We start from the raw sequence: 576,716 nt of genomic DNA on the forward strand, positions 1-576,716 counted from the left end.
CTGATCTTCTCCAATCCTCTGGCCACTGCTGAGTTTTCCAAATTTGCTGGCATATTGAGTGTAGCACCTTAACAGCATCATCTTTTAAAATTTTAAATAGTTCAGCTGGAATACCATCACTTCCACTGGCCTTGTTATTAGCAGTGCTTTCTAAGGCCCATTTGACTTCACTCTCCGGGATGTCTGGCTCAATGTCAGCAACCACACTACCGCATCATAGTATAAATTTAAGTCAGGTAATGCCAGTCCACCTCTATCTTTTTTATCAATTAGGTGTTTGTGTTTGATTCTTGGTTTTTTATACTGCCAAATGAAATTTTATAAATCTTTTTGCCATGATCTAAGACTTCCCATTCCTCCAATTATCGGAATCATTTGAAATAAATACATCATTTTAGGCAACACATTCATTTTAACCACCAATATTCTTCCACTAAGTGATAATCTTAATCTACCCCTGATTTCTATTTTTTTCCATTTTATTTCCAGGTTTTTATATAATTATCTATAAATAGATTACTATTGTTATTAGTCAGCCAAATTCCTAAACACTTGGTCTTGTTAACTATTGTTAACCCTGATATCTTTTGCAGTTATTCCTTATAACTCAAAGGAAAGAAAGGGGGGCGGGGGTTGGAAAAAACTTCTAAAAGAAATAAGAGAACATGAAGAAGAATTGGCAAAAAAATTCCAAAAATGAAGTATCAAAAAATAATACCAAAACACTGCAGACACAACTCTCTATGATTTTGAACTATGACGTATAACAAAAAATTAAGAATATCAGGCAAAACTCTTTTGAATTTGCCAATAAGCCAGGTAGACTTTTAGCGTGGCAGTTGAAGAAGAGACAAAAGGAAAAAATAATAGAAAAAATAACAGAAGACCAGAAAACAATAGAAGATGCGAAATAAATTAAAGCAAAATTCAAAAATTATTATAGTAAATTATATGAAGCAATAAAAGGGAATCATGAGGAAACTGAGGAATATTTAATACAGAATAAACTTCTAAAAATAGGAGAAGAGAAAATGAAACAACTAAATCAGCCAATCACAACATTTGAAGTACACCATGCAATCATGAAAGCAAAAGCAGGGAAAGCACCTATTGACGGCAACATAGTATAAAAAATTAGAGGAAATTCTAATAACACCAATGAAATCATTAATGAATAGAATCCTAAAGCAGGGAGTAATACCAAGGTCATGGGAAGAAGCCTTCGTTGTATTGATACCCAAACAAGGACAAGGTCCGGCGTTAATTAAAAATTATAGACCCATATCACTGCTAAATAGTGACTATAAAATCTTGGCCGACATACTAGCCAATCTATTTAAAAATATATTAAATGAAATCATACACAAAGACCAAGTTGGTTTCCTACCAGGCAGATACACACAAAATAATACGAGGAATGTAATAGACTTAATAGAATAGCCAAGAGCATAAGGTCAAACAGATTCCTCACTGGCCTTGCAGACAACTTCATTGTCCAGAAAGTGGGAGAAGCAACAAGAGGAACAGCCATTTTAGATCTGGTCCTAACCAATGTTGATGACCTGGTTAGTGGGGTAGAAGCGGAAGGATCATTAGGCGCGAGTGATCATGCTCTTCTGAAGTTTACTATACAGCGGAAAGGAGCAGCCAAGCATACTAGGACTCAATTTCTTGACTTTAAGAAAGCCGGCTTCATAAAACTTAGGGAAGTGCTGGGTGAGATCCCATGGACAGTAATACTAAAAGGAAAGGGAGTTCATGATGGCTGGGAGTTTGTTAAGAGGGAGATAGTAAAAGCACAACTTCAGGCAATAGCAATGAGACGGAAACATGGAAGGTGCCTAAAGAAGCCAGGGTGGCTATCTAAAGAACTTTTAACTGAGTTAAGATTAAAAAAGGATGTGTACAAAAAATGGAAAAGGGGGGAAACCACCAAAGAGGAATTCAAACAAATAGCCAGCACATGTAGACACAAAGTCAGAAAAGCTAAAGCACAGAATGAACTCAGGCTTGCTAGAGAGGTTAAAAGCAACAAAAAAGGCTTTTATGGGTATGTCCGTAGCAAAAGGAAGAACAAAGAAACAGTGGGGTCACTCAGAGGAGAAGATGGTGAAATGCAAACAGGGAACACAGAAAGGGCTGAACTCCTCAATGCCTTCTTTGCCTCAGTCTTCTCCGATAAAGAAAACAATGCCCGACCTGAAGAATTTGGAGCAAATGATTCAGCAGAGGAAACACAGCCCAGAATAACTAAGGAGATAGTACAAGAATACTTGGCTAGTTTAGATGTATTCAAGTCTCCAGGGCCAGATGAACTGCATCCAAGAGTATTAAAAGAACTGGCAGATGTGATCTCAGAACCACTGGCATTCATCTTTGAGAATTCCTGGAGAACAGGCAAAGTCCCGGCAGACTGGAGGAGGGCAAATGTTGTCCCTATTTTCAAAAAGGGGAAAAGAAAGGACCCAAATAATTATCGCCCAGTCAGTCTGACATCAATACCGGGGAAGATTCTGGAGCAGATCTTTAAGCAAACAGTCTGTGAGCACCTAGAAAGGAATGCTGTGATCACCAATAGTCAGCATGGATTTCTGAAAAATAAGTCATGTCAGACTAACCTGTTCTCGTTTTTTGACAGAATTACAAGCCTGGTAGATGAAGGGAACACAGTGGATGTAGCCTACCTTGATTTCAGCAAGGCATTTGACAAGGTGCCCCATGATATTCTTGTAAAGAAGCTGGTAAAATGCGGTCTTGACTATGCTACCACTCAGTGGATTTGTAACTGGCTGACTGACCGAACCCAAAGGGTGCTCACCAATGGTTCCTCTTCATCCTGGAGAAGAGTGACTAGTGGGGTGCCACAGGGTTCTGTCTTGGGCCCGGTCTTATTCAACATCTTTATCAACGACTTGGATGATGGACTCAAGGGCATCCTGATCAAATTTGCAGATGACACCAAACTGGGAGGGGTGGCTAACACCCCAGAGGACAGGATCACACTTCAAAACGACCTTGACAGATTAGAGAACTGGGCCAAAACAAACAAGATGAACTTTAACAGGGAGAAATGTAAAGTATTGCACTTGGGCAAAAAAAATGAGAGGCACAGATACAAGATGGGGGACACCTGGCTTGAGAGCAGTACATGTGAAAAGGATCTAGGAGTCTTGGTTGACCACAAACTTGACATGAGCCAACAGTGTGACGCGGCAGCTAAAAAAGCCAATGCAATTCTGGGCTACATCAATAGGAGTATAGCATCTAGATCAAGGGAAGTAATAGTGCTACTGTATTCTGCTCTGGTCAGACCTCACCTGGAGTACTGTGTCCAGTTCTGGGCACCACAGTTCAAGAAGGACACTGACAAACTGGAACGTGTCCAGAGGAGGGCAACCAAAATGGTCAAAGGTCTGGAAACGATGCCTTATGAGGAACGGCTAAGGGAGCTGGGCATGTTTAGCCTGGAGAAGAGGAGGTTAAGGGGTGATATGATAGCCATGTTCAAATATATAAAAGGATGTCATATAGAGGAGGGAGAAAGGTTGTTTTCTGCTGCTCCAGAGAAGCGGACACGGAGCAATGGATCCAAGCTACAAGAAAGAAGATTCCACCTAAACATTAGGAAGAACTTCCTGACAGTAAGAGCTGTTCGACAGTGAAATTTGCTGCCAAGGAGTGTGGTGGAGTCTCCTTCTTTGGAGGTCTTTAAGCAGAGGCTTGACAACCATATGTCAGGAGTGCTCTGATGGTGTTTCCTGCTTGGCAGGGGGTTGGACTCGATGGCCCTTGTGGTCTCTTCCAACTCTATGATTCTATGATTCTATTATTCTAATACTTGGAAGAAATATCATATAAAAAAGCTGCCCTGATACTGATAGATAAGGAAAAGGAGTTTGACCAGGTGTCTTGGGACTTCATGAAAAGGGTCATAAGAGAAATGAAACTGGGAGAAGATTATATTAAAGTGATTGAAGCAATATACAGGAAACAAAAAGCTAAAATCATCCTTAACAATGAGATAACAGAAGAATTTAGCATAGAAAAGGGAACAAGGCAAGGCTGCCCCTTATCACCATTATTATTTATTATGGTATTGGAATTATTAATGAATGCCTTAAGAAACGATAAGAAAATAAAAGGTTCTCAATAGGGAGAAAAGAACATAAGATCAAAGCATTTGCTGATGACCTGATTTTGACTATTGAGAATCCTGAAGAAAGTGTACCACAAATAACTGGAAGAATACTGGAATTTGGCAAAGTAGCTGGATTCAAGTTAAATAAAAATAAGACTAATATGTCAGTAAAAAACATGACTGAGCAGGTTGGATGGTGTCTTGTACACCTCCTTCCAGCAACTCCTGAAGCCAAGCTGGTATTGCTCTGCTTTTCTTTCGACCACACCAGTGAGGCTGAGAGGGGGGTCATTGTCTGGGCAGCCCAGGATCTCCATATACACTACCATGCTTGAAGCGGTCACTTCAGTGCTGCTAATGCAGCAAAAACAGCATGGGAGGCAGCAGTTATGAATTACCAGTCTTTGCAGCCACAGCTTTGACTTTGCTTCTGAAGGCACACTCCATTATCTGTCAAGACAGATGGATGCCAACAACAGGAAGATTTTGGGCATCACATGACAAGGCAGAGGTCTCAACCAAAGACAAGCCCACATTCCCAGAATGTTTGCATGCCTATCTCAGTGATATCTATGCTGGCTTGGTTGGGTTCACAGAATGGAAGATGGCAGGATCCCCAAGGTTGTGCTCTACAGGGAGCTGGCTTCAGGCATGAGGCCCATTGGCAGATCAGCACTGCATTAGAAAGATGTCTGCAAATGAGACATGAAGGCTGGCAACAATAACCCTGTCATGTGGGAATCCTTTGCAGATTATGACAATGCTTGGAAACAGACAGGTTGTATATCGACAGCACTGACCAGAGGAGGAATTACCACTGCAAGGAGTTCAGAAAGAAGAAATGTCATGCGGCATCTGCAGCAGCAAAATTGGATGCCTTCATTTGTCTCTCCTATATCAGTCTCTATAGCCACAGCAGGAGCCATAACTCTCCCACGGTTTGACTTTACCCCCAAAGGCACACTCTTCCATTGACAGATGGGTGCCAACTTCTTCCCCAACACTTGAGGGCTGGACCAGTCTTTAGTTACACTGTTCTTGTTCAAGTAGGAAGACTATGCTTCCAGGCAAATGCTCCTACAGAAGGGGCCAGCTGGGTCTTTTTGTGCCCACACAGATGGCAGCGCACATGGTGACAGGAACCAAATCCAACCCTCAGACTCTCCCTCCACCTCCACCTTGGTCAGCTTTGTCAATTGGCCAGCTGCCTCTTTGGTTACCCTGGAAGCTCAGGAGGCGGAGTAGGAACTGCCCCTCCCTTACAGAAGCACCTGGCAAAAGTGACATGGGACCTTCTTCTCCATCACTACCAGAATTCCCAGCCTCAGAGTCCTCCTCCTCCTCCGCCTCTGACAGGTCATGCCATTCACACCCCATGGTGGGTGACAACTTAACGATCCTTTATTCCCAAGTCAGGATGGCAATTACAACAGAGTGTTCACGTTCAAATCAGCTAATTAAGATGGCAAATGAGTAATTATGTTAATTTGTGTATGCAGATAATATCAACACTACCTCAGTCTTCTAAAACAAACTGGGCTCATAAGACATCATCTGAGCTCTCCCTTTTGCTGATAGCTCATGTGAAGAAGACAGTGATAAATGAATCAGGGGCATAGAGAGGAATGGGAGAGCTGAGATTTATATGGGAGAAGGCTTACAAGTATAAGGATGCCAGTAGGGTCTTTTTAATCGATTTCTTTCAAGATAGCCATGGGGTGTCCTTCATCAGTGCAGTTACACTTTTACAGTGCCCACCTCCCAATTCTGGCTATTTATGCTTTGTGTTTTTGTATTTGCTGCTGCAGCTTTGGTGTATGGGCTTGTGGCAGTTATCATCCTTCCGGGATGTCATCAAGGAGCCAGTGATCAGCTGAGACTGCTGTTTATGAGTGCTGAAGCGGAGCTTTGTATAAATGAGGTGCCATCATCACTACAAGGTAACACCATAAATAAGGATGTTAAGAACCTTGACATTTTTCAAAACAAACACGAAATGAGCACTGTGCATCCAGGAATCCTCTTGTTGAAGGTGTAATGAAGGGGACTCCTTTAAGTCTTTCCTCCCTCCCTCTGAGGAGACAAGGCAGGTTGATTGCTGCTCCCTCCTCCAATCTATTTCTTTTCCTATATAAAAGAGAAAGTGGTGAACTTGTATGTCTAAAGCATCAACAACTACATGCTAAGCTATTTGAAATGAAATAAAAACATAGCAACCGATACAACACCAGAAAGCTGCTAACAGCCCCTTCACTGTGTGGTAATTTTGCTCTCTACAGCTGACAAATCTAAGGATGATTTCTGTGTAGCAGAAATAAAATCTGACACTTAAGGGTTGTTGGGTTTTTTTTGCCATAGTTTCCACTGGAACAACTGCCATGTTGGGATGTGTGTAAACCCCACTTCATATAAGCACAGAGGACATTTAATGTTGAAGGATGAGTCTTCAGGCACACAGCAAACATATTTACTAAACAAAACGTAATCAAGCATTACAGAAAACAAGATTAATGAGGTTAATAGCAGAAAAATGTTATAAAATACTAGCATTACAAACCTAAATTGTTGACTATTGATGCAGAGCTGAGGAACCCTAATTAAAACACAATTACCTGGATCAGAAAGGCTGAAACTGGGCAGCAAACAAAAGGTGATATAAAATGAGAGGGGTGTGAGATGCTTAAAGGAAGGAATATTTATACATTTATTTTGGATGTTATGTACTGAAGTTCTCACCCGGGGCCAGCAGGGGGAATACTGTAGATAGTTTTCACTCAGGTCCGCATATGCAAATAAGGAATTGGAAGTGACATTCCATGATTGGATATGTACAGAAAGTTGTTACTGTTGTTTTGTAGTTGAGCTCTATATAAGCAGGCTGGCTGAACCCTTCAGCCCAGTTCTGTTCTGGCCTGTGAATAAACAAGAGCTGTTTGAAGAATCGCTGTGTCGTTTGATGTGTTCACCCACAACTTAACAAAGGATATTCTCCCCCTAACCTTTCTCAGTGATTGACAGTAGATGGCATTCCACAAAATACCCAACTTCATGATTTGATCATTCATATGCTAAAAGTACATACTGTACATTGTAACTTCTGCAATAATTTTGATTAAGCATACTTTACTATCATCAAAGCAAAATAAATTTATCAACAGCTTCAAATAGAAACAACTGCTATTTTTTTTTTAAAAAGTGTATCTCGGTTGGTTAAAGGTAAAGGGACCCCTGACCATTAGGTCCAGTCGTGGCTGACTCTGGGGTTGCGGCGCTCATCTCACTTTATTGGCCAAGGGAGCCGGCGTACAGCTTCTGGGTCATGTGGCCATCATGACTAAGCCGCTTCTGGCGAACCAGAGCAGCGCACAGAAACGCCGTTTACCTTCCCGCCAGAGTGGTACCTATTTATCTACTTGCACTTGACGTGCTTTCAAGCTGCTAGGTTGGCAGGAGCAGGGACTGAGCAAGGGGAGCTCACCCCGTTGCGGGGATTCGAACCGCTGACCTTCTGATCGGCAAGTCCTAGGCTCTGTGGTTTAACCCACAGCGCCACCCACGTCCCTCATCTGGGTTGGTTACATAGACCTAAATTTGTTAGACAGATCTAAATTATGCAAAAAGTGTATTTGGCTCACATTCAAGCATGCTAAGAGTATCAGTGTTAAAAACAGCATTCACTGGGAATGCAACCTGTTTATGTAATCCTAGAAGGCAAGTTGATTAAGTGAGGCCAGTTCAAGGCTTTTTTGTTACACCACCAGACATAAGCATATTGTTACAAGATGAGAAAGAGCGATATACTAGTCAGGTATGCAGATCTGGCTCTTCTCCGAAGGATGGTACTAAAACAGAGAGATGCCTTTTGTTCACAACTTTAACAAGTTTAATTGTTCCAGTTACAGATAGGTAGCCGTGTTGGTCTGCCATAGTCAAAACAAAAAAATTCCTTCCAGTAGCACCTTAAAGACCAACTAAGTTAGTTCTTGGTATGAGCTTTCGTGTGCATGCACACTTCTTCAGATACACTGAAGTGTATCTATCTGAAGAAGTGTGCATGCACACGAAAGCTTATACCAATAACTAACTTAGTTGGTCTTTAAGGTGCTACTGGAAGGAATTTTTTAAGTTTAATTGTGTTCCATTGTGGTAAGGAAGATCAGCTGTAGGCCCTGTTCTAATGTCTCTGGAACCATCCAAAGTGGATGCAGAAATGAGTGCAGAAGTGCACTCATTTGCCACAACTGCCCCTTAAATAGTCACTTCCATTTTACTTAAGTCATGAAACAGGGACTTCTTAACTGAAGGAGCAATTGTAGTCACATATGCTGCACTAAGCAGGAAGCAACATAAGGCCTGAAAGGACATAGCTGTCAAGTGTCCCTTATTTGAAGGGACAGTCCCTTATTCCAGCGCCATGTCCCGCTGCTGTCCCTTATTGATGGATGTCCCTTAAATGTCCCTTAAATGATGTCCCTTAAATTTCAAAGGAAGCAGCTCCTCTCCCTCCCTTCTTGCCGGCCAGGGAGGAGGGAGGCTCCAACTGTGTTGCTTGGCTGTGTTGCTCACCCAATAAGAAGTCTAAGAACGACTGGGGGGTGGAGCTTGCATGCCTTGTGCTGATCAAATCAGCTGTGTTCCCTGGGGACTCGCCTTTGCTAAGCGCTTCCCAGCGGAGAGGTGACGGTGGTTTTCCTTGAAGCTTCGTTTGGCTGCTGGCTGGGCTTTCTGCCTTTGGCTCAGAGGGGCTCATAAGTTGAACATACCTGTGCTGAGTGCTTGGATCGGAACCAGATGGATACGTCATCGAAAGCCCACTCACCCTTGCCGGTGAAAAGATCTGTCTGGAGCGGGGGCACATGGTGGGGGAAAAGGAAAGGAGATCTCGTGGGAGGGGGGGAGGCTGTGTGTGTGTGGCTAGTTAATGCAAGCTGAGGGGGTTTTTGAATGCTGGGCGCCATTTTGTTGCACGTGCTGCTGCAAACTTTGCAGTGCAAAGCCAGGCTGGGGAGCCATCTTAAGTTGAGGCTGCATAGGCCTTGTGGTGCATGTGATTCAGATTCTATTCAGTTGAACCTCTGGTTACAAAGTTGGTTGGACAGTGTTCTCGAAGCTACCAGCATGAGTTTGACCAGACTGCAGGACGACAGGAAGACGGGAGTGCCTGGGACAGGTGAGGCTGCAGGTCCCTTATTTTGGCTGCTGGTCCCTTATTTTCAAGGCTGCTGGTCCCTTATTTTCAAATCTGTAAGTTGACAGCTATGTGAAAGGAGGAAGTTTCAAATAAAGGGCCCAAGAGCAGGGTTGCCATATTTCAAAAAGTAGTAACACCCTGAAAGTTATTGAGCTTTGAGAATGCAATGAACTGGCAAGGGCATGTTAACTATAATGATTTAATTTATTGAAATTGGGAATGCTTAAATGCGTTCCCCAGTAACTCTCGTGCGATTGGCTAACCCTGGTCACATGGGAGGTATCTTATTGTATTCTCCATTGCATTGTTTTGTGTGTGAGTGACTTGACTGTAATGGCTACATGTCTGTGAACACTGAAGAAGAGACCGTGTTAGATAACACACACACTCTCTCTCTAAATGCAACAGAGGAGAGGAGTGCTAGTGTTTCTGTGTGAATGTATATGACAGAAAAGAGTGCAGAAGTTTATGTTCTCCCAAAGAAGCAGGAAGGAGAAATCTGCTGGAAGGAGAAAGTGGAAACCTCTCAAGAAGGATATGTGTGGCCTGGCTGGGTCAGACAGAAGGTGGAGTTCAAGGACTGGAAAGAGAGACAGAGACATTTGTTTGAATGTTTAAGGAAGAAGCTGCAATCTTCCCTTAAGGAAAAACTAAGCCCATGCTTGAATTAACATGTGAATGTAAATACTTTGCATATACTGTATCATTCTTTAGCTATATGTTCTGCATGTAAAAGGTTTTGAATATTTTAACATTTTAATTTCAAGAAAAGAGTCCGTATTGCACATGATTTGGCTTCCTAGCTGCAGTTTAGCTACTCTGCCAACTGGGCATTCTCAAGATACTCCAGCCAAAGTGAGTGAGCAAAGCATAGCAGCTGCAGAATATAAGAGCCAATGTGGAAGCAGCTTGGGTTCCCCGACCCTAATTCCCCTCCATGTTTTCAGCTTACAGAACAGGCCTTTCCTTAGTGCAGAATTTGGCTTGTATTATGGCAGCTTTTAATGAAGAGCAGAAAGTGCCCCACATGTTTCTGCTCTCTTTAAATTTCACTTAAAGAGGGTGAGTTGGGAGGAAGTGAAGACAGTAGTGCAGCCCACTTTTCACCAGGAGGCAGTAAACATTGCCTGTGGGAACTATTTTTAAGATCTGTGTGGGTGAGCTGAGAGGCTGCGATGCAAAGATGGGCAACAGCAGAGAATTAAATTTGCTTTTGGTAAAAACCAGACTGCCGGAACAGATGCGAGGAGACAAACGATTCTGTCAGCATCTTGTTTTCTGGGGAGCACCTTGAGAGAGGGTTTCTTTTTTGTTTATGCTGTAGCAGTAAATATTGGCTTGTTGCACTTCCTTCCTGGCTGCTTTTTATGTTTATCTTTGGGATGTTTTTCTAAACTGTAATTCTTGGAATTAGAAGCAACTGTTCTCGAAAGATGGAAGCACCTTAACAAAATGTGGTCTCCTCTCCGAGGCGGTGCAAGAACAAAAGAGCCTAGTGCATCAGGCCAGTGGCCCATTTGGTCCAGCATGCTGTTCTCACAGTGGCCAACTAGATGCCTCTGGGAAACACACAAGCAGGATAGCCCACCTCCTGAGGTTCCCAGCCACTGCTATTCACATTCTGCTTTTGACAGTGGAAGTAGAGCATAGCCATCATGGCTAGTAGCTGTTGGGAACCCTCTTCTCAATGGATTTGCCTATTCCTCTGTTAAAAGCCGTTGGGGTTGGTGGCTGGCATTGCCTCATGTGGGAGTGAGTTCCATAGTTCAACTATGAGCAGTGTGAATAAATTATTTTTGCAAAAATCTGTCTTGAATCTTCCAACATTCGGCTTCACTGGATGGCCATGAGCTCTAGTGTTATGAGACAGGGAGAATGCTGCCTTCTTACATTTTTGCTTCCAGTGTCCCCTTGGGCCCAGTCACTCAGCCAAAATAGCTGCATGGGTCAAATGGGCAGGCATGATGGGCTTAATTGCACCCACTGGCTGGAGAGTCCCTGCTGGTGGGGGCCACTGGTGTGTATGGTATTTTGCTGGCCAGTATAAGCAGAAATGGCCAGTTTCTTCCCCATAGTGGTTGCCAAAATTAAAGTTCAACCATGGTGGGAGACAATAACAAGAAACCAAACCTTAAGTGTCATTGGTCCAGTTCTGGAGATTCAGCTGGTGCCTTCTGTACCAATTTTCAAATGCCTGCTGAATTTTTTTTTATTCCACCAGGGCTGTCCATTTGACCCATGCAGCTGTTTGGGCTGCATTGGGATGCATATGCAGGCAGTTGAGAATCCATCTTCCGCAATGGTTTGTTGATGCATATCTTTAACTTTTTTTGGCTTTTAACTAATTTTAATTTTTAATGCCTTTTGTCTTTTTATTGTTGCAAACCACTGTGATATGTTTTGTGATTTAAGGTAAAGGTACCCCTGCCCGCACGGGCCAGTCTTGACAGACTCTAGGGTTGTGCGCCCATCTCACTCTATAGGCCGGGGGCCAGCGCTGTCCGCAGACACTTCCGGGTCACGTGGCCAGCGTAACAAGCTGCATCTGGCGAGCCAGCGCAGCACACGGAACGCCGTTTACCTTCCCGCTGGTAAGCGGTCCCTATTTATCTACTTGCACGCGAGGGTGCTTTCGAACTGCTAGGTTGGCAGGCGCTGGGACCGAGCAATGGGAGCGCACCCCGCCACGGGGATTCGAACCGCCGACCTTTCGATCGGCAAGTCCTAGGCGCTGAGGCTTTAACCCACAGCGCCACCCGCGTCCCTATGTTTTGTGATTTAGTGGTATATAAATACTTTTATAGACAAACAAACAAATAGAGAAGGGCTGGGAAGTAAACTGACCAGGTAAAAGGTAAAGGTAAAGGACCCCTGACACTTAAGTCCAGTCGCAAACGACTCTGGGGTTGCGGTGCTCATCTCGCTTTACTGGCCGAGGGAGCCGACGTTTGTCTGCAGACAGTTTTTCTGGGTCATGTGGCCAGCATGACTAAGCTGTTTCTGACAAACCAGAGCAGCGCACGGGAACACCATTTACCTTCCTGCCGGAGCGGTACCTATTTATCTACTTGCACTTTGACGTGCTTTTGAACTGCTAGGTTGGCAGGAGCTGGGACCGTGCAACGGGAGCTCACCCCGTCATGGGGATTCGAACCGCTGACCTTCCGATTGGCAAGCCCTAGGCTCTGTGGTTTAGACCATAGCGCCACCCACGTCCCTATAACTGACCAGGTACATGTCTCCAACTCTCCATCCAATCTTTTGCATGTTTACTCAGGAGTAAAAAAATACCTTCTTCAGAGAAACATACTTCTAAGTAAATGTGCACTGTGAGACTGCAGTTCCTTTTGAGTAGACAAAAGTAAATGTAAGACCAACTTGAGTTCAATAGGACTTCTAGGTATGTGGATATAAAATTGTACTCTCAGTTTCTTCTCCTTCCCCCCTTTCTTAAACAAGTACTCTCAAATTTTCTTTGTGGCAGTGAAATCTGAGAACTCCCTCAGGCCGGGGCTATGTAGGCAGACATGGCACCCACTTAAAAATGCAAAGGGGCAAAATCCTGACCTGCCTTCAGTGACATCAGTGACGGCTTGTCATCCTCTTCAACTGGAACATTCCAAATTTACCCAAAGCATCTCCCATCTGCTCCTCTTTGGAGTCTTTCATTTTCTCTTGAACTCTTTGCTAACAGGTCATTGTTTCTTATGCATATTTTTAGCAAGAGCAGTTTTCTACATCGTGTGTGTGTGAAATTACACAGAGAGAATGAATCTCAGTGTTTAAGGCACATGTCTGAGTGCTGTGAAATAAATAATTACTGAACAAGTACAGCTAAAATGCAGTCTACTGGGTGACAAAGATGCGCCTGGTACAGCTAGATAACAGGCAATGTGATATAAACGTGTCAGTTCAGGTTTTTCTCTGCTGAATCCCTGGAGTAATGACTCTCTGTGTGTCAGTGAGGGTGAGAGGCATCACATTCCTCATCCGGTACAAGAACAACCTAACAGGATCTGAGTCAACCAGGGACGGAAGAGGACTGGTGGCTGCTGGGCTCCCAACTCTCTCATCCCTGACTGTTGGCCTTGCTGGCTGTGGCTAATGGGAGTCCAAGAATATCTGGAAGGCCATAGATGTTCCCTTTCACTGGACTAAACTAAGGACCAAAGTGCACATTTACATCCTGTGCAGCATATGTGTATATTTGAATGATAGTTGGTTTACCAGATGCTTTGCACTACAACGAGGACCTGCCTGACCGTGAGGTGGACTGAAGCAGCTGCCTCAGGCAGCAGAATCCTACAGGGTGGTACCCCATGGGAGTCCTTCCCACCCCTGGTGCTGCTGGAGGAGAAGCGGGATGGGTGGCTTTTGGCAAGATCTCATGAGATTTTGTGAAAAGATGCTGCTGCTGTGCAACTCCAGTAAGTGAGGCCGGGAGGGGGGCAGTTGGGCACGGGGTGGGGGACAGGAGGGATGGCACCTTCCTGTTTCACCTCAGGTAGCAAAACAAGACAGGCCTGCTCCATCTACAGTTCCCACTAGTGCCAGAGAGCATGACCATTTTGAATTGCTTTAGAGTTGCAGTCATCTGGAAAATGTGACCGAACCAAGGATTGCCCACAAGATGGTATCAGACTGCAACATGTATCAGCCTCAACCATTGGTTTGAAGAACCAGGAGACTGTCACCCACTCCTTTATGAGAACCAGACCTTTCAGTAGCCCACATGTGTCCTTGTGGGCCTCAGAAGCAAAATGCCTGTTAGGCTGTGAGGGAAAGCACATATCTATATCTAAATGACGAAGCACATATCTATATCTAAATGACGAAGCACATATCTATATCTAAATGACTAGATGATTGTTGGGGTCCCTTCCAAGTCTACAGTTCTGTGGTCTCCTCCTCGCTTAGTTGCAAGCAGTGTCTTGATAGAATCTGGAGATAATAAAGATGCATTCTTGAAATAGAGCTTTATCACATGGTGAATAAAACCTTCCCATTTTGCTTGCAGAAGGAACAACTTGGATCATAAATCCCTTTTAATTGTCAAGAAATATATAAAACCTAAGACACTCCGTGCATTAACCCAGCCTTGCCCAACTTGCTGCCCTCCTGATGTTTTGGACTGCAAAACAAGAATCATAGACTTCTGGAGTTGGAAGGGACCCCGAGGGTCGTCTAGTCCAGTGTTTCCCAACCTTTTTTGGGCAAAGGCACACTTGTTTCATGGAAAAAATCTCGAGGCACACCACCATGCCAGATGGGGAAAGGTCACATTTTACTTATTCACTTTTTGAATAATAAGAATTATACGTCATGGGGGGGGGGCAGGATTTTAGAGATGTTTAGGTGGGGCATGGCCCAAAAAAAGGTTGGGAACCACTGTTCTAGAGCAAGTAAAGCTACCCCAGAGGGGGAAGGGTGGATTGAAAAAGTGGAATGAGGACAAGAGCCTATTCTTGCCAGGCTGCTGCTACACCCACTGGTCTTCCAATTGATCCAAATTGGGTCGCAGTGCCAAGTGCAACCGTGCAAACTATATGGCCAAAGATTTAAGAAGCTGGTCCCCCAAGTGCAATGTGTTTGGGTTCAATGTGGAAAAAGTTGACAGCGGCGGGTCTGCACTTGGAGGGCAGGAGCTCTCCAAGGTTTCCAAGGCAGGGATCGACGCCGGGAACTGATGTGCCTGGGATCCTTTTCGTGCAAAAACACACCTACACTCTGCCCGCTGAGTCACGACGCGGAAGCCTCTGTGGTTGTTTGATGCTTGTTCAGCATTTGGCGGTCATTCTGGGGGGTTGGGGGGTGTCTGGAAGAGGGGCAGCCCCCCGCCAAGCCCCTCAAGGCCCCGTCTCGGCTGCCCCTCGCCTCCTTCCCACGGCTCCCGGGGCTCCTTCCAGAGAACAGGAAGGCCCGCGACCTGGGGCGTGTGTATCCCCCCCCCAGTCTCGGGCGCCTTCCTCACCCGTTCAGCGGGGGTCCCAGGGGTCGGTTTCCCCCTCCGGGACGAGGTGCAGGACTCCCGCCAGGTCCGCCCGGCACTCCCAGGAGCAGGCGGCCGACAGGCGGCCGGCGGGCACAAAGGGGCCTCCAGCGGCGGGAGCTTTTGCAAGGCCAGCTACCGCCGCCAGGCTGCTGCCGCTCGCCATGGCAAGCAGGAAGCCCCCCGGGCTCTGGGCGCCGAGAGGATGCTACGCGTCGGGACCATACGCGGGCAGCGGAGAAGAAGAAGGGCGGCGGGAGAGGGGCGGTTCTCGAGGGGGGAACTCAGCTTCCCAAGATCGCGGGGCTCACCGGACGGTTCTTCCCCGCAGGAACTTCCGCCCTTCCGCAGCTTCAACCGTAGACGTATTAGCATATGATAGGATGAAAGCTGGCCATAGAGAAAAGGCGAAGTTTGGCTGTCCGCAGCCTGGATTCCCGGGTTTCTTTCGACGTTACAGCCCCGTGACGTCAGCGCCACGCAGGCAGCCAGACGGCGAGAGCCCCGCGCTGGGCGGCCTCTCCTCGCCGCCGCTGCCCCGCCTCTCGCCGCCCGACTCGCCCGCCTCCCTCCCATGGCACACCAGGCAACGTCTCGCGGCACACTAGTGTGCCGCGGAACACCGGTTGGGAAACACTGGTCCCAACCCTTCAATGCAGGAATCTCAGCTCAAGCAGCCATGACAGATGGCCCTCCAACCTCTGCTTAAAAACCTCCAAGAGAGGAGAATCCACAACCTCCCAAGGGAGACTGTTCCACTGTCTGGAGGACACAGAATTTGGAAATTCTACTATAAGCCTATGAAAATGGCAATAAGGAGAAGGGCCGCAACTTTGTGGTCCTTACATAATCAATCATAGTATATGTTATTGTAATTACTGTGTATTTCAATGCAATAATTTTGGATGTTTATATTTTAATATTGTGATGGAATTGTTGTTGTTGTTTAGTCGTTTAGTCGTGTCCGACTCTTCGTGACCCCATGGACCTGAGCACGCCAGGCACCTCTGTCCTCCACTACCTCCCGCAGTTTGGTCAAACTCATGCTGGTAACCTCGAAAACACTATCCAACCATCTCGTCCTCTGTCGCCCCCTTCTCCTTGTGCCCTCCATCTTTCCCAGCATCAGTGTCTTCTCCAGGGAGTCTTCTCTTCTCATGAGGTGGCCAAAGTACTGGAGCCTCAGCTTCACGATCTGTCCTTTCAGTGAGCACTCAGGGCTGATTTCCTTAAGAATGGATGCGTTTGATCTTCTTGCAGTCCATGGGACTCTCAGGAGTCTTCTCCAGCACCATAATTCAAAAGCATCAATTCTTCGGCGATCAGCCTTCTTTATGGTCCAGCTCTCACTTCCATACATCACTACTGGGAAAACCATGGCTTTAACTATACGGACCTTTGTTGGCAAGGTGATATCTTTGCTTTTTAAGATGCTGTCTAGGTTAGCCATCGCCTTTCTCCCAAGAAGCAGGAGTCTTTTAATTTCGTGGCTGCTGTCACCATCTGCAGTGATCCTGGAGCCCAAGAAAGTAAAATCTATCACTGCCTCCATTTCTTCCCCTTCTATTTGCCAGGAGGTGATGGGACCAGTGGCCATGATCTTCGTTTTTTTGATGTTGAGCTTCAGACCAGGTTTTGCGCTCTCCTCTTTCACCCTCATTAAAAGCTTCTTTAATTCCCCCTCACTTTCTGCCATCAAGGTTGTGTCATCTGCATATCTGAGGTTGTTGATATTTCTTCCGGCAATCTTAATTCCGGCTAGGGATTCATCCAGCCCTGCCTTTCGCATGATGAATTCTGCATATAAGTTAAATAAGCAGGGAGACAACATACAGCCTTGTCGTACTCCTTTTCCAATTTTGAACCAATCAGTTGTTCCATATCCAGTTCTAACTGTAGCTTCTTGTCCCACATAGAGATTTCTCAGGAGACAGATGAGATGAGCAGGCACTCCCATTTCTTTAAGAACTTGCCATAGTTTGCTGTGGTTGACACAGTCAAAGCTTTTGCATAGTCAATGAAGCAGAAGTAGATGTCCTTCTGGAACTCTCTAGCTTTCTCTATAATCCAGCGCATGTTTGCAATTTGGTCTCTGGTTCCTCTGCCTCTTCTACATCCAGCTTGCACTTCTGGGAGTTCTCGATCCACATACTGCTTGAGCCTACCTTGTGGAATTTTAAGCATAACCTTGCTAGCGTGTGAAATGAGTGCAATTGTGCGGTAGTTGGAACATTCTTTGGCACTGCCCTTCTTTGGGATTGGGATGTAGACTGATCTTCTCCAATCTTCTGGCCACTGCTGAGTTTTCCAAATTTGCTGGCATATTGAGTGTAGCACCTTAACAGCATCATCTTTTAAAATTTTAAATAGTTCAGCTGGAATACCATCACTTCCACTGGCCTTGTTATTTGCAGTGCTTGTTATTTGCAGTGATGGAATTACTTTAGTGTATATTTTAATTATGTATTTTTTATATTTTAATGCTGGTGTGATAGGTTTGTAATGCCTATTTTGGCATTATTTGGCATATAAATAAACAAATACAATAATAATGATACATAGCTGTATTTGCTCACAGCTTCATTTGCTCCTCTTGCCTCTTACCCCTTTAATAACATAAGAAGAGACTTCTGGATCAGTCCACCATCTAGTCCACCATCCTCTTCTTACAGTGACCAGCTGGATTCCCATGTGGGAAGCCCACAAGTAGTACTTGAGAGCAACAGCCCTCTCCTTTCCTGCAGGATGGCACTACTCTGGATACAACCATATGCACTTTGGACTTCAGGAAGTAATCAGTTTTAAAGCTATGGTTTTATTTAATGCTGATTTATTTCTTTTATTGCATTTCCAAAGGTCACGCTAAGTTGAAATGAATGCAATTTAAACTCCAGATTGCTTTATGGTGTTTCCATAAATAGAAGCTCCAGACTTCATTGAGTTTCTATTGATCTCATCGTTCCCATGAAGAATGTAATAAGCATTTGCTTTTTTTAAAAAACCCTCCCCTCCCCTCAAAAATACAGTTCCTATTAAACTCCCCAACCCCCTAATTAGCAGTTTTTCTGGAGTGTGACCAGTGTGGTGTAGTGGTTAAGAGCGGTAGACTCGTAATCTGGGGAACCGGGTTCGCTTCCCTGCTCCTCCCCATGCAGCTGCTGGGTGACCTTGGGCCAGTCACACTTCTTTGAAGTCTCTCAGCCCCACTCACCTCACAGAGTGTTTGTTGTGGGGGAGGAAGGGAAAGGAGAATGTTAGCCGCTTTGAGATTCCTTAAGGGGAGTGAAAGGCAGGATATCAAGTCCAAACTCCTCCCCCCCTCCTCTTGAAAGCAAACAGCTTATTTTTGACACTTTCTGTAATTGCAGCTGTATTTTTCACCTAGAGGGTGACCTTTTCATGAAGACAATACTGGAAAAGAGAGAATGAGATTTAAAGGTATGTGACTTTTCATATAATAACACTTGAATAATGTTAACAATTTCTTTGTCTTATCCTCATACAGGATTCAGAATTGTGGCAGCAACAATTTGAGTTGTTTCTGAACCACCAGAACATCAGGTTTTGAATGAAACTGAAAAACGAGTACATTTGGAGTGCCTCTTGCATCCCTCGTGCTCCATTAAACACCACATTCATGTCTTCCTCATTAGGTCACCTTTGTTAATGATCCATCCAAGAGAGACAGAACCCTACTTTGTAACCACAGCATCCAGAGAACTCTCGGTGCCCCTCAATTTCAAAATTTGCTGAACAGCTTTTTAAACTGTTGCGATGGCTTCTTCCCCCATCAAAATCCTGACAATTCTGTGAAGATGCTCAGAATTTGCTGCTTTGGAAGACACTTGAGTGCCACTTTGCCAGAAGAGATGGATCTATTCTGGTGGAATAGCACTTAATGCTGGCATATCAGCAGGGCACCTGTGACCTGCTGTGATGACAGGACTGTTCTGCCTCAGATCTTGACCACTTATCCAAAGACCCACCACCAAATCATACAACAGCATGATAGATAAAATGGGATAGAACCTGAAATGTAACTAAAACTAATAGCACAATCTATTACCTTATCCAGCGTCTTTTAATAGTTACATGTCTCTCTGAGAACCTGCATGCTTGCGAACTGTGTACATGTCCCTTAAACATGATTTGTGAGAGGGCAAATCTTTTATGTGGGTCGGCTTTGCACCTTCCTGGGCATGTGTCTATGTGGAGTTAAGGATCCAGGAATTGACACCCATAACTAGCTGAATTGAATGCTGAAGCACCAGGTTTATTGAAGTGGGAAGGGGAAATCCAATTACACACTGTACTACTATCTGGTACAATATTGAAAGACACATACCCACTTGTGTCTCTCAGTCAATACCCTACTGCACTTACTAGAGAAGAGAGAAAGGCTACATTCACACCATTCTTTTAAAGCAGCATGATGCGCCTCCGAACAGTCACAGCTTTCAGGGAGCTGTAGTTCATTAAGGGAGGTTAGAGTTGTTAGGAAATCCTCTATTCCCCTCACAGAGCTACAATTAAGTGTGTGTTGATGCTAGTAGCCCTAGGGACCTGGGCCAAGGATTCTTCATCTTCAAGGGCACCACTGGGGATCCACCCAAGAACATAATATCTTGGCACAGAGATACCACTGGAATCCTAGTACTTCTGGAATATGAAGGATTTCGATGTTGCATTTGCGGGTCCAGGCGTTGTGCTCCCCAGTCCCCAACCTGCAGGCAACTAAAGGAAGGACCACAGAGACTGGTTTGGATTGAAACAGGCCACAACTTTATTGAATACAGATGAAAGAGGTTTGGCTTGGCCATGGGGCAAGCAAAAAACTTCCAGCCCACCCACTGGAAACGATGTGTAGGTCAAACTAAGCAGGGGGTTCCTAAGAATTGCATCAAATAGGGTGACTCCTGCAGGGACTGCCATCTGGGGGAGCACCCTGAGCCCTGGCCCTGCCTGGGCATGTGGATATGACCATTTCCCCCGGATCCCTTTAACGGGATACCCCAGCATTTGGAGGGGCAGGCGCAGACCACAACCTCCCCTTCATCCAAGACAATGGATGGCCCCAATGCCCAACCCAGTTATGACAATTGCTATGGGGCAGGCAAAACCACCGGGTCAGAGCCAATTGACCCAGTGGAAAAATTCCTACCTGGCCCCATAAAATGGTGACCACTGTAGCTACAGTGAAGTCCTTAACCATCAGCTTGAACCAAGGGAGGATAGGTGGGGAACCTAACGAGGAAAAAGCAGGTAGGCTCCCTGTTGTGGGCTGTCTAAATGGCCAGGGAGCAGACCCAAGGGAAGCCTTCCTGCTCCATTGGGTCTCTCCCCCCCCCCGGCCCAGCCTGTGTCCTAGCCTGCATCCCCATTTGCCAATCTGAGATGCAGGCAAGGATCCAACTTCTGATAGGCGGTGTGGGCTTATGCTCCCACCCCTTATCTGGAAGGGATGCTGATGCTGTGATTCCCTCTTCGGGGCCTTGGAGGAGCCTTTGCCATCCTGCAACGCTGCTGCACTGAAAGGGTGAGCGGACTTCCTGCAACATGTGCCTTTTCATTATACATTTTTATCACAGCTCCACCCCTCCCCCTCCCCTAAATTCCAACATAACCAAGAGCCAAGGCTGTCTGAGTGGGGTGCAAATTATCCTCATACATGTGCAACATCTTTATAGTCCTCCCCCTGATTCAGGAGAACTGCTGAGATGCTAGCTGTTGCCTGCAGTCTGGTCTTGAAAGTACTGGTGATGCTTTGAGAGCAGATACAGGCTTGTATGAGTTGAATGTGAGCATTTCTAAGATCAGCTGAACTCCCAGTGGTTCTGTTATTGGGCACAAACTTGCGTGGCAAGGTCCCGACCCCCCCGACCCCCCGAGGTTGAATAAAGACACTTGACAACAGTATTTTAGATGAGGTATTTTAGGAAAAGGCCACGACTTTATTGGTTACAGATTGTGAACGGTATTGGCTTAGGCATTGGACCTGACTATATCTGACTCTGCATGGAGTCTGGGAAGGGCTAGCCACCAGTAGGGCCACCTGTGGCCTAGAAACAGGAATAACCTGGCATCCTTAACTTTGCATCAGCAGGACTCCCCCTGTGGGTTGAGGGTTGGTTGTGCGAGGACGCGGCGCAACCGTGTGCAGGGACACAGAGAGGAATTGTTGCCTGACTGAGAATCGCTAAACAAGGAGGCAGAGGAGCACGGAAGCTCATCACTCCTAGATGCAGTATCTGGAATGCAATCAGGAATATCATGGGGGGGATTTCAAAACAAATTTTTGAAAGCTGAGAAAAATTGAGACAAGGCCTTAGGGTTGCATGAAGCACCAGGCCTATTTGAACTGTCTCGAACCCGAGACCCGCTAGAACTAGGGTGTTTTGAGGGAGGGGCAGAGGATGGGCCCTGTTGTTTCCTCTTGAAAGCTATGTTAACTGTGCTTAACAATACCACTTGCACACTAAACCTCCCTGACAACCACCCACCACCTGACTAAGCTAGCCCTGTATTGTTAAAGCTGGCAGCAGTAAAATTTTAAGGCCTCAAGCATGCGCTAAGGATTTAGACAAAGAACTTGTATCAATAGTATTGGCTACTGGCTCATACTGTTCCTGCATCCCCATGGCCATCCTGGCAGTCCACTCCAAAAGGTCATAAAAGCTGCTCCATCCTTGTGGTCCTTGAGGTTGAGAAATATCTGCACGAGGAACTATGTGCCTTAAGGATTTGGTGTGTATTATTTTCAGCCCTTTTGGAACTCACAAGCTTCGTGTTGCAGTTGTTCTGAGTCAAGACCACAGCAAGGCAATAAAATTCCTTACCAGAGAGCTTCCAGGTCTGGTGTCCTTGTGAAGATGATGATGTATATGATGCATGTGCAAAGAATCCAGCAGAGAGAACATGTGTGGGTGAAGCTTGCTACTTTTCTAAGAGTAGAATCTTCCCTATAAGGGAAGGAATAAGGACAAGGCCTTCTCTGCATTAGTTTTGGTGGAGTTAGATTACTCTCTCTCTCTCTCTCTCTCTCTCTCTCTCTCTCTCTCTCTCTGTGTGTGTGTGTGTGTGTGTGTGAACACATGCTGATCCTTGGTTTCCCAGCATTGGGTGTGGGGTTTTTTGGGTGTTTTTTTTTTGGGGGGGGGGAGTTTGTCCAAGGGCTTAGTTGCATTATAGGTGGGTTTTGTGCTGCCTCCTGAGGGATAGACTGGATCTTTGTTTTGAAAGGTCAGTCTTTTGTTAGCCAACTCTGTCAGTTTCTGTTGCATTGGAACACAAGTTGCCCAGCTTCAAACTCTAGTGGTAAGGATAAAATTCAAGGGAGGGTGATTTACAAGTTTGCCTCACCGCTATGGCCAAGTTTCCAGTCCAATATCTTGAACCCAATATCTTGAAGCTAAAAATGGTCTGAAAATAAAAGTAAAATGCTCATTAAACAATAATAATGTAATTGATATGTCACTTAATGTCAAAATAGGCATTCAAGTGGTTTACAAGTATAAGCACCAATCATTCAATCATTGAAATATAAGCTTCTAAAACACACAGTTTAAACGCACTATTAAGCCATGCCACTAAAATATAAACATATAAACATCCATAATTAAAATATGCAATAAAACACTCCCATTAAATCAAAAATAGGAGACTGTGTGAGAGATTGTGGGAATGCCTTTGTAAACAGGTGGTCTTCAAAAGCCAATGGGATGCCAATGCAGATGGGGCCTTTCATATTCTAGCAGGGACTGCTTTCCATAGCACTGGTGAAAATATTCAGCTTCAAAGGCTGTTTTCTCTAAGTAATGGTTAACCAAAACAAAAGCAGGTGGAGATATTCCTTTGTGGCAGGATCAGAGCTGGGATCCGCACCTGGCATCAGTTCTCCCCGTTAACTGCTACCCTGTGCTGCTATCCCAAGGGGAAAAACCCTGTGAAAAAGGAGACTGAGGTATTTGGGAACAGAGGGTTCCTGGTAGACCTCTCATCTTTCTTAGAAGTAAGCACTGCCAGCATCTTTTACTCTAGGTGGGGAGCTAAACTTAGATTAGTTAAGCATGTTTGAGGGATTTTAATAGAATAGCTGATTGGAATAATTCTTCTGCAGCACTTTTGCTTTTAGTATCCCTTTTTGCCCCACATAAAGTAACTCTTTATTTTGTCTTAAGATAATCAAAGAACATCAATAAAACCAGTTATTCATGTAAATACTAATTAATACAAAGTTATTCTCAAAGTTCACTCATGGAACTAAAGACCACAGAGTAATATATTCTGACCAGTTAGTCAATCTTCTATTCATTAACCTGCCCTTCATTGATTACCACAATCACACGTTCATTTAGAAGATTAACATACATCAATAATTCAAATGCAATCAAAATAAAACTTATTGGTACACTCATCAGACATTAATTCATAAAAATTCAATATACAGTGGTACCTCGGGTTACAGACGCTTCAGAAATCACGTGCCAGTGGTGTGGCGGCAGCAGGAAGCCCCGTTAGCTAACGTGGTACCTCAGGTTAAGAACAGTTTCAGGTTAAGAACAGACCTCCGGAATGAGTTTAAGTTCTTAACCCGAGGTGCCACTGTGCATAGGGAATCCAATGCATTCAGAAGAAGTGGAAGGAATTAATCCTTCAACGGAGCCAAGAAGACAAAGGCTCTTTCAAACTGATTAGTCATTTGAAGTGCTTCTTAGAGACTTCCTCGAGAAGAAAAAGAAGTCACATACATCAGGTCCTACACTTTACCTCTCAACCATCTATCACTTTCCAAGCAACTCGGTCATTGACCCCTTTTGAAAATATAATATACACTGCTGACCCATTGGGCAAATAGCATAATCTCTTTAACTTACAGTTCATTCTTGCAAACCTTTACAGTAGACACTGGTGGGAGGCAGATCTGAACAATACTATCAATGAGGCTTCCTGGAATAAAGTTTGGGGGAGGTTCCCTTTTGGATTCTCATCAGTTAGAGCCAGAGAGTATATGCCGAAAATACTTTATAGATGGTGTATGCACCCTGTGCTACTTAATAAAGTGAATCATTAGAATTGTAGAGTTGGAAGGGACCCAAGGGTCATCTAGTCCAACCCACTGCAGTGCAGGAATCTCAACTAAAGCATCCATGACAGGTGGCCATCCAGCCTCTGCTTAAACCCCCCCCAATGAAGACTCTCTCAACAACTTACTGGAGAAACTGTATAAATGCAGCTTCATTCTTTCATATATGGTGGACCTGCCCTAGGGTAGGTTTTTTTTTGGGGGGGGGGGATGTCTTTAGTGAAATAAGCACTATAACCAAACAACCAATGAATCTCAATCCCAAAATTGCTTTGGTGTCTATATTTGAGGGGGAAACTAAGGATTTATTCTTGAAAAAACTCATTCTACAATTAATAAGAGCTGCCCACTTTACTACTGCCAGGAAATGGAGAACTTTAAATGCAGACCTGCATGACATGTGGCTAAAACAAATGTGGGACGGCATTAATGGACAAATTGACTGGAAAACTAAGAGAATAAATAATAACTAAATAAAGAGACAATTTCCAGAAAATATGGTTTGACTTTATTCCATATGCGTACACAAAGGAACATGGCTACTGGTTGCCAGCAACACAAGGCAGACTGTGAACAGATACCTTTGTTTAGCTCCTTTTTAAAAAGAGTGATCTCATAACTGCAATTTCTTAACATCTCATGTGTGAATCTGTTCTGTATAATATCTGTAAAAGACGCATAAGGAATTTAAAATGAAGTTCATTAGAGTCCCCAGATCACTGAAAATGGGTTAGATACCTTATGCCTTTAAAGCTCTGATTGAAGTTTGCCGCGCCAGTCCATACAGCAGAGATCAAATTATTTGTTAAAGGTGATTGCAAGAAGGACTCTTAAATAATAAGAAAATGAATGCAGGGAGACCCAGAGTGTTTTAGTCAATAGTTCAAGTTCAGTGATAATAATCAGTTAATAATTGAATTCAAAGGCTGACCTGGACCTTCCCAACCAACTTTAATCAAAGCCCTGTACCAGAGGCTGTGTTCATCTAATTGATTGCAATTGAGTTAACATTCTCAATTACACGGCTTGCTCTTCTGTCCTGCTCCAAGGACAGATACTAAAAGTGCCCTTAGTGGTTGTCCTTCACTGCTTTCCGGACTGCTCACCGTAGTCTTATAAGGAAAGAAGCAGAAGGGGAAAAGCTCCATGGTAGAGCATCTGCCTTGCATACCGAAGGTCTTAGGTTCAATCCCTGGTCTCTCAAGGTAGAGCTGGGAGCATTCCTTGTCTGAAACCTTGGAGAGGTTGTTGCTCCCAATCAGACTGAGCTGGATGTGCCAAAGCGCTGACTCAGTATAAGGGCTCATGCACACTTATCTTCTGCTCTGCACTTTTAAGGCACAGGGCTGCACTTGATTTGCTCCAATTTAGTCATAAAGTGGGTTTTCATGGGGAAAGTGTCAAGTCTAAAAAAGAAAAAAGTGTTTGGACATGGCAATTTAAAGCTCTGACATGTGCCTAGAAACGCCACACAAAAAGAAGCATGGGTGAGCCCCAAGGCAGCTTCCTTTGTTGCTGAGCTTCCTCCTGAGTGGTATGTGTGGAAACTGGGTCCCCTTTTCTTCTAAACCCTGAAGGGTTGGTTGGAATCCGTCCACTGAGATGGGATCTGCTCCAGTTGTCAAATGATGCACCATCCCTTGTGATGCCTCATGCTTTGGGCACTGACTGTGACCTTGTAAGGGAGGATTGGAAGGTTCATCCGTGGTGGTGTGACAGGAGAGATGGCCTCCTCCCCTTCCAAGCCCTGAAAGACATTAATCCACAATTGTGTGGTTCAGTGAGATTGAACTATAGGGAAGGATTTTGCTGCCACACACCCTGCTCTTTTCCAAGCATTTCTGATCTTGATGCTGCTGGTTCCTGAATTCTAATCGTATCCTTTCGTTTGCTTACTAATATGTAAAACAAGCACGAGACTCCACAGCCTGTGGGCTCTCCAGCAAATCACAACTGATGGAGCGGCTTTTATTGCCTTGCAACAAATGAGGTGGATATTTTGAGACCTGATTTCCGTGCTGAAGACACAATAAAAAGCAATGATGCTCTGGAGCCCAACAGCTGGTTATGACTCCCTACAACCCCCCATTCATGATCTTCATACCATTGTTTTCCTCACGGCAAGGCAATAAAAGGTTTCTGATCAATCTACTTTATATGCTGAAGAGGAAATGTTTTACCAATCAGGCTGTTTTCAGACATAAGGGAAGCAATCTGTTCTATTTTAGAGTCTGGCAGTGCTTAATTCCTCCTAGCTTTGGCGGCTGGAATCCTGTGCTTTTTTTCTGGAGAGGTAAATGAACACATGCCAATCTCAACAGAAGATCTCAAGGTGTTTGCTCTCTTTTTGATTTCCCCTGGCCAACCCACCTGCCAACTCTCTCTTAGGCCAATGCAGATTCCAGTTCTCTGAACAGACACCAAATCACACATTATATTGTTTTGCTATCTAAAGTGTCTCCTCAGAGTTGCAGGAATCATATCTAGTGTGTGTTTAATGAGGATGCTTTCAATTAATAGTGCAGGTGCAGTCCCCTCGTTAGCTTCCATTTACTACCAATTAAAAAGTTAATAGATCTAGTATTTCTTTTCAGCACTCCCAGTAAATGGGCAACTTGTTTCTATTTCAGTACGAAGCATTAAATCCGCCATGAATCCAGGCATGCATTTGGGTCTTGTTGCTATTTTGGCTTGTCATAGCCACCGTAAAATCCAGAACTAGTCCTGTGGGGCACAGCCTCTGGTCTCTTGCAGTAGAATACTGTTCAAGTGGGGTTAGTCTGCATGATGGCTCAATCCCTTCTAATTCCTGGAGTCCTGAATCCATCAAGCATTAAAATCTAATGGAGGATTTCATTGCTGACCTCTTCAGGCAAGGGTAAGATAAGGTGCCTTAAGTACATAGTGTAACAAAGGAGGTTGCTCTGTGCCAGAGGATAAATAGGGGTGGGCTCCCTTCTCCCCTGGCTGGAGCTATGTGTGAGAGATGGGTTAGAAGCAGGCAGAAGCCAGAGAGTATGAGCCATGTCTAATTTCTTCTTGATTCCAAGGCTGTTGCAATGGGAGAAGCAAGATGTCCTGGGGCGTTTATGCTGTGAACCCCTCCACTGTAGGCTCAAGTTGTATAGATGTGTAAATAAACCATGTATCATAAAGACACCACAGTCTCTGCAGTCCCTCTTTTCAAGAAAACTGAACCCTCAGTAAGCACCTTGAACCCATGGAATCTTGCACTGCTGGGAAATTGGGATGTTTTTTATTTTTAATAATCTGTTGGGTGTGTGGAGCCTGGAGGCAGTGGTGGGTGGGACTGAAACAAATGGTTGGCAGAGTTAAAGCCAAACGTGGACAGGGCCACCCTTCTCCCCTACTCTCTGCTTCTCTCTCTCTCCCCCCCCTTCTCTCTCTGCCACCCCATTTCCTCCTGATTTCCCCTCCTTGCAACCCACATGAAGCTTACCTACTCCTAGTCTAGTCTATACATGCAGGAAAATCAGGCAGTAGAAAGCAGAAGTGATAGAATGGACCACACCTGGATTTTTGAGTGAGTGTCATGGGCACCCACACTCCCCCCCGACACCTGTCTCGGGGCTGTTCTGCCCATCCCCAATCCACCATGATGCCTCCCAGAGTCCCTCTTTAATCTGTGATGCTTTTCTTTAATATCTAGTTAGAGAATCCTACTCTAGTTTTTCCTTACCTGTGAATCCTGGAAGTTCCCAAAAAGCTCAGCACCAAGGCAGAGATGTGTGTAATCACAACCCAGCTAAGCTTGAAGTATTGAGCTAATTAAAGAGAAATGTTTTCGGCTTCCCCCAAAAGGTGTTTTGATAAGAACAGCAGATTACTTAATCCTGTGAGCAGAAGTGTGAATAAATTGCTTGCTTTGCAGGAAGAGGGTTATTATTTTAAATGGTAGATAAATGTGAGCTATGCTATTATGACTCTGGATCATTTTCCCTCTTGGGTGGTCAAGCAGAGGGAAAAGGAGAAAGAACATGATGGTTCTGTATCATGACTATGGATGATGGATGACATATGCCTATTGGATCACTTAAAGCTGTGGAACCCACAGTTTTACAAGGGTCCAGGCATTTCATTGGGTGTTGCAATACATGTGCCCTGAGACTCCTAGACTTTTGTCATATGGCTCTGTAGAAAGAGTTTCTTCAGAAGAGGACCATGAAGAATACTGCAAAGGAACAAGTGGCATTGGGGAGTGGGAGGGCAGGAGGAAGACAGTGAAGCCCAGCCTATCTTCCAGCATTGGTGACCCCCCTCCACTTCCTACAAAGGCCAAAACTCAGAGATGGAGGATGAACCATCTCAAGAGCCCCAGAGAGAGCCTGCTCACCAAGTTGCACCACAGTGCAGTGGCTAAATGCCGCTGTCCTCAGAAAGAAAGGACTGCTTATGAGGAGGGCTTCTCTTCATGAATAACCCAAAACCTTCAGTTGTGGGGCTCAGGAGGATCCTGGATGAAAGCCCTCGGTCTCAGCTGGAGAGCTGTTGGAGCCACTTGTGACCTGACCTATCCTTTATTGTGCTGCTCTGAACCCTGTTTGTTGACCAACCCAGTATCTTTTTTCTATAGCTCAAGGGTGGGGAACTTGTGACCCTCCAGATGTTGCTGAACTACAACTCCCATCAGACCTAGCAAACATGGCCAATTGCTAGGGATGATGGGAGTTGTAGTTCTGCAACAGTTGGAGGGCCAAAGGTTCCCTACCCTTGCACTAGCCTCTGACCTTAGATTCTGACCAGACCTCTTTGGATTTTCTTGCAAATAGAACATGGACCAATGCCATTGGTTCTCCTGGAACCAGGACACCTATTGACAACAAGGAGGTACATTCATTATAGTCTATGAGATTTCTGCTAAAAACTTTTCAGTGTCAGTAAGCCTCTCCAGATGCACATTTCAGTTACATTTGCTTTAAACATTTCATCAATTTTATCTTTATTTTTAATGATGGTTCTATGTATGTCTGTTTTAAATTGGTTTGTCTATTTTAGTCATGTATTACATGTAATTGGACTTGTACCCTAATTAAATACTTTACATTTTTAGCAAGTGGCTTATAGGCTTATAAATTTCCTAAATAAATTATTTCCTTTGTCACAGTGCAGAAAAGACCCCCTTTTCTTCTGTGAGCAACTTCCCAAATCTACCACTGCTAGTGTCCATTTATACCAAGCTGCCTAACTTGCAAAACACTTTGCAATCTCTTTTTTCACTCAGCCAGTTCCAGTTATGCCCACAACAGCAGAAGCCTAGGGAGGTGGCCACTTAAGTATCACACGAACAGTTCTCCAAACTTTTATTCTCGATGCAGGTAATGTACAAAAGTGCATATCAAAGAGTCAAACAGCAGGCCCTGGATTTCGTGTTCCCTGGAAGGCCAAACTAGCAAAATACTTATAGCATCAGGCAACCTGCTAACCCAGTCATGTGCTCATGTTTAACAAGGCCCAATAAACAAAAGCTGCTTTGCTGAATAATCAATTCATAACAGCATTGTCCTCCTCTGACTCTGAGGACCCCAACCCAGAAGCCCCAATGGAAACCCACACACTCCCATTGCCATAGGCGGTGTTATGTATTCAGTGGTCTGAGTTTGCCTGAGCTTGAGTCTGGACTAAGGAATCTTATCCCCTGTGTTCTGATTTGATACATGATATCCAATCGCAAAACATTTCAGGATTTGGGCCACTGCCATTGGCCCTTTGAGTTATGATTTGCGGCTTGGGAATTTAGATAGCCAATCACGTTGAGAGTGGGAGTGGCCCAGGCCTTCAGAAATGTATATAAGCAGTTGCTATGCCCCTGTTGTCCACCTGCACCTTAGATAGCATCTGTTGAAGCAAGTTTAGGCCCTGATTATCTGGAGACTTCTCTCACCAGAGGTGGTGTTATTTACCCAGATCGAGCTGCTCTGCAAGGGAAACTTTAAACAGTCATGGCTTCCTGAAAGAAGCCTGGACATGTAGTCCATTAAGGGTGTGGAGAGTTCTTAGGAGGCCCCTTTTCTCCTCTCACAAAGCTACAATTTCCAGAGTGGTTAACAGTCACGAGAAACTCTGGGAATGTGTAGTGTGAATGTGGCCCATGTCTGCTCTCAATTTTTGTTGGGGAAAGTTGCTTGCATGGAGCTGATAATGCAACTCCTTGCCATATTGCATAGGAGCCAACTCCTAGGGGCCCAGGTCCCTTCGGCCCCCCCAATGAGTTCGGTCCATGGTCAAAGGTGCAACGTGGAGGCAGTCCGTAGTAGCTGAAGCTGGGTGCAGGGCAGGGAGTCGGGTGAAGTCAGGAACAGGCTTGCAAGCAGGCAGCCAGGGCAGGTCAGGAGCTCAGGCAGGAAAGCAGGATAGGGTTCAGGCAGGAAGTAGCAACCAACAATGTTGCTCCTGCAACATGGGACTGGGGCTGTTTGGTGTTTATCTGCCCTGAGGCATAGGGCGGCCCCGATCCTCTGGTGACTCACCTCTCCTGGCTTGAAGGCAAGCACTCCTCCTGTGGGAACTTAGTTCCCTCTGCCTCTCTGCCCTGAGCCTCTGCAGCTCAGGAGAGGCTGGAGGGTTATCGGACCCAGAGGCAACCTCAGCTTCCTCTGACGGGGCTGAGAGTGGAGCACCTGCAGGCAATGGGTCCTCCATCACCTCAGGAGCCAGAGCAGACTCAGCTGATGCCTGCACCTGAGGATCCACCACAGGTGAGGACCCTTCAGGCTCAAGCTCCAGCCCCGGCTCAGCTGGTTCTGGAGGCAGGGAATCCTGTCTCCAGTGTGGGAGAGCCAGTGTGGTGTAGTGGTTAAGAGTGGTGGACTCATAATCTGGTGAACCGGGTTTGATTCCCCGCTCCTCCACATGCAGCTGCTGGGTGACCTTGGGCCAGTCACACTTCTTTGAAGTCTCTCAGCCCCACTCACCTCACAGTGTGTTTGTTGTGGGGGAGGAAGGGAAATTAGAATGTTAGCCGCTTTGAGACTCTTTAAAGGGAGTGAAAGGCGGGATATCAAATCCAAACTCTTCTTCTTCCTGTGCAGGCTGGGATTCCTCAGGTTCAGCATCCAGGTCCGAATCCCAGGCCATCACATATCAGTAGCATGAGAGGGCAGTGACATTGGCTGGATTTGAAAGGAGGGAGGAAGAAAGCAAAGGATATACACACAGGGAGAAGATGGCTGTCCTCTGGCCCCGGTATTAGCGGGCTGAAGAGGTAGTGACTGGATCAGGAATGGATGGAGGTGAAAACTCCCACTCTACTCCCACAACTCCTGATGTGGAAAAATTGCTATTCTCATTGTGATAGGAAAACTGATCTTGGCTGAACCAGGAGAACTTAGTGCAGGGACGGGCACCTTCCTGGAATGCATCAGTGGCTAATTCTGAATTCAGTGTGGTGTAAGTGAATTTGGGGTGTTTGATGCTCACCATGCCTCATTTTGCACTTATCAACACTGAATTTTATCTGCCACTTCATTGCCCACTCATGCTGTGTAATGAGATATTTCTGTAATGCCCCACAATCTGGCTTAGTTCTGAATACATGGAGGAACTGTGGAAAGCTTTCTAAAGTAAAACAGCCATGGCTTCTTTTATGCAGCTTCTGCTGTGACAATCACAGTGCCTAGAGACAGGCAGACAGGTCATGTATCTGCAGCAGTGACCAGAGGAGGACTGACTCCTCCATTGTCTCCCAAGACAGAAGGTTGTCAGCAATAAAGCTATGATGAACCTTTTCCAGCTTTTTTGCTGACAGGAAAGATGCTCCTTTTCTTCTAATAAGAGTTGCTGAAGTGGGTAGCAGAAATTTCAAATCCATAAACATGGAAAAATAAAAGCATCAAGGAGCTGGAACTAGGAACATAAGAAGAGCCATGCTGGATCAGACCAGTGGTCCATTTAGTCCAGCATCCTGTTGTCACAATGGTTGACCAGATGTCCTATTGGGAAGGTTGAAAGCAGGACCTGAACGCAACAGCATTCTCACCGCTTAAGATTCCCAACAGCCACTGAGAGACTTGGCCTCCATGAATTTGTTTAATTCTCTTTGAAAGCCATCCAGGTTGGTGGCCATCTAGCGATAACGAATTCCATAGTTTAATTATAAACTGTATGAAGAAGGACTTTTCTACATCTGTCCTTAAATCACCCAATGTCCATCTTCCGATACTCAGCTAGGGATGGATGGATCTGCCAATTTTGATTTCTCTCAATTTCTCATCCCCCCCCCCATCTTAATCTTACCTCCGGGTTTGCCACATTTCCACAGTTCACATATATTTTCTTTCTAAAAAGCAGCTCACTAAAAAAAATGTGCCAGCATTTTATTTTTTTATTTAATTTGCTAGTTGCCCTAATACTGACAGCAGCTATACATCTTGCAACAAATTGAAAATGTACAAAATAAGTGCTTTTCTCCTAATGTTTGTATACAATTTTGCCCAGTCTACAAATTTTTGCAAACATTTCCCCCTAATTTAATGCATTTTTGCATGCTACTTTCATTTTTACGCACAATTTCTCCAGTCTTCAGCGCTTAGTTCTTGTATGGAGGGACGTATCTGTCAATTCTAATTTTTTGTCAGTTTCTAATTGTTCCACTTGTCCACATTTCTGCAATCAGTTTGTGTGTTTTTCTTTCAAAAAGAAAAACTACACATAACATTAGAATGTAAGAGCCGCCTGCTGGATCATCTCAATGGGGGCCCATCTAGTCCAGCATCTCTTTCTCATAGTGGCCAAACAGATGATCCAAGCAGGACCTGAGCACAAGAGCCCTCTTCTCCCCTCCTGTAGCTACTGGCAACTGGGATTCAGAAGCATCACTGCCTCCAAGTGTAGAGGCAGAACATGACAAGTGGCCATCAATAGCGCTTTCTTCCATTCATCAGCATTTTAGTGTATGGCTCTCTCTCTCTCTCTCTCTCTCTCTCTCTCTCTCTCTCTGTGTGTGTGTGTGTGTGTAAAACATTGTGTTGTATCCAGTGTTAGTCATACTCAGAGTAAACCCAATGAAACTGATGGATGTGGTTGACTTGGGTCCAATAAGTTCAGTGGGTTTATTCTGAACAGGACTTAGTTGTACAGAACCTAATCTATGCAATTTTGGGTGACACACACTTTTTTTTAAAAAAGCATTGTCTTCCAACACAATACATTTTTGTACATTATTTTTACCCATACATGAAAGTTTATGCACACTTATCCTAATATATGCATTTTGGGAAGAGGGCATTGGAAATTTATTTATTTTATACAATTTATATACTGCTTGATTGTGAAACAAACAAACTCCACTTGGTTTGCAAAAAGAACAAAACAATGAAATAATCAGTAAAAACAACCACTTAAAAATGATTAAAATATTTTTGATAATGTAAATCAACACTAAGCTAAAAACCTGATTAAAATAGTGGGCAGGATTGCCTAAACTAAAACCTTTTTAGCTGGTGCCTAAGAGAGTGCCTAAGAGAGTGCAGGCTCAAGCAGTATATGGACCGTGAACTCCCAGAAGTGCAAGCTGGATTTAGAAGAGGCAGAGGAACCAGAGACCAAATTGCAAACATGCGCTGGATTACGGAGAATGCTAGAGAGTTCCAGAAAGACATCTACTTTTGCTTCATTGACTATGCAAAAGCCTTTGACTGTGTCGACCACAGCAAACTATGGCAAGTTCTTAAAGAAATGGGAGTGCCTGCTCATCTCATCTGTCTCCTGAGAAATCTCTATGTGGGACAAGAAGCTACAGTTAGAACTGGATATAGAACAACTGATTGGTTCAAAATTGGGAAAGGAGTATGGCAAGGCTGTATATTGTCTCCCTGCTTATTTAACTTATATGCAGAATTCATCATGCGAAAGGCTGGGCTGGATGAATCCCTAGCTGGAATTAAGATTGCCGGAAGAAATATCAACAACCTCAGATATGCAGATGACACAATCTTGATGGCAGAAAGTGAGGGGGAATTAAAGAAGCTTTTAATGAGGGTGAAAGAGGAGAGCGCGAAATATGGTCTGAAGCTCAACATCAAAAAAACGAAGATCATGGCCACTGGGCCCATCACCTCCTGGCAAATAGAAGGGGAAGAAATGGAGGCAGTGAGAGATTTTACTTTCTTGGGCTCCATGATCACTGCAGATGGTGACAGCAGTCACGAAATTAAAAGACGCCTGCTTCTTGGGAGAAAGGCGATGGCAAACCTGGACAGCATCTTAAAAAGCAGAGACATCACCTTGCCAACAAAGGTCCGTATAGTTAAAGCCATGGTTTTCCCTGTAGTGATGTATGGAAGTGAGAGCTGGACCATAAAGAAGGCTGATCACTGAAGAATTGATGCTTTTGAATTATGGTGCTGGAGGAGACTCTTGAGAGTCCCATGGACTGCAAGAAGATCAAACGTATCCATTCTTAAGGAAATCAGCCCTGAGTGCTCACTGGAAAGACAGATCGTGAAGCTGAGGCTCCAATACTTTGGCCACCTCATGAGAAGAGAAGACTCCCTGGAAAAGACCCTGATGTTGGGAAAGATGGAGGACACAAGGAGAAGGGCACGACAGAGGACGAGATGGTTGGACAGTGTTCTCAAAGCTACAAACATGAGTCTGACCAAACTGTGGGAGACAGTGGAAGACAGAAGTGCCTGGCGTGCTCTGGTCCATGGGGTCACGAAGAGTCGGACACGACTAAACGACTAAACAACAACAACAACAACAAGAGTGAAGGTACCTGGCTGATGTCAATAGGCAGTTGTTGTTGTTGTTGTTGTTGTTGTTGCTATTGTTGTTGTTAATATTCCAAAGTTACAAATTGTGGGTGCTGCTGCACTAAGACTGTTTCCTTACTAATGTGGAATGAATATTATGTGGTGCGTTTGGCAGTGCCAGTTCTGTAGACTGAAGTGGTTGAGAGGGTATATATGTGGGTAGGTCAATCTTACAGGTAAACTGGTCCCAAATTGTTAATGGCTTAACATCTTGGACTTGGCCAAGGTAGCAAATTGGCACCAGGTGCAGGTCTCCAAGCACACAAGTTATATGTAAATAGGGTCTCACTCCTGTCAGCAATCATGCTGCAGAATTCTGCACTAATTGCAGCTTCCATATCAAGCACAAGGGAAGCCCCACATAAAACACATTTCAGCAGTTCAGTATTGAAAAATTCCATTTGCAGAATCCAGAGAAGTGTGAATTTCAATGGGTAGTTGTGTTCCAGGTTGTATATTGTTGAAGAAGTGTGAATTAGACAGGAGTATGTTAAAATGCAAGCTGAACTTCTTCACCAATCCTTAGACTCAACATGATATCAGAGCGGCAGAAGGAGGAAATTATCTGGTTTAGGGCACTGGACAGTTTAATCCCCTGATAAATCTTGTGGTTGTCTCCAGATTCTCTCTTCCTGTGGAAGAGGAAGAGGGGGAAATTGAAGCATCACTTATAACAGATGAGGTCAATCAGTTTTCTTTCTATTGCTTAGCAGTTCCACAGAAAAGGGGGTCAGCATAAGATGCATGGGGCTGTTTGGCCATCCTCAGCATGAGCTTCTGTGGCTTTGATATATTTCCCTTGTCTGTGGGACTTTTCTAGGAAGCATCTGCAACACTTGTTGTGGAGTAAACAACAGCAGAGAATCTCAGGGCATCTTAAAGATGAACAAATTCTGACTAACCATGAGGACGAACTTAATGGTGGTTACAGCTGTTCAGCATATGAAGGGTGAGCCCTTTTTGGTAAAGCTGCAAGGAAAAAAAAATGTTAGCTTTGCACCTGAAAAATGAAAACAACACCATCACTCAAGAAAAAGGACAGACATTTGAGATTCCTAGAAATAATTGATTTTCTTTTCTAATGAAAACAGTGCTTATTGCTGCTGTGAAACCTCTGAGTGAATAATTACAATATTGTTTGCAATGGATTGTTGTTGTTTCTAGCTGTGTTTCTTGTGTGGGTGAAAATTGCTGTCTTGGGGTCCCTTCCAGCCCTACAATTCCATGATGTGCGAATGAGACAGAACAGGTGGCAGTGGAACTGGGGAGATCCAGGTCCAAGCTGTATAAACTTTACTATAAACTAAACCAATTTATATTTTATAACCCAAGAAGGTAGTGTCCCATATGCCCAAACAGACCATGCTAGACTGCCTGGAATGTGTCCTTGAACTCTGATCATACCTCTGGCTTTATTGGATGGTGACAGGGAGGTGTGTGTATGAGAGTGGAAACTACTCTATTGTACAAAGGTAAAATCTAAGTTCATAGCTCTATACACCATGACACTGCCCCACCCCCCAGACATTTGTCTGGAAGGGAATGAGTCCCTGGGATGAAAAAGTCCCCCCCCCCCTGTTTTACTGGCTCAATCTATGAACAGAGAAACTCTTCACCCACCTTCTCCAACCTGGTGCCTTGCTAATGTCATTGGACTACAACTCCCTCCATCCCTAATTACTGCTCTGACTGAGGCTGATGGAAGTTGCAGTCCAGCAACATCTAGGCTCTACAGCAATGTTGGGAGAAATGCTGGCGAATTTTCACATGGACTTTTAAAAGGAAGGGAGAGCACCATGATGTGGAAATGTGGAGAACTGAATCTAAGATTACAAAAATAAGAAACAGAGGAAAACTACCATTGACAGACTCACCCATTCCAACCAAGGGGCAACCTTACATTTTCCAATGCTGGTTTTATGTGCCTGGTTCTCTGTGGCACATTGGGGCACATTCTGATGAATGACAAGGAGATACAGATCTGGGGTGATGTTTCTTATCAATGAATGGATTGTGGGAGCAGCAGCTTCCCTAAAAGAGAACATGCTATATGCCCATTTACTTCCAGCCGCAGGCTTTGGAGCTGGCATGTGGTGTTGACCTCATGGGATCATAAAAGATAGGACATGATTGCATTCAGATGGTGTGCTCCTTTTATTTATTTATTTTTTTTGCAGAAAATGTTTGTGACACAAACCACTGATGGCTAGTATGTACCAAAGCAGAGGAGGCTGGAAAATGCAATTGGCAAGAGCTGTGTGGAAGGCGCACTTATTATTCCCAGCACATCAGCCTCTGGAAGGCAGAGCTGGAGGAGCACTATGCTGGAATTGTCTCCCCTAGGACAGGTTCAATGGTATCCAGGAATCAGTCTCAGCCTGGACATGGGGTTGATTCAAGAAAGAGGGAGAAAAGGTTTGGGAAAGATTTGCAGAGAGCAGGAAGTGATGGCAGTTACGAGGCTACCAGCTGCTGCTGATAAAATGAATGACTAAATGTTTGGGGAGAGGCTGTAGCTCAGTAGATGATAACATGCTTTGCCTAAAAATTTAAGAAGAGCACCGCTGGAGCGATAGCAATGGATTGAGAATTAAATCTTTAAATCAAAATTAAAGCCTCCTGTCCCATGAGTGTGGAAAAAATATGAGAGTAAACAGATTGCGAAGTCCCTTTTAGCAGAGTAAAAACACTTATGCGCTTTTTCAGCTTACTGGAAGGTAGGAAATTATTATTACTATTATTATTTTCAGTTTTATACATTTCAATAATTTTACAATCATTATAGCATTTCAAAACTCGACTTCCTTTCCCTTCTTTCTGCAGTTCCTTAAATTTATTTTAAATATTTTCTGGATATCCAAATTAACTTAATTTTCTTATTTATTTATTCATTTACTACCTTGATTCCATATTTTTCCATATGTTTTGCCATTTCTGCATATTCCATAAGTTTTTGTATCCATTCTTCTTTTGCTGGGACTTCTTCTTTTCATTTTTGGGCAAGTAACATTCTTGCTGCTGTAATCGCATACATGAATAAATTTCTATACAGTTTGGGTAGTTCTGTCCCTATAATTCTCCAAAGGAAGGCTTCTGGTTTTTTTTTACAAATGTTATTTTAAACATATTTTCCAATTCACTATATATCATTTCCCAGTAAGCTTTAACCTTACAAGACCACCACATATGATAAAAAGAACCTTCTTTCTCTTTACATTTCCAACACTTATTTGAACTGGATTTATATTTTTTTGCCAAATTACTCGGTGTTAGGTACCATCGATATATCATTTTCATATAATTTTCTCTTAGACCATAACATGCTGTAAATTTTATATCTACATTCTAGTCATTCCCATGCTTCCATATCTATATTATGACCAATATCTATTGCCCAGTGTATCACTGAGGATTTTACTTGCTCATTTTTGTCTCCCATTCCAATAATATCTTATACATTTTAGACAGCACTTTTAAATTACATTCCAACAAATCTCTCTCCAGTTGTGATATCTGTTTCCCAAACCCTCATATCCTATCTTTCTTAAATACTTCGTTCAAATGATGATATTATATCTATGTTGTTAACTTTCCTGATAATTCCTTAAATTCTTTAAATTGATGCTCTCCTCTCTCTTGTTTTTAATAAATTTCTATAAGTTGTCCACCCTTCTATCATATTCTTTTTCTTTACCACTATAGTCAACAGTGAAAAAACCAAAGTGCTGATTTTGCCTCTAACAGATTTTGGTATTTATCCCATACTTTATACAAATTTTTCCTGATTGTATGATTTGGGAATCCTTTATGTACTTTCATCTTTTCATAGCATAAATAAGCATGCCAACCAAAAATATTATCATGACCTTCTAAGTCTAGAATATGCGAATTCTCCAATCCTTTGTGTCAGGAATGTCATCCATTCCTTCAACCAACAAAGACAAGATGCTTCATAGTATAATCTCATATCTGGCAGGGAGAAACCTCTTCTCTCTTTTGCATCTATCAATATTTTATATTTCATTCTCAGTTTTTTCCTCTTGCCAAATATATTTAGAAATATCTTTTTGCCATGCGTTGAAACAATCTGTTTTGCCAATCACCGGAATTGATAGAAACAAAAATTACATTCTAGGTAATACATTCATTTTTATAGTTGACACTCTGCCTAATAGTGAAAGATTCATTCTGTTCCAAATTTGCAAATTTCTTTTAATATGTTCCCAGGTTTTAAAATAATTATCTTTATACAGATTTATATTATTTGCTTTTACCCATACACCTAAATACTTAACCTTCCTTTCAATCTTTATTCCGGACACATCTTGTAATTTTTTTTACTCTCATCATTTATATTTTTAACTAAGAGTTTGGTTTTATCTTTATTAATCTTAAGATCTGTTACCTCACTAAAATTTTTTTATCTTTTGGAATACTTTGGGGATTGACTCTATTAGTTCTTCTACAGATATCACTGTGTCGTCTGCAAATGTTTTTAAATTATATTGTCTCTGGAAACTAGGAATTAGGCAATTCGCCTTTTAATTCCTATTTATTTGTGGTTTGCTGACCTTTCCCATATCTGTCCATTGCTAAGAATAAACCACACATTTTAGTTTAGTTCTTGAACTCTCTGGTTGTGTCTTTGGTGACCTGTACCTGACCTGCACCATTGCAAGCCTTGAATAAAGCTTTCTTTCCTACACATGCTCACACACATGAGGCTCTGTCATTGTATTTGGCTTGGGAGCCAGGACACTCCTTGACTCTGCTAAACTGATAAAAGCAACTCTGATGTCCTCCAAATACTGCTGCACTTCAATGCCCATCATCCTTGATCATTGGCCGTGATGGCCAGGGGGCTGATGGGAGCTGGAATCTAACAATGTCTGGGAAGCAACAGGTTGGCTACCCCTACCTTGTGGGATTCAGGGCAGGGGGTGAAGATTCATAAAGAGATCAAAGCAGGCTTGTTCCCCTGAGAACCTTTGTCAGAACAGTAGAGTGCGTGGTGCTAGTTTAGTGACATTCAGCAGCTTCTGCGGATACATACTGGTGCTACTGTTGGAGGGAACCAGGGAGTGAATGGCTGCAGCCACACACTCCTCTTTACATTTCTGGCTGGCCCAGTTTATAAGTTTGAAGTTATAATGATGGGCAGGATGGGTGGGTGGGGGCCCCCCCCAGGAGACTACCAAGGAAGTTGCAAGAGGCTCACATGCTTTCAGAACGAAATGGGGCCATGTTTCACGGAAGAGCATAGCTGGGCTCTTAGGAAATTCTAAAGCTCTATTGGTCCACTTAAGGTTTCAGGAATAGGCTGTTTTAATTGCCCCTGACTTTATGAATCATTTTGTCTCAGCTGCAGATGTCTTTGCAGACCTAGAATAGCTTTGGCAATCCAGAGTCACTTTGTGGCCTCTGAGTGTCTGTAGAAATGAACCTCCCCTTACCCAAGAGCTCTCTGCAGCTCCCTGATTCATTATCAAGATTATAATACCTGTGCACTGATGAAAACATTGGCTTTTCCTTTCTTTTCCTTTGTTGCTCTTTCATTGGCAGAATCCCAGCGGCAGAGGTAAGCCTCATATAGCAGGGAAGTCAAACCATTGCAGTTTTAAAGATGATATTTATTTCTTGGAAAGTAGCCTAGATTTAGGTAATGGCTCCCTGATCACAATTGCGGTGTGACATAAATTGGCTTCCTGATCGCCATATTTAATACCAGTGGATCACAGAATCATAGAATTGTAGAGTTGGAAGGGAAACCAAGGGCCATCTAGCCCAACCCCCTGCCTGCAACAGAGGAATCACAACTGAAGAATCCCTGACATCCTACCATCCAACCTCTCTTTAAAAACCGCCAGTGAAGGCAAGCCCAACATCATCCTAGGCAGTCCATTCCACTGTCTAACAGCTCTTCCCCTCGTGAAAGTTCTTCCTAAAGTTTAGTTGGAATCTCCTTTCATGTGATTTGAATCCATTGGTTTTTGTCCTACCCTCTGGGGCAGCAGAAAACAAACTTGATCCATCTTCCATGTCACAGTTATTAAGATATTTGAAGATTTCTATTATATCACCTCTTAGCCTTCTCTTCTCCAGGCTAAACATACCCAGCTCCCTCAACCGTTTACCCAGGCATTTGCTATGTGAAGAATACTGTGTATGGGAACCTTGAGTACCTTGCAAGAAAGTGTGTTATAAATTGTAATTGCTTTTAGAATGTTTCAAACAGTTTTAGAACGTTTTTGCTCTGTTTTTAGATTGTATATCTGTTTGCCACCTTGGGCTGTTCCTAGGAGGAAAGGCAGGATATAAATTTGATAAACAATTGATAATAATATTTATGTTTTGTATATGTGTTGGAAAAGGCTGCTATAATTATCAAGGAGTGGAGCTGCTCCCTTATGAAGAAAGGTTACAACATTATTATTTGTTACATTTGTTAGTCACTTTGTTGTTTTGTTTTTTTTAAAGGCTCAAAGAAACAAAAAACAGTCTGAAACACTGGGGGCTTTTTGGCTTAGGGAAAAAGGCCAGTAGACATGTCAAGCCAGTGGGGTGGCAAAGGAATCCTTTGGTCAGACCCAGACCCAGTGTAGCCGAGAGCTGAGGAGGAGTTATGCACCTGGAGTTGGCCCCAAAAACTTTTCTAGGGGTTGGATGGTGTCACCTGACTTATCACTGCAGGTTTGCTTTCCAGGATTGGATACAGTCAGCTTATAGTGGATCAAAATGATTTGTGCTGGAGGGGAACCGCCCCCCCCAAGCAATCAGATCTCCTGAATCTTTAAAATGGCATCCGCTTCACAGCAAAGGCATTTTTCATGCCCGATGGAGCTGTTCTGCACTAGCAACATGGAACAATCCCATCCTCTCAGTGGCAGAGGAATAAGAGAGGTCTTTGAAACCCCCCACACTCCTGTAGTGGTTTGCCTAATATAACAGATGTAAAGCCTGCTTTTTGCATGGAGCATTGGGTTTTCAAATCCACTCAGTGGCGCAAGGCTTTCTCAAGCGAGAAACATGGGGGGGGGGCCTGCCAAGATTGGAGCCCTCCCTCGTTACTTCCGCAGCTGTGACAATCTAGGCCTGAGAAACTGCTTCTGGCTGTAAGGGCAGGAGAAAGCCAAGCAGCTCAGATCCTGCTCCCTTGCCTGAGCCACATTCTTTGTGCATGGGCAGTGGGTACAAGGTGGAACGCCAGCAGGGTGCGGCTGAATGGGAAGCATGTGCTGTGGGCTGGAGGGGGTGACATCGAGAGGCTGGGTGACTCATTGCCGAAGCTGCAGAGCCCTTGAATTGCAAAGACAAATAGGTTCCTGGAGAAGTTTCAGATCGAAGAGTGCCCCAGCTGTCAATGTGGGCACTGACTGATGGTGAATTCCTGCTTTAATTAATAGAAGGGGGAAGCAGGAAGAGCTAACCCACAACCCTCTCCTTCCTTTCCTTGCCATGCAGCATATTCAGAGACTCCTCCATTCCCGAGGCTCGGAATTCACATGGATAACTGCAAGATGTGTTTGGTTTGGCCAGGGATGGGGCATCTCAGCCCCCGGGGCCAAATGTGGACAACACGGCTGCTCAGCCTGGCCCCCAGGTTTCTTCCCAGACTACCAACTTCCTCGGCTGCATCCCTTTGGCTGAAAAAGTTCCACCACAATAAACTGGCCATCTGGAAGTTAATCCAGCCCAAGGTATGTCTTTAAGGAGTTGAAAACCTATTGCTGGATTGTTGCTGAGGGTTTTTTTTTTTTTTTAGTGAGCTGCAATGACTCGAGGCAGCAAAGCTTCTGCATACCAGTTGCTGGGAACCACAGGAGGAGAGAATTCTCTGGTGCTCAGGTCCAGCTTGCAGGCTTCCCATTAGTGCATCCATTTGGGAGAACAAGATGCTGGATTAGATGGGCTACTGGCCTCATTTAGCTGCAGGGCTCTTCTGATGTTTCTGCCTGCCCTGAGTGGAAGACTTCTCCCTTGTGGCTTCTCCCTTGCTTCTTTTTTCCAGGCAGGCCCTTTAAGCTCAAGGAGGCCTTGAACTAGCACCTTTGCAGTCCCAGAATAGGTCCTTGGGACCAAAGAAAACATCACACACAAATACCAGCAGTCAGGAATGTGGCCCTAGGAGTTGGTGCATTACCCTGCAATTTTGCTTACCCTGTGATTTTTTTAAAAATAATTTAATTAGAGCAATTGTTTCCTACTCTTCAGACAAAGAGGCTCCCAAGTTGGTTCACATACAGCCAGTTAAAACAAGACAGTCCCTCCTTACTGGCTTACAATCTAAAGAAAATGCAGCACACAAAGGAAAGGGGACAGGGAGGGAAGAGGACAAAACGAACCTTTGTTCACCTGAAATTTACAGAAGCAGCTAAGAGGGGCAGGCGGGGCTTGTCAGCCCAGGAAGGTTCCATCTAGAAGAAGGAAAACTCATCTAGCCCATCTAGAAGAAGGAGAAAATAGAAATAAAACATTATTAGAACACAAAACTCCATGGTGGATTTCACCATTGGAAGCCTTTGTGGTGAAAAGGAAAAATATGGTGAGTGATTGGGCTACGTATAACGATTTATTAATGGAAGTTGACAACAAATTAAAACTTAAATCATTTGAAGAGTTAAGAGGAAAATTAACAGATTGGTTGCAGTATCATCAATTGCAGGGTGTATTTAAGGAAGATAATAAGAAGAATGGTTTTGGCAATATTAAATCAAAATTAAGAGGCAGAGTTGCTAGAATACATTGTCTAAAATGTATAAGCTATTATTAGAATGGCATACAAAAGATGAAGAAGTAAAGACAAATGGGCTCAATATCTGGGCCACAATATTGATTTTAATATGTGGGAAAAACTATGGACAAAAACAATTAAATTTACTGCTTCTATGGCACTATGGCAGTGAGAGATTTCTTCTATAGCAGTGAGAGATTTTACTTTCTTGGGCTCCATGATCACTGCAGATGGTGACAGCAGCCACAAAATTAAAAGACGCCTGCTTCTTGGGAGAAAAGCAATGACCAACCTAGACAGCATCTTAAAAAGCAGAGACTTTTTAAGGAACTTAAAACTTAAACTTCTATATAATGAATTAAAAAAAAATATTCAGATACACTTTTCTTAAAAAACTGGAAGCCTTCCTATTAGGAATAATTGGCGATGAAATCAAAAAAGAGGACCAGACACTATTCCAATATGCGACAGTGGCTGTTAGAATACTTATAGCACAAAATTGGAAAAGCCCAAACATCCCGACTGTTAAAGATTGGCAAACAAAATTATTTGAATATGTGGAACTAGCAAAAATGATGCAAAAAACCAGACACCAAAAAGATACAAAGTTTATTAGCGATTGGAACAAATTAATAACATACATTGAAGGGAATTATAGAAATTTAAAAACCACAGCAGGTTTGATACAAATCTTACGATGTGTAAATTATTAACAATGAAACTGCAGGGGGGAAAAAGAAGAAGTTTTATTAAGAAGTCTGAAATCGGGTGGGAAGGAGGTCAATGGGTACATAGAGGAAAGACTTAAAGAAGGCGATGAAGTATTGTAATGGAAATTTATGTTACTTTTTTGTTGTTTATAGATGTTTTTGATACTATTGATTTGTTTACTTTTGGTTGTTCAAATGAAAATTAATAAAAAGAATTTTTTTTTAAAAAAGCAGAGACATCACCTTGCCAACAAAGGTCCATATAGTTAAAGCTATGATTTTCCCAATAGTGATGTATGGAGGTGAGAGCTGGACCATAAAGAAAGCTGATCGCCAAAGAATTGATGCTTTTGAATTCTGGTGCTGGAGGAGACTCTTGAGAGTCCCATGGACTGCAAGAAGATCAAACCTATCCATTCTTAAGGAAATCAGCCCTGAGTGTTCATTGGAAGGACAGATCCTGAAGCTGAGGCTCCAATACTTTGGCCACCTCATGAGAAGAGAAGACTCCCTGGAAAAGACCCTGATGTTGGGAAAGATGGAGGGCACAAGGAGAAGGGGACAGCAGAGGACGAGATGGTGGGACAGTGTTCTGGAAGCTACCAGCATGAGTTTGACCAAACTGCGGGAGGCAGTGGAAGACAGGAGTGCCTGGCGTGCTCTGGTCCATGGGGTCACAAAGAGTCAGACACGACTAAACGACTAAACAACAACAACAAATGGCACTTAAAGAAAACCTAATGAAGATTATGTATAGATGGCATTTGACGCCGACCAAACTTGTGAAAATGTATAGAACCCAAGATAAGATATACCTCTACTGCCCTGTGGGGAAGCCTTTGGGGAGTAAACCCTGAGAAAAAGTTCACACCTACTTCCTTTGGGGACATCTTCAGAAGAAGAAAAGGCTGAGGAGCAAACACTACACAGATTAGGAGTGGAATCCCTAAGGAAGTTGGGTGGTGTCTTGTATGCCTCCTTCCAGCAGCTCCTGCAGCCAAACGGGTACCAAACATATTGCTCTGCTTTCCTTTGGATCACACCATTTTTAACTTACCAAAAATGTGGTCTTTTTCTATACTTGGGGTAAACTTTGGAAGGAACTAACAGGGGCATACTTTAAAGGTCTAGCAGCCAATATTCCCACCCTTTCCTTTGCTGCATATTTTGTGATTTTGAATCTCCACTGGGATTCTCTCACCAAAGAGTACTTTCCCCGATCCTGGATTTTGGTATCCAGGATTTCTCCTTTCATATACCTATTTTTTCCTTGCATAGCACCCACATCATCTGCCCATGTAGTAAGCATCTTACAAGTGTTTATGCCCCTGCTTGGGCAAACTGCCTCTATACAGAAGTCTTCACAATGGAGGTTACGATGAAACCTGACCTTCCCTTTAATTTATTTATGAGACATCTCAGGCATCCAGGAAATCTTGCTAATAAACCTTTAATTGTTGCTACAGTTAATTAATATTTTGGGGTGGGGGTGGTGTCTCTGGATTCATATTGGCATCTACCATGCCTTTCTGTTTGATGACAGCAGAGTCCCACCTGCTCAATTAAAGAGGGTCTATTTGTTTGAATATTTGTCCCATATGTTCCAAAGTAATTTTGTTCCAATTTTCAAGGATGGCAGGTGACACTTCACTGTAGTGGAGGAAAAACATATGCCCTACCTTATGGTCCCTTACCAGCACCCCTCCCTCATATTTCCTGGTGGGATTTCTTACCTGTACCTTTGCCTTTTACCTATATATGCACACACATATTTCCCCCCCCTTCCCAGCCCCATTTTAATAAGCAAGTTGTGGACAATGCTTCAACAACTAACATGAAAAGCCTCTTTGGAGACAAAAGAAGAGGCATGAGTTGGCGGCATGCAAACCTGACCTGTCTGGATGCCTTACATCAAAGCAGATGGGCATCCCTCAATGTCCACTCACGGGATGTCCAGGGTAATGCAATCTGACAGTTTCTTGTAGCTCATCATCAAATGCATGAAGACAGAACAGAATATCAAGCTTCCAGCAGGAGAGGGAATGTGTTCAGATCTGGGGGCACTGGGGTGGGGTGCATGTAAGAAAAGGACATGAGATGATGATGGTAGTTGCAGGAGGATCATGAAGGGCTGATTCAAATAATAGTCCAATTCAAAGTAGATCCATTGAAAATCACGGACATGGCTTACTTAGGTCCATTAATTTTAGTTGGTCCGCTCTGATAATAACTTAGCTAGAACACATAATTTTTTGGGGAGTTACTTTGGACTGCAATGTTTGTTGAGTTATGGTGCTCTGACAAGCAAAATCAAAAGGAAGCAATTTAGTTTTTGAGAAGTAATATTCATTTATAGATGGATGGATGGATGGATGGATGGATGGATGGATGGATGAATAGATAGCAGAATTTAAATGCAACTGCTCTAAATTTAACTGAACTCAATGGGACTGATTCCTCAGTAGTTGTGCATAGGATGGCAGCTTTGGGTTGCTTCTGTACTGCTTAACATTTTTGTCAAAATCTCTAAGTGGTTTACAAAATACTGACAGTTCTCAACTTGCGCTGGAGTTTCATTTTGGGGATAGCACCTAAGGACAAAATCATGTATTGTCAAAACATTGGTTTCTAAGGTGGGTGGTATTTGCAAGGGTTTTATCCCCTGGACACCCATCCTCTTTATGTACCCTTTAATTTTTTAATTCCCCCCCCAAGCACATAAAGCTGAATGCACACATTAAATGCACATAAGTTGCAAGTTATCTGTATCACAAAGCATCACAAATCAAAACTGAAATATATGACTGAAAATACTGCCTCCTACTTGCAAGTCTGAATTCTCCATTCTGCATCTCAGTTTTGCTTACTTTACCAAGGACAGTGTTGAATCTGAAAGGCTGTCTTAGTTCGTTAAGGGTTCTGGGAACTGTAGCTCAGTGACAACTCCCAGGTTAATTAGGGGACAGCCATGTGCTTGAAATGTATGGCATATATGAAGCCTATGACTTGAGAGGCTGTCAGTTTAAAGAGGTCTCCTCTGAGTATAACTTAATAGCATAAGAATAGGCTGCTGGATCATGCCAATGGCCCATCTAGTCCACGGTTCTCCCAGTGGCCACCCAGATCCTCTTCTCTGTGGTTTCTGACCATGGAGGCAGAACATAGCCATCATGGCTAGCAGCCACTGATAACCTTATCCTCTATGAATTTGTCTAATCTTCTCTTAAAGCTATCAAGGCTGGTTGCCATCACTGTCTCCAGTGGGAGGGAGTTCCATAGTTTATCTATGTACTGCGTGAAGAAGTACTTTCTTTTTTCCGTCCTGAATCTTCCAGCATTCAACTTCGTTGAGAGTCCACAAGTTCTAGTGTACAGAGAGAGAGAATTATTTTCCTCTATCCACTTTCTCCACACATGCATAATATTATTAACTGCGGTCATGTCATCTCTCAGCAGCCTTTTTCTACGATGAAACATTGTTTCAGTCCCTTGATCATTTGGTTGCCCTTTTCCCGAACTGTTTCCAACTCTACAATATCCTTTCTGAGGTGAGGTGAGGTGAGGTGACCAGAACGGTCGTTTCCTGCATACCTTGCATAATTTTATACAGTGGTACCTCAGTTTACAAACACCTCAGCTTACAAACACTTCAGCTTACACCCTCTGCTAACCCAGAAGTAGTACTTCGGGTTAAGAACTTTGCCCCAATGTGAGAACAGAAATTGCGTGCTGGCAGCATGGCGGCAGCGGGAGGCAGCTAAGCCTTGCTCTGTGTGAGAAAAATGGCACCTTGTAATATTGTGACAGGGAGGTCAGAGAACAGGAGGAACTGGAGGCTGTGTGTGTGCAGGTGTGTGTAGGCACAAAATCACAGCCTAGGAAGTCACAATGTCTTGGACTCGCCCTCTTAGATTAAAATGAGGACCACACATAGACCCAAACTTTGTACTTAATTTACTCTGGGGATATAATCTGACTTGAAAATGTTTGTCCTTTTCCACGTTACATACATTGCCACCCACAATATCACAGGTCTGCAGAAGTCATTCTATAGAATGGCATTCTTAGGATCGCTTTCAAAAGCTGTGCTCAGATTCATCTAGTCATTCGGGGTTGTTGTTTTTTAAGCTACATGGCTTTTAAGCTATCAAGGCACCCTTAAGCTCCTTTTTCATATTTATAGCTTTTCTTTCCTCCTGTGAGTTCAAGGTGGCACACATGGCTTTCTTCCTTTCCATTTTATCCTGACAACAACCCTGTGAGGTAGGTTAGGCTGAGAGGTAGGGAATGGCTCAAAGTCACCCAGTGAGCTTCATGGCTGAGCAGGGATTTGAACCCAGGTCTCCCAGGTCAGAGCCCAACACTCTACTCACCACACCCCTTCTTCCCCTCAAAGCTTCTTGCTCAAACCAATCCTGTGTTGTTCCTGATCCAAGATTTTATATTATTTATTTAAAATATTTTTGCCCTGTGTTTCAGCTGACAAAAAGGCTGCAGGAATGGCTTATGAACATCAACCAAAAGACAGACCCTGTGCTCAGGTTCCAACCTGAAAGGAATAATAGAATCATAGAATTGTAGCACTGGAAGGTACCCCAAGGGTCATCTAGTCCAACCTCCTGCAATGCAGGAATCTCAACTAAAGCATCCAAGGAATGAGAGTTGGCAGGGGAGGGAGGTAACACTAGTTCTTTGGTTACACTAGTTCTTTAGTTACAGAGTTCTTGTAATGACCCTCTGGAATAGAAAGAGCGAAGGAGGGGAGGAGCCAAGAACTGCTGGCCTATCTCAGCTGAGTTGATGGAAAGGCCCTACTATCTTGCCTCTCCCTGCTTTAGCTAGTGTATGAAATCATCAGCTTTAGCTACATTCAAGCTGACAGACACTCCTGCGGCCAGAGCTATCCCCTCCAATCAAGCTCCAGGGCGCATCGATTAACTTGCACAGGTATCTCCTAGTCCTGCGGCTCAGCTGGAATCATGGAAATAGGAGAAGGGGATATAGCAGTGATGCATTACATATTCCGGTCATGGTATCTGAGGATTTATTTGGCTCCAAGTATATTTAAAGATCAGTAGAAAGCCTTGGGCGTTTGTCAATCAAATGAACTTAGGAAATTGCCACTGCCTTCCTGCTCTTGGTTTCATGGAAAAGGCCAGGTAGGGGAGCTTTGCAGCTGACCCTCTAAAACAGCTGCATTGATTCATGAAATATGTGGGAGGTAAGACAGAACGGAGTAAGCTTAACATTTCACAGAGGTGCCCACCAAGGCACAGCAGTTGTTTTACTTTCCAACATTACATTTGAATGTTGCTCTTCATTCCACCAAGGAGCTCTGGGAAGCATGCATATCTCCCTTACCTGTGGCTCAATGATAGACCATCTGCTTTGCCTGACAACTCCAGGTTTGGCTGAGAAAGATCTTTCTCTGAAACCCTGGAGAGCTGCTGCCAGTCAGTGTGGAGAACACTGAGCAAGATGGGCCAAAGCTCTGACTAGGAATAAGGCAGCCTGCTATGCTCCTAGGTTATGCTGAAAGTGTGGCGGTCCTTTTTTGTTGAGGCTTGGGGCCTGCACAGGGAGAGGGAGGCTGAACTGGGTTGATGCAAGCAGAAAGGCAGATCTAGGTAAATAGGTCAGATTACAACACAGCAGGTCCATCCAAGTAGAACAGGTCAAAGTCAGGCAGTCAGAGCTCGGTCCAGGTATAACAGGTCAAGTTAAATCAGTTTGCTGCTGACTTAGTCACAGCAGATCCCAGCAAGCAGCGATCAGGACCGTGGATAGCTCCAACTGTACTCTTGCTAACTGAGCAGTAGAACATATAGTTCTGCACCAGATTGGGGGAAAGACTAACTGGGAAAGAAACTGGTCACCCTAACAGTCCAAGTCCACTGCATACACACTGTTCCTGGTGCAAAACTCAGAGGAGACTGATGAACCATGGGCAGAATAAATATGCTCATTTACTTCAATGTCCCTCCCCCAAATTTCAGAGATTAGAGTGAATTTACTTATTTATTTATGGTCTACCTGGGTTCCACCATAACCAGCAACCTCTCCATCAATGCTGTGCTGGACAAGCATATTGTCACGGCAGCTATGGCAATAGCTCACCTCACCAAAAGGGTATGGGACAATGTGATGCTAATACCAAGATGAAGCTCTACCTGGCTTGCGTGTTGAACATGTTGCTTTATGGAAGTGAGTTGTGGACAACTTGCAACTGCCAGGAGCAATGCCTCAATGCCATCCACATGCATTGCATCAGGAAGATTTTGGGCATCGCATGGCAGAACAGAGTCTCAAACAAGATGTGCCCTCCCAAGCCCACATTTGCAGCATGTTCTCATAATGCCACTTGCTTGCAGGCTGAAGGATGGAGAGATGTCTGTGTAGAAATCTAAGACTTTTGTGTGGCTGAAATGCTGCCTACTGTACAAAGGTAAGAGTCGCATCTGCTGCTCCACCCACTTTTGCCTCTGGCCCTGCCCACTTCTGGCAAGTGGCCCCCAGAAAGCTGACCATGGGAAAATGTGGCCATGGGACTGGCAAATGTTCCCTACACCTGAGGTACAGAAGCGCACTATCAGACAATCAGCTGATGACATAGTTACATGCTGTAGGGAGGTGGGTGTAATAAAACGCCAAATTATGCAATTAATATAGCTACAGAAGTTGAGTGTCTCTGCATTCCTGTGACACCAGGAGTGGTCAGTGATGAGATGTGCTGGAGGGTTTGAAGCTGAGACACAGACCTGCCATTCCAATGCATGTCTCTTTAAAACAACAGCCTCCCCAGCCTGTGACAAGGCTCTGCATAATAATAATAATAATAATAATAATAATAATAATAATAATAATTTTTTATTTATACCCCGCCCTCCCCAGCCAAGGCCGGGCTCAGAGCGGCTTACAAGCAATAATAAAAACAAGATGAATGATTACAACTTAAAAACAAAAATAAAATACAACATTAAAATAATGGAACATTAAAATATTAAAATGTAGCCTCATCGCAGGAGGAGAAGGAAAGGAAAAAAGAAAGAGAGGGAGGGAGGGAGGGAGGGAATCAAATTGGCTCCAAGCCAAAGGCCAGGCGGAACAACTCTGTCTTACAGGCCTTGCGGAAAGAAATCAGATCCTGCAGGGCCCTGGTCTCATGAGGCAGAGCGTTCCACCAGGCCGGAGCCAGAGTTGAAAAGGCCCTGGCTCTGGTTGAAGCCAATCTAACTTCCTTAGGGCCTGGGACCACTAGGGTGTTGTTATTTATGGACCTTGAGGCTCTCCGTGGGGCATACCAGGAGAGGCGGTCCCGTAGGTACAAGGGTCCTAGGCCGTGAAGGGCTTTAAAGGTCAAAAGCAGCACCTTAAATCTGACCCTGTACTTCACCGGGAGCCAGTGCAGCTTAAAAAGCACTGGGTGAATATGCTCCCATGGCGAGACCATGTGAGGAGCCTCGCTGCAGCATTCAAGGGCAGCCCCGTGTAGAGCGAATTACAGTAGTCAAGCCTGGAGGTGACCGTCGCATGGATCACTGTGGCCAGGTCGGGGCGGGAAAGGTAAGGGACCAACTGCTTGATGCGGCGAAGGTGGAAAAATGTTGCCTTGGCTGTTGCTGTAACTTGCGCCTCCATAGAAAGGGAGGCGTCAAGGATTACACCCAAACTCTTGGAAGGCAATGGCACTAATTGGGCCCCCGCAAGAGAAGGGAGTTTGTCCCTCTTCCCCATGCCATCCCGACCTAGCCATAGGACCTCTGTCTTCGAAGGATTTAGTTTCAATCGGCTCCCACGAAACCATCCAGCCAGAGCTTCCAAGCATTTGGTCAGTGTGTTCGGGGCCGAGTCGGTGTGGCCATCCATCAGCAGATAGAGTGTCATCAGCATATTGGTGGCAGCCCAGCCCAAAGCTCCGGATAATCTGGGCAAGGGGGCGCATAAAGATGTTAAAAAGCATCAAGGAGAGAATTGCGCCCTGCGGCACTCCACACACCAAGGAGTGGCGCGACGACATTTCCCTCCCTAGTGCCACCCTCTGTTCCCGACCAGAGATAAAAGAGCACAACCAGTTACGGGCTATGCCCTGTATCCCCACGTCTGCGAGGCGGTGGTCCAGAAGATCATGATTGACCATGTCAAAGGCTGCTGACAAATCTAAAAGGATCAGCAGTCCTGACCCGCCTCGATCCAGTTGTCTACGGAGATCATCTGTTAGGGCAACCAGAGCCGTCTCGGTCCCAAAACCAGGACGGAAACCGGACTGAAATGGATCTAATGCCAATGTTTCCTCCAGAAACCTACCAAGCTGTTCAGCAACCGCTCTCTCAATTACCTTACCCAGGTATCTAATGAAGTTTTTTTTAAGAGTGGACACACCACTGCTTTCTTCAGTTCCCTTGGGAATGTCCCCGTGTCAAGGGACAAATTGATAATTTCAACCAGGGGGGTCCGCGCAACATCTGGACACTCCCTAATCAGCCAAGACGGGCACAGATCAAGGAGGCAGGTGGTGGGCCTACCAACTTGGAGGAATCTATCCACATCAGTAGGGAGTATCCGATCGAAATGGTCCAACACTGGACCTGAAGTCAGTCGAGGGGCCTCCAGTTCAGTCACTGTATCTAAATTGGCAGGGAGGTCATGGTGGAGCAACAGGACTTTCTCCCCAAAAAGCTCGCGAATGCCTCACAGCTGTGGGTTGAATTTGTGCTTAAATTTGGTTGTCCTCCGAAGGACGTTATTGACCTAATTATTCTAAAAAGTTGTGCTGGGTGAGAGCTAGCGGATGCAATGGAAGCTGTAAAGTAAGATTTCTTAGCAGCTTTCATAGCCATCTCATAGGCTTTCATAAGCGTCCTATAAGATGTTTTTGAGGCTCCGTCACGAGTCCGTCGCCATATTCGCTCTAGCCATCTGAGATCCCACTTCATTTTCCGGAGCTCCTCAGTAAACCAAGGGGCCTGGTTTCGACGGGGTGGCAGAGGGCGCTTAGGCGCGATCTCATCAATGGCTGCCAAGAGCCGGTTATTCCAGTCCTCGACAAGGTCATCTAATGAGTCGCCAGGAGGAGCAGGGTTCCGCATGTGTATGACTTTAATTTCATGGAGGCAGGGTTCGCAGTATGAGACTGTATGGTCTTGCCAATAGCTAGCTTGTGCAGAGAACTGAGCCCAAAAGTAATCACACCAGGCTATGGGAAACAGGGGGAGGAGCAGGGTCTCTCCAGATGTATCTGCTTATATGGCTGTGAAGGGCAGATTCCATTTGAATTCTGGATTTTTGCAATGGCCTTTCCAGAAAAACAGTGCCCACCAGATGTTTTGCAATACAACCTCTCTTCTGCCCCAGATGGTGGGAGGCAGATTGAGAAAGGCTGTCATGGATCTTCAATGACACTGGGCTCCATGAGTCTTCTTTAGGGAATGGAGAGGGTGCTGTGCTGCATCTACAGAGCAAAAAAATACTTTTTGGTACCAGCTAAAAACTTTTCTGTTTCCAGACATGTAAAGTTGGTTTGTTTTTTAATCTGTAGTTTAACTTTGAATATATATTTTTAACTGTTGGTTTTATTCATTTTGCTTCCCTCCCCCCGACATTTGAAATGTATGTTTACATTTTTGTGAACTGCTTATAGGCTTTATTTACAGCTAAGTGTTATATAAATTTTGCTAAATGAAATAAATAAATGCTATGCACCAGATATGTAATGAATGTGAAGTGCTTGGAACACTCAACAGTATTATATACAAATGCAAATACTTCTAAATAGTATTTATAATCCCTCAGAGATGCTCAGCTGGCATAGCTGGGAAGCAATTCTCTTTTGCCTGAAACCCCAGAGTCAATGCCAATTAGACAATAATAGGCTAGTACAGAGGGGGCAGTCTCTGGCCTCCCATTGGCCATGGTGGCTGGGCTGATGGGACTTGGAGTCCCTGGACACCATGGCTAATATAAGACCATTCATGCTAAGTTATGCTGGCGAAGCTTTTTCCATTGCTTCATCTCCAAGCTGGAAAACATTTCACTTGTTACCACCATGCCTTTGAACAATCTATGGTGTGAGCAATGGAGTACTGTGTATACTTCTGGTTGCTGCATCTAAATAGGGCAAGATAAGTGATCAAGGGAATGGAGAATCTCCCCTATGAGGAAAGGTTGCAGCAAGTAAAAACGTAGGCAAGAGATGGCATGAGAGAAATTTGTAAAAATATGCATGGCACGGTGAAAGTGGATGGAGAATTTTTCTCCCTCTGTCATAACACTGCAACTTGTGGATGTCCAATAACACTGAAGGTTGGAAGGTTCAGGATATATGAAGGAAAGCTCTTCTTTACTCAGTGCAAAGTTATACTGTGGAACTTATTCCCACAAGAGACCGTGATGGTCACCAACTTGGATGGTTTTAAAAAAGGATTGGACAAATTGATGGTGGAGAAGGCTATCAGTGGCTGCTACCCACAACGGCTATGCACTGCCTCAACATTCAAGGTGGTAGTGATTCTGAATACCATTTGCTGGAATACCAAGTGATGGGAGAGTGCACTTGTGTTTGAGTCCTACTTGTGGCTTTCCCACAGACATCTGGATGGCCACTATTTTGCAATGCTCCCACAGAGATGAACTGCACATTGGCACTCTCCCCCTTGGCTCTCTTCTCCTTGGCCAGCTTTCCTGCATTCCTGCAGAGACATCTGGACCTCCTTGAGCTCTTTTCAGACATGATGTTTGGAAAGCATGACCCTGCAAATACCAGCCAGAGGAGAGGGGTTCTTGGTGCTAAACTTTGCATTGTTCCAGGAACCAACCACCCCATCTGTGTCAAGCTTGGCTCAGCCTCCTTGCCTTCCACGCTCCTCAGCTGGCATGGTGCCGCCTGCACATATGGGCACACACAGGAGTCTGTGCCAAGCCTGTGCAGCAGAGATGACATTGTTCTGCTAAACAAGGGGTGGGACGCCATTCATGAATGTCAGTGCAAGCTCCTCAGCCAAGGCACTACACTCTACAAGCTAGACTGTGTTATCAGGGAATTGCCATTTTGGACTGGCTGGTTTCTTCTTCTGGCTAGACACCTTGGTTTTAACTAGCTTTATCAGAGCTCACTGTGCAGGCATTAGCTGGTGTCAATATTTATCTCTATGCCCTGAAATGCCTCAGCAGCTGATGGCTGCACATTAGGCTGCTGTTAAAGGCAGCAAGGTGTGCCCGGCTGGGATTTGTTTCCACCCCACCTTCCTGTTTGGCACTTACCAAATGTGTGGTATTTTTCTATGATGGCAGCAGAGGGGAAAGAAGGGTATATTTTAAAGGTGTATCAGCCTATATTTACTTACTATATTTTGCTACATAAATCTCTTTTGGTGTTCGCTCACCAAATGGTACTTGCCCCAAACTTGGATCTTGGCACCTAGGGAATCCTACTTTTAAAAAATCTATATTTCCTTGTGACCAAGTGGGAGAGGCCTCTACAAAAGGCTCTGCTTCACTTTCTTCCTGGCTTTTCAAATTATCAATTAAAACAAAAGTGCAGCCCTGAGTTTACACATGACAAAACTGCAAAGCAGCCAATCAGTCACGTGGGCAGTTTGCACAAGCCATTTTGTTTCATTTCTTTTATTCATAAAATGTATAAACTACCGTTCAACCTGCACCAATACCAGGGTAGGTACAATACTCTTTTTTAATCCAGTAAGAGAAAACAAAAACACTCCAGTTCTTAAAACACCTGCAAATGGTTTTCACTCTTGGTGAGTTTCCAGGTCTCATTGAATCATTACTTGTGCCAGAGGCAGCTTGTGTGACATTTCCCCCAAAGCCTGCAGACTCTGAATGTATCTGAGATCAATTATGCCCATCAAAGCTAATGACAGGTCTTACCTCTAGGCACAAAAATGACCTGTTGCCTGATCCTATGCATGTTTGCTCAGATGTCCGACTCACTGTGTATATGTAGACAAGTATATGCAAGGTTGAAATTTTGCTTGTTTATATTTGCAATGGCCCATATAGAGAACTGGATTTTGCCTTTGGGCCTAGTCAGTCTGTATGCACATTAGAGACATGAATGGTTTTTTTTTACGCTACAGCCATGCCTAGATTGTTTCAGGTCCCTAGCTCTAGCTAAACACATCTCCCTCCCCCCAGTATAATATGTTGGGAAAAGCTTTATTTATGAAATGCCTGCAGGTCAGGCTTCTCTTAAGGAGCCCAGGAAAGCAATGAAAATGAGAGTCTTGCAACTCTTACTCCAGCATATGGAGTCAGCGATGGGTGAGTCTGCAAATTTATCATTTCCTCCCCTTAAGATTCCACATCAGTTTGTGATTTTTTTAAAACAAGTGCTTGTGAAAGTTCACTGACATTTTAAAGTGAAATTATGCAATTTTGCCTAAAATACCCATTTTTACAAATAAAATTTCCCTTCTATAAGGGCAAATTATGCCACAGAATGCCAAGTTTTGCATGCCAAGAACTCTGATAAGACAATTGAAGTCCAAGATTTGTCACCAGTATTGTTCTCTCAATTTTCTGCTAATAAATATTATCAATTTCTTTTCCTTTAGATAAACACAACTCAAGTTCTCTCCAGGTCTGATAGTTTTCTACATGGTCAGTAATCATCTCATATGAAGAGATAATAGCTCCAGTGTTCTTCCAGTCTTTTGAATCTGTTTCTTGTAGAGTTGATGCACCATTTTCTTTTCCTGAACAACGTGTAGCAATAAAACAAAACAAAACAACCACACATATTTTGAGGCTGAATATATCGACACTTCTTCACCATTTGTTGATCTGCCTTTGTAGTGCAGGAGATGCCAAACAATGCAAAGGAGATTCCCATGGCAGAGACCACCAAGCTGGGAAAGGTCATTGGAACAAAAACGAAATGTCTTTAATTATGACCCTAGTGGCCCCTTCCAACTCTACAGTTCTATGATTTCCAGAAAGTGCAGATAGTGGCACTTGTCACTTCTCAACAGGAATGCTATTCCACAGAACAGAGGCAGCCACACTGAAAGCCCTGCTCTGAGTTACTGTGGGTGGACCTTTCATGAGCAAAGCATATCCTCTGCCACTGAGCTACAGAAACGTAAAGAGATCACCAAGGATAGCACACAATATCAATCTCACACCAGTTACATTGAAGCTCCACCACTGCCAGGAAGTATTAGCTTTTCACAAGAAAGACGGGGATAATTTATTAGACCATAAAGGCAGCAAACAAGCTCTTCTCAACTGTAAATTATTTACCAATAAAGATATTAAGTTATTACAGGCCTTTAAATAATTTAATCAAGTGTCAGTAAATAATTTAAAAAAACTGAGAGTGGAGCAGAAATGGTTACTGAGGCTGCCACAAGGAAGGAGCAGTTTGAGAAACCGCAGAGACTGGGGCCCATTCCTAAGGACATAAGAAGAGCCTGGTTTCTGGGTCAGGCCAAGGCCCATCTAGTCCAGCATTCAGTTCTCACAATGGCCAGCCAGATGCCCTCTTGGGAAGCCGGCAAGCAGGAGCTGAGCACACCAGCAACTCTTCTCACTTGCAGCCCCCAACAACTTGGAATGGGGTACTGTTAAAAGAACAGGCAAGCAGAGGTGCCAACTTGGGCCCCAGGCTGTGGGTGCCCAATGGTGCATGTGACATGACATGGTGACATCACATTGCGACATGACATGACATCACGTTGCGTGCACATGCTGCTTGATATCCACACACCACCACTGCTTTCCAGTGCCACTGCAGCGACTGGGCTGGGGCTTCCACCTCTGCCGTGGGGCCTCTGTTGTAGGAGAGTTGGAGGTAAGGCAGTGGGTGGTAGCAGTGGAGGCCGGGCACCCACAGTGAAAAATTTGTGGATGTCAAAGCACCCAGGGCCCCCTGGAGTTGCTGCCTGTGCGGGTGGGGGACCCCTGGTTCTTCTGATCATGCACAGTTGTTTGTCTGTTGGCTGCAGCTCGGTGGTAGAGCATCTGTTTTGCACACAGAAGGCCCATGGTTCAACCCCTCTCATCTCTGGGTAGGGGCTGGAGTGGGAAAATCCTTGCCTGAAAACTTGGGGAGCAGCTGCCAGTCAGTGTAAACAGTACAGAGCTAGATGATGGTGCAGTGGTCTGACTTGGTAGAAGTCAGCTGGGCTTGTACAGTGTGTGTGATTTTAACCAGTGCCTGACAGACAGAAGTGCCTAGAAATGCTGTGATGATGGGGAAGCTGCACATTGTGATATTCTGCCAGCCTTGAAAACTTAGGAATGAAAAGCATAGCTAGAAAGGGAAGAGTAACCTTTTATCTTCTTGTCCACAGTGTTGGCAGATTTAAAAAGTGGGCCCTGCAGCTGTGCTTTTAATGGCCATGTGACATACAGCTTCAGCTGCCGACCTCTATCCACCCAGCTGTTCTTAAAGGGAAAGGAACAGCGTGGGGTGTGACTTCTGGTCAGTTGGCAACCGCACCTACAGAGGGCAGGCGCGCCCCTAGGAGACGCTGTCCTCTGCACATCAACAGGTGGCCCCTTTCTCTCCTGTCACTTCACCTGTTGCACCTTTATGCGGTACAATAGCGGGACCACAACGGTACAATGACTGCCTTCCTTAAGGAGGGGGGTTCTCTGGGGCCCTGAAGGCCGCTTTCTCGCTCTGTCTTTGGAGAGAGGCGGCACCGTTCGCAGGCTTCTTGGGGCAGGCGCTTTGGTGGCCCAGGCTCCTTTAAGAGCAGCAGCAGCAGCAGCACTAAGACGTCGGGGTCTTTCGTTTTCCTCTCCCCTCCCTCCCTGTCACCCACAGAGGCGTGCAGCGGCAGCGGATCCGATTAGCGGGGAGGCCAGGCGGCGGCGGCGGCGGGATGGCGGACGGTAGGCGGTGCTGGCGGCTGGCGGAGTTGCGGTGGCTGCTCCTGCTACGCCGGCTCCTTCTCTTGGGAAGCGGCGCTGGGGTGTAACAGTAGCCTTGACCAACAGCCTAGCCTTGCAGCGGCCGGCGGAGGCGCTGCTCCTGCCGCCGCGAAGCCGCACCGCGCCTCTGGAGATGCCCCTGCAGCGGAGGAGCCCTCGACGCCGCCAGGGTTGATTGAGCGAGCGAGCGCGCGCCGGGATCGGCGGCGGCGGCCACGGCCACTAACTGGAAGGAGGCTGGCAGCCTGAGCCCGGGCGTCGCCGCACAGCAATGGCATGCAGACCCGCGCGAAGGGGAGCGGGGATCCAGACGAGGAGGAATAGCAGCAGCAGCAGCGGCAGCAGCTCCGGGCGGCGCTCGCTCGCGGCCGGACACCGCGCCGGCCAGGTAGGCTGCCCCTAGCGAAACGCGCGCCTCTCACAGTCTGCGCCTCCGAAAGGCTTGCCCCTTGCTATCCCTGCTGCTTTTAGTCTGCCTCTCCGGACGCGGGGAAGGGGGAGCGAGAGGGCAAATTTCTCTCGGGACAGCCCAGCCAGGACGTGGCTTATGTTTTATATCTCGTGGGCTCTTTTCACCCCAGAGGCAGTCACGCTTTGGGGGAGGCAGGGACCCGCTGCGAAGAGATTTATTTATTTTTTGCCACGATCCCGCGCACGCTTTTTACTTGGCGAGGAAGCGTGCGCGGGATTTGCGCGCTGGATGAAAGGCGGCGATTCCCCTCCCTTCCCGTGCTAGGAATGCGTTAGGATAGAGGAGCCGACGGGACATCAGACTATAAAACCCGCGTAGGATAGCGCTGCGAACCAGGTTGGGTTTTCGGTGGTAATGTGCCTTTGTAAGGCTCTCCTCGCCTTGTGAAGTTATGCTTCATTGCCTCCGGAGGGTATCGCTCAGAGGCTGTCGTCCTTCCAGCCCCCTTTACAAACGAGTCTGTAGCTCTGCACATTATCCTGGGTAGCATTCTTCCCTCCGGGAAAATTGGACAAGGTCACGTCACCTGTGGGTGCTGGGGTGGGCCGTGGGGTGCGCGGCGCGAGGGGCGGCCACAGGAGCTGTTCCTTGCAGCGCATCGCCTGCTGACCCTGTGGGGTACGATCCACCCGGAGAAGCCCACCTGCGCTAGACCCGTCGCAGTGAACGGGGGCTGATGCGCAAGAGTGCGGGGGCGTGCGGAGGAGAGCGCTGGGGCTTCCGCAGGAGGGTTAAGCGCCCACCGTCTCTGCAGACCTGTGGCTCTTCTCTTGTTGTTGACATCCAAAGGAATCCCACCGCCCAGACCTACCAAAGAGTTACCGCGTCAGTTGATTCCTCGGAAAGTAAATCCTTTCCTCTCCAAGAAGCCTTGCCTATGTTTCCCAGGCATCCAGGCACCCCATGAAAAGAGAGGGAGCAGGGAGAGTGCTTGACAACCTCCTGGTGCCGCACCGTAGGACTAATGTAACCTAACTCACAGGGTTGTTGCTAGGATTAAATGGGGAGCGAGGAGGACAGCATATACAGGAGTGGGGCAGTAGACCCGGGAGTTAGCTGGATTGTCAATGAAATCTTGTGTCTTTGCCTCGGCCGCCTGGCGGAGCTAAGATCGCTTTGTGGTTTTGAGTATTTGCAACTTTTTAAACGCTTAAGGCCCTACCTTTCTCCAGCAAGCGTGTACCTGAGTGCTGCCTGTGTTCGTGTGTATGTGTTCAAGGCAAAAGCACTGCAGGCCAAAACTGCTATTTAATTAAAGGCTTTTTCTTTTAAACCCACTTTTCGACCTCCCCCCGGGACCTGCAAACGAGCCTTGAGCGCAACAACAGTAAAAACATCTTTGACGCCGAAGCAATAACATAGAAAAATTCATCCCAGCAGCCCTCGGCGAGCCTCTGACCCTTGGCCAGCCTCGAGGGGCGTTTTCACAGAGACGGATGGCCTTTCGCCGATGTTGGCGGTGCTGAGACAGAGTGCAATGTTTGGAAAGGCTTCCGTGGGGCAGGTGCCTAGGTGCTCAGCAGCATGCACACAAAAAAGGTCACAAAGGTCTGGAAACGATGCCTTATGAGGAACGGCTAAGGGAGCTGGGCATGTTTAGCCTGGAGAAGAGGAGGTTAAGGGGTGATATGATAGCCATGTTCAAATATATAAAAGGATGTCATATAGAGGAGGGAGAAAGGCTGTTTTCTGCTGCTCCAGAGAAGCGGACACGGAGCAATGGATCCAAACTACAAGAAAGAAGATTCCACCTAAACATTAGGAAGAACTTCCTGACAGTAAGAGCTGTTCGACAGTGGAATTTGCTGCCAAGGAGTGTGGTGGAGTCTCCTTCTTTGGAGGTCTTTAAGCAGAGGCTTGACAACCATAGGTCAGGAGTGCTCTGATGGTGTTTCCTGCTTGGCAGGGGGTTGGACTCGATGGCCCTTGTGGTCTATTCCAACTCTATGATTCTATGAAAAGAAGCTGCTTTATGGAATCAGGCTGATCGGTTTGTTAATCCAGGACAGGCAACAGCTCTGCAAGGTTTTAGGCAGAGGGGGGCGGGGTTTCCCCCCAGCTGCCCAATATCCTCCCCCGGGCAATGCTGCCCGCGAGTGGCAGGGGGAGAGTTGCATCGAGGACTTTATGCATCCACAGAAGTTGCTCTGCTACAGAGCAACAATCTCTTCCGACCCCTGTTCTCTTCCCTCCCCCACAAAACCTGCCTTTTCTCTTGGAAGCGCCTTCCTTGTGCTGTGAGCACCTAAGAACAACAGCCTGGGAATCAGTCAGGGCACATTCTGCCGTGCTGCCATGCACCTATGGAGCGTAGCAGCATTCCTGGTGCTTCCTCGGAGGTGCCAAATGCGGAGCTTAACCCAGAGGGCCGTGCGCAGTTTGGCACCAGTGAAGAACACCAAGAGCGCCTAGAAGTAGATTAGGACTAGCTGTTCTCCCCGGTTGACTCGCAGGTATGGAGCAGCAGCAGCAGCAGCAGCAGCAGCAGGGGACCACGGAACAGCAACATCTCTGATTTTCCAATAGAACGTTGACCCTGTGTTGATCTCGGTTACTAAGCGATGCAAGCGACTGATTTTCTTTAATTGGGTTGGGAGTTAGAAGTGGTGTCGGAATGTGCGAGCCTCTGCTGGCACGTTACTACTTGAATCGGTACTGGAACGGATTCAATTTCTGTGTGGCTGGTGCTTTTTCCCTTCTCTCGGAGGGGAGCTGAACGTTTAGAATAGCTGAACGTTTAGAATCCAGTTTAGTTGTTGCTGAGTGACCACAGGCGTAGAGTGATTTTTCTAACTGCTGGGAGGGACGCCACAATGGAACTCTTCCTCCCAGGCAGAAATGGAGAGAGCTTTTTGTCATTTGCCATCCTTTATCTCCCTCTCTCTCTGTATGTGTATGTCTCTTCAAGGGATAAGTGCCAGCTGCAGAATTGTTTTCAGTGAAGGGCATATGTTGAGGGGTGGAATAAGCATGTTTTCTCAAATTGTACTGAAACAGGGTGGGTGCTTCAGGCAGGCAGTAGCTGACACACTGGTGATGTGGAAGAAATAATTATAACAGGGATGTGTAAAGGGTGTGAGTATACATGTGCTTGGCTTCTGATGGCTGCGCACACTCCATGCATTTAAAGCAACCCCCCCCCAATCCTGAGAATTGTAGTTTAGCTCTCACAGCGCTGCAACTCCCAGCACCTTTAACAAACTGCACTTCCCAGGATTCTTTGTAAGGTGAAGAAATGTGCTTTAAATGTTTGGTGTGTACACAGAACAAGACACACAATTTCTCATCTTTCAGTGGCAAAGCTTACTATCTGGGAGAGAGCATAAGAATCTGCCTTAGCATGCAGCTCTCAGACAACCCATTTGTTGAACATTCATCCCAATACATTCGCGGGGAGATTAGTATAGGGAAAATTATTCTGTTCTGTGTGACAGCAATGGAGGCTGGTCTATTAGGACAAAGGGGGGCTGCCCTCAGCCAGTCCCCACCTGCTCGCCTTCTTTCTTAGAACTACAGTAGTCCAGTGGGTGTCTCCATTTGTTCTAGTGCCACCTACTGATGCTTCTGTTTTATAAACTGGGTTGGAGGGATTATTCAGATAATGTTGACAAAGGGCTCTGAATGCTGGAGGAAGAGCACTGGGAATATCCCTTATATCAGGGATAGGAAACCTGTGGTCCTCTAGATGTTGGTCTCCAACCTGCCTTAGCCTTGGCTAGTGAAAGGGCGATGGGAGTTGTAGTGCAACAACTGGAGGACTGCGGGGTCCCCAAACCCTGCTATAATAATAATAATAATAATAATAATTTATGAGTTTCCCCAGCCACTCTGGGCGGCTATATATAATCATTGCCCATCAGGAACTTCATCAACAAGCAGAAAGGATCCACTGCTTTTGCAACCCCTCTTCTTTCTTCCAAGAAGAGTTTCTTCCAGCTCTCTTGTTTGGACACAGCTCTGGGACATGGTAAATGAAAGTATACCGTCTCTGAATGTGAAAGCTCTGTTTAGTTATCATGGCTAATTGATATGCCTATCTAAAGAAATCAGCCTAAGCTTCTACCCATCACTATACTTTGTTTCAGTGAGTTCCACAAGTTAAGGACATGCACTGAGAATGAATGTTTCCTCACTCACTGTTCTCAACCTACTGCCAATCAGCTTGATGTCCTGCTTTCCCCAATTGATGTGTCTCTATTAGGACTACGGAAGAAATCTGATTCAGCCTGCATTTGAAGCTGAATCTTACGAAATGATCACTTAACCAATACATAGCCATCCTTTGAAATCCACAGTTATCTAAATTCTGGAAACAGTTCTCTGTCTAATCGTTTACAAAAATGAATAGATTAGGGAAAGTGTGCATAAAATGCTGATATTGGTGAATTCATTATACTGGGGGAGATGGCTGGCAACAATGTCTATATTAGTCAAACTGCATACAAAAATGGGTTTTATTAGGAGAAATTCACACTCCAATTCATTAGTTTTTTAAAATGCAGATTGCTGCAGAAATGTGTGGAACTGAATTTAAGATTGGAAAAATGAGAAACTGAGAGAACTAAAACCAACAGATTATTCTGTCCCGAGACAGAACTGTGAGAAGCTGGAGCTGTAATATCCCTCTCTCATGTAACCCTGGGGCTGAAGGTGTGTGTTGTTGTCCAAAATGCCTGGAGGGCACCAGCTTAAGGAAGCCTGGCTTGTTCTAAAACAAGGAAAAAGGAAAGGAAGAAAATGAGGATGGAGAGAGGGAGGGGGCATGGTCCCTTGCAAATGACGAGGCAAAGGGAATGTTGCTCTAATGAACCTCAACACCTGAGATGTGTGTTTTCATGGCCCACACTATTCCTGTGAATGTAATTAGTTTTTAATACTGAGTTTTAAATTGCTGCAGCCCACCTAGGGACCTGCTGGTGGAGGATGTTGGGTTACAGAAGGCTGACCTAGGCTTTGTATACACTCCTGCAGTGACTGCATTCCCACCACTGGTTTGCACACACACCATTAGCCACAACCCATATTTATCCTGCAGCTTCTTGAGAAATAACTGTGTTTTGATGTGGTTTCCTCCCAAACCATGTTCGATCATAAAGCTGGAATCATAAAGCTGGAAGGAAAAACAAGGGTCATCTAGTCCAAGCCCTCCAATGAAGGAATCTTTTGCCCAATGTGGGGCACAACCCATGACCCTGAGACCAAGCATCTCATGCTCTCTACAGACTAAGCTATTTCCAAAGGCATCTATGCCCCCTCTCAGTCTACAGAGGGTGACTTGGAAACACAGTGTGTGTGTTGGGTGGAGAGGGGGAGGGAGGGAGGAAGAGCAATGACCACACTGCATTTTAAGATGGCAAGGTGTTCACAGCTTCAGTCCTTCACATGGGGTTTCTCTAGCAATGGGAAAGTGTGGGTCTTTAGGTGAATGCAGGCAGCAATCAAAGTTTGGTATGTAGGAGAGGCAGGAGAGGTCCTGGGTTCTTGAAGCACGATCTGGGGAATAAAGAGCCCTGACCGCCTATCTGGTCGTGGTTACAACAGCAGATTGTAACCTCATATTCTCCTGTTGAATGCCTCACTGGTGATCTGCAGCCGGTAAGATGATACAGATATATCGTTTATAGGTATCTTTATATCTTCTTATAAAAAAAGCCCATCCTTGTGAGCAATGGGAATCTGCTCACATTTGTCCCCCGGAGCTGGTGCACACAACATAGGAAATGAAATCGCTCACCAATTAACTTCCAGCAGAATTTTGCATGTGTGTCTGTCTTGGGGATGAGGCAAGTATCAGAGGAAGGCAGCTAAATGCTTTCTATGAATCTGGAGCCTGTAGCCATCTTTTGGGACGTGTTTCTGCATTGGTGTTAAAAGGGGCAGCTGGAATAGGCTTAGCAGAGACTTGTAAATAAATGAATAAACAAAACACATGTTCACAGCACAGGTGACAACAGCAAGCCCTTTTCTGGAGAAATACTTGACTTTGTTTACACTGGAGCAGGAGCCCTTTCCTTGTTTTGCTTACCAGTGGAAGGTAATTGAGGGAATGTTCTCTTGTTACTCACAAGAATGGAGTCTGACTTGAAAGGTGAATTTAAAGGACAGCACTGGTGAAACACATGTAGTTGCAAATGGGAAGAAAGTAGTCACTGAAATTGCTTTCCTACAGGGCCAGAGCCTGATAATGATTCATCATTAAGGCAATCGAGTCAAAATGGAGTGGCCAAGATTTAATCAGCTGGAAAAAAATAGAGAGAGAGAAAAGCCTATTCAGAGCAGATTGAGACTGTGCATGCGTGAGCTTGGACTGATGCAGTGAAGGGGCAAAATTGGGAGTGTAAGGTGTTCAGTTAACCTCCCTGATATAATGGCAGCTGCTACTGTCTGTTTTCCTAAGATGGCAAGTGGCTTATTTGGCTGTTAATGAGGGGCTCACAAATCCCTGCCCCAGCATTTTGGCCACTGGCATGCCTGGAAGGCTGTGGCTTATACACTGCAGAGTTCGGATGGCACATGCACACAAGTGCCCAGCAGTGCTTTTTGTGGTGGTGTCATTCTGATGGAATGAGCTGCACCACCACGGTTGCTTTGGCTCAATGTGGCATGGCTTGGAAAGGTGCATTCCATTTGGGAGCCTGTGCTATGACTCCTGTTTATGCAAGAATGGCTGAGAAATTCCTTTTGTTGCATGCCTGAGAGAAGAGCCATAGCTTGAGAGGCGTTGCCTTGCATGCAGAAGGTCCCTGTTTTGGCCCACAGCATTTCTAAGGATAACTGGGAGCAGGGCTTGGAACGACCCATGCATGACAGGACAGCTGACTTCCCCAAGGGTCTTCCTACTGGACTGAATTACCTGTTGGAGCTCTTTGGTATGCAGAGTAAGCAGCGTCTGGCTTGTGAATTTTGATTACATTAGAGAATAAACTTGTTGAAATCACAGAAAAACAGATAAGGCTACACTTGTAGAGTAAGAAAATAATACAGGAGTTTATTGCAGAAAATATATATCTTAGATATAAAAGGTTTTTGGTTCTAAGCTAACTAACTAATCTAGAGAAGACATACACAGACATGCCTGCTTCTATGTTCTCAGAGGATAGATTTAAGATGATCTCTCATTTTGAAGCACAGGAGAGAAATGTGAGGAGGAGGAAGTTGTAGACAGGATGCAACCCAAGACATATCTGTCTAAACATCAAAGAGATAGGGAGGCAAGCTAAGGGGTCAAAGATACAGGGATAGTCTGGGAATCTGGAGGTTGCTTACTCTTTCCTGCATTAAACCCTCATCTGCAAGCTGAGTTGTACAAAAACTTCAAATACAATCTAGAAAAAGGGATAAAGAAGACAACAGAAGAAGGGAAAGAAATTGGAGCACCAGGGGCAAGAATTCAAGGTGGAATAATTTTTCCATTCAAGGAAATGCAAGAAATGTGGGCCCTGTCATTTCCACGACAGCCAAGAAATTGGAGCCTGATTCTAAGCATGCTTACTTGGGAGTAAGTCCCAAGTGGGTGTGCAGAGGATTGCAGTTGGCACCGAGCAGGAGTGCAGCCTTAACACAAAAATCACACTCCTTTTCTTTGTGTGGGATATGTGAGCTGTTGACCAAATCAGTTACACTGCGTGCCTTTTTCATTGCCCCTTATCAGCCACTCAATCAGCTTCATCTGGGATCGATGACTGCCTAAGAAGCCTATAGAGTGTACCTCGGGTTAAGAACTTAATTCGTTCTGGAGGTCTGTTCTTAACCTGAAGCACCACTTTAGCTAATGGGGCCTCCTGCTGCTGCCACGCCACTGCCACACGATTTCTGTTCTCATCCTGGGGCAAAGTTCTTAACCCAAGGTAATATTTCTGGGTTAGCGGAGTCTGTAACCTGAAGCCTCTGTAACCTGAAGTGTCTGTAACCTGAAGCATCTGTAACCTGAGGTACCACTGTAATTACCTGGGTCTAACTGCTTTGATCTTTCTGAAATACTGGCAGTGAATGGGCTTCTTCTTCCCTGCCTTGCTTGCAAAGTCTAATTGGGGATTTGCATTGAGATTCTGGAGTTCGGGGGGGGGGGTAATGCAGAGACCCATTTGCTGAGATGCAGCAGGCAGGTGTTGTGTGTCACATGTTCCACACTGTTGCCAGCCTACCACTAGCTGAATGCACAATGCATCCTATGCCACCTATGAAATTGGTACCTTGGGTACCAAGTGGTACCTTGGGTTAACAGCTTAATTTGTTCTGGCGGTCCATTCTTAACCTGAAACTGTTCTTAACCTGAAGCACCACTTTAGCTAATGGGGCCTCCCACCGCTGCTGCGCCGCTGCTGCACGATTTCTGTTCTCATCCTGAAGCAAAGTTCTTAACCTGAAGCACTATTTCTGGGTTAGCAGAGTCTGTAACCTGAAGCATCTGTAACCCGAGGTACCACCGTAAATGTTAACCATAATTGAAGCTGACATGCCTGGCAGCTGATCACTTACTTAAACCTTGGTTTAGCACAACATGGAATAGTTAAAGCACCAGCAGGAGCAGGTGAGCCTTGATTGTGGTTTCAATATTTTGCTGCTCTTCACTTTGGGCTCTGTAGATTTTGGGTGGTGGGGGTACTTAGCCATAGTCAGGGAAGAGGTTTGTGTTTGCACTCATGGACAGGGTGGCCCTGCTGGGTTCCCTCCAGCGGAGACTGTTAACTGGAGCCATACCCCTTGCTTCATGCTGCAGCACTAAGAATGGTTCCCTCTCTGGCTGTATCTTTCTTCGGCCTGACTTTGGAAGGAGGAAGGGCTGCCTTGCTTCGCTTTGCAGTGTCTTGGCAGGGTGCGCCTGCAATCTTTCTTTCTTGCACTTTAGCTTCCTCCCTCCCAAAGCAGGTGCAGGGCTAGCAAAGCACAGCCTGCCTGCAGGTAGAACATGGCTGAGCTGCAGCGGCCAAGGAGGCAGCATCACCCTGCTGTGCTCATGAAGGCAGGTTGTGCAACATTGGATGGCTTGGTATGGTTTTGCTTCTGGAAGGGATGTGGGGCCCAGATTCCACCCCACCCCCCAGCTGTGTGTGTGTGTCTGTGTCTGTGTGTCTGTGTGTGTGTGTGTGGCAACTTTCCCAAGGGGCTGGATCAAGAGGGCTGTTTTCTGTCTCCTCACCTGTTAAACAGTTCCTCCAGGAGAAATCTTCCCTCTGCCCTGGTCTCTCTCCCTTCTGCACCCTGACACCAGTGGTGGAGCTCCATGCTACTGCATGGGGGGGTAGAGAGCAGGCGGGGGCGGACTGGCGTGTGTCCCAGGGGGTGGTGCGCCGCCCGCAGGGGCGTGGCGTGCATCCTGGGGGCATGGCGCACCGCCTGTGGGGGCGTGAGGCCCAGCGCACACGGGGGGGGGGGGGCAGCCATGATGGCACCCCACCGGGATCATGCTGCTGGGGTGGTGTGCTCCCCCCACACTCCTCTTCCTCTGCCAGTGCCTGACAGAGCATGCTGTGGAGAACACTGCCTTCAGGAAGAGCACCATTGCAGATCTGCTGGAAGAAGGAACATAGGAAGCTGCCTCATTACTGAGTCAGACTCTCAGTTCATTAGTTCAGTATTGTCCACACTGACTGGCAGCTGCCTTCCAGGGTTTCAAACAGCGGTCTTCCCTAGCCCTACCTGTGGGTGCCAGGATTGAACCTGGGGATCTCCTACTTGCAAAGCTGGCGCTCTCCCACCGAGCTGTAGTCCATTTCCATTAAAGAAAGGAAAGCAGGATTCTAGTCCTCTTGATTTGAAAGAACAATTCGGTTTTAAATAGGAACATTGGAGGCTGCCTTATACTGAGACAGTAGCAATATTGCTATAGGACAGGCATAGGCAAACTCGGCCCTCCAGCTGTTTTGAGACTACAACTTCCATGATCCCTAGCTAACAGGACCAGTGGTCAGGGATGATGGGAGTTGTAGTCCCAAAACATTGCCTGTCTGCTTATAGGAGAAGAATCAGTTCAGTGGGTGGAGGATGAGACTGAGCTTTTATAAAGCTATACGAGAGTGGAGAGAGAGGTTTCCCTCCCTCTATAGCAATACTAAAACTCTGAGTTGCCCAATGGAATCAATCAGTAATAGATCAGGACAGACAAAAAGAAAGTAATTATACCTTGCATAGAGAATGCATCGGGGAAGGGAGCAGAGCACATGCTTTGCATGCAAAAGAGTCAATCCCTGGCACCTGCAGGCAGGACTGAAAAAGACTCTGGTGTGGCAGACTGGAGAGCTGAGGCTACAGTGTCAACAGATGGACCGATGCTTTAGTTTGTTCTGCAGTGCTTCCCCAATGTTACCACATATGGCTATCCTGCCAGCACTTTAGAGAGTCTGCTTGCATCGCAGATCCTCTTAATCCCCACTCACAGACTCCTGCAACTAGAGTTGTCCCAATACATTTTCCTGTAGGAGGTCCCACCCTCCTTGGAGATACAGAGAACCGAACCTGGGTCCTTCTATATGCCACCGAGGTATCACCCTTCTCCAAGGTTTGGCCAAAAGACCAAACCCCTAGTGTTGTTGCACCCTGATTTTCAGGGTAGCACATTTTGCCTCTGCAGCCTGCTGGTAGTCACAGGAACCCTGACAGCAGTGGCTGCCTGTGAGCTCTGCCTCATCCGTGTGCCCCTGGGCATGGAATGAGTAGGCATATAGCATCACACTATTTTTTGGACCCTAACCAGCATGTTCTGGGGTTTTGGAAATATACTTCTTGCTCTGATCACCTACCTAGCATGAGGCTGGCACTTGTGTGAAGGGCATTCTCTATATGCAGTGGATGAAACTGGCACTGCATGGTTGCTGGTGCATTTATGCGTTCACAAGAACCAGTGAAAGACCTGGATATTTGTCAAGGCTTTGTGTAGATTTGAGTGAGAGTGTTCATGTTTACTTTAGTTGACTGGTTGGGATCATCTGCCTTCTGACTTGGACTCAGATGGTGCATCTGGATTTGCTTAAATTAACGAAGAGTGGGTAAGGAATGTTCTAAGCGAAATAAAAATGGAAATGTCACACACCCTATTCCAGGTGCAGAAGTTTGCTGGAGAGGCAGTCAAATGTCAGTGATAGGAATGCATCCTCCACTGACCATTCTATTAGAGGGAGGGAGGCTGGGCTGTGTGGTGTGCCTAATCCTCTGGTCCTCCTTTGATCAGCACTTGCACAATGCCTGGACAAATAAATAATGGCAAAATTCATTGTGTAAGCAGAGCAAAGCCAATGCATGCACATCAGTTCCTGTTGGAGTGCCCAGCCACGCCCTGGTTGCAGGGGATTTCCCCAAATGTGCTGTCTGTGATGGGGGGAGATGGCAACTAGGTGAGAGAGCCAGTCTAGGCCAGCAACATCCAAGAACATGGGGAAGGTCAGTAGCGCAGTGGTAGAGGATGTACTTTGCATGCCAAAGACCCCAGGGTTGATTCCCATCTCGGAAAACCGCTGCCAGACAGTGTGAACAGTGCTAAGTTAGTATGGTTTGACTTGGAATAATAATAATAATAATAATAATAATAATAATAATAATAATAATAATTTATACCCCGCACATCTGGCTGGGTTTCCCCAGCCACTCTGGGCGGCTTCCAACAGAATATTAAAATACAATAACTTATTAAACATTAAAAGCTTCCCTAAACAGGGCTGCCTTCAGATGTCTTCTAAAAGTCTGGTAGTTGTTGTTCTCTTTGACATCTGGTGGGAGGGCGTTCCACAGGGCAGGCACCAATACCGAGAAGGCCCTCTGCCTGGCTCCCTGTAACTTGGCTTCTCGCAGTGAGGGAACCACCAGAAGGCCCTCGGTGCTGGACCTCAGTGTCCGGGCAGAATGATGGGGGTGGAGAAGCTCCTTCATGTATATTGGACAGAGGCTGTTTAGGGCTTTCAAGGTCAGCACCAACACTTTGAATTGTGCTCGGAAACGTACTGGGAGCCAGTGTAGGTCTTTCAGGACTACTGTTATATGGTCTTGGCGGCTGCTCACAGTCACCAATCTAGCTGCTGCATTCTGGATTAGTTGTAGTTTCTGGGTCACTTTCAAAGGTAGCCCCACATCGAGCACATTGCAGTTGTCCAAACGAGAGATAACTAGAGCATGCTCCACTCTGGCGAGACAGTCTGCAGGCAGGTAGGGTCTCAGCCTGCGTACCAGATGGAGCTGGTAAACAGCTGCCCTGGACACAGAATTGACCTGCGCCTCCATGGACAACTGTGAGTCCAAAATGACGCACGGGCTGCACACCTGGTCCTTCAGGGACACCGTTACCCCATTCCGGAGCAGGGAGTCCTCCACACCCGCCTGCTTCTTGTCCCTCCAAAACAGTACTTCTGTCTTGTCAGGATTCAACCTCAATCTGTTAGCTGCCATCCATCCTCCAACCACCTCCAGACACTCACACAGGACCTTCACCATCTTCACTGGTTCTGATTTGAAAGAGAGGTAGAGCTGGGTATCATCTGCATACTGATGAACACCCAGCCCAAACCCCCTGATGATCTCTCCCAAAGGGTGCATGTAGATGTTGAAAAGCATGGGGGACATAACCCTGAGGCACCCCACAGGTGAGAGCCCAGGGGTCTGAACATTCATCCCCTACCACCACTTTCTGAACACGGCCCAGGAGGAAGGAGTGGAACCACTGTATAACAGTGCCCCCAGCTCCCAGCCCCTCTAGAGGGTCCAGAAGGATGTTCTGGTTGAAGGTGTCAAAAGCCGCTGAGAGATCCAGCAGAACTATGAAACAGCTCTCACCTTTGTCCGTAGCCTGCTGGAGATCACTGACCAGTGCGGCCAAGGCAGTTTCAGTCCCATGATGAGGCCTGAATCCCGACTGGAAGGGATCCAAATGGTCTGCTTCTTCCAGGTGTGCCTGGAGTTGTTCAGCAACCACCCGCTCAATCACCTTGCCTAAGAATGGTAGATTTGAGACTGGACAATAGTTGGCCATATTGGCAGCATCTAAAGAGGTGATATGATAGCCAGCTCCAAACGCTTGAAGGGCTGTCCCATGGAAGTTGGAGCAAGCTTGTTTTCTGCTGCTCTAGGGGGTGGGACCTGATTCTGACTAAACATCAGGAAGTACTTTTTGACAGCGGAACAGACTAACTCATAAGTTGGTGGACTTCATTGGAGGTTTTCAAACAAAGGTTGGATGGCCATCTATCAGGGAGCTCCCTTAGGGTCCCTTGTAACTCTGCAATTCCTTCATTCTATGCAGTTTTTAAGGATTGAATGAAGAAGACATCAGCCTAGATCCCTGCTTGATGCCCCAAATGAGTGGTACAGTTGTTTATTCATTTTATTTTTTTGCCATTGATAGCATCTCTGACAATAGCATCAGAATATATTTAGCTGTCCCTACAGTCCTGAAGTTCAGTGGACTTCTTTTACGCAAGTTAGCTTTGATCTTTGAGGCAGGGTTTTTTTTCTCTTATGAGTTTGTTGCATAAGGGCTCCTGGATCATTTTTTAAAATAGCTTAAGGATATTAGCATCCCATACACATCTCTGAAGGAGATGGGTATGACTCACAGTGCCATAAATTCTGTTGTGGTCGTCAGCACGCATCCTGAGGAAATTATACAAAATTACAGATTTATTTTCAGGATTCTATTATTTTCATGGACAGATTTCAAAGCCAGCTGATGCATTCTGGATGGCTAGATGGCTTCTTGTTGACCGGCTGGACAGCTTCAAATTAGGTCCCTCAGATCTAATTATAGCCCCCACATCACTGGAAATGCAGAGTTTGGTACTCACTGTCTGTTGGTTTCTGTGGCTTTTATGAGCAATTCCAAAATAATTAGAGTTGATATGTAGACTCTGAAATTGTCGCATCCCAATCACTGCATCATTTCAGAGCTGTAGGTTGCAGATCATATAATGATACCACAATTTCTCCACTTAAGCTCCTTAGTAACCCTTAAGACTCTAACGTCATGTTATGCTTACCCTGTTTGTCCTGCCAGGGAATTTCATGCGGTGCCGTACTTACCCAGGCTTGATTTTCTTTGGAAGATCACTGGAGCCTTAAAAACATAAGGTCCTGCTGGATCAGGCCAATAGCTCCTATAGCTAAGCATCCTGTTCTCACAGTGACCAGCCAGATGCTGCAATGGGAACCCTGCAAACAGGACATGAGCACAACAGCTGTCTCCCCTGTTGTGGTTTCCATCAACTGGAATTCAGAAGCATTACTGCCTCTGCCTTTGGAGGCAGAGCGTAGCCATCATGGGAAGCAGCCACTGATAGCCTTGTCCTTCATGAATATTACAAATGCTTTTTGTAATATTTGAGTTTAGTAATTGGACTTTCTCCAGTAAGGAAACGCAGAGGAATGTGTGGGATTACTATTACTTGATGTGATGGTGTGTAAGCTTCATCACAAACAAATCAGAATGCTCTACAAACAGTGGACAGTTTATAACCTCCCTGCAACCTTTTTGCAAACAAATCAGAATGAATGTTCAGTAAACAGGCCACTTGGGTGTGGTAATGTCTGAATGTAAGATTATGGGTGCACATAGTTTGTCTAAGGCACCTGCAGTCTACCATTTGTTTCTGTAGTTGTTCTGGTCACATTAATTCTCTCCTGTCAAACTCCCAAGCTTATAACAATAATCTTACAAGTGTGTGGGCACTGCTTAATGAATCATAGAAAGATAAGAGTTGGAAGTAAACTTGTCTAAACCAACCCCCTACTTGATGCAGGAAATCCAGACAGTAAGAGCATCCCTGGAACACTGCTGTCAAACATAGCCTCTGCTTGAAGACTAGGGAGAGTCCATCACTCCTCTGGGCTGCTGGTTCCATCAGTTTCAGTCTAATTCATTGGTTCTTTGGGGAATGGCTGCAGCTCAGTGGTAGAGCACCTGCTTTGCATGCAGAATGTTCCAGGTTTGATCCCCAGCATCTCCAGGTACAGCTGGGAAAGAATCCCTGTCTAAAATCCAGGAGACAAACTGCTACTTTTTCCTAGTGTTCAGCTGAAGTATGCCCTTTATATTGTGAGTCTGCTTCACCTCATCCTGCCCTCTGAAGCAATGGAAAAGAAGTCTTTGCCAATTTGTATGCAGCAACCTTTCATGTACAGTGGTACCTCGGGTTACATATGCTTCAGGTTACAGACTCTGCTAACCCAGAAATAGTGCTTCAGGTTAAGAACTTTGCTTCAGCATGAGAACAGAAATCATGCTCCGGCGGCAGCAGGAGGCCCCATTAGCTAAAGTGGTGCTTCAGGTTAAGAACAGTTTCAGGTTAAGTACGGACCTCCGGAACGAATTTAGTACTTAACCCAAGGTACCACTGTATTTGAATAAAAGTGTGTGTGTGTGTGTGCGCGCATGTGTGTAAAGGGGGTGGAGACTGAGCAAGGCTTCCTGCGATTGACCTTTCAGTGACCTTAGGAAACAAGAAGTTGCCTCCCACTGAGTCAAGCCACTGGTTCATCTAACTTACTGTTGACTACATTGACTAGGAGCAGCTCACTAGGATTTCAGACTGGGGAACATTCCCAGCCCCAACTACCGGTAGCTCCCGTATGCAAAGCAAGCAACTGTATCCCATCTCCTGAGGACTACTAACATAGGCAGAATCACTTGGGCAATATAAGGAAGCATATGCAAATCTGCTTAATCATGCTGCATAATTTACAGGCTGCTTCCTGGGGAGCAGAATTTCAGTTGCCTGGGTGTGCATAGTTAAGTGCAGGATAGACACAATCCAATTTATTAACTTTTCCTTGTAATGAATGTAAGAAGAGTTCTGCTGATCAGGCTAAAGTAGATCCATCTAGACCAGAGATAAGGAGCTTGTGACTCTCTGATGGACTCAAATTCCCATCAGCCCCAGCCAGCATGGTCAGTTGTCGGGAATGATGGGAATTGTATTCCAGAAGTATCTGGAGGACTGCAGGTTCTCCACCCCTGATTTTGACGAACTTCCTGCTTCTCAACCAGATGCTTCCAGGAAGCTCACGAGCCAACAATGGCAGACAAACTTCCTGTTTAGTGTGAATGCTGCCCATTTTCAAGATATTGCTGGAACAGGGTAGGGAATCTTTGGCCTTCCTGCTGTTGTTGGGCTGCAGTTCTCATTACATGCCCAGCTTTGGGGGCTTCCCTGAAGCATCTGGTTGGACACTGAAAACAGAATTCTGGACTAAAAGGGCCTTTGATAAGGCAGGGATCTTTTGATAGGAGCTGCAGTCCAGGAGCAGCTGGAGGGCTGAAGTCTCATCCCTGCTGGAAAGAGTCCACTCTTTAAGCCTGTGGATACAGTGAACCAGATGATGACCCCAATACTTAGTTGTTTTTGGAGGGAAATATTTCTGCCTCTGTTTCTCTTCTTTATATGCCAGGTGCCACAACATATTGCATACCCATTTTTCTACAGATGCTTTATGCCTGAAAGTCTATCAAACAACTCAGTTTTATTTTTTCTTGTTGCCATTGTTGAAAACACCCAGAGGTTCCACACACAACACCTCCTTCCTTCCTTCCTTCCTTCCTTCCTTCCTTCCTTCCTTCCTTCCTCTCTCCCTCTCTCTCATTTCACCACTGAATCAGAGCAAATGGCATTTGGGTTTTCCATGGATTTATGCTTGCTCCAATTCAATGGTGAAATGACGATTTTCCTGGGGAAAGTGCCTGGACAAAGCAAAAGCACTTGGGCAGAGAGCTTTAGCGCACAGACCTGTGCCTGTAAAGTGTGCTGCAAAGGAAGTCTGGATGAGGCCCCACCCTCTATTTCACACACAGTGAGAGAGAGTGAGTGAGAGAAATAGTGAGAGAAACATCCATCAATTTCCTCTTTTAAAACACTTTTCTTTTCCCTGGTTCTTTTGCCTCAGTCTCTTTCACAAGTAGAAGCAAAATCTCTGCACATGCAACTGCATTTGCTCACATGCTACTTTCCTTCCCTCTCCCCTCCCTGCTTTTTAAATATATACTGTATGTTCCTTAGGACATGGCCTTTGCTACATTTTAAAGCACTGGATTAATTGATTTATTCAATTTCCATCTCCTCTTTTTCTCCAAGTGACATACATGCTTTTCTTCCTCTCCATTTTATCCTCACAACAACTCTGGGAGCTAATTTAGGCTGGGAAACTGTGACTGGCCTAGGGTCACCCAATGAGCTTCATGGCTGAGTGGGGATTTGAACTCTGGTCTCCTAGTTCCTAGTCCAGGACTCTAACCTCTGCACCACACTGGCTCTCTAGAACTGAATGAGGTTGAAAGCAGTTTGATTTAGGACCTCTTCTTCTAACACACCCTGCTGTGAAAAGTGCAGTCTTGTGGCGATGCCTTACTCAGCCTTACCTCAAAGCCCACTAAGGAAGGAGATTCTCCCCTCAACACTTCTAGGGATCTTGTCCGTGGCTTACAAATCAAAACCAAATTCCTCACCCTTATTCCACCTTTTTAGAAACCTCCAGAGTTGTGCCTACCTGCACCCAGCTTTGGTTTACAACACAATAAGCTTAATTTCCCTCTTGGCTGTTCAGCCAATGTCAGACATCCCCAGCTGGTCCATCACTCAGTTACAAAGATGCCACAGTCCCTGCTGAAGCAGCTTCTGACTTTGATTCAGAAAGGAGAAGCCAAATGCCTGTGTTACCCTTGATATCTTTGTCTGCAGATTAAGGACTTCTGCTACAGCATCCTGCAGTTTAATGAGATGCAAGGCAGAGCCAGGGATTGCGTTAAGGTGAGGACACAAACTTGCAAGGATGTTCCAGGTCAGCTTCCTCCAACCAGCTCTCCCCAGTAGCTGCTGGACTGCAGCTCTCATCATCCCTGACCAATGGCTTATGTGGTTGTGGTTGTTGGGAGCTGGAATGCAGCAGCACCTGAAATAGTCGTAGTCGTAGTAGTAGTAATAGTAATAATAATAATATAATAATAATAATTTATACCCTGCCCATCTGGCTGGGTTTCCCAGCCACTCTGGGTGGCTCCTAACAGAATATTAAAAACACAATAAAACATCAAACGTTAAAAACTTCCCTGAAAGGCACAGAGTTCAATTGTCCTCTAACTGGTACACCATACCAGGTTGAGAAAGGCTGTTCTAGGTCTTAATCTCACTTACTTGCATCAAGGTGGGAAATCTACCTCCCTTTCTTTTACCGCTTTCCTCTAGTGTAATGGCAGGGTTTCTTCATGCTAACCACAGCTCTGGAGCATAGAGAACAACTCCTCCTCAGTGTCTTCTGATGCACCTCCTCCGGAGTGACCCTGGGAGCCCGTCCTCAGGGACTGACTCACCTCCTTTCGCTCTGACTGGCTCCAATCATTGCTAAGGGCCAGAAGGCTTATTCTCGGTGGTTAAAAAGTTCCCCTTTTCATGCTGGGTGGTTCTAGGATGCTGGAGACAGGAACCCTGCTGGAGAAATTGTTATGGGTCTTTGACTCCCTGCCCCACGGCATCCCTGAACTACTACACTTGTGCTGTTCTCATCCATGAAGTTTTAAATGTTTTTAAAAAGAGATGACCCCAAATCCATTTTAGGCCTTGGATTTCCTAACAGTGGAGGCAGGCTTTAACTTGCTTTAATTAAAATGTTACTTTATTAAGACCGACAGTCTGCTGCATCTTGCATGTATTAACTCACATTATCCTAGGAATGGAGAAAAGCTGTCACTGGAGGAACAGTGGCTGCTGTATCTTTGCCATGATCAAGGAAAAGAATATACAACCAGGTTTCTTATTTTTTAAAAAATGTGCAAAATTGACAAAGTTCTGAAAATGTCACCAGTGCACACCAATTAAGGACACTGCCAACAACACTGCTCCCAACATGGAGGGCAGTGAACTTGAAACAATGTGGACACACACCTGGCATATCTATCTGCATCCGCACATAACACAAACCTATCTATCCTATAAAGTTAAAGCACTATCACGCCACATGGATTCCTGGGAGCTGTACAGTCATACCTCAGGTTGAAGTAGCTTCGGGTTGAGCATTTTTGGATTGCGCTCCATGGCGACCTGGAAGTAACGGAATGCGTTACTTCCGGGTTTTGCTGCTCGCGCATGTGCAGAAGTGGCAAATCGCGCCCTGCGCACGTGCAGATGTGGGTTGTGTTCTGTTCTGGATGTGAACGGGGCTCTGGAACAGATCCTGTTCACATCCAGAGGTACCACTGTAGTTTGTTAAGGGTGCTGAGAGTTGTTAGGGAACCCCTATTCCCAAAACCTGCAATTCCATCCTTCTTCAGGAACAGATATTGATTGCTAAACCACTCTGGGAACTGTAGCTCTTGGAAGGGAATAGGAACCTCTTGACAACTCCCAGCACCCGTCTACAGTTCCCTAGACTCTTTGCTGAAGGGCATGACTAAAGTAGCATAATAATAATGCTTTGAAAGTATATCGCTGATTCCGCAGTGCATACGTTCTATTAGTCCCAGTTGCATATAAGAACATAAGAAAAGTCTGGTTGCAGGGTCAGGCCAATAGGCATCAACTCAAGCATTCTGTTCTCACAACCAGGTGCCAGTGGGAAACCTGCAAGCAAAACCTGCACGCAAGAGCACTTTCCCCTCCTGTGGTTTCCAGCAACTGGTGTTGAGAAGCATTGCTGCCTCCATCCATGGATGCATTAGCCATTGTATCCAGCAGCCATTGATAGCCTTTTCCTCCATGGATTTGTCTAATCCCCTTTGGAAGCTATCTAGGTTGGGGCCATCACTGCCTCCTGTGGGTGAGTGAGCTCCATAGCTTAACCATGCGCTGCACAAAGAAGCCGTTTCTTTCATCTGTCCTGTATTGTCCAACATTCAGCTTCATCAGATGTCTACAGGTCCTAGTGTTATGAGAGAGGAAGAAAAACTTTTCTGTATCCACTTTCTCCATGCCAGGCATAATTTTGTAAACTTCTATCATGTCACCTGCATTTTCTCTAAACTAAAGGTCCCAAACTCTGTTACATTTCCTCACAGGGGAATCATTCCACTCCCTTGATAATTCTGGTTGCCCTTTTTCAAACCTTTTCAGCACAGCTGGTGATGACTCTGGCACAGCAAGTTTCCAGAGTTCTCTGCAGACTTCTCGGGTTCAAGTCCCCTTATGTCCCTCACAACCATACACAAAGGGGAGGAAAGAGGGTTCCACAAAGCACAGCAACACCTTGCTATATAAGCCCTGCAGAAAGCATCCTTCAATTAACCCAAGGGGGTGTCTCATCTTGGCTTTTTTGGGGGGGGATTTTACAAGCCAGTGGGGCCCTTGCTGTTTTGTTCCTGCTCAGATAATGATAGCCAGCAAAGCAAAGCTGTTCTGTACTGGGTTTTATTTTAGAAAAGAGAGAGATGGAGATGGAGATATGAAGGATTTATTATCCTATTGCATAGCTGTCTGGGATCATTAGCTTTTATCCCATCACATAAATAGGGATTGACATTGTCAGTGTGTCCTTTTCTTCCAGCTTGTAGATTTTTGGGGGGCGGGCAGGAGTGGGCTAAAAAGCTTAGTGCATAAATTAAAATGCTTCAGAATTGCCTCTCCGTGTCTCCTATTATTCCTCCCACCCACAAAAATAAATGTGGGAAGCCTAAGTAATTTTACAGGATTTGATAAAGGAGCTAGACAGATGGATATTTTATGTGACCCACTATCCTGTCTCTGAAAGCATTCATAGCCCTGTATGATCTCAGTTCTGGTGGCAGAGAGTTCCACAGAACAATTTTGCAGTCAAGAAGAAATGTCTCTTTTTCTATCATAAGTGTGTGGTTTTCTAACTACTGTGAGTAGCCTTGCATTGTTTGGAAGGATATTGTAGTGCTGATTCCACTCCTAGCCACCCCACCAGTTCATTCAGTATTGCTTTGTGGAACACGGTGGCTAGGGCTGTGAGGTGCACGATTCAAACCTCCTCTTAGATATGAACTCACTTAGGAAACATCCGGACTGTTGCTATTTTTGGGTGGGATTTAATCACATACTGGCAGATTCAAGTTGATTGGGGGTCTTGCACAATAACCCCACCTCCTCAATAGGTAAAACTTTTTGCAAGAAGGAAAGTGATGGGAAAATGCACTGGAGATTGTGGGATAACACTTGATGCAATGTCTTATAATGAAGGCAATTTTAAAAATGCAGTATACAACAATTAAAGACCAGCAACAAGGAGTAAATCATGACCAGTATCCAGTAAGGCCTAGGCTTCACCCACTGGTATATGGCATATATCCTTTGTATATGGCGGCCCTTACTGACTGTCCAGTTACTTCCATGGGTGCAATAACACTGGGCCACATTGCAGAACTGAATAAATAAATGCCACCTGTCCCATTCTACATGCAGATACAAGTCAGTTGCAGAGTAAGGGTACTTCCAGACCAGGGGTGGGGGGGTGGGGGGAGGATGCAAGCTGCTTGCTGGTAACTACTACTTCTTCTTCTTCTTCTTCTTCTTCTTCTTCTTCTTCTTCTTCTTCTTCTTCTTCTTCTTCTTCTTCTTATGAAAAGCTTATTGAATTTTCTCCAGAAAGGCAAATGCAGAAAAACAACAACCATGGGTTGGCTTTTGATTATGTGGATGCTGCAAAAAAACTTCCATGTATGAGCAGCAGTGACCGCACAATAAATTAAACACCTGCCTGGGAGCCACCTTAACTTTCTGTTTACAGCTATGCACTTAAAACTGGTTGCTTGAGTTTACTTGGGTCTGAATGTTCTTCCTTCCAACAAGAATCAGGTTCTTAAAAAAAAATAACCAGCCTCTAAAATATGGAAATGAAATGAGTGAATGAGGCACAAATGTTCCTTTCTGACACTTCCTTGCTGTTCATTAGTTGCTCTTCTGTTGTGGGAACTCTTAGTAATGAGCATCGTATAACCTTGCTGGGGATGAATATTAACTGTTCTGCAAGCCTGTTTGTTGCTTATGAATCAGTCCCATCAGATGTTTGTACCATAAGTTTGGAATAATGTGCTTCACACTTAAATTTTGCTTCCTGGGTCTGCTGCCTAACTTCCTCTTTCAGGCATTGGGAAGGAGCTTGCCAGACGAAGTGAAGCCTTCTCAAATAGAGTAGGTCGGTAAAAGTTGCTGTTCTCTGTGTGAGTCCGAAAGGAGACAGGCGAGATGTATGAAGATGCTGAGGCTGATCTGGAATTCTCTCCTGGATTCAATCCAATGAACACTTTAAATCATCATCATCCAAACCTAAACAGGCAGCAGCAGCAGCTGGTGCTATTGGGATGGACAGACTAGAAGGCATGGTGGCCACAGACAGGTACTGCCAGAGCCAGTGGCAGAAAGACCCAACAAATTGCCATGGGTCCTGTGGTTCTAACCAGAACAAGGGTTGGTGGGGCAGTGTTCCATTCACCCAAATGGACCAGTCTCCAGTGTGGTGACTTGACTTACAGGTTCCTCTCTCTCTCTCTCTCTCTCTCTCTCTCTCTCTCTCTCTCTCTCTGTGGGAAGTAAAGAGTGAGGTACTTGCACTAGATTTTTAAGCCCTTCAAAGTGCCACAACAGCTACCCTTCTGGAAATGGTTGTAAAAAGTGACAGCTTAAAAAGTCAAACTGGATGGACAAACATAGCCAGCCAGATTAGTTTTATTAATTTTTATTATTTATTAAATTTGTATACTGCCCATTAGCCGTAGATCTCAGGGCAGTTCACATCATAAATATACACGATAGAAACATAAAATACATAATAAAAACAAGAACAATCCACCCCCATCAAGATGCAGTATTCATTTTTGTTGGGAGGATAGGCCTTTGCATAACTAAAGAGATGGTCAAGTAAGTGTGATTTGCTGCTCTAGGAGCTAATAGTCAAAGATGTTTCTAGGAGGGTATCTATCTTTCTCCCCTTTCCCTGGTGAGAGGTGATGTCATCAAAGGCTTTTTGTGTATGTGTGAGAATAATAGATGGTCAGTTCTGGGGCTAAAGGAGACACAGAAGCCTATGAGAATTCAATGCTGTGGTCTTGGGAATTCCTCTAGAAATGCAATAAATAGGTGGATGATCCATTGGAACGCTAAGTCTGTAGAGCTTCCACTTACAGAAACATAGGAAGCTGCCTTGTACAGTGGTACCTCGGGTTACATACGCTTCAGGTTACAGACTCCGCTAACCCAGAAATAGTGCGTCAGGTTAAGAACTTTGCTTCAGGATAAGAACAGAAATCAGGCTCCGGCGGCGTGGCAGCAGCAGGAGGCCCCATTAGCTAAAGTGGTCTTCAGGTTAAGAACAGTTTCAGGTTAAGAATGGACCTCCGGAATGAATTAAGTACTTAACCCGAGGTACCACTGTATTTGAATTAGACTCTTCATTCCTCTATCTTAGTACTTCCTATACTGACCGGCAGTGGCTCTTCAGGGGTTCAAGAAGGGGACATCCCCAGCCTTACCAGGGATTGAACCTGGGACCTTCTCCATGGAAAGCAGATGCCATTGAGCTGTGGCCCTTTCCCAAAAGAAACCATCTATCACAAAAATGCTATGAGCCTTTAGTGAGCTCTTTCCAAAGGAAATGAGCACCTGGGCATGCACAGCATTCCTGGAATTCTCGGTGCTTGCAGTGAGCAAACAGTGTGCTCTTCTAGCAGGCTAGCACAAACAAGAGAGTCCAAACTTTTCATCACCAGCTTTCTTAAGAAATGTCTCTATTAAGCTCTGTTTCCAAGTGATGCCCACTGCAGTCTTGGATGGCTGCTACAGCAAGGTCCTGTACTTAGACAGGCTTTGTATTTGTGGTCAACCTCAGGTGGGAGACATCTGTAAGTCTGCGCCTCATATAGAGATCAAAGATATTGCTTTCTGAAATCTTTGTTCACACAAGCAAGCAGGTACACCCTGGTAAAAATAGTCTGGTTTCTTTTGAGTGTCAGTAATAGCTTTGTAATACACAGAGTGGCACCCTGTGTACTGGCTGGAAAAAAACCAGGAAAAAGAAGTTAGATAAAACCGCTATAAATTGTTGTGGTGATTTGGAGGTTTAATCTAAAATCAAGCTGGATTTGTGTTTGTTGGTGTCTGCTAAGCTCTCTTTACATCATGGGTGGTGGCTAATATTATGGATGTATGATTTGCATTGCTTTATTGGTACTGTTGCTGTGGGTTTGTCATGGCCTTTGGCTGGAACAATAAACTTGCATTAAATTAAACTTTTCAGCACACAACTCTAGAGGAACAGGATCAAGCAAGAGACACATCGAGTAAGAATCAAACAGATGGTGTGTTTGAATGCAGCAAGCACTGTGGGAGAAAAATAACTTCCAAAGTTTATTGTCTAAATTGATTGAGAACAGCCAGGTGTTATCACACAGTGGATAAGCAATCGATGGCAGCCTGGAGGCAGAAGATACTCCATGCAGCAGCAACACAAACTGCAGGGGCTCCACTCGTTGTTGGGGGAAGGATGTTGAGTGGTGTGTGTATCACTGGACTTACTTGCTGGTTTTGTGATGGTGCTGCAGAAACTGTATAAAGTGTTTGTAGTAAAGGGATGCTGTGTAATTCTGTAGATGATGAGACTCCGGTATGTAGTGGCTCTGCTGTAGGCTGTGGAATTTTGGCCAGATTGTAAATGGGAAATTAAGATGGCTGAAGAGCGTGCTGTGCTCCACCAACATCCTCCCACTGCCTATCCCCATGCCCATCAAAAGCTGTGGGTTTTAACTTTTTGCAGCTTACTTCTAATGCCTTTTATGCGTGCATGCCAATTGGGGTTGGACTATGTCCTAGGAGCCATGGGTTCAAATCCCCCCATTTGTTGGCATTGATGCATTCTCTTTTCCCCTGGGTCATCTTACTGCTGCATCACAGCAAAATTTGGGGCTGAGTTCCCTTTCCACCTTCTTATGGCTGTTAAAGCATCCTATCCCCAGGAGCTGAACATAGGGGTCCTTTTCTGGGGGTGGAGGTTAGTTATGCGGAGAGGGAAATCTATCCCTGAATCTCTGCCCCTGCAGATGGGCTCATACTGTTTGGTTTATAACTGCCTCTTCCCCTTCTAACTGTGTGTAATGTTTTGTAAACTTTTTTGATGGGGTTGTCTGGGAACCCAAAGGGAGAAATTGATAAATGAGGTTTGCAAGCCCAGTGTATTCACCAGTTTATCAGCAGGTTTATTTTCATGGCTTTCTGTATGTTTAGGCAAATGCACCCCTTTCTCCTGCCTTCTGGATATTTTTGATTACTGCATACACTTGGCACTCTGGAACAAACGCCAACCTTTTGCCCTGATGAATTGCCGTTCCTTACATTACTGGGCTGGAAAATGAAAACTGCTCACTTTGAAAGCCCAGGATCTTTTGTGAAGAATTGCACCAGCCCTGCAATTCAGATGAGGTTCCAGTTCTTTTCTGCAGAATGCTGTGTCCAGAGGTTGCTCTTTGGCAGCCAATATACTGATCAAATCAAGCACCTGCAAATTGCATCAGAAGTGCTTTGCTTGATCAGACCAAAAGGTCCATATTTTCAGCATTCTGTTACCTACAGTGGTTGGTCAGTTGCCTCTAAGAAACCCACAAGCAGGACATGAGGGCAGTTCCCCAGTCCCTGTGGCTTGTTCCTAGGTTCTGGTACCCCAATGCAGACTGCACTGAAACATGGAGGCTCTGCATACAGCCACTGTGACTAGTAATTACTGCTAGACTCTTCTATGAATTTGTCTAACCCCTCCTGTTTAAGTCAATTAAACTGGTGGTCAGCACTGTGTTCTGTGTCAACAAATTCCATTAATTTGGTGGCGGGGATGAGTTTGGGGCATTTCCAAAGGTCAACACAACACTGCTGCTGTGTCAGTACAAATTGGAGCATGGAGCTATCAATCACTTTATAGATGCTTCCATTGTGTGAGGGGGATGGTCACTTGAAAGAAGATGGATTTTAGGAAACCCTTCTTTCTTTCAGCCTGTGTTGGTCCACTCCTAATAGCTTCTGATGCAAGGACTACAGAGTGACGCAAAACCCCACACTGTTCCCGGTGGCATTGTGTGATGGCATTGAAAATATTCTGTGCCAACCATTTCTCCTGCCCCACCCCCCCTTTAACCTTTCTCTATCAATTTGTGAGAACAGAAATGTCTTGGAAATGAGAGAGAAAATTTTGGCAAAATTCCCACAGATTGCAGGGGCAGGGTTTTTGTTGTGTGAAAGGGGGTCACTTTAAGAAGGCAACCTTGCAAGTGTAGATTGCTGCCACCCGTAACTAAAATCATATATATATCTATATAACTTTACATTGTAACAGTTGTTGTTCACTGCAGAAACCACCATGTCATAAGTTCCATTATCTTGATATATTACATATGGTACAATTGTACCTATTGTACCTATTGTATATATTATTCTTATTTGTTAAAATATGTTGAATTACGATATTATATTCATTTATATTATTTAGAACATGTACAACTGTTGAAGCCCAGGAGGGGGAAACAAGGGATTATTCCGGAAATCCTTGTCAAGATTCTGTGGAACTGTAGTAGCTCCCATTTGGATTTTATGAACATACAAAAACATACGTGGAACAGAAACTAGCAGATATTTGGACTCTATGAATGAACTGATCTATTGGGACTTCTGTTTACATTGTTGCACTTTATGTGTTGATTATGTGCAAGAGAAGTATTTGATACTGTGATAAAAATACAGAAGAGAATTGTTTATGTGAATGCACAGCTGGTTACGTTTTGTGTGTTTGTTGGCCAGGAAAGCTTGACAGATAATCAAAAGTTTGCATTTGCTAGTACCCCACCTCTCTCTCTGGCACTGTGGCTCCAAAACAGAGGATGTCAAGGACACAGTCATGCTGAACTTCTGAATAGCTCCAAGCCCCTCTCCAAAGCACATTGCATAATGGGAATGATAAAGTCACTACATCCCCAGTTATGAGGCTGGAAGAGAGCCTGAAACTCTCATGTGTGCTGAGCAGGAGATCATGCCATGGAAAGCACGATGAGTGGAACTGTGGATCCCTGAGAGAACATGCTTATTCTGTACTTTGGGCAGGCATCTTGCAGTCACCCCAGGTGTACTTTAAAGTAGGGGGTCTCAAATTTACCTGCCCCAATGGACCACTTGAAAACTGCTGATAGCCTTGGTGGACCACTTGATGATTTTCCCTGCCTTTTGTAGCAACTGCAATGTTAATTGCATTGTTATGGCTCCTTTTATTTCTTATATTGTATTTTATTGTATTTTGGTTTGCATTCCATCAGATTCACTCTGCAATGTAATGGAATACAGTATAAAAGTTTAAAGAAGCAAAAAATAAAATTAAAAATCAATATGAATATTTAATGCAGGGGCCTGCCATGGACAAAAGAACATAAGATGTGCCTGCTGGATTAGACCAATGGCCCATATTCCACCATCCTGTGGTCACTATGAGACTGCCCACAGGCTCTCATGGGAAACACTCAAGCTGGACCCAACGACAAGAGCACTCTCTGCTCCTTAGATTTCTAGTAACTTGCATTCAGAAGTGTCACTGCCTCTGCAGAGCATAGTGCTAGTGGCTAGTAGCCATTGATAGCATTCTCCTGCACAAATTTATCTAAACCCCTATTTAAACCATTCAGGTTGGTTTAAATGCATGCATGTGTGGCCACAGCTGCACTTTGTGGGGACCTGGCCCCTTCATTTCAAATGTTGCGGAGCCAGGGCACTCATGGCCCCAGGGAGTTGGCACATATGCTGGTGGTCATTACAGCCTTCCGTGGGTTGGAGTTCTATAGTTTAACTATGCCCTGTCTGAAGAACTAGGGTTGCCATATTTAAAAAAGTAAAATTCCTGACACCCATAAAGTTGTTAAGCTTTTTTTTGGCGGGGGAAGGGAAACAAACCCCAAACAAACAGGACATGTCAGGAATTTTCCTGATGTATGGCAAGCCTATGAAGAACTCCTTTCTTTCATCTGTCCTGAATCTTCCAACATTCAGCTTCAATATATGTCCACCAGTGATAGGGTTACAAGAGGGAGAGGAAAACTTTTGAGGATGAAGATGAAGGACCACTGCTGGCCCACAGATCATAGTTTGCTCTAGAGCTAAACCAGCAGTACCTCCCAGCTAATTTTGTATGGGTGATGAGCTGCAGGGAAACTTTTCTCAATGAAAACCACCCCACTCCTACACACAACTTTTTCCGGAGCATAATATGTCAGTCACTGATGGGTCATGGTCTTGGATTTTGGGATAATGGTCTTGGATTTTGGGTGGAGACACGTGTGCTACAAAGCTAACTCTTCCTCAGCTTGCTCAGCTTCTCATACCTTACCCACCCCAGCCTACTGGCATCCATTCACCCCAGAGAAGCTGCATCAACATCCCTTTCTGCTGGCTCTGCAGTACCATGTCCTTGCAATCCAGTTTCCTCTCTCTGCCACCCTCACCCCCCCATTCTGGTGCAGTTGCTCAGGTCTGCTTCCATCTGCTGGTTTTCTTCTTGGCCATCGCTGGGGAGGTGAGATGTGTTATGAGTTGGCTTGGTTTTAGATTATTTCCAGTTGCTAGCAGTGTGGCCCTCAGAGAGAAATAAATCTCTTCTCCTCTGTTAAGCCCCATGTGGAAGCCAGTTTTTTTTTAGTTTTTTTTTTTTACAAAAAGTGGGTATTTTACAAAAAATAACAATAAAATTCCCTGGCTTCCAGCGACTCATGAAGGCAGAGGTAATTGACACCTTCAGTATGCCCAGAGATTAGTCTGTTCTTCTGATGGTGTTCCATGAACAGGAAATAGGTGCAGAATGTCACCAATGAGCAGGTTGACATGTTTCGTCATAAACAGCATATAATTTGAAGAGAAAGGAACAGGGAGGTTTTGTCTTCCTTAGGTCAGGCCATGTACATAGCAGTGTGACAGTGAATAAAACACAGAGAAGAGAAACTCCCTCAGAACTACACAACCAATCAGGGCACCTCAGAAAACATCATGCCAGTCTGCCTGGTTGCTAAGCAACACCTCCTCCCATCTCTTCTTGGCTAGTTGACTTTAATACGAACAGGATCAACCCTTAAATTACAAACTGTATGATCCCTGCTATTGCACACCCAGCACTTGATCCACCTTAGAAGTACCTTCTCTGTGTTTAATGCAACAGTGTGCTCTTGTTACTGTTGCTATTGTGACTGCAATAAGTCACAAGGCACTGTAATCCACTGGTTAGGTTCATGTACATTCAGGAACCTTAACATGTGGCTCCACTACCCTGACCCACATTCTGCCAATCCCTTATTGTCATGCTAATATTATGCAGTTTAGGCATTCTGAAAAACCCAGGCCTATTTCCAATGATTGTTCCTGCATCACAGCCAGAACTAATTCCACCACTTCTCGGGGCACAATCAGGAGAACTAAGAACCTGCACAAATTAAATCTGAGAAGAAGCGATTTGGGGGCTGCTCCCAGTGTTTAGAAAACGTTCCACTGACTTTTAGGAAAGCCACAGTTGCTTCTTACACCTGTTTGTGCAAAATTTAAATAACCCTGATGGCTTCCAGGGCTGCTTTTTTGGTTTTTTTTTATTAAAGCAAGGCACTGCTCCAAATGAATTTTTATAGCCAAGTAAACAACTCCTTGAGGGGAAAAAAGATTTAGAAAATAAAATACCACTTAAATAAAATTGACAGTAAAATGAACAGTAGGAAATGAGAGCTGGCCAAAGGGATGTAGAGTGGGGTGGACATGCCTGAGAAGTTCAGAGAGAGAGATGAAGTATAGGTGTGTTTAATGCTATTGCTAGAAGCCCCCAAAGCAACACTGGGAAACTGGAGTTTCAAAGGAAACAAATATATAATTGACACAGTGGAAAGCTGGTGGAATGGAGAGAACCAGTTGGATATAAGAAGCACAGGAACCGAGGGGACTTTGGCCCCTCCAATAAAATATTGGAGAGGGCTCCCCCCCCCCATGTTGATGGGCATTGCCATTCAAATGGTGTGTGGGTGTGCACTGCATCATGTGATCGATCATGCAGGGTGGGGATTACCTGGCCCCTTCCCACAGTATTTTATCCACATGAGGCAGGGATGGCCAACTCCTTGAATGGCTTTAAGAGAGGATTGGACAAATTAATGGAGGTTTAGGCTATAATAATAATAATAATAATAATAATTTATTATTTATACCCCGCCCATCTGGCTGGGCCTCCCCAGCCACTCTGGGCGGCTTCCATAAAAACCAAAAATACAATAAAATATCACATGTTAAAAACTTCCCTGAACAGGGCTGCCTTAAGATGTCTCTTGAATGTCAGGTAGTTATTTATCACTTTGACATCTGCTGGAAGGGCGTTCCACAGGGTGGGCGCCACTACCGAGAAGGCCCTCTGCCTGGTTCCCTGTAGCTTTGCTTCTCGCAATGAGGGAACCGCCAGAAGGCCCTCGGCGCTGGACCTCAGCGTCCGGGCAGAATGATGGGGGTGGAGACGCTCCTTCAGGTATACTGGACCGAGGCCGTTTAGGGCTTTAAAGGTCAGCACCAACACTTTGAATTGTGCTCGGAAACGTACTGGGAGCCAATGCAGGTCTTTCAAGACCGGTGTTATATGGTCTCGGCGGCCGCTCCCAGTCACCAGTCTAGCTGCCGCATTCTGGATTAGTTGTAGTTTCCGAGTCACCTTCATTTTTTTTTTTTAATGTTTTTTATTGTATTTTCTTCATCATACCCATCCACAAAAACGAGAACATGAACAAAAACCCTAACAAATAACATTTAACAATAAGAAAATGTTACACAAAAAAGAAAAAGAAAAGAAAAAGGAAAAAGAAAGATTAGAAATAAAGAAAAAGACAAAAAAGAGATAAAAAGCGCACATACAACAGTTTGTTAAAACCGACTTCCTTCCCTCTTGGTTTCAGATGCCTGCTTTTAAAAGTTTCATCTTAACAGCTGGTGTTAGTTTTTAGTTTATAACATCAGAAGAGTTAGATCAGACCTACTGTAGTTGGTAAGTTACTAAAATTACCTTCGATATATACCATAAATTTGTTCCAGTCCTCTATTAACTTTGTATTTTTTTGATTTCTTAGTCTTTGCGTCAATCTTGCCAATTCTATAAATTCGTATAGTTTCAGTTGCCAGTCTTTCAATGTTGGTAAAGTTGGGTTTTTCCAATTTTGGGCGATAAGTAATCTGGCCGCTGCTGTTGCGTATTGGAACAGGGTTTTATCTTTTTCTATTATTTCTTTTCCAACCATCCCTAGCAAAAAGGCCTCTGGTCTTTTGGGGAACGTGTAACGCAATATTTTTTTTAGTTCATCATATATCTGATTCCAGAATCTTTTAACTCCCTCGCATGACCACCACATATGTATAAAGTTCCCCTCATTTGTTTTGCACCTCCAGCAGGCCTTATTGCCGGTCTTGTACATCCTATTTAATTTTTCTGGTGTTAAATACCATCTATAAATCATCTTCTCCAGATTTTCTCTGATTGCCGCACTTGCTGTAAATTTTATTCCCTCATTCCATAGTTTCAGCCATTTCTCATGTTCTATGTTATAACCCAGATCTCTTGCCCATTTTACCGTGACTTCTTTAGTTTCTACCTCTTTTGTGTCGGCTTCCAATAAGATGTTATACATTTTAGATAATAATTTACATTTACTTTCGATTATTTCTATTTGAAATTTAGATTTTTTCCTATTCATTCCTATTTTCCTGTCTTCCGCCCATCTTGCATTGATTTGGTGATATTGAAACCAGCTCTTCAGTTTTTCTTTCATCTCCTCAAACGATCTCAATTTCCAGCCTTCATGGGAACTTGTCAATAGATCTTCATATGTCAAACCTCGCTCTTCTGTATTTGTTTTTTTAAATGAAAGGATATCCGTGGGGGACAACCACCAGGGTGTTTTGGGTTCTAGCAAATTTTTGTTTCTTTTCCAGACCTCATAGAGGGGACCTCTGATTATGTGACTCGAGAACCCCTTATGAACTTTCTCTTTATCTAACCACAGGTAGGCATGCCAGCCATACCTATTATCTGCACCCTCAAGATCTAATAAGTCCACATCTTCTAAAGTTATCCAATCTTTCACCCAACATAAGCAGGCAGCTTCATAGTATAATTTTAGGTTGGGTACCGCCAGCCCTCCTCTCTCCTTTCGATCTGTAAGCAGTTTGTATCTAATCCTTGGCCTTCTACCTTGCCATATGAATCTTGAGAGTACTTTCTGCCAGTCTTTAAATATTTTATTCCCTCTGATCACCGGGATGTTTTGGAAGAGGAACAGCATCTTAGGAAGAATATTCATTTTTATCGCCTCCATCCTACCTAGCCAAGAAAGGTTAACTCTACTCCATATATCCAGGTCTTTTTTAATTTTGTTCCAGGTCATTGTATAGTTATCTTCGATCAGATTTATATTTCTAGGTGAGAGCCAAATGCCTAAGTATTTTATTTTTTTGGACACTTTGATACCGTGTTGGCTCTCTAATTTTTCTTTCGCATCATTTTTCAAGTTCTTTACTAAGATTTTGGTTTTTAGTCTGTTCAGTTTAAATCCAGCGAGTCACCTTCAAAGGTAGCCCCACGTAGAGTGCATTGCAGTAGTCCAAGCGGGAGATAACCAGAGCATGCACCACTCTGGCGAGACAGTCCGCAGGCAGATAGGGTCTCAGCCTACGTACCAGATGGAGCTGGTAAACAGCTGCCCTGGACACGGATTTGACCTGTGCCTCCATGGACAGCTGTGAGTCCAAAATGACTCCCAGGCTGCGCACCTGGTCCTTCAGGGGCACAGTTACCCCATTCAGGACCAGGGAATCCTCCACACCTGCCCGCCTCCTGTCCCCCAAAAACAGTACTTCTGTCTTGTCAGGATTCAACCTCAATCTGTTAGCCGCCATCCATCCTCCAACCGCCTCCAGACACTCACACAGGACCTTCACCGCCTTCACTGGTTCTGATTTAAAAGAGAGGTAGAGCTGGGTATCATCCGCATACTGATGAACACCCAGCCCAAACCTCCTGATGATCTCTCCCAGCGGCTGCATGTAAATGTTGAAAAGCATGGGGGAGAGGACAGAACCCTGAGGCACCCCACAAGTGAGAGCCCAGGGGTCTGAACACTCATCCCCCACCACCACTTTCTGAACACGGCCCAGGAGGAAGGAGCGGAACCACTGTATAACAGTGCCCCCAGCTCCCAGCCCCTCAAGACGGTCCAGAAGGATGCTATGGTCGATGGTATCAAACGCCGCTGAGAGATCCCGCAGAACTAGGAAACAGCTCTCACCTTTGTCCCTAGCCCGCCGGAGATCATCAACCAGTGCGACCAAGGCAGTTTCAGTCCCATGATGAGGCCTGAATCCCGACTGGAAGGGATCCAAATGGTCCGCTTCTTCCAGGCGTGCCTGGAGTTGTTCGGCAACCGCTCGCTCAATCACCTTGCCCAGGAATGGAAGATTTGAGACTGGGCGATAGTTGGCCATCGTGGCCGCATCTAAAGATGGTTTTTTAAGAAGCGGTTTAATAACCGCCTCTTTCAGCGGGTCTGGGAAGGCTCCCTCACGGAGGGAAGCATTCACCACCCCACGAAGCCCATTGCCCAGTCCTTCCCGGCTAGCTTTTATAAGCCAGGATGGGCAAGGATCCAGGAGACAGGTGGTTGGTTTCACTCGTCCAAGCAGCCTGTCCACATCCTCGGAGGTAACAGATTGGAATTGATCCCACTCAACTTGACTAGACAGAACTCTAGCACTCTCCCGCCCCGGCCCTGCTCCCACGGTGGAGTCTACTTCTTCCCGAATCTGAGCGATTTTATCTGCAAAAAACTTCGCAAAGTCATTGCAGGAGAACATGTGGCCCGTACTGGGCCCCGATGTTGCAGGTGGTTCCGCTAAATTGTGAACCACCTGAAAAAGTCTCCTGCTGCTGTTTTCTGCAGATGCAATAGAGGCGGTGAAGAAATTCTTCTTCGCCGTCGCTATCGCCACTTGGTAGGCTCGACGTTGAGCTCTAACCTGTGTCCGGTCAGATTCGGAATGAGTTCTCCGCCACCGGCGCTCTAGCCGTCTCAACGATTGTTTCATTGCCCTCAGATCCGTGGAAAACCACGGGGCTGTCCGGGCTCCATGCAATCGGAGAGGGCGCTTCGGAGCCAAACAGTCAATAGCCCTGGTTAACTCCACATTCCAGCGGGCCACCAGGGAATCAGCTGAAAGGCCATCAACATGGGATAAAGCATCCCCTACCACTCTCTGGAAACCATTTGGATCCATTAAGTGGCGGGGGCGGACCATCCGAATTGGTCCCACCTCCCTGCAGAGGGGATGGGTCGCAGAGAAGTCCAGTTGCACCAGGAAGTGATCTGACCATGGCACTTCTTTCGTTTCGCTTTTACTTAGTGTCAGATCACCAACATCCATAGAGGTAAACACCAGGTCCAAGGCATGTCCACGGCTATGGGTTGGGCCAGACTTATTCAGGGACAGCCCCATGGAGGCCATGCTTTCCACGAAGTCCCGAGCGGCCCCTTGTAAGGTCGTGTCGGCATGGATGTTAAAATCCCCTAGGACGACCAAGCTAGGTGTCTCCAGGAGAACATCCGCCACGACCTGAAGCAGCTCGGGCAGGGAATCCTTGGTGCAGCGGGGAGGTCGGTACACCAAAAGGAATCCTGTACTGCCCCTATTGCCCAACTTCCAGAACATGCACTCAGAAAACTGGGTCTTCCCAACAGGACGCCTGGTGCAAACTAATGACTTCCTAAAAATCACTGCAACCCCCCCTCCCCGCCCACATGACCTGGGTTGCTGTGCGTAAGAGAAACCTGGTGGACAAGCAGCGGCAAGGACAGGCCCATCTGCTTCATCCAACCAGGTCTCTGTTATACATGCCAGGTCAAATCCTCCATCCATGATCAAGTCATGGATGGCAGTGGTCTTATGAATCATTGACCTGGCATTGCACAGCAGCACCTTCAGGTCATGTGGGTATCCCTTGCTGATTCTAGTATCCATCCGGTCAGGACCAGACCCGGAGGCAGGGATAGTCCTCAGACAACGACTAAACCTGCCTCCTCTGTAATGACAGGGTCTGGTCTTAGCGTAACTCCTCCTCCTACCCGTGATCACTGAGATCGGTTGTCCCAGTGCATCCTGCCCTGTGGAACATGCCCCAGCCATTTTATGGGCTGGGGCCCACTCCCCGGCAGCCCTGAACCCTCCCCCTAAAAACAAAATAACACCTTAAACAAACAAACAAAACCAATAAAACAATACAAACGAAAAATGTAAAAATTACAAAAACATCAAAATAAAAAAAATAATAATTCCCCAAGCCCAACCAACATCCATCCCACCCCCACCCCGCACATACAAAAAATCCAAAGAATTAAAAAACAAACAAAAAAACACATTTTAAAAACACTCTGTGCCTCTCCGGCAGTAACAACTGTCCTAGTGAGGCCTGTCAGGCCCCGCCCCAGGCCAGATGGTAAGTGGCAGGAAGGAGCAGGGCCCTCAGGCACTCACTCAGGGAGTCTTCCTGGGCAGCAGGCCGCAAGCCGCACGCAGTCCTTATGAGGCCCCAGGCCCCGCCCCAGGCCAGATGGTAAGTGGCAGGAAGGAGCAGGGCCCTCAAGCACTCACTCAGGGAGTCTTCCTGGGCAGCAGGCCGCACGCAGTCCTTATGAGGCCCCAGGCCAGATGGTAAGTGGCAGGAAGGAGCAGGGCCCTCAAGCACTCACTCAGGGAGTCTTCCTGGGCAGCAGGCCGCATGCAGTCCTTATGAGGCCCCACGCCCCGCCCCAGGCCAGATGGTAGTAAGTGGCAAGAGCAGGGCCCTCAAGCACTCACTCAGGGAGTCTTCCTGGGCAGCAGGCCGCAAGCCGCACGCAGTCCTTATGAGGCCCCAGGCCCCGCCCCAGGCCAGATGGTAAGTGGCAGGAAGGAGCAGGGCCCTCAAGCACTCACTCAGGGAGTCTTCCTGGGCAGCAGGCCGCAAGCCGCACGCAGTCCTTATGAGGCCCCAGGCCCCGCCCCAGGCCAGATGGTAAGTGGCAGGAAGGAGCAGGGCCCTCAAGCACTCACTCAGGGAGTCTTCCTGGGCAGCAGGCCGCAAGCCGCACGCAGTCCTTATGAGGCCCCAGGCCTCGCCCCAGGCCAGATGGTAAGTGGCAGGAAGGAGCAGGGCCCTCAAGCACTCACTCAGGGAGTCTTCCTGGGCAGCAAGCCGCACGCAGTCCTTATGAGGCTCCAGGCCCCGCCCCAGGCCAGATGGTAGTAAGTGGCAAGAGCAGGGCCCTCAAGCACTCACTCAGGGAGTCTTCCTGGGCAGCCTTTCTCTGGCTTTCTCTGCCTCCATAATTGGAGGCAGCAACACCCCCTGAATGTTGGAAACCACAGCAGGGGAGAGGGCTCTTGTGATCTGGTCTTGGTTGTGGGTTTCCCAAAAGAGGCACCTGGTTGTCCACTGTGAGAACAGGATGCTGGGCTAGATGGACCTTTGGCCTGATCCAGCAGGCTCCTCTCATAATAAAGTGTGTATTTGTTTGTGTGTGTGTATTTAAGAGATTTCTTAGCACCCATAAAATCCATTTCGTTGACCTGCTATTAATCTTCATACTGCAGGGATATAATTTGAAAGTACACAAAGAGCCCAAATATCAAGGAGTTCATCAATAAAAGATTAGTACAGACAGCAACTTCAGACCGTGAAGGAGATATTACTGAACGGGTCCACATCATGTACCTCAATGAGGCATTTCTAGAACCACATCTCCTGCAACATTTTTTTTTACTAGGGCGTCAATGTATTAGTTCCTCTAACACTATGCAACCTCTGCTTTCTTTAAATGAAAGCTTCTATGTGTATATAATTGTGGAGATACTCAATATTTAATTAATGGGCTTTATTCCTGCAGAGGGGATCTGATTTTGGTGGGAGGTGGGTGGGTGGAGCAGGGGCGGGGTGCGCCATGTTGAAACAAGCCTGAGACTGTTGCATGTTGAAGCAAGCACAACATTAAGTTGTCACCCAGGCAGCTAACCCTGAGGTATCATCCATTACAGAATGAAAATAAGAGTACAGTGTGAGGCGGATGCTCACTGGAATACAGAAAACATAACCGTCTTGGTGATCAATCAGGGCTGTCTGCTCTGGTGAAAGCTCTTTTATGAGCCCGGCAGAGCAACACAAAGGGAGCCTTTCAAAAGGGTCTCTCTTACAAGGTTTATTATTGACTGGCTGCCTCTTCCTTAAAGCCAGCTATCAATATCTGTGAGAATCAGCCATCGGCATTCATTGTTATGTATTTTTTAAAAAAAACAATGATGGGCCACAACTGGTGGGAAGGAATTATGGAAGGATTGTAGCTGTTGAGAAATTCTGGTTTGGGTTTATTTTCCCAGTGACCATTTATCACCTCTTCATTTTCCCATAACCAATTGTTTGCTGCCTTTGCTTCCGTTCTCTCTTCCCCCACTTCCTGAACCAACAGTTTCACAATAACTACGTTGGATAACAAAATTTAATCCCTGAAGAGATCAGTTTAATCTTTAAATCTGCTCTGCAGGGCAGTCCAGCGCAGACAAATTCATCCATGTTGCTAGGAGAAATTTGTTTCTGAAGTACCACAGCTGAATCTGAGTCAAGTTTCTACATATCCCATTCTGGGAATCATAAGGTGTGACTACTGCATGCAGACATAACTCCAAATTTATGCCCCATCTGTATACACCATACATTTAAACCAGTATCATGCCATTTGAAGCAGTCATGGTTTCCTCCAAGGAATGTTGGTAGCTCTGATTTGTTTAAGGTGCTGGGAAATGTTAGCAGACACCTATTTGCTTCATAAAGTGACAGTTCTCAGAGTTTGCTGGGAAGTCAGTCTCATTGTTCATCTGCTCTGGGAACTGTAGCTCTGGAAGGGGAGTAGGGGATCTCCTAATAACTCTCAGCATTTTTAGCAGAGCATAGTCCCCAGAGTTCTTTGGGGGAAGGCATGACTGTTTCAAGTGATATGATACTGCTTTAAATGTATAGTGCAGAAGGGCCCTTCAGTGCTACAGTGAGTGGATAATTGTAAGCTGCCAAAAACCAGACTACTTGTCCATCTACTCCAGTCTCACCCAAACTAGTGCCCTCTAGATGTTTTAGAGACAACAACTCCCCATGGCCAATAGTCAAGTCCAACAACATTTAAAGGGCAGCAAATAGGAAAGCTGGCCTCCTCTAGGAGACAACGACACTCCAATATTTCCTATCACCTGCTACTTGATTATTTTTTAAAAAACTGGTGATGACTGTGATCAAACCTGTCACTCAAAGCTTGCACTCCAGCATTGAGCAGTGGTCCTTCGCTTAGCTCAGGTGTGGAAACTTTTGGCCCTCCAGAAGTTGCTGAGCTACAACTCCAATCATAGGAGGGATGGCCCAATGGCCAGGGATGGTGGGCATTGTAGTTCATCAACATCTGGAGTGCCACAGGTTCCCCAGCCTTGTCTTGGAGAAAGGCTTTGTCAGCCTGGATAGGGCAAGTGGAATAATCTCAGACGTCTACAGGCTAAATGAAGTTTCACTTCAGAAGTGCATGAACTAGTTCAGAAGCTCTGAACAATCAAAAACAATCTTTTTTGCTAACTGGAATCATTTTCATTTATTGTTGTTGTGGTGGTGGTTGTTATTATTTAATAAGACTCCGACCTCCACTGCCTCTGATCCAAACCACCCTTTGATTTTGAACATTCCTTTACATTAAACAATGACAGCTTTGTGATGTAACATGCAGTTACCAATCTCTCAATTTGTGCCTGAGCTGCATAATGGCACAGACAGAGGCAGTTAGGTTAGCATGGCATTGAGAAGATGGCCAACTGCTTCTTGGCAAGGCATAGACTACTTGAGACTACTGTTGGGCAGTATATATATTTCATTCAGATACAGATGTTTTTGTTAGATCTCAGTCATTTTCAAAGCAAGTTTCTTGCTAATGTAAAAACCCTGCAGGATCAGGTCAAAGGCCCATGTAGTCTGGAATCATGTTTTCATAGGGGCCAACTAGATACCTATGGGAAGCTCACAAGCAGGACTCAACTGCATCAGCACTCTCCCCACTTTTGATGTACTTGAAGAATGTGGGTGGGTCTGAAATTACTGATTGATATAATTTATCCCCCACTCCTTAACCCAGGGAAGAACCACTGGTCTGTGGTCTCATGTCCATGGTGCCTTATAATCCAGTCTCTAGCCTTGTAGATATTTCCTGGAAAACTGGAACACCAAAGAAGGGGGAAATATGAAAGGTATTTCCCTGGCACTGCAAATATATTGAAGTATGTGCCAAATGAGGAGGGCATTTCACCACTGAGGGCCAATAGCTTTAAAAGTTCTTTCCCCCAGAACCATCCACCATACCTCATTAGGCAGGGACACATGGAAAAAAGGCCTCAGTATATGATTATTTATCCATTTATATACTGCTTGTGTCCCAAAATGGCTTCTAAGCAGTTTATAGCTATGAAACAATCCATAAATTAAAATCCACAAGAGCAAGAACAAGTCCACTGGGGAATTAAAACATTCTTAATTAAAATGCAGAATAAAGCAAACAATTAAAAAGCCTCACAATTAAAACAGCAGAAGAATAAATCTGGAAGTTCAGTTCCGGGGAATGCTTACCTAAACAGTTGTATCTTCAAGAGCTGGCTGAAAGCCAATACTGATGGAGCATCTCATATTTCAGCCAGGAGGGCATTTCTAGGCTATAAGGCTAATCTTAGCTAGAAAACACAAGAAGAAACAATCCTTCAAATGACAAGGTCTCAAACAACTAGTGGATTTAAAAGTCAAAACCAGAACTTTGGATTGTGAAGACAAGTGAAAACAAAATCAAAATATCAGCTCTGGTTCTCTGGTATCACACTTGATACCAAAATATGCTTCTAAGCAGTTTACAAAGTATAAAAACCAGTTACACAAACATGGAAATATAAAATTCCACATCAAAAATATGCAATAAAACAATCTCATTGAACAACACAGTAATCCGAATGGGATACTCAGGCTGAATGACCAAAGGAGCACCTGTGCAAACAGGGGAACCTTGGAAAGTCAATGCCATGCCAATATAGATGGGGCCTCTTGTATTTCAGCAGGAAGTGCATTTTATAACACTGGTGCTACCCATGAAAATGCCTGCATATGCATTATGAACTGAAGATTACCCGGCCATGGCTCCTTTGCACACATTATATCTGACAGCAAAGCAGGTTTACTACTAGTTTTCTGTAGCTGAGGAGACATCTCACAGGGGTCTAGGGTGCAACAAGCCCTTCTTACCTAGTCCAGGCACTGGCATTGTTTTAGCGGGATTTATAGAAGCTTGTTATTGGTGCATTTTGTGTGACACCCTCATTGGAAGAGTGATGCCAACAAAGGTTAATACAATATCCTTTTAGAAGGAAGAAGCAAAACATTACCAAAGCAATTGAATTAGATATGAAGGAGGTTGATGCATAAATTAAAAGCTCGGTTGTTAATGGCTGCCAGATGTCCCTGAGAACAGACAATTCTCATAATGACCTGGATTCTGATTTCAAATGTGTGGTGAGAAGGAAATCAAAACCTTGTGATTGCAAGAATTGTACCAGGCCACTGTTTTTCAATCTTACATATTGTTTTAGCCTGCAAGACAGGGTTTTTAGGTTCCTCTTACCTTTAGAGAGGTAAAAAGGTTAACATTGGTTAATACAGGTTTTTATGGTTGGACCCAGGTATTTGCATACGTATTTGCTTGGGTTACATTATTGGACTGGAAGGCCTCATTCAAACCTTTTCTGGCTATTAATTTTAATACAGACAAGATGCTTCCATTTTGTGTTGCTCTTCCAAATTCTTGACAGCTAGGACTGCATCACTGATATGGGATGTCTCCTATAAAAACTGGACTGATGAAAATAAATGTCAGTGTGGTCGTTATGGGCAAGATTGGAGCAGCCTCCTATCTGCAGCCACAGAGGATGAAGTGTGTGTGTGTGTGTGTGTTAAGTTGTAATGAGACAGAAACGAGAGATGAATGCAGTGCTTAATAGTAAGTCAGAGGTCTTGTCAAAAGCAAGTCTGTCAGTGAACTGCTTTGGTTGAGTTGCTCAGCCTTTTTAAAAGAGAGAATGGGTGCTATGGGAATGACCACCACCATAGATTGGTGATGGATGAAAGAAGGGGGATGCCAGGAGCCTCGGGGCTCCAGGCAGACACAAAGAAAAGGCAGAGCGAGCATCTTAGAGAGGGACTAAGGCATGCATTTCAGGTTAGCGTTCCTGTAGCTGAGGCAGAACACACCAGTTATTTAGATAGTGTCCTGGAGCAACATTTGAAGCCTGAGCTTGGCATTCATTCATTTAATGACTGAAGGTCACACCCCCTGAATGCTGCATCTGGCCAACTAAAGAGCTGGTGTTTTCCTCTGCAGTAACTGACTTATTCTAGGCCCTGGGGTTTCAAGCTGTGGAGATATCTCTCAGGGCTCTCCTGGTCATAAGGAGTTCTGTGGGGCAATGATCAGACTGGGGGCAGAGAGTTTAAGAGACGAGACTGATCTGAACTCACCAACTGCATGCTAGCTGCATTGGACAGCAAGAAGGGCACAAGGCTGACCCCCATCAGGTGAGAATGAATGGGGGGAAGGCAGGTGGGTGGCTTTGCTTCAGAGGAAGCATGCACAGAAGGGGGCTGCAATCCCTTTGCCCACACCTTGTAAGTAAGACCCAAAATGAATGTAGTTGGGCTTACTTTGGAGTAATGTGTACAGGATTTGACCTGCCTTCCTCTGCACAATTTCAAGCAGGAGTACTTGAACTCTGGGCTCCCCTGTTTCTGGGTAAAAATGGTGAAGGATCCAGCTGATTGAAAAGCAACACTAGGCTGCAACTCCTTAAGTATGCTTATCTGGAAATGAATCCCATGCAGAACCATTTCTTCTTGAGTAAAATAGGGCGAGGATTTGGTGTTCAGTGCTGTACTCTTAAAGGGCATTAAGACCCAGTTGTCCTGCTGGCTTTAAGGCCAACCAGTACAACCTGAAAACTGACAACCTCTCATACTGTGGGTAAAAACTCCCCCCCCCCTTTTCTGGAGAACACAATTTCCCTCCAAATGGCTCTGGCCATGGTGGCTGGTGCTCATAGGAGCGCTGGGGCAGAAGGCAAGGGAGGCCAACAGTAGGTGGATCCAGAGCCAATGACAGGTGGAGCCAATTTGCGTCAGCCTGCTCCATTCCTTAAGAACTGTGTGCGTGTTGTGTTAAAAGGCAAATCAGAAGATAACACCTTAGAAACATCAAGTACTTACAAGGTAAATACAGTTAAGTGAAATGCCCTTAAAAAGAAATTACATGGCTTGCTACAAATACGTCAGCAGAGAATCTGTGCACACAGTATCTGGAATTTAGAGAACGTTCTGTCATTCCCATGCCAGGGTTTAACCACAACTTTCCTATCTTTTCAGTCAAGGGGGTGGAACCATTTTCCGGTTTGCCTCAGACAGTAAAAAGTCTTGGGCTGGGCCTGGCAAGGCCTCTGAAATCTCCTTGGATTCTAGAGTGCATTGTAAGGGACAAAGGACAGAGAAGAGGGATGCCATAGAGCAGGCACCCCCAAACTCGGCCCTCCAGATGTTTTTGGACTACAACTCCCATCATGCCTAGCTAACAGGACCAGTGGTCAGGGATGATGGGAAATGTAGTCCCAAAACAGCTGGAGTGCCGAGTTTGGGGATGCCTGCCATAGAGGGTAAATGCAAAAATGTTCACAAATTTCATAAGGTTTGGGCAAATAGCTGTCATTTTACTAAGAATATTTAGCTTTGAACGTGGTGGAGTGTTGTTTGACCTATCTGCCTTGACTACACACCTTTTTATAATTGGGAGCTTTGGTTTGAAGCTCCCAGATAAATGTTTACAAGCTCCTGATTTTTTTAAAAAAATAATTGTTGAAAGACCCAATGATGGAGTATTTTTGGGATAAGAGATTGATTGGGGCATAGTACAGTTTTCTTTGTGAAATGTGTGATTGGAATGTTTTGTTCTGAGTAGTTCTTTAATGTGTTGGAGCAAGCTCACAGCAGGCAGGAGTATCTGAGCTGCATTTGTTGTTTTTGTTTTAAAAAGAGAATCCCTAGCATCAGCTGTAGCTTTCTGCCAATTTAGTTCCACAGTGAAAATGGGGGACTGAGATAATTGGTCTGTGTTTTCAAAATGCACTTTGAATGCCTCATTCATCTGTGGCAGTGTAGTGTGGCACTGCGTGGATTTGTAACCTGTGAGACACAGACAAGTGAGCGCAGCCAATGCAATCAGATTAAAGCTTTCTAGATATTACTTAAAATAGACCTGGCTGCTCTCAGCAGAGCTATGCAGGGAAGCACCCAGTGACATCTGGAGCTCAAATCAGTTCATTCCCATTCTGGTTGCAAATCAGTTTGGGATTTATTTTTGCTTTGTTTTGGTTGGAAGCAAGAAGAGCAGACCTGAGCCTTAAATCAGCAGCTGGGGTGCAACATTAGTGAGTTGAAAAGCTACTTAGGCAGAACCAGCTTGATAACCTCTGTCCAGTGTCCTGCCACACAAACGAAGAGTGTGGATGCAAAACTGTAGATGCTCTCAGGATGGGGTGGAGGAGATATTTGATAAAGGTATCATCTGAAGCTGAATCTATCCAGTGCAGAAACAAATTCAGAAATAATATGTGAATTCAAACACATTTATCCTTCAGAATTTGCATTTATCCAAATTGTGTAATAATAATAATAATAATAATAATAATAATAATAATAATGTGGGATGTAAAACTGCAGTCAAGTACAACATTCCTACAGTGGACATGTTAGGGGATGTTTTGTACCACTCCTGTTTCCTCCTGAGCTGGGACCGACTTGAAGAGGGTGTGATCTGTTGTACTAGCATGGAGGAGCGCACAGCCTCCATGTAAGGATCAGTGTGTGTTCTGCATTTTGTAAGTTGCTGTGTGTTTGGAGAAGTGACTGCTTGGAGACGTGACACTTGGGACTCACTTCTTTATGGAATAGTTCTAGTTGTTATGTAACCTAAGCCTGCCTTCAGTGTGAGAGCCAGTGTGGTGTAGTGGTTAAGAGCGGTAGTCTCGTAATCTGGGGAACCGGGTTCGCATCTCCGCTCCTCCACATCCAGCTGCTGGGTGACCTTGGGCCAGTCACACTTCTCTGAAGTCTCTCAGCCCCACTCACCTCACAGAGTGATTGTTGTGGGGGAGGAAGGGAAAGGAGAATGTTAGCCGCTTTGAGACTCCTTAAAGGGAGTGAAAGGCGGGATATCAAATCCAAACTCTTCTTCTTCTTCTTCTTCTTCTTCTTCTTCTTCTTCTTCTTCTTCTTCTTCTTCTTCTTCTTCAGGGATATGTCTGTGAACCTGAATGAATCTGTGAGTAAACGTTAATCAGATTCTCGTGTATATTGTTTTTAAGAGGGATTAGAAAGGATTCTACCAGGAAGGAAACTTTAATTGTAAGACTCAGATGAGTCAGCAACAAGCTGATCGCTGCGTAATTTAAAAAGGGGGATGTTTGTAACTCTGCTAGAATATGGAACTTGCTAGAGCAAGTTAGGAGGGATATCATTAAATAATATACCCTCTCCTGCCTCCATAATCATCCCCACAAATAATAATAATAATAATAATAATAATAATAATAATAATAATAATAATAATAATAATAATATACCACACCCATCTAGCTGCTCCCACTCTGGGCAGCTTACAGTACATATAAAACATCAAACATTAAAAACCTCTCAATACAGGGCTGTCTTCAGATGTCTTCTAAAAGCCAGACAAAACAATGCTGACAAAAAATGCATATATTGTGGGAACATGTGCATAAAAAAGAAACCATCCTGGGACCTCTGGGTATAAGGTGGTATATAAATTCAATAAATCACCATCATCATCATCTAGTCCAGCATCCTGTTCCCACAGTGGCCACCTAGATGCCGGTGGGAAACCCACAAATAAGACCAGAGCACAAGAGGCCTCTCTCCCCTCCTGTGGTTTCTAACAATTGTTATTCATAATCATTGCTGCCTGCACACAACCTCCTCTTCCTCTTCCATGAATTGCCTAATCCTCTTTTAAAGCCAACTCAGTTGGTGGCTATCATTGCCTCCTGTGGGAGAGATTGTCATTGTTTAACTACACAGTGTAGTTCTTTTATCTGTCTGTAATCTTTCAACATTGAACTTCATTCATAGAAACATAGAATTGGAAGGGACCCTGGGGACCATCTAGTCCAACCCTCTGCAAGGCAGGGATATGCAGCTGTCCCATACAGGGATCAAACCTGCAACCTTGGTGCTATCAGCACCACGTTCTAACCAACTGAGCTATTCATGCTGACTCACCAAATGGCCATGGGTTCCAGTCTTATGAGAGAGAGAGAAAAAAACACTTTTCTCTCTTCACTTTCGCCAGGTTGAGCTCAGAGCAAACCCTTGACTGAAATCCCTGCAAGTTAGTGTAGAGAATACTAGCTAGACCAATGGTTTGATTCAGTATAAGGCAGCTTTCTGTGTAACTGAGACAGATTAACTGTGAACAGGTTGGTGCATAAAAGAAAGCCAAGTGCCCTGTGAAGTGAGTCCTGCTTCTCTGACCATAGAAGGTGACGTTTTAGATTGAGGTGGGGTATAAGGTGCCAGGTATTGAGAGAGTTCCTGTTGGCTGGCATTAAGGTGGCATATTAAGCCAGCTTTCAGTTCAAGCCAGGAGTTCAGAGCATAGCTGTCAACTTACAGATTTGAAAATAAGGGACCAGCAGCCTTGAAAATAAGGGACCAGCAGCCAAAATAAGGGACCTGCAGCCTCACCTGTTCCAGGCACTCCAGTCTTCCTATCCTTCAGTCTGGTCAAACTCATGCTGGGTAGCTTCAAGAACACTGTCCAACCAACTTTGTAACCAGAGGTTCAACTGAATAGAATCTGAATCACATGCACCACAAGGCCTATGCAGCCTCAACTTAAGATGGCTTACCGGCCTGGCTTTGCACTGCAAAGTTTGCAGCAGCACGTGCAACAAAATGGCGTCCAGCATTCAAAAAACCCCTCAGCTTGCATTAACTAGCCACACACAAGGCATGCAAGCTCCACCCCCCAGTCGTTCTTAGACTTCTTATTGGGTGAGCAACACAGCCAAGCAACACAGTTGGAGCCTCCCTCCTCCCTGGCCGGCAGGCAGGGAGGGAGAGGAGCTGCTTCCTTTGAAATTTAAGGGACATCATTTAAGGGACATTTAAGGGACATCCATCAATAAGGGACAGCAGCGGGACATGGCGCTGGAATAAGGGACTGTCCCTTCAAATAAGGGACACTTGACAGCTATGCATCCAGCTGTTTCTTCTTCTGCTAGGAAATATTTCCCCAATCTTCAGACCGAAACATCTCAAGTTCGTTAGTTTTCCCTTTCACACAAAAAGTCTAAAAGGGGTTCTCCAATTATTATTGTGGATAGGTGTCAACAATAACCTTCCTCCAGTCCAGCATAACAACTTTACAAGGGAAATAAATGTTGCGATGGAAATATTGACGTCTGGGCCATTCTCCCCACCAAGCTCCATCTGCCCTCGGCCAACCCCCACCTGACTACCTCAGTCCAGGGGGTGGTAGCATTGGCTGTCAGCTTCCTCTTTAGTTTCAGGGTTGGTTTTGGTAGAACCCAGCAGGGAGAAGATGAAGCAGGAGGAGGGCAAAAACCAGAATTGTCTTGAGCTCCTCATCATTAGCTTTGTTCAGTTAAGCTATGGAACTCATTCCCACAGGAGGCAGTGGTGGCCACCAACCTGGATAGCTTTGAAAGAGGATTAGACAAATTCATGAAAGATGAGGCTATCAGTGGCTACTAACCATGATGACCATGCCCTGCCTCCATAGTTGGAGGCAGTAATATTTCTGAAGGCAATTGCTGGAAACCACAGCATGGGAGAGGGCTCACGTGTTTAGGCCTGCTTGCAGGCTTACCACGGGCACCCGGCTGGCCATTGTGAGAACAGATGCCGGACTAGTTGATCTCAATTTTAGTTAGGTTTTATACATTTATCTGCTGCATGTTCATTTTATATCATTCATAGTATCATGTAGCTTTATTTCTTTCTAAGCTGCCTTGAAAGCATTTTATGCTTCAAGCTGGAATTTAAATACATTAACAAAAATCAATTCTACCAGTTTATGTACATTCATTACTCATGACCCAGATGTTTCCCTAAAAGGAATCTTTTCTTTTGATGGGCACTGTGTCTTCCAGACACCCAGCACACAATGCATTGCTCCTTGGGAAATGGCATATTTCCTCACCCCAAAGTTAGTAGGAACACTGACAACTGGAACAGGAAGTGGAAAATGTCTGTGTCATCATGGAGGTCGGGGAACCCATGTCTCTTCGCTGGGGCCCCCAACACCAGGAAGCAAACTGTGATGGGGAATGTGATGGACAGCTCACTAGGGTTCGGTCCTGTGCAGAGTCTTAGTTACAAAATAATGAAAGTTCCTAAATTATTGGTATAGGAACTCAAGAGTGACTGGTGAGATCCATACAGCTAAGCTGAAGCAACCAGAATGTGGATCAACCAGCTTAGCCTCTCATGATGAGATGCTTGCTCCCCAACATGCAAGCTGTCTGAATTACTGGCTGCCTCTCGTCACATTCATCATATTCAAATGACCTGCAGAAAAATGCATGTTGGGGAGCAAGCATCTCATCGTCAGAGGCAGCTTTCAAAGCCAAGGCAACATGCAGACTCTGAATGTCATCCTAGAGTGAATAATTTGAATATTTTGAATAATCTTTTAATATTTAACTGACAGAGAACCAGAAACCCTTTTTATTTATTTCTCTTTTTTCTCTTTTCTCATTATTTTATTGTTTTATATTTCTTCTCTTTCTTTCTTTTTCTTGCTTTGCTTTTGTTGGTTTGGTTTTTGGATGTCCTCAATTCTGGATCATTGAGGGGATTGCATGCATAAGAAGGTGATAGCTGGTTGGTGAAGGACCCTGTGTGGGAGGCAGAGAAGGAAAGATCTCCCAGGGTAGGAGGCTGGGAGAAGAAAAGAAAACTCACAGTTGAGAAGAGGGTCCACCCTCTTATGTGTGAGACAATGATTAAGGTGTACCTTTGAGAGAGGACTTTGTATTTTCTTTGTCCTTCCTTCCTTCCTTTTTCTTAAGATTAGTTTGTTTTATTTCACTGTATGATGAAAAATGTTCACACAACACACACAAAAAAAACCACACACGCACAGCATTTATTTAACCTGTGTCTCTTGATGACCGCTGAAAACGCTTCCTGTTCTGTAATTCACTGCTGCATCTCCCTCTTCCTCTGTCCTCATGGTCAACTGTACACTGATCCCTTAATAGCACTTCACTAGGCACACTTTGGTAAATACCCATTTAATTGTTTCTCAGGCATGTTCTGCTGATGGTACAGACTGCAACAACAACAAAAATCAATACAATTGTGACATCCAAGCAAGGGGTTCTGTGATCCGAAGCAACCTGGCAAATTGGTTTCTTTACAGAGAGTTAGTATATAGATTGCTCTGAACATTGTCTTGCAAAGCATTTCCCACAGAGTGTGATTTCATAACTTCAGACAACCTGTCGTGAGTTAGTCTGGGTGGAAGTAGTTGCAGCTTCCCATTTACAGACTTTAATAAATGCTTAATTTCTGAGGCTAGTGGGGTGGGGTAAGAATCAAAGGATTTGGTTGATTGTAATTTAGCTTGTGGGAATGTGCCGAATCCATCCACCTCCGTTTAATATAAATCTTGCATCACATTTGCTGCTTCTTAAAAGCAAAATAAAACTAGGAATTGCTCATCCTTGTCCTTAAGTGAAAATAAGATCAGCTAAAACTAAAGGTGATTGGAAAAAGTAATGGTGGGGAAAAGCCAGCTTAAGGAAAAATTATGTTTTTTTATTTTAAAAGGGTTTCTTTTTTCTTTTTTCAAGAGGAGCACTGTGAAACTTACCAGGAGAGTGTAGAAGGTTTTAGACCCTTAAAATATGACCTGTGAGTTCCAAATTTTACCTTTTCCTTTGGCATTACCACGCATTTGGTAAATAAAAATGGTTTACTTACAAACTCTCCAAAGGTCACATTCACGTGAATCCATAAAGGATTCAGAAAAGTTGCACAGGCAGTAAATCTTGTCTTAGTTACAAAATTAGGAAAGTTCCTAAATTATTGGTATAGGAACTTAAGAGTGACTGGTGAGAGCCATACAGCTGGAACAATCAGAATGTGGAGCAACCAGCTTAGCTTCTTCACACACTGAGTTTCTCAGGTAGATTAAAGGGTGATCAAATGTTTGGATACACATTTCCTCCCAAGGTGGACCTAGCTAAGCCTGGCAGGACAGCTTACTCTATAGTATTAACTCCTTCAAGTGTTAGACAGACTCATTCATGTTGGTTATATGAGGCTGGTTGTCCCACAACTTTTGCAAATGCTGCTGACATCAGTGGGGGTGCAAAAGTCAAATAGATTGGCTTTTCCCAATAATACACAAAAAGTGGATATGGTTTGGGTTATCAAATGACCCATTTAAAAAAATCTGTTCTCCTTTGAAAAACATCCATGTGAACAACCATCACTATATCTTGTGGCAAGGAATTCCACAGTTTAACTATGTTTTCAATCCTTCCTTTTGTCTTTCTTGAATCTTATAAGAACATAAGAAGATCCCTACTGGATCAAACCAGTGGCCAATCTAGTCCAGATGCCACCACCTACCCTTCTCTGAGCTCCCCCCCCCCCCGGAAAGGGTGCCTCCCTTTCTGGCTGCAGAGGGTAGAGCTCAACTGCTTCTCTCTTGGAGGCAACACTGCTGCCACCTGCCAGCTTTTCCCATCGACTTTGTGGGTGCCTGGCCCCCACAATTATATTATTGTGGGTGCCCAAGTACCCATGCCCCCCTGGAATTGGCTCCTACGGGCTCTAGCATGATGAGAGAGGCATGAGAAACTTCTTTCTGGCTACCTTCATTACAGCAAGCTTAGTTTTCTTCTGCTTCACACACCATTTTGTGTAAATGAAAAAGCTTCAGACATGAAATTTTCCTCACAGAGGAGTTCTCCACCTTTTCCAGCTCTAGAACGTCCCTTTTGTGGTGTGGTGACCAATTGAAGGCCTGTCACCCAGTCATCTGTAGCAGACACTCATTGACTTAAGCAGTCAGGATGGCTGTGAGAATGAAGTTCAACTGACAGAGTTAGTAGGAGTAGTGGACTTGGGCCATATTAAAACCAGACATTTAAACAACTATGATACTACTTTAAACAGTCAAACATTCCCCCAAAGGATGCTGGGAGCTGTAGTTTGTTAAGGGTGCTGAGACTTGTTAGGAGACACATACCTCAGAAGAACTATGATTCCCAGAGTTCCCTGGGAAGAGAGATTGATGGTTACACCACTCTGAAAATTGCAGCTTGGAGGGAGGAATAGGGGTTTCCTAGCATCTCTCAGCACCTGTAACAAACTGCAGCTCCCAGAACTATCTAGGGGAATCCATGACTGTTAAATACAACAACAACAACAACAACAACAACAACAACAACAACAACAACAACAACAAATAATAATAATAATAATAATAATAATAATAATAATAATAATAATATATCATAGTGCTTTAAATAGTGTGGATGGGGTATTGGTTGCATTTAATCAGCCAATTTTAAAAACACACAATGAAATAGCCATTTGATTTGCAATTGTGGTGTTTTGTTGCAACATATGCTCTGCATGTAAATTTCCAAAGCTTAATTTCCATCAGAAATGAGTAGAAAACTTGGTGCCAAATTTCAGGCATCTGTTTACAGAATCTGCTCAGTAGTTTCTGTTGCCATCAAAATAGTAAGAATGCTCTGTCTTCTGCCAGCTAGAGAGAATTCAGTAAAACCCAGGGGAAAGCTTTAAGGATAGGAATGTAGGAAGCTGCTGGTCTGTCTAGCTCAGTATTGTCTACACTGGCTGGCAGCAGCTGCCAAGGGTTTCAGTAAGCAGTCTCTCCCAGCCATACTTAGAGATTCAAGAAATTAAGCATGGGACTTTTTGCATGGAAAACTAGTGCTGTGCCACTGAACTACGGCTCTTCCTCAACCAATGACTGTCTATTGCCAGATACTAAGAAAATGCTGCAGTCTCCATTTCCAATTCAGTATCTCTTCTTATTGGTGCAAGATGATGCAATGCACTTTTCAGCCATCTCATAAACTATTCCTAAATCTGCAAGGCTTTTTTTTATCCTCACCAATTTTTGAATGCATCATTGAAATTTGACCCACACTTATGAGGAAATAACTGCGTTAGCATTGCTATACAATCCGTTCTGTATCCGATGAACAAGCTAACTGTCATTGTTATCTTGGCATCTGATACAGAAATTATTTAGATAGGCTGCGAACAGAATTTAATGATGCAAAAATCAAATCTGACGTAGGAAGTATGGGGGGTGGGTGGGTGTAAGACTCTGGAAATGTTGAATTTTTCCAAGGAGCTTTGGAGGAGAGAGGTGCTCAAGATGGACTAGAATGAGAACCAACAGCTTTTGAACAAAAGTAACAAAAATAATTGACTTTTCTTTCATAGAATGGAAACATCTTAAGCTAATGGTATTTCATAGGGAAGGGATGCCATGCAAATTCATTAGGGGGAAATTGTCAAGGACGAATTCCTCTTCCCCCATGGCCTACTACTATTCTTTTTCAGGTTTCTTTTACCATGGTTACTGACCTTGCAATTGCCAAGGCCCTGAAAGTTTTCCTACATGAATACTTCACTCATGGTCGTACTGCATTATGGATTTTATAGTGTTTGCATGAACACTATACAAATACAAAGGACCACATATAACCCATGATGCAATGAAACTGCGTGAAATTTGCAAGTAAAGAAAAAGAACTGGGGTTTAAGGAAATATAGGAATACCTGTTTGCCAAATGGGTTGACTGCAGAAAAGCAGGTTTCCAAACAATTCTCAGACACACAACACTTACCTGCAAAGAACATTAAATTTAATCTTGGTTTCTGGTTTAAGTAGAAATGTACTGCCAATCCAATTTATGCAGCTCACTCTTTGGGGGGGGTTCTCCTTCTAGTCCATCTTGAGGAACTTTTGGGTAATGCCCCATAAGTAATTATCTAACACCTTGAATCAATCACCTGCCCAAACCCACAAAAAGAGCTCCCCCCCCCATGTTTGTGGCAAGTAGTTCTTCAGACTCAATCACCACAAACATGGGCTGCATTTTGTTTTCTTTCCCCCATAAAATATTTTTTACATGGCGCACTAAATTGGTCCAAGCTCTCAACAGATTCCACCACCTGCGAGATGCAGCACGCAGTGCCATCAGCACTGTTGGTTAACGGGTGCTTGACACTGGCAGATATGGCAATGTTAGCAAACTGCTCTGCTGGAAATCCTGGCTGTCAGAAATTGAAGTGGCAGGATTGCAATAAGGCTTCATCATGATCAGGCACCGTCTAACAGCCATCACATGGCTCACAGCTTGTAAATGTAAAGTGTAATCTTCTCCAACTGACTGCAGCAGACAGTGTTGGCTGGAAGTCAGTGGAGCAAACCATCCTTTTCAGTTGTATTTGGAAAAAGTGGGAAGCCATCTGGCCTTTTTCATCAGGTGGCTTTTGTGCTAGTCTAGGAAAACAAGGGGAATGCGTACTAGCCTTGGCATCCACAAGATGTTCCTGCACCTCTTATTGTAGCAAAACAACAGTTGTGAGGATGAGAGCAGTCCACAGCAACACAGTGGCAATGGCTGTCTGGCTGCTGTCTACCTGCCTATCCACATGTCATGGCCTTTCAGGCAAGGAATGATCGCAGTGAGGAATCAACTCTTTGTTGTCGAAAGTACACTTGCAGCTTAGGGAAAGGCATGTCCATCACATTTCTCAGCTACTCCTAGGTGAGCACCCAATGAAGCAGTTGCAGCAAAAAAGGGGACCCGCCCGCCAAGCTCAGTTTATGTCTCTCCTCCACCTGAGCTGCACACAGGCAGGCAAAGGCTCTTTCTGTCTGTAACCTGTTTCTGCTCCTCCTGCTTCACTTTTCTCCTGATCCTGGAAGACAGGGGAGCAGGAGAGGTGGAGCAGGTGTGGAAACCCTTGACTCTACACCAGCCTGACCTCTGTCCCTCCTTCCTCCTTCCTCCTGCACCTGTTCTTTTCTTTCCAATCCCACAGTTTGTCTTGCCTCTGACTCTCATCTCCTGGCTGTTTCAGTCTCCCCCAGATCACTAATTCCTTCTTTCAAGTTAGTCCACAACCCCACTTCTCCTGGTGTCCACTCATCAGTATCCAACTACCACTCCTCAGTGTCCAGCCAGTTGCTGACACCACAGCTCAGGGATAGAAGAGGAAAGAAAACTGCCTCCTCTGCACTCAAGGGATAGGAGAATCTGCCATTTCTGGTTTCTCCCAGCTTCCCATTTTTCCATTCTTAATCTTGCCTCTCCACATTTCCACATCAGTTTGCAAATCTCCTCTTTTAAAATGTTCTCACCCACCCATATTTCTCCTAATATACACATTTCTGCGGAGCAATTTTCTCTGATATAATGCATTGTTTGTCCATTATTTTCACTAATGCATGTATTTTTAGACACACTTTACACACTTTGTTTTTGTATTACAGGTCTTTAAAACATGTAATACATGGCGTTAAGGACTGCAAAGTTTTGGAGAAATGAAAGGTTCAAAGGATGGCTATGTTTTGGTTCATACACTGTTTCCAAACATGCAAATTAGGGGCTTAACCACACTTAACTTTCCTCTGCTCTTTCCATACATGACCTGTGCTTTAAAGCACTGTGTCCAAGCACCCTTCTTTTTCTCCTGTAAAAACCTGCTCTTTAAAGCTCAATCAGAGCAAACGCCAATCCATAGAAAACCCAAATTGATGTTTGCTCAAACTGAGTGTTAAGGAGCAGATTTTCATGGAGAAAGCTGCAGGCATGGGAAAAAATGCTCAGACACAGAGCTTTTAAGTGCACACCTGTGCCTGGAGGGGGGGGGCAAAAGGTAAGTATGGATAAGCCCTAGGTAGTTTTTGCCTTTAAATGTGAACTGAAACAAATTTCTCTCCCCAATCATCCATACTGCATTCATTGTCTAGGCAAGTTTTTGACATGCTTTGTGGAAGTGCTCTGCCAGCGTGTGGCTTTTAAGTGCAACATGTCACGATTGATGCAGTTGCTTCTGTTAAAATTGTCCACAGGTAGGAGTAGTTTGCTCCACAGTGAAAGTGCTGCAGTTGCTGGCAATGACAAGCCATTGTCATGACTCACTGCCTGCATCAAATTACTTCTGAGAAGACGAAAAACATTTTAGCAAGGAAGACAGAGGTCTTCCTGCCTTGAGAAACTTCTATTGGTCTGTCTTGCTGGCAAGCCAGGTGAGACCAACTCATGCCCACAGCCCTGGAGTCTAAGACAGAAGGAAGGAAGTATTAGTCTTCCATCTCTCCTTAGTCTTGGAGATGTTCCTGGAGGTTTCCACCTGCCTAATTTCCCAAGAGGTTCAGGAGGGGAAAGGTGCATTGCTCTGCATGCAGAACGTCCCAGGTTCAGTTTGGAAAGTTTGCTGGGAAATGCATGTCTCTGCATGAGAGAGAATGGTACTAGACTAGGTGGACACTTTTTCTGACCTGGTATAGTCTGCTTCTTATATTCCTGGAATTAGCAATTCAGCAGGAAGGTTCTGCTTTAGGATACCCCCTGGTAAAATATTAGACAAGGTAAGCTGATCTATTTTTGATGGGGTTGGTGATGCTGATTCTCATGTAATAGTGCAGACAGTTTTTTGCCTGGATGTGTTATTTTTGGGTGGGTGGGGAAATGGGTGTTTAATCTTCCATGCTTTGATTCCCCCCCCCCCGGATGTCCATGTTTTGGGGTGGAAATCAAGATGCAGAGCTCTCCAGGTTTGTAGCTGATGAATAATCTCTTTGATAAACCAAGAGAGGTGCTTGGCTATACTCCAACATTCTGCCAAGACTATTTGGGGCCTGCTTTGTGATTCCAGAACTCCATTCACTTCATACAGGAGTTCTGAGCATTGTAGATGGGAGCTGATGCTACAAATTAGCATCATCAATAAGTGCAGAGGCAGGGCTGTGGGTGCAGCCCTTCAAGGCTCATTAATGTTGCACAACTCAAAGGAGAAGGAAGGAACTAAGATGAGGCTGCACAGCTGCCTCTGCCCTTTCCCGTGTCACTCTTAACCCAGGATAATTTCACACCGGCTATGGTGACGAACAGATGACTAAGCAATGACTCCATCACATTCTGAGTGATATTTGTTGGAGGAAATATTCCATTTTGTGGTTTGGGATTTATTTTTATTTTATTGCAGTACTCTGCTTGTTTCCATAATTGAACAATCACCTTAAATCATTTGTGGGGATTTTTTAATTATTATTATTTTGGTCCCACATAGATACTCTGTGCTCTCAAGGTGGCACCCAGAGCAGTACAGAAACAGGATTTTTAAAAAATATTGCAATTCAGGGCAAGCAAATCTGTTAGTTTTGGTTTCTCTTTTTTCCAGTCAGGTCCATGATTTGGGCAAAGGGGGCTTTGTCCCACCAAGTTCATTCTGCAGTCAGCCACCATGCCCCCTCCCCTGCCTACTGCTTTGCAACAGGTCTAGGAGATGGTAGTGGCCGTTGGCTTCCTTGTCCTCTGCAGTACAAAGTTCCCTTTGTAAAACTCAGAGAGAAGGAGGATGCAAGAAAAAACTAGGGCCAGAGACACACCAAACATTTAAAGTGCCATGTTACCAATTTAAACAGTCCTGGCTTTCCCCCAAGAATTCTGGGATTGTAGTTTGTTAACAGTGCTGGTGGTTGTTAGGGGAGATATCTTATTTCCCTCTCAGAAATACAATTCCCAGAGTTCCCTGAGAAGAGGGATGGTTGTTAAGCCGCTCTGAAAATGGTAGCCTTGGGAGGGCTCCTCAATTAAAAGGATTGTAGGTGGATTATAGCAGGGGCATACTCTGCTACTATGGCGCTCTGAGCTTGGCCAAAATTTCACACTTCACCCAGCTCTCATGTCCTCCTGGGCTTTGGGAAGGGCAGGATCCTAGAGCCCTCCCACCTTCTTCCCATAGCTGGGCAAGCAATAACTAGACTTTGGGAAGGAGGATGGAGGACTCTAGGACCCCGTCTAAGCCCTTTTGCCTCTTTCCCATAGCCAGGCAAGTGCTTACCAGGTTCCTTTTCTGCTCAGTGCCCAGTGTAGGGGAGCTGGCCATGCTACGCTAAAACCGACTCTGATTGTAGAGTGACAGTAATTATTTCCATATTACCAAAAAATGGCAGGCTAAAATCTGAAAGGGCACAAAATGTTGGGGGGCAACAGGGGGAGAAGTTCATGGGGTGATGCAAATCTGTGCCCTCTTTTCGTCTTGGGGTGATGCGAAAATAGCCACACAAATGAGGGCCAGGCTGGCCTCCCCCTTGCTGATATGGTCTTCCTTGGGAAGTAGGGGTTGCAGCCTCCAGGGCCCCTGGTGGGTGGCAGAGTCTGTTGTGACCCCTTTCAGCTTCTGAAATGAGTTTTCTCTGAAGAGAGTCCCATCAGTCTGGATGGAGGTTACTTAAGTAAGCATGATTAGAGCTGCAGCATTGGGTTACATTTTCCAGTTTGTGGTTTACCTTTTTTTCATACAACAAGTGTTTTTTCCTTCAAGCAACCACAGGGGTCCAAGTATGGGAAGGAAGAGGTGCATATATTACGTGCATTGTAGGCGTAGAGGGAATTGCCTCCTAGTGCCAGGAAAATTGGAAACCAGTCTTTCACACTTGTCAGTTTAACAGGTTGCCAGTGCTCTGAGTTTCCTCTTTTTTAGAAATCTGTTTTTCCCCTCCTCAAGTGAGGTCAGCAGGGAAGAGCTGCTGAGCCCAGAACAGAATTAGCACCTTGTTTTGCGTGCTGATCTTAACTGCTCTGCTTCTGTATCCACTGCCTTTATTTGCTTCCAGGTAAGAATGGCGTCATTGAAATCCTCCATTTACCAAGTGTTGTTTGCAAGGAAATATTAACAGGCTGGAGGTGTGAATTAAACCAAAACAGTGAGACATTACAAATCCCACACTTGTGGGATAGGTGCCCAACACCTGTCATTCTGTGTTTGTTTGAGGAAAGATTATTTTGCACTTGTCTGTTTTCACATCTGTTGTATACTTAAAAAGATCCACCTTCAGAGCTTATCCTCTCTCAGTGGTTCTGAATTGTAGACGTGGAGGTAAAGACCTTTTCCTGAAGGGAACATTCCAGATGCGGCTTAGCCGGTTGGTGTAGTGCCTTGGATCTCTGCTTGGGATGCATAGGGCAAATTGCTCTTTAATAGCCTTACCTACCCTGCAGAGTTGAAAGCAATTTCCCCCTCATATAATTCATTTCTGTACATTATTTTCATTGATGCATGCACCTTAATGCACACTTTCCACCAATATTTGCATTTCTGTACACATCAGTTGGAGAGCTGCATTGCAAAATTCAGAGAAGTGCATATTTCAAAGAATAGCTGTGTTCTGGTTTGCATATTGGTTTGAGAAGTGGAAATTAGGTAGTTTCAGATTAAGCTCATAATTTGTATCTTACCCTTAACTGTAACCCCCAATCCCCAACAAATGGGAAGCCAGTACCCCTCCTCACACCACTGTTGTCTGCTGCTGTTCCTCTGTAAATCAGTGTTCTTCAAAGCTGTTTGACCACAGTTCTGTTGGGAATGATGTGAGTTGCAGTTCAGGAGCAGCCCTATGGCAACTCCATTGCTCCTTGGACTTCTCAAGATCACAACACTGCAGGCCTTTTGAAAAGAGCTTATCTCTTTCTGCAGATAGATGAGCTTGTCAGTTTCTCTCAGTTTCTTGGTTCCCCTGATAAGTTCAGTTCCTCATATTTCTGCATCAGTTAGTTTGTTGTTGTTGTTATTTAAGTCCTCATGAAAATTTGTCTGCGTTTTAGTATGAATTCCTCCTGTCATACACATTTGGGTATGCTGTTTCTCCTAATGTACTCAGTTTTGCAAGCAACTCCCCCTAAAACAATGCAACTCTGTATATAATTTTAACTAATATATGTTTCTTTATGAACACTTTTCCCTGAATATGAATATTTTTGTGCATGCTATGTGGTTGGAGAGCTGCACCACAAAATTCAAGGAAGTGCAAATTTTGAAGAATGGCTGTGTTTTGCATATTCACATATTCTTTTGGAATGTATGAACTGAAGAGGTTCCTACTAAAGTGCAACTGAAGCAGAATTTCTCTGTCCACCCATCACTATGTCTTTCCACTGTCCTTCCCTTGGGATGGGCTTTATTGTTGGTCTCCAATCAGAGTTGGGTTTGGTCCTATTTTGGTGATTGGGGGGGGGGGAGTGGAGTGATGTTTTTGTTTATTGCTGATCTTTAAATATTTTCACCATTAGTATTTTTGTTGTGTTTCTGTGTCTTCATTGTAAGACATAATGAAAGAGTTTGTTCTTAAGGGCACTGGTGGAACACTTTAATAAAAAAATCAATAAATGCCTCAGACATGACTCTTTGCAAACCCAAGCTGAATTCTTAGGCAGGCATCTTGATTAAAACGGAAGTTAGCCTCTCCTGCATGCTCTTAGAAGAAGGAGGGAACCTGTTACACACCCTTCTCTCTTTTCTGTGGAAACGAAGTAGGCATGGAAAGCGATGTGAATTTAGCTTCGTGTCTCAGTCCCTAACCCGGCTTGGTTTGCAGCTGTAAAAACTGGAGAATTTCTGCAGCCTGTGCTTTGCTTCCAGGGATGTCAAAACAAATGAACAAACGGAAAACAGGTTTGGATTACACAAAAAGGGGTAATACTGTTCCTTCCGGTGGGGGGCATAGCTCAGTAACAGAGCTTCTGCTTTGCATGCAGAAGGTCCCAGGCTCAATCCACAGTGGCATCTCCTGGTATGGCTGGGAGAATGCCCTGCCTGAAATCCTGGAGAGATGCTGCCAGTCAGTGCAAACAATACTGAGCTAGATGGTTGGACTCTGCATAAGGAGTTTCCTATGTTCCAAGTTGAATTCAGTTGATTCAGGGGTTGAATTTGGGACAATCTGCATGACAAACAGATGTTCTCAGCCCCTTAGATTATAGACTTAGGGCCATAGTTCAGTGATTAGATCACCTGCTTTGAATGCAGAAGGTCTTTGGTTCAATTTTCAGCATCTCCAGGTAGGCCTGCCAAAAACCCTGGAGAGCTGCCAGCCATCCTTGTAGAGGCCATACTGAGACAGGTGGACCAGTGGTCTGACTTTGTGTAAGTGGCTTCCTGCTTGGTTGTGTGATGTTTTCATGTATAAGTGTCAACTGAATTTATTTTAATGGTGGCAATATGTTTATGTTTAGGGAAAACTGTCAGCAAGGCTTTTTGCATCTTACTGCCACCCGAACTCTTCACGCTTTGTAATTATGCAAGTCCCCCCCCCCCCCTTTGTCCTTTCTTCTCAATAAAGCACATGGATATGAAGTGTTGAAGTCTTGGTTGTAGAGGTGAAGGATCTTGATTCTTGGCCAACCTTGGCCACCAATGCCCTGTGCCCTTGCTTAGGACAACTGCCTGTGCTGATAAAATGTGATCCATGGGTGGCAGTCAGTGCTAGTCCTACTCAGAGTAGACCCACTGAAGCTAAGGGACATGGATAACTTAGTTTCATTACTTTCAGTGCTAGTTCTATTCTGAGTAGAGCTTAGCTGAATGCAATACTGTTTTCCAGAGGGGGGCTGACTTTGAGAATTTGCTTGGCTTGAAGATCAGCAGGGATAGCTCAGCTGGTAGAGCTTGAGCCCCACATTGCCCAAACGATTGATGCATTGCAGGAGATGCATGAACACAGATGACCCTTGTGTTCTCTCCCAACTCTACAGTTCTATGATTCTATCTAGAGATGGTATACTGTGTCAAAGGCTTTAAAATGTTATTAGATAAATTCATGGTGGGACGTTTATCAATGGCTATTGGCCACAAGATCTATGCAGAGTTAAGGGCAGTTTTTTAAGGGTGCTGAGAGTTGTTAAGAGACCCCTGTTTTCCTCCCAGAGCTGCAGTTCCCATATTTCCCTGCGGAAAGGGATTGATTGCTAAACTATTCTGGAAATGGCAGCTCTGAGAGGTGACTATGCGGGGTGTGGGGTGTGTTTCCTAGCAATCTCCCAGAAGTCTTTGGGGGAAGTCATGGCTATATAATGTGGTATCATAGTGGTTTAAATCTTTGGTGTGAATCTTGCCTTAGTCAGCCACCAGCTCCATTTTACCTGTTGAAGGGAATTATGGGGCAATCAAATGCCTGGTGCTTTGCCACCACCGCAGGGAGTGGCAATAAAATAAAATAAGATGAAAATATCTAAGTGAACAGGAAATGGAATAAAGAAAATGTGTGTGTCAAAATACATTTACCTTCAGGCAAATGACTGGTGAAACAAATGTGACTTTTACAATTCAAACATGAAATGAACGAGGTCTTTAACAATGAAAATGAGTTGCATAATAAAATGAAGACAATTTCCTTGCATCTCTCTAATTTACCATGAAGCAGGGGCTTCGAGGAGCAAATACTGAGGTTGGGCCACCCTTTCTCTGCCTCTGGTCTCCACCTCTGTTCCTAACCTCATCCTCTTATCCCAGTGGGCTTTAAGGAGTCACCCTAAAAAGTGGCCTTCTAAATCATTCTGACTTCTTTCTTCAGCCGGAAGATGTTTAGGGCTGAATCCTATGGTTCATGGGAGGGCATTCTATGGGGTATTAGTTTCTTTGGGTCTGAGGGTGGAGAGGTTAAAATACAAAGTTTAAAATGGGAATAATTAAAATCTACATTAAACTGAGGATGTGGGTGGAACAATGAAGGTAAATTTCACCTTTGTTCATTAAGCTAGTTTTCTGCATGCATGCATGCACGCACACGCACACACACACACACAATTTGTATACCACTTGATTGTAAAAAAAAAAAAAAAAACTCAAAGTGGTTTACAGAAAGAACAAACCAATGAAGTGATCAGGAGAACATTTAAAAACAACTATTTTAAACATATTTTTAAAAATCAACAATAAACTTAGAATGAGGCTAAAACAGCTATCAGCTAACAGCTTCTTACATTTCTACATAGCAGGCATCAAAACGAGTACAGCAAACAAGCCTGCCTAATCTCAATAGGCAGCGAGTGCCAAAGTGTTACACAACTCGCGTGCTGTACATGTGTACTTTATTGTTTATTTAAGGCATTTGTGTACCGCTTCTACATTAGCATGTTTCTTAGGGACAATCACTTGAAAAAAACAGTTAACACAGATTTGAAACTGCCCAGCTTGACTGGCAGTGTACCATGTTTGTAATCTTCTTAATTAATGTTATAGAACCAATATGTGTTTAGAAAGAGAGAAAACCTCCCATGGAAAGACAGAACTTCACAATATTTTCTTAGCCCACGTCGCTGGTTTGTGCTCAGGATGCCAAAATGGATGAAGTTATCAAGCAGAGGAGTCCGAAAGAGCTGATGGGAGGGAGAACAAGTGCCTCACTGGGCTCTTACCAACAGGGTGAAAAGGGTGAGCAGCGTTTCCCCTTTTTCTTTTCCTGTGCCATTTTCTTTTAAAGTTCCCCTCTCCTTTGACTTTGAAGGAAAGCAAGCGACATCAGCTCCAGGCTGGGCATAGACACACAGACACACAGACACACAGACACACAAATCTACATTATGCATTCTTCTGGTATTCTAAAATTAGTTTAACAGTTTTCAGTTCTTTCAATTTCCCCACTTAACATTTAAACAATGTAGCAAGATGTGTGCTGTCAAGTTGTCATGCTTTTAAATATTTACTACTATTTCCATGCGAATAATTTTGAAGAAAAGCTTTTTTAAAAAACAACAACACACCCAGCATTTAAACCACATTTTTGTTTAGAATGTGGGTGAATGTGGGAAAGCAATCTAATATCCCAATCTAATATTTCACTTCAAATACTTGGGGCCAATGGAAGAAATATTCGAGACACAGCATGTAAAATTAATGTGGCATCATTTTTGTGTTTTTTTAAAATACAAAAACACAAACAACTTTGACTAAATGTAAGTCAAACATGACAATTCATATTATAGTCTACTTGAGGCATTTCACATTTTTTCAGGGTGGGGGGAAACAGTGTGTGCGTGTGTGTGTGTGTGCGCGCACGCACGCATAATTTTCTGGGGGGAAACCCTTCTGACTTTGCTGGTGGGATCCAAACATGTCAGATGCAACTAAGGTCCAGAAACAGTCAAGCAACTACTTCTCTTCACCCACCACTCAGTGTTCTTGTGTTGCTGTTTTTGAATTGTGGTGCTTGCAACAACCATGTAGGTGAGCCATCAATTTCTATTTAGTCACAGCCACACACATTCTTGGCTTATACAATAATCTTATTATTATACAATAGAAATAATTAGGGATGCATTGCAACAATCAATGCAGATCTCCATATGTTGCCTTTTAGCTAGTTCTACTATTTTCTGCGCCTTTCTGTGCACAACAATGGGGAAATTATTTGGAGTGCACCAATATCTTCCTTCGGAGTGACCCAAGTTTAGTTTTCTGTGAAGTTCCATTGTACATAACAGAACTTGCACACCATTTTCTTGAAACAAAGGTGTCTTGTGTTTCCAGTGTTCCTAAATGCTTAGCTTTGGAGTTCCAAAATGTCCCCTTAAAAAGTTTCTTTCCAAAGTTTCCCTGTTCTCCCAGCATAAGAAAATGACCACACATTTTGTGAGCTAAGAAAATGGTTTACTTACAAACGCTCCAAAGGTCAAATTTATGTGCTTCAGAAAAATTTTCACAGGCAGTAAAACTTAGTTACAAAGTGGTGAAAGTTCCTAAATTATTGGTATAGGAACTCAAAAGTGGTCTGTGATAGCCGTGAAGTGAAGTGATCTGTGAGAGCAACCAGCTCAAACCTCTTCACATGCTGAGCTTCACACGTAGACGGGGTGAAGGGGACAATAGGCCTGATGACCTATTTCCTCCCAAGGAAAAGGAAGTACATCGTTAATCCTGGCAGGACAGCTTACTCTATGGTATTAACTCTTCCATGCATTAATTAGACTTATGTGTGTTGCCTGTATGGGGCTGGTTATCCCACACAATGTAAGATAGCTAGATAATGTTGAAGGCCCACAAAAATTTGTTTTTACACAGAACAGACCCTGAAAACTGACTTGCCCCAAGTAACTTGCACTTTCAGGATGGCTGAGGAAAAGGGTGTATTGGAGCACAAGCAGAGTGCTCTTTGGCCATCCAGATATCCAGTATCTGCCTCTATTCCTTTTGCAATGAGGGGTGTAGGCTGTTCCTGGAGGGGAAAGAGAGTGCCTTCCAGCTCCCCTTGAGCCTTGTCTCTTATGGGATTCCCAATCAAAATTCTGCCAACAGGAAAATCTCAAAAGGCTTTCTATCCATCCAAATGTGAAGGTCATTTTAACAGTCACAAGAGTTGCATTTATTTATTTATTTAAGGCAGGTCATCTCCTTAGGCTGTGACTTTAGGAAAGGGCTACTTTATTAGAGTTAAAAAGAAGTAGAAGCATTTACCAAGGGTGATGTGTCTCTCTGAGTTTGGAACAGAGTAATTCCTTCCTTTGTGTTAGATGCTTGTAGCTCATTAAAATGGCAAAGAGGCGAACATGGGGTTAAGCAGCAAGTTCACTGTACTTATTCAACACTCTGATGTCTTGAAATGATCAGTCACCCTCTGTTTCCTTGCAGACTGGAGACAGGAATGCTTTGCCAGCCTTTCAGTCTGTATCTGTGATGCCAATTCAGTGAAAACTGTACCTGTTCCCAGTGATTTTTTTCTAGAAAAAGAGGTGGCAGTATGCACTATGAAGTTGTTACCTTAAGTGTCACACTTTTTAACAACAACAAAAAGAGGCGCCAGTTCTCAGACCCTTGAGTACCCCTTGCCTGTCCCTATATGCTGGGACTGGAGGCAGGGCAGCATTATATGTTTTTAATTAAAAAACAAAAACAAAAAAACCCCACCTTGCCCCATCTATCCTTCCCTGTGCTTTATTTGCTGAATTTAGCACTTTGGACTGTGCAGCCAAAATCTCACTTCCTTCCTACCTGGTACTTTTTGCACACATGCTTATCATTAAATATCATTAACCTCTTAAACACGAATTCTGCCATTTAGAGTGGCTGCAAAAAAATCCAGGATAATCTGTCCATGAATCATAAATTCCTTCTTGGAATTAGGGTTGGGGAAGCAATTTGATTCTCTTTACATTTAAATGCAAAACTACCTTGTCCACACATTATGAAACAATATGCGAACTCCAGCATAGCTATACATCAAAGTTCACTGTTGTCCCAATTTTGTAATGCAGTTCCATGGTCTGTCAGCTCATACCTTGGGAAGATCTTCCTAATGTTTTATCTAAATCATTTTTCTTGTTATTTGAACCCACTGATTCAGCTTTTAACCACCACCGGCCCAAGAAGACTTGTTCCATATTCTACATATGACAGTTGTTCAAATATTGGAACAGGATAAACATACATATAACATATAAACATATAAACATTTCCAGGATAAACATACTTAACTCATCTCACAAAAACAAGTATGTAGATGGATGGTTTGATCCTGTAAGGGAACTTCATATATTAAATGACAAGGCTAATCCATTAGCTGGGGATGGATTACTGTTGATTTTGAATTCTCTCAATTTATGATTTTTTGTGCCTTAAATTCAGTTCTCATTTGTTCCAAGATTTTTCTTTTTTCTTTTTAAGTCCTCATGAAAACTCATCAGCAAATTTCTCTTAACATGCACATTTTGTGTGTGTGAAATCTTGGCTGGTATACACATTTTTTGCAAGCAATTTCCCCTAACACAATGCAATATGTGTCATCGTCACCAACATTTTTACACATTCAATTTTGTGCAAACTATTTGGCTGAAGAGCTGTCTCATAAAATTCAGAAAGGATTGAATTTTGAAGGATAGCTGTGTTTCAGTTCACCGATTGTTTTAGAAAGTGCTAAATATCTCCCCCATCCTTGATTGGCTTATATTTGCTATCTTGCTAATCTAGACTAACCCAGCTACCTTTATTGAATTTCATATCTCCCAGCGCTGTTATCATTCTTAATAATTTAGATTTATGGCCGATCATCTCCTGCTCTTCTGCAGAGGCAGATTTAGGGCAGTGTGACTGGATCTGCCACACAGGGTGTTGTGCCTAGGAGGCACCACAGGGCATCATAACTATGATGCAGTGAATTGAGCAGAATGGAAGGTGGGGGCACCACATTTTGGCCTTTCATGGGGTTCTGTTGAAATTTGAAAGACCAAGTCTGCCTCTGCTTTCTGGGTACTCTGCTAGTCATATTTATTATAGCATAATACCTCTGGAGTGTTGCCTCCCCAAAGGGGCTCTTAGAAGACTTTCTCTCTCCTGCCTTCATTTGCAACCTCAACAGATCAACTCCCAGGCAACTCACTGAGCGGATAAGCATTTCCAGCCCTGACACAATGCCTTTTCTGATAATGGGTCTTCTTCAAATTGCATTCAAAATAAGCTGTTTATATGCAAAACCTTGAAGACAGATCAGAAGGAGAAAACCTGCAGTAAGGAAGCTGATTTGGATGGGATTTCTGGCCTCTATAGCTCTGCTCAAGGCTAAATGCACGTAGGGAGAGAATTAGGACTGGCATTTTTCAGATTCTTCTCTGTAAATGATTATTATGGGTAGATTTTTGGATTGCTATAGAAATGTGAAATAATTGCTGTGTGCATGGATGCTGGATGTTGTAGGAAGTTGTGGCTTCGTATTTATTAAGTGTTATTCAAAGTGTTGGTGCTGACCTTTAAAGCCCTAAATTGCCTCAGCCCAGTATACCTGAAGGAGCGTCTCCACCCCCATCGTTTTGCTCGGACACTGAGATCCAGCGCCGAGGGCCTTCTGGCGGTTTCCTCACTGCGAGAAGTGGGGTTACAGGGAACCAGGCAGAGGGCCTTCTCGGTAGTGGCACCCTCCCTGTGGAACACCCTCTCTTCAGATGCCAAGGAGATAAAGAACTATACAACTTTAGCTCTAAGCTACCCAGAGTGACTGGGGAAACCCAGTCAGATGGGTGGGGTACATATAAAATTGTTGTTGTTGTTGTTGTTGTTGTTGTTGTTGTTGTTGTTGTTGTTGTTACACTGTGCTTCAGAACAGCTGGTTTGAATTGCAGATAGGAAGCTGCCTTATACCAAGGCAGGCCATTGGTCTAAGTCATAGGTCATGCCCAGACCTAGCTGGAGATACCATTGGGAATTGAACCTGGGGCCTTCTGTATGCAAAAGAGATGCTCTGCTACTGAGCCACAGCCCCTTCCCATCATCTTGTCCCTCCTCACCTGGGCTCTACCCCTCTAGAAATGTGGGTGGTTCAATGGTAGAGCACTGGTGTTGCATGCAGAAGTTTCAATCCCCAGTTTGTCCAATTGAAACAAAGGTAGCCAGTACTGTGCATCCCAGAAGTTCTTGCACTATTACTCCCATCATCCCACACCACTGGCTGAACTGACTGGGGCTGATGGGAGTTGTGGTTCAGAGACCTCTGGAGGAAACCCTATTGGCTACCCTTAAGTTAGAGCATGGGTAGGCAAACTAAGGCCGGGGGCTGGATCCGGCCCATAGATGGTCCAGGAATCAGCCTGTTTTGACATGAGTAGAATGTGTGCTTTTATTTAAAATGCATCTCTGAGTTATTTGTGGGGCATAGGATTTTGTTCTCCCCGCCAAAAAAAATATATAGTCCGGCTCCCCACAAGGTCTGAGGGACAGTGGACCAGCCCCCTGCTGAAAAAGTTTGCTGACCCCTGAGTTAAAGGATCTCTAGCAGTAGTAGCTGGGAAGGACCTTGGAGAGCTACTTGTGGTTAGGATCAGCATTGCTGAGCTGGGTAGACCAGTGCTCTGACTTGGACCTTAGGGAACCCTTTGCATTTTTATTTTTTTATTTCCCCCCCCACCCCAATATATTATTATTTCAATAGATGATCACAGCAACAAGACTTTAATATGCACAAAGGTGGAAAGATTCATCATTCCCTACCATAGAGGAATGGCTGTTAAAATTATTGGACTTAGCGGAGATGGCAAAGTTGATTTGTTTAATAAGAGAAAAATCATGGTTGATATTTGCTAAAGATTGGAAACTCCTTATGGACTTTTTGCGTGAAAAATAAATGAACTTATGATATCTGGTTTGAAGACTTAATAAAATATTGGTTTCTAGAAAGTGTTTCTTGGAGTGGATGTTTTGAACAATTCTTTGTATATAGCTAACAGATGAAGAATCAGAAGTTCTCCCTCTCTTTTTCTTCTTCCCTCTCTTTTTCTTCTTCCCTCTCTTTCCTTCTTTTTCTTTTTTCATCCTTTTGCTTTGTGTTTTTATTCAGATTAGGTTTTTTTATCTTTGATAAAAAGATATTTGGTGTTTGATACTAACCTTTGTATTTTTCTTCACACTTTAATAAAATCTATTCAACAAACAAAAAATGGTACCTTTTCCATCGCTCCGTCCTGAATACTCCTGTGGGTATTCTGGTGACATTTGCCTGGTAACAGCTAGAGCAGATGGACCCATTTTGTACCATATATTAAGTCAATTATTTTATGTTGGGGGTGAAGAAACTTTTCAGTGTATTTCTTTCTGCCTCCCACTTCTTAAAAAAGAAAAAGAAAAAAAGATTTGCAAGGTTATTTCTTACCCTCCTCATTCTTAGCTACATTTAAGATTTTGGACAGGGATGGGGAGTCATAACCTGAGGGCCACATTCCTTTCTGGGCAACTCTTCAAGGGCCACATGCCAGTGGTGAGTGGGGCCAGAGGCAAGGAGTGGGCAGAGAAACAAATGTAAATGCTACCTTTGTGCAGTTGGCTAGTTGGCAGACCCACAAACCTCACTTCTCTTTTCTGTATCTAGACAAGCAAGTGGCATTATCAGAATCCAAGGACAGAAATACTTGGGGTGTAAAGCAGGGCCAGGGAGGGATGGGGCCAGGTAGAGAGGCTGAGAGTGTCCTTACTCAGATCTTCTGTTTATGCACAGGAAGGTCTGCCTGTCCACCCAAACTTTAAGATTTGCAAGGCAAGCACTTCTTGCAGTTCCTTCTGTGTGGTAGCATGTGGAATTTCCTTCCCCTGGAATCAGTTATCTTCACTGCAGACTTTTCACCATCAAATTAAGTTGCACTTATTCACTCAGCCTTTGTTTTGTTTTATCACACACCCCCCCAAAAAATAGCTGAAGATTGTGTACACACTTCTCCATGTCTCCATTTTATCCTCACAACAACCCAGTGAGGTAGGTCAGGCTGAGAGATAGTGACTGGCACAAAGATATCCCGTGGGTTTATGGCTGAGTGTGGATTTGAACCCTGGTCTCTCAGGTCCTAGCCCTGCAATCTAACCACTCCTTCATACTGTCTCACACACTCTTACACACTGGCCTTGGGTTCTGCTTGATGTAAGGCTGGAGTGGGATAGCCATTTTGGACTCATCTGCCATTGTTCTGTTGTGTTATTAGGAACTGACATCTTAAAATCTCAACTTGTTTTCATGTTTTTGTGATGGTATTGATATTAATCATATTTTCCTGTTTTCATAATGATATATGAACTGCCTAACTATCTTCACTGATGAAGGGTGGTTGATGAATTGAAGAAATAATGAAAGAAAACAGAAATCATCCCAGGAGAAATTCTAGGTCAATTGTCACTTTTTTACTTCTTCTTTTTAAAGTCTGTGCCCCATAACTTGACTGGGGTCTCAAACTGACCCCCACATGAGGCTTTGTAATAGAGGACGTAATCCCTTCCCTTCCAACAAGATTCCTCCCGTGTCACGTTGTGCTGGGTACTGAACCACCTCCTTCTGCTCTAGCAAAGCAGAACTGCATCACAATATCATTTTTCTTGCCTCCATTATATGCAAGAAAAAACATCCCTACGTACCCTCCCTCAAACCTTCCCATTGCAATCTGGAGTCTCTCTCTCCTGCCAACTAACCGGTGCGTACAGAACATATTGCAAGTCATTAGCGAACCATGAGCATGCCATGACCCTTGTTCTGTGATGCCAGCACCAAGATGTCACGTTTTTCTTGAGGAATGATTCTGGATGCTTTCCCAGACACTACAGATGCTTCTTTTCTCTGCAGCTCCAATGGAGAAAAGGGAGAAAGAGAGACGGACAATGATGGAGCTTCTGCTCTCAGTTTCTATAGCTGGAAGAGGCTAGTTCTTTCCCTCCCAAGAATGGGGTTTCAGCACCTGACGGGAGCTGCCTCACGCTCTGAAACAAAGTTGCTTATGGCACGCGCCTTTAGGAGGGGGTCCAATCCCTGGAGACCCCAGTTTTAAAAGGATCAATGGGAAAGACTTGAGACCTTGCAAGAACCACTGCTTCTTGAAAGTAGGGAATACTGGCTTAGGGAAACCCATATGGACTGATACAGTAGAAGACAGTTTTGTGTGATAATTGTATAGTTTTTCTACATAAGGCAGCAAAACAGTGCTTATCATTCCCAGGTAAAGGTGTTTAGCACCAGGGCAACAGAACCAAGCTGCATTTTATCCCTGGCATCATGGTGGCACTAGGTTCTCTAAGAGAGTTTTAAATGTGAAACTACACATTGAAGCGTGAAGTGAGAGGGTAAGGGCTTGGGGTGAGCTTTGAGAGAAAGGGTTTGGGCAAGCTGTGAGAGGATAACTGAGGGTATGGGGGACGAGGCATAAAAGGAAGGGATTTGGTCAGGTAGGTGGGGTTGGAAAACTGAGAAAGCAGGAGTGGCAGCCCCTAGCACTTAAATGATTATTAAATGTGCTTTGCAGTAAAGTCCCTCCTGCAAATATTAAGCACAGGGGAAGGAGGAGGATGTTGATAACTGGGATTACTGTAGGAATGGAAAACTAATTTGGTAAGGGGGGGGGGCACAGTGCAGGTTGCATGGCACACATGGTTCTGCACTCCCAACACCTTGCTGCCACTCCCAGCATCTCCCACCTCACTTTGCCTGATGGGAGGGCTGGCCCTGTTTCCTTCCAATGCAAGCATCTGTAGTGTCTGGGAGGGCTTCTGCTGCAGTCTTGATCATCATCATGCCTTCCAGCAACAGCTGCTATTTGCATTGAAAAACAACAACTAGCATCTCTGGACTTTTTGTGTGCATTTAGCATCTCATTTGGCCCTTGGTGTCCCTCCCCTGGTCTCATAAATCTGTTGCTAGGTCCAGGAACTCCTCACTGCCCCCACAGTCCACAGTGCTTTTTTTAACAGAAACATTTGTTTTCCTGGGTGATTTTCAACTAGCGGTGATAGGATGGTTTTTTTCAGTCTTTTTGCACACATTCTAGTTTTGGATTTTCTTTGCTTGGAGGTTCTGGGGGACAGCCTGGCTGAAGCAAACTGTCTGGATAACTGGCTTTGTAGCGTTCAGTCTCTGAATGAAAGGCTGGATTATCCAAAGCTTTTTATAGATCTCCATGGCTTCAGAATGCTGTATCCCATTTCACATGCTTCAGCAAGTGGAAGCAGGAAGCAACACGTGAAACTCAACTATTTGCTCTTTTTTTAAAATGGGGGGAGCGTGCATGTGATCTGCAGGACCATCTTCATTATCTCATTGTAAGGATTGTTAATTTTGCCAAGTACACTATAGCGCAACGTGAGCTTCATATTTCTTGAAGTTATAATGGGGGTGTCGGACGTCCTGCACACAAAAGCACCCGTCTTGCTGGATTTGGAAGGAGAAGATATGGAGCCCCACAGGTAGGTAAAGTGTTCTCTAGCTGCCACTGAACATCAACAACTGAAAAAAGGCAAGTTAGAGGCAATATAATAGTAGTTCATGCATTTATGCATGGAATGGAGATAGTGGACTGAGAAAAGTTTTTCTCCCTCTCTGACACAAAAGCTCACGGAGATCTAATGAGGTCACATTGTGGAAGATTCAGGGCAGGGGTGGGGCAGTACTTCTTCATGCAGCGCGTAATTACACTGTGGAATTTGCAAGAGACAGTGATGGCCACCAGCTTGGATGGCTTTGCTGGAAGCCACAGGAGCAGAGAGTACTGTTGTGCTCGGATCCTGCTTTGGGGCTTCCCATAATCTTCTGGGTGGCCACTGTGGCATCAGGATTCTGGACTGAATGGGCTACTAGCCTCATCCAGCAGGTTCTTGCCTGGGAGATGGAGAGGAGAAGCACCTGGCCTCTGTACTGCTTCTCCATTCTGACCTCCTTCTTCCTGAAGCTGATTTTCTTTATTGGGGTAACTTTACACAGGACTGCACATCATGTCTCATTAACTTTTCCCTCCAACGCACCCAACTCCAGAATACTTCAGAAAATATATTTTAATGAAATAGGTCTAATGTAGATTTCAGGACGATGTCATTCTCCATGTCTGTTGGGGGGGGTCAAATGTTACAAATGAGGACTTCTTGAAATTCTTACTATCAGCAGCGCACTTGACAAATGCTGGAAGGTGGAAAGATTTGGGAGGCTGACTTGCTATCTGAGTGGCACCAGCAAAACTGGACAGCTGCATTGATGGGAAAAGCGATGAAAAAGGGAAGAGACAAGAACACCTTAAAAAGGAAAAAATAATAATAAGTGTTTCAAGTGACACAGTATCTCTTTATCAAATATGTGCCATGAAATGAACATTTCTGGCAACCACTGGCCACACACAGCCTTCAGTAGATTAATTGTATAAGATGACACAGTGAACAACGAAAAAGGAAAATTCTGGTTGTAAGTAAAGAAGTGCAAAAGAGATTCAAACAATGTTCTTAGCTATATGCTACTTATATGTTTAGGATGCTATATATTGTTTTGTTTTTGATCACCAAAGCTAATATTTTTAAAAAATAAAAAATAAAAAAGAAGCCAACATGGGTTGAGTTTTATAAAACATCCAGCCAGAGCACTAGGTTGCAGAAGGGTGATTGACTGGAAACCTTCAAGTGCTTTTTCAGTGGATCACAATCTCCTTTCTGCCTACTCATGGAGTAGATGGTGAAATATATTATGATAACCCTCTTTGTGTCTGTTCCACAATTTACAATATAATTGGAGAGACTTTGCAAAACTAAGCCTGCTCTTTTCTTTTTCCTCTACCGCTTTATGAATTTGACACATCTTCATCCCCCTTTGTAGTCATTCTGCCTCTCTCTGTCTGTGTGCATAAGAGAGAGAGAGAGAGAACGAGGGAGGGAGAAATGAAAACCTTCCTATATTTTTAAAGTGACTGGGAACTCCAGAGTTCCAAGCACCAAAACAAAATATTAATTTAATAGCATGAAACTGTCAGGGGGGGGGCTGTAGTGGAAAATATAATTTGCTTCAAAGAACCTGGCTTGACAGGGTGATGTTAAAGTGGTGCTCTGCACCTTGACGAGGGTGTTTCATCCAGCAGTACAGCAAAGCTCGCCAGCATGACAGAAATGCCAAAATACTCAAACAGGCCATTAATCCAGATGGTGCTGATATGAAGATGTGAGTTTGCAAACACATCTCTTGGAAAGCTCACATGCTCGTCTGCATCTCTGGGTGTTCTAATTGCAGAATCAATCCAGTCTGATGCTCCAGCATTTTTCTTTCTTTATTTAAAGCATTAAAAAAAAAAAACCCTACCCTACAGCTAAAAAAGAGAGGAAAGGGTTCACAGAATTGCTTGCAAATGTCAGTGATATGTTAGTCCCTGTCCTCGGGCTTACACTCTTTAAGCAACCAACTTAAAAAGGCGTGACACAAAAGGGGGGGGGAGGCATCTCAGAGACTTGCAATGGAATGGAAAGATTTCAAAGAGGAGCCAAAAGCTGAGCCTATGGAGAGGACCTGTAACCCCATGACAGTTGAAGGAGAAGCCAGATGGAGCTAGAACATGGCATCAAGGGATTTTGAGGAGTTGCTGCATGATTTGTGTCTGGAAATGATGGATTCAAGAGGGGCCTCTTTTTGTCAATTATCGTATTTTTCGCTCTATAAGACGCACCAGACCACAAGACGCGCCTAGTTTTTGGTGGAGGAAAACAAGAAAAAAATATTCTGAATCTCAGAAGCCAGAACAGCAAGAGGGATGGCTGTGCAGTGAAATCAGCAATCCCTCTTGCTGTTCTGGCCTCTGGGATAGCTGCGCAGCCTGCATTCGCTCCATAAGACGCACACACATTTCCCCTTACTTTTTAGGAGGGAAAAAGTGAGTCTTATAGAGCAAAAATATGGTAGCTCTTTCAAGAGTTCTTGCAGGGAGTCTCTTTCACATTGATTAATCTGCCACCCCCCACCCCCTGTGCACTGAATTTCTGTGCACTGTAGAGGATTCTGGAACCTCTCAGCTCACAAAGGCACAAGCCTTGCCTCTTGAACCCTGCAAGGCAATGATGCGACCAGGAGAGCCAGATATTTTGGCTGATTTGGTAGCTCAGAATCTGCTGCGTCTTGCAGGGTGTTCTTGGGTGCCCTCTTGTGGGGAAGTGAAAGCCAGAAGTGCTGTAGTGGTTGGCGTGTCAGACTAGGAATTGGGAGAGGCCAGGGTTCAAATCCTTGGGCCAGTCCCTGTTTCTCAACCCAACCTACCTTACAGGGTTCTTGAAGTGAGGGAAAACCATGCGAACCAACTTGAGCTCCTTGGAGAAAAGAGCAGAGTATAAATAAATAACAGTAATAATTCCCTGCCTGCCAGAACCGGTGGTGATGGACCAGGAATGAGACCTTGGAGTCATAGTAGACAGCTCCATGAAGATGCAGACCCAGTGTGTGGCAGCTATGAAAAAGGCAGATTCCATACTGGGAATCGTTAGGAGGGAAACTGGGGGGGACGGGGACTGCCAATATCATAATGCCACCATACAAATCTATTCTGTGAGTACATTTTGAATACTATGTACACCTCTGGTCACCTCACCAGAACTTGAAGCTGAACATTGAAAGATTTAGGTCAGATAAAAGAAGTTATTCTTCATGTGCAGTATAGTTAAGACATGGAACTTCTTCCCACAGGAGGCAGCAATAGCCACCAACTTGGATGACTTTTAAGAGGGTTAAGACAGATTCATGGAGGAGAAGGCTATCAATTACTGCTGGATACAATGGCTAAGGCATCCATGGATGAAGGCAGCAATGCTTCTCAACACCATTTGCTGGAAACCACAGAAGGGGGGGGGGAGTGCTCTTGCGTGCAGGTTTTGCATGCAGGTTTCCCTCTGGCACCTGGTTGGCCACTGTGAGAATGGAATACTGGACTAAATGGGCCATTGCCATGATCTGGCAAGCTTTTCTTTTGTTCTTATGTAAATCCACAAGAACCTGCTGCTGCTCTGTGCAGGCCTGCCCCATTTCTTGATTGTCCCTGGGCAGTGGGGTGTTCTTGGGGGTGCAAGTGTTCTATTCTGGTATCATCCAATGAAGTGGAATGTTGGAAAATTCAGGGAGGACAAAGAGAGGGACTTTTTCATGTAGCACTCAGTTACACTATTTCCACCCACATTATATGGCAATGTCAACCAACTTGGGTGGCTTCATAAGAGAACTAGACGTATTATTGGAGGAGAAGGAGGTCAATGGCTACTAGCCACAATGGAAATGCTTGACCTCATCTGTCAGAGGCAGTATTCCTCTGAGCAGCAGTTTCTGGGAATCACAGTTGGGTTCAGTGCTTCCCATTTAGTCACAGCAGAAATAGGATACTCAACTAGATGAGCTTTTGGTCTGATCCACCTTCAAGTATTTTCTTAGGTTTATCCACCTAAGTTATCCATCTCCCCTCCTTAACAAAGAAAGCTTATAAAGGCTCCTTGTTTGGGGGGACATTTCCCAGGTACAAATTTAGTCTTTGATGAATTCTGAGTCCTGGTGTGACCCTTTTCTCTCTTAAACCTTGCCATGTTGGCCCCATCTTGCCAGCTGCTTGTGGTTCTGCCCCTGGAACCATGCTGCCCCACCAAGGATGGCAAGCAACATGGAGGAGGCTGCTGATGGAGACAGAGTTTTGGCATCCTGCTTTTGGCTTCCTTCCACTGCACTTCTGCCAGCCAACCTCTGTACACAGAAGCCACCTGCACTCCCATTAATTTGACTCTATGGTTGTCCCTCTTGATTAGAAATGTCAGGGAAATGGGAGTAGAACTTCTTGGCATCTGCCTATTTGTCCCATGAACAGAATGTAATTCAATCCAGTGAATATGACCTCTTTTCCTGCTGCTGCTGCTGCTGCTGCTACTTCTGTTTTCACCCCATAAACAATATATAATTGATTACTTCCCCGCCCCATTTACATAGTGTTTCCTTTGCATTGAGATGAATGGCATGGAATAATGCAATGATAGTGTGATGTACATAATTGATTATGTATGTTATGTAACTTTGCCACAGCAGATAGGGAGAAGAGTAAATGAGATTTTGGTGGAAGCTGAACTGAAGAGAAATGGAAACAGTGCTGAATATGATGGGCACAGTTTGGAATGAAAAACACTGCCTTCTCAGATCTCCACTCCCAATGCTTTTTATAATAGCTGCATTGGGTTAGTTTCTGCAGCACAGGGAGCCCTGGTTCAGTTTGATTGAAAGCCCACACAACTAATAAGGACTAATGCCCTGGAATGGAGCTGATTTCTGCTGCCAATGCAGCAGCAGTGAGCTATAAATCACCTGGCTGGTGCTGCACCATTGTGGATTCACTTCAGCTTGGTATTCAAGCTGTGCTGCAAGATCAACAGAAAAATATATGCTTTGGTGCCACTGGCTGAGCCTCAGAAATGTACCTTACAGAGAAATATCTGTATTTTAGTGGCAACCCAGTATCTTCATCCGCATCAACAGCTTGGGTTCCCCTTGGCAATTTTCCCAACCGTAAATCAGAGGCAATGCTCACTCTCTCCTCCTATTTTTATAGAGTGGAGCAGATCAAACTTGCCCAAGCTGCGTTACACCCAGATGAATCTGTGAAGGGTTGGAGTTGCTTGTGAAGAGAGACTTTGAGAATCCAAGCAAATCTGAGATGCCTGCCTTCCACAAAACAAAACAAAAGGAACAGAAAACATTATTCAACTAGAATTTTGGTAAAAATGTGTTTAGTATGAGAAATAAGCACTGCAGTGCTGATGAACTTTTGTGGGCATTTTCTTTTTTCTTAAAAAGGAAGTGATACAGAAATGTGGAGAACCGAATTTTAGTATGAAGAATTAGAACTCGAGAGAAACTGAAACTGATAGATTTTCCCATCCCTAAGAGACAGTGGGTGCTCAGTCCTCAGAAATATGATCAAACAGAGATGTGGAATTTCAGACCCTTTGATTGGCAGGCAAGCAGTATAAATCTTGAGACTCTGTCAATCTACCCTTGCCTTGTCAACAGAAAGGGACGGCCTGTCTGCTGAAGCTTCCATTCTTGTAATACTCAACAGGACCCTAGGTCAGTAAGCCTCTACAACTGGATGCAGCTGTCCAAGATCCTGTTCCATTCCAAAGCCTGGCAATAGCAACTGGAGGGTTCTGATCTATGTGGGAGGTTCATAGCAAGAGTTCAGGTTCTGGCAAAGCAGAGTCAAGTGATGCAGATCAAAGTCCAGGTTCTTGACCATTGGACCCACCATTGCTCTCTTTCACTCAATCTGCCAGAGCCTGTCTTCGCATGCAGGGGAAGTACCTAAATCACTGAGGATTTGAGGCTTACCAGTTACAGGCAATATAAAGCAAAGTCTAGGTTCTGAAAAAGGCAAGGCAATAGCACCCTGGACAGCTCCATATGAAGTTCATGCTTGATTACTCCCAAACTACGCACTTGCTCCTTCAGAGGGAATGTGACTCCATTCGGAAAAGGTAACTTGCCACCCATAACTTCTGTTCAATTTTGGCAGAACTGTGGCCACGTTGATATGATGTGAATGGCAGTGATCCATACATTGCTGAATTGGCCATACAAGGATTTCTTTGTAAATGTAGCATTGTAAGATTTCCTGCCTGTCCACACCTAAACCTCAGTTGTCATTTCTTTAGGTATTGAAGTTGCCTGGAGATAAGTTAACTTTACAATGAAGAAGGAGGGTGATGGCTCAGTGGAAGTGTACATTACCCCAGTGAATGACTGGCACCTGAAGTAGGAAAGAGGCTGGACTTAAAGACTTTTTAAGGCTCTTCTTACATTCCTATAGTCTAACAGGTTTGGAAGGAGCCATAGCTCAGTGTTAGTTGGAGCATCTTGCATGCCTTGCATGCAGAAAGTACCTTCCTCAATCCCCAGCATCTCCAGGTTTGGCTGGGAAAGACCCCTGTCTGAAACTCCAGAGAGCTGCTGCCAGTCAGTGCAGACAGTGCTGAGCTGGATGGACCAATGGTCTCACTCGGTATGAAGGCAGCATCTTATGTTCCAAATCTGGGTATGAATGGGGAAGTGGTTTGGTGGTGGTGGTGGTGGTGATGATTTTATTATTTATACCCCACCCACTCTGGGTGGCTTACAACATGTCTAAAAACATAATAAAAATATCAAGCATTAAAAACTTCCTAATACACAGCTGCCTTCAGGTGTCTTCTGAAAGTTACCATCTGGTGGGAGGGCATTCCACAAGGCGGGCGCCACTACCGAGAAGGACCTCTGCCTGATTCCCTGTAACTTCACTTCTCGCAGTGAGGGAACCAGCAGAAGACCCTCGGAGGATAACCTCAGGGTGCAGGCTAGGCAATGAGGGTGTAGATACTCCTTCAGGTACACTGAAAGATATACCACTGCTTGCAAAGAAGTGGTAGAACAACTGCTTTGCAAGCAGAAGTTCCCCAGGTTCAATACCTGGCATCTCCAGGTAGGGCTGGGAGTCATTCCCTTCCTGAAACTCTGGAGAGCCACTTCCAGTCAGTGTTAACAGGGGTCAGCAACCTTTTTCAGCAGGGGGCTGGTCCACTGTCCCTCAGACCTTGTGGGGGGCCGGACTATATTTTGAAGGGGAAAAATGAACGAATTCCTATGCCCCACAAATAACCCAGAGATGCATTTTAAATAAAAGGACACATTCTACTACTACTCCTACTACTCCTACTACTACTACTACTACTACTAAAATTTTATTTATATCCCGCCGTCCCCAGCTGAAGCCGGGCTCAGGGCGGCTAACAACAATAAAATAATACAACATTCTAAAATCATTTCATTATAAAATTAATTCAAATCAAATTAATGGCAACCATTGGGCTAGAGTTCTGTGGAGGTTGCCAAAGGAGGGAGTCAGGCTGTGCCCTGGCCAAAGGCCTGGTGGAACAGCTCTGTCTTGCAGGCCCTGCGGAAAGATGTCAAGTCCCGCAGGGCCCTAGTCTCTTGTGACAGAGCGTTCCATCAGATTGGAGCCACAGCCGAAAAAGCCCTGGCTCTGGTTGAGGCCAGCCTAACCTCTCTGCGGCCTGGGATCTCCAAGATGTTTTTGTTTGAAGACCGTAAGTTCCTCTGTGGGACATACCAGGAGAGGCGGTCCCGTAGGTATGAGGGTCCTAGGCCGTATAGGGCTTTAAAGGTTAAAACCAGCACTTTAAACCTGATCCTGTACTGAGCCAGTGCAGCACTGGTAAATGTGATCCTGTGGCAAGGACCCTGTAAGGAGTCTCGCCGTGGCATTCTGCACCCGATGGCGTTTCAGGGTCAGTCTCAAGGACAGCCCCACGTAGAGCGAGTTACAATAATCCAGTCTGGAGGTGACCGTCACGTGGATCACAGTGGCTAGGTCAGGGCAGGAGAGGTAAGGAGCCAACTGCTTAGCTTGGCGGAGATGAAAAAATGCCGCCTTTGTTATAGCTGCAATCTGCACCTCCATGGAAAGGGAGGTGTCGAAGATTACACCCAAACTCTTAACGGACGGTGCTGGCACTAATTGCACCCCCGCAAGAGATGGGAGTTGCTCCCCCAATCCTCTATCGTCCTGACCCAGCCACAGGACCTCTGTCTTCGAAGGATTTAACTTCAACCGGCTTCCACATAACCATCCAGCCACAGCTTCCAAACATCTGATCAGTGTGTCTGGGGCCGAATCAGGATGGCCATCCGTCAACAGATAGAGTTGGGTGTCATCAGCATACTGATGGCAGCCCAACCCAAAACTCTGGACAAGCTGGGCGAGGGGGCACATAAAGATGTTGAAAAGCATCGGGGAGATTATTGCACCCTGTGGCACTCCACACACCAAGGAGTGACGTGCTGACAATTCCCCCCCAAGCGCCACCCTCTGTCCCCGACCAGAGAGAAACGAGTGCAGCCATTGAAGGACTGTGCCCTGGATCCTCACGTCGGCAAGGCGGTGGCCCAGGAGTTCGTGATCGACCATGTCAAAGGCTGCTGACAGGTCTAGAAGAATCAGCAGCCCCGACCCGCCTCGATCCAGCTGCCTGCGGAGATCATCTGTTAGGGCAACCAGAGCCGTCTTGGTCCCATGACCAGCGCGGAAGCCGGACTGGAATGGATCCAGAGCCGATGTTTCATCCAGAAACCCACCAAGCTGTTCAGCAACCACTCTCTCAATCACCTTACCCAGGAACAGAAGATTTGAAACCGGGTGGTAATTGGATAGATCTAAAGGATCTAATGTTTTCTTTAAGAGTGGGCGCACCACTGCCTCCTTCAATTCCCCTGGGAATGTCCCGGTGCCAAGGGACAAATTGATGATACCCCCCAGGGGGGGCCTGCACCTCGTCTGGACACGCTCTAATCAGCCAAGACGGGCATGGGTCGAGAGGACAGGTGGTGGGCTTTCCAGCTCGGAGGAGTCTGTCCACATCAGCTGGGGATATCCAGTCAAAGTGGTCCAATACTGGACCCGAGGACAGTCGAAGGGCCTCCAGTTCCATTATTGTATCCAAATTGGCAGGGAGGTCACGGCGGAGCAACAGGACCTTCTCTACAAAAAAGCTCGCAAATGCCTCACAGCTGTGTGTCAAATTGTTATTTAAATTTGGCTGTCCCTCGAGGGACATTAAAGACCTAATTACACTAAATAATTGTGCAGGGCGAGAGATAGCTCATGTAAAAACACGCTGATTCCTGGACCATCTGTGGGCTGGATTTAGAAGGCGATTGGACCGGATCCGGCCCCCGGGCCTTAGTTTGCCTACCCATGGTCCAGCCAGTACTGAGCTACATGGACCAATAGTCTGTCTGCATATAAGGCAGATTCCTATGTTCCTATGTTACTACCAGTCAGTGTAGACTGACAACACCGAGCTAGTCAGAGCAATGGTCAATGCTGTGTTCCCTGAATGCACCTTCTTTGAAGAGAGGGGATCTAGAGAGAAAGCTGGCATCTGCCCATGGTGCCAGGGTAAAGTTTCTCATGTATGGTGTGTGATCTGTTGGCCTCAGACACAGTGACATTCCAAACACACCCATGAGAGGATCTTGCCTTCTGTTTGCAAAAGAATGTGAAGCATCTGCCATCAAAAGTTATTCCCAATCTCATGTGTAAATACAGACTTTTTGCATACTCATGAGAGCCCATGTAGATACGATGATGGGGTTCATTTCAATTATGTTGGACATTTTGCCACAGCTGCATTAAAATGCAATTTTGCTGTGGGCAAATACCATCCAAATGATGCATAATAGGCACTAGCTGAGATGAAGCACATGGGGAAGCTTTTGAACCGACAATTTTTCAAAAGAATGCTTTGGCCCTTGGGATCAGTACCTGGCACAGAAGGCCATCCCCTGAGTGAGCGGAAGGAACTGAGGACCTTTGGAGATGAAAAGCTGGCTCATGGCAGCTTCCAGGTTTGCGTGCCTTCTACCTTTCCATTGGAAGTTTTGATTTCCATTTCTGCCTTGTGCCTCCCTAGAGCTCAGTCTGGGGAGTGACCTATTTGAAAACCATCAGAAGTGTTAAAAGTACAAAAAGGAGGGAAGGTGGGAATTAAAATGACTTTTACGACAGTTTGTGACTTTTGGTGATGGCCACCAGCTTGGTTGGCTTGAAAAGATGAATTGACAAATGCATGGTGAGAGGGTTGGCTCTCCTGGCCCTGGCTGCCAGAAGAAGATTCTGTTTCCGCCAGAATCCTGGCATGGCAAGGATTAAAGCTGTTGTGGGTGAATTGCATGGCTAAGCATGAGCTCAGATGTTGATCCAACAAGCTCCAAGCCTCCTGCCTCTCCCTTTTGAAGAGCGGGGTGGGCAAACAGCATGCATTTCTGCCCTGGCCAAGCAAATAGGAACTTCTATGAGTGTTTGTGTTGGTGCAGGTCCGTAATTGCAGAGATGCCAGCTCAATATCCAACTTAACTTCCCATGAGGAGACTCTTGATTGGCAGGAGTGACAAGAGGAGTCCAGAAGTAGCAGGTCTCTAGGATGTACTTGACTGGAAGTGTTTGACAACCAGTTTCCCCAGGATCCAGCTCCTGGTCCTCTTGATCACTGCCCCCTCTTCATGATCAGGCATTTATTGAGGCCTTGATTTTGCCTCCCTCGTCTTGATTGAGCCCTCCCCTGGAGCATCTAGCTCCTTGATCTCTTCCCCCACCTCTTCAGGATCTGCCCCCCATGTCATCTCTATAGGGCTCATGACAGTGAGTAGCCAGGATAGCTGTGTTCTACCTCCATTGCCTCTGAATACCAGTTGCTGGGAATTGTGAGCAGGGAGAGTGTTATTGCACCCAGACTCCTGCCTGGCACCTGATCACCTACTGTGAGAACAGGATGCTGGACTAGATGGGCCACTGGCCGGAGCCGTCTGGCTCTTCTTATGTTCTCTGTTACACTACAGATAAAACATGTATGTCTTTCAAAATAAATTTCTCTTTTCTTATTTCTTTATGCTGCCACTGCCTCTTTATTTTTATTCAGCGCTCCCCAATTGCACCCGGAGCTACTACTGCCCTCCCCTGGATTGTTCTAGCAGCCCCCAGGGGGCTGTGTAACCCACTTTGGAAAACACTGGAGGGAAATTAGCAAATACGGAGGAACTGCACAGCTTGTAGCCATGAAGCCACACACATAGGTTGCCACACCTCTTTCCTTATCCTGACTCTCATTACCATTCCAAGCCTTTGCTCTCAAATGGCATCATTTGCTTTTGCTAAGATGTACTTGGTGTGTAGCCATCTGTTTAATAGCCGAAATAGTTTGGGTTCAAAAGGGACGTTTTGATAGATAGGAAGAGCCCCTCAGCAAATGATTCCAGAGAGTGGCTGTAAATTATTAATTTGCACTCCCTCCTTCATCAGCCTGCCTCGTGTTCATCTGTCACTCTTGGCCCTGTTGCTGCTGCTGTCAAGATTTCATTTAACTACTGCGTTCTGGTGATTAATTGCTGATATATTCAAAGTTATTTTGTGAATCATTCAGAAGGCTTTTATTATTTTATTACTTATTATTTTTGCTTTCAAGGGTCTCTTCAAGCATGGCAGTGGTCAGCGAGGTGTTGCAGGCAGGGTGGTGAGTGTAGCTCCTGATAGCGCAGGAATCTCACTGCACTGCAGGCACTGCAGCAACAACCTGCTGCCGCTGCTGGCACACCTGCACTGAACTGATCTCCCTGCACCTGGCCCCTCCCCTTCTTGGGCCAGCCCAAGACATTTTGCCACCCGAGGCAAATAATAATAATAATAATAATAATAATAATAATAATGCCCCCGTTGTAGTTCCTTAAGGATGTTTCAATGATGCAGCAGAAGGGGCAGCAGCAGGCAGGCCCCATCCTGGCTCTGGGTGAGGATGATGTTGGCTGAGGGCAGCAGGAGGGGCAGCCGCTGGGTCCCAAAAACCCTGATGCCACTGCCACCTCCTCTGACATTACCCTAAGGTGGCCTCCATGGAGAAGCCATGGCCTGAGGCAACTGGAGGTGGCTTGGGGAACTGCTGGCCCAGGAGCCCTCCTCAGGCAGGCAGTGGCAAGATCAATGCAATTCTGCATCGGCAGCCAAAGGAAGAGCAGCAAAAGTCTGCAAGGACACGCCTCTCTTCCATTTCCAGATCTGCTGCCCCACCCAGGCCTCCACATCCTGTTGCTTAAGGCTGCTGCCTCTGTAAGGCTAATTAGTGGGCTGGCCCTGCCACCTGCTGCAGCTCAAGAATACCCTTTGTGAGGTGTGAAGGTGGCCGTTTTTGTATGTATGTATGTATGTATGTATGTATGTATGTATGTATGTATTTACCCCTCCCTCCCCAGCCAAGACCAGGCTCAGGGCAGCTAACATCAAGTATAAAAACAATTGATTAAAATACGACTTAAAAACAGGATTAAAATACAACTTAAAATGCAGCCTCATTTCAGTGGAAGCCCAGGTCAAAAACTGTTTGGGGGGAGAAAACGTCAAATCTTCACCAAGGCCAACTATCCAGACTGGTCCTACATGGGCCAGAAAAAAGCTAGGAAGTCCCAAATAGGGGTTCCATCACAGAAGGAAAAGGAAAGAGGGGGAGGGAATCAAATTGGCTCCAAGCCAAAGGCCAGGCGGAACAACTCTGTCTTACAGGCCCTGCGGAAAGAAATCAGATCCTGCAGGGCCCTGGTCTCATGAGGCAGAGCGTTCCACCAGGCCATTCCACCAGACCAGAGTTGAAAAGGCCCTGGCTCTGGTTGAAGCCAATCTAACTTCCTTAGGGCCCGGGACCGCTAGGGTGTTGCTATTTATGGACCTTAAGGTCCTCCGCGGGGCATACCGGGAGAGGCGGTCCCGTAGGTACGAGGGTCCTAGGCCTATGCCAGCTGGCCATAGATTCAGGACAGACAAATGAAATAATTTTGTTACTTGCTGCATATTTGCTCTGCGGAATTTTCACTTCTCTGACTAAACATCAGGAAGAACTTTCTGACAGTAAGAGCTGTTTGACAGTGGAATGTTCTCCCTCGGGAGGCTGTGGCCTCTCCTTCCTTGGAGATTTTAAAGTAGAGGTTGGATGGCCTTCTGTCACAGATGCTTTAGCTCAGGTTCCTGAATTGCAGGGGGTTGGACTGGATGACCCTTGGGGGTCCCTTCCCAAGTCTACAGTTCTATTATTCTATGTGCCAATCAGGCAACCAGCTGCCTTGGATGGCTTTAAAACAGGATTGGATATGTTGGTGGAGAGACTGCACTGGTCATGAAGACACTCTGATCCAGAAACAATGCTCTGAGATTTTCAAAACTTTGCTGCAGTGTCAAGAAAGGATTTGCAGAATTGGCTTATTTGAATTTCTAGTTGTGGCTTGCATAGGTCAATGGATTGGTCAGCCACATTTAATATGTGTGTTAATTGCAAAATCTAATTGAAGTTGCTGTTTTGAGGTGTGTATAGGTGTGTGTGTGTGTGTGTGTGTGTGTGTGTATTGGCCATGTCAAGCCTGAAGTCCCAACAGGTTGGGAAAGGTTGTTCACTTAAATTTGCATTTTCATATAAAGCTGCCTAATTTGCAGTTTCCAAAATTATACACAAACTAAAGCACAGCTGCCCTTTGAAATTCACAGTTCTATGAATTTTGCAGTCCAAGTGCCTGCAAGTGACATTAAAGTATCTGAAAACATATGTCCTAGGGGAAAGTATTCATAACGGTGCACAGGTTAGTGAAAATAACATTTGCAATATATAAAAGGAAATTGCTTTGCAAAAAAATAATGTATTTGGAGAAAGTCACAAACTGATATGGAACTGTGGAGAACTGAATTTCAGACTGGAAAAATGAGAGACTGAGAGAAACAGAGACTGATGGATTTGGCCATCCTTATAGATGCTGATGTATGTAATGTAACATAATATAATGTAACATAACATATAGATGCTTGTTGTTGTTTAGTCGTTTAGTCGTGTCCGACTCTTCGTGACCCCATGGACCAGAGCACGCCAGGCACTCCTGTCTTCCACCGCCTCCCGCAGTTTGGTCAGGCTCATGTTTGTAGCTTCGAGAACACTATCCAACCATCTCATCCTCTGTCGTCCCCTTTTCCTTGTGCCCTCCATCTTTCCCAACATCAGGGTCTTTTCCAGGGAGTCTTCTCTTCTCATGAGGTGGCCAAAGTATTGGAGCCTCAACTTCACGATCTGTCCTTCCAGTGAGCACTCAGGTCTGATTTCCTTAAGAATGGATGCGTTTGATCTTCTTGCAGTCCATGGGACTCTCAAGAGTCTCCTCCAGCACCATAATTCAAAAGCATCAATTCTTCGGCGATCAGCCTTCTTTATGGTCCAGCTCTCACTTCCATACATCACTACTGGGAAAACCATGGCTTTAACTATACGGACCTTTGTTGGTAAGGTGATGTCTCTACTTTTTAAGATGTTGTCTAGATTTGCCATCGCCTTTCTCCCAAGGAGCAGGCGTCTTTTAATTTCATGACTGCTGTCACCATCTGCAGTGATCATGGAGCCCAAGAAAATAAAATCTCTCACTGCCTCCATTTCTTCCCCTTCTATTTGCCAGGAGGTGATGGGACCAGTGGCCATGATCTTCGTTTTTTTGATGTTGAGCTTCAGACCATATTTTGCGCTCTCCTCTTTCACCCTCATTAAAAGGTTCTTTAATTCCTCCTCACTTTCTGCCATCAAGGTTGTGTCATCTGCATATCTGAGGTTGTTGATATTTCTTCCGGAGATCTTAATTCCGGCTTGGGATTCATCCAGCCCAGCCTTTCGCATGATGAATTCTGCATATAAGTTAAATAAGCAGGGGGACAATATACAGCCTTCTTGTACTCCTTTCCCAATTTTGAACCAATCAGTTGTTCCATATCCAGTTCTAACTGTAGCTTCTTGTCCCACATAGAGATTTCTCAGGAGACAGATGAGGTGATCAGGCACTCCCATTTCTTTAAGAACTTGCCATAGTTTGCTGTGGTCGACACAGTCAAAGGCTTTTGCATAGTCAATGAAGCAGAAGTAGATGTCTTTCTGGAACTCTCTAGCTTTCTAATGTATGTTTAAATGTTTGGCTTGCAGTGCTTGTGAATTTATAGGAATTAAAAGAAATAATACATTAGCGTGTTTCCTGTTGTATATAATTTTAAATGCCCCCTGCTAAAGAGAGAATGAGTGAAGACAAACTAACAATTTGTCAAGTAGTAATTTACCTTGAGGAGTGTATAGGCACTTATTTTGCATTATCCTGGAGAGAAGTAGGGATAAATTCATTGGCATTAGATGAAGTAATGGCCACTGACTGTTTCTTTTCTTTCTTTTTTATAGAAGTTTGTTAGATTTTTCATATAATTCAGTATCTGCTCTCCCTCCTCTTAGTCTTCCCCATGCTGCCGATCCCTTAATCCTTTTTGCAGTAATATTTTAACTTCTTTTGTTCAGCCATTTGTCCATACATCTAGTTCTTGAGTGTGTGCCGAGAAAGTTTTGAAACATTATGCTAGTTTTGGGTGGAAGAAAGCTGATCTGGAAAAGTTGCTCTGCCACACTGTGTCTCCCACATTCTTAAGAATTTCCTTTTACATGTGTGTCAAAGTGATTTCAAAACAAAAAAAACAAAACAAAACAAAAAATTGCAACAAATAGTTTTATAACAGTACAAAAAGATACCAGAGATAGGATTAAAAACAATATAAAATGAGCACCTTTCTCATGGCTTTGGAGTTTATGCAGTGAGGAGCTCTAAGAAGTTCTAATTCTCTTGGAAGTTTGTTTCATAATGCAGTTTACCAAAGAGGATTTTCTTGTGAGCCAGAAGTCCACTGTCAGAAGCAGTATGTTTCTGAATAGCAGTTGCCACAGGAGGGGCAAGTGCTGTTGCTTGTGGGCTTTCCATTAGGTCATCTGGTTGGTCACTGTGAGAAGAGGATGCTGGATTAGATGGGTCACTGGCCTGATCCACCAGCCAGGCTCTCACGAAATTCTTAAATGTAAAAAGTCCTCATCCAATCTGGTGTGACTAAGGATTTCCAGTGCTACGATATTAGTTGTGTGTCTTCCGGGTAGAACTATCTTTTCTGCCCTTCTGATAACCTCTGTTTGGCAGGTACACAAACAATTATTGCATTGCCATTGCCCATCTCCAGAACGCATTCATTCTACTTTGCATTTCCTTCCAGAAGGGTTTTAAGAACAGATATGTCAAGCCACCTGTGGCCTTTCTACCTCTGGAGGTTGCCTGTGGGCAAAATGCCCTGATGTTTAAAGTGTGTGGGTGTTCAACAGGCTCAGTGTGCCTCAGTGTATGTACACTTTGATCAGTTTCCTCTTGTTAGTAGTTGTGTGGACTCATGAAATGTATGAAATGTGTGGAGTATTGTGCAGAAGTTAGATCAGTTAGTGGCTTTGTTTTGTTGTGAGGTTGGTTACAGTTCCTGAACTTTCATATTGTTCTACTTAATTGGCACTAATTAGTAGCTGTTAGCATCCACAGCGCTCACGGCTGCAGAATTCTGCTTCTTAATTTGGTGCTGATTAGACACCATCAGCATCTGACAATATTGATCCTATCCTTCATGCAGATTAATACGGATCTCAGACTCCTTGGCTTAAAAAAAGGGGTGGGGAGTGACTTTCCACATTTTCTGATATTGTGAGTTAAAACACCTGATGCCATGTGGACATTTCTATTCAAAATTTAACCTGAGGCTCACCAAAAATCATCCAGCCCAAGTGTTGCAGTGTGGAGATGCCTTGCAAGGTGGTGATGGAGCTTCTTGGTAGTGGCACCCCATTTTTAGAATTCCCTTGTTAGTAAAATCTGCCTGCCCTTCACACTAGCTGCAATCAGCTAGAAACTGAGACTTTCTTTTGTCGATTTTCTCAAGTTTTTGGAATGTATTGAGCATTATCACTGACTTTGCAGATGATCTGAGTTCAAATTGTGGGTGCCATTAAAAAAAAATCATTGCGTTACTGTTGTGTTTATGTTCTTTTATGTTAAATGTCTGGTGCTCCTTTGAGAGAAAGAGTGGGATATAAAGCTGATGAAATAAATAAAATAAAACCATTAACATGAATTGGTGGACTGTTTCTACACAAAGAAGCTGCAATCTTATACACACTTACCTGGGAACTGGGATGGGTGAATCTGTCAATTTTGCTTTCTCTTGTTTTCTCCTTTTTCCAAACTTAAGTTCAGTTATCCATAATTTTCACACCAGTATGCAATAATAATAATTCATGAAAATTCACCAGCATTGTAGTGGAGATTTCTCCTAGTATAGGCAAAATTGTATACAAAAAATGCTAATGTAGGCATAATGGAAAAACAAGTGTTCCCCAATATAGTGCACTTTATGTTATTTTCATGAATATATGCTTACGCACATGTTGCCGTAGTATATGCATTTCTGTACGCCTTCCTTGACTGGGGAACTATACCATAAAGTTCAGTGAAGTATAATTTTTGAAGGATGGCTCTGTTTCAGTTCTCACCTTGTTTCGGAAAGCTGGGATTACACACACACACACACACACACACACACACACTCAATTCAGTGTTGCAAAAACTGGAAGCAGCTTAAATTTGTGAAATGAAGGAGTTATAAATATTCTCAATACGCTTTCTGGCATTTTAGTGCTGACATTCTTAATCGCCGGTTGTTCATTCAAGTGTACCAGTAGATACTGAATGGGGCTTATTATCATATTAATGTAGAATCTGTTTGTGGGTAATTAATGTATTTCCTTCAGGGAAAGGTATGTTTTCCAGCTCCAAAGGTTAGGAGAAATCTGCATTCCTATGGAAGAGTCATTTTAAGGGCTGAAGTGATGGGGATATTTTTGTTTTGCTTTGTTTGCTTGGTGTTGCTTTTGGGCAATGGGGAAGTTTGGACTGCATTTATCTAGCGGCTTTGCTCCCAGGAAAGCAGGAATGGGTGAGTATAAGGTAGATTTGAACTGGGATTGTCAAAGAATTCCAGCAAAACTAAAAATGGGAGCAGAAATTGCCAATATTAGTTTATTCAACCCCTTGTCCAGAACAGACATCAACCCAGCAAATGCAATTGGCATTTTCTCTTGTTGCTTTCAGCTGGCTGATGATATGTGATGGATTTTTCATTACATTACCTTTGCATTAAAATGATTGGGGTACAATAACGTAATGACAATATAATCTATGCAGTTTGCACAATTCGTAACATAACTAGCATAATTTTACCACAGAGGACAGTGAGATGAATAACGTAGTTTTTGGGTAGAAGGCAAACAGCAGCAGAATGGAGACAGTGCATGCAACATATAGTAGAGGTGGGCAGGAGTGGATTTTTGTGTGGTAGGCAATGTGGGTTTAGTTCTGGTAAAAGGTAAAGGTAAAGGGACCCCTGAACATGAGGTCCAGTCATGGCTGACTCTGGGGTTGCACTGCTCATCTCGCTTTACTGGCCGAGGGAACCGATGTACAGCTTCCGGGTCATGTGGCCAGCAGGACTAAGCCGCTTCTGGCGAACCAGAGCAGCGCACGGAAACGCCATTTACCTTCCCGCCAGAGCGGTACCTATTTATCTACTTGCACTTTGACGGGCTTTCAAACTGCTAGGTTGGCAGAAGCAGGGACCGAGCAATGGGAGCTCACCCCGTCATTGCAGGGATTCGAACCACCGACCTTCTGATCGGCAAGCCCTAGGCTCTGTGGTTTAACCCACAGTGCCACACACGTCTTCCTTCATGTTTAGCTATGTCTGCCCACTGTTTTGCAACTTGCTCCAACTGGTGGAACATGGGGTTCTCCCAAGAAAACAAAGGACATCCCACAAGCCCCAGGTCTGCACCTTCCTCTCCTCTAAATAAGACTGTGATAGAAAGAACATCAGGCTGCTGCTGGTTCTAATGGGAGCAACTGAAACCGACTTCACAGGGCTGTTGTGAGGATAAAATGCAGGGAGGGGAGGTGTGTGTACTGCATATTGAGCTCCTAAGAGAAAAGGTGGGATATACATATAACAAACAAACAAATAAATACTAAAAACTGTCATACTGGATGTCACACCCAAATATATCTTCAGATGCTAGCAGTGGTCTAGGAATCATTTTGTTGGGCTGCCCCCCTCCAACACTGGTCAGAAAGAGTAAAAGAATAAAATAAATACCAACTAACATGTGATAGTAAGATAGTAGGCAGCTATGTATTTCACCTTTTTCTGTTCTTTTATCCTGATGAGCATTGGGTCAAAATGTTTGACCACACCAATTTTGCAGTACCATTTATGAACTGAGGAGCTATTTTCTGTATTTTTTGTGGGTGCAATGCAAAAAGGGGGGGGGACAAGAAGGGAGCTACCCTTAAACTGTTTTACTGTACGTATAAGGTGGTTGAGCAGTCTTTATTTTTGTTTCAACTTTACATAAGAAAAATCCACACCACCCAACTTGCTGCTAGTGCTATTGGTTTATAATTGTTTATCATTTTCTCATTTATTGATATAATTACTATCATTACATGTCTTGAATCTTCTCCCCTTGCCCAAATTAGCTAAAAGATCATAAACAAACGCTTTGAGATGAGATCCGCAAGCTCCTTTAGTTTTTTTTTTTTATAATAAATTTTTATTAGTTTTCCATAAATAAAGAATAAACAAAACAAAAACATAGACATAAACAAACAAAAACATGACTTCCCCATACCACCCCTTTCCTGCATTCTTGTTTCAAGATTTTTTAGCAACCCTCTGATCATAACTTAAGTATATTTCATGTATTTAACTTCAGTTAATTATTAATACAACTGTAGTTCTTTATCTCTTATAACTCTGAGCCCCTAATTTTCCAAATTACAACAGTTTTTAAGATAAACTTTGAATTTGTTCCAGTCTTCATCCACCGCCTCTTTCCCCCGGTCTCGAATTCTGCCAGTCATCTCTGCCAGTCCCATATAGTCGATCACCTTCGTCTGCCATTCTTCCAACGTGGGTAAATCTTGCGTCTTCCAATACTTTGCTAGAAGAATTCTTGCTGCTGTGGTGGCGTACATAAAAAATGTCCTATCCTTCTTTGGCACCATTTGGCCCACCATACCCAAGAGAAAGGCCTCTGGTTTTTTAACAAACGTTCTCTTCAGAACTTTTTTTATTTCATTATAGATCATTTCCCAGAAAGCCTTAATCTTCGGGCAGGTCCACCAAAGGTGATAGAAGGTTCCCTCCGTTTCACTGCACTTCCAACACTTGTTATTGGGCAAATGATAGATCTTTGCTAACTTAGCAGGAGTCATGTACCACCTGTAGATCATTTTCATAATGTTTTCTTTTAAGGCATTGCATGCCGTAAATTTAACACCAGTGGTCCATAACTGCTCCCAGTCTGCAAATTCAATGTCATGCCCAATGTCCTGTGCCCATTTAATCATATTAGATTTCACCATTTCATCTTGAGTATTCCATTTCAACAGCAAGTTGTACATTCTTGACAAATTTTTAGTATTGGGTTCTAACAGTTCTGTTTCTAATTTTGACTTCTCCACCTGGAAGCCTTTCTTTCTGTCCTGTTTAAATACTTCATTTATCTGTCGATAATGTAACCAATCTCTCACCTTAAATTTCAGTTTCTCAAAACTCTGCAATTTTACATTTTCACCATCTTGTTCTATAATTTCACAATATTTAGGCCAATTAGAACCCATATTCAATTTTTTCACCTCTTTTGCTTCCATTGGTGACAACCACCTGGGGGTTTTACTTTCAAACAGGTCTTTATACTTAATCCAAACATTATACAGAGCTTTCCTCACCATATGGTTCTTAAAACCTTTATGCAATTTTACCTTGTCATACCATATATATGCATGCCAACCAAATCTGTTGTCAAATCCTTCAAGGTCCAAAATGTCTGTATTCTCGAGGAGCAGCCAATCTTTCAACCAGCAAAACGCTGCTGATTCATAGTAGAGTCTTAAGTCCGGCAGGGCAAAACCCCCTCTATCTTTCGCATCTGTTAATGTCTTAAATTTTATTCTTGGCTTTTTGCCCTGCCAAACAAATTTCGATATGTCTTTCTGCCACCTCTTGAAACAGTCCATCTTGTCTATTATTTGTAATGTCTGAAACAGAAATAACATTCTAGGCAATACATTCATTTTGATAACAGCAATTCTGCCTAACAAGGAAAGTTTCAGCCTTGACCATATGTCTAAATCTTTCTTAACTTCTGTCCAACATTTATCATAATTGTCTTTAAAAAGATTCACATTTTTTGATGTCAAATTCACCCCCAGGTACTTCACTTTTTTTGCTATCTCCAAACCTGTTTCATTCTGGAATGTCTCTTTTTCTTCATTTGTTAGGTTTTTTTCCAAAACTTTAGTTTTTTGTTTGTTCAGCTTAAATCCTGCAACTTGACCAAATATCTCGATCAGTTCTAAAACTCTTTTTGTGCTAGTGATTGGCTGTTGCAAAGTCAAAACTAGGTCATCTGCAAATGCCCTTAATTTATACTCTTTCACTCCGACCTGAATTCCTTTAACCAACTGGTCCTTTCTAATCATATTTAACAAAACCTCCAGAACCAGTATAAAAAGTAGGGGGGAAATAGGACATCCCTGTCGTGTTCCTTTCTCTATGGCTATCTCTTCTGTTACCACATTGTTCACAATTAGCTTTGCCTTCTGCTCAGAATAGATTGCACCTATACCATTTTCAAAACCTTGGCCTACCCCCATCCCTTGGAGATTCTTTTTCATAAAACTCCAACAAATATTGTCAAAGGCTTTCTCCGCGTCCACAAAAATCAAAGCCGCTTTTCTGTTAATGTTCATTTCCAACAATTCCACAATGTCTATTATGTTCCTCACATTGTCAGACATGTGTCTACCCGGGAGAAAGCCAGATTGATCCTTATGAATCTCACCTGTCAATACTTTCTTCAGTCTTTTTGCTAAAATGTCTGCAAAAATTTTGTAATCCACATTTAATAATGATATCGGGCGGTAGTTCTTAACCTGGTTCTTTTCAGTCTCGGTCTTTGGTATAAGTGAGATAAAAGCCTCTTTCCACGTTTCAGGTGCCTTTTTCCCCTCCAATATTTCATTGCAAACTTCTTTTAGTGGTTGCACTAAACCTTCTCTCAAAGCTTTATAATATCTAGCCGTCAGTCCGTCTGGTCCTGGAGACTTTCCCAGTTGTGCCTTTTGAATGGCCTCCTCTATTTCCTGTTCTGTTATTTTCTCATTCAAAATCAACTTGCCCTGTTCTGGAATTTTCGGTAGTCCATAATTTTTAAGAAATTCTTCTATTTCTTGTTCATTTACTGGCCCTTGTGTGTATAATTTCCTAAAAAAACTTTGGAAACAGTTACTTATCTCATTTGGCTTATGAACATTCTTTCCCTCTATCTCCAAACAAGTAACTGTGTTCAATTTTTGTCTCTTTTTCAATTGCCATGCAAGGAGCTTCCCACACTTATCTGCAGACTCAAAAGTCCTTTGTCTCATTTGTTTAATTTTCCATTCTATCTCTTGATTTGTCAGTTCCATATATTGCGTCTGATAATATTTTATTTCTCTCAAAATTTCTTGAGACTTTGGTTTTGACCTCAGTTTCTTTTCTCCTTCCTTCATTTTTTCTAAAATTCTTTCTTTCCTTTCATTTTGCTTTTTCCTCTTGATTGAATTCTGTTGTATCAGGAAGCCTCTCATCACGGCTTTACTTGCGTCCCAAATTGTTCTTTTTTCCACATCTGTTCTCAAATTTATCTCGAAGTAATCTTTCAATGTCTTTAGGGCCTTTATACAGAATTGTTCATCTCTAAATAGGGAGTCATTCATTCTCCATCTAAAGGATCCAGTTGTTGTCATTTTCATTTCCATCTTTACGGCATTATGGTCGGAGCAGGTTTTTGGGCAGATTTCTACTTTTTTAATCTTTGTAGCCATCACACTAGATACCCAGATTTGGTCGATTCTCGTCCATGTCATTTTAGATTCCGAGAAAAAAGTTCCCTCTCTCTCGAGAGGATTCTTTGTTCTCCAGATATCAATCAAGTCCATATTTTCCGTCATCTCGAAGAAAGTCTTTGGTAATCTTCCTTCTTTAGATATTGTCTGTCTTTGTGCCTTGTCCATATTTGTAGAAACCACTCCATTCATGTCCCCCATCATTATTATTTTGCAGTCGAGATAATCTAGTAAGGTCTCATGCAACTTCTTAAAAAATTCTGCCTTCCCATCATTTGGTGCATATACTCCAATTATCAAATATTTTTCCCCCTGGATCTGTACTTCAATTGCCAAGTATCTTCCTTCTTCATCCTTAAATTTTAGCTTTGGGTCCAATTTTTCCTTTGCATAAATCACTACTCCTCTCTTTTTTACTTTATCGGAAGATATAAATTCTTGTCCCAGTCTTTTGTTCACCAACAATTTCCTGTGTGCTCTAGTTATGTGAGTTTCCTGTAGACATATCAGATCCAGTTGTTCCCTTTTCAAAATGTGGAAAACCTGGCGTTTTTTTCTGGGATGGTTCAAACCGTTGCAATTCCAGCTTAGAAGTTGCAGAGACATTTTGTTTGTTAGATGTTTGATCCTCCGACTGCTCCAAGTTTTTCTTCCTCTTCAGTTGGCAGTTGTGGTAGTCCAAATGATAGATTTGCAATGTCCGTTAGCCCTCCTCCTTCTGGTGTTAATCCTTGTCCTTCTCTTGCCGGATCCACCGTACCTTTCTGTAGGTCCTCTAGGTTTCTCTCCAAAAAGTACTCTTTCTCCTGTACTGTTCTTATTCTTACTTTCCTCCCTTTGTAGTTAAAGGACAACCCCTGTGGGAATTCCCACCTGAAGGGTATGAAGTTCTTCCTCAGCAAATTGGCAAGATCTCTATAAAAAGTCCTCACTTCCAAGATGTATTTAGGGATGTCCTTAAAGATTTGGACTTGAATGTTTCCAATCACCAAAGCTTTTTGATAATGAAGGTTCAGTATCTTGTCTCTTTCCTCTTTGGTTCTAAAGGTGATCAGACAATCCCTTGACTTCTTGCTTTGCTTTCTACCAAGTCTGAAAGCAGTTGTTATCCCCACTTCATCTTCCTCCAGATCTCCTTGCCAATTTTCCAGAATTGCCTCTGTGAGAAATTCCGCCAGATTGTCCTCTTCTTTCTCTGGAACCTGTCTAAATTTCAGATTTCGTTCTTTCCGTTGTAATTCCAGTAAGGAGAGGGCCACTTCATGCTCATTCACCTTTTTCTCAATCGGCACAAGTCTTTCCTGTGTCTCACCTGCGACAGATTTTGCACTCTCTGCAATTTTCCTTGTTTCTGAAGATTCCTGAATCAGTCTATTTATAGATTCTGTATTTGTTGCCACTGATGTGGTATTCAAATCCAATCTTGCTGTAAGTTCTGTCAATTTCTTTGAATTTTCTGCTGATTGCTTTGTTAAGGCCTCAAGGGATTGATTTATTTTAAGCAGTGCCTGTGTCATAGGTTCCATTGATGCTGCTGTCACACTGTCTGGTGCAGGCACTGTGTTGCCAGAGATTGAGCCTCTTTTCTTTTGTGTTAGTTTAGCTTTAGATCTGGTTCTTATCTCCTCTGCCGTGCCACTCATATCCCAAGGCCGTTCTCACAGGAAAAACTTGCAATGGAAAATCCCAGTATTAGTCAGTTACTTTACAATTTTTCCCTCTTAGCCCTCAAGAGGGAGCAGTTAAAAGTTTCCAAGTTAGAAACAACAAAGAGACAGAAAGCCGGATGTAGAAAGTCTCAAGTCCGCCATTAAAGTTGTAAAACTTCTTCTCCAATTTAAATTTGGTTAGTCCAATATCAGTAACAAAGTCCCATTTGAATCTTAAATGTCTTAAAATTTTTCCGCCATTTAAGGTATAGTCTATATCCACTTCAAAGTTGTTTTAAAGAACAGTTTTCCCGGTGTTAAGTCCTGGCAGGTCGTCCCGGGGATCAGAGCAGTGAAAAACTTTGTTTCCCTTTAAATTAAAAGTATCTTCACAAGACTGTCTTTTTTCCCCCTTCTCCTGCCAATCTGGAGGGGAGAGATACTTTTGACAGCTCAGGTTTGACAGTTCGCAACTAAGTTTCTAATAACTGCAGCGAGGTCTTTCGTTGCTTTAAATTCCTGCAGTCCGGGGGGGGCAGACTTCCTTATTTTTTGCCCTCCCGTTTTCAGCCAAATTTTCAATTTTTAAAGGTTCCTAATTTTTTTCCCTTCTTACTCACGGGAATCCAGTCCAGATTTTCTTTTCAGGAAGGAATCGGCGCTCTCCGCTAATGGCGACGCGGCTTCACTCCGCAGGCTGGGTAGCGACTCTCAGCACCGCGCTCACTCCCGATGCCGCTCCGGAGCCTTTAAAAAGGCTCTTTCACAGTACCGGGGGGCGCAAAGGTGCCCACCGAGTCTCCTTGCTCTCAGGCTTCCGCGCCTGAGATTTTAGGGGTCCCCCACTCGCCGTAGCGGGTAAGACCCGAACTTGCGGAGCAGTCCTTCTCCGGAGCTCGGAGGTAGGACCGCCATTAAGCGCTGGCACCGACCGGAAGTCGGCCCCGCAAGCTCCTTTAGCACCCTTGGTTGCAGCTCGCCAGGCCCTGGAGATCTGAATTCATTTAAAGCAGTTTGGTGTTCCCTTCCTACCTCTTTTCCTGTCTTGGGCTGCTGCTCCCTCCTTGCACCATTCATTCTCTTATCAGGCAGGGCATCTCTTTCCTTCTGGATGAAGACAGAGGCAAAGTAGGTGTCAAGTCGTTCCGAATAGTCAGTCAGTCAGTCAGTCAGACAAGTTTACTGCTTATAGCCAAAGGCTGCTGCAATGTATACAATGCCATCCAATAAAATATATGCTAGTTTGATACAAAAACTTAAAACATTTACATTGTCAAAACATGACCTAATCTGCGCAAAGCTATATAAACTCCTTAATATACAAATTGAAACATTAGACAATAAAATTTATAAGCTAAAATCACTGCGGGTCCACTAATATATTAAAAGTAATATTAAATAATACAATAGACAATTATGTACAAAGTTTAGTGAGAAAGATACAGCTTGGTGTAGATGGGGTCAAATAAATTTGTCTCCTTTACAGTTGATGGCTATCTCGGCTATACAGTGGTACCTCTGGTTATGTACTTAATTCGTTCCGGAGGTCCGTACTTAACCTGAAATTGTTCTTAACCTGAAGCACCACTTTAGCTAATGGGGCCTCCAGCTGCCGCCGCGCCGCCGTAGCCCGATTTCTGTTCTTATGCTGAAGCAAAGTTCTTAACCTGAAGCACTATTTCTAGGTTAGCGGAGTGTGTAACCTGAAGCGTATGTAACCCGAGTTACCACTGTATAATTTTTTCGAAGTTTCCTGGCGGCAGTTGCAAAAAGTGCTACAGGCCAGGTCACATACTTATCTATGTCTGCGAGGAGATAAAGAATCATGTCAGAAGGATTATGGCCACAGGACCTTGTCATTATAGGTGTCAAAAACCGTTCTCTTGCTTCATTATATAAGGGGCAGCGTAAGATATAATGCGTAAAGTCCTCTAATTCAGGGCATCCCCTAATACAAACATGTTCATTTACTGGTATGCCTCTATGTCTCCCATCTCTGTAAGCAGAGTTTATTGTATTTAATCGTAACTCTGCAAAAGCTTTCCGGAGTTGTACAAAAGTCAATTCAAAACGTATGTTCATGGGCCTCTATAAGTTTTAAATATAATGGGGCACATGTGGATAGGTACATGGAGTTTAAGTTGTTTTTAGTAGCCACTGCCCTTATGGTCCGTTTAAAAATATTTTTCTGAGAATGTAGGGAAAGTTCTTTGAGATCGGTCACTGAGAGGTCATATTTGCCCATCATTTGGGCAGCATGATGTACCCAGTTTTTAAAGCGTAATCCATTCGAGAGCTCAATCAGGCATTTTTTTGGTAGCCTAGTGTTGTCCATCTGTTGAACTCTGAACGAGTAGCAGAGGATTAAAAAGGGCTCTTAAAAAATAATTCTGTGGAGGTTCCAGACCAGAAACCTTTGAGGGGTACCCCAGACATCTGCGCCATATAAAATCTGGGCAATTGATTTTGCTTTATAAACAGATAGAGCTGGGTTAACCAGATTTCCACCTTTACAAGCAGCAAATTTCAGAATAGCTTCTGCTGATTTGAAGGCTTGCAATTTAATGTTAGATAGCTGTATATTCATAGAATCATAGAATCATAGAGTTGGAAGAGACCACAAGGGCCATCGAGTCCAACCCCCTGCCAAGCAGGAAACACCATTCCAAGAGACCATTTCTGAGTAGACCAGTCCCAAATATTTAAACGTATTTACTTGGTTTATGATGTGTTCACCAGGTGCCAAACATGCTTTTTAGGGCGCTTCCCAAATACAATGAGCTATGTCTTGTCATAGTTTATAGATAAAGCATTACCTGTGCAATATGAACCTAATTTCACAAGCAGCCATCTCAGGCCCACCGGGGTTCTAGATACAAGTACTAGGTTATCTGCATACATTAAGACTGAAAGTTTTTGGTCAATAATTGTAACAGGGGCAAACTGTAGGCCATCCAGTTCTTTAACTATGTCATTAATATAAAAGTTAAGCAGAAAGGGCACCAAAATGCATCCTTGTTTAACTCTGGTAATAGTCTTTATTCTAGTAGTGAGATGGCCAGGTCCACTTTTACCGATGTATCAGTATATAATGTTTTGATGAGAAATAATAAGCGACAATCTATATTTGTCTTTTCCAATTTCTACCACAATGCATGTCTAGGGACTGTATCGAAAGCTGACTTTAGATCGATAAAAGCTTCAAATTATTTGTTTCAAATTATGTATGTATTTACATAGCAGAAAGTTCAACACAAAGCACTGGTTCAATGTGGATCTCCCTCTTTGGAAACCTGCCTGGACTTCAGATATCACCTAATTTGTATCTGCACATTCTTCCAGTCTCCCAAGAAGGAGCCTGGCATATAGTTTAGAAGCTACATCTAACAAACTAATGGGTCTATAATTGGCAGGGTTTTCCTTATCACCCTTTTTATATATTGGGGCAATTATACTCAGCTTCCACCCTTCCGATATGCAGCCTGAGCTGTTTATGTATCTAAGATGGGTGACCAGAAATCCGGTTTTATCTTATAAATCTCCATTGGGATCATATCTTCTTCTGGAGCTTTATTGGCTAGTTGGCTTACAATTAGCCTCTTCATCTGATTGGGCGTGACGTCTGACCATTCTGGCAGTTCTAATAACTGAGTATAGTAAACTTGTGAGGGTGAGTCAGAACGAGGGCCGTATATTCCTGTAAAATATGTCACCCAATCCTTTCCTTGGACAGATGCTTCTAACGAGTAGCCCAGCCCATTTGTACCTTGGGCAACCAGATGCCAAAATTTTCGTGAGTCCTTTTGAAGTGCTGCGTCTCCCAGTGCTTTCCACTGTTGCTCATAATATATTTGTTTCTTGCTTTTAAGTAATAGTTTATAATTGTATCGTAATTGAGCTACCTCAGCTTGCAGAGCAAGATTGTGCTTATCATGTTTTAACTTTGATTTTCTAAGTTCCCTAGATAGACGTTTTTTACTATTCTGACTTTCCTTATCGAACTATGTCTGTCTTTTGAACTTTTTATTTTTGATCACACTGGTTGTGGTTGTGGGCGCATTCAGTTAATTATATTCTCAAAGAGTCTGATTACATTTCCTGTTTCTAACAACATTTCCCCTTTTAATAAAGCAAACTCATGGGAATTCAGAATCTGGATCATTTTTTCCTGGACTTGTGCATTCCATTTTAACCTTCTATCTCCAAGTATCAGATATTCCGTTTCATCCAATATTTTAGGGAAAGCGGGAGAAACAAATGGCTCAAGAGATAACTCAAGTGGAAAGTGGTCACTTTCAGCTCTGGGGATTATCCTAAGGGTGTCTCAATTAACTGGCACATTATTAGATGTTAGGATATAATGTATGGTGCTAGTAAATCCACTGGGGGAAATAAAAGCAAAATACTCCTCCTGATCCCCTTGTCCGTGCCCATTACATAACAAAAGATTGTCCTTAATTATAAGTTCACAGAGGTCATAAGGTCAAGTCTCTTGATAACTGTTTGTTGCTTTTCCTGAGAGAGGTTCTTAAAGGAGTTGAGGAAATCATCTTTCAAAGGATTTATGGCATACTGAAATTCCTGGGGTTGATTATCTAGAGAAATTGGCTGTTCCTTTTGGCCCTCCTGGTTATATTGATGTTGAGCATGATTCTGCGAATTCAACTCGGGCATGTCTTTTTCCTCCTGGCTTATCAAATTTGTTTGTGATGTCATCACTTCCATTGGGGATCTAGGCTTTGGTTTTGTGGGTCGCTCTGTAGCCCTAGTCCTCATCTTGCATAAGGGCACGACAATAGAATTGTGAAATACCCGGGCTGGAAAAACTCCTCTGCTTGACAATCTGGGTTTCCATTTGTGGATCAGTAAGGGCAGTCTGTTAGAGGAAAAAGTTAGCATGATTTTTTGGAATTGGTTTGTGGTATTCAGGGATTCAGTCCCAACTAGATCAATCTCTGTAAGTCCAATTCCAAGTAAGTCTGATAGATGTCGTTTGGCATGTTAGGCACCTTTCGGGTTAGGAGTTTGATCTGAACTTCCACAGATTGTCATGCAGATCTTTTTTGGTTGAAAGATTAGATGAATTGATTTTAAAGACCTCTATACATTCTGCATCGAGCTTAGGGGTCTACTCTTGTTGACGCCATTTTGATTTGGTTCTTTGGTGGTCTATTGGTACCTGCTTATTATTAACAGATAATCTATGGACCTCTTTGGATAATTGAGTTATTTGGGAGGCGATACCTCGAATTTGCTGGAAGATGTGTTCAACCGTTCTTGCAATTAAAGTTAATCGGGTGCTTTCCCTACTTGTTATTTCTTCCTCTATTTGAAGCTCAGAGTCAGCTTGCCCCATCGCTGAATCTAGTTCTGCACCCCCACTCCGAGTAGTCTCCTCACATTCACAATCAACTTCAAGAGGGGAAAACTGGCTTTTTGTTGAAACTGTAAAAACAGATTTGTTAAAGAAGTCCTCCATTTTTGATTGAGAGCTGGTGAAAGGACTGCCTCTTCTGTATCCTGTAGCATTTACAAGCAGGCATAATAATGCGGTGATGAGTAAACAAAGAGAGGATTCCTTAGCAGGAAAGGAAAGGGGGGAAAGTGTGCAGTTTATTCTATTGAAGAGCTTCTCTGTGTAATGACTGCCAGGAAGTCAAAAAACAAAGTGTAAAAGGGAGCTGGCAATTAACAGCTAGCAGCTAACGGCCTGCCCAGGATGCTTCTCACAGTGCTTGCCCCAGAGTGTTTCGTATAACATAGATAAGAAAGTGCTGATAACTTCTCAGTGAATTTATAAGTTTAAAAGTGGAGAAAGGAAAATCACTTTCCTGAGCAGCAATTAAAGTCAATTAGAGTCCTCTGGAGCTCTGAAGCCTGATTTCTGAACGCCATCTTTCCAGAAGTCCACCCAATAGCACATCTCCATTTTCTCCATGCAGAGGTGTTTTGCAGCTTGCTTGTTATCCCTCTTGCTTTAAAGATAGCTGGAGAAATCTTTTGTATTATTTTTAACCTTCTTGCAAAGCAGCTTTTGATTATTATTTTTTAAGTGTTGATTAAATGAAAATCAAAATCAAATTTGTATTGACCATGCATCTCTGCTTAAAATGGCCATTTGCAGATTCTCTACTGGATCTCTGGAATATTGAATTAAGCATGGTTTGCTATGTCACTGTCTGTTTTTATGTTTTACATCAGCCTTTGACAACCTGTTGCTCTCCAGATGTTTCCGGACTACAACACTCATCAGACCCAGGGCTGCTGAGAGACGTATTCCAAAAGATCTTGAGTGCAACTGGTTTGTGAAAATGACTTTACCAAAAAAAAAAAAACCTGAATTCGTACATCTGCAACACAGTGTTCTGTAATCTTTGCTTTCAGTCGCAAGCAAAGAAGAAGAAGCCCGCCGTGGCAGGTCCACCAACAGTCTGAATGGCTTCATCCTGCCCTCATTGTACATGCTGTGTGTATTTGTTTTGTGTACACAGCGCATGCAATGTGGACAGGATGGAGGTCACGATCCACCGGAGACAAGATGTGGGAGTCAGGAATGGCTTGGAGGGGAACCATTATGTTGCTCCCTTGTTTAAAACTAAGCAGGTCTTGTTTGGGCCATTGTGGCATGGCCCCACCTTTGCATCTCTCCAGGGAAGAGGGCGTAAGAAGAATAGTAAATAAAAGAGAATGGCTCCCTTGGAATATGTAGACCCTGTGATCAACATTCTTAAAAACCATTTCCTTTGAATCAGCCAGACTGATTGCATATGTGTGAAGTGGGTGGAGCAGGGGGAGGGGATGTTCCACAGTATTTAATGTGCTCTTTTTCAGATCAAAATTGCCCCCAGGTCCCCTTCACCTAGGCAGAGTTTCCCAAACTTGGATCTGTAACGGTTTTTGGACTACAATTCCCATAATCTTTGATCACTGGTCCTACTAGCTAGGGATGATGGGAGTTAAAAACAGCTGGAGACCCAAGGCTGGGAAACCTGGTTGCTGCTTTTAGGCAAAGAACTGTGAGAGGAGAGGGGGGCACTTTTACCAGTCAGCTGATTCTGCCCATCCCCACTCACATATTATTTGTGGGAATGGGGAGGTCTGAAGTTGGGATGGACAAATCTGTTAACTTTGGCTTCTCTCAGTTTCTAATTTTTGCAAGTTCAGTTGTCCACATTTCCACATCAACTTGCATTTGAAAGAAAAAGGAATACAGAGCCTGATGAAAACCCATCAGCACTTCACTGTGAATTCCCCCTGATATATGAAAGTTTGAACTCAGCTTTGTCTATTATACACATTTTTACAAAGCAATTTCCTGCAACTGAACGAACATAACTTGATCTGGAGAACTACACTGAAAAATGGAGGGGAGCATGAATTCTGAAGAATAGCTGCATTTCAGTTCCTGCAGTGCTTTGGAAAGTGCAAAATAGGCAGGTTCACTTTTAAATGGGAGCTGAATCTAATTACCCTCCCAGATTGTTTGATGTGTGGCAGTGCAGGAAACCTCATTTAGAGATGTTGGAGAATTCCAGTGGAAAGAGGAGTAGAAACTTCCAATGCTCGCTGGTTCGTCTCATGCCTGGAACAGAAATCACTCCAACAAATCAGTATTTGCTGTTCCTTTCTGTCCACAAAAGATAAGTAACTGATCCTCACCCACATTTGTGCTGCATTTTCTTTCTACTGAAATGTACAGGGTGTAATAATCTGATGACAGTGCATTCTGCATAACTAATTATGTACTTCATGTAATTTTGCCGCAGTGTCTGCTGGACGCTGAGGGGAAGGTGAACTGTAACGGAGTGGAAACAGATCTGCGTGCAATGAAGGCAGGGCAGAATAGGAAACAATAATTTCTTACATCTCTAACCTAGATCCACAGGGCAGAGGCTCCCTGCTTCTTCCCTTCTCCATAACATGTGGATTGTGGTGAGCCTGGGACAGCAGTGTTAGAAATGAGCTGGAGGATGCAGACCCCAAAAACTGGATCAGATGTACAGTACAGCATGCTCTGTATCTTTCAACTTATAGACCCCTTTATAGGTAAGAAGGGAGCCCTGGTGCTTTCCCCATTGAGTGCCAAAAGACAGTCCACGCAAGAACACTGAAAGATTTGCCTCCATGCGGACAATTTTTCTCCTCTCTGAGTCTTTTAATGTCAAAACGGTATGCTGAGCTGAATCCTCCTGCAGGGACGATTGATTTTTCTCCCCCTCCCATTCCCCTCCGCTTTCTGTTCAGAATAGAGTGTGATTCTCTAATGGGCTACAAGGTGTTGGATTCAATAACATGATGAGGAATGGATATTAGAAAGAGAGAAAAAGATGAGCCTTGTTTCTCTCTAGTTGCTGGAACTAGGTCCCGCTTGCACTGAATTTTGCCCCAAGGATGTTGCATTTCATGGCAATTTCACTGACCTGTTACAGCTTCCCCCCACCCCAATCTACTAAAAGGCATTGAAGTTCTTCATGCCTGGTAACTGCAGGTGCACTGAAATGAGCAGTGAATTGTTTGCTCCCCACTGTGCAGGCAGAGCCTGGAAAGTACAGTGGGGGGTGGGGAGGGGCAGAATTGACTGCAGAAAGAAACTCCTGCTGTTTCAATGGGCAGGTTCAAATACATTAATAGATGCCAGGAATTAGTTCTCTGGCTGAGTGCCATGTTAATGGAGCCCCTTTACCAGAAACAGTGCTGGGGACGGAAAAAATAAATAAATAATCTGGTTTTCTTAAAGAATGGTTTTTCTCCTCTTGGTGGGGGAGAAATCCCCCCACATGTTAATGGAAATGTGCCGAATCCACTCTTGGAAATGATATGTAAATTGAAACATGGCTATCCTCTGGAATTCTGACATCTTTGAATTTTGCAGTGCAGCTTCACAACAACAACAACAACAAGTACCAGATAGAGAGAGATCGATATTAGAGAAAATTGCATGCAAATAATGTGTGTGTTTATATATTTTGTTTCAGCCATTTATATACTGCTTAATCATCTCCATAATCGTTACGTTGGAAGAAACGAACAAGCACTTAGCAAGATACAAAGCATTTGGCAGTGGCAGGGGGAGGCCAATTCATTTACAAAACATATACGTATACAAATAGGATACAATAAGCAGCAAGTGAGTGTTGTTGCATAAACTTCAGCCATGTCCCCACTTACCAGGCACAGTCCTTCTTATTTTCTAGAGATGATTTGGTCACTGACTTGAGAAATGAGCATGACTGTGAGGATTCACATCCCACTCAAGCCGTTGACCTCTCCCAAATAATCATGGGAACGGCAGCTTTTTATTGTTATTGTTATTGGTTTCTGTTGATTTATTGGTTTGTTTGTTGCTTGTATAGGATATTCTGTTTTTAAATGCTTGATGTTTTGTTGTGTTTTATGTACCGGTATGTTGTAAGCCGGCGACGCGGGTGGCGCTGTGGGTAAAACCTCAGCGCCTAGGACTTGCTGATCGCATGGTCGGTGGTTCGAATCCCCGCGGTGGGGTGCGCTCCCGTCGTTCGGTCCCAGCGCCTGCCAACCTAGCAGTTCGAAAGCACTTTCGGGTGCAAGTAGATAAATAGGGACCGCTTACCAGCGGGAAGGTAAACGGCGCTCCGTGTGCTGCGCTGGCTCGCCAGATGCAGCTTGTCACGCTGGCCACGTGACCCGGAAGTGTCTGCGGACAGCGCTGGCTCCCGGCCTATAGAGTGAGATGAGCGCACAACCCTAGAGTCTGGCAAGACTGGCCCGACCGGGCAGGGGTACCTTTACCTTTACCTTTATGTTGTAAGCCGCCCAGAGTGACTGAGGAAACCCAGCCTGATGGGAGGGATATAAATCATTTAGCTTGTTATGGGTGCTGGGAATTGTGGCTCCCTGAAAGGCAAACTGCAGTTCCCAGGATTCTTTGAGGATTTGAGGAAGCCATGTATTGTAAATGTGCTTTAAATGTATTTGTGTGTGTGTACACAGCCTCCGTCTTTTAGCTGCTGGTCTATAGCAGTTCTGCAAAGCAGCCTCATTCTCATGTCTGTGAACCAAACAATAGCTTAGCAAGACCAGGTGGATATGCAGGTTCATGGGCAGTTGCTCACAGCCACTTTGACTTCACTCCAGTGCCCAATTGAGCTACATCAAGACTTGGCTTAGTGTGCCATCCAATTCATTACTCACAGTTAAGCTCTCTCCTCATCGACCACAAACTGTAGCCAGAACAAACCTTACAGTAAGTTTGGCCTGCCATATCATGCAAACAAGCCCAGTGATGCTTTTGCTTCTCTGCTGAACCTGCAAACATTGTGTGGTTTGCACACAGTCGCCTGTAGCTAACCAATGAGCTGAAAGGTATGCTCAGGGTGCCAGCCAGATTGGGCACCTAGGTAACAATCCTCCAATGTGGAGTGCTGTTTTGGAGGGGTGGGTGGCCGATCCCCATTCTGTTCTGATTGCTCTCATGCAAATGGAGAAAACAAATGCTGTTCCTGCTTGTCTAGAACATGCTATCAGAAGCTTTTCCATTCCAGGGCTCAATCTGAAGACAGAAGTGATTGTGGAATATCCCCCACCCTCCAGCTGAATAATTCTCCTGCTCAAATGATAGCACAGCTGCTCAGGATTTGAACCAATATGTCAGGGGACTGAAAGCTTTATCCAAAGGCATGGGGAAATGGGATCCATTTCTGAGGTACTGCTCTATTCAGAAACATTTTCCTTCCAACGATTTTGGTGGAGTTCAAGAGCGGAGTGCAGGTCTCCTATTTCAGTAGGTTAAAACAGTGCTGCTAACCCCCTAATTTGATGGACAGGGTAGCTAGGCAGAGGCCTTTCCTCAATTCATAACGAAAAACAAACAAGATGACTGAAAATCTTGGAGCAAGCCCGAGGCACCAAATTATTTTTCTCTTGGATTTACAGAGAGGAAGAAGGGAGGTGGGACACTGCCTTGTAAAATAAAATCCTTGAATGACTGAACGGATGAAATTCCCAGCCGGTCTGGTTTTAATTTGAACGATGTTCTGTTGCCTGATTTGGGAGGAATATCAATTAGAGCTGTGTGCAGGTGGGGATCCCAGAGCATGAATTAAAATCAAGAGCTTTCATGCGAACCATTGTAGCAAGCTCATTGTGACATCGTAGTGCAGCTCTAGACAGCTGCTAGGAGGGAGCAGCCCTGTCAGCTGCCCTTGCAGCTCCTGATTCAGGCTGTGCACTTTGCCAACACCTGTTTTCTTTGGGAAAATGGCAATTAAATTGTAATAATAATAAGCAGCAATCAGTATTAAAACATGCCCTATATCAGGGGTCACCAACACAGTGCCTGCGAGCACCAGTATCTCAGCTGATGCCTGTGAAAAGTTTCAGTAAATATACACAATGCATGAGGGACAGCTTGCTGTCTGCGCTGCTGTAGCCTCTCCTGCATGGCCCCACGACAGCCATTTTGTGACTGGTGCCCACGGCACTTGATCAAAATTCCAGAAACGCCCATTGGCTGAAAAATGCTGATGACACCCACCGTAAAGAAATCTGCTTTAGAGTATTGTAGTGTGTGGAATGATTTGAGAAAAATGGATGAATCTCTGTTCTAAATAAATAAATAAATCCTTAGAAAATTTGCAACTTTCCCTGTGCAGGTGAAAAGTATGGACAGCAGTGTTAATGGAAAAGCTCACTAAGCCTATGAAATGGCAGGGCAAATGGCAGGGCGAATGGCAGGGCAAAAAACCAAGGGTAAAGTACAAACTTCTAATGGAAATAAAGGACAGAGGAGGGTTTGCACTACCAGACCTCAAATTATATTACGAGGCAGCATGCCTAGTATGGATTAAGGAGTGGGTGATTTTAAAAAAACGCAAATATATTAGACATCCGAAGGCTGGGACAACAGTTTTGGCTGGCGCAGTTATCTGGGATATAATAAAGTTAAAGTCCATAGAGGATTCCTCAATCACATAATTAGGAAATCTTTATTCACAGTACAGTCATACCTCGTGTTGCGTTAGGTTCATGTTGCGTCTTTTCAGCTTGCGAACACGGCAAACCTGGAAGTGTATACATCCAGGTTTCACCACATGCGCAGAAGCGTTCTGCATGCTTTGTGCATGCACAGAAGCATTCTTCGCACATCGCACATGCGCAGAAATATCGCTCTAGTTGTAGACTTTTCGGGGTGCAATTGGCACCCTGGAACAGATCGTGTCCGCAACTAGATGTACCACTGTATGGGAAAGAAATAAAAAATTACTGGAACCCAAAACCCTTGGTGGTTGTCACTGGTAGAAGCAATAGCAGTGAAAAAGAAAAACATGGGCATTAATTGGCCAACTTATAAGAAAATATTAGAAGAAGAAAATAATCAATTGAAAATTAAAAAATACGAGGAACTCAAGCAGGTAGGTGTGAACTGGCTACAACATCACCAGTTAAATGAAACTTTCAAGTAGGACAAAAAAAATAAATGGATTTGACATAAAGATATCAGATTTAGAAAAAGAACTTTTATTAACTAATAAAAAGATATTATCAGAAACATATAGATTTCTATTGGTTTGGAATCTTAATGACGAGGAGGTGAAGGAAGTGATGGTGAAATGGGCACACGATTTTGGTTATCCAATTCAGATGGAAAAATGGGGGGAAACTATGGAAAACAGATTTAAAATACCCTGCGTGCTATCTGATGAAAAAAAAAACTTTATAAAAATGACCTACAGATGGTACCTGACCTCAAGCAAATTAGCCAACATAAATAAAAATAACGGTAATAAGTGCTGGAGATGTAAACAAAATGAAGGAACCTTATTCCACACGTGGTGGTCATGTCCCCAAATAAAAAAAAAATTGGGACATGATTTATGAAGAACTAAAGAAAATGCTAAAACATACATTTTTAAAGAAACCTGAAGCTTTCCTATTGGGCATTTTAATGATAAGCATCCCAAATGAATATAAAAGTGTTTCTTTACACGACAACAATGGCTAGAATATTAATAGCAAAATACTGGAAACGTGAGCTAATACCAACAAAAGATGAGTTGCAATTGAACTTGTGTGAGTATCTCGAACTAGCCAAAATGGCAGAACTAATAAGAAACCACTCAGACAAGGTAAAAAAGTAATGAGTTTGCTTCAAAAACTATATGACTAAATATGGTTCCAAAAATAATACTTGGTTGTGCTTAGATTAATTTCACATATGTAATGGAAAAATTGATTTAAATAAAGGAATACAGATTATTGGTAACTAATGAGAAGTGTTGAAGCCACAAAGAGATAGAGGGAAGTCAATTAACAAATCAAGGATTCAAACAAGTTTAGTGGAACAGAAAGAAAGTGATTGTAAGGAAAGAAAGAAAAAAAGAAATATTAATGTAATTTCTTTCTGGAAGCCTTTTGTATAGAATATTCAAATTATGGTTTGTATCCTTTGAACAATTGTATCTTTTTTTAAAAAAAATCTTTTTTGTATTTTATTTTTCTCTTTTATTCTTTTCTTTTTGTGTATTTGGGTGTAATTTTTAATTTGTTTTTTCTCTCTGTAATTTTCAAAACTGCAATAAAAAAATGAAAGCTGTGAATGGCACTCAGGACTAGGATGACATTATAGAAATATAACTTTTATAACTTTTTCAGTCAATAATTCTGAAACTTGGAAACCCCTTTGCACACATGTGTAGTCTATTTCACCAACAAGGGTGTTTAATCCCACTTGGGTAGGGGGCTTATTGCTGCTGTTTTCTTTTACAGACAAGTACATCTGCTCACATCACTGGCTTGAAAGAAAAAGAGAGACTAAGGCAAGGAGGAAGGAAAATAGATTAAGATCCTTTGTCCTGTTTCCTGCCACAGAAAGTAGGGGATATGACATCACACAGGCCTGTCTTCTCTAGGAATACAAGAAGTCTGTGAGCCTTAACCCCTTCATATGCTTTTTTTAAAGCAAACATAATTGTCATTTTTGACTGCATGTTTCCCCACATTTGGGACCACTTGAGGATTGTTGAGCAACCCGTTTAGTTGGCCTGCTGTTGTAGAGTAAGCATTGAATGCAATTTAATCGTAGCTGTTTTTGTGTTTCTTCTTCTTCTTCACTTAATGCCATAATAGGCTTTTACACGGTTTACAAAATATAAAAACCAGTTACCCAGAAATTAAAATGTAAATATTCATAGTTAAAATGCACAATAAAGCACTCCCATTAAAACACCAAACATTCATAATTAAAATGCACGATAAAGCAATACAGCAATTAAAACAGGAGGTTCACATCACATTGATTTTGTGTTTTGATGTATCTGTTTACATGGTTTTGGAATTGTTGCATTTAATGGTTTGCATTGTATGAATTGTTCTGCAATTTTTTCTGATGGAAGACCAATATATAAATGAAATATATACTCATGAAACTCTACCATGTCACTGTGTGGTGGCAAGTATTACAATATATACCTACCTCACAGGATTGTCGTGAGGGATAAGTAAGGTAAGGAGAAAAGCCAGGTATACCACATTTTAATCCCTTGGAGGAAAGGCAGGATAGGAATGTCATCAATCAACAACTGGCTTTCTTTAGAGCCTTTCAGAGACCCATCTGTTCAGACCAGGACTTGAGGAGGAAATGCAAACTCATTTACCCCCCAGCTGTCTTTGGCAGTAGCTCTGCTGACCTGACATCCTTTTGCATAGCCTTGCCTGTGTGGCACTGTGGAGGAGGCAAATGCATCACAAGAAGGAGGAGGCAGACTCTTGCTTATCTGTGACAACCAGTGAGGCTTGATGGCTATGCTGAGCCTGGTGAGACTTTGGGCTTAATGGGGAGGGTGCTCAGCTAACCCACGTTTGCTGTTTATGGATTTTATTCTGCAACAGATTGGGCTCCCAGCAATGATCTTCCCAGTTCGATGAAGGTGGTATCAAACACTTCTTTTTAAAAATGGTGATCTATCATTTCTCTTCAGATCTGGAGGTAGGAGAAAGTCCAATTTGGAGTCGTCTTTTTTTGCATCCAGAATTTAATCTTTGCTAGTTTATGTAAGAGAGTTGAAACGGAATACAGACACACTCTCTACCATGGGAGACAGTAATGGGCACCAACTCTGATGTCTTTGAAAGGGAATCAGACAAATTCATGGAGGAGAGAGCTATTGCAGGCTATGCTCTGCCTCCACATGTAGAGGCAAGTAATGCTTCTGAATCCCAGTTATTGGGAGCAACTGGAAGGGAAGGCATCTGCAAGAACAGGATGCTTGGTTAGATGGGCCATTGGTCGAATCCAACAGGCTCTTCCTATGTCCTTATGTCCTGAAAGAATGCAAAGTGACTATTAGATGGGGCTGATGAGAGTTGTAGCCCAAAATATCTGGAGGGTATCATGTTGGATAAGGCTGGCATAAACCTTGTACAGTGGGAGATACTTCAATGCAGTTGGGTGGAGTTTTTGGATTCCTGCTTTCTACAGCACCCATTAAGTAACAGGGGGCACAGGACAAACCCCTTGCTTTAGCTAGGTCACAAAGTTTCTTTACAATTAAAAGGTGCTCTGGGAATGATAGCAACAATGGAAAGTTAACAAATACTGGGCTATATACAAATTGCTCACTTACCAAATTGAATATCTTAGTCACTCAATTGTTAATGGGAAGGTATTCATCACCCTCTTTTTTGGTTATCCCAGCTTCCCTTCCTCCATCTGCCTCATCTGCATTATTTATGATACTGGCTTTATACCACTTTAAACAGCCATGGCTTCCCTCATAGATTCCTGGGAAATGTAGTCTGTTATGAAGTGGTTAAAAAGGTAAAGGGACCCCTGACCATTAAGTCCAGTCGTGACCGAATCTGGGGTTGCGGCGCTCATCTTGCTTTATTGGCCGAGGGAGCCTGGTCATGTGGCCAGCATGACTAAGCTGCTTCTGGCGAATCAGAGCAGCGCACAGAAACACCGTTGACCTTCCCGCCGGAGTGGTACCTATTTATCTACTTGCACTTTGACGTGCTTTCGAACTGCTAGGTTGGCAGGAGCAGGGACCGAGCAACAGGAGCTCACCCCCTTGTGGAGATTCGAACCGCTGACCTTCTGATCGACAAGTCCTAGGCTCTGTGGTTTAAGTGGTTAGGAGGCACTTATTCTCTACCAGAGCTACAGTTCCCAGAGCTCCTTGGGAAGAGGGATTGGCTTTTATACCACTCTGGAAATTGTAGATCTATGAAAGCAATAGGTGTCTCCTAACCATTCTCAGCACCCTTAACAAACTATAGTTCCCAGAATTCTTTTCAGGGAAGCCATGACTGTTTAAAGTGTTTTTTATACTGTTTTAAATGTGTAGTGCAGATGGGGACTTAGCCAAAGGGTTTCAATTTCTGGTGTTCAGTCTGGCTTGTGTTGTGCTTATGTTGACATGCTTTGATAAGGGTTAGGGTAAATGAATGCCGGAGCTGTGTTGGGGTCTCAGACGAGCAACTGTTAAGTTGAGGCTTACATCCCTGCAATTGTGCCTCTCAGATATTCTGTTGCAATGCGTTGCTTGACAAGGGGCGGTTGATGGCTGCAATGATCCAAGAATTTAGTCCCTAGCCGAGAGAGAGAGAGAGAGAGAGAGAGAGAGAGAGAGAGAGAGAGAGAGAGAGAGAGAGATTTGTGCAAGGAATGCAATAAGAACAGGCTGACCTGGCAACATTCTCCATATCTGATGCATCAATTCCCTCTCCAAAGTTTGCTTGGAAATTCAATTCTTCTTCTTCTTCTTCTTCTTCTTCTTCTTCTTCTTCTTCTTCTTCTTCTTCTTCTTCTTCTTCTTCTTCTTCCTCCTCCTCCTTCTCCTCCTCCTCCTCCTCCTTTCCCTGATTTTTGCTGTGAAGGCTTGCTCTAGAAAGAGTTTGCACTGCTGCCTCAGCTCAGTGGTACAGCTTGGTGTGTGAATGCAAAAGACCCCATGTTCAGTTTCTCACCTTTCTAGATAGAACAACACTGATAGCCTCTAATTTGACCCTGGCATCTTTTTGGTGCCAGTTGCTGATCTGTGGTATACACACTCTTGAGCTTCTGTGCTCTGCACAGCTGGAGGCTGCATGCTTCTGAATACCCTTTGCTAGATGCTACAGGAAGGGAGAGTGCTCCTGTGCTTGGATCCTGCTCATGAGGTTTCCACCAGCATCTGGTTGCTCTCGATAAGAACAGGATAATAATAATAATAAATAAATAATAAACCTTTATTGTCACTACACCACCTGTGTGCAGTGAAATTAAACGACCCCCCCCAATACACTCAGTCTTGTTTGCACTCTGTGTGCTTGTCAGAAGTCAATTGCACCACTATTTTTTTTTCATTCAGCAGCCCAACAGCCCACGGATAAAAACTGTTCTTTAACCTATTGGTGCGACTAACTATACTTCTCTATCTCCTGCCTGAAGGTAGGAGATTAAAGAGGTGCTGGCCAGGATGTGAGTCATCCCTATGAATTTTCCTCGCTCTCCTGAGGCAGCGGTCTCATGTGATGTCATCTAGTGAACTCAGAAGACAGCCCATGATGTCATGTGCTGTATTCGCCACCCTCTGTAGGGACTTCCTGTCCGTGGCTGTTAAACCAGCGTACCACACTGTAATACAGTATGAAAGGACACTTTCTGTTGTGGAGTGGTAGAAGGAGATCATCAATTTTTGTTTGACATTGTTCTTTCGCAAGACCCTGAGGTAATGGAGTCTCGGTTGGGCCTTCCTAACCATCCGGGTTGTATTGATTTTCCAAGTGAGGTCTTCACTAAGTTAAACTCCCAGGAATTTAAAGGAATGGACCATCTGAAGACAGGAGTTTTCAGGGGAGTTTTAAATGTGTGATGTTGTAATTTTGCTTTTTGTTGTTGTTGGGAGCTGCCCAGAGTGGCTGGTGCAACCCACTCAGATGAGTGGCATATAAATTACTATTTTGTTATTATTACAGATGGCCTGATCCAGCTGCAGGGCCCTTCTGATGTTCTTATGATCTTGTGGATCTGGGACTCCAATTTGAGAGTGGTGGAGAACACCAGTTTGGCCCAAGTCTTACAGTTCTCATTAGTCTTTAACCTCGCTCCCAAGTTGCTGAGGAAGGGGTGGGATAAAAATGTAGCAGTGGTAATAGTAATATCCATTCACCCAGGGTAGGTCTTCTGTTCTTTTAACAGCTGCCCAGCAGGCAAATGTTCACCAAGTGCTTCTTTTCATTCTTGTGGAGATGTATCAATGAGTAAAGCTCTTCTTACATATCTGCCTGGCTGAAAGGCAGAGGGGTTTTACAAGTGGCAGGCTAATGGTGTGAATATTGGAGAGCAGGAAACCACTGGGCTTCCTGTGCAGCTGCCTGGCTTGGATCCAGAGTTGTGTGTGGTGTGTGTGTGTGTGTGTGTGTGTGTGTGTGTGTGTGTCATTGTTGGAAGGCCTATGAACCTTATCAGTCCTCCCCAGTGGCCACTTGCCATCTCCCTGTCAGCTAGCCAGGAGGTGACTCTCAGGAAATGCTTTCAACGTTTGAGCCAGGAATTGAAAATTGGGTGTGCCTTCCATGTCATTGCTAGGGTAGCTTTTTTGTTTTTGTAGAAACTTCAAATTCTGTTCCAGGAAACTTCCATTGTGGCTTCTGAGGCCGGTCTAGAGAAGCCTGATGGGCTGGTGGAAGCTGTGGTCCAAAACATCTGAAGGGCACTGGCTGCAAAAAGGCTGCAATAGCCCCACACTCCCTAGTCTCTTGGAACAAGAGCAGCTGTACTGGGGAAGAAGTGTGCCAAATACTTGTGGGTTCTCCCCCATTGCTGTGCTCCTTTCCCTTTGATACACCAAATTTTCAATTATTATTTTTGCACAAGTCTTCTTTTAAAGATAAAGAACCATATGAGCAGGGAGAGCCTTATAGCTGCCTGTCGAAACTTAGCACCTGGACAAGAAACAGAGCAGGCGCATAGGCAGCTTGGTCTCTCTCTCTCTCTCTCTCTCTCTCTCTCTCTCTCTCTCTCTCACACACACACACACACACACACACACACACACACACCGCTGCCCCCACTGTGATGAGATGGATGGGATTTCTAGTTAATTTAGAGAAATTCACATCTGGAAGGCTCAGATTAATTTATGCATTTAATTTTAAGATTAAGCCACAATTTGAACTGCTGAAGAAGCTCCTTATCCTGCTCTTTGACACCTGGGATGTGTGTTTCTAGAGCCCATCCTATTCCTGTGGGTGTAATCTGTTTTAGCTTTATTTGATTCTGAATTATAAAGCATTGTAATTTGCCCTGAGACCCTCCTAGTGAAGGGTAGGTAATCATCCTCATCATGTGTCTTCTGCTAGTATTATTTGAACACTATTATTCTCCCACCCATCCCTCTTCTTTAATTTAATTTTCTCTCTCTTTTCCTTTCCTGAAAATATATAGGTACAGATGTATATATAGGAATATCGATTTAAACAGAGTATTTTCTCTCTTTCTAAAAATGCATCTATCCATAGAAACAACAACAACAACAACAACAACAACAACAACTTATTTATATAAGTAAATAACCAAGAACTTAGCTTGGTTGCTTCTCCATTGGCCAGAAATAGGAAACACTCCCCCCCCTCCCCAGCCGAAGCCGGGCTCAGAGCGGCTAACAACAATAAAAGTAACACAGCATTCTAAAATCAATTCATTCTAAAATCAATTCAGAATCAAATTAATGGCAACCACACAGGTGCATGTGATGAAAACTGTGCAAACTTTTTCGGGGGGGGGGGGGAGTGTTTCCTATTTCTGGCCAATGGAGAAGCAACCAAGCTAAGTTCTTGGTTATTTGGTGTTTGTTTCTAAGAAAGTTATTGCTAGGGAAGAAGCTGCTTTGTGGAGGGGTGTGTGTGTGTGTGTGTGTGTGTGTGTGTGTGTGTGTGAGAGAGAGAGAGAGAGAGAGAGAGAGAGAGAGAGAGAGACTTCTCTGACACACAGCAGGCTGTTCTGCTTTCATTGTGTACCTAGAGGGAGAAAACCACCCTCTTTATTTCTTTATCTACTTTATATTTATTAAACATATGTGCAAGAGAGTTGGGGAGGAACATGAGTGAAAGGATGGCACCCCCCCCCCTTCCCTGTGCCTAGGGGAACTTCACTGTATGCACAAATTGTTCCTGACAGCGGGAGCCTGTACTCAAAAGTGCTGGAACGCAAACAACTTAAATATTCCTCCCCTGGCTGAATGTCTTTGCCGCATTTCCCCAAGCAGGTTGGAAAAATGTGAACAGATGGTGCAGATTGGGTTGTGGTGCACAGGGGTTGCCTTGTACCAAGCCTGGGGTGTTGCTGTGCCAATTCTCTACCCCTCACCACACCCTGCAACATCCTCTGCCACTCCAAACTGCCTCCCATGCTGAGGTGAAGCTGGGTGGGTTACAGCCAGGGATGGAAGGTGCTGTCAGTTTTGGTTCTCTCTGTTTCACATATTTCCAATCTTAAATTCTAGTTTCTTCAGCAACTTGTGCTTTCTTTCTTTCTGTTTTAATTCTCAATTCTTCATCCTTTTCCGTGAGAATTTTTGCCTGCTGTTTCATACAAGATACATTTTCCAAGCAATTTATTCCTAATGCAATGCATTTTTGCATGTTGTTTTCACCAATGCATTCATTTTTATGAATATTCCACCCCATGCCCCATGAAAGCGTGCTTTGGTTGGAAAATTGCATCACAAAATTCACTCTTTTTATTATTTATACTTTTCAAGTTTATACATCTCACTAATTTTACAATCATTTTGACATTTCATAGCTTGACTTCCTTCCCCCTCTTTCTGTGGTCCCTTAAATTTACTTTTAATACCTTCTTCATATCCAAATTATCTTAATTTACTCATTTATTCATCTTCTTTACATACATACCCTTATGAAGAAGAAGAAGCAGCAACAGCAGAAAATTCACTCTTGTGCTTGGGCCCTGCTTGTGGGTTTCCATGGGCATCTGGCTGGCCAGTGTGAGAAACAAGGCACTGGCCTAAATGAGCAAGGCTCTTCTCAGGTTCTTATGGGACAAAACCAGAATGAGTTGACTCTGTGCATCATTGGCTATGCCTCTCATTGGCTGCAATTCCGTCTGCTGTTGGTCACCCTTCTTCTGCTTTACCAGTCCCAATGGGCACCAGGTATCATGACCTTCATGTTCCTAGGAGTGATGGAGCTGAATGCCCAGAACAAACCTCTGGATATGTCTTTCACCCTGTGGGGCCACACAGGAGCCACACAGTACCAGAGAGACCATGCAGGGATCTTTCTCGTCGCAAGAAGGCAAAAGATTCTCTGTTGATGTGGCCTCCTTTCTTGTGATTGGCAGCTGCGAGTGGCATATGGTTGGCCATAATTGATATGGGCATTTCTTGCATGTACTTCTGAACTTCTTGTTGCCTTCACCTCTGGTCTATGGGCACGGCTTGTTGACTTTGTGACGAAGTTGAGTGGGGGGGTTGGGGGGGGGAGCTCGGAGTACTGTAAATCTCCTATACAGTGTGGGCTGCATGAGCATCTTCTGAGCAGATGGCACGTCAATATAGCACACAAGGGCATATCCTTTGAATCTGTAAGAATTGCAAGGCAAGCTGAAATCTTCTTGGCAGAAGAGCAAATTTGGAGGGGTTTGATGGAAGAGCTATTTCTGGAGGAGTTTGCTCAGAAGGAAGGGCTTAGGAAAACAACCCCCCCTCCAAACTATTGGATCAGATCAAGGATCATGCTTCCTAGCATTGAAACTTAAGACGATCCTGCTGGATCAGGCCAATGGCCCATCTAGTCCAGCATCCTGTTTTCACAGTGGCCAACCATGTGTTTCTGGGAAGCCTATAAGAAGGACCCAAGCACAAGAGCACTCTCTCCTTCTAGCGTTTCCAGCAACTGGCATTCCGAAGTACTACTGCCAGCTTGTCATTGTGCTTCTGAAGAGGCATCCTTGGAAAGCCCATAAGCAGAGCGATGAAAGCAACAACACCTTCCCCACTGCTAGTTCCCGTCACCTGATCTTCAGAGGCAAACTGAATGAGGCTTAATTTAATTTCTTGTGACTAATAGCTGCTCACGTCTCTCCTCCTCCTCCAAGGCTGAAGTTCTACCCTTCTTTAAAAAAATAGTTTTTGTTAAAGGTTTTTTTGTGTTATAAAACAAACAAATGAACAGGGGAAATTACATTTGTATAGCATCTCCATTTTTTATTCGTAGAGTCTTTTTCACAGTTCGTATACATTATGTATGAGACACTATCATACTAGACGTCATGCAGTTGGGGGGAAACAGGGAGGGTGAAAGACAGAGCCAGCTGAGTTTGTGGCCAGCACCTCGTCCTATGGCGGTGAGTTCCACAGTTTTAACCATGCATTTTGTGAAGAAGTCTTTTCTTCTGACAGTCTTGAATCTTCTTCTAGTTAATTTCTGTTGCAGAAAGGTTACCCCATACCCTCCAACATTTCTCCGGTGAAAATAGGGCTATCCTATTCAATAATAATAATAATAATAGTAATAACAACAGCAACAAATATTTTATTATTTACACCCTTCCAACTCTACAGTTCTATGATTATATGACCTAGAGATCTGCCTGTAGACTGCTTTACTTCCCCTGGTGGTGTCAGACAGTTCCAGTATAGACCACCCATACTGTCCCCATAATTCCAATGGGCAGAGTTCTGGGCTCTGCTTGTTGAAGGGAAGTTTCTCGGTTTGTTTTGACTTCCATGGCAGAGAGGATGTTTCTAGAACTTGGATGGCAAGAGGCAAAAGTTGTTGAGAACAAGGTAGCCAGCACCCTGTCTTTAGGGCATTGGTTTTCCACTAAAACCTCCCCACAAAGCTTTGGGTGATGGGTTGGCACCGTGAAGCAGTTTGCTTGGGAGCAGAATTGATGCCAGATTGGCAAAGATCCTTCCTGTCTCTCTGTCTGTCCCCCCTCCTTTTCTGAGTGCTGAATCACAGACACCCTGCCTACACAGGGGAGGTCTTGTCTCACTGCATCATGTCCCACTTGGAGAGTGATATCTGTTCTTGTCCCTGGAAGCAACTGCGCTTGGTAGCTCTGTGAAGATTTCCTTTGCTGGATTATGAGATGATATTTATAAAGGAGCGTTTTGAATCTTTCATGCATCCTGAGTCAAGCTGGATGGGGGGGGCAGCCGGGGGTGGTGGTGGTGCAAAGCCTTGGCTGGGGAGATAAAAATGCTTCCATTGACGAGTGCTGAAATGAAAGGGATTGACAGAAGCCAATACTGTGTGTGTGATTCACTCTAGTTTGCTGGAATTTTGCACCAAGTCTTCACAGGTAACTTGCAACTTGCATGGGGGTCACATTCTGAGGATTGCATGTAAAGCCAAAGTCAACCTGGAGAACAACCCTGGAACTACCCTGCTGAAACTATCCCTACCTTTCTGAAGCCTGTAGTTGGCATGCCAAGCAGGTCTTGCCCCCCCACCCCCTATGCAAGGCAGAGAGCTTTTAATGAGGTTTGTAAGGACCTTTCAATGAAGTTTTGGGACTCTTGTCACAAGAGCTTCCCAAAGTCTTTTAAGCAGGTCTGAGAACTTAAAAGCTCTTTCCATGCCATGAAAATAATGCACAAAAGAGTTTTTAAACTCTCTGCCTTCCGTGCAATTAGTCTGTGTTATTTCAGCTGGCTGGTTGCCAAGTGCGAAAGCTGAAATCACGCAAGTTGAATGCATGTCATTTGAGAAATATTTGTATTTTTCATCAGATAAAGTGCTACCACTCTGTGCCTCAGAACTAGACATGCTGTTTTGGCATGTCTTCAGATTTCTCTCTGTTGGCTCTGGATCTCAGGGGTCAAATGACATGTAACACCTGTCATGTTTCAAACAAGCCAGCTGAACCCGACTGCTTTCATTGGAGAGAAAGCAGCCATGGACACACCCACTGACCTGGAATCCTTTGTGGGTTTTCTGCTAAAGATTGCCCTCTCCCCCCCACCATCCTACTTAGCTGCTATTTGGTCCTAAGGGTGGTGTTTGCCATAAGCAGTCCTTGGGGCACTGGAGTTCAAAAACTAATGGGTTAATTCTGAGTCCTAATCTAGATTGCAGCTGGAGTTCTCAAGTGTTACACACACAGCACCTAGTTAAACTATAGAATTCACTCTCATGAGAAGCCGTGGTGGACACCAACTTGCATGGCTTTAAAAGAATATTAAACAAATTGATGGAGGAAAAGGCTATAAATAGCTACCAGTCATGAGAACTGTGAGAACAGGATGGTGGTCTAAATGGGCCATTGGCCTGGTCCAGCAGGCTCTTCCGATGTACTTCTGATGCACTGGCTTTGGAATACAATGGCAGTAAGAGAAGGGATGCAGTGACAGCTCTGCTCTTCCTCCACTGTTGGGGGCTGTGTGCCTCTGAAAACCAGTAGCTGTGAATTGCAAGCTGGCGGAATTGCTGTCGCGCTCAGGTCCTGCTTGTAGGTTTCCCACAGGCATCTGATTGGCCACTGTGAGAACAGGATGTTGGGCTGCCTGACCCACCAGGGATGGTCTTATGGGCTGCTATACCCCCATGCAGAAGGCTGGTTTAAGACATAGGGAACAACATTAACCTGAGTCAGACCATCCGTTCATCTAGTTAAGGATTGCCTCTGAATACCAGGCGCTGGGAGTTACAGGTGGGGAGAGCGCTGGTCCTGCTTTTGGGCTTCCCAGAAGAGACATCTGGTTGGGCACTGTGAGGACAGGATGCTGGGCTAGACAGGGCTTTGGCCTGAGCCAACAGGATCCTATAATGTTCTTAAGTGCTATGCATTTTGTCTGGATTCAACACGGCAGACGTGCACGCAGAGTCATTCCTTGAACCAGAGCCAAGCCTTAGTGCTGAGCATGGCCTGGTAAATTTGTTTAGTGGAGAAAGTGGAGCTCGGCAGTACAGTGGGACTCCTTCCCATCCACATCCTGCTTCCAGGGCTGGGTCGCTTCCACCATGTGGAGAGAATCTGGCTCAGTCAGTGATATGCTGAGTATAATTAAAGAGGCCCACTGCTTGGAGCAGAAGCAACTTGGAAGCATTAATGCAAGAAATGCTGTTCATTATCAGAAAGTCTGCTTAAGTGTTTGTCATTAATTGCCTGGTCTGTTGCCACCATCTGACTAGCCCAAGCTCATGTCCTGATGCCGCCATTGCCTGCAGGTGAAGTCAGCCCATGTGTGTTTTGGTTTCGCTCCAAGGCCGTTAACACAACTATCTGCATGAGGCAAATTGGATAAAACTGGTTGCTGTCCTTGCTGGAACCGGAAAAATGCAGAAAGGGTGGCTTCAATGAAGGGGCGGTGAGTTTACAAAGTCTTTATAGAGGGGAGAGCTGTAACTCAATGGACATTCTGCTGGCCGTGCTCTCCTCACAAAAGATCACTGGTAGAGCACCTGCCTTGCAAGCCAAGAGTCTCAGGTTCAGTCTCTGGAATCTCCAGGCAGAGTTTGAAAAGAGCCACTTCAAGTCAGTGTAGACAATACTGAGCTAGATAGTCCAATGGTTGAACTCAGTATAACTCAGCTTCCTGTGTCTCTTCCTAAGGCAAAATATTTTTTGTTTGTTTGTAAGCAGTGGGCTGGTGTCTAGTGTTAACAGTCATGTATTGGAGCCAGAGCAGTATAGCAGTTCCAGTATTGGACTAAGGCCATGGGAGATCTGGGTTAAAATGCCTACTTGACCATGAAGTTCACTGGATGACCTTAGGCCGGTCATATCTCTCAGACTAACCTGCCTCGCAGGATTGATGTGAGGATAAAATGGAGAGGGTGGGGGAAATTATGAAGAAGAAGAAGAGGAGTTTGGATAACTCTTCTCCTTTCCCTTCCTCCCCCACAACAAACACTCTGTGAGGTGAGTGGGGCTAAAAGACTTCAGAGAAGTGTGACTAGCCCAAGGTCACCCAGCAGCTGCATGTGGAGGAGCGGAGACGCGAACCCGGTTCACCAGATTACGAGTCCACCGCTCTTAACCACTACACCACACTAGCTCCTTGGGCAAAAGGCAGGATAAAAATATATAAAGATATTTGAGCTCCTTGGGGGGGAAAGGTGGGATATAAATGTAAATAATATTTATTATCATCATTATTATTAACAATAAAAAAAAAACTTTCAATGGGTGTTAGTCATGATGGCTGTATTTTGGGGATGGGAAACCTGTAGCCATCCAGACTAGAGATGGGGGGAAAGTCTCTGGGGAGCTCACCTACTGAATCGCCCTTTCCAAAACAGTTTGTGAATTCTTTTTTGAAAATGTTCATTCTTCACCACACATATTTGCAACCCATTTTTCACAAAATAATGCATATCTGCATGTTATTTTCACTAATATATGCACCTTTATGCACACTTTACCTAGCATGAAATATTTTTTTTCCCTGCCCATTGCTTGGCGGGAGAACCACACTGCAAAATTCAGAGAAGTTTGACTTTAGAAGGCTGAACAAGTTTTGGTTTGCATATTGCTTCAGAGTTTTGAGAATTTGCCTCCAAATGTGAACCTCAGCAGATTTTTCTCCTATGCCTAACTATGACTTTTGCCATCATGGCCACCTACTCATGAGGCAAGGAGAGGAGACCGCCTCCTCAGGATACACAGGGGCAGCAGATCTGGCTTCCAATGAAGGCAGTTTGGCGAATACAAGGTGCTGTGGATCTCTTCCCGCCCTTGTTCCTGATGTAGATTTTCATTCACCCCTTCTTGCTTGGTTGGGGAGGGCAACCCTTTGTGGTTTGCCCAATGTTTTGGCCAGTGCTGTTTTTCTAGAAACCCCTTCCTTCTCAGCATCAGAGTTGGATTATGCAAAATGACCAAATGTGTGCAAATTAGCTTGATGTTCTAAATGTATTCAAGTTGCAGATTCCAGCATTTCTTGTTGGAGAATGTGAGTAACCCCAGCATGGAAGTTTTTTGGTTTTTTTAAAGACCAGGGCCTGCATCACAGGCAGCTTGCCCATCTATAAATTGAGCAGGAAACTAAATCTTTAATTCTCCCAGCCCCCTAGTGTCTTCAAAACACTCATCTTTGCAGGAGCAACTTAGATTCAGTCTTGCTAACATCCAAATCTCTCCATCCTTATTTTTGTGCTGAGGTAACCAAGGAGACGAAGCACTACGATTATTTTATAGTAAGCAATAAAAAGAGCTTTTAATTGTTTCTCACACTTTTAAGAGTTCCCAAGCCTGCATTTGGTGAAATAGTGTATTAGTCTCTCTCTCTCTCCTTGTAGGTTTAGAGGAGGGTAAAATATGAATTGCTCATGAAAAGATTCTCTTTGTTTCGAAGGCAGCTGTCAACCTTGCAGGTTTTTAAGATTGTCTCTGTTAACTGACATGTGTAGAACAGAAGTTTTGAAAGTTAATAGTTCAGGTTCCCCAGACATGAGAGGAGTTCCACAATTTGCTCTCATGTGTTCCCAGTTGCGTCAGTGTGTGAGACACACAGTTGAATCCCCACATCACCATGTCCATTGTGAAGCAGGAGAAGTGTGTGACCCTAAGGACAAACAAATCTGTCAATTTCAACTTCCCATGGCTTTTTAAAAAAAATTATTTAATTATTTTTTCGATACAAACAGCAACATCAAAAGATACATACAACAAAAACCATAATAACAAAAATAACACAATTTGACAATTCAGATTTGAATACACTGATATACCTATGACTACACCTTTTTTCACAATATTTTCCCACCTCTCTCTCCTCCTCCTACTTCCCATAACTATCGCTTAAATATTCGTTCCAAATTTCTTTGTACAGTGGTACCTTGGGTTAAGAACTTACTTCGTTCTGAAGGTCCGTTCTTAATCTGAAACTGTTCTTAACCTGAAGCACCACTTTAGCTAATGGGGCCTCCCGCTGCCGCCACTGCGCAATTTCTGTTCTCATCCTGAAGCAAAGTTCTTAACCCAGGTACTATTTCTGGGTTAGCGGAGTCTGTAACTTGAAGCGTCTGTAACCCGAGGTACCACTGTATTTATCCATTCTTATTTTGCATCAACATGCAATTCGTTTGTATGTAGCTAATCTGACCATATTGTTAATCCATGTGATCAATGGAATCTTTTTGCGTCTCTTCCAATTCATCAAAACAAGGTGTGTTTTTTTGCTTCTAGTTTTTTTTTGCACAGTACATCCATTTTTTTTGACCCCTTGAAATCTCCCACGTTTCTGGAATATAATTTAGAATTAAATTTAGTTTCCCTAAATAACAATTTCTTTTTATTACTCTTGCTATAAATATCCTCACCTCGCACCAAAATGATCTTATCGGGCAGTTAATCAACATATGTACTAAGTTCTCATTTTTACTCCCACATCTCCAGCCGTTGTCTGCACTTGTTATCTTCAGCTCTATCTGTCACACCGACTCGGCCTCGGACACACTGATCAGATGCTTGGAAGCTCTGGCTGGATGGTTTCGTGGGAGCCGATTGAAACTAAATCCTTCGAAGACAGAGGTCCTATGGCTAGGTCGGGATGGCATGGGGATGAGGGACCAACTCCCTTCTCTTGCGGGGGCCCAATTAGTGCCATTGCCTTCCATTAAGAGTTTGGGTGTAATTCTTGACGCCTCCCTTTCCATAGAGGCGCAGGTTACAGCAACAGCCAAGGCGACATTTTTCCACCTTCACCACATCAAGCAGTTGGTCCCTTACCTTTCCTGCCCCGATTTGGCCACAGTGATCCATGCGACGGTCACCTCCAGGCTTGACTACTGTAATTCGCTTTACGTGGGGCTGCCCTTGAAACTCCAGCGGGTGCAGGATGCTGCAGCGAGGCTCCTCACAGGGTCTCTGCCATGGGAGCATATTCACCCAGTGCTTTTCCAGCTGCACTGGCTCCCGGTGGAGTACAGGGTCAGATTTAAGGTGCTGCTTTTGACCTTTAAAGCCCTTCACAGCCTAGGACCCTCGTACCTACGGGACCGCCTCTCCTGGTATGCCCCACGGAGAGCTTCAAGGTCCATAAATAGCAACACCCTAGTGGTCCCGGGCCCTAAGGAAGTTAGATTGGCTTCAACCAGAGCCAGGACCTTTTCAACTCTGGCTCCGGCCTGGTGGAACGCTCTACCTCATGAGACCAGGGCCCTGCAGGATCTGATCTCTTTCCGCAGGGACTGTAAGACAGAGTTGTTCTGCCTGGCCTTTGGCTTGGAGCCAATTTGATTCCCTCCCCCTCTTTCTTTTTCCTTTTTCCTTTTCTCCTCCTGTGACAAGGCTGCATTTTAATATTTTAATGTTTCAATATTTTAATGTTGTATTTTAATCTTGTTTTTAAGTTGTATTCATTCAACTTGTTTTTATTATTGTTGTTAGCCGCCCTTAGCCTGCCCTGGCTGGGGAGAGCGGGGTATAAATAAAATTATATTATTATTATTATTATTATTATTATTATTATTATTATTATTATTTTCTGGTATGGTTTTGCTGGAGTCTAGTGGACTCTGAATATTATTTTCTGTTGAGTAAGTCTTAGTCTTAGATCCATAGAGGCTATTTCTGTTGATTTTATACTTGACTCCCATATGTCATTTGTTATCTGGAGCCCCAACTCTTCACTCCATTTTTGCCTATCATATTCTAAATCATATTTTGTCCTGTTGAGTAGGGTTTTATATAGTGCACGTGTAGAGTTTTTTGCTGCAGAGATTAAATCTTGTAGCAACATGGGTGTTTCCGATGCTGCTATAGCGTCAGGACCAAACTGCCTTTCCAACATATGTTTCAATTGGATGTATTGCCATTGTGTTTCACTGGTTAATCCATACTTTACATTCAAAGCCTTATATTCCACAAATTTGTAATTTTCATCAATTAATTATTTCAATGTCAAAATACCATTTTTATCCAATTTTGCCAAATTATTACTTGATTTCCAATTTTTAATTTTGGGTTGGCCCATATTGCTAATTTCTCATGCTGATAGGGGTCATCCTTATTATTTTATTTATATTCATCCAAATTTTTATAGGTGCTTGAATAGTCTCAAGGATAATAGAATATTTCATACAACTGGAGCAGAGTGTAGTATATTCCTACAAGAGGTTCAAAGAAACTATGTTCTAGAGTAGCCCTGCTAGCTCTCCTGCTTGCTCTCCAGCAATTAGTCTTACTCAGCAGGTAAGCCTGGTGATACAGTTCCAGATTTGGGAGCCCAAAGCCGCCTTCCTTAGTTGGAAGTTGCATTTTATGTGGTGATATTTTTGGTGGCTTTATACCCCACAGGCACGATCTAAATAGTTGATTTATATTTTGGAAGTATAATTTGGGGATATATATTGGTAATCATCTAAGAATATATAAAAGCTTTAGTACAACATTCATTTTGAGGACATTAACCTTTCCCCAAAGGGAGAGGTTTAGAGGTCCCCACCTTTCAATATCAAAAGAAATCTCAGACACCCATGGATGGCTTTTCATTTTTCCACTTTCCTGTTTTCCACATTTCCACATCAGTTTCCTTAAAAAAAAGCTTCCCCATGACTATTCTTCAGCATCTCAGTGTGAATTTCTCCCAGTTTAACATGTTTGTCTACAAAAAGCCCGTCTAGTCCAGCATCTTGCTGACCCAGGTTAACCCCTTCTAGCATAGCCAGGCATCTCCTATAGTCGACATGCAGGATAATACTAAGCAAGACAGTATGACAGGAAGCTGACTGACTGCAAAACTGAGCAAAGCTAGGATGAATAGTTGCATCTGTGACACTAGGGTTCAATCCTCTGCTTCACCCTGGACTCATTAGTCTCCATCCTCTTTGCCTATATGTAAAATGAGGACAACAGCACTGGGTTGCTGTTTGCAGAGGTGAACATAATCATTGAAAGGCACTTCACAATTTTTAAAGAAACCAAAACATTTCCTTAATTGGCTTTTATAAGTAATGCTGTTTTTACCAAACTTAGAAATTATGCAAATCCCCAAATATTCCAAATCTACATGGGATTTTTAAAGAACCTTCTGACAATCATATTTGTCTGGAGCTTTTCTATCTGAGGCTGAAATTCAGCAGGGAGTGAGAGACAGCTTTATTGGCTCCAGTCAAAAGATACCACGCTGGTAGTTTCATTTCACAGTTGAATTTCTTTAATTATCTTCAAAGGTAGATTTTTCTTTGGCTGTTCCGTTTTGGCCATCAAGCGGCCAAAATCTGCCATGCAGCAAGTGAAAAGAAACTTGAAACTGGCATGTGTCTGAAATTCTTCTTTTTTAAAAAGGTTCCTCTTTTTTTCCTGTGAGAAGCCTGTAACTATGAGAAAGGCAAAGGTAGCAGAAGACCATAAATTCATGGAGAACTCCTGGCATATTTTATCACTGCTTAAAAGGGCAGCTAGACTTACATCAGCAAATGTCTTATTATGAACCCCAGCTCTGGAATGTGAAGAGACAATAATAGAATGTAGTTCCCTTTTTATCTCCCCCAACATATTCACATGCTCCCTAACCCTACACAACACAGGTGAGGCATCTGTTGGCCTCCCAAAGTTGATGGACTACAGCTCCCTTCACTTCTGATTAGGGATGTATGAAGTCAGCAATTTCCATTCCAACATGTATTGCTCACAATCAGTGCTGTTTCTGTTCCTCTGCAGTTCAGCTTCCACCAAATGCTACAATAGTTACCCAACTGTCTTCCACTTAATGTGATTTATGTAAGCTATGCAACTATTTATGGGACCCAACATTCATTTCAGAGAAAAGAAAAGTAATTACTGTAGCTATGTAATGTTTGCAAACTTAAAAAACAATACCACAGTGATGTGAAAGAATACATCACTTGACTGATTTCCATTCCTGATCACAGACAAAAACAAGAACTGTAACAATTTATGCTTCTTTTCTATTTTTCACAGAATTCTCTGGCATCCCTAATCCTGACCTTTGGCCTGGCTGGGATTCAGCAATGTCTGGAGGGCCTGAGCTTCTCCATCCCTACTATACAAACTTACCTGGGAGTAAGTCCAATTTAGCTCAGTAGTGCTTACTTCTGTGTAGGCATTTTTTTAAAAAATGAATTGCTTCCCAAGGCAACATGTCAAAGTGATTAATGATCTTTTAAAAAATCAGCTATAATAATCCAGTTAATAATTCAGTATAGATACCAACTAGGACAAAAAACAAAATCTCTCCTTTAAAGGCTTTTTGAAAAAAGGTCTTTAATAGACAATAGAGATGGCGCTTGCCTGATATGTATGGGTGTATATACAGGGTTTCACTCTTAGCATTACAGGTTTGTTTGTTTTTTAAGAGTTTTCACGATAACAATTTTCTAGCATGTTCCAGTTTAACATTTTGCCTCTCAATTGCAAATCAAAAAGACAGAAATGATTGAAAAACACACACCTTCAAAGGGTTAAAAAAACCTTCAAAACTTAATTTAAATTAATGGCTTTTCTGGGTTGTTCCCAGTTATTGATGGGTCAGGAATGAGACAGTGAGTGTTGAGAGGCTGACTTTGAATTGAGGAGGTGGTTGGCACGTGCTCAGTTTTCAAAGCTGGAACATACTTAATAGTTGTGCCAACTGGAGAGTCCCTGGTAAGTAGTGTAGTTATCTTCAAATAACAGCCTGCAGACTTGGGAGCCTGGGTTGGAAGGGAAGCAGAGAGTTAAGAACAAGTAGCAGGCTTTCCCATCAGGCATCTCCTGCCTTATTCCTATTTTAGCTTCTTCTCTCTGCGATGTCTATCTTGCATTGTTTTTGTGATGATCAGTTTTCTCAGCAACAGTTGTTCAAAAGTGATCTTTTGTGAGGAGAGCATGGCCAGCAGAATGTCCTGGAAAATGTGTGGGATGTTATCTGTGCTGGTGTATGCAAGGCTTAGGCCAAGGGTCCCTCTAGTACAGCATGCTGTTCTCACCATGGTCAACAGGAGCCTCCAGTGGGAAGCGCAGAAGCAGGGCAACAGCAGTTCACATAGATGATCTGGGGGTCAAGAAAGGCAAGGGTCCAAGGTCACGAGAAGCAAGAAGTAGCAGGTCCGGCCAGGAACAACTAATGTTGTTTCCAGCAACTGACTGAGGCTGAAAACCATGCTTAAGAATGCTGGAGCCAGCTGGTTCTCATCAGTAGCAAGAAGGCTGATTAGCAGCAGGTGGTCACTTCACCTTCTGCTCCTTCAGGCTGCTGCTCAGCAAGTGAAGCTGACTCCTGGCCCATGACAACCTGGGAAGTTTGCAGTGGGATGATAAAATGTCACTCTGGGCTGCTTGAAGGAAAGCTGGGGTACAACTATGAGTCTTGAATATCTCTTGAAGGTCTGGTAGGAATCCCAGAATAACCTTTAGATGAGGTTCTGATTATAGACGATTATTGAGTGCTGCAATTTACCTGGTACATGTCGGTTTTAGAGACTTCTTAATGTGGTGTTGGTTTAACGGCTGATGTTTTTATAGAGTTCTAGTCGATGTACTTTCCTTTTCATTGGTGTTGGCTGCTTCTAGCGGTAGAACTGCCAAACAGGACATAAATAGCCAACTAAATACTTTTAAAATAGCTTTATAGTGAGAATGCACAGGGACGGTTGGAAACCAGGTCCTCTTCTCATTCTACACATGGGGCAAATGGAGTGCTGTCACTCCTAGCTGGCAGAAGGATCCACTGTTTTACAAAACGCGGGCCTGATGATTAGATATAAGAGTAGCCAGATATTTTCACCTTTGAGTCCCACCATCCCTAACCATTGGCTATGCTGGTTGGGGATGATGGGGAGTTGTAGCTCGCAACATTTGGAAGGTGCGCTTAGAGTGGGGGAGGCTCTGCTTCTGAGGCATAGTGCTCACCACTTTCTCCTGATCCCAGTTCTGTAACAATTAACGTTACACTTACTATTAAAAAAAGAGAGAAGGTATCAATGAATAGAATGTACATGTCAATAGTGATGCTGATCATTAAAAAGGCAAGAACTGAAGAGTGGTTCTGAGGTAAAATGGAACAGTAACCTGTTATCCATCATGCTAGTATTTACATCTGTTGTGGATATTACACAGTAGGAGTCAGGTTGAGGATGCTAAACCCAGTGTGATTTCCCTTTAAATGCCATGTTGGTAGTTCCATGGACCTTATCTGTGGCAACCCCTAAGCTGTAGATTTCCTGTGGATTTTCTCCCCCACAGAGGTACACCTGGCACACATCAAACAATCATGGCTTCCCCCAAATAATTCTGGAAGCAAGTAGTTCGTTAAAGGTCCTGAAAGTTGTTTGGAAACCCCTAGTCCCATCTCAGAGCCATGATACCCAGAATTCCCTGTGAAGAGGGGTTGGTTGTTAAATGATACTGGGATTTGTGACTTCCCATAAGCATCTGGTTGGCCACTGTGAGAGAAGGATGATAGACTAGATGGGCCACTGGCATGATCAACCAGGGATCTTATGGCCTTACTGTACAGTGTGTCTCCTCATCAGCCATTGGTGTGAGGCAGGGTGACTGACAGCCATGGTGACCACTTCATATAATGCCCTGGTTAGAGAGTATCCTGTTCTCACAGTGGCCAACCAGATGTTCCAATAGGAAGCCCACAAGCCATTCTGCTCCCAGGTATAGGAAGAAGATAGAGGAACAAGAAATACCTTTGTACAGACTGAAGGGACAACCAGACTTTGGCAAAGGTCAGGTTTCAGTGTGTTAGGCTCCATGACCCAGAGAAGCTAGCTGTTGACCAAGCAGAGCACAGGAAGAAGTATGGTCCAGGCATTTCAGGCAACAAATGTGGATCAAGGGGCCAAAGGTAGGTGCATAGTCAATACCACGCAGAGGTCAAGATTCCTCATATCAAAAATAAGTTGGAGGAGCAAGCTCAGAGCCTGGGAGAAAGGGATTGGCCCTGAGTGTGTATGTCAGCTGATGGAATGTTCTGACAGACAGGTACTTCAGACTAAGTAGTGCCCTGGAGGTACAGAACATTGGTGGCTCAGGAGATAAGGCATCTAGAATTTGATGTCTGGGAGCCTGTTTAAGACCCAACCCATTCTAGAACTATTACTCATGCCCTTGATACTGCATTCTTATATGTATTCTTTTCATCACCCAATTTGAATCCACATTTCACCTCCCTTAGCTACATTTTGCACTCTCCCATTTTGTAGAGCAAGTTGCCTTGGCAGCCTTTTCCTTCCTTTGCTTTTTCATCTATATCTTATTTGTGGCATATGAATGCCAGAACTTCTTCAAATTCTGCTGAATAGAAATGTTCTACCGCCACCCCTCACTTTTTATTCAGAACTTTCAGAAGTTCATAGGTGATTTGCAAGTACAGTGGTACCTCTGGTTAAGTACTTAATTCGTTCCGGAGGTCCGTTCTTACCCTGAAGCTGTTCTTAACCTGAAGCACCACTTTAGCTAATGGGGCCTCCTGCTGCTGCCGCACCGCCGGAGCACAATTTCTGTTCTCATCTTGAAGCAAAGTTCTTAACCCAAGGTACTATTTCTGGGTTAGCCTGTAACCTGGCCTGAGTCTGTAACCTGAAGCGTATGTAACTTGAAGCGTGTGTAACCCGAGGTACCACTGTATGCAAAATCTTGCTTATCCTAGTGCATTGTGCATGATTTCCAGTATGACAAGTTCCATCCAGCTCATTTGTCAACTTTAAAGAGTTCCATTTTGAAGAAGCTCTGGGCTTTGGAAGTGATATTGGAGCTGGGGAGAAATTTCCACTGGCATATATTAAAATTGTATTTCTGCTCAAGATAGTTTTGCAACCTTTTTTTGCTCTGCTTGTAATATTACAATAGCCTTCAGGTGGGCTGCTGGAGGCCTAGCTGTCTTGACTCAAGACAAAGCAATATAAATAAACTCACTGCCTAATGCTTTCATTTCACACTTCCCAGGCACTGGGAAAGCTAAATCCACTGTGGCATGATGAGTTAAGATGAGGCACCAGAGCCATTAGGCTTTCTTTCTGTAATAATCTGCTTAACACGAAGAAGCAAAGACTCTCTCAGAATGGCAAGCAGTGCATGGTGTTATCAAGCTCTCCCCACCTCCTCTCCTGCTTCCGCATGCTCCTCTGGTCTTCAACAGATCTCGTAATGGTTGAAATCCATCAAACTGGAGCAAAGGAATTAGTCTTGTTAGAAAGGCTATTCACAAAATGATTGCATTCGATTGGTTGCTCCTGTGGAACTCCGCCCCCCCCCAATCTTTCAGCTATCCCACTAAGTCATTCAGTGCAGCACAGCTCCAGGGTTATTTATTTATTTTCAAAATGTATATCAACTTCTCTATCTGGAATAGATTTCCCTCAAGATTACGGTAAAACTTACAGACAATTCCTTGCTATGTAAAGCATAAACTAAAGGAGCCTAAAGTCTCAATGATAGCAAGAACGTAATGCACTTTAAGAATTTTGCTGTTTCAATTTCAAAGATCTGAGCAGGCAGGATTGCTACAGTTCTCTTCAAAGCTCGTTGCTGTCTGTATGATCACTCAGGGGTCAAAAAGGGCTTTCGTGTGTTCTTTTACTGTAGTTTTTTTGTTGTTGTTTTGTTTTGTTTAAGAAAATTCAAGGGCTTACAAAAATACGTATCATCTTATGAGACAGTTTTCTGCTTAATCTTTAAAGACTCTTCACTGAGCATCTTCCCAGAGGGGACCAATCAATTTCTTTAGTGAGCAGGTGGCAAACTATCTGAATGAATGCTAGTTCTTACTTTGGATTTTAGCAGCAGAGGGTTTGTATCTCATATTCGCATTTAGTCTTGTCAGTTAACCTTAGCAAACACCCTGGTATGTGGGATATTAAAGGTTCTATACAGCGTAGACCTGTTGAAATTAATGGATCTAAGTTATTCTTGCCCATTAATTTCATCATCTAACTTTAGATCCCACCCCCACCCCTTGCAAGTAGGAATTAGGCAGCCTGTGATGACTTGGGATAGCTGACCTAGCCTTGATGTGCTGAGGTGGCTGCTTTGGTGGGGAAAGGGCGGCTACTAATTCAGTTGTTGGTTCCTGGTGCAGATTGGCTTGTGAATGATGCTCAAAATATATGTTTCCTCACTGTCTGCTGCTGCGGCCGTGTAATGACTTCATACCTCATGGGACCTGTAAGCCAACACATAGGATGCTGTTAATGCAAAACCATGGTGAGGCCAGTTTTGGAGTCCTGTGTGTACTTCTGATTGCTTGTTCTTAAAAAGGGTGGATTTTTAAAAGAATAATAATAGCAGATTAATGCAGAAAGGCTTTTGAGTAAACACATGTGAAACTGACACGCAGTGGAAACGGACCACTTGGACTCTTCCTATATTGCAGGCTCTGGAGCTAAGGAATGGGGAAAGCTATTGCCTTCACATCTTTCGAACATAAGAAGAGCCTCCATTGGTCCATCTAGCCCAGAATCCTGTTCTCCTAGTGGCTGCTCAGATTCCTCAGTGGAAAGCCTGAAAGCAGGACCTGAGCACAAGAGCACTTTTCTCCTGCGGTTTCCAGCAAATGGTATTCAGAAGCCTTTCTGCCTCTGACCATGGAGACATAGCCATCGTGGCTAGTCTTGCTTGTGGGGACAGTGGATACTAGCATTAGATGGACCTCTGTCCTGGGCCACCGTGACTGTTATGATGCTCATTTACTATTTAGGGCTGTCACTCTTGCCTTAATTCATTTGCAAGTGTTCTTGGCCTCATCATGCAACTTTTCAAGAAGACATGGCAAGAATTTGGTACCGAAACAAAACAGAAAAACAGAAACTAGAAAAACTGCAAAGCAGTTGCAGTGGAACACACACACACACACACACACACACACACACACACACACTGGAAACAACAGAATGAACACAGCAGCACCAGAGGAAAACAGCCTACTGGTATAATTATATCTGGGTGGAGTTGCATTCCCATGTGGGAATGCCTCTGGTGGGCAGGCCCAGAAGCTGGGTTCTGGTTGCCAAATAGAAAGTACTAGAGGGTCACATGTGGCACCCAGGCCTGAGGTTCTCCCACTACTGGTATAAAAGAAAGCTCAGAAGAGAGAGAGAAAACTGACCATGACCCATTAAAATACAGGCCATGTTGCTAATGTGGTCCTGAAAATGTCAAGGCTCATCTGCAGATTACCTTGATTCTCCTGTCATGGGGAGTTTCAACATCAGCATCTTGCATGTAGCATCTTGCATGAAGAAGATCCATGTAGCAAGCTTCCTTTAAGTGCTGCTTTCAGGGCAGGCAAACCATCCCAATGCAAGCAGGGCAGACAAGGAACACTTTCTGATTGGCAAGGTATAAAAGGTTGTGTGGAGCACCAATCACTTTCAACTAGCAAACGGATTTCCAATCTCTCTGGGACAGACTTTTTAGCACACTGGCATTCCGAACTCCCTCTCATTGCAATAGTTAGAGAAAGCCTTGAGCCAGTTCTTGCTTTCCCTGTTTGTGGCTGTGACTGGACACTGTGAACCCATAGGCTTCAAGGGGCAACCCAAAAGCAAAAGGACAGGCTAAAAAACCATCTTGGAAGGGGCATGACTTCAAACATCTTCTGCCATTCAGTTGAATTGGATGAAGGCCCCTGCATCCTCCAGGTTCTAAGAACATGATAAGAGCCTGGCTCCTGGATCAGGCCAAAGGCACATATAACCCAGCACTCTGTTTGCAAAGTTTCCAAACAGATGCCCTTGTGCTCCCTGCGTGTGATCCCTAGGAACTAGTAATCACAGGCATGCTATCTTTGACGGTTGAGGTAGAACATTCTTGCAGGCCTGGCTTCAAGAGCTTGGGTTTCAGTCCTAGGATAGCAACAGACAACTTTATTTCACCTGGCATCAGATTATTTGCATGTGACTACTTGCCATTGTTATACACCTTCCCCTGAGCTTCAGTGCCTGAAAGTGCCTGCTACTTTGTTGGGTTGGTTGGAATATGCCACTTGAGGAAGAGTCATGACTCAGTGGCAGACCATCTTCTTTGCACGCAGAACATCTCCAGCACCTGCAGGTAGGGCTGAATTCTGGAGAGCCACTGACAGTCAAATTAGTTAATACTGACACCAGCCTATAATTTTGAACCCTTCCACTGGTGTTATCCTCTTGGAATCAATGAACTTATTGGGAGAGATGAACGCAGTTAGGGCTTTTGATGTGTTATCACCTGAGGAAGACATTCAAAACAGGACCTTATCTGGAAGCCTGCCTATTGTCAGCTGCTTCTAGTATCCTTCAATACAATAAAAACTATTTTTATGCTTTATGGTTCTTTGTAAGCCTTGCTGAAATGTACACTTTGCAATTGTAATCATATTTTGTCTGCTTTATTGTAAGCTTCTTCTCATTATCTGACTTTGCATAACATAGCTTCCTATGTTTTTATAGGGCTTAGGTCCTGCTTGTGAGCTTCCCACCTGGTTGGCCATTATACTTAGTGCTTAGCCTGATGTTTTCATGAACCACCTCTTCAGGAACTAATAACTATTTACTTTCCAAGGTCTAAGGTTGGAACTTTAAGTTATGGAACTTGTGGTACTCCAGATGTTGTTGGACTCCAACTCCCATCAATCCTAGCCATTGCAGACAGTGGCCAGGGAAATTGGAAATTTTAGTCCAGCAACAACTGGAGAACAAATGGTTAGCCAGTCCTGTCTCTGATAAAGAATGATCTTTCCACCAGCCCTAGATGAAAGGGACAGAAGATTAGCACAGCTGCATGCAAAACATCTGCTCTGCCACTGAGCTCTGGGTCCTTCTTGGATACTTATGTATAGCATAAATTCCAGTGAGTTGCACCCTTGCTCCATCTTCCTCAACATTCTGGCTGCCAGCAACTCTTCATGGTCTCAGGCCAAGCTTTTTCCTAGCCTTGTAATTAGAGGTTCTTTAAGGGGACGTTCTGAGAATATAGGAAGCAGGCTTACACTCAATCAGAACATTGGTCCATCTTCATCTACACTGACTGTCGTTGGCTCTCCAAGTTTTCACTCAGGGGTCTCTCCCAGGCTGACCTGGAGATGGTGGGGAATGAATCTGCATGCAAGGCAGGTCCTCTGCCACTGAGCTACAGCCCTCTTCCCTGAATCAGATGTGCTTTGCCCTTGGGACACATGACTGGAGCTACTTTTAGGGGTGTGGAAAATTGGCTGTGGGCACATAGGTGAAAGCAGAGATATGTTCAGTGTCTTTGAGAATCCCAGAAAGTGTCCATTGGTGATGGAGTTGTAAGGAGTGAGGCTGGCCAATCCAGCTTGGTTTTCCTGAAGTCCAATTTCCATGGTTACCATACCCTGGGATTCCACCACGCAGCTGAGCAAATGGCAGCTACTGACAGGAATAAGTAAGGGAATGGAAGATGACTTGACATAGCCATAGTTACCTGAAAGCTGTGTGTGTGTGTGTGTGTGTGTGTGTGTGTGTGTGTGTGTGTGTGTGACTAGAATTTCCTCTTTGTAAAAACAGCTCAGAACATTTTTGATGCGATTACGGGAATTTGTTATCAGTATGTCAACCTTGGAAGATTTAGAGGGTCTGTTACTAAGCCAGACACAGTAAGTGCCTGTGAATCTGTGAAGAGTGAAGCTGAGAATCTCGCTTGCCAAACACCTGGGGGCTGAAATCTGCTCAGCTTTTGTGGGGGCCTCCCTGCCAGCCTCCAAGACTGAGAGAACCCATTATGTAAACCTTGTTATCATCTCTCTGGTTAATTAATAGACGCTCGGTGCCAAATCCCAGCTGAATGCCGAAGATTTCAGTACTTTATTGAGAGTATTTGATCTGATAGGAAGCGCTGTGTCTATAGGAAATGGAAATATACCGTCCATTCTCTTTTTATCATTTTAAATTTATACAGTGAATTGGTAGCAATGAATGCCTTTACAGTACTGTATTTTTTTAAAAAAAATTAAAAGGCTGTTTTGGAAGGGTAAGATAAACTCTTTGCTCCTGGTGGACACAGAGGCAATTGCTAAACACCCACTAACAGGCGTCATTAATTACTTCACAGATGTCTTGGAATGGTTCTTTATGCTTCCATGATCTCAGTCTGGTCGTCTCTTGGGAGCACCTTTTAAAATGTATTGTGGTGATTGTTCCTTGCCGCTGCTCCGCCCCACAATTTCCCTGAAATGCCTTTTGAGAAACCAGGGATTGAACTCCAGGTTCTCCTACATGCCAAACAGGCACTGTTCCTGAGCTATACTTCTTCCCCAAATGCAAGAATATACCTTATGTGAAATCACACCATATCAATCATATCAAGACAGGCTGGAGCTGCTCTCCAAGGTCCTGAACACAGAGGCAGAGGTAGAATTTCCTCTTCCAGACCTGATGCCTAAGATCTGCTCCCCATCCCTGGAGATGCCATGGATTGGAACATGTATCTTTCTGCACATGAAGCATGTGCTCTATCTTTCTGAGACTTGTGGTCAGCAAAGTGTAACACAACAGTGGGGGGAACTTTTTCTGCTTGGCAGTGGTGCTTGGGGCCAGAAGGAAAAGTGGGTGGAACAACTAATGCAGTTTTAATCATTGTGCCATAGGCTAGTTTCCACACACACACCACACCACTCTTTATCCCCCATCCTGAGACGAGGCATTATCAGAATTAAGGACAAATTCCAACCAACACTTTGGTGTGAAGCAACACCCGTGAGGGGTGTGGCCTGGTGAGCATTCTGAGGGCTAGACAGAGAGACCTGGAGGGCCACAGTTGACCCCTGGGCTTGAGGTTTTGCAGCCCCTGTGTAATATGTGCTACATGCCCAGACATCAATGGCGCCAATGGGCCTTTCAGTCATAAATAAGGGCTGGAGAATTCATTTAACAAAACCTTTGAGGATTCGAAGTTGCAGCCTGATGACATGTTGGGGACTGAGGATTTTGCCACAACAGGAGAAATTCAGCATTTGCTGATTGTTAAATTGTGCCACGGTCAGGTCAAACTATCCATCCCTAATCTGGTGCACCCATGTTTACAGTTCATTAGGTGTCACCAAAATACTTTAAGTCTGATTACCTTGCATGTCAAGGTTGTTGTTTATGTTTTCCTCGGAGCTCTGGCTTCTCCAGAGCAGGAAACCAGAAAGAGTGAAAATGGGTGTAATAATTCAACATTATTCCCCTTACTCCTGTGAATTCCATTAGCCATCTCTGTACTTACTGCCCCAGTTTATCACCTTGACTGCATTCATAATTTTAATAGTACACCCTGTGATTTCCTTTAGTGTTTTTTTTGAAATCCGTAATTCTCTAGAGATGCCTTAAGAGATCCTATCCGTTTTATGGTTCTGACAGCTATCCTTGTTCTTAGAAAAATATTGCCATGTTCACTGCAGGATTTTGGCACCTTTGGGCAATTTTGTGTGTTTTCTGTTTTGCTAGGAGTACCCTTTCAACAAAATTACTGTCAGGTGACCATGTTTTCTCCACAATATTTCCACACACACCCAACACAGCTTTCTTTCCCCCACTCATGAACAACAAATTAACATAGTCCTAAATGACTCAGGGACTCCACTCTGGATTTGTATAGGGGTGCTCCTCGTCCTCTTCTTTGGACAAGGAGCTAAAACTGCAACAGGACCTCAAAGGAAGCTTACAACCAGAACTTTGCAATTATCAGGATGTCTGCTGCCTGTGGGGTACGTGACTGTCATGCAGAGGTCCTCGTCTTGTCCTAGTAGTTACTGGATGCGCATTCCAGAGGCAGAATTTGATACTAAGGACAGAGGGCAGGATTGTTCATATCCGTTTGTTCATATCTCCCAGAATCGATTTATGAGCACAAACAGTAATTATTTATTATGAAATCCAAACGAGTCTAATCTGCTGATTTGTGGTTCTTTGGGCAATAGATAAAAATTTAGCCAAGGATGCCCCACAGCTTCAGAGTATTGTTGAATGTCCCTCAGCTATCAGAAATGTCTTGGGCCGACACTAAAGATCTAGAATTTATTGTTTTGCTTGGCAAGCAAGGACCAATTCTCACTTTACATTATGTACTCTGATTTGCTGTGAACAAATGCATAGGAGGCTCTCCTTAAGAACAAAACCCATTGTTTGAGGAAATATGTACATTAATAAATCCAAATAAATCCATACAATCCTTTCCATGGTTGTCAAAATATAATAATAGGCTAAATAACTGTCAGCTTGTTGCACTTTTATAGTCTCCCACAATTTGCTATCAAGGCCTGTTTTAAAATTGAGCTAAGGCTAAAGTTCTTTCAGAACTTTTCCATTCCCAAATGTTGGTGGCTTTCTCTCTCCATGTGCAAAATTTCTCAAACAATCCCAAGGAACCTTATTTTTCACTGTTCATTGTCTTGGCAGTCATTGGCGACCCTTTAGTGCAGTTTCCCTACACCCCAGTAGGATCTTCCTGGAGTAAGAATCATTCCCTTTCTTCTTCTGGCTAGGAATACCCCCTCAGTTGCAGGCTTAATTGCTTTATATAAATATGGATGTTATTGAACTCAGTAACCATCCTCTTCACTTTCCCCAAAAGGGTACATGAAGAAGGGCCTCAGGTGATGAATGTTGGGTCTGAGTAGATGTGCGTAGGGAGCACAAGGTATTGAGGCATGAGGCATCAACTGAGCTCCATCAAATCTAACAAGCTCCACCAGATGTGCAGGTTAAACATCTCCATTCTTGCTCAGCTAAAATCCAGGTTCCTAGCACTCGACACAACTGGAATAATAATAATAATAATAATAATAATAATAATAATAATAATAATAATGGCAGCCTGTCCATCTGACTGGGTTGCCCCAGCCATTCTAGGTGGCTTCCAGCATAATATAAAGACACACCAAACATTAAAAACTTCCCGATACATGGCTGCTTTCAGATGTCTTCAGAAAGTCATATGGTTGTTATCTCCTTGACAACTGATGGGAGGTCATTCCACAGGGTGGGTGCCACTACTGCGAAGGCCCTCTGGCTGGCTCCCTATAACCTCACAATGGGGAACTGCCAGAAGGCCCTCAGAGCTGGACCTCAGTGTCCGGGCTGAACAATGAAAATGGATATGCTCCTTCAGGGTCAAGGTCGTTTAGGGCTTTAAAGGTCAGCAGTAACTATGCTCTTCCTAGTTTGTGAAGTGAGAGTGGAAGACTAACTTTATTTAAAGGCTGACATTTGTGTGAACTGAGGCTGGCTTAAGTAGGACTTTTTGGCTGATTGACAACCATCCTCCAGTCTCATTGGCATTTCCTTCATCCATCCTGTCAGTTCTTTCCCACCACCACCACCCATATCCCTCTGCCTTGTCAGTTACGTTTTCCCTGTCTCTAATACATCTGGCATATTTTCTATTCTTTCTTTGCCTGTGGCTGGCTGTCCGTGGCTTGCATTTTGATTACTGCCAAATATAACGCCTGCGAGGTGCAAATCCTTCTCTCGAAAAATGGGCTTGGTGTGAAGGGCAGGTGGCTGTGCATAATGTTCTTGATGTTTTAAATAAAAAACAAGAAACTGTAGGCTTGTACACCAACCCTAAGTATCCAAATTATTTGACTCCTTTGGTGGGAGGAAGCAGGCTACCCACCACTTTTGCAGTTGCAAAGTCTGGCATGGACTGCAGTATCTTAAGATTTCTCCCATCCTCTTTTGCTGCTCTCTCTTGAAATGTGCTGCAGTCTGCTGTGAGATGAACGTATCTGGGGTGGAAGTGGGGAGAAGGCTAAATTAGCATCATCCCTATTGCACCTTTCTCCATTGCAAACGTCCTCTGCTGAGGCAGTTAACCCCACTCCCTGCTGAAGTTGTGTTTATTTCCAGTTTCTGAGTCTGGTTGAGGTGGGGCAACATGATTAAAATTGTCTGGTATATGTTTGGAGGAGTCTGTAGTGGAGAACTAGTGGGTTGGAGGGAGATATGGGCACAGGATAGATTTGATTCAGGTTGCATTTACCTAATTCACACATCCCAAAACAAGATGTGAACTGAAGTGCTTCTGAATTTTGCAATGCAGCCCTCCAGCCTAATGAAGTCTGTGGAAATATATATATTAAGGGAGAGTGCCCATATAAATGTAGAACTGTACAATATACAGTAAAGGGAAATGGTTTCACAAAAGTGTGTTTATGGGGCCAAATTTGCACTAAACTGAAATTTGCCCACCCCTAGTGGGAGAGGGGTTAAGCAATTCCATCCTGCTGTGTCTTTCTTGCAACAATCCTTCTGCCCTGGCTGGGCAAATAAGGCTTTTTGTGAGAGGGAAAAATGTTTTCCCACTCGCCCACCATCAACATTACTGCTGTCTGCACTGCACTACATTCACAGCCTGATCAGTAACTGGGACTGCTTCTTCCTTGGAAGTGATTCTGGAGCAATGCTAAGATTGAATTCATTTTTGGTCATGAAAACCAGTTCAGAGTGATAGCAACTAATCTCTCCTCACTCTGAATGGGTGAATGCTTTTATACACTTCGCAAAAATTAATTCCAGCTGTTTAAAGTCTTGGGGTTGGGGGATTCCTTCCTTTCAGATCAACCCCAATGCTGCTGACAATATTTGAAGTTTATAGCTTTGTTTTGTTGGCACTGTGCTCTGAAAGATGCTAACAGGCAACATGGACCTAAATCATATGCTCTTGGATAGAAAGAAAAGCTATAATCAAATATACCCACTTAACTACAGAGCATGTCTGTTTTGCTTAGCAGGGCTACTTTGGAGTCAAAGGACTGTGTTCATATTAGAAGAAAGAATATTACTCAGTTTTAGGTATTAAAATATTCTGCTAAATCAGCTAGAGGACCTGATAAACCTATCTGTTACTCTTTCCATGTAAAAGCTCTCCTGATGTAATATTTCTCCATCATGGGAGTTCATCTGTATTCATCTAAAAGTTGACTTTTTCTCTTGTAAACACATTGCATTTTCCTACATATTGTGCCACCCATCATCCCTTTGCTTTGTCCTGATATTTTTTTTTTTTGGGGGGGGGGGAGAAACATAAAATGATGGGCTTTGCTTTTAGAGAGAGGCTTCAGAATCCAGACTAAATCAGCCAAACTGTGTCTCCATCAAAGAGAGTTAAGTCATGATGATGACCAACTTGTCTAATTGATTTCAATGGCATCTGAGTTCAACTGATATAATCTGGATTGTGGTTAGTTTTCTTCAATTTTGTATTGCCCTGACCTGAATATTAGCACTCTTTGTGGAGCTATTCATTTGGTTACCCCAGGCATAATGGGATGTTGCTCACTGTCTCTCTTCATATCATTGTTATAGGTTTGAGGGTCAGTGTGGATGATATCTGTGGGTTCCTTCCAGGCTTGTGATCCTGTATCTAATAAAGTTTAGAATCCAGTAGAAGAGGCTACTGAACCAGCCTTGGCTATCCAGTTAAATGCTACTATTTGCATGGCCAAAGAAGTTGCCATAGAGACAAATGGGCATGGCCTTTTTCCACCTCACTTGGCTGGATGCCACATCATCCTAGGATGGAAAGCAATAGGTCAAGGGAATTTTTTGTGTGAGCATGAGGTTTTGGCTGGTGTTGGAAGCCGAAAGCAGAGGCATGTCTTGCTTTGTGCTGGACCCAAAGCTGAGCTTGGAACTTTTTTGGAAATCTACTAGGGAGGCAAGATTTGTTGGGGTGTTAATGCTGTGAGCCCTCCCATCTTATGCTCAAATAAAACCATATATTCTAAAGGCACCACTGTCTCCATTTGCCTTCAGTTCAAGGAAACCAATTCCTGAGTAAAGTGTAGGCACCCCTGAAGCCTCTCGCTGCTCAGTGATTGGGGCATGCACAACATTACTTACTGGGGACCAAGCAGGTAGAGATGAATTATTGGATGGGTGGAGAATTCCATTTGCAATAGTTTCTACTGTGGAGACCAAAGACCTGTAACAATGTCCTCCTATATGCCAGATTGGGAATCCTTCCCACTCCTCTCAAGTTCTGTATTCCCTTTAGGGGAAAGTGGTCAGGAGCAACATACCCCAAGGTGTGTGAGGTTGCTCACCCACCCACCATCTTCACAATTTTTTTGTAACTCAGTTTGGGGATTTCCCCCCCCCCCCTGCAATGAGAGAGAGAGAGAGAGAGAGAGAGAGAGAGAGAGAGAGCTCCCTATTCTGTGCTGCTCAAATGATTCCTGATCTGCTGGTGGAGGGGGAGAAGATCACCCAGGGGAATGTTATAATATCATAATGCTGTTATACAAGTCTGTGGTGTGACAGCACTTGAAAGTACTGTGTACAGCTCTAGTCACCTCAGCGCAAAAAAAGGATATTGTACAGCTGCAAAGCTCCCCTCAGAGGAAAGGCTATAAGATTTGGGGCTTTTTTTCGTTTAGAGAAAAGACAAGTAAGAGGGGAAATGATAGAGGTGTAAAAAAAAATTAGGCACTGTGTGGAGAAAGTGGATAGAGAAAAGTTTTCCTCCCTCCCTCATAGCACTAGAACTTGGGGCCGTCCAGTGAAGCAGGAGGTGAGAAGATTCAGGAGGACAGAGAAAAGAAAGTACTTCTTTGCATATCACATGTGGAACTCGCTCCCACAACAGGTAATGGGGGTTACCAGCTTGGGTGGTTTTAAAAGACAAATTCCTGGAGGATAAGGTTATCCCCGACTGCGTTGTGCCTTCTGAATGCCAGCTGCTGGGGATCACAGGTGGGGGGGAAGGCTCTTGTGCTTAGGTACTGCTTGCAGGGTTCCCATAGGCATCTTGTTGGCCCTGGATTTGATGGTCCTTTGGCTGGCTCCTGCAGGACTAAGATTGCCCTCCCTCTCATCTTCCTCTCCCCATTTCAGCTGAACAGGAATCACCTGAGCAGCAGCAGCAGCAGCAGCAAAGAGGGCAGCTGCTGCTTTAGAGGGGCCAGGGGCATCTGGGTGGCCCTTGAGGGTCAGCTGATGGAATAACCTAGGTGTTTCCCTCTAAACACTGAGTTCTGTCTGCTAGATTTTTGGGGGAAACTGAGGGGAAGGCATTGAAACATGGCTGCTGTGCCAAGAGCTTGGGTCAAGACACCTACACTGCCACTCTGTAGGTGAAGTTCGGAATCCAAGTTAAAAATATGTCTGGAGCCGATTCTATGTCATGCTGCAAATCATAGAACCATAGAATTGTAGAGTTGGGAGGGGTCACAAGGGTCGTCCAATCCACCCCCTTTCTGGTCATGAAATACATTCTCTTTGCTATTCTGTCCTAGCTGGCTGATGGTGCTAAACTTAAATGCCTAGTACAGTGGTACCTCAGTTTACATACGCTTCAGGTTACAGGCTCCGCTAACCCAGAAATAGTGCTTCAGGTTAAGAACTTTGCTTCAGGATGAGAACAGAAATCGTGCTCCAACGGCGCAGTGGCAGCAGGAGGCCCCATTAGCTAAAGTGGTGCTTCAGGTTAAGAACAGTTTCAGATTAAGTACGGACCTCCGGAACGAATTAAGTACTTAACCCGAGGTACCACTGTAGTATAGCTTCTTGAAATACCAGCCTTATTATGACTTGTCTAGAAAATGGATGCGGGGGTGCATGGTTGGAGTAAAGCAACCATCCAGGCCATCACTGTTTTTTTCTTTTTAAAAAATGCATATGTAAGGTGCTTCCAAGCCCAGAGGTATCAATACCCCATGAAACGGCTCTGCTTCCCGTGAAAGTGCCCGCAAAGGAGTTATCATTCAGTGGGCTCATTTCCAAGATGCTGCTTTTAAAGACACACAGAGAGAGGTTTTATGCAAATTCTCTTCTGTATACTTTCTCCCACAATATTGCTCCCACTCTTATAATTGCCTCTTCTTAAATATCTCTGCCAGCTTTTCTCGTTAATTAATTAAACCTTTGCTTTTACCAGTTCAGAGATTCACTCCCTTGCAAGCAAATATCAATCTGTACCCTCGGGTGAAGGGCAAAGGCTCTCCTTCTTTATGTTTCTGTCTTCCTGAACATAAAAAAACCGCACATGAATGCTATCAAGTTGAAAGAGCAAGCACAGATGAAATGTGCGGCATGGAAAGGGCACAGTCCTTTCCCAGTTTCTGCTTCTGTGGGTTTTAAAGGAGCATGCAGAATTTTACACATCTGTGTGGCTATTTTGTAAATTGGGTGCAAAAAAGGGGGGGTTCACCTTCAGGTGTGGGGCATTGGTGTACTGGCAAATTCAGAAGGGCAGGATCTATTCATGATACTCCACCCACTCCCCCTCACAGCCATGTCCCTGTCACGAACTAGTTGGATGCAGAAGAACGGTAAGAAGAACCATTTGGGGAACCCTCAAGGGGAGAAGGCTCAGAGCCTGGGGAGTGGTAGCTGCACAATGCTGAGTGGTCAGAGGGAGATGAGAGGGAAGACTGGGAAGAGGAGGTGCCAGAAGCTGAAGTGGTAACAGGGCTTAGTGAACAGGGAGAGTCTGCGCCAGAGAGAAGTCCAGAATCAGAGGCAGAAGCTGAAGCAGAAGAGTGGGAGGAGGGAGGCCAAGAGATGAGTCTGGCTGGTGGTCACAAGTGTCTCCCCCTCCTGCTGTGATGAGCTCCCCTGCCCCCTTGTCTCCCAGAACCAGAAGAGGCATGAAGAGGGCAGAAGAGAGGTTAGTGGCTTGCAGGTGGAGTCTCCAGTTGCTTGAGGAAAGCCGTGGTAAGGAGGCAGGGACTTTCGGTGTTGGCAACTGATTTACACGTAGGAAGACCACTGGGAATGAGCTACTCTGCTCATTAGGCCTGACACTTAACCAAGACTGTGGAGTTCATGTTTTTTGCTAGTAAAGAGTTAACTCCATCTTTGACCTGTGTGATTATTGGCAGGCATGCTCCTGTGACAATCCCCTTCTAAGATATACAACCGTCTAAGATTATGCAGTATAATAATAATAATAATAATAATAATAATAATAATAATAATAATAGATGCATTGCAATGATCAGTGCAGATCTCCATGTGTTGCCTTTCAGCTAGATCTATTTTCTGTGCATGTACATGGGGAAATGATTTTGAGTGCTCTAATATCTTCTTTCAGAGTGGTAAGCGAAGTTGTGTTTTCCTTGAAGCTCCTTTGTACATAACATAACTTGCACACCATTCTCTTGAAACTGAGAGAAACTTATATTTTCAGTGTACCTAAATGCTCAGCTTTGGAGCACAGAGAACAACTCCTCAGTGGTCTTTCTGTGCACCTTCTCCAGAGTGACCCTGGAAGCCCATCCTTAGTGACTGACTCACCTCCTTCCACCTTGATTGGCTCCCGTCAGCATACAGGGTGAGAAGACCTCTTCTCAGTGGCTGAAAAAGCTCCCTTTTCATGCTGATTGAGTGGTTCTAGGACACTGGAGAGAGGGCACATCCTGGCAAGCCTCATCCCTGGCTCCCTGTCCTTCCCTCCCTGCCAGCTGCTGGTGGTCTCTGGGCCCTGGAGCAGGTGGCACAGCATGGCCCTGCTTGGCTTCAGTGGGGTGGGGGGTGCTTCAGCAGCAGCATTGGCAACCCACTCTGCACTGGTGTGTGTGTGTGTGTGTGTGTGTGTGTGTGTAGACACAGCTCATGCTCTTGTCTCGACAACCCCCTCCCTTGTGTGATTACAGTATGTGGTATCAGAAATCCCAAAGATTTCTGGGGGGGCATGCTGGAAGAGCCTTACCATGTAAGATTCCAGGCACATGTTAAAGGTTTTCTTTGCAAACAAGTGTTCTACATCTTCCTTTCTTTCTGGAATGTGTACTTTAAACTCAGTATTTACACATTCGCCTTTGGGTGGATAGATCTTTGTGCTGTAGCATTCTGTCATGTTAATTCATACATTGTTAATGAGGTTGGATGATTTATTCATACTTTATTTTCTTATTAGACACCACCTTGAACAAACTATTGGAAAAGGCAGCCTTAAAAGTACCTTCCTGAAATCAGTAAAATGTGCAAACTGGTCCCTTAAGGTGGCATGATGACATCCAGATTAAAGAGTACAATGAATGGGCAGGCTCAAAGGCCAGAATATTTGTTTTAGAAAATAATTCATTATTAGTGTTATTATTTGGTGTTTAAGAAGTGTTAGGGGAAGTGTAGTTCCTCTGGTGGAGGACACGTGGTCTCCTTCTGGGGTGGTTTGCCCACTTTTGGTCCCCAGCTCTCACCTGGGACTCCTAGAAGCTGTCAGCATGTGACAGCGGTCACACCCTTAGAATGGCTTCCACCGGTCAGCTAAACCAGGTGAGGGGAGCCAGTGGGTCTCAACCCATGGCCTGAGTTATGGACTTCCCCTGCATGCAAAGACAGGCTCTGACAGATTGAGCTGTCAAGACTAATAGTGGGCCCTGCAGTTTCTGCATGTGCTGCAGAGGGAAGTGAGCTAAAGCCCCTCTCCCTTTGGGCACAACACCATCTTTGAAAAGTGAACATTTCATTTACCTGGCTTGGTTAAGAAGCAAAATAGAAAAGTGGTGACTGCAACTGGCAATGGGGCTAAGTATTTATTTTGTGGCTTTCATGTGGCTTTTTTGCCAGCTAATGGGGAGAGAATTTATGGTGGTTCTGAAATGTGTGGGGCATGCATGAGAATCCAGTCAAAAAATGAACAGGGGGGAGCATGGAGGGTAAATCTCTCCCTTTCTTTCCCCAAACTTTGTTTCATACAAAGAGTTTTCTGAACTTACTGAGGGGTCTTCCTCTTTCCTTCCTGCAGGTGGAACTTTCATCTCATCCTGGAGCCAGGTGCTAGTGCCTAGGTTTGCCTTTTTGGCAGGCACCTCTGCATTCAACAGACTGGGGTGCGAGTGACCTTCGTGGGACCTAGATCAAGGCAAGGTAAGCCTCAAGCCCAGATGTTTGAAGCAGGCCCAATTGGGATCTAGATGAGCCAAGGGTCTTGGCATGCTTACCAGGGTGAAAGCCATGGGACTGCATACTACTTTAAGTAGGACATCCAGATTTACAGGAGCCATATTGGCTTCTGATTAGCTCCTGGGATGTCTTGTTTGGCTTGCATGAGAGCATGGACTCCAAAGATGCCCATTTTAGGGGATCATGCTCTCGCATGAGTCACTTGGCTCCCATGAGAGCATGGCCCCTAAAGATACATATTGGGGGGGGGGCTACGCTCTTCTTGCATGAGTCCCATGACCCCACAAGACACACGTCCTGATTTCACTTGGTGGCGTGTTAGAGGGTATGGGAGTGGGTGTCTCTCCCACCCAATAGCCCTCCTAGATCCTTCTGTTTGGAAATCCTTCCAAGACCAACTCTAAGGGCCAGATATTTCCTCTCCTTCACATCCTTCCTCAAATCCCACATCCTTCCATGGATTTTAGCTTCATCCCTTAGTTGAGCCCTCACCAACCAGGTGCCTTCTGGGGGTTTGGACTACAGCTCCCTTCTGCCATAGCCAGCACTGAGATCCTGTGTGATGCGGTGGTTATAGTGTTGAACTAGGACCTGGGAAACCAGGGTTCAAATCCCCACTTAGCCACAAAGCTCACTCTCTTCAGCCCAGTCTGCCTTGCAGGGCTGTTGGGCAAATAAAACGGGGAGGGAGGAGTACCACGAACACCATCTTAAGCTCCTTGGAGGAAAAGTGGAATAGAAATGGACAAATAAAAAAGTATACAATGTCTAGAAGGCACCAGGCTGGCGAAGGCTCCCTTAGTCCTAATCTACAACTGGAAAAGAAAAATGATTTGTGTTCTTTTAAATACATGAAACTGCATCGACTTTCATTAATTCATCTCTTCTTACCCTTGGTTCTCCCTTCTCTCCCTTTTTGATTGTAGATGCACACAAACATGTTCTAAATTTAGGTTGTACATTCATCGGGGCAGCAACCTGCTTCTTTCTTATGCTACTCTGTGACATAAATACCAATATATATGATAATCATAGAAATAATAACATCAGAAGGCCTTTTTTTCCTACGTAGCTTTTCCTTCTACTAGGCTTGCCTCTTTGCACTCGGCTGGCTTCTATTGTGGCTGGATGTTCTGCCGCAGAGAATCAAAGGTATTTGCAAAAGACTGTAAAATAGTTTCTGTGTCGCCAAACTGTCAGGGGCTGTTATTGTATTAAGAGCAGCCTTCCCCAACCTGGTGCTCACCAGGTGCTTTGGACTGCAGTTCCCACCAGCTCTAGTCAGCACAACCGCTAGTGAGGGTGGTGGAAGCTGTAATCCAAAAACTGTTTATTTATTATAACTTATTGCATTTATATTGCACCTTTCCCACAAGGAGCTCAAGGTCGCATGAAACTTCTTCTTGTCTACATTTTATCCCCAAGGTCACCCAGTGAGCTTTGTGGGCTGAGTGAGGACTTGGAACCCGGGTCTTCTAGGTTCTGGTCCAGCACTCTAATGATGACACCACACTTGCAGGCTCCAGGTTGGTGAAGGCTGGAGGAGCCCATCTTGGCAAGATGGACCCAGTAGCCTGACTCCGTTGAAGGCAGCTTTGTATGAGCTCACATTTTCCTAATATTAACAGTGGAGGTTTGGAGGGGTTGCTTGTGCTAAAGTAGCCATGTTTCATCAAGTGGGGCAGTGATCTGGCAGAGTTGCCTGTTGACAGTCTTAAAACTTTGTCATAAAGGCGCCACTCAACCTCTCTGGCACCTTTGATCTTCAGCTCCAAATGATCCTTCCAGAACGGCCCCTCTTCACAGCTTTATTGCAACAGAGACTTCAGCAAATGAGACCGTGCCCATTCGCGTTTCTTCTTCAGAAGTCAAATGAGAGTCATGTTCGAGTGATTTTCTTAAACTATACTAAAATGCAAATTTTGGGCACTAAGGGGCAAAGGAGGGAATGCCGCAAAGGGCAGTCAACTTAGTTATCATCTGCAAGCCATACTTAACATTTCCAATAAATGACCCGGCTGCAGAAATGAAAAATTGTTGGTTTTTTTCTGACATTTTTCTTATGTTGCTTACATTTTAACTTCGCAGAGTCTCCTTATTTGCACAGCCCCAGCTTTGGAATTTGTTAATGGGATTGCTTTATTCATGCCTCTGCGGCTGCTTTTAATTAAACGGGGGGGGGGGGATTGCATGGGAGTGCTCTCTGCAATGCACTCGTGGTGAATATGATCCACAGGACTGGAGTTCTGATAGAACTGGTTGTTCTGTATGGAAGGAACTAAGGGAATGTGACTCAACTCCTATTGGGCTGAATCACTGGGGAAGGAAATGGGTTTGCTTGTCTGTGGGCTTAGCCACACATAGCGCTTTCCAGGCAAAGGGCAAAGGTCTGCTAGCTTTAAAGCTCTGTGCCAGAGGGCTCTTTTTTTCTTTTTTCTTTGCAAACCAAGAGCTTTCCCTGCAAAAACCTGGTCTTTAAAGCTAAAGTTCAACCAATTGCACAGGTTTTCCATGGATTGCTGTTTGCTCCAATTTAGCAGTAAAGAGTGAGTTTTCATGGAGGAAGCCCTGGAGCAAAAAAGGGATGCTTGGATGTGAAGCTTTAAAGCATAGAACATGCCTAGAAAATGTAGACAAAAGATAAGTGTGGATAAGCCCTGAATGCTCCTCCATGTAAAATGTTCCCTGTATATAGAAAACATGGCATGTTAAGAAGAAGGATTCTAGGTTGGTGGTCGTGCTGATATATTACCTTATTGTGAGCAGCAGGGTGGTCCAACACGTGGCCCAAGGGTCACCTTTTTTTGGCAGCCCTCAGCAGCAATGCATGATAGGTAAAAGCCAGCTGCAGCTCCCGTCGGCCGTCTCTTCTTGCACTGCTAAAGAGAAGACACACTTTCCTAGTGGCTGCCGGCACGCAGGCAGGGAGAGGAGAAAGAGGCGGTACTTGCACATGTCTTATGGCGACTGCCACCTTTAGCTCTGACATGTCCCTCTGCTGACTGCTGGGAGGAGTTTGCTGGCGAGGTCAGACTCATGCCTCATGCAGCATGGTGACCAAGGAGCGTGGCAGTGGCCTTGAGGGAATGCGGTTGCTGCTGCTGCTGCTGCTGCCCACACATAAAAAGAAGCCAGCCACTGAGGAGACCAAAGTCGAGCAGGTGGCAGATAATGGGATGGGGTGAGTGAGGAGGAAATGCAGGGTGTCATTGGGGGGGGGGACCTGGAAGGGCAGAGTGACTTTATGGGGAGAGGATTGCCTGAGGTAAATAGAGTCCCCTCACGGAATTTGAGGGAGGGTTAAACAGGGCTGTCCCTTTTTGAGGTGGGCTTGGGGGTGTCCTGTGATGCCAGAATTATTAGGCTCTTCCTGACTTTTTCTAGGAGGTGGTTGGCTGAGGAGAATCCCCTTTACAGTTGGACTCAAAGGGTATGTGTGTGTTTGGAAGTCAGGTGGGGTGGGAGACTCTTAGCTGAAGTGGTGACAGTGCTTAAGACCTGAGCTTGTTTTGTGTACTTACTCAGAAGCAAGCCCCAGAGACTTAAATGAGGTTCCTGCTTAAGTAGGGGTGCAAATGTTGTGCTGTGCTATGTATCCTGCCCCCCTCCTCATTCCACTTATAAATATATGGCTCTCTCTTGTTCTGAGTTTCTTCCTAGCTTCATACACTGCTAATGGTTTTGCTCCTATATTGTTGACTGATGTTGGAGCCCCAGCCCCTCTTCGCCCACAAATCTTGGGCAATCTTGGAATTAATTATCGAGAGAATATGTCTCAATTTGTTCTGCATTAATGCTGTGTTGGGAATGGAGTCAGGGCTGCAGTCTGAACAGATACCGTACTCAGCACATGGAATCGATGAACTGAGACTTGCTCCAAGTCCTGAACACCCCATCTGGAATTCCAATTTGATGTTACAATTTGTAGTTCTGACCCCAGATTCAACACTGGGAAAGAACAAGGGGAGGAAGGAAGGAAGAGTTGCCTTTTCTGCTTCTGTAGGATTTAATATTTATTTAGTAGTGTATATTAAATAATATTAACTAACTTGATTTATGATATGGAAACTTAATTCAGTGTTCAGCCCACTTGGTCTGAGAGGTTGGACCACCCTGATGTGCAGGGAGGTTATATGTGTGTGCATGTATTTATAGATGTATGTACTAGGGACTAACAACCCTGCCTAACTGCCCTTCCCTCACACCCAAGCAGAATCCTCTCTCTACAGCTCACACTTATTTGCTTACCCTAAGCTGGATGGGGAGAACCTGGCTTGACAGCAATACATGTGAAAAGGATCTAGGGTTCTTAGTAGACCACAAAATTAACATGAGGTAACAATGTGATGCAGCAGCAAACACCGCCCCCCTCCCCAATGTTATTCTGCCTGCATCCACAGAAGTATAGTGTCCTGGCCAATAGTACTGCTTTATTCTGCCTTGGCCAGATCACACCTAGAGTCTTGTGTCCAGTTCCGGGCACATTTTAAGGAGGATGTTGAGAAGCTGGAGTGTGTGCAAAAGATGATCCGGGAACCAAGCCTTATGAAGAACGGTTGCAGGAGTTGGGTATGTTTAGCCTAGAAAAGAGGAGACAGAGAGGAGATATGATATCCATCTCCAAATAACTGAAGGATTGTCACATAGAAGATGGAGCAAGCTTGTTTGCTGCTGCTGTGGAGGGTAGGACTCCAACCAATGGCTTCAAGTTACAAGAAAGGAGATTCTGACTAAACATCAGGAATAACTTTCTGACAGTAAGAGCTGTTCCACAGTGAAGCAGTCCACAACCTTGGGAGATTGTGGACTCACCTTCATTGGAGGTTTGTAAGCAGAGGTTGGATGGCCATTTGTCATAGGAATCCCTTCCAACTCTACAATTTCATGATTCTATTGTTATGAGGGGGGTTTTCGGGGGGGCAGAGTTGAGACCCTTCAAAACTCTGGACCCAGCCAGTGATAAGGGCAACTTCTTAGCCACATGTTCATACAGAATTTACAGGGGGACTGCTGTCTCCTTATCTGAGATCCAACAGTTGCTAGTTTCTCTGGGCGTTAGCAAGCTAACCAAAAGGGCCAGCAGGAGTATTTCTACCTCACCTACTGCCAAGCCAAATCAAAGAGGACAGGAGCTTGCAGCTGTCCCATGGAAAGGGGGCTTGAGCCTGTCCAGTGGGGTATCACAGCAGGGAACAAACTGAAGTTGAGACCAGCTTCAGCAGCAGGAGCTGCTGCAACCTAATTGCTAGGCCCACCCATGCTTGCAAGACTGCTCTGCTTAAAGGAGCCCAGCCTTCTCCAGTAATCTCATACTGAGATGGAGAAGGGAGGCACTTAGGTCTTCTGTAGTGCAGACCTTTGTATTGGAGGATGGCAGTCCAATATCCTCGGGCCAGAAGGAGTGCACACTGGCCTCTCAGGTTCATCTGAGAGTGCTTCTGGGGCCGACCTTGCATGCCCTTCCCTTTCTGCTAAGGAGTCTTCACTCTACTCCAGGGTCATGACAGATTGGGTAAACGAACTCTTTCCATTAGTCTTGCCATGGTGGAGGATGAGCTCCCCCTTTGAATGCTGTGACATCCTTCTCCACCAAGAAGGTTAAAGAGAGAGAGTGCACCTTGGTGACTGTTCTTTTCCAGAAGCTTGTGCTGCAGTCAGTCCTCCTGGTGTGGGAGGCTGCTTGATTTGAGCACAGAAGGCAAAAACCCCCCAGTAAAAATAGGCTTTGCCATCAACGCAAGAATGATCTACCGGTTCCAGAGCATGCCATATGCACCAAAGCGGGCGCCCACTCCTGTTGCCTACCTCCTCTCTCCACCCCCTTAATTCCTAAGAACTTACAGTGAGCCAAGGCGGGGGGGGGGGGGGAGGACATTCCCAGAAAAAAGAGGAGTGGGGTTTTTGTTTCTGCCTCTCGTCATCCCTCTTAGTGCTCTAGCCTTTTGCAGGTCTTCGGCCTTTTTGGCTCTGCACAGAGGTTTAATGGGAAAGTTGAAAAGCCTCAGCCATGTATAGCTGATGGTCCTTTTGCCAGCAAGCCTCAGCGACTCGGGGAATATTTCTCATGCCTGAAGTGGGTATTAAACAGGCAAATGGAGTGGAAGGAGCAAGTGGAATGGCAAACCATGATCAATTAGTGCTGAAAACAGGTCGGCTGATTCATTGGTTGCCCATCAAGCTATAACTGCAGAAACCAAAGGAACCGCTGATATGTGAAAGAAGCAAGAAAAGAAAAGACTGCAATGTTGATGCAACTTGGCATCAAAGTAATATGCTTATTTGGAGAGCAGAGAAAAATTAATTTTCCAAGCCTACCTGTTTGTCTGCTCCACCCATTATTTGCTGCTGCTGCTGCATCATCAGATAAATTGACTTTTGCAGTGCAGGATGAATACAATTTCATTAGAAGGATATCAGAGAAATGTGCATGTTTTTAGCCATATGCACCATTTTTCATAGGGAAATTAGATAGCTGCCCAGAGGAGATCCCTGTCTATGTGGTCGATTAAAGAAAATAAATCTTGGCTCACAAAGATTACCACCCCCAACTGCAGCCTTGCAGAGCAACCGTTCCAGGCCTCCCCTGCGAAATCCTTGCCTTAAACTCCATGGATTCTATGTAGAATGTCCATAAGCATGTCACTGTCTCTCAGACTCAGCTTGCAATATGTAAAATGGGAATAGTGCTCTCCAGGGTTGCCCAAGGGTCTAACCCAAGTACTGCACTAAAACTGGGGCTTAAAGGGGCTTAATCATCAGGTTGCGTAGGCATCCACTGGGAGAACAGGCAAAGGGGGAAGTTGCCCCTTCCATCTGGATGAACCATAATTCCTAGATTCCCAGCTTTCATTTGTTTTAAGAGGAAGTATGCCCCTGAACCCCAGTTGTTGGGGAGAGTGCTGTTGCACTCAGGTCCTGCTTGTTGTGGGCTTCCCGCTTTCAGAATGGGATGCTGGACTAGATGGGCCTCTGGCCTCATCCAGTTGCAGGGCTCTTCTTATGCTGTCATGCTTATGGACTTCCAGAGAGTCATATATCTGCTCTGTGTTTGGAACAGAATGCTCTTGTCCTTGGTCTCATCCAGCAAGGATATTCTTCTTTCCTTCCATCGGATGAAGGAGAGGTATAGCCCATGAAAGTTTGTGCCCTAATAAATTCTGTTCAATCTGTAAGTGCCATAAGATGATTTCTGGTTTTTATTTTCTTCTGTCACTCATGTGACACTTGGTTTGGGCAGTCCAGAAACTGCTTCCACAGGAGGCAGTGGTGGCCACTAGCCTAGATGGCTTTGAAAAAAATATTTGACCAACTCATGAAGGAGAGGGCTATCAGTGGCTACGAGCCACAATGGTTCTGCTCTACTTCCACGCTCGGAGGCAATAATGCTTCTGAATACAGTTGCTAGAAACTGCAGGAAGGGAGAGGGCTATTGCACTTGAGTCCTGCTTGCAGGTTTCCCAGGGGAGCATCTGGTTGGCCATTGTGAGAACAGGATGCTGGACTAGATGGGTCACTGGCCTGGTTCCAGCAGCCTCTTCTAATGTTATTGTGTTAGCTGTTCCCTGAGCAGCAAGCATTGCTAACCAAGTTCCATTATAGTTTTAACAGTTGAGTCAACAGACCAAGACAGCCTCAGCTCGATTCTGTCCCCTTGGTGGGATTCCTGCACAGCAGTTCTGATACCAGGAGTCTCTTTTTCCTTCACTGTGTTCTGGCATCATGGATGGAGCATTCGTATGCAGCCTCTGCCTTCTAGCAAACTGTCATCTCTGGCTTGTTTGTCAACCTCATGACAGCGCTGACGCATCCCATAGCCATCTGGGTATTGACATTGCTTTGCATTCTCCCGCTTCGTCCCTCTTTTTCTGTTGAGAGAGTGAGAGAGAAAGCACATGCGCGATAGGGAAAGAAGTTTCCCTGTTTTAGAAATGGCAGAAGATACCATGATGCCGTTGATGACTTACAGGCAAGAAATTCATCTACTGTACCAGCTTTGTGGCACATGGTTTGCCCCACCAGCTTGTCTCTTTGATCTGAATAATTCATTGTGGTTTTCACCTGTGCTGGAGTCTGGAGGGGGTGAGAACCCATGCAGCAGGAAGTGAAGGAAGGTTGGCCCAGTCTGCTTCTATACCCACTTCACATCCCCAACCAAGCGGACATGTATGTTGCCCTTTGGCTGGCCCTTGTCCTGTCTTTATTTATTTCATTCATTGCATTTCTATCCTATCTTTCCTCCAATAAGCTCAAAAGTGGCATGAATGCTTCTCCTGTTCCTCCATTTCATCTTAACAACAATTCTGTGAAGTAGGTAAGGTTGAAAGAGACACCCATAAGAGCATAAGAGTCCTGATAGATCAGGCCCATGGACATCTAGTCCAGCATCTTGTAACTGCAGTTGCTACCCAGACACCTCTGGGACGCCAGCAATCAGAATCCAAACTCAAGAACTCTCCTGTCCTGTGGTTTCCTGCAGCTGGTATTCAGAAGCATTGCTGCTTCTGACTATGGAGGCAAGGCCACTGTGAATTTGTTCAGTCCTCTATTAAAGCCGTCCAAGTTGGTGGCTGCCACTGCCCCCCGTGGGATCAAGTTCCATAGTTTAACTTCATGGCTGAGTGGGAATTTGCACCCTGTTCTGGGTGGGGAGGAACTGGATCAAACTTGGGCTGGATCCTTATCTCCCTCATGGTCCCTTCCAACTCTATGATTCTATTATTCCCCGTTGAGACAGGTATGACAGGTGGGCCCACCTGTCAATCACGCGGCAACTCCCTTGTGTCAGGTGACTGCTTTTGCATAGCGCTGTGCACAGAAGCTCTAGCAATCAGCTGGTCATCAGGCATTCTTCAGCATTCTGTGCACAGCACTAGGCAAGCCCTGATGACCAAGACCTGCACTACAACCACTACACCACCCTGCCTCTTTCCAGTTGAATTGGTAACCTCCAGTTTATGTTTCCTCCCCTTTTTGCTTAAGATGTGTGTGTAACACATGTGGTCAACTTGACAGATTTTGTTCCATCCTGAGTGTTCCTGCTAAGGTCTGTCTCATGCAAGAGCTAGCATTATCTGCTGGGTATATTTAAAATGCCCCTCCACACTCCCGGAGGCTAGATCAAAGTCCGCAGTACACTACAACTGCAAGTGAAAACTTGACACTTTTCTACCCAGAGTTGTTGACACATTCAAGACGAAGATATTGATCCGCAGAATATTTTGCTTCTTGCTTTCAGATGTCTGTTCTCTAATTTGCAGCAGCCAAACAGATAAAAAGCAAATGGAGCAGGACCCTCAGCCCTTAAAATGCTTGCATACAAGCCTGCCTGTCTTGCACACAGCTTTTTAGTCACCAAGCTATGTAGAGAGCAGCCTGTGGACATCTCTAGACCACTCTTTCTGCCACTTGCATAGCTATCAACTTTTCCCTTTTCTTGCAAGGAGTCCTATTCGGAATAAGGGAATTTCCCTTTAAAAAAGGGAAACCTTGACAGCTATGCGCTTGGGACCTGTGTAGACTGACGCGCAGCATAAATTAATAATGCAGAGTTTTTAAGTGAAAGAATAAGAGCTTTACTGAGTTAAAATAAACTTCTTCATAAACAACATGGTTCCAAACAGTTTGACTGAGATTCCATACTGACTCTGCTCACAGCTGAGGCAGACTGACTCTGACTGAAATCTTTCAGAGAACACAGAGAGAAACTGGCTGCCAAGTCACATGCCAGAGTGACTCCACAGTTAGCAGTCAGGCCTGAATAACTTTAGTTCCCAGCACATCCCAGCCCGCTTTGTCTTTGCTGTGTCTTTGTCACATGACATAGACCACACCCCTCCTTCCCCCCTCCAGTGATATTGAACTCTGATAATACCTTTTCCTGAAACCACCCACTTTTCCCACACCAACCAGGTATGTGGCCTAGGTTTCCTTTTGTTGTGTTTTTGTATATTCTGTAGGAAGCCCCCCAGAGTGGCTGGGGCAACCCAGTCAGATGGGTGGGGTACAAAAAACAAATTATTCTTATTAAAAGATATGGGCCTCAGACTGAAAAAGCACACCCCACCCCTTTAAAGAGATATTCTGGCAGCTTAAAAGGATATCTATCATCTATCTATCTATCACAATTTATAGATATATAAAAAACAATTTTTATTAAGAGTTTTCAACATGAAATACAATAAAAGCCAAACCAATCTAAAGAAAATAAATAGGGAAGAAGAAGAAGAAGAAGAAGAAGAAGAAGAAGAAGAAGAAGAAGAAGAAGAAGAAGAAGAAGATAAGCATCATATCCTCTGTTGTAATTATATCTTAAGCCTTATTTCACGCGCAGGAGAACTTCGCCCTCTTCCCCCCAGCCTCCCACCCTGGCAGACCCTCTCTCCCCTGCCCCTCATGCAGGGCCTTCATCCTCTGTCCATCGCCTTCCTGTGTGTATCTTCAGTAATCCCAGATAGGGAACTTCAAAAGGCAAAGCATAAATATGGATAGAATTAATAGAAAGAAAACAAGAATTACAGATCACAGGAAAGCAAAATAAGAAGAGAAATAAAAGAAAAAGACAGTCTGAATAGAAATGGTTATATCAAGTGGTGTATTGTTTCCAATGAAGAACATTTAGTTTGAAATGTTACATCTTACGATGCACAAAGTTACAATCATCATGTAAGGAATTGTGATGCTCTCTGCACCCCCCACCTGCTCTTCACTGAAGGAACAGCCATAGGAAAGTGATCTTATAGGAGCATGGGGACATATGAAGCCGCCTTAGGCTGGGCCAGGCCTTGAGTCCATCTCACTTACCGGTAATACTGTACACTGATCGAGTGGCAGTGGCCCTCTAGGGTTTCTGGCAGGAGTCCCTCACAGCCCCATCTGGAAATGCAATCGGGGATCGAAGCTGGGACCTTCTGTGTGCAACGCAGGTGTTCTACCACTGAGCTACAGCCCCTTGCATGTGCACCAGACTCTAAGGGTGCCACACTATGGAACATCTTATCATGTCAGCTCTCAATATCAGGCTTTCCTCCTCAGTCTCCACGGAGATTCTTTTTCTGGGCCTAGTAGAGCTGCCAATTTCATTTCGGTTGCTTAGAATTGTAGAGCTGGAAGGGGCCTCAAGGCTGCTGCAACCCCCTGCAATGCGGGAATCACAGCTAAATCACAGCTTCCAGGGTAGCTGAGCTATGTGTGGACCCCAGAGAGTTCTGCTAGATTTTCCAGCTGGACATTGCTCAGTCTGCTACTTTACTTCTGAGTCCAGTTGAATGTGGCTCAAATGTCTTATTGACTCCTTGGAACTGGAAAGGGAAGCACAACTTTCCATGTTAGGTTTTGGGGAATAGCCTTTGAAGGCCAAGTGGAATCATGACCCTCTGACCACTGAAGCTATTTTCAAGGTCATTGTCCAGGTACTCAGGGATCAAGAGAGCAGCTTCCACTCAGTGTCAACCAGGGATGGGGAACCTCAGGCCTGCAGAATAGACATAGCCCTCCAGATCTCTCTCTCTGACCCTCAAAACTCTCCCCAGGCTGCGGCTGTCACTGATCCTGCTTCACACAGACCAGGATGTGTCACTGAACTCTGATAGTGCCCTTTGCTTGTCCAGACGGAGGAGAGAGGTGTGCAGGTATAGAAACTACTCTACTGTAGAAAGATATATTTCATGTTATTTGCTTCTCCCATTTTTCTTCCTCTGGGCTCTCTGTGGTTGCCCAAGGTTGCCCAGAATGGGATGTGGCCCCCAAACTGGAAAAGGGTCCCCTATCTTTGGTATGAGCCACACTGGTAGATGGGTCACTGGCAGCCTCCTGTGTATTCATTGAGTGCTCAGCCCCAGGGGCACCTTGACATGGTTTGCTGAATTCTTTCAAACACTTTTATCAACAGAGCTAACAGGAAGTTCACACACCTTGCACCAAGGTGTTCCTCTTGATTTCACTTCGCAGTCGAGTGACAGCCTCGTGGAAGTGCTCCAGGCTGGGAAGTAGGGGAGCCATCTGGAGCTGTGGGGTAAGCTAGGAATGCTTTGAGCACACACTTTGCATGCAGGATGCCGTGGGGCCAGTTCCTGGCAGGTTCTCCAGCAGCAGAGCTGAGTAGGAGGTGCTGCTTTAGACGATGAAGTAGCCAGTGCCTTCTAAGGTAGGCTATGCTGGGTTCAATGTGTGCTGAAGACACACCTGTTTACCTTGGCCTTTGATATCGGAGGTGTATGTTTTCAGGACCTGCCCTCTTCTTGTGACTGCAATTTGTTTTAAACTACTTTTAACATTTTAAAAGCCAGGTGCCTCTGGGAAGCACACAAGCAAGCTGAGAGAACAACAGACCTTTCCCGAGCAGTATTCAAAGGCATTCTGCCTCCAACATAATGGCTAGTAGCCATGTCAGCCTTAGCTCAGTTGGTTAGAGTGTGGTGCTGATACCGCCAAGCTTGCCGGTTCAATCCCCGTATGGGACGGCTGCATATTCCTGCATTGCAAGGGGGTTGGACCAGATCAGAGCTTTCCAAACAGGATGTTGCAACATGTTAGTGTGTAGGTGTGTCATGCAAACATTCCCCATGCTCCTCTTGGGGCTGGAAAGGGGTTAGTTTAACCTCTGTTTTGCTGGTAAAATCAATTACTGTGTCACAAAAGGATGCATGTCTAAAAAGGGTGTCATCAACTTGAAAAGTTTGGAAAGCTCTGGACTAGATGATCCTCAGGGTCCCTTCCAATTCTTTGATTCTACACAGGAGTCTGGCTTTATAGAAAGCAGCTTCACGTGCTGAGTCAGCATGATTTCCCCCCTCCTCCACCTCAACCTGCTTATTCCTTCATGATTCCAGTACTTGAGGATCTTTTTAATTCATGATTAATGATTAGAAGCAGAAGATGTCTAGTCCCCTCCCCCACAAATCCCCCCTCCCTTTCTACACCCACATAGAAACACACTTGAGACCAGAGAAGTTAATTTTTAGCAGCAGGATGCCATCTTGGTTGCAATTTATTAAGAAAGTGAGCAGATGGAGAGAGCCAGGCCGGCAGTCTCACTGAAGGGAGCCATAAATTCTTCAGAGGCTGGGTTTGCAAATTCAGGGAATGTAAGAAGAGCCTGCTGGATCAGGGCAATGGTCCATCTAGTTCAGCATCCTGTTCCAGCTGTGGTCAGCCAGATGCCCCAATGGGAAGCCTGCAAGCAGGACCAAACACAGGAACACTCCCCACCCCCACCCCCCGTGGTTTTCAGCAACTCATGTAGTTTTAGATACTGCTATCATGTCACCCCCTTGCTGACCTGTTATCTAAACTAAAGCGCCCCACATGCTGCAACCTTTCCTCTTAGGGGAGTCGCTTCATCTCCTTGGTAATTTCGGTTGCCCTTTTCTCAACGTTTTCCAACTTACAAGATCGTATGAAGAGAGGAAGGCATAGGACATCCTCTGGGGAAGCAGAGCTGCTCCTTTCCCTTTCCCCCCTATTATAAGGAATAGAGGTACCAGCCTAAAATTCTGACCATTGTAGAGAGACAGAGAGAATGGAATACTTAGAAGTATATTGTTCTCCATCCAGGCTTCAGATTTGTTTCTAAGGTTGCTTCCAGTGACCTGCACATCAACTGTTCATTCTGATTTGTTTACACAAAGTATGTGGGGAGGTTAGACAAGGTCAGCTATTTATTCTGATTTGTTTGTGGGGAGCTGAGATGATGTTGCATCAAGCTATTGCAATCCCATATTTCCCAGTACATATTTCTGTCACTTTCTTGTCGCTTTTGCTGATGGTGGGGGGAAGTGGGTAGAGATGGATGAATATATCAATTTCAGATTCTCATGTTTTCCATTCTTACATTCGGCTCTCACCATTTCCATATCAGTTCTTTCTTTAAGTCCCCGTGAAAATTCATCAGGATCTTAGTGCAAAATTCTCCTAATAGGCACATTTTGATATGCAACTTTCCCTGATGCCTTTTTTGGTGTTATTTTCACTAATAGATGCATTTTTACAGACCTTTCACGTTGATATATACATTTCTATATGTATTGCAGAATATATGTGTTCTGTATATGCATTCTTGATACACACATTACTTGGCTGCAGAATGGCAATGTAAAATTTGGGATGCATTAATTTCTAAGGATGGTTGTGTTTTGCTTCAAGTAATGTTTTAGGAAGTGCAGATTAGGTAGATTCATCTTAAAATTCAACCTGAACTGAATTTCCCCCACGTCCCAAGCTCAGACCCTCCAGGTGTCCCTATTTTCCAGGGACAGTCCTGGATTTACAGAAGCTGTCCTAGTTTCTTATTTGATCCCAGAATGTCCCAATTTTCCTTAGGGCATCTCTATTTTCATCAGAGAAATGTAGGAGAGCATGGCTCAGTTATGTGACCCCCCCCCCCCGAGCCAGGGAGATAAGTAACTATACAACCCTTAGAAGACACCCTGTATAGGAAAGTATTGTTACATTGTTAATGTTAAATGTTTTATTATGTTTTTATGTGTGTTGGAAGGCACCCAAAGACAGGGGGGGATGATGATGATTATGATGATGATGATGATGATGATGATTGAAGGGTCATCCCTGTTTTCAATAGAGAAATGTTGGAGGGTATGCTAGCTGAGAGATCACATTGGACCAGTTGCACAGGAGAATCTGGTGACAAAAACCAACACTGGTGAAGGCCTGTTTCAAAAAACAATCAGCAAAGGCTGATTGTGACCATGTGATATTGGAGGCAAAGAGATTTCTGGCTTGGGGAAGGAGGGGGGTGAGGGAGTTCTGCTGCACGTATATATTTAGTAACAGTTGTTAAATTTTTCTGTTTGTGATTCACTTTCACACTGCAAAGGTTGACTGAGTTATTCTAGTGCCGTTTCCAAAATTAAATGAGGTGGGCTTGATTCAAACTGAGCAGGAGAGATCTGCCAAAGGACCAGTTTATTTGAGGAAGTTGCAATAAATTTCTAGGTGGCAGATCGAGTCCCTTCTAATAGCTGTAGCCAATATTGCCAGGGGTGGTGGTGTTAAACTTTCAGCCCAGCCTTTTTCTCTCTCCCCCCCCCCCCGCCCAACACCCTGATCTGTGTCATCCTTGAGTGCTTTGTTACTAGGATGTACTGTGTCCTTGAACTGTATGCCTCAGTGAAGTCTGTCTGGAGGGTGTGGCTGCAGAAAATTCTCATGTTTATGTGGCTGGAATGTAAGGGGGGACAAGTCACATGTGCTGCCCCATCCACTTTCCCCTCTGGCTCCACCCACTATTAACACCTGCATTCCCCCCATGGGGGAATGTGGCCCTAAAGAATTAAAAATCCCCCCACCTCTGTGTTATAATAACCATTTGGGAGTTTACATACCCTCCAACATTTCTTTATTGAAAATAGGGGTGTCATATTCAGTAATCATAATCATAATAATATTTATCTGACAGGGTTGACCCAGCTACTCTGGCCAGCTTCCAACATATATCAAAACATAACAAAACATTAAACATTAGAAAACTTCCCTATGCAGGGCTACCTTCAGGTGTCTTATAAAGGTTGTAAAGGTTATCTCCTTGGCTCGGGGGTCAGATAACTCCATACCCTCCAACATTTCTTCAGAGAAAATAGGGATGTCCTAAGGAAAAGCAGGACATTAAGGGATCAAATCAGAAGGTCAGACGGCTTCTATAAATCTGGGAATGTCCCTGAAAAAAAGGAACATTTGGAGGGTCTGAGTTTACTCTTTGGGCATGGAGGAGCATGTACACTTATAGAGCATTCCTGCTTTGTGACTGCAGAGTAGGAGCTAACACTAGTTTGCTACCTGAGACCTGGGGCACTTAGGAAGCAGGGATTTTGTGACATTGGTCCCTGTGATAGCAGGGCAAAATGAAGTTTCTGAAACTACGCCTGGCATAAATATAGACCAAGCAGGAACTCCTAAGCTCTAGGGTCCATGAGAGCATAAGAAGCGGCTTCATCCTGAGACAGATCTAGCTCTACACTAGTCTACAATGACTGGTAGTGGCTCTCAGGGATTTCAGATGGCAGCATCTCCCAACTTTACCTGGAGATGCCAGGGACTGAATTTGGGGTTCTGGGCAGATAAAACAGATATTATAAGCACTGAGCAATGGTCCATACTTATCTTCCAGCAGCTCACCTTGGAACGGATAGCATTGGACTGGAAAACTCCCATTCCTGGTTAGGATTTAAGAAAAGTGCTCCAGGAGCCCCTTGACTCTGTGCATGAGTGCTAGAGGACTACAGTCTGGAGCATCTCCCTAGGAGACAGGTCATCCACATGGCATGCATGTGCCCAGAAAGGCCTTCCCTTGTGCCCACAGGCTGCTCCCCACCACCTCCAACCCTTGCCCTCCTGAAATTAGACTGAAATTAGTGCAGTTACAGTGTGTTGCTGGTTTTCCTCATGGTGGAAAGAGGCCTTTATTGTGCCATTTTCTTTCCCTGCCCCCCCGCAGAGCCCTTTACAAATCCTCACCCTGCCTGCACAGTGCAGGCCATGTGGAGAAGGCGAGAGCTTTGTGGAGCACAGCAGCACTACTTCCAGGAAAGGGCTTGATGGAGGTAGAAACTGTCTCTCATGTCTTGTTATGCTGTCGTTTCTACGGGGATATACACTCGGCATTTATCATCCCTGCTATACAAAAATCTCCAAATGGGTCCAAACGTCAATGTCTAAAGTCCCTGGTGGAGGACAAGGATCCAGAGATCACGCTCAGGGTGGCCAAATTCTGTGCAACTGCCATAAAACTTAGGGAACAAGCTGTGCTACCATAATGACTAAGGCCTTAAATGACAATTTTAGGTTATATTTTAGTGATTAAGATTTAACTTATATATTTTTAACTGCTGCTATATCTGTATTAGGAAGCAGGTGGTGCTGTGGGTTAAACCACTGAGCCTCTTGGGCTTGCCGATCGGAAGGTTGGCGGTTCGAATCCCCGCAACGGGGTGAGCTCCCGTTGCTTGGTCCCTGCTCCTGCCAACCAAGCAGTCTGAAAGCACGTCAAAGTGCAAGTAGATAAATAGGTACCGCTCTGGCGGGAAAGTAAACGGCGTTTCTGTGCGCTGCCCTGGTTCGCCAGAAGCGGCTTAGTCATGCTGGCCACATGACCCGGAAGCTGTACACCGGCTCCCTCAGCCAATAAAGTGAGATGAGCGCCGCAACCCCAGAGCCGTCTACAGCTGGACCTAATGGTCAGGGGTCCCTTTAAATTACCTTTTATATCTGTATTGTCCCTGTTATACCCAATTGCAAATTCAAATGTATCCCTATCATGTTTTATGATATTGTATGTGAGCTAGAACTAGTCTGTGACTGAAATTAATAAATTCATTCATTCACTTCCAGGAACAACTGATTTCAAAGTAATTGCCAAACGTCCTTTTGTGTGCAAATTATTTGCTTGAGATGCCAGTCCAATGCAAAATAACCATCCCTGGCCCCAAACACTTACCCTTCCCTTATCTTAATCACCTTTTGAAGGAATAAACTCTGGAAGTCTAGACTCTAATCTTGGGAGGAAACACAGCTGGAGAATCTTTTTAGCCTGGCTTCAGAGGAATAATGAATGACTCAAAATGTTGGCTTGCACTGAGGGAAACAAAATTAGCATGGTATCTTGGTTCTGCTGCCCCAAACTGGCTGGACCCCCTTTGACTATGGCAGCCCAAAACAGGCTGCTGCAAAGGGGCAAGATGCCACCCCCACACCCCCACACACATTTCACATACAGAAGGCAGCTGGCCAGGCAGCTGGATCTTGCTCCAGCACTGGTGTCAGGACCACTTCCTCCACCCTCCTAGAGCTGCACTGCACAGACAGCTCTGTCCTCCCAACACATTCTTGCTGCATCTGCCACCTAAGGCATCTACCTCAGGTTGCCTAATGGGAGGGCTGGCCCTGCCTTTGAGAAGAGAAGGCTCCTTTCTCAGGCAAATGCCTGCACATCAAAGTAGGAATAGAGATGTGAAGAAAGTGTCCTCCAGCTTAACTACCCCTTAGAATTAGCTCAGCAGGTCACCACCTGTGTACACAAGCCAGACAGGCAGAGGGGTATTATTTCTTTGAGTGGTAGGATAGATTTGATGATTCCTTACCTAGCTCTGTGTTTCATCTGTAACAGGAAGAAAAATACTGGTACCTAAGTGCTTTTATACGACGGTGAATCTTTAGACCGCAAACCCCAATAGTGTCTCCAGGTGTTCCACAAGCCTGTGGATCTGCAAAGGGTGAAATTGGGGAATGTGGCTCTCCACGTGTGATTGGAGTCAACTCCAATGGGTCCCAGCCAGCATGGGCAATGGTCAGTTGTAGTCAGCTGCATGCTGACAATTTTAGTACAGCAGCATGATGGAAGTTGTAGTCTAGGAGCACCTGGGAAGGGGCATAGGCTGCCCAGTCCCAGTCCAGTACAAGGATTGGAAGACTTCTGCTGAGAGAGGTTTGGGGCAGCCACTTTGCCCAGAGATTTACTCTGCACAAAAGAAAATTTCCTGCTTTGGAGGCTGGCAGGAGCTGTATTTTTGTCATTTCCCCAAGCAGTGAAAAAATTCTCAAGAGCAGTACTATCCAGGTCTGGCTTTCTTTAGTCAAATAGAGTTGCTTTCCCCCCATCAGATTGGGCGTGCTTACAAATAATGAGTAGAGCACAGGGAGGGAATTTGTAGGCACTCCTGCAATTCATCAACTCCATTACCCCTCATCGGACACGCAGAGAAAGGCACTCAACTCCAAATGTACTATAATCCCCTCTACCCCGTTCAAGGAAACCGCCTTCCCTTGTGCCTTAACTATATGGTTATTAGGACACAGTGGCTATGTTTTTCTTGTGCTGTTGAAGACAGCACACCTCTAAGTATCAGTTGCTGGGGATCACATACAAAGACAGGATTGTTGCACTCCTGCTTGTGGGCTTCCCATAATGGGCATCCGGTTGGTCCCCGTGAGATCAGGATGCTGAACTCCATTGGTCTGATGCAGCAAAGCTTTTCTTGCATTCTTAAATATTAGGACTCTGCCAAGGGTCCGAGGAGCGCTCAGGAGACAGAAGGTTAAGGCTATGGAGGATACTAGCCATTGATGACTACATTCTACCTCTGTCATTGAAGCCAGTATGCTCTCTGAATAGCAGCTACTGGGAATCACAAATGGGGATTGCTGCTGCCACTGTTGTCCTCAGGCCCTGATTGTGAGGTTCCCGTAGTGGGCATCTGGTGGCTGCTGTGATAACAGGATGCTGGACTAGGTTGGCCACTGCCTGATCCACTTGTAAGGCTCTTGTGCTGTTGAGTTTCTGCCCCAGGCCAAACCCTGTCTCCCAATATCTGCATTTAAATACACATTTTCATATGATGATTTTTAAAAAAATAAATAAAATGCAAACACCAGACTAATGCAGAATCAGGACAGAATGGGCTTATAGGCTGTGAAAAAGTGCAGAGGATCAGAAACAGATTGACTTGCTCATCCCTACAGCTATCCACGTTCCTGGTGTCGTTTAAGATTTAAGTACCTGGTTTTTCAAATAATGATGCATCAAGAAGCATCTTTTTCTCTCTCACAAAGGCACGCCATGGTGGGATTAGCAATTAAAGCAATCCTCCCCCCCCCCAAAAAAAAACCCCTGACTTTGCAGCGAGGGCATCTAGAACAACGAGGCAAGGCAGCACCAGTCAGACAGCAGTGAATTTCACAAGACGGAACTCAAATGAGACCTTTGTGAATTAAGGAGATCAAGCCTTACATTTTCCAGCAGCCATTGCATTCCCCCAAGGGGGTTCAGACCTCGCTGCCTTGGGAGAATTAGCATGCAGACCACAACCCTGAGTGCGCATGGCAGGGGACATAAATGGAGATTAATTATCAAAAGGGAGGGTTGCAAAAGCAATATTGCACTGAAAACTTGAGGGAGTGTTATATACTGTGCAGAGAGCCTATATTGGCAATTCTTTAAGAGCTGTCAAAGGGAAGTGTGTGTGATCAATCAGGCTGCCGTCTTGGAGATAAATTGTAGAAATACATTGGGAATTCTATGCAAGCCCCATTTGAAATGAGCGAATGAACTCTGCACAGTGATGATTCTGAGTGGGTTGAACTCCTCCTTCCCTCCACTTCAGTTACTTCCAGAATGTTCCTTGCAGTGTACTAAACTCCTTTGCCACCGTGCAGCTCCTGCTGCTTGCCATTAGCGCATGCTTAGCTTTCCACTTTGAGTTAATTTGGAGGTTACAAATATTGCTAGGCAAATGCGCCATTCTTGCAATGTGAATTAACTGTGGAAGCTTCCGGACTGTAGGTAATTTTGGGTGGGATTCAAACTCAGATTGTGAAATTAAAGATGATCTGCCGTTCTTGCTCAGCAAACCAGTCCCCCCGCCCCCATTTTCAGGATGGGGATAAGATGGAGATAGTGGTCAGGTTTCTGCCACACTCTTTGAGGATTCATGAATGTTACATAACATGATTTTAATTGATAGATGCAGATTTTGCTCAGTGATTTTATTGTACTGAACCTTCCTGGAATCCTGTCTAAATTCCAATAGGTTTGAGAAAATGAGAAAAACAAGCCGCCCCCCCAATACTCTAAAAAAGATTGGACTTTTTGCAATGAGGATAGTGATGGGGGGACGCTCTGGGCTTAATGCTTGAGGCAATATCCTATAGCCTGATTCTAACGTATTAGGATGAATTTTCAATAAATAGCTGAAATTGACCAGCCTCCCTGCAAATTGTACACAAACAAATTAGGATGAATGCTCGGCATAGGAACATAGAGTGCTGCCTTATACTAAGTAAGAACTTTGGTATATCTAACTCAATATTGCCTGCACCATGAGTCGGCAAACTAAGGCCCGGGGGCCAGATCTGGCCCAATAGCCTTCTAAATCCGGCCCGCGGATGGTCCAGGAATTGGCATGGATCTGATCATTCGGGCTGCACCAGTGCGCAATTCTTTCCCTCTCCCTCACACGGCAGTGTCTCCCCCTCCCTCCTCCTGACTTCTCCCCGCCCTGCGGAGGAAAGGGGCTGGGCTTTGATTGGTGCCTGCAGCATTGTTTCCCTCTTATTGGTGCCAGCAGCTTTCTTTCCTCCTCCCTCCCTCCTCCTGACTTCCCTCCACCCTGCCTAGAGCCGAGAGGAAGGGGGCTGGCTTTGATTGGTGCCAGCAAATACAGTATGTACAGTGTACATAGGAATTCATTCCTTTTTCTTTTCTACAGGTGTTCTAATAAATATATGGCAGCTGGGGGCAGATCCTGCTTCTTACATACCCCACATGGACACATGCTAAAATGCGTGAAGGCGGATTGTGATAAACAGAGCTTACCTTCCATGAGCAGAGCTTTCAAGCCCCTAGAAAGGAAGCAAAGCAAGGTTTTCATAGGGCCCTCAAAGTGTTCCTCTATATAAAGCCCTTGTAGGATCACCTTACCTGCCCGCTTGACTGCTTGGGTCTGTGGAAAGGGCACTTGTTCTGCACTTGTGAGAAAATGATCTTTTAGTGTGGCAGCTCCTAGACTTTGTAACTCCCTGGAATCAGGCAGGTGTTTTGCTGTGTTCTTTTGGCACCAGCTTAAAACACTTTTGTTTAGGCAAGCCTGTCCAGACATGTAGAATCATAGTATCATAAAATCAAAGAAACATAGAGTTGGAAGGGATCCCTAAGGGTCATCTAGTCCAATATCCCTGCAATGCAGTTTCCTTAAAATCTACAGGATTTTGGGGTAGATATCTTCAGGGGTTATTTTGCATTATTATTATTATTATTATTATTATTATTATTATTATTATTATTTCTCCCAATGGCAATCAACAGAAAAATAACTGTCCTTTTATTTAGAAGAGAGGGGGTCAGTGTTCATCCAAATATACTTTCCCAATTCTAAATTGCATGTGCTTATACAAGTGGCATCCATGCTGTGTATTTGTTTATTTTAGCTGAGTTTAAACCTTCCAAGTAAACCCTCTTAAATGTTATTTAAACGGGGAGGGTGGATTGTTTTCCTCTCTGAGATGTTGAAGGGATTATTATTACTATTATTGTTTTATTCCTACCCCCGCATTTCTATCTTAAAACAATGGAGCGGGTTATAGCAAATGGGAGACAATCAAACAGCATACAGATCTGAGACAATACCAAAAAAACCACAAAAAACCACCACACAACCCAATACTAAAGAGCCCTGGGAGAATTGGTAATGCAGCACATTGTTCTTTTAAAAGTAGTTTTTATGTTGCTGTGTTCAGGCTACTCATCACGCCAACAGATGCTGGGCACTTCTCCAACGTGATGCAGCACTACAGATATGGCACCCAACAATGTCCAAATCAATTAATAGATGGTTTAAGTTAAAGGCATGAGTGCTGACATGATAAATCAGCTTGGATTCAGGACTGACCTGTGGGAAATGAGAGATGTTAACAACCCTGGGGGTTAAAACAACCATCACCTTCTGCCTTAGTAATCACCATCACCTTATTTTGTTTGACTTAGAAGCATTTCTAAACTACTTACGGTAATATTTTTAAATCTCTAGGCGTTGTACACTATCTGCAATATGAAAACAACATCCATTAAAAATACAGTCTGAAATAAACAAAACTGTATGAAAGCATCTAAAAATAATTTAAGCAGATTCTGAAGATTCAACACATAAAACGGCACAATCCTAAGGGTCAGGGAGAGCAGGCAAAGTGATACGTCATTGCAAGACAGTGGAAGTAACTGATGGTGTCTGCTTTCACTCTGGCAAAAGGAAGGGCATTCCTTGAAACAGGGATGACAGCAGAAAAATATTCATTTTGAGGTCACTGCCCTACGTTATACAGTGGTACCTCGGGTTACATACGCTTCAGGTTACATACGCTTCAGGTTACAGACTCTGCTAACCCAGAAATATTACGTTGGGTTAAGAACTTTGCTTCAGGATGAGAACAGAAATCATGCTCTGGCGGCGCAGCAGCAGCAGGAGGCCCCATTAGCTAAAGTGGTGCTTCAGGTTAAGAACAGCTGCAGGTTAAGAACAGACCTATGGAACAAATAAAGTACGTAACCAGAGGTATCACTGCTCAAAATTTTGCTTTAAATGCATAATATAGATGGGGCTATGCTTGATGATGATAATGATGATGATGATAGCTGCCCATCTGGCTTGGTTTCCCCAGCCACCCTGGGCAGCTTTCAACATATATAGAAACATAATAAAACATTAAACATTAAAAACTTCCCAATATAGGGCTGCCTTCATATGTCTTCTAAAAGTTGTGTAGTTCTTTATCTCCTTGTCAACCGCTGGGAGGGCATGCCACAGGGAGGGCATCACTACCAACAATGCCCTCTGCCCGGTTCCCTGTTACTTTGCTTCTTGCCATGAGGGAACCAGCAGAAGACTCTTGGAGGAGGACCTCAGTGTCCAGGCTGAGAGATGGGGGCACACCCTCTCACAGCCAATGCAACAGAATATTCTCAGGTCAATTTCAGGAGCGAATGTCATGAGCAAGCTCCCTGGCCTGGCCTTCCTCATTTCTGCCTTCTTTTGGGGCACACAGGTCCTTCTAAAGTACCCGCGCCCCCAGAACATGGCCGAGGAGCTGCCCCAACATTTACCTCAGGCAATAAAAGATTCCTCCAGAAACTGGTGGAATTTGCTCTCTGGCCTGGTTTCCTTCATATAGCCGAGTGGGTGCCTGAGTCTGCCAGCTTTTATTTACACTTCTATGAATTTTGCCATGCCAAAATCTCCAGCCGAGTAACATGCACCAAAATTGCACATACTAAGAAGATAAAATGTGCATACTAATGCATATATTAGTGAATATATCACACACACAATGAATTGTGTTAGGGGATATATAAATGTTAGGAACAATATGCTTTGCAAAAAAAAGAGACATGTAAAATTAGGAGAAAATCGCATTTAAATGCTGATGAATTTTCACAAGGATTTTTTTTTATATGTAAACTGATGTGGAAACTGATAACGCTTCCTGCTTGGCTGGATTAAGGATAGAGAGGGGGTGTCTGGGTGTACGTAGAAACATGTGTGCAGAAAAGTTAAATCATTTGTTGCTCTGCCCACTGATCTTCTGTCTGTGGTTGGCAGCTCCAGGCAGGATGTCCCAAAGTAAATTCAGCCCATAGACTGAAGAAAGAGCTCCCCGCTCCTGCGTGAGGGGTGCTCCCTGTTGTGCAGCTATTGGAAGACAAGAGGCCAGTACTCCCTTAGAACAGGTGACAGCCCTCCCACTGAGGCGGGAAAATTCCCATCTCTTGTGGGAAAATTCATACAAAAGGGCTTCCCTGGTCGAAGATGGGAGTGTGTCACTCCTTTTCAACGCTTTGCTGTGTGCAGGTTGGGAAGGGTTTGTTATAATAATAATAATCATCATAATCATCATCATCATAATTTATTATTTGTACCCCGCCCATCTGGCTGGGTTTCCCCAGGCAATCTGGGCGGCTTCCAACAAAGATTAAAGATACACTAAAATTTGTTTCAGTCTGTATACCCCCTGAGGTCAGTGCTGTTTGTGTGTGCATATTTCAGCAAGCATTTTCACACTGCTGAACATCTGAGTTATTCTGAGCCAAACTAATACCATCTTTGAGCCCATTGGAGGCTTGATTTCTCTCTCTCTCTCTCTCTCTCTCTCTCTCTCACACACACACACACACACACACAGGAACATTTCTCAGCTCAGCTTTGATCTGTGCAAAGAATCCAGCTGGCAAAGAATGGGGAGTTATTGTGGGACATCACAGTTTGTCATGTTTCAGGATTTAATTGTCTGTTAGGAGGCAAATTTTGACTTTCCAAGAATAATTCGCAATTTGGAGGGAGAGACAGAGAGCACAGAGGGCTGGGGACATTATGAAAACAAGAAATATGCCTAGAAGTTGGTGTGCGTGTATGTGTGCTTTTTAGTTTCCACATTATAAACATTAACTAATTGACAGCATTGAGGAAAGGCTCTGCATCAAACTTGACAGTAGTTCCCTACTTCTAACTGTTCAGTTCCTTAGCGTTTGACAATTGCACATTGTCATTTTCCCTGTGATAGGGGTGAAAAGGGGGGCATTTCTAGGGACTTAAAAGACCTGGAACAGAAGCTTGTCATAGCAGATATTTGCAGAATGGTTGCATATGCTAACTTTCGGTGCAGATGCACATTTTGGCCAACTTTCAAAGTGGGAGGGAAGACTTGGGTCCTAGGTACTTGGCACAAATGTGCATAATATTTGCAGATACATACTAATTTATATGTACGCATGGAAATTTAGGCCACCTTTCTAAGGGAAATAAAAATAAACCAGTTCTCTCTTTTGGGTCTTACTCTGAGCTATGGAGTACCATTACAATTTGGGAAAGGGGCAGTAAATGGATTGGCCTCTCTACAAATCAAGATGTGTGGCTGGGCAATAATGGCTCTGGACTCCCCTGCCTCCTCTGCATCAACTATCTTACTGTGATGCTGTCTGTGTAGGGCTCTATAAAATTGGTCTGGAAACTTCTGTTGATACAAAACTGAGCCACCAATATACCTGTGGGGGGCAAGGCAGCTTGATCCCATTAGACCAAATTTACATTGTTTTGTTATTTAATTGTTAGGTGCCTTTCTATGGAAACCTCCATGGAAAATTATGTGTGTGTGTGTGCGTGCGCATGCGTGCGTGCGTGCGCAATATCAGTTTGAGATTAACTCACTTGGGCTGACATATGGGGAGGACTTAAAAGAGTGATCCTATAAGCAGTAAAGTTTCTCAGAAGATTTTTGCACCTCTCCCACCATCCCATGTAGATTTCTCGTTATGTTTATAATGAGATGGAGATCCGCACAGTCAGTTGGGAATTCTGGCTGGGCCTGTTCATTTAGAATGAATGGGAGTCAGTGTAATAATAATGCTGTTATACTGCTTTCATTCACCTCGGTGGGACTGGCACAGGCTTTCTAGGCTGGTAGGACTAACTCCTGAGAAGACGCTGATACAACCCTGCTACATACAGTGGTACCTCGGGTTACATACGTTTCAGGTTACATACACTTCAGGTTACAGACTCCGCTAACCCAGAAATATTACCTCGGGTTAAGAACTTTGCTTCAGGATGAGAACAGAAATCGTGCTCTGGCGGCACGGCGGCAGCGGGAGGCATCATTAGCTAAAGTGGTGCTTCAGGTTAAGAACAGTTTCAGGTTAAGAACGGACCTCCGGAACGAATTAAGTACTTAACCCGAGATACCACTGTATTTCCCCTTGTGGAGGTCTGGGAAATGATAGAGGTATAGAAGACCATACAAACTTTGAAGCAAGTGGGTCATGATATGTTTTTCTCCCTCTCTCACAATACAAGAACCCAAAGAGGGTCATCCAATGGAGCAGAACACTGGAAGATTCAGAACAGAAAAGGAAGAAAGAACTTATTCACATAGTGCTTAGTTAAACTCTGGGATTCACTTCTGCAGGATGAGGTGATGGCCACCAACACAGATGGTTTCTAAAAAGGATATGATGAATTCATGGAAGAGAGGGCTATCAGTGGCTACTGGTAATGGGGCCCATGCTGTTCCTCTATGGTTGGCCCACACATTGTGTTGCTCTGAATGCCAGTTGTTGGGAATCTCCAATGGGGAGAATGATGCTGCCCTCAGGTCCTGCTTGCAAGCTTCCTATTGGGGCACCTGGTTGGCACTGTGAAAACAGGATGCTGGGCTGGGTGGGTCATTGGGTGGTCTGATCCATCCAGGCTCTGTGTGGTGGCTGTTCCTAATGATACCCTTCAGTGCCCTTCTGGCCCCACTGGTGTCTAACCCCACGTTTCACAAACCCATGCCTTGCATCATGTTTGGGCATTGCAGAGTTAAAGCAACAGAATCCTTCATTAACCTTCCCTCTCGTTAGAGTGAGAAGTGGATGGCAGTGCTAAAAATTACTGGGGGTGATGTGGACCAGAATGCTAATTAGAGCAAAGTGAGTGTCAGAGGGAGATGCCTCCCCCGAGGTGCAGGGACTGCTTTTCAACTGCCCTGTTTGCTCTGCAGAGGAAAGGTCTAAGCGTCCCAGAAGGCAGAAGGGAGGAAGCAGAACACTGATTTGGGAAGGCAAGTAACAACTTCAGGGTCAGCTGGGAAGGCTGGGCTATGTGGGAGAAAACACACAAAATTAGCTCCCACTCAGGAAGTGTTGCTTTAGACCAGGGGTCTGCAACCTTTAAGACAAAAAGAGCCACTTGGACCCGTTTCCGAATTAAAAAAACCCTGGGAGCCGCAAAACCGGGAAGGTGACGTCGGGACGGTGCATGACTAACGCACGCACCGCCCCCATGTGACGTCACAGCCAGTACAGTGCCCGCCACAGTGGGGAGTGTCGGGGCGCACAATGTGCCTCCTCCCCTCGCTAGTATCCGCCCCGGAGCCGCGGCAAAGGTGTAAAAGAGCCACATGCGGCTCCGGAGCCGCGGGTTGCAGACCCCTGCTTTAGACGGAATATGAATATCAAGCTTAGCATGGAAATATGTTATATTGTTGCATGCACCCCACTCTCTGAGCAGTGAGAGGCTCCAGGTATGTCTGCACTTATCCAAGGTTCATTTTCCTTGGAATGAAGTTCAGAGGAGACTGTGGTGTCTTTTGGATACATGCTTTTATTTACACCTATATACAAACTGAGCATAGAATGGAAGGGACACACAGCATTAAGACTCCAGCAGATCTTGCCTCCCCATTAGGTTTCTAGGGGATCCCCAAGTTCACAGCCTTGGGTCCAGCACAGAGCAAGACATGCCTCTGTGTCTCCAGCTTCTAGCATCAGCCAAAAACTCATACAGCAATAGAAATTCTCTTGGCTTACTGTTTTTCCTCCTAGGATGAGGTGGCATCCAGCCAGGTGAGGTGGGAAAAAGGCCCACCCATTTGTCTCTATAGCAAGAGGGCAACCTCTTTAGACATGTAAATGGCAACTGGGGAGCTAAGACCATTACCTTAACAAAGGAACTGTTTTGACAGATTCACCATATTTCCACTTGTAATCTCACATACACAGGATCAGAGGTTTGGAAGGGACACATGCGTATCATAAAGACTGAACACACCCCTCCTCCAGACCCCCCCCAAAAAACCCCCAATTACAATATTGAAATAGATCTGTAGTACTTGCTTAGGTTTGGTAAATATTAAAGGTAAAGGTAAAGGGACCCCTGACCATTAGGTCCAGTCGTGGCCGACTCTGGGGTTGCGGCGCTCATCTCACTTTATTGGCCGAGGGAGCCAGCGTACAGCGTCCGGGTCATGTGGCCAGCATGACGAAACCGCTTCTGGCGAACCAGAGCAGCGCACCGAAACGCCGTTTACCTTCCCGCCAGAGCGGTACCTATTTATCTACTACAGTGCTTTTGAACTGCTAGGTTGGCAGGAGCAGGGACCGAGCAATGGGAGCACACCCCGTCGCGGGGATTCAAACCTCTGACCTTCCGATCGGCAAGTCCTAGGCTCTGTGGTTTAACCCACAGCGCCATCCGCGTCCCTCTTGGTAAATATTAGGATTTAATTAAAACAGGTATGTTACAACTAGGAAATGGCCAATCCCAATGTGTATTAGAGATATGGTGCACTCACTGGTCAGCCTCTGCAATTAACACATGCAAAATTAGTTAAGTAGGCACAACACCACAAGGGACGCAGGTGGCGCTGTGGTCTAAACCATTGAGCCTCTTGGGCTTGCCAATCAGAAGGTCAGCAGTTTGAATCTATGTGATGGTGGTAAGCTCCCATTGCTCTGTCCCAGCTTCTGCCAACCTAGCAGTTTGAAAGCATACCAGTGCAAGTAGATAAAAAGGTGGGAAGGTGTGGCAGGAAGTAAACAGTATTTCCATGCACTCTGGTTTCCATCACAGTCCGTTGCACCAGAAGCAGTTTAGTCCTGCTGGCCACATGACCTGGAAAGCTGTCTGTGGACAAACACCAGCTCCCTCTGCCTGAAACAGGAGATGAGTGCCGCAACCCCATAGTCACCTTTGAACTTAAGCACCCAGGGGTCCTTTATCTTTACCTTTTTACCTAGTAGGTACACTTCCTGGGTTATGGACTGAACATTGTAATCCTAGCCAGGTCAGCATGGGCTCAAGCTTTAATGAAGTCAAGCAGGCTTCCTTGTGAGGTGTCCAACTGGGAGGGATAGACCATTTGAAGCTCAAAGCAGCTAAATGGATAAGTGTTAATAGGTGTGGAAAGCTAATCCCCTTTTGAGGTAAAGAGCCATTTAGCAGGTCAAAGGAGGGACCTTCCCCTTGAGACCAGAACTTGGGCTGGAGGAGAAGCTATGGAGTTCGGGGTGGAGGGATGCAATCAGGGAGGCCGGGAGATGGACAACTAGACATGTATGTACACCAGCAAAAAGGATGTTGGTGATGCTGCAACAAAATAAACTGGTGCATTCTGGGGTGCTGCTGCTGAGCCCCTCCAAAAGTGTACAATAAAGCATATCTCACTAGCCTCCACTGTGCTTTGATTTTCCCCAGTGGAAGCATATGCCTGAGTGAGCGCCTGGAAACCCTGGAATTTTGCTGCCTCTCGTTAGAGGTTGGGGGTGGTGCACAACCTCTGTAACAATATTCTACTGTTTTAGTTTTGCTCCATGAAACAGAAAGTATGGGGACTAGTGCCACCAAATTAGAGATGGGGGGGGGTGTTAATTGCATTTTAATGAGGATCTACCTCATTCTCACTCCTTGAACCAAAGAGTGAATTCCTTCAGAATTCACACTTCTCACTCTTCCAGCACAACAGTGGAAATTGCTAAGAAAACTGACTGTGTTTTCAAGGTACAAAAATATCTGGAATATAGTCTCTAAGGGACAGGAAGATCTTGTTAATTTCTATTTAGTATGGTGAGATTTTATTTCATACAGCTTAGTGCCCGATTTTCTGGAATTTCTCCCCATGGAGAAATGTGGTTATTATGACTTCAGACTGGGTGTTATTACTGTATATGTTTAGATTTTGTATGCCCTGCCTTTAGTTTGATATATTATTGAAATTTTGTTATTGTTTACTTTTGTTTGTTGTTCCACAATTATTTGAAAACTAATTTAAAAAGTAAAAACAAGCAAGCAAGCAAACAAACAAATCTTGTGGTGCAGTCCTCCAACCAAATTGGGGTGGAGAGAGTGTACAAAAATGCATATATTAGAGGGAAGTGTACATAAAAAATGCATGCATTGCTGAAAACAACCTGCAAGTATGCATTGGATTGAAGCTTGCACCTGGCAATGCACGTGATGCCATGCAAGAAAACAGGGTTTTGATGTCATACAAAATCTATCCTTTCCAATGAAAGGCATAGGGGCATGGGAACAATGATCAGGGAGGAGGTGATGGGGGAAAGACCCTTCTCTGCCTGAGATTCTGGGCAGCTGCTGCCAATCAGAATGGACAGTACTGAGCTATAGAAACCATGATATGAGACAACTTCCTCTCTTCTCCCTGGTAGCCAGAGGAAGATGGTACAGAGTTCAGTATTGTTGTTGTTTAGTTGTTTAGTCGTTTAGTCGTGTCTGACTCTTTGTGACCCCCTGGACCAGAGCACGTCAGGCACTTCAGTTCAGTATTACCAGCTCAGTATTACCTACATGGATGGCAACAACTCTCTCCCAGGGTGTCTCCCAAATTAACCTAGCACTCCTTGGGATTGAACCTGGGACTTCTCAAATGCAAAGCCAGTTTTCTGCCTGGAATAATAGCACCCTGCAAGATCTTCTTTGAGCAGATTAGAGTAGCACCCCCCTTCATTTCCTGGGACCAATGTAGCAAGTGATGCCTTTTTAATTCATATGGAACAAGATGTGATTATTTGCAGCACTGCTTTATTTCCAGGGCCATCACTGAAACATTTCTCCCCTAGTTTAGCCTTTTTGTGAGATCTTTATCTATTCTATATTATCCTTCCTAATATACAGCCATTAATAACATTAGCCTATTAAGCCTTGCATCAAAGAGCTGCAATCTGCCCTAACAGAAGTTGCACTAATTAAGGCATGTATATTGTTCCAGTTCCCTCTCTTGGGCTAGAGGGTATCCAATTTGTCATTATCTAATGTTTTCCTGCTTGCAGCACCGTTAAACTTAAATCTATTCCATAGAATCTCTTTCATGGTGATTTTAGGGGGCAAAATCTGTAGTGCAATCTCTCCCCCCCCCCCCCGTGTCTTCCAGATGATTCAGACTACAACACCCAGCAGCCCCAGTCAGCATAGCCTTTGACTGATGGGAATTCTAGTCCAAAATATTTGGAGGCACCAGGTTGGGGAAATCTGCTGGAGTGTTTCCAAAAGAGGCATAAAATACGGACTCTGTGTTTGTGTCTCCATAACATACCTGGCCTGAAGTCGATCAGTGAGCTTCAGGGCTGAGTAAAATTTGAACTGAGGTCTCCCCACACCACATCAGACACTCCGGCATCTATACCTCACTAGCTGACCACCAGTGGGTATGCAGTGGTTTGGTTCCCACCCACAGGTTCTCTCCCCCTTCCCCCCAAAAAACAGTGTCTGGCACTTTTTCCAAATCTCTCAAGCAAATGGCAAATTCATTAATGCAAGATTTTTTGGGGGTGGGGTTGGGTGGGAATCTAAACAAAATGGGTAAGAGGTTGCAACAGTAAACCTTTGAAGAAGGGGTGGATGTATGTATTTTACCAAGCTCAAGTTCAGTTCCTGATATTTCCACATCAGCTTGCAAATTCTTTTTTAAAGTCCTCAGTTGAAATTCTTCAGCATTATGGTGCAATTTCCTCCCAATATGCACATGACTATGCTCTTTAGCCTAATATACACATCTTTGCAAGCAATTTCCCCTTATATAATGCATATTTGTATGTTATTGTCACTAATATATGCATTGTTATGTAGATGTTACCTACCCGGCATGGGAATTTTTGTGCACATTACTTGGCTGGGTATCTGCACTGCAGAATTTTGAAGGATGGCTGAGTTTTGGTTTATGTATTGTTTCCAAAAGTGACGAAGAAGTAGAGTCACCTGTAAATATGAACTGAATTGGATTTTTTTCCCCAGTGCCAAAGCCCAACACAAGTTTTCTGTTTTCCCAGCTCTTTCTTCACCCACCAAACTCTACATCTTGATTATATATCTATGCATGAAAGTTCTCTTGAGACTCAAAGATCAAACAGAAGGCTTAACTCTGCCCAAGACAGTAGATTAAAATCCTTATTGCAATCAATGGCTCCTCATCTTAGACACTGCAGCATTACCCTTGATATCAAGTGTACTTGGAACGTCCACACATTTTTTCTTTTAGAATGTCATCTTAATTCTTAATTATGATCATAGCACAGATGCAGCTTATATTTAATTTAAATATTTATGGTGTTTGCTTAAGCTTTTCAAAAATGGATTAGTTTGAGGAGGCCAATATTGCCAGCCTTATCGCTTTTCCTGTTGAGTCCAATTAAGAGACCAATCAGGAATTAGCGTGAGAGTTACGCCCCTGGAGGAAGAAAGCTTTGGGTTGTGTGCAGTGTTGGCAACTCTAGGTGGATGGGATTTGTCTCCCTGCAGGGGAAGGGATGATCTGTTCCATGATCAAGCCCTTATACATCTGTCAAGCACCCCAAGCACACAAGCGCTCTCCCCTCCCTGTGGTTTCCAGCAACTGGTATTCAGAAGTGTTACTGCCTCCACTTCTTAAAGCCATCATAGCTAGTAGTCATTAATAGATGACTTTTCTGTGAATCTGTCAAGTCCCCTTTCAAAGCCATCCAAGCTGGTGGCCATCACTGTCCCCTGTGGGAGCAAAGTTTTACTATGTGCTGCATGAAGAAGTGCTTAATTTTGTCTGTCCTGAATCTTCCAACACTCAGCTTCATTGGATGGGAAACCTTTCTTGAACTCCATTGCCCTTGACCACTGGTCTTGCTAGCTGGGGCTGACAGGGCTTAGGAGATGGAGGACACCAGATTTTCCATTCCAAGCTTAGGTAAGCTGTATCTCAAGTTCCCTCCCTGCTAATCTTCAATATGTAAATAACAATACTGGCCTATTTTACAAGGTAGTTGCTAAGGATTACCGGGATAATGTATATGAAACGCATCACCATCATCATTACCCAACCTCTTGATTTGTTCTAGTTCCTAAACTGTTACTAGAGTCATGCAAGATCAATCTGTCAATTTGTTCATGCACCATCTTTCCACAATAACATTGTGCTCGAGGTAGTTTGTTGTTGTTGTTTAGTCGTTTAGTTGTGTCCGACTCTTCATGACCCCCTGGACCAGAGCACGCCAGGCACTCCTGTCTTCCACTGCCTCCCGCAGTTTGGTCAAACTCATGCTGGTAGCTTCGAGAACACTGTCCAACCATCTCGCCCTCTGTCGTCCCCTTCTCCTTGCTCCATCTTTCCCAACATCAGGGTCTTTTCCAGGGAGTCTTCTCTTCTCATGAGGTAGCCAAAGTATTGGAGTCTCAGCTTCAGGATCTGTCCTTCCAGTGAGCACTCAGGGCTGATTTCCTTCAGAATGGATAGGTTTGATCTTCTTGCAGTCCATGGGACTCTCAAGAGTCTCCTCCAGCACCATAATTCAAAAGCATCAATTCTTTGGTGATCAGCCTTCTTTATGGTCCAGCTCTCACTGGGAAAACCATAGCTTTAACTATATGGACCTTTGTTGGCAAGGTGATGTCTCTGCTTTTTAAGATGTTGTCTAGGTTTGCTTTTCTCCCAAGAAGCAGGAGTCTTTTAATTTTGTGGCTGCTGTCACCATCTGCAGTGATCATGGAGCCCAAGAAAGTAAAATCTCTCACTGCCTCCATTTCTTCCCCTTCTATTTGCCAGGAGATGATGGGACCAGTGGCCATGAGGTAGTTGCTCGAGGTAGTTTACTGCAGGCTAAACAGTAGCAACTATCAGGCAGCCACCTACAATGGATACAGCACTTGTGTTTCAAACCAATTCAGCAATCCTTTATTTCATAACTACTGTTCAATACAATAATCATTCATTCAATAAACACATTTCAACAAAAGCTAAATCAGCTACAACAGAGTGATACATAAAACCAGACTAACAGCATCCCAACAGTTCATAATATAATTCAGTTCAATAACCATTCAGAACCAATAAATAACCAAACATAGATATCTCCGTAGGAGAATTGTAATATGCAAGGCAGGTGCATGGAAGAGTTTCTTGCAACTGGACTTCCAAGAAGCATTGCAAGCCTGCTGGGATCATGACTTGTGGGTCTTTAGTTCCTAGTGAAAAAAGGTGTAACCTGGTAGTCAAAGCTCCCCAAGCAGCTGTGCTTTATCATTTCCAAAAGCAGACCAGTGTGGACCAGGCATGCTTAGTGGCCACAGAATGCTAATTGCCCATGGGGGGGGGGGAGAAATATGGAACCAGGTGGGAGAGGAATGGAATAGAGTAGTCTGGATGAGGGAATTGAACTGGAGCATTCCAGTTTTGGGAAATGCAGTTCACCAGAACCCTTGTGTGCTCAGTAGGGATGCCAATTGCCCTGGTATCTCCATGTCCCAGGGGTCATTGCACTTGCAGCAGTGGTGATCAGGCTCAAGACAGCACTCCAAGTCCAAGAGGTCCTGGGGGTCTGAAGTTCCCATTGCACCTACCCCCCCACTTGAGTACTCAGGTGTTCAAGAAAACTGCATTTCTCAGGGCTCAGTGCTGACATCTGCATACGCAGAAGCTCAGTTAACTCCCTGATCCAGATAACACTGGGGGAATGGTGTTGAATTCAAGCACCATGAAGTGGAGAAATTCATAATCTGAACCAGATAAATATGCACTTTCTCCTACAACAAAAATGGATCTACTTACTGCAGTGAGTTGGCCTGTGTTAGGAAGGATGAGTCCTCCACATTTTCCCGTATCTTTTTCAGCCAATTTCCTCAAATAGGATTTCTGCTAAGTAGCATTTGCTGCAATCTTAACCCAATTAAATACTTCGTTGGCCTTTATTGCTTTTGACTCCTTGCAACTTTTAATTAACCTCCTTGTCTTTCCTGACTCTAATGATTTATAGTTGGCTTGTGTTATGTCCCTGTGAATTTTTGGTATTATTGTTATTAGCATCACCATTGCTCTGCAAAAAATACATAGTCTTCTCTTGTGGGCTTTCTGCTTCACAATGCTTGTTTGGAGATAATAATAAAAAAGGTCAAAAGTGAATGTAATTGTGATGGCCTGGGATTCGGACTCAGAGGCTGAACCTGAGGAATCCCAGCCTGCATAGGAGTCCCCACCTCCAGAACCAGCTGAGCTGGGGCTGGGGCCTGAGCCTGAAGGGCCCTCACCTGTGCTGGATCCTCAGGTGCAGGCACCAGCTGAATCTGCTCTGGCTCCTGAGGTGATGGAGGACCCATTGCCTGCAGGTGCTCCACTCTCAGCCCCATCAAGGGGAGGTTGCCTCTGGGTCCGGTAACCCTCCAGCCTCTCCTGAGCTGCAGAGGCTCAGGGTAGAGAGGCGGAGGGAACTAAGTTCCTGCAGGAGGAGTGCTTGCCGCCAGGCCAGGAGAGGCGAGTCACCTGTGGACCGGGGCTGCCCAATGCCTCAGGGCAGATAAACACCAAACAGCCCCAGTCCCAGGGTGCGGGAGCAATGTTGTTGTTAGCCTGTTCCTGCCCGCACCCTGTCCTGCTCTTCTGCCAGAGTTCCTGACCTCACCTGACTCCCTGCCTCGGCCCCCCTACAGCTTTGACGGACAGCCTCCATACCGCACCCTCGACCTCGGACTGGACTCGGACCTCGCCTCTCGGTTAGCCCCTGGGACCAGCACAGTAATATTTTGCAAAGTTGCAGTCAAATGAGACAGGTACACACACACACACACACACACACACACACACACGAGTAAGTTGTGCAGTCAGAGAAATGGGCATCTTGGGAGCAAAGATGGAAAGCTTACTGAAATCTAATTTTATGGTGCATTTTCTTCAAATTTAATTTCAGTTTATTTGGGGAGGAGGTGAATGCCTAGAAATGAGATTTGGGTGGAAGCCACCTTGGTGCTAGTTCCACTGGCATGTTTATCAGAAGATATCCACTGCAAGACTTGTTTACATTCAGTGTGTGGCTCATGCAAAATTTCTGCTCTCTACAACCCAGCTCTATGGGTTGCTTGGATTGCTCACATCCTTTTTCAATGCTGAGCTGTGGCTTTCACAACTGTGTTGCAGGAACGACTTGGATTCCTCAGTAACCAAAATAAAGGATGAAGAGAAGCCACAGCAAGCCTGGGGTCAGATGCTGCTCCCTCCCCTCCACCAGCATGCCTATAAGGAAGAGATCAGAAGCTTCTTCCATTGTAGATTAACCACAGTTTAGTGTGCCATCCAACCTCTAAACCAGTGTTTCCCAACCTTGGGCCTCCAGCTGTTTTTGGACTACAACTCCCATCATCCCTAGCTAGCAAGACCAGTGGTCAGGGATGATGGGAATTGTAGTTCAAAAACAGCTGGAGACCCAAGGTTGGGAAACACTGCTCTAAACTGTGGTTGATTTCAACTATGGTTTGTGAAAACAGGCCATGTTTTCTGTCTGCCTTCAGCTGCTATCTGTCAGGGACTGGGCAGAGGAGGAATGGTGGAGACCGCCTCCCCAGCCTGACCCTTCCAGAGAAGAAGAAGACAGTTCAGAATTACAACAGGGGTTTGAGGGAGATTACAGCTCAGAGGAAGATGAGGGGAGAAGTTGGGAAATAATGGGAGAGGAGAAGGAGGCAGAACAGGAGCAGCTGGCTGACACATTATCACTAGAAAGCATCCCAGGCCCACCATCTCCCAGAACCCGGTGAGCCTTAAAAGTAGGAAAGCAAAGAGCTTGAAGACAGTTGGCCCTAAGCGACAGCCGTAGAAAGGGTGGTGCTACTGACGAATGAGGAAGAGAGGTGGAGATTTACTCAGGACAAGGCCATTATTCCAAGAGGCTGCATTCCCAAGCCCCTCTCTGTAAAAATTGAATAAAAAGCAGTTGGTAAGGACTTTTCCTTGTCTTATCCGTTCCTGGCAACCTGCTGTGGGGGTTGGTTCCTCTGCCACCTGACACTATCTGAATGTCGGTCCACATTAAAGGTTGAAGTTTGAAGTTAATCATAGTTAAGACTTGTCCATCTGGTTCAGATTTGGATGTCACAACAAACTGTGGTTAATTTAAAAAGGTTGGAGCTCCCAAACTCCTCCTCATGGCTATTCCAGAAGAGGATGGGAGGAATGGATGTAAGTCCAAGGTTTGCTGTTGCCCATCTGTGCACTACATGTAAACACAGGCACATGTCCACTAGAGCTTTCACCAACCTGATGTTTTGAAGAACAACTCCCGTCAGCCCCAGCCAGCATGGCCGTGCTGACGGGAGTTGTAGCAGTTGCAGCCATTGTGATGGGGCTGAGCCACCCTCCTGTCACCAGTGTCACAGTAGCTCACATGGGTGGGGCAGGCCACTGGCAGGGTTGAAACTGAGCAGTTGCACTAACAAGAGCACTGGGTTGGCTCTGCTGGTGTGTTCATGCAGGGAATATATGTTTTGGAAGTCAACATTTCCAAAAGAATTAGACCTGTGATGAGACCTCAAGGATATAGTAAATAGTATGATACCTCCTATACTATAAACACATTGTATATTTAGGTCACATCCACAACATACATTTAAGGCACTCTCCTACCACTTTATAAGCCTTGGTTTATAAGCCAATGCATCCTGGGAGTTGTAGTTTGCTAAAGCTGCTGACCCCACAGGACTACTTTTCCCAGCATTGTCAGCAAACTGCAGCTCCCAGGATTCCCTTTGACTGTTAAAGGGCATCACAGTGAGTTACCCCCAAACTATGCATTTATTGTTCCCTCTATTTTATGTCATCCAGACCAACTGTATTTCTTTTCAGATTTGTCTGTCATCTGGCTATACCTATGGCCTCCTGGGTGCACATGGGCCTCTATATATTAGAGGCTGCCCTGCCAGCATTTTGTCAAATAATTCTGCCTCCAAGTCCATGCACAGCAACTGGTTCAGCAGAGCTTAAATCTCCATTCTGCTTATCTCTGCTTTTCCAGGAATCCTTTTTTTAGATGTATTGAGGGATTTTGAGCCAGCTCAAATGACAAGTGCTTTATTCACCACCTGATCTTCTCTGCAAAGCGTCACTTTCTCAAGCCAGCTCAGCCAAAGCCCTGTAGAATCACAGAATCATTGAACTGTAGAGTTGGAAGGGACCCAAAGGACCATCTAGTCCAACCTGCTGCTGCAATGCAGGAGTCACAGCTATTGGGTGCAGGAGTTGGTTTTTAAGCCAAGATGTTGGCCCACTTCCTTACCTGTGGGTATAGATAAAGCTGTTGTGGCAATTCAGCTTCTGGTCTCTGGCAAAGAGGGGTGACATGTTGTGTTAGACTTGGACATTTGCAGGAACAACTGAGGCATGCAAGAGAGCAATACTAATGATGTTAAGAATGTCATGCCATTGTCAAGGGAGTTTGGCCAGAACAATTCCATGTGGCCTGCTTTGGAGTCCTCCGTTTGAAGGTGGGCAGCTCATGACTGCTTTGAAGATAAATGGACCTTGTAAGGATATTGTAGAGTTGGAAAAGGTTCAGAAAAGGGCAAGCAAAATGATCAAGAGGATGAAGAGACTTCCCTATGAAGAAAGGTTGCAGTGTTTGGGACTTTTTAGTTTAGAGAGAATGCCAGTAAGAGGTGACCTGACGGAAGTTTAGAGAAAGATGCATGGCAGAGAGAAAGTAGATAGATATAAAGGTTTTTCTCCCTCTCTCATTGCTCTAGAACTCATGGCTAGCCAATGAAGCTGAATGCTGCAGGAATCAGAAGTATAAATGAAGTATTTCTCCATGAAATGGATAGTCAAGCTATGGGTCTCACTTCCACAAGGAGGCCATGATGGCCACCAACATAGATGGCTTTCAAAGAGCATTAGAGAGATTCATGGAGGAGAAGAGGGCTATCGATAGCTATGCTCTGCCTCCATAAAGGTAAAGGTAAAAGTACCCCTGCCCGTACAGGCCAGTCTTGACAGACTCTGGGGTTGTGCACCCATTTCACTCAAGAGGCCGGGGGCCAGCGCTGTCCGGAGACACTTCCGGGGCACGTGGCCAGTGTGACAAGCTGCATCTGGCAAGCCAGCACAGCACACGGAATGCCGTTTACCTTCCCGCTAGTAAGCGGTCCCTACTTATCTACTTGCACCCGGGGGTGCTTTCGAACTGCTAGGTTGGCAGGCGCTGGGACCGAGCAGCGGGAGCTCACCCCGCCGCGGGGATTCGAACCGCCGGCCTTTCGATCGGCAAGCCCTAGGCGCTGAGGCTTTTACCCACAGCGCCACCCGCCTCCCTGCTCTGCCTCCATGGGAGGCACTAAATGCTTTTGAGTAACAGTTCCTGGAAACCACAAGGAGGGAGAAGGCTTTTGTGCTTGGGTTCTGCTTGTGGGTTTCACATAGGAATCATAGAATTGTAGAGTTGGAAGGGACCCAAGGCTCATCTAGTCCAGCCCCCTGCAATGCAGTAATCTCAGCTAAAGCAACCATGACAGATGGCCACCCAACCTCTCTTTATAAACCTCCAAGGAAGGAGAGTCCATCACCTCTTGAGAGAATGTGTTCCACTGCCAAACAACTCTTGCTGTCAGAAGGTTTTTCCAAATGTTTAGTCGGAATCTCCTTTCTTGTACCTTGAAGCCATTGGTTCAAGTCCTACCCTCCAGAGCAGGAGAAAACAAGTTTGCTCCCACTTCCGTGTGACAGCCCTTGAGATATTTGAAGATGGACATAATATCTCCTCTCAGTCTCCTCTCTTTCAGGCTAAACATACCCAGCTCCTCCAACCGGCTTAGTTTCCAGACCCCTGATCATCTTGGTTGCCCTCCTCTGCACACATTCCAGTTTGTCATCATCCTTTTTAAATTGCGGCACCCAGAATTGGACACAGTATTCAAGGTGTGGCCTGACCAAGACAAAATAGAGTGGTACTATTATTTCCCTTGATCCAGACACTAGATTTCTATTGATGCAGCCTAGAATAGTATTAGTCTTTTTTGCAGCTGCATCACACTGTTGACTCATGTTAAGCATGTGATCTACTGAGACCCCTAGAGGTTGTAAGTAAAAAGGCAGGCAGGTGGGGGCTGGCTGAGACTGCCCCAATCACCCTAATAGACCAACCACAAATTCCACCCTGACTGGTAGCTACTCTCTAGAGCTCCTGGCAGGAAATGGCCCTTTTCAGTACCTGTCACCTAGAAATTTAACTGGAGGTTTTTATTTATTTACTTATTTCATTTCTAACCCACTTTCCTCTAGAGAGCTTAAAGTGGCTCCCCCTCCCCAATTTTATTCTCACCACAGACCTGTGAGGTGAGTTAGGCTAAGAGGCTCTGCAACTGGTTCAACATCACCCAGTGAGCTTCATGGCTGAGAGGAGGATTTGAACCCTGGTCTCCCAGGTCTGAAAACAACACTCTAACCTCTACACCACACTTGGCTCATTCTGGAGAGGGGCCCAGGATCGAACCTGTGACTTCGAAGCAGATGGCCTCTTTCCTTCCCACATGGCCCAATATGATGGGTGGATGTCATAAACCCATTTGGAGAGAAACCTTTTTGTCCCCTGCGCCTATTTCAAGCTGTTCGATTCATCTTGGAGAACCTAATGGGGTAAGAGAGTAGGCAGGGATTTTATGACAGAGCGTTGAACTCCAGCCATCCCATGGTGCCATTATGCATGTTTAAATCTCATTGATTTCAGTGGCGCTTAAGCGTGCATAGCTGAGCATTGGATCACCGCCAGCCCCTCTGCTTTTCTCTGAGGCAGCATATATTATCTCCAAGATTGGCTTATCTTGCCAATTTCGAACCAGCATCTGCGTTGCTGGTCATCTACAAAAAATATTAAATGGCACAAATGTGCCACCATCGTCAGGAGGAGGTTCGAGTGTTTGAATTTAATTTCCCCTGTCAGGGTGCCCCCCTCCCCAATCATACAATCTGCTATTTTTTAAAAGAATAATAATAATAATAATAATAATAATAATAATAATAATAATGATGACACTTTGTTTAAATTAAAAGGGTTACATCTACATAAATGCATTTTCTTGCCAGCTTGTGTTTCCCTTGCTAATAATATGTCATTTCTTGAGCATATTAGAATTTCGGGGAATTAGTCACCGACTTAACTTGCCTAATGATTTAATGAAGAGGGGGATTTGTTTTTGTAATTGGGCATATTGTTCTAAACAAACCTGATTTGCTTGTTTCCATCAGTGGTTGGTCGGTGTGGTGGTTGTGGTGGGGAAAGTGAGGGGGAGGCAGAATGAGTCCCGTTGAACAGATTCCTGCTTGCTGAATAGAGAGAGGAGGAGCAGAATGAGGCTGATCCCAGGGATCAGACTTGCCGCAGGGCAACTGTTTGGAGTGGCAAATGAGAGCTAATTCAGAGGGCAGGCAGGATGCAATAATGGAAGAAATAGGTGCTCAGGGTGCCCTGCTTACGGGCGGAGGGGAATGAGCCACACCAGGACAAGCTACAAAAGGGCCTGTGCAACAGGCAGCACATCGGTTTGAACACAGCCCACTGACTCCGGTGGCTGCCACCTATCTCTAACACAAACATAGATGTAGAACATGAGAGGGAAGTTTCACAGAAGGGCCAGCCTACTCACTAACCTCACTGAGGCAGTTCCCTCCAACAACAGGCTGCAGACAGCTGAAAGGGACAGCAAGTCAGGATGGAGAGGAGCATCCTCAGGCATTCCCTTCGACTGTGGATGGAGTGCCATGAGGACCTTGCCACTGCCAACCCATCACCTCGAGCTGCAGCTTCTCCCCAGACACCGCCAAGGGGCAATGGCAGAGGAAGAGAAGGTGGGAGCAGAAGTGGGGTGCATGGGCCTGCCACCCTCAGGCCATGCCAGTTCCCAGCCTTGTCCCCACCGAGAGCTGCAAGCTGCCACTAATGCTGCTCCTGCCACCGCTCACTGAAGCACCCTTAACCAACTATGATTCCCAGGGGGAGCAGCACCATTTTCTTATTTGCCTCAGGTAGGCAAAATGTCTTGAGCCAGCCCTGGTTCACATCATTATCCACCAGACATTGTCCCCCATCAGATTTCTGCAGCAATGGATTTTCTTACTTGTCCACCTGTTTTGTGCTGAAATTTCTTAGCTGTGCTGCCTATTCCATTCTCAAGGTCATCTTGAAGAAGGTCAGGCCATGATAGGTAAAGGTAAAGGTACCCCTGCCCGTCAGGGCCAGTCTTGCCAGACTCTAGGGTTGCACGCCCATCTCACTCAAGAGGCCGAGAGCCAGCGCTGTCCGCAGACACTTCTGGGTCATGTGGCCAGCGTGACAAGCTGCATCTGGCGAGCTAGCACAGCACACGGAACGCCGTTTACCTTCCCGCTGGTAAGCGGTCCCTATTTATCTACTTGCACCCGGGGGTGCTTTTGAACTGCTAGGTTGGCAGGCGCTGGGACCGAACAGCGGGAGCGCACCCCGCCACGGGGATTCGAACCGCCGACCTTTCGATCGGCAAGTCCTAGGCGCTAAGGTTTTACCCACAGCGCCACCTGCGTCCCTTCAGGCCATGATAAGGGCAGATATTTATATTGAGCATTTCCTAAGCAACTGTGTAGTGCCATACCTGTCCTGTTTGCTTCTGCTGAAACATTCAAAACTTGTAAGTTTCAGTGGCACTACAATGAGACATAATGGGTCTATTCAGAATGTACCCAGTCATTCCAAGCTTGGAAATGATTTTTCAGAAGCATCCCATACATTCTAAACAAGGGAGAGACAATAGGTGCATGGGACAGATTTTTCATAAAATTAAACCAAGTGGCCAGCTTTCAGACTGGCACACTGAACAATGTCGCAGCTGCAAAAAGACGTGGTTGACCTTTGCAGAATTGCATAGCAAATCCATGAAACAAGCATGGCCATGGATTCAGGTGCCCTCAAGATTGCCTCCAAGCTATTGCACCCAAAGCACCAGGATTGGATTCAGCCCAATTTAATACTGAGGTGCTCAGTTGTTCATTGTCACTCTGTGGCAAGAGTAGGGTACCTCATATCCAGAGGTTGGATACACACACACACACACACACACACACACACCCCACCCTCTCTGTTTGGCCCTTGAGATGCTGTCTAGGCAACACCCTTCACGGGCTTTGCATCAAATCCTGCTGGAGTAATTTTGCCTTGCTGGAATGTGACCTAAAACTCCGATAATGCCTCTAGCTTCCCTGGGTGGAGGATGGAGAGGGGTGGGGGAATTGTGTGTAGAAAATAGCCTACTGTACAAAGGAACATTTTTACATTCATTGCTCTACCACTTTAGCCTCTGGCACTACCCACCACTGTCATGTGGTCCTCAGAAGGTTGCTAGAAGGGAATGAGGTCATCAGGCTAAGAAAGGTTCCCCACCCCTTATTACCCACCACAAAACATCAGCCATATTAGGCCCCTGCCTTTCATCTGAAAGGATGTTCATTATTTCTGGACTTGATTAAGAAATCAAGATGTTAGGCTGTGAGTCAGTGATTTAACTGTTGTTTTTGTTGTTGTTTTGGACCTTCTCTATGACTAGTAGAGTTGATTGATTCTGGTTGTTCTCCTTGGTTGAGTACATGAATGGAACCAGATCATGATAGTCATGTCCAGGGGCAGTAACACCTATAGCCCTCTGGGTGTTGTTGGACTCCAATTCCCATCATCCTCAGCCAGCATGGTCAGTGGTCAGAGTTACTGGAAACTGTAGTCTTACAATTTCTGGGAGGGTTTCCCACCCCTTCTCTAACTAGTTAATTAGATAGGGTTTGTTTCTGGGGCAAGTTGATGAGTGAGTGATGCTTAATTTGTTACAGCCTATTTAGATGGTCTGTGGCATATCTGTGAAGAACAGCAGAAGCATCAGCTGCGAATGGTGGGTGCAGCAGCTGCTCTATTATTTTTAGAACCTGGTGGTCCAACCAGAAGGTGAGCAGGATGGACCAGAAGTGATGGGCAGGGAGAGGAGGCACCTGAAAGGAGTGGAGAGAGTTAGCAGCAAAGTTAGTGGTAAGCTAGAATTAAGGTTTTAGCTTGATTCATTTAAAAACCTTACAGCATCTAGCACAGTGCATCATGATGGCTAGGAGAGCAGGAAAAAGCATTAAGTGGTCCTCCAAAATCCCCAGCAATTTTCAAGTGGTTCACAAGGGTGGGGGCAGGGGAGATTTTGAACCACTGCCTTGTTTGATATTGTTGTGCATGTTTCACCCCTTGGTCTCATGTGCAGCAGGGAGGGTGGAAGGTCATGCAAACAGGCTCTCCAGTTATGCTTCCCGCCCTCCACACTCTATGTGGATCCAACCAGTGAGTTTAGCAACATCCCAAGCACGACTGAAGGTATCAAAAAGGTTTTGTTGGAAGGAAGTTCATTGCATCTGGGAGCGTTTCTGGCACACATTGGGAGTCCTTGTTGGATTATCGTTAAAACCTTCATCAAAACTTGTATGGCTTCAAAGTCGGTCACACAAGGGGGTCTCCTTGAAGATCAGCCATCCTGGCACTTTTTTATTTTTCCTAATCTAGCAAGGACATCTCCTGAAACATGCCAAGATACCAGCTGTGAAACTTGCAAATGAGTTTTAGTTTGTCAGTGAGAAGCCCTTCTTATGGGCTGATCTGATGCCAGAACTGCTGAGATCCCAGGGACTTTGTAGTGTGTGTAGAATAAAGTGAAGGAGATGATTTGGTGTCTGGCTTCTGCTGCAGTCTCTCAGGAGCAAATCTTTGGTAGGAGGAGAGGTGTGGACATGTGGAAAGGAGAGTGATGTGGTCATGTTTCCTGTGGTGATAGAAAGTCAAGGAACAAAGTCAGGAGTTCCAGCTCACCGAATGGGCCCACAAAACTTATTTCTGGCCTGCCTCTCAGTGACAATGCCCTTGACAGTGGCCCCCGTCTCCCTTCCCGCAGGAGGGACAGGATTGCTGGCCTGGGAATGGGAGGGCAGGAGAGGCAGCTGGCTCCATCTGCACATGACCAAAAAGAAGAAATGCATCACCACCCCCACACCCAAAAAGTCTGCAGATTTACATAAAATTTCAATATGCAGATTTATAGGAACATAGAATGCTGCCTTGTACCGACTCACTCCATTGGTTCATCTTGTTTGTTTGGTTAACAAAATGTATACACCACATGATTGTAGAAAATCCTCCAAGCAGTTTGCAGGAAATATTAAAATTATCAGTTTTAAAAACTGTTCAAAACATTTTTTAAAAATTTAAATTGCCAGTAAAAAGAGATTAAAATGTTTATTTATTTTTATCGTTTTATTAAAATTGCCAGCAAATTATGTCAACAGGCAGGGAGTTCCAAAGTGTGGGTGCTGCCACACTGAAAACAATTTCTTTCAAGTGCTAATCGTGGCACTTATAACAGCATCATTTCCACAGTTCAAAATGGTTGAGTGGACACATGGGGGGGTGCTTCTTTCACAAGTACATAATGTCCTAAGCTATCCCATCCAGCTCAGCTTTGTCTACACTGAAAGGCAGCAGGGATCTGAAGGCTTGGAAACGGGGGACAATTCCCAGCCCTTCCTGGAGATGCTGGGCATTGAACCTGGGACCTTATGCATGCAAAGCAGGTGCTCCACTGCTGAACTTCAGCTCTTGTGTGTGTGCAGGCAAATTTAGAAATGATTACTGCAATTGAGATGGAAATACTGCAATATATTTATCCATAATGGGGAAGGCTGTCGGCACTCAGCTTTGAGGCACCTTCCTTGGGGGTCTTTAATCTTTAAAATGGGCTTGGACTGAACAGCCCCACAGGTGGAGGGTGCCTGGGAACTGCAGCAAAGCATCTCCATCTTGGGGGGGGGGGGGCAGGTCATAATTACAAGTGAACAATAACTATGTTCGTTTAGCTGCACCATCCCCCAGAGGAATGCCAATCACATATGTAATGAAAGGCACAGGATTGAGAAGATGTCATTCACATCTGCTGAAGACAGAGAACTATGCAAGAATTGCTGTGCAGAGAACTCAGCAAACACAACTGATTGTGACAAGCTGATCTGATGGGCGTTTTAGAAGTTTCAGCAATAGGTTTGTTACTCACTGGGGGTAAAAAACCTCCCAACAACTGTTGACTATCAGAATACTTTTCCTCCCCATTGCCAGACGGATGAATCTATTCAGCTGGTTCAGCAACTCAATGTAGCCCCATCCTCATTGGCATTTCACTACCCTGCAAAATGAAGGACTTTCCATCTAATTTATTGCAACAGGTCTCGTACCAAAGGTGGACATGAAGTCTCAGAAACCAAAAAAGCAGTTTAGAAAGATTCAGTCCACCATCTTGGTTCGACATGAAACCTATTCCTTGAGCTCAGGAACCATCATGAACAGTTTAGTTAGGATATCTTAAGAGGTCTCCAAACAGACAGTTTCCCAAAATACATAGTAGTAGTAGTAGTAGTAGTAGTAATAATAATAATAATAATAATAATAATAATTTATTACTTATACCCCACCCATCTGGCCAGGCCTCCCCAACCACTCTGGGTGGTTAGTATATTGTTAAGTTATTTCCCCCCCACACACACACCTTTTGAACCCAAGCCCTCCCAAGGCACCTCATAAAAGAGAAAATTTAGGTTAAGACATGAATATAAATTTAGCTTAAGGCAGGTTTTTGTTTATTGAGCATTCATCCTGATACGCTTGCAAGGAGTTGGCATAGATGTTAGATTGTGTCCCGTCTTTATTGAGCCTTCATTCTTGTTTGTTTTCAGAGTGTTTACACAGGCATCTTCCCATTAATCATCTATTCATTTCACACTTTTAAATGGATTTTCCTGTCAATAGCTGAACTGCAAAAAGCCTGTTTCCTTTTTTAAAGTGGATTTGATGTGCTCAGGCAATAGAGCATTCTAATTTATTTTAATTGCACAAATCTAAATGCCTATTGTATCCGCTTGAATCCCTCCCACAAAATTCTGAAGGTTCCTTTAATAAATATCAGAATAAATCTATAAAATTTCGGTCGGCATTTTATGAAAAGAATTTGTCAATTTTATTTTATTTTATTGCTGCATTTTGACCTTTAAACTTGCTGTTGATTTCCATTTTTATTTACTACAGCTTTGTTCAGTTAAGATTTGTTTTGTTGATATTTCTCGGCTGTTTTTTGTATTGTGGACTGCACTTAGTTTTTTGATAAAGATACATTTTTTTAAAAAAAGTAAGTAAATTTAATTATCATTGAATCACAGAAGTATAGAATTGGAAGAGATGTGGAGGCCATATAGTCTAACCCCCTGCAGTGCAGAAATTGCAGCTAAAGACTGCTGGATAGGACCTGGGAGGGTGTATGGGGTGTTAGGGGAGGGGTTGTACCTCTGGTGTGGGGCACATGGTGCTCCTTCTGGGGTGATTTGTTCACCTTTGGTCCTCACCCTGCGCTCAGCTCTCACCTTGAGGCATTTCTGCAACAACCTGGGGCTCCTAGAAGGTGTCAGCAGGCGACTGCAGCCACACCCCAGGAAACAGCTTTGACTGGCTGGCTAAACCAGGTGAGGGAAGCCAATGGGTCTCAAACCCTTGTTGAGTTAAGGACTTCCCCAGCATGCAGTGACAGGCTCCAGCAGATGGAGTGGATGAGACCAATAGTGGGTCCAACGGTTAAGAAGGTGGTTTCTGCACATGCTGGAGAGGGAAGTGAGGGGCAGGCGGGGCTCGTCCACCTGGGAAGGGAGCCCATCTGGGAGACGGCAAACTCTGATCCTAAACCTCTGTTGCCTTGCAAGATATCTTCAGGAGAAGAAAAGGCCATACAGCAAATCCTACACAAATCCCTGAGATGGTTAGATTGTGACTTGTACACCTCCTTCCAGCAACCTCTGCAGCCAAGCTGGTACCAAATGTATGCTCTGCTTTCCTTTGGACCTCATCAGCAAGCCTGAGAGGGAGGGGGTCTTGTTCTCTGGGCAGACCAGGACCTCCTTGCACACTGCCCAGGCACAGAGGTTTGACTTCATTGTTTCTCAGGACAGACAGATGTCAACAACAAAGGGCCTTGGGAGAGCTGGGCTCAAAACAAAACTTCACTCAGCCATGAAGCTCACTATATGTCAGTGGGAAAATTGCTATGGTTTTACTTTGGTGAATGATGTATGTGGCCTGCAGTTCTCTGTCCACTTACAGAAGAGTAAGCTGCATTGAGCTCCCCCTTAAATGGACAGGGGGGAAAGCCACAGAGTGGTTGACTAATTATTGCAACAAGATTAAATCAAAAGGGAGGATCAGGACCTAGGCACTACCCACGTGGCCTCCTACGCATCACACCAAATCTAGGTTCCACCAGACTCCACTTATATATAGGGATACTTTGATTGAAGCGGCCCAGTGTGGTGTAGTTAGAGTGCTGAACTAGGAGAGACCAGATTCAAATCCTCACTCGGCCATGGAGCTCTCACTGGGTGACCTTGGGCCAGTCACCAACTCTCAGCCTAACTGACCCCGCAAGGTTGTTGTGGGGATAAAACCTTGTACACACTGTGTTTAGTTCTTTGGAGGAAAGATGGGTTATAAATAAATAAAAGGACTTTTGAAACAAAGGAACCTGGCTCCAAGATAACTTGCTTTGAGAGAGAGAAATTGATTCCTATGCATTTTTCATCCCAGACTTTACAGTAGGAGGAACAGTAGCTGCTGTAGCCTTTGCCAACCTTGTGCCCTCCACGTCCTTTTGATGACAACTCCCATCAGCCTCAGCAAAGATGGAATTAATGGGGGTTGTAGTCTGAAACATCTGGAGGGCATCAGGTTGGCAAAGGGTTTGGCAGTTAGCACACTTGGCTAGAGCGTGGTGCTGATGACGCCGAGGTCGCGAGTTCGATCCTCTAGGATTTGAGGATGTGTCAGAAATGAAGAGTTGGCACTTTGGTTTCTGGCCTCCCTCCTCGTTACATTATGATGGCAGTAATAAAGGTGTTCTTAATTCCTGGATGAATCTAACAAAATGTGGACAATCCAGGTATGCAGAATTAGCACCCTGCAGGGCTTCAACAACATTGTCAGGTCAAAGTGGATACATTTACTGTAAATATGTTTTAAGTGGCAGCATATACTGGGAGGACGTGAAGTAACAAATGACTTTGGCGAGTGATTAAAACTGTTGGAGTGAAGCGAAGTTCAAGGGTTTCATAGCCCAAAGTCTCTGGGTATTTGCATAGGCCTCCATTTGGATTCTATAAAGGCATATTTGCATGAATTGCTTTGGGGGAGGGGGGTCCTGTACTGCCAATTCAACACACCTAATTTGCTTTCTAGCCGATTACATTATACAGCATCATCCTGAGAGCTTGGAGAATTACTACCATTCAGAGGACAAGGCTGTGAATAACTACTAGCCCAAATAGCTGTGTGGTGTTGTTGTTGTTGTTGTTGTTGTTGCTGCTGCTGCTGCTGCTGCTGCTGCTGCTGGTGGTGCTGCTATTTGCCTGCCCTGACGTCCCAGGGCAAGTCACAATACCACATTTAAAACTTGATGAATATTGTATAGTGAAAGTGCCAAGCACACCTCTCTAGGGGAGGATCTCCACAATTCTGGGGGCAGCAGAACTACCAATAGAACTACCATTGTCTGATATTCACATCCAAGAAGGTCTTTAGGGAAGGAGGTGGTCTTTGAGGCCAAAGCCACATAAGGCTTTAAGCACAAATGTGAGCATCTTCAGTTGAGCCTTGGCAAGCAATGCAGCTGTTTTAAAATGAAGAACTAAGCGCAAGCCAGACCAGTAACCAGGCTGCTGCATTTGGAACCTGTTGAAGTTAATGTTGGATTCAGGAGGTCAGTTGCTGGGAATCACAGGTGGAGAGAGTGCTGTTGTGTTCAGATCCTGCTGGGGGGGGGGGCTTCCTATGATGGGCATCTGGCTGGCCACAGAGAGAAAAGGATGCTGGACTAGTCAGGCTATGGGCAGAGGTGTATCTTGCCTCAGTTGTTGAAGGCAGTGTGCACTCTCTTTGCTGGGAATTTCAAGTGGGGAGAGCTGTTGTCGCACTCAGGTCCTGCATTCAGGCTTCCCGTAATGAGCATCTGGTTGGCCCCTGAGAGAACACCTAATCCAGCATCCTGTTCTCTCAGGGGTCAACCAGATGCCTGCTAAGGGAAGCCCGAATGCAGGATCCAGGCGCAACAACCGCTCTCCTCACTTGCAGTTCCTAGCAACCAGCATTCAGAGAGCACACTGCCTTTAACAATGGAGGCAATTTACAGCTGTTGTGACTAGCATAGGAGCCAATTCCTAGGGGTCAAGAGGTCTTTGATATAAAATATAAAATATTTGATGTGGGCACCGCCCTAGACTTGATGGGCGTTGCCATTCAAATGGTGTCCGTGCACCACATCATGTGATCGATTATGCAGGGCAGGGCTTACTTGGAAATCCCCCCCCCCAATATTTGATTCAAGATGGCACCCATGGTGACTAGTATCCATTCATAGCCCTGTTCTGTCTCCAGAGCACTCCTCAGACCTTCAACAGTGCTAATGTTGCACAAAAAGAGCCTTGCTAGATCAGGCCCATTCTAGGGTTGCCATATTTCAAATTCCTGGCAACTGCAAAGTTGTTGCACTTTTTTTTTTTAGGAAGACCCCAAAATTGTTGAGTTTTGGGGGGGAAGCCTCCCCCCAAAATAGTGATTTTAAGCTTCTGGAGCTGTTTCCACTGCTTTTTCCATCACGTTGCCATACATCTGGGTTTTCCCTGACATTTTGCTGATTCAGCCAAATTCCCCCCAACATCATTTTTACACCTGAAGACCAGGACATGTCAGGGATTTTACTGACGTATGGCAAGCCGACCCATAGCCTGTCTAGTCCAGGAGCCCCTTTGGCCTGATCTGCTTGCATGGCTCTTCTTACATTCTTAGGACTTCTGCACTTCTGGCAGCTATCTAGGATGGGCTATGGATTGGACAAAGGGAGGCCCACAGCCTGCCCCCAGGGTCCTTCCACAGAGCAGCAGGTAAAAAGGTTTTTCTGTACAAGAGCCCTGAGGGAAATATGAATGTTATCAGGCTGTCATTCCTCTGGAGAGGCCATGTGGGAGGAGGGGCATTGTTCAAGCACAGAATGCATGGGGGGGGGGAGCACCCCTATGGAGCCTGCAACTTCATTGAGGATTCACAAAGTATCACAAGCTGGCTGAGGTTTTCTGATCGCGGCTGTTTCTTCTCCCCATCGTTAGCTTCATTGCTGGGGACTGGATAAAGGGTTGTACTTTTGGCATTAAGGAGAGGCGTTTGGGGGGGGAATCACTGTGATTTCATCGGCAGCGCCCTGTTGAGACAAAGCCTGCTGGAACCGGGGGGGGGGGGGGGGGGAGGGAGAATGAAATAAAATAAACCTCCCGCTCCTGAGTCATTGTTAACTTGGAGGGCTGATTCATCCCGTAACTGGGACAACCACCTCTTCTGCTGGGGAAAATAGAAAAGAAGAGAAAAAGAGATGACGTGTGGCAGCCAGTATAGTCTCATGCTGGGCACCCACAGCTTCCATTGATGGCACGGAAGGAGAGACAAGCAGTCTCCAAATCTAGGAGGCATCCAACACTTTCTCAAACTGCACCTGACAGGAGCTTCATTGGGAAGCGGGCTTACTTTGGTGGGAGAAGAGGGAGCGTTGGTGTCAGGCCGGGGACACTGGATAATGCAGGTGTTCTGGCAGAAATGAAATCAGGAGCAGAATTCACTGATTTGCACTTGCTGTTCTTCTTTTCATTATAAAAGCAACTACACCTTTGTATATGTGTTTCCTTTGGACAGTGACTAAGGTCACATCCACTCTGTGCATTTAAACCAATGTAATACCTCTTCAAAAAGCTGTGGCTCCCCCCAAAATAATTAAGGAGCTGTCGTTTGCTTAGAGTTGTTAGGTGGCTATTCTCCCTTGTCCCCTTCCCGAGATAATTCCCACAGTGCTTTGGGGAAAGGGATTGATTGTTAAACTTATCTGGAAACTGTAGCTCTGGGAGGGGAATAGGGTCTCCTAACAACTCACCACACCCTTAGGAAACTGCAGCTCCCAGAATTCTTTGGCTGTTTAAAGTGGTATCATAGTGCTTCAAAGTAACGGTATGATGCTGGCTTTGGAGTAGGACAGTGTCTTATCTTCTAGCAAAGCCTGTGTATTTATTTATTTCAGTGGCATAGCAGAAGTTCCTGGTGGAAGGGACGAACAAGTGGGTTGCAACCAGGCTCTGTACTTAGGAACCAGCCTGGCAAATGAGTCCTTGGTGGACGGGGTGGTTAGGTGTCTGGTGCAGCAACTGGGAATTCTCCTTGGCTGAGGTCAGGAAAGCAAGGGTAGCTTGCAAACAAGTCATGCTGAAAGAGCCTTGGAGCATTCCCCTAAATGGCAATGTCTTCTAAAGCAGCTTAGAATTTCAGGTAAAATAAGGGAAATACAAATCTCCAAAGGTAATTATTTTTAATTTCAGCACTCCAAAGAGCTGGCAAGAGCCAAAGCACAGACCAGCCTAGGGAAAAGCTTAAAAAGACCTAGCCATTCTGCAGATAAATGCCTCATTTCTTTGCCAAAAGCAAAATAATAATAAAATACATTTTTCTATCTTATTTTGATGAACAGTTCAATTTATGAACATAGCTTGTAAGAGAAAGGAGCAAAATCTGGAGCCAAGACATTTTCTAACTTCAGTGCACCCCCTGCACGGATTCTGGTAATTTTTCAGAGGGTTACTGCGAGTGGTTCAGCTTTGCTTATAAACTTTCAGTGTTCTTTCCAATGTTAGTCCTGCTCAGAAGAGACCTACTACACAGGTGGCTAACTTGGGTTCATTCATTCCAACAGGTCTACTTCAAGTAGCACTAGCATTGCATACCATAGTGTACTTGCACCAGAAGATGTATTCTAAGGGGTGGATGTGGCCCTCAACATATCTCCCTTTGGCCCTGGGAACTGTCTCAAGGCCATGCCCCTCCCTGCACCCATTTGTTTTTTTGTTTTTTTTCCAATGGCTGGAATGTACGCTTGAACACTGATCATTTCTCTTGCTTGCCTGTATATAAGAATAGAGAAGGGCATGTGAGTGTGTGTATAAAGCAGCCCAGTACATAATTGTAAAAATTACACACATTGCTGTGCCCATGTCTGCCTATGGCCATGCCCACCACTGTCATGGGACTCTCAGAAAGTTGCCTATAAGGGAATGTTGCCCTTGGGCAGAGTAGGGTAAATAGTATTGTTGCATGCCACACCAATCTCCAAGCAGTGCAAGATTCCAGGTGTTCTGGGTGCTTACGCAGGTTTGTGTTTCCTTCATGAATGAGGCTCAGCAGAGACTGTAGTGCCTTTAGGATATATTGCTTATATAAACAGGTAAAGGGACCCCTGACCCTTAGGTCCAGTCGTGACCGACTCTGGGGTTGCGGCGCTCATCTCACTTTATTGGCTGAGGGAGCCGGCGTACAGCTTCCGGGTTATGTGGCCAGCAGGACTAAGCCGTTTCTGGCGAACCAGAGCAGCGCACGGAAACACTGTTTACCTTCCCGCCGGAGCAGTACCTTTTTATCTACTTGCACTTTGACGTGCTTTTGAACTGCTAGGTTGGCAGGAGCAGGGACCGAGCAACGGGAGCCCACCCCATCGAGAGGATTCGAACCGCCAACCTTCTGATTGGCAAGTCCTAGGCTCTGTGGTTTAACCCACAGCGCCACCCGTGTCCCAATTGCTTATATACCCCTATATATAACCTGAGTTTATGGTGGATAACAGCCCAGAAGGTCTTGCTTTTCCCATAGGCACAAGCAGGAATCAAGCATGGCTCTCCCTCTCTGGCTTCTCCCTGCTTTTAACTTCCTGCTCTCTCACACACTCAGCTCTGGCTATTGTCTTTCTCACTGCCATCCAGGGGAGGGGAGGGAGCCCGCCCACCCACACCCAAGTGTCTTCTGGCACAGAGCAGCTTCCTTTGTCAGACTAATGACCATGCTTAAGTGGTAACAATGACCGTTGTCTGACTAATTCAACAAATGAATCATCAGTTAGATTTTAAACCTTTGCTGGATTCAGGAACACAGGAATTACAAGGGACTCAGGCATCATGCAAGCTAACCTTCCAAACTCACAGCAATATTCTAACTGGGGACTGACTTCCTGTTATGCGGGTTGTGGGTGCAGCAAGAGGAGGAGGAGGAGGAAGCAAGCTAGCACCACCAGGCAACTGAACATACCATACCATGCAGCATAGGAATCTCTTTATAGCCACCTACATCAGGTGTTTATGGGCCCTGGAACTGCGCAGTAGAAAGAGGAGGACAGTGCTCTGGATGTGGGCTTTCTGGGTGTGTCTGGTTGTCCCACTACAGAAAACAGGACACTGAGATAATGGGACCCTTGATGGGATCTAGAAGAGCTCTTTTCATGACAGGAAGGAAGAGCAGGTGAGATAGACCTGAGAGCAGCATGTTCAGATGTCTTTAGACAAGATGGAAACTCCTTTGGAAATATCTTTGTGCCTTTCAAACATCTTCCAAGAAGCACCCCTGGGGAATCAGGCTCTTAGGCTAGCATTGTTTTTTAAACTTTTTTTTTTTTTAGATTTTTGAGTAATGTACAGTGGGAAAACTTCACAGGAAGATCAGAGAATTATGGCACAAAAATGGTAGTTAAGAGGGGAATTATTTTGCTGCAATTCTACATGTGTGTACAAAATCCTTTCATGTAGGACTGTTTCTGGACTTCTTGCTTAACAGAAGAAGCTGGCATTGTCTTGATAAGCTTATGGACTTCACAATCTCAATTTTATTTCTACCACACCATTGAGCATACTAGGCCTTTCACTCATTAGGCTAACTCTTCCCCATTCCTGTCTCTGCCTGGGATATGTGGTGTGTGTGTGGGGGGTGGGTGGGTGTGGGTGTGGGTGTTTCATTATTGAGTCATACATGGGGTGCATCTCTGGCTTCTGCTGAAATATTTTCCCCTCTCCTGCTGCAGAAATAATTCTCATTTGCTTCACAAACAATAACCCCACACTGTGTTTCTTCACCATCAAAATGACAATGCACTGTCTACTAACTTTCTTTTTTTTAAAAAACCAACAACAATATTTTTATTCATTTTCCATTTTTAACAATTTTATAACATCATAACACTTTTTATAAAATCTTTTGCTTTGCCCTCCACCCATCTTCTGGTTTTCTTATAACACATTATTATCTCCACACATTTATAACATCTCAGTTCTATATATATCTTAACTTATTAACCAACCTTAATCACAAATAGAATCTTTCTTCTTTTAAACGTTATGGCTTTTATCTCAGTCCTGCTAGTGTCTCTATATGTGTACAATGATTCTCAATGTATTGTATAAATTTACTCTACTCTCTCTGGAACACTTGGTCGCTCTGGATTTGAATTTTCCCGGTCAGCTTTGCCAGTTCCGCATAGTCCATCATCTTCATCTGCCATTCTTCAACCATTGATAACTCCTGCTGTTTTCATTTTTGGCCTGTTAAGGTTCTAGCTGCCGTTGTGGCATATATAAACAGTTTTTTATCTACTTTTGATATTTCCACTCCTATCATTCCCAGCAAGAACGCTTCTGGTTTTTTTGGGAAGGTGTACCTAAACATTTTTTTAAAATTCATTGTAAATACTTCCCCAAAATACTTTAACTTTATCACAGGTCCACCACATATGATAAAAATCTCCTTCTTTAACATTACATTTCCAACAATTCTTATTTCTCATTTTTGCTAATTTAGTTGGTGTCAAGTACTATCTATACATCATTTTCATTATATTTTCTTTCAATGCCATACATGCGCTGAATTTCATTCCGACATTCCATAATTTTGACCAGTTTTCAAATTGAATATTGTGCCCAATATCCTTTGCCTATTTTATCATTACTTCCTTAACCTCTTCCTCTTTCGTATACCATTCCAAAAGTAAATCATACATTTTCGATAATATTTTTGTTTTACCTTCCAACAGATCGGTTTTTAGCTTCAATCTAAAGTCTCAGAGCCATTCTTACTTTTATCTTTTTTAAATATATCATTTATTTGATGATATTGCAACCAACCTGTTAACTTATCACTCGTTTCATCATATGGCTTCATTTTTAACTCATTATCCATTTCTGTTAGCAACTCCCCATATGTAGGCCAATTACCTTTTATGTTTAATCTTTTAACTGATATTGCTTCTACTGGTGATATCCAACATGGTGTTTTCTGCTCTAATAGATCTTTGTATCTTGTCCATACCTCATAAAGTGGTTTTCTTATAGTGTAGTTCAAAAAACCTCTATGAACTTTAACTTTGTCATACTGTAGATATGCATGCCACCCAAATCTGTTGCCACAACCTTCTAAATCCAATACATCTGTATTTTCTAATTTCATCCAATGCCTTAGCCAGGTCAGGCAGGACACTTCATAGTATATCTTTAAGTCTGGCAATAAGAATCCACCCCTTTCTTTTTTATCCTTTCTGCTAACTTTCAGCTGTCCACATTACCACCACCTCCCTGACAAAATGTGAGTCACTTTAGGCAAAAAAAAAAAAAAATGGTAGGGGAAAAAATGCCTAGTGGACAGGTATGCTCAGCTTGGACAGTCCAGAAACCTCCTTGCTTGTTTCATTTTTTTCTGCCATTCTGGTTCATGGAGTGTCACTTTGGTGCCTGTTGACCTGCCGTGTCTTTGTGTCTTGTTGCAGTCAGTGTGATCAACGCCCTCAGAACAATTGCCTTGCCATGTAACAATGGGGTGACAAAACAGCCAATTCCTGCTGCTTGCAAGAGCTCCTCTCATTTCCTAAATAGTTTATCACCTTTGCCTTTTGTGGATAAGTGTCCCCCCACCACACACACAAACCCCAAACTAAAGATTCTCAAACTGCCCATATGGGAACATAGGTGCCAACTCCTAGTAGCCGTGGTCACTCTGCCCCCCCCCCTGTACAATATTTGAGAAGCCAGGGACCCCAAAGTGAATAGGCATTGCCATTCAAATGGGATGTGTAGACCACACCATGTGATTGATTAGCAGGGCTTACCTGCCCCCCCCCATATTTTATTCAAGTTGGCACCCCTGTATGGGAGTGTTTGGGCTGTTTATTCAAAACAGTCCTTCGGGATTCAGTTTTCTTCCAAAGCAAGGCAGCCTGTAGGGGCTCGAGTGGTTGATTTGATTTGGGAGGAGGTCTGAGGGTGGCAAGTTTAGTAGACTGGTATTTGCTGCAATCCTGAGACATATGGGGAATTTTTGACCAGGGATCCCAACTACCTCATCCCACAGTGGACCATATTGCAGGGTTCCTATAAGCGCTCTCTCTCTCTCTCTCTCTCTCTCTCTCTCTCTCTCTCTCTCTGCATAGCCTGCCAGCTTGCAACTAGAACAGTGAACTGCAGGGGTGGTTGCAAACCATATCAGTCTAACATCCAACACAGGGACTTTCTGCCGCTATGGATTCCATAATCTTGTACTTAGAGGTATACTCTGACTGAACATGGAGGGTCCTTCTAGCTATCATGGCATATTGGAGGAGTTTGTGTGGGTGGAATGAAAGAAAGATATTATGGGCATGGCATGGCGGGTACGAGGGAGGGACTTGTAGACCCCCACTTTCTCAGGGCACAGGAGAGCTGACTTATACCACTGGTGCATCTGCCTCAGTATTGGCAACATTTAAATCACTCCTCACTAGCCAAATCCAGCACTTGGGCCTCATCCACACTTCTGCTTGTACCATGTTTTCTAGGCATGAGTCCACTGTTTACCTCGGAATCATAACAAACATCAACTGAGTTTACTGTGGACTGACATTTGTTCTGATTCAACTGTAAAAAGTGGGATTTCCTGGAAAAAGTGTGTGGGGGGTGTCAAATGAAAAGCCCATTGGACCCCTTCATAGAAAGTATAGAACTAGTGGAACAAAACAGGGACCAAACAGAAGCGTGGAAGAGTCCCCAGTTACAAGCAAAAGCCTGGTGCTCCACTGACCTGCCTGCAGCCTGGCTGCACTTTTAAATGTTCAAAAATCAAGAATACTAAAATAAGGTTTTGCAAAGAAGGGAAGACCCAGGTTAGAGCAGCAACTCCCATCTCTGATGCTATCTTTTGTGATTCACTCTCAGCTGCAACCTCAGGTAACACCTACACACCAGGGATACATCACAACATTTTGTTGCAGGGGCCCTGCTTGCTCTGAACTAATTGCCAGAGTTCTGCCACATATTAAACCCAAAATGAATTGAAAAGTCATTAGGCTGGATATTAGTGAAAGGAAGGGGAGGCTTACGGTCCAGGGAGGATGAAACAGAAGCTAAGAATTCACAGCTAGCAGAGGCAATGTATGCATAATTCATGCTTTTATTACAAGAGACGTTAATATTTGTTCCCTTAATTTACTGAGTTCAGCCTGTTCTACTGAGTTAAGTACAGGGCATTGTACTGAAGGTCAAGTGAGATGCTGGCATTTGATACCCTGGCATTAAAACTTCTCTTCCACTATTGTAACGAGGGTGGGTTTTTTGGAGCATATTGACCTGTGAGAAGTACCAATTAAAGTCTGGGAAGTTAGCTTCCCCATGACCACACCCTGATATCTGTCTCTTGCAATGACAAAGGGGGCTTCAAGGCTGACATAATAGCAAAGATTGAAAGTCCTGAGTTTAGGGAGTGGGTTGGGAAGTCTGATCCAGGCAGTGCTCAGCCTATCTTCCTATATGCATAAAAAGGTGTCATCATGCTCTGCAGTTTGTGTGGCCCCCAATAGACAGCCATGCCAACTGTAGCATGAGCAATAGCCAAATGGCCCAAGCAAATTGTTTAATGAAGGGAGGGGGAAGCGCTGTGAAGCACCTTCCCCTTTCCATTAAGCACACCTGCAGCGAAGTTTAATGCAAGGGGGAGGCCCTTCCCACAGCTGTTTAGCAAACTGCTCTTAGAAGTGCTTCACCCTCTTTCAAAATGGGGTGGTTGGGGTGATAGACAAGGGGGTTGAGGAAGGAGGGGAGGGGTTTTGCGAGACAGGTAAGTGAGTGAGTGACTGGGTGCAATGGACTGGTTGGATGCAGAGGAATTGTGGGAGGCACCAGTTGAGGAACCCCCAAGGGAAGAAGGCTCAGAACCAAGGGATTTGTAGTGGGGTGTTGGTAAGTGGTCAACAGGAGAAGAGGGAGAAGACTGGGAGGAGGAGGTGTTAGAAGCCAAAGAGGTAACAGGGTTTGGTGAGCAGGTAGAGTCTGTGGCAGAGTGAAGTCCAGAATCAGAGGCAGAAGCTGAAGCAGGAGAGCAGGAGGTCCAAAGGCAGGGATGAGTCAGGCTGGTACAGAGTCATGGGTATCTCCCCCTCCTGCTGCAAAAAGATCCCCTCCCCACTTGTCTCCCAAAACCAGAAGAGGCATGAAAAGGGCGGAGGAGAGGTTGGCGGCATGCAGGCTTGATCTCTGATTGCTTGAAAATGGCCCTGGAGAGGAGAGGACTTAGACAGCTGTGAGATGGAAGGGACCTTTAGCAACTGCTTCATGGGGACAAGACCTCTTGGTGATGATTGCTGGGCTCATTAGACGCAACCCTCCTGTGTTGATTGTGGTTTTGCTAATAAAGAGTTAACTCCAACTTACAAGGTGTGATTTACTGCTGGCTTCCTCTTGTGAGTGGGTGGGGAGTAAGGGATAAAGGGAGGGTGTTTGGTTAGGTGTGGGAGAAGGGCAAAGCAGGGGTGGTGGCCCCTAGTACAAAAAATATTGTTATGAGTTGTGAGTTGCAAGCAGAGTTGCATTTGGGATAGCAGTTGTGGGATAATGTGAGCTAGAGAAAATAGTTGCTGTCTGTAAAACACAGCAAGCTGAAGGGAGGCCGAGTCATGGCTAATGTGTTTTTGCATACATGGCTGCTGTGTCTATGTGAGAAGCAAGACCCTCTTGGGGTGTGAATGTTGTGAACTCCGCCATCATAGGCTCTGGTTGTTTATACATGTACCGGTAAATCATATATAATAAAGACACAATCTCTGCTGTGCCTCATTTCCAAAGGAAACATGAACCCCTTATAGGTGCATGGACCCTTGGAATCTCACACTACTCAGAGATTGGTGTGACAGATAGCAATGTACAATTTTGTTCAGTGTGGTGTAGTGTCCAACTAGGAGCTGGGAAACCAGGGTTTGAATCCCCACACAGTCATGAAGCTCACTAGGTGACCTCTCTGCCTAACCTACCTCACAGGGTTGTTGTGGGGATTAAATGAGAAGCGGGAGAACCACATGCACTACCTTGAGCTCCTTGGAGGGAAAAAATGCTGGGATATAAACACAATGAATGAATAAATAATAAATAATATACCACAAGGTGAAGAATTGCTGTTCAGAAAGATGAATTTCATAAGATTCAAATGTAGATTGTGTGCTATGCATGTGAACTTAGTCGACACGTGCGGAATATATGCATTTTCTACATTTCTTAAAATGCACTCTTTGTGAATTTTCTTAGTGCAGAATAGGTGATGGGAAGTGCTTTGTTGTTGTTTTTACAAAGAAAAAAACCCCTCAGCAATCACCACCTTGAGTCTTAATTCTCGTTCCATCTTTCACATGGACTGCAAGCAATACAGAAGGCGACAGGAACAAACTGTGTGGGAGATCACGAACATTCAGCATCCTGGTACCTGGTATGTGAAGAGAGAGAGCTGTCACCCACATAAAATGCTCTGAAAGCTATTTAGCGTGCTGGATTTTGAACAGGGGAAACACTGCTGTGTGGGTTTCTCCCCCCCCCCCCGCCCCCCGTTAATGGGAAATGTTTCCATTCCTGTTTTGTCTTCAAAAAGCTCTTTCATTTATCTGCTCCCCCTCCCGTCTTTTTACTCTCTTTCTCCAGTAAACGTGGCTGTTTCACTTTCACAGCCCTCACAAGAATATATCTGGCAGGTCTAAACAGCAGCTCTGTAATTGAGCCTTAATAAGCCCTCATCAATGTATTTCAGTTCCCTTGGAGTTTTTACTACTTCAATAGATCCCCTTCTGCTCTGACGGCATTGTCCTGCAACTTTCAGCTGGAGCTAATAATGACTTCTCTACCTGGCTTCCTCCTCCTTAGTAAGTGTCTGGCTGTGCCAGGTTTGGGAAGAATTATTATTCTTTCCTTCCACTGCATACCTGGAAATAGGGGGGTGGGGTTAATTGTTTATAGTTGCTGCTCAGATGCTGCCATTGATTAGGGCTCTGGCTTTCTGCAGCCAGGCCACCCCTCTGGCTGTAATTATGTGTTTGCTTCTGACCGCGGACAAGTGAAACGACATAGAGCGGGTGATGGATTGGGAGAGAACTGAATGGGCATCTTTGGTGTAGCATTGTGGGCTACCTGGGCCAGTTACACAAACACAGGTTGCAGCAAGTGCCTTGAAAGCAACTTCCTTGCCCATCTCTGGAAGGGCTGAGCTCTTTTTTAAACACAGCACTGCAGCTGAACTCTTCCTTTTGAACACAGCAATGGCCAAAAGCAGGATGAATTAAACCATGGCTAAAATTGTGTCACCTGTGTCTGCAACTGAAGTCTCTCTGGCAACAATGTCCACAGCTGGAGGCAGTAATGCTTCTGAATACCAGTTGCTGGAAACCACAGGAAAGGAGAATGCTCTAGTGCTCTGGTCTTGTCTGGGGCCTTTCCTGAGGCATCTGGTTGGCCACTCTGAAAACATGCTGCTGGGCTAGATGAGCCATATGACAGAAGGAGATTCCCCCCCCCCATACCCTCTTTCACCATACCATGTATAATTTATACAGCATATAATCCAATCATGTGTCCCTCTGACCCATCTTTAGAGGGGGAAAACCTTTTAGTTTAAGGGGGTTATGGTTGTTGTGTCTTTTAAGGAAATAACATGCAATACACCCAAAGTCTAGTTTTTCTTTCTTTTCTTGGTTTGTTTATTTTGCATGACTTCCAACACAGCTCTCTCAAATTAGACTTACAGTTGAAGTATATTAGCCAAAATTCAGTCTCCAGGACAGCATGTGTCTGGACCCCTGGCTTTTATTTATAGTTCTCCTGCTTCATGCCAAGATGTGTTTAATGGCCCTGAACAGTTCCATTTAGGGCAGTGGCCTATTTTTGGTCTTCCTTTTCAAAATTGGCTTGGGAGATCTGCCTGCCATAGGTAGAATTCCAGAGGGGTGGCAGGCATGTTCAGTCTGCTGCTGTAGAAACAGCAGAAGGTCTTGGAAGACCAGTGGGTTCGTTCTGGTGGAAGGTTTCCTGGGCCAGATCGAGCTCTTGACATGAGTAAAACCAGAGAGGTCCTCTTCAAATTGCGCATGGCTCCTCGGCTAACCTGCAGAAGTTGTGTGCTGAACATAGCTCCTCAGCCAAGGATGGAGACCCATCAGAAGCATGATAGACCTTTTGATCACTGCCTTCCTAGGACTGCAAAAAGGAGGAGGTGGGATCGTTGAGTATCAGCTGGGAGATGTGGCTTGCGGGCTGCATCCGGCTTGGTAGGATGGAATGCTCATGTGTGATCCAGCCCTGGCTCTGCTCTGATTGCTGCAAAAATGAGGGTGCCTCTGTCTTTCCTTTGCAGAATGCTGACCTTGAGTATGAGTTGGATGTTCTTTCAAAGATCCCGTTGCCTCTTGCCCATTGGTCCTCTCAAGCCACGGAGTCCTGCCTTCACGGTATCCCGGAAGAACTCCACTGTGGCTTCTACAAGCTTTCATCCACTATGGAAGGCCAAGTACCTTGGAGGCCCTGGTGCCATGAGATCCAGTTATTGCCTTGGACCTTATTTCCAATGAAAAAGGGATTAACACTGAGGGGCTCTTAAGGAGAGGGGGCAATTACTGGCATGAATGATGAGTGCCACTAATGGGGCTGGGGTTCTTGTTGGCCTTACAACACTGTCAGTCCCACTAGACTTTAGCCCACACAGTGGCCTGATGTCCGGGCCACTGAGCCACAATTTGACTCTGAATCAGACTTCACCAACGTCCGATCCTCTGAATGTCTCTGAGGGGGCAGCAGCCCCTCGGAAGTCCATCGGGGACAAGAACTGGCCTGCCCTCCTCATCCTGATCATTATCCTACTGACTATTGGAGGGAACATTCTGGTCATCATGGCAGTCTCCTTGGAGAAGAAGCTCCAAAATGCCACCAACTACTTCCTGATGTCCTTGGCAGTGGCGGACATGTTGGTGGGCATCCTTGTCATGCCAGTTTCCCTCATCACCATTCTTTACGGTAAGTCACTGCCTTTGTTCAAGTTGAAGCCAGATGGAGTGGGAGGACATAGCCCTTAACTGGACAGCAGGTGGGTTTTTAAAGCCTTTTCTGATTCCTTTGATTTCTGCAGGTAAAGACCTGCTCTGTGCAGGCAGCGATGGTTATTCCTCTTTCACAGAAGCCCTGACGAAGTTCTTAACTGAAGCACATTGAGCCTAATAAATTAGAGCAGGAGTAGCCAATTTGGGTGTGTGAGGTGTTAGGGGAGGTACGGTAGTGCCTTTGGTGGGGGACACATTGTGCTCCTTCTGGGCTAGTTTGTCCACCTTTTGTCCCACCCTGCTCTCACCTAGGGCTCCCAGAAGCTATGAGCATGTGACAGCAGCTACACCCCAGGAAGGGCTTTGACTGGTGGCTAAACCAGTTGAGGGGAGCCAATGGGTCTCAAACCCTCTGTGAGTTAGGGAATTCCCTTGCATGCCAAGACATGCTTTGGAAGATTGAGTGGATGAGACCACTAATGGGTCCAACAATCAAGAAAGTGCTTTCTGCATGTAGTGTAAAGGGAAGTGAGGGGCAGATGGGGCTCATCAGCCTGGAAAGGTACCTCATCTAGGAGAAGGAGAACTCTGATCCTAAATTTCCACTGGCTTGTGGGTTATCTTCAGGAGAAGAAAGGGCTCAGGAGTAAACCCTACACAAATCCAGAGTGGAGTCCCTAACAGGGTTGGATGGCATCTTGTATGCCTCCTTCTGGGAACTCCTGCAGCCAAGCTGGTGCCAAATGTATTGCTCTGTTTTTCTTTGGACCACCTCAGCGAGAGCGAGAGAGGGGTCTTGTCGTCTGGGCAGCCCAGGATCTTCACACACACTGTCCAGGCTTGCACCCTGGGGAGGTCACTTTGGTGCTGCTGACACAACAGTTTGACTTCATCCTTGGAGGTGCACTCCATTGTTTCTTGAGACAAATGGATGCTAACAAGCCAATGTGGTTCCCTTAAAGTGATGTTGGAGTACATCCTGACAATGGTCCTTCTTGCTGGGGATAATGGGAGTTGCAGTACAGCAGCATCTCAAGGGCTAAGGGGGAGTCACTCCTTCATTTCTTCTCTAGGTGGGCTGCAGGAGGTGTTAATTACATGCGACGCTGGGCTGCAAGTAAAAGTTGCTCCTCAGTGTGGAAGCTCCCAGTAGCTAGGAAGCCAGCCCATCAAAGAGAAAGCCTTTAACTAGTTATTTTACTTGCAAGAAAAGGTAGTTTGGGCTGGTTTTCTTAACCTAGGTGAACATTCCTGAATGTGATCACTGCTGGATCAGGCCAATGCCCCATCTAGTCCAGCATCCTTTTCTCACAGTGGCCAACCAGAAGCCCATGAGCATGACTTGAGTGCAACAGCACTCTCCCCTCTTGTGATTCCAAGTATAATGCCTCTGGCAGCGGGGTAAAATGGATATCAGGGCTAGAGTCTGAAGTGCACTCTGCCACCCCAGGACTTTCCTCTGCATGCCCCTTTCCTCTGCATGAGTCAACTCAGCCCACACCTCTTGGGTAGCATCCTGGCCCAATACCTCTGAGGCTGACTGACTATTGGCTGGCGACTATTGGGGCTAGGAGGGTGGAAGACAGTGAGACCAACTGCAAGTGAAGCCAGAGCAAAATGACAGGCAAGAGCCACCCACTGACCAGCTGTAAGTAAGGAGGCAGGTGGGGCAGGCTAAGATGGGTGGGGCAGTACCCCCTTTGCCTTAAAGGAGCAGCCTCCAATGGGAGGGCCTTGACATCTTGCTATGAATCAAATGGAAAGTGCACAAGGAAGCAGGGTGGGGAGGAGAGTGGTTTGAATGTCTTGAGAGGTGGAATATATATATATATATATATATATATATATATATATACACACACACACACACACACACACACACACACACACACACACTGAGTTATGTCAGGATTTGTGGGTAGGGGGAGTATTTCTGCTATAAATCACACTTTGCTTTCTTTAGCATTTCTGCTGATTGCTGCTGCCCTCTAGCATTCCTCAGAATTACAGCAGACTGTTGATGTCACTGCTGTGGTCTTAGAATCCTGGAAGGTGTGCTGTCCCTCAGGGGGGCAGGCAATAGCTTCCTGGCAGAATACACTGCTTTATGTGTGTCTGGTCCCTGATTCAATTCTCACCCAGCACTCCCAGCATAAAGGCTCTTCAACAGCAGAACCATAGAAAGTTCCCCGCCTTTTCTGGGCACAGCTCTACAGGTTCTCATGTAGAGTGGACATTACTGGAGGAGATGGGTTTGGTTAAATATAAGGAAGCTTTGTATCTGTGCGTTGGTGCCTTCGGGTAGTTCAGTTGGCCCTGGTCACAGGGTTGGCATCAAGATAGGCATGGAAATACAACAGGAAATGGAATGTGAATATACAGAACTGGACATGAACTAAAGGATATATAATAAGAAAATAATTGTGGAATATTATCCCAGTATGTGATCACAGTGGAGAGATTTTAAAATGGACATGGAGGGAAGAATTTACTATCATTCAGTGTGGAGTTACAGTGGTGGGAATTAATGGAGGTAAAGTTAATATTAAAGGGAAAATATGGTTGACATTTACCAATAATAACAACAATTTGGGAACCCGTCTTGGACTTCTAATGGAAAAAAGAAATGAATGATTCTAAAACACCTTGACTTAAAAGAAATATTGCTTAATAGAAAGTGGAGAAGATGGGTGTTAGCATGGACTGAATGTCTTACATAATCCTTTTTTGTTTAATATAACTAGCAAATGGAAAATTGGAAGGACTTTTTGGTAGCTTTCTCTAATGTTTCTTTTGTCTTTTTATTTTCTTTCTCTTCTCTTCTCTTCTCTTCTCTTTTCTCATTGTCCCTTTCATTCTTTTTTGTTTGTTTGTTTGTTTTCTTTCTCTGAAGTCCATGTCTGTGGGCTTTATTAAGGTCCAGAGTATATATTCATGGGGATGGTAAAAGGTTGATGAAGGACCCTAGGTAAGAGATATGGAAATGTCGGTCTCCAAGTGAGAGCTGGGAGGAGTTACTATCTTCTGTAGGTGGGGAGGGCTAAGAATTACTTTTAAGAGAGGACTCTGTATCCTACTTGCATTTTTTGTAGCAGCTATTTTATTGTATTATGAAGACTTCAATAAAAAACCCTCATCATTCACAAAGGATGATGAGGGTTCTATTCAAGATAGGCATCCCTGAGCACTTGCCAAAGCCCACAGTGTCGTCCAAGGAGACCACCATGAACCCCCCAAGCCTCCTTGCTGTGCCATCACTGCCTGTTCACATGCCCTCTTCTAAGTAAGCAAGCAAGCATGAACATGGGTGAGGAGAGAGCAGCAGCCTTCACTTATTTTGCATTCTCCTTCTGCCCAATTCTGCAGATTCATCTCAGGAAACAGGCCATGGGGTGCTAGCAGGGAGGAGATGGGCGCACTGAAGAGGGCCTCCTACTGAGGGCATTGTGTTTAGGAGCTCTCTACAACCTAGGGTCAAGTGGGTGCTAGAGGTTCCTAGGGAAGGCAGGCAATGTTGAGTCAGAGAGAGCATGCAACTTGGACAGCTCCCAGAGAAAGTGCCCAGGACCTTGGACAGCTCCAAGGAGCCCTGCTCAGGCTATTGTAGCCAACCAAAGCCTTGGGTAGGCTGGATGGAAGAGTTGGCTGGCCCTGGCCTTGATTCATTGCTTTTGCCTTCTTTACTAAGATTGACACATCTTCTGAGCCAGAGCATGGTGTGTTCTCCAGGGTTTGAGTACAATTATGGTGGTCATCTCTCTGAGGAAATAGCTGAACCTCATCTGAATCTCCCTGCTGTGCAGTGCAAAGTTCCTGGACCATGGGTCACAACACCAGCACAGTCCAGTTAATGAGCCTGTTCTGCTCTGGCCATGAACTCTCGCACTCCAAGACTCATTGTGAAATTCTTTCCCTCCTTAGCTAACCTCATTTGGCAGGGTGCCACATGGAGCGATCTCACTCTGATCTGCACACTGCCAAGCTCTTGGTGGAATGCAGCCTCCCAACCCCTTTTGGCCAGCATCCAAAGCACCACACAAACTTGGTTCCCACTCACCCTGCAGAACACTGAGCATGCATTTCTATAAGCGCTACACCCCGCCCCGCCCCCACACCAATGCACCCTGGTGCTGTGCTTTGAAATTTGGGGAGGTGGTGATGTTTAAAAAGTCAGCTTCTGACATGGTCTGGACATTTACTGTTCCAATGAAATAAGTCCTCCACCCCCCACCCCAAAAACCCCAGGCTGCCGCTTTGCAAGGGGTGGGAGATGTACTTGCCTACTGTGGCTCTTAGGATCCCAGCAGCTGCTGGAACAACCCACGCTTCTCCCTAGGGAGAGCACAGCAGGCTTAAGGAGCCTGGATACTGCTTTATGATCCCTACTGTTCCCAAGAATGCCACCCCAAGAAGGAAGACCAACGCTCCTGCCCACATGAGGACTATAAAACCCACAGCTCCAAAGCATGAACCACATACAGAAAATTACACAGATGCCCCCCCCCCCCCCCGCAATCTTTATCCAGGGCAAAACTATAATTCATCCTTAAAAGAAAAAACAACTTTTGGAACCTTGGGAGTGTTCTGCAGGCATAGGTGTTATATGCAATGGAAGAATATGGGCCTGTGCCATTGCTGATGCTGCTCACAAACCCAACTGCTGTTCCCTCAATATTAACTTTCCCCTTGCCGCCCCATGCATCTACTAAGCTCACTTTCCTCATTTCCAGTGCCATTTCCTCATGCAATTACAGAATTGTGACATGGCACCATAGATTCTCCAAAGAGGGAGGGTTCTCATTGGAGGTCACAGGCTTTGTCTTAGGTGCAGGGGTGGGGCGCCTCCACCATGCAGGCTTAACAGGCCTCCTCCTTTGGCCTGCAAGGCCATTTCCCTAAGGCTGTACTCACCTGCCCTCCACCTGACACCATATGTCACACAGCTAATCCCTGCAAAAAGCAGGGCTGAAATTTTCATCCGTCAGCTGTTGTGTGGAGAGTTCAGTCCTGCTTTCAGTGCAAGCCCCCTCCTAATCATATGCTTAGTGGCTATCTGGATATCCACTGCAGCACGGGAAAACACTTTGCACATGCTCAAGAGTGTCACTTTCATTTTGCGTGTTCAAAATGAGACAGGCTATTGTTTATTTATTTCATAAAATTTATATACCACTTATTAAAAAAACCCAACAACCTCAAAATGCTTTACAAAACCAACAAAAATCATTAGTAAAAGCAATTAAAATGTTCAGTAAATTAAAACTAGGAATAAACTAAAGACACATTAGTATTCTAGATATCTATGTAGGCTCGTCTAAACAAAAATGTGCCAAAATGAGTACAGTGAAGGTTTCTTCCTGATGTTAATAGACAGGGAGTTCCAAAGTGTAGGTGCTGTCACACTAAGAGATCAATTTCTTACAGATGTGAAATGGATATTATGTGACACCTGCAGTGGTGCCAATTCCACTAAGTGAAGCAGCCAATTGGGCACATGTGGGTATAAGGAGATCTCGTAGGTGAACTGGTCCCAAGTTGTTAATGGCTGCATGTGCTAATAGAAGCATCTGGAATGGGGCCCAGTAGCAAAGCAGCAACCAGTGCAGGTACCTGAGCACAGGTATTAACAGGGCCTTCCTCCTGTCAGTGATCGTGCTGCAGCTTTCTGCACTAACTGCAGCTATGAGGGAAGCCCCACATAGAGGATACTGCAGTAATCCAGTCTTAAAGGAACCAGCACAGGAACTATGGTGGATAAACTTTCCCAGTCCAGTATGGTGGCCTTGGACAAACCCATTAGAAGTGGAGACCTGTAAAACAGCAGCAGCAGTAATAAAGCAAGCCCTTTGATACCTGTAAATCAGTCTCTCTCTGAACCAAAATGCATTTGGTCCAACATCTGCTCTAAAGGAAATTGCCACCCGACCTCCCACTTTGAATAACAGCCTCTTAATTCCAACGGAAGCATTAAGAGGCCCCTTAATGCCCATTGTGCCTTGAAGTATTCATGCACCTGGGCTTGTGTGGCTGGCTGCTGGCGCGTCTCCGTTTGTGTGGAAGAATGAACATTGGAAATTGCGTCTCTGAGTTGCTTCTCTAGCTAAAAGGGTCTCAAGTCACAGGTGATTAAAAAGGCTTTTCTCTGCTTTGAAGCCCTGGAGAACGATTATGAACCTGGATAAATACTGGGGTGCAAAAGACTCGTGAGTGTGGCTCTTTCAAGTCTCTCTATCTGGCCCCTAGATCTCTCTATCTGGCCCCTAGATCTCTCTGCAGTTTGCATACACTCTGTCCAGCCTTGCACCTTCCTTGAGTGGTTTTGCCTGACTGGGATGTGTCTTTGAGCTTTGATCATGCCTCTTGCTCCCCTGGGCAGAGGATAGAAAGATGTCTGTGCAGAAGCTAGCCTATTGTAGAAGTGTAAAATTTGCATTCATTCATCCAGCCACTTTGGCCTCTGGCCCTGCTCACCACTGGCCTGCAGCCTCTGATGGTTGCTGAGAAGGGAACATGGCCATCAGGCTGAAAAAGTTTTCCCAGGTTCCAGAGACTGAACTTGGGACCTTCTGCTTGCAAAATGGATGCTCTGCCACGGAGCTTTAGCAGTCAGGGTGAACCCTTGTCCAACAGTTGCACATTACAAGGATTTTGGCCCCTGAAACTTTTCCTGGGAAGCAGCTTGTCTTTCAGAGCTGAATCTTACCTTTCAAAAGCTGCACACACCGTTTCCCCACATGTCCTCCTGACCACCCCCACCCCCGCCTCCGGCACTTTTCTCTCTCTATCAAATCAGTATATAAAAACCAGTAGACATCATTTCACATAGAAACCCCTCACACCCTGTGAGCAGGCTTTTGAAGGTGAAGGCCGTGGTATTTCTGTTGGGAACAGCTGGAGGAAATGTTCAGAGCTGAAACAAAATGAAAGACTCCTGCTGGAATCTTTGGGTCATGCTGCTAGGCTTTGAAACAGGAGGGTGCTGAAAGGAATGGGGTGGGGATTGCAGTGGCCTCGTTTCTCCAAACTGTCCCCTTCTCCTCCTCCTCCTCCTCCTCCTCCTCCTCCTCCTCCTCCAGCACAAGCCCTCAAGCAGCAATGCTGCAGCTGATGAAGGAGAATGACCATAGCATTTCAGCTCTCTAGGTTGTGACATTTTAAATGCTGCCATGTTGTGTATGGGGTGTTAGGAGAGGGGTAGTTCCTCTGGTGGGGGACGCATCATGCTCCTTCTGGGGGAGTTTGTCACCTTTGGTCCCCCCCCCCCCGCACTCAGCTCTCAGCTGGGGCTTCCAGAAGGTGTCAGCATGAGACAGCGGCCACACCCTGGAAAATGGCTTTTAGTGACTGGGTAAACCAGGTATGGGGAGCTGATGGGTCTCAGACCCTGGTGAGCTAGGAACTTCCCCTGCATGCAAGACAGGCTCCAGCAGATTGAGTGAATGATACCTATAGTGGGCCCAATAGTCAAGAAAGCAGTTTCTGCATGTGCTGTAGAGGGAAGTGAGGGGCAGATGGGGCTCATCCACCTGGGAAGAAGGAAAACTCTGGTCCTAAACATCCACTGCCTTGTGGGATATCTTTGGGAGAAGAAAAGGCTAAGAGACTCTAGCCTGAAACCCTGGGGCCCACTACCAGTCAGTGTAGATGACACTGTGCTGGAGCCTGGATGAACTGACAGCTGTGTATGCACCATTCACGGCTGCCCTGAACCTCTGAAGTTAGAATCCAGAAGAGGCATCCTGCTGAACCAGTCAAACCAGTTCCTTTGGTCTTAGCCGCTCAGCTAAGTACCCACCATCAGCATCTTAAAGACCTTGTTCTTTTGCCATAGGGACAAATGAGTGGGCCTTTTCACACCTCACCTGGCTGGATGCCACATTGTCCTAAGATGGAGAGCCATAGGCCAAAGGGGTCTGTGTGCATGTAGGTTTTGGATATTGGGATCTGGATACATAGAGGCTTGTCATTCTCTGTGCTGGACCCAAAAAGCTATGACCTGGGGATATCCCTGGGAACCTAATGAGGGAGACAAGATCTGTTCTATGTCAGTTCTATGAGACACTCCATCCTAAGCTTAGCTTGTAGATAGGTATAAATAAAATAATATGCCCTAAAGACACCACAGTCTCCATTAATCTTCATTCCTGGGAAATCATCAAATCCTTGGTAAGTGCCTGGTACCTCTGAAATCTCTCACCACTTGAGAGGTGTGTGTGTGTGTGTGTGTGTGTGTGTGTGTGTGTGTGTATCCCTCTCAAAGTGCCTTCTACACAATATCTAAGTGCAAATAAATCTGCAAAACTCACATCAAATAAAAGTAAACATCTTACAAAATCATCATACTACACCCAAAAAAATGTAAAGCCAAATAACCGGCTGGAATAATATTTTTTTTTTAATAATTTTTATTAATTTTCCAAACATGTAATAAAAACAAACAATAAAACAAAACCAAACATACAAACAAATAAACATGTATAATTTCATAAACTTATTTTCCTTCACCTTATTTCCCGGACTTCCCCATACCTCCCTTTTTCTGCATCCTTATTTTTCCCTTTTGACAGCAACCCTCCATTTAATTAATTAACTCATCTTCATTATAATTCCCTTAAATTTATGATTTACAGCTGCAATTCTCTGTTTCTTAACACCATAACATCTCAGCACTCCTCAATGTTACAACAATTTTTAAGGTATATTTTAAATTTCTTCCAATCTTCTTCCACTGTCTCACTCCCCTGGTCACGGATTCTGCCGGTCATCTCTGCCATTCCCATGTAATCAATCACCTTCGCTTGCCATTCTTCCAGAGTGGGTAGCTGCTGCGTCTTCCAATACTTTGCCAGAAGAATTCTTGCTGCTGTGCTAGCATACATGAAAAAAGTTCTGTCCTTCCTTGGCACCAATAACCGGCTGGAATAATAAAAGAGTAAATTGGACCAGCAAAGATCGTTCAATAAAACTACCTAAGATTTGAAAAACATTACAGGCAGTTAAAACCTTATAGGACTGCAGCATCTTTTACAAGAAAGCCATCTGAAAGAGAATAGGAAAAAGAATATTAAAAACAGCCTCTTCCTTTCAACTCCATGTTTTAGCTTTTGTTAAGATTAAATTCTTCCAGTGTCTGTCAGGGTCCAAGCCAGCCTCCAGCTTGGTATCCTTCAGATGTTTCTGGTCCTCTGCCCCACATTATCCCTGGCCATTTCCTGTGCTGGCTGGGGCCAAATGGGACTTGTAATCAGGAACCTCTGGAGGGCAGCATGTTGAGGAAGACTCACTGACACCGACTGGCAGTGACTATCCAGAGTTCCAGAGCCATGTCTTTTCCAGCTATATCTGGGAAAACCAGGGATTGAGCATGGAACCTTCTGCATGCAAAGCAGGTGCTCTACCACTAGGGAATGGGGGGAAAGTTCAGTTCAATTCACATTTAAAGACTAACTTTGAAAATTTGTATTTTCCAAATGCAAAGCAAAACACAACTATCCTTTGAAAGTCACACTTCTCTGAATTTCACATTGAGTTCTCCAGTCAAACAATGTGTACAAAAACGCACACACATGCAACAGCTAGCGCTGACTATATGAAAGTGATGTGTCTCCCAGGATAGCTGTGAATGGCTTGAGATCCTAATTGCAAAAGTGGTGCACTGATTGCTGGACTTTGGAGAGAAGTCCAGGATCCCTTGGGCTAGGGAGGTCTCAGGTGACCAACTAGAGAGCAGCTGATGATGTGGTAGTGGCAAACTAGCCAGCCTTAGCACCAGAGCTGGCCTGGGCATGGCAATGCTCACTTGGACTAGCTCTGGTTGGCACAACATCCTCCCTCCCTTCCTTTAAAAAAGATTGTAGCCAGAGGCTGGGTACATACATGGTTGCAGATGTTGGTTTTGTTATTCTCACTTTAAGAACTTATTAGCCTTTTCTACAATGGGATGGGGCTTATTCCCCAATAAATGTTCTTAGCATCTGAAGCAAACCTTATTTTCTTCCTTTAGTCATGATGGTGCTATGATTTGTATGAGATTAAAATGCAAAAGTGCACATACCTTTCTTTTTAAAAAACAAAAATCTGGATTGGCAAGCTGTTTTCCCCCCTTTTTTTCTTGATCCTTTTGCTGTGACGTACCTGGAATGTAGAAGTAGGGACAGGCTGGATGAAAGGAGAGATATGCCAATTGTGTGCTTCAGAAATGAAGTAATGCATATTCCACACCCTCTGTAGGGCCATTAAAGTCCAGGATCTAAAATTATTTTGCTACAAAACTATTAATAAGCAAGAATGCTTAACAGAGAGAGAGAGAGAGAGAGAGTTCTCCCCCCCCCCAACCTAAGAGTGTGCATCTCTGAACTCCTTTATGCAAGGGGGTGGGGGGCTTGCTTCCCCACTTGAAAACCATTAGCCTGGAGAACGTATTTTGCTCCTAGTGATGCTCCACTTTGCACAAGGAAGTCTAGTTCTCTTCTGTTGAGTCTAATGAAGTCAATTAAGCATTTTTCGCATCAAACATTTGCTCGGACACCCTGTTCTTCTCAAAAGCATCTCCCTCCCCTTTTCTAATATGTTAACATAAATTGTGTCAGTCAGTGCCATGAGCCCATTACATCAGCAGCCCAAGTCAATTAAGTCACTGCCCTCCGCAACGTTCATCAGTTAACCTTCTCTTCTTCTTCTTCTTTTTTTGGTAATGTCTTGCACTAATGGACAACTTGCATTTGACATCCTTTAATGTTTTCTGTAGCACGCAATTCCTGAATGACTAATTAAATAAGTATGGTAATTAATAGATGGTGAGGTACAGAGAGCAGCAGATAAAAACTAACTGTTGGCTTACATGGTTGGAGTCACGTTTGACAATTGTATTAGGAACTGAACCATTGGCAAGAACTGAACAGGGAATCTCTTGAGCGGGTTGTGGATTCAGCACTCTTGTTAGGAATGGGCATCCTTGCCAAAGTCAGCCTTTCACCATTTTCACATGTTATAGAGGGCAAACCCAGGTTGCCGACCATCAGTCAATCCTCATTCCCCTGAGGAGCATTCATGTGTTTGGCATATTCAGCTGCTACAATTTTAAGCAGCTTAAGGCGGGCAGTGATAAATATTAGGTGCAAAGAGGCACTTAAGCAGGAGTGAGAGGACCTTTGTTTTCCACACAGATGTTCTTGGACTCCAACTCCCAACAGCCCCACCCAGCATGGCCAGTAGTCAGGGATGATGGGATTTGCATGCTGGTAGGTGGTTCCCCATTTTCAACACATGGGGAATGTGCAAGCATCCAGGTTTGTTTGTTTTTTATTTGACAGAAGTGGGTGCAGCCAAGTGGGTTTTACAGCTCTGCTTCAACCTTGATTCACTTCTTGGTGTGTCATGTATTTCCTATCTGGAATGGAATAGTGTTCGTCTTCAATTCCACCAATATCCACACAGAGCGGTGTCCAGAGTTAGTTGTACAGTTAGGCAGAGTGGGCTGATTGGTAAGGAAGGGAGCGCAGATGGATTCATCCCCTTCCCACCATTCCTCCTGAGACTTTTGGTTGTTCCCCTCTGTTGGAGGACAGAGCTCTGTGTCCTGTACCCTCCAAGCAAGCCTTCCATGACCAGTGTCAAATTACAATTCAGCTGCCAGTTCAGTTGGTTTCAGTAAACCGAATGGGGAAACACCATCAGTTGCCTTAGGCAGCAAAAAAATTTTTATTCATTACTCGTTTATTGCATTTCTATCTCACCTTTTTCTCAAAGGAGCTCAAGGTGGCGCACATGGTTCTCCTCTTCTTCAATTAATCCCTACAACAGCCCTGTGAGGTAGGTTAGACTGAGGGCAGTGATTGGCCCAGGGTCACCCAGTGAGCTTCATGGCCGAGTGGGGATTTGAACCCTAGTCTCCCAGTCCTTAGTTTGACACTCTAACCACTACACCACATTGGCTTTCTATGAAATTTCCCAGGTTTGGCTGCATCCAGTAATTTGAGGAATGAGGAACACCTGTGTCCGCCCCCGATTTTGTTGGACTGCAACTCCCATCAACTCTAGCCAAGATGGCCTACCATTGGGGATGATGAGAATTGTAGTCCTACACCATATCATGCCCCTTTGGGTGCTGCTTTTCCTTAATTAGGAAAAAAAGTTAAAAGGGGGGGTTGTTTTGCCTTAAATTGATTTTTTAAAGGGGGGAAATGCAACTATATTAACTGTCCCGTAAGGACGAGTTTTATGATATTACAACGCAGTACAAACGTGTTAATAATGTTTACCCTCAGGCCTCTTGAAATTGAAATCAATGACTCAGTGAGTGTCAAACACAACTGAGTTAAAGCTTGGTGTGTGTGTGTGTGAGAGAGAGAGAGAGAGAGAGAGAGAGAGAGAGAGTGTGCAAATAAATCAAGAGGGAAAACAGTCTGGTTCACAAAGTACACTGAGCCACGGCTTATTAATCTGTGATTTGTTTGATCATCCAAACCTTCCGCAGCTGCTTAACTGTGGCTTATTTAGTGCCAACAAACCACAATGTGAAGCCTAGCTTGTTCATGGCTTACAAACCTTGGGTGGCTCTAACTATGGGGTGGTATTACTTGTGAGCACAGTGCCCTTCCTTAGCCATTAGGCCACCCCACCCCAGTGGCTGACAAAGATGCAAAGGCACAAGGCAAGAGCATCTGGGAAACAAAGCAAACTTTGCAGAAATCGTGGGGGTTGGGACAACTCATGGTTTGTTAAACAAACTATAGACTGAACAAACTATGGCTTACTATTCAGTGACTCGAAGTCAAACATCAGTGTGGTACAATTGGCCATGTATTTAAAACCCAGCCTTCCCCAGCCTGATACCCACCAGATGCTTTAGACACCAGCAATCATCATTCCTTACCCTTGGTCATGCTGGCTGGATGTGAAGTACTGGCTGGTAGGAAACCAAGTGCTTTATCTTAGAGCATCCCTTTCCAAACTGGGGGACTCTGAACTAACATCATCTCTACTATAACTGGCTTGGGCTGACAGGAGTAAGAGTCCAACAAACATCTAGAGGCCAGCAGGTTAAGAAAGGCTGCTGTCACAGGAGTGTTCTAATCAGTAATCACACAGTTCAAAGTTGGAGTTAACTAATTATTAGCAAAACATGATCTCCACAGACTTGGTTGAGTAGTAGGCCCAATGAACAGAGCAGCTCATCCCCAGTAGCCTTACTCCTTGAAAATCAGATGCTGAGACTGAAAGTCCCTACCTCCTCACAGCCATCTAAGTCCGCTCCTTTCCAAGGCTTTTCCCAAGCAATTGGAGACAGTGGCTGTGTGCAGCCAACCTCTCCTCTGCCCTTTTCATGCCTTTTCTGGTTCTGGGAAACCAGGGGGGAGGGGAGCTTGTTGCAGCAGGAGGGTGAGGCACCATTGTCTCTTCACCAGCCTGACTCATCTCTGCCTCTCGACCTTCCTCCTACCCTACTTCAGCTTCTTCCTCTGCCACAGACTCTCCCAGCTCACTAAACCCTGTTGCCTCTTCAGATTCCAACACCTCCTCCTCCCAGGCTTCTCACTGTTGTCCCACCCCCACTCCCCAGGCTCTGAGCCTTTCTTCCCTTGGGGGTTCCCCAGCTGGTGCCTCCCACCATTTCTCTGGTCCAACCAGTCCACAACATCTGCTTTGGTTAAAAAAAGGAAAGCACACCCTCTGGTGACCTGGGGCGGTTTGTGGTGTGGTCATTACAGCAGAAAGACTCAAAGATAGGTCTCATAAGCACAGAGGAAGCTGCCTCATACTAACTCAGACCATTGGCCCATCTGGCTCAGTATTGCCAGTATGGCTTACTATTCAGTGACTTGAAGTCAAACATCAGTGTGGTACAATTGGCCATGTATTTAAAACCCAGCCTTCCCCAGCCTGATACCCACCAGATGCTTTAGACACCAGCAATCATCATTCCTTACCCTTGGTCATGCTGGCTGGATGTGAAGTACTGGCTGGTAGGAAACCAAGTGCTTTATCTTAGAGCATCCCTTTCCAAACTGGGGGACTCTGAACTAACATCATCCCTACTATAACTGGCTTGGGCTGACAGGAGTAACACGCTATTTTGCTTTCCAGTGTTTCTCAAACTTGGGTCTCCAGTTGTTGTTGGACTACAACTCCCATTATCCATAGCTAATGGGACAAGTGGTCATGGGTGATGGGGACAACAGCTGGGGGCCCAAGTTTGAGAAACAATACACAGTGGCAGTGGCTCTCCAGGGTTTCAGGCAGGCAGTATTTCCCGCTCCAACCTGGGGATGCCATCAAGGATTAAATCTGGGACCTTCCACATGCAAAGTAGATGTTCTACCACGGAACACATCCCCTAAGCAGTGGTTTCTGGTTTTGCTTCAGGGGCAAGGTATGGTAGCTCTTCAGAGTGTCTGGCAGGTGACACTCCCATCGTTACCTGGAGATGCCAGGGATCGAACTTGGGATCTTCTGCATGCAAGGCAGATGCTCTACCATTGAGCTGCAGCCTCTACCCAAAGGATTTAGAAGTGTTGGTGAAGAGCTATGGTCCATTTTCACACTCACTTGCCATTTGCCTGTGTTTGCCCCTGTTGCAATTCATTTCCATCAAGGCACTTCCAACCCCTCATTTTCTCTTCAATGACAGATGCAAGGCTTCAAAGCTCCAGATTTCCACTTCCAAGTGTTTTGCCGACAATCGGCATGACACACAGCTTGTGTTTTTTCCTTGTTGCTTGCTTTTTGTGGCTTCCTCAGCTGTGATACCCATTTGCCTCTTTGGATTTTGACTTTCCAATAGGCACCGTGGTTCATGCTTTCTGCTGGATTTATTGCAGCCAAGGAAGGAGTGAGGGGCATGAGTCAAATGCAGCTGTGATTTGCAGCAGTTGGGTTTTAAAATACTGGAAAGCAAAATAGCGTGTTAATTTGAGTATGCCTAACTCATGTTTCCCCAAAGTATGAAACACAGCTGTCCTTCGAAACTTGCACCTCTCAAAATTTTGCAATGCAGTTCTCTAGCAAAAAAAATAAAGCGTACAGAAATGCATATATTGGGAGTATTCTCCATTAAAAATGCATATATTGCTGAAAATAATGTACAAAAGTAATTTGTATCAGTAAAAAATCTTGCAAAAATGTTCATACAGTGCTATCTCAGTTTTTGAGCATCGCAGAAGCCAAACATTTTGGTTTTCAAACACCAAAAACCTGGAAGTAAATGCTTCCGTTTTCGAACACACCTCGGAAGTTGAATGGCTTCCACTGCATCTCCGCGCCCCCCCCCCATTTTCTCCATTGACTTTACTGACCACCCTTTGCTCCTCGGTTGTCAAACGTTTCAGAAGCTGAACGGTCTTCTAGAATGGATTATGTTTGACAACTGAGGTACCACAGTATTAGGCAAAATTGCATGCGCAAACTGTACCTATCAGGAGTAATGCATACTAAAAGGCTGCCGATTTTTGTGAGGCCTTTTTCTAACAGCAACAACTAAATATCACAACTGATGCAGAAATTTTATGGCCACACGACCCTGATTTCGTCTGATCTCAGAAACTAAGCAGGGTCAGGCCTGGAGGGTACTTGGTTGGGAGGCCACTTGGGACTACAGGTTCAGTTGTACCTCGGTTTTCAAATATAATCCATTCCGGAAGACCATTTGAGTTCTGAAACTTTCAAAAGCCGAAACCTCAATAGCCGACAGCTAGCATTCAGGATCTTGCACTCAGCAGAAGCCGCATGGCATGTTCAACTTCCAAAAAGTGTTCAAAAACAAGCATTTACATCCGGGTTTATGGCGTTCAAAAACCAAAACGTTTGACTTCCGAGATGTTCAAAAACCGAGGTACCACTGTAAAATCTCCAACTGCCCCCAAAATGCTGGGACTGTCATGAAAACCCTTAAGCCACCAAGGTATCTTATTTTGTCACACAGAGTCCCAAATTCCCATCTTTGTTGAGGTACACTAACTGGAAATGGCTTCATATTGGGGGGAAAGTGAGTTGGTGACTGAGGCGGCCTTCTCCTTCTTCTCCTCTTCCTCGTCCTCCTCCTCCTCCTTTGTCACCGCTTTTGGGAGTTGGAGAAGGAGGGGTGGGGAAAGAGGAAACAGTCTTGCACCAGGTCCTCCTAGGGAGGGAGCCAGGCAGGCTGTCCAGCTGGTGGTGGTGGAGCAGCAGCAGCAGCAGGGAAAGGAAGAAGAAGGGAGAGCAAGGCAGCAGGGATGCCCATGTCTCCATCCCTGCCATGGGAGGCTGTGGCTCTCCAGCCTGGCAGGCCCCCAGCCACTCATCCAGCTGCCCATGCTGAATAAAAATGAGAAGGAGAAAAGTGAGCCAGGTCAGGCCTGAAGAGAAGGCAGCAGCTGGAGGAGACCCTAGGAAGGAGCAGGCTCGGGGGGGGGGGATGTGCAATGGAGATGGGTGTTGCTGATGGGGTGCAGGCAACCCTATGGGGGGCTGGAATTTGTGACCAGAAAATGGAGAGGAAGAGGAACTATGGAAGCCACTTTGAGCTCCATAGAAGGAAAAAGAAGGGAATGAATGAATGAATGAATGAATGAAATGTTCAGAGCTGAGCTTAAGAATGAGAAAGAAGAAGAAAAGCTGAAACTGACAAATCTGCTCCATCCCTAATGCCCAGGCAGGCTGCCAACTGCTGACCCTGGCTGATAGATCACAACTCTGCCATGTCTGTCTGATGAGTTGATTCCTCCTTCTGAGCACAGGGAGCTGCTCTTCTGCTCATCAGCCTCCCCGTGGAGCCACTTGCTTCTTAAGCACAATCACACTCTTGTGGTTTTGGCTTGAAAAGCAAGTTCTGTTTGGATTTGGGTTTTTATACAGCAGCATTGCTCATGTTCTGAATAACACAAAACGAAAATAATTATCTCCAAAGTATTTAGTCGGTATGTTAAAAAGAATGAATTGTGTGTGTTGTGTTAACTGCCATATGTTTGTCAAAATGCTAATTAAAATGTGTGTGCTTCCTGGGCTATTTTTACTCCTGCATCCCAACCTTGCTCGGCAATCTGCCATAATGAGGGACTAACAGACAGTTGAAAATTTCAGCCTCCTGTTTTTGAACAGAGCTTTAAAAAATATTTCATTTATTTATTGCATTTCTATCCCCTGCCCCTCCTCCCCAAGGAGCCCAGGTTAGCAAGCAAACACACAATTTAAGAACAAAAAGAAAACAAATTAATTCTAAAACAAATTAAAACATTCTAAAAACAATCAGAATTAAAATGTCTAAAAGCAGTTTCCGTTTAAAATATTCTAAAAGCTATCGCAGTTAAAAACATACTTGTATCCAATGATCTCAAGATTTCCAGGAGCGGTGTCCTTCACCCACCAAATGCCTGATTATACAGGAATGTTTTCAAATTCCTCCTGAAAGTTACTAATGGCAGGGATCTTACTCGGGAGGGCATTCCACAATGGGGGAGCCACCACTGAAAAGGGCCTGCCATGTGTCAGCGCCGGTCAGGCAGCCCTGGTGGCAGCAGCAGCAAGGCCTCATCTGGTGATTATAGGGTCCGAAATAGTTGATACTGGAGAAGGCCCTATGAGTGGGAGTGATGACTAGGCAGAGGATTCCCTCCCCCCCCCCCCCGACACACGTATTTGATATCTGCATCCTTCCACAAAGGGGGCCTTCACCCTGTGCTGGCCTCCCCAAACAATACATCAAACTCAGAGCAACTGGGATCAGATAGGCTTAGGCCTTCCAGCCCACATGGTCCCTTTCACGTGGAGCTGCCCTTGGCTTCAGTTACAACCAGGCAGAATGCTTCACTACAATGACACACTTTCCTGCACCTGCCAATCAGTGTATACAGTGCTGAGTAAAATAGACCAGTGGTCTGACTTGATATAAAGCAGCATATTCCTATGAGAAGGTGAGGGTGATATTTATTCCCTCCCCCTTTATTTTTTATCTTGCCCCTTCTCCATGGGGCTCTGGGTGTCATATTTCGCTCTCATCCACCCATTATATCTTCATAGCAACTCTGTGAGGTGGGTCAGGCTGACAAAGGGATGGTTGGTCTAAATTAACCCAGTGAGCTTCAAGGGTGAGCAGGGATTTGTTTGTACACAGGATATTGTAGAGCTTGCAAAGTGTCCTGAAAACCCTCTTAGGAGGAAAGGTTAAAATATTTGGGGTTCTGTGATTTAGTGGGGGGTGAGGGGAAAATCAGTAAGAGGGTACCTGTAGAGGTGCACAATATTATCCATGATGTCAAAAAAGTTGAATATGGAGTTTTTCTCCCTGTCACATAACCTTGGAACCTGAGCTGGAAGCTGACCGTTAGAAGATCCAGGGCAGGTAAAAGAAAGCACATATTTAGGAAGCACACAGAGTGTGTGGAATTTGCAACCACAAAATGGCCACCAATTTGCACAGCTTTTAAAAGGGAACTAGACAAATTTCATTTTATTTGTTTATTCATAACAATATTTGTATTCATAACAAATATTGTTATTTGTATTCATAACAAATATTTGTTATTCATAACAATATTTGTATACCACTATACCACTTAAAATTATTAAAGCAGTTTACAGCAATTATAAAAGCATAAAGAGCATAAAAGCATGCAGTAAAAGCTTTAAAAGTTCAAAACAAAAAACTCATAATTTCCTGCATAGGCCTGGTAGAATAGAACAGTTTTCAGCAGACATTTAAATGTTGGGACAAAAGGATAAATTCATGCAGGACAAGGCTATCAGTGATGGCTAGTTGTGGTGGCTTATTACCTCCAATATCAGAGACTTGAAGCTTTTCTGACCACAAAGATATCTCACTGGCAGGGAAAATGTGACCAGCTAATTCCTTTGCCAGTTGTGAGTTTGTTAAAGTCTCAGGAGCCCAGGCAGAAACCAAAGATGGCAACTCTTTTTGTGGAACTTCAAAAGACACTTAAAACTTTTATTTCCTCATTGCATTTTCATTTCCCTTCAAAGGGATGTTTGGGCCACGGAGTTCATGCCAGAGTAGAACACACCCTCCTCTACCCATCTGATTATCCTCACAAAAGTCCTGTGTCAGGATTAGAGAGATAATGGCTGAGCGGATGCTGCCTACGAGCTTCATGGCTGAGTGGGGATTTGAACCCCATTTCCCTTGATTTCAGCCCCACACTCTTAACTGCTATGCTGTGCTGGCCACACTTGTCTTTGTTCACATCCTCTGTCTCTGCCTGGCAAACAGATCTTGAAAACTCATGTGCCACTCACAGCTGCTGAGATTGATTCAACCAACAACCTCCTCCTTGCTTCTGCTCTCTGCCTTGCCAAGGCAGAAGGAAAAGTGCCAGCTGTCAAAATAGGAAGACAAGGCCTCCCAACGAGCTTTTTGTAATGTCTTTTTAAGGTTGCAAAGAAAGCCGACATCAATAGCAAATAAGATCACTGCTAGCTGCATGGTTCGCAGTAATGCAGTATTTTCTTTTATGAAAAGAAAAACAGGTGGCCACATGACCCAGAAAGCTGTCTGTGGACAAACGATGGCTCCCCCGGCCTGAAAAGTGAGATGAGTGCCACAACCCCATAGTCGCCTTTGACTGGACTTAACCATTCAGGGGTCCTTTACCTTTTTTTCTTTTTTCTTTTACACTTCCAGTATATAACTTGTGATCAGCTTAAGTGCAAGAACACCTTTGGCCAGTTATGCCCCCGTGACCACTTTGTTCTGCAGAACTGGTTCCATTGTAGGTGCTGCACGATACCCATTCAGCACTTGTAAGCAATCAATCTTGGTGTGTGGCAGCACCTGCACTTTGGAACTCCCTGCCTAGTGACATCAGGCAGGTGACTTCACTGTACTCTTTCTGGTGCCTGCTAGAAAAAAAATTGTTTCAGCAAGCCTACCCAAATATGCAGAATGTTGTGTTTGTTTTTTTGTTTTTTAAAAAACCAATTTGAGTTTATCACTGACTTTTATTTCTTCCGAACATTTTAAATAGTTGTTTTTAACAGCTTTTATTGCTAATTTTATTGTTTTATTCATTTTGCAAACCACTTGGAAAGTTTTTTGTAAAAACAACAACAACAATCAATCAGGATATAAATTCTATGAAATAAATGAATAAAACCTCTCCACAGTTAGCAAGCATTGGGATAGCAATGTGCACAGCTCATTTCAATGGAGCAGTAGAAGCTGGCTCATTTGGATGAATGGGGCAGTACCTCACTAACCTCAGCTGTCAGTCAGCCCCCACCTGTCTGCTTTCTCACCTGCGTCCAGCCTAAAGGAGGGCCCTGCCTGTCAGCAGCATCCTCATTGGTCTCAGTGTTGCCTCATGTGGTATTCAGCAGGGAGGAGAGAGGAGGCAAAGCTAGACTCAGCCGGCTCTGCCTGTCATTGGCTCTAGTGCTGCCAGGTGCTGGGCTCCATGCTTACCAACCACAGTGCTGGATCATGCCCCTGATAATCTGAATCAGGCTGCCTTGCAAAAGAGCTTGCTGATAAGATCTTTCCACTTCCAAAGATGTCTGTTTAAAACCCTTGTTAAAGCACATTAATTGATAACAACACCCTTTTTGGAAATAACACCCCTCTCTTAAAAGACCACTTTGCTTTTTAATAAGAAGTGACTCTTGTCCAAGGAGGCAGTAGCAGTGTTTTCAATTTAGCTACAGTCAGGGAGCTGAAATAGGAGTTCAAAGGAATTTCCCCACGATAAGAGAAATGTAGTTGGTAGTGACATTCCTCAGTAATTAAATGCCAGGGTGATATAACGGAAGTGGTGTCCACTGTCCTGATTCTTGGGATGAAGAACACTGATGAGGTGGGTCAGGGGGGTCCTGTTAGCCAGAGTGATGGAGAAATTTGTGTCTGTCTTCAGTGTGGTGCAGGGAGCAGAGTGTTGGGGTGGAGAAGACAATTTTAAAACATTGTTCAGCCACAACAAGGACTAAGTGATTGTGGCTACATCAGGCCTGGGGGGAAAATGTGGTCCTCCAGTCCTTGGTATCTGGCCAGGACCCCTCTCCCCAATCATACTTCTCACTGTCTCTGCTTTCCACCCCAGCTCCATTTGCCTGACAGCAATCTGTCCTTGAACTCTGATCATGCTTGCCTAGTGACCTCAGTGGTGCAGAGTGCCTTCCATCAGCTTTGGATAGACCTGTGTCTCTATCTGGACAGGGACAGCCTAACTACTATTGTCTATGCTTTGGTAACCTCTAGGTTAGATTCCCGCAACACATTATATATTGGGCTGCCTCTGAAGATGGTTCAGAAACTTCAGCTAGTGCAGAATTTGGCAGCCAGATTGCTGTCCTCTGTCTGCTGCCAGAGGCCCATGGAGGTGGTAGGTGAGGTTCAGCATGGAGATTATTGTTAATAGCAGGTATGAAGGAGGCAGGTAGGATTTTCAGAACCTGGGAGAGCTCCAAGAGAGCTGACGCATTGCTCCAACAAGAGTTAGAATGTGCCTAAAGTAGGCCAATAACTACTAATGTGCCTAAAGTAGGCCAATAACTACTCAAATTCTACCTCTCCTTATCTAAGCTGGAAACATCTTGGAGGCAAAGCTGTGTGGCTTGAAGTCTTAAGCTTCAACGCCTCTGAGCAACTTGCCATCTCTGCCTGACTCATCTTAGTGGTCCTGTTGCATGCAGAAATTCAAATGAGGGGTGAAGATCATTTCCTTGAGCTGTCAGGGAGAGGAGCCATGGTTCATTTTGAACAGGACATGGCTTGCTCTCTTCGGAGCGTGACTCTCTGCTGCTGTCAGGGGACCCATCAGTCCATCTCCCTGACCTTTTTCTAAAGGCAGCCTGTTGGCTTTTTAACCCTAGCAGGCAAGTGAAATGCCATTAACTTTACAAAGGCAGAAAATTAATCCATCATCTGTAAGAGCCTCTGAAGGGTTCAGTGGAGGGCACTTTGAATGTCGGAAAGCTTGGAGGAAACTTGCTGTGCCAGTCTTCAGCAGGGGAAGGGCTTAAGGAGATACTTAATTTTCTGTTGACTTAAACATTTTCATTGCTTGGGTGCTTTGACTGATGATTTTGAGCTGCCAGCAGTCAATGATTATGTCTCTTTTGTCTTTGCCATTCTTCAGGTGGGCATCCACAGCTCAGGGAATTAAAATTGTGAAAGGGGCTTGAGTACAGTGGCTCTTGAAAGGTGGTTGATAATTCTGTATATGGCTGCTGGCTTGGGTCAAAGACCCATCTAACCCAACATCCTGTTCTCACAGCTACCAACCAAATGCTTATTATAATAATTCTGCACAGGGAACGACATCCTGTCATTTCACCACTTGTGGTCCTTTGTAGCTTTCTCCTGGGGAATAGAAACTGTGTATGTGTGTGTGCGTGTGTGTGTGTGCATGAGCGCACCATGTGTGGAAGATCCATGTCATAAATCCCTAGTTCAGTGCTCACCTCTAGCCATCGGCAGAAGCTTTCCTTTGGCTGATGAATTCTCAGCCTTGCCCACATGACACCTTCTTGTGATCCAAGTAAAAAGGTTGAGGTTAGCGGGGCTGCATTTTGAATCTTATCAAGAAAACTAGTTCCATTAAGATATACAAATGGGGAAGGCTCCCATTTAAGATATGCCAACAGTGAAGCAGGTTGTAAGCTGTGGAAATAAAATAGATACATTTGCTGTTATTATTATATTTTAAATTAATTAAGCGGGGGCAGGAGTGGAGACCTCTTAATTAAAAGCGGGAACTGTTGTGTGGAACCCAGCTGATGAAGCTCCCACGTCCCCAGATCATTTGACAGTTTTTAGTGTCCTCCTTGCGCCTTAGGAAAAGGGGTTTGGGGCTCGGTTTTTTTTGGTTGTTTGTTTATTGTTCCATCTTTTCTGTTCCTTTCCAGTTTTCCTTACGCAATTTCTCCAGTCTGCCCCCTTTGTCTCAACATCTCTAAATCAGGCTATGCGGCCTCACGTGGCCTCAGTAAATGAACTCAGCAGCGTTTGAGATCTTGAAGAATCCTTTAAAGAAATAGGCAACATAGCTTTGAGGGGAAAACTGTGGGATGTTTACAATGTGCCTCTTTTTTTGCAGCATCCACATCATCACATCAATGGCATCAAAATGGCAGTCTGTAGTCCCCACCCATTTAATCCAATTTATTTATTTAAAATATAGCATTATTTCTCAAAAACAAAATCGAAAGAGGTTTACAACAACCATACGACATGAAATATTATTATTTTTTTAAAAAAACCATGTAAAAATAAATAAAAATAAGAGACCACCCACTAACTGGCTACCCATTTAGATGGGCTACCCAGGTGGATGGGGTAAAATAAGAAAGTTGTTGTTGTCCCTATATTCATTGGAGTCATGTTGGAGGGCATGCACGCTCAGAAATGTCCAAGAGGTTTTCCGCTTGCCCTGTGCAGACCCTCAGACTTGGGTCTGAGCAGTTTTCCCTTTGCCCTGTCGCTTTTCCTCAGAAAACCTGCTTTTTAGTGATAAATCGGAACAAATGGGAATCTGCTGAAAACTCAGTTGCTGTTTGCTCTGATTCAGTGCTAAACCATGAGTTTTCCCCGGGTGAAAGCGGTGAAGCAAACAGAAGTGTAGGTAAGCCCTAAGTGCCAAGGTTTTTAAAAGTTATTTTTTCTGGTCTGGAGTTTGAGTCAACCATGTGAGCCCCCACCTGGAGTCTGAAGCTGTCCAAACAGACAGGTTTACCACCTCTGTTGGAACAAGGTCAAGAGACATTTCTTGAAAGCATATTAGAGTGATTGCCACCCGGAGCACATTGATGTCAGCACATGAAAGCTAAAGAGGAGTCGTGTTTTCAGAGACCTAAATAATGCCTGGAGAGCAACAGTCAGCGATGCCCTTGACTCTTCCTCCTGCACCCACCAGGAAGGATTTGCTTGTTTTCAAAAATCACCAGTGACAAAGTTGCCTGATTAGACTAATTGTCCCATCTCTCTCGGCTCAGGGAAAGGAAGGTGGCATGATGAGGGCCATTAGCAATGCACCTCATCAAGATTGGGTAATTTTGCCAGTCACTTGTCTGGGAATGGAGCAGAGACAAGAAAGCATTGCTTCTACTTCTGTTGCCATACGCTGCTTTTCAGTGTGAGAAAGTCTTCACTTCTGATGTGGGGGTGGGTGGGCAGGGGATATACGAGTAATGAAGTGCAAGAAAAGTTTAAACTCCATGTAATTGCTCACTGTTTCTGTAAAATCTGTGGCTGTTGAAGTGTGTGTGTGTGTGTGTGTGTGTGTGTGTGTGTGTGTGGATATGGGAAGCGGATGAAGGGAAATGGAATTAGTATGAAAAATGCTTCCATCACATCACTATGGTCTGTGCATTCTGATGTGAACAGGCCACAAGTTCCATTTCCAGCCCCTAAACTCCTAAGAGAAATGGCCACTCTAAGGAAATTGTAAGGGAATTTGGCAAACAGGGTTACGGTTGCCAGTTTGCTCAATGAAACAGAGAGTGTGTGGAGTCTTGCATGCCCTGATCTGTAGGTCATAAGTCACAGATAGGGAGCCAACGTTGTGGACTCCATCCAGGTCACCAAGACCAATGATCTAATATTATCAAAACATCCAGAAGGCTGCAGGCTCCTCATCCCTAATCTAAACAGTCATTGCCACAGTAATAGGCTCTTGAACAGCCACAAACGAAAGGACCTCACCTTGACAACAGGCAGCCCACGTCATCAGCAGAGCACATAATCTGTATGTGGGAAAGCCTTGGGTTCAATCCCCAGCAGCCCTAAATTAGATCTTCTTGTTCCTAGTTGATTAGCATCATCATCATCATCATCATCATCATCATCATCATCATCATCATCATCATATAAAAATAAAAAAACCTAAGTGGGAGGTAGGGATGTCAAAGAATTATGACAGAAACAGAAGCAGAAGATGTGGGTGTTCGCTTATTTTTCCCAAGTCTGGAATGGAAATCAATTTAGAGAATGCAATCTGTGTTCACTGTTTTTGTTGCTTTTGGTTTGCAAATGATACCTTATTATTTATATCATGGCTCCACCCCGCCCTGCCCTGCCATCACATTTGCACTGTGTTTCCTTTGCATTGAAATGAGCTGGGTGGAAGGAGATGACAATGTAATTGATTATGTCAATAGTGTAAGTTAAGTAATTTTGCTGCAATGGGCAAATGAGATAAATGACATAGTAGCATTTGGGGGTGGGAAGTTCAACCAAGTAGAAGAGTTGCAAAAGACCCACCCCACCCCTCTCTGCCTGAAAGCCTGGAAAGCCAGTGCAAGTCAGAATATTGCAAGCTTCCCCAACCTGGTGCCCTCTAGATATTTTGGAGTTCCATTCCCATCCATCCCAGATAGCACAGCCAAGATCATATAGCCATGCTGGGTGGGGTTGATGGGAACTGGAGGACCCAGGTTGGGGAAGCTGGAACAGATAGTTCAATTCCCTCCCAGCATTTTCATCTGCCCATGTAAAAAGTAGTAAGCAATTCTTGCCTCCCAATCAGGGCCACGACAGTGGGGAGCCCCTCCCATGCCCGTCTCTTAGCCATTCTGGTTGTGAGCCCAGCAGGGCAATTTAAGGGTGCAAAGGGGGTAACTGATCACCTTTAGACAAATAATCTTATGCACCCTAAGAACCACCCTCAGACAAGTATGCAAGTAAAACTTCATCTCATGATGTACTAGAGTCGTCCTGGATTATTTTTTTTAGCTGAATGAATACAAATTATCTGGGAAGCAAAACAGCTGCATAACATTCTGGAAAGAAATGTAATGTTTGCTTGTGCCTCATTCAGAAGGTCATCACCTCTCAAATGGCGGATTAAGTCACAGGTTGAATTGAGCTCACTTTCATTAAGCTGCACGTGTCTTATTTATTTAAAGGTGGCTCTTAGGATGACTTGTTTCTCATCTTGGATGAGTGCCTGGCCTTCCTTAAAACTAATTAGCAACCTATCTCTGCTTATCTAAAAGGGAGAGACTCCATGATTTGCACAGCCCCTGGTAGCTGGCCTGATTTTCCTTGGGGAAAGGGTCATAGCACAGTGTGGGGGGGATTGCTGTGCAAATAGAAGCCTCCAGGTTCAGTTCCTGGCATCTCTAGACAGAGCTGGAACGGAGCCCTGCCTGAAGCCCCACAGAGCCCACTACCAGTCAGGGTGGACATAGGGCTGGGCAATATCTGGTTTTAAACATTGTGATGCATCACCAGCTAAGCATTGTGATATGCCAATATATCACAATGTCTGAAATAAGGATTGAGCTGTGAGGAGGCAATGGCTGGCTTCACGGTTTTTCCCGCATTGTGATTTTTGTGTAGCGCACACACACACACACACACACACACACACACACACACACACACAGAATGATTCATGATATATTGCCAGGTCAAAAATTATGAAACCAATATCACAGTATGGACTTCAAACTAGATTTGGACAATATATTGATATATCACCCAGCCCTGGTGGACAGTATTGAGCTAGATGGACCAGTGGTCTGACTCAGGTTAAGGCAGTTTCCTGTACTCCCACCTGAGTAGAAGGTCATAGCTCAGTCTTAGAGCAAGGGTTTTGCGTCCTCCAGGACCAATAAAATGATCCAAACACGTTCAATAACGAGGTGCAGCAGCATGGCAGGAAAGGCAGGCAGTAGGAAGGGCAGCCAGCATATTCAATATTTAAAACACTGTGGCTGGGCATCTAGGAGTGTTCATAGCATAGTTGCATGCATGATGACATGAAAGTGGTTCTCAGTGGGTTCTGTGCTGACTGATCCTTGGGAACCACGTTTGGGTGCCACCAGGCTATATTCCTTGCCCACCTAGACCAGACTAGGTCTCTGTGTGGGCTGTCCAGGGTCTCAGGTCCCTCCCCTTCCCTGCTGCCTGATACTTTAAAATTGTTCTAGCTGGGAATTGAACCAGAGACTTACTGCATGCAGAGCCTGTGCTCTCCTGCTCAGCCATGGGGACTCCCCCACTGCAGCTTTGATTTCTTTATTTCCTTTCTCTTGGCACTTCAGCAGATTTCTCATAGCACCCGGTTTGGGAACTACAAACCTAGGGGCTCCCTAGGGGTGAGTGAATCCACCAGTTTAAGTTTCTCCCAGTTTCCCATTTTATTCCAATCTTAATTTTTCACAGTAATTTGCGGTTTCTTTTTAAAATCCCTGTGAAAATTCACCAGCAATTTTAGAGCAAATTTCTCTTCATATACGTATTTTGTATGCAATTTTGACTAACGTGCCATTTTTATTTTGCAAAGCCCTCTCCCCGATTTCTGCTTGCTGATGTATTCTTACACACATTTTTGTATCCATAGTTTGGCTAGAGAGCTGCAGCACCAAAATTCAGAGAAGTGTGAATTTCAGATAATTGTGTTTTTGTTCCCTTATTGGTTCAAGAAATGTGAATTAGGCCATTTTTCACCCAGATGCAAAGGGATGAATTTCTCCTGCAGTTCTCATGTGCCACCCAGTGCAATTCTGAGCCTCAACTAGGTTGTTAAGTACTAGTGTGAAACCCTCCCCCAACTAATCTGTCTTCTCTCCCCTTGCTTCTCTTCCTCTCTCTCTCTCTCTCTCTCTCTCCCCCTCTCTCTCTTTCTGTGTTTCAGATTATGCTTGGCCCTTACCTAAACAACTGTGTCCAATCTGGATTTCCTTAGATGTCCTCTTTTCTACTGCCTCTATCATGCACCTCTGCGCCATCTCTCTTGACCGCTATGTTGCGATCCGTAACCCCATCGAGCACAGCCGGTTTAATTCTCGCACCAAGGCAATAATGAAAATTGCTGCTGTTTGGACCATCTCTATAGGTAAGTCACCCTCCCTTGTTGCCAGTTATAACCTTGTAAATACTGGCATGGTTTTCTTTTTCCAGCCTCTATTTACTTTGAAAAAACTTCCATAAATTTCAGTTAATATGGGCTGCAATGACTGATGATAATGGACTGTTGCTGCGAACAATAAAGCTTTCTTTTTAATTGGCTGGCAGAGTTTATTAAGCATTATACTTCACCTTCCAATATCAATTATGATACCCATATGGGCAAGCCAATCAATATCTGAAGCTGGCCAAAACCCAGCCTATTGGACAAGGGTTGTGTGAACAGCATAGATACATCTGCAGCAAAGAGTTGTTGGGCATGTGCAGGTGTGTAATCTTCTGCACAAACACTTAAACATGTTACCTTTAAGATGCCAGCAACCCCTCTGGGTTTTATTTCTAAGTGATCAGTTCCCCTGAAGCCTGAAGTAGTGCCATCCACTGAACCTCCTCAGCATTCTGCCAACTGAAATGTTGCTTGTCCTTCGTGCCTTTCACATCCTGCATCTCCCACCAAACAACTGTGCATTTTGTAAGTGAGAGAGTAGCATGGAAAGTGGTGAATGTTGAGAAGGTCTTGGCCCACTTGGTGGGTGGGTTCCTAGGGATGTTAAGAAAGCAGAAATATCCATTCCAACCTGCATTCATCACCACCAGTGCTGCTTCCATTCCACTGCACTTTGGTTCCCACCAAGTGCTCAGTTGTTCACCCTGCAGGTGATGCAAGTGATGTGAGTTACTTAACTTGCATAACTCTTTATGAAGCTTACATTCAATGTAAAGGAAATGACAAAACAATGTGGTGGTGACACATTAACTGCTTATTGTTTGCAGACTTAAAAACAATATGAACAAATAGTGATCATATTCACTTGACTGGTTTTCCATTGCTTACCAAAGACAAACACATGAATGGCAGCAATTTTTGCTTCCTTTCCTGTTTTTGGTGGAATACTCTGACATCCCTAGCTCTGACCCAGGTCAGGTTTCTAGGATGGGCCCAGGACATTTTACTAGCTGAGACAGAGCAGCAAATGTAGTGCCCCCCACCCAAGTCAAAGGGTTGTCTTCAATGTTAGTCCTACTCAGCGTAGAACCACTGGAACCAAAGGACATGACAAACTCAGTAAATTCAATTAGTCTACTTTGAGTAGAACTTGGGTAGAACCCAAGACTGGTAAGTGTTTTTGTCACCTGAGATGCAGGGGTATCTGACATTTGTAGAACATTAGGCATGAGTTGGTTCCTCGAAAGTCACACTGTCCAACTTCTGCAGATCAAAAACTGGGATGTCCTTCTTCCTGGATGTGCTCCCTGGTGAGTCACGTGGTCTATGCTGTGCTCTCCCCCCCCCCCATGTTTTTTTTAGGGCAAAATCTTAGTATATGCCATACCAGCCTTGCTCTTTAAAAGCCAGAGAAGTGTCACTGATGTTTTAGTCAGTGTAGATGTAACACAGATATCCAAAGGTTAGCCCTGCCAAGTTAGCATCCTTCTCCACCCCCACCCACAATTTGATACCATATACTCTGCTCTCAAAGGAGCCAGGAATTAAGCCAGATGATGCAATAGCTTCAGCCACTGCTTAATGCAATCTTGGGTTGTGGGAAAGCTTTTCAGGGGAGGGTTGCCTGGAGCAAGTTTTTGAACGTTGTGGACAAGATATGTGATCCTTTCCTCTGTTTCTTTTGTAGCTGATTAAAATAACAATTTAAGTTGGTGGGTATGGAATGTTTTGGGTGGGCAGTCAGTTCAAGATGGCTGGCCATCCTCTCCCTGTACTTGTGGAGCCATCTGGTGGGCAAGTGGGCTAACCTTGTTTCTCCCAGAGCTCTATCTGTTTAGCCAGTGCTTGCAAGAATGTGTATAAATAAGGGAAATGAAATAGAAACATTAGTATATTGGGAGAAATGTCCACTAAAATGCTGGCAACTTTTAAAATGCAAACTGATGTCTAATATCCGCTAGGAATGAAAGAAACTGACGCAGGGAGAGTTGCTCATCCCTATTGTTAAATGAAATTATCATTAGCCATTCCAAGCATATAAGTGGGGTTATAAAATGGGTTATAAATCTAAACTGAAATAACGTATTTTGCTGCTCCTGTTGTTGTTTTTGGCCTTCCCTTTCCGAATGGATCTCTTCAGGGATCTCGTTGCCCATCCCAGTCATCGGCCTGCAAGATGATTCCCGGGTGTTTGTGAATGGGAGCTGCGTCCTCAATGATGAGAACTTTGTCCTCATTGGTTCCTTTGTGGCGTTCTTCATCCCGCTCATCATCATGGTGTTTGCCTACTGCCTGACCATCCAAGTGCTGCAGAAACAAGCATCTGTGTTCCTGTACGGGGAGGCGCCCAAGCAGAGGAGGAGCAGCATGAGCTGTCTGAAGAAGGAGAACAACACGGAGAACCTCTCCATGCTCCAGAACCATGAGGCCGCATCCCACTTGAACTCTCCTGTCAACAAGGAAGGGGTGCTGTTCCGGAAAGGCACCATGCAGTCCATCAACAATGAGCGGAGGGCATCCAAGGTCCTGGGGATTGTCTTCTTTCTGTTCCTCATCATGTGGTGCCCCTTTTTCATCACCAACATCATGTCTGTCCTCTGCAAAGAAGCCTGTGATGAGGCTCTGCTGGGGGAGCTCCTGGACGTCTTTGTTTGGGTGGGCTACATCTGCTCTGGGGTCAACCCCCTGGTATACACACTCTTCAACAAAATCTACCGCAGGGCTTTCTCTAACTACATCCGCTGTCGTTACAACAATGGCAAAAAGTCAGCGCAGAGGCACAACCAGTGTCCAAACGTCTCGACAACAGCTTTATACGGGAAAGACCTCAATTTGAACAGTTACCGCAATGGGAATGAACTCAACAGCATGGAGATGGACGAGACGGAGGATGCTTTGGAAATGCATGTAGGAACCTCAGAGCTCTCGATAAACAACTGCAGTGGCAAGAAAACGAGTAGTGTGTAAGACTGTTCAAGGACACACCTATGCTCCGGATTTTGTTGTGGCTCAGCTACAGACAATGTATGTGTTAATCAAAGAATGATGTAAATAATGCATTCTGAACAAAGCAGTCTCTCCTTTTTTTAAATTTGAACTTTCACATTTGTAACTCATTGCTTTCCATCATTCCTAAAACAGAATCTGTACTTACTGTTAAAAGCAGAGGAGGCAGAGCCTCTATAGGAACAGTGGGTACCAGACCCAAAGTGGCATTTGTTATTTTGCTTCTGAAATGTTGATTTTTCTCCCCTTGCTGCATGAACAAAAGTGCTGACTATTAATCTCAGGTGGTATTTTTTTGAGTCCTCAATGGTCCATTATGAGTAGTCACAAATCAAATAAAGGGACATGGGCTTGGATAGTTCAACGTTTCTTGTGCTAGCATTGATAGCAAACCCTGGATAAATGCGTGTTGTGCTTGGTTGTGGTGGATGAGTTGATGAAAATGACTACCTGGATGAATGACAGCTGTGGGAAAAGATTAATCCCAGGCTAAGGGATCATTAGAAAAGGGATCAAAACAAACCTGTCAATACCACCATGCCTTTAAAGAAATCATGTTTCCACGTCTTCCTTTTATTTTTTAAAGGATCTTTGTAGAACTGGAAATGGTGCAGAAAAAAGTAACTATAGGGATCAAAGGCCTGGGACAACTCCCCTGTGAATAAAAGCTACATTATATTTGCAACTTTTTAATTTGAAAAAGAAGTTGAATAAAGGTGGCATGTTAGTGGTGTATATGATATTGCATGGTGTTGAGAAAGTGGACAAAGGGTTTCCCCCACATCCCCCCTCTCAAAATACTAGAACCTAATGGGGCCATGCAATTGAAGATTCAGGAGAGATAAAAAGGAGAATTGTACCACGCAGTGCACAGTCAGAATATGGGATTTGTTTCCATAAAGTGTGACAATGGCCACCAATTTAGATTGGATTAGACACATTCTGCAACGGCTACTTGTAAGGGTGGCTGGATTTTATCTCCAGGATCAGAGATATCAGGCTTCTGAATCCCACTTCCTTAGGAACCACAGTATGAGAGGGCTTGTCTCTTCCTTGTGGGCTTCCCATAGACACCTGGTAAGCCATCGTGGGCAACTGGATGTTGGACTAGGAAGCAGGGCTCTTCCTATGTTCCTTTGTTATGAGGAGCAGAATAAAATGCTCTAACCGGGCAAGATTTTTAAAAGCCTGCCAGTGAGAACCTATCAACAGGGCTGGATGTTTGTGTTGCAATTTTGGTTCATGACATTTCCTAAAGAAATGTGCCTCCTCTTAAGTAGGAAGGGAAGTGACCAAAGTGCTCCCTCCAAAGTGCTATTTTGTTTGAACATTCTCTCTAGCCCTTTCCCAACACCCTAGAAGGCAATGCTTTTAAAAGTCTAATCAGGTGTGAGGAAGGGGAAGGAGAGAGAATGCACAATTAGCTTGCTCTTCCTGTTCCCCATTGTTCTCCAAAATAGATCTTGCACCGGGAAGCAAAGATTCAGGCTGGCACCATACCTGGGATGGTGGACTTGCAGGTTGACTGTAATTCATGCATCCCCCAGAAATGTGGTGGAACAGAGAGTGAGACAGACAAGATGGCAGAGAGTGAGAGAACTACATAGTCCTGCAGACTTCACTCACTTTGGTCCATGGCTCTGCCTAGTTGATTTCTATAACCCAGCAGCCCTTCATAGGAAAAGGTTCTCCATTTCTACCTTACACCTTGTCCATAGGGAGATGCACAAGATCAAATATGGAGAAAAGTGTTAAAAAGGAAACTTGAGTTGCTGGAATGGAAGCCACTGTACTTTCACCCAACCGGTGAACTATAGTCTACCTATGGAGTGCAAATGGAAAAAGGAATTCCCACCCCTAGGTGCCTTCTGTAACAAATCTGGTGCAGGAAGGAAACTGTATCCTCACCCTCTGTGACCTTCAAGAGAACCAGACCCGAGGATTGTTCCTTGTTGTAAGTCCAATGAAATTTTGGGATTCCATTGAAACTTTTGCTGATGACTCGCACCAATGGCTTGGTGCTCCTCTGTACATTAATTTTTTTCCATGTAGCTAACTTGCTTAGAATCATTTCTCCCAAAATACTGTAGGTAACCTCACCCTCTGGAGATTTCTGATGAAAGTTACTGCTTTGAATGAGTTTCCCCAAGCAATTTTCTTGGGCTAGGCAGGGTTTGCAGGAACATGGAGTTCAGGTCTCTTGAAAAGATGTAGTTAGTTGATCAAAACATTATGGTGCTTGAAGCAATCCCCCATTTTGCCCCAGTGTACTAAGAGAAACTACCTAAAGGAAAGAAGTTGCATGTAAGTGGACTGCTGTGTATAACAGACAAGGTAACATCATTCAGCAAAGCACCACAACTTATTACTCAAAGGAGACAAAGGGATATTTTTCTTTTATTCACAAAAAGCTTTTACCAGCACAAGTACAACAGAATGGCAGCTTCTTATTGTATTGGAGTGGCGTAGATTCTGAGTGTGCACATTAAAAACACATAACTTGGTAGGAGGGCAGATTTAAGTATCTAAACAACCTCCAGATTTTTTAAAAATAGCTAGTTGCTAAATATCATGTGCCTGCAAAGGCTTGTAGGTATGTTGATGATTTAGGGTCAGTGCGAGATTCTGAGAAGTTCAGTCTTCTGTGCCTTGGTATCTGGTGCTGTTTCTCAATGAGCAACAACCAAATAAACAGCGCAAAGCATCTCTATAGAAACATGTTTCTTTGTATAATATAGATCAGGTGTAGGGAACTTCTGTGGCACACCAGATGTTGCTGGAGCACTCCTAGGAATGTAAGAAGACATCATTATCCATTGATTATCATTATCCATTCCGTCCTGTATTCATCACATGAAGTTTGTCTTCCACTGAAAACTCCATTATTTGTCTCACACTGTCTGCTATGGCAAAGTGGTAACCTACACAATTTATGTAGTTGTTGTTACATTATGTATTACATTGGGAGGCTTTAAAAGAGGATTAGAGAAATCCGTGTTACAGCTATGCACTACCTCCACAGTCACAGAAAGTAATGCTTACGAGTACTGGGTTGGCTGGAAGCCACAGAAGGGGAGAGTGCTGTTGTGCGCATGTTGTGCACCCTGATTTCCCACAGGCATCTGGTGGGCCACCTTGAGAGCAGGTTACTAGGCCTGAGGGGCCATTGACCTGATACTGCAGACTGTTCATATTCCACCCCATCAATTTCAGTACAAAGGAGGTGCATTGCAAATGAAGAGGAGTCACATAATCAATTACATATTGCTTGAGGCTGTTGAATGCAGCAGCCACAGCAAATAATGATCACATACGCTGGGTTGATTTCTGTTCTGGACATGGGGCAAAGAAAGCAATTTCCCCTCCCATTTCTGTTTTTGTTGGAATTCTCCGATATTCCTAAGTACAACTCCAATCAACCCCAGAAAGCATGGCCAACGGCCATGGACCTTGGGAGTTTTAGTTCAGCACCATCAGAAGGGCTGGAGGTTCTGCACACCTGATATAGAAGATTCACAAAATTACTGTATTTTTCCATGTATAAGGCTAGGTTTTTTTCCTTTTTAAAAATGTCAAAAATTTGGGGGCATCTAATACATGGATAGGGACGCGGGTGGTGCTGTGGATTAAACCACAGAGCCTAGGACTTGCCGATCAGACCACAACCCCAGAGTCGGTCATGACTGACCTAATGGTCAGGGGTCCTTTAATACATGGATAGTAAAATACACATTTTTTTCTTAAATCAGAGTCCCCCAAAATTGGGGGCATCTTATAGACGGAAAAATACAGTAATCATTCCTTGGCACAAAATTTAGATTACCTTGATGGCAGTCTTTAGTTGATTGCTTTATTTATACTTAGCCTCTCTCATGTAGATAATAATATTTCAGTCTAGTTCTTAGGACCTGGTTGAAGCCCAATTTTTTTTTATAAACTGAGGATTCCTTGATGGGTAGATTTATCTAATAATCTATACAGCTCATCATATACAATGACAGTAACAACAACAACAACAACAACAGTTATTGGTATTAACTGCCAATGCAGTTCTGTCTAAAGCACCACGTTCATTGCTAAGTGTTTGCCACCTTCTTTCAAGCTCTTCAGACTCCTCCTTGCATCTTTCTAGCAGAAGTTACCAAAGAGGCAGCATTGCTTCCTCTTGGCTGTGTTAAGAAGATTATCATTCCAGCATCACTGAAGGCAAGGTTTTTGCAGGTGAGTAGTCCTCAGTGAGGGATGTGGGTGGCACTGTGGGTTAAACCCCAGAGCCTAGGACTTGCTGATCAGAAGGTTGGCAGTTCGAATCCCCACGACGGGGTGAGCTCCTGTTGCTCGTTCCCTGCTCCTGCCAACCTAGCAGTTCGAAAGCACGTCAAAGTGCAAGTAGATAAATAGGTGTGTGAAGGTAAACGGTGTTTCCATGTGCTGCTCTGGTTCGCCAGAAGCGGCTTAGTCATGCTGGCCACATGACCCAGAAGCTGTACACCGTCTCCCTCGGCCAATAAAGCGAGATGAGCGCCGCAACCCCAGAGTTGGCCACAACTGGACCTAACGGTCAGGGGTCCCTTTACCCCTTTAGTCCTCAGTGAACACTACAGAGAACACTAGAGAAAGCAGTACAGTCATAGGCTGCATGTGATGTTTGGTTAAAGACCAAACTTCAGTGCCACCTTTCGACTACATCTTCCATGATCCCAATTTGGACATCTTTGGATACCAGAGATCACAGGGTCAATCCCAAATGGCTTCTCTGGGGATTACTGAAATCCTGGATAGCTGCTGTCAGCAAGTGTGGGCAGCATTGAGCTAGATGGACCAAGCATCTGACTTAGCATAAGGTGGTTTCCTGTGCTGCTCTGTAGCTAGACCAAAGATTGCCAACAGCAGCAAACACCACAAGTTGCTCTGCCCCTTTCCCCCTGTTTTTGGTAATAGATGGTAATGAACAAAGCACTTGTCAATTGCTGGTATCTTGTTATTATTTGGAAGCTGGCTCGTTTTTCTAGTATTAATTTGTGGTGTTGCAGACATTAATCTAGGAAAAACTGCCTGTCTCATTTTGGAAGCTATATCTAGGAAAATAGTTGGTTCTTAATTTGCTTGAGGGTGTGGGGAGGTTAGTAATACTTGGTTCCAGTACTCTGGGAAGTTATATGGTCTTGTTAATGTGTCAAATGGTTTGGTCAGAATAGGAACCTACCAATGAACATTACATTCAAACACTGCAGAGAGGAGGTCAATTTCCCAGAGGTCTTGCCTTTTTACAGTCACCTTTATATCAATCTCCTATTCAGTTACAGACTCCTTAAAAGGGAACTTAAAAGAACATAACGGTGCATCTGCTGCATCAGACCAGTACAATCTGTGTTGCGGTTCTTTAAGGTGCTGATTTAAGCTTGCATAGCAATCACTCTTCTGTATTTTATTGAGTTGTACTCTGCCTCTTTGGTACTCTGAAAATATATTTATTTTCTCTGAAGGAATCCCATCATCAGGACCTCTTACCCAGTTAGAATCTGTTCATGTTTCCTTTTTCTGCAATATGTAGTACTGATAGAACCATAGCTGTCAACTTACAGATTTGAAAATAAGGGACCAGCAGCCTTGAAAATAAGGGACCAGCAGCCAAAGTAAGGGATTTTAGTCTACCAGCTGAAATACGAAGTTAGAATCATAGAATAGAATAGAATCATAGAACCATAGAGTTGGAAGAGACCACAAGGGCCATCGAGTCCAACCCCCTGCCAAGCAGGAAACACCATCAGAGCACTCCTGACATATGGTTGTCAAGCCTCTGCTTAAAGACCTCCAAAGAAGGAGACTCCACCACACTCCTTGGCAGCAAATTCCACTGTCAAACAGCTCTTACTGTCAGGAAGTTCTTCCTAATGTTTAGGTGGAATCTTCTTTCTTGTAGTTTGGATCCATTGCTCCGTGTCCGCTTCTCTGGAGCAGCAGAAAACAACCTTTCTCCCTCCTCTATATGACATCCTTTTATATATTTGAACATGGCTATCATATCACCCCTTAACCTCCTCTTCTCCAGGCTAAACATGACCAGCTCCCTTAGCCGTTCCTCATAAGGCATCGTTTCCAGGCCTTTGACCATTTTGGTTGCCCTCCTCTGGACACGTTCCAGTTTGTCAGTGTCCTTCTTAAACTGTGGTGCCCAGAACTGGACACAGTACTCCAGGTGAGGTCTGACCAGAGCAGAATACAGTGGCACTATTACTTCCCTTGATCTAGATGCTATACTCCTATTGATGCAGCCCAGAATTGCATTGGCTTTTTTAGCTGCCGCGTCACACTGTTGGCTCATGTCAAGTTTGTGGTCAACCAAGACTCCTAGATCCTTTTCACATGTACTGCTCTCAAGCCAGGTGTCCCCCATCTTGTATTTGTGCCTCTCATTTTTTTTGCCCAAGTGCAATACTTTACATTTCTCCCTGTTAAAGTTCATCTTGTTTGTTTTGGCCCAGTTCTCTAATCTGTCAAGGTCGTTTTGAAGTGTGATCCTGTCCTCTGGGGTGTTAGCCACCCCTCCCAGTTTGGTGTCATCTGCAAATTTGATCAGGATGCCCTTGAGTCCATCATCCAAGTCGTTGATAAAGATGTTGAATAAGACCGGGCCCAAGACAGAACCCTGTGGCACCCCATTAGTCACTCTTCTCCAGGATGAAGAGGAACCATTGATGAGCACCCTTTGGGTTCGGTCAGTCAGCCAGTTACAAATCCACTGAGTGGTAGCATAGTCAAGACCGCATTTTACCAGCTTCTTTACAAGAATATCATGGGGCACCTTGTCGAATGCCTTGCTGAAATCAAGGTAGGCTACATCCACTGCGTTCCATTCATCTACCAGGCTTGTAATTCTGTCAAAGTTAAAAGGGACCAGATAATTTTGGAGAGCAGCGCTGGTTTTTAGCCCTTCGTTTTCAGAGGTTGCTGCTCAAGACACCAGCCGATGAAACACTGCAATTAAATAACTACAAGCAGCAACCACTTTTCATGCAAAATGAAGTCCAAGCTACGAAGATGCTGCTGCAGTTCTGTATCTTTTCTCTCGTGCTCCATCTGCAGCTCTCAATTCCATCAGGTGGGGCGGGGGGAAATAGTGCCCGAAGTAAACCTGCAGATCAGACCATCTATACTAGTCTACCACTACTAATCTACGGGAGAAGCGCTTGCAGTCCTTCCCTTGTAGCCCTTGGAACACCTGCCCACACCTCCGCTTCCTCCTCTCTCTGAACTGCTTTCTCTATGGTTGCCCTCGCTCTCCTCTCAAGGCTCCTCAGCAATTCATAGGCCATGCCAGGCTGCCCATCTCATCCGGGTCCTTCAGCATCACAGCTGCAGTACGGCCTAGTGGGAGCGGGAGCAGCGGCGACGGGCAGAGGGGAGGACCCAGGCAGAGAGGCTCAGTTCAGCAGCCGTGAGGAGGATGGCGGTGGAAGGGCCGGAGGCTCCTGCCAGTCCTGGTGGAGAGGTGCTCCCAGGGGCTGAGGCTGGTGAGAGGAGGCCGGAGGGGGGCAGGCCGGGCAGCCAATCAACACAGTTGGAGCCTCCCTCCTCCCTGGCTGGCAGGGAGGGAGGGAGAGGAGCTGCTTCCTTTGAAACCCGGGAAATTTAAGGGACATCCATCAATAAGGGACAGCAGCGGGACATGGCGCTGGGATAAGGGACTGTCCCTCCAAATAAGGGACGCTTGACAGCTATGGATAGAACAGGTGCCTCAAGATGTCTCTTGGATGTTTCGTCTTTAGAAAATATGCAAATAGCACTTGTCAGAGGCAGCAGTTGGATTTTGATCAGAAGACTGCAGAAGACTCTGACATGTGCCAGAGGATGTTGCTTCTGGGAAATGAATTACTGGAATTTTTGCAATATTGATCCTGCCCACTTTCACCTTACTCTGGCAAACTGCTATGAGGTTAAAACAAAAAAAATTCCTTCCAGTAGCACCTTAAAGACCAACTAAGTTAGTTCTTGGTATGAGCTTTCGTGTGCATGCACACTTCTTCAGATACCATGCACACGAAAGCTCATACCAAGAACTAACTTAGTTGGTCTTTAAGGTGCTACTGGAAGGAATTTTTTTTGTTTTGACTATGGCAGACCAACACGGCTACCCATCTGTAACTGGTGCTATGAGGTTGGTAGACTGTCAGAGTGAGGATCCTTCTGCTTTATTTTTTGTAGGAGAGAACACAATTTGAATTTCTCAAAAAGTGTTTCTCCAAATATTCTCCATGCTGAAGTCTGGAGCATGGTCAGAGTGCTGCCACTCAAGTCCCCTCGGCCTTTGTGTGATGAGTTTTCTTGTCGGTTATTTTCCATCTCCCCTTGCTTCTCTTCCTTCCCTCTCTACACCACGTCTCCTTGTCTGCCTGAACCTCCTACACCACACAGCCTCTTAAGTTCAGACATATTTACTATCCCCTTGCTTAGTACTAGTTGTAGGTATTCCACTGTCAGTTTCACCCTCAGCATGTAGAATGTTTATGAACATTCCATCACATTGCAGCATCACAGAGAAGAGCTGGAGGGGACAGGGCTCTTCCCATCTCAAAAATTACTCCAGGCTAATTTTCGTATAGACCAGCTTTCCCCAGTGTGAGGTCCTCCTATCAGCATGGTGGTTCTGACCAGGGTTGATGAAAGTTGGACTCCAAAACACTGGGAGAACAGCATTTGGGGAGGCTGCTATAGGAATTCGCCTGTCCTTATCTCTTATTTTCCAAATCTCTCAAGAATTAACTCTTAATGGTCCTCATTGCCACATCCTCCTTCCCAGGACAGTCCAAAAAATGCAGTTGAGCAAAAGTGCAGACTAACCAATTCACTAGGATAGACTGACAATCATAGAATAGAATAGCTGTGTATTGAATAAGTTCAACGTAAAATAAATACATGTGTCTCTATTAAAAAAAAATATTCAGTTAGCAGAAATGCAACCTTTAGCTATTAAAGGCTAAAGAAAGACCAAAAATCTTGCAAAGACACGTGAAGCAGAAACCCCAACAAAGAAAAGGATATACAAATCTAACCTCTGCTTGATTCTTCTCATTCTCCAACCTCCCATATGCTAATCTGTCACAAGCAATGATGAGACCTGAAAGTCTCATTCTCACCTCATTCCTTTGCAAGGTGGGCTCGGCTGTTACCCTGGTGCCCCAGTGGATGTTGCTATCACATTCCTGCTCTGGAAAGAGTCCTAGAGCTGTGCTCCCCTATATTTCCCCCCTTTCTTAAATCAAAGCCATGCATTAGCCAGGTGGAGAAGTCAGGGAAGAAATAGGACAGTTAACTGCTAAGGGGCTGCTTAGGTTCAATTTTTAAAAAGAACTGAAAATGGCCCTATTTTTTCAGCACTCTCAAGGGAACTGATCTAACTAATTGGGGGTGGAGGCTGTGGTTTTCCTGATAGCATTGGACTCCAATTTCCATCAGCACCTGTGAGCATCGCTAATCATCAGGGGTTATGGGAGTAGTACTCTAATAACATCTGAATGGCCACAGGTTCCCCACCCTTGCAGAAAGTGTTGCTCATGTGTGAAGGCACATGCTGTGTTGTTGCAAAGAGACTGCACATCCTACCTTCTCCTCGGAAGGATAGATCTAGGTTGGGTTCACTGTGGCACAGATGTAGAACAGGATTCTTTTCTGTTCAGCTGAAAAGGGGCTTCCCTGATTAGCTTTCTTGCAGAAATGTTTTTGGCACTGCCCCCGTGTTAACATGCTATCTTGCTCATTGCACGGATTATTTGAACAACAATTTCAGTGTCAAGTCTCAAGTAACTGCTGCCCCTGATAGCAGGAGCATTGGAGGTGAGAAAATGAATATTGATCTTGGCACAAAGCTCGCAGAGGCTGCAGCTCTGCAAAGCTGTGCTGTGCAATGTGTCTTGGAGAGGACCTGTGTCATGAGGTGCATGTTCAGAGAACTCTTTCAGGCCTCGCACCAATGCTTAAGTCCATGCCTGTGCATGCACATGTGTGTCTGTGCGCACACCTGCCTATCTGAGCAGCACAACAACCCTGAGATCCTCTTAAAACCACTTGGATCTGAAACACACCCATGTACAAATGTTGCTCTCCTGCTGGTTCTCTGACGTGATCTACAATGACAAGACTCTTCAGCTGCATGTGCAAAGTGTGTGGAACCTTTCGCAGCCTGAGGGTCTTGTTCCCTTTCCAGGAACCATATGCCAGTGGTGGGCAGGACCAGAGGCAAAAGTGGGTGGAGCAAGAAATGTAAATCTTACCTTTGTACAGGAGGTTAGTGGTACATGGGATGCTAGGAGAAGGGTAGCACCTCTGGTGGGGACTCATGGTGCTCTTTCTGGGGTAGTTCATCCCTGCACTCAGCTCTCACCTGGGGCTCCTAGAAGCTGTCAGCATGTCGCAGTGGTCACAATCCTGGGAAACGGCTTGGATTGGCCAACTAGACAAGGTGAGGGCAGCCAACGCTTCTCAAAGCCCCAGCCCAGAACGTGGAGGCCATGTTTTTCAAGGTTTGTGGTCATAACTTTGAGCTGCTCTCATGGAAACTGACCTGACCGCTAGAGCAACAGAGCATCCCTGACTCACAGCAACACTGATGAGCAGTAGATCTGATGCTTTTCCTGTTGCAACCCCCTCCACGCCACAGCTCAGAATACTCAGCCACTGATGAACTCAGTGAAACAGCACAAGGATAAAAGCGTGGCTGTTTTTAGCTCTTCCCTTTCTCCTCCAACAAAAGAAGAGGCCAAAGACCTTTATGGAAGCCAGCTGGGATTTCCCCTCTATGGATATGCAGCTTTGTACCATTAAACATTAAACACTGGAAAGAACCTTTCAGTACTCTTGAAAGCTGAACCACTCCTTGCTGTGCTGAAGCCTGTCCCACCAGACTATTCCAAAATGTTGTCACTAATGGAAAAAGCAGCTGGGGTTGGGATGCAAACCCTTTAGAAAAAGTAGGGGGGGGGGGCAAATGGAATCACTTGTTCCTTTTCCCCAAAACTAGAATAATTGGATTGGACTTTTTTTTGGGGGGGGGGGATAAGTTGCTCTATCTTGAACTATTTGTCCCATCAAGCACAAGATTATCCATGTCAGCCTTCCAGAATTTGGTGCCCTCCAGTTCCCATTAGCCTCGGCCATATCACCAAGGGTCAGGGAAGATGGGAGTTTCAGTCCAGAAATATCTGCAGGGCATTTCATTAGCTGCCCCAGTCTAGATTCTTCTGCCTTTTAAAACAGGAGGTACCAAAAGAACCATTTTTTAAAAAATGGCGGGTGTCTGACCAAGGCAGAATAGAATGGTACTATAACTTCTCTTGAGTTGGACAGTATCGTTCTGTTGATGCAGCGGAGAATCGCATTACCTTTTTTTTGCTGCTGCATCACACTGTTGACTCATGTTAAGCTTGTGGTCTACAAAGACCTTCAGACCCTTTTATTGTATACTTCTGTCAAGCCAGGTGTCCCCCACACTCTATTTGTGTGTATGTCTGGTTTTTCCTTACATTTGTCCCTTTTGAAATTCATTTTGTTATTTTTGGCACAGTTCTCCAGTCTATTAAGATCATCTGGAACCCTGATTCAATCTTCTGATGTTTTAGTTACTCCTCCCAGTTTGGTGTCATCTGTAAATAGAGTATCCCCTCTATTCCTTCATCCACATCATTTATAAAGATGTTGGGGGGGAAATGCCAGGCCCAGGACAAAACCCCGTGGCATCCACATCACATTTTTCCAGGATAACGAGGAACCATTGGTGAGAACTCTTTGAGTTTTGTCCGCTAGCCAGCTACAAATACACCTAACAGTAACATTTTCCAGCCTCAATGTTACCAAGTGCGTGAAGTTGAATGTGCACAAGTTACATGTGTGTAAGCTATGGGCTTACTGTACTCCTTTTGCAGACTTAGGTAATGCCCAATGTGGTGAAACTTCTCCTTTATTTAGGGAGTTTTACTTCCAAACTGATAAGTACTCAAGCCACCCAAACACGGACCTTATCCACTTTTTTTTTATAGAAAAAACAATCGCACAAGAGCACACAGCCATAATGAAAATGCAACCAGTCAAAAGTCAGGCTCCTTACTAGGCAGCTGCTGACCATTAATGATAGAAGAACAAAACACACATTTGACTACACAAGGATTATGAAAGAGTTTGCATTTTATACATAGATTATGTACATCAGTTTTGGACACGTGGGTCTTTTTCATGCTGATTCCAATAGAAAACTATTTACAGAAGAAAACTAAAACAGGACTACTTTCAATGAACATATACTTGTTGGAAGCTCTAGCAATAAAGTAGTCCTGGGAAAAAAGCAAGTGTTGGAAGAGTCATGTACAAGAAGATGAATGGGGCGGTGAAGCATCTTACAGAACATGAACACAAAGCAAATTAAAATGCAACACCAAATGGATATTGAAATATATAGATACACACACAGAGGAAAAAAGTATAGTCCCTGACTGCTTTTCACTACTTTGCTGAAGTTGTACTCAGTTTTGCACACATTTATACTTAAGCAGCTATGTTGATTTGGCTAAAGTTGAAGGGAAGATACAAAATAAATGAATACTGACCAAGTAGTAGATTCAATATTTAAAAATAAGCAACCCCGCCCCCCCACAACCAACCTCGTCCCATTATTTTGTCTTAGTTCTACAGAGTACACAAGAGTTTGCACTTCTTCCCATTAATCCCATCACAGCCCAGCACCCCAGTCTCTTTTGCAGAATGTGTAACACTCACATCTCACACCGTGGTAGCAGCACAGTGCAATAAGTCTGCCATTCTTCCTACAACACTGCATGGGTTTCAGTAACACAAATGAACTCAGTGGTTTGTAGTTTAAAAGTGCCACCACACTGAGAATTTGGTTTGAACAGGAACACATTCATATGGAGAATGTCGTGTATGAAATGGATCTCAGCAAATCCAGTTGCTGCTTCACCTCGCCAATTTTTGTAGGTTTGTGACAGTTCATTTTTTACACCCACCCACGCCAAGAAATTAGCAGAGCCTGAATCCCTGGAGATCGCAGGACATTACAAAGTAAGTATTCTATGCACACATGAGTTATTGGGAAGCATCAAATGGAGACTAATTTGTCTGCAAAAGGCAGTCCCAGGAGAATGATTAAACCTGTGTTCCATGAACAGAAAAAGCAGGTCCATGTAAGAATTGCTGTGCTTGGTGAATTATAAAGTAGTAAAAGAAAATAATGTACAACCTCTCTCCTGAATTAAAATACTACAATTTTGTCATTTTGGCAGCACGGGTGTGTGTGTGTTTTACATATCTATAGATTTCGCACATATTTTTAGTCCTTGTTGGAAGACAGAACATCTTTATGTTAGAGTGAAATTTAATCATTTAAAAATTAATAAAAGATCTCAACACCTACAAAAAGAACTTTCCAAATGAAGGAACAATAAATAGGTATAGGCATACAAAATATTTATTTTAATATACTTCAATAAAACCTGTTAATTGCATTTTAATGCAAAACAAATGGGATGGGGAACTTACAGAGCATGTAATGCTCCTACCCCCATGTACAATACCAAGTATATTTTACAGAAGGTTTTCTGTATACCTGTGTTAAATGCTGGTGGGTGCATCAGAAAACAGACATTGATAAATAATTTATTGTTCACCAATTAGGAGTGGCTTCACAGATACTATGAATCTAGTTTAATGGCATAATCTAATTATGTCAGCCAGGCCTAAGATTGACAAGTGGGGAGGGAGTGATATTTTAGCAATTCCTAGTGTCCTCCCAATACTAACATTCTTACTTTGAGGAAAGATCAAACTACTTTGACACTGGTTTAAGTATGCAGTAGAACAGTTTCTCAACCCCCAGGTTTTGTTGAACTACAACTCCCATCATCCCTAACCACTGGTCCTGCAAGCCAGGGATGATGGGAATTGTAGTCCAACAACAACTGAGGACCCAAGTTTGAGAAACACTGTAGTAAAAAATGCTCTACCTGTCTCTTAACACTGTTTTTGTATATTCCAGTGGCTTATTCTGTAGACCAGGTATGAGAAAACTTTGGGCCTCTTGATAGTGCTGGACAGAGATGATGGGAGTTGTTGTTCAGCAGCATCCAAAGGACCAAAGGTTCCCAACCTGCAACACCTTCTTCAAGGCAGGATACTAATACTATTATGGAGGTGATTTAACTGGGAGAAACAGCATTCAAGTTTTATTCAGTCACGTGAAAGATGAATTCAAAGCTGTGCTTGTTCAAAGAGTCTGTCAGTGGAAGTTTTTGTGTTCAGAAGTGCACAATTGTGCATGTTGGAAGCGAGGAGGTTTGCTCTTATTGGGGAAATGGTAAAAATGTCCTTCTTAAAAATAATAATGGCCACACCTACCATTATCTTATTATCTAGACCACAGTGCACTCTGAACCTTTAACGTGCAGAATTTTGCAGCTTGCCAATTTTTGGCAAATGAGCAAAATGAGAATCCTGGAGAAATTAGAGCTCCACAAAAGTAATGGACTTAGATGTACTGCTTGGTTTGCTTATGAAAAGGGGGTTAATATTCTAGGCTAGGACCCAAAACTCCACCTTAATACAGGGACTGAAACTCTCGTCCCCCACCCCTACCCCCACTTCAAACCAAACCATTTTTGAAACCAAGAGGAATGTCACTAGTTGTTTGACTTACAGCCTGGGTATACAAATCACCATCTGAAGGACGAGGGCTTGGATTTTATTTATTTGTAATGAAGAACAAAAGAGAATAAACACTTTCAAGAACAAGAGAAAGGATAGGAGTGAGAGGAGGAGGAGGAGGAGTGAGCTGTGACATCTCAAAACAGAATCCACTTTTGTACATTGTGGTGTTTGAGTGCTGCATGCTGGAATGCCTAAAAATCTTGAGGTCTGGGCTCATTCTGCATCCAACTGCACCCAACATCACACCAGCTTTTTCTATTAAACTGTGCTAAGGTGATTTTATATTTCACAAAATCTACAAAAATGATATTTATCTTTTCTTTCTTGTAACAGACTGAAATTAAACCTTAAAAGGTTTTCAAAGCTAACATTAACTAAAAATACAATTATGGGGAAAACTCTGAAAGGAAAGGTCTAATCTACAACAAATCATGCTCTATTTATAAGCTTCATGAAACAGTTTAGTGTGCTTTTTATTTGGCTCAAGGATGCCATCTAAGGTCTGCCTTAGGCTCACAACACACGCTTGGAGGAAGAAAAAGCAGCTAGTCACAAAGTTCACTTTGCACATATGTTGTGAAAGCATTCAAGACCCCCTGCACCCCTTTTGCCCCACACTACAAATTTAACCCAGTAACTATTATGTGGTACTGCAGCCAACAGCAATCCAACAGGGAGTTCCTTGGGTAGTGGAGATTTAAGAACAAAGAAATATGTTTTATCATTTGGACAAGGAAGAAGAATTTAGTTTATTTGAAAATTGCAGACACACAGCTCAAAAATGAGGAAAGAGTCTGGCTTTTTCCATTTAATTAAATAAATGTATACAGTCATACCTAATGTTGCGTCTGCTTCAGGTTATGTCTTTTCAAGTTGCGTCCTGTGGCAACCCGGAAGTACCAGAACAGTTACTTCTGGGTTTTGCCGCTTGAGCATGTGCAGAAGTGCTAAATCGTGCTGTGCATGTGCGCAAACGCTGCGCTTCTGGATGTGAACGCTTTGAGTTGCGGACGGGCCTCCAGGACGGATTATGTCCACAACTCGACGCAAAAATCCATACATGACAAAGAACCAGCAATGGGTTGGGACTCTTCCACTGTACAGTGAAGTAATTAAATGAAAGGTTAATTTCAAAGACATGGTAATTTATCTCATTTCTACCATTCTCATCACACTGTAGAGCAAAAGGGGGAAAGTTACGGAAACACCCATTGTGGCACTGATGGATTTGTCTCCAAGGCCTGTAAACAGGGCACAGAATAGCTTCTAAAACGATGGGGAGTAGAGATACAGATGGACTGATTATAAGAGGTGCAATCTCTTACTAGCCGGGGTGTGTGGTGTCATAATGGACCTGCTGCATGAACTGTGGCTCTAGTACAAAGGGGTAGTGAGGGGGGTGTACAGGAAAAGAGGAGCTACCACCTTGCCTTATGATGCATGACCATGCATTGCTGCTGCCAGGATGTAGCAATCCCCTTCCTCCTTTTCACCCTGTGCCCAGCAGCTGTTCTTTCCCCCAACTCAACACTTTTGTTACAACAGAAATAGAGGGAAAGGGAGAACAGCAAATAACATGGGGGAACAGGAATCTCTCCTTGCCCCTCACAAGCAAACAAACAAACAAACAAACAAACAAACAAACAAACAAACAAACAAACCTGATTTGCAGCTTTAGGATTACTGACCACACAGTGCAGAGGGAACAGCTCAATGCCCTGAACCAGCTAGCTGCCCAACGCTTTTGTAAATATTGCAAAATAGAGCTTCTTTAGGGCTCAGTTTCACTACTCCGTAGTAACAGAAGTCAGGAGCAAGATGTAAAGTCCTGACAAGTCACAATATAAACCTGAGATTTATTTATTTGGCAGTTTTACCTCAACATCCTTAACTCATAAGCTTCTGTACGACTCCCATTTAAATCACGCCATATGTCACTGTTAAGTGTCAGACAATGAAAATAATTTAAAGAAAGTGGCATCCATTGTCCAACAATACATTGAAAAAATGATTAAGTATCAAATTAAATAGGATAAATAAAAGCATATTTACAATTTTTTTCTTTAGAAAACCAAACCTAATAAATTCAAACTGTGCAAACTGAAGAACATCCAACACTCAGATGTTAGTCCTTTAAACTTTACGTTACCAATCTTACAAAAACCTAATATTCAAAAATACACATTGCATCTATTGAGACACAAAGAAATTGCAAAGAAGTTTAAGACTAGTAAAAGAGTTATCACAGGCACTTCACATGTAAACAATCTACAGTACAACTGAAAAAAAATATTTTGGCACCAACCTAGAATACTGAAAAACCCACATAAAACTTGTCCTTTATAGTACTGTATCTTATTCTGCCATCATCATCAATATCATCAATATCAACATCATCATCATCATCCGCCCAACTAAAATACGGGAGATGGTACAACAGCAAGAAGTGCAAGAAATTAGGGACACAATCTTCTGGAAACTGGAAAAAAATGCATCACATGATTTATCATCCAGATTTCTCACACCATATGCTGCAGTGATTCTTTTGTTGTTGTTGAAAAAAATGTACATAAAATAATTTTAGACTTCTTTTAATGAAAATGTGATTAAGAGCTGCTATGCATATTATATTTTTAGCGTGGCCCCATAATGCACACACTAAAACCATAATATATGCAAGACAGCATTGCACATTTTTCAAAATGCATCCATGACAAAGAACCAGCAACGGGTTGGGACTCTTTGCCATATAAAAATCTCCAAAGCTCTATGTTTCTTGTTCATTATAAAACGTGTGCAGCAAACCTAGGAGACAGCCTAACACAGTGTAGCATAAAATAGTAAAAAGAAATAATGAAATATTAATAAGAGAACTCAGAATGTGTACTACGTTGAAAAAGAGATTTTGATAATCTCAAAATCCCTTATGGCTCTGGATTAAGCAAGCAAGCAGTACAATTCTTTATCATACTGGAAAACTGTCAGTTTAACATAAACATATGTTTAAAGTAAGGCGCGGTCTACAGGTGAAACTCAAAAAATTAGAATATCGTGGGAAAGTTCATTTATTTCAGTAATTCAACTTAAAAGGTGAAACTAATATATGAGATAGACTCATGACATGCAAAGCGAGATAATGTCAAGCCTTTATTTGTTATAATTGTGATGATTATGGTATACAGCTGATGAAAACCCCAAATTAACAATCTCAGAAAATTTGAATATTAAATAAAATCAGCAAAACAAGTATTACAAATAGAGCAATATTGGACCTCTGAGAAGCAGAAGCATGCATATGTACTCAGTACTTGGTTTGGGCCCCTTTTGCATCAATTACTGCCTCAATGCGGCGTGGCATGGATGCTATCAGCCTGTGGCACTGCTGAGGTGTTATGGAAGACCAGGATGCTTCAATAGCAGCCTTCAGCTCTTCTGCATTGCTCGGTCTCATGTCTCTCATCTTTCTCTTGGCAATGCCCCATAGATTCTCTATGGGGTTCAGGTCAGGCGAGTTTGCTGGCCAATCAAGCACAGTAATCCCATGGGCACTGAACCAGGTTTTGGTACTTTTGGTAGTGTGGGCAGGTGCCAAGTCCTGCTGGAAAATGAAGTCAGCATCCCCATAAAGCTCGTCTGTGGAAGGAAGCATGAAGTTCTCCAAAATCTCCTGGTAGACGGCTGCGTTGACCCTGGACTTAATGAAGCACAGTGGACCAACACCACCTGATTACAGGGCTCCCCAAATCAACACAGACTGTGGAAACTTCACACTGGACTTCAAGCATCTGGCATTGTGTGCCTCCCCATTCTTCCTCCAGACTCTGGGTCCTTGGTTTTCAAATGAGATGCAAAAGTTGTTCTCATCAGAAAAGAGGACTTGAGACCACTGAGCAACAGACCAGTTCTTTTTTTCTTTAGCCCAGGTAAGACGCTTTTGACATTGTTTCTTGTTCAGGAGCGGCTTGACAAGAGGAATACGACATTTGAAGCCCATCTCCAGGATCCGTCTGTGTGTGGTGGCTCTTGATGCACTAACTCCAGCCTCAGTCCACTCCTTGTGAAAGTCCCCAACACATTTGAATGGTCTTTTCCTGACAATCCTCTCCAGGCTGCGGTCATCCCTGCTGCTTGTGCACCTTTTTCTTCCACACTTTTCCCTTCCACATAACTATCCATTAATATGCTTCAATACAGCACTTTGGGAACATCCAACTTCTTCTGCAATTACCTTTTGAGACCTCCCCTCCTTATGGAGGGTCTCAGTGATGGCTTTCTGCACAATTGTCAGGTCAGCAGCCTTCCTCATGATTGTGCTTCCTACTGAACCAGACTGAGAGACCATTTATAGGCTCAGGAACTCATTGCAGGTGTTATGGATTGAATAGCTACTGCACCTTTTCACAATATTTAATTTCTGAGATTGTTAATTTGGGGTTTTCATCAGCTGTACACCATAATCATCACAATTATAACAAATAAAGGCTTGACATATCTCACTTTGCATGTCATGAGTCTATCTCATATATTAGTTTCACCTTTTAAGTTGAATTACTGAAACAAATGAACTTTTCCACAATATTCTAATTTTTCGAGTTTCACCTGTACAATATCTGGCCTGCAATCACTTCTGATGGCTTAGGGTGTTCCTCTGAAGGAAGCTGAACTGGAATCAATCCACATCAACACACATCATGGCAACAAGTTGGTTCTCTGAGTGTCCTGTTACAGGCAGGAAAGCTGTGATGCTTTAGATGAAGGTATTTCAAGAAGAGCTTGAACAGTAACTCCAACTTTCACAAGGCCCCTTTCTTCCAAAATGTGATGGGGCAGGCAAAGTCTTTCCTAGGAAAGAAAATGACTTTTCAGTATGGTTTGTTGCTGTTAATGCCCACACAGACATCCTAACTTTCCAGAATAGCAATTTACTCAAATGTCCCACTTCCTCAGGGATTGGGAACCTCTGGTCCACACCCAGATACAGCCCATGGAGGCTTCCCTTCCAGCCCTTCCTCCTACTGGAACAAGTTAAAGACATTCCTCCTCTCCCTCCCACAATTGTTCATACTTTGAAGAAAGGCCTGCCCCCAGCAGTTGTTGAACTACAACTCCTATCATCCCTAGCTTGCAGGACCAGTGGTCAGGGATGATGGGAGTTGTAGTCCAACAACAGCTGAGACCCACGTTTGAGGAACATTGGACTAATGTATCTTGCATGAGTCTGTTTTATTAATAAGTTTTCCCAGCTTGTACTAATCAACAGCAAATTCTTCATCATTTGAACAGGTCGTCACCCCCAAACCTATAAAGCCACACTATTGCTGAGGTTTGCTCAAGTGAGATGGGGAAACCTGTGGCCCTCCAAATGATACTGGACTCCCAATTCCTATCAGTCTCAGGCAAAATGACCAGTGGCCAGGTTCACCCCCTGGCATTTCCAGATAGGGTTGGAAGACTTCAGTGTGAAATCCTGGAGAGCCATTGCCAATCAGTAAAGTAAGTACTGAGCTATATGGACCACTGGTCAGAGTCCTGGGAAGGCAGATTTTGGAAAAGGGATGACAACATCCCTTTCCCAAAAGATCTAGCAAAAGCTAAGCTGATCTGGTTGGTCAATCAGAAAATCATTTCAGCATTTTTACCTGTGGGACACCTAGTTTTTTGCAAGCATCAAGGAAGTTTTCAACATTTCTTCGGCACTTTGCCATACTGAGTTTAGGCTGTTAAGAGGGAGATACAGCTGTCATTATTCATATTTTTGCAAAGAACTTGAAGCTTTACATTACAAATATACAATAGCAGAAGCTCTGATCACTTAAAACAGTGGTCTTCAACCAGTGTGCAGCAGCACTCTGGAGTACCTTGAATGATGGTCAGGGGTGCTGTGGGCAACACTGGTCTCTGTCCCTCTTTCCTTTCCTCCCTTCTCTGATGCCCTCTCGCGTCTCTGCCTGCCAAAGGCTTGCACAGCTTTTTACTGCAGCAGCCCTGGCTATAAGCTCTGCAGGCAAAATCTGGGAGGCACCTCTCTTTGGGGGGCACCGACTCAGAGACCAGGGACGGCAGCAGCCAATGGCCGCAATAAATCTATCTATCTAATGTAGTTGGTCAAGGGAGCCATGGACTCAAAAAGGTTGAAAACATCTGTCTTAAATTATCACTTAAAGCAACTGATCTCAACGCACAAGGTTATAAGGAGGCTTACATAAATGCATTGTGAAGGGCTGTAAAAAAAGGGAATGGCCATGTCTGTTTTGAGAATAGATGGTTTACTCACCACAGCTGGTGATGGGACATGAATACTGGCAACAGATCGAGGTCTTATATGATTGGCTAAATGGCACAGAACCACCCCATCCATTAATGCTGCTCCAATGTCATCTGGCAAACTGACCTTCAATCGCGACTCTAGATTCTAGGAAAATAAGAGAGTACAATAAGGATAATGCTCATTTCAAGGCCACTTTAAAAGAAGCCAGGTTTCATATTTTCTGTGTGTATTATTTAACTAAACACATTCAAATGACATGGAACGTTAACTCTGCAAACCAAGGAATTCATTTCAGACAGAATAAAATTACATTGCGCAGCTGCTTTATTTGTTCTCTCTCTTCCCTTAAGTGCTCCATTTTCCTCCTCATTGTGAATCCAGGGTCTGCGGCACTGTAGTCCTGGCGAGAGCGGCCAAAAGCTGCAAATGGAACGAGGAAAATCTGAGGAGGTTTTATTTCCTTAACTGCACTGTTCACAAGAGTCACTACCAGCAAGACAAAAAGCCACTGATATTAAAACTAATCTCAGTAAAACGTTCCTATACCACTTGATGACTTAAATCAGAAAATAGCTTTCTGTTGGATACCTGGATGAAGAACACTCTGGATTTATGCAAATCAACAGAAATCAAGCATATTGCTGACAGTGTGGTGAAGCATATACAATTCCAGTTGTGTAAATGGATTCTGACTTGGGCTCAAACAAGCATATAAACTACTTTGTCCCAAGAGAGATCATTACTCCATCTGGCCCAGGACTAGCTACTTCAAAAATAGCTCTCCAAGATCTCACAGTGGGGGCTTGGAAATATGTCTGCCTGGGAGCCATTTTACTAGTGAAGGAGGAGATTGCAAAGCAAGGGCTCTGCAACACCAAGGCTCAACTCACATCTAGCCCCCCACCCCCATTCACTCATCCAGAGGTCCCAGTCTATATTTTTTTGGGGGGGGGGTCTGCTTTGGTTCAGGGTGGTGCCCAACTAAGTCAGGCTTAAAAGCAGACTCAGGAACATCAAGCCACAGCAACTAATTTTAATGGGTCAACTGAGCTAGATACAACCAAATAACATTTGCTAGTTTTGTTCAATCTGCATATGACTATTCACATCCTCCCTAACCACCTCTGTATGATTCTCTGCCGAAAAATCACCTTCTATTGTGACTATTTGATTCTCCTACAGCAGTTTGTGAAGGACTTCTCATGCAATTTCAGCATATGTGAAAATATATGGATTATATATCCCAGCTTCTAAGAAACCCACAGCAATTCTATCCTTTTGCCACCTCCAAAATAACCTATTTTCCATGCATCCCTTAGATGTTCAGTATGTGTGGAATGGTGCCTACCTGATCTGGGCTTCAGTCCAAAAGGACCATGAGAATTGCCATCGGCCCTTTCATAATCCTAGAGGTGGGGGGAGAAGGGGGATGTCAGAAGGCCCCAAAACATAACTAAAGTCACACAGAAGATTGTTTTCATGTGGCAAGTACATAGTCTTCCTTGACTGAAAGGGGGAAATGTTTTAATTTTTTTTTAATTTAGCTCGATTATAATACTGTATTTGGGGAGATGCTACACCAAGATTGCTCACTCCTTTCTCTCTTCTCTGCATGCGTAACAAACATTGGCTGGAAATGAACTGGGCTTATACAGGAGAGTCTTTTCTTTGGAACACAAGCAACACTTAAAACATGAATTCATCAATAATTCATTCAATAATTATTATTTTTTGGTCATGAAAATGGGATATACCTTAAGCAGTTAGAAGCTTACTTTTCTGTGTTTTTCTGACATACATTGTAGCTACTGTATAATATACTCCAGATAATTCTTCAAAAGAACTGTCTTTGTACAGTATTCTCTAATTTAGCAAAGAACGGCATATTTCATGTAAGTTCCATGCAGCGGTGTTAACAGGTAGTGAAAAACACACTGACACAAACACACTTGTACCTCAGATGACACAGGAGACTGTGGGGACACATTAGTATTATCACTGTCTTGCTAAAAAGAAACCAAAAAGATGGAATTATAAAATGAAAGATATGTTTTTAAATAAAAAATTGCATGATTATGAACATGTATGATATACAAGTATTCTTACACATAGATGTATGATTAAACATGTGTATGCACACCAAAATAACAGCAACAACTAAGACATGGCTGCTCAGCAGTTTCACAATGAAGGATTTGGGAAGTTTCTGAACCTTGGTCCTTCTGCAAGCGGAACTGTGTGCCATGTTTAATACTGCATTTATGGCGCTGAACTCAGAAAACTGCCTGCTGGAGAGTTCAAATTGGATGCCATGGCCAGCTGGAGAAAGCAAAGAACTAAGCACAAAGCTAACAATGGGAAGCCCTAGTATTCACTGGGGAGTGTGGTCAGCATCTACATTAAAGCTATTAACTGTCATGAAATGGTCAGATATAGAAGTCTGCATGAGCTTTTTTTGTATGAGCTTTTTAAAAAAATGATATCTGTTTTCTTAATCTTTCTAAATTTCCACTGGAGTTTGCCCCTGAGGCATCCACCAACCACCTTAAGTTGAAGAACACAGCATATCTGGTGAAAAAACTTCTTAAGTGATTAAAAACTAGGTGTTATTTGGGAAGCTTCAACAGTATAAAGACAGAGGGGAGTTGGGACACACACACACACACACACGATTCAGCTGCACTAGGAATTCTGCCAGTGAACTTCTAAGTAGAAACTATGACCTGGACACTTTTGCATTCAGGCAATGACCGGGTTCATCACATTTTCCCATTTCATCACATTTTGCCCAATTTGAGTTAACATTTCAGTCAAAGACCCGAAGCAAAACAATTCCTGCAGCGCATGTGTTTGGTTGCCTTGCTTTCCTCTCCTTTTTACCCCCTTTTAAAACCACTTTGTCACAGAATATTTTTTTTTAAATCAAGGTTTTGAGAAAACCAAAGATCCCACTGGTCCCTGCATTCCAGAATACCCCCTCTTTCAAAACAACAAAGCTGGTTCAAATAAAAACTTCTAGAAATGAAAAGTGTGCACCTTGCCCCATTTGCCGCCTAATACAGAGCAGCACCTAAAAAAATTAACATTACCAGCATGCACTGCCACTGTTAATCACTTAGTGGAGATGGCAGTGACAATGAGAGAAGCAATAAGGGAAAAAAGTGGGGGAGACCCTAAACTCCATGCGAAGTTCAAGGAACTGAGCCTCAACACTTTAGAAGCTCATGTTGACAGACACCATGGAAACAAAGCATCAAGGTACCCTACACTGGACAGGATGAATTCCATCTTTACAAGCAGCATCGGCTTCCCAGAGGTTCAGAAGTTTTGTACATGAGCCTAAAGTAAGGTTTCTGCTGATATTACAGCCAACTGGATCAGCACAAGTTCCAATTCCTTATGTAGTTGGCTTCTTATCACAGTGCTAACTCACCTCATCATTTTCATTGCCACTTGAACTCTTCCGGGAAGACTTATACTGAAAGGCAAACAGTTTGTTTTAAACAGCTATTTATAGCATATCATTTATGTTATGTTGCCAGAATCCACTCCTTAGCTGTGCTGCTGCCTTCTGGACCTGTGGCCACAGTTCATGCCTTTTCATGCTATCCACAATGTCAAAAGTCTCATGGGCATTTTAGGGTGGCAACTGACAATTCTTGTGTTTGAGTGGGCTGAATCCTGCTCATGGGTTAATGATACCCAGCTTAAATCTTCAAGTACAACAAAACATATTGCATGTTCTAAGTAAAAAGAAACTGAAGGACATATAGTTTACTTCCTTCCATATTGCAAATGTCTTTTACAAAGCCACAGCATGGTATGTGTTTCTTCTCCACAATGTACTCAAAACTGGATTTTGAAGAAGCTAGTTTAGCAACTGCCTTTCTGTAAAATTACTATTTCCAGAACAAAACTGTTTAAGGGTGTGGTGGGGAACTTGTGGTCTTCCAGGTGTTGCTGGACTACAACTCCCATTATCCCTAATATTTTCAATATTGTGATATATCAACATCATGATATATAAATGGAAACTGCTACTACTTAAAGGTCTTAAACTGATAACTGATGATATTATCAATCACCTCATGGTGACTTTCAACAGCAGGAAAGCCAAAATGCATCCCAACAGGACTTTTGGTTTTGGGCTTGGTTACCAAATGGTGGTATTCAGGACAACCCGAAGTATGGCAATGAGTCATAGTGAAGACAAATAATCTGAGACTGTCAAACTGCCAGCAGGCCTGCTAGGAGACACAAGCGGCAGCAGCCTGAGGATGGCAGAATCAACAATGTTGGGGGGGGGGCAGAAGCAGAGGCAGCCTGCAAGGCCTTGTGGTGGTGGTGGCAGTAGTGGTGGCAGCCTTCAAGGCCTTGCAGCAGTGGCAAAAGCGGTGATGGCCTGTAAGGCCTTGTCATGGTGGTCACAGCCCCCTTTTTAGAACCTAACTTCGAAGCTGCATGGATTGGGGAGGGGGAGAATTCTGAAGCGGCTATGTGACCATTTTAACTGCAAATATCAATCAAATACCGATTTAAAATATAGTTTGCTTTGAAGTGTGACACTGTATTGTGCTTGTCTTACTGTACATCCCGGAATTTTTAAGTGTCATGAGTGAAACATCTGACAAAGTCAGCTTCATAATGGAAGACATTCTATATTTCAATCCAACTTGAAGCTTCACACAGAAACCTCAGTTATGCCCACTGGGTTCCAAGGGAAAGTCTTCTATCCTCAAAAAGCAGGCAGTGCCCTCTGGTGGTGAACTCTTACTTTCAAATTTAAGCTGTGTTTCTGGTTCTAGAGTTCAACACAAAGTCAAAGGGAAATGCCAGCAAGTTGAAAGATTTGGGAAATCTTAACAGCAGAAGCAATTTTCCCCATCCTGCCATCAGTATAAATTTTATTTATTTTTAGATAGCCTGGAAGAAAGTCAGGTGCTTGGAGTCTCGTACCAAAATGGGAATACAGCTGAAGAGTATGGTTAAGCAGACATTCTAAAATACCTAGTCCAGTATAAAAGGTAAGGCATTGCTCCAACAGCTAATGTCATTGCTATGCCTCATTTTGTAATGGAAATAATTAAAGACACAGACATGGATGTGGTTGCAGGTTAGTACAAATAGCAAATACTGGATACTTCCTGAAAAGGACTAGGCACATTTATAGAGAAGATTTGCTGATAATTATAACAGCCTTGCAAATATGCACAGAGAAGTTACTAGATTGCTGGGAGAGGAAGGATGTGAGGAGGCAGGCAAAGCTATAGCCTTTCCGATGTAGCAAGAGCATTTTCTTGCAGTGTAATACTGAAATCACTAGACCCTAGAGCATAATCCTGCTCAAACTCTTTTTGCACGCTTTCAACCTCTTCTCTTCTTCTTCTCTTCCATAATTTGCATCAACTTTTAAAAAAGAGAGTTTGATATCAACCACTGTCTGAGGTTCAAATAAGTCAAATTAGGCTTTTGTTATATGCTTTGAATGGACTAAGATGGAAGTTGACACTGAAGTAACACTGAACTTCAGCTGTTTTTAAAAGGAGTAGTTTTTGTATTTAGATTGTGTGCATGTGAGAAATTGGCTATTTAGGAACACTTTGTGTGAAGAGTTGTAATCTCTTTAAATTATACCAAATTTCAAGTGAGAGGATGGAGTCTGGGGGAAGAATTTTTGTTCACTGAATGGATTTTCTTCCAGCATACTCAATTTGTACAAAGTAATGTCAATCACACAGCACTTAGCTACACAACCATGCAAAATTGCTCTTTATTTTCATTTTATTCAGTAAAGAAATCAAGGGTCTCAGTGGATCTAGGCTTTTGACCTCAATCTGCAAGTACAGCTAGACGCAACAGATATTTTCCTTGTATATCCTCCAAATGCTTACTGACTTAAAACAGAAAAGCTAGGAAAACACTAGTTCACGGTAAAGCAACCCTCACAGGCTAAACATGCAACATGAAATAATGCACAAAACCAATTAGTATTTGGACTTCCGGGTTGGCGCCAGCGCCGAATGGCGGACTCCCTCCGAGCTCCGGAGGGAGCCTGCTCGGTAGGGGTCGGGTCCTACCGCGCCGGCGACACGGGGACCCTCAGAAACCATGGGCGCGGATGCCCATGGACTTGGTGACTTGGCGGGCACCGTTTGCGCCCCCCCGACCCGCAAAGGAGCCTTTTTAAAGGCTCCGGAGCGGGGGATGGGGGGTGGCGTGGTGCTATGAGTCCTCCGCTTCCCCTGCCGAGCGAAGCCGCATGCCATTCGGCGGAGAGCGCTGACTTCTTCTTCGAAAATTTGGACTTAAAACAACAACCCGTGAGTAATCTGGAATTTGGACTTAAAAGGGGAAATGTTTTTTTGTTTTTTTTTGGAATTCGGTACGAGCGGGGGAAGCGCAAAAAGGAAGTCCGCCCCCCCTTTTTTGTAGACAATTTAAAGCAAGGATCTACAACTAAGGTCAAGAGAAGAGCTGCTCTGTTTTATTGATAAAAGCTATTAATTTCACGATGGGAATTTACAAGTAATTGTGCTGGAGGAGAAGTATGGATAAGTTAAAACGCAAACCCCCCCCCCCCCGGGAGAGATCCATGAGAGAGCCTGTTGAAGAGATATAGAGATTTTGACAGCTGTCAAAGTAGCTGTCAAAGTTGGAGAACAAAAAGAGACTTTGTTACGAGGATTCTGCTGGTTAGATTTGTTACAATTTGGACATAAATTGCTGAAAATAAGAAAAACAAGTTAGCTGGACTTTTGGGTTTGATTTGGAAGGAAACTAAGTTACTATAATCCCCCTAGAGGGGCTTTTGGACACTACAAGAATGACTGTAAGTGGAAAAATACTCATGGAATGGGACTGGACTATTTTATCTCCTGGGAAAGCTGCAAAACTGAAACATTATTTTGTCTACAGAGAATTTTACATTAAAGGAGACAATAGATTTATCTATTGAAGAACGGAAGGGACTTGACGTAAGTTTTTGTTCCTGAACTAATAACACATCTGTAGAGGAACCAGAAGTTTTTGAACTAGCATGTTTTTGCAGCGCAACAGGAAAAGAAACTTGAGGAAAGAGAACAAAGGATACATGACGATTTGGAAGAGACTGAAGGAGGAGCCAGATTATTGTAAAGAGCAAGGAAGGCCAAAAGCCTGCTAGGGGGACATAAAAGAAAACAAGAATTGGACTAAGTTGGAAGTTAGAACATTTGGGACATTCAGACTTAAAAGGATTAAGAAACAGAAGTTGAGTTTTACTCTTAAATATAGAGGTCTGGATGGAAAAAATGGACTTTCTTGAGATAGAACTTTATTAAGACTGGGTGTTTGAAGTTAAAGATTATCAAGAAAACCGGCAAAGTGGAGCTGAGAGATTCGGACATGGACGTGAGGTTTCCAGGCTGATAGCAGTTAGATTGATGGACATTGGGGATCGACACCGGGAAAGGGGGGAGGGAGATTTGGAATCCAAAGGGTGTAAAATTATGTTAAGAACTTTCTTTTTTATTTCTTCTAATCTTTGTGTGTATTAAAAAGGGGAATTCGTGGAAGGGATTTGGGGTCGTCCTTAGGGGGAATTTTTTTTAAAAAATGTTGAAAGAGGGTATTTTTAAGGGAAAGGAATTATATAAGATAAATTAAATTGAATATCGGGCTAAATATAATAAGTTTTAAATCTGGGGGGGGGGGACTTGTGGAATTAAGTTAATGGAAATGGAATACAATAGGGGGAGGGGTGGGGGAAGTCTTGGAAAGATGTTAATGAAAATAAGGTTTTAAATATTCTTCTTCTCTTTTTCTTTATACTTTATATCTTTTTTCTTTTTGTATTTTGGAAACTTTAATAAATATGTTAAAAAAAACCACAACCAATTAGTATTTGACACCTTGAGCTGTCATTCAACAACAACATGCTGTTGAGGGGGGAAATTCTATTTCAGTTGTCCCTTGCCAAAAGGTATGGCCAGGGTGATACCTTAACCTAGGCTTTCCTTTTTTTATATAATAAATCTTAATTTTTGTAGAGATACTCAGGCCGCTAATCAGATTAAGCATCAAATTTGCCACCATAAAGGAACAACATACCTTGAAATATTCTTTTCTGATTTGCTTGCTCCGCCTCCTCTCCTCATTTTGCCAGATAACTGGCTGCATGTCCGGCCAGTGTTGCTCGTCTGGGTGGTCCTTCCGATCCTCCAGTGACTGATGGGAGAAATAAGTAGCTTCGTAAGACAAGAAATTCCACTCTGACCTTCCAGCAAGCAGTTCAGATGAAATTATGTATATCCTGGTCCTCAGAGTGGTCTGCTGGAACCACCCCCAATGAAAAAATAAGTAGGGGCTCCCCACACCAGGGATGTGGAACCTTTTTCACAGTCAAAGGTCACATTTTTTCATGGGCCGCCTTCAAGTGGCTAAGTGCCAGTTGGGTTTGGGGCAACAGATGCATAATAGGCTACAGGTCAGTCATGCAAAAGTCAGAGGTTCCTACACAGGCTTGGAGGGTCACATATGGTCCCTGATCTCGAGGATCCCCACTCCTGTCCTAAACAAAGAGCTCTGAAAATCAGAGAAGAGTTTACTGGCTGCACAGCTAGATTCACCCCTCATTACTTCTTACTTAGGGCATTGTAAACTTGCTGATCAGAACAATGAAGATGTTTCTACTTCCAGTCAAGAAACTGAATTACATTTGGTACCAACTTTTTTGTTTACAGTGTGTAAAAAGTTACTGAGAGGAAAGTAGAAGGGTAGAGTAAGAAAATGACTATTAAAATATTACAGTGGCCACTAATTTTCCCATTTAGTCTAAATTATTGTCATTATTGTGATGGGATAATGAGCTGCTTGTGCGTAAAATGCAAGTCCCTCAGAGTTTGATCAGGTTCTCAAACCTCTGCCTGTGACGGAGCCCCTCCAGCATGGCTGCGTCAGTCGCTAGCAGAGTCCGAAAGTGGTTGCTTTCGGAATCTCTTCCAACATAAAAGCTCCTTAACGGAAACACGTCTTCTGGACTCTCTGCGTGACAGTTTCCGGCGAGGAGTGGGTGTCCCTATAGGAGGTCCTGAGACCTCCCCACTGTTTTCGCTGGAAGCGTCTCTGAGCCATCCCTCCGACTCACTTTCCCTTGGAGTTCCTTCTCTCCCCCTACTGGTTCCCTCTTCCGCTGCTACGTCTCTCTCAACCTCAGTGAGCCTTTCCACCTCCTGTCCTTCCGATGGCAGTTCCCTGACAATTATGTTTCCATTTAAGTAGCCTTGCAGTTGGGTAGAGGACATACAAGAGAATGTAGTGAAAAATACCCGAAGACTGATGCACACAGCTACCTCATTCAGGCACAGCACTAAACTATGCTTTATACTAAAATTTTGTATTACATGAATGAACCTGAGTGACCCTGAGGTTAACATATTCCATTACCTATCAACTCTTTTGATGTGGCCATTCTGCTTCCATTTTTAATTAACCAGAGTTTAGCATTATATCTGAATATGGACAAACTGTGATTAAACTGTGGGATACTCAAACAAGCCAGTTTCAAATTATGGTTCATGAAGCTGGCTTGTTTCAATAAACCGCTACACTTGATCTTAGCCAGAAGGCTGAGAAGTGATAAATGGTCATAAGATTAACCACATTATGCTATGGGGATTATGCTAAATTGTGTTTAGCTGAACACATGTGTGAAAGCTTTCTATCTCCTCATGGCTAAATAATGCCAACTAGGTTGCCGCATGTAGTTATGAACTTCCATGTTTCTGGAATAAGCAAGCCATTCATGTGTATGACTCATGCCTCAAGTATCTGAAAGACTGCGCTTCCTTCCCCACACTCTCCTGGGTGCCAAGATCAGCAAAAGGGGACCTCTTGATAGTTCCTATGCCCTCAGAGGCATGGGTAGGCCCAGGAAAGGGCATTATCTGTGATGTCCCCTAAACTGCAGAGCTCCTTCCCAGCAGAGGTGTGTCTGAAACCTTCATTATACAGTTTCTGAGGAATGCTGAAGTTGCACTTCTTTACCCTGTATTCTATTAAAATTTATAGCCAAATAACCAGAAAAAGGAGTGTTTAGAGTCCCAATCAGGTGTCATCTTGTTTTGACACAATTTTGGCTACTAGTGTATATGCTGGAAGCCACCCAGAGTGGCTGGGGCAACCCAGTCACATGGACAGGGTACAAATAAATTATTATTATTATTATTATTATTATTATTATTATTATTATTATTATCATCATCATCATCATCATTATTATCACCTCCTGCCCTGGGACCTTAAGGTAAAGTGTGGGTTGATAATGGTGATGGTAATAATAATAATAATAGCAGCAATTCCTCATGCGTCTGTTTCACTACACCATGGAAGAGAAAGTTCTCCATTAATGGGGAGAAATGGCCTGATACATTTGTCAAGGCAGTTTATCAAAAGGCTTGCACCTGGAGAAAGCAGTTTAAAAGTGCAATAATTTAAAGATCAGCACTTCTGGGAGAAAACAATCTTTTTGTATTCTATTTTTGTTACATTTGTGCCAATGGCTAGAACTGTCAACTACCCTCCAGGGTCTGTATAGTACATTTGGCTAGTTTACCACCATACATGACCATGGCCATGAAATCAAGCCAGTCAAGAAAGTAGGAGCAAAACTATCACAGCTGCACAGACAGTATTTTGGATGCTTATGTATCTCTGCATTACCTGCCAACTGTATGGGGATGATGGAGAATTTGCTTCATCTGCTGAAAGGCTAAATGAAAACACACACATAGTTTGTTAGAATGGATTTTTTCATCTTTTACACTGAGCCAAGTCAAGCAACTTACAATTATATACATATCAGCAAAAAAGAGTCTTGTATCAAAATGACCTAGACATATATTTTAAAAAAGGGAGGGAGGGAAATCATCCTTATGGGCGATGTAGATGTGGGTAATCACACTCAGAAAGCTTGTTTACTAAGGAATAAACCAATCTAGAAAATCACCATGTTCTTACTGTTCACAGCTCAGAAATCTTATAATAACTATACTCAATGAGAGTCTCCATTAAGGAACTCAGGTAACATAGAAAGAATTTAAAGAGCGTTGTTTCATATCATGACTTGTCTTTTGGACGTCTATCTTGTGGAAGTGTATTCTTGTCACAATACTGAAGTGTTAATTTTAATGATTAATCAGCTCTGCTACATATCTTTGAAAACTTAACACCAGAACAAATTGTTTTCTCAAGTACTCAAAAGTTTAAAAAAAGGCTTTCTGGACAGTTGTTTAAATACATTAAGAGATCAGGAATTTACAACTGTTAACGCTGACTACAGCAAACAGTGCTGTGCAATAAATCAACATGGTATCTAGGGAAAGCTGTCTGCGTGCATTTCAAAGATCCATTTTTTAAAGCACACTTGTGCCTTTATCTCTGCCCTTAAAACACTCTTGAAATCTATGTAAAGCTTTGTAGGCTGTTTAATTCTGAAACACCTCGAAACCAACAGTTATGAAGAGCACCCTTGCACAGTGATATATTCTAGAATCAATTTCTGCTATCTGAAGGTAATGTGGAACTTTTGAGAAAGAATTAGGCACTTCTCAAGCAGCCTTTATTCAACCACCACCCCACCACCACCACCACCGGGTTCACCCAAAGTATTTTACTACTAAGAAAAGCACAATTGATACCTTTTTTCTGATTCCATGGTCTGTTTTGGTCTGTTTCTTGTACTTGCTGACGTGGAGTGATTCAGAAGTCTAAAATCAAACACACAAATGTGCACTTGAAACCACAAAAATTTCATGCTGAAATTGTGTAGTTTAAAATGCATTTGAATATTTACAGTCCAGCTCTGAGAATTTGAGCAAAAGTTTAGAGTCCAGATATCTCTACATAATAATAGAGGAAAAATATGTTACTTTAACACCATTTTTATTGTTCTTAACTAATTTGAAGCCTGTTGTTTTTGGGTTACATGATCAAAGAAGGTGACTATGAGAATCACTGAGAAACATTCAGTCTGACTGGTGACTTAGTGAGGAAGATAGTACAGAACAGACAATATTTGACTAGATGAAACACTGACAATGGGGAAGAAAGATTCAGAAAAGGAAACATGATAGAAAAAAGCTGAGAAAAGATATGTAGTATTTCATCACAGAGAAGTTATTTGAAGAGAGGTACAATAGCCACGCTCTTGATCTAGTGAGACCCAGAGCACCCCCATCTATTTCTGAGTCAGATGTACAGAGCATGCCTGAATATTGGACACAGGCAGAAGCATTTCCACAGTCAGACTTCTAACCATTGGGAAGACTTGCAGGCACACTACCCATAACCAAAAATATAAGTTGCCCCATGAAGAAAAGAACAACACCTTTAAAAATCGCTCCCCTGTGTAAAGTTTCATCACTTCCATCCTCAAAAAGTATTTGTATGATTAAAATTCCAATATGCTTTGAATTTTGTTTTTACGTGAGTCATAATGGAATAATACAATTCTTGCCTCTATTTTTAAACTGTTGCACATGAAATGCTCTGAAATTGATTCTGATAAAGGGCAGCACAATTATTATTTTTAAAAAAACACAAGCAAATAACGATAATCAAGCAATTCTATTGATGGAGCTAGTACTTTTAGAGCCCACTCCAGCTTGGATCTGTATCCTGCCCTATGCTATAGCTCCCCAGTTTGGGGTAAGGATTCTTACTCCTTTAAGTCTTCGCATCTTTAGCAGCACACCAAAAAATGTTTTCATAGAATCATAGAATTGGAAGGGACCCAAGGGGTCATCTAGTCCAAGCCCCTGCAATGCAGGAATTGTTTGTTTGTCCCTTGTGTTGTCAGCTGAAATTCATGTGCCATAAAAACAAAATACCTTGATGCGCGTCCTGCGACCCTTGTCCTCTGGAAGAGCTTTTCACTGAATGAAGTTCTATAGCTTAATGGTCTCCGTCTGAATTCGTATTTCATGTACATCAAAACCCAAAGATGGAAGAAGGAAGGAGTAAAGGTTGACAGGAGAGGACAGGGACGTCATTAGTATAGTGAGCAGAAAGTAGTAAGGAGGTAGAGCTTTAACAGGGTTTAAAAGACAAAATGCTTAATGGTTGAGCTTTGTGTTACTCTTCCCCCCCCCTTTTTTTTCTTTTTGACAAGGTAAGAATCAGAGAATTTTGAGTAATCTTAGTTTACGCTCAGTCAGGTTGCTAAACTCAGTTCATTTCAATCATTCGCAGTTTTGCACTTACCAGTTTTAAAGTGGACAAATTGCACTCAAATGTTAGCTGCAGAGAAGCAATAAAGTTTGTTCATGTTTATCAACACTAAATCTCAAATATCTGAATATTAGAAGAGTCTGGTTGCTGGATTAGGCCAAATGCCTTTTGAGTCCACCCTGTTCTCAGTGGGCAACCAGATGTGTCTAGGAAGCAGGACCAGAGTTTGATTGATTTCTTGGTTACGCTTCTGTGTCATTTGCCAAATTTTAAAACTCCACAAGCCTTTAACACAAAATGCAGCCAGGGGACTTGCATATAGAGTTCACCTACTATTGTGATCCAAAGGCTAAATACCTGTTCTTCTGTTCTTGTTGCAGCAGCTGGGCAGCTATTTTCCTTAGGTCAGTCACTTCCTTCAGTTCATCATCTTCCTCTGCCAATACCTGATCCTTCTGAACCCTAAAAAACACCACAAACATTTCTGTTTTAAATCAGAATGCCAGAGAAACAGCAGGAAAAACCTAAGATTCCCTCCTCCAACATATTTCCCATTCTAGGTATTTTTTAGTACCCACCTGATTTGTATAATTTTAAGTTGTTTTAATCTGGTTTTAATATTGTGCGGTATTGTGTTTTAATACTGAAGTTGGGTTTTTATTGTTATAATCTGCTCTGGGACCTTAAGATGAAGGGCAGGCAATAAATCATCATAATCATCAATACTAGTTAGAATGCCCAGTTAGTACTGCTAGGGAAAATACCTCTTCTCATCTCCCCAGTTTTCATTTTCTTCTGTTTTCTGAGACTTTTCAGTCTGCTTTGCTCGTTCCTAACATGCACACAGGGGTGGGAGGGAAAGGAGAGAAAAGAAAGTGTGCAGGGATCACATTACTGAACTTCACAATATGTAAAGCGGGTTGCTAATATCCAAGTTATTCTTTAAGATGCTACCTTAATATACGAGATCGATGGCCCAGTTTGCACATCTCCTTGATCACAGGAAGCCACATCCTCTGAGCTGGGGTCAAGGTAATCACACACTTCTGGGTCTGGTCATCAGGGATGATGACGAAGCAAGGGGGGGGGGGGAAAGGGAGACTTATTTTATACAGATAGATGTATAGCCCAAATAACAAAACAACTCCCTGAGACGAACATATAAAAACTAAACCAAACCAAACCAAGGCTGGCATGGCATATTACATTCACAGGAAAATATGATAAAGCTGGTTATCTACATATTTATTATAAAACAGAGACAAGTAAGTGGAAAGTACCATTATAAGGAAGAGAGGAAGTGTGGTGCACATGACTTACAAAATACAGAAACATAAATCTGTAACTGAAACCATAAGAGGCACAAGGAGTACAAAAAATAAAAGGCCCTATATTCCATGAAGGAAATTTGTCAACCAATTAGATGTTACTTATCCCAGATTTCTTGAGGGACTTGTGGAAAAGAGAGGTGTAAATTTTCTTTTTTTATATATTCAATAAAATCACACCAAACTAAGACAAAAGTGGTTATCTTTTCTTTTTTAGAACGAGTATACCGGTTTTCATGTAATGCAATTTTCCATATATTAATTCACCATAATGAGGTGTTAATTTCGGACAATGTTTTCCCTCTCTGGGCGATTGGTAGATGTGCAGCAATAAGAAGGCAATTTAACAAAGGTTTTGATTTTCTATTTTTATTCTCTCCTTTAAAAAAAGACAATACCAACATAGGTGAGAATTATTTCTCTTTTTTGTGGGAGTGGGGTGATCTTATTTATTTCATCAAAAATGCATAAGGCTTCAGGAAGGACACATTCCATTCTTTCACGTGTCCTCCTATGGCTGTCAGACTTGTGGTTCTCATAACAAAGGGCTAATCCTCAAGGCCAAACCCTTGTAAGGTCAAAGAGAGCCACTGCAAGGAGATTGAAAGCACTTGCTTATTTTTAAACAGTGTTAGTGTAAAACACTGTTGGGGAACTTCAGGCCAGAGGGTGGTCAAATGTGGCCCTCCCAGGGCTCTTTATCTGGCCTTCAACACTGCTCTACAACATCCTCAAATGCTTTCTTTCTGGCTTCAATGGGTCCTTGAACTATGAGAATGCCCCTTGCTTGCCTGGATGGAAGATGGAGGCATGCAGAAACCTCTAGCTTTTAAATGTGGCTAGAGAGTACCCTACAGTGCATATCTATTGCTTGACCCATTTTGCCTCTTGCCATTCCCACCACTGGCAAGTGCCACCACTGCCACCTGAAGATTACTCATAAGGAAAAGTGGCTATCAGATGGAGGATAAGTTCCCCACCCTCAGCTTAAACAACAATTTATTGAAACAAGCCATGGTTAAACCATAGCTGATTATCCAGGCTTCTTTCAAACCACCATAATTTAAACTGACAAGGCTTTCCAGTTAGTGTAAATCGGTATGCTATCAATTGTCTCCTCACGGCTGAGGTAGAGAAAGAGAAGGGGAAGTACATGTGCCCAATGTTCTTTGAGGCCTGTAATCAGTAATGCAGTGTTACAACCAAAGCAGAAGAACTGTGAGTACAAAGAAGACATTCCTGAGAACCAGAAATTGGAACTTACCTTTATGCAGTTCAGGTTTATTTCCTAGTAACTGATTGTCGTTTCTGAGTGTCTGCTCCCTTGTCGATTCCGATACCTGAGAGTGAAGGCTGATTGTGTCATCATCGGATGGCTGAAAAGAGCAGTTAAGAGCATAACCTGCATATTCCACTTGTTGTTCTGATAAACTTTGAATCAGAAAATCAGCTTCCCACCAGCAGCAGCAGAGGCCACTGTGGCACACTGCTGGAGGGCAGGCCTGTACGTAGAGCATTCCTACTCACTGAGACAGGAGAAGACATATTTTCCATTTAATGAGGTATCCAACAGATGTCAAGTTTTAAACGAGCTACTTAAAATGACCTAGAATCATAAAATTGTAGAATTGGAAAGGACCATGAGGGTCATGTAGTCCAAACCCCTGCAAAGCATCTTTTGACCATGACCCTGAGATTAAGAATCTCGTGCTCTACCAACAGAGCTATCCCAGCTCAATGAATGTCAAAAGTACACAAGTTCAAGTTCTGTTTGCTCAAGACAAAAAAAAAAAAAGAGAGAGGGGGGGGGGGAGAATCCTTCAGGGTTATTTCATTTTACCACCATGAAGCTGGTAAGATACGGATTTAATGTTGAGGGATTGTTTACTGGATGGTAAGGTAAACGTCGCCTGGACAGTTAAGTCCAGTCAAAGGTGACTATGGGGTGCAGTGCTGGCATGGGTAATGCTTCAAAACACTTCTGTTAAGGATAAAGTATATAACAAAGCAGGCAAGCTATCTTATTGTACTTTACAGTCATTTTTAAACTGGAGTTTATTGAAATCAAATGGATGGAGATTTAGCCAAACTAAGAATTCGGAGACAATGGAAAGCAGTCAGAAGAGATGTTAGAGAAACCCACTGCCCCTGCTACCTCTTTCCTTTGAGTAGTTTAGAAAGGACAGGCTTACTTCTGTTGTGGATAACCTTTTATCCCCATTATCGCTGCCAATGCCAGAGTCTGGGCCGTGGTTTTTATTTGGATAAAAATCTTCCATACTGTAATAAAAGAACAAGTACCTTAATTGTGACAAATACTAAGACGCAGGTTCTGGTTCTCTGAGTGATGAACAGCCACTTCTTGTAGAGCAAGATGCTCTTTTGAAGGTGGATTATTTACAGAGGTTCTTGGTATTAACAAGGTGTGTCCCACTGAGATGCAATTGGACAATCACAGATCACAAAAAGTCAAAAGGGACTGACTATATTGTCTGATAATCCTGCAAAATGTCAACACTAGAGCTGTGTCAGGCAGGCTGGATGGCCACTTCTCCCTGTTATTTGTGGTTACAAGTCCTGTGCTTTTATCCCAGAGTTTTCCATACCAAATCACAACACTGACCCCAGAAAATACTCCTTGCCCCACCTACTCCTTATTTTACTGTAACCAAATACATGCATCACTTATTCCCTACATTCCCACCCCTTTCTCTGCTGTTTCCTTGTGTTTATTTCATATTAGAATCCCTTTGGAAAAAGAATCTTATATATCTCTTCTTCATAAACCTCCATATACATAAACGGTACTATATAAATAGTTCATGTTAGGAAGAGAGGTTAGTAAACATGTGCAGAAGTCATCTTCCTAGGATTATTGAAATTTTTATTTATTATAGAAAGATGGACAAGGGATTGAGCTTAGCAGGAAAAGGTACCCTAATGTGTTTCTGCAATCACATAAAGGTTATTTTTTTGTACTGCGATCTGAACTAGTACACATATGCACAGTTAGAGAAAAGACTGGGGCAAATGGCTCCTGTAACAATTCCAAGCTTAATTTTACAAAGTCAACATACAAAAACAAAAGAAAAAGAAACCAGAATATATGTTGAATGGAATGCAACACAACAGAGGAAAACTGCTCATCCTTTAACAGCTCATCCTGTCTATGGAGAATGGTTATGTATACATTTGTTAGTTACTGAATATTTTCAGAACATTCACAACTGGCAAGAAAGGATCAGGTCTCTGCTTGTGAGGTGTGAACTGCCTTTGAAAGACAGGCCTACAGGCTTTTTCCCTGCTGGCAAGAACAGCTTCTGCCAACTCAGTGTGCCCCTGATGTTTTGATACTCCCATGCTGACTCGGCCTGATGGGAGTTGTCGTCCAAAATATCTGGAGGGCATCAGGTTATGAAAGGCTGGGCTAACACATGAAATGCTCACTAGGACCTCTATTTAATAATGCTAATGCTGCCCCAGTAAACCAGATGCAAGTCTGGAGAAAGTTCTAGTTGTCTAGAGGCAATTTTAGGTGCCAATGGTAATTATGCAAATGTGCTTATTACCATAGATTCCGTACAAGACAACTTTTTAACCTCTAAAAAGTCAGGGGTCATCTTATGCGCCAGGTATGGGTTCACTGGGCAGCAGCAGTGGACTCCGCACTGGGATGAAGCTGCACGGCAAAGCTGCCCAGTGATGCTAAGCCAGCTTTGCTGGGCGGCTTCTCCCAGCGTGGAGCCCACCACCTACTGGTGTGGCGGCGGCAGCTGCGGCAGCTTAGCTTGGCAGTAGCAGTGGGAGGCGGGCTCCGCTCTGCACTGGGAGGAAGCCGCCCAGCGAAACCAGCTTAGCTTCACTGGGCAGCTTCACCAGGCAGCTTCCTCCTAGTGCGGAGCCCGCCAACCACTGCCGCTGCCCAGTGAAGCTGCCGTGTATAAGACTGGGCATATAAGTCAACCGGCATATTAGGCAACTGGGCATATAAGACGAACCCCCCCCCCCAAAAAATTGGCAGCTACCAATTTGGGGGGTCGTCTTATATGCCCAGTTGCCTAATACGCCGGAATCTATGATAGTTTGTAGGAGAAATGTTTCACATTTGTGCCAATATCTAATCAATGCACTGACTCACTGGTAGGAAAAAAAGGACACTGAACACAAGCAGTGTTCTTAATAAAGTTCATAAAATAACAAAAAGAAAATATCCTGTAATGTGTCAAATATCCTGTAATGTGTCGGTAGTGCTCCGGAAACAGGACCGGATCATTCGGAACCCGCAAATACAGGAGAAAAAAATGAACAGAAGCAAAATAATAAACATTATTAATTTATAGCCAAAGATAAGTGAACTTATGGAAATATGTTCTGAAAGTTATGTGAGTTTAGACTTGAAAAACTATGTTGTACTTCTGACATTAACTGAGAAGGATTTTCCACTCCAGGAAAATAATGTAATTGTTTGACAGTAGGTGGCAGACTTCCCTTTCAGTAAAACTGATCAATTTCTAGTACAAGTAGAAGAAAGCAACTTTCACATTACATATAGACCTGTGTAGCCACAGGAAATGCAACACTTTTCATGAGTAATTCCTTGCTCCCTGCCCCTCCTTTGGTACAGCTTTGAGGAGAATATTGGAACTTTTGTTTTTAATCATGAGGGATGAGCTGAAAATACCTTTAAATATATGGCATTCTTTATGGAAGATTCTGCACAAGTGGAAACAATTTAATTCAACAGTTAATTGCTATAATGCTTAGATTACTCAGAGAACAAACTCACTGTGAGAACACACCCTACTGAGATGGGAAAGAATCTGCACAAAAATAGTAATGGGAAAGATAGCATCCTAAAGGCTACAACAACTTTTACTTCAGAAGTACTGAAATTATTGCAATAAAGCAAACTCAGAGCATTTCTCCTTCAAGTTTGATAAATGCTCATTTTACACATTCTGAAAAGGGGAATGCAAGTTTACCTGTCCGTGAGCGGCTGGGAAGGTATTCTTTTACCCAAGGATGGAAGATCCAAGGAATCCGGCTTTTTATCTATTCTGAGGCATGCCTGAATGCTGAGGAATTTAAATATGTGTACTTTGCCCTTTAAACATATCTGTTAAGAAGCAGATGGAGAATGCATTCATTTAGTCAGATGGGAGCATTTACAGAAACCTTAGCACCGTTTTTATTGATTACCTCCAATCCTCCCCCCCATACAGTATGCATAACACAGCACAGCACATTCCCATCTGTACCCCTGTAGTACAGATAACTGGGCAGATTAAACAGGACCAAACACATCCATCAAGTTCAGTGGCAGGTATTGCTGCTCACCTTTCCCCAACTTAGTAAGATTTTGTTGGTAAAGAGCATGGTGAAAACATTAAAGTGCAACAACAGTGGACTGGTTTTTAATATTATTTCCCCTGCATCTTATTTGAGAAGAGTGAAACTCATCTCAGAATATGACCAGTTGATTATTACAAAGGCATGCCCCACTTCTGGCCACTTTCCCCCAGGCATATTAAAACCAACATTGAAAAGTGATCAAGAAGAAAAAGTGCTTCCACAAATGGATTTTGGTCAAGAAGCACCTTACTCCATGGGCAGCTAGATGAATAAGTATCTCACATAAAGAATTGTTTCTACTTTAAAAATGAGAAAAGAATGTTTTAATTGAACCTGTGCTGGTGGTATCTGCATTGGATTATTGTCCAAAATTATGACTTGCAAGCGATGTAGCTTCCTGAAACACACAGGTATTTCTGTGATTTTATTACATGAGAAGTCCAGCTTGACCAAGGGAAGGTCTCCTAATTCTATTGGTGGGAAAGGGGAAAAAATCAGAAGCTCATACAGCAAAAATATTGATTTTGTTTAAATGAATTAACAAAGAGGCTGGAAGGGAATAGAAGCTTACCATCAGGTAGTATATGAATATTATTTCTTCTTAAATTTAATTCTCGTAATGACTGCAGCTTTCCAATTTGCTGGGGAAGGACTTGGATCTCATTACAGCTAATATCCTACATTAAGAAACAATGAGTCAGAATGTCAAATAGTGACTGAAATTTCAAAAGCATACATTGAAGAAGCTGGCTAAAGCAAATGAGTAGGTTTTAAGGAATGCATGTGCTTCCATTTTGGTTACAGCATTCTTGAATTTTGCAATAGAAATGAAAAAAGGAGATATCCTAAGAACAGAGGAATTTTGCTTTTATGCAAGGCATATTTTTTAATCTTAAATACTCAAATAGATTTTTTTAAATTTAAATTTTTAGCCACCCTTCAGCATAAAGTACCAGAATAGGTTTAAAAAAAGGTAAAGCACCCCTGACAATTAAGTCCAGTCACGAACGACTCTGGGTTTGCAGTGCTCAGCTCGCTTTACTGGCCGAGGGAGCCAACGTTTGTCCCTGACTAACTGCAGCTACAAAAATCTGAAAGAAACTCTTGCAGATGTGGCACTGTCTGTGCTGGACCATTGTCTTGCCTTGGTAATGGACTGGATGAGAGTCAACACACTCAAGCTCAATCTTATAAGACTGAGGCACTGTTAGCAGGTGTTCTGCTAGATTGGATGGATGGGAGGTTGCCTGCTCTGGATGGGGTCGATCGGGGGTACTTCTGGATCCTTTGCTGTCTCTTGGGGTTCTGATGTCCTTGGTGGCATGGATTCCCTTCATCAGCTTTGGCTGGTGGCCCAGCTGTGCCCCTATATGTACAGGGATAGCCCAACTTCTGTTGTCTATGCTTTGGTAACCTCTAGGTTATATTACTGCAAATAATGTAGGGCTGCCCCTAAAGACAGTTTGGAAACTTCAGCTGGCACAGAATTTGGCAGCCAGGTTGCCCGCTGGGGCAAGATGATTAGAGCCTATTGCACCAATCCTGGCTTGACTGCACTGGTTGCTAATTATGTTCTGGGCCCAGTTCAAAGTGCTGATTTTTACCTAAAACCCTTAAGCAACTCAGGACTGCAATACCTCAAGGGCTAAACGTAAAGGTAAAGGGACCCCTGACAGTTAAGTCCAGTCGCGAACTACTCTGGGGTTGCGGCACTCATCCCGCTTTACAGGCCGAGGGAGCCGGCGTTTGTCCACTCCGCAGACAGTTTTTCTGGGTCATGTGGCTAGCATGACTAAGCCGCAACTTTGTCTCTGGCATGACTCTGGCGCAACGGAACACTGGCACCAGAGCAACGCACGGTAACACCGTTTACCTTCCCGCCGGAGCGGTACCTATTAATCTACTTGCACTTTTGGGCATGCTTTCAAACTGCTAGGTTGGCAGGAGCTGGGACCTCAACGGGAGCAATAGGAGCTCAACCCATCGTGGGGATTTGAACCACCAACCTTCCAATCCACAAGCCCTAGGCTCAATGGTTTAAACCACAGTGCCACATGTGTCCCCTACTGGGGGGGGGTGTTAGAGGAATATAATTTACAATTATAAACACAGATAAATTGCTAAAATTATAAAAACTGGTAGAACTATACCATGTAATTCTGCTTACATGGCATTACACTGACACTGTGGGAAAGAGTGAAGATAAGATGACTAGGAACAGTCATATATATGGGGCTGGGGGAAATCTTTATTTACAATATTCCTTTTGAATCTTGATGACAAGGAGATTGTAGATTATTGACAAGTAGCAAGAGCTTCAGAGTTCAGATGATTTCCATCTTTTGAGAAATATCAAATGAGTGGGATATCAAATGAAAAAGTTCTATTCCTTAAATAAGGTAAGTCTTTTTATAGAATGAAATCTACTAATGCATCTTTAAAAGGAGGACTTGAGCAGTTGCATAAAAATTAATCCGTTAGATTTTCACTATTTATTCCATCCTAGAAGTACCATATTGGCCTGAAAATAAGCCTCACTTTTTTTTCCAAATTCTGACCACGAAAGGTTAAACTGCAGCTTAAATTTGTGACCTTACAAAAATTGGCTTTTACGATATCGCTGCTGAAACAGACATGCAGTAAAACGGAACAGGTGTGAGTGCCTGTGGAATTTTAAGGGAGTGGTATTGTCTTCTTTTTTCCCCCTTGAATTTTAAAGGTGCATTTTATATTCGGGTGTGGCTTATATTCGGGCCAATATAGTAAATTGCAGGATCCAGATAGCATTTCAGTCACAAAAGATATAATTCATATTTTTGTTTCAAGCTACATATAGCACCATTTGTTTAAAATAAAGTTGAAGGAAAACTCATTGCACTTCTATTCAAACAAAAGGATTGCTCTGGGATATTCAAGTACGAATGGATTAATTTAAATTTGCCACTCACTGTGGTAGGGCTTACTACTAATTGAGGATTGGCCCAAACAAAGAATTAACTATAAAGATTCAACAAAGAGAGAAACTATACCATGACACTCACCAATTCCATTATATCTCTCAATTTTCCAATTTCTTCGGGAATGGACACAAGTTTATTATTGCTGACAACCAAAACTTTAAGCGGCAGATCAAACAAGTATTTTGGCAATGTTGATAAAAGATTTCGACTAAAGAGATTAGAGAAAATATATGGTTATGTCTGGCAGCTATCACCATTCAGATACAGAGATCTACAAGCCACTTAAAACCAGCATGAATATTTGCTCAAAATTGTTACTTTAGTGAGAATCTCATTGATAGTAAAGTGGTGTGTTTTTTTTATTCTCTTTTTCCAATCAGTACAAACACAAAACTAAAAAGACACATACAAGAAAAACAATTAATAACAATAATAACACAAATTGACAACACAAATTTAGATACAGCAATATCCCTGTGCCTACTCCTTGTTTATCACCACTCTCTCCCCCCTCTATTTCCCACTGTTATCCGCCTTGTCACTTAGATATTTGTTCCAAATCTCTTCATATTTATCCATTCTTATTTTGCATCAACAAGCAATTCTTTTGTATGTAGCTAATCTGTCCATATTATCAATCCGTATGCTCAGTGGAATCTTATTGCGACTCTTCCAATTCATCAAAACAAGTTTTTTTGCTTCTAATATAATGCAATACAACCACTTTTTTTGGCCCCTTGAGATCTTCCAAGTTTCCGGAATATAATTTAGAATTAAATTCGGTTCTCCTAAATAACAATTTCTTTTTATTACTTTTGCTATAAATATCCTCACCTCACTCCAGAATGGTCTGATCATCGGGCAGTTAATCAACATATGTATTAAGTATGCATTTTTACTCCCACATCCCCAGCAATTATCTGCACTTGTTATTTCTTCTGATATAATCTTGTTGGAGTCAGTGGACTCTAAATACTATTTTCTGTTGAATAAGTCTAAGTCTTAAATCCATAGAGGCTTTTTCTATTGATTTTATACTTGTCTCCCATATATCATTTGTTATCTGTACTCTGAGCTCTTTACACCATTTTTGACTTCCATATTCTAAAACGTATTTCTTCCTGTTAAGTAAAGTTTTATATAGTGCAAGTGTAGGATTTTTTTGTTTTTGTTGCAGAGATTAAATCCTGTAACGGCATGCATGTTTCCAATGCAGCTATAGCATCAGGGCCAAACTGCTTTTCCAACATATGTTTCAATTGGATATATTGCCAATGTGTTTCACTAGTTAGTCCATACTTTACTTGCAAAGCCTTATATTCCACAAATTTGTAGTTCTCATCAATTAATTGATTCAGTGTCAAAATACCTTTTATCATCCAGTTTTGCCAAATTATTACTTGATTTCCAATTTTTAATTTTGGGTTGGCCCATATTGTTAATTTCTCATGCTGATAAGGGTCATCCTTATTATTTTTATTTATGTTCATCCCCCCCCCCAAATTATATCTGTTGATGAGGTCGCTGCAATGTTGTTTTCCTTTCTTATTAAAGGTATTATTTGGTTCATTTTCTTCTGTTTTAGACAGACAGCTAGAATTTTTGTCTGTCTTTCTCCCTGTTCCCAATATGTTTGTCTTAGACATAATAAGCTGAACTCAATTTTTTGAGCTAGTACAGTGGTACCTTGGGTTACATACGCTTCAGGTTACATATGCTTCAGGTTACAGACTCCGCTAACCCAGAAATATTACCTCGGGTTAAGAACTTTGCTTCAGGATGAGAACGGAAATCGTCCTCCAGTGGCGCGGCGGCAGCAGGAGGCCCTATTAGCTAAAGTGGTGCTTCAGGTTAAGAACAGTTTCAGATTAAGTACGGACCTCTGGGACGAATTAAATACTTAACCTGAGGTACCACTGTATACTATTCAGTTCTAGTGTTTGTTGTTGTATTCTTTCATATTTAACCCTAGATGGGTTATTTGCCATATCGCCCCATAATGTTTTTAAAGAATTTTTAGGTTATTTTCTTTTAATCTTTGCATCTTGACCTTGTTGGCAGAGAAAGATATTATCTTCCCTCAGATATAAGCTTTGTAACCTTCCCATTCCATCAGTCTTGACGTTAATGATTTGGAGTTATTTTTAAAATATATTTGCGTTTCTTACATTATATATTGAATGAAGTTTTTATCATTTAGTAATGATATATTAAGATACCATCTCCTCATACCTTCCTGGGTATTGAATAGATTATATTCCAATATTACTGCTGAGTGATCAGCTATAATGGGAATATCAATGTCACATCGGCTAGTAAAGGAATGAAGTGATGCTGATGTTTAAAAAAAAATATCAAATCAATTCTGTGCTGGGTATTGCAAAATATGTATAGGATTTTTCCTTAGGATGGTGCAGTCTCCATGAATCCACTAAATTCCAATATATCTTTTAATTATTAATTGTCTCTCTAACCTTTTTCATTCTTCTTATTTATGGTGTGAACTGCTGTTTCCATCACACATATATATTAATGGAGGAAAAAACCCTTTGCAAAATCAAGTTGCAGTTGGTAGTTGCATTTCTCGCATCTATCCTCATTTGGGGGTGGGGAAGTAAAAGGGAGATCCCTCTCATGTGATGACTTCAAACACCTAAGCTAGCAACTTTGTTTGGAACAGAACTTGCTACTTTCCTACTTTCTTTTCAGTTCATTACATGATATTAAAATTCACTTTCTATAAAGCCAGAGGGGACCCACTGAGTTGGTCAAAATATTGAAAGCTCAACAGTAAGGCAGAATGCTTCAGTCATTTGCTTTATTTCCTTAAAGGGAACTGGGGTTTGGGATTTTGAAAGGGAGGAATACAGAGTGATATGAATAATTGTAACAGGCTTTCTTAAGGAAGTTCCTCCAACTGTAGAATATATATTTTAAAATAAGAATACAGGTCAAACCTTGGTTGTTGAATGTAATCTGTTCCGGAAGCCTGTTCGGCTTCTGAAATGTTTGACAACCGAGGCACGGCTTACCGTATTTTTCGCACCATAGGACGCACTTTTTCCCTCCTAAAAAGCAAGGGAAAATGTGTGTGCGTCCTATGGAGCGAATGCAGGGGGGGAGGCAGGCGGGAAAAGCCCCCAAGAGCCGCACACAAGCTCCGTGCGCTCTTGCGGGCTTTTCCACAGGAGGGAGAAGGGACTGACTGGCCGCATCAGTCCCTTCTCCCACCTCCCAGGAAAGCCAGGAGAAGCCGTGCAGCCCTTTTAAAGTGCACGCGGCTTCTGCCGGTTTTGCGGGAGGTGGGGGAATTCCCCCACCTCCCAGAAAAGCCAGGAGAAGCCGCGCAGCCCCTTTAAAGAGCTCACGGCTTCTGCAGGCTTTTGCGAGAGGTGAGGGAATCCCCCCACCTCCCAGGAAAGCCAGAAGAAGCCGTGCAGCCCTTTTAAAGTGCGCGCGGCTTCTGCCGGTTTTGCGGGAGGTGGGGGAATTCCCCCACCTCCCAGAAAAGCCAGGAAAGCCCTGCGCAGCATCTCCCGGCAAGGAGAGGCTGCGCGGGGCTAAAGGGGAAGGCAAAACAGCGAGCGGGATCCATCCCGCTCGCTGCCTTGCCTTCTTCCATAGCCGCGCGCAACCCCTCCGCAAGGAGAGGCTGCGCGGGGCTAAAGGAGAAGGCAAAAAAGCGAGCGGGATCCATCCCGCTCGCTGCCTTGCCTTCTTCCATAGCCGCGCGCAACCTCTTCGCAAGGAGAGGCTGCGCGGGGCTAAAGGAGAAGGCAAAACAGCGAGCGGGATCCATCCCGCTCGCTGCCTTGCCTTCTTCCATAGCCGCGCGCAACCCCTCCGCAAGGAGAGGCTGCGCGGGGCTAAAGGAGAAGGCAAAAAAGCGAGCGGGATCCATCCCGCTCGCTGCCTTGCCTTCTTCCATAGCCGCGCGCAACCTCTTCGCAAGGAGAGGCTGCGCGGGGCTAAAGGAGAAGGCAAGGCAGCGAGCGGGATCCATCCCGCTCGCTGCCTTGCCTTCTTCCATAGCCGCGCGCAACCCCTCCGCAAGGAGAGGCTGCGCGGGGCTAAAGGGGAAGGCAAAACAGCGAGCGGGATCCATCCCGCTTGCTGCCTTGCCTTCTTCCATAGCTGCGCGCAACCCCTCCGCAAGGAGAGGCTGCATGGGGCTATGGCTTCTTTAGCCCTGTGCAGCGTCTCCCGGCAAGGAGAGGCTGCATGGGGCTAAAGGGGAAGCCAAAACTTGGCTTGCTCCATAGCTGCTCGCAACCCCTCCGGCAGGGAGAGGTTGTGCGCACCCTGTACGCTGCTCTTTGGGGCTGGGGGGGGGAGAGATTTTTTTCTTGATTTCCCCCCCTAAAAACTGGGTGCGCCCTATGGTCCGGTGCGCCCTATGGTGCGAAAAATACGGTAGTTGCAAGAGCTTCCTGCACTCAAGCAGAAGCTGCTTCAGACTTTTGGCTTCCGAAAAACATTTGAAAACGGGAGCATTTACTTCTGGGTTTTTGGCGTTCGGGAGCCAAAACGTTCCAAAACAGAGGCGTTCAGGAGCCAAGGCTTGACCTTAGTAAGTATAGCTATAAAGGACCATTTAAGAGCCCCACTGCATCCAAGACCAGATCACAGGTACATGAGAAAGGAAATCTTAGTTGCCACTTTTAACAATACTCAACAACTTCAATCCTAGAAAAAGGTTAACAACTTTGGTCGGCCCTCACGGCCCTCCACTTCATCAAATCTGGCCCTCTTTGAAAAAAGTTTGGACACCACTGCTGTAAACTATATCTGAAATGTCAGAATTAAAAGGACAATATCCACTGCAAATTGACAAGTTCTTTTCTGCCTTGTCAAATGCATTCAAAACTGGAGATTACATATGCTGCCTAAGTAATATGGTCCATTTCTGGCCGGATCTGAGCAGTTAGAAAGCCATTCCTATTAGCAATCTCAAAATATAAAGCTTTTTGTCATTTAGTCCCCTTTAACGTTTTGCTCTCTCCTCCACAATCTCTTTTTTATGAATCTGAGGTCTGTTGTGGCTTCCTATAATCTCCTCTCATGCCCAGGGGCCTCTTAGCTTTTCCTCTTCTTATGCCAATTAAGCATTTTTGTAGGTCTCCTCTGCAGCCACTTCTACAGTGGTACCTCTGGATACGAATGGGATCCATTCCGAAGCCCCATTTGCACCCAGAAGTGAACGCAACCTGTGTGCGCAGGTCGCGATTCGCCACTTCCGTGCATGCATGTGACATCATTTTGACTGTCTGCGCATGCAGCGAAACCTGGAAATAACGTGTTCCATTACTTCCAGGTCGTGCAACCCGAAAGTGCTCAACCTGAAGCAATTTCAACCCGAGGTATGACTGTATTTTTAAAGCTAGGACCTAACTGTTGTAGAACAAGGTACCAGGTAACAAGAGGACAGTTCTCCTACTGCAACATCTGAGCTCTCTAAATCTGACTAATTCAAATAAGTCACAAGGCTAACATGCAAAATTAGCAGGAAAGCCTCTGTCTCTCAAAGTTAAAAACTAAAAGCACAGCTGACAAGCTAACTACAGACAACAGTCAGTTTTATTAAAGAGTTTACAAAAGCAAGTTATGACAATATGTTATTTTTTAAAAGCTGGAGTAGCTGTCAGACTCACAATGCCAAAAGGCTACTTCAAATACATTTTTCTTAAAGGGCTAGTCTTTGCAATGGGGGGGGGGGGCATTACCCACCATGTATGTATCTATTTTGCCATGTATATGGACATGGATGCAGCAAGAGAGAAAGTTGTACATTCTTCACGCTACACTTGTGTCTAACACTCAATACTCCAACTCAAAAATAATCAAACAGAACACACACAAAGAGAACACTAATGTTATTTCAAAAAACATTGTCCTGTATCCAACTAAGTTTTACTCAGAGTAGACCTGCTGAAATTAATAGACCTAAGTGAGGCATGTGGCTACTCCAAGTATGACTAACATTGGATACAACCCATCATCAATCTCTCCTGTGTTGTAGTTGGTCCAGCAAGTTTTTCACAGGCATGCAGAATGAGCAAACCTCTTTTAGCATTCCTAGAAGCTCAAACTGAAATTTAAAACTTTTACCTTTGCCTCTCAAACATCACAATCTGAAAAAAGGAATACCAGGAACAAAGTTAGACTTCCTTATGCTCTACCTTTTGACTTATTGACTGGAAAGTGGTTCTTCAGTCAACTGTCACCCACAGGAGGACGCTGATACAGTCATGAGCTAAACAGGCTACCTTGGATGACAAGCAACTACATTTAGGAAGCAGGAAAATATTACCTACCTGATATTGAGATATGTTAACATTTGCAGATTTTTAATTGCTTCAGGGATTGATTTGATGCAGTTGTGATAGAGGTTCAATGTCTCAAGTGGTGAAAACTGCAACACATCAGGAGGAATTTCAGTAAATCTGTTCTTGGAGAGATCTAAAAAAAAGAGAGGAGGAGAAAAGACATTTCCACGGCTCAGTCTTCTAGTTTACATTTGAGAGATGTGCAAGAAATGTGCTGTTCTTAAACGATGGCAAAAGTAGAATTGTTAGGCAATTTTATTTTGGAAATTAAAGCACAGATAGATGAAAAATCAAGCATCCACAGTCTATATAGATTGGAATCATCTTCTGCTCATTTCAAATTCTGGGGATAGAAAGGAACTCCCTTCCACCAGTATTTAGAAAAATTAAGTAGGTAAGAGAGGCTTTTGTGAAATGTAATATGGCACACTTCTCCTTAATTCTAAAAATATTCTCCCGCCAAGTCACTATTTTGCACTTTCAGTGCTCTAGTAAAGAACAAAGGAAATCCCGCAAGCCTGAAGTTTGCCTGTCCAATGCTCTTGGAGAGGAAAGGAGCCACTGTTCCCTCTCAGTAACCCACCAAACAAAGCAACTCCAGCAAACTCTTGTTCCATCAGCAATTGATTTGTCCTAAGAAAAGGCATCCAACTCTGAAAAACTAATTTCTTCCATGAAGCATTTGGATTTGGATTAGCCACTTAATCTTTCTCCCAAACTTAAGAGAATCCTAAGAACATACAATGGAACTCACTGCTGCAGGAGGCAGTGACAGCCACCAACTTGGATAGTGAAGCCCACAACTTATGTGCATTTAATTGTGCACATTCAGCTTTAAACACTTGGCAAAATAATAAATAATAAATAAAAAGTGAGCAGAAAGGTGGGCATGGGGGGGAGAGACCTTATTCATCCGAAGATCTCAGGGCGGTTCACAGCAAATAAAAAAAAATACAAAATAAAAACACAAAATGCATAGTAAAAGCAAAGCAAACCAATAACCCCCCTCCCTTATTTAAAAGGGTGTAGAATATTAATCATCCAAAGGCCTGGTAGAAAAGGAATATTTTGTCTGGCACCTAAAGATGCATAATAAAGCTGACAGACTTTATTGAAGAGAGCATTCTTGAAGAGAGCATTCCAATGGGAAGCCATTGCAGAAAACACCCGTTCTCATGTTGCCACACTCTGGAACACTTGTGGAGGAGACACGTGAAGAAGGGTATCAGATGATGATTGCAGGGCTTTGGTCAGTTCATTTGGGGAAAGACAGTCCTTGAGGTAGGGACTCGAGTGGCGCTGTCGTCTAAACCACTGAGTCTTGGGCTTGCCAATCAAAAGGTTGTGAGCTACCGTTGAGGTTCCAGCTCCTGCCAACCTAGCAGTTCGAAAGCATGCCCAAAAGTGCAAGTAGATTATTAGGTACCACTCCGGCGGGAAGGTAAACGGCGTTTCCGTGCGTTGCTCTGGTGCCAGTGTTCCATTGCGCCAGAGTCATGCCAGAGACAAAGTTGCGGCTTAGTCATGCTAGCCACATGACCCAGAAAAACTGTCTGCGGAGTGGACAAACGCCAGCTCCCTCGGCCTGTAAAGCGGGATGAGTGCCGCAACCCCAGAGTAGTTCGCGACTGGACTTAACTGTCAGGGGTCCCTTTACCTTTACGTTTAGCCCTTGAGGTATTGCAGTCCTGAGTTGCTTAAGGGTTTTAGGTAAAAATCAGCAGTTTGAACTGGGCCCAGAACATAATTACCGTATTTTTGCTCCATAAGACTCACTTTTTCCCTCCTAAAAAGTAAGAGGAAATGTGTGTGCGTCTTATGCAGCAAATGCAGGCTGCGCAGCTATCCCAGAAGCCAGAACAGCAAGAGGGATTGCTGCTTTCACTGCACAGCGATCCCTCTTGCTGTTCTGGCTTCTGAGATTCAGAATATTTTTTTTCTTGTTTTCCTCCTCCAAAAACTAGGTGCATCTTGTGGTCTGGTGCGTCTTATAGAGCGAAAAATACGGTAGCAACCAGTGCAGTCAAGCCAGGATTGGTGCAATAGGCTCTAATCATCTTGCCCCAGCGGGCAACCTGGCTGCCAAATTCTGTGCCAGCTGAAGTTTCCAAACTGTCTTTAGGGGCAGCCCTACATTATTTGCAGTAATATAACCTAGAGGTTACCAAAGCATAGACAACAGAAGTTGGGCTATCCCTGTACATATAGGGGCACAGCTGGGCCACCAGCCAAAGCTGATGAAGGGAATCCATGCCACCAAGGACATCAGAACCCCAAGAGACAGCAAAGGATCCAGAAGTACCCCCGATCGACCCCATCCAGAGCAGGCAACCTCCCATCCATCCAATCTAGCAGAACACCTGCTAACAGTGCCTCAGTCTTATAAGACTGAGCTTGAGTGTGTTGACTCTCATCCAGTCCATTACCAAGGCAAGACAATGGTCCAGCACAGACAGTGCCACATCTGCAAGAGTTTCTTTCAGATTTTTGTAGCTGCAGTTAGTCAGGGACCTGCCCTACCAGGCCAAGTGGAAAAGGCCTTTCAAGCAGGGAACAGGTCCTCCACTTGCCATTGAACCCAATGTGTTTTGACTACATGCAATTTTGGGTTTCGGTGCAATCCCAGGAACATAAGCCCCATCTATGTTGCAGGCTTACAGTACTCTGTTTCTATGGTCAGAAGCAGTTATGCTTCTGAATATCAACTGCTGTAAACCACAGGAGGGGGAGTGCTTTTATACTCGAGTCCTGCTTGTGGGTTTCATACAAGCATCTGGATGGCCACTGTGAAAATAGGATGCTGAACTAGTTGACCTGATCCACTAAGTACAATTTTTGTTCTTGTATTTATACAGTGGTGCCTCGCAAGACGAAATTAATTCGTTCCGCAAGTTTTTTCTTCTTGCGAGTTTTTCGTCTTGCGAAGCACGGTTTCCCATAGGAATGCATTGAAAATCAATTAATGCGTTCCTATGGAAACCGACTTCAGACCAGGTCCGGGGACAGTCTGTCCCCCGACCTCTTCTGAAGGCTGGGGGGGGGGACAAGGGCTTTTCTTCCCACCCCCAGCATTTTAAGATCGCCCCGGGACAGCGGAGGACTTCTCCGCTGTCCGGGGCGATTTAAAAGCCCCTGGGAAGGCAGGCAGGGGGGAGCAAAGACTTTCGCCCCCCGCCCGCCTTCAGAAGAGGTTCAGGACCTCCTCTGAAGGCGGGCGGGGGGCGAAAGTCTTTGCTCCCCCCGCCTGCCTTCAAAAGCCCTCCGGGACAGCGGAGAAACACGCCGCCCGGGGCGATTTTAAACCCGCTGTCCCGGGTTTTTTTTAATGCTGCCGCCCGGCAGCATTTTAAAATCGCCCCGGACAGCGGAGAAGTCCCCCGCTGTCCCGGGGTTTTAAAAAAAACTCTCCCCCCCCCCCCGCCAGGCTTCGGAGCAGCCTTCCGAAGCCGGGCGGCGGGAGGAGGTGTTCCCGCCCCGCCGCCCGGCTTCGGAGCATCCTTCCGAAGCCGGGCGGCGGGAGGAGGTGTCCCCGCCCCGCCGCCCGGCTTCGGAGCAGCCTTCCGAAGCCGGGCGGCAGGAGGAGGTGTCCCCGCCCCGTCGCCCGGCTTCGGAGCACCCTTCCGAAGCCGGGCGGCGGGAGGAGGTGTTCCCGCCCCGCCGCCCGGCTTCGGAGCATCCTTCCGAAGCCGGGCGGCGGGAGGAGGTGTACCCGCCCCGCCGCCCGGCTTCGGAGCATCCTTCCGAAGCCGGGCGGCGGGAGGAGGTGTACCCGCCCCGCCGCCCGGCTTCGGAGGAGGTCCGAGGACAGTGGGGAAGACGCGCTGCGCTTCCCCGCTGTCCCAGAGATTTCCCTATGGGCTTTCGTCTTGCGAAGGAAGCCCATAGGGAAATTCGTTTTGCGAAGCGCCTCCAAAACGGAAAACCCTTTCGTCTAGCGGGTTTTCCGTCTTGCGAGGCGTTCGTCTTGCAGGGCACCACTGTAATCACATTAGGGAAAGGGACATAGCTCAGTGGTAGAGCATCTGTTTTGCATACAGAAGGTCCGAGGTTCAATCCTGACATCTCCAGGTAGGTGGAAAGATGCTGCCAGTCAATGTAGAAAACACTAAACCAGTGTTCAAAATTCGCCAGGTGCCAGACACATTTTGCACATGGCTATCAGCCAGTTCTGACCAAGTGAAGATGCCTAGGCACCAGGATGGAGCCTGAAGTCTCCACCATCTGGAAGTGCATGCCTGGAGATCCTTGGATCTTGACTGCTTTCACACACTAGCAACACATCCTGTAATTCCATCCATTATATTTTATCTGCACAATGAGAACAAATGTTAGGAACCCAAAGGTTATATTGAAAAATACAACTATTGAGCCATCTGGTCCAAAAATGACAACTAGACATTCTGTTTTGGCAACTGTGACCCTGGTTTAAGCAACCATTTGGGGTCTGGCTTATATATCGGAGTTTCAAACGGTGAACTAAACGAGATGGACTATTTGTCTTGTTCAGTATAAGGCAACTTGTTGTGTTCATATTTGTTACAAGTGCTGCTCTACCACCATCATGACCAATTCTCCCTATCCTCCCTCCTCCACAACTGTTGCTTGAGGCTAAGGCAAGCACCTACCGGTAAATCTTATTTGAACATGATATTCTGTAAAGAACGGTGTACACCGATGTATACAGATACATAATACTCAGCATGAAGAAGATATTCTGCAAAAACTGTTGGAATAAAATGTATGAGAGATGCACGTGAGAACAAAATTAGGCTATGAAATGCCCACATTATCTATGGAAAACTCAGCTGTGCATATCTTTAAAATGATTCTTTGTAGATAGTACCTCTGTGTCTCTTCTGGTTTAATAGTTCTTTTCAAAGGGTGGGAGAAAGCATCAGCAAGAACTATGGGATCAAGGATTGCTGCATACTAACTTTTACATGTGAAATAAATAAGAAATACTTCTTTGACTTCATCCCTTCGTGTTCTCCAATGTCAACCTCAAAAGCTTGATTAATAATTATTAAAGCCACAGTGTTTCCTTCCTTGTCTGTAGACTACAGACATCATTCTATTCTGCCAGAAACACGGAAGTGAGAACAGATAAGTACTCTCCTGTTTCACACAGAAAAATCACAGCTTTGTACAGAATCAGAAAAGTCATTTGCCTGAGGCTATATAGGAAGACACCTTGGAGCGTAAATTCAAAGAAAAATATTTTTGCAATAAGTCTAGTATTTTACCATCAAATATGATAAACCTTTTCACTAACAATCTCAAAGATTTATAGGGTAACTTTCTCCAGGATAGCTAGGTATGGTGTTGTTGTTTTTAACAACACTGTATTTTAAATAGTCATAACTAGCCGTGCAAATAAGCCCAACTAGCTTCCAAGAATGTCACATTGCCTACAGGAGGGTGGCTGGGGAGGGATGGAAAATCCTGTTCCACCTGCCTATTTCGTTTTTATTCTATCAGCCCACTTGGCCTCCATGCTGGGTGGGAAGAGGATTGACGGAGCATTCTACCTTCCACCCCCCCAGCGCCCTCTAGCGTGCACACAATTATTTTATGTCAGCCCACTCAGTTACCTGCATGCAATTATTTATTTTATTTGCATATTTAAAAACTGCTTCATATCAGTTACCAAGTGCTGTACAATAAAATAAAATATACAAAATTTCTAGTGCGTACTAAGTACACCTCTGAGGCAAGCAGTACCCTGGCATTGCATCATCTGAGCTCAGTTGCCATGCATGGACAGATGGCACAAGGTGGTGTCTTTGATCCCTTGTCACTAATGACTGCCAGGCCAGTGCTTAAATATAAAGCTAGTTATAGTAAAGAAAACAAATCAGCTGCAGTGCAAAGTATAAAATCATAGCAGCAGGATAGAGAGGTTAAAACTTCCCAGAGAATAGCTGATGCCAAAAATACCTTCTCTGGAAAGGGAGCCATAACCAGAAAGGCCCTTTTCTTTCATCTGCCACTTTAGCAGGTTCATGTGGCAGACACTCCTCCATGTACTACGGATGGAAATGCTTTTATAATGCTAGAGGTCACAGGAGTGGGTAGCCACATTCAATTATTTTCTTCTATCCTCCCTGTTCTTCCCCAACCTTTATTCGTACCATGTGTATTTGAAACCATGTGTATCGTAAACCATGGTGATAAAATTGTCAACTACCTGCAAGACAAAAATTACTAAATGCATTGTGTGTTTGTGTGTGTGTTTCCTACCATTCACACATTAGCAACAGCAACGTATGTAAAAACACTTCACAATGTATCGTTAAGAACTTTAGTCTAAAAATTCTATATACAGTATTTTTCGCTCTATAAGACGCACTTTTTCCCTCCTAAAGAAGAAGAAGAAGAAGAAGAGTTTGGATTTGATATCCCGCCTTTCACTCCCCTTCAGGAGTCTCAAAGCGGCTAACAATCTCCTTTCCCTTCCTCCCCCACAACAAACACTCTGTGAGGTGAGTGGGGCTGAGACTTCAAAGAAGTGTGACTGGCCCAAGGTCACCCAGCAGCTGCATGTGGAGGAGCGGAGACGCGAACCCGGTTCCCCAGATTACGTGACTACCGCTCTTAACCACTACACCACACTGGCTCTCGAAAGTAAGGGGAAATGTGTGTGCGTCTTATGGAGCGAGTGCAGGCTGAGCGGCTATCCCAGAAGCCAGAGCAGCGAAAGGGATCGCTGTGCAGTGCTCCCTCTTGCTGTTCTAGCTTCTGGCTTAGTCCCTCAGTCCCTTCCCCCACCTCCCAGAAAAGCCCCCAAGAGCCACGCTCCCTTTAAAGAGCATGCAGAGTGTGTATGCAGCTCTTGGGGGCTTTTCCCCAAGGAGGGAGAAGGGGCTGACGGGTTGCCCTTCTTCCTTCTCAGGGAAAATCCTGCAAGTGCCGCACACATGCTCCACGCGGCTCTGCTGAGCAGAGCCGCATGGAACTTTGAAGTGTCAGGCATAGCCCTATTGGCTTTAGCCCAAACGTAGCAGAGTTTTCCTGCACAGCGAGGAAGCTAGTTGCGGCGGTAATGACTAGTCAGCTAGACTCAGAATAACTATTTACAGGATTTATTAAAAAGGAAAAAATAAAACCAGCAGAGTTTCTGCATACAAATCAAAGCAAAATAAATCCTTTCTCTCTCTCTCTCTCTCTCTCTCTCTCTCAAAACCATACACAGCACTTCTACTCCAACTCCTAACACACCTCACATCACACTGTGCTAGCAATCCCTAGATAACAGAGTTGAGTGCTGGTCGTTAACCAATCAGAGTAAGTAGTTTCTAGGTCAAGCAGACCTTGGCTTTCTGCCAAGAGTAAATTGACACTGCCTTGAGTTAATTGTGTGAAACCAGAATCTGCAAGTTTCCCATGAGAATCAATTAACAGAAACTGAACAGAGCCTGGGATGCATACAGGCTCTGTTCAGCGCTCCCTTTAAAGAATTTTTTTTTCTTGCATCCCCCCTCTAAAAACTAGGTGCGTCTTATGGTCAGGTGCGTCTTATGGAGTGAAAAATACGGTGCACTGACAGCTAAAGCCATTCCACTGGCGGATCAACTTGGGGCCTGGTCAGCACATTTCTTTAAATATCTGTCAGACCACAAGACATGTGTGCGTATGTGTGTTCCTAAAGTGGAATAGGGAAACTGCAAAACTGCAGTTTTGTGTGTTTGCGCATGTGTGCACCCACCCCTCTTCGCTGTGGAAGGTGATAACCAGATACCCATGAATTCAGGTTTTCTTCCAAAGTGGACATCTAAACAACTACGTCAAATATAGCTAACAGAAATTCTCAGGCACCTTTAATTTAATTTGTCAATACAGTCATACTTCGGGTTAAATATGCTTCTGGTTGAGCGCTTTCGGGGCTGTGCTCTGCAGTGACCCATAAGTAACAGAATGCGTTACTTCTGGGTTTTGCCGCTCGCGCATGCGCAGACGGTCAAAATGACGTCGTGCATGGAAGAGGCGAATCACAACCTGCGCACACGTGAGTTACGTTCGCTTCAGGATGCGAACGGGGATTCGGAACGGATCCTGTTCATATCCAGAGGTACTACTGTATTAGCTGAATGGGCAACAAAACTGCAAATGGGTGTCAAATAACTGGATAGGTGCGGAGGGAAATGGTCCAAACTTCATATATGGAAGCTGATGGGATCTGAACAGGCAAGTGACTTACAGCGGTACCTCTGGTTACGAACTTAATTCGTTCTGGAGGTCCGTTCTTAACCTGAGGTACCACTTTAGCTAATGGAGCCTCTTCCACTGCAGCTGAGCCGCCGCCGCCCGATTTCTGTTCTCATCCTGAAGCAAAGTTCTTAACCCGAGGTACTATTTATGGGTTAGCAGAGTCTGTAACCTGACACGTCTGTAACCTGAGGTACCACTGTATTAGGCAAGATCTTGTGGGTGTAGTGGATCAAAATAATAAATTCCATATGAGAGGATTGTGCAAATGCAAATTCCTTACTAGGGATTATTACAAAGTTGCAGTCAGAACTGCCCACATCTGTACGCCTTTGTATCAGTCTATTGGTCATTTTGGAGTACTGTGTACCACTTTGGTCACTGCATTTCTAAAGAAAAGAGAAACCAAAATTATCAAAGGGTTAGGAGCAATTGGGGTCTTTACTAAGGTGGCTGGGGAAACATACCGTAATTGGGGGGCTTATAAAGTATGCATGAACGAAATAAATACCCGCCCCTACATCTCTTATAATCCTACGTTCCTGGTTACTCAATAAAATTGGATAGGGAGTATTTTCAGACCATACAACAGATGCAGAACAGACAAAATAAAGTACTTCAGAGGGCAGAATTTATGGAATTTTCACTGTCACACACATTGTGGAGATCACCACCGGCTCAGATCACTTTAAAGAGGGGTTAGGCAAATGAATTGGTCTTATAATAAGCCACAATGGCAAAATGGATCTTGGATGTCCAGGCACAGCATGACACCAAATTCCAGCTGCTGCATAAAAGCCAATGGAGGAGGTCTGGTCTCTTTCACCCCTTGTTTGGAAGCTCCAAAAAGCATCTGTGAAGTCTGTTGGGGACAGAATGCTAAATCAGCCTATGCTCTAATCCAGCAGGTTTCTTCTTATGCTCTCACAGTTACAAATCCCATGTTTGTAATAAAAACACTGCACGTGGCGGGGTAGGGGTGGGGTTTGCAATACAGAATCAGCTAACCCATACTGTGCCAGACACAGGATTATAACTAAGATGGTGTAAAGGTCATTTAGACACAATGAAAGGCCTAAAAGATGAGATCATAGTAATCAATCTGCATTGCAGGAAGCCACACACTAATTACTTTCTGCCCTGAATGTTAAACCTTTTAATAAAATAGTAGAGTTAGCGCACTGACACCATACAAATTTTGCATAAATTATCCCAAACATTTCCAAATACCTGCTACTGTAATGAGGAACACTGGCTATTATTAACCTATCTACAAATATGCATGTCTTTGTTCTTCAGGTGAACTATGCAACTACCTCCAGCATACAAATAATGATAGTTTGCTTACAGCATGTGCATGTTGCAAAGAAGGTCAGAAGAGCAACTGGGTAGTAGGGGTGTGGAACTCTACAAAGTAGTTATCCAGTTAATCTAGCACTCTTCAGGAGTTCCTCAGGAATGCAGGCATCTATTCTCATGCTACACAGCCCATGTGTGTCATGAAAGCATTACATGTGTGTAAGTAGGTAACTGTTTTGTTTAATGAGACAGATACAGCTGGCTTAGGAAAACACCAACCCAAATGCTATCATCTATTCACTTGTCCCAAACCCCTCAATGGTGCTTCTTAATCTGATCTTCCCCCTTAAATCCAGACTCAGCAAAAGTTTCTTCAAAGCCACAATCCTTTCTGCTCTCAGGCATCCCCAGTAGCAATAATCAAGTTACTTCAAAGCAGCATGGATTTGATTTGATGTAAATCAAATCAATTTAAATCATGATTTAAATCCCTAGTCAGTAAGACTTGATTTAAATCCCTAGTCAGTAAGACTTGATTTAAATCTTTCTTTCTTTTTTACATTCTTGCTGGTATAATCTTAATATTTACAACCAGAGGAAGGTTTCATTTTTGGAATAATAAATTTTCAGAGTAGCTTTTACAGTTATATCAAAAATTACTGATTTGGTCATACTATTAGAAATACCGTACATAGACAGATAATTATGAAATGATTGTGAAGTTTAATAAGTTAACTCTTTATATTTGGACAACTTTTCTGCTGTACTTTATTGGAAGGAAAAAAGTAATAATTTCCTTAATAACAATTTAAACAATTTATTTAACTAAAGCAATAACATTATAGCATACGTATCCATGTTCATTAACTGATGTGGTTAAACGTGTGGTTTTTTTTAGTTTTTGTACACATGACAAACTTAAAACAAATCCTTATCTCCTGATGAACAGCCTTTGGACTATGATGTAGCTTAAATAAAAAACTATCTTTAGAAAGATTTTTCCTCCGAAAGCATTTTATTTTAAAAATCTGATTTAAATCAAAAAAATCTGATTTATATATTTTAAAAAATCTGATTTTTAAAAAATAAAAATAAAAAATCATTGATTTTTATCTACCCTACTTCAAAGCCTTGGAGGTCCACCATCTCAGTGCTGTCTGAAGGCCAGTGCTCAAGCATATAAATTTTGCATCCCTCATTACAGGGGCAACCTCCCAACTGTATGCTTGAACAACCCTCAAAGTCGCCTCATGTGCACAGGAACACTAGCACCAATTTAGGACTGCATTCATTAATACAACCACAAAGCAGTACTTCCAAATGTGTGCATGTCTTCCCGTTTCCTCAATAAAACATATCCATGATGATAGATTGATGATAGATTGGGCAAGAGATGTAGGACATAACATAATGTTTGAGGATTGGGAAAGATTGTGGAAGAAAGGGGTCAAGTTCACTGCATGTACAATGTTAAAGGAAAACATAATGAAAATGATGTATAGATGGTATCTGACCCCTGCTAAATTAGCAAAGATTTATCATAACTGTGATAATCTATGTTGGAAATGTAAAGAAAAAGAAGGTACCTTCTATCATATGTGGTGGACCTGCCCCAAGGTGAAAGACTTCTGGTAAAAGATTTATAATGAATTGAAAAAAAATGTTGAAATATACATTTATAAAGAAACCAGAGGCCTTTCTCCTTGGAATAACAGGTTTGGAATTGCCCAAGAAAGCTCCAATGGTGGAAAGGGCAAAAATGGGCCGTTTAGGATTGGGGTTCCAAATCCCTCTAATTCTCTCAAAATAGTCCTAGAATGTTGGGGAAGTATGTTGGCCCTGAGATCAACATACAGATTTTCCTCCTCATTAGCCCCAACAGGAATAAAATCTATTTAAAACAAAGAAAGAAACAGGGGAAGAATAAAAATTCCCTCCCCACAACTTCCACCTTGGTGGCAAGAGCCCGACAAGGTTTTGGATTTGGTGGTTCATCCACCTCCCACCCTCATCCCTGCTCTGGCTGGCTGGTTGTTTTTTCCTGCCTGTGCTGCAGTAGATTCTCATGGCATTTGGTGAACACTATGTTTGGGTCAAGAGGGCACTTTCAAACACAGACATTCTTGTAGCGGGAAGTACACAACTAAATCTGAGGCTTCTTGTCATCCAGCACTGTTCATTCCTAAAGAATTGGAAGAACTCACATTTGAAAAATCTGTCTATTTCTTTGCTGGCTTATCTACCCTGGACCAGAACAGAAGGACCTTGAATAATGATCTATTCTATGTGCTTATGCTCAGACTGAAGCTGTAATAGTTCATTTGTTGACATCTGTCATTTTCAAAATATTCAGTTGCAATGTCAGAGAAAGATATTAATTCATTTTCAAAGAAGGGAAATTATATTTTCTTGTTGCTAAGGGATAGGGCTTATGTTTCTATGTAAGGGGGGTGGGGGTGGGGAGATACTAGTATGTAAGCACCATGTCAGTGATTCAACTAATCTCAAGAAAAAGCCCATAATGCCAGGTTCTATTGTTGCTGTTACTGAAGGCATCTCCCTTGCACCAGTGCCAAAACCAGCATAAATAATATTTTATTGACATATTTACAAATTTGTCCAAACATAAATAATAAAACATGACTTAACTGACAAAAAGTAAATTATAGGGGGGACTTAAATACAAAATATATCATTTAAAAATACATAATAATAAAGTGACTACAGTAAACCAGTTCTATGGATTCTTCAGTCAATCAACTTGGAAAACACAAATAATAGAACTGAACTAAAGGGTATTGCAAGGGACGCGGGTGGCGCTGTGGGTAAAAGCCTCAGCGCCTAGGGCTTGCCGATCGAAAGGTCGGCAGTTCGAATCCCCGCGGCGGGGTGCGCTCCCATTGCTCGGTCCCAGCGCCTGCCAACCTAGCAGTTCGAAAGCACTCCCGGGTGCAAGTAGATAAATAGGGACCGCTTACTAGCGGGAAGGTAAACGGTGTTTCCGTGTGCGGCTCTGGCTCGCCAGAGCAGCGATGTCACGCTGGCCACGTGACCCGGAAGTGTCTCCGGACAGCGCTGGCCCCCAGCCTCTAGAGTGAGATGGGCGCACAACCCTAGAGTCTGTCAAGACTGGCCCGTACGGGCAGGGGTACCTTTACCTTTTTAAAGGGTATTGCAATATACCATATTGCAATATATGTTGTGGGGATTTCTCTTTCATTTGTTCTTTCATTTGTATATTTAATAAAACTGTACCATACAGTATAAAAATTATACTGGTTTTCTTTCTCCCCTCTCTGAAAAAAACAATACTTAAGGGAATCTTACATACTTTTGGTTTGCTAGGCTATACTCAAAATATGTCAAGAACCTTTGTAGTAAAATGCTGGCTATCACAATAACATATTTGGCTTTTCCAAGTCCATGGTGTTGCTATGCCTAATCTTACAAAAAGAACATTACCACACCCAACGTTTTTATAGAAAGGCAACATGCCTCGGAAAGACCTTAGCAAAACTTCTTAGTGCTTCTAATAGGCACAATTCTGGCAAAAGTCTGTCTGGACATTATACCTAATGAGGGCCATTATATCTAAGGAGGCTGATAATGGAACAGTTTATTTGCCAGTAATTTGTCAAAGAATATGAGTTAGAGAAACCAACTAAAAGACCCAGCAGAACATAATTAATGTGAACATGATCCCCAAGAAGGCTCCTTAACAGAAAAAGGTACTAGAAAATGAAATGCTATTCAACGGCCACCAGCGGTCCGAATTCCATTAATATTTAAAATAAGGAGAAAGAATCTAAACAGAAAAGTATGCCTTGGGCCAGATGTGAGGATCCAGCCTTCTGGGGCACTAATTGTACTACTTCTCAGCAGATGAAAGTAAATCATGACTAAAGCCTTTGCCTTAATTGTTCACAAAGAGGAAGGAGGGTTTAAGGTCCACTGAACAAAGACATAAATGGGTATTATTATTTTATTAATGCAGGGAGAAACATGTTAGATAACCTCAAAGTGTTCCTTTGAAAGATGGCACAAAACAACAACAGGATGGCAGGACAGCAACTAAAGAGTACTGTACTTGCACAAAGCCCTGAAGGATGACTAATGTCATGAGAAAGAAAAGGGGAATTGTTAATTCACCGGGGCTTCTTGGTAGCTTTTGATACGATTATCTGAGGTGGGACTGGAAGTACTGCATGGTGCTGGTGGAAAACTGTATACAGTGGTACCTCGGGTGGTACCTCGGGTTAAGAACTTAATTCGTTCTAGAGGTCCGTTCTTAACCTGAAACTGTTCTTAACCTGAAGCACCACTTTAGCTAATGGGGCCTCCCACTGCCACTGTGCCGCTGCCGCGCGCTTTCTGTTCTCATCCTGAAGCAAAGTTCTTAACCCGAGGTACTGTTTCTGGGTTAGCAGAGTCTGTAACCTGAAGCGTCTGTAACCTGAAGCGTCTGTAACCCGAGGTACCACTGTATGTGTGTGTGTCCTCTACTCTGGGTCACTGAAGGGACTGTATACACGTGAAGGTAATAGATGGCTAATGAAAGACCCTGTGTGAGAGTCAGGGATTCTTTTTATTTCTGTTTTCGTTTCTATCTAGATTTGTTTCTTGTATCTTATTGTACCATGAAAAAGCTTTAATAGAATTTTATGGGGAAAGAGAAAAAGAAAAGGGGGGAGCAGTATAGATTAGTGGCTTTTAACTGTTGGGTTGGGACCATGACTGCAGGATTCGGCAACCTAAGGCCCATGGGCCGGAAGCGGCCCATGGAGGCTGTTTAACCAGCCCAAGAGCCACCCCTGAACCGAGCCGCCTGCTCAGCAAGTCCCCGCACACGGCGCTAAACTGGCACAGCGTGGCACAGGGACTCTCTTCTGTGGCTCCAGAAATCGCTTCTGTGCATGCCCAGACACCGGAAATTGCATCTGTGCATGTCCGCGGCACCGGAAATCGCTTCTGCACATGCCCAGATAACGAAAATCGCTTCTGTGCAGGTGCAATTTTTGGCATCTGGGCATGCATAGAAGTGATTTCTGGCGCCACAGCCATGCGCAGATGCGATTTTCGGCGTCAAGCTGCACCGGCCCGGCCCATGGAAGATCTCCGCGGGAATGATCCGGCCCATGCCCGGTAAGCCTTGCCGACCCCTGCACTACTGCATCACGGCCTGATTTAAAGAGAGTCACAACAGCACTACCATCATGCAAATAAATGGCAGAGGGTCTCCAAATACATGTTTGGTTTGAAGAAGATTCCTAAGTTTGAAAAAGTTAAAGACTACAGATCTAGTTTATCTCTTGAAGCTGCTGCTGAATACAGTGTAAGCATGGAATTTAGTCTGTTTTTCTGTGTGATTTTCGTAATGGCAGGAGTCCAGATTTTTCTTTTCATATGGTTGCGGCTTACCCCCATTCTTTTGTATGTTCCAGAGTGAAAAGAAAATACTTAAGATTATTTATTTAACAATTATATAGTTTGCTATTGATAGCTGACAAGACTGAGGGTAACTAGTCAAGTGTCTGCAGCACTGAAGAGGATTCCAAGCCTCAAAATCCCATGACTGCCATACAAGGCTCTGAAGAGGTTTATTTGAACTTATTTCTCCTGGCACATCACACAAGCAGGGCAATCCTCCAAACAAAAAGCAAATGAAATAACTTTCAAGTTTTGGCATACAAAACATGGAAGATGCATCGTTAAATTATATTTCACCACTTCATTTCAAGAGCCCTCTAACCATGGGCAGCCCAAGCTACGTTTTGCTCCTTGCGCCCTAAGCCAACATTGCCCACGCATCACATTTTTTCTCTTTGCAATTATGAATATTATAAGCCTAGTTTTAAAAAGCAGTACTCAGGAAGCCACATTCTATTCCTGTTAAACAAGAAACAGGGAGAACATGAACTCAGTGTATCTGCCTGTATAATAAGCTGAAGCTTTCACATTCTGCTGGACTCTACCTTAAGGATTTATGCCCTATTTTAATAAAAATGTATTCATGAAATATGGAATATCCTCGAAAAATTCAGGGGAAAGATGCACACCCTTCTCACAACAGAACACAGTGTCATTTGTTCTCGACAACTTCTGCTTAAGAGAGCAGTCCTGGGTTACTGAAGAACCAGGGAGTGACCCCGTTATGAAATACATATAGTGACCTAATATGAGCCTTGTGTCCACATATTCTGTTCTTTTGCCACCTCAACCCTCCTCAGCATACTGTGATTAATCCAGGAAGTCTTTAATCAAAAATCAGCATCCCGTTATGTCCAAGTCAGGAAACTATGCTTGCCAAGATAGAACAAGCCAAGATCTTTAACCAGCTTCAATCCTGACACTTCTGCCTTTTAAAAGATTATAAACCCTTATTTGTTGCTGTTACTTTGCTGAGCCTGATGTGTCAGGATAAAAGTAAAAGATAATAATATTCCGCAATTATTTCATACTTTAAAAAGTATTTGGGATATGCTATTGGTCCAGAAAACAAAACCAACCATGTTACTGACATGCACCAATGGAAGCATGTTATACCTATGTTGCAACACCTGCACTGGTTGCCCATTTTCTTCTGGGCACCCTTAAAAGTGGTTGTGACTACTTTAGAAACCCTATATGGCCTGGGTCCAGGAAAATTGATAATATACCTATTCCCTTATCATTCTACGCTCTTCCTAAGATCAGAAAGAGATGCCCTTCTCTGTGTCCCTCCTACTTGGCCTTGTGAAACAAGGCCAACCCTTTCCTTGGCTGTCTTTTGCCAAGTTTTTGCAAGCTAAGTATCTGCTAATTTATTTAATAGCAGTTTCATATATGCTCTCAACCATTTCTATATTTTTAGCGTATTACAGTTAACTTATGTAAAACAAAATTTGTAATTATCTAATGTGATTATTAAAGTACATTTTCTACTACTGCAATAAAGTTTCTGGGGTTGTTGTTTTTTTAAAAAAATTATCAATTTGACCAATCAATCAAATCGTTTTGGTCAAGAAAATGCCCAACCCTGCCACTCCACAACAAAGTTGAACTACTACAAATCAAAGGGTGTGATCCTAACCTAGGTTGCTGAGGGTGGAGGGAGGCTTAAATGAACATCGGAACCACAGCTATACCTACAGCCTTGTCACACACACACGGGGGTTGCAAATTGCTGGGCTAGCTTGGAGCTGGCGCAGCATAGGTCCCTGAATCAGCCCAATGTGACAACAGCAGGACCAGCTCAGGATCCAGCAGAGAACCTGCCAATGGCACTTCTGCTTATGCAGCACAAGAATGCGTTCCATGCTGGCTGAGTTACACTGGCACCAACCTGCAGGCAGAGGCTAGAAGAGCAGGGCAGGATCATTCTGCCCAATCCGAAGTACAAATGCCACCCCCACCCTCAAAGAGGGTTTGGACTGCTGTACCTTACATTATAAAATGGTAGGTGAAACACTTAAAACTTTCGTAACTCAAGAGTATTGAAGCTTGAAAGGTAAACCAGCAGCTCCTTTAAGGTAAAGCAACCTACACAAAATACAACCAAGAAACCAGGGTGGACATTTTATTGCTGCTTTCAAATTTGCTCCCCGCCCCTGCACTTGTTTTCTCTGACAAAGAGCTTTAAACAAAAAATTTTGAGATTTTGACTGAGAGGGCCTCATTAATATAAATTTCATTACGTTTTCTTACTTTAACACTGCTAAAGCCAGGTAAAATCAATCAATCGTTTTATTTGTAAGCCGTCTTTCCAAATTTTAGACTATACTCAAGATATCCAAAATAACGTAACTACCAACAAACAAAAGTAGTCATAAACATATAATCAAAAAGTACACAACCAAACTGGACCAATTCCACATAAACCATAAGATCCGAAATAAAGATCCAAAAAAATGAACAGCAACAACAGCAATAGCCCCCTCCCAACAAAATCCTAAACAATTCTCTAGCCCGTGGGTAGGCAAACTAAGGCCTGAGGGCCGGATCCGGCCCAATCACCTTCTAAATCTGGCCTGCGGACAGTCCAGGAATCAGCGTGTTTTTACATAAGTAGAATGTGTCCTTTTATTTAAAATGCATTTCTGGATTATTTGTGGGGCATAGGAATTTTTTCTTTCCCCCCCTTCAAATTATAGTCCGCCCCCGCCCCCAAGGCTTGAGGGACAGTGGACTGGCCCCCTGCTTAAAAAGTTTGCTTACCCCTGCTCTAGCCCAAGATTATGTTCAGCAGTCTCAGCTTTCATAGCTGGAGTCATTCAGGGCCCCACCCTCCCAGGCCAGGAAAGGCTTGCAAGACAGGGAGCAAGCCTTCAAGGACTCACTGTCAAGATGGTCTTTGATTTTAAAAAAGCAGATTATCACTTCCTGATATGTTAACTGTACATGATTAAGATGTCATTGTCTACATGCATTGTTGTATAAAGAAAAATTAGTAATGAGGCACCTTAAAACCTAAAAAAATTATTGAGGAATAATAGCTTTCATGGACCACGGCAGGAGTAGGGATCTTTCCGCAGAGACCATTTTGACAGGTAGGTGACCCCAGCTACCTGTCAATTCCCTGAATGTCACTATTATGTCAGATGAAGTTTTTCTTTGATGGTAGGGCAAAGACACAAAGCTTTGTAAGTGCCATGAACCAGCTGATCAGCAGTGCCTGCCAACTTCGCTTTAAGTAGGGAGCAGGGTCCTTACCTGCCCCACACCTGGCCTCATATATGAAATCAGGTGCAGGGTAGGAGAGCATGAACTGCAGGGGGGGGGGTCTTGCAGATCAAATAACGACCCTGACTATATCTAATTAGGCCCACAGGCCAGAGATTCCCCATGCCTGGCCTAGAGTCCACACAAAGCTGGGAGGATTGAAAATAGCAAGGAAATGAAATGCAGAAAGTACTAACAGTGATAATGTTATTAACAGCAGTTATTCACAAACCACCTATTATTAATACTAAACATCTTGGCATATTAACTATGTATGTGCCAAGTTAATGAACCTCTTTAGGGGACCTAAGCTTTGCTATATGACAGACATTTTATAGAGAAGATCTTTATATTGAAGAATACTGATAGCACTATATATAGTAATGATCTTAGTGTGTTCAATATACTTAAGTAGAATCTGTTTATAGGCAGGAGACATTCATTAATTTTATCTCTTGCTTTAATTGTACTGTTTCTAAGGCAACTAAAATTTATATGCAATGGGTAAACAAACTCAACCGTTATTACTCCAAAATACTGTCCAATTTCACATCTGCCTTTCCAGATTTTCTCCTTCCAATAAATAGAGAACTTAACAGAGATCCAAAATGCAGCCCTCAACAGAGATTAATGGAGAATGAGGACTCAACAGTGACCATGGGATCACAGAATAGTCACAGGTGCTGTAGTCTTGCATCCAGAATGATAAATCAATTATCTAACTCTGCACTCTAAGCCACCATCTCAATCTCCAAGCTATCATTAATGTTCAGTTTTGAGAAATGGAAGAATACCAAGCAAGATTTCATAAATGTTTACAGCTCTGATGGATAGTCCTACAAGACTACTCCTGAAGTTTATGAATCCCATTAAATTTACATTGGTCCCAAGAGTGCCTCAAATAAGAACTCTGCATTATAATTTAATAAGTATCTATATATAGCCAATATGCTGCTTTGCTTGTATTTATAAACAAAACCACATCATGTGTATTTCTTAATGTTCTAGAAGCATTGTGGCATTGTACCTCTCTGGATTAGCATATTTAAACATCAAGCCAGTGCCCCAGTCAAACAAATCATTTATAAAAGAAGCAACCCATTAAAAGCAGTCACTTGTATCTGACATTCCACACTCAAGACACTAATCTGTCATGATTCTCCTACAATCACACCTATCGTCCAGCTTCTTTTTTCTCTTGCAAGTCTAACCAACTGACCTAATCCCTATTATGCTAATTCCCCAACCCTTCTCTCAACCTATCCTTGTGCCTCAAAGCTTCACCTTGCAACTGCAGTGCACCCAGTTCCTATCCCATTTACACACACGTGAGCGCGCATACACACACACACAGACAGAGAGAGAGAGAGAGAGAGAGAGAATATCTCTTTCTGGCAAAGTCTGACTTGCAATCTATCTCACTGTAGCATCCCTGTAGCAACTCTGTAGCATTTTGGATTAACCCTAGCCTTAATCCACAAAGTACCAGGGTTTTTTCTCCCATGAAAACCCATCCCCCACCCACTCCCACACACCTTGTGCATCCACTACAAAAGAATATCAACCCACCCCACAGCCTCTCCATCTTGTGCTGCTACAATGAACTTCTTCTCAAATGCTCTGCGACATTTCAGGCCAGCCCTCCTTCTGGCAGCAAGCTGCGCTCCTCTTTTTTCCTCTCTACTCCCAAATCCATTATCGCATTCCCCACACATACTTCTCAATGCAGCCCCATCCCCCTGCCCTGTGCTTCAAAAGTGCAGCTCTAATCCCAACAACATACCACAAACTGTACAATATCTTGCTCCACTCTCAATCCAACCTTGTCCTCACATCCCCACAATGTCGCCCCGCCACACACACCGTCTCCCTGCAACAATGCCAGCCCCGCAGGTATGCTCCTGCCTCCCACTGCAGCTCTATCAGCAGGGCAGGCCTAACCTAACAGCCCAACATCCAATGCATCCTACATGGTATCTTTGTGATAGATTTTAAATTGCTCCAAACCATCTCCTGAAAAGTAAACAAATAAACCTCTCCTGAAAAGTAAACAAATAAACTAGGCCCCTAGCCCTGTAATCCAGCCACATGCTAATCCTGTCACCCTTCCATCATACTCAGTCACAGAAAGGCAGCTTTGACCTTGCTCCCCAAAACACCACTTTTCTCAAGTCAACATCCATTTCTCTCTTTAACTTCTTCTCCTAAAGAGAAAAATGGATTCCCCTTTACAAGCTTCTTCCCCACCCTTGGCAGCGCAGCCCTCTGCCACCCTAGTTTCTTCTCCTGCAGAAGCAAACAATAAAGCCAATTCAGCCCCCCTCCCCTTCATACGCTGCTCCTTCCCCAAGCACCTTCCTTGCACATAGCACCCTCCTCCTCGTGGATCTTCCTGGATCTTCCCCAGGGCCTGGATCTTCCCCAGCCCCCCCTACTTGCAACTACTCCCCCCTTGTCACCTTCACCTTCCTCAGCAGCGGCCGCCTCTCCCTTAATGTACACAAGCCTCCTCCCACTTCCCCTTTTCCACCTCCAGCAACCAGCTCTAGCTGCCCCCATAGCAAACCCCTAAATCACAAATACCATTTCTGAAGCCTGTACCCTTTTGTACAAACCCTGCTTCCATCTTCACTCATTCACACACAAACACACACCATTTCCATTCCTTTCCGTCCTTCCTTTTTTGCAATCCCCTCTCCTTGCATGCAGGCACCTCTCCAACCGCAAGCCCCCAACTCTTCTCCCTTCAACTCTTCTTTTTTATCTTTCCCTCATGTCTGATGCATCCTCTTCATTGACTGATTGCATTTACAGTGGTACCTCAGGTTATGTACTTAATTCGTTCTGGAGGTCTGTTCTTAACCTGAAACTGTTCTTAACCTGAAGCACCACTTTAGCTAATGGGGCCTCCCGCTGCCGCTGCGCTGCAGCGTCGCAATTTCTGTTCTCATCCTGAAGCAAAGTTCTTAACCCGAGGTACTATTTCTGGGTTAGTGGAGTCTGTAACCTGAAATGTCTGTAATCTGAAGCGTCTGTAACGCGAGGTACCGCTGTATAGCCCACCTTTTCCCCAGCAACCTCAAAGTGGCACACATTCATTCATTCATTCATTCATGCATTATTTGGAGCACTTGCACCCCCAATTCGTCTGCCAAAAAAGGCTACATGAAGTCAAAACAAGATGCTCTCTACCAGCAGACTTACATTCTAACAAACAAACGAGCAAAAATACAGCATACAAGGGGGGAAAGGAGGGAAGAGGGAAATGAAACACAAGAAAACTCCAATGTGGCACTGAGGAAGCCTGGTGGAATGACTGCCCTCAGATGACAGCTGAGTGCAGCGCTCTCCTCCTCCCCATTTTACAACCTCGCAACCCTGCGAGGCAGGTGAGGCTGAGTGAGTGGCCCAAAATAAGCCCACCCCACGGCGACCCCCACTCCATGCAACGACCGACACACACACCCCACTCCCACATCCGTCACCTTCTTCTCCCCCCCCCTTCCTCCCCGCGGGCTCCTCTTCTTCTTGTCCCCCCTCCATTCCACCCATTCATTCATCCGAAAACTCCCCCTCCCCTCGCACCCCTCACTCCGCCGCCCACCCTTCCCGCGCCCTTCTCCTGCGCGCCCCTTCTGCCAAGGGACACCCCCTGCCCCAGAGAGAGCCCTGGTCCCCTCTCTCTCACGCGCAGACCTCGGCCCCCCCCCGCCCCACCTGTCTTTCCTCACCGGCCTGGGTGGTGTCGCTGAGGTCGTAGGCGGCGGCCCCGGGCGCTGCTCCGGAGGCTTGCGGGAACTCCCGGAGCTTCCTGCCGCTGAGGCAGAGGATGCCGGAGCTGCCGGCTTCCTCCAGGGCCTTCTCCAGGCTGCGGCCCGAGGGAGGCGCCGGGGAGGACGACGACGAAGACGACGCGGACGACGAGGCGCCGCCGCCGCCGCCGCCCGAAGCGCCTCCGCCGCCCGCCGCCCAGGCCGGCCCCGTGCCCGGGTACGAGAGCGTGAGGTGCGCCGGCAGCCCGAAGAACCCCGAGCCCGGCAGGCCCAACTCCGAGCAGGGCGGCGGCGGCGGCGGAGGGAGAGGCAGCGGCGGGGGCGGCGGCGGGGGAAGGGGCGGCAGGGACAGCGGGGACGAAAGCGGAGGGCCGGCGGGGCCCGAGCTGGGCCCGGAGCCCCCTGCTCCGCCGCCTCCGCCGCCGCCCGTGGTGCCTCCGCCTTGTCCGGCCGCCATCGATGCCGCTGAGGAGAACCGACGCCGCGCGACCCACAATAATAACAAACGGCGGCAGGAGGGAGCAGCGTCGGCGCGGGAACTGCGCAGGCGCCGGGGAGGGAGGGGCCGGGCCGCGCGCGAGAGAGCAAGCGGGCGGGGGGGACGCCTCCGCCTGCCTGAGGCGGGAACGGGCGGGCGCGAGGCGAGGCCGTGTTCTCCTCAGGAGGCGCCTCAGGGATTCCGGGGCGGCCTCCCGATTCTGCCCTCAGAGCATCTGAGGAGCCGGGGCCGAGGTGCATTGCCATTCAGAGGGTGTGTGTACACGCCACCTCATGTCATCAGGGAGGGGCTTACCTGAGCTGCCCCCACTCTCCCATGGGTGCAGAGGTCCTCTCACAAATTCCCCCGAAACAAGTTAGAGATGAGCTTGCAGTACAGTATCTCCAAATCTGGGAGAGCTGTGTACAGCTATTAACCAAATGAAGAACAAAGACAGCAGACCTGATGGGATACCTGCCGAAGTCTTCAAGGTGGGCGGAATTGAATTTACACAACTTCACAAGCTCATCGAAATAATCTGGGAAACAGAAGAAGACCCAGCAGACTTTAGAGATGTCACAATTACCAATCTCTTTTAAAAAGGTGACAGAACTGATTGTGGAACCTGTCGAGGCATCTATTAGCTGCGGCCAGCAAAATTATTGCAAGGATCTTAGCAAACCCTCTCGTAACAATATCCGAGGTGACCCTTCCTGAATCCCAAAATGGTTTTCGGCCTTCTAGGGGGACAGCGGACATGATTTTCACTGCTCGATAGCTTCAAGAAAAATGCAGAGAGCAAAACCAACCACTGTATATGGCATTTATTGACCTGACTAAGGCTTTCGACACTGTAAATTGTAATGCCCTGTGGACTGTCCTTCTGAAAATTGGCTGCCCAGATAAACTTGTGAACATCATTCGGCTCCTCCATGATAATATGACAGCCATAATTGCAGATAACAATGGCTCTCAAAGTGAACCATTCACAGTGGGATCAGGTGTTAAACAGAGTTGTGTTACTGCCCCAACTCTATTCATTATTTTCATTGCCATGATCCTACACTTTGTCGAAGGGAAACTCCCCACCGGAGTAGAAATCATATATCGAACAGATGGAAAGCTCTTCAATCTGAGCAGGCTGAAAGCAAAGAGTAAGGTTACCGTAACTTCTGTCATAGAACTTCAGTATGCTGATGACAACGTAGTGTGCGCACGCTCAGAGGATGGCCTCCAAACCATCCTAAATATCTTTGCAGAAGCTTATGAAAAGCTTGGCCTATCACTCAACTTCCAAAGTGATGCACCAACAAGTGCAAAATAACCCCTCTGCAGCGCTACAAATCCAACTCAATGGTAACGTTGGAAAATGTGGATCACTTCTACCTAGGTAGTTATATTTCCACAACGGCCAACATTGATGCTGAAATCCAGCGTCACCTGAGCTCTGTGAGTGTGGCTTTCTCCCGATTGAAGTGCAGAGTGTTTGAGGACCGGGACATTTGCAGGGAAACCAAAATGCTTGTTTACATAACTATTGTACTACCAACCTTACTATATGCTTGTGAAACATGGAGCACTTATAAACGCCATCTCTAACCCCTTGAAAGATTCATCAACGGTGTCTCCGAAAAATTTTACACATCACTTGGGAAGACAGGCGAACTAATATCAGTGTACTGGAAGAAGCAAAGATCACCAGTGTTGAAGCAATGGTTCTCCACTTCAACATCATCTTTGTTGGACTGGTCATGTGCAGATGCCTTGTGATCGCCTTCCAAAGCAACTACTCTATTCCAAACTTAAAAAATGGAAAGCGTAATGCTGGTGGTCAACAAAAGAGGTTTAAAGACTGCCTCAAGGCAAATCTTAAAAAATGTAGTATAAACACTGACAACTGGGTGAGAAACACTGGCCTGCAAGCACTCCAGTTGGAGAACAGCCTTTACCAAAAGTGTCATGGGCTTTGAAGATGCTCAAACTCAGGACGCAAGGATGTGTTAGGAAGAAGGCATGCTTGGCAAATCCACACCGTGATCAACTCCCACCCAGAAACCAATGTCTCCACTGTGGAAGGACGTGTGGATCCAGAATTGGCCTCCACAGTCACTTACAGACTCATTGTTAAAACCGTGTTTATGGAAGACAATTTTACTCCACTACAAGTGATCACCAAAGAAGAAGAAGAAGAAGAAAGAAAATTTCATTCAAGTTGGCAAACCGACCACCCAAATCCCCCCCCCCCCTGCAATGTGGGTTTTGGAAGAGAAAATGCATACCTCCCCCCCCAAAAAAATATTTCCCATTCACACACACTTTTTATTTCATTTTATTTTTAGACATGGCTTTTGTAGCGTTTCCATATCCAGCCACTAGCCATAGCAATAAAAAACAACTACTTCTGAACATAAAGGTAAAAACTTAACTATACAAAATACATTCTGGTGGTTCGTAATCAAATGATAGATCTTATTCTGATTGCCCCTACTAAAAAATGTTTTGCAATTTTTGCTGATTGAAACCGCTTCAGTGTTTTCTTATAAATGGAAAGTGCTGCATTACATTTTTTTATATTAATTTTTTATATAACAAAGCAAAAACAAAAAGTCATATGGCATTACTTTTTTTATAACAAAGCAAAGAAAATGTTATTACTCTTTTTTTCGTTGCTGGCTTATATGAAAAATCATCACCATCCATCTCTGCTGATAGTCAGCGATTGGGGATTTAAGGAGAACTGTCATCTTCACCACCATCATCTTTACCTTCTGCATAGATGGAGAAATACAAGACTTATTGTCCTTTCTGCTCAGACAGAGCTTGTGGATTTATGTAGAAATATAGAAAAGGCTGTGCTAATCTAGAAGAAGAAGAAGAAACAACCCTCCAAAAAACCTAGCTGGAAACCAGACATAATGGTGGAATCTACACACATATAATAAAAACCATTCCAAAAATCTTTTTTTAAAGTGTTTTTTAAAAATACATTGAATTTTCTGTAAGGCTCGCCATCTAGTGTCACATTGTATATTGCACTTAAAACACAAAATGTTTTATTTGCAGCTGTATAGCTGAAATGTCATAAAAATAGCAAGATTCCAAGTCCAGGGCTCTCCATCAAGCAAAGCAAGGGGGGCCATCTCCTAGAGACTGAGCCCTTTTGGGTAACCCCAATATATTTTGGGGGGGTTGCCCCCGTGTTCAAAAGTGGAGGAAGAGACCAAGCACTGCGCCGCTTCTGTGGCCAGCTCCTTCGGTGGTGGCAGGAGGAGGAGCCGTGGACATTGAAGCTGCACTGCCACTGCTTTCAGCTCCACACCCAGCTTCTCTGACATCTTGACATCACACACACGATATTGGGACGCCATGTGCACAACGTCATGTGCCACGCAACATCGGCTCCCCCATTCTCCTCTGGAAGCTGGCGCCTCTGGTTGGAATCATGAAGTGGGGTGGTGGCAGTCCAGAAATTAGGCTAAATGTTGTAAGCAGCAGCCATGAGGTCAGGCTGCATGTTTTAAGTTTCATGATGCCTGCAACTTTTATAGAATCATAGAACTGTAGAGCTGGAAGGGATATTGAGGGTCATCTAGCCCAAAACACCCTGCAATGCAGGAATCTAAGTGGCTGCCCAACTTCTGTTTAAAAACATCCAATGAAGGCGAGTCCACATCCTCCCGAGGGAGACTGTTCCACTGTCAAACAGGTCTTACTGTCAGAAAGATTTTCTGTATGTTTAGTAGGAATCTCCTTTCTTGTAACTTGAAGCCATTGGTTTGGGTCCTACCCTCTAGAGCCGGAGAAAACAAGCTTGCTCCCTCTTCCATGTGACAGCCCTTATGGTATTTGAAGATGGCTATCATATCTCCTCTCAGTCTCCTCTTTTCCAGGCTAAACATACTCAACTCCTTCAACTGCTCCTTATTAGGCTTGGTTTCCAGACCCTTGATCATCTTAGTCATGCTCCTCTCTTATTTTATACACCATCAAAAAGTAATCTCAGGATCTGCCGATATAACAAGTGCCTATTTCTACTAGTGTGTTCTGTGCATTCCGCTGAAGTCATATGATGAATATGGGTGACAGCTGGGCTTTCATTTCAAGCAATGGGCAGGGACCTTCACTTCTTTATTCCTTCTGTCCTTCTGAGTTGAGAACTGTGTTATACTACTTGTGGCTTGTACGAGTCCACTGTTTTATTTGATCTGATTTGTTTTTATTTGTTTTGTTGTGTTGTGTTGTGTTTCATGATGGGCGTAAAGCCGAATAAACATTTTGATTGATTGATTCCAGCATCCCGGTGTGTAACCTGGTGGGCTGGATGGGAGCAAACAAACTGACTTGGAAAGGCAGGTGGGTAGTTCTTGAGTCTGGTGGGCATGGTTTGGGGGAAATGGCTGCAAAGGACAACTGGGACACTCTGGCCAATCAAGACTAGCCCATTTGCTGGAGGTTCCCCACAACTGTGCAAAGGTAGAAGAGCTTCTGGAAGAGTTGTGCAGAGGCCAGCAAATGAACTATGGGTGGAGGGGGTGCCATATTTGCCATCCTTGGTACCTCTGAGAAAACTCATCACACCCAACCTGCTGTAGCCTGAAATTGTGTGTGTGTGGTGCAGCAGAAGAGGACACTGTTGTAAGCTGCCTGCCTGAAAAAGTTTTATCAGTCCTGGGCGCCTACCCATCATCCCTAGAGCGAGAGACTAGGGAGAGGCCAGCAGATTGCAAGAACCCTCTTCTTTGTGAGATTTTATTTTATTTTATTTTTTATTTTGAGGGTGGTGATCTGTGAGTTTGCTCGTGTGAGAGCCAGGATGGATGAGTGAAGACCTGGGAGAGAGTCAGGAGACTGAGAGGTGGTTTGTGGGAATGGGTTTCCAAATTTATTGCTGTATTGATTAGTAATTCACATGAATGGTTCTATGGGTTCTTTTTGAAACTTATGTCATTGCTGTTATTTACAAACTGCTTAGAGATATCTTTTCATATAGTAGGTTGTATAGTAATTGCCTTAATAATCATCATCATAAAAGTCAATATTATCTCACTAAATTTTGAGAGTTCTTCAGGGTATTGACAGGCATGTGGGTAACGTGTGGGACAGTATTCATTCATCATTCATTCATTCATTCATTCAACTTTTAAAACCACCCTTCATCCAAAGTGGATCCCCAAGTGGTTTGTTTTATTTATTTTTATTTATCTATACCCTCTGATCCTTGGATGAAGGGACAGGCCTCCTGACAGTAAGAGCTGTTTGACAGTGGAATTTGCTGCCAAGGAGTGTGGTGGAGTCTCCGTCTTTGGAGGTCTTTAAGCAGAGGCTTGACAACCATATGTCAGGAGTGCTCTGATGGTGTTTCCTGCTTGGCAGGGGGTTGGACTCGATGGCCCTTGTGGTCTCTTCCAACTCTATGATTCTATGATTCTATGCTTTAGCTAAATGAACAATATCTGGAGGAGACCTTGTTAACTTCTCCCAATCACTAGTATCCAAACCAGCATAGAGAGTGACACATACCCAACTTGTATTCCTGGGCAGCAGCATCAATAGAAATATCAAGGTGTGTGCTGCAAACGATGGGTGTGTCACACCTGGAGCCGGGGGTGGGGGTGGGATGTAATCTTCCTTGCAGTAAAACAGTACTGGATCCTAGTGGAACTTACACATTCCAGTTTGTCAATATCCTTCTTAGATTATGGCACTCAGAACTGGACACAGTATTCCAGGTGTGGTCTGACCAAGGCAGATTAAAGCAGCATTATGTCTTCCCTTGACCTGGACACTGTATTTCTGTTGATGCAGCCTAGAATAGTATCAGCTTTTTTGCTGCTGCATCACACTGTTGACTCATGTGAAGGTTGTGGTTCCCCAAGACTCCAAGATCCTTTTCACCTGTACTACTGGAAAGCCAGGTCTTCCCCATATTATATTTGTAGCTTTGCAGAATGCCATGTTCTCCAGCAGTGGAAGTGCTGGTGCAGGGAGAGCAAGTGGTGGCAATTCCAATTTTGCCTCAGGTGGCAAAATGGGAAGAGCTGCCTCTGGCTACTATCCACTGGTCAGAAGCAGTAATGTTTGTGAATACTGGTTGAGCAGCCTGCTTGAAATTTTCCTGCAGGTAGGGGTGCCAACTTGAATAAAATTTGGGGGGGGGGCAGATAAGCCCTGTCCTGAATCATCGATAACGTGATGCAGTGTACACACACCATTTGAATAGCAATGCCCACCAAATGTTTTATGAGGGTAGGGATGGCGAAGGGTCCTCGGACTCTTGGAATTGACTCCTATGCCTGTAGGCATCTGGTACAGGATGCGAGACTAGATGGGTCACTGGCCTGCCTGTTCCAGCAAACTCTTCCAATCCTCTTGAAACACTCGCTTTGGGGTGCAGAAAGATAAGGGTTGCTGTGCTCTACCTCCACTGTCTGAGACAGTAACCTTCCTGAATGCGAGTTGCTGGAACCCTCAGGCGAAGAGAGAGCTGCTCCCGGGCTCGGGTCCTCCCCATCAGAGCACATGCTCGGCCACTATGAGAACAACATGCCGGACTACACACAGCGCTGCCTTCGGCATGATCCAGGCTGTTTTGGGATTTGAGAGCGGTGCAGAGGCCATGGAGAAGAACGGGTCTGCAGGTGGACCCCGCCCGCTTCCCAAGCCGCGCCACAGACCGGGGCCGGCCTCCGCAGCGGGCGGGCGGGCGGGGGCGACTCTGGTGGCGGCGCCGGGGAATGGGACAGCTGGCCAGGGGGCGGGAGCTCGGAGGGCTCTCCTCCGGCCGGCCGCCGCCACCCCTCTCTTTCCTCAGAGGCCATGGCAGCGCCGGGGGCCGGGCAGACGCTCGAAGCCGCCGGTGCTGGGGCAGGATCGGAGCCGGCGGTGGCGGTGGCTGCTGAGGAGATAGATCTGTCTCTGGGTAGGTGCTGCTCTCCACACTCGTCGGGTGTTGGTTGGGTGTGTCCTAGCGTCTCGGGGACCCACCCCACCCCATGGACTTGCTCCGGAGCCGCATAGGCTTTATCCCCGCGGAACCAGATCCACTCTGGGTGCCCTTCTCAAAGTTGGGGTGGAGGGGGCTGGTTCCAGGTGAGAACCGCCCCTCCTCCCAAAAAATATGCACTATATACCTTCCGTATATGGGGCGGGGGAGGCTGCCTATGAGCCTCTCTGAGGCGCAGAAAATGTCCGGCCAGGGAAGGTTTGGCAAAGTTTGCAGATTCCTTGCAGCCTTCTTAGGTGCCCAAAGTTGGGTCCCCACGGGGTCTATACCTATGCCATTCCTGATTCCACAGGCCAATTGGCTTAGTTGAACCCAAGTGGGGTCTTCTCCCACATCTTCTGCTTGACACCCCCCCCCCACCTGCAACTTCCTCTCCTTTTCCCGTTTCTCAGAAAATCCCTCTCCTTTCACCATGGACAGCCTATTTTCAACCCAAACACTTCTCCCCCCTCCATCCAGAGAGAAGGGAACCATCAGGGGAAAGCAGATGGCTCAGTGTGGACTGGTTGTCTGTAGCTAAGTCTTACTCAGAGTAGACCAATTAAAATTAATGGCCCTTACTTAGCCATTCTAATTAATTTCAGTGTGTTTACTCTGGGTATATCTAGATGCAGCCTGTTAGGTTCAAATCACAGCTACATTTTGGCTCACCTCACCATACCCCACAGCAGTTTTTCCAAGCTCAAAACCCCACGGTCCAGCACGGACATGATAAACTGGCCCTCTCCAAAAATAGAAGCTTGATGTGATGCCTGGTCTATTTATGGCATTGACGGGCAATGCAAATCATCATTTCCTTGGCACAAGATCTGTTTGTGCACACAAACATCACACTCATTTATTCAGTCAGTGATCTGGAAATATGCCCCTGCCCCGTCCAACGGAATTACAATGAAAGAAAGAGGAAAATCTCTCCACTCTCTATTGGCTTGCCTGGCTAATTTGCCTCCCTAAAGCCCCCTCTGAAAATAGGAATGCTGGAAATGTGCTCTCTGTTATTGAGGGTTGGCATTTGGGCATCCGCTGTTATTTGATCAGACAACTTAATAACCAGCACCCAGTATTTAATGATTCCCTCTCTGACGTTGAGTATTGGGAGTTTATGTTTGATACTATTACTGAAAACCAATTCCTGGCTTCCTCTCACCCCCACACCCCAAGCTGAAGGATATACAGCTTCCTTCATTTTTTTCCCTTGAAGGACTTGCTTTTGGGGGGGGGGGTCTCTTCTGAATACTTTCAAACTTTCTTGAATGGTGGTAATTATTCACTTCAAGGATCATGCTTGGCTCAATGGCAGAGTAGCTGCTTTGCATGCAGAAGATCCCAGGTATCAATCTCTGATGGCATCTCCAGGTAGGGCTAGGAAATTCTGCCTTTACCCTGGAGTGAGAGTTCCCGTCAGTGTTGACAATACTAAGCTAAAAGAATCAGTGGTCTGGCTCAGTACAAGGCAGCTTCTTCCTATGCTTCTATGATTACGCAAATCAACTCAGTTCTCCAGGTAAGGAGACCTTGCGTTCAGAGTAAAGCCATACTGATCGCTTCTATATTGGTTAGACGATGCTATTAATACAGCTCAGAAATTGCCACGCCTGTTCAGTTTGTTGCTCACTCTGCTATCCTTGCCTCATTTAATGCAATACATTTTCCCTAGTTGAATTAAAAGAAAATCAACCCTAAGATAAATCCAGATTAAAACACATGCCAACACTTTACATATTTGGATTAGGTTGTCTAAACAAAAATATTTTTAGCAGGTGCTGAAGAGTATCGTGAAGACGCCTGCTTGATATGAGCAGGCAGGGAGTTCCAAACTGTAGAGGCTGCGACACAAAAATATGCATTTCTTACAAATGCAGAATTGGTATTATGTGGCACCTGTAATTGTGCCAGTTCTGTAGGTCAAAGGGGTCAACTGGGCACATATTGCAGATAAACTGGTCCCAAGTTATTAAGGGCAACTGGAAACTACCCTCTGTTTTGGAATTCTGTTTTGGAATACTGGGATTCCTTAGAGCAGTATTCTATGCCACACTCTCCTTGCCCCACATACTGAGGGTTAGCTTTCCATCCTCTTGTGTTAAAATGCTGGGAGGCCAACATGAAACAAAAGAGAAGATTTCCTTGACGTATTCTGTGTGTGTTGGTTTTCCTAATTTAGATGACATCATAAAGCGCAACAAGAAAGGGCAGACAAATGCAAAGGAAAACAGATGGAAGCAGCCGCTCAAGAACTGGAATCCAGCCTATAGCAACAGAAGAGGTCGATTCTGGGGCTGGGTACCAAGGAACCTGCAAGGTATGTGTGAGAAGCAATAGCAGGAAGAGAAGGTTTGGGAGTTGGCAAAATTCAGGAAATAAGTTGGTAGGGCTTTTTGTAATGGTTGGCATCCTGAGATATCAACCCCTCCTTCAGCTTCATGCAAGTACCTTTAGCTAGGGGTGACCAGAGGAGGGTACATAAATTGAACATTAAAATGAATATTAAATAATGAATGAATGAATATTAAAATGAAAATAATGAACATAAAAAGAGACAAAACGTTTAAGTGATTTATAGCATGAACTGGCTCCCAGTATGACTTGAGCACAGCTCTTTCAAACTGGAGCACAGAACTAGGAATACAGCACAACAAAGAATCTCCTCCTTTCATGGTTAATGGGCCTTTGATGAAGTGGGAAGATAATCTATCAAGGTAGGGATCAGTAGTGTTGTGGAAGAACAAGGATCTGCAGAGGAGGGATGCTCCTGAATTGAGACAGGCTTTTCATGTTGGAGATAGACAGATGGGGCTTGTCAACCTGGGACAAGCCATCTGGGAAAAGGAAAACTCTGATCCTAAACATCATCATCATTATTAAAGTTTGTATACCCGCAGTTTGTAAACCCATGTACCCGCAGATCTCGGGGAGGTTCACAAAAACAAAGACAACCCAATAACCCCCCTCCCTTCCATAACATATTTTAAAAGGGCATCAGATGTCAATCAGCCAAAGGCCTGGTTGAAGAGGAACATTTTTGTCTGGTACCTAAAGGTGCATAATAAAGGTGCCAGCTTGACCTCCCTGGGGAGAGCATTCCACAAGTGGGGATCCACTGCAGAAAAAGCTCATTCTCAAGTTGCCACCCTCCGGACCTCTCATGGAGGAGGCACAAAGGAAGGGTCTCAGATGATGATTGCAAGGTCTGGATAGGTTCATATGGAGAGAGGCGGTCCCTGAGTTATTGCAGTCCTGAGCTATTTAAGGCTTTATAGATTAAAAACCAGCATTTGAATTGGGATTAGAAACTAGGTGGTAGCCAGTGCAGTTGGACCAGGATCCAACTGCAACCAGGCCTCTGGCTGATTAATATTCTACAGCCTTTTAAATGTGTTTGTGGGGGGAGGTGCTATTGTTTTGTTGTTTTTATTTTAACTATTTATTTGTGCTTTTACCTTGTGAACAGCCCTGAGATCTTTTGATGAAGGGTGATATATTATTATTAATAATACAATAGCAAAAGTGCAGGTAATCTCACATACTCATCCCCCTTTGGAGGAAGGGGCAGGGGAGAGTCAGATGTGGCAAATAGCAGAGAAACATTGTTTTTAATGATAAATTGTCGACACCTGAGGATTGATGAGGAATCACATTCTGCATGGTGTGTCTCTTTAGGACCCAGCAGGTTCAGAGGAGAGTTTCAAAAGCAGCAGAATTACAGGAAGCCTTTCTGGAATGGGGTGACCAGACCCAGGAGGAGAGCAGCCCTTGGGCCAAAAGGCATGAGCCCCCTAAATCGGCCCAGCTCAGCTCAACAGGTAGGACTATGGCAACCTTTGCCAACTGATACCCTCCAGGAGTTTTGGACGGCAGCTCCTATAAACCCAGACAGCACAGGATGGATGGGAGTTGTAGTCGACAACATTTGGCAGACTCCAGGATGAGGAAGGCTGGGCTTCGACAGCTGTTCCCCTGCCCATGATGCTTTATGTTCAAGAAGCCAATCCTGAGGCAAACTATGCTAATTTGTAGGTGCAGCAGGAAGATGCTACCTTGGTTGGGAGCAGGGATGGCACAAAACCCGGTACCCAGCAGAGGGATCCCACAAGGGTCAATCGCTTTCGAAGGGCAGGAGCTGCTCCACCAACCGCCCAAAGGTAAGGAAGCTTGGTTTCGGGAGGAGTAGACTTCTGTGCAGGGGGGCAAACCTGAATAAAATATTGGAGTGGGGAGGTAAGCCCTACTCTGCCCCATTGATCATAAAACGCAGCACATGCACACCAGCTGAATGGCAATGCCCATCAACTTTTGGGGGGAGGGGGCGATCCTCTCAAATATTTTATTGGAGGAGCCAAAGGGACCTCAACCCCTAGGAGCTGGCTCCTATGCTTACCTGTTCCCACAAAAGTGTGTGTGTGACTGCAGGCCACTTTGCAGGACACGGTGTCAGTTTTCGCCTCCCAATCCTGGGGAATCTGAACATTTGAAAAATCAAGTAGCAAATGGCTGGACAATATTTCAACTGAGATTCCAAATTCAGCAAATATATTTTTATATGTTTGGGGAGGGGGTCAGGATCCAGATCACCTGCCACCTACTTGGACACGACGTCATCGCCTTGTAACGTAGAAGAACAGGAGCCAGAGTTTTGTGTGGGAATTTGGCTGATGCTGGAAGCTGAACTGTAAGGCTGTGATTTGCCTGGAACCCCAATGGGGAAGAAAGACCTGCTGGGGTGTGAGTGCTCTGAGCCCCTCTGTCCTATGCTTTGTAAATGTAGCCATACTTACTAAAGACACCACAGCCTACTCTGACCTTCATTCCCTAGAAACGGAGCCCTGCGTAAGCACAGTCACTCCCAGAGTCTCGCCACTTGGAGACTGGCATATCTACCACAGTATCTATGGCTTGAGTGTGCACAGAAATTTGTGTTAATATAGGGTCCTTTTATTTCCCCCCAGTAACCAGCCTTTCCGGCTAAACCGAAGACCAGCTTTCTTTCAGAGGCAATCCAGATTCAACTTCAACCGAAGGGTGAGTTCTTCATTGTCTTTTATATCATGCTTTTGAATTCTGGTGCTGGGGGAGACTCTTGAGAGTCCCATGGACTGCAAGAAGATCAAACCTATCCATTCTGAAGGAAATCAGCCCTGAGTGCTCACTGGAAGGACAGATCCTGAAGCTGAGGCTCTAGTACTTTGGCCACCTCAGGAGAAGAGAACACTCCCTGGAAAAGACCCTGATGTTGGGAAAGATTGAGGGCACAAGGAGAAGGGGACGACAGGGGACAAGATGGTTGGACAGTGTTCTCGAAGCTACCAGCAAGAGTTTGACCAAACTGCGGGAGGCAGTGGAAGACAGGAGTGCCTGGTGTGCTCTGGTCCATGGGGTCACAAAAAGTCGGACATGACTAAACAACTAAACAACAACAACAACTATTTATTTTTTTCCATCTGTACCCCAACCATTTCTCCAAGGAGCTTAAAGTGGTTTACATCGTCCCTATTGGGAAGACCTCTCTGAGTGCATGGTCTGGAAGTTGGGCAATAGGGGCAGTACAGGATTCCTTTTGGTGTACCAACCTCCCCACTGTGCCAAGGATTCCCTGCCCGAGCTGCTTCAGGTCATACCAGATGTTCTCCTGGAGACACCTAGTTTGGTTGTCTTAGGGGATTTTAACATCCATGCCAACACAACCTTACAAGGGGCCACTCAGGATTTTGTGGAAAGCATGGCCTCCATGGGGCTGTCCCTGAATAAGTTTGGCCCAATTCATAGTCGCGGACATGCCTTAGACCTGGTGTTCACCTCTAGTGACGTGAGTGATCTGACAGTAAGTAAAAGTGAAACAAAAGAAGTGCCATGGTCAGATCACTTCCTAGTGCAACTGGACTTCTCTGTGACCCCCTCTGCAGGGAGGTGGGACCGATTTGGATGGTCCGCCCCTGCCACTTAATGGATCCAATTGGCTTCCAGAGAGTGGTAGGGGATGTTCCAGAGAGTGGTAGGGGATGTTTTATCCCATGTTGATGGCCTTTCAGTTGATTCCCTGGTGGATTCCCTGGTGGAATGCAGAGTTAACCAGGGCTATCGACTCTCTGGCTCTGAGTGCCCTCTCCAATTGCATGGAGCCTGGACAGTCCTGTGGTTATCTCCAGAGCTGAGGGCGAGGAAACAATCACTGAGACGGCTAGAGTGCCAGTGGCAGAAAACTCATTCTGAATTGGACCGGACATGGGTCAGAGCTCAACGTCAAGTCAACCAAGTGGCAACGGTGACGGCAAAGAGGACCTTCTTCACCGCCTCTATTGCATCTGCAGAAAACAGCAGCAGGAGACTCTTTCAGGTGCTTCACAATCTATCGGAACCACCTTCGTCACCGGGGCCTGGTAGGGACCCCAAGATCTCCTGCAATGCTTTTGCATAGCTCAGATTTGGGAAGAGGTAGATTCCACCATGGGAGCAGGGCTGGGGCGGGAGAGTGCTAGAGTCCTGTCTAGTCAAGTTGCATGGGATTAATTCCAATCTGTTACCTCCGAGGATGTGGACAGGCTGCTTGGATGAGTGAAACCAACCACCTGTCTCTTTGATCCTTGACCATCCTGGCTTATAAAAGCTAGCCGGGAAGGGCTGGGCGATGGGCTTTGAGGGGTGGTGAATGCTTCTTTCTGTGAGGGAGCCTTCCCAGACCTGCTGAAAGAGGTGGTCATTAAACCGCTTCTTAAAAAAACATCTCTAGACCTGGCCAATATGGCCAACTATTGCCCAGTCTCAAATTTTCCATTCTTGGGCAAGGTGATAGAGCGAGTGGTTGCTGAACAACTCCAGGCACGCCTGGAAGAAGCGGACCATTTGGATCCCTTCCAGTCGGGATTCAGGCCTCATCATGGGACTGAAACTGCCTTGGTCGCGCTGGGCGATGATCTCTGGCGGGCTAGGGACAAAGGTGAGAGCTGTTTCCTAGTTCTGTTGGATCTCTCAGTGGCTTTTGATACCATCAACCATAACATCCCTCTGGACTGTCTAGAGGGGCTGTGAGCTGGGGGCACTCTTATACAATGCTTCTGCTCCTTTCTCCTGGGCCGTGTCGAGAAAGTGGTGTTGGGGGATGAGTGTTCAGACCCCTGGGCTCTCACCTGTGGGGTGCCTCAGGGTTCTGTCCCCCATGCTTTTCAACATCTACATGCACCCTTTGGGAGAGATCATCAGGGGGTTTGGGTTGGGTGTTCATAAATATTCGGATGATACCCAGCTCTACCTCTCTTTCAAATCAGAACCAGTGAAGGCGGTGAAGGTCCTGTGTGAGTGTCTGGAGGCAGTTGGAGGATGGATGGGGACTAACAGATTGAGGTTAAATCCTGACAGGACAGAAGTACTGTTTTGGGGGGACAGGGGGCGGGCAGGTGTGGGGGACTCCCTGGTTCCGAATGGGGTATCTGTGCCCCTGAAATACCAGGTGCATAGCCTGGGAGTCATTTTGGACTCACAGTTGTCCATGGAGGCACAGGTCAATTCTGTGTCCAGGGCAGCTGTTTATCAGCTCCATCTGGTATGCAGGCTGAGAACCTAACTGCCTGCAGACTGTCTTGCCAGAGTGGTGCATGCTCTAGTTATCGCTTGCTTGGACTACTGCAATGTGAGCTATGTGGTGCTACTTTTGAAGGTGACCCGGAAACTACAACTAATCCAGAATGTGGCAGCTAGACTGGTGACTGGGAGTGGCTGCCAAGACCACATAACACCGGTCTTGAAAGACCTACATTGGCTCCCCGTATGTTTCCGAACACAATTCAAAGTGTTGGTGCTGACCTTTAAAGCCCTAAACAGCCTCGGCCCAGTATACCTGAAGGAGCGTCTCCACCCCCATTGTTCTGCCCGGACACTGAAATCCAGTGCCGAGGGCCTTCAGGTGGTTCCCTCACTGCAAGATGTGAGGTTACAGGGAACCAGGCAGAGGGCCTCCTCAGTAGTGGCACCCACCCTGTGGAACGGCCTCCCACCAGGTGTCAAGGAAATAAACAAATATCAGACTTTTAGAAGACATCTGAAGGCAGCCCTGTTTAGGGAAGTTTTTAATGACATTTTAATGTATATTTAATATTTGTTGGAAGCCGCCCAGAGTGGCTGGGGAAACCCAGCCAGATGGGTGTGGTATTATCATCATCATCATCATCATCATCATCCCTTCCCCTCCTCATTCAATCTCAACAACAACCCTGGCCACCCACTCAGCTTCATGGCTGATGGGGATTCGAATGCTAGTCTCCTGGGTCCCAACCTGACACTCTCACCTCTACACCACATTGGCTCTCAGTGGTCCAGTGAGGGATGTGTTGCCATTGCCCTCTGGCTTCAGTTGGCCCTGCAACCCATTCTTAAAGGGGCAACTGTAAGACTGACCAGATTTAAAATTGCATTGTGTTTTCCCTAAGTAGTCACAGTCTTCTACAAACATTTTCTCTGTAATCCTTACAACAATCATGTAAGACAGAGGAGAGGATCTTAAATAGTTTTTAACAAATGTGGTTTCTTACTGATAATTTTATTACTTTATTCTTTTTGTAATCTGTTTAGAGGTTCTAAGATTTTGCAAAATAAACAAGGAATCCACTTTAAGCTACAGTCTGTGGAGCGCTTTGATCCATACTGTGGAACCAAGTCTCCTTGCTTTGGGAGTTTTGGTTTCTGTCATGCTTGTTGTTCTCTTCCTTCTTACAGCAAACAAAGTCCAATGTGGAGGGGAAGCCTTTAAAGAGGAGGAGGTAAGTTGTGGAAAGAGCCCCCCTTTTCTGAAGGAAGAAAAAGCAGTGGTGGAGGAGAGAAAGTAAGGATTGGCAATATGCCTTCCTGGCATAACCAGAGCACCTGCTCTGTTTCCCCCCAGGTGGGAGGTTCTAGGGTTGCACTGACCTTACTTTGTAGGAGAATTGTAGAGGGCACCTCAGTTGGATCTTGATGAGTGTCTGACCTTTGGAGCCTTCTCAACCTCCTCCAACGCTGGCATGTCTTCATCAGTCTGTGCTCCATTCACTCCAGTCCTCCTCCTGCTGCTAGGAGTCTGGTTCTTTGCCTCCTCTCCCTGTCTCTCTTTCTCTAGGTGGCAGCCAGAACCCAATCCTGGAGGTGTGCTGACCGTTTCTGTGTCTAACCCCCAAGCAAGTCAAGCAAGCATGTACGTTATGTTGCCTTGAGTGAAAACAATGCCCATTCTCTATTGTGCATCTCACCTTCCTGCTCTATCACCCTTCCTTCCTTCCTTTCTTTCTTTCTTTCTTTCTTTCTTTCCTTCCTTCCTTCCTTCCTTCCTTCCTTCCTTCCTTCCTTCCTTCCTTTCCTTCCTTCCTTCCTTCCTTCCTTCCTTCCTTCCTTCCTTCCTTCCTTCCTTCTTTCTTTTCTTCTTTCTTTCACACATTTATCTCCCTACTTTCCCCAGAGTCCACCCCCCCCACGCACACACATTTTATGGTCACACAACAACCCTGTGTGGTTGGTTGGGCTGAGAGTGAGCCCAGGAAGCTTCCTGGCTGAGTGGGGGCTTGTACCCTGGTCTGCCAGTTCCTAGCACAGTACTCCAACAACTGTGCCACACTGGCCCTCATTATGGATTTCTGGCCCACCAGGCCTGTGACACTTGCAGCCAGCTCCCCTTTCAGAGCCAGGGGCATAGGCGAGGGGGGGGCACAAAATTAGCTAGAAATATGTCCATAAATATGTCCACAAATATGTCTATAAATAAATAAAAATATTGATTATTGCCTCATAAGGAAAGGTTTTTAATAGAGGGTGAATTGAATTGGGGGGGGGGGGTTGGAGGAGAGAAGGAAAGAAGAGCTAACTTGTCTGTAGGTAGGGGGCGCAATCTGGATGGTTCTGCCAGGAGTGCAAGATCACCTAGCTACGCCTCTGCGCCTCTGGACCAATGCAGGGGTGGATGGTGCTCATTGGGACTGGTAGGGTGGAAGGCAAAGAGGCTAACAGTAGGTGGCGCCAGAGCCAAGGAGTGGCAGAGCCAATGTGTTCTGTGCCTGAGATGGAGTGGGAAGGGGCTGGCAGCCCTCATGGACCAGCCAGAATCCACTGGGCAAATGCTCATCTTTCACAGTGTGGGTCTTCTGCCCTCAAAGTACAGAACTTCTGCTGTTGCTCTCTCAGAAACCGTGCCCAGGTGGGATGTTTCGTTTTTCTTAGCTGCTTGATCCCTGAGGAAGTTGTAGGTGACGCAACTCCGGCATCTCTTACTTGGGAAGGTTTGGGAGATTAACAAATTCCACCCTTATGTTGGATAGAAAATAAGGCGTTTTTTGTAAGCTGTAATGCTTTGAGATAAGGATTTGCTGAACAAATAATTTGAACTGGAGATACAAGAAGGGGAGGTATGAGGAGGTCAGGGAAATATGTCATTGAAAAAATAAGTTGTGAAATGTATGTGTTTTTAATATTTTTTACTTTTGCTTTTTGCTTTTTGTTTGTATAAAAATTGGAAACTTTAATAAATATCTTTAAAAACAAACAAACAAATTCCACCCTTCTTCCTTGGCTCCGTGGAAAGAAGGCATCTTTATATTCTGCGTGCATTTCACAGGCCAGGAGCCAAGCACCCCTTTCTGAGGGGGAGAAGAGGCCCAGAAAAGATGAGCCCTTCCCAGCCCAAAGGTGTTCCCCTGAGATTCAACTTCCGGGCTATGGCTAACCAGGTTAGGAGCAGGAATATTGGGAGGCTTTTGGAGCAGGAATATTGGAAGAGGGAAGGAACTGATGTCATCTGCCAGAGCAGCTGGCTAATTGAAGGGAATGAGGTGATAACAAGGCTTTCAAATCTGAACTCTTGTCTGTAACCAGGATAGAGGGAGGGACACGGGTGGTGCTGTGGGTTAAACTACAGAGCCTAGGACTTGCCGATCAGAAGGTCGGCAGTTCGAATCCCCACGACAGGGTGAGCTCCCGTTGCTTGGTCTCAGCTCCTGCCAACCTAGCAGTTCGAAAGCACATAAAAGTGCAAGTAGATAAATAGGTAATAGGTACCTACCTCCAGCAGGAAGGTAAACGGCGTTTCCATGCGCTGCTCTGGTTCACCAGAAGCGGCTTAGTCCTGCTGGCCACATGACCCGGTAGCTGTACGCCGGCTCCCTCAGCCAATAAAGCGAGATGAGCGCCGCAACCCCAGAGTCAGTCACGACTGGACCTAATGGTCAGGGGTCCCTTTACCCTTTACCTTAGGATAGAGGGAGTTGGAGAACGAGGGCAATATGAAGCAGACTCTGGGTAGTTGGTTCCTTTTCTTTTTTCGGGTTCCTACGTCAAACCAGCAGTTTAAATGGCAACACTCCTTTGCAAGATTGTCCGCCTTTTTAATTGTTTGTCCGCCTTTTTAATTGTTTGTAATCAAGAAAATGATCAAGAAAATGATGTTGATCAAGAGAATGATCAAGAAAATGATAAGTTGCCGCTGCCAAAGCATTGCATGCCATGTGGCTGAGGACTTTTTGTTAAAGTTCAATTGTGCTAAAAGTTGAACCTATGCTGGGGGTGCGGTAGGGGGTGTTCATGTGGCCGCCTCTAGCCACCTGCTGAACTTAGGAGTGGGGAGGAAAGCCCTGTTCTTACCTTCTGAGCTTTCTCATGCTTCAGAGGACCCACATAATGGTGCCCTGGGGGGCGGTACTAAAGAGTTCAGTTTAACCTGGAAATTAGCCAAGCTTCCCCTCAATTCTGGGGACATTCGCTTGTCTCCCTTCCAGTCCAACCCCCAGCTTGAGCTGGGGTTGGGAGGACTCCTCATCTCCTAACTCCTGGGCTTCAAAATATAGAAGGTGGGTTTTGTACCCTATGACACATGCCCTCAGAGAAACCATTCCTGCACATCAGAATCTCAAGTTTTTGTGTTATAAGCTTGCCATGGGCAGCTTCGTGCAGGAATGTTTGAGTGTGATGGATTTTTCTCACTTCAGAGCAGGGTGTGTTTAAGCTGAAGGTCGCTAGGAACTCACATGAAGATTGTGGTAATACATGTGTTGTCTCCAAAGCTAAATCTATCTGTGTTCAGCAGAGCTGTGTATTCACCATTCCACCCCCTCCAAAGAATAACAAGAACCTTAGTTTTCCTTTCACAGTGCTACAGTTCCCAGCACCTTTAACAAATCATTGTTCTCAGGACTTTTTGGGTGTGTGTGGGTGGGAGGAGATGTGCTTTAAATGTGCTGTGTGCAGACATCTCCCAGCACATGTGTGTGGGGATTCAAGACTAACTCTTATGTTTTTCTTCCTTAGACGAGCTTGACGTTGAACGAAAGGTTCTCTGGGTTGAGGAACACACGCCATTTCACAGCGAAGCAGAACACAGGCCGAATGGTCACTCTGCCATTGCATTCGGTGAAGTCAGACTGGCTTTGCAAAGGAGCTTGCCCCTAAACCCAGTTGGTTGGTTGGTTGCCTGCCTCTGTCTGGGTGGCAGCTTGGCATCACCAAAACACAAAGAGACAGCCCCATGCAACCTCACACTCAAAGATTTCTGCCCATGCTTGAGACATGCAGCCCTAAGAGCAGCTCTGACTCCCACTCTAGGCCCCTCTGCCCCAGACTTCCTCCTGATGTAGCCTACCATCTGATCCAGCTTTGAGGTGTTATTCCGTATGGCTTCCAGTACAGTTGTGTTTTTGCCGGAGAGCCATGTGGTAAGGAAGATCTCCAAGCAAGCTTCATAGGGGCCCTCTTTAATCCTCAGATGTGCCCACAAAGGCATGATCAAGCACCCTCATGCCACAGCTGCCTCTGGAGTGACCCTCCCTCCAGTAAGAGGCATGCCTCACAGATGAGTGCCTGGTTGTTTGTGTAGTGTGGGGGCAGGGAATCTTGTGGGCTCCCAGATATTGCCAGACCCAATGGCCTTCTGCCCCAGCCAGCATGGCCGACCGTCAGGGGTGATGGAATCCAACAACATCTAGAGGGTCACAGAATTCCCCATCCCTGGTCTAGTGAATTTGAGGTTCTTTGTTTCTCTCCCTCTGCCCCCTTTTGCCTGGAAAAGCACTTTGGCAGATTCCTTTTGATGATTTGGGTGTGACAAGCTGTAACAGCGCACTGAATAAAACAACTTTTAGAAGCTGAAACACCGGGCTGTTTTCTTTTCTAATAAAAATATTCACTATGGAGTTCACAGGCACAAAACACAATGTTGATATTGTCCAGGAAATGGGTTTCAGTTGGAGTGCATGGGTTGCATGAGAGCATGTTGTGTGGGATAACCAGTCTCGTATAACCAACATCTCATATAACAACATGCTTCAGTCTAATTAATGCTGGAAGGGGTTAACATCATAGAGTAAGCTGTCCTGCCATCTTAGCCATGTCTGTTCCCCTTACCTTGGGAGGAAATAGGTAATCAAGGATATTGTTCCCCCACCCCTGGTCTACCTGAAAAACTCAGTGTGTGGAGAGAGTTGAGCTACTTGTTCCAGCTCAACCACATGGCTCCCACCAGACACTCTGGAGCTCCTATACCAATAATCTTTTGGAGGGATTTAGATAAGTAGGAGAATATACTTTATTTAGCCATTATCCTTCCTCTTTCTCATTTGTGTAAGAATGCAAATGATCTGTTTCAACATAGTTAAATATCACCATGCAGTTTACCTCTGGAAGCTATGAGGACAAGCCTGCACAATCTTCTAGAACAAGGCGGTCCAACTCTTCATACCAAGTGGGTCTCAAGATAGACATAGAACCAGTGGGCTTCTGGGAATTGGACTCCAGACTGGGGGGGAGGTCTGGCTGTGTGGTGTAGTGGGTAGAGTGTTGGGCTGGGACCTAGGCGGCCAGAGTTCAAATCCCCACACAACCATGAAGCTGTCTGGGTGAGCTTGGGCCAGTTCCTGTCTCTCAGCCTAACCTACCTCACAGGGTTGTAGTGAGCATAAAATGAGGGGGGGTGGGAGATCCTTGAGCTCCATGGAGGAATGGTGGGAGAATAATGCTTGGCCTCCACAAGGGTTGCTAACATGAATAAAAATGGGGGGGGGTAAGCCCCTCCCTGCATAATCAGTCACACACACCAATTGAAGGGCAATGCCCATCCACTTTGGGCTGAGAGCCAGCTTTGGAGTGAAGTCTAGCCATTGGAGATAATGCAATAAACACATCAATATCCTGTTCCACACACTGGCTGACTAGATGCCTCTGGGAGGCCCACAAGCCAGGCAGGAAAGCAACCTCCCCACATGCTGCTTCTCCCCAATTTTACAAGGGTAAACTACAAAGGTACCCAAGCTGCCTTTAATTTGCCCCCCTTTGAAGCTTGGTGATCCAGGGAGGCAAAACGAGAAGCTGTTAACATCTATTTCACTTACGCTCCAAGTCTCCTGTAGAACTACAATGTCATACCCTTGGGTGAATTGGACAAAAGACACGTCAGATGCCTTTTTAGACTATCCTGCTATATTCCATGTTGTAAAGCTAAGGTTGGGTTTGGCTTTGCTAAAATTTAGTCTTTGTCAATTATCTTCTGAAAAGTTTTTGGAATTTGCCTATTTATGTGGCAGCTGGATGTTATTTATTTTAACAGTATCTTTGCACGGGGAACAGCCCAGGAGTTTGATGAATTCAGACAATGGATATAAAGTACTCACACTGAAAATTGTAGAGCCTTTGTTTACCAGGGCACCCTCCGGAGGATGTTCCATCTGCCTGGAGCCTAGTTCCTCCTCATCTAAGTATCTCATTTTAGTCCTGAAACCCGGTGAGGTCACCATGGTGGTGGTTTCCCTTTTGGGGGGGGGGGCAATCTACTACCTTCTCCTATACATTGCACTTTCATAGTTGAAGGCAGATTTATCTCTGCCATTACCTGAAAGTTGTGAGGGTGACAGACTGCCAAGTTGTGTGCCTGAGAAGGAAACTCTTCCACCATGGGAACCCTTTTGGAGGGAGTCTGGTCGGCTGCTAGATCCTCCTCTCTGGCATCCTTACATTCGTCCTTTCCAGTTAATCTGTTTCTAAGTGTTGTCTTTCTAAAATTTTGATTTGTGCTAAGGAAGGTAATGTCCAAAAATTAGAGCATTTTCTTCTGGAGAGAGATTATCTTTCCGCTCATTTGCGGGATGATGCTAACCATATAAGGGTGCACCTTTCCTTTTTGATTTTAGAGTCTCCTGTTCATGATGGTCGAACAGGGCTTTTTGGGACCAGTGCCCCTTCCTAAATTTTTCCTGTTCCTCATTTGTCATTGATTTGTCACTCTTGGCAGCAGAGAATAGGGTCATTGGTAACCTATTTTCGAAAAGTCTTGGTATTATTATTCTTTTCTTCAGGAATAGATTCTTAATCTGTGGATAAGTTTAGCCAGGTTCTGATCTTGAAAGGTAATCATTGTTTGTACCGAATAACCATCATAGTATAAATTATAGAAGCAATGTCGTTTGGCTTTACTACATGTGGCAGCATATCATTTAGGATGTTCAGAAGACGCATTATGTGGTCTGTCCATGATAGAAAGGCCTTCGGTTTTGGGTAGTTGACAAATACAAGTTTGGTATCAACATCTAATTCTATCCTTTTCCCTGGGCCAAAGTTTGCCGGGCAACTGAGTTTCCCTGTAATATGTCACAATCAATGTTATGGGTCATATCTTCTCTGATATCTGTACTTCCAGATGTTTTCCTTCCAGGGTTCAGGGGTATTGCTTCTATTGCTTCATTTGTTTCGATACCCTGCTTCAGGATAGTGGCTTGGCATCTTCTACACTTGAGGGATTGCCTTACGCCCTATGTGCCTACTCAACCTGCACAACTGGGACTGTTACAGCTGCCACGTAAGACTCATTGCACACTTGCAAGAAATCTCTATTTTAGTGCAACAGCACTAACACTTTGGAACTCCCTGCCTAGGGACCCAGGCAGCTGCCTTCACTGTACTCGTCCCCACACCTCCGTAAAGCCTTCAGGTTTAGGGGCCTTTGGAAGACATGTGGAAGGCTGCAGGGTGTGGAAAGCCTTTTGCTTACTGCTGAGTTTAATGGTCATGGCAATATTTTGAAATGTGTGCCTGTATTTCACTGGATCATTAAACATTTCCATGAGGAGTTTTTGTAAACTTGCTTTTAAGTTTTTTTGACAATCTAGTGGGGTAGAAATGATATAGGATGAATTAAGTGACATTAAATTAAAATGAACTCTGTTGAAATTGAATCCAAAGTGGTGAAGGTCTAACTCTCTGCTTGCATCATTCTTGTGCTTCTGCCTGATTTTGTTTTGTCTGGAAACTGAGTGAGATAAAAACTTCTCATGCTACAGCACCCACCCCCCTGCAGATGTTCAGGACCTCAAGGACGCTAACCCTTTCTCCAAATTCCTTTTTAAAAATCAATTTTTATTAAAAGATTTCAACGTAATATACAATACATGGCTCTGCTGTGCCTCATTCTGAAGGAAACGGGAATCCTGGGAAAGTGCCTGGAAGCCCTGGAACCTCGTGTTGCTCAGAGATTGGGGTAGCCTGCAGCATGTGTGCATATGTGCTTGTGTGTATGAAATATAAATTTGGGTCTACTTCTGGGTGTTAAGGAGGAAGAAAATGCAGGGAGCTCATTTCCCACGGTCTCGCCAAGTAGAGCTGGCCATTAGATTAAAACATTGCACCCTCTGCTACAGCCACAGATGTAAAGATGAAGTAGAGCTGTGAATCAGCAACATATTGCTGACAAGGTACTCCAAAACTCTGGATGACCCCATTTAAACAATGACTGGGTTGCCTAGACTCACACATGTGTGTGTAACATAGAAGTTCAGGGGACGAAGTGCATGCAGTATGCTACTTGTGAGGTGCTCAGAAGGAAGAATATGCAGAAAGATCCTTTCAGGTGACCTGTTTATTGAGCATTCATCCTGATTTGTTTGTGGGGTGGTGATACTACATGCAGTCAAGCTTTCCAGGGCATTTACCTATCACTTTTCTTCTTGCAAAAAGCCCAGCTGGGGGGATCTGGAAGTGTGCGGGGAAGAGCAATTTTGTAGTGGGTTTGTTGCACAGGAGCACCAAGTTCACTAACTGGCTGATTCAGAGTGAATCCCACTCAAAAAGAGTGCAATGGTGTGTGTTTCAGCCAGCCATTCCCTGGGTGCCACCACACTGTCCTTTCTGTGTGTTTGGAAGGGAATGGGAGCTATGCTCCCTCTGGAGACACTCCCCTCCTTCTTCCTTAGCTGTGTTGCTCAACAGTTGAGGCAACCTTCACAGTTCTGGGATGCCAATGCCAAAGACCTGGAAGTGTGCTGTCAATATATTTACAGTGCAGGGGTTCCTCCAGAGGAGATGACCACGTGTTCGTTTTGCGTTCATGTCTTGCTTGCCCAAAACTTAACACAGTGGTTAGATTCTACTAAGGGAATGGTCAGAGTGCTTTAATCCATTCTCACTGGAAAAGCTGGAGTTCTGGGCTGGACCTGAATCCCTTCCACAAAATACTGACAGTCTGGAAACACCCTGGGTGCAAACATGTTTTACTGGGGAAAGGATCTTTGCCTCTTCCTTCTTCCTAACCTGCAGTAGTGCCCTGGCAAATCACAAAGTGCAGGCTCCCTTCATGGTACTCACACACCAATTCTAAGATTATACAAATTTAATATATCAACAACAAATAAACACAATAAGGCTATAACGATACAATCTGAATCATTAGGGGTGCATGGAAGCAGTGGCGTAGCGTGGGGGGTGCAGGGGGGGCCGGCCGCACCGGGCGCAACATCTGGGATTAGGGCAAATCCACAGGTTAGGGGGCACAAATCCACGGGTTAGGGGGCGCAAATCCACGGGTTAGGGGGCGCAAATTACTTGCCTTGCCCCGGGTGCTGACAACCCACGCTACGCCACTGCATGGAAGCAGTCATTGCAAATCTCCATGAGTCGCCTTTCAGCCAGAAGCTCTGCAGCACAGGTGGTTCTGATGATTCCCCTGTAAGGAAGGCTTACAATGTAGGAGGCTTTGGGGCTATGCGAGAAGGGGGAAAGTGGGGACATCAGAGAAGTATGCATGATGTGGGAAAGGTGCAGAGCAATGCTTTCTCCCTCATACCAGAACCTGGATCTCTTTAAGAAAGCTGAATGTTGGAAGATTCAGGCCAGACACAGAGTGCCTAGTGACACTGAAATTACCTCCTTCCAGAGGCACTGACGGGGATGGCTTTAAGAGAGGATTAGTCAAATTCATGGAGGGTTTGACCATGTTGCACCTCCAGCAGCAGAGGCAGTCTACCTCTGCATACCAGTTGCGGGCATCCCAAGTGGGAAGACTTGGGGCTGCATTTGGAGTCTGCTTGGGGCTTCCCTTGGACATCTGCTGGGGTGCTGAGAGCTGGACTAGATGGGCCTTGGTCTGATCCTGCAGGGCTGTGACAATAAGAGCCTGGAGTATGGCTGCTTCGCGAACAATTCAGTGAACAGTAGTGCAGAGTTTCATCTCCCTGGGAAGGAGCACATGCTCAGTAAAGGTGTCTCTTGCTTCTGGTCCTAAGAGTTGGGGTGGGGACAGGGAGGTAAGGGGTGCAGCCTTCTGTAGAGGCTGGAATCTCTCTCCTACCTCTCTCTGCCACCTCTGATGTGCCCTAAAAGGCAGTTGGCATAGGAAGCAAACTAATAGTCAGGTCCATCTGTACTGGCTCAGTATGACCTATTCTGACAGATGCTGCCTTTCATAGTCACGCCCAAGAGCCTTTCCGCTCCAGAGATCTGGGCCTGAACCCCAGGAGTCACTCCCCCCCCCCTTTCCAAATGCCGTTTGGTTCTCCTCATTCTTTTTGTGCCCTGCAGGGTGCCAACTTGAATAAAATATCCTCACCCCACATAATCAATCACATGACATGGTGCATGCACACCATTTGAATGGCAGTACACATCAACTTGGGGGGGCGTCCCCCTCAAATATTTTATTGTGGAAGGGGTCCAAGGGGACCTGGGGCTGTGAGAGCTGGCTCCTGTGATGCTCTCTCGCTCCTTCCTCGCCTGGTCTCCCTTCCTCTCTCTGCCATCCTAAAACTCTCTCTGGATTTTGCTCAACTCTCTCTCTCTCTCTCTCTTTCTGTGTCCATGTTGCTTCACTTTCACTGTCCTCCCTTCCGTCTCCACTATTGCATTATGCCCCCTCTCTTGGCCCATCCATGGGCATTCCACTGCCTGCAGCATGCCAGGGTTCTACACATCCAGAAGCAAAGCCTCAGGTGTTTCCCCTGATTGCATCTTCACCACAACCCTGTGAGGTAGGCTAAGTGGCTGGTAAGGGACTGGCCCAGTATAGCCCAGTGAAGCTGCCAAAGCCAGCAGGATGGCGGTTAAGATTAAACACACACACACACTTTCCCCTCAGATGAGAAAGCCGGGATGAGTCATGCTAGCAGCCTGTGGCCTTGATGGGCTTAGAGGCAGCCCAGCGCACCTGGTATTCCACCTCTCAGCCAAGGAAGAGAGAAAGAGCCAAGCGCCACCAGCGCAATTAGCAGCCACCTTGATGACGAGCATCCAGGACCCTTTCACACAAAAAGCAGCCCGTTAGCAAGAGCCACGCGGCAAAGCGCACGGGCAGAGGCGGGCACCCCAAGGCCAGGCGGTATCTCTGCCCGCCCCCGTCTCTGCCCCCTTGTCTGCAAGCAGGCTGCCTCCTGGGAGGAGCAGCACTTTTCTCACGGGACACAAGCTCACGACTTCCCCCTCCCACTTGCCGCCCGCCCCAGTCTTTCTCCGACGCCTCAGATCGGTGCGCGCAGCGACTCATCCCAGGTGCGAATTCGGGTGGCGTTGCTTGCAGAAAGCGACAGAAACTCCAATTCTTCTTATTCGGTAGGTTTTCTGTGATCCAGACAACTTTTTACCAAAAAGTATGGGTTGACTACTGATTTACCATTTAAACGGCAAAAGACCTAGGTTTGTAGGACAGGTGAAAAAAACCACGAGTTACATTTAAAGTTCTGCGAGATGCGAAGGAAAGCTTGCGCTTTAGACTTCTGTTTTACAGCTTGTTGCTTGGTGCGGTTAACGGAATGGGGGATATTGAGAAATAAGAGACTTTGGGAATTAGAAGGTTGGGATTTAAGGGATAGATGGCTTGGATATTTGTGGCAGATAAAATTAAAGTAATTGCGCACTTTAAGAACCACTCTGTTAGACGTGCGTGGCGTGTTAAGAATCTGGAAATAGATGTATAAAGTTAGTTTATGCGCAAAGACTTCATTTTGGGTTTCACCAGAAGCCGCTTTTTACAGAAAAGGGGTGACGGATAAAGAGAAATGGTCAACCTGTCGAGAGTTCTTAAAGTCGAAACGAGGAGATTGTAAAATTAAAACAAGGGAACAATTAATACTGGAAGGTTACAATTTCCAGTGGTTTTCTCTTTTACAATTTATAAAAGAGGGCTCGGTTCTTTTTCGGGGGGGGGGGTGGCGGGGATGTTTGCTGTTGCTGATGTTAATTTTTTACATCTTTATTTTGGATCATATGATTTATGTGGAATATTATGATTTACGTGGATTTTTTTCAATTTGGTTGTGTACTTTTTGACATTTTGTTCATTGTTTATGAGAAGTTTTGCTGTGTTTGCAGTTATGTAATATTTTATTTTTTGTAAGCTGCCTTGCACATGGTTTGAACTTTGGAAAGGCGACATACACCACTGGGTTTTTCAGGTATCCAGAGAAATTGTGGATTTTAGGACTTAGAAATGGGTCAGTAGCTTTATTTGGCACTGCCAGAAAAGACTGCCCCTTAAAATTCTGTTTCTAACGCGTAGTATTTAAAGTATATAAAGGCAAACTTTATCCTGTTTTATGTCAGGAGTTGGGAATTCTAGAAGCAGAATTCCTTTTTACACGTTCTTACTTCCTGTACTGCTTGAATGGAAGAGTAAAAACTTCACTTACTAATTAATTATGTTAAGCGAGGCAAACGTTAGGTCAGGAAGCGAAAGAGAGACTATGGAAAGAGAGACAAAGAGAAAGCCGAGTAAATGGGACTGTATTGCCTTCGCTGCCCATTTCTGCCTTCGGGCACAGAGCACAATAATATTCCAGGTGTTCTAGTGTATAATTCGGAGACAGGAGTTGATTTTACTTATTGTAACATCCTGGTGAGCACAGAGAGAAGTACGGCTATGATAAATGGAGAAAGGGAAGGCTGATGGGTCTCTATGCATTTTGAGCAGAGGGTCTGTGGAACTGCCCACCACTGCCGTGTACTGTTCCCAGGATAGGTAAAGATCATTAAACAGTTTTCAAATTGAAAAAGGTGTTTCATTTTTTAGATCCTTAGTAACACCATCCAGTTCATTTAACCACAACCTACGACCCTTGAGGTTTTTACTGAAGCAAAAGGATTGATTCCATCCCTGTATTGTGATTTGAGGATCGCCTGTTTCATAGCAGTTCCTGTGCCTCTGCCTTCTGCTGCATTTAAAATGAAATTGCTGGTCATTTCCCCAGGAGTAAAAAGGCCTACCTACTCTGGGCTTATTCTTGGGAATTACTTTGCAACAAACAACAAAGCTAACACAGAAGGAAGCTTTTTCCTATTCAATACATATTGTTGATATTTAACACCAGGAGGCTGCTTGTGTTTCTGCCATTTGAAGGCAGGCCTGTTTAGGGAAGCTTTTAATATCTGAAGGACTTTTGTATTTTAATATTTTGTTGGAAGCTGCCCAGAATGGCTGGGGAAACCCAGCCAGATGGGCGGGGTATAAATAAATTATTTTTATTCTTATTGCAATTTGTATGAGATACATGGCAAGGAGTATAAGTAAGACTTGTTTTGATGATCCAACTCCCTTTGGGGTGATTTTTTTTCAATGTCTCCAGGGTGTTGACTGAATGGTCAGTTTATAAAACTGTGCTGTTGTGGTTGGTCGCTTTTCTGAATAATAGATTTAAGTTTTATATTGGTTGAGCTATTTTTACATAAAGTTGCTCTGTTAGGTGGATTATTTAATCGTATGTATAGTGATGATTTCAATTCTTTAAAAAGTGTTTTACAGGTGTTGTTCAAATAGATAGATAGCATTTCATTGTTTTAAATAATGCCCTTTCCTCTCAAAATCCCCCTGGCCTAATACCCCGCTTTGGTACTGATCTCCTCCCTCCTCCTCCTTTCTTTCCTTTTCTTCCTAATGATCTGATTTTAAAAGAGAATTGGAATTTAATTCAAACATGTTGAAGACCACACCTAAAAGCTTTAGCAATGGAGTCATTGCTACTTTTTCCCATTGCAGAAAGTATCTTACCAGGCTGAGGCATTTTTCTGCTGGAGAGGTGGTTCCACAGAAACACCCTCTGTCCTACAAGCATTCCTCTGCAAGGAGATCCTTGGGCTGGAAGTGACCATATTCCAGATGAGGGGGAGCATGAAGCCTGGCTCTGGGCTTTCGTTTCATGTTGGAATGGAGATGTAAAATCACCTCTTTTGTATTCAGGTCAGGACAACAGATCCACATCTGGGAGCTTGATGGAGGGTGAAGGGATCAACGGTAATCCAGGACAAGCTGCACTTGCTGCTCAGGTAAGGACAGAAGGGTAGTTGGCAGATGAATGGTTTCTATGATAACTGAAATGTGCTTCATTTGCAACTAAGTGGAGCCTGTGATGCCTTTAGCACCCTGGGGTGGATCTCCTTCTCAGTAATAGCACTGTCTGCTCATTCCCAACTTCTTCAACCAGTCCCTCTGTGCCTTCTGTAAATGTCTGGAGTAAATGTCTACCAGGAAGTGTCTGTCCTCTCCAGGTCATTGCAAACATGAAGGAGGAGCTTGATGGCCTTAAGACGGCGGTGAAAGCAATATTAAAGCAGGTTGAAGCATTTTTTGGGAAGCTCCAGGACCTTGAAGAAAAACTCCAGCAGATGCTAGCAACACTTCAGCGAGCAAGAGGTATTTTTGAGAATCCTGTCTTCACAAATTCCGGGGACATGGCCCTCCAAATGATGTTGGGTCTCAAGTCCCATCATCCCTGATGAGCACTGGCCATGTTGGCTGGGGTTTAGGGGAGTCCCACCACAGTCTGGAGCACAGTTCAGAGCACCTTGGTGGGCAGCTGGTAGCCATGCCAGGGCTTGGCATCGGGTCTATAGATCAGGGTTGAGGTGGTGGTTCCAGGAAATGGGCTCCAATGGTTCAGGCCCCTTCCATGGGTGCCGCCATTACAGTCCTTCAAAGGGTTTTAAAATATTGATAAGAAATGGACTGAAAATAAAATAAAATAAAACTTGTCTTTTTTGCTGTGGCCCCTGCACTAGCAGAGGAGGGCCCATGCCGTTCTTTCCCCTGGCTGGTTAACGGTGCGCGGTTCCTCTATTCTTTGCTCCAGTTGCTGGCGATATTGGCTTGGGGTTGGAGCTGGGCTAGGTGTGCATTCCCTCATGGCTTCCCTGTCTCTCCTGACTCGCTCCTATCATTCTCCTCCTTCCCCACATGTTAACTGTGGGTGCACTTTACCGATACAGTCGTATCTTGCATCCCAGAAGTGACTGTTCCAGTTTGCAAACTATTTTTGGAAGCCGAATGTCCTACGGGGCTTCCACAGCCAATTGGAAGCCGTGCCTTGGTTTCCAAATGTTTTGGAAGTTGAACGGACTTCTGGAATGGATTCCGTTTGACTTCCAAGGTACCACTGTATATGTTCTCAGAGCAGGGGCAACCCTATTGCCACCTTCAGTTCTGGTAAAGCTAAGAATTGCTTATGCAGATCTTGATGCCCTCAAGACCGAGGCTGTCATCTGATGTGACCAAGTACTCCTATTAGAGAACCAAATCCTCAAACAGTTGAAATGCCTCACTTGTTCAATTGATTGTCCATTTAGGAGCCATTTATGCTTCTTGGGCTGTGCCCCCAATACAACGGCTTTTGTCTTGGTACAGTTTGTATTCAAATGTTTGTTATGACCCAGTGTCCTAAAGTTCTTTAGTACCTCATACCCACTTGTGTTTGTGCTAACAACACTGTATCGTTGGCACGTAGCAAAATGGATACATTATGCTATGAAACTGAAACAGGGGGGGAATCTGGCCATTTTGGTTCCTTTATTGCATCATTTACATAAATGTTAAAAAGCACAATTTTAAAAAGAATTTAAAAATATTTAAAATTATTTAGGAATTACAAGGTTAACATTTTTAAAAGATATTTACAAAGTTTTAAAAGCCTGTATGTGTAACTGATGATGATGGGGGGTGGGGGTGGCAGGTGTGGTTGTAAGACTCCCTTGAAACTGATTTACAATGCTGGCTCTTGGGGATTGAAAGGGCACATAAAAAGGCCTTGCCCCAAATTAAAGAAAAAACAGCAAACAACCCAGTCAAACAATAAAAAAAAAAACCACCTGTGGAGCTCAGATGAACAAGTCCCACTTCGGTGCCAACTTCACCCGAATGACATGCACAGATGCTCCTTTCTTTCCCTGAGTTATAGCAGCTCTTTTGGCTGAGGTGTGGCATGCATGCTTGCCTAGAGAATTCGGGGATGGCCACTTCCAATCTACCAGGAAGCCTTTTTTCTGCTGGAGAAACAGCTTGCACCAGCAGAGGGAGGCAGCACTCCACAGAAAAAAACTGTCATACAAGCCGTCCTCTATGGCTGAAAAACATGAGGTATCCCTAGCACTGCATGACAGAGGGGGAAACTGCTTTGGCTGGGAGGGGACTGGAAGTGACCATATCATAGCTGTCAACTTTTCCCTTTTCTTGCGAGGAATCCTATTCAGAATAAGGAAATTTCCCTTTAAAAAAGGGAAACATTGACAGCTATGGACCATATTCCAGATGAGGGGGAGAATAAAGCTCTAGGCTTTAGTTTTATGTTGGAATGGAGATGTAAAATAACTTGTTTTTTATTCAGTTGAGGCCATGAAATCCAAGGTCAATGGGGATCATCCAAGTTTTGCTGTGATATCTGCTGAGGTAAGCCCAGAAGAGTTGATGAGCTTTTGGGGGAAATCGCAAAAAAAAAAAAAAAAAAAATGGACATCTTTGAGCTTTTCTATAGTAAAATCACCAAAAAGAGCACTGCTGACATGGGTTGCCATACGTCTGGATTTTTCTGGACATTTTGCCAATTTCTGCCCAGACACTGCTTCCTACAGCAGTATTCCATGTATGTCTGGGAAGTTCTGGATGTATGGCAACCCTAGGGTGGCAGGTTAACTATATCTGGTTGGATCATTTAAATTGCCAGAAAAAGGGCCAATTTAAAGCAATAGCTGCCTAGTTCACATAGTTCCTGAGCAAGCATACATGGAAAAATGGATTCTATAATAACTGAAATGTGCTTCATTTGCAGCTAAGTAGAGCCTCTCTGCTAATGCAGAGCACAATCCAAAACTTCAGGCAATGCCATTTATATACCCAGAATCCAGAGCAGCTCTGAAGTACCACCGCTGTAACACCAGCGCTTGGCCTTCTGGCACCTGCAGGCTAGGGAAAGAGCTCTCTGGGCGCTACCTGTGATGCCTTTAGCACCCTGGGGTGGAGCTCCTTCTCAGTAATAGCACTGTCTGCTCATTCCCAACTTCTTCAACCAGTGCCTCTGTGCCTTCTGTAAATGTCTGGAGTAAATGTCTACCAGGAAGTGTCTGTCCTCTCCAGGATGTTGCAAACATGAAGGAGACGCTCAATGGCCTTAAGACGGCGGCAGAAACAGTACTTATGGCTGCACAAATATTTCTTCTGAACCTCCAGGAGCTTGAAGAAAAACTCCAGCAGCTGTCAGCGATACCCCAGGAGCCACAAGCAGGAGGTATTTTTGAGAATCCTGTCTTCACAAATTCCGGGGACATGGCCCTCCCAATGACGTTGGGTCTCAAGTCCCATCATCCATGATGAGCGCTGGCCATGTTGGCTGGGGCTTAGGGGAGTCCCACCACAGTCTGGAGCACAGTTCAGTGTGCCTTTGTGGGCAGCTGGTAGCCATGCCACGGTTGCCTTTGCTGAGTGGAAGGGGTGGCATCCCTCCCCCCAGGAGGCCAGAGGCCAGTAGCAGACTGCGCATGTGCCTCTGAAGGGCACCAAGGTTTGCTGTCTTCCTTGGTTGTCCATTTTTGCCATAAAAAATGAAAGTACAGCAGAATGGAAACATACCCTCCAACATTTCTCTGATGAAAATAGGGTGATCCTAAGGAAAAGTGGGACATTCTGGAATCTAACTGGAAACTGGGATGGCTTCTCTAAATCAGGGACATCCCTGGGAAATAGGACACTTGGAGGGTCTGTGAAAATACAGTTTATGGTTGTACATGCCATATACCAATTTTAACTGGTGGTTCTTTGGCTTTTCCCTCAGCTATTCTTTCACTTGAGGAAGAAGAGGAGGAGGAGGAAGAGGAAGAAGAAGAGGAGGAAGAAGAGGAGGAGGAGGAGGAAGAGAAGGAAGAGGAGAAAGATAAGGAGGAGGCAGAGGAGGAGGAAGAAGAGAAGGAAGAGGAGGAAGAGAAGGAGGAAAAAGAGGAGGAGGAGGCAGAGGAGGAGGAAGAAGAGAAGGAAGAGGAAAAAGAGGAGGAGGAGGCAGAGGAGGAGGAGGAAGAGAAGGAAGAGGAGGAAGAGAAGGAGGAAGAAGAGGAGGAGGAGGCAGAGAAGGAAGAGGAGGAAGAGAAGGAAGAGGAGAAAGAGAAGGAGGAGGCAGAGGAGGAGGAAGAAGAGGAGGAAGAGGAGGAAGAGAAGGAGGAAGAAGAGGAGGAGGAGGCAGAGGAGGAGGAAGAAGAGCAGGAGGAGGCAGAGGAGGAGGAGGCAGAAGAGGAGGAGGAGGAGGAGGAAGAGGAGGAGGAGGCAGAGGAGGAGGAAGAAGAGGAGGAGGAGGAGGAAGAGAAGGAGGAGCCCCCGAAGAAGAAAAACAAAGAAAACTGAGGGAATATATTTTCATTTATATTTCTCTTATCAGTTATATTCCTATAATTATTTTAAAAGTTTAGCAATATGATGTGTATTTGTACTGAATAGAGATTAGTCTTCTGAGCACAGTCTGTGAAAAGGTTTTCTGAAGATCAGCAGCACTTGGCTTTAGCTTGCTGCTAAGAAATCACTCGTTGCTCTTGCCTTTCATATATCACTGTTTTATTGCAGTCCTTGCCATAGCTGTCAAGAGAAGTATTCTCAGGATCCTGTTGAGGTTTCTGCCTTCCCTCCTTCCCGCCGGACAGAACTGGTTCTTTGGAATCTGGTAGCCACTGTCCCTTAAAGTTTAGCCTTTTGAGACGCAGGACCCACTTTTCACCCAAGCATGCACCTGAGAGCTCCTTTCTTAAATTTCTGGGGCATGCATTTATATTCCCTGAATTGTGGAGGCTCCATTGACAGCAATGAGAAACCAAGCCTTGAGAGTCATCAGCCCAGACCTGTGGAACTCCTTGCCAATAGAGATTAAGAGGGCGCTTTCTGTGCCAACTTTTAAACGCCTGCTGTTTCATTCCACCAGGCCTATGCGGGCATACCTCCCACAATGGTATATGGGTGCACTTATACATTTTGTCATTCAGTGGTATATATTCCTTTATTAATAAATAAAATAGTTAACTGAATATGTTGAGAGTGCTTCTGTTGTGACCCTCCCTGACCCCAGCTGAAAGCAACACTTTAAAGTAGGTGTGGGGAACATCATCCAGATGTTGTGAATCTGTAGCACCCCACCTCTGGTTATCAGCTGTGTTCCTGGAGCTGTTGGGAGTTGCAGTTCAGCACCATCTGGGGGGTTGCCTTGGGTTTCTGACGCTGTGATAGAAACCCACAATGGAGATGATGGCGCAGCAGAGGAGGATGCACAGACCGCTTTGCATTACGGTGCAGAACATGTCTGGGTTCACTGGGATTAGAGATGGCAGCAGTGACCAACCCTTTTCCCCACAGCCAAAGGGCCCCCCTGCCTCCCATCTGGGGCTAGTGTGTCAGTGATGGCTGTGGCCACTGCCAACTCCCACCTCACATGCACACATCAGAGCACCACAGTGACTAGCTGGCAATAATAAAAAATAATAATAATAAATTTTATTTATATCCCGCCCTCCCCAGCCGAAACCGGGCTCAGGGCGGCTAACAACAATAAAACAGTACAAAAGTACAGCATAAACAACACTCTAAAATCATTCATTCTAAAATTAATTAATTCAAGCCACTGGCAGCCATTGGGCCAGAGCTCCACGAAGATTGCCGAGGGAGGGAGTCAGGCTGTGTCCTGGCCAAAGGCCTGGTGGAACAGCTCTGTCTTGCAGGCCCTGCGGAAAGATGTCAAGTCCCGCAGGGCCCTGGTCTCTTGTGACAGAGTGTTCCACCAGATCGGAGCCACAGCCGAAAAAGCCCTGGCTCTAGTTGAGGCCAGCCTAACTTCTCTGTGGCCTGGGACCTTCAAGATGTTTTTATTTGAAGACCGTAAGTTTCTCTGTGGGGCATACCAGGAGAGGCGGTCCCGTAGGTACGAGGGTCCTAGGCCGTATAGGGCTTTAAAGGTTAAAACCAGCACCTTAAACCTGATCCTGTACTCCACCGGGAGCCAGTGCAGCTGGTATAGCACCGGGTGAATGTGATCTCGCAGCGAAGACCTCGTAAGGAGTCTCGCTGCAGCATTCTGCACCCGCTGGAGTTTCTGGGTCAGTCTCAAGGGCAGCCCCACGTAGAGTGAGTTACAATAATCCAGTCTGGAGGTGACCATCGCGTGGATCACAGTGGCTAGGCAACCCCTCTCCTGTCAAATCCTCAGCAAAGGACAAGGGCCTGGGGGGGCAATTTCCTCCCCATCACAGCGCTGGGATGGGCAGAGTGCTTGAAATCTCTTTGCTCAGCCCAGTGCCAAGATGGGGAGGGAAACCGCAACCGCTCTGCTCTTCAGATGAGAGGCAACAGGACTTGCTGTTACTTATGAGATACTCAAGGCCACTGTCGTCCACCTCCTTCTTCCAAAATTCCTGGATCTGGGCAGTGCAAGGATTCTTCCATGAATCATTCTTTTAATTTCCCCAGGCAGTTTCAGTTTTTGATTGACTCACATTCCTGGGAATGTTGAACCTTCCTCTTGTTCCTGTGCTGTTACATAAACAGCCGTTCAGTAGTTGATGGGGGAAGTTTCTCTAGGGTGTCTCAGTCCAACCATCTAGTTTCCAACACATTCCCATCTAATTGGGGGGTTGGGAATGTGCCAAAAAATACTTCCAAAGCCTTTGGCCGCAGAATGGGGCTTCCTAAACATTTCTTGAGCCTTATACATGCTGCTGAGGTCTTCCAGGTTTCACTGAAGCTGAGGAGCCAGCCTACCTTCTCCTGGGGAGCGGCTCCAAATCTTTGCTTTCAAAGAAACAATAAATGTCATAATTCACGAGGAAATACTCAAAATGTAAGTCATTTTCAAAGGAGGTTGAATCGGTGCACATACGCTCTCTTTGACTTGCTCATAAATTCTGGTAAAATATTGCAGTGGCACATCAGCACAATCTGTTTCTTTTTTGAAACCTTTGTTTCCTGCTCTTCTGGTGCAAAAAAACCAGCACACCGGGCGGCTTATGGCTTTTAACATTGCAATGACATTTGAAGCAATATAAAATAATTGTGCAAGGTGACAAGGTTGGTGTTTGAAAAAAGGCTAAAACGTAAAAAGTCTGCCAGTATCACCTACACTGATGGGCAGCAGCTCTCCTGCATCCCAGACAAGCAGAAGCCCCTGGGAGGACAATAAACACTTTTTGGGAACTGTGCAGGAGAGGAGTTTTCCCCTTAACTGAGGACTCTGGAAGAAGCTGTTCCGGCAGCAGGACATCTCTGAAGACTCAGCTGGGGTTCTGTAAAGCTGGTGATACATCACGTTGGTTGAGGTGTGGTGAGCTACAGACTGACTCCCACAAGTCACCAACTGAGAGTTCCATGGTCCAGATCCCATTACACCCAGAGGTACTGAAAACTTTAGCAACTTTAATGGCTTTGAAAGGAAATCAGAGAAATTCAATATTGATATTTATATGCTGTCCATCAGACTGGGTTGCCCCAGCCATTCTGGGTGCTCCCAGCAAATTAAAACATCAAAAACAGTAAAACATCAAACATTAAAAAAAAAAAAACTTCCCTATACTGAAGCCAATTGGATAGACTGTTGAATCTTATTCCAAATACTTTGGAAAGGACAGGATCTTTCACTGCACTTCAGAGCAGTCAGCTAATGTAGGGGTACAGGACAGGCCACAGGGCACTCACAGGTTGGTCCCCTCACCTCGGCATCTGCTGCCTGAGGCAGCTGCTTCACTCTGGCTCATCACATGGCTGACCGTGCTTGGGAATATGAGTGGGAGAGGGCCATTGCACTCAGGGTCCTGCTTATGGGTTTGCTGTGAGCCTCTGCTGGGCAACTATGGGGAACAAGGTGCTGGATTAGATAATCCATTGGTCTAATCCAGAAGGACTGTTCTTACATCCTGGGTGGAAATGGACTGGAGTCAACTCCAACTTGCAAAAATCCCTGGAACACCAAGACTTGCAGACTCCCACACTAGCAGAAGCTGGCTGAGCAAATGAGCTATTGCTTCACTTGTTTAAAAAAACAAAAACAAACCCCTTTTGCCAAGCTTGGCGATCACTTCTAGTAGCAAACATACAAATTAAAGTTGCATTTTTGCGTGGGTAGGAAGGGTGTCATTTCCCTTTTGCTTATTTATGTCCTCGGCTTTTAGTCTCCACAATTGGCACAAACACAATTGGAAATCTTCACTTCAAAGGGAGGTATGGTTTACAGGCAAGGTGACACAGCCAGTTATGTTTCCACAAAAAAGGAAGGGAGGAGGAGGAAGAGCGAGGAAAGAGCTCTCCACCTCAGCTCAGAATTATTTTGGAAGAGAGGAGGGGGGAAGAGGAAATCTTTCTTCCCTTTCAGTCTCTCCCCCCTTCTTCTTTTTTAAGAATATGCCAACTCACCCATAGAGGTAGAATAGGATGCAGGCCCTCCAAGACTTGCTCCTCTGCTGTAAACATAGTTAAAATTGAGCTGCAGCTAGTAAGACCAAGCACTGGGTGCCTCTCCCAGAAAGCAAATGCTAAAATTGGGTTCAGTGCTTCTCTCCAGAATCTCTTTACAGGATTATAACTTCACATGTCTCCTTCTAATAGCAAATTCATCTGGGAAGACCTGATAGACGGTAGCCAAACACATGGAAAACACATTTGGGGGTGGGGAATAAGAGTGCGCTGCTCCACAAACCTTAAAAAGCACCCTGTTGTGCGCCCCCCCCCCCGCCCCGGGGCTGTGGGTGATGAAACAATTACTGAGACAACTAAAGTGCTGGTGGTGAAAATCCCTTCCAGATGAGACCAAACACAGGTTAGAGCTCAATGTAGAGCCTTACCAAGTGGTGATAGCGACGGAGGAGGAGCGAGGAGGACCACTGTTGCTGGATCTGTTGGTGAAAACAGAACCAGGAGACTCCTTCAGGTGGTTCATAGTCTAACAGAACTACCTTCACCATCAGGGTCTGATAAAAACTCCAAGATCTCCTGTAATGACTCCTCTAATAAGTTTTTTTGCAGATAAAATCACTCAGGTTTGGAAAGAGGTAGACTCCACCATGGTAGCAGGTGGGAGGGTGCCAGAGCTCTGCCTAGTCAGAGGCATAATATGGCTTGCCAGTTCCCAGAGCTATGTGGAAGAGGGGGTAGGAGGGAGGGAAACAGACGGAGTACTCATGCACATTCAACTGCCTAATGGCATCCACATCACCCAGGGGATCACAGCCACAGAGATAAGAAAAGAAGAGTCATCCCATTGTCTGGAGAGGTCGCTTACTTGTTCGCATGGACAAGCCATTGTCATTGCACCCCAGTGATGGAAGAGTGCAGCTGTACTGAGGCAGCACCAGGTGCTGAAATTTTGCACCTCTAACAATTTTGTGCCTGAGGCAACTGCCCCTGTGCCTCCGCACCCCACTATGCCACTGGGTCTAGTCAAGTTGTATGGGATCAATTACAACCTGTTGCCTCTGAGGATGTGGGCAGACTTGAATGAGTGAAACCTACCACCTACCACCTGTCTCCTTGATCCTTGCCCATCCTAGCTCATAAAAGGGAACCAGGCTCTGTGGGCCGGTGAATGTTTCCCTCTGTGAGGGAGTCTTCTCTGACCCCCTTTAAGAAGTGATTATTAAACTGCTTATTAAAAAGACATATTTGGACCTGGCCATTATGTCCAATTATCGTCCAGTCTCAAACTTTCCATTCCTGGGCAAGGTGATTGAGCAGGTACTGAACAACTCCAGGCATGTCTGGAGGATAATGCAAAATATAGATGTTTTTGGCAAAATCTCAGGATATACCATAAATAGGTCCAAATCGGAGTTGATGTTATTAGGAAATATTTTTTTTTTTGTTCAACTGTTTAAACAATACCAATTTCATACTTGTACAGAAAATGTTAATTATCTAGGCACATTAATACCGTGAGATTTATCAGCAAAATATTCCTCTCAGCTCTTCCTCCTGACTAGGCTGCTTCTGTGGGAGAAGAGAGCTGTCACGTGCCTTGCCCTCCACCTTTCTAACAACCCAGCTGACCTCAGTGCATTTTGTCCTTTCCCTCAGGCAGCAAAATGTCTTAGGCTGGCCTTGGGCTGTTAGGAACACTGAGCATAAGTACTCGCCACATTGCAACATTTTGTTTCAGAACCCACTTGCATAAATTAAAAAAGGAAAAGAAGGGAATGCTTTTTAAAAAAATGATTTGCTGATAACTCCTTTCTCTGATCAGTGAGTAAGTCCAAACAGCTCTGTTATGTACTGAGTTGAATAGGATCCAAAAGGCAGCAGTCTGATTGGTCCTAGAACAATAGGATTCAGAATGCGGCAGTCTGATTGGTCCTAGAACAATAGGATTCAGAATGCGGCAGTCTGATTGGTCCTAGAACAATAGGATTCAGAATGCAGGAGTCTGATTGGTCCTAGAACAATAGGGTCCAGAAATGCAGCAGTCTGATTGGTCCACAGGAGCCACCCAATCCAGCTCCAGGTGGAAGTGAATCTACAACCTGATTGGCCTACAGGTGAATCCCGGAATTAGCCAATCACGTGGGGCCCATTGTGTAAATAATGTATATGAAGCAGACATTCTGGGGGAACTTCCATTCCTCACCACTATGAGCTGAATAAAGAGCATGAAATCCACTCTCGACTCCGAGTATATTTCGAGCTCCCACACATCTGGGCTTAGGACTTCCAGAGTAGATGTGTGATCCCAAGCTATTGTTTGGCATGCCATATTTTTCACTTCAGAATTGGAGCACTCTTGCAGAGACTGTCCCTTTGTTCAGAATGTCACAGGCCTACAGTGAAAAATTGACACTTCTGATTTCAGGTTCAGGCTCTCCAGGTGTTTCTGGACTCCAGATCCTATAATCCCAGTTCATTGGTCATGATGGTGATGGGCACTGGAGGCCAGCAAAATCTGAAGGGGGACAGATCCCCCACCTCAGCTGTAGAAAAATAAGCTTCACTGTCTTCAGGCAGGCTTTGAAATGTGGATCCAGCAACTCCCAAGTTAAGGGGCAGACCAGTGATAGCTAACCCTAGTTCAGGATGAGGGCCACACTGATTCGTGGTCAACATTCGGGGGGGGGGCACATGTCAGAGTAAGTGCCACTGAAGTGTAAAAGTTGGGTGCAGGCTTTTTTTTTTTAACGACCACATTGTTTGGGGCTTGGTGGAGTCACAAAAAGCTTTGGACCTCACAGAATAACAGCAAGGGATCCTCAGGAGAGGTCAGTTATAACAGTATAGTGGTACCTCGGGTTACATACGCTTCAGGTTACATACGCTTCAGGTTACAGACTCCGCTAACCCAGAAATGTCACCTCGGGTTAAGAACTTTGCTCCAGGATGAGAACAGAAATTGTGCGGCAGCAGCGGGAGGCCCCATTAGCTAAAGTGGTGCTTCAGGTTAAGAACAGTTTCAGGCTAAGAACAGACCTCCAGAACGAATTAAGTTATTAACCTGAGGTACCACTGTATTAGGGACGCGGGTGGCGCTGTGGGTAAAAGCCTCAGCGCCTAGGGCTTGCCGATCGAAAGGTCGGCGGTTCGAATCCCCGCAGCGGGGTGCGCTCCCGTTGCTCGGCCCCAGCGCCTGCCAACCTAGCAGTTCGAAAGCACCCCCAGGTGCAAGTAGATAAATAGGGACCGCTTACTAGCGGGAAGGTAAACGGCGTTTCCGTGTGCGGCTCTGGCTCGCCAGAGTCTGTCAAGACTGGCCCGTACGGGCAGGGGTACCTTTACCTTTACCTTTACCACTGTATTATTTTCCCCATATATGGGGTGGAGTGGGGGGGCAGGGCTTATAAAGCGAAGTTGATCCTCCACTGTGGGCACTGGTGGAGGAAGATGAGTGCGGGGGGAGCGCACCGCTCCTGGCAGCGCAATCCCAGCAGGGTGCCATGGTGGCTGCCCCCCCCATGCTGGGCATCCCGCAGATGGTGCGCCCCGCGCCCAGGACGCGCACCAGCCCTGCTCCCGTCTGCTCTCCGCCCCCCAGTGCCAGAGCATGAAGCTCCGCCACTGACTGTGGGCTACTTTTGTTCAAAGCAAGGTTCCTCTGGGGGGAGAGGAAGTTGCAAAGTAAGTCAGAGGCAAAGCAGCCAAAAGCCAGGTTCTATATTTGCACACATGATTTGCAGTGAGCCAAAGGCTGAATTGCTGCTGTTGTTTCATAGCCTAGAATAGCAGGTGTAGGCGAAAGGTCTAAAGTTAGACAACCAGGTCTTTGTCAAGGCATTTGCTGACCAGCAGGTCATAGAGAAGGGGAACGTCAGCATTTCAACTCTGAGCCAAAAGTTTGGCTTTTGCTATTTTTTGACACCCTTGGTCATGAGCCAAGTGTGATTCTCGAAATCTGAATGCTGAATTTGCCAAATCCATACAGGCCCTTTTCATCTCTCATGCTCAGGAAGTAGCAGCCACAGCTCAGGAGAGGATTTTTCATTTGATTCTTTTCCATGGGGTGGGGAAAACCCAACACTTTTAATCTTTTCTTATTTTTATGCAAATTGGGTGATCCAAAACAAGGAGGGTTATATCTGCACCCTCTCTTTAGCACAGATGGCCTGCAGGAGAACTTCCTGTCCTTAAAAGTAAAACTGAACTTTTTTGGCTGGGAAGGCATTGTCTGCCACATTTGCAGTTGAAGGCAGAGCTGGGGTTTTTTTTTTGGAGGGGCAGGAAGGTTCAGCAGAGGTCAACCAAAATTATCAAGGGGCTGGAGCAACTCCCAGAAGAGGAGAAGCTGAAACATTTGGGGCTTTCTAGTTTAGGGGGGAAATGAGTAACAGAGGACACAGTCAGGGTACATGCATAGTGTAGAGAAAGTGGAATGTAAGGAGTTTTTCATCCCTCCATAATTCTAGAACCCAATGGCGTGATCCAATTGTGGGTTACTGGGTTGTTGTTTTTATTTTGATTACAGATGTACCTTGGAAGTCGAACGGAATCCGTTCTGGGAGTCCGTTTGACTTCCAAAATGGCCAGAAACCAAAACATGGCTTCTGATTAGATGCAGGAAACTCCTGCAGCCGATCAGAAGCCGTGGAAGTCCCGTCAGACATTCAGCTTCCAAAAATAGTTTGCAAACCAGAACACTCACTTCCGGGTTTGTGACGTTCTGGAGCCAAAATGTTCGGGAACTAAGCTGTTCGAAAACCAAGGTACGACTGTATTTATTTTATGGTTTTATATTCTCATTTTTCTCTGTGAACCACCCTGAGACTTGTGGGTATAGGGTGGTATATAGATTCAATAAATAATAAATAATTAAATAATATATTGAAAAGCAAAAAAAGAGGACAGCCTGAGGCGCTGCCAGCCCGAGCTGGGAATAGAGGTGTGTGGGTTTGCCACTGCCATGCCCCTTTCCCCAGCTCGGGCTGGCAGGGGTGATGGCGGGCAGAGCAGCCCAATCCCAATCCTGAGCCACCTGAGCCCGAGCCCCCCAACAACTCCCCCTCAACCTGGACATTTCCTTTAAAATGTAAAAAATCACCCAGATAGGCATGTTGGTCCCCAAAAAGAGGACATGTCCAGGTTTCCCCAGACATATGGCAATCCTAAATTGTGGTGAAAGATGATCCTGAAAATACTAGCAAAGCCTTGTATGGTACAGCATGGAAAGGGGAACTAGAATAAAGGACTGAAGGGGCTGCATTAGTGAGGTTGTTAGAGCTGTTTGCATAAGCACTTTTAGACATTAAGAGTTAGGGGTTCTCCAAAATGGGTGTTTTATTGTGTGTGTATCCTACACGTTCCTGCTGCAATTTCAGCAGAAGTGGATTTATTCTGCTTTATTTGGTGCTGTGATGCTGCCCCAGTGCTACCCTATTGTTGCATGCCAACACAATCTCTGAGCAGTGCAAGATACCAGGGGTCCCAGGCACTTACCCAGGACTCAGTTTCCTTGGAATGAGGCTCAGCAGAGATTGTGGTGCCACAGTGGGGTGCCACAGGGTTCTGTCTTGGGCCCGGTCTTATTCAACATCTTTATCAACGACTTGGATGATGGACTCAAGGGCATCCTGATCAAATTTGCAGATGACACCAAACTGGGAGGGGTGGCTAACACCCCAGAGGACAGGATCACACTTCAAAACGACCTTGACAGATTAGAGAACTGGGCCAAAACAAACAAGATGAACTTTAACAGGGAGAAATGTAAAGTATTGCACTTGGGCAAAAAAAATGAGAGGCACAAATACAAGATGGGGGACACCTGGCTTGAGAGCAGTACATGTGAAAAGGATCTAGGAGTCTTGGTTGACCACAAACTTGACATGAGCCAACAGTGTGACGCGGCAGCTAAAAAAGCCAATGCAATTCTGGGCTGCATCAATAGGAGTATAGCATCTAGATCAAGGGAAGTAATAGTGCCACTGTATTCTGCTCTGGTCAGACCTCACCTGGAGTACTGTGTCCAGTTCTGGGCACCACAGTTCAAGAAGGACACTGACAAACTGGAACGTGTCCAGAGGAGGGCAACCAAAATGGTCAAAGGCCTGGAAACGATGCCTTATGAGGAACGGCTAAGGGAGCTGGGCATGTTTAGCCTGGAGAAGAGGAGGTTAAGGGGTGATATGATAGCCATGTTCAAATATATAAAAGGATGTCATATAGAGGAGGGAGAAAGGTTGTTTTCTGCTGCTCCAGAGAAGCGGACATGGAGCAATGGATCCAAACTACAAGAAAGAAGATTCCACCTAAACATTAGGAAGAACTTCCTGACAGTAAGAGCTGTTCGACAGTGGAATTTGCTGCCAAGGAGTGTGGTGGAGTCTCCTTCTTTGGAGGTTTTTAAGCAGAGGCTTGACAACCATATGCCAGGAGTGCTCTGATGGTGTTTCCTGCTTGGCAGGGGGTTGGACTCGATGGCCCTTGTGGTCTCTTCCAACTCTATGATTCTATGATTCTATGTGGTGTCTTTATGATATATGGTTTATTGACACACATATACAACCTGAGCCTAAGATGGAGAGGCTCACAGCATTAATGCCCCAGAAGGTCTTGCTTCTTCCAGTTACAGCCTTCGAATCAAGAAGAAATCAGGCATGTCTCTCTCTCTGTGACTTCTGCCAACTTCCAGCCCAGCTCTCTCACACAACTCTGACCTTTTCCTTTCTCATTCCCAGCCAGGCGAGGGAGGAGGCCCACCCTCATTTGCCCTCTGGCACAGAGCAACCTCAAGGTACATAGGTGGCAACTATGACCCTTTCTTGGTTAATTCAACAAAGGAATCCTCCATTAGATTTTCACCCTTGCAGACTAGCTCCCAAACTCACAAGGCTGGGGGACTAGGGAAGACATACTGTACTTAACTGCCAGAGCACTGCCTAACCTGTGAGCAGCACATCTGTCTAACTGGGACACAGTTGTTTGTATTTAGGATAGGGTTCAAAGGAGAGGAAATGTGCTGAAAAATGATCCTGGAGAGACTGACAATGCCTTATATGGTATAGCTTTGAAAGTGAAAGTAGAACCAGGACTGAAGATAGTTTGCTAGGGCTGCTGAAGAGCCACTTTTAGACAAGTTGTTGAGTGCAGCCTAATCTCTGGGTAGTCTGTGCTTCCCCTAGGTTCAGTTTCTTTGGAGCGAAGTTCACTGGAGACGGTGAGGTCTTTCAGATAAATGGTTTTATTTACACGTTTATATGCAACCTGAGCATAGGCTGGAGGGGCATGCAGCATTAATACTTCAACAGATCTTTTTAGGTTCCCATGTTATGCGTTATATCCAGCATAGAGCAAGACAAGTGCCGGTGTTTCCATTCTCCAGCATCAGCCAATCCACTCCCCCACCCCCATCTGTTGTTCTTAATCCTAGAATGATGTGGCATCCAACCAGGTTAAGTGGGGAAAGGTCCCTTTGTCTCTTTAGCAAATTCTTTGGACATGTAAATGGAAGTACTTAACTGTAAATGGCCAGCTAAGGCCATTATCTTACAAAGAAGCTTGTCTGGTTCAACAGCATCTTCTACTAGATTCTAAACATCACTGGATACAGAACCACAGGCCTGGAAGGGGCCCATGGATACAATCTAGACTGACCCCCCAAAAAAACTTATAACAATATGATTTCCACCATCCAAGAATGGGAAGTAGAGCATCTCTGTAGCAGGTGGAAAAGTGAAGATGAGTGATGGATCAGGGAATAGGGACAAGGCAGCTGTTCGGCATTCAGTCTCAGGCTGGTCCTTGGTACCAACATCCCATTCATCCAGCACTCCCCCCACCCCAGAACAGGATGCTAATGCAACATGGCTGACTTTGTAACAACCTGACCTCATGGAAAGGGAGGAAATGAGAAATGTTGTGGTTAAGGACAGGAAAGGATTTCTCCACCAAGGCTATTTCAAAACCAATTTTTAGGTGCATTTAGCTTTGTGTTCTATAGCTTTTAGCCCAATATTGATCAATGGGGAATGGAGGCTTATTTTGGGATGATTTGTGGTGCACAGCCCTGTCTTGTCTTATGCTCTTGTGTGTGTGTTTTTTTCAAGGTCTTTTTGCTTGTTCATCGGGATCCTTCAGAAGGAAGAGACAAAAGAGTACAGTGGTACCTGGGGTTAAGAACTTAATTCATTCTGGAGGTCCGTTCTTAACCTGAAACTGTTCTTAACCTGAGGTACCACTTTAGCTAATGGGGCCTCCTGCTGCCACCGCTGTTCTCATCCTGAAGCAAAGTTCTTAACCCAGGTACTATTTCTGGGTTAGCGGAGTCTGTAACCTGAAGCATCTGTAACCTGAAGCGTCTGTAACCTGAGGTACCACTGTAGTGGCATTTTAGGACAACATAACAAAAATTTATGCAGGCATAGCCTATTCCATCAGATGCATAAAGGAGACTGGGGATGTTGATTGATAGTTCAAGGTATTGGTTGAGGCCAATTTATCTGAAAAATCCTATCACCCCTTATATACCCAATTGATCACTCTGCTCTGCAGATGATGGCTTCCTGCAGGTACCATCTTATGGGCGGTCCATTCTCTGCTGTCTTTTCAATGCCTACTTCCTCTTCCTCTTTCAAGAAGCCTTCTAAGTAGGCTTCCTTTTTCAAGAAGCCTTCTAAGCCTTGGTTGTTTAACTGTTGTGTGTTTGCTGCCCTGGACTCTTTTGGGAGGAAGGGTGGGATATAATGATGACGAGTTGCGCCTCCTGCCCATAACTGAAGGTTTTGTGGAGGCGCCATAACCTCAGTGTGTGAGCACCTGCATTGCATGCAGAAGGTCCCAGGTGCAGTCCCTAACACCTGCAGTTAGAAGCTCAATGTAGGTAGGAGCTAATGTGAAAGGGCTTTCTCTGCTCCAGACCTTGGAGAGCTTCTGCCACTCAGGGTGGAAGTGGGATCAATAAGGTTTAGGATCAGGGACCTCCTTCTCTTAAATGAGCTCCCTTCCCACTGCTCTTCACTTCCCTCTATAGCACAGGCAGAAACCGCCTTCTTGACTGTTGGACCTCCTAGTGGTCTCATCTGCTCAGTTGCCTGGAGCCTGGATGTCAGGCCTAATTCAGCTGCAATTCAGCACTGAAACTCAGAGATGAGCAGTAAGGTGGACTCTTTATTCAGAGAGACAAAACCCAACAGAGAAACTCCACAGGCAGGACTAGCCCCAGTTGCCAGAACTGAGGATCTTAGCCTCCTCCTGAGGTAGGGCTATCATACACCAACAACTTCTGGGTTGTCCTTTAAGAAGCTCAACAAATTTGGGGTCTTCCTAAAAATAGTTAAACAGCTTTCAGGGTGTCTTGGTTTCTACTTTTAGAAATATGGCATCCCTATCCTAACGCGGGTGGCGCTGTGGGTAAAACCTCAGCGCCTAGGACTTGCCGATCACATGGTCGGCGGTTCGAATCCCCGCGGCGGGGTGCGCTCCTCTTCAGTCCCAGCGCCTGCCAACCTAGCAGTTCAAAAGCACCCCCGGGTGCAAGTAGATAAATAGGGACCGCTTACCAGCGGGAAGGTAAACGGCGTTCCATGTGCTGTGCTGGCTCGCCAGATGCAGTTTGTCACGCTGGCCACGTGACCCGGAAGTGTCTGCGGACAGCGCTGGCTCCCGGCCTATAGAGTGAGATGGGCGCACAACCCTAGAGTCTGGCAAGACTGGCCCGTACGGGCAGGGGTACCTTTACCTTTATCCTAAGGCTCCTCCCCAGTCAGCTGACTCAACAGCCGTGGAGGGGCTCTCTGTGCCTTTTGTTCTGCTACATGTAATGCCTCCCTTGTTCCTGGGGACAAAGGAGGAGGGGAGAAGGGAACATTGGAAATGGCAGGTGCCTGGGGATCTGTTGCAGCCTCAGCTTTCACCTCCTCCTCAGCTGCCTCAGTCTCACTTAAGCCTGTTGCTTGTTTTAGCCTCCAACTCATCTGCTTCCCCTTCTTCTTCTTCTGACCTGTCTCCTGCATCCCACCAGCAGTCTCCTGGCTTGGAGCCTTCCCACTTTGATGCTTCCCTGGGGGGTTCCCTGGCTGTAGCCTCCCACCGTTCCTTCTCCTCTAGCCAGTACCTGACACTGTCTTTGTGTGCAGGAGAAGCCCCTAACTCACTGAAGGTTTGAGACCCATCAACTCCCCTCACCTGGTTTAGCCCGCCAGTTGAAGCTGTTCCTGGGATGTGGCTGCTGCTGCAGGCTGACAGTTTCTAAGAGCTGCAGGTGAGAGCTGTAGTGACCAAAGGCAGACAAACTACCCCAGAAGGAGCACGACATGCCCCCCACCAGAGGTTCTACCCCTCCCCTCGCACCCTTGAGTCATGAAGGACAGAGGGTGGAGAGATGAATGTGTGTAGAAAGCAGCCTTCCTTAGGAAAGCAAAGTTTACATTCATCACTCCACCCACATTCACTTGTGGCCCCTCCCACCACAGGCACACAGCCCCTGGAAGGCTTCCCAGAGGAGAATGTGGCCCTTAAGACTGAAAAAGAGTCCCCAACTCCAAACTAGTGACGAACTGCCATTGATAGCTCCAGCTGGATGTTGAAATCGCCCTCTAAGTTCCTTCTCAGATCCATGTTCCCTTTCAACAACTGGCTTCCTCCTGCAGGCCAAACAGTCCCCTCAGTACAAGGACCCATTGTTTCTCCGTGTGCATTTTCAGCAGCCTCCCATGTGACTGCCAGTGATATCATTTTCCCATCCTCAAATTTTGCCCCACCCCCGGCAGCCTAAAATTCTCATCAGATTATATCTTCAAAGGAAATAAGACATCTCCAGCTGAGCAAGACCTGGTATTTTCCCCTCCTCAGATAGCTCTGAATATTCAGCTGAAGAGAAAAAATGCCCACGGTCCTTTCAAAATTTCCATTGTATTTGTAGGAACATCACCTGTCTTGGGGAAAAAGGAAGGGACAAATGTTTCAAATGCTAGCTCTTTTATCCATAATTGCTATTCTTAACTCCATGTAATATCATTCATTACACAGTGTTGTTGCACTGTATTCCTGTGTTTCTCCATGCCTGATTTGTAGTGTTTTATTTTTCATTTTGGCAACAAAAGCCAAATGCCATGTCATCCTGCTCCGCGTGGACTGGTAAAGTGTGGTTGGGGTGTTCTGGGGCTTCTGTACCTTGAACTAATAATTTCTTGTTTGCATGTTCTACCCCTGCTGCTGCTCCCTGTTCAGTTCAGCTAGGGATTAATTATGCTTTGTCATTTGATTTGTCATGGTCTGTTCCATACATGCAGGGTGGAGAAATAAGTGTCAATTACTGGGGTTTTTTGTGAGCTCTTGTGGGGGGGGGGGGAGATAATGGGGAAAAAACACACATAATGGGGAAAAAGCAGCTCTGTGTGCATGGAGAACAGAAACCAAGTGGTTAAGGGGCAGTTCATCAAATAACCCCCCTAGTTGTGTAGAATGAGAAGAACTGGGGCAGCTGCAAGGATAAATCTACACTGGTACCTCGGGTTACACACGCTTCAGGTTACATACGCTTCAGGTTACAGACTCCGCTAACCCAGAAATGTTACCTCGGGTTAAGAACTTTGCTTCAAGATGAGAACAGCAATCGTGCAGCGGCAGCAGGAGGCCCCATTAGCTAAAGTGGTGCTTCCGGTTAAGAACAGTTTCAGGTTAAGAACGGACCTCCGGAACGAATTAAGTACTTAACCCGAGGTAAAGGTAAAGGTACCCCTGCCCGTACGGGCCAGTCTTGACAGATTCTAGGGTTGTGCGCCCATCTCACTTAAGAGGCCGGGGGCCAGCGCTGTCCGCAGACACTTCCGGGTCACGTGGCCAGCGTGACAAAGCTGCATCTGGCGAGCCAGCGCAGCACACGGAAATGCCGTTTACCTTCCCGCCAGTAAGCGGTCCCTATTTATCTACTTGCACCCGGGGATGCTTTCAAACTGCTAGGTTGGCAGGTGCTGGGACCGAGCAATGGGAGCGCACCCTGCCACGGGGATTCGAACCGCCGACTGTTCGATCAGCAAGCCCTAGGCGCTGAGGCTTTTACCCACAGCGCCACCCGCGTCCCCAACCTGATGTACCACTGTACTAATTAATGTTATGTCTAACTGGTTTGAGTGAAAGGCTTCTCAGAAGCTAGGGTATGTAATAAAATACAGCAATGTACAAAAGCAGGTGGACAGTGGACATTAAAATCAGTAAAAATAATTAAAATGTCCGGGTGCTCAAGAAATGTTTAAATGATAGCCTGCTGGCATAAAAAAGGTACTCAAGAGATGCCTGAAAGTCAGTATTTCATTATAGATCAGCCTTCCCACTGATCTAGATTCTAGATTATTGCTATCACCTTAGACTGCTTGGATCACTATCTCCTAGGCCATCTGTGGAAGGGAGGCACGGCCAGCAGCAAGAGCTGCTCCACAGCTAGAGAAACCACAGAAATGCAACCCCATGGCTGAAACTGAGGAGGAGCAAGACTTGGTGGGTTGGGTAGCAATTCTGGTCACTGAAGGGAGGTGTATGTCTCTCTTTGTGTGCGTATCCTTTAGTCTGTGTAACCTTCTGCTTTACAAGGGTACTGGAACTGAAGAAGCATGCTCCCCCCTCCCCACAAGACCTCTGTGAGCAGAGCATCACTGCACAATCTCCTCCTGAGCATGCATCCAGACAACCTGCTTAATGAGCATTAATCTTGACTTGTTTGCATACAGATCAGATGATGGATACACACCACTCACCATACATTTAAAGCTCACTCACCTCTCCCCCACCCAAAAAAAGAACCATGGGAACTGTAGCTTGTTAAGGAGGCTGGGATTTGTAGGGTTCTTTTGAGGCCAGATGCTTTAAGTATATGGTGTGCAAGCAGCTAACGTTGGCTATTTTACAAGCATCCATCCTGACTACTTTGCAAAGAGATTCAGCGACAGCTGCATGCCCACCATACATTTAAAGCCATTACCCCAAAAAAAACCTGAATCCTGGGAACTGTAGTTTGTTAAGGGTGCTGGGATTTGTAGCTCTGTGTGTGGGGCAAGTTACAGTTCCCACGATTCTTTCATTTTTTAGGGGTTGCTTCAAGTGTGATGGTGTGTACCCAGCTAACAGTGGCTGTTATGTACTGAAGTTCTCACCCTGGGCCAGCAGGGGGATACTGTAGATAGTTATGCAAATGAAGGATCGAAAAGTGACGTTCAGTGATTGGATAGTTTTGGAGTGTTGCAACAGTTACAATTGTTCTGTAGCTCTATATAAGCAGGCTGACTGAGCTCCTCAGTTTAGTTCTGTTCTGACATCTGAATAAAGAAGAGCTGTTTGAAGAATCGCTGTGTCGTCTGCTATGTTCACCCACAACTTAACAGTGGCTATCTGATGAGCATTCATCTTGATTTGTTTGCGTGACAGCCTTAGAGTGCAATGAAGTTGTCACCCCACAACAAATTAGGAACAGCTTAAGCGCTCCAACTGGAGCAAAGCTGGTCTGAGAAACAACACATCAAACAGTAGTGTTTTATAACAAAGTTCAGGAGACACACTGTACATCATGTGAACACGGATTTACAAAACCCAGCACTGGGAATGCAGTGAGTGCATAACAAGGAGTGTGACACCCCCCCCCCCGAGTAGGACTAGCATTAAATGCTACTCCATATCTGAATGGACTACTTGCAATATTAAGCCCCTGCCTGGGACCCAAACACATATCTTCATCCATCCCTTCATTTAATGCAGCTGCCAGAGAGTGGCAGACACAGCAGAGGGATGCTGAAAACAGTAAAAGGGTTTTTAATTTAAAAATGACATGGCAGACAGTATTTCCTCCTCCTTAATTTTGTAACTTTCCTCCTCCTTAATTTTGTAACTTTGCTTCTCTGAGGGAAGCAGTCTCTCTCTCTCTCTCTCTCTCTCTCTCTCTCTCTCACACACACACACACACACACACACACACACACACACATCAAAACAAGTTCATATTTGACTGCAGGATTTCAGCTGGATTTGATGTAAGAACTTTAGAATATTAGAATCTTAAAGCGGTTTATGCCAATGAAAACCAAAGAAATATGAAGGTGGGGAAGTTGAATTAAAGTTAAAAATGTTCAAGCCATCATAGATTACTGTTCAAATACCTTCCCTTCAAGTTTTGCAAAAAAAATTGGTACTGTTAACACAACTAAAAGAATGTGGGAGGCAGCATTTACAAGTTTCTCCAGTGGTTTGACTTCACCAGTGGAGGTGCACTCCATTGTCTCTCGAGACAGATGACGACAACAACAACAACAAATTCCATCCAAAATAGATGGAATTTATTTTGTCAATTTATCAGTCAATAGGGCATGAGGCTCTTAATCTCAGGGTTGTGGGTCTGAGCCCCACATTGGGCAAAAGATTCCTGCATTGCAGGGGGTTGGGCTAGATGATCCTTGTGGCCCCTTCCAACTCTATGATTCTAAGTTCAGGTCAGGCTTTTAATTTTGTATATAGCTGAAGATGTTTTTGTTCTCTAGCTAGCTGTGTCTGGATATGTCAGTAGCAGAATTCTGGGTTTTAAATTCTGAATTGGTAGGTGAATTCAAACACACAAAATGACATACATTTTGCTGCAATTCCTTCCTTCCATGCAATGCTGTTTTGCTTCCTTGGCTGGGTGGTAAAGGTGTTGTATTTTTGTGTTTCCATAAATGTGAATGACTATTTGGTTTTTGGCTTCATATTCTGCAGCATTGAGACTACAAAATTCCTGGAGCAGTGCAACTGCGAAGAAATACAACATTTGTATCAGTGGGCAACCAGCATTTAAAATATGGAAGAGCAAACGGATCCATCAGAAACAGGGTAAGCATGGGGCTGCTTTACAGAGGAACAGCAATTTATCTGCAAGGCTAACAAAGAATAGAGCTCTGTTTGAAGATGTCCTCTGTTTGGCAACAGGAGTCATTACAGCAGGGGCTCCCCTCCCCTCCTGTGTCTTCCAGCAATAGGTCCTCAGAAGCAACTAATGCCTCCAAATGTGGAGCCAGAGCATAACTGCCATCGCTGGCAAGCAATGATAGCCCTCTCCTTCATGATTTTGTCTAATCTTCTTCTAAAGCCATCCAAGCTGGTAGCTGTCATGGCCTCCTGTGGGAATGAGTTCCATAGTTCATCAATGCACTGTGTGAAGAAGTCCTTTCTTTTAGCAGCGAGAACTTTATATGCACAGAAGAGGAAAGAGAAAGGATTGTCAACTCAGGAGGAATGGCTTGTGAAACTGATGGACTATGCTGAAATGGCAAAATTAACTGCCAGATTAAGAGGACATAATGACAAAGTGTTTAAGGAAGGATGGAGACCACTCATGGATTATCTATCAAATGAAGTCGGGGGCAGCATTTGAAATAGAAGCAGTGGATTACTAAAGATTTAATGGTAGTGGGGTTTAGATAACAAAAATATGTGTGTTATAAAACAGCTAATAAAAAGGAGTAAAAAACAAACACCAGGAAAGAAGGGGTGGGAAGTCAAGAAGAAACTTTTTATGCTTTTTTTAAAAAATGTATATGATGATAAATGCTTTGAAATATTTTTGATCACACATACACCCACCCACTTTCCTTCATCTCTCCTGAATCTTCCAACATTCACCTTCATATACTTTTCGGTGTGGTCAGTTGTCAGGAGCGGGTCAGGAGCAGGTCAGCAATAAATCACACATCATCAGTGAAGTTAACTCTTTATTCAAGGAAACAGGAGGCCAGGCCTACTGAGCGCAGCAGGGGAAACACCTTGATCCTGAAGGAGGTTTTCCTAGGGTAGGATAATAGGAGAGGCGCTCCTACAGGAAACCCAAATTTCTAGTATGCATGGGCTTGGCCAAGGGGGTGGGCAGCTGCCCCCCAATCAATAAAAAAATCAATACAAATCGAGGTTCTGTCCCCCCCCCCAAAAAAAATCCTGGCTACGCTCATGCCAATATGTGCTTTAATCCCTCTTGCAAAATACTGACAGTCACAGATTGCAACCGGGGCTGTGGGGAATGTTTTTCCAAGGCTCCGTGGTCTCATTACAATACTTGCACCTGTCCCTCCTTGAAACTTACAACTTTTTTTTAAAGCGAGAGAACATAAGAACAGCTTTGTTGGGTCAAAGCAGGGATCCAACTAGTTCAGCTTTCTGTTTCTCAGTGAACAGAGTGTTCTCTCTCTCTCCCTCTCTTCTTGTTAGTCCTATGACTGCAGAGATATGTAAGAGAATATTAAATCAAGAAATTATCAAGGATAAGAAATAAGGAAGCAGGTCTGAAATATGGAACTAAAACATGGAACTAAGATACTGAGTTCCAATTTTGGTTTTCCACCTCATAGCCAGTTCCTGTCTTGGCCCCCAGCCAAGTCTAAAAATAAGTCTTCCTAGCTTGGCAAAGGCCGCAGACTCCAATGCACAGGGCAGAATGGAGTTCCGCTGGTGCAGCAGGGCTTCACTTTCCTCTCCCACCCACTGCAAGCACAGCCTCAAAATCTGCTGGTGTGGGATGGGCAGCAGGAGAGGAAAGTGAAATTCCATTGCAGAAGCAGAAGCCCAGCTGGGCAGCCCTGGATTCTGCCCACTGGCTGGGGGACTAAATCCAAACCACCAAATAGGCATGCATAGGATCTCCTAAGCTAAGGCCCTGCTAGGGCAGAATGCTGCAGCACAGCTGCCGGCAGGAGGGAGAGACTGTCAGCGTATATAACACCTATGCTCAGAGATCTGGCTGCCAATTTGTTACTGTTAGTATACAGAGTCATTAATGACTTTGAACCAATCATCTTTCCCCATATATATCCACTCAACCACTTCAATCTGCAGAACTGGTACTATTACAGGTGCCCCATAATACTCGTCCTGTAGTTGCAAGAAATTTATCTTTTAATGTGGTGGCACTTACACTTTGGAACTCCTTGCCTTTTGATATCAGACAGGCATCTTTGCTGTACTGAGATCACTTTGGGTGGCCTGGTCTGCAGCAATCTGGGGCTGTTTATACCCAGCTTGGGCAAAGCCAAGTTTTCCCCAAAATCAGCTTGATTCAGTTTGCATACTCTCCAAGTGTCCCTATTTTCCAAGGACGGAATTACAGAAGCCGTCCAAGTTTCTGATTTGATCCCAGAATGTCTCAGTTTTCCCTTTTCCCTCCCCTCCACTTCTTGGAGAACAATTAAAAGTAGTGTACGCGCACACACGCAAAAACAGAGTCCTGTTTATACTGAAAATAAAATTCCCGTATCAAATGAAGGAGATGGTGTGAAGGAAATGGTGAAGCCGGCATATGAAGCCTTTCCTATAATTTTGAAGGAAAATGCCACCAATCCACTTTTAATTCTTTAATTGCAATGTTTCAGATGTCAGCCATTTTTAGGGAAATATGTGAAATGTTTTATTGTAAATGGAGCTTTACACTGTGTGCCGAGAAGTAAGTCTCGTTGAATTCAATGGAGCTTATTCCCAGGTAACGGGGCAAAGACTCTGCAGCCTTACACTACAATCCTAGGCATTTTTACTCAGAACTGAGTCCCACTGAGTTAAACAGGATAACAGGATTTACTCTCTGGTATGTAACTGTTCAACATCACAGTTCCCATTACTACTACTACTACTACTACTACTACTACTATTACTACTATTTTCCACCTTTATCCCTGACAGGGACTCAAGGCAGCTTACAACTAAAATTTTATTTCATTCCATTTATCTGTTGAGGGTGTTGCACACAATCCCTCCCCTCACACATTTTTTCTTTACAACAATCCTGTGAGGTGTGGTGGGCCAGGCTGAGAGGTTGTTGTTGGCTCAAGGTGACAGATGTATATATGTGTTGGAGCAGGGGTAGGCAACCTAAGGCCTGTGGGTCGGAGGCGGCCCATTAACCTTCTCAATCCGGCCCCCGGGTGGTCCGGGAATCCACGTGTTTTTACGTGAGTAGAATGTGTCCTTTTATTTAAAATGCATCTCTGGGTTATTTGTGGGGCATAGGAATTTGTTCATCCCCCCCCCCCCCAATATAGTCCGGCCCCTCACATGGTCTGAGGGACAGTGGACCGGCCCACGACTGAAAAAGGTTGCTGATCCCTGTGTTGGAGGATATGATTTTGGACCCAGTGCACAGCCCTAGTTTTTATATTTTAAAAGGGGGAAGCAGGCATGTTTCTCAGTTGCTGAAACCCAGCCTTCACAAACCTGGTGCCCTCCAGATATTTTGGAGTACAGTTCCCATTAGCTAGTGCAGTGGTACCTCGGGATGCGAACGGAATCCGTTCTGGAGCCCCGTTCGCAATCCGAAGCGAACGTAACCCGTATCTGCACGTGTGTGGGTCACGTGTGTGGCGCTTCTGTGCATGCGCGTGACGTCATTTTGACGGTCTGCACATTCGTGCGTGGCGAAACCCAGAAGTAATGCGCTCTGTTTCCAAGTTTGTTCACAATTGGGCACATCAGTATTCATGGGATTTATTAAACGTCTCTTGAGAGAATCAACAAAATGGAGAAGCTTACAGTCTGCCCCAACCCCAGCTGCCTGGGTTAGTTCTCTCTACGCTGGAGGGACTTCCCTGTGAGCTGATATGACTCAACCAACTTCCTTATCAGGCCAGGGAAGCTGTGGGTGAGGAAGGGGGACTGTCCAGAAGAATCCTCATTGGCAGCTGTTTGGTTATGAATTCAGGGCAGAAAACAGTGCGGTCCCAGTGTAGACATCATAGACAAGAGGTAAAGGAACCGTAACATTTCCCGGTTTTGCCTTGGCAAGGTTTGCAAAAAGTCAAGGCAATCCTGAAGATTAATGGCAAGAAGAATGGCTGGAACCCAGCCAGATGAGTGGGGTACAAATAATAAAATTATTATTATTATTATTATTATTATTATTATTATTATTATTATTATTATGACACAATGAGTAGCTAATTATGTACAGGCTCTCTCTTTTGTGTGTGTGTGTGTGTGGTTTTCTAAAATTACATCATTTAGATTAAGTAAAATAAACACAATGTGGGGTGAAACATAAAGAAATACTCACAATGTTATAGCAGGTTGAAAGCAACATAAGGTTGAATGCAGACCCTCAAAGTGTCCCTATTTTCCAGGGACAGTACTGGATTTACAGAAGTTGTCCCCATTTCTGATTTTATCCTAGAATGTCCTGCTTTTCCTTAGGGTGTCCCTATTTTCATTGGAGAAATGTTAGAGGGTATGGAGTTATCTGACCCCCAAGCCACCTGAAGGCAGCCTGTATAGGAAAAAAACTAATGTTTTATTATCTTTTTATATATGTTGGAAGCTACCCAGAGTGACTGGGGCAACCCAGTAAAATGGTCAAGGTATAAATAATAACATTATTATTATTATTATTATTATTATTATTATTATTATTATTGATGTCCCTATTTTCATCAGAGAAATGTTGGAGGGTATATTGAACATTATCATTAAACTTATTACTCCAAAACATCACTAACCTCCTACCCTGCCCCAAATTTTACATTAATCTGTTATGCTGGTTTATATGTATTCTTTTGTAATAAGTTAACTTAATCATCGTTACTATTGACCAGGTTTCCTTAATCCATTTGTCTGCAGTAAGAAATATGCTCCAACCCCTCCAAAAAGAATTAAAAATGTAAAATCTCTCTCTTTTTATTGCTCAGTTATATAGGCTGTGTACACACCAGGGCCAGCCCACCCATGAGGCAAAGTGAGACAAGAGGCTCAGGTGGCAGGATCCACAGGGGAGGCAGATCCCAATGTATATCTTTATTTCCTACCCTGTTCTCTTTTTTTGGAATATATTTTATTGGATTTAATAAAGAGAGATACAAAGATTATTATCTTTTTTGTCCAGACTGAAAAATTAATCTTGATAAAATAAATTTAAAAGATCCAGAGGAAAAGAAAGAAAAAGGGAGGGGAGAGAGAGAGAGAGAGAGAGAGAAATAAGAGAGAAAAAATAGAGTTAAAAATGACTGAACTTCCAGTTCTTCATCTGTCAACTATGTATAAAATTCTTCAACTCATCCACTCCAATATAACACCCAGTACAACTACTTTCTGTAAACCAACATTGTCTTCAGCCTTAGAGGGGGGAGAGTATCAATTAAAAGAATTTAATGAATTATCAGGAAAATTAACAACATGGATACAATATCATCATTTGAATGAAGTATTTAAGAAAGATAGGATACGAGGGTTTGGGGAACAAATATCACAACAGGATCTGTTGGAATGCAATGTAAAAGTGTTGTCTAAAATGTATAAGATATTATTGGAATGGGAGACAAAGGATGAGCAAGTAAAATCCTCAATAATACATTGGGCAATAGATATTGGTCATAATATAGACATGGAAGCATGGGAACAATTGTGGAATATGGATATAAAATTTACAGCATGTTATGGTTTAAGAGAAAATTATATGAAAATGATATATCGTTAGTATCTAACACCGAGTAAACTGGCAAAAATGTATAAATCAAAATCAATGAAGTATTGGCAATGCAAATAGAAAGAAGGTTCTTTTTATCGTATGTGGTGGTCTTGTAGTAAGGTTAAAGCTTACTGGGAAATTATAATGAATTGAAAAGGATGTTTAAAATAACGTTTGTAAAAAAAATCCCCAGAAACTTTTCTTTTGGGAATTATATGATCAGAATTACCCAGACTGTACAGAAATTTATTCATGTATGCAACTACAGTGGCAAAAATGTTACTTGCCCCAAAATGGAAAGAAGAAGTCCCAGCAAAAGAAGAATGGAAACAAAAACTTATGGAATATGCAGAAATGGCAAAACTTACCGAAAAAATAAGAAATCAAAGATAACAAACTTTTATAAAAGAATGGAAATGGTTTGTTGAGTATTTACAAACAAACTGTAAACAGGTAGGAATTTTGGCAGGATTATTGTAATAACCTGCAGTTTCTCTCCTCGCAGAGTCACTGTGCCAAACTGTAACAAACTGCAGTGCCCAGAATTCTTTGAGGGGAAGAATGTGCTTTAAAAATATAGTATGTGTACAGAGCCATAAATCAGCCATATCTGAAATCTTACAACCTAGGTCAGCCTTTGCCAACCCAGTTCCTGCACCAACACTTTCATACCCTCCAACGTTTCTCCGATGAAAATAGGGATGTCCCATTCCATAACGATAATTTTACTGCTTATACCCCACACATCTTACTGGGTTGCCACAGCCACTCTGGGCAGCTTCCAACATAACTCTGTATCCTCCAACATTTCTTTGATGAAAATCAGGACATCCTAAGGAAAAGTGGGACATGCTGAGATCAAATCAGAAACCGGGACAGCTTCTCTAAATCAGGGACATCACTGGAAAATAGGGGCTTTTGGAGGGTCTGCAGTTTCCTGATATTGAAGTCAAGCTGACCATTTGGAAATTGCCTGCATCCTATTTTTTTCCCTCCTTTTTGAAGATGGGGACTAAGCTTGGCTAATTATCATAAGCCACTGAAAATTGTAAGAGGCAAGGTCCAGCTCATTTCCAGAACAGGTTTCTTCTTCCTTTATCTAGCAAGACCCTTGTGGCTGGAAATGTGTGTGTGTGTGTGTGTGTGTGTGTGTGCGTGTCCATCTGCTGAAAAGTGCCGTTAATCTTTGTTTTCTTCACAACTCCTTTTCGAGCATCTAAAGCTCAGCTTAAGCAATGCTGTCTGAGAGCAGTGCAACCTCAGCTGCAAAAGCCACATCCTGCAGTTTCCTTTCCTCATCTCTCTTTAATCACCTTTTAAGTACATTTCTTGAGGCGCTGCAGGAAGGAGGGAGGGAGGGGCAAGCCGTGTATAAGAGTGTGGTCTGACAGTCACCACAGCCTTATCAGCCTCTCTTAATCACAAGTCACTCTTATCCAGTGGGAGGGATCAAACGGGTTCAAGGATCACCCACCCATCCTCCGTTCCAGATACAGCTGCAACAGTCTTATCAACCTCTGCATAGGAAGCGTGCCTTTCCCAGGAACAAAAGATGGGGAAAGTGCTCAGCTGAGGACAACCATTAACTGTGATTTCTGAACAATGCAGCCAGTGCTGTCTTTTCTTTTCTTTTTAAAGTTCAAAACCTGAATGACATGTTTCCTGAGCAGCCAGGGTTTGTTCATTCCCCAAACAAAAAATGCTGAAAAACATTATTACCTGTGCTGTGCTTTCAAGTACTGAAATCACTAATGCAGAAGTGGGGAAGCCTTTTCAACTTGAGAGCCACCTCCTGTTCCAGGCAAGACTCAAGTTTCCACACACGCTCTTTCACCTGCTCTCTATCCTCCCTCCAGGTGAAGCAAGAGGCATCCTCTGAGTTCAGGGACCCAGTCCAGCCAGGCCAAAAGACTCAAGGGGGGTTCAAAGCAGGGCCAGTGAGCAGTGAGGCCTGAAAAGAGTCCTAGGACCAGGTAATAAATAAAAATGAATGTGTATTCCGCCCCTGGATCTGAAGTTCCACAACCCTGCACAAAAGGCACCTGCACCATCATTACTACTTATTAAATCTGCATGCAGCCCTTCATCCATAGATCCCAGGGCGCTTCACAACACAATAATTCAAGATTACCCCCCACCCACAGACACAGAATACGTAATAGAAACAGAAACAAACCAAGAACCCCCACCTCCCACAACACATTTAAAAGGATATCAGATGTTAATCAGCCAAAATTTTTGGTTATGTTCAATGTCAGACAATATAGTATCCATATTTTTTTCATTTTTTCAACTTGGCATATGTGTGATGTTTTTATGTCAGCATCATTTGGTAGGTTCTCTTTCTATACATTTGTTGGTTTACATGGCAATGAGAGAAGGTTGAGGGGGCCCCAGGGCCTTGGTGTTTGCCTTTGATGGACTGCATTGAGATTTGTTTGCATGTGTGGAAGGGAATCCAATGCACAATTAAAGCACCCAACTGCCTCAAAAGAAACCTGGAAACAATCACATGCTATAGGTGCTGGGAATTGTATTTCCATGGGGATTCTTTTGGGGAAGTCATGTGCTTTAGATGCATGTTAAATGTTCTTTAAATGTGTAGTGTGGATCCCAGTTTAAGCAATCACCATGCAAATACAGTGGTACCTCTACTTATGAACGCAATCCGTTTCAGGGTGCCAATCGCACCCGAAAAGTCTGTAAGTAGAGTGTCACTACTGCGCATGTGCAAAGCGCGATAGAGTGCTTCTGCATGTGTGTGAAGCACGCATATTGTTTCTGCGCAGCTAACCCAGAAGTAAGCCATGTTCGTAACCTGAAAAGCCACAACATGAAGCAAACATATAATAATAATAATAATAATAATAATAATAATAATAATAATAATAATAATAATTTATTTATACCCCGCCCATCTGGCTGGGTTTCCCCAGCCATTCTGGGCGGCTTCCAACAAAATATTAAAATACAATAACCTATTAAACATTAAAAGCTTCCCTAAACAGGGCTGCCTTCAGATGTCTTCTAAAAGTCTGGTAGTTGTTTTTCTCTTTGACATCTGGTGGGAGGGCGTTCCACAGGGCAGGCGCCACTATAGAGAAGGACCTCTGCCTGGTTCCCTGTAACCTCACATCTCACAGTGAGGGAACTGCCAGAAGGCCCTCGGTGCTGGACCTCACTGTCCGGGATGAACGACTGGGGTGGAGACGCTCCTTCAGGTATACTGGACCGTGGCTGTTTAGGGCTTTAAAGATCAGCTCCAACACTTTGAATTGTGCTCAGAAATGTACAGGGAATCAATGTAGGTCTTTCAAGGCCGGTGTTATATGGTCTTGGTGGCCGCTCCCAGTCACCATTCTAGCTGCTGCATTCTGGATTAGTTGTAGTTTCCGGGTCACCTTCAAAAGTAGCCCCACATAGAATGCATTGCAGTAGTCCAAGTGAAAGATAACCAGAGCATGCAGCACTCTGGCGAGACAATCTGCGAACAGGTAGGGTCTCATCCTGCGTACCAGATGGAGCTGATAAACAGCTGCCCTGGACACATAATTGACCTGCGCCTCCATGGGCAGCTGTGAGTCCAGAATGACTCCCAGGCTGCGTACCTGGTTCTTCAGGGGCACAGTTACCCCATTCACGACCAGGGAGTCCTCCACATCCGCCTGCCTCCTGTCCCCCAAAAACAGTGCTTCTGTCTTGTCAGGATTCGACCTCAATCTGTTAGCCGTCATACCTCATGACACAAGGTATGACTGTACCAACTCTTCCCACTGTTGTGGGCTCATTTCTCTATGCCTCTCAGTGAAGCGCAACAACAAGCAACTTCTGCACATTCCCATCTCCCCTCTAGTACTTTGTATGCAAGCTCCTCTCAGAATCACTTCCTTCCTGCGTTTATATTTCGCAGCAAATGTTGCTGGCTTGTTTGCGATGGGAAAATATGCACCAACACTATGCATTAAAGGTTTTTTCATCTGCTAATATGAGCCAGAAACACCATACCCACGAGTGAGTATGACTGAGGTCTTGCGCACTGGAATATTGTGACAAAGTTACTCATCTCCATCTACCTGCTCCCCTGCGGCAAGAGAAGAGGAGGCAAGCTAGCCTTGAGTGCGGAAACAAAAGAAGCATGTTGGGACTAAGACATTTTGAGGGAAGCCTCTGAAAAATGCTTTTGGATGGCTGCCTTTGGAGTAGGGACAGTTGTGCCCCCCCCCCCAGTCTGGCACTCAGAACTCTCCGCAGGCCACACCTCTCACTGGCTTTGCTCCCCACCCCCAGTATATTTTGCCTGTCTGGAATGTGTTCTCGAACTCTGGTAATTCCTCTTTCCACTTGCTCTCTGTATCACTGAATACCAGCACCATGGGTTCAAAGCCAAATTTCCTCAGATTTGTTTACACCTAGTTAACCAGGCCTACTTAGTTCAGCTTTCTGTTCCCATAGTAGATAACCAAATACCTCTGGATCTGTATGACCCCCCCCCATCTCCTCAAACAGGTCTAAGGGTAGCTGAACTAGTGCAGACTCTCCAGGTGTCCCTATTTTCCAAGGACAGTCCTACAAGGAGAGAGGGGTAAGGTGGTTGGGCCACTACTTTTGATAGGATTATTTCTTTCTCATTCATATTTATATTCTGCATGCAAGGCTGCTTAAAATTACAGTGGTACCTCGGGTTAAACACTTAATTCATTCTGGAGGGCTGTTCTTAACCTGAAACTGTTCTTAACCTGAGGTACCACTTTAGCAAATGGGGCCTCCCACTGCTCCTGCGCTGCCGCCGCACAATTTCTGTTCTCATCCTGAAGCAAAGTTCTTAACCTGAGGTACTATTTCTGGGGTAGCGGAGTCTGTAACCTGAAGTGTCTGTAACCTGAAGCATCTGTAACCCGAGGTACCACTGTAATACTAAAACTGTAGTACTAAAACTAACCATCAGCAACTGTCTTCAGTATACAGCTCCCGACCCCACCCCAGGACTTTAAAACACATGCAGAGAAAGATCAAGGCCGGATTTGATCTCTAGCTTTCTTTTCCGAGTGCCAGCCCTAGACTGGTGGCTCTGAGGCATTGCCAGATATTTCATTGACAGCTAGATGCTGCTGCTGGAGTGTGAGGAATTTAAAAGAGGTTTAGACAAATTCAAGGAGAACTAGGTGATCGATGGTTCCTGGCCACGATGGCCAGGTTTTCTCTCCACGGGGCTCAGGTCCTTCTTTCTGGCGTCCCCCATTAGACATAGCTGGCCACCATGAGAGCAGCATGCTGGTCTAGATGGGCAGTTTGGCTTGACCCAACAGGGCTTTCCCTGTGTTCCTATGACAGCTGCTGCTCTGCACCTAGGCTGGGAGGCACTGGGGGGGGGGGGCGGAATAAGCTGCGGCCACTTGTTCCTCTTAATTGCATCCTTCCCCTTATGCCATTTCTGTGCTAAGGTTTTATGTTCTCAAAGCAGCTGCTGACAAGGCAGCTCATTCCTCTCAGCATCTGGGAGGGTGTGTGTGAAATCATCAGCTGCTAATATCTGGGGCACAAAGCTGTTTGTTCCCAGAACACTCAGGAAGGACTTTAGCTGAATGTTTCTCTACTTTGAATCTGAACAGGTGCCTTGCCACACCGCAGAACGCCAGACACACTCCAAACATCCAACAGCAACAACTACTACATTGCAGCAACTGCAGAGGTGCCTGGACAGAGCCAACTGCACAGATAAGCGGGGGGGGGGGGGGGACAATGCTACAAAGCGTAACTGCAACTACCTCCTCCAACTCCACAAACTTTTGTCACATATGAGTTCTATATCTTGTTTCGCAAAGCATCAACACTTGCCCCAGCAGCACACACTGCTAAGCTGTTTCTTGAATCTTGACAAAAGTAATTGGCTGCTGCAACTTTTGTCCAAACACTCATGCGAGCACAATGGCTCTGCAGGACCATGGACTGGATGCATAGAGAAGGAAAAGCTGCCTCTGAAAATTGTGATTGGCTGCAACTATACACCACATAAGCTGAAGGTGGGGAAGGGCTGCAACTCAGTGGCAGAGGGTCCCAGGTTCCATCTCCAATGGCATCTCCAGGTAGGGCTGGAAGAGAACCCTGCCTGAAAGCTTGCAGATCGGCTGCCAGTCAGGGTAGACCAGTGTTTTCCAAACGGCTTGGCTTTTGGACTACAGTTCACATCATCCCTGACCGCTGGTCCTGCTGGCTAGGGATGATGGGAGTTGTAGTCCAAAAACAGCTGGAGACCCAATTTTGGAAAACAGTGGTATAGACCAGGTCGAGGTGACATGAAAGAAGTTTATGGAACTATGCGTGGCATGGAGAAAGTGAAAGGTTTGTCTCCTTCTCTCATAACATTGGACCTAGTGAACCCCCAATGAAGCTGAATGCTGGAAGATTCAGGACAGATTGGGGTGGGGGGAGTGCTTATTCACACAGAACTGAACTAGGCAGGCCATTGGCCTGATCCAACAAGCTCTTCTTATGTTCTTATGAGGTAGATGGGCCAAAGGTCTGACTCTGTATCATAGCTGCCAACTTTTCCCTTTTCTTGCGAGAAATCCTATTCTGAATAAGGAAATTTCCCTTTAAAAAAGGGAAACGTTGACAGCTATGCTCTGTATAAGGCAACTTCCCATGTTCATTCATGGGTAGGCAAACTAAGGCCCGGGGGCCGGATCTGGCCCAATTGCCTGCTCAATCCGGCCCACGGACAGTCTGGAAATCAGCTTGCTTTTACATGAGGAGAATGTGTGCTTTAATTTAAAATGCATCTCTGGGTTATTTGTGGGGCATAGGAATTCATTCATCCCCCCCAAAAAAAATATAGTCCGCACCCCACAAGGTCTGAGGGACAGTGGACCGGCCCCCTGCTGAAAAAGGTTGCTGACCCTGATATAGATAGATGGTGGATAGATGATAGATAGATAGATGATAGATTTAAAATACCTAATTACAAGTGCACAGAGTAAGAAAACACAAAAAAGAAGAAGAAATAGTACCAGTGTATGGGGGGGGGGAGCCAGAACAACAAAAAATTGTAGACATTTTTTTAAAATTGAATTTATATACCACTCTATAACCAGAGGTCTCAGAGCAGGTCACAGAAAATTCACAATATATAATATAAAAACAATAATCCAATAACAACAACCCCCAAGAGTCGCATTTTAAAGCGGTACAGGATGTTGATCAGGTCAATCAAAGGCCTGGTTTAAAAGGAACATTTTTGCCTGGCGCCTAAAGGTATGTGATGAAGGTGCCAGGTGAACTTCCCTGGGGAGAGCATTCCACAGACGGGGAGCCACTGCAGAGAAGGCCCCGTTCTTGTGTTGCCACCCTCTGGACCTCTCAAGGAGGAGGCACACATTACCAAAAAAATGTTATTGTAGTTAACCAGTTCTTATCCCAATATAGTAGTTATAAAAATGAATTCCAGCTATCATTGAATTTGTCCATAGCAAGTCTACATCTGTATGCAACTTGTTCACATGTAGTGAGCATGAAGGGAGGTGCATTTTTATTTTTCCAGCTCATCAATACTTATATTTTTGCTGAAATAAGGGTGCATAGAAAGGGGAAAGGCTGTACTATGGGGTGAGAAAAAGCAAGTAGCGGAGGTGGATGCTAGCGGAGTCCTAGACCACATGTCCTTTTCTTTTCTTTTCTTTTCTTTTCTGATGTAACATAAATCTGGCTGCTGTTATATAGAGATCTTTATTTGGATAATTTTTATAAAAGATTTCCCCCACTCCCGATACATTTGTTACAATTATTTTATGTCACAGCAGGGAAAAATTGTGCCTGCCTGTCAAAACTCTTCAAAATCATGTTGCAGCCACTGACTGTTAGGCAGGAAGGAAACAAGTCACACTTGAGCTGGAATGAACATTTGCATCTGAGGTTTTGTATCTATGAAAGGGATGATATGAATCACCCAGCCCCAACCTGCCTGTGACAGCCTCTGGCCTCTGTTTGCTTTGCAGATCAAGCTTGTTTTGCCATAAATTACTCTGAATATTTCATTTTAGAAAAAGGAGCTAAAAGCACAGTCTTGTCTACAACTCAGCTCAGCTGGGTGAGATTGGATTTGATTGGTCCTCAATTGCTGTACAGCAGAAAAGCACACAATTGCAGCTTGTGGGGGGTGGGAGGTATCTTATCACGGCATTGCAACATTTGTACACTCACAGGACTGCCATTGTTGGCATCCGTCTGTCTTGCAAAACAATGGAGTGCGCCTCTGGGGGCAAAGTCAACTGCTGGAGAATCATAGTGCCTGCTGTGCCTGCAGAGACCCTGACTTCTGCCTCCTGCATTGTCTTTGCTGTGTTAGCAGCACCGAAGTGACCTTCCTGGGGAACAAGCTTGGGAAGTGTGTCTAGAGGTCCTGGACTGCCCAGAGGACAAGACCCCCCCCCTTCAGCCTCTCTAGTGTGGTCCAAAGGAAAGCAGAGCAAGACATTTGGCACCAGCTTGGCTGCAGGAGTTGCCAGAAGGAGGCATACAAGGAGCCACCCAACTGTCTTAGAGTCTCCACTCTTGTGTAGGGTTCACTCCTTAGTCTTCTCTTCTCCTGAAGATGTCCCACACAGATAGCAATAGCAAGTTGATAAATGGGGCTGTATACACACCTTGCATTTAGAGCACATGGATTCCTCAAAAGAATACTGGGAACTCTAGTTTGTTGAGTGAGCTGGGAATTTTAGCTCTGTGAGAGGGAAACTGCTCTGGGGGTGCTTCGGGATTTTATCTTTGTCGCCAGAGGCCCAGGTGGCCACAGTGGCTGGGACTAACTTCTACCAGCTTCAGCTACAGCTGTTTCTTGATCAGGATAGCCTGACCACTGTTGTGCATGCACTGATAACCACTGGCTGGATTACTATAATGTGCTTTACAGGGGGCTGCCCTTGAGGTTGGTCTGGGAGTTGCAGCTGGTGCAAAATTTGGCAGCTCAATTGCTCATAAGTGCAAGATATTGCCAGCATACATAGGTGACCTCTCCCTGGGGCCCTGGGTGCCCAAGCACCCACAGATTTCCCCATTAAGGGGCTAAGCAGAGGGTGGCAGAGGGTGTTGGGCACACTGCAGGGCATGTACATGCCATGTTAGGCTGCCTCACTGCCTTCCACCCTACCAGGCCAGTAACACCAGTAACAATTGCTTTGAGAGGATATATAGTATGTGTTTGGTTAAGAAACAGGAAGTGAAAGGAACAATTTGCAAAACAACAGTGAAATATTTAACAAATGGAGGAAGTTGTAAGATGTTGAAAAATGGCATGAGCCCAGAGCAGAGTCTTGAATTTCCTTGCATTGAAGCATCAGAGTTTTTGAAGCTGAGAAATAATGTTCTCAGTCCTCAGCTAGTGAGTTGTGGGTACCTTTGATGTGCACCTGCCATTCCAAAGTTTTGATACAGGTAAAAATGGTCACAATCTAGGCACTGTATGAGACACTGTGAAGTCCCACTGGTTTCAACGGGAAAGAGTTAAGCATGCACTTAGCTCCCCACTGAAACTGGGGATGTGTGAAACTGCTGGCCTGGGGTTGGAATGAACCTGGTATGTAAACACATAAAATAAAATGAAACCAATTAATTAAAGTAAAATAGCTGGAACCCTTACAATATTAAAACTGAGCCCTCAGAAAACTCTGAACCTGGCTTTCTGAAATAAGCATTGCAAAATAAGATGTGTTGGCAGTGCTTTTTTCCTAAAAAAATATTTAGGAGTACTCTCATTTCCCTACTCATATTGAAATACTGCCCCTCAATGAGGCCAAACTTAGATTCACAAAATATTTAGGGGTATGCATATCCCTGCGTCCCCCCAGAAAAAAAGCACTGTGTTGGTATGTCTGCAATGGAAAAGAGTCCTGCAACTGATGGACAGTCATCACAAATGGTACCATGATGAACTAATTCATTAAACTTGTTAACTACTTGCTCCATAAAAGGTATCCCAGTGAGTTACAATGTATTTAAATCATAAGCATAAGTAAAAAATACATTCTAATATAAACACACTCCCACAAAAACACTTGCAGTTCTTTTTTCAGTACCCATCTACAGTGGTACCTCAGGTTAAGAACTTAATTCGTTCCGGAGGTCCTTTCTTAACCTGAAACTGTTCTTAACTTGAAGCACCACTTTAGCTAATGGGGCCTCCTGCTGCTGCCGTGCCGCCGGAGCACGATTTCTGTTCTCAACCTGAAGCAAAGTTCTTAACCTGAAGCACTATTTCTGGAGTATGTAACCTGAAGCATCTGTAACCTGAAGTGTCTGTAACCCGAGGTACCACTGTACTGCTTAAGAGCAGCAGAAACAGCAAACAACATCACCACAGTCTATTAAAACTTTATTCTGCATTCATTGTGATTTGCTTGCACAAAGTTGATGTGATGTCATTTATTCTGATTCGTTTACAAGGCAGTTTTATGACAGTGAGTATTCATCCTGTGCTCATCCTGATTTTCTTGTGTGGTGTTTAAACATCTTTCCATTATTCATTCATCCCACAGTTCCCAGTGCATTTCTCCAACACTTTCCAAACTGCAGAAAGCACACACACAGTCATCTTGTTGTGCCAGGAGTGAGAGTGTGCTTTAATCTATTCTATATTTTGGAAAATGGATTGTCTGTCTGTCTGCCTGTCCCTCTGTTCCTTATGGGTTTGGACGCCTCTTGAGATATTGTCACCAAACTTGCCATGAGGGTCCCTGAGGTGGTGGTAGCAGTCTTTGTTTGCCATTTGGGTGCCAGGCACCATTTTGAATCAAGATGGTGTACCAAAACATCACTTTGGTGTGACTTTGCCCATTTTGTGGCATAGGTTTGGCTGCCTCCCAAGGTATAATCACAAAACTTGTTATGAGGGTTCCCAAAGTGGGGGTGGTAGTCTCCATTGACATTAGGGTGCCAGGTGCCATTTGGTTCAAAATGGTGAACCAAAATGAGACCTTGGCATGACTTCATGCTTTCAGCATGATGGGCCCAAACTCACAAATTGCACTGGCCATTTGAAAATCGCAATATTTTTTGGTTTCTACAGATTCCCCAGGCAACACCAGGCACTCCCCACTCATCTAATCTAATTGCATAAACCTAAAGCTTTAACCCACAAACTACTGATAGTTCTGCAAGACAGGGGAGACCAACAATCAATGCTGTTCCATTCTGTGGTGTGGCAGGCAGGGCACGTGTGTGGGGGAACTGCCTGAGGTGGCTGCTTCACCTTGCCTCATGGGTGTCCCAGCTCTGCTGGTCCAATGTCATACCAAAGCATTTTTTGCTTCCGGTTTAGTTTCTGGACCCTATGTGTATGGGCAGGTCTATGCCACATGAAACCTGCCTGCTGTAATAGAATTGCCTCAGTTCAAGACGTCATGCTTCTACCTTGCTTTGGTACCAACCTTTTGTTTTGTTTGGTGTTATGTTATAATATTGAAATGGCCGTGTGGGAGAGGTTATGGAATGTAGTTTCCAGGGTACAAGTGGTCGCCCTGACTGATCCGAGCACCTTGTCCATGTCCTTGAGCCTTACTAAAGGAAACTCATCCAACATAAGTAGTCCTGTGCTCTGGACGCCCTTGAGATTCATCTGCTGTAACAGCAGGGTCAAGTTCCAGGGGGGTGCAAATGACTTTGTCCTCAAAATGCTTTGCAAACAAGTCACAGCGAGCTGCTGTTGGTTCTGTTCTTTCAGGCCAGACTGTAAAAGGCCCTGTACTACCCCAGAAAAGCCCATAGTGCTGACATCCCATGTGCAGTGGGATTAAATAAAAAATCCAGTTTAACAGTCATGTGCATCTCATGCACACATATCCCATGTTTGTTTCACATGCCACACAGACCCCTATAAACAGCTGCAAACGGCAAATGTGCACACTCACATGATCTCCATATGCATGAGAACATAGATACAGGAGACATACAGGGAAAACTTCCTTGTGACAGAAATACTTAAAGTGTGTTTAATTTTAAAATCTTGCCTCATTTTAACATGCAATTGCATTTAGCATATATTGTTTGCAGCGCCTGATGATTCCCAAGGGGTCAGTCCGTGAAACTAACTCATCCGGGCTTGGCTCCCTCAGCTTCGGAGTCACCGCTAAGAGTTGAGCAACCACTAATTCTACCTGGGCGGGCATGCCTCCCTCCAATCCCCGCCTCTGGAGAGTAACAGACATTCCTTGCCACCGAATCACCTCCCGGATCGGCCTTGATGTGCGGGCGCTCGGCCCAATCCTTCCTCGGCTGAGGGGCGGACCTCGGCGCTTGAAGAGCGGGTGGGGGAGCGGGAGGGCCGAGCGATGCTCCTGGGCTGGGGAGGTGTCTAGGGAGCTGGGAAGCGCCCGCGGTGCCAGTCGGAGAGCAGAGCGCGAGCGAAAGAGGCAGTCGGAGAGCGTAACGCACAACTGTGAGTGTCCCCGCGAGCGAGCGAGCGAGGCCGGGGGTGGGGTCGCGCTCGGGGGCTCCTTTGGCGCTGCAACTTTCCCGCCGGCCGCTTCTGGCAGAACTTGGGGAGCCTTTCCGCCCCACCTCCCGCAAGCGAAGCGCACGTGCCTTTATTAGTGGCGCCTGCCTCAGCTTGTGGGGGCTTCGCCCGCCCTGCTTCCTTCGGGCCACTGGCCAGGAGGCCGGGCTGGGCAGCAAGAGCGAGGCCAGCTGGGAGGATGGCCTGCTGTAGGCGGGGGTGGGGTGCTCTCCGGACTCTTCCAGGGCAGGGGGCTTGGGGCGCCAAGCGCGCTTGCTCCAAAGAGAAATTCTCCAAGGTAATGCCGCCAAAGCACTCTTGATCCTTGGGTTGGTTGGGGCGGCGGCGGCGGCGGTCATGCTTTCCCCAGAAGGGAAAAATGCTCCTCAGTCAGAGACAGAGACGGACTGACCAGGACTGCTGCAATATGCAACGGGGCCTCTAAGCCCGATGGCTTTGAAAGGGCGCGTGGGTGTAAGAGAAATTAGTGCCGGAAGCGGGTGGTTGGTCAGTCGCCGGCAATTATTTGCGGTGGCTGCGCGGGGCTTCCATGTTCAGGGGCAGTCTACCTCTGGATACTTTGACCAGATGGGCCCGTAGACCGAGTCAGCGCTTCCTGTGTCCTAACGCGTTTCCTCTGCAAGACTGCCGTTTGCAAGGGCTCTGGGAACATGCCGGGGGTGTCTGTACGTCCCTTTCCAAAAGGGCCTTTCAGACTACCAAACTTGTCGCACGTGCTTGAGAAAAGAGGGGGGGGGGCGTTGTTTCCTAGTTCCCATCTATGCAATGGAAAACTAGTGTGGATGCTCATTGCTCCTGACCACTTCCATGCAGGTTGCATGTTCAGTACTAAGTGCATGTGAAGCAGCATGAAGTGTGTTGGGAGAGGAGCTCACTCGCCCCCGCCCCTCATTTCCCCCCAGGTTATCTGCTGTTCTTTATGGGCGCTCCCACAGCACACATTTCCACTAGCCGTGACAGGCTAACAGACAGAGCTCTTAGCATTGCAGGTTCTTTGGGGGAGGTGGAAGAATGTGCTTTAAAGAACTGGTGCAGATGTGAGCACGCCTGCTCTTGCCCTCCCCCTTTCTTCTGCAGCTGGCTCCTTGGCCCCACCCTTTGCAAGACCTGCATGGGTGGCTACTCATCTCACTCTTACAGCAGCCCAGTGGAGGCTACACTAGACAGAGAGGGAGTGGGAGAGAGAGCCTCTTGTAGCATCACATAGCTTAGCACACTGGACTCTTGCGTCTGATTCGCTTGCTGCTGATTCTCAGGTGAGTGGAAAGTTACAAGCTGCCCTGCTTCCAGCCATAGGCAGGTGGTGCCTCTGCCTTTCCAACCTGCTTGGTTCTACCACTGAGAAATGTAGTGCACAGGGCAAATGCTGGCTGTAAGGTTAATTTTGGGGCCCTCTGTTCAACGGACATAAAAGCAGCTGGCAACAGTTTGCACGTGGGCAGGCTAAACTGCCTGGCTGCATGTGGCCTTCCGCCTGCTGCCATTCAAGGGGGTGGGTGTGAGCTGCAGACCTTTTTGAGTGAATTGCAGACCTTTCACATGTCCCAGTGACTAACTGGACTGAGCTGCGTGACTCATTGACTTTTCCTATGTTCACCAATCTTTGTGTGTGAGAGACACATTCCAAAACTCGCCTTTCTTCTGCTTCTTCCCCCATCTCAACTTGCAAGTGGCTCCATATTTCCTGGGGGAAGTGCTGAATGGGGAAGAGTATTGCAATGGACTTCGCAGCTGCTCCATTTCCAGGCTGTGCAGAGAGAGGCAGAGTGTCTGTTAGGAGCCTCCTCACCTTCCTCTTCCCTTCTTCAGCTTCAGCCAGAGCACCCTTTGAGTTTCAAATGCCTGCTTTGATTCTTGGGATCTCCCCTTCGCTTCCCTTCATGCACCACACTTGATCAAAGGCCCCCACTCGCAAATAGGCAGGTATGTCCCCCAGAGAAATGGTTGTACTTTCTCTTGACTTAACTATCATTTCTGACGGGAAAGCCCTGCCCTTGTGTGTGCCTTGGCATCAAAACACGTGCTGCTGTAATCCTCAAGTGGACATCAGGTATTTTCAACACGCCTTGTTCCATGCTTTGGCCATGTACACACCATAGACTTAAAGCATATTTGATGCAAACTTCCCCTCCCCCCGATCCTGGGAACCGCAATTTAACCATTGTGGAACTGCATTTTGCAGCAGCCTTTAAAAGAAAAACCAGGGACGCGGGTGGCGCTGTGGGTTAAATCACAGAGCCTAGTGCTTGCCGATACACAGGTGGCGCTGTGGGTGAAACCACAGAGCCTAGGACTTGCCATCGGAAGGTCGGCGGTTCGAATCCCCGCGACGGGGTGAGCTCAGTCCCGGCTCCTGCCAACCTAGCAGTTCAAAAGCATGTCAAAGTGCAAGTAGATAAATAGGTAGCGCTCCGGTGGGAAGGTAAACGGTGTTTCTGTGCGCTGCTCTGGTTCGCCAGAAGCAGCTTAGTCATGCTGGCCACATGACCTGGAAGCTGTACGCTGGCTCCCTCGGCCAATAAAGCGAGATGAGCGCCGTAACCACAGAGTCGGTTATGACTGGACCTAACGGTCAGGGGTCCCTTTACCTTTACCTTAAAAGAAAAACCACCTACAGTTCACAGGATTCTGTTGGGGAAATAATGTGCCTCAAATGTGGTGTGAAAACAGGTGTAGCCTTACTGTGCTGAAGTTTCTAATTTGTTGGTGTCACCCCAAGTTCATTGCTGTTGTTATCTGAGGTTAGCACACATTTATGACTGTTGTGAACTGGGTTGTGTGGGGGGGAAATGTTGTGGATTTCAAAGGGGGCAGGCCATGGAGGCACAGAGAAACTTGCTTTGGGGCTCAGGGACATATAAGACTTCACTTTAGAAACAAACAAACAAGTTTTCTAATTGTGTTGTGTTTTGAATTTCTGTGGTATTAAGGAACTAATTTCAGCATCACGCCTGAGTTCTTTGTGATAATGGTCTCATCCACAGCATACCTTTAAAAAAACTCATATTTCACTTTAGGTAAAAGGTAAAGGACCAGTGGACAGTTAAGTCCAGTCAAAGGCGACTATGGGGTTGTGGTACTCATATCGCTTCAGGCTGAAGAAGCTGGTGTTTGTCCGCACACAGCTTTCTGGGTCATGTGGCCAGCAGGACTAAACTGCTTCTGGTGCAACAGGACACCATGACAAGTGCCAGTGGAATAAACACCATTTATTCCACTAACAGTCATGGCTGCTCCCGAAAGAATCCTGAGAACTGTAGTACGTTGAGGGGCGCCAAGAGTTGTTAGGAGACCCCTTATGCAGCTACCTATGCTTAGCACCATTAACACGCTACAGTTCCCGAGAGACTTGGAGGAAGTCTTGTAACTGTTAAAGTGGTGTAACAATGCCTTGAATGTGTTGGTCACATTCATTGTGACCAATGCTGATTGAGACATTTCATCTGGATTCCCAAGTTTGGTTTGCTGGTCATCTTCTTTTTAAAAGGCTGTTTGGATTATTGGGAGCAAGTCACTGACAAAAGAACTTGGCAGCGTTTGCAAAAACTCTTGACACAGTGGCACACGCCTTCCTTGCATCCGGTTTGGATTACTGTAATGGACTCTGCATGGGGCTGCCTTTGGAAAAGAGCTTAGAAACTCCAGCCGGCTCAAACAGCTGCTGCCAAATTGGTGACTGGGAGCTTATACGACTCCCTTGCTCCCAGCCTGTTTCCAAGTGCAATTCTAACTGCTGGTTAATACCTATAAAGCCATATACTATAACTTAGGTGCAGGCTGTCTGAAGGACCATATTCTCCCATACAAACCTGCCCAGGCTCTGGGATCTTCAGGGAAGAACCATCTCTCAGTCCCACCACCCTCAGAGACCCACTTGGTAAGGACGTGACAAGAGGGCCTTCTTGGTGGCTGCTCCCAGACTTCGCAACTCCCTTTCTAGAGAAGCTAGACTGGCTCCCTCCTTGTTGTCCTTCTGCTGACAGGTAAAGTCTGTTTCATTCTGTCAGGCTCTTGGGAACTGACTGCATTTTTTTTAAAAAAAGGAAAGGGCTTTTAACAATGCCGTGCTGTTTTTATTATCAGGATTTTAATAGATTAGGTTTTTTTAACTAGTAAGTTTTAATTAATTAATTAATTAATTAATTAATTGGTGTAAACCTTCTTGCGTTCCAGTCAGGGCAAAAGGTGGCATGCAGATAACACAAACAACTCTGGTACTTGTGGTGCAATATGACTTCGTGGTTGCTGTACCATAAACCTGAAATACCCTCTGTCTACCTTCTTGCCCCCCTCCTTCCTTGCCTTCCCTGCAACTCCAAAAGTGCTGCCTCTGCCCCTGCAAGAGTGTGGACATGAAACTGCTGCCACCTCTCTTTTAACATCATGCCTCCCCTCTTCCGCTAGGGATGCATCAAACCTTTTGTGTTAATACTTGCGACTATAACAGCTTTTTGTAAAGTCAAATCTTAAATCTATTGCCTTTTTTGTGTGTGTATATATAGCAAATCCATTAGAACATAAATGTCTTGCTGGATCCATCCAAACTAGTCCAGCGTCCTGTTCTCATAGTGGCCAGCCAGATCCCTATGGAAAGCAAACATGGAGGACCTCCGCGCAACAGCAGTTCAAACAACAGCGGAGGGAGAACAAAGCCACTAAGCAAGTAGCCATTAATAGCCTTCTCCTCCATGAATTTATTTAAATCCCCCTTTAAAGCCACCCAAGTTGGTGGCCCTCGCTGCTTCCTGTGGGAGTTCCACAGTTCTGCTGTGGAAGAAGAAGGACTCATGGAGAAGGACTTCCTTTCACCTGTCCTGAATGCTCCAACATCATCTTCATGGGATGTCCACAAGTCCTAATGCTATGAGTGGGGGAGGAAAACTTCTTCTTTTGCATGAACCTCAACTTGAATTTCTTTGTTGCTCTTTCCCCCTCCTTTCCCCCCCTCCATTCCCTCACAGGGTCCTATTTTACTATCACACCTTTGCCCCGATATCCACATTCCTTGCTGGAAGGCACCACACACCTCATCAACCTTTTTTTGGGGTTGCTGGGGGACAGTTTGTGGCATAACCGAAGGATGCCCCCCCCAAAGCCACCAGTAATTGGAGGAGGGGGTGTATATTCACTCTGACAAATAACCTCCCACTGAGCTGACACAGCAGGAGGAGAGGAAAGGAAGATTTAGCCTCCAGCCTGAAGCCTGGCTGCAATGAAGATGCACGTCCCGGGAATCCTCCTTGCATCCCTTTCCTCTCAAAGCACATGTGGCTCTTATTAAACTAAAGCACTCTTTTAAAAAAAATAATTGAGAAGCCCTCACCCCAGCATGCTTTGTCTCAACTTCTTCCTCAAACTGGGGGTTTCTGCTCCTGCCATGGGGCCCCTCATTTGGAGATAACTGCACTTCTGCCAGATAAAGCCTTCTCTGAATGGGCTGATTCATTAAGATGAATAGGCTTGCAATGGGTCTGGCTGCTCAAGGCTCCCTGGGGCAGTGACTCCAATAGATACTTGCTTTGTTGAGCCTTTACTGCTGCAAAGGGAAGCACTCCTGGGCATCCATGTGGTGGTAACCCTTCTGATTTTCACTTAGCAGCTCAGAAGCATCATTGATTCATTATCATCTTTTGAGAACGGTAGTAGTGCTTTTTTATTGGAGAGAATGTGCAGCCACACCCTAGCTCCAAGATGACTGTTCTATTAGCAAAGACAGATCTGTGCGCTAGACAATTTCTCAGACTGGCGTCTCTGTCTCTCCACCCCGTCCCCCAATTTTAAGAAGGCATTGAAAGCATCTCTGGCTTTCCTGTCAAATGCCAAAACTGGCACAGTTTCAGAGACATTATACGCTTAAGGTTAGATGCTGAGCTTGTGGTGAGGCTAAAAACTAGTTCGTTTTGGGTACTGAGCTGATGGGGTTGTATATCAAAACATTGAAATTTGAAATTAAGCATTCTTTACAGCAGGTTGAAAAGTCCTCTGGGAAATTTGCTACCTGTGTTTTAGAACTTTCATTCTTTACTCTCCCCCACCCCAGAGTATTATTTATATATCCCCAAGCAAACACCACTGAATTACAAGAGCAAGTTGCTGTTATATCTTGCATAATCCCAGTGGAATGTGGATGTGCAACCCAAACTCAGCTTCCTGTTGTTTTTTTGTGGGCTTTTCTTCCTCTTTTCTGCAGATATAGGCTATTAAGTGCAACAGATGTCACAGGTTTTTAACATTTTGGAGGCAAGAATCACATTTGAAATAGCACACCGAGAGAATTGTCAGTATAAAAGCAGAGGTCACCATAGATATTAGGGCTGCAGAGAATTCAGTGCAGAAAAACTTAAAAGTTTCAGTACAGAGACTTTGCCTCAAGGAAAACAACATCAGAGAAACTCAAGCCTATAATCGTGGGCAAGGATGTGGAACCTGTGGCTCTTCAGATGTTGGGATTACAGTTCCAGTAATCCTTGAGTCCATTGGACATACTGTCTGAGGCAGTTGGGTGTTGGAGTCCAGTAACATCTGGAGGGCCAAAGATTCCTCTATCCCTGATCTTGGGGCTTCTATAGCTCTCTGTATGTCAAGACATAACTGGTTTCCTCTCTGTCCTCAGGGGATTACTCCATTCACTCAGTGGAGAGGCTTAGTTGGTACAGCATGGGACTTTTGGATCTCAGATGGATCTTTTAGAAGGGAGCCAGGGATGCTGCTACTTGTAGCAAAGCTTTTAGATTAAGTCTGGAGGCTGAAATCTTGTTCTCCATTCTCATGTATAAATTAAACTTGCAAATGAACGCTGACAGGATTCCGCCCGATACTGCTTTGCTATTAACAGATGGAGGAGCCATTACTGCATTGAAGCGTTGGTTTAGGAATGATTGTGCATAGCGAACGATGTGCATAATTCCAAGGATGCTTGTAAGATTCCTACAGCAGTTCTATAGCCCCCTCTGCACTATACCGTTAAAGCAGTATCACAAAGAATTCTGGGAGCTGTAGTTCATTGAGGGTGCTGAGAGTTACTAGGAGGCCCCTATTCCTCTCGCAGAGCTACAGTTTCCAGATAATTTTAATGATCAATCCTTTTTCCCAGGGAACTCAAGGAATTGTAGCTTTGTGAGGGGAATAAGAGTCTCCTAACAACTCTCAGCACACTTAATAAACTACAACTTCCAGGATTCTTTGGGTGGGGAAAAGCCATGGATGTTTAAAGTGGGATGCTTCTTTAAAGTTCAGCTAACCAGTGATTCGTAACTGAGGTATGGGTTGGAGGGCAGGCAGGCTGCGTGGGAGCCCCATGTATGAAGATTGGGAGCCGGACATAGCATTTGAAATATACCATCTCAGGTAGTTTTTATTTATTTATTAGATTTATATACCACCCTTTGTCGTAAGATCTCATGGTGGTTGACAGAATAAAGCAGAGAATAAAAGCAAGTAAATAATTAAAAGCAAAACAGCAAAACAATAACCCCCACTTCCCACAGACATATTTGAAAGGCTGTAGAATATTAATAAGCCCAAGGCATGGCTGAAGAGGAATGTTTTTGCCTGGCACATAAAATATATATAATAAAGATGCCAGGCGAACTTCCCTGGGGAGAGCATCCCACAAATGGGGAGCCGCCACAGAGAAGGCCCGTTCTCATGCTGCCACTCTCTGGAGCTCATGAGGAGGCACATGAAGAAGGCCCTCAGATGATGAACAGAGTCTGGGACGGTTAATATTGGGAGAGATGGTCCTTGTGGCAAAAAATAGTGGTCCTATGCAGTTCCTCATTCCTTATTGACAAAAATCAGATGTGGAATATCAGAGGATACTGTAAAACGCAGCTAAGGCTGAAAACATTTTCCTGTCTTCTTGGTGTTTTTAAGAGAGCCTATGGAAAACTTGTAATTATAAAGAAGAGTCAAATTGTCCCATTAGTCAGTTATCTGTCAATGAGCGGGTTTTAAAAGGGCCACTGACTTCACTTTGGAGGACACAACCACCTGACTTCAACATGAAATACCCCCTTGCAAAAATTTTGTGTTCTCTGCTCAGACCCACACCATGGCTGGGAACTTGAGTTTACCCCCACAGAGCCACAGTTTCCAACAAATTACAGGTCCCAGGATTCTTTGGGGAAAGCCATGTGTTTTAAATGTTTGGTGTGGATGTGACCTCATTTGCACCTGGGGTAAGTTGGGCGCTAGAGTTGCAGAACTGTAGAACCTCCCAGTCCTCCCCCCCCCCCCGGCTTCTCCTTCTCCCTCCCTCCCTCCCTCTCTCTGGAATTGTGAATGTAGCTGTAAGCCAAGGTGCAGGAAGTGCAGAGCTTTCATTTTGCTGCATTTTGGCTGTTGATTCAACTGAGCATTTAATTTCCTTTACAGGAGCCGAGGTGCTCATATGAAAGGGGGTTATGCTACATTTCTTTCAACCTCCCTTCCTGTCTCCTCTGAAAGGATCTGTCTGCTACTGTGGCAGCTTCCAGAAGCTCTGTGTCTGCGTTTGCACATGTGTGTTTGTGTGAGTGTTCACATTGCAAACAGCTGTATAAAGAATCTGGAACTTCAGGCCACACAAGAATGACTATACTGTAGCGCTAACAGGAATGTTGGTTCAAATCCTACCACCACCACCACTGCTGCCCCAAACTTTAAAGCTCACATGCTTTGGGGAAAGGCAGTAACTTGGCCTGACCAGCTTCAAAGGGTTGTTGTGAGGCTATAATGTCACTGAGAGGCTGTAGTGCAAATTCAGCCAATTAATTGGCACCAAAGCCTCTTATTTATTTATTTGGAGCATTTTTTAACCCTGCTCATCTGCCATAACTGTTCATACAGCAGCTTCAATGCAGCGAATTAAAATAAGTCAGCCTTTTTTCGTAGAAGAGTCCCTTTGGGCAGATGGACGCATTTACAAAGCTGCCGTGAGCGCTTCACACAACTCATGGCCAGTTTTGTTGAGTATGATATAATGCTTCTTCCAAGCCTAATTTCACAGAGGGGAGGCGGCCCTTTGAATGTCAAGGAGGGCATCTTAAGGGTGCATGTTATTGACCGCTGCCAAAAGACGTGGCACAAAAGGGAAAAGGGATGGGGAGAGAAAGGTGAGCGAGCAACCCCAAGCACCACTTCTTAAAGGAAAATAAGCAATTCTCACAATGTTGCAGCTTGCAGTTTTCTGCTTTCTTTCCAATGTACAGGTATGTTCATTTCAGTGGGATCTGCAGGGCAGTGTTAGAAAATAGCCGTTTTGCAACTGGTGCGGTCCAGTTGTGCCAACGTGGAGCTCTCTGGATGCCAGGATGGCGACTGGGAAAGCCAAATGCCACTTAGAGAAGAATCTGAAATATTTTCCTTGGAGCTTGAGTTTGTTTTATACAGTGGTACCTCTGGTTACGTACTTAATTCGTTCCGGAGCTCTGTTCTTAACCTGAAACTGTTCTTAACCTGAGGTACCATTTTAGCTAATGGGGCCTCCTGCTGCCTCCATGCCACTTTTGTGCGATTTCTGTTCTCATCCTAAAGCAAAGTTTTTAACCCGATCTACTATTTCTGGGTTAGCGGAGTCTGTAACCTGAAGCGTCTGTAACCCAAGGTACCACTGTACTGGATTGTTTTATTTGATGTTTAAATGTGTTGCAAACCACTTTGAGATTTGTTCTTCAAAATATAAAGTGGCATAGAAGTGAGATGAGCAATAATAATAATAATAATACCCCACTGCAGAAAAGCACCTGAGCATTCCATTGCCGCAACTGTACTATTTGGCAACTAGATTATATACCAGAGTATCTAACACTGATGCAGAGTGAACAGATGTAATAAATGAATCTTCTGAGAACTGCTTTGCTCAGTGGGTCTTGGAAGGGTGAGGGGCACCTGTTCAAATGTAACTTTTGCCCAGCTCTGAAATCCTTAGCACATCTTGCGGGATGATGCTCAGTATGCGCAGCAGTTGTCTGCCCATATGTTTCATAAATCCTCAGCTCCACAGGGTGAGCTAGCTCCCTGGCTTAACTCTACATGAGGAGTTCTCTTCCCACCCGTCCCTTTCGAGCAAATGGTCCCAGAAGTTAGCTTCTTTCCCCTCCCCTCAGCAAATGTTGCGGACAGCTGCTTTGTGATATACATGTGTCAAGAACCCGCAACACACGCTACCCACAGCAGCATATGCTAGCTTGCATTCTTTCTACACCATCTCTGCAATAGTGTTCACAAATGATTAATCTGGAAGACACGAGGCTCTGAATTAGTAACTCGGAATGCTGCAGAACTCCATGAACATTGGAGACGGCAGACTTAAAAAGATGTAGAGGCCCCTATCCACTGAGCCTGCGAATGAGTATTTTATGCGGGTAGAGTAGTCTTGTTTCACTTTACCTTTAGCCTTCACATCCTTGAGAAGTGAAAGCTAAATCAGTGGCTACTGGCCACGATGGCTATGCTCTGTCTCCGTGGTTCGAGGTAACATGATTCCCAATAGCAGTTTCTGGAAACCACAAGAGGGGAGGGGGCTGCTCTTGTGCTCTGGTCCTGCTTTCAGGCTCCCATCAAGGACATCTGCTTGGCCACTGTGAGAACAGGGTGCTGCAGTAGAGGGGCCTTTGGTCTGATTCAGCAGGGCTACTCTTACATTCTAACTAGGGATGGGCGGTACTAGGTTCTCAACGTTGTGATGTATCGCCAGCTAAGCATCATGATGATGTTGAAAAGGAAGAAGCACTGGTCCTCGTCCTGCGAGGCACCAGGGTGAAACTGCTACCACCCCTGCTGCTGCCAGCATGTGGAGGGAGGAAGAAGGGGCACTGGCCCCACAAGGCACCGGGCAGAGCCACTGCTGCGCCTGCCAGAGCAGGAGGAAGGAGGCAGCCTGCCCGCTTGGCTGGAGAAGCAAGTCAAGGCGCCAGCTGACTGGCAAGCGAGATACCTGCAATATCTGGGTCAAACGCTATCACGATCTGGCCCTCAATCTGATCCTGGAAGATGTATCAATACATCGCCCAGGCCTAGTGCTTACTTGTCTCTGTGGAGTCAGGCTTCATTTGAATGTGCTTCACAGGAGTAATTCAGCTGCCAGAACAGGAATCATTCCACCTAACATGCTTAAGACGAAAAATGTCCAGGAATGGAGAACTCTGAAACAACTTGCTGTGGGTTCCTGTCTTGTTGAAGGTTTGCACACCGTTCAGGTGCTGCTGCTGAATACTTTTTAAAAATGAGTTGGTCTGGGATGTAGCCAGTGAGAATTCTGGTGGGCCAGTTGCTTTTATGGGCTTTTTGAAAAGCTTACTCATAGCTGCTGGGCGCAGTCCTCCAGGCACTTCCCCTGTGCAAGGCACATTTGCATAACCAGGAATTGCTTTAAATGGATTAAATCCCATGTCTCACTTGCTGTGTCTCAGTCCATGAGCATTGCTGTCTGGTGACCTGGCTTCCTGATAGCCTTCTTCCCTTTCTTATGTGTGGATAGTGAGGTCATTGGAGCAGAGGAAGCTGCTGTGTACCATGTTCAGACCATTGGCTTGTCTACTGGCAGTGGCTTTCCAGGGTTTCAGGCATGGGCTCTTCCCATTCTCTGCCCTTCCTGGGTTGAATCCTCGACCTTTACCACTTGAAGATTGCTGATGGTCATGGTGGACCACTTTTCTCCTTGTTCTGCCAATTGCAGCATGTTTTGCTAGATGCCAAATGATTCCACAGAATTCAGATGGTAATGCAATAAAACACAATAGAAGAAATAAAAGATTTGTTTGGGGGGGGGTGAGGTCGGGAGAGAAATGTCTTGTTCTGGGGACTTGGGCACCCTGCGTGGTAAAGCCTTTGCTGCCCTTTGCCCCCAGCCTTCCCTTCCTCCTGCCCTCTTCCAGCAGCACTGCTGCCACGTGGGCAGGTTTGGCATGTTCCACGGGACATACTTGACCAGTGAGGTCCTGCTGCTTGTGAATTGGGTGGGGCCGATCGACCCCACCAACAGGTAAGGGGGTGGGGCAGCATCTTGGCTTACAAGCTGAGCATTCACCACTGGATTACAACTCCTGCATTCATTACCTGCAATTTCTGCGTTGCAGGGGGTTAGAGTAGATGGCTGTTTGGGTTGCTTCCAACCCTACTGTTCTATCATTCAACATACAATTAAAAATCACTATGAATTTTTAATGCAGACATGTGGTGGACTGCCTGAGTGAAACAGACCACAGTTTGGGAGCCCCTGGTATAGCACTTAACATTAGTATACTGGTTATAAAGAAGTATGTAAGAACAGAACTGCAGGTCATAATTTTAGAAATGGCAGTAAATCAAAATGCAAAATAAAACAGAATCACAGATTAACAATCCAGTATTGAAGAAACTCAGGAGCAGTGGGGGGATAGGTTTTCAAAATTAATTCATATATTGTGCACATGAATTGTGCTAAGCCTTTTGGGATCAAGCAAGAAATACATTTTAAAATAACAATAAAAAGGGGTGGTGATTTCTCACGGCAATGTAGGAGTGACAATTTAAGCTTTCCACATGTCAGGATTGCTTTTCTTAAGCGGATGTAGTTTTCCCTTCTCCTGTCCATTTAGCATCAGCTGTTGGGTGTCCCTGTATTTCATTTCTCCAGGACGGAGAAAGATCAGACTCTTGAGTAAACAAGGATGATTCCATTTGCATTTATGACTGCTGCTTCTGAGAGAAACCTTATGTACAGATTTCTCCTGTCAACACATGGAAAATATGACTCTGCAGGTGCACCTGTCAGATTTGGTTAATTTGTGACATGTAGCTTCAATATGTTGCACGGTGGGCAGAATACTGAACTCCTAAGCCATGTATTCAGTTAAGCACAAACCCTAAATTGAACCTGCTTGTTTGTCTGACTTGTTTGCATGCAAGTTCTTTCCTTAATTACGCCAGGTGGTTAATGCACCCAGGTATTGTATGCACAGAACTATGTACTATTGGATTGTGGATGAAAGTAAGATTCATTTCAATCTCTTTCTGTTTGGAGCTTGGTAGAGGAAATAGCATCATCCCAGAGATGCAGTATATAAAATTTGGTACGTGTGGCAGGGGCTTTAGACAAATATGAGGAAGCTGTGCTCTTTTCTGCTGTCTGAGTATGTGAATTAGCTTGGCATATCAGTAGCTTGGAAGGGAGAGCAAAAAGAGTGAGAAAAGAATCAAACAATTTATAGAAGCTGTTTTGTTTAGGCTCACTCTGATGTCCACAGGAGACCAGATGAGTTACTATTTGCAAGTCTCCTGTATGGGAACATTGTTTGCCCTGGTTTTAAATAAAATTAAATGCAGATTTTTCTTTTTGTTTCTCTTCTGGAGGAGTGGTATGTGTCTATATGTGTGGGTGGGTGTTTGAAAAGCAAGTACAGGATCCCAAGAAAAAACAACAACCCACCATGCTCATTCTGAACTCCTGCACTGCCCACCTTCCTTTAGCCAACAAATACAGAGGGCGAATGGATTTTCCTCCCAGTTGATTATCCTGCAGATGTTATTGTATATTTAAAAACCTCAAAGAAGTGAGGTCACTTTCCCTAAATAACAGAAAATGTAGATCTATAAATAAAGGTTGCCAGACATTGGTCTTCTGAGAACATAATAGTTATTTTGGCCTCTGCTAGAGTCTGAGGCACACCCAGATTTGCGTTATTGCAAAAAACCAAAAAACCCTTTCCCCATAAAGTAAGTAGCCATTTACACTGTGCCGCCATATCTGCAGAGGATTCTGAGCAGCATGGATTTTAACTTTTTTTAAAAAAACCTGAAGAACATTTGGAGCTTCTAGACTGAGGTAACTTAAGGAGCCATGTTAAACATTAGCTGTTTCCAAGCCATTCTGCAAGCTTCCAGGTAATTTTGGCCAGCTAGTTATCAGCAGGTGTTCTCTGCTCTGATGTATTTTTCCTTTTTTATATTTTTGGAAGAGGGTATGTATAAATGGGAAGTTTAACCCCCAACAAAGTGATCCCTGAATTGATAAGGTGGGTCATAAGGACTTTGCATTAGATTCACCAGGAAGCTGACTGGCCAAAACATCCCAGAAGAGCCATCTTGGATAGACTATAGTCCTGCATGCTTTTCCCAGCTGTGGTCAACCAGAGATGACTTTGGAAAGCTGGCAAGCAAAGCATATCCTCCTGTTCTGTCTGTGTCCTCAGCATCTGGCAATCAGAGGCACCCTGATTTTGTTCCTGAGTTGCCAGAGGATGGGAGGATTAAAAACTGGAACTTACATCCAGATCCCAAGCAGAGACAAAATGATGAGTAGAGAGTGAAATCTTCTGTTCTTTTTCTTGGAAAAAAAATCTGGAATAAAATCCAGCAGTGCAGCAGCAATCCTCACTATTCAGACTGATAATTTATGTTTAGTGCTCTCTTCTGGAGGCTGAGTCTCTTAACCATGCTGACACACTTCTTGGAATTCACGGCTTTCCTTCTGGGAGATACCCAGGAGAAGAATACCAGGTTCAAAACAAACAGTAGCTTTAAAAGGGGCTAGTGGATCATTTTATAAACAATTTCAGGAAAAGGAACTGGAAATGTTTCAGACCATTTCCTCTTAGAATAGGCTACTCTGAATACTTGGTGGTGGTGGGAAATCCAATGAGAAAGTTCAATGCATGCATGTAGAGTCATAGATTTGTAGAGCTGGAAGGGACACCGAGGGTCATCTAGTCCAACCCCCCTGGAACGCAGGAATCCTGCCCATCATATATTCAGAAACTGATGCATACATGCTGTGTTAGCCTCTGCTTCCAAAGAAGTCAGCTTCTCATTACTAAAGTTGATGCTGCAATAATGGTTAAGGAAATAAGAACTTGTTTATACCATTTGTCCATTGAGTCCAGTGTTGTCTGCTCTGAGTGGCAGCTTCTCTCCAGAGTTTTGGGCAGAGGGATCTTTTCACATCTACTGCCGCCTGATCCTTTTCTAACCTGAAGATGCCAAGGGTCGGACCTGTGCTCAAGCCCTGAACTACTGGCTTTACCCATGTGCCACAGGTGGGGTGTGTCTCAGTGGAAGCCTGGCCACAGGGATAAAAAACCTGTTCATTTTTTTCACCTGCTTCTCAGAGACCAACCAATGAGGTGGTGATCTTCTTTGTACCCTGCCAGTTTAGACTGAGGGTGAAGGCTGGCTCCCATATTTTGGGAGAGGGGAATTTCTAGATGTCAAAAAGTAGCATGTCAGGAGAAGGATAGATTTAGCACCCTAATAGCTCTCATGCAGTATATATATTTGCTCCAGAGTGAAGCAATCCAGACCAGACAGAGGTTTTCCACCTCATATTATGTTTATGAGAACTGGGCTTTTGTTTTACTGTTTCTGATTTCCTAGTCCCAGCTGCTTTCCTTCTCCCTGATCATTCACTTGAATGATGGAACTGTCTAAACTTGTCAATTTCACTCTTAAGGTTTAAAAAAATAAAATTACTGGATGTATTGAAAAGCAGGAAGCGCCCCCTTTCAAACATGTTATGTGGGAACTGCATTTGGTCAACTTTTGCAATATAAACCTTTTTCTGCATGAGATGCAGACATCTTTTGTCCTACAAAGATAAGGGAGATATGATTTCTGATATGGTTTCACTGTTGTGACTGGATATAAGAATGGAAGGAAACGGCCTGCAAATCTATACTGTAGTGCTCCAAAGGTCATTCCTATGCCAGCTCACTCTGGAAGAGTCAACTGTTTATTTTTCTACCTTGTTTTTCTTTGCTTGGGAGATCTTACTTTGAAGAGAGAGAGGCGCGCACGCGCGCGTGCGCGCGCACACACACACACACACACACACTTCTGCAAGCACGTGGTAGGTACCTGCTCAGGCAGGTAGCCTCTTGTCTGCCTTTAGAAAGGTAAACACTCAAAACAAGAGTACAAAATCTGCCTTCTGCATAGCCTGTTACAGAAAGAGTCTGTTAATGCATTTCCCAACTCCCTCCTTTGTTGCATAGTTGCCCTCCTGTGGCAACTGTCCTGACTCATCCAAAGGCATAGCTACTGCCCATGGTTCTCTTGCTCAAGATGATTATAGTCATTTGCTTTCTGCTTAGCAACTTAATGAGGCTTTCTGCCACCAGGTCATTTTCCTCCTTCAAACCCTTATTGAGATGTGTTGACTGTGTGTGACTCTTCACTTAGATGTTTTCCAATTTGGTGCTTTGGTGGGGAGAACCAACAAGTTTGGGGGCTTTAACCCCACCTGTGATTTCAGCTAGAATGTCCCCTCTTTCAGCTATGGTTGGAAGATATTATTTCGTCCTGTTTGGTGCCATGGTTGGCACTGCTCCTGTCCTGGCTCTTGCAATGTAATCTTGAGATGTGTGTGCCAAAGACCAGTGGAAAGGAGTCACAGAATCATAGAATTGTAGATGCTCTGTCACTTAGTCCCATGTCCTTGTCTTTAGCAGGTTTCTTTAAGAGGCAATTTCATGCCAATTAAGGATGAGGAGTATAGTAACAGAGCCACCTTTTGCATGCAAATATCCCAATTATGTGACCTGTCCTTTTGTCTCTTCTCTGTTGTCACCCTGCTGCTGTGGGTGTCTTCTGTAGCAGTCTCTGAAGCAAAAGAGAGGAGCTACTGGCACCACTTAAAAACAAGAAGCGTATGCATTCTCCTTGCTTTTACTGCCACAGAGAGATGCAGAATTGTAGGCTAAAAGCATAATCTGAGCACAATGCAGACAAATGTCTCTCTTGGAGCCTCTAATAAGCTTCTACCCATTCATTTCCTGATGCTGACAAGCTGAACAAAGAAGGAGGCATGTTTTAAATTTAGCTCTGAGTCACTGGCTTTCCTGCATCTCAGAACTCTGGGTAAGTGTATAGGCAGATTCCCTGTAATGAAAGCCAAATATACATCTGTTGCAGGTTCGCTGGACAGTCTCTCCTCACAAGCATTTTGCTTCTGTATTACTGTTGGGCAGTTGGGGGAGAAGGGATCTGTCAGGATGAAGGTGGGCATTGGCTTCAGTGAGATTTGTGCAGTCTAAATTGAATGCCAGGTTGACAGCCATAATTACTTCCGTAGCCCACTCCGAGCAGCTTGTCGGGTGCAGACGTCCTCTTTGCACGATCATCGGTTCCTGGGTCACTGCGAGGGAAAGCGTGCTCCCTGCAGCTCCCCAGCCCATGAGAAAGTGGCTGTGGGAATAAGCATCCTTCTTGTGATGTTCTTTGGCATCTTTGTCCCACTTTTGAGAAATGATTAAAAACTTCCTTTTTCTTCTTCATGTTCTGTGTGGTTTCTTTGATCTTTTCCCTACTCGGAGGTTAATTATTGCACTTCTAATGCGCTTCGTTGCTTTCTTTTAGCTTTATACTCCTTTGTGCCTGCAGTCAGAGATCTGTTCATTCTGTTTTTGCAAAGCTCGTAGCATATGCTGGGTACTTTATGAAGGCACCAATTGCAGCGTGCAGCATTCAGTTTTCTGCACACTGGTTAGAGCTGGAGTGGCATGGGTCTCTTATCTCCCTTAGCAATAGCTAGGGATGTTAAGAAGGCAGTGGGGTTTTTTTATTCCACACTCTTGGTTGCATGCAACACTGTTTCTTTTCTGCTGCTTTTCATCTTCCACCAAATATTGCATTATTGGTCTCGCTGTCTGCTGCGGCAGAGTTACCTAACTCGCTAAAGTCATTACATGCATTTTGATGTTGTTATGTTATTCCACTTTGTTTGTTTCATTGCAAAGGAAATACCATGAAAATGGGGTGAGGAGGAATGTAATCAGTTATTTATCATTTGCAGGCTGAAAAGATCCACAACCATGAATACCGCTTGTATTAATTTAATTGATTTCCGTTCCGGACATGGGATGAATAACTGAACACTGGCAGTTTCCACTCGTGTGTTTGCTTTCATTTGAATTCTCTGATATCCCTAGCAATATTGTGCAAGATTTTTCAGGAAGGCAAGGAGGCAAGCAAGAGTGGTTCCCTGCTATGTTTGCCCAGCTATGTTTGCCCTGTGGTGCTCCAGAACGTGAAATGTCTGTGAAAATCTTCTTCCAGTTCTCTCTGCTCAGGGTGTGGCTGGGGAAATGATGAGGGAAATGGAAGCTGGCACCTTCCTAGGAACCCTGATGTCATTTCCTGTGCTTCAGGGCCTCTTCTGTTGCCTGTGGAGGCGCTTCTAAAGGTTTTCTGTGCTGTTTCAACATGCTGATGTGCATCCGCAGTTCCTTTTTCTTCCACTGCATGATTGCAACGGACCTGACCACGCAGCTTTTAAAAAGCAGGTGTTCCTCAACATGGGAATATTACGAAGGGTGTTGATGAAGCCTTGCTCACCAGGTAATAAAACACTCCATTCCTCTAAGCCCCCTAGTTGATGCTTGACTCCCAACAATTCTGAATAATTATTTTTATTCTGGAAAAGCCAAACAGGCATTGGGGAGTAATGTGCGTTGCTAAAGGGGGTTCTTACAATCTAAGAGGCTCCCACATTTCTCTTAAGCTTATATTTCATTTCAAAAAAGTTTCCTAGTTTAAAGCTGGAATGTTCAAAACTAACATTCACAACTCTGGATTATTTGAAAACTGGTGGGTTTTTTTTGCAAAAGACACCCCCTCACACCCAGCTCCTTTCTCAGGGCTGAACAGTGCATAATGCGAAAGAGCCATGGTTTTGATTTCCTTACATGCCTTGATCTTTCTCAAAACAAAAAACAAGAATTATTTCTGGATTCTTATGCCTTAATTCAGCCTCAAAGAAAAGCAGCACTGGTTTATGAACCTTGGTTTGCTTTGAGCCTAGTTAGGTATTGGGTGAGTGAACCTGGCATCCTTCCTTGACCATGGTTTTTTTGGCCACCCTGTCCGGAAGCTCCCTAAGCCATAAAATGACAATTGCACGCGCATGTTGCACTGTGAGGAGAGTGATATGGGCTTTGAAAGCTCTCTCTTAGCTTACCTGGTACGCATGTTGCTTGTCTCTTTCACAAGCAACCTGCGTCCCTGCCTTTCAGGTTGTAAGGGTGGAATTAGTTCCTCAGTGCTATTTAACCAGCCTATCATATGTTGTAAAAGGGACGCGGGTGGCGCTGTGGGTAAAACCTCAGTGCCTAGGACTTGCCGATCGTAAGGTCGGCGGTTCGAATCCCCGCGACGGGGTGAGCTCCCGTTGTTCGGTCCCAGCTCCTGTCAACCTAGCAGTTCAAAAGCACCCCTAAGTGCAAGTAGATAAATAGGGACCGCTTTATAGCGGGAAGGTAATGGCGTTTCCGTGTGCGGCACTGGTGCTGGCTCGCCAGCTGCAGCTTCGTCACGCTGGCCACGTAACCCGGAAGTGTCTTCGGATGGCGCTGGCTCCCGGCCTCTTAAGCGAGATGAGCACGCAACCCTAGAGTCGGACACGACTGGCCCGTACGGGCAGGGGTACCTTTATCATATGTTGTGCTTTTTCACTGAAGGGAGTAGGCCTGATGCAAAGTGGCAAGAAAAATGCAAAAGCCAGTAGTCCAAAACTCCCATCATGAAAGAGCCTGTTAGGTGTTGAGATGACATCACAATGTTTTAAATGTACAGTTCCTTGCCACCTCTGCCTTTATGGTGGGGCTGGAGCCAAGTACAGTTGGAGCCAAGTATAGCCAAATTAACAGTGTCCAGGCATATAAAACAGAGAAGCTCAACTGATTTGATCCCCTGTATTGCAGAGGTTGGACTCTTTGGCTCCCTTCCAGGTCTGCAATTCTGTGAGCCTGTGATGTGACCAGCAGATTCCTTCTCCTTTGCAGCCAAAGGCCTTATAACAGAATTCCTTCTTGATACAGTGGTACCTCAGGTTACATACGCTTCAGATTACATAGGCTTCAGGTTACAGACTCTGCTAACCCAGAAATAGTGCTTCAGGATGAGAACAGAAATCGTGCTCCGGCAGCGTGGCGGCAGCGGGAGGCCCCATTAGCTAAAGTGGTGCATCAGGTTAAGAACAGTTTCAGTTTCAGAACGGATTCCGGAACAAATTAAGTACTTAACCCGAGGTACCACTGTAGTTAGTCCCATGGGGCTCCTTCTACAAAGAAGGCCTGGGATGACATTAGCCTTCTCCAGTTTCTCCTTCTCCAGCTGTAAAGGTAAAGGTACCCCTGCCCGTACGGGCCAGTCGTGTCCAACTCTGGGGTTGCACGCCCATCTCGCTTAAGAGGCCGGGGGCCAGCGCTGTCCAGAGACACTTCCGGGTCACGTGGCCAGCGTGACAAGCTGCATCTGGCGAGCCAGCGCAGCACACGGAAACGCCGTTTACCTTCCCGCTAGTAAGCGGTCCCTATTTATCTACTTGCACCTGGGGGTGCTTTCGAACTGCTAGGTTGGCAGGCGCTGGGACTGAGCAACGGGAGCGCACACCGCCGTGGGGATTCGAACCGCCGACCTTACGATTGGCAAGTCCTAGGTGCTGAGGTTTTACCCACAGCGCCACCCGCATCCCTTCTCCAGCTGTAGCCACCTTCCATATCACCTGCCGTTCTCAGGATCCTCCCACCCCAATAATGGCATTTGGGGGTGGTGATCTGCAATAGGAAAGGAGACAGGAACTCCCCAATGCAATCTCTTCAAAAAGCTTGGATCCAAGCCCTTATATTTAAAACACACAGACACACTTAGAACCTTGGCAAGTGTTTACCTCTCTGGAGAATTAGCTACTAGTAGCTAAATTTCTAGGTCATGGCTAAGGAAGGCTAGTCAGGAGAGTGACTCACTTTCCTGGCTCAAGGAGGACTCTTTCTTCCCTCCTGAGAAAAAAAGCAGCAGGGAAACATTTTGGCTAAATCTCTCCTTGGTCAGGACTACTGTACTCTTTTAACAATGTGAAATCTTTCCTTAGTAAAGCTGCATGCCATTAGCACTGGCAGAACAAAGGAACTGCCTTGCTTTTCTGGGATGGAGAAAAAACCCACAATTTTAATCTGTGAAACAGAAGCTCTAACACATTGCTCAGAAGTAGTTTATGCCTGAAGATGTACCTTTTTCTTGTACTGACGTTTTGGAACAGTGTGCAGGGAAGCTGTGAATGATCCTTGGTTTGCTCTCTGCTTGCAGCTGAAAGCTTCTGTTTGATTCACAAATCAAATTTCAGAGAAGCCGCTGCCCCACCCGCTGGGCTGGATCTGTGATCTGTCTGCCCTGGAGCTTAGAGGCAGGTGAGGAGAGCTACTTGCTGGGAGTTTTGCTGTGTAATGCAAAGTTTCTAGACAGTGGGGAGGGGGCTTTTAAACAGCTCAGGCTTCTGTCAGCATGCTCTCATTTGCTGGCAGGAAGTGTTGTGACTTGCTGCTTAGAATTACAATTCTAAGATGAATGCTGGGCTTCCAGAATTAACTTTCTGGGCGTGGAAGAATGTTCCATATTTTGCTGTGGGGCTAAGTGGAGAAACAGATCTGCTATCCTCTGAAATCTGGACGGGGCGAGGTAAGGAGACTGAAACAATTTCGGGGATCCAAAGCGGGAAGTCTTGGCTCAGTGTTGCTGCAGTGTGGCAAAATGAATTCTTGAGGCTAAGCTGACTTGCAAGATTCCCCTCTCTTTTTACATTTAACTTCCTCTTTACCACTGGTGTCTTAAGCAGTCCTTTTGATAGAAGTGTACAGGAGATGGAATTCAGTGGAGACAAACCTTAAGATTAGAGTTTTTCTTGTGAAAAAATAAGACCAGTTTTGAGCAGTGTCTTATGTTTTTGGGCAGGCTACGATGGCGGACTAATAGCTCTGTAGTTCTGGTTTGCTTCTCCAAGAAAGCAATGAGTATAATGAGAGCAATGCTGGTCTGTCATTCTCCACCCCAAGTCATTTTTTCTAGATATAAGCAAAGGAACTGTGCCCTTAAATATGATTCCAAAACTCACAGTACGCTATTATAAAAGAGCCAATCAAAATAGTGAGGAGGTTTTTTTTACTTCTCTCAGTGATTCTTCTGCACACACTTAGGTTTTTAGATCTGACAGTTAATTTTTGTGAAGTAGGAGAAGTGATTTTTTTGTGGGGGGGGGAGGCTTTCGTGGGATGGGACACTTCTTTGCAGAGCATTCTAAGTAAATATTTTTTGCTGATTTGATATGTGAAGCTACAATTTAGGTAATGGGAGGTATTTTCAAGGTTGCTCTAGACCAGTGTTTCCCAACCTTTTTTGGGCAAAGGCACACTTGTTTGATGAAAAAAATCTCGAGGCACACCACCATTACAGCCCCGTGACGTCAGCGCGCAGCGTCACGCCGGGAGGGACGCACGAAAGTGTAACTTTCAATTTTTTCCCCTCCCCCTTGCCGGGGAACCTCCAAGCTTTGGGGGTGGGGGGGGAGGAGGCAGCAAAGCGAGGGACTGAGGGACTCCTCCAACGACAAGGGTTGGGGAAGAAGAGAAAGGGCTATTCCGCTCCAGTCACGGGAGGGGAATATGTACTGGCCCAACTGGTGTGCGGTCTTCGGAAAGCAGGGTGCGGGAAGGAAGCCTAGGCTCAGGGTCCACCGACCTCGGCGGAGAAAGGCAACAACCGGAGCCGATGACGAGCCGGCGCGTGAGTGCAGCGGCTGGCCTCGAGCTCGGGAAGCTGCGCGCGGCGATGTTGACGCGGGGCGCGCGAGAGCTTGGGGGCGGGGCGGGAGAGAGAGAGAAAGAGTTGGCAGCACCAGGCGCTGTTACTTATTGCGCTGTGGACGCTGCCAGCAACTGCAGTGGTTGTGCGGCGGCTGCCGCCGCAGAACGTCCTCGTCAGTCAGCTGAGCTGCCTGGCGGCGTAGGGAGCCGAGGGGCGGGGCTTCCTTTCTGAAGGAGCTGAGGGTGGGGGTCCTCCGGCACCTTCGGCGAAACGGCGCCGGCCCAGAGCGCTTCTAGGAGGCTGCCTTTGTGCGCGACGTAAAGCCCTCTTTCCCTCCCTCCAGCCCCGTGTCACATGTGGAAAAGGGGGCTGGATCCAGTGACGCAACTCGGAAAACTGTTAGGGAAGCCAGAGCAGGAAAGTGAGTGGGAGGCGGCAGCGCCGCTTTAACCCACGTTTCCTTTTTGAAAGAGAAACCAGTGTTTCCCAACCTTTTTTGGACTCGCTCGCGGCACACCAGGCAACATCTCGCGGCACACTAGTGTGCCGCGGAACACCGGTTGGGAAACACTGCTCTAGACAGGAGTGTGTTGATGTTTTAAGTCAAGAATTAAGTTATCTAGTAATGAGATGCTGCGTTGAGCGAGATGAGCGCGCAACCCTAGAGTCGGTCACGACTGGCCCGTATGGGCAGGGGTACCTTTACCTTTACCTTTAATGAGATGCTGCAAGCTCCAGTGTTGAAAACAAACTTTCTTGTTGTCTTCATTCTGACACTTGTAATGTGATACATGGTCCATGAAGCTATTGCAAAATGGGCTTTGGATCTTTATGTAAATCTTCATTTGCTCTAGAGTGAGAGCTGGGGTTGGGGTGTGTGTGTGAGAAGCTGAGCAGGATTCTGGAAGGGGAGTTCCTGCCATCTACAACCCCCCTGGCTCCTTGTTGTGGGGCTGTTTAGGCAGGGCTTTGTGGTTGCAATCCTGCACAGAGAAGAGCACCTAAAATCCCTTGACTTCAGAGATGCCAAGCACCTATGGGATTTTGCAGCCTATATACTGCCGGGTTGACCTCTTCTTTGATTAGAGAATCAAAGATGCTGCAACGATTTCTTAACTTGTCCATTTAGCCTTAGAACAGGCAGCAGTAGGTTAAATTAAACATAAACTGTCCCATTAGAAATGGAATAAATGGGCTGCCCAACAGCTCTAGGGACCTCCAGTTGTTTTGGATTGCAACTCCAAACCAGCCCCACCCAGCATTGACAAGAGCATCCGAAGAGCCTGCTGGATCAGACCGGTGGCCCACCTAGCCTGGCATTCTCTTCTTCCAGCGGCCAACCAGATGGTTATGGGGAGCCCACAATCAGGATCCAAGCACAAGAGCACTCTTCCCCCTTGCAGTTTCCAGCTGGCGGCTTTCAGAAGCATTATTACTATTATTTATACTCCTCCCATCTGGCTGGGTTTCCCACTCTGGGCGACTTCCAACAGAATATTAAAATAGTCTATTAAACACTAAAAGCTTCCCTAAACAGGGCTGCCTTCAAATTTCTTCTAAAAGTCTGGTAGTTGTTTTTCTCTTTGACATCTGGTGGGAGGGCGTTTCACAGGGCGGGTGCCACTACCGAGAAGGCCCTCTGCCTGGTTCCCTGTAACTTGGCTTCTCGCAGGGAGGGAACTGCTAGAAGGCCCTCGGAGTTGGACCTCAGTGTCCGGGCAGAACAATGGGGGGTGGAGACGCTCCTTCAGGTATACAGGACCAAGGTCATTTAGGGCTTTAAAGGTCAGCACCAACACTTTGAATTGTGCTCGGAAATGTACGGGGAATTAATGTAGGTCTTTCAAGACTAATGTTATGTGGTCTCGGCAGCCACTCTTGTCACTAGTCTAGCTGCCTCATTCTGGATTAGTTATAGTTTCCGGGTCACCTTCAAAGGTAGCCCCACATAGAGTGCATTGCAGTAGTCCAAGTGAGAGATAACTAGAGCATGCACCACTCTGGGCAGGTAGGGTCTCATCCTGCCTACCAGATGGAGCTGATAAACAGCTGCCAGGATACAGAATTGACCTGTGCCTCCATGGACAGCTGTGAGTCCAGAATGCCTCCCAAGCTGTGCACCTGGTCCTTCAGGGGCACAGTTACCCCATTCAGGACCAGGGAGTCCTCTACACCTGCCTGCCTCCTGTCCCACCAAAACAGTACTTCTGTCTTGTCAGGATTCAACCTCAATCTGTTAGCAGCCATCCATCCTCCAACCACCTCCAGACACTCAACACAGGACCTTCACCGCCTTCACTGGTTCCGATTTGAAAGAGAGGTAGAGCTGGGCATCATCCGCATATTAATGAACACCCAGCCCAAACCCCGTGATCTCTCCCAGCATCTGCATGTAGATGTTGAAAAGCATGGGGGACAGGAGGGAACCCTGAGGCACCCCATAAGTGAGAGCCCAGGGGTCTGAACACTCATCCCCCACTAACACTTTCTGAACACAGCCCAGGAGAAAGGAGCGGAACCATTATATAACAGTGCCCCCAGCTCCCAGCCCTGCTAGGTGGTCCAGAAGGATGTTATGGTTGATGGTATCAAAAGCCACTGAGAGTTCCAGCAGAACTAGGAAACAGCTCTCACCTTTGTCCCTAGCCCGCCGGAGATCATCAACCAGTGCGACCAAGGCAGTTTCAGTCCCGTGATGAGGCCTGAATCACTGGAAGGGATCCAAATGGTCTGCTTCTTCCAGGTGTGCCTGGAGTTGCTCAGCAACCACTCGCTCTATCACCTTGTTCAAGAATGGAAGATTTGAGACTAGTTGGCCATATTGGCCGGGTCTAAAGATGTTTTTTAAAGAAGCGGTTTAATGACTGCCTCTTTCAGTGGGCCTGGGAATTCTCCCTCACGGAGGGAAGCATTCCCCACCCCGCGAAGCCCATCGCCCAGCCCATCATCCAGTTCTAGACTACGATTCTCATCATCCCTGGTCAGCAGGGCCATAGGATTTCATTGGTGCCTCTAGGCATGTGCCCCACACTCTGAGCTTTCTCCCCCCCCCCCCCCAAAGAAAAAGCAAGTCTCTAGCTCTCATAGAACTTTATGAGACAAAATGCGCAGGTACTTCTTGAGTGATTTCTGTGAAATGAGGGTGTGGTGTAGCCACGTTGTATATTTTTATTGGTACTGAGGAATGCGCCCTGTTGCTATCAGACAGAAGTAGCACCTCCCCCCCCCTCTGTGTGAAATCAATACCTTGTGATCTCCACAATTGGGACTAGTAGGACATAATGGAACGGTCTCCCTCGGGAGGTGTGGACTCTCCTTCCTTCCAGGTTTCAAAGCAGAGGTTGGGCACCCATCTGTCATGGATGCTTGAGCTGAGATTCCTGCATTGCAGGGGATGGACTGGATGACTCTTGGGGTCCCTTCCAATTCTACAATTCTATTGATTCCCATGGTAAGGTTTGTGGAGGTGACTGTCTCTCTAATTTTGTGTTTTGCTGCACTCCCCATGGCAGCCACTTTGTCCTATGCCCCCGCACAACAGTTCTTTGGGGACTGGTACCCCCTGTGTTCTCTCATGTGATAACCTAAAAAAAAATTCTCTCTCCAAGCCAGCTTGATGGGGGGGGGGGGGGAGTGTGTTAGGTGTAGTTCAGATGGCTACTTAGCCAAAATGGGTTTAGTATTTCACTGCCTCCCACTTAATCTGTCTTGCAAAGCAGGATATGTGAAATTGCAGGGTGAAATGAGAGCCTCTAAACCTTCAAGTTTTGTAAGTAATTTCTTTGTCGTATTATTAACAAGGTTCACTAAAACAATATTAGAAAACATTTTAACAAAAGAGGGTAACTGTTAGCTGTGTTGTTGTTTTCTTCAAACAACAACACACAAACATATTGGCAGTGACATAATAATAATAATAATAATAATAATAATAATATGTGGGATTTTCACAAGTTTGCCGATAATGAAATCTCAATTCCATTTCACTCACTTCCTCTGAAGACAAAAGAAGATTTCAGAATAGCTTGTGAGGCCTGAATTGCAGCTCAGTTCAGATAATGTTGGGCTTGGCCAGGGAGGGGCCGGCTCATGGCTCTGGTTCCAAACCATTTCAGAACATAAGTAGCAAAGAAAACAGCTGATAGCCTCTGTCTCCCATCCCACATTGAGGACTGGCACCTTTAATCTGTTGCCAAGTTAATAAATAGTTTATATATATATTTAAATTATTCTGATTAGTTTTAGGAGTTCTCCTCCTACTAAATTTTAATGGCCCAGAAAGCCCCAGCTCCACTGCTTGCGTGCCTGCCTGCCTCTCTCTTTGAAGACTTCTCCCATTCGAGCATTTATTCCATCGTTCCCCAACATGCTGCTGTTTTTTGGGACTACAGCTCCTATCAGCCAGCATAGCTCATTGGAGTTGTAGTCCAAAACAGCTGATCTGTGGGCAGGGGTGGGAAAACTGAGGCCTGGGAGCCAAATGTAGTCATTTTGGGCTGGCCTCCTCAAGCCACTTCCCTCACACTTGCTGCCCTGGGGCTTCCTCAAGATGTTGGGTTTTTTGCCTGGCTGGGGTGCATAATGATCAGTGATAACCACTTTTGCTCGCCTGAGTGGAGAGAGGTGTGTGGAACATGTGTGCGTGTGTGTGTGTAGGGGTCTTTTGCATGTCTGGAATCTGACACTTGGCTCACTTTTGCCCCAGATGAAATGAGGCCCCCGGTCTAAAGAAGCTTCCTCCCCCTTGCTCTAGTCCAGTGTTTCCGAAACTGGGGTCCCCCAGCTGTTTTCTGGACTACCAACATCCCTAGCTAGCAGGACCAGTGGTCAGGGACAATGTGAACTGTAGTCCCAAAACAGCTGGAGACCCAAACTTGGGAAACGCTGCCTGGGGCATTAGAAAATCCTTGATTGCGGAAACACTCATGGCTTGGTGTGGGCGTGTTTCTTTTTTCTTGCTAGGAATGCCTTCGCTGGCAGTTTGAAATTTATTTTATTTCATTCCTGTTAGAATGTGTTGTTTATGATCTGCAGTGTTTGTGCCGTCTCGGTCCTAATCTTTGTGGCCTAATGGCAGCCTCTGCCTGACTGCTTGAGAGCTGTGGTGACCTTGCTGAGTTTTATTTGTTTTCTTTCCTTGGGAGGTGGTGGACCCAGTAAAAGAACTGTTGAAAGATGCTGAAAGCTGCTGGCTTTCAGGTAGAGGAATGTGGAAAGGTTTCACTCCTCATACCTTTAAGGAGATTGAGTAAGTACTCTGCTCTGCCGGCTCCAAGAGTTCTTTATTCTATTTTTTTGTAATCTCTGCTTGTTGCTGCTGCTAAACAGTTAGATGATATGAGAGCTTAACCTTTTTGATCCTGGATTCTTCTGAGTGTAGGTCACTTGGAACAGAAAGTGACTGGATTTCTTTTCTTCAAATTTTTGTTTGTATAACTTCCACAGTATGTGTGGAAAGGGCTTCGGGACAGAAAAATAAAACCCCACCCTGAAAAAGGCCCATTCAAACACAGAGGAAACAAAACCATCCTAAAGCAAAGCTATTATAAGGGTACAACAGCAACTAATAGTACTAGTACTATGAGTAGTAATAATGGTAGTAGTATTAATACAGCAACATCAGGAGGGCCAGAGGTCTCTTAAAAGATACATTGGGTAGATGTGAAAGGTATTATCCTTCACATTTTTAGAAATGTATATTTTAGTGTGGCAGCACTCACTCTTTGGGACTCCTTATGGTTGGCATCAGGCAAACACCTTCGCTGTGCTCTTTTCAGTGAAAATATGTGTCTTACCAAGCCTATCCAGACATGTAGGAATTTGACATGTGTTTTAATCTGGTTTTTACCTTAGCATTGATTTTAATCATTTTTGAATGTTTTAAATTGTTTTTAACAACAATGACCAATGGCTCATCTAGTCCAGCACTATGTTCTGACAGTGGTCAAGAGCATGCCCTAATTGGAAGCACCCAGGCAGGACCCAACTCATGATTCCCAGCCAGTGTTAGAAATTCAGATACATATAAGCCAGGCACCAAATGGCTCCTTAAACCAGGATGGCTCCTTAAGCCCAAACAAAATGCCTAGTTGCCATTTGGGGGCCAGACGGCTCAAAAGTTGTATTTTTTAATAGGACATTTCAGTTCCTGAAATTCATTCCGAATGTGCAGATAAAATATAACAGATAGAATTCTACAGAATGTCTTGCTAGTGTGTGAAAACAGGATCCACAGGCATGTACCTCCAAATGGTAGAGACGTCAGGTGCCAATCCTGGTATCCAGGCATCTTCACTTGGTTGTAAGTGGCTACTAGCCAAGTGCAAACTTCACTTGCTGAATTTCAAATGCTCTATCCCAGCAATGGATATTCAGAGACATATCACCCTTGACGGTGGCGGGTTGCTGGCCATCACTGCCTCCATTGTTTTAACTATGGAGTGGCAGTCATCCTTCCTGCACTTGAACTGGGCTTTGAAGGACCTCCAGAGGGAAGTGCAGCTGTGGGGGACTCCTAGATTATATCTACACCTCCAGACTTGGGGTTGTGGGGAAGGGGGGGGGCACAGGATTGGCCCCGTGCTCACTGGGAGACATAACCTGGTGTCAGGGACCAGCACCCCATTCCTGCGTTGCAGGGGTTGGACTAAATAATCCCCAGGGTCCCTTCCAACTCTACGATTCCTCCTGCTTGCCTCCCCCCCCCCAAACTGTTCTGAGGCTTTTCCCCAATCTCCTAGATCATATTTGGGGAGAGTGCAGGGTGCATGTTTGAGCATGGAGGGGGGAGAGGAGGAAAATCTCATTGTGCATAAGGGAATCCTTGCACTGACAACGGGATGCTTACTTAGCACTCTGTTGGATACAAGCCCAGGGATGTTTCAGTTTAATGACCCCCTGGATGAACTAATTTCTAGATCCAGTATACCTGAAGGAGCGTCTCCACCCCCATCGTTCTATGCAGACACTGAGGTCCAGTTCTGAGGGCCTTCTGGCGGTTCCCTCCCTGCGAGAAACCAAGTTACAGGAAACCAGGCAGAGGGCCTTCTCGGTAGTGGCACCCGCCCTGTGGAACACCCTCCCACTAGATGTCAAAAACAACTACCAGATTTTTAGAAGACATCTGAAGGCAGCCCTGTTTAGGGAAGCTTTTAATGTTTAACAGATTATTGTATTTTAATATTTTGTTGGAAGCCGCCAAGAGTGGCTGGGGAAACCCATCCAGATGGGCGGGCTATAAATAATAAATTATTATTATTATTATTATTATTATTATTATTATTATTATTATTATTATTATTATTATTATTATTATTATTGATAAGAACATAAAACCAGGCCAATGGCCCACCCGGTCCAGCATCCATCCTGTTCTCACAGCAGCCAAGCAGATGCCAATGGTAATGGAAATCCCCCAAGTGGGACTTGAGCATATTACCTCTCTTCCCTCCTGCAGCCTCCAGCAACTGGTACTCAAGAGGCGTTGCTGCCTCCAGCTATGAAGGCGGAGCATAGCCATTGTGGATAGTTGCCATCAATAGTTGCCTCCCCCATCTAAGTTGGTGGCCATTACTGCCTCTTGTGGGACTTGAGTTCCATAGTTTTATCCCCAAATGTTTTGGACTACAACTCCCATCATCCCGGACTGAGGCTTCTGGGAGCTGTAGTCCAGAACCAAGCAGACTGCTGAAGTGCATTTGCAATGTGAAAGAAGGGAAGCTCCTTTTGCACTAGCTGTTGTGATCAACACAGGAGAATTTCCATTATGCTTTGCTTCTGGTTAGAGGAAAGGACACCCACAGCATAATTAATAGCCTATTTCTCCATGGTTCATGTCTATTGTCTGAATGAAACCAGCTGGGCAGGCACAGGTGGGAAAATTAATTCCGATTCCTTGGCGCCACCCCTGGCCCTTTTTGTGAGCCAGGTTCAAATGTTTAAGGACTAGCTAGAACTTCGTAAAATACTCATAATTCTGTATGCTAGTGTCAAATTCTGGCCTAAAGAGAGAGGCTCGCCCTGTGTAGACAGACTCTTCCTCCCTGCTTGCTGTTTCTTGTAGCTCTGGCACAGCTTGAAATATCCACGGGTCATGGGCTGGCTTGTTTACAAGCAGTCATCTAATATACATTCCAGTGGTGGCTACCCAAAGGAAAAATAAATAAACATGAGTTTAAACCAGATGTTGCGAGGGTCCCCCTGCCACAAGCACTGAGCATAGGATGGGCAACACCCAATACCCCTCTCTTGAGCACATCTCCATCTCACTTCCCGTCACCCTCAAATGTGATCCTCCAGTACTTACTGTCTAGCCCTGCTTCTGCCCTGCAGGAAATGTGCTGTTGACTTCTGATAATGCCTCTTGCTTGCCTGAGGGGGAGAGAGAGAGAAGGAAGAAACTAGCCTACTAATGGCTAGAGCAGGGGTCAGCAACCTAAGGCCCATGGGCTGGAAGCAACCCGCAGAGGTCGTTTGACTGGTCCACGAGCCACCGCTGAGCTGCCCGCCCACGCGCTGTGCTAGACCGGTGCAGCGTGGTATGGGAACTCACTTCTGCGGCACCGAAAATCATGTCTGTTCATGCGTAGATGCCAAAAATGCACGTCTGCGCAGACGCTGAAAATCATGGGTATGCACGCTCATGCACACGCATGATCTGGCCCAGGCAAGATAAACCTTGCTGACCCTGGGCTAGAGTGTCTGGAACCTGGAAGACTAGGGTTCAAATCCTCACTGGGCCTTGAAGCTCACTTCGGGCAGTCACTGCCTCTCAGCCTAACCTGCCTCAGAGGGTTGTTGTGGAGATTGAACAAGGAGGAGGAGAACCACATAGGCCACCATGATCTCCTTGGTTGGGTGGGGGAAGCAGGATAGAAATGCAATAATTAAATACAGGCAGTCTTACAGTTGTTGCTCTGCCTGCTTCTGCCTCTGGCCCACTGGATGAAAAAGTCTCCACATAGCTGCCGCAGGATGTGAACAGAAGTGGCTTTAAGGGGGTCAGCCACAGCATGTGAAGGAGCAAAGTGAAACGTGGGCGTGCACATAGGGCACCGCCCATTGGGAGCATGCCTGTGAATATTAGTAGCTAGTTCATGTGGAAAGGAAAGTGCCAGGGCTCTTAACTATGACCTGCAAATGGCACACACACACACACACAAAAGCATTTGACACTAGCTGAAACATTGGTGGCAGCCCATTCATCAGGTGAAGTGGATCATGCTCTAGACCAGGCAGCTGCTGCCTTTCCCCTGCCTCCTTGTCTCCTAGGCAGGGCTGTGAGTCTGGCCTTAGTCAGCATGATCTAATTGTGCCGGCTTCTCCCACAGGATTGCCCTGCCAGCTGGGCGTTCCCTGGCCTCTCCCTGGCCTCGTGGTTTACTCCCTTGTCATGGCATCCGATTGCATTCAGAAAGCAAAAGCCAACGTTTAACTAATTTGAGATTAATGCCTCCCTTGAGTGAACAAATAGCAACATTGTCATCGAGACAATGTCAGCAGTCTTTTGGGTGGGTTCCCTGTAAGCACGCTTGGAAGCAAGTTCCGAGCCCTTATAATCGTGTGGCTTTTTAAAAATCAGATAGTTGCAGGTTATGTCACAGCTGCTAGGATGCTGATTTCATAGTTTCTCAGACTGCACCAGATTTAATGGATGTTGGAAAGGTGTTTTGTTAGCAGTAGCTAAACTTCTAGGCAACTCAGAGTAAAGTAGCCCACAATGGAGGTTCTTAACGCTAAGGCAGCAGGATCTGGTATGTTTTCTAGTCTGTTCTAATGTAAGTATTGGGGAGGAATTGCAGCCGGCTGGCTGGAGCACTTACTCTGCATGCAGAAAGTTCAAAGGCTCCATTGTTAGGTGATGGGCAAGAGGCTTCTCCAGGGACTCGGGCAGAACACAAGAAGTGTGCTGCAGAATCAGTCACAGGCTCATCTAGTCCAGCATCATGTTATAGTGACCAGCCAGAGAACAGCTGCCGGTCAAAGGAATCATAGAACTGTAGAGTTGGAAGGGACCACGAGGGCCATCTAGTCCCAACTCCCTGCAATGCCCAACGTGGGGCTCAAACCCACAACCCTGAGATTAAGAGTTTTCTTTACCCACTGAGCTATCCCAGGGGTGGGGGATCTCTGGCTCTGAGAGCCACTCCTGAGTTTTTGTGTACCACTTTGAGCCCAGACCTATTTGTAGAAAATGCAGTAGATTAATTAATTAATTGACTATGGCTCTGACTGTGCTGCTGAGTATGCATGACGTTCGTTTGCCCTAATCTAACAAGTGTTAGAAAGCAAGAAGAATGTGTAAGCGGCTATTCATTTAAGGGAGTTTGGCTAGAGCAGAGAATGGAAGTGTTGAACAGGGAAAAGGAAGCGCAAAGATGATGGAATAAAACACGGAGGGTGTGGATGAAAAAATGCAGAAGCAGAGATGCTCTTGAGCTGTGGAACTGAGCCATAGCTCAGTTGCAGAGCACATTTCTTGCATGCAGAAGGTCCCAGGTTCAATGCTCAGCATCTCTGGGTGAGGCTGGGGGAGGCCCCTCTCTGAATCCTTGGAGAACTGCCGTCTGTCAGTGCAGACACTACTGAGCTACATGGACCATTGGCAGCTTCCAGAGTGCCTGTCCATCACCATCCAAAATGATGGGAATCACAGAATTGCAAGTTGGAAGGGACCCAGAGGGCCATCTTGTAGTTCAGTTTCCTGCAGTGCAGGAATCCTTCCCACAGCTATCCCTGGGAGGGCGTGAACCACAAACCTTCTGGTTAACACTGACCCATTGTACCACCTGGGGGTAATAGTGCTGCAGCACTTGGGAAATGTTTTGACCTGAAGGGAACTGAAGGGAGAAGCAGAATCCAAACCTGCATATGTCTCTCTTGCAGGACCAGGTGTGCACAAAGAGCCCCCGAAAATAGCAACTCAGCCAGTTAACACAGTGATTCCCAAACCTTTCCCCATAAACCTGGTTCCATAAACTCACCCCCAGTGCCCCCTACCCTGTAAAAAGCATTATTCAGAATAGCAGTTTGCACAACCTGCTAAGGGCAAGAGGAAAACAGAAAAGCCAGAACAGTAACAATTAATTGCACATTGATTCAGAATCCAATTAAAACTATTTCATTTAATTAATTCAGCAGATATGATCCAGTGACACCAGCTTTTCAAAGTCTGATAGTCATTGACACCTCCAGCCCCCCTCTGCTGCCCACTTGCCTCCCCTAGGTAATTCCCCCTTCCTGCTCCCCCCAGGGGGGGCATTGCTTTGGGAACCACTAAGTTAGAAGGTTGAAGGACCCTTTCATCTGCTCTCCACCCCTGCAATCTTGTCCTGCAAGATCTCTTCTCTCTTTAAATAAGTTTTAAGGAACACTATAGCCAGTTAACTTCAGAATTATCTTTCAGCAACAAACAGAGCCTCTGGCACGGAAGGAATTTGATAAACAAGGAAGTAAATTAATCCTTCAGGCTTTGAAGGGATGATGGCAAAAAAGAGGAGGAGATATTTAATCTGAAAACACCCTCCTCTCCTCTTACTGAGCTTATTGGAATGGGTGGTAGGAGCCAGCCCCATGAATAGAGGATCTTTCCCATCTGATGTCTCCTTCACACATTAACTTTTGCTTCCCGAGAGGAAATATTCAGCTGCATTCCCACCAAACATTTAAAGCAGCACCCTGCCACTCTAGTTTAAATGAATATGGCTTCCCCCAGAGAATCCTGGGAAGTCCAGTTTGTGAAGGGTACTGAGAATTGTTAGGAGACTTCTATTCCCCTTCTAGAGCTTCGGTTTCCAAAGTCTCCTGTGAAGAAGGGTTGGTTGTTAAACCACTCTGAGAATTGTTTAGGCGAGCCCATCAAGGCATGTAGAAATCTGACATTTGTTTTAAGCTGGTTTTTAGCTTTTATTTTAATTATTTTTGAATGTTGCAAAATGTTGTTTTAAAATGTTTCTTTAATGGATATATATATATATATATATATATATATATATATATATATGCTCATATATATATGGACGCGGGTGGCGCTGTGGGTTAAAGCCTCAGCGCCTAGGACTTGCCGATCGAAAGGTCGGCGGTTCGAATCCCCGCGGCGGGGTGCGCTCCCGTCGTTCGGTCCCAGCGCCTGCCAACCTAGCAGTTCGAAAGCACCTTCGGGTGCAAGTAGATAAATAGGGACCGCTTACCAGCTTACGTGTGCTGCGCTGGCTCGCCAGATGCAGCTTGTCACGCTGGCCACGTGACCCGGAAGTGTCTGCGGACAGCGCTGGCTCCCAGCCTATAGAGTGAGATGAGCGCACAACCCTAGAGTCTGGCAAGACTGGCCCGTACGGGCAGGGGTACCTTTACCTTTTTACATACATACATACATATATATATATATATATATATATATATATATATATATATATATGCTTTCGTAGATTTTCACGGGTATAGGAATGCAGGTTTTGGTGTCCTCGGGTGTCTTCCCGTGTAAAAGTTGGGGTGTCTAGGCGACGTTTCGACGAGGTCTCACTCGTCATCTTCAGGCTGGTGCTTTCGGCTTCTTGTTACTGGAATACTTGTTACTGAGATCCTGCTCTGTTCCAGTAACAAGAAGCCGAAAGCACCAGCCTGAAGATGACGAGTGAGACCTCGTCGAAACGTCGCCTAGACACCCCAACTTTTACACGGGAAGACACCCGAGGACACCAAAACCTGCATATATATATATATATATATATATATATATATATATATATATATATGGTGTTTTACCTTTCACAAAATGTTTTGAGGTTACAACTGAGCAGTATATGTAAATTTTGAGAAATAAGCCAATAAAGTAGCGGAAAGGGAAGTTGGAATGATTCCATCACAGCCAGAAAAGTTTGGGGACTTTCCTGTGCTCACATGTAAATGAAGAGCCCCTGCATCAACTGGGAGCTTCCCTGTGACATAAGATTTGTGGGACTTGGAACTGAGAGGAGCCAATGCTTTGTTGCACCAATGATGCTCTCTGTGGTCTGCATGCGATGGATGAATACAGGATGCTAGGGGCTCTCCCCTATCGACTTTGCTGCTGCTTCCTGCATAGGAATCCTCTGCCATGTGGAACTGGAGTTTCTCTCTCAAACAGGCTTCAGAAAGGGGTTCGGTGGCTCATAAAACTATTCTGCTCTGCCTAGAGCTGAAAACTGACCCTTGAACCCACATCCCAATTGCTGCATCCTCTAAGCAGGCCTCTGTGGCACCTCTGGGTGGGGGGACGACTCCTCCAGAGCCTCTTTTCTTCCATTTTAAAACAGCAGAAGTGGTTTTATTAGTGCTCTCTGCTTTCAGAAACAGGAGCTGACCTCACTCTCTCCGTGTTTAATAGAGTCAACGAAGCATTACTAACCATTGCATGCGTCTTTCTCTCCACCCTGCCCCTCTTTCTGTCCCCCAACAGGACTTGAAAAGCCAACAGCAGTGATTTCCACTTGGTGTCTGCTGTGATTTTACTGTGTTCCTGGCTCAGAGGGCGACTGCCCCCCACGCAAGACAATATATAGGTAAGGCGAACCATGTGGTGCTTCAACTTATTTGTATATTTATCACAGCGGTTCTCCAAGGAGGAGGAAGAGGCCATGGAAATGCCTGCTTTTCTTCCTCCCACCTCACATTCTGCATCCTCACAACAAATCCTGCTTAGAGAAACTCAGAAACTGTATGGCTGGGTTCAAATTCATGGAAAATGGGGCTATGAATTAGGCATGAGGACTGTTGCTCTGCCTTCACTGTTGGAGGCAACCATGCTTCTGAACACCAGTTGCCGGAAAACACAGGTGAGGAGAGGGCTCTTGTGTGCCAATCCTGCTTGTGGGCTTTTTTCCCTTTCGGGCATCTGGTTGGCCCCTGTGAGAACAGGATGCTGGACTAGATGGGCCATTGACTTGAATCCAGCAGGGCCCTTTTTTCTTTCTTAGTCTTGACATTCTAACTGAACCACGTGCTGGGGCTTGCCTTTCCAGTTTCCCCCCTCTTGCTTTTCCCTGATAAAGGTTGCTTTCATTTCCCAACATGGGTGTAAACAAGGGTGCACCAGAAGTAACTCCAGCTCACACTAGTAGCATTGTGTGGTTGGCCTGTTGAGACATGAGAGCTGCATCAGTCAGTGAGGCTTGCTCACAACCATCTCTTCACACCAGCAAATGGGAATGCCGGTTCCAGTTGCGGCTGAAGTCTTCCTGTGCTCTGCTCACCTGCAGTTTCTCCCCACCTTCTCCAGGCCCTCCCCCTGGGTGCTGCTCCTTAACCTGTGTTTAAACTGTGGGTGTGTTCCTCAGGTTTTTAGCAGTTGACGAAATAAAACCTCAGCTATTGACTCATTCACTTCCATTAGTCAGTTTAAATGATGTGTGGACTTAAAACAGCCAGTCCCTGAGGTGAATTGATGCATCCAGACCAGCAGACACTTGGTCAGGACTGTTACGCATCTGAATTAGACCCAGCCAAGGTTGGCTGATGTTCAGGTTTAGTTGTTGTTGCATGGCTATTCTGTTGCATGTAGGCAGGTGCTCTCAGCCTTTGCCCAGTGCTGGAGAGTGAGGAGTGGCAGAATATGGAAAACACTTTCTCATTCCCTTTTTATTTTCCTCTTGCAACTATTGTGTAGTGATTTGCTTCACTACAGCACTCTGTGTGTGTATGTGTGTATTATATAAAGGTAAAGGGACCCCTGACAATTAAGTCCAGTCGCAGATGACTCTGGGGTCACGGTGCTCATCTCGCTTTACTGGCCGAGGGAGCCAACGTTTGTCCGCAGGCAGCTTCCGGGTCATGCAGCCAGCATAACTAAGCCGCTTCTGGCGAACCAGGGCAGCGCACAGAAACGCCATTTACCTTCCCACAGGAGCAGAACCTATTTATCTACTTGCACTTGACGTGCTTTTTGAACTGCCCTAGGCTCAGTGGTTTAGATCACAGGGCCACCCGCGTCCTGTGTATTATATATATATGTGTGTATATTTTGAACCACTTCTCCATTGATGCCAGGAAATCCCCAAAGATCCTGTATGCATGGGGAAAATCCCTTTCTAACTGGGTTTTGGCTTGAGCTGGAAGAACTGAGACAACTTTTGTGTGTGTGATTGCACAGAAGCAGCTGTCTATTCCAGTCATCATTGGAGGAGAAAAGAACTGTAGAAGAACCTGCTGGATCAGGCCAATGGCCCGGCTTGTCCAGCACTCTGTTTTCAGTTGCCTTTGGAAGCTGACAAGAAGGACATGAGTGCAACAGTGCTCTCCTCACTTGTGATTCCCAGCAACTGGTATTCAGAAGCATGGAGGTGGAACGTATGTGTCAGAGTTATTAGCCATTGAGAGCTTTATCCTCTATAAATTGGACTAATCCTCTTTTAGAACTATCCAAGGTGGTGGCCATAGCAGCCTCTTGTGGGTGTGAGTTCCACAGTCTAACTTTGAACAGCATGGAAAAGTACCCTTTTCACATCTGTCCTGAATCTTCAAACATGCAGCTTCCTTGGATGTCAACAAGTCCTAGTACAGGGGAGAGGGAGAACAACTTTTCTCTATCCACTATCTCTGTTCCATGCATAATTTTTATGTGCTGCTATCACGTCCCCTCTTAAACTTGCCTTTTCTCTTAAGTAAAAAACCCCAAATGCCTTTCCTCGTAAACTACATAAGCTGGAGCTGGGGAAGGGCTGCAGCTCAGGGGCAGAGGGTCTGCCTTGCATGCAGAGGGTCCCACATTCAGTCTCCAATGGCATCTCCAGGTAGGGCTGGAAGAGAACCCTGCCTGAAACCTTGCAGATCTGCTGCCAGTCAGTGGAGACCAGTGTCTCCCAAACTTGCTGTTTATGGACTACAGTTCACACCATCCCTGACCACTGATCCTGCTAGCTAGAAGTGATGGGAGTTGTAGTCCAACAAAGACCCACGTTTGGGAAACCCTGCCCAAGATCATTTGGAAGGCCATTGCCCGCTTGGTGGGAGGTGAGAACTTAAGAAGAGTCCACCCAGCCTGGCACCCTTTCTGACAGTGGCCACCTGGTGCCTGTGGGAAGCAGGACCCCGGTGCACCAGCCCCCTCCCCAACTTCTGTTTCTGAGCAGCTGGAACTCAGAGGCATAGTGCCTTCAGCAGCGGGAGTGGAACACAGCCATTGTGGCTAGTAGTCACTAGTAGCCTTATGCTCCCTCCCCTTTGCTTTTATGGAATTACGGTGATGGAGAGGCAAGCAGGCTGGCCTTGCTCTATTCAGCTGACCTCTGTGTGTTCCCAGTGCAGAGCTCAGTGTGTCCTGATTGCAAAAGGTGAAAACTGCAAAGCTTAGCAGAATAAAAGCTTTTGTTCAGCAAACAGGGGGAAGAGCGAGTGTTTTGTTCCACTCCTTCTTTCTTGACAGATCCTAAACTGAGCATCAGGCTTCAAAATATATATAGGGATAGTAAGGGCTGGAATGAGGATTGCTAGTGTGGTACCCAGAGGTGCACCTGCCTGGGCCCAGTGTTTTCTGTGCCCTTCAGAGGTTTTTTGATTTGCAGATGTGCCACCTGGCCATAAAAGATGGGCAAGCCCTGGGTCAGAAGGTTAATAAATTCAAGGCTGCTTCCACCACCTCAGCACCAAGGCAGGTGTCCCTATCACCAGCTCATCCATGCCATGTGTTTGGCACAAACTGAGAGCAGGAGAGATTGCGGACTGCATTCAGGCCACGCTGCCTCACAGTGATGGATCCCTGAAGCACATGAGCCAAGCTTCATGCCATGCCCACCATGTTTTACCTACCCTGGTCACCTGCAGTGATCTGGGGCTGGATGGAGTAGAGAATTGCTTCCTGGCACTCAATGGCAGCAGCCAGACTCTGGGCAGGAAGTAAAGAAAGGTTGCCCCAAATATCAGAGGTAGGGAAGCTGCATCTAACCAGTGGACCAGGACATTTCCACCCTCCACTACTTGTGGGCCAAGTCTGACAGGTGGTTGGAGCCAGTAACCCAGCGCGACTCAAGATGCTGCTTCTCCAGATCCCACAATTAGCCAGTATTTTGGGTCTTCAGAAGCTGCTTTCAAGCTCACAGACTGTTTTTCTTGGGGTTTTGAAGGCATCACTGACCAACAGATTGGCAGTGGCAGGCAACCTCTTTGGGGCTCAGACAGGGTTTTACCTCTGCTGCACCTGGTGCCATGTGTGACACAGGACATGGCATATATAATTATTGGGCTGGAAAGGGGCACTGAGCGTGCCATGTTTATTTAACCTTTTCTTGTTTTCTGCCTTCTCCCCCACAACCCTTGTGAAAATGGATTCTTAAGCACACAGAATAAAAAAACAACAACAAAGCACCAAACCTCAGCAAATGTTTGCAACCCCAGACAAACAGGGCCTCCAGACATCTCCATCACCTGGAAGCACATGCTGAAGCCTCTAGCTTGGAACAGCAAGTGGGGCCTATTGAGACGCTCTGCAAACAGAGGCAGGGGGAATGTTCATTGGTGCCAGTTCAAACAAAGGATCCTGGCAGCTGGCCACCTTTAGCCACACAACAAAACACTCTGCTTTGATTCATTTCACAGCACGCTCTTTCCTTTCCTGAGTGGTACCAGGCAGCCCATATTCACCTGAAAACACACAATCCTTTTTTATTATTATTAAATTTAGGAGTGGGGAGCCTTAGGGCCAGGGCACAAATGTGACCCTCTCTTTGGCCCTTGGGATTCTTCCCCAGACCACAGCCCTTCATTGCTCTTTGCTATGTACTCTCCTTGAGTGCTTTTGCCTGGTTGGAAATATGGCCTTGAACTCTGATCATGCCTCTTGCTCATCTGGCTGTGTAGAAAGTACCCTCCTGTGCACAGGTAAAATCTGCCAATTTTTCCCTCTAGCCCCTCCCACCATTGTCCTGTGACCTTTGGGAAGTTGCCCCAAAGGAAATGCAGCCCTTCAGCTGAAGCGGGTTCCCCACCCCTATTTACTTATTTATTTGTTACATTTCCAAGAATATGCACACTGTGTATAACTTGTTCTGCACCATAATCAAAGAATTATAACCCCACTGAGCACTGCACAGTTAATTGCCATCACTTGGAATTTTACTGTGTTATTATCACGGCCTTAGTGGAAAACGCTGTTTTGAATAATGCTTTTTATAAGATAGGGCAATGAGCACTTGGGGAGGAGTTTATGGAACCAAGGATGTGGTGGCATAAAAAAGTTTGAGAACCATTGATTTGCAAGTTTTGTTTTAAACATTTCCGTCCTGGGTGACCAGAAGCCATGACACCTCAACCAGTTAAGAGTAAAGAAGCTACCCAGCATGCTGTCAGTGATAATAAGCCAAAACTTTGGTTCTACGTGAGCCTTGAGGAAACACTCTCCCCAAAACCAGACTGCGAATAAATCACACATGGAAGCATCCTGGCTGGCAGTATTAATGCAATACATTGAGGCTTGGAGGTACCTAAAGAGCTTCCTCCTTGATACTGTTCAGGGTACAGCATCGTTCCTTTGCAAAACCCGTGAGCTTGTGAGATCTTCTCCAAGCCAAATTAGGAGATTTCAGGTCTGCTTGTTGATTGACTTGGATAATAAGAATCTGGGATGGGATATATACACCAGCCTTTCCCAACCTGTTGCCCTCCAGATGTTTCAGGATGGTGGGATTTGTAGTCCAAAATGTCTGGAGAATGCCAAGTTGTGGGGAGGGGTTGTAGACAGAAAACATGTTGTTGTTGTTGTTGTTGTTGTTGTTGTTGTTTAGTCGTTTAGTCGTGTCCAACTCTTCGTGACCCCCTGGACCAGAGCACGCCAGGCACTCCTGTCTTCCACTGCCTCCTGCAGTTTGGTCAGACTCATGTTTGTAGCTTCGAGAACACTGTCCCACCATCTCGTCCTCTGTCGTCCCCTTCTCCTTGTGCCCTCCATCTTTCCCAACATCAGGGTCTTTTCCAGGGAGTCTTTTCTTCTCATGAGGTGGCCAAAGTCTTGGAGCCTCAGCTTCACGATCTGTCCTTCCAGTGAGCACTCAGGGCTGATTTCCTTCAGAATGGAGAGGTTTGATCTTCTTGCAGTCCATGGGACTCTCAAGAGTCTCCTCCAGCACCATAATGACAGTAAACATGGCAGAGTTTAATTAAGGCAGATAACAGGACAGCATGTTCATTGAGAATCCCTTTTATTTTGTAATAAGAACAGGAGACTATAAATCTAAACACTTTGTTAAGTAAAATTTAATTATTGGGAACAGAATCAATATCTTCAGTGTCCTTTATTGGAATAGCTATAATAATCTTGCCTTTTTATTTTTCCACCCCTCCATGTTCTCTATAATATCCACTTTCTTCTTCTGTATAATTGTGTTTGATTTACACTTTCTCTCTTACTAACCTTGTTGAGATATTCATAGAATTATAGAATCACAGAACTGTAGAGTTCTAGCCCACCTTTCTGCAGTGCTGGAATCTCAGCTAAAGCATCCATGACAAGTTGACATCCAACCTCTGCTTAAAAACCTCCAAGGAAGGAGAGGCCACCACCCTCCGAGGGAGTCTCTTCCATGGTCTAACAGCTCTTACTGTCAGAAAGTTCTTCCTGGAATCTCCTTTCTTGTAACTTGAAGCCATTGGTTCGAGTCCTGCCTTCCAGAGCAGGAGAATTTGTCTATAAGTCTTTTAGAGCCATCCAAGTTGATGGCCTTCGGTGCTTCTTCTGGCGGGAGCGAATTCTTCGGTTTAACAGGCAGCCCTGTTCTCAAAAGTAAATGGGGATGGTTAAATATTGATAGCATTAATGGCTTAGCTAGCACACTGCTCTCTCATGCCTGGAGAAATCCCACTGGAGGAGTAGCAGTCACAGCAGCCCATTTTCTGTTGCAGTCTGTTGGGAAAGGAGGGATTTCAAAACTAGACTGGTGCTCCTGATTTTATTCAGTGTTCCTGCTTCTCTTCCACCTCCCGCCTCCCTTTCCCTTGCAGGTGCCTGTTTTAATGCATGAAAATGGCCAGCACTACACAGATATCCAAAGATGAGCTAGAGGAACTCAGGGAGGCCTTTGCCAAAGTCGGTGAGTGTCTATTATGGCTTGCAACACCATGAATTACGCATCCGGGTGTCAGGAGTGGGTGCCTCTGCTCTGGGAGCAGCAAACTGGATCCCAAACACTCTCCAGCGTGGTGTCTCTGTGTGCCAGGTTTGTTCGTGCTGCCCCCTAGTGGGTGATCTTAACCAAGCAGCCAGATAATATGCGGAACAGAGCCAAAAGTCTGAACTGAAAGGAACCAGTGCTATTTAAATGATCATAAAAAGATAGATATATTTATTGAAAATGTATATAATAATAATAATAATAATAATAATAATAATAATAATAATAATAATAATAATAATAATTTGTTATTTAAACGCCTCCCCCCCGATCTGGGCAGCTCCCAACAGAATTAAAAGCACATGAGGTTGTGATCCAGCATCATCCTGTATTTTCCCCGTAACATTAACCCAACATAGCAGAAGCAGTGTTTCCTTCCAAGTAGACCTGGGTTGGTCTTGAGATCTGCAATGGAAGCCTTGCTACTGCTTTAATGCCGCCCTCGTGAGATTCATGGGGGTGGGGGCATGAGAGGGGCTTCTCTGCGGCACTCCCCAAGCTGCAAATTGCCTTCCTTTTCTAAGGAGCCTGTGGCCTCAGCATGGGATGTGCTTTGGAAGTCAGGTCAATAAGCACCTTTTGGGGAGATGGAAAATAAGATCAGGCTGTCCCTCCCATTGCAATGTTGCTTTGATTTCTGTTTGCTGTTTATTCGGTTTCATGGTGTTTATGTATTACTTGGTTTCCTTTCTGCGTTGAGCCGTATGTAGCCCCACCCTGGGACCACATGGTGAAGCACAGGCTACAAATGCATGCCTATATATGAGTATGTACACCTGCTTTCCCCTTTTTATGGGATGCACTCCTTAGTGGGGCGCACCTGTCTCCATCACTATGAACTCCCAGGAGTCATTTGAAAACTTTCCTGTTTACCCAGGCATTTGATGGCTAAGAAATACAGTTCCTGGCAACCCCAAGATCGCTGGATGATAACTGTTTTTAGAATGTTTTAACAATTTAAGAATGTTTTTTAAAATAAATACCTAATTAAATAAATGTGGGTGTTGTGGGCTCATTTGAGAGCAAGGGCAGAATACAAATTCAGTAAGTAAGTAAGCAAGCAAGCAAATGAATGAATGAATAAATCTACAGTGGTGCCTCGCAAGACGAAATTAATTTGTTCCGCGAGTTTTTTCGTCTAGCGAATTTTTCGTCTTGCGAATCACGGTTTCCCATAGGAATGCATTGAAAATCAATTAATGTGTTCCTATGGTCAAAAAAAGTCCAAACAAAGCCCAATTTGGTACAACAAGAGTTTATTAAGTGCTCTTTAAAGTCACACATACTGTAAAGAGCATTTCAAAAACTGAAGGAACAATAAATTAAGTTTCTAAACATGACAGAAAAACATTTAAAAATCAACAAAGTGTACAGTACATTTTCTAAGACTCTGGGGGACCACTCGAAGAAGGTTCCTCTTCCACTCTTTGCTCCTTGCTGAAGAACCTGTCCATGGTCTGCTGCTTCATCCGCCTTTTCAGCACCTCCCTGAAAGGCGACATGACCCTCGTATCAAAAGTGTTTGCATGGTCATGTGCCACGTGCTTGTCAGGGTGGTGCCGCTGTGCAAAAGCCTGCACCTCCTTCCACTTCTGGCAAATGTCCCTCAGTTCTTTGGAGGACAGCCGTTCCTCAGTTGCTTCCTCCTCTTCCAGCGAGGCCTGCTCCTGCGCAGCCTCTGCCTGCAGTTCGACCAGCTCCTGGGTGGTCAGCTCGTGGTCGTGCTCCTCCACCAGCTCACTGATGTCCTCCTCTGTGACCTCCAGGCCCATGGTCCTCCCCAAGGCAACAATGTCCGGCACCACTGTTGACTCTGGTGCATCAGAGTCACTTGGTGCCACACATTCCTGCCACAGGCTGCGCCAAGCGCAATTCAAATTTCTCTGGCTGATCCCGTTCCAGGCCGTGGTGATCATCTTCAAGCAGGTGACGATGTCGAAGTGGTCCTTCCAGAATTCCCGCAGGGTGATGGTGGTGCAATCAGTCACCTCGAAGCATTGCCTGAAAAGCTCCCCCAGCCCCTCCCCAACTGTTGCAAACCCCTCCCCAACTGTTCCCCCAGCCACCCACCACACAGAAATTCAAATCCAGATTTTTTTTAAAAAAAAACAGCAGAGTGGTCCAATGGTCACAGAAAATCATAAAAATGCAGGGAAAAAACCACAAGTCTCCAGATTCTTGCAAACCCCTCCCCAACTGTTCCCCCAGCCACCCAGCACACAGAAATTCAAATCCAGAATTTTTTTAAAAAAACAGCAGAGTGGTCCAATGGTCACAGAAAATCATAAAAATGCAGAAAAAAACACGCAAGCTTCCAGATTCTTGCAAACCCCTCCCCAACACCAAGTCCTTGAATTCCAAACACCCCAGCCCAAAATCCATAACCCCCCAAAAAAGTTTTAAAAGCTTAACTTACCAAATGGGTGCAAAAGAAGTTTTGGAAAAGCTTCAAAAATCACCAAAGTCTTTAAAAACCTCAAAAAAGGCTACTATGTACACTGTGTTCTATGAGTTGCTCCTCGAAGTCAAGTCGCAACTGTATTAACGGTGTTAAGAAAAAGGAAACAAACTTGCAAGACGTTTTCGTCTTGCGAAGCAAGCCCATAGGGAAATTCGTCTTGCGAAGCAGCTCAAAAACGGAAAACCCTTTCGTCTAGCGAGTTTTCCGTCTTGCGAGGCATTCGTCTTGCGGGGCACCACTGTATATTTTGTGACTTAGAAGCAGCTTAGAACAACCTAATATCAAATAATAAAACTCCACAAAATTTTTCTCACAAGCCTTGTGTTTTTTTCTTTTGCATTAAAGATCTCAACAGCAATGGATTCATCTGTGATTATGAGTTGCACGAACTCTTCAAAGAGGCCAACCTCCCCCTTCCTGGATACAAAGTGAGGGAGATCATCCAGAAACTGATGGTAGACGGGGACAAGAACAAAGATGGGAAGATCAGCTTTGAAGAGTTTGTTTACGTAAGTATCTAAAAAAACTCCCTCCTGCTAGTCCTCCGTGTCTCTTCCAGTCGTAGAACCTGCTTCTGTTGCAAGGCAGCCAGCCTTTTATCTGTGATGGTAAGGGGGCATTGTGCCACACACAGCAGAGCTGAATGGACTGATATGGAATTTGGCAAGGTTTAAGAATTTTATTCCACTTCTTAAAGGCCTTGAAAGCTCTGGGCTTCTTTTTCCCAAACAACAATGCCATCCACCCCCAAGACCACTTGGGAAAACTTGAGGGAATCTCAAAAGCAGTTTGTGGTGAGGTATTTTGGCAGTCGGGGGCTCTGCTATCCAAAGACAAAAATCTCCCCAGACTTCCTCCAGCCCTTTGACTCCTTTAGGTGTTCTAGTTTATTCTGATCTAGTAACATGCGAGGTGCTTACATGCTGTGCTTTGGAGCTGCACCAACAAGCGCAGAAGACCTGGATCATCCTATCTTTCAGGAGAGGTGAATTTGCAGCCCACCACATGTTGCTGAATTACTGTTCCCACCCCCATCCCTGATGTTTTTCTGTGCTGGCCCTGGCTGATGGGAGCTAGAATCTAACAAGATCTGGAGGGCTGCTGGTTCTCCAATCCTGATCTCCGTTCTCCAAGTGCCAAGACAGCACCACCCAGGCATAAGAGAGTACTATCAGCAAGTTGTATAGAATCATAGAATTATTGTTGGAAGGGGCTGTGTGGGTTATCTAGTCTATCCCCCTGCAATGTAGGAATATTTTGCCTGTTGTGGGACTTGACCGCAGATTAAGAGTCTCATTCTCTACCAACTGCGCTAATTTGTGGAAGCTCCAAAGTTTGTAGAAGTACCATGAAATATTTAGGGGTGGGACCCTTGTGGGTGGGGAGACTCAAAAAAACAGCCCAATGCAGACTTTGTTCAGTGGTCATGAAATGCTCACTGTTTGTTTGTTTGATGGATGGGGTATCATAAACCATGTGCCAAGTGCACTAAAATGGAGTACAGTCATACCTTGGGTTGAAGTAGCTTCAGGTTGCGCTCCATGGCGACCCAGAAGTGATGGAGCATGTTACTTCTGGGTTTCGCTGCTCGCTCATGTGCAGACACTCAAAGTGACATCACGCGCATGTGCGGAAGTGGCAAAACACAACCCGTAGACACGCAGTCGCGCCTTACGTTTACTTCAGGATGCGAAAAGGGCTCCGGAACGGATCCCGTTCATATCCAGAGGTACCAATGTAGCTGGAATCCTGAACAGAAAAGACACTGGAAAATGTTTTGTCTTGTGAGCTGGTTCTCACTGAGGTGGCAAACCCAGGTTGTGGTTGCAGCGTTTGAAACGTCTATTAAGGGTTTTCCCGGATTGGGTCTCCTTCATGCTGAGCATTCTGCTCCACATACACCTGGATCCCTATTTCCTACCTGCTGAAACTCCGTATTATTGAGGTTGGGTTTGGCAAAGCGCACGACCACAATCAGCCTCCAAGCTTCAAGCCTGACATGGTGCACCTCAGGTACAGGCTTAATATGTCGCTAAGAGCCAGGCCTATCACTGACTGCACGTGTTTTTATTTGCGCAGATCTTCCAAGAGGTGAAAAGCAGTGACATCGCCAAGACTTTCAGAAAAGCCATCAACAGAAAAGAAGGCATTTGCGCTATCGGTGGGACATCTGAGCTCTCCAGCGAAGGCACCCAGCACTCCTACTCAGGTAGCCCCTGAAATAATCTTTTGGACTAAGTTGAAATACATTCCTGCATCCTTTGCTACTGAGGTTTATTTTCTCTGCCTCTTTTTTGTGCCCTTGAGGTGTAAATTGGGTGCAGAGACAGCACTCCTAGGAAGACCCCATCAGTTATTTTCAGGTACCACCTCAATTACCTTGAGGTGGTGCCTGAAAATAACTGATGGGGGAGCAGAGGGTTGTTAGCAGAGCTGATGGGTTGTTAGCAGAGGCTTGACAACCATATGTCAGGAGTGCTCTGATGGTGTTTCCTGCTTGGCAGGGGGTTGGACTCGATGGCCCTTGTGGTCTCTTCCAACTCTATGATTCTATGATTCTACCTCCATGCTGGTGATGCAAATCCCTAGCTCCAGCTGCATCCTGGGACCCATGTGCTCTGGCTGAAATGATGCACGGAGTCACACACCATAGCAGTGTGGTGTAGCGGTTAGCATGTTGGGACTAGTACATTGGAGACCAGGGTTCAAATCCCCACTCAGCCATGCAGCTCACTGGGTGACTCTGGGGGCCAGGCCCTGCCTCTCAGCCTAACCTACCTCGCAGGGTGGTTGTGGCGATTAAATAAGGAGGGGAAGAACCATGTATCCCATCCTGAGCTCCTTGGGGGGAGAAACTAGGATCTAAGTGCAACAATTAAACAATTGCCCGGCAACAGATACTTAGGGGTGCTATTGCCACCTACTGTGGAGGCAGATCATCGCTGTCATGGTGAGTGGTCCTCTTTTAAAGCTATCTAGATTGGTGGCCATCACTGCCTCCTGTGGGAGGGAGTTCCATAGTTTAACAAGGTTCCTTTTGTCTGTCCTGAATCTTCCAACATTCAGCTGTCTTGGGTGTAACCAATGTGGTGCCCTGTAGCTCCTATTCTTCTGACCCTTGGCCAAGCTGGCTGGGACTGATGGGAGTTGGAGTCCAACAACACCTGGAGGCCACCAGGTTCCCCAGCTTTGCCATAACCTATTACTGGAATGCACTCCCTGTTGGGTGTGAGATTCCAAGGAGGCCTCGTGGAGCCAGGGATCTCACTGGGCCTTCTTCACCCAGTCATGCTCTCTCGGCCTAACCCAGCTTGTCCCCCTGTGTTTTTGTGAGGATGAAAGAGAGAGCCATCCCATCAGTGATCTGTGGTAGAAACGTGAAGGCTAAATAAATAAACAGAGGGTGGAACGGATCAAAACTCAAGAATTCAGTTTGCAGTCATGGTTCCCAAAATGATTGGTAGCGCTCCCTGGTGGGCAGTAAGATCAGCTGGAGGTGTACTATGGGGGATTTGACCCTAGATACCACTGGATCAAAGTTCAGTTTCGTGGAATTAATTAAATGAATCAATTTAATTGTATTCCGAGTCAATGTGCAATTAAGCGTTACTGTTTTGAATTTATCTCCACGGCCTTAGTGGGTCTTGGAAGCTGCTTTGTGAATAATTCTTTATCAAAGATAGGGTGCACCGGGGAGGAGTTTTATCTGAACAGTTCAGATGGTCTCTGCGTATGTGACACAGTTAAAAGTTGTGCAGATTTGTGGGAGGCCTATAGTTAATTGCTTGAGCCCCAGGTGTTGTTTGGTGTTTCATTGTGGAACACACAAACACCAAGGCCATGAACCTCCTATGGGTCAGCCCCCAGCTTCTGCAGTATCTAAAGTGATTAGATGTGGGTGGGGGGAGCCTGTCCCAGGGTTTTCTGGTGCCCGATGATGCACTGAGTCCTCTTGTTTTGCTTGCCACCTGTGTGAACCCTAAACATACAATGAACTTGACAGTCTCCTTCTTCTTCAGAGGAAGAAAAATATGCCTTTGTGAACTGGATAAACAAGGCTTTGGAAAACGATCCGGACTGCAAGCATGTCATTCCAATGAACCCAAATACAGACGATCTCTTCAAAGCCGTTGCAGATGGGATTGTGCTGTGGTGAGTTTTTTCTTTGGAGGGCTTTTGTTCTCTGGAGTTATGGATGCAATTAGAAAGGTGCAGAAAGGGGGAAGTGGTAATCTCCAGTTAAGTGACATTTCCTGTCACTTAACTGATGTTTTAGATTGTCACACTTCACATGGGTTCATTTGATATCACACTTCCCTCCAATAATTTCATTTTATTTTTGCTCTTTAGTCTTTATTCCATTATGTTTTCAGAGAGCTCAGGGTGATGTACATATTATTAACCATTCATTTAAAGGATTTTTTATCCCACTCTTCAATCAAAAAACTCCCCCAGAGCAGCTTATAAATTGCAACTTTAAATAGCAAAATGAACCAAAAAATCAGTCTGTATAATTTAATGGCACAAAAGGAAAGTGAATTTGGAGTGAGATGGAAATAAGGAAACTTGGGTACAAGTTCTTAGTTTCCAGCTGGGATGGAAAAGCTCAAGGAGAGGTCAGCGTTCAGAGAGGTCAAGGAGAGGTCAGTGTTCCAGTGGAAGTGTGGACTCTCACATACTAAAGCACACATGGTTTTATTCTTTAAAAAAGGAGGTCAGGCTGAGAAAGACTGATTGACACAGCTAATTGGGGATTTGAACCTGAGTCTCCCTCATCTACATCTGCAGCACTGACTGCTCCCCATTGACTTAGCATATAGCACCAGTGGCAATGTTGAAACCAACTCTTGTAACTCTGTACGTTAGCTCTTCCCTCCTGTCTAAAGTTCACAGTGTATGGTTTAGGGTGTCCTGTTGGGTATTGTGTATGTGCTATAGAAGTTCAGCCAAGTGGCTAAGCTCACCACAGGAAGAAAACAACTGTGTAGCAGAGATTGCTTTTACTTGGCCTACACAAACACATACACAAAATATGCACACACCATTTAAAGCTGCTACAGTAAATTTTCTCTTTCTGAGCCCAGAGGGGTTCTTTGCTTGCCAATTCCTTGCAGAATCCACAAGGCAAAGGCAAAATCTAGTTGCTAACAAAGTTCTGCAACTTCCAGAGTTCTCAGAGTCCAGAAGTTCTGAGTCTAGAGGTCTTGCATGTTGTCCGACGTCTGTCAGACGAACCCTTTAGAACGTCTTCCACATTTTCACAGGCTTGTTCCAACAACCTCCACATTTCCCACAGATTCTCCTGCACTCCCCAGCACTGCAGCTTGAGTCCTTTTCTGCCCTGTGCCTAGTGGTAGTTGGCCCAGCAACAGAGACAGTCACAAGATGCCTCAGCTGCACATGGGCAAAATAACATTTCTGCCAACTCATGGAGAGCAAACCCCATGGTTGTTTTTCCCCCAGTTTCCTTAACACTTTCCTTATTCCCTGATTAAAAGTACATGATTTAAGCCTTAAGTATATGGCTTGGGTCCAGTCCACCTGAAAGATCCTTTCTTCATATACGAACCTACGTGGATGCCAAGATCCTTTGTTGATCACCCTCTCTTCATCCCATCAACTTCAGAGTAGCAGTTTATTCATTATTTCTTCATTACATTTGTACCTTACCTTTCCTCCAAAGAGCCCAAGTGGCATACCTAGTTCTCCCTGCTCTTCTTTTCATCTGCACAACAGCCCTGTGAGGTAGGTTAGGCTGAGAGGCAGGGACTGGCCTAAGGTCACCCAGGGAGCTTCATGTCTGAATAAGGTCTCCCACATCTTGGTCTCGCTGGTGGTGATGCGAGAGAGCCATTGGTGTGGTCGCTGCCATATTGTGGAATTCCCTCCCAAGAGAGGCTAGCCTGGCTCCCTCCTTGGTAACTCTTCCTGCAGCAGCCTATATGACCTTCCTATTCAAACAGACCTTTCGAAATGGAAGTGCAGACTATTCTGATCTCTGGGGTGCTCTCAGGGCAAACTGCATTTTAATCGCTGATTCTGAATTCATCCTGTTGAGGTTTTTTTTTTTTTAAAAATGTTGTTTTTAACTGGTTTGTTTTATAACTTAGTAGTTATAAAGTCGTTTAACAATTGTTGGAAGCTGCCTTGAATCCCAACTTAGGAGAAAGGCAGGATATAAATACTGATACTAATTCTAATACTGTATTCCCCTCTGTCCAGCCTCTACCTGCAGCCATCAATGGGAAGCACAAGAAAGAAGCCAGCATTTTAAATTCCAGGCTTCTCTCTCATTCATTTCACAGGCCTCGTACAAGCGATTTTGACAAGCCACCTGTCAGTCATGTGGCATCATAAGGATGTGTGGTTGCTGGTTGTGTGGCCCCATCCACCTGCCCAGTTTGGTTTGCAAGGCCAGTCCTGGCAAGAATCCAGGACATGGAGCAAAAAAGTCTCTGCACCCCTGCTTTCAAGGGTAACTTTGCTAAAAATAATTTAGATCACAGGAGGAGAAACCTTTCCCCCCCGAAAATTAAACCTCTTCACTGATCTGCTTTGGGCAGAAAAACAGCTGCTTATAAGTTCACATATATTAATGAAGAATTCGTTTTTAAAAATCCCTTGCTTCTTTGAGCAACATTGCAGTAATATTGCACTAATATTATTTAGAGGAGTTATTCTGCAAATGCCGTTTAATCATGCCCTGCACCTTTTCACAGAATTCCCCCCCTCCTCTCGCATGAGTGCATAGACCCTGACTAATCTCAGTTTGAATCTTGTTCTCCCCTGCTTCTTTCCGCCAGTAAAATGATCAACCTTTCTGTTCCTGACACAATTGATGAAAGAGCAATCAACAAGAAAAAGCTAACACCATTCATAATTCAGGTAGGGAATCCTCCTCCAACTGGCTTTCTTTCCCCCCTCACTTCCCCAGTGGGTTAAAATAATGCTGGAGTTGTTCATTGACCCAAGGGGGATGAGGGTTTTTTTGCTTTTAATTATTGAAGGGGCCTCTTGTTCTGTGCTTTTGTTTTATATCAAAAAGTAAAAAGGTAAAGGGACTCCTGACCATTAAGTCCAGTCACGGACGACTCATCTCGCTTTATTGGCCAAGGGAGCAGGCATACAGCTTCCGGGTCATGTGACCAGCAGAACTAAGCCACTTCTGGTGCATGGAAATGCCGTTGACCTTCCTGCCAGAGTGGTACCTATTTATCTGCTTGCACTTTGACGTGCTTTCGAACTGCTAGATTTGAAGTAGCTGCCTGTAAATATTAATATAGGTTAAAGAACAGGTGAAAAAACCACCACTGGGTTCGAAGCTTATTAAATGGAAATGCATTGTAGCAACAGCGTTTGGGGAGCAATTTTTGCTTTGAGCCCTACCCCCCCCCCCAAAACCCCCCAACACCTGTTGGATTTGTTTCTGTTTTTTCCGTATCAGGGCCCCAAAACCTAATTCAAAAGGCAGAAAAAAGCTTTAACTGCAGTATTTAATGTTGCTTTCAATGAAACAACATTAAATGTTAAGGAACGCTATATAGCTCAGTGCTGGAACATCTGTTTTGCACACAGAAGTTACCCAGGTTTGGTCCCTAGCATCTTCAAGGTAAATCTCAGAAAGACTCCTCAGAGAGCTTCTGCCAGTCAGTGTAGACAACACTGAGCTAAATGGACCCAATGGCTTGACTCTGTATAAGGCAGCTTCCTGTGCTCCTGCAGTTTGCTAGCATAGGGTTCAAGATCAACAAGACAGGATTTTTAAAAACAACAACAATGGTCTAGCATTTTCATTTGAACCACTGCACAAATAGCCCCTTTGTGGGGAAAGGCAGTGGGTAAAGGAACAGCCAGGCAATTTTGGGCTTCAGTAATTTAGCTGCAAGGGATGCAGGTGGCACTGTGGGTTAAACCGCAGAGCCTTGGGCTTGCTGATCAGAAGGTCTGCAGTTCAAATCCCCGCTCCCATTGCTCCCATTGCTCATTCCCAGTTCCTGCCAACCTAGCAATTTGAAAGCAAGTCAAAGTGCAAGTAGATAAATACGTACCGCTCTGGCAGGAAGGTAAACGGCATTTCTGTGCGCTGCTCTGGTTCGCCAGAAGCAGCTTAGTCCTGCTGGCCACATGACCCGGAAGCTGTACGCCGGCTCCCTCGGCCAATAAAGTGAGATGAGTGCCGCAACCCCAGAGTCATTCATGACTGGACTTAATGGTCAGGGGTCCCTTTACTAATTTAGATACAGTGCACCTGACCACCCATAGAGGGGACAGCTCTTAGGCAAGAGATAACGGTATGAAAGGGATCCCTTCTGACTTGAGCCCCTTCTGTCTTCAGGAAAACCTGAACTTGGCCTTGAACTCGGCCTCTGCCATTGGGTGTCATGTGGTCAACATTGGAGCAGAAGATTTGAGGGAAGGGAAGCCACATCTGGTTCTAGGGCTTCTGTGGCAGATCATCAAGATTGGCTTGTTTGCAGACATAGAACTCAGCAGAAATGAAGGTAAGCCAAAGGCTGCACTCTCTTCCCATCCGGATGACGGACTAAGAACTACCCAGCAAAAGTCACTGCTGGACCCAGCCACCCTCTTATTTTCCTTTGAGCAGGCCAAGTTTTGCATTTCGTTGTCATCACTGCTGCTGCTGTTTTGGAAAGTGGCTGGCCCCTATTTGTGGGTGTGAGCAAGCCATTAGGATGCCATGGTTAGAATGCTGGGGTTTTTGCCACAGTTAGGGTATCCCTAAGATATTTTAAGCTATCCAGGTGCAGTCCCCAAAACTTGCCAGGTGGGACTGAGAAATCCTCCTGCTTGAAACCCTGGAGGTCCTCTGTCAGTCAGTGTAGTCTAGGTCTGGAGACCCTTTCACCCTCTAGATGTCGTTGAAGGACAGCTCTCATCATCCTGGGCTGTGCTTGTTGAGGCTGATGGAAGTTGTAGTTCACAGAATCATAGCATTGTAGAATTGGTAAGGGACCCCAAGGGTCCTCTAGTCCAACTCCCAGCAACACGAGGATCACCACTAAAGCATCCATGGCTGATGGCCAATCAACCTCTGCTTAACAATCTCCAAGAAGGAAAGTCCACAGCCTCTTGAGGGAGACTGAGCTAATATAGACCGATTCTACATAAGGCAGTTCCCTATGATAAGTGGAGGGTCAAAGTTGTGTTTCCTGCAGAAAGTCCCAGATTCAGTCTATCACATATCCAGGTGGAGAACTCTGGATTCTGTAGCTGGGGACAGAAAGCATAGCTCAACAGTGCCAGGGAAGGGCCATAGCTCAGTGGCAGAGCACCTGATTTGCATGCAGCAGATCTCAGATTCCATCTCCAATGGCATCTCCAGGTAGGGCTGGCAATGACTCCCTGCTTGAAACTCTGGAGAGTCTCTGCCAGTCAGTGTAGGCAGTACTGAGCTAGATGGATCAAGGGCCTCATTCAGTATTAAGACAACTTACTTTCTCCCTTAGCCAAATGTGATTATGCCCCTTTTAAATTAAGATAGCTTCGTTTGGGAGGAACGAAATGCAAACCTAGCCTCTCTCAATGGTGCCCTCCAACATCCCTGACCCCATCTTTTTGTTTCAGCCTTGGCTGCCTTGCTCCGAGATGGGGAGACTTTGGAAGACCTGATGAAGTTGTCTCCAGAGGAGCTGCTCTTGAGGTGGGCCAACTTCCACCTGGAAAATGCTGGGTGGCACAAGATCAACAACTTCAGCTCAGAGATCAAGGTATCCGTGGGGCTGGAGATAGTGGGGTGCCTTGTCTAAGCAATAAAGAAATGGGCTACAACTGATGTTCTGACTGCCTTGCAATGATTCCACCTTAAACATCTGGCTACAGGCATAGTTCTTGCTTTGTACAGAGAACAGTGGGGGAGAATTTCACGCCCATCTCTTCCGGGTTGAGGGGTTTTGCTGAGGCTGCCTGGTTTGAGGGCCCTTGAAATCAAGTTATCTTTTCAACTAGGGAGGAGCATACCTGTGACGCTCTAGCTTTTATGGGGCTCTCGCCTTCCCTAACCAACATGGCCAATGGCCAAACAGCCTTCTGTGTGCTGTTCATGAGGCAGAAACATTGGCAAGATTTAAACGTTGCCTAAAGACCCATCTATTGAAGCAGGCATTCCCAGACTTAACATAATATTAAATCAGTAGCTTCTCTGCTTTTGCCAATGTATTTCTTTGTAATTTTGGTTTTAAATGTTCATACGTTTTTGTTTTTATTTTTAAAAACCACCTTACTGTGCTTTATGTAAGCCACTTGAGGATTTTGCACATTAAGTGGTATATAAATATTGCTGAGGGTGAGGATAATGAATTATTCCTACAGATCTTGCTGTAGCTTTGGGAGTGGGAGACACCCCCCTCCCAAAAAGATGGATTATCTACTGGGGAATATTCCCTGGTTTTTGGAATTGAAACTATTTTCCACTGGTTCCCATCTAACCACCTTACTTCTCTTCTCTCTTTCTCTCATGCTTCCTGGATTTCTGCTGTCCTTCTTTCGCTCTCTTGCCTTCCTTTCTCTCCCCCTCCCCTTGCTTTTATTTTTGCAAGCTCACTGACTTCAATAACTCTGTTAAGGTATCAAAGCAATGTATACCTCCTCAGTGTTTTAACTAATTTAATGGTGCCCGGTCTTGTATGTGTCTTCTGCCTTGCAGTAGGCAAACCAATGGCTGACTCTCTTCTTCCTCGTTTTTGGTCTGCTCCAGGACTCCAGAGCATACTACCATCTCCTCAACCAAATTGCACCCAAGGGACAGAAGGAAGGGGAGCCGCAAATTGATATCAACATGTCTGGCTTCAGTGTAAGTCCTCCCCATTCTTGGGCTGCTACAAATCTCTTTAGCATCGGGACATTATAGTTGCCTGGCTTTTGGTTAATTTAAAACACCAGATGCTGTTGAAAGAAAGTGGCACCTTCCCACTGAATTTTGCATGCGCAGCCCCATGTAGAACCCAGGTCTTCTCCATGCATAGCAGTTGCTTTATAGCCCTTCCCCTACCATACAAAGCTGCCTTCTACTGATTCAGACTGTTGGTCCATCTGGCTCACTATTGCCTACACTGACTTGCAGTCTCCAGAGTTTTAGGCTTTGCAGCACTACTTGGAGATGCTGGGGACTGAACCTTCATGCAAGGCAAGTGTCCTAACACTGAGCTGTGGACCTCCCCCACCCCAGCTTGTTTTGTTGGTGGTGGGTGGTGAGGAGGGCGAGCCCTGAACATGTGGGATTGGGCAATCAGTCTGCTAATCATCACTGCCCTGTGATGCGGTTGAAGAAGGTCCTCTTGATAGTTCATGGTGCTATCCCTGCTTTTCCAGGAGAAAGACGACTTGAAGAGGGCTGAGTGCATGCTTCAGCAGGCAGACAGACTGGGCTGCCGGCAGTTTGTCACCCCAGCGGACGTTGTAAGTGGCAACCCCAAACTGAACTTGGCTTTCGTGGCCAACTTGTTCAACAAGTACCCGGCACTCACCAAGCCTGAAAACCAGGACATTGACTGGACACTGCTGGAAGGTAAGGAAGGGCTGCATTTCCTCTCCAGGGTTCTTGTTGGAGGGAAGAGGGTAGTGTGTGTGTGTGTGTGTGTGTGTGTGTGTGTGTGTGTGTGTGTTGCAGAGGTGGACAGCTGCAGGTGCTTTTCTCCTGCACTCAAAGAATTAGCCATGCACATTTCCTTATGTTCAGAAGTTATGCAGGGGGCAACTGGGAAGAAGACATTTCCTGGAGACTCACATGGTGTTTTCACAACTCTCTCTCTCAGAAACCATGCTGCCCTGTTCTGCCCAAGCTTTGCAGATTTTTAAGGATTAAATGGATTTTTTCTCGTATACTTGGATAACTTTAATTTTCGCTCTGGTTGCATTAAAAGTTTTCTGATATTTAACTTTTTAAGCTGCCTTCAGTGTTGTTGTTTTGTAAAAGGGGCACCTAATTTCCTGTCTGTCTCTCCCCCCCCCCCCTTAACTTAGGTGAGACCCGAGAAGAAAGAACATTTCGCAACTGGATGAACTCTCTTGGCGTGAACCCCCATGTGAACCATCTCTACGGGTAAGTAGCAGGCTCACTGCCTGCCTTGTTTGGAGCAATCGGTTTCTGATACATAGAAGGGGAGCGCCCATTGTCCCTGACCATTGGGCTTGCTGGCTGGTGGTGATGAAGTCCTTCTGCATCTGGGGAGCCACAGAGGGTTTTCATCCCTGCTGGAACCTACAGGTGACTCTACACATGTGGGGGTTATGTTCTGGGGCCCTGTGCATGAAATCGTGTAAAATGGGGAGCACCCTCTAAATGCCCTTTCAACGCCCTCTCTGCCACTTCCTCTTCAATCCTTACCAAAAATACTGTATCCAAAAATATCCACAACTAGAATTGAAGCTCTAGGGAGAAAGCCGCTGCTGCTGCTGTGCTGCCCCACACACCAGTTGTTAGGCGGGGAGGTCGAGCAGTATAAAGAAAGCCTCAGTGCCTCCAGTCTCTTCGGGGCTTCCTCCTTCCTCACATGTCCTTTTTGCGCTCTGGGGAGGGTCTCTTCATGAGCCACGAAGGCTCCAGCTCTCGCCCACCTTTTCTGGGTTTGAATTGAACTATTTAATTATTTCCTGGCACTGCGTGTATGCCCAGTTGTGTGTGAGTCGAATGCATGTAACTCTGGCGGGGGTTGTGTCTGTATTTTAAATATTGAGCTGGTTTTGCTTTAAAAAGAAAATGTCCCATGTGGCAAAAACACATCAACTATTAATTGATGCTCTCTGTTTCCAGTGATCTGCAGGATGCATTGGTCATCTTGCAGCTCTATGAAAAGATAAAAGTTCCTGTTGACTGGAGTAAGGTCAACAAGCCCCCGTACCCAAAGCTTGGAGCAAACATGAAAAAGGTAACGATGCCTGCTGCTGGCGGCGCTGCTGCTTAGAAACGGTTTTGTACAAATTCAGGGTTCAGATTCAGTTCACATCACAGACGGAGAGAGCCTGCTGCCTCCCCCACCTCCCCAGCTTGCATAATTGTGTTCTACAGCACACAGAACACCTGGCAGCCGTGCGTGGTAGGAGTAGATTCTTCCCAGGAAGGTTTGCCCATAATTGCTGTTTTCATGGAGGAAGGGAAGGGAAGGCCTGTAACTCAGCAGAAGAGCACCTGCTTTTTCAGTGGTGGTTCCCCAATTTGTGGAATGCCTTCGCTAGTGAGGGGCACCTGTCTCCATTATTATTAACATTCAGGAGGAATTAAAAAACTTTCCTTCTCACTCAGGCATTGGGGAATATTGTTCCAAGTAACCCCAATATTTTTCTATTTATTCATGGAATCTGTATCCCTCCTTTTTCTCCAAGGAGCTCAAAGTGTCATACATTGTTCTCCTCCTCCTTGTTTTAACCCCCACAGCAACCCTGTGCGGTAGATTAGGCTGAGAGGCAGTGACTGGCCCCCAAAATCACCATGTGAGAGCTTCATGGCTGAGTGGGGATTAGAACCCTGGTCTCCCAGGTCCTAGCCTGACACACTTAACTGCAATACAACTCCATTTCTGCCCAGGTGGGACTGCACCATAGTAGGCTAGCTGGATTTCATCAGTATAAGGCACATCACACAATCTAACCTTTCTCTCTCTCTCTCTCTCTCTCTCTCTCTCTCTCTCTCTCTCTCTCTCCCTCTCCCTCTCCCTCTCCCTCTCCCTCTCCCTCTCCCTCCCTCCCTCTCCACAATTTCCGCCTTTCCCCACGAGCAGCTGGAAAATTGCAATTATGCCGTCGACCTAGGGAAGCATCCGGCAAAGTTCTCCCTGGTTGGCATTGGCGGGCAAGACCTCAATGACGGCAACCCAACTCTCACGCTGGCTGTAGTGTGGCAGCTGATGAGAAGGTATCATTGAGCTTTAGTTTTTGACGTGTGCAAATGCTTCCTTGCAGGACTAAGACCTTGGTGTGGGCTGGCCACAGGGTTTCCACTGTGGGCAAATGTTTCAGAAAAGGCTTGGGGCCTTTTGTGTCTGGTGTGGCTGCTTTTGCTGTTGTTAACCCAGCTTCTGCTGTCACACGGAAAAACAAAGAAGGTCCACTGCTGCAGCTTCTTTCTCCCCCCCCCTTTTTTTTTTTAAAAGGGGGAAATAAAAATTTGTTTGCTTATTCATGTGGAAAATTAGGGTCTGGAAAGAATTTGAAGCTCCAGCTGTAAGGGAATGACTATGGAAATGTCTTGAATTAGGAAAAATTGACAAATCAAGAGTTGACAACCCCACAGCATGTGGAGGGCGCCCCCTCCTGATTTAGCACAAGGCCTGCAACTCTTGTCCCTGGCTATCCCAGGAAGACTTCTGAGAAGCTTTTTCTTGCTCATTAGCCACCTTTTCACTGCTAAACCCCAAGCAGGTTATTTTATTTGGAAGCTCTCCTCTGTCTTTTGTGATGAACAATGATATCTCCCTTTTCCTGCTCCTAGATATACTCTGAACGTCCTAGAGGATCTTGGAGACGGTCAGAAGGCAAATGATGACATTATCGTAAGCTGGGTAAACAAGACCTTGGCAGAAGCTGGGAAATCGAGCTCTATCCAGAGCTTTAAGGTGCAAAGCATTCCTCTCTCTTTCTTTTAAAATGGGTATTGGATTTCTTGCCTTTATTCTAGCATAAATATTCCTGAAATGGTGCAGCCTGGTATTTTTAGGTGGGTGTGTCTGTAGCCACATTCTGGGCCTGAGGCCTGCATAAGTAGCCATCCTGACAGGGAAAAACAGGAGGCTTCTCTTGTGGAATAATTTTCCTCGTGCAGACACCTCTCTTGACAGTGAGCAGTTTGCTAGCTTCTTCTAAATCTGCCCTCATCCACAAATAACTTAGGCCTTGTTCTAACTGAAGTCTGTGAGACTTCAGGCTGTCATCAGTATCTGGGTGTGAGCTGCTGCCGTGAGTTCTTGTTCCTCCATTTAAACATCTCCCTGCTTATAGATAAGGAGGCTATGCTCAAACTATCCTCTGTGACATGCTACTGCTCTTTATTTATTTATGGGGGTGCAGTCCACCAATTGAGTGGCCACCACCTGCAGTCTGGCTCACCCAAGGCATAGTTCCGCACGGTTCTCAATGCTACTGGGCTGCGCTAGTGCTGATCCTAACTCAGGGTAAACTGATTGAAATTAATGGGCGTGGCTAACCGAGATGGTTTAATTTCACTGGAACTGCACTTGAGTGAGTAGCTGGACTTAGCTGCATGCAGCCTGTAGATACTGAATATCAGCAGGGCTTCCTTTCAGCCAGAACTCGCCAGATCTCAGCTCCAGTTCCTTTCTGGTGGGTGCCATTGCCATTCTAAGAGAACAAGGGAGATATTCATGGGGAGTTCTGGTACCTCTTTTTCTAGAAAAACAGCACTGAATATCAGGTTGTATGGCAGATTCTTAGAGATGATTAAACACCCACAAGAGATTTTTGTAGACCTCAAGAAAGAAATACTGATTCTTCCCAAGTGTAAGAGCTGCTGTTTGTTCCATTGCATTGGTTTTTCCCCTTGTGTGGAGGACTCCCTGGTCCTGAATGGGGTAACTGTGCCCCTGAAGGACCAGGTGTGCAGCCTGTGCGTCATTCTGGACTCACAGCTGCCCATGGAGGCGCAGGTTAATTCTGGGTCCAGGGCAGCTGTTTATCAGCTCCATCTGGTACGCAGGATGAGACCCTCCATGCCCGCAGACTGTCTCGCCAGAGTGGTGCATGCTCTGGTTATCTCTCGCTTGGACTACTGCAGTGCGCTCTATGTGGAGCTACCTTTGAAGGTGACCCAGAAATTACAACTAATCCAGAATGTGGCAGCTGGACTGGTGACTGGGAGCGGCCGCCAAGACCACATAACACCAGTCTTGAAAGATCTACGTTGGCTCCCAGTACGTTTCCGAGCACAATTCAAAGTCTTGGTGCTGACCTTTAAAGCTCTAAATGGCCTCGGTCCAGTATACCTGAAGGAGCATCTCCACCCCCATTGTTCTGCCCGGACACTGAGGTTCAGCGCTGAGGGCCTTCTGGCGGTTCCCTTGCTGTGAGAAGCGAAGTTACAGGAAATCAGGCAGAGGGCCTTCTCGGTAGTGGCATCCACCCTGTGGAACACCCTCCCACCAGATGTCAAAGAGAAAAACAACTACCAGATTTTTAGAAGACATCTGAAGGCAACCCTGTTTAGGGAAGCTTTTAATGTTTAACAGATTATTGTATTTTAATATTTTGTTGGAAGCCGCCCAGTGTGGCTGGGCAATTATTATTATTATTATTATTATTATTATTATTATTATTATTATTATACAGTTCAACTGTGTGTGTTCTGTGTATGAATTGTCTGTCACCTGCTTCCTCAAATTTTAAATTACGTTAACATACTGCCCCCCTTCTCTCATCTAGGACAAGAGTATTAGTAGCAGCTTAGCCGTTGTGGACTTAATTGATGCCATTCAACCTGGCTGTATAAATTATGATCTTGTGAAGACAGGAGATCTGTCAGAGGAAGATAAACACAGTAATGCCAAGTAAGCCTCTTTCCTTCTTCTTCAGTGTCCTATTTTTTTTAGCATTCTACCAAATGTATTCTCATTTGAAACTCTGGCTCCAGGTCTAGTGTGCAGACCTCATAGTCCAAAGACATATGCTGATCCCAGAATTTTTGCTTTCAGGATTCCACATTTAAAGCACATGACTCCCTGCAAAGAATCCTAGTTGAACTGCGGAACTCACTCCCACAGGAGGCAGTGAGGGTCGCCAACTAGGTGGCTTTAAAAAGGGGATTTGGCAAATTCACAGAGAAATTTGGAGCTGTCGGTGGCTATTAGCCGTGGTGCCCAGTCTCCCACTTGGGGGCAGCAGTGCTTCTGAATGCCAGTTGCTGGAAGCAGCAGGAGGGGAAGGGGCTCTTGCCATCGAGTCTTGTTTGTGTTCTTCCTCCCAACGGGGTACCTGGTTAGCCACTGTGAGAACAGGATGCACAACTAGAAGGGTCTTTGGCCTGATCCAGAAGGGGTCTTCTTCTGCAATTTGCTGTGGTTACTGGGAATTGTAGCTCTGTGAAGGGGAAACTACAATTCCAAGGATTCCTAGGAGGATGAAATCATGTGCTTTAAATGTGTGCTGGATGTGCTTTCATGTATGTTGTGGATCTGCCCATAGTTGGCAAAATGGGGGGAACTATTATTTGACAGTCTCAGACCCCCAGGGCCAGATTTAGGTTTGATGATTTAGGTTTGATGAGGCCCTAAGCTACTGAAGGTAATGGAGCCCTTTATATGTCCAGCTGTCCTTTGTCAACAACAAATTGTCGCTGTTTTTTGTGTTGAATATATGCTATATGGTAATTGATGGACCTAATAGGTATCTAAAGCCATTTGCACATCACAAATAGGAGCCTACACAACACAAAACACTGTTGCTGAATGTAGGTTTTATTTTATTCATTTTTTATCTTATATTTTGGAAATGTACATCCAGGGGTTTTTTTGTTTAATTTTTTGGGGTGGCCCCCAAGAGAGTGGGGCCCTAAGCTATAGCTTGTTTAGCTTATACATAAATCCGGCACTGCAGACCCCACATGTTTGGGTGTAGATCTCTTCCTCCTCCTCCATTGTTGTCAAGTGGCAAAAGGGTTCAAGACACCTGACATCCCTTCATTTGCTCCTAGGTATGCCGTGTCAATGGCTAGGAGAATCGGGGCCCGTGTGTATGCTCTCCCCGAGGACCTGGTGGAGGTGAAACCCAAGATGGTAATGACAGTGTTTGCCTGCTTGATGGGCCGAGGAATGAAGAGAGTTTAAGAGTCCAAGCACCAAAACCAAAGCACCCAGACCAACCCACCCCCACCCCCACCCGTTTGTGTCTTGCGAGAGCAGCTGATTCCAGAGGGAAAGGCTGCCAGCTTCTACAGCAGCAGCAGCAGCAGCAACAAAAGAACTCTTGGTGTGGTTTTTGTTTTGTTTTGTTTTTAAAGGTGAACTCTCCATTTTGTCCTGCAAAAGGCAGAAATGCGATGAGAATTCTCAGAGAAAGAGATGGGGGGGAAGCGTTAACCAGCCACAAGAGCTCTCTTCCCTCAGATTTTTTTTTAAAGAAAGGTTTGTTTTCTCAAGTGCCTGCAAGAAAGCATTTGGATCTTTTTGTGGAGCAGACTGCCGGGCTGGCAGCTGAGGCTTCCATGCTTAGATGCTCCGTTCTTTAGTGGTCTGTCAGAGCTGGCTGGCATCAGTCCTTAATAGTGATGCATCTCACTCTTCTGTCTTAACAAAGGGGGGGGGAGTCTAGTTTTTATTTTATTTCAGGTGGTCTTAGAATGTGTGACAGCATTGAGTTTCCATTGAATTTTTGCTGCAGTTTCATTGAGGCAAAGGCAGTAACCAGAACTGTGTGTTACCCCAGGCACAAAAAGAAAGAAAGAAAGAAAGGATTCTACATCTTGGCTAATAAAAGGCTGCATTTTGTAGCTAGTTGTAAATTATAGAACTGGGTGAGGTTGTACACATTCTGTAATTCTGCATCATTTTCTCAGCAACTATAGGCTGGTAGGTTTAATTTGTCCTGCATGATTTGGGCCGCAACCCTAACCCCACTTATGAGGGGTAAGCCCCATTGAAGTAAATAATACTTTTGGGTGGGTATGGTTAGGATTGCAGTGACAGTCACAGGGAGGGGCAATGCTAGGTGCTTATTCCCTATCACTTTCACAGTGGAAATCTTAATGTGAAATGCCAGTGCTTTCTACAATTTCAGCTAGCATGGCCTACACTTCCTCAAACATGCTCTCTGTAAAGATAGAAACTTGTTTTTTGAAAACAAAAGCCCAATTAACCTCACCCAGTTCTTTTCCCAGGGGTCCTGTGGGATGGAAATCTGCACACAGCTGGTCTCAAGGGAGGAGACAGGAAGGGGCAGGGTGGAAATGGTACTTCCAAAGACGAGTCTTCCAGCAGTATTCTCAAAACATGGTGCTGCTCTTATCTTTATTTTTCTTCCGTACAGCCTAACGATGCTTTTTATTCTTTCACAGGCACAAGCATAGCAGGGTTCTCCCCCCCCCCTTTTTTGGCTAAGTTTTCTCTTTATATATAAAATAAATTCTTTCGTTTTGAGAGCACCACCTTCAAAGGCTACTGCATGCCAACTGCTTCAGTAAACCAAAAGAACCAAATGAATGCCTTTTTTTTTTGTAATATTATCTTGGTTCAGTTTGTATTTTGCTAGAGATCTTTGTTGTTTAACCCCAGAATATGTATGCGAAACATCTTAAGTTTTTATATATGCGCGCGCGCACACACACACACACCCCCCCCCCCTATCTATCTATCATCCATCTATCTATCTATCTACAGGGCTTTCCCCCCCCCCAGCCAGAACTCACTGGAACTCAGTTCTGGCCCCTCTCAGGTGGGGGCACCATTGCCATTATAAGAGAGCAAGGGAGGTGCTCATGATGAGTTCTGGCACCTCTTTTTCTAGAAAAACAGCCGTCTGTGTGTGTGTGTGTGTGTGTGTGTGTGTGTGTGTGTGTGTGTAGAAAAGCATGGCAGGTGGGACCAGGCCAATTCCACAAACAGCAGGGACCAGTAATTGCGGAATGTGCTGAGATTTCAGAAACTATTTTTTTATATAAATAAAAAAGGGAAATGTTATCAGCAATGAGAAGGCATTCTATCCATAGGAGCAATTGTACTCTGGCTTTGGCGAGCTGTTAGCTACCCTTCAGGTCATATTGTTATCCTGAGCTATTCAAAATGATGTAATATGGAGACAAAGCAAAAGTTGTTTAAAGTTGAAATAAAGTTGTTTAAAATACAGACCAAATCTGATTTCTGTCAGCGTGCCAGTTTCTCGCACCTCCTGGTTCAAGCCCAGTATAAGGATGTCAGAAGAGCCTGCTGCTGGATGAAGGCCAGTGGCCCAGCCAGTCCAGCATCCTGTTCTCACGGTGGCCAACCAGAGATCGGTGGGAAGCCCACAGTCAGGATCCAAGCACAAGAGCAGCTCTCCCCCTGCTGCCTTTCCCAGCAGCTGGTATTCAGAAGCATGGCTGCCTCTGACCATGGAGGCAGAGAATAGCCATCATGACCGGTAGCTGTTTGCAGCCTTCTCCTCCATGAATTTGTCCAATCCCATTTTGCAGCCCTCTCTGCCTAAGTTGATGGCCATCATTGCTTCCCAGGGGAGTAAATTCCATAATTTAACTCTGTAACACTGTGTGAAGGAGTTACTGCCTTTTTTTCTGCCCTAAATTCAGATTCATTGAATGCCCAGTGAAATTCAGCTTGATGCATGTAATAGCCCTTTCTTGCATCATCAAACACGTGGCTCATAAGAGGTGTTTTGGCACAGGGAGGGGGGCATGCAGTAAGCAGGTGCAACCCTACTTCTCAGTTCAAAGCTTGAACACTCCTTTCCACTCACATGACGGGATAGGGGACCCTAAATTAGGATGTGGGCTCCTTCATTGGAGGTGTTCACCATTCCTGTAGGAACAGCTTGCTGAACCAACTCACCCAGGAATGCACAGAGGACTGAGCAACCTTCTATGTAAGAGATTCTGGGGACGAAAAACTTGCAATGCAGGTAGCTATGTTCGCTCTTCCCAGCCCAAGCAAACAGTTTGGGATTTTGACTGTGAAATAGCATGGAGGAAGGGGTTTTAAAAAATGATCCCAGTGCTCGTGTTGCAAACAAACTGGCAGCTCTCCTCATGGCTGTATTTTGGGTGCGGAATCCAGAAGCTCAATAATGTATCACGGTGTAATGTGTAGTTTGGCCCTGTGTCACTGGTTGCAATGAAGCCCAAATGGTGCTGCTTTGTACATTTCTTCTACATCCCTCTGGCATGCCTATCATAGATCATTCTGTACTGGTTGCATTTCTTTACTACTAGCTGGAGAAGCATGCATCTTTCAAAACATACCTTGTAAATAATATGTATCCATATCTTGCAAACTTGCTGGAAATCTTAGGAAGGCTCCTAGTATCCTAAAAAGTGAAGTTATTCTCTGCAATGAAAGGACATTTTGCACCTTGGAGGGTTATCCAAGATTCTAGTCCTTATTAGATGAAACAAAATGAAAACCTTTTGGGGGCATCTATTGACAAACTCAGAACCTAGAAGAGGCCACTGTTACGTTTGCCCTGCCTGTCCTAAGTTTTCCTTCCCCTTTCCCCAAGGATGGGAGACTGGTAGCCCTACATATGTTACCAGACTACAACTCCCTTTGCCCCAGCCAGCCTTGCCAATGTTCAGGGGATGGTGGGAGTTGTAGTCCCAGCAACATCTTCAGGACCTCAGGTTCTCCATCCCTGACCAAACCCACCTGCTTCCAAGATGTTGCAAGTTAGGGAGTTTGTGGAGTGTGTGAAGGCATCAGGACCAGAACATTCTGCAAGAAGAAAGGATGGACTGAATAATATCTGAAAGGACTTGGGGAGATGGCTTCCTGTACTGTAACTTGGGGCAAAGAACATACTCTAGTGGCCAGAATTGTGGAAACCTTTAGGGAAAGTTGTACTTCTAAGGTTTGGTGGCTCATAACTTAAATCTTATGGGACGCGGGTGGCGCTGTGGGTAAAACCTCAGTGCCTAGGACTTTCCGATCGTATGGTCGGCGGTTCGAATCCCCGCGGGGGGGGGGGGTGAGCTCCCGTCTTTCGGTCCCAGCTCCTGCCCACCTAGCAGTTCAAAAGCACCCCTAAGTGCAAGTAGATAAATAGGGACCGCTTACTAGCGGGAAGGTAAACAGCGTTTCCGTGTGCTGCGCTGGTGCTGGCTCGCCAGAGCAGCTTTGTCACGCTGGCCACGTGACCCGGAAGTGTCTGCGGACAGCGCTGGCTCCCGGCCTCTTAAGTGAGATGAGCGCACAACCCTAGAGTCGGACACGACTGGCCCATACGGGCAGGGGTACCTTTACCTTTACCTTTAACTTAAATCTTGTTTTAGAATAATACCAGAAAATGATGCCATAAAAACATATAGCAATAGAAAGATTATTTAATGTGGAATATAATGCAACAAATTTTGCTGAATCATCTTTATTTTATCAAAAGGTATAGCCAAATAACCAGAAAAAGAAAGCACAACTGCCTTGTGTGGCAAGAAGTAAAGCTAAAGGGACCCCTGACCATTAGGTCCAGTCATGGCCAACTCTGGAATTGCAGCACTCATCTCGCTTTATTGGCCGAGGGAGCCGGCGTACAGCTTCCGGGTCATGTGGCTAGCATGACTGAGCCGCTTCTGGCGAACCAGAGCAGTGCATGGAAATGCCGTTTACCTTCCTGCCGGAGCGGTACCTATTTATCTTCTTGCACTTTGATGTGCTTTCGAACTGCTAGGTTGGCAGGAGCAGGGACCTGTCGCGGGGATTCGAACCGCTGACCTTCTGATCAGCAAGTCCTAGGCTCTGCGGTTTAGATTTCCTTAACTCAAAAGTGACCAGTGGCAAATGGAGTGTGACTAGTCACCTAGAAAATGGTGTCATAGCCCTGACCTAAATCCAATAGAAAATCAGTGGAGCAAATGAAAGAAACTATTTTAGTCAGGGGCAATCAAGGAATAAAGCACAATTGATAGAAGCAATCGTGCAATCTTGGTTTCACATTATAATACCTGGTGGCCTAAACTCCTTGGTTCACTCCATGGGATGCTGTTATAGGGCTGTGATTGTGGCCAAAGGTTTCCATACAAAGTATTAAAACAGAAATGGTGAGAAGTTATGAAATACCCTTTATCATGTTTTTTTGTGTTTAACTTATTTTATTTGGCTATACAGTAGTTTTTTATAGAATAAAGATAATTCATCCCAGATTGTTGCATTATATTCTTCATTATAATCTTATTCCAAAAAAGACTGATGTTATAAGCCATCAAGCCTCAGAAATACAACTTTTCCTAAACGTTTCCATAATTTTGGCCACTAGTGGGGAGCGGCCATAAGCTCAGCGGCAAAGCGGGTGGTCCTTCCTTGCCGATGGTCCCAGATTCAACCCCTGGCATCTCCAGGTAGGACAGGGAAGCCCGGAGAGCTGCTGCCAGTCAATGCAGACACTGCTGGGCTAGATTTGACTCGGCATAAGGCAGCTTCCTATCTTTGTTTGTTTATCATCTTCATCATCATTATTTTAATAACTTAAATATCCACTTAATATAACAACATCTTTAAACAGTTTGACAGATTGCAGTCATGATACCACAAGCAGAAACAAAACAAAGCAGAGTATCAAAATACAATAAGAACCCAGTAGAACTTTACCAAAACAGAAACACTGAAATTATGCCTGCAGGCTGTTACAATGATTCAAAGAAAAGACAGTGACCCATGTTCAAACCCTAAACTGGTTAATCTTAACTACTGCCTGTTGAAACAAGCCAACTTTACGACCCATGGTTCCCATACTGTGTACACAAAGACTCAACTTTAATCCCTGACATCATCAGACAGAAAGCTCAGATAGGAAGTCCCTGGAAGGACCCTTCTCTGCATAAGACCTGCATGGGGAAGCCGAGCTGCAGCCCACAGATCCCACACCAAAGCATCCTTTCACAGTTGTCTTGGAACAGGCAGCAGCATTCCAGATTAAAAGCCCAGAGCCCTGGCGGCTAACTTGACCTACTGAACTTTTGGCTCTCTTAAGTATCCATATGCCCTTGGCCAGCCAAACCACCATGAAATTTAGTATCTCACGAGCATGTCTGCAGCCAGTGGCGTAGGTTGCCAGTGCCCAGGGCCACAAGGAGCGGTGGGGAGGGGAGGGAAACAGGCAAAGTACACATGCACGTTAAGCTGCCCAACAGCACCCACATCACCCAGGAGATTACAGCCACAGAGATCTGAAAAGAAGAGTTGTTCGTTCTCTGGAGAGGTCACTTCCTGGTTTGCATGGAGCGACAGAAGTACACAGCTGTATTGAGGCAGCACCGGGTGTTGAAATTTTGCACCCCTAACAATTTTTCACACTGGGCAGCCGTCCCTGTGCCCCTCCCCCACACTATGCCACTGCCTGCAGCATTAATCACACTTTTGCTAATTGATAGCTTGGCGGGGGCTAAACTGTAATCACAGTTTATTAATGGACAGGGAGCAAACCCCCCTCCAAAAAAGGGATTAGAGAAATGATCTGTCCCTTTATAGCAGGCAGCTTGAAATCAAGGTGGGTTACAAAGCCTTGACAAGGAGATTGTGGATACCCAGTTGCTTAGGTAACGAGAACACAGCTGAGTACGAGGCCCAACAGGCAAGGAGGAGGCAAAACGATTTCTCAGCAGCAGCAGCAACAACAACCAGGGGAGAAGCCCCGCTTGGGTAGGGCCCATCGCAGCCTTCTTCCTTTATGACTCCAGACCGTGGCGGGCAGCTGGGTGAGGCCCCCTGAGCATGCTGGCCAAGCTGAGATGTGTTGTGAATGGTGGGAAAGGCACAGTGCAAGCCCTCAATGACCCCTTGGTAGGTGAGGATCCAAGTGGCGAACCACAACATTCCGCAGTCACACTGCCAAGGGTTGTGTGACAGGAAGATGTATCTCAGCTTGGGGAGCTCTACCAGGAGGTGGCTGGAGAGGTAGCTCAGGTTGTTCCTGTTCAAGTGGAGGAAGTCCAGTTCCTTCAAGTGGGCGAAAGCAGGGCCTGCAGTCAGGGAGGGGAGAGAAACTGGATTTCATTTGCATTTCGATGGCAAGCAATCAAATTCACGATTCTCAAAGCAATAGGCAGACTGAAATGCAGCTGGTCCTTTGACACCTGTCCTTCTCAGAACTTTCTGATGTGGTTCTACAGACAACCAAAGCACAGATTAGGCAGAAATGTGCATAAATATGCATATATACATAGTACAATCACAACTTACATGCATTTAACTGGCGTGATTCCAGCCGTGTGCAGTTGAAGGTTGGCTGGTTGAAACACTGCAAGCAAGATGGAGAACTTGGAAGAATTTTTTGCACTGCATTTTCCAGGTGTGGAAAGAGCTTTTAAGCTCTCTGCCTCACTTGGGGGGCAAGGCCCACTTAGCATGTTGGCTCCAGAAGGCTGGGGATGCTTGTGCAGTGGCAGTTCCAAGGGGGCAGTTTGAATATACACATTTTCGAGTGTACACAGAAGCCTTGGAACTGAACCCACACATAAGCTGTGATCATACTGTGTACAGTGGAACCTCGTGTTACATACCATCCTCCTTGCGAACTCTTGGAGGTTACAAGCTCTGCTAACCCGGAAGTAGATGCACCTTGTTGTGAACTTTGCCCCAGGATGCAAGTGGAAGTCGCGCACCGGCAGCACAGCAGTAACAGGAGGCACCATTAGCAAAAGCGCGCCTCAGGTTATGAACAGTTTTGGCCTAAGAACGGACTTCCGGAATGAATTAAGTTCGTAACTGGAGGTACCACTGTATATACAAAAGGTTCAAGGTCTTTGCATGAATTTACAAAGCCCAGAACAACTTAGACTAGGCCAGCTCAGGCACCACCTAAATCCTTATCTCCTTGCTTGATCAGTGAGATCAACACTGGAGTGTTATTGATCATTCTTTGAGTTGGTGAGGCTCACTTGATAACAGCAAGAAATAGAGACTTTAGTGTTATCAGCACAGTCCTGCAGAATGCTCTGTCAATAGAGATTCAGCAGATCAAATAATAAATTAATAAATATTGATGAAAATTTTGTGTGCAAAATTCACATTAGTAAAAATCATTTGTGCTGAGAGTACATTAGCCATTTGTATATTAGTCCGTTGTTTCTTAGCTTAATGTATACAAAAATGTGTTTATTAGGTACAATTATCATGGAAATGCTGATGAATTTTCGCAAGGCTGTTGTTGTTGCTTTTAAAGCCACAAATTCCGATAGAAATGTGGGAGATTTTAGAATTTAAGATGGGGGGAGGCATGATAAACTAAGAGGAACTGAAATGGACAAGACCTGTCCATTCTTACCTGCAATGGACAAAATCCGGTTGTTGTTGAGGTAGAGCCTCCTCAAGTTCTGGAGACTGTCGAAAGGGCAGCTGATCCTGGTGAGCCGATTGGCCTCTAGGTGGATGCTCTTGAGCTGCGTCAATCCGCTGAAGAGCTGATTAGGCAAATTAGAGAGACGGTTGTGTCCTAAATTTAACGTGCCAAGCCTGTCCAGTTGGAGGAAGGCGTCCTTCTGGATGGTCCAGATGCGATTCTTCCGGAGGTTCAGCTCTCTCAGGGCTCCCATGTCCTTCAGGGAGTCTCTACCAATGGCTTCGATGTGGTTCCTCTCCATTGACAGCTGTGTGAGGCTCGTCAGGCTCCGGAAAGCTTGTGGGATGTAACGCATGTTGTTGGAGGTTAGGTCGAGGGCTTCCAAAGAGGGGAGGTGGGAGAAAACAAAAGGGTGGATTTCAAAGAGGTTGCAGTGGGATAAATCCAAACTGATGAGGTTATGAAGGCCTTGGAAGGTGTTGGCATGGAGGTAGGTCAGCCTGGGGTTCCTGCTGAGATATAAGACCCGCAGGTTGCAGAGTGACTTAAAAGCTCCCGGGTACAGGAAAGTGAGGTTGTTGCGATCCAGCCAGAGGCTGTTCAGGTAGGTGAGGTTGCTGAAGGCGTCGGTGGTCAGCAAGCGCAGAAAGTTATTGGACAGGTTCAGCGAGATGGTGGAAGCAGCAATTTCCCTAGGGAGGCTGCGGAGTCCAGCGCTGTTGCAGTAAATAGTGGCACCAGGGGAGCAATTGCACGAGGAGGGGCAAGTCGAGGGGCCCAAGCCAGGCCTCAATGAACTGGTGAAGATCAAAAGAAGAAGCAGGAGGTGCATGTCCCAGCATTGGATAAAGAACGCGGACTGCCTTGCAGAGAGAAATGGCAGAGGGGACTGAGATGAATGAGGTGGCTTTTGACAAGTGAAATGAAGCCAAGGGAGATTAAGCTTCCTATGAACAAGGAGGGATAAAGTTCTTAGTCAAATGAGAGCTTAGAAGAAGGACTGGCCAAAGAGTGAACAAATCTGTCTTAAGTTCAGTTCTCTGCATTTCCACATCAATTTACAGCTCCGTTTTCAAAACCAACCCTTAAGAAATGTAATCTGCATTTTAGTAATAATTCCTCCTGACCCATAATTTTTCTATGCAATTTTGCTCAATGCAGACAGTTTTGCAAAGCTGTCTCCTCAATATAGATGCTGTTCTCATTTTTATGCACACTTTAACCTAGCATTTGCAGTTTTAGAAACATTAACCAGGATGGAGAACCACATTGCAAACATTAGGAAAAGTGAAAATTCCAGTATATGTGTTTAAGTTTGCATGGAAAGAGCAAATTAGGCAGGTTTGCCTTTCTGTATATATTTATAAAAATATTTGAATAACAAAAATCAAAGTGGTTTGCAACAATTTTACACTAAAATAAAAACCACACATAAATTAAAACAGTTTAGGAACTATTCCCAAAAAGCAAGTGTGAACTGAATCCAATTTCTGCTCCGGACTGGAACAGCATGTCATTAACCACAACAAGGATGCCTGCAGTCTACTTGTTTTGACTGATGAAGAAACATAGCTGTCAACCTTCCCTTTTTTGTGTGGGAAATTCCCTTATTCCAGCACCGTTTCCCGCTGTTATCCCGAATTGTTAGATATTCCGTAGACTGTCCCCGGGACAGGTGAGGCTGCTGATCCCTTATTTTCAAATCTGAAAGTTGACAGCTATGTGAAGAAAGCATTTAATAGCTTGCATGTCTGCAGACCTCCAACATCCTTAGATGCTCTTCACCTATGATCTGCCTTTTTGAGGATTTTGTTGTAGCTGTTGCTCCCTTTAACTTTCTAGTTCAGTATGTGAATCTGCTCTGATGCCACCCTTCTGTGACTTGAGGATTCTGCCTCAACCAGGGCATCCCTTGTCATTCTACACACGCACAACAGTGTGGATCTGTGTGGCTAAGCCCGGATCTACTGCAATCCCATAGAAAGTGGGGTTGGGGCTCCCATGCAACACTTTTCTCCCCAACTAGACTCCATTACCTGAAGAGGGTCTGGCTAAGCAAGAACAGTATGGTGAGTTGCTGGAAATGTGACAGGCTGTTTCTCCTCCTCTTCCTCCTCCTCCTTGAATGGATGTGGATTTATTTTTATTCTTTAGATTTCTTACTTGCCATTTATCATAAGGAATGTGGCAAGCTTCTGAGTTATGCAGCACTCTTCATCTGGCATGAAAGGTAAGATGTCCAACCACCACCCGCTCTGTGCAACATATTGTGTGATGAATACTTTTAATAAACATACCGTGTTTGTTATTTGATTTATTCAACTTTTATCATGTATTTCCATCCAAAGGGGCCCAGGGCAGCAAACAACAAAACTATCAAAGCAATGCAAAGATTTTGAAAATGTTTTAAAACACTCAAATATCCTCAAAATTTCAAAGATGCCAGAAACAGACTATTTCTACAAAACAAACAAACAAAACCATTATGCTGAAATGTTAATAACATACACAGCTCACCATGGAGGGTATTCCAGAACTGAGGAGCCACCAGTGAGAAGACCCTGTCATCGCAACATCCAGCAGCAGTACCACCCAAGGACCCAGCTAAGGACTTCAGGGTGTTGTTTTTTTCTTACAGAGTCTAGGCTAATATGATACCCTTGTTTTGTTTTTTTGTTTTTTATATGGCTGGGGTGGGGGCTGGAGGGATGAAACCATGGGCGTGGAGAGGGCTCCTTTTGCTCATTAAATTCCATGCACACACAATTCCAACCGAAGCAGATGGGTGAGGGACAGGTCAGTCAGCAGAGCAGGAGACTCTTAATCTCAGGGTGGTGGGTTCGAGCTCTGCTCGGAGCAAAATGCTCCTGCACTGCAGGGAGTTGGACTACATGATCCTCCTTGTGGTCCCTTACATATCTACAATTCTATGTTTTGAAAACAATGCATACCCAGCTTTGGTTGAAATCTTCTCCACAAAGCAGCTTCCATGGTTTCTCTAAAAGTGTGTTGCAAGCGAGAGCGGGGTGGGGTGTGTGTTGTTTGTTCATTTTTAATCGAAGTAAAATTCATACTGTAAGATGTGTATATCAGAGATGTATACTTTTAGGACTCACACAATTGTTTCTGAAACTTGTTTTAAGCTGTTTTCAACATTGTGTTTTTAATTGTTGTAGCCCGCCTTGGGATCTTAGGGTCAGGGACCCGTAAATAATAAATAATAAAATAAGTTGGGCGGAACAGCCTCGGTAACCAAGAATCCACCACAGCCTAATACCCCGAGTCTGCATTACTCCCTGGAAGGCACTGTAAAGACTCAAAGCGTCACACGCACACAGGCCGCCAAAGGACAGGATTCCCCAGCTACGCATTTTGAACACCCAGCAGCAGCCGGTATGAGCTTCCAAACGGCAATTCCTGCCGCAGCTTTAAGACCTCCGGAGCAGCAACTCGCTTAACGATCAGGCGCCTAATCGCTTCCATTCCACTCAAGAGAAAACAGCTTTTCTCGTGCTCTAATCTGATGCTAATTCTGTAAGGCTCAGCTCAGATTTGCATATTTACACATCATTAGCGTGCGTGGGCACGAGCACACACACTCCGACCAGAAGACCAGAACACGGAGAAGCCATAAGTCAATCTCTGACAGATCAGATCCCCGTTAAACATTGTGTTTCCCACAACGGCTCAAACAAATGAATTCTAGAATCCCAGAAAAGGCCCTAAGGCGAGAGTCCTCCCGATTGCCCTTCAGGTATCCAGAGGTATACTGCAGCTGAATCTGGAGGTTCCATTGATTGAACACAGCTAAAAGCTATTGGTCAGCAGCCCATCCTCACAAGCTGCCACTCCTCACGGGGAACCTTCCACCTAATCTGCTAGCTGCCCTCTCCTTCTGAATCCCCAGGCTCTGCAAATGAACAGAGAACTTTGCAGTGGCTGATGTTTGCTGGTGGGCAGCACAGAGAGAAGTTCTTTGGACACCCTCCTGCAGACAGACCACATGGGAGTTTCCAAGTAGGGCTGGTGACATTCCCAGTCTGAAACCCAGAGACCTGAGTCAGATGGACCAAGGATTTGGTTCTGTATAATGCATCTTGCTATGTTTGTGTGCAGATATACGGCTGTAGCCAAGGAGGTGCAGGGGGGCAACTGCCCCCCCAGTAAATAAAAAAAAACCTTAACTGAGTTTCTGCCCCACTCCTCCATAAATCTTGGCTACACCCATGTGCAGATGGACCCAATGCTACTACATGCAAAAGTTGTCTAGTCAGATATGATTCCATTTCATTCCATTTCATCTTTAGTTTGTGTGCCACCTTCCTGGATTGCTATACACAAGGCAGCATACAAGCCAAAGAAGCGTCAAAATATACTGCAAAGATCACACATCTAGTAACAAAACAATCCAATACAAATAAGTCATAATAAAAAAATGACTAAAAAAAAATGATGCATAAAATAAAGTAATATTCAATAATCCATTTAAAATATAATAGTACACAGTAAAATTAACTCTCAGGATATCAGCAAATTGCAATTCCATGATTCTATGAATTGTGCAAATCACCTTTGGGTGACAGATTTATTTATATTTATTTGTTTCTTGAATTGTATATACACTCCTCAGAGTAGTTGACAAAAATAATTTTTAAAATGAAATTATCAGTTAAAAAAAATCAGAAAATCCACGCTAAGCTAAAAATCAGTTTAAAATACATGCTAACATGCCGGGACAGGCTTGTCTAGCCCCGAAGGTTTTAAGCAGCACCATAAAGGGTGAGGGTGCCTGCCTGATGTGTGGCTGCTAACACACTAAGTTTGATTTCCTATGAATGTAGGGCAAATGCTTTGTGGCATCTACCATGGTGCCAGTCCTGTAGACTGGAGCAGCTGAATGTGTGTTTGAGCCTATGCATGGATGGGGTAATATGACCTCACAGGTAAACTGGCCCCGTGTCGAATTCAACCCTTGAGAGTTTGGAAAACTATGGAATTTGGGGGCCAAATTTCCATCTAAATGGACATGGGGCCTAACTTGGAGGGAAGGAGCCTAATTATTCCATGGGTTATCTCCTTCTGAGCCCCTTCTGACTGCAGCCCCGTAGGAGCCAACTTCTAAGGGCCAAGGTCCCTTCGCCCCTCAATAAAATATTTAAGGGAACTGCCCCTCCCAAAGCTGAAGGGCATTGCCATTTAAATGGTGTGTGCACTATGTCATGTGATTGATTATGTGGGATGGGGCTTACCTGGGCCTCCCCAGTATTATATTAAAGTTGGCACCCCTGGCAGCCACTATGTTGCTTGCTGTGAGAGCCCTTTGCTTCTGACCCAAGAAGGAGGTTCAAGCACTGCAGGAATGCTCTGTGGTTGGACTCCAGACATCTTGTAATTTTTCTGAGCCCTGGCAAAAACACAACAAGCCCCAAGGGCTGGATTACTAGATATCTGGCAAACTAAGGATTAGCACAAATGCTTACCCTCATTTGGCTTAAGAGGCTGAGCTAGACAGACATAACCTTTGCACAGATTTTAATGGGCCTCTGCAGTGGAATTTCTCTAGTTTATTTTTCAGTTTCTCCTACCAAGAGCACCTTAACTAAGATTCTGTTCATTCCCTGGCCAGGGAGCCTCTCTCCTGGCTGATTCAGTCTCTCTGGCTGCCTGCTTCCCTCTCCCTCCATCTTCTCTCAGGTTCAGTCCCACATCCCACTCCCTGCACCTAGAGTGGGAGGTAATATTTCTTCCACAACAATAATGTTAGGAGCTAAATTTTGTGTGGGTGCACTGCTAAATGAAGAAATGAGCAGTCTTCATTTTGACTTGAGTTCCCTGTCTTCCTGATTTTCAAGCTGCGAGTGCCAATCATTATGTATCCGCCTCTGAAAGAACAGGTGCATAGGGGTTGTTGTTTTGTGTGTGTGTGGGGGGGGGGGGGTTGTTCTTGGACTATTCCTTATCACTTGAGGCTCAGGTAGCCTCAGTGGCTATGGGTGCCTTTGACCATCTATAGCTAATGTGCAAACTACAGCCAATCCTAGACAGGATCGATCCGGCTGCAGTGATTCATACACTGATAACTTCCAAAACTTGATCATTGCAATGTGCTCTAAGTGGGTCTGCCCTTGTGCCTGGCGCAGAAGCTCCAGGTGGTTCAACGCACTGTGGTGGCACTGTGGATGGGGACAGACTACTGCCAGCACACAACGCTAGTGCTTCAAAGCTTGCACTGACAGTCCATTCGCAACCAAGTCAGGGTTCTTGTCTTAATTTGCAAGGCCCTTAACATATTGGGTCCAGGGTACCTCAATGACCACCTAATCTATTATATTTCAGCATGATCACCGAGTCTCTCTTGGTGGTCCCCCATGGATCAGATGCACAGGTCATAGCTACTGGAACTCTGCATTCAGTGACATGGAACCAAGTAATAGAATCACAGAATCATAGGGTTGGAAGTGACCCAAGGGATCATCTAGTCCACCCCTTTGCAATGCAGGCATCTCAGCTAAAGTATCCATCACAGGTGGCCAGCCAATCTCTGCTTAAAAACCTCCAAGGAAGGAAAGTCCACAACCTCCCAAGGGAGTCTGTTCCACTGCCAAGCAGCTCTTATTGTCAGAAAGTTCTTTCTGATGTTTAACCAGAATCTCCTTTCTTGTAACTTGAAGCCATTGGTTCAAGTCCCACTTTCTGGAGCAGGAGAAAAGCTTGCTCCATCTTGCATAGGACAGGCCTTGAGATCACTGAAGATGGCTCTCATATCTCCTCTTAATCTTCTCTTTTCCAGGCTAAACATACCCAGCTCCCTCAACTGTTCCTCATAAGGGCTTTGTTTCCAGACCCTTGATCATCAGCCCAGAATAACTAAGGAGATAGTACAAGAATACTTGGCTAGTCTAGATGTATTCAAGTCTCCAGGGCCAGATGAACTGCATCCAAGAGTATTAAAAGAACTGGCAGATGTGATCTCAGAACCACTGGCAGTCATCTTTGAGAATTCCTGGAGAACAGGCGAAGTCCCGGCAGACTGGAGGAGGGCAAATGTTGTACCTATTTTCAAAAAGGGGAAAAGAGAGGACCCAAATAATTACCGCCCAGTCAGTCTGACATCAATACCAGGGAAGATTCTGGAGCAGATCATTAAGCAAACAGTCTGTGAGCACCTAGAAAGGAATGCTGTGATCACCAATAGTCAGCATGGATTTCTGAAAAATAAGTCATGTCAGACTAACCTGATCTCGTTTTTTGACAGAATTACAACCCTGGTAGATGAAGGGAACGCAGTGGATGTAGCCTACCTTGATTTCAGCAAGGCATTTGACAAGGTGCCCCATGATATTATTGTAAAGAAGCTGGTAAAATGCGGACTTGACTATGCTACCACTCAGTGGATTTGTAACTGGCTGACTGACCGAACCCAAAGGGTGCTCATCAATGGTTCCTCTTCATCCTGGAGAAGAGTGACTAGTGGGGTGCCACAGGGTTCTGTCTTGGGCCCGGTCTTATTCAACATCTTTATCAACGACTTGGATGATGGACTCAAGGGCATCCTGATCAAAGTTGCAGATGACACCAAACTGGGAGGGGTGGCTAACACCCCAGAGGACAGGATCACACTTCAAAACGACCTTGACAGATTAGAGAACTGGGCCAAAACAAACAAGATGAATTTTAACAGGGAGAAATGTAAAGTATTGCACTTGGGCAAAAAAAATGAGAGGCACAAATACAAGATGGGGGACACCTGGCTTGAGAGCAGTACATGTGAAAAGGATCTAGGAGTCTTGGTTGACCACAAACTTGACATGAGCCAACAGTGTGACGCGGCAGCTAAAAAAGCCAATGCAATTCTGGGCTGCATCAATAGGAGTATAGCATCTAGATCAAGGGAAGTAATAGTGCCACTGTATTTTGCTCTGGTCAGACCTCACCTGGAGTACTGTGTCCAGTTCTGGGCACCACAGTTCAAGAAGGACACTGACAAACTGGAACGTGTCCAGAGGAGGGCAACCAAAATGGTCAAAGGCCTGGAAACGATGCCTTATGAGGAACGGCTAAGGGAGCTGGGCATGTTTAGCCTGGAGAAGAGGAGGTTAAGGGGTGATATGATAGCCATGTTCAAATATATAAAAGGATGTCACATAGAGGAGGGAGAAAGGTTGTTTTCTGCTGCTCCAGAGAAGCGGACACGGAGCAATGGATCCAAACTACAAGAAAGAAGATTCCACCTAAACATTAGGAAGAACTTCCTGACAGTAAGAGCTGTTCGACAGTGGAATTTGCTGCCAAGGAGTGTGGTGGAGTCTCCTTCTTTGGAGGTCTTTAAGCAGAGGCTTGACAACCATATGTCAGGAGTGCTCTGATGGTGTTTCCTGCTTGGCAGGGGGTTGGACTCGATGGCCCTTGTGGTCTCTTCCAACTCTATGATTCTATGATCTTGGTTACCTTCCTCTGCACACGTTCCAGCTTGTCAACATCCTTCTTAAATTGTGGTGCCCAGAAATCAGTACAGTATTCCAAGTATGATCTGACTGAGGCAGAATAGAGGGGTACTATTACTTCCCTTGATTTGGACACTATACTTCTCTTGATGCAACCTAGAATAGCAATGCTTTTTTTGCTGCCGCATCACACTGTTGACTCATGTTTAGCTTGTGGTCCACCAAGACCCCTAGATCCTTTTCACATGTACTACTGGCAAGCCAGGGGTCCCCTGCCCTATATTTGTGCATCTGGTTCTTCCTGCCTAAGTGCAGAACCTTACATTTGGGCCTATTGAGATTCATTTTGTTAGCTTGCGCCCAGTTCTCCATTTTGAATTCTGATTCTGTCTTCTGTTGGCATTGGTTACCCCTCCCAGTTTGGTGTCATCTGCAAATTTGATGAGCATCTCCTCAATTCCTTCATCTAATGGGCCCAGGACAGACCCCTGCAGCGATTTCCTTCCAGATGAGATCACAGGCACCCTCCTTGCTAAATTTCAGGCACATGGCTAAGACTTTCTTATTCTGGAAGCTGCTTAAGGTAGTGTTCAGTTTTATGACACTTTAAAAAAATTGTTTTATTGTTGTGTTTTTCTGCTGATTGCTTTTATGCACACTACTTAGAAATGCAAATAATTAGTAAAAAATTTTATGGGAAATGATATATAATGAAATGAAAAAAAATGTTGAAATATATATATTTTTTAAAAAACAGAAGCATTTTTACTTGGTATTATAAGTGAGGATATTAATAGACAGGATGTTAAATTGTTTTTATATGCAACAACAGCGGCAAGAGTATTGTTGGCCCAGAAATGGAGGAAATACTGACAAAAGAAAAATGGCAGACAAAATTAATGGACTACGCAGAATTGGATAAAATGACAGGAAGGATTCGAAACCTGCGGGACCAGAGATTTACAGAAGATTGGAAGAAGTATATGAATTGTTTGAAGAGCAACTGTAATCAACAAATTACGCTAGTAGGACTACAAGACGTTTTATAAGGAGAAATATATGAAACATTGCAAAGAAGAGAAAGAAGAGAGATATTACGGTAGTTATGAGATTTAAATGTAATAGTGAAAGTAAGAAATGTAAAATAAGTGAAAAGATTGGAAAATTGTCAGATGTGATTGATGGAAGTAAAAAAATTGTATAAGATATAAAAGTATGTTTAATAATTGTTGAAAATGATATGTTAAAAAAACTAATAAAAATTATTTTTAAAAAGAAAGAAATGCAAATAATTAAGTGGTGTAGGAATGACTTAAAAATAGATAGATAGATGATAGATAGATAGATAGATGATAGATAGATGATAGATAGATAGATAGATAGATAGATGATAGATAGATAGATAGATAGATAGATAGATAATGATAGATGATAGATGATAGATGATAGATGATAGATAGAGATAGATAGATAGATAGATAGATGATAGATAGATAGATAATGGCACAGAGTCCCACACAAAAGACAAAAGTTTCAGAAGGGTTCAGAAGAAATCCAGGTTTGCAAAGGTACAATTTTAACAACTCTAAAAGCAGGGTATGGAGGAAAAACACAAAACAACCCCATGAGGGGGCACGTTGTACTAGTTACCGTAATAGCAAGGGGATGGAGAGTAATCACATCTGGAGTTCAAATGTATCAACGGAAGCTGAATACTTTGTTGGAGTATTTGTTGGAGAATACTCTACCCTGGATATGACTTTAGGCAAATTAAGAAAGCTGTTTATTTTACACGAAAGACATACCGCTGTTTATTTTACACGAAAGACATGCACTTGCAACTCATAATAACTGCAAGGAGGCTTTCTAAAACTGGACTCTCTCTGAATGCTGGAGTTCATTTGGATGCTTCTAAATCAGCAAGAAATGCTTGAAAAGGGAAGACAGAGCCAAGCTTCTGCAGGAATCTCCTCTTTCATGGAATATTCCAAACATGCAATGTTTCAAAATGTTCTAGAGAGACTGTCAAATCATGCTCTGGAGCTCAGAAGCTCCTTGATATGCCAAGTCCTTGATGTGGAATCTAAACATAAGGCGCATTTACAAGCTTATTCTTCGTGTTTTAAAGGAAATTGGGAGGGGACATCATTTAAAAGCCCCCTCTCCAAGTTACTGCACATAATGTAGGTCACTGGAACACTTCATGTCTGTACATCCTGAAGGCACAGCTAGGCTTGGATATGTGCCAGAAATTGCGAAGGCAAGTCCCTTCAGTCTTGGCTGGGTTAAATCCAGGCCACTCATTTACTCTGGGAATGAAATTGCTTTATCCCATACTTTATCATCTTCAGCCTCTTGAATTTCTCATTCTGACTTTATGTTATGACACATGTATTAAAATGGCTCTTGGAGAGCAGAGCTTGTTTATAACAATAGCGTCTTGTGACACTCATTAAAAGACTAACAAGCTGGGGATACTTCCAGATGAACTGGTTATTGAGCATTTAGCCTGACTTTGCAGGAGGTGCTACAATGCCTGCTATTTACTGAACATTCCTTTTGATTTGTTTGTGGGCAGGTTACGTAGTGTCACATTAAGACACTGCCACCCCACACTTTCCGGTGCATTTCCCCATAACTTTCCTTACAGCAAAAATTCTGGAGGCGTTGTTTTTTTTTAACAGTAAACCGATTTCAATTGCAGAACTTGAATTTGCCTTTTGCAGCTGAATTTTCCCACCCATACGAAATATGAACAGCTAGGAAGCAGTCTGTGTTGTATAGTGGTTAGAGTGTTGGACCTGGACCTTAGGAGACCCCTCCCCCCTCAGTCCTGGAGCTCATGGGGTAACCTTGAACTAGACACCATCTCTTAGCCTAACCTACCACACAGAGTTGTGAGGGTAAACTGGCAGAACCATTGAGCTCATTGGAGGAATGGTGTAATATACTCTCAATTTTGGAAAGTTATTTGTTCATTATACATTTGCACACCTCTTAAGATACCAAACCATTTTTTTCTGTGGGCATTCCCAAAACTGAAAAATGGATTTTCATCTATGGTTGGATACAATTGAACCCTGTTTTGAATCAAGATGACGGACTGAGTCTTTTAAAACTGCACTGATTTCCCCCCCCCCAAATTTCACATGATGGGTCCTGAGATCAAGGAGCTTCATCTATGTTTGGATACTGCATTTTGATGTATTTCCTCCAACAAGGTATTATCTGAACAGAAAACATAAGCCACATGAAGAGATTCACACACCTTCTATGTCCACTGGGGTGGACAGACAGACTGAAGGTGATTTGGAAACACATCTAGCCGTTTTGAGGTGTATGACACCATGCAAACGTGATTTGAAACATAATGAGGAAAACCAACCTCACTGGATTTTAAGCAAGCAAAGCCTCACGTGGATGTAGAGAAAAGAGAGGGGAATTGATGTGGCCTAGTGGCAGAGCACTTAACTTGCATGCAGAAGTTCTCAGGTCCAATCCCTAGCATCTCCAGGGAGGGCTAGGAAAGATTCCCGAAGAACTGCTGCCTGTCAGTGTCAACAGAACTGAGCTAGCTGGACCAATGGTCTGACTCAGCAGAAGGCAGCTTCAGAACTGTAAACTGTTGTGCCTGCAAAATGTTGAATAGTAAGGGTAACAGGAGGTCTGCAACATTCCAAAACACAAAACATCACAAAATATAAAAATTAGATAAATTTTAAAAATAGGCATAATTACTAGCGTTCTTTCTTTTTGTGATATTCTTATGACTATTCTTTTGACTATGAAAGAGAGCTTAGGAATACAATAACGTTGTGATCCCAGATAACAAAATGCCACCATTTAGAAAAGAAAATTCTGTAGAAAAGAAAATTGCACTCCACAGTTTTCTGGATTGTAGTGGGGGAGGAGCAGCGTCTGACTAATGGGTGGAAAAACATTGCAGGTTGGCACCCATGGGCAGAGGCAAAGCTAATGTGTGAGGAAGCTCTGTTGTCACTCCAGGACTTGGCATCCTGGAGAATAAACATTCTGTGCTTCTCCTTCAGCTTGCAGTTGGATCAATTTTCAGTGCAAATCGAGCTTACCAGGGCTCACTCAAGATGTCTTTCTACCTGAGGCCAAGGGAAAGGTACTGCTGCTCCAGTCACAGAATCCAGCCAACCCTGTGCATGCAAACAGGTCAACAGTCTCATGCACATGGACCATTTGACCGCTAACATGTTGCTAATTGGACCTCTGAGTTTGATGGGAGCCAGCCTTTCCAACAGCATTTCCAAATTCCATGCAGCCCAAATTCCATGCATTTATCCTTCTTGCTGGGCAGGGGAAGGGGGAAAGTTAGGAACCGCAGCCAATTGCTTTGGCACAGAGCTGGTTGCATTTACCTGCTGAGTCTTTGCTTGCTTATCAGAAAGCACATTGCTCAGAGATTCTTGGCTCATTCAAACTTTATTTTGTGTTGAGTTTCTAGACATAGGTCTGCACTTTAAAGCTCCGTGTCCAACTGCTTCCCCACATACACTTTCTCCAGGAAAACATGCTCTTTACTGCTGATTTGGAGCAAACAGCAACCTTCAGAAAACCTGAATTGCCTTTTGTTGAGATTCAGTGTGGAGCTGCACATAGAATGCGCAGGGCAAACAGTAAGTGTAGATGAAACTTCTGCTCTGAAGCTTTTTTCTCTTTCAGCATTATCTGTACAATTCCATGCACACTTTCCTGGAAGCTACACCTTACTGAAGATGCTAGTTTATTTTGCTTATTTTCCATCCCTCTTTCGCATACATTCTTCTCAGATTGCAGGAAGACACTTTCTAGCCAAACTTTATGAAGGGTAAGCTGGGAGGGGGAGCATTCTCTCTCCAAACAACTGTCCTGGGAATGGATTGCTTAAACACCCTCCCTCCTTCAGTCTTTTGCCTCTTATTGGTTGTAGAGACTGAGAGACGCATGTATGCTCTCTACCAGCCCAATGCTCCTCTCATACAAAGCGGGAAGCTATGCAAAGACTTTCTCGATGGTGTTCATGTTTCAGTCTTGGAGTGATGTAAAACCAACTCTCACAAAGCAGCCAGAGAAAGAAGGGAAGGTTTTGCCTGGAAGGTTTTGCTCCTGCCTGAGGGTGGACACAACTTGGTGTGTAACCAGCCTGAGTTCAAGCACTCCCAGAGTAAGTAACCACCTGTCTTCTTTGTGTTTCCCATAAAGCTTTATGTTATCTAGCAATGTGTGAAGAAACTGCTCTGCATGGAGAGGAGGTTTGCTGTATAGAAATGTCTGAATAATAACAGTGAAGATTTAAAGGGTATTTAACACACACAAACTTTTGCATCCATGCTCAATATGGTTCCTTCGTTATTTCTGTTTTAAAATAAACATCCTTCCGCAGCCTTTCAATTGAAGGGCTGTGGCTCAGTGTCTGCTTGCATGCAGAGCGTCCCAGGTTTCAACCATGACATCCCCACATAGAGCTGGGAAAGTGACCATTGTCTGGACCTCTGGGGAGCTGATGCCTGTCAGTGTTGATAGCAGAGAGCTAAAGGGAAGGCTCTAGGCTGATGGTGCCTGGTTTAGGGAGAGAATTAAGCTTTTGCCTTCACAGCTGTGACCCTGGAGTCCTGGGACAAAAGTTGAAGGCAGACATTGCCTTCAGACCCTCCAATCTGGTTGCTTCGGGGGAGAGGATGCTGGACTCGACTGACTTTTGATCTCTTCCTGCAGATCAGATCTTAAGCAATAGTAGACCTGGAATGCACCTGCATCCTGGGGGAGTGCTGTAGCTTAGTGGTAGAGCATTTGCTCTGCACACAGAAGGTCCCAGGTTCAATCCCTGGCACCTCCAGAATGTCCCCTACCTGAAACCCTGGAAAGCTACTGCCTGTCAATGAAGACAACATACCATGTTAGAGGGAACGATGCTCTGACTCCATAGAATGCCATTTCCTGGTTTCATCTCCTTCATGAGTAAACTGGGAAGGCCAAGGATGTAGTTTGCACGTATGCAGCTTGTGATTCTGTTGTGTTTTCTCTTTCTTAAAAAAAATAAAAATAGGCTAGCTATTGGATGATGTGACACACAAGACTCCAGTTCCCAAGAAGAGTTCACTGCATCCCAAATCTCCATCCTGGGCACCAGCATGCATTCCAGGGACAACGACTCCACCCCCAGCCCCACTGAGCAGCCTTTGCAAGATCTTTACTCCTCTCCAGCCAACGTCTCCTCCCACTGCCCTATCTTTGTCTCCAGTTACCAGTTTGTCCTCATCCCAGTCCTCTACTGCATCATCTTCATCCTCGGACTGGTGGGGAACAGCATGGTGGTAGCAGTGCTGTGTTGGCAGCGGAGCCCGAGGAAAGTATCCAGCATTTACATCGTCAACCTGGCTGTGGCAGACTTGCTGGCCCTGACCACACTTCCTTTTTGGGCTGCATACTATACGTATGGGTACAACTGGCTCTTTGGCCCAGTGATGTGCAAAATCACCAGCTCGGTCCTTTGCCTGACCATGTTTGCCAGCATCTTCTTCATCACCTGCCTAAGCCTGAACCGCTACCAGGCAGTTGCCCACCCATTCCAGTCCCAGCAAGGGACACTGCAGCAAGCGTCCAAGACTGCGCTTCTGGTCTGGGGACTGGCGGCCCTAACTTCCCTGCCAACTTTCTACTTCCGCAACACCAAATACATCGTGGAGCTAGGTGTGACAGCCTGCATCATGGCCTACCCATCAGAGAAATACTCCAGCTGGTCAGCTGGGACAGCCTTGATGAAGAACATCCTTGGGTTCCTGGTCCCCCTCATCATCATTATCACGTGCTACCTTTGGATCAGGGTCCACCTGATGAGAGCTCAGGGGTTTGGGAAGAACCAGCAGATGAGGGATAGAGTCCTGAAGCTGGTGGCCACTGTGGTGGTGGCTTTCTTGGTCTGCTGGCTCCCCTTCCACATCCTCACCTTCCTGGATGCCCTTTCCTGGATGGATGTGATCAGCAATTGCTGGGTCACCTCTGCCATTGACGCAGCCCTACCGTTTGGGCTCTCCATGGGGTTCGCTAACAGCTGCATCAATCCTTTGTTGTACTATGTCATCAGCAGCCAGTTCCAGGAGAAACTCCAACATTTGTTCAAGCTGAGGCTCTATCAGTTCAAGGGGAAAACCTTTGCCCCAGCAAAACTTGCTCCCCCAAAATCACGGAGTCCCTGATGGGGGCAGACCAAAGCAGAGTCTATGCGAAGCCACAGACACACCCACCTTGGGTGCCCTGAGTGAGTGAGCAGCATCTGGAAACTTTTAGGAGGAGGAGGAGGAGGCTGCATTCTTGCTCGGTTTCCTCGCCTGCTTTTTACACATCTCCTGGAACAAACTGTCCAGTAAAGACTGTGCTTTCAATTTCTTGAACTAATTTTGACTTCTTCATGCATTTTACTTGCTCTGTGTTTTGTTTTTATACATTGGGGGGGGGGATGGGACAGGGTTTGACTTACCGTCAGTAAACATTTGGGTGACATTACAAACCCAGTAGCTGTTTGTGACAAAAGGGCAGCCCTTCTGGCTTCTAGATGCCATCAGGGAGGAAAGCTGGCTTACAGGAAATGCCAGAGGGAGGGAGGGGGAGAGAGAGAGAGAGAGAGAGAGAGAGAGAGAGAGAGAGAGCGAGAGAGCGCAGTATGTAGTCATTTCTGCCTTTGAAATTCCGGTAATGTCCGGGAAAATCCGGACGTATGGCAGCTATAGTGTGTAGAGCAAGTGCACAGACAGCCCTCTTGCTTTGGATGTGCTAAAACAATAAAGAGTCTTGTGGAATCTTAAAGACTACTGGGTCTACTATGGCCTCAGCTTACATGGACCAGTCAGGGCTGGTCCAATACATTTTGCTGCCTGAGGCAAGGGATAAAATGGCTCTCCATCTCACCCCATTCCATTTACAGAAGCCAGCTAGACTGGTTGCTGAATCTTAGTACCCACATTGACAATGGGGCAGTGTCTCTCCCATTTCCTGGGGGCAGCAAGTTTGTTGGGGGTGTGAGGATGCCAGGCCTCACCCCTGCACTCCCTGTTCCCATCTGCCAACTGAAGCAGCTGCCTCACTCTGCCTCATGGTAGAGCTGGCCCTGAATATAGTCCACTTCATCAGATGTTTGAGGTGTTATCCTGAGTTATAGATATACATACCTTCCGGGAATGGGAGGAGAAATTCAATTAAGTTCTCATTTAAAAGCAAACCTCCCTAATTCACACTTTCTGGGGGGAGGGAAATGCAAGAACTGAAACACAGCCATCCTTTGAAATTAATGTTGTATATTTTGTGATATTAAATCTCTGCTGGGATTCTCTCACCAAAGAGGACTTGCCCTAAACCTAGGTTTTGGCATCCAGAGATTTTCCTTTATAACTATTTTATTTTACCTTGCAACCAACACGGACCACAGTAGAGAAAGAAAGTGCTAAAGTTTAACTCTTCACCCCATCTGCTGCAATCCCAATTATCATCAGCCCCCTCCCTGCCCCTACTGCTAGGTAAAGGTAAAGGGACCCCTGACCATTAGGTCCAGTCGTGACCGACTCTGGGGTTGTGGCACTCATCTCGTTTTACTGGCCGAGGGAGCCGGCGTACAGGTCATGTGGCCAGCAGGACTAAGCTGCTTCTGGTGAACCAGAGCAGCACACGGAAACACCGTTTACCTTCCCGCCAGAGTGGTACCTATTTATCTACGCCCCTACTGCTAGCAGCCTGCTATTCATGGGCGTAGCCAAGGGGGCCCAGGGAGGGGAAGCTGCCCCCCATCAACAAATATCGATAAAAATACATAGCAAACTAAGGTTCTGTCCCTCCCCAACAAAAGGCCTGCCTCCCTTAACAAAAATCCTGGCTATGCCCATGTTGCCATTTGCATATTTTTTAAAAAAGGCATGCACATTATGTGCAAAGATGTGTTTAATGATGTGTCTTCTTTGGACCCTGAGAATTAATTTTGTCACTCAGAATCAAGAAGTTGCTCTGAGGAGCATGATGAGCAGCTGTTATGATGTCAGCCTCTGCATTTATCTGTGGCACCTTTTAATGAGAAGAAAGTCTAACGACCTGCATTCAGAGGAGGGAGGTTGTTTTTTCTAAAACAGTCAGCAAAGTTGCTTGTTTATCTACTGTGTGCACAACTAGTAAACACCACTGAGGACAGCATGTTCTCCCCTCCTCACTGAACACATTGCAGCAGCAAAGTATTGGCTCCATCCAGGCTACTCATCCATGCAGACGTGATTTATTACTGCATCTGTAGAGGAATGCACAGCTTTGTTGCCACATGTCTCCAGCCAGTTGGACACATCTCTCTTTTGGCTCCTTCCTCTCTGCTTACACACAGACACACACACACACACACACACACACACACACACACACAGCCTTCTGATCATTACGAAAGGCCTTTCTGCAACATTAGGACTAGCACCAGCCATACATAGCATCATCATCTTTGGACATGATCCAGCATGCACTTAAGCTCAGTGATTTCAATTGCTGAGATGGTGCTGGCACTTTGAAGACTTAGGTTACTGTCCTAAACACACTTGCAACACAATCTTAAACATGGTTACTCAGAAGTAAGTCCCATTAAGAAGACAATAGGAACCCTGCACCTGGATCAGCCCAAAGGCCTATTTAGCCCAGCATCCAATTCTCAAAGTGGTGAACCCTAATGGGATGCCTACAAACAGGACACCTCCCTGCTTGCATACAAGAAATTGCCATTCCAAGGCAAAACTGTTCCTGATAGTGGAGGGAGAACATGGAATGGGGCCTACGTCTGAGTAGATGTATATTCTAGGATTGCACTGTGATTGTGGCCAGAGCTTTTGTGGACAAGAAACTTCTGGTGGTGTGGGCTCTGGTCCACAGAAGCTTATGCTGCAATACATAACACCTATTGGGTGCTAGAAAATAACTATGTTGCTTTTGCTGAACGAGATTAATACAGTTACCTCTCTGTGAAGCTGTGTTGGAGGACTATAGCTCTCTTCACACAGAAGGTCCCTGGTTCAATCCCTGGCTTCTCCAGTTAAAAAGATCTGGTAACTGGCATTGCAATATCTTCATTAAAGTGTAATGAAATGTATTGGGATTAAATGGGTCAATTGCCTATTGAAACCCTTTCATATGCAGAGTGAGCAGCGTTTAGTAAGTGAATGTTGGTTAGAGTAGACTTCTTGCAAGTAGACGTCTTCTCCACAGAGGGCTACAGTCCTCCTGTGAAAGGAGACAAGGAACTGTTGCCTCTCTTTGCCTCTTCACTGATCACTCTCTACTCCTTGAAATGTCTAGTAACACATCCCATATGTACAGAAGAACTGCTAACACAATCAGCATTCTAGCTAATGCTCTGCGTAAAACCCACAGCCTCTTCCCCTGACTCTCACAGATCCAGAGTCAGATCCTGACAGCAAACAGGACAGCTCCAGGACAGAAGAAAATCCATGCCCAAGAGACTGTTTTACCTCTGTCTACATTCCCGAACCAATGGGAGGGGGGATGACCCAGCAAGTCATACACTCGCCCTCTGTTCTGTTGCTATGATAAACCAATTCCCCTGCTCTCTTATTATAGGCATTGGGGATGTGCTAACTCAAGACATGGACCATGACAGCACTGTGTCATTTAACCCATTGCTCACGTTACACCAATGGCTTTTTTCCATTTCCCTAAGCTGAAAATAGTCACAGGTGCCCTTCCTCCATCAGACACATTTTGAGATGCTGAGGCATCTAGGAAGGTTACAGAGGCTCAAAATGCAAAAGCTGCCCTGCAAGCCCAGCTCCAGTGAACCATTATTAGTGATTGCTAAAGGTCTTGTGGTGGGCTTTGGCTCCCCTTCTTCTGTTTTTATCATGGCAAAAGTAGAGCCTTTCTCAGGAATTTTACCCATCCAGCTGTCCAAACCGGGGTTGATGGGGTGTGAGTGAAGGAAGCAGTCATTTATAGTCTTGTCTTCAGTGTGGGATGAATCATGTTTGGACTCGGGTCCCGAAAGAGCATCCCTTGAGAATCTCTCATTTTTGTCTTCATCCTGATAATGAAGGCTGATAATGATGCTCATCCCCACCAGTTGTTTCCCCCAGGATGGATTGGAAACAGCAGGCCTAAAACAGCTGATCCTGGGCAAGGCCCCTTCTTAGGGCTCCGCAGCCAGGTCTCATACCAGGGAAGGCAGCTGCTCTTTGAAGAAAGGAGTTGCAGTGTTGCAGTTGTCCTGATGGTGCCCAGGCAGACGCTGCAATGAGGATTTCCCCCTTCAGTCTTGCTACTCAAAATAGTGAATCTGAACTCTGAGGGTGCTTAAGAAGCAAGGAAGTTACTGCTGAATCAGGTCAGAGGCCCATCTAGCATCCTGTTATCACGGTGGCTCACCAGATGCCCCAAAGAGAAGCCCACCAGCAGGACCTGAGTTCAAGAGAAGCACTCTCCCCGCTTGTGATTCCCAGCAAATGTTATTCAGAGGCAGCAAGTGGAGGGAGAAGACTGTCATTGACATCCTCATCATGAATTTGCCTAATCCTCTTTTACAGCTGAGGGCAATAGTTTAACTATACTCTGTGGGAGTAAGTGCTTTATTTTATCTGTCCTGAAACTTCCAACATTCAGCTTCATTGAAGTCCATGAGTTCCACATCTGCCCCCACCCACCCACACTAACCTTTTTTAAAAACTCAAAAGCCCTCCCCTCATAGGTATGATGCTCCAGTCCCTGCTGCACTTTTCTTCCAGACAGTCTCTATTCTTGGTGGGATCCAATCACACATTGGCAAATTCATGTTTCACAATTAAACCTGATTCAAAACTTTTGCACGAGAAACCTGCTTCACCAGAATTGTACTTTTCGGGATAAGTAAAGTGATGGGGAGATGCATTGGAAAGCGGGATAACATTTGCTTGACACGTTGTTGCCTGAAATTGAAGCCATGGATTCTGCATCTGGTCCCAGTCTCAAGATGAATGTCAGGAGAGTTAGCTGACATTCCCACAAGGTCCTTTTAGGGGCTATGCAGGACTCAGGTTGCACCAACATGCTGGGAACCAGGTGCATGACAGTGGTGGATATCCTGTCTCTGGAAGCAAAAAACTTGTCTCTTACCCAGGTCTCTTTGCATTCATAGGCAAAGCAGACAGGTTCCTGGTACTATAGGTGGAAAACTGGAATAAAGAGAAACAAGGTTATTTTCTATGAACAAAAGGCACATTTGGATGTGGAGAATATTGTGCTAGTTTTCCTGATTATAATGTGAGTACTTCTGTCCCATTTTCTAATGTTCCTTTCACACTGCAGTACCTCTTGCATTTTGGAATTGTGCCTTTTTGATCAGCATTTGATCAGCAATAGACCTCCAGGTATAGGACGGTATATAAATTCTAATTCTAGTAATAATAATAATAATAATAATAATAATAATAATAATAATAATGCAATGAATCTCATTCAACCCAGTGGGTGTGGTGTGTTACATCAAATAATGTTATTGGACAGTGAAAACAGTAGGAAAGAGCTGTATGCTGGTATACTGCCCCATTTAAAAAACAAAAAACTTTACTCACATGCTTTTTGGGATAATGGGGCTGCAAACAAGGCTTTTTGATATGTGAGCTTAATATGTACTATATTCCATTAGTTCCAAAGGTTGGATCTACTTTTTCACATGTCCATGGGCTTAATCAATTAGAGCAGGGGTTGGCAAAGTTTTTGTGGCTTGGGCCAGTTCACGGTCTCACAGACACCACGGTGGGCCGGAGTGCAAACGCTATTTCTTGCACTTCTTCAGGCGCAAAGGAGGTGTGCGCAGCTTCCCATTGGCTGCAGGAGTTTTCTGCAGCCAATGGGATGCCGGCCAGCGTCACAGAAGGCTGTCCCCACTCTGCTCCATGCTGGCTTAGCGCGGCATATGGGAGCCAACCAACCGGGCGCTGGGGGCCCCTGAGTGGGCGCCGGGTGTCCATTGGCCGGCTAAACGACCCCCACGGGCCGCTTGTGACCTGTGGGCCTTAGGTTGCCAACCCCTGAATTAGGGGATCCTTATTTCCTTAATAAGGATTTTGGATTTTGTGTATGAGGAAACCTTTCAATGATAGGTGGAATAAGAGGATAGTTGTTATTTTTTATATTTAAAAAGGATGCCAAAAAGACATTTGCAAACAATCAATGTAACTGTGCTACCAGGAAATAGTCTCTGGATTCCCACCCCCACCCACTTTGAAGGAGTACGGTGTGTGGTTTCTCCAACAAACCTTATCTGGGAGTTTTGGAATTTATTCAGAGACATTCTGAAGTGCTTTGCTCATCCCTGTGTATAAAAAGGAAGATAAGACAGGGTTTTATACATTGCCAGTATCTTTGAAAACCGAAAACAAAGCAACACTTTGGACAAAGGGGATGTTAGCTATTTATGCACAGTATAGGAACTCTCAGAATCCTAGAATTGCAGAGTTGGAAGGGATTCTGAGGACCATCTAGTCCAACCCCCTGCAATACCTGCTCTGAGTGCTCACAGAAATGAAGGGAAGCCGGCGCCCACCAGGGCAAGGGCCTTTTCCCTAGCGACAATCCAGCTGTGCAATATCCTGCTAGGGAAGCTCCCAGCACCATCCTTGAGGTTCTTTCCGGCCAGCTGGACCATTCTGTTTCCCAAGGCCTTATTGAGTCATAGAAAACATTTACGTACTGCTATATCATTAAAAATATCCAAGCCATTTACGATAATTGCATGCTGCTTACTAGAACACAAATGGCTTACAATAAGTTTAGTTTGTGTGTGTGTGTGTGTTAACTTTGGGGTGGTAAGTCTTATCTGCTGGAAGGAGAAAGTGGAAACCTCTCATGAAGGATATGTGTGGCCTGGCTGGGTCACGGACAGAAGGCGGAGTGCAAGGACTGGAAAGAGAGAAAGACACATTTGTTTGAATGTTTAAGGAAGACGCTGTAATCTTCACCTAAGGAAAAACTAAGCCCATGCTTGGATTAACATGTGAATGTAAATACTTTGCATATATCCTTCTTTAGCTATATGTTCTGCATGTAAAAGGTTTTGAATATTTTATCACTTTAATTTCAAGAAAAGAATCAGAATTGCACATGATTTGGCTTCCTAGCTGCTACTCTGCCAGCACAGTATGCTGATAAAATAAATACGAAGAAAGAGAGGGAGAGAAAGAGAAAGTTCAAAACACACTTCAAAGACTGGTGCAAGAAAGAAAGAGAGAGAGAAAGAGAGAGAAAGAGAGAAAAAGAGAGAGAGCTGGCTAAGCAAAGCACTTCATATGGTGAGGTAAGCTGCAAACTTGCTTATTAAACTTAACTTTCCATTTTGCTCAGGTCTTGATCATTTTGCTATCAAGAAATTTGCTGAGGAGTTTGAAGAAGGCACAGTGAGTGGGAGTCTGAGAAATTAATTAGCGAAACTCTGAAACTTTTTACTCTTTCATGTGAAAAAGAAGACAAAGAAGATAAGAAGCGGTTTTATACATTGCTGGTATCTCTGAAAACCCAAAACAATGCAATGCCTGGGACAAAGGGAATTTAAGCCAATTATGCACTGTGTGGGAACTCTCAGAATCATAGAACAGTAGAGTTGGAAGGGACTCTGAGGCTCATCAAGTCCAAGCCCCTGCAGTGCAGGAAGAAATGGGTGCCCTGTTAATGCTGGAATCCTTGCTTTCTTTTCTTTTGTAAAAGCAAACAAATATAAAGGATTCTTCTTACACCAAATCCGGGTCAAAAAAACAAAGGTAAAACAGACACAGCAATATTAAGCGACGGAAAAAAGAACTTCCAATTTGTAGGTATACTTTTATCATAAAGATGAGCCTTTGCCAACCTGGTGTGCTTCAGAGGTTTTGAACTGAAATGTCATACTCAGTTATCTCAGGCTGATAGGAATTGTAGTCCAAAACCAGACTGGTAATCACGTTGCTTTTGAAAAACAACCAGTGGGGCAATATCAGAAGGTTTGCAGATGGTTTGCAGAGGATGCTATTTAAAAACTATTATTAAGAAAAATGACTGAAAGGGAGCATCTCACCCCTCAAACAGCCCAGTGAACACTGCCAGTCTGGGATGCTCCTCACCTGACAACCTGAGTAAGCAGTCAATGCTGATGTCCTGGTTTTGGTTGTGTATACCAGTTGAGACCAGGAAACCTAAAAGAGCATCTCACCCCTTCTATACCAAATTGACCACTGCACTCTGCAGGTGAGGGCCACCTGCAGGTACCAACCTATAAGGGGATTCCTTGAGGAGGTCACCAATAGAGGACCCCAATAGAGGAATTGAGCAGTTAGTGTCATGACACCTCCTCTTTGGAATTCCTCCCCCTTGAGTCTTAGGGCTCATTCACACTTAGCTTTGCTCTGCCTTTCTAGGCACAGGTCTTGGCTTCCCAGGTCTGTGTCTGAGCATTCCCACCCACCCACTGCTTTCCCCAGGAAAACTCCACCTTTACCACTGAATTGGAGCCAATGGGTTTTCTGTGGATTGCTGTTTGCTCTGGTTTTGTGGCAAATAGTGGGTTCCTGTGGCTCCTCTAGGGGTAAAGAATTAATATCATAAACATCATCTAGGATGGGGGGGGGGTGTCTGATGGGAGTTGTAGTCCAAAATATCTGAAGGGCAGCAGGTTGCAGAAGGTTGTTACAAAGGGGCACAGAGCGCTTGCTTCACATGCAGGAGGGTTACAGTCCAAGGGAATGTGTGGGAGGGCTTTATCTGTGGCATCACCTCACCTGGGGAGCTTCCTGCCCAAAGAAGTTAGCTCATCTTCCTCTTTATCTGTGTTCTGACATTTGAAGGTTTTCATTTTTTAAAGCAAGACTTTGATTCTCTTGCTGCTTCATCAATTGCTAGTCTCAATGGGTATGTGAGCACTGGTGTTTGTTTTTCTTAAGCACACTTTTAGAGTCTTGAATTATGCTTGGTTTGTTTCATTGTTTCAATAATGGGGTGTTGTTAATTTTAGTCAGGGGTATTTGTTTTATTCTTTAGGCCCCTCCAGACTGGTATTTTATTGTGGGTGTGGTGTATTCTGCACTTGACATAATCATAGTACATTTGTGGTGAATTTATTCTGCATTATTAGTTCTGTGATGCTACCGCATGGGGAGCATTAATGCTGTGGTGTATTCAATTTCCCCAGTATTTCAGAGGTGAAAAATAAGTGTGTTTCCAGGAAAGAGTGTAGTGGATGAACCAAACAGAGTAAATGATACCATACGAGTCATGCATACGAGTATGCTTATGGCAAAGAAAAGGAAACAATGGTTTGTGATAACCACTCAGAATAATAATAGTTCAGATGTACATTTCTTATAAGTTTGCTTTAAAGTTATCAAGCTATGGATTCGACCTGTTGTAATCAGTCTCCCAGAGTTAAAACGATAAGGACTTGGTTGCCCTCTATAGGCAAAAGAGAATTTTAAACTAAAATGCAACACATGGAGTTTTAGTGAGTAGAAAAGGCTCTTACAAGAAAACACACCCTTCGCCCCCCCAACAAAATATTTGAGGGGGGTCCTCATTCAAACAGTGTGCAAGCATTGCATCTTGTGATCAATTATTCGGGGTGGAGCTTACCAGCCCCCCCAATATTTTATTAAAGTTGGCCCCCCGACTTTGTGTCCATACAGCTTCTGCCTATTTGTATTTCATACAATATTTATATATATATATATATATTCTCCAAATTAAAGTTTTGCAATCACATATCCAACAGACATCATAAAAACAAGATTCCACAGAGTCTCCTGAACTTCCCTCCTCCCCTTTGTGGGGCCTATTGTTAGTCATTTCCTCCTACATCTTTTATAATAATCCAAATCTTTTGCACCTCCATTATATCCAAAATTAAACTACAAGTGTTATTCCAATCCTACTAACGATTTTAACTGTTTACAATGATTTTTAAGATAAATTAGAAATTTCCCCCATTCATTATCAAAATTTTGGTCTTCCTGATTTCTGATTGCCTGTTTGTATTTCAGATCTAGAGTCACGTTGCACATTTTAAAAACCCTACATGGACCCTTCATAAGCAGACAGTTTAACCGCGGCCACTCCCTTTTATTACAGTTTCTGGCAGAAATAAGGAGAACAGCTGCGCTCTGCTTTTCTCTCTCTCTTTTTTTTCATGTACTTTCGGCAGCATCGTTAGGTCGTCACTGCACTCCGATTAAGCTTCGTATCAACACCTGGCTAGCAACGCGTTTCCGTGATCAGCATCAAGGTCTCGCCTTGCTATCCGCTCTATCACCCCCGCTGCGCGTTCTTTGCTCTGAGCACCCTGCAGCTTTGCAGGAGGAAGAGGGGGCACTTCTGACCTTGGCGCTGCTCCGGACTAGTTTCAGAAGCAGAAGCCGGCGGGTCTGCTGCCTATGCCTTCCAGTTGGCAAACCTTTTGCCCATAGAAGGGGGAATAGCACATGGGGCAGGGTCCGTCAGTTCCTCACAAAAGCCCTCTCTCCTTGCCGAAGGAAGGAAAACCCATCTTGCGGTCCTCACTGACTAGCACAGCTAACGACTCAGGCTCACGCACTGAAGTAAGCCCCGCCGACTGCAAAGGGACTTCCTCCAGGGAAAATGTGTTCCTCCATGCCCCTCACTCATCCCTGTCTTCCGCCGAATTAGCCCTCTGAATTAACCCCGTTCAGCCTAAGAGCAGAAAAGGGGTTGGCAAGTTGGGGCGGAGCGATCTGGCCCTTTAGCTTAGAAAGGCAAAAGTGTAAAAAAGGTAAAAACTGTAAAAAAATAAAATAAACAAACTACAGTGGTACCTCAGGTTACATACGCTTCCGGTTACAGACTCCGCTAACCCAGAAATAGTGCTTCAGGTTAAGAACTTTGCTTCAGGATGAGAACAGAAATTGTGCTCCGGCGGTGCGGCGGCAGCAGGAGGCCCCTTTAGCTAAAGTGGTGCTTCAGGTTAAGAACAGTTTCAGGTTAAGAACGGACCTCTGGGACGAATTAAGTACTTAACCCGAGGTACCACTGTACTGTAAAAAGCATGCATTTTAAAATGTGCACTGTCCGCAGTCCTAGATCCCTTTTCTGGCACTTAAGTCCCACTGATCACAGCGGCGATTACTTCTGGATAGCCTTGCACTGCAACATGGCTGGCATGGCTCATTTCATAGAACATGAGATGCAGGGTAGCGGGTTCGGGTCCCATGTTGGTTGAAAGAATCCTGCATTGCAGGGGGTTGGACTAGATGACCCTCGAGGTCCCCGATCGCTTCTAACTCTACGATTCTTTGATTCTAACACAGAGACACACAACCAAGAATTTGGCAATGACGTGCTGCAGTGTGCAAGTAAAGTAAATGCCATATTTGGGGGGGGGGTTAAAGGGGGAAAGAGGGGAGGGAACGATAGCATGAGGGAGGAAACTTTTCCTTGCTAACTTTTCCCTCCCCTCTTTTCACCCCTAAGCAGTCAGTCCACCAATTTGTATGGGAATAATAAACACCATACCAACCTATGTACGACTGCTATCAGGATTTCTAAGCTAATGTATGTTAAAGCTCTATGAATGTACGTTATTCTATTTTTTCGTGCCTCGTACTTGATGCTGGTGATGGCGCAAGCAGTTTTTTTTAATTTGAAGAGGAGAAGTCGTGGGAGAGTTACTGCGGCATAGACATTTTGATTTCATAAATATATATATTTCTGGTTCCTTGGGACTAATTTTTAATTTTTCCTTTCTGCGGTTGCTCTGCTCCGTTGCGTCAGCCAGTCTTTCAGATTCACAGCAGGTACCTATCCATGCTTACTCAGAACTCAGTCGCACTATTTTCAGTTGGGTTTCCTCACGAGTATGGGTGCATAGCGTTGTAGACTCAGCTGCCTTCCAGGCCAATTCGAAGTGCTGGTTTTGACCTATGAAGCTATAAATGGCTCAGGGCCGCAATTCCTCAAATACCGTCTCTCTTCGTATGAACCAATCTGGGCCCTGCGTTCATCAGGCCCTTCTTCGTGTGCCTCCTCCTTGAGAGGTGCGGAGCGTGGCGACAGGGGAACGGGTCTTTTCTGCAGTGGCTCCCTGTCTGTGGAATGCTCTCCCCAGGGAGGTTTGGGCGCCAGACAAAAACCAGGTCTTTGGCTGTTTGATATCCCGTGCCATTTTAAAATGTGTTGTAGGAAGGGGGATTATTGGGTTGTCTTTGTAGGTTTTTAATTATTATTAATTATTTTGTGCTTTTTAAATCGTAATTTTATGTTGTGAACTGCCCTGAGACCTGCGGGATGGGGCGGTATACAAATTTAATAAATAATAATAATAATAATAATAATAATAATAATAATAATAATAATAATAATAATAAATTCAAAGTAACATGTAAACATGTAACATGTAAACATGTCAGTGCAGCATGGCATGGCAAAGCATCCCCCCATATACATAACCAAAAACAGTGTCCACGCCTCTCTTCAAAAACATAGGCTATTCTACTGTTCTCCATTACATATTGTTGTCAACAGAGATTTTCAACTCTGACAAATACGAAAGATCAGAAGGGGGGGGATTGTGTTGTTGGGGAGATGAGAGTTTGTCTCAAATTTTGTCTTATAAATGACATTACCTGACAAAAGCAACTTCACACCTCCCATTCAGTTTGTATATAAACTTAAGGTACATATGTAAGAGGCTTGTTTTTAATTTTATTTTGGGAATAATTCATGTTGTTATGTAGCTTCATTGTTTCACACTTTCTGGATGCTTCGTGATCATATTATATAGCAGCTGTGTTCTGTGTTATAAATTAAGCACAGCTAAGCGTTGTTTCTTTTTGTTTTTCAGTGTATTTTTTTTTATCAATAAAAAAATGGTATGGCATGAGCAAATTTTTATTCTGAAAGTGTGGCCCAGAGAAAACAGTTTGCGAACCACTGGTTTAGCTAGTTGGGAGAGGGGAGGCTTCTCACGCCCTTAGAATCCTAGAACTGTAGGGCTGGAAAGGGTCCCGAGGGTCATCTAGCCCAACCCCCCGCAATGCAGGAATCCAAACTAAAGCATCCGTGACAGATGACCAACTTCGGCGTAAAAACCTCCAAAGAAAGAGAATCCACTTCCTGGGAAGTTTTTCAGCAGAGGTTGGGTGGTTATCTGTCATGGATTATTGTTGTACCGCCCAACTCTATGTTTCTAAGAACGTTGCAATAAGAAAACCCCTCTTCTGGGAAGATGTATCCTTAATTGCGGGCAGAAGCTAGTGGTATACAATAAAGTTTCCCGCAAGTTTTTCTTTAAGGTGAACGCTGAAGGTGTCTGCTGAATTTCTATTGGTGGAGCCTTTGGACCAATGACAAGACAGGCTTTGTTTCAGGTGGTTTGAGGAGCCTCGCCCAGGACAGTTCAGCAGCTGAACTGACTCGGTAGCGAGCGGGAGGCAAACTGAAGCAGCTTCTGCGGACGGAGATTCGGAATCTGAGGAGAGAAAAAGGTAAGACTGAGAGCTCCAGGAGCCTCCTCGGTTCACCCGGGCTGACTCGCGTTCAGAATCCTCCGCAGGGACTTCCAGAAGTGCATTTGGAGGGGGCTCCCACCTTGCAGGAAAGCGCCCCCGCTGCTCACACTGCCTCTTGGCGCCAAACGGAAGCCTCCGAGACCCTTTGTCATCGAAGCGGAGCAAACGGTCCGCGGGGGATGGAAATACATAGGTTTTTCTATGTGGTAGGGATAGCATTTCAACTGAAGCCCCAATTTTTCAGGTCCTAAAGATGAGCATCCAAAGATGCGTATGCGCCGGGATGCTGTTCCGAAGGGATGTGCGCGTGCGCGCGTGGAGCGACTGTGGTGGGAATCGGCACCTGCTCGAACTTAAACAATTGCAAAAGTTTATTCGCCTAAGAACTTGAAAGGATACGCATGCATGGGGAACCGGGAACAAAACGTTGGGGTCGGGCTTCCTTGTGCCCTAATATTCGAGTTAGCTGTGTGTCGCCCGCCCTGGTCCCCGTAGCACCCGCTCTCTGCGCTTGCATGGCGACTTGGAAGAGGACTTCTGTTTTGCAACAAGGAAGGGGTGATTTTGGGGTGGTGGTGGTTTGGTGTTGGAAGATTTAACTTTCCGATCCTCAGCTGTCCCCAATTAGGTTTAGAAGAAACCTTCTGTTGAGTCTTCCCCTCTCTCCTTGCAAGGAGACTTGAACACGGATCATCTCCCCACGCCACAGCAAAGCAAATTCAGCTCGGAAAAAGCGCCACAAAATATTTATTTTCGTGGGGAGGGTGAGTGTGCATACATGCAAGTTTGGGGCGTCCTTCGCAGTTTCTTAGCTTCTCGAATGTGCTGCAAATGAGCTGGCAGCAACCGCTGCCCTTCATAGGAGTCTTTTTGTTTTGGGGACCAGCCTTTCGCTTATGCGTGGTTTGCCCCGGTGCCGTTTGCCTGTAGTTGAGCCTCCTTATTCCCCTCATAGCTGTCAACCTTCCCCTTTTTTTGCGGGAAATTCCCTTATTCCAGCGCCGTTTCCCGCTGCTATCCCGGATTGTTAGATATCCCGTACTGTCCCCGGAACAGGTGAGGCTGCTGATCCCTTATTTTCAAATCTGAAAAACATTTGTTCTCCAAATGTTTTAGGTGAAGGCTGGTGAAAGTTGTTCTGCAAAGCCTCTGGAGCGGGCAGCAAATTGGCAAAAAGTTTCGTTTTTGTGGACCAGTTCAGTTTGGCGACGAGAACAGAGGTAGAGTTTTGCTTATTGTGATCTTAGGCTCGTCCATGCAGGATAAAAGTGAATGGTTGAATCTCAGAGCGGGAGGGAACCCCAAGAGTCACTTAGCTCAGGCTCCTATTGATGGAACCTGTCTGTTGAAATTGTGCATACCATTCGGGAACCAGATGCCAGGAGTGGCGGTATAGAAATATTTCCAATGAATGCATTAAATACCATTGAAAGAAATCACCCCCGTATGGTACTCCACAAGAATTATGTTATTTATTTTATTTTCCTTAAAGTTTAAGCACTGCTTGACTGTATAAAAATATCATTTCAAAGCGATTAACGGGGGGGGGGGATAAAACAATGACTTTAGATGTGAAAACTGTTAAAAACAAGTATTTAAACATTCAAAGAATAATCATTTAAATCAATGATGAGCCAAAAACATTTCAATATTCTACATATCTTGGTAGGATTGCCTAAACGGACATGTTTTAATTTTATCTTTTCTTTTTATTTTTATTGAATCTTCAACAGAAAATAGAAAGGAGAAGAAGAAAAGAATCACAATTATTAACATTAGCAAAAACATGATGAATGAAAACAGGTTTGTTATGATTCACACGTTTTTTGAAAATAGCTGTTATTTATTTATTTCGAAAACATGTTATTTTACTTTCTTTGCTATAGAGTTTGGATAGTGTGTATGCCAGCCTGAAAATAAGTATTTATTTATGAAAGCTCAACTATATTATAAACTGAGATAACTCCTTTGTTATGTACCCCATTACCTGAACCTCATTAACTTTCTGTATGTTTTACATTATGGTTGTAAAATGTTTAATGATGTTTTTATGGGTTTGTGGGGTTGTTGTTTTTTTTTGTAAACTGCTTTGAGTCCCCCCACCCCACCCTCTAGTAGTATATTCATTTTATGAAATAAATAAATAAGCAAAAAGAAATATCAAATTGCATAGAAATTGCCATGATTACTTTGACCTCTTGCAACTTTCAGTTTGTGGGATAATTCTTCTAATAGCACTGTTTGCGAAACTACAGTGTAGCATTGATCCACATTTAAGAAATCCAAAGCTTTCCAAGATCTGGCTATGTCAGTGTGAGCTTCAGTTAACAGATATATAAGTCCTTACTTACTAAATTCATTGTTTCTCCTGTAAATACATCAGGTAGAGCCAAATAAGGACAGAGAGGACTACTTTGTGCTGTGATCAGTGAAATACTGTTCCAAAAAGTAGTCCCACCACTTGTTTTTGGACATACCAAGGTCTGCACAGCCCCTCTAGCATACAGGAGTTGGTTTTGTGAGGGTCAAGCCCCAGCCATGGCTGACTTGAGAGGACATTCCTTTGTCAAAGCCAATGAAGACTTGTATGGTCTCTTTGACCAGCTTTCCTCCTTTATTTGCCAGTTTGATTCCCACCATCCACAGGGGTTTGCTTAAAAGAAGTGAATAAAATGTTGATTAGTGTTTTATAACATATAGAAAATAGTCATTTTAGTAGATTGGCTTCTCCTATGATTAGTTTTTCAGCACTTTTCAATTGTCAGCTAGCCCCCTTTTAATATAGTTTGAGCAATTAAAATGAAATACTTTAACTGGCACCCACGAGATGTATATAGTTCTAATTTTCTCAATGTTTAATTGCTTTTTAATTACCCCCTCCCCATGCTTATAGCAGTTCTTTTAGAGGGCCTTCTATTTTACATACATATCTTAATTACCAGATGCACCAGATGGACGGGGTATACATAATAAATTATTATTATTAATTATTATAATTATCATAATTGCTATTGCTTTTATTTCACAGTAAAGAGGAAGGAAAAGCAGAGACTGGCCCACAGCCTTCGGATGGGGGAGCAGCTGGCACCAGTATTGACTCTCCTGTTGAGGGGGAAGAAGAAGCCCTGGCAGCGTTTGATGTGCTTGAAGAAATTGAAGAATTGTATGAAGATGAAGATGATCAGTTTTTAGACCTATCCCTGGCAAGGGAGGATGATATGGATGCTCTATTCCCAATGTTGGCAGCAACTCTAGGAAGCGAGCAAGAGGTGGAAGAGGGGCAAGAGGATCAGGAGGATCAGGAGGGGCAAGAGGATCAGGAGGGGCAAGAGGATCAGGAGAATCAAGAGGGGCAGGAGGATCAGGAGGGGCAAGAGGATCAGGAGGATCAGGAGGGGCAAGAGGATCAGGAGGATCAGGAGGGGCAAGGGGATCAGGAGGGGCAAGAGGATCAGGAGGGGCAAGAGGATCAGGAGGATCAGGAGGGGCAAGAGGATCAGGAGAATCAAGAGGGGCAGGAGGATCAGGAGGGGCAAGAGGATCAGGAGGATCAGGAGGGGCAAGGGGATCAGGAGGGGCAAGAGGATCCGGAGGGGCAAGAGGATCCGGAGGGGCAGGAGGATCCGGAGGGGCAGGAGGATCCAGAGGGGCGAGAGGATCCAGAGGGGCGAGAGGATCCAGAGGGGCAAGAGGATCCAGAGGGGCAAGAGGATCCAGAGGGGCAAGAGGATCCAGAGGAGCAGACCGAATTTGACACAGATGAATTTGTTGATGCTTTATCATCATTTATGGACTTAACTCAACTGGAAGATGAAGAACATGATAGGGAAGAGGGGGAGGCTGCTGGTGAATGTTCAACTAGCACTGCTTGGAATAAACGTGGCCAGGAATCAATGAAGTACTTCAAAGGAGCTCCAGTTTCCCACTGTATGTTGGGAACCTTTGCTGCTGATCCTCCTGTTGAGAGGCAAGAAGAAGAGGGAGGAAGAGGAAGAGGGGAGGCTGGCCCACAGCCTTTGGATGCAGGAGCAGCTGGCCGAAGTGCTGAGCCTCCTCTTGAGAGGGCGCAAGATAAGGAAGAGAGTTCGTCTCTGGAAGAAAAAGCTCCGGCAATGTTTGCAGAACCTGAAGAAATGGAAGAATCTTATGAAGATGCAGATGAACAGCTTGCAGGCATGTCCCAGGCTGACATGGAAACTCTGCCCCCAACATTGGCATCACGTCCAGGAAAGGAGAAAGTGAGCCAGTTGCCCTCAGAGAGCACCAAATTCGATGCAGATGATTTTGCCAAAAATGTATCATCATTTATGGGCTTAAATCAACCAGAAGGAGAAGACCGTGATCGTAAAGAAAATGCTGGTGGTGGAGCTTTACCTAGCATTCCTTGGAATAAACTTGGTCATGAAGCAGTCAAGTACTTCAGAAGAGCTCCAGTTTTCCACTACATGCTGGGAATCTTTGCCACTGATCCTCCTGCTGTGAGGCCACAAATGAAGAGAAAACAAGAAGAGGAAGGGAGAGGAAGAGGGGAGGCTGGCCTGGAACCTTTGGGTGGGGGAGCAGACGGCCCCAGTGTTGATCCTCCTGTTGTGAAGCCAAAAATAAAGAGATGACAAAGAGAGGAAGAGAGAGGAAGAGGGGAGCCTGGCCCACAGCCTTCAGATGGGGGAGAGGCCGCCCCCGTGTTGATCCTCCTGCTGAGGGGGTGTAATCTAAGAGAAAGTATTCAGAATAATGATGGCAGTGCCTGCAGAGTTTTTTGGTAGAATCTTATGCATAAGCTTAAAAAAAAGTAGAGAGGATCTTGCAACTCTTAAATGCCTATTATAGAATTCCAATATGCTTCTGCCTTTTTTAAAAAAAGTATTTTATTATTAAACCTTGAAATGAGCAAAGAAAAAGCAATATACAACAGTTAACATCAAATTCCAAACCCTTTTTGACACGAAAACCAAAAGAAAGAAGAAAAGAAATGCTTCTGCTTTTCTATCAGCTTTATCGATTTATGCAAAATCCTTGCTCTGTACTAATATCCTACTTTCTATAAATCAACCTTCAAACCCAGATATCCCAAGCTTATTTTTCTTTTTGTGCAAATAGTCCATAAGTAGTTTAAATCCTTAAAAATGTCAGCAATAATTTTACTCTAATTAAACATGCAAATCTATTAATTTCAATAACCATTCTTCCATAGTAATGATAAGCTCTTCTCTCTTTGTGCATATAACAATCTTGCTGCTGTAATCATATATTGAAATAATTTTCTATACTCTTTTTCTAATTGTATATCCATAGTCCCAGTAAGAAGTTCTGCTTTTAGTTGGATATTAACATTCAAAAACCTCTGTATCAATGTGTTTGTTTCTATCCATTATTTTTTACCTTTAAAAAAAATATTTCAATAAAGATTTTCTTCGTTTACAAAAGTATGTGCATTTTATCTTCTTTCAAGTCCCAGAGTATTTTCTACAGGTCAGTTACATTCAGTGTGAGACATTAGTGTTGTACACAGTATAAGGTTGAGGGAGAAGAGGGGGAAGAGGGGGTGGGGTGCACATTGGTGTACATGAGTGCACAGGGTGTACACGGGCATGTGTGTATGGGTATACATGAGTGCATGTGAGTGTACATGTACATGGGTTATGTGGGGGTGTACATGGGTACATATGGGTGCAGAGGGGAGTGCTGTGGGGCTTCATGTGTCTAAAGAGAAAGCACCAGGAGATCAAAGCTTGAGTAAAGATGGGCAGACATGCTTAGCAACATGGCCTAAGGGGAGCCAGGAGGACTCAAATGTTATTATTTATTTTATTTATTGCATTTCTATCCCATAATTTTCCCCAAGGAGCTTTATTGGCTTCTGCGCTGAAGGAGCCAAGCCCAAAATGGCAGTATTGAGAATAAAACATGGAGAGGAGACATTTGAACCCAGTTCCCTGGATCTTAGTCACAATGCTGCATACCTTCTCCAACATTTCTCCAATGAAAATAGGGACGTCCTATTCTACAATTATTACAGTGGTACCTCGGGTTAAGAACTTAATTCATTTTGGAGGTCCGTACTTAACCTGAAACTGTTCTTAACCTGAAGCACAACTTTAGCTAATGGGGCCTCCTGCTGCCACCGCACTGCCGGAGCACAATTTCTGTTCTCATCCTGAAGCAAAGTTCTTAACCTGAGGTACTATTTCTGGGTTAGCGGAGTCTGTAACCCGAAGCATCTGTAAACTGAATCATCTGTAACCCGAAGCATCTGTAACCCGAGGTACCAATGTATTATTATTATTATTATTATTATTATTATTATTATTATTATTATTATTATTATTACTATTATTATTATTAATTAATAATAATAATTATTATTTATATAAATAATAATTATTATTTATTATCATAGCTTCCAACATGTATAAAAACATAATAAAACATTACACATTAAAAAACTTCCCTATACAGATGTCTTCTAAAGACTACTTATCTCTTTGGATTGGGGGTCACATAACTCCATGCCCTCCAACGTTTCTCTGATGAAAATAGGCACTGTGGTCTAAACCACAGGGCCTAGGACTTGCCGATCAGAAGGTCAGCAGTTCAAATCCCCGCAATGGGGTGAGCTCCCGTTGCTCAGTCCCTGCTCCTGCCAACCTAGTAGTTTGAAAGCACGTCAAAGTGCAAGTAGATGAATAGGTACTGCTCTAGCGGGAAGGTAAACGATGTTTCTGTGCACTGCTCTGGTTCACCAGAAGCGGCTTAGTCATGCTGGCCACATGACCTGGAAGCTGTACACCGGCTCCCTCGGCCAATAAAGCGAGATGAGTGCCGCAACCCCAGAGTCGGTCACAACTGGACCTAACAGTCAGGGTTCCCTTTACCTTTAAGGAAAAGTGGGAGTTTCCAGAATCAAATCAAAAACTGGAATGGCTTCTGTAAATCTGAGACTCTCCCTGGAAAATAGGGGAACTTGGAGGGTCTGATGCTGTTGGGTCTGATTTATGTGGAAGTGGGGATGGGGTCAGATCACCTCCGCAGGGACTGGAGTCCTCAGCTATTGGCAGATTTAATAACTGGCAAGGTCTTACTTGCTAGCAAGCAGGATGGTACATCTACTGCGGATTGATTGATACAGATATCAAATCAAGACTCCAGCTTTCCTCTGGGCAGGAGAGAGGGTGGCTCAGAGGGGCAGACTTTGGCTTGCATGAAGCACCTGGCAAAGCCACTGTCTCCCTGCCTGTCCCACCTTCTGGCTTCCCCAAGCTCTCAGCGGGCTGCAGGCATCCAGAGCCCCTGTGGACCACCACTACAGCAAGCCATGAGCTGACACCTACAAGTGGCAGGGCTACTTTCTGGCTCTGACCATCCTCACGGGCAGTGGCTGCAGCCTGGCCTGATACATCCACAACATTACCTACAACAAGGGCCAAAGGGTAGATCAGGTGCGGATGAACCGATGCACGCAGTCATGGTGAGCCTCAGGGAGGGGGTGGGACAGGAAGGAGGCACATTTCCAGTCCTAGAAGGAAGCAGAAGGGAAACAGCTCTGTTGCAGGAGGCCAGGTGGTCACATCTTTCAGGCACCTCTGCAGACCTCAGAGGTTGCTGGATGCAAGAACAGCCCATAGCTAGCTCTGGCCAAAGGGAGAGGCCTGTCTAGCCCAGCATCCAGTTCTCACAGTGCCCAAATAACCCTAAGAACCTATTGCCATTTCTGGTGTTGAATTTGGGCCAAACAGAGGGATTGGTTAGGTAGGGAGAATCTTGTGTCCCTGGACGAAGAAGTGAGGTGGGGAAAGGATGGGTAGCTATTTCTCTCTCAAAATGACTTCCTTGTTGTGAGATGCATGTCACTGTGACATCCACTTCCAATAGAACATTCTCTGCAGACGTAGTCAACTGCTCTTCTTGAATGTTATGAAAGCCAGGCCACAGTTTGAAAACTCAGGGACAAGGCAGGGGGTTGAGACTTACTTCCAAGACCTGGCATTTTATGGGGGAACACCCATTTGTTTTCATGCTGAAGTACGGTACCCAGATCCATATTTTTTGTTTCCAACCATCCTCCAGAGAGCAATGGACTTTGTCCAGACTCTCGGTCTTGCATTAACACTTTGGGGAGCGCGTTGTCTGGCTTCCTCATCATTTTTGCCTGATTCTAACCCGCCCCCTTTAAACAAGCGGAATTGAGGGAAACCAAAATCAGTAGCCAAAAATCCCAAACACAGATTGCTAGAGAGTCACAAACAGGGGATTGTATTATGTCACATCCTCTAAAATTTGTGGTGGGAACCTTATTCTTCCCGTCACTGCACCTATTCTTCTTACCTACAATGGGACGGACAGGTTGTCAGAAAGCTCTCTCCAGAGTGTGCATAGCATTTTGATCTGGACAATGGACTTTTGCAACTTTCAAGGATTATTGCGTGCCTGATTTTCATCGCTGTACCTGTTTGAATCCTGGCACATCTTTCAATGTGAGCAAACCTTGTATTTTATTGTTTACTTAAACAGTCTGAGAGTGATTTCACATAGATGGGATGGGATTCAACATCTGCCTGAGCATCCTTGGATGACATAATTCTTTTTAGAACATTACACACCCTTGTCTTCAAAGCTTCTAAAGATAACAATAATAATAATAATAATAATAATAATAATAATAATAATAATAATAATAATTAGGCCGGGCCGGGCTCAGGGTGGCTAACAAGCAATAATAAAAACAAATTGAATGAATACAACTTAAAAACAAGATTAAAATACAACATTAAAATATTGAAACATTAAAATATTAAAATGCAGCCTCGTCACAGGAGGAGAAAAGGAAAAAGGAAAAAGAAAGAGGGGGAGGGAATCAAATTGGCTCCAAGCCAAAGGCCAGGCGGAAGAACTCTGTCTTACAGGCCCTGCAGAAAGAAATCAGATCCCGCAGGGCCCTGGTCTCATGAGGCAGAGCATTCCACCAGGCCGGAGCCAGAGTTGAAAAGGCCCTGGCTCTGGTTGAAGGTAATCTAACTTCCTTAGGGCCTGGGACCACTAGGGTGTTGCTATTTATGGACCTTGAGGCTCTCCGTGGGACATACTGGGAGAGGCGGTCCCGTAGGTACGAGGGTCCTAGGCCATGAAGCACTTTAAAGGTCAAAACCAGCACCTTAAATCTGACCCTGTACTCCACCGGGAGCCAGTGCAGCTGGAAAAGCACTGGGTGAATATGCTCCCATGGCAGAGACCCTGTGAGGAGCTTCGCTGCTGCATTCTGCACCCACTGGAGTTTCTGGGACAGCTTCAAGGGCAGCCCTGCGTAGAGCGAATTACAGTAGTCAAGCCTGGAGATGACCGTCGCATGGATCACTGTGGCCAGGTCGGGGCAGGAAAGGTAAGGGACCAACTGCTTGATGCGGCAAAGGTGGAAAAATGTCGCCTTGGCTGTTGCTGTAACCTGCGCCTCCATGAAAAGAGAGGCGTCAAGGATTATACCCAAACTCTTAACGGAAGGCAATGGCACTAATTGGGCCCCTGCAAGAGAAGGGAGTTGTTCCCTCATTCCCATGCCATCCAGACCCAGCCATAGGACCTCTGTCTTTGAAGGATTTAGTTTCAATTGGCTCCCACAAAACCATCCAGCCACAGCTTCCAAGCATCTGGTCAGTGTGTCCGGGGCCGAGTCGATGTGGTCATCCATCAGCAGATAGAGCTGAGTGTCATCAGTATATTGGTGACAGCCCAGCCCAAAGCTCCGGATAATCTGGGCAAGGGGGCGCATAAAGATGTTAAAAAGCATCAGGGAGAGAATTGCGCCCTGCGGCACTCCACACACCAAGGAGTGGCGCGGCGACATTTCCCTCCCTAGTGCCACCCTCTGTCCCCGACCAGAGATAAAAGAGCACAGCCATTTACAGGCTATGCCCTGTATTCCCACGTTGGCGAGGCGGTGGTCCAGAAGATCATGATCGACCATGTCAAAGGCTGCTGACAAATCTAAAAGGATCAGCAGTCCTGACCCGCCTCAATCCAGTTGTCTGCGGAGATCATCTGTTAGGGCAACCAGAGCTGTATCAGTCCCGAAACTAGGACGGAACCCAGACTGAAATGGATCTAAAGCCGATGTTTCCTCCAGAAACCTACCAAGCTGTTCAGCAACCGCTCTCTCAGTTACCTTACCCAGATATGGAAGATTTGAAACTGGGCGGTAATTGGATAGGTCTAAAGGATCTAGTGAAGTTTTTTTTAAGAGCGGACACACCACTGCTTCCTTCAGTTCCCCTGGGAATGTCCCTGTACCAAGGGACAAATTGATAATTTCAACTGGGGGATCCGCGCGACACCTGGACATGCCCTAATCAGCCAAGACGGGCATAGATCGAGGAGGCAGGTGGTAGGCCTACCAGCTTGGAGGGTCTATCCACATCAGCAGGGAGTATCCGATCGAAATGTTCTAACACTGGACCCGAAGACAGTCAAGGGGCCTCCAGTTCTGTCACTGTATCTAAATTGGCAGGGAGGTCACAGGACTTTCTCCGCAAAAAAGCTCGTGCATGCCTCACAGCTGTGGGTCAAATTTGTGCTTAAATTTGGTTGTCCTCCTAAGGACGTTATCGACCTAATTATTCTAAAAAGTTGTGGCGGGCGAGAGCTAGCGGATGCAATGGAAGCTGCGAAGTAAGATTTCTTAGCAGCTTTCATAGCCATCTCATAGGCTTTCATAAGCGTCCTATAAGATGTTCTTGAGGCTCCGTCACGAGTCCGTCGCCATACTCGCTCTAGCCGTCTGAGATCCCTCTTCATTTTCCGGAGCTCCTCAGTAAACCAAGGAGCCCGGTTTCGACGGGGTCACAGAGGGCGCTTAGGCGTGATCTCATCGATGGCTGCCAAGAGCCAGTTATTCCAGTCCTTGACAAGGTCATCTAATGAGTCGCCAGGAGAAGCAGGGTCCTGCAAGGCCTGACAGAATCTATCAGGATCCATCAGCCTTTGCGGGCGAGCCCAAATAGGCTCATGAGCAGATAAGCTGCTCATGGGTGGAGATTTTTCACTCTGCTGAAATAAGTATTTGCATTCTTACACAAATAAGAAGAGGAAAGATAATCAATCAATAAACATCCTCTCCTACTCATCAAAACCCACCCAACAGCCTCAAACCAGCTCTTGCAAATGTGACATTCAGTTCCTTTTGGGCTTATAGATTTTGCTTAACTTCTGGCAGTTTGGCCTCCATTAAACGTGGCCAAATGTGGAAGGAGACATGAGAGCAGCTCTTGTTTTTTCAGAACTCTTCAGCACACTAATATGGAGTATTCCCCATAAAAAAATCTAAAAACAGAAGGGGTGGGATTGGGCGGTGGGAAGTGGATGGATCCAAGGTGGTGACCAGTCAGGGTTAAGATACTTAGCTCCATCCTCAAATGCTCCAACTGCTGAGTCTTCGGCCTTCCGTGTTGCAGCTCTTAAAGAGCATATAAAGCCACCAGCCACAAATAATAACATTTTTTAAAAGAGCAACACCAGTTCCCCTCTTCATATTTTTTGGTGTGCCTATGCACACATTTCTTATTATGCCACTGTTTGTCAAATGCTAGCTGCACAGTTTAATCACAAAGCTGTGCATGTGGCACTCTGCTGGATGAAAAACAGGGCAAATGTTGCCTTTGTGTGGGGGTGGGGAGGAATAGAGAGCCAGTTTTATCAGCTGCCTATTCCACATGTCCCTGAGAGTCTTACAAGAGAAGCTCAAGGTTATATGAAGAGAAAACAAGCAACGGACCAAGCCCTCTTTTTGAAGTGAAGGTGCTTCCTTTTCATTATTTGCTACACTGGCTCCCAAGCCCCCTCTGCATCTGGTGTATATTCCTGGTATCTTGAAGTGCTCCCTATGTTGGCAGTTTGTGCTCCTAAACATCAGAACATCAGAAGAGCCCTGCTGGATCAGAACAAAAGGGGTCCATCTAGTTCAGCATCCTGGTCTCACAGTGGCTAACCAGATGCACACAAGAAAGATATAAGCACTATAACAGCAACTCCACCCCTTCACGGCTTCCAACACCTGGTACTCAGAAAAGCATTACTTACTCCGACCTCAGAGACAGAGCACAGTCATGATGGCTAGTAGCCACCCATAGCAGACTCCTCCAGGAATCCGTCGAATTCTCTTTCCAAGTTGGCGGCTGTGATGGACAGCAGAGCCAAGTGATACAGTCCCTCAGAATTCCACCAGACGACTAGAGCCTCCCTCTGATTGGCTACAGAGACAGCCAGCCAGAGGGGGGAGGGGGGAGAGCAGCACTTTTGGAGGGAAAATAAAAGGAGCAGTTTCTGAGGGAGAGCCTTGGATAGGGCTCGATTTGAGATGTTAGATGGGGTTCAGTTTGAGCAGGCATAGGCAAACTCGGCACTCCAGATGTTTTGGGACTACAATTCCCATCGTCCCTGACCACTGGTCCTGCTAGCTTTGGATCATGGGAGTTGTAGGCCAAAAACATCTGGAGGGCCGAGTTTGCCGATGCCTGAGTTTGAGGGATAGGGCTTGATTTGGGATGGGGGACAGGGATCAGGAGAGGGTTTGTCTGAGGGAGAACTGGCTCTGAGGAGAATACCTGTGGCTTAGCGAGGGAGGCCGTGTGGAGCGTCTTGGGAGAGGATTCAGACAGGAGTTAAAGTGGAGGGCTGAGTCTGAGGCAGGAGCTGGGGGAGCAGGGACTCCCTGGGGCTCATTCCTGTCAGGAACAGAGGGTACCTCTAGGTACCTCTAGGTAAAGAAGAACCTAGAAACAAGGGGTGAGGGCAGTGCCAGATTTACGTATAAGCTAAACAAGTTATAGCTTAGGGCCCCACTCTCTTGGGGGCCCCGAAAAAAATTAAAGGAAAAAACAACTGTCTGTACATTTCCAAAATATAAGATAAGAAACAAAATAAAACCTACATACAGCAACAATGTTTTGTGTTGTGTAGGCTCCTATTTGCTATGTGTAAATTAGGTCAACAAATTACCATATAGCATATATTCAACACAAAAAACAGCGACAATTTGTTGTTGACAAAGGACAGCTGGACGTATAAATGGCCCCATTACCTCCAGTAGCTTAGGGCCTCATCAAACCTAAATCTGGCCCTGGGTGAGGGGATCCCCTGGGTCTGTTACACTAACTGGAACACCTCAGGAGGGGAGTTGCTAGGAGAGGGGAACTGGCAAAAAGCGCCCCTCGCTCATGAAACAAAGTATTAAGTGGTGAAGGAAGCTGTGTTTCCACTTCCTGCTGCCAAAGTTAATATATTTGTAAGTATTAAACTATCTCAACTAAGTGAAGAAACGAGAGGGAAATAACTGAAACTGAGTTAAATGTTTTACCACCTAGCCTAGAAACCTGAACACCTACCTGAAGTGTAAAGGTAAAGGTAAAAGTAAAGGGACCCCTGACCATTAGGTCCAGTCATGGCCGACTCTGGGGTTGCGGCGCTCATCTCGCTTTATTGGCCGAGGGATCCGGCGTACAGCTTCCGGGTCATGTGGCCAGCAGGACTAAGCCGCTTCTGGCGAACCAGAGCAGCACACAGAAACGCCATTTACCTTCCCGCCGGAGCAGTACCTATTTATCTACTTGCACTTTGATGTGCTTTCGAACTGCTTCGTTGGCAGGAGCAGGGACCGAGCAATGGGAGCTCACCCCGTTGCAGGGATTCGAACCACCAACCTTTCAATCGGCAAGATCAAGCGGCACAGTAGTTTAACCCACAGCGCCGCCTGCATGTACCAACTGATTTTTTAGTAACTGAAGTTTAAGAACTACTGTGCCTATTATATTGCATTTAAGCCTGTGTCATCTTTATATCTAGTTTAAGTAATTAGTTAACTTCTGTTTGAAAGAACACATCTCTTGACCCAACTTTGTTTCACAAACTTTTTTTGTAAATAAAACTTTTTTTGTTTGTTCAGCTCCTGCCTAAGATTAAGTTTTCCCTCACACAAGACCCACACAAGATAGCCTGTGGTAAATTATAGACATTCATTTAATTGATGTACTGTGAGGTGGGGGCAGTTGGTGGGCTGGATCAGCTACTTTATTAATTGGGTTGGTGGAATCCTCTACAGTGGCCATCACTCCTTCCTGTGGGAGTGAGGCCCATAGTTAATGAGTTGCTGCATGAAAAAGTGCATTCTTTGGTCTGTCCTGAATCTCCCAACATACAGCTTCATTGGATGTCTACCAGTTCTAGTGTCATGCAATTTAGATAAAACCTTTTGTGATGCGGAGGACGATTTTAGATTCTAGCCATTCCTGGACCAGGAAGGCCTTGCAACAGTAGGACACGCATTGGTTACTTGAGAATCTGATCAGGAGAGTTTTAGATCTTGATGGGGAGGGAGAAAACAATACGAAAAGCAAAAGAGCACCTGACACTGAGATAATACCTTCATTGATGCACAGGAAACTGGGGGGGGGGGGGCGCTCCAGAAACCTGCTAAAGGGCAAGAAACCACAGGAAGAAAGCAGCTGCAGGGAACGACTCATGGTTTCAGTTGTCTCTACACAAATGCACAGAGTCTGGGAAACAAACAAGATGAACTGGAGCTTTTAATACAAGATAGCAAATACAACCTGGTAGGGGTATAATCTGTTCAAAAGGAATAGACCAAACAGGAAGGGAGGAGTAGCAGCATTGTATATAAAGGATGGGTACACTTGTGAAGAAATCCATGACCTGGAGCATGGAAAGCAGATTGGGAGTATATGGGTAAAAATTATAGGAGGGAGAAACAACAGTGACCTTACTGCGGGTGTCAAGCCAGACTGAAGACTTGGACGATGCCTTACTAGAGCAGATTACCAAACATTCAAAAAGGAAAGAAAAAATAATCACGTAGGACTTCAACGTCACCGATATCTGTTGGGACTCAAGCTCTGCCAAGAGTGTAAGATCTGAAAAATTCCTCCATTGCTCGCTGACAATTTCATTTCTCAGAAGGTGGAAGAACCAACAAGGGAATCACTTATCTTGGACCTGGTCCTCACCAATATGGAGGAACTGATTGATGAAGTGAAAGTGCTCAGAAACTTGGGAAGAAGTGATCATGTTTTCCTGGGTTTCAGGATACAGTGGAAAGGGAAAACTCATGCACTCTGGACTTTAAGGAGGCCAATTTCCAAAAGCTGAAGAAGTGCATCGAGGCGCAATGGCGAGCGCCATGGCCGCGCAGAACTCCTGAGGACTTCCAGCACCAACTGCGCTGCCTGGCTGGTCCCCACGCCACCAACACTGCCGCTGCCACCACCGCGACTGGGGGTAACCAGAGGTGCCCAACGCGACAACCAGGGAGGCTGCACAGAGCCCCCAACTCCCCCCAGTGTCCGTGACCGACACCACCTGACTGACAGCCCAGAGGAGCTCCGAGGCCTGGAGCAAAAAGGAGCCCCCCCCACCCAGCCTAGCACCAGCTTACTGTTATGTTCTCACCCTGGCCACCAGGAGTATCATGTATGTAGTTTTCACTCAGGTCCACATCAGTTACTTTAGGTGGGAAACCCTGGGTTGCTGTTGCTACAATGTTGACAGCCAGCTGCCTATAAAAGCAGGCCGGCCGAGCTGTTTGCTGTTCAGTTCTGTTCCAGCTTACAAATAAAGAGCTGCTTTGGAGAAATCGCTGTGTCGTCTGCTATGTCTACCCACTATTTAACACTTACTTCTGTCTCTGCCGCCACCAACACTAAGGGAGAAAGGTGGGAAAGTACTGGGAGAAAGAGGGAGGCCGTGAGGAATCTCATGGCCTAGCCCAGGCCTGATCCCAAGCCTTTTTTCCTGGCACCTAGTGCAAAGAGGGCAGTTTACTGCTGTAGAAAACTAGGTTGCATAATACAGTTCTGGATGTTGATATGCAGATGCAGCTTGTAGGCTTTGCTGAAACAGATATAGGTATATACAGGTACAAAGCATCTCTGTTACTCCAGCTTCAGGACATAACATAGATGCCAACTCATAAACAGAATGACTGATGAGCTGACACGCCTTAATCACATATCTAGATGGCACTGGGGCATTGTCATAGCAACTGGCTTGGCTGACCTTGCACCTGTTGACTTATCTCATGCATGGGGTGATTTGTGCCCATGAAATAAATTAACCCCTTCCTCCATGTCCAGTTCCTCCAACATTCTTCATGCAAAGCAGATGCTCTGCCACTCATCTATGGACCTCCAGATGTGCACACACAGCACCTTTTAAACATGAGTTAAGTGTATCTGCCTGCCCCTCCAGTTTTTAAAGACAACTTAAACCTATGAAAAAGACAACCATCCACATGCACACCCCACTCCAGGAACATGCAAAAGGCTGAGGTTCTCAGCCACTATCCCTTCTGTAGTGTGTGTGTGTCTAAAGATCTCTGTCTCCCCGTAAATAGGTACATTTTCCGGGGATGGGGAGGCTGTTCTCTGGAGTATACTGTAATAACAGATGGTAGAGTTAGAGAACCACACTGATAAAATGCCATAGCAAAATCTCACACATGGAAAACAGGGGCCTCAGGCCAAGTAGGTTTCATAGTGAGTAACTGGGAAATAATGCATTGAAAAGGGTCCACATAACAGGTGCTGAACTTTCATTCAGGATGCAGTACAGTATCATACCAGAACTTGTTCCAGGCACTCTTGGAGAAAACTGATTTCTAGATCCATTTCAACTGAGGTTTAGGTCCAGTTTTGCTACAGAAATAGCCTTGGTAACCTTATATGGCAGCCTCTGTCGGGAGAGAGGCAGGAAAATGTGTTCGTGCCCCCTTGACCTCTCAATGGCTTCTGATACAGGCAACTCCCCATTCACATGTCATTTTCAGTGCCACAAGGAAGGGACAGGGGCAGAACAGGGCAGAAGGGACTTGCAAGCATCCCACTGATGTGTGCAGCAACCCCGAATTGTATCCTTTATAAGTGCCTGTACCATTGACCATGGTATCCTTTGGAGCAGCTGTTTGAGTTGAGGTGGGCAGCATGTTCCTACTTGGATGTTCATTTCTATAAGATGATGCTTGGGGGGGGGGGTATCATTTGGCCCCATGGAGCTTCAGTGTGGGGTTCCTCAGTGTTTGATTTTTATCCCCCATGCTGTTTAACCTCTACATGAAACTACTCAGTGCAGTGCAGAATTCAGGGTCCAGGTTGCTTACTGGATCAAGACGGTTTGAGCATATTACACCAATCCTGGTCTGACTGCACTGGCTACCAATTAGTTTCCAGGCCCAATTCAAAGTGCTGGTTTTGACCTATAAAGCCTTAAATAGCTCAGGACCGCAATACCTCAAGGACCGCCTCTTTCCATGTGAACCTACCCAGACCCTGAGATCATCTTCTGAGGCACTTCTTTTTGTGCCTCCTCAAGAGGTCCGGAGGGTGGCAACATGAGAATGGGCCTTCTCTGCAGTGGCTCCCCATCTGTGGAATGCTCTCCCCAGGGAAGTTAGGCACCAGGCGAAACTGTTCCTTTTTAACCAGGCCTTTGGTTGATTTTATTGACATCCTGTGCCCTTTTAAAATGTGGCGTTTTTTATGGGGGAGGGGTAATTGGGTTGTTGTTGCTTTTATTGTGATTGTGTATTTATATTTTGATTTTGTTCTGTGAACCACCCTGAGACCTCCGGGTATAGGGCAGTATATAAATTCAATAAATAAATAAATAAATCTGAAATTTTGGAGCATGTTGCCAGCATTACTTCTTCACTGTCACTGCAGATGGTGACAGCAGTCACGAAATTAAAAGACCCCTCCTTCTTGGGAGGAAAACAGTGACAAACCCTAGACAGCATCTTAAAAAGCAGAGACATCACCTTGCCACCGTATAGTTAAAGCCATGGTTTTCCCAGTAGTGATGTATGGAAGTGAGAGCTGGACCATAAAGAAGGCTGATCGCCGAAGAATTAATGCTTTTGAATTCTGGTGCTGGAGGAGACTCTTGAGAGTCCCATGGACGCAAGAAGATCAAACCTATCCATTCTGAAGGATAGTGTAGTACCTAAAATTTTTAATTTTAATCTTAAACTTTTCTTATGAATGGCTAATATCTGTCCTTGTGAGTTGTGAATTGTGTTATACTACTTGTGGTTTGTACAAGTTCGCTGTTTTATTTGATTTGTTTTGTTTTGTTGTGTTGTGTTTTATGATGGGCGTAAAGCCGAATAAACATTTTGAGATCTGAAGGAAATCAGCCCTGAGTGTTCACTGGAAGGACAGATCGTGAGGCTGAGGCTCCAGTACTTTGGCCACCTCATGAGAAGAGAAGACTCCCTGGAAAAGACCCTGATGTTGGGAAAGATGGAGGGCACAAGGAGAAGGGGATGACAGAGGACGAGATGGTACTCGATGTTCTCGAAGCTACCAATATGAGGCAGTGGAAGACAAGAGTGCCTGGCGTGCTCTGGTCCAGGGGGTCACGAAGAGTTGGACACGACTAAATGACTAAACAACAACAACAGCAATTACTTCTTCACACCTGCAGGAGTAGCAGTGGATGTACTGGACCTTGCCTCGTTAGTCGAGTAGATGAGAGCCAACTCACTGAAGCTCAATCCATTGCCAGTGGGCAGTTCCCTAGAGAGGATGGTTGGGAGATGGCCTGCTTTTGATGGGGGTACACTCCCTCTGAAAGAGCGGGTATGTAGTTTGGGGCTACTTCTGGATGCTTTGCTGTATTGAGGCTCAGGAAACCTTTGTGGTACAGAATGCCTTCTATTAGCTTCAGCTGGTTTCCCAGCTGTGCCTCTATCTGGACAGGGACAGCCTAGCTTCTGTTGTTTATGCTCTGTTAGATTACTGCAATGCATCATATGTGGGGCTGTCTCTGAAGATGGTTTGGAAACTTCAGCTGGTACAGCATTCAGCAGCCTGGTTGCTCACCAGTGCAACAAGATGTGGGCACACAACATTGATCCTGGCTTGACTGTACTACCTGCCAATTACTTTCTGAACCCCATTCAAAGTTGTACTTTTGACCTGTAAAGCCTTAAACAGCTCACTGCCTCTGACACTGGCCTCATTATTTCAGAAGCATGATTGAACTGATGGGAGGAAATGATTTTCAGAAGAGAATCTTTGCAAAATATTAAAATATTGAGAACGACATTCTTTCCTCATTCTGCTTCTCCCCTCCCTTTAAATTTCAGTACAGTGGTACGTTGGGTTACATACGCTTCAGGTTACATATCCTTCAGGTTACAGACTCTGCTAACCCAGAAATATTACCTTGGGTTAAGAACTTTGCTTCAGGATGAGAACAGAAATCGTGCTCTGGTGGTGCAGCAGCAGAGGAGGCCCATTAGCTAAAGTGGTGCTTCAGGTTAAGAACAGATTCAGGTTAAGAATAGACCTCCAGAATGAATTAAGTTCTTAAACCAAGGTACCACTGTACTTGGATATTGGAAATTTGTACCGGAGCCACAGTACAGAGCTTGGGCTAATCTTCTGCTTAACCAGCCCCTGCTTTTAGTATAATTATTCTAGGTTATAAACAAGGTGCTATAAACTCAGACTTGCAAAGCGATGCAGTTTCCCTTCCCTTCCTAATTTGTCAATGCCTTTGGGGAGGAGGAAGATCTTCAGCAAATCTGCTGCTGCTTTCTCCACCTCTTCTTCCCTGCCAAGGGGCACCCAGTTCCCTACCGAGAACCTAAGAAGCCTTGAGAGCGTGTGCCATCACTTGCTGGAGCTCTCTAGTTGTTTGGGGATGCTGAAGGTTCTCACATATCACCAAATGCAGCAAAGGCAGATATTAAGACGGGACCTGGATTTGGCTAGCGAACTACCCCAGAAATAAATTGGGAGCTCTTGACTGATATTAGGACGGAGAGGGCAGATAAGAAGAAGAGGAAGAAGGCGGCTTGTCAACAGGGGGTCCCTACTCAGGACGCCTGGTGAACTTCAGCTTTCGCTGTATTGCTTTCCAGAGTAGGGAGCCTTATCCTGCTGGGAAGGAAGCAAGAGGCTAACTCCAGAGAGAGCTCCCAGCTTAGAGGGTCCCTTGAGCATATATGATGTGGTTGCCTAGAGCCCAGGGGTGCCACCTTGAATAAAATATTGCGGGGGCCTACGTAAGCCCCATCCCACATGACACAGTGCACACACACCATTTGAATGGGAATGCCCATCAACTTTAGGGGGACCTGGCTCCTTCAAATGGTTTATTGTGGGGTCTGAAGCCCCCACGGCCCTTAGAAGTTGGCTTCTGCCAAGAGGCTCATGCCAGCAGCTGGCAAAAGGCCAGGGCATTGGTGAGATGGATGCCAGATCTTTATCTGCCGTCAACCCACTCTGCAAAATAAGCTAATCAAGAGCCTCTGGCTCCAAGCTGGGGATGCATTTTTTGTGAAAGGCACATTTTGGGAATATGGCTCTCTAAGCGAGGACAAAATTTGGGGCCACACCCAGGTCTTATTTTCACAACAATTCCTTTTGATGCAGTTGCTTTTTAATGGATCTTCTCCATAATAAATGTTGCTGCTGCTGCTGCTGCTGCTGCTGTGCGCACCTCTGCTTGGCACCCTGTGCAGTGGAACGCCCCACACCACTCTAAATCTGGAGCTGAACATGCTCACCCTCTTCCCCAAGCCCCAGGTTATAAACAAGGTGCTGTAAACTCCTGTTTTATTTTAGTCTCTCTTGGCCATGCTCTGTCGCTTGTGCCCCTGGCTCCTTTCTTTGAGTTGAGCTCTCCCAAATCAAAAGACGGGGGACACATTTCTGCATTGACTGGCAGCCGTTCTGTGGGATTTTCCCAGCTCTGACTGGAGACATCATGGTCTGAAACAGGGACCTTCTCATGGGAGCAGGAAGCTGCTCCCACACTACATTATGGCCCTTCTGCAAACCAAACTGGGGGTGATTGCTATGGAAAATAAATGTTGTCATCTAATAACCTGGAGCTGTCAGATCAAGGTCCCAGGCACCCTTTGCCCCAGAGGGTGATACCTTAAAGGAGGTTTGGGGAGCCTGGTGCTGAACTGCAACTCCCAACAGCCCCAGGAACACAGCCAGAGGTGGGGGGTGCTACAGATCCACAACATCTGGAGGGCCAGAGGTTCCCCACACCTGCTTTAAAGTGTTGCTTTCAGCTTCACATCAGAAGTACTCTCAACATATTTAATTAACAATTTTATTTATTAATAAAGGAATATATACCATTAAATATATCAAAGCGGGTTACAAAATCAGAAAGATAAAAGTCATAGGATATAACCATAAACACTAAAAACAATCCAAAAGTAAAAAAGTTAAAGGCGCACCCATATACCATTGTGGGAGGTTTGCCCGCATAGGCCTGGTGGAATGAAACAGTAGGCGTTTAAAAGTTGGCACAGAAAGCGCCCTCTTAATCTCTATTGGCAAGGAGTTCCACAGGTCTGGGCTGATGACTCTCAAGGCTTGGTTTCTCATTGCTGTCAATGGAGCCTCCACAATTCAGGGAATATAAATGCATGCCCCAGAAATTTAAGAAAGGAGCTCTCAGGTGCATGCTTGGGTGAAAAGTGGGTCCTGCGTCTCAAAAGGCTAAACTTTAAGGGACAGTGGCTACCAGATTCCAAAGAACCAGTTCTGTCCGGGGGGAAGGAGGGAAGGCAGAAACCTCAACAGGATCCTGAGAATACTTCTCTGGACAGCTATGGCAAGGACTGCAATAAAACAGTGATATATGAACAGTGCAAGCTATAGCTATAGCCCCACTCTCTTGGGGGGCCCCCAAAATAATAAAGGAAAAAAGAACTGAATGTGCATTTCCAAAAGATAAGATAAAAAACAAATAAAATAAAACCTACATACAGCAACAGTGTTTTGTGTTGTGTATTATTATTAGCATTGAGTCAAAGGCCGCCTTCAGGTCAATAAATGCTGCGTATAGAATCCCATGTGTTTTATTGGCATATTTGTCAATGAGGTGTGCTAATACGGAACAATGGTCTATTGTTGTTCTGCCCTGTCTGAAGCCGGCTTGCTCCTCTGCCAGAACTGCCTCAGTTTCCATCCAGTCAATTAGTTTGATGTGGAGGTGTTTGGCATACAATTTGCTGGGGATAGTAAGGAGGCTAATGGGTCTATAGCTTGCTGGATCTGCCATAGGACCCTTTTTATAGATTGGAATGATTACTGCCTCTGTCCAGCAGCCAGGGATTATGCCTGTTTGCATCTATTCAACACAAAAAACAGCGATAATTTATTGTTGAAAAAAGAAAGCTGGACATATAAAGAGCCCCATTACCTCCAGTAGCTTAGGGTGTCATCAAACCTAAATCCGGCCCTGGATATGAAAGGCAAGAGCAACGAGTGATTTCTTAGCAGCAAGCTAAAGCCAAGTGCTGCTGATCTTCAGAAAACCTTTTCACAGACTGTGCTCAGAAGACTAATCTCTATTCAATACAGTGGTACCTCAGGTTACAGACGCTTCAGGTTACAGACTCTGCTAACCCAGAAATAGTACCTCGGGTTAAGAACGTTGCTTCAGGATGAGAACAGAAATTGTGCAGCCGTGGCGGGAAGCCCCATTAGCTAAAGTGGTGCTTCAGGTTAAGAACAGTTTCATGTTAAGAATGGACCTCCAGAATGAATTAAGTACGTAACCAGAGGTACCACTGTACTTTTAAAATAACTAAAGGAATATAACTGATAAGAGAAATATATATGAATATATATATCCCTCAGTTTTCTTTATTTTTCTTCGGTGGCTCCTCTTCCTCCTCCTCCTCTTCCTCTTCCTGCTCCTCCTCCTCTTCTTCCTCCTTCTCTTCCTCCTCCTCCTCCTCCTCCTCTGCCTCCTCCTCCTCTTCCTTCTCCTCCTCCTCTTCTTCTTCCTCCTCCTCTGCCTCCTCCTGCTCCTCCTCCTCTTCTTCCTCCTTCTCTTCCTTCTCTTCTTCCTCCTCCTCTGCCTCCTCCTCCTCTTCTTCCTCCTCTTCCTTCTCTTCTTCCTCCTCCTCTGCCTCCTCCTCCTCTTCTTCCTCCTCTTCCTTCTCTTCTTCCTCCTCCTCTTCTTCCTCCTTCTCTTCCTCCTCTTCCTTCTCTTCTTCCTCCTCCTCTGCCTCCTCCTCCTCTTTTTCCTCCTTCTCTTCCTCCTCTTCCTTCTCTTCTTCCTCCTCCTCTGCCTCCTCCTCCTCTTCTTCCTCCTTCTCTTCCTCCTCTTCCTTCTCTTCTTCCTCCTCCTCTGCCTCCTCCTCTTTTTCCTCCTTCTCTTCCTCCTCTTCCTTCTCTTCTTCCTCCTCCTCTGCCTCCTCCTTCTCTTTCTCCTCTTCCTTCTCTTCCTCCTCTTCTTCCTCCTCCTCTGCCTCCTCCTCCTCCTCTTCTTCCTCCTCTTCTTCTTCCTCTTCCTCCTCCTCCTCTTCTTCCTCAAGTGAAAGAATAGCTGAGGGAAAAGCCAAAGAACCACCAGTTAAAATTGGTATATGGCATGTACAACCATAAACTGTATTTTCACAGACCCTCCAAGTGTCCTATTTCCCAGGGATGTCCCTGATTTAGAGAAGCCATCCCAGTTTCCAGTTAGATTCCAGAATGTCCCACTTTTCCTTAGGATCACCCTATTTTCATCAGAGAAATGTTGGAGGATATGTTTCCATTATGCTGTACTTTCATTTTTTATGGCAAAAATGGACAACCAAGGAAGACAGCAAACCTTGGTGCCCTTCAGAGGCACATGCGCAGTCTGCTACTGGCCTCTGACTTCCTGTGCAGGGTAAACACCACTCCTGCCAAGACTTCTGCCCAGTGAAGGCGACCCGGCAAGGTTAGCATCTCCCAAAAAGGCACCCTGAGCTCTGCTCCAGACCAAGGGTGGGAGACCTGTGGCCCTCCAGGTGCATTGGACTCCAGCTCCCATAAGCCCCAGCCAACATGGCCAGTGGTCATTACGGATGATGGGACATAGTTCAACATCATTTGGAGGGCCATATCACTGCCCTCAGAAAAGGCAGCAGCCCCTGAATTAGCAAGTGCAGGATTCTCAAAAATACCTCTTCCTTGCATTTCCTGGCTTTTTCTGCGTATCATTGCAACTTCTCTATACATTGACTTCACCTCCCTCTTAAGTCTTCTGACTTCCATCCTCAGTGCTTCAATTTCCTGGAGAGGACAGAGATTGGTAGATATTTACTTCAGACATTTACAGAAGATGCAGAAGCCCTGATTAAAGAATTCAGGAATAACAACAACAAACCTAAGCCAACAGTGCTATTGCTGAGAAGGAATTCCACCCCAGGATGCTAAAGGCATTGCAGGCAGAGCCCAGAGAGCTCTTTCCCTAGCCTGCAGGTGCCAGAAGGCCAAGCGCTGGTGTTGCAGCGGTGGTACTTCAGAGGAGTATGGGAAAAGGCTGCTCTGGATTATGATCATATAAATGGCATTGCCTGATGTTTTAAGCAGGCCCCTTTTCTGGCAATTTAAATGGTTAAAGTTGACTTGATTAACTCCATCCTCCACCTGCCCTTATGGCTTTACCTGAACAGAAGTTCCAGCACGTCTTTCATCAACTGGGTTCTCTTCAGCTGCCATCAAGTTCTCCTTAGTTACAAATGAGGCACATTTCAATTATTATAGAAACCAGTTAACATTTAATGATGAAAATCCCACATTTCTGGCTGAAACCAGGCACACAATAAGAAGAATGAGTATGCACGATTGTATTTCATGCTTGTTCAGGATGTTTGTGAACTAGACAACTGCAATTTTAAACTGGCCCTTTTTTGAGTGTTTTAAATAGTTAAAGTTCAATCAACTCCACCCTCCACCCACCCTTCTGACCTTACCTGAGAGAAGTTACAACAGATTCTGTATCACACTGCATTTCTTCAATCCTTATCAAGCTCTCCTTAGGTGCAAAGGAGGCAATTTCCATTATTATAGAACCAGTTTTTCATGTGTGCTTTTCATGAACTAGGTGAACTAGACAGCCACTATTTTAAACTGGCCCTTTTCCTGGCAGTTTAAATGATTAAAGTTGACTTGATTAACTTCATCCACCAACTACCCTTCTGGCCTTACCTGAGCAGCAAGTGCAGCTTGTCCTGGACCACAGCGGATCCCTTCACCCTCCATCAAGCTCCCAGATGTGGATCTGTTGTCCTGACCTGAGTACAAAAGAAGTGATTTTACATCTCCATTCCAACATGAAACAACATGAACATGCTCCCCCTCATCTGGAATATGGTCACTTCCAGCACCCTCCCAGGCCAAGGATCTCCTTGTAGAGCAGTGTTCCCCAACCTTGGGCCTCCAGCTGTTTTTGGATGCCTAACTCTACAGTACTGCTGATACACCAGAGAGGCAATAGCCTGCCACTCACTAACCTAACTGCAGCCTTGCAGGAAAAGAATATAAGACCAGTCAGATATTTTGCAGTCCAGAGGATGCACACCCTAACCTAATTAGCACAAGCACCCATTAGAAATTAGCAGACCAATCCCCTACAGTGTACACCCTCCCCAACCAAAACCAAGTCAGCTCACCGCCAGAAACTGGGATCCTTGCTCCTGTAGCTCCTTTGCCAAATTTCATGGCAGGTTTTCGTCCACGAGAAACCATGGCATGTTTTTTCTATGAGACACATGACCCAAATATCAAAGGAGACATTTTTTAGGTATCTGTCATTCATATACTTTAAAGTGGAAGGATTTCAGGGGCAGATGCTCTTTTTCTGCAGGGGGGGGTGGGGATTCCCAAAAAAGCACTATTCAGACCTGCATTAATGGCCTATGAGAAATGGGCTCATAGCCGTGTGACAACTGCACATCATGCTGTTGTGTTTAAGGGCTGATGTTGCACTTCCAGGTAGAAGAGCTCTTTGGCATTATTTAGGCTCTGTGTCAATTGACTTTGTGACATGATGGGGGCGGGGAGTTATTGTTTTTAGAGTATTTACCTGTGACCTATTGTGCGGGAATCTCAAGGCACTTTACAACAATGTCAGAAAATATGCAAACATTGAAATACAGCAAAATAAACAGGCCAAAGTAAAAATATCCTTAACAGCCCGTACTGGCTGGCAGCAGCATTCCTCCAAATGCACGATGGATAAACACGCTTCCCACCTGGACCAGAATTGCACCCATGTTGGCAAAGGCCTCCTTTCTAGAAGGGGTAGCAGTGGCTGCCCCCACCCACTGCTCTCTTCTCCCAGGCATCTGAAGACATGAACAGCTCCCCTTCTCTACCTGTGTGCCACAAGCCTGAATTGCAAGACAGTTCCCACTTTGGTGCAATGGGGAACAAACATGCTGATGACGAGTTCTGAGGCTCCCCTAACAAAGCCATTTTCCTGGGCCCACATGCCACCCTCTGCAGGCTGCCAACCCACAGGGAAACTGCACTATTCTCCCCACAAACCGAATAGGATGGGGACTATAACATAGGACTTCCTAACTTGTGAGTTCTGTTGAGCCACTGCGGCTTCCTCAGTTTAAAGCATGGCAACTCAGGTGAGCCATTAAGCTAGAAGCTGCCTTCTGGAAATGTGGCATGCAGGAGAAGAAGGACGGACCCCGGGATTGGCTGCCTGCCTTCCTTTTGCCTTCCACCTCACGACATCCTTCCCCAGCCTGGTGCCCTCCAGGTGTTCTAGGGCTCCATCTCTCATCAGACCACGACCGCACAGTCAGGGGTCAGGGATGGGGGCAGTTGTCCAAACCAGCTGGAGAGGCTCAAAGTGGGCATTACTGCCTTAAAGCTCTTTCCCTACCTCTCAATCTGGACTTACCTGGCCTTGCCCCTGACCGCCTTTAGCCACATCAGCTGTGCTCGGAGCTGGGACAGACCCCTCTGGAGACTTAAAGGTAGAGGAAACAGCCTGGGTTCCCTGGAGAGCACTCTCAAAGGAGATGCCCTCAAAGCTGGACACACTTTTCTTACTCCCAGACTTCAGGCTAGAGAATGTCGCTGCACGCTTGCGACCCATTCCCTGGGTAGAAGAAACCTCATCCAGAGATGGATTTTCTCGCCCTGGGGGGGAAGCACTTTGGCCATTGCCACGGCATGTGGAGCTCTCCCTGGGAGCTGGACTTTCATCAATCATAAAGGAAACACTTCGGCTGATGCCACGGCGGCGTGATGAGCCCAGCCTAAGAGCCGGCTTTTCTTGGCCCGGGAGGGAAACACTTCCAGTGAAGCACCTGGAAGGTCGTATGGCATGCCCTCGGACCCGTGGGTATACATGGGCCATAGGCTGGCAGAAAAGTAAGGGCTTGATCACATCTGCGGTGCTCAGCTCAGGGGCCGGCAAGGGAGCTCTGCCAGAGGAGGAGGAGGCGCCCCATCCAAACAGTTGTGGATAAGGGTGCTGGGACCTCGGCTCTTCCTGGCCCAAGACAGCACTGCTTTCAACAGCAGGGCTGGGAACTGAAGCTGGGCGCTCAGTGGACTCTGGATCAGGCTGGGGAAGAGAAGGCTCATCCAGCGATTCAGCTGGGGTCTCGGCAGGGGACTTGGGAGGGGACTTGGGTGAACTTTTCTTCTCCATTCTGTGGACGTCTTCTGTGGTCTTCTGACCAAAGCACCGGCTGATTTCAAAGGCTATTTTTTATTAAAGCTTGAAAGACAAGGAAAAAACAGTATACAGAAATCAATGTCAGATATCAAGCATTTTTTAAACATAAAATCTATAAGAAAAGAAGACTTCTGATTCTTCATCTATCAACTTTAAAAACTTATGCAAAACTCTTTCTTCATATTAAAATCCAATTCTTCTTTCCATAAACCAACCCCCCCCAGTCTTTGAACCCAGATTATCACAAGTTCATGTTCCTTTCAGTGCAAAAAAGGGTTTCCCTTTTAATTCCCTCATTAATAAATGTCAACAGTGATTTTTCTCTAATTAAGCACATCAACTTTGCTATCTCAGCCAAATCCATTGATTCCAATAACCATTCTTCCATTGTGGTAGTAAGAAGTACTTCCATCTTTGTACATGGAATAATCTGGCCGCTGTGATCATATACTGCTGGTGCCTTCCTTATTCTTTTTCTAGTTAGAATCATAGAATTGTAGAATTGGAAGGGACCCTGAGGGTCATCAAGACCAACCCTCTGCAATGCAGGAATCCCAACACATGGTCTCCTATCCAATATGAAACCACATTCAGTGCCTGCAGCACTTGGGAGGGACTTACAGAACTTTGTCAAACTGTGAGGGCAAGTCAGACCCAATGCGAGAAACAGCTCCAATTTTGTGGTGGGTGGCAGAAGATTTCCCTAAGACCATTTGGAGCAAGTAATGAAGAACCTACTCAACCTTTCTTTTTTGTCAGGTGGCTTGCTAGTTCCAATAAGTCCTTCAAGTGTGACTACAGCTTTAGTATGTCTGTTATTAAAAATGAAACACCTTTTTCAATTTGAAAACTGTTTAATGATCTTTACCTATCCTGGGAACAGTACGCGGCAGTGGTGGGCAGTTCCACAGACCCTCTGCTCAAAATGCATAGAGACCCATCAGCCTTCCCTTTCTCCATTTATCATAGCCGTACTTCTCTCTGTGCTCAGCAGGATGTTACAATAAGTAAAATCAACTCCTGTCTCCGAATTATACACTAGAACACCTGGAATATTATTGTGCTCTGTGCCCGAAGGCAGAAATGGGCAGCGAAGGCAATACAGTCCCATTTACTCGGCTTTCTCTTTGTCTCTCTTTCCATAGTCTCTCTTTCGCTTCCTGACCTAACGTTTGCCTCGCTTAACATAATTAATTAGTAAGTGAAGTTTTTACTCTTCCATTCAAGCAGTACAGGAAGTAAGAACGTGTAAAAAGGAATTCTGCTTCTAGAATTCCCAACTCCTGACATAAAACAGGATAAAGTTTGCCTTTATATACTTTAAATACTACGCGTTAGAAACAGAATTTTAAGGGGCAGTCTTTTCTGGCAGTGCCAAATAAAGCTACTGACCCATTTCTAAGTCCTAAAATCCACAATTTCTCTGGATACCTGAAAAACCCAGTGGTGTATGTCGCCTTTCCAAAGTTCAAACCATGTGCAAGGCAGCTTACAAAAAATAAAATATTACATAACTGCAAACACAGCAAAACTTCTCATAAACAATGAACAAAATGTCAAAAAGTACACAACCAAATTGAAAAAAATCCACGTAAATCATAATATTCCACATAAATCATATGATCCAAAATAAAGATGTAAAAAATTAACATCAGCAACAGCAAACATCCCCGCCACCACCACCCCCGAAAAAGAACCGAGCCCTCTTTTATAAATTGTAAAAGAGAAAACCACTGGAAATTGTAACCTTCCAGTATTAATTGTTCCCTTGTTTTAATTTTACAATCTCCTCGTTTCGACTTTAAGAACTCTTGACAGGTTGACCATTTCTCTTGATCCGTCACCCCTTTTCTGTAAAAAGCGGCTTCTGGTGAAACCCAAAATGGAGTCTTTGCGCATAAACTAACTTTATACATCTATTTCCATATTCTTAACACGCCACGCACGTCTAACAGAGTGGTTCTTAAAGTGCGCAATTACTTTAATTTTATCTGCCACAAATATCCAAGCCATCTAACCCTTAAATCCCAACCTTCTAATTCCCAAAGTCTCTTATTTCTCAATATCCCCCATTCCGTTAACCGCACCAAGCAACAAGCTGTAAAACAGAAGTCTAAAGCGCAAGCTTTCCTTCGCATCTCGCAGAACTTTAAATGTAATTCGTGGTTTTTTTCACCTGTCCTACAAACCTAGGTCTTTTGCCGTTTAAATGGTAAACCAGTAGTCAACCCATACTTTTTGGTAAAAAGTTGTCTGGATCACAGAAAACCTACCGAATAAGAAGAATTGGAGTTTCTGTCGCTTTCTGCAAGCAACGCCACCCGAATTCGCACCTGGGATGAGTCGCTGCGCGCACCGATCTGAGGCGTCGGAGAAAGACTGGGGCGGGCGGCAAGTGGGAGGGGGAAGTCGTGAGCTTGTGTCCCGTGAGAAAAGTGCTGCTCCTCCCAGGAGGCAGCCTGCTTGCAGACAAGGGGGCAGAGACGGGGGCGGGCAGAGATACCGCCTGGCCTTGGGGTGCCCGCCTCTGCCCGTGCGCTTTGCCGCGTGGCTCTTGCTAACGGGCTGCTTTTTGTGTGAAAGGGTCCTGGATGCTCGTCATCAAGGTGGCTGCTAATTGCGCTGGTGGCGCTTGGCTCTTTCTCTCTTCCTTGGCTGAGAGGTGGAATACCAGGTGCGCTGGGCTGCCTCTAAGCCCATCAAGGCCACAGGCTGCTAGCATGACTCATCCCGGCTTTCTCATCTGAGGGGAAAGTGTGTGTGTGTGTTTAATCTTAACCGCCATCCTGCTGGCTTTGGCAGCTTCACTGGGCTATACTGGGCCAGTCCCTTACCAGCCACTTAGCCTACCTCACAGGGTTGTGGTGAAGATGCAATCAGGGGAAACACCTGAGGCTTTGCTTCTGGATGTGTAGAACCCTGGCATGCTGCAGGCAGTGGAATGCCCATGGATGGGCCAAGAGAGGGGGCATAATGCAATAGTGGAGACGGAAGGGAGGACAGTGAAAGTGAAGCAACATGGACACAGAAAGAGAGAGAGAGAGAGAGAGAGTGGAGCAAAATCCAGAGAGAGTTTTAGGATGGCAGAGAGAGGAAGGGAGACCAGGCGAGGAAGGAGCGAGAGAGCATCACAGGAGCCAGCTCTCACAGCCCCAGGTCCCCTTGGACCCCTTCCACAATAAAATATTTGAGGGGGACGCCCCCCCCCAAGTTGATGTGTACTGTAAAGGAAAGTGAGAGGCAAATGGGCCTGATCACCCTGGGAAGGGAGCCCATCTGGGAAAAGGAAAATTCTGACCCTAAACCTCTGTTGCCTTGCATGATACAGTGGTACCTCAGGCTAAGAACTTAATTCGTTCTGGAGGTCCATTCTTAACCTGAAACTGTTCTTAACCTGAAGCACCACTTTAGCTAATGGGGCCTCCTGCTGCCACCACTGCGCGATTTCTGTTCTCATCCTGAAGCAAAGCTCTTAACCCGAGGTACTATTTCTGGGTTAGCAGAGTCTGTAACCTGAAGCATCTGTAACCTGAAGCATCTGTAACCTGAGGTACCACTGTATATTCAAGAGAGGAGAAGACTAAAGAATGAACCCTACACAAATCCAGAATGGAATCTCCAAGAGTGGTTGGATGGCACCTTGCACACCTCCTTCCAGCAACTCCTGCAGCCAAGCTGATGCCAAATGTATTATTGCTCTTTCCATTTGGACCAGATCAGTGAGCTCAAGGGGGGGGGGTCTTATCATCTGGGCAGCCTAGGACCTCTATACACCCAGTGCCAGCTTGTGCAATGGGGTGGTCATTTCCCTGCTAATTCAACAGTTTAACTTCACCCCTGTAGGCATACTCCATTGTCTCTCAAGTCAGATGGATGCCAACAAAAGCCTGCCCAGAAACATAATTTTGTCCACCCTCAAGCATTTAACTGCACTACCCTTTTCAACATACATGTACTCTGACTTTCTCTATGTTCTTCAAACCTTGTTTTCCACAACAGCCTCCCCCTTAGCCTTAAAAGGCATTTATGCCTTTAATAATTTCTTGCATAGTCAGAACCTTTGGAGCACCTCTGTTTTCATGAACCTTTGTCCCTCTTCCTGTTCAGACTTTAACTCTTGCAACAACCTTAATTAACATTTCAATTTTGTGTGCCCTTTTCAAGATGGCACACTGAGTATCCTGTATCTCAAGCTGGGTAAGCCTACGAAGCCATTGAACCAGACATCAGCCTGAAAACAGGATGCTTACTACAGAAGTAAATCCCACTATCAGCTTTTTTAATCAGAAGGTGCTGCTAGGCAACCAGCTTGTTAAACCATGAGAAATGCCAGCCCCTCATTAAACACATGGATTGCTTCCTTAATTCTCTGCACTTCAGCCTCTACCTGCCCCAAAGAAGTTACATAATGACAACAACTCAAATAAATAATAATACACTCTTCCCCTCTTTGCTTCTGGGTGAGATTAAGGGCTCATCCATACTTCTGCTTGTGATGTG

At 44.8% G+C, this 576,716-nt stretch overlaps 7 protein-coding genes and 1 long non-coding RNA gene across 19 annotated transcripts; 6 read left to right on the forward strand and 2 right to left on the reverse strand.

Annotated features, from left to right (window-relative positions):
- Positions 1-59,028: 59,028 nt before the first annotated feature.
- Positions 59,029-302,039, forward strand: LOC114589285 (5-hydroxytryptamine receptor 2A-like). 6 transcript variants are annotated; one of them, XM_028715548.2, is made up of 8 exons: positions 59,029-59,896; positions 207,039-207,160; positions 208,269-208,348; positions 267,865-267,929; positions 268,245-268,356; positions 269,841-270,496; positions 298,080-298,280; positions 300,439-302,039. In XM_028715548.2, exons 6-8 carry the CDS (start codon positions 270,109-270,111, stop codon positions 301,263-301,265), a joined length of 1,416 nt encoding a protein of 471 aa, XP_028571381.1. In that variant the 5' UTR covers positions 59,029-59,896; positions 207,039-207,160; positions 208,269-208,348; positions 267,865-267,929; positions 268,245-268,356; positions 269,841-270,108; the 3' UTR covers positions 301,266-302,039. The 6 variants fall into 6 exon arrangements, with proteins under 6 accessions (XP_028571381.1, XP_028571379.1, XP_028571380.1 ...); XM_028715546.2 differs by lacking the exon at positions 268,245-268,356; XM_028715547.2 differs by lacking the exons at positions 208,269-208,348; positions 268,245-268,356.
- An 11,422-nt stretch (positions 302,040-313,461) lies between these two features.
- LRCH2 (leucine rich repeats and calponin homology domain containing 2) lies at positions 313,462-373,941 on the reverse strand. Of its 4 annotated transcripts, XM_028715030.2 has the most exons (22): positions 373,386-373,940; positions 351,442-351,586; positions 345,209-345,335; positions 342,739-342,844; positions 342,501-342,637; positions 341,798-341,931; positions 339,008-339,095; positions 338,080-338,191; positions 336,442-336,539; positions 336,252-336,319; positions 335,845-335,949; positions 335,148-335,225; positions 333,957-334,025; positions 332,980-333,028; positions 330,370-330,486; positions 325,715-325,759; positions 324,237-324,287; positions 323,630-323,687; positions 322,592-322,701; positions 322,288-322,425; positions 321,653-321,730; positions 313,462-320,855 (listed from the first exon to the last, which is right to left on the reverse strand). In XM_028715030.2, the coding sequence occupies exons 1-22, from the start codon at positions 373,882-373,884 to the stop codon at positions 320,736-320,738; spliced, it is 2,532 nt and encodes an 843-aa protein (XP_028570863.2). In that variant the 5' UTR covers positions 373,885-373,940; the 3' UTR covers positions 313,462-320,735. The 4 variants fall into 4 exon arrangements, with proteins under 4 accessions (XP_028570863.2, XP_028570864.2, XP_028570865.2 ...); XM_028715031.2 differs by lacking the exon at positions 324,237-324,287 and having other exon boundaries at positions 373,386-373,941; XM_028715032.2 differs by lacking the exon at positions 335,148-335,225 and having other exon boundaries at positions 373,386-373,938.
- Positions 373,942-380,641: 6,700 nt separating this feature from the next.
- On the forward strand, positions 380,642-393,999 carry LOC114589363 (UAP56-interacting factor-like). Its single transcript, XM_028715727.2, has 9 exons — positions 380,642-380,824; positions 383,073-383,210; positions 384,569-384,711; positions 384,926-385,050; positions 385,855-385,927; positions 389,612-389,655; positions 389,991-390,065; positions 391,476-391,587; positions 393,161-393,999. Exons 1-9 carry the CDS (start codon positions 380,722-380,724, stop codon positions 393,299-393,301), a joined length of 954 nt encoding a protein of 317 aa, XP_028571560.2. The 5' UTR covers positions 380,642-380,721; the 3' UTR covers positions 393,302-393,999.
- An 11,750-nt stretch (positions 394,000-405,749) lies between these two features.
- On the forward strand, positions 405,750-457,356 carry LOC144326223 (uncharacterized). The gene is made up of 5 exons (XM_077922679.1): positions 405,750-405,809; positions 406,494-406,644; positions 407,188-407,408; positions 456,562-456,695; positions 457,329-457,356. The coding sequence occupies exons 1-5, from the start codon at positions 405,756-405,758 to the stop codon at positions 457,354-457,356; spliced, it is 588 nt and encodes a 195-aa protein (XP_077778805.1). The 5' UTR covers positions 405,750-405,755.
- PLS3 (plastin 3) lies at positions 444,508-508,263 on the forward strand. 4 transcript variants are annotated; one of them, XM_028714888.2, is made up of 17 exons: positions 444,508-444,652; positions 480,696-480,798; positions 487,223-487,311; positions 490,199-490,362; positions 491,933-492,062; positions 493,873-494,005; positions 496,657-496,738; positions 498,189-498,354; positions 499,439-499,581; positions 500,568-500,663; positions 501,182-501,377; positions 501,833-501,911; positions 502,623-502,737; positions 503,587-503,720; positions 504,297-504,420; positions 506,240-506,364; positions 507,507-508,263. In XM_028714888.2, the coding sequence occupies exons 3-17, from the start codon at positions 487,239-487,241 to the stop codon at positions 507,637-507,639; spliced, it is 1,893 nt and encodes a 630-aa protein (XP_028570721.2). In that variant the 5' UTR covers positions 444,508-444,652; positions 480,696-480,798; positions 487,223-487,238; the 3' UTR covers positions 507,640-508,263. The 4 variants fall into 4 exon arrangements, with proteins under 4 accessions (XP_028570721.2, XP_077778840.1, XP_028570722.2 ...); XM_077922714.1 differs by lacking the exon at positions 444,508-444,652 and adding an exon at positions 465,852-465,870; XM_028714889.2 differs by lacking the exon at positions 444,508-444,652 and adding an exon at positions 465,966-466,138.
- Positions 508,264-513,059: 4,796 nt separating this feature from the next.
- LOC114589504 (uncharacterized) lies at positions 513,060-518,010 on the reverse strand. The gene is made up of 3 exons (XM_028715885.2): positions 517,949-518,010; positions 515,771-516,732; positions 513,060-514,466 (listed from the first exon to the last, which is right to left on the reverse strand). The coding sequence occupies exons 1-3, from the start codon at positions 518,008-518,010 to the stop codon at positions 514,000-514,002; spliced, it is 1,491 nt and encodes a 496-aa protein (XP_028571718.2). The 3' UTR covers positions 513,060-513,999.
- Positions 518,011-529,152: 11,142 nt separating this feature from the next.
- On the forward strand, positions 529,153-532,592 carry AGTR2 (angiotensin II receptor type 2). The gene is given in 3 exon segments (XM_028715311.2): positions 529,153-529,402; positions 530,285-531,378; positions 531,381-532,592. Coding segments are annotated over 2 exon segments (1,125 nt in total). The 5' UTR covers positions 529,153-529,402; positions 530,285-530,369; the 3' UTR covers positions 531,497-532,592.
- A 13,254-nt stretch (positions 532,593-545,846) lies between these two features.
- On the forward strand, positions 545,847-548,095 carry LOC114589507 (uncharacterized). Its single transcript, XR_003704683.2, has 3 exons — positions 545,847-545,944; positions 546,458-546,527; positions 547,753-548,095. It is a non-coding gene; the product is annotated as an uncharacterized LOC114589507 (long non-coding RNA).
- The last annotated feature ends 28,621 nt before the right edge of the window (positions 548,096-576,716 follow it).

This window comes from Podarcis muralis, chromosome Z (assembly GCF_964188315.1).
Source record: "Podarcis muralis chromosome Z, rPodMur119.hap1.1, whole genome shotgun sequence".
NCBI lineage: Eukaryota > Metazoa > Chordata > Lepidosauria > Squamata > Lacertidae > Podarcis > Podarcis muralis.

Coding starts and splice junctions, on each gene's coding strand:
- LOC144326223 (XM_077922679.1), top strand. CDS start 405,756: ATGAAATCCAAGGTCAATGGGGATCATCCAAGTTTTGCTGTGATATCT. Junction 407,409..456,561: donor AGGAAAAAGAGGAGGAGGAG/GCAGAGGAGGAG, acceptor CTTTGCCCCCAG/CCTTCCCTTCCTCCTGCCCT. Junction 456,696..457,328: donor CCGATCGACCCCACCAACAG/GTAAGGGGGTGG, acceptor TCATTTCTCCAG/GACGGAGAAAGATCAGACTC.
- LRCH2 (XM_028715030.2), bottom strand. CDS start 373,884: ATGGCGGCCGGACAAGGCGGAGGCACCACGGGCGGCGGCGGAGGCGGC. Junction 335,950..336,251: donor AACTGGGGAGATGAGAAGAG/GTATTTTCCCTA, acceptor GGTGTTTTTTAG/GGTTCAGAAGGATCAGGTAT. Junction 322,426..322,591: donor AAATAAAGCAGCTGCGCAAT/GTAATTTTATTC, acceptor TTATTTTCCTAG/AATCTAGAGTCGCGATTGAA.
- LOC114589363 (XM_028715727.2), top strand. CDS start 380,722: ATGGCAGCGCCGGGGGCCGGGCAGACGCTCGAAGCCGCCGGTGCTGGG. Junction 380,825..383,072: donor GGAGATAGATCTGTCTCTGG/GTAGGTGCTGCT, acceptor TTCCTAATTTAG/ATGACATCATAAAGCGCAAC. Junction 383,211..384,568: donor GGTACCAAGGAACCTGCAAG/GTATGTGTGAGA, acceptor GTGTCTCTTTAG/GACCCAGCAGGTTCAGAGGA.
- LOC114589504 (XM_028715885.2), bottom strand. CDS start 518,010: ATGCCAGATGAAGAGTGCTGCATAACTCAGAAGCTTGCCACATTCCTT. Junction 516,733..517,948: donor TTCCTTATGATAAATGGCAA/GTAAGAAATCTA, acceptor CCTTGTTCATAG/GAAGCTTAATCTCCCTTGGC. Junction 514,467..515,770: donor CCGGATTTTGTCCATTGCAG/GTAAGAATGGAC, acceptor CCCTGACTGCAG/GCCCTGCTTTCGCCCACTTG.
- LOC114589285 (XM_028715548.2), top strand. CDS start 270,109: ATGATGAGTGCCACTAATGGGGCTGGGGTTCTTGTTGGCCTTACAACA. Junction 270,497..298,079: donor CCTCATCACCATTCTTTACG/GTAAGTCACTGC, acceptor TCTGTGTTTCAG/ATTATGCTTGGCCCTTACCT. Junction 298,281..300,438: donor TGTTTGGACCATCTCTATAG/GTAAGTCACCCT, acceptor GGATCTCTTCAG/GGATCTCGTTGCCCATCCCA.
- PLS3 (XM_028714888.2), top strand. CDS start 487,239: ATGAAAATGGCCAGCACTACACAGATATCCAAAGATGAGCTAGAGGAA. Junction 490,363..491,932: donor GCTTTGAAGAGTTTGTTTAC/GTAAGTATCTAA, acceptor TTATTTGCGCAG/ATCTTCCAAGAGGTGAAAAG. Junction 501,378..501,832: donor TGACTGGACACTGCTGGAAG/GTAAGGAAGGGC, acceptor CCCTTAACTTAG/GTGAGACCCGAGAAGAAAGA.